The sequence below is a fragment of the Folsomia candida genome, unplaced genomic scaffold (assembly GCF_002217175.1).
Source record: "Folsomia candida strain VU population unplaced genomic scaffold, ASM221717v1 Fcan01_Sc008, whole genome shotgun sequence".
NCBI classification, from domain to species: domain Eukaryota; kingdom Metazoa; phylum Arthropoda; class Collembola; order Entomobryomorpha; family Isotomidae; genus Folsomia; species Folsomia candida.
The window spans coordinates 467,114-940,536 of record NW_019091200.1 but is presented as its reverse complement, the minus strand read 5'-3'; the positions used below and the strand labels follow the sequence as shown (position 1 = coordinate 940,536).

The 473,423-nt window shown below is 38.8% G+C and overlaps 62 protein-coding genes and 5 long non-coding RNA genes across 128 annotated transcripts; 31 read left to right on the top strand and 36 right to left on the bottom strand.

Annotated features, from left to right (window-relative positions):
• Positions 1–7,536: 7,536 nt before the first annotated feature.
• Positions 7,537–8,751, top strand: LOC110853139 (collagen alpha-1(XXV) chain). The gene is made up of 5 exons (XM_035854601.1): positions 7,537–7,660; positions 7,735–8,169; positions 8,242–8,313; positions 8,410–8,574; positions 8,644–8,751. The coding sequence occupies exons 1-5, from the start codon at positions 7,555–7,557 to the stop codon at positions 8,727–8,729; spliced, it is 864 nt and encodes a 287-aa protein (XP_035710494.1). The 5' UTR covers positions 7,537–7,554; the 3' UTR covers positions 8,730–8,751.
• A 254-nt stretch (positions 8,752–9,005) lies between these two features.
• On the top strand, positions 9,006–12,148 carry LOC110853138 (carboxypeptidase N subunit 2). Its single transcript, XM_022101381.2, has 12 exons — positions 9,006–9,300; positions 9,364–9,526; positions 9,604–9,675; positions 9,745–9,816; positions 9,894–9,965; positions 10,024–10,411; positions 10,493–10,755; positions 10,827–10,952; positions 11,062–11,402; positions 11,489–11,638; positions 11,713–11,943; positions 12,014–12,148. The coding sequence occupies exons 1-9, from the start codon at positions 9,069–9,071 to the stop codon at positions 11,189–11,191; spliced, it is 1,518 nt and encodes a 505-aa protein (XP_021957073.1). The 5' UTR covers positions 9,006–9,068; the 3' UTR covers positions 11,192–11,402; positions 11,489–11,638; positions 11,713–11,943; positions 12,014–12,148.
• A 79-nt stretch (positions 12,149–12,227) lies between these two features.
• LOC118436456 lies at positions 12,228–14,351 on the bottom strand. Of its 3 annotated transcripts, XR_004835462.1 has the most exons (8): positions 14,075–14,351; positions 13,712–14,016; positions 13,421–13,631; positions 13,137–13,337; positions 12,977–13,064; positions 12,789–12,913; positions 12,436–12,723; positions 12,228–12,365 (listed from the first exon to the last, which is right to left on the bottom strand). It is a non-coding gene; the product is annotated as an uncharacterized LOC118436456 (long non-coding RNA). The 3 variants fall into 3 exon arrangements; XR_004835461.1 differs by having other exon boundaries at positions 13,133–13,631; XR_004835460.1 differs by having other exon boundaries at positions 13,137–13,631.
• Positions 14,352–15,291: 940 nt separating this feature from the next.
• Positions 15,292–17,888, top strand: LOC110853373. 2 transcript variants are annotated; one of them, XM_022101634.2, is made up of 6 exons: positions 15,292–15,675; positions 15,745–15,838; positions 15,897–16,120; positions 16,531–16,642; positions 16,716–17,410; positions 17,480–17,888. In XM_022101634.2, exons 1-6 carry the CDS (start codon positions 15,652–15,654, stop codon positions 17,774–17,776), a joined length of 1,446 nt encoding a protein of 481 aa, XP_021957326.1. In that variant the 5' UTR covers positions 15,292–15,651; the 3' UTR covers positions 17,777–17,888. The 2 variants fall into 2 exon arrangements, with proteins under 2 accessions (XP_021957326.1, XP_035710491.1); XM_035854598.1 differs by lacking the exons at positions 15,292–15,675; positions 15,745–15,838 and having other exon boundaries at positions 15,969–16,100.
• Positions 17,813–19,470, bottom strand: LOC110853374. Its single transcript, XM_022101636.2, has 3 exons — positions 19,067–19,470; positions 18,419–18,993; positions 17,813–18,289 (listed from the first exon to the last, which is right to left on the bottom strand). The coding sequence occupies exons 1-3, from the start codon at positions 19,241–19,243 to the stop codon at positions 17,890–17,892; spliced, it is 1,152 nt and encodes a 383-aa protein (XP_021957328.1). The 5' UTR covers positions 19,244–19,470; the 3' UTR covers positions 17,813–17,889.
• Positions 19,471–19,663: 193 nt separating this feature from the next.
• Positions 19,664–22,650, top strand: LOC110853027 (poly(ADP-ribose) glycohydrolase). Of its 2 annotated transcripts, none has more exons than XM_022101245.2 (8): positions 19,664–20,120; positions 20,194–20,683; positions 20,766–21,078; positions 21,150–21,412; positions 21,478–21,711; positions 21,883–21,916; positions 22,111–22,233; positions 22,318–22,391. In XM_022101245.2, exons 1-8 carry the CDS (start codon positions 20,013–20,015, stop codon positions 22,322–22,324), a joined length of 1,572 nt encoding a protein of 523 aa, XP_021956937.1. In that variant the 5' UTR covers positions 19,664–20,012; the 3' UTR covers positions 22,325–22,391. The 2 variants fall into 2 exon arrangements, with proteins under 2 accessions (XP_021956937.1, XP_021956936.1); XM_022101244.2 differs by having other exon boundaries at positions 19,701–20,120; positions 22,111–22,258; positions 22,318–22,650.
• Positions 22,651–23,765: 1,115 nt separating this feature from the next.
• On the top strand, positions 23,766–28,088 carry LOC110853033 (hemocyanin A chain). Its single transcript, XM_022101253.2, has 8 exons — positions 23,766–24,192; positions 24,325–24,791; positions 25,209–25,811; positions 25,879–26,358; positions 26,427–26,833; positions 26,919–27,249; positions 27,318–27,791; positions 27,880–28,088. Exons 1-8 carry the CDS (start codon positions 24,129–24,131, stop codon positions 28,015–28,017), a joined length of 2,964 nt encoding a protein of 987 aa, XP_021956945.1. The 5' UTR covers positions 23,766–24,128; the 3' UTR covers positions 28,018–28,088.
• Positions 28,089–28,294: 206 nt separating this feature from the next.
• LOC110853032 lies at positions 28,295–34,202 on the bottom strand. The gene is made up of 14 exons (XM_022101251.2): positions 34,062–34,202; positions 33,382–33,945; positions 32,938–33,279; positions 31,972–32,845; positions 31,727–31,901; positions 31,436–31,644; positions 31,202–31,358; positions 30,970–31,141; positions 30,777–30,891; positions 30,478–30,698; positions 29,960–30,380; positions 29,510–29,896; positions 29,166–29,437; positions 28,295–29,099 (listed from the first exon to the last, which is right to left on the bottom strand). Exons 2-14 carry the CDS (start codon positions 33,834–33,836, stop codon positions 28,430–28,432), a joined length of 4,470 nt encoding a protein of 1,489 aa, XP_021956943.1. The 5' UTR covers positions 33,837–33,945; positions 34,062–34,202; the 3' UTR covers positions 28,295–28,429.
• Positions 34,203–34,433: 231 nt separating this feature from the next.
• On the top strand, positions 34,434–35,946 carry LOC110853035 (poly [ADP-ribose] polymerase 2). Its single transcript, XM_022101258.2, has 4 exons — positions 34,434–34,796; positions 34,873–34,936; positions 35,015–35,379; positions 35,464–35,946. Exons 2-4 carry the CDS (start codon positions 34,901–34,903, stop codon positions 35,825–35,827), a joined length of 765 nt encoding a protein of 254 aa, XP_021956950.1. The 5' UTR covers positions 34,434–34,796; positions 34,873–34,900; the 3' UTR covers positions 35,828–35,946.
• A 5-nt stretch (positions 35,947–35,951) lies between these two features.
• Positions 35,952–37,733, bottom strand: LOC110853034. 3 transcript variants are annotated; one of them, XM_022101257.2, is made up of 4 exons: positions 37,483–37,733; positions 37,071–37,400; positions 36,671–36,994; positions 35,952–36,595 (listed from the first exon to the last, which is right to left on the bottom strand). In XM_022101257.2, exons 1-4 carry the CDS (start codon positions 37,523–37,525, stop codon positions 35,982–35,984), a joined length of 1,311 nt encoding a protein of 436 aa, XP_021956949.1. In that variant the 5' UTR covers positions 37,526–37,733; the 3' UTR covers positions 35,952–35,981. The 3 variants fall into 3 exon arrangements, with proteins under 3 accessions (XP_021956949.1, XP_021956946.1, XP_021956948.1); XM_022101254.2 differs by having other exon boundaries at positions 35,952–36,994; positions 37,483–37,731; XM_022101256.2 differs by having other exon boundaries at positions 35,952–36,991; positions 37,483–37,731.
• A 486-nt stretch (positions 37,734–38,219) lies between these two features.
• On the bottom strand, positions 38,220–40,136 carry LOC110853112 (poly [ADP-ribose] polymerase 1). Of its 5 annotated transcripts, none has more exons than XM_035854443.1 (6): positions 40,026–40,136; positions 39,782–39,896; positions 39,348–39,567; positions 39,053–39,276; positions 38,892–38,952; positions 38,220–38,689 (listed from the first exon to the last, which is right to left on the bottom strand). In XM_035854443.1, the coding sequence occupies exons 2-6, from the start codon at positions 39,827–39,829 to the stop codon at positions 38,505–38,507; spliced, it is 738 nt and encodes a 245-aa protein (XP_035710336.1). In that variant the 5' UTR covers positions 39,830–39,896; positions 40,026–40,136; the 3' UTR covers positions 38,220–38,504. The 5 variants fall into 5 exon arrangements, with proteins under 5 accessions (XP_035710336.1, XP_035710338.1, XP_035710334.1 ...); XM_035854445.1 differs by having other exon boundaries at positions 38,225–38,689; positions 39,782–39,860; positions 39,974–40,115; XM_035854441.1 differs by having other exon boundaries at positions 38,225–38,689; positions 39,974–40,109.
• A 113-nt stretch (positions 40,137–40,249) lies between these two features.
• LOC110853111 (poly(ADP-ribose) glycohydrolase) lies at positions 40,250–42,848 on the top strand. The gene is made up of 6 exons (XM_022101343.2): positions 40,250–40,603; positions 40,691–41,048; positions 41,117–41,430; positions 41,526–41,769; positions 41,863–42,010; positions 42,089–42,848. Exons 1-6 carry the CDS (start codon positions 40,390–40,392, stop codon positions 42,719–42,721), a joined length of 1,911 nt encoding a protein of 636 aa, XP_021957035.1. The 5' UTR covers positions 40,250–40,389; the 3' UTR covers positions 42,722–42,848.
• A 1,594-nt stretch (positions 42,849–44,442) lies between these two features.
• On the top strand, positions 44,443–49,123 carry LOC110853300 (WD repeat-containing protein 26). 2 transcript variants are annotated; one of them, XM_022101553.2, is made up of 14 exons: positions 44,443–44,594; positions 44,729–44,818; positions 44,950–45,192; positions 45,278–45,447; positions 45,535–45,692; positions 45,761–45,917; positions 46,009–46,277; positions 46,464–46,713; positions 46,792–46,917; positions 47,034–47,106; positions 47,179–47,240; positions 47,315–47,463; positions 47,529–47,737; positions 47,804–49,123. In XM_022101553.2, the coding sequence occupies exons 4-14, from the start codon at positions 45,436–45,438 to the stop codon at positions 48,031–48,033; spliced, it is 1,695 nt and encodes a 564-aa protein (XP_021957245.1). In that variant the 5' UTR covers positions 44,443–44,594; positions 44,729–44,818; positions 44,950–45,192; positions 45,278–45,435; the 3' UTR covers positions 48,034–49,123. The 2 variants fall into 2 exon arrangements, with proteins under 2 accessions (XP_021957245.1, XP_021957244.1); XM_022101552.2 differs by having other exon boundaries at positions 44,729–45,192.
• Positions 49,124–49,612: 489 nt separating this feature from the next.
• LOC110853460 lies at positions 49,613–50,686 on the top strand. The gene is made up of 6 exons (XM_022101729.2): positions 49,613–49,737; positions 49,814–49,945; positions 50,012–50,047; positions 50,126–50,243; positions 50,306–50,385; positions 50,469–50,686. The coding sequence occupies exons 1-6, from the start codon at positions 49,672–49,674 to the stop codon at positions 50,478–50,480; spliced, it is 444 nt and encodes a 147-aa protein (XP_021957421.1). The 5' UTR covers positions 49,613–49,671; the 3' UTR covers positions 50,481–50,686.
• A 27-nt stretch (positions 50,687–50,713) lies between these two features.
• On the bottom strand, positions 50,714–52,530 carry LOC118436372. The gene is made up of 2 exons (XR_004835410.1): positions 51,256–52,530; positions 50,714–51,192 (listed from the first exon to the last, which is right to left on the bottom strand). It is a non-coding gene; the product is annotated as an uncharacterized LOC118436372 (long non-coding RNA).
• A 13,335-nt stretch (positions 52,531–65,865) lies between these two features.
• LOC110853136 (collagen alpha-1(XV) chain) lies at positions 65,866–120,331 on the top strand. 7 transcript variants are annotated; one of them, XM_035854276.1, is made up of 43 exons: positions 65,866–67,007; positions 77,129–77,307; positions 81,585–81,723; positions 82,165–82,297; positions 83,396–83,456; positions 83,536–83,618; positions 84,782–84,928; positions 111,553–111,624; positions 112,719–112,796; positions 112,879–113,040; positions 113,463–113,615; positions 114,133–114,247; positions 114,316–114,369; positions 114,827–114,844; positions 114,922–114,983; positions 115,108–115,126; positions 115,212–115,255; positions 115,410–115,439; positions 115,619–115,676; positions 115,763–115,800; positions 115,877–115,894; positions 115,968–116,002; positions 116,082–116,110; positions 116,176–116,210; positions 116,317–116,439; positions 116,505–116,540; positions 116,609–116,683; positions 116,753–116,780; positions 116,860–116,930; positions 117,027–117,035; positions 117,151–117,184; positions 117,263–117,355; positions 117,425–117,499; positions 117,569–117,619; positions 117,685–117,788; positions 117,856–117,948; positions 118,016–118,138; positions 118,234–118,245; positions 118,388–118,435; positions 118,507–118,540; positions 118,627–118,724; positions 118,809–118,939; positions 119,019–120,331. In XM_035854276.1, the coding sequence occupies exons 2-43, from the start codon at positions 77,190–77,192 to the stop codon at positions 119,431–119,433; spliced, it is 3,354 nt and encodes a 1,117-aa protein (XP_035710169.1). In that variant the 5' UTR covers positions 65,866–67,007; positions 77,129–77,189; the 3' UTR covers positions 119,434–120,331. The 7 variants fall into 7 exon arrangements, with proteins under 7 accessions (XP_035710169.1, XP_035710174.1, XP_035710173.1 ...); XM_035854281.1 differs by lacking the exon at positions 113,463–113,615; XM_035854280.1 differs by lacking the exon at positions 115,410–115,439.
• A 1,071-nt stretch (positions 120,332–121,402) lies between these two features.
• On the top strand, positions 121,403–122,313 carry LOC110853452 (chitinase 5). Its single transcript, XM_022101721.2, has 2 exons — positions 121,403–121,530; positions 121,609–122,313. Exon 2 carries the CDS (start codon positions 121,611–121,613, stop codon positions 122,241–122,243), a length of 633 nt encoding a protein of 210 aa, XP_021957413.1. The 5' UTR covers positions 121,403–121,530; positions 121,609–121,610; the 3' UTR covers positions 122,244–122,313.
• Positions 122,314–122,845: 532 nt separating this feature from the next.
• Positions 122,846–125,781, bottom strand: LOC110853108 (schwannomin-interacting protein 1). The gene is made up of 9 exons (XM_022101339.2): positions 125,141–125,781; positions 124,689–125,065; positions 124,541–124,629; positions 124,358–124,478; positions 124,141–124,277; positions 123,934–124,053; positions 123,685–123,859; positions 123,570–123,611; positions 122,846–123,419 (listed from the first exon to the last, which is right to left on the bottom strand). Exons 1-9 carry the CDS (start codon positions 125,170–125,172, stop codon positions 123,358–123,360), a joined length of 1,155 nt encoding a protein of 384 aa, XP_021957031.1. The 5' UTR covers positions 125,173–125,781; the 3' UTR covers positions 122,846–123,357.
• A 691-nt stretch (positions 125,782–126,472) lies between these two features.
• Positions 126,473–139,178, bottom strand: LOC110852983. Of its 5 annotated transcripts, XM_035854298.1 has the most exons (16): positions 134,162–134,812; positions 133,958–134,064; positions 133,236–133,867; positions 131,838–132,703; positions 130,450–130,671; positions 129,311–130,359; positions 129,023–129,230; positions 128,754–128,949; positions 128,522–128,676; positions 128,258–128,448; positions 128,055–128,190; positions 127,940–127,985; positions 127,738–127,879; positions 127,317–127,669; positions 127,128–127,251; positions 126,473–127,049 (listed from the first exon to the last, which is right to left on the bottom strand). In XM_035854298.1, exons 3-16 carry the CDS (start codon positions 133,817–133,819, stop codon positions 126,672–126,674), a joined length of 4,650 nt encoding a protein of 1,549 aa, XP_035710191.1. In that variant the 5' UTR covers positions 133,820–133,867; positions 133,958–134,064; positions 134,162–134,812; the 3' UTR covers positions 126,473–126,671. The 5 variants fall into 5 exon arrangements, with proteins under 5 accessions (XP_035710191.1, XP_021956866.2, XP_035710195.1 ...); XM_022101174.2 differs by lacking the exons at positions 133,958–134,064; positions 134,162–134,812 and adding an exon at positions 138,684–139,178; XM_035854302.1 differs by lacking the exons at positions 133,958–134,064; positions 134,162–134,812 and adding an exon at positions 138,684–139,178 and having other exon boundaries at positions 128,528–128,676.
• A 3,876-nt stretch (positions 139,179–143,054) lies between these two features.
• LOC118436400 lies at positions 143,055–145,950 on the top strand. Of its 2 annotated transcripts, none has more exons than XR_004835419.1 (6): positions 143,055–143,069; positions 143,292–144,243; positions 144,367–144,433; positions 144,574–144,652; positions 144,826–144,916; positions 145,120–145,950. It is a non-coding gene; the product is annotated as an uncharacterized LOC118436400 (long non-coding RNA). The 2 variants fall into 2 exon arrangements; XR_004835418.1 differs by lacking the exon at positions 143,055–143,069 and having other exon boundaries at positions 143,666–143,680; positions 144,066–144,243.
• A 234-nt stretch (positions 145,951–146,184) lies between these two features.
• Positions 146,185–148,272, bottom strand: LOC110853135 (beta-sarcoglycan). Its single transcript, XM_022101377.2, has 5 exons — positions 148,141–148,272; positions 147,760–148,016; positions 147,369–147,677; positions 146,854–147,297; positions 146,185–146,763 (listed from the first exon to the last, which is right to left on the bottom strand). The coding sequence occupies exons 2-5, from the start codon at positions 148,012–148,014 to the stop codon at positions 146,503–146,505; spliced, it is 1,269 nt and encodes a 422-aa protein (XP_021957069.1). The 5' UTR covers positions 148,015–148,016; positions 148,141–148,272; the 3' UTR covers positions 146,185–146,502.
• Positions 148,273–148,640: 368 nt separating this feature from the next.
• Positions 148,641–150,164, top strand: LOC110853267 (nicotinamide riboside kinase 1). Its single transcript, XM_022101519.2, has 4 exons — positions 148,641–148,752; positions 148,984–149,121; positions 149,191–149,544; positions 149,611–150,164. The coding sequence occupies exons 1-4, from the start codon at positions 148,656–148,658 to the stop codon at positions 149,958–149,960; spliced, it is 939 nt and encodes a 312-aa protein (XP_021957211.2). The 5' UTR covers positions 148,641–148,655; the 3' UTR covers positions 149,961–150,164.
• Positions 150,155–152,476, bottom strand: LOC110853131 (syntaxin). Its single transcript, XM_022101374.2, has 9 exons — positions 151,662–152,476; positions 151,497–151,596; positions 151,349–151,423; positions 151,174–151,248; positions 150,918–151,097; positions 150,786–150,859; positions 150,595–150,720; positions 150,380–150,490; positions 150,155–150,293 (listed from the first exon to the last, which is right to left on the bottom strand). Exons 1-9 carry the CDS (start codon positions 151,728–151,730, stop codon positions 150,201–150,203), a joined length of 903 nt encoding a protein of 300 aa, XP_021957066.2. The 5' UTR covers positions 151,731–152,476; the 3' UTR covers positions 150,155–150,200.
• A 1,856-nt stretch (positions 152,477–154,332) lies between these two features.
• On the top strand, positions 154,333–157,470 carry LOC110852965. 2 transcript variants are annotated; one of them, XM_022101150.2, is made up of 7 exons: positions 154,333–154,569; positions 154,671–154,968; positions 155,042–155,421; positions 155,574–155,758; positions 155,923–156,078; positions 156,157–156,365; positions 156,450–157,470. In XM_022101150.2, exons 2-7 carry the CDS (start codon positions 154,700–154,702, stop codon positions 157,204–157,206), a joined length of 1,956 nt encoding a protein of 651 aa, XP_021956842.1. In that variant the 5' UTR covers positions 154,333–154,569; positions 154,671–154,699; the 3' UTR covers positions 157,207–157,470. The 2 variants fall into 2 exon arrangements, with proteins under 2 accessions (XP_021956842.1, XP_021956843.1); XM_022101151.2 differs by having other exon boundaries at positions 154,647–154,968.
• A 654-nt stretch (positions 157,471–158,124) lies between these two features.
• On the bottom strand, positions 158,125–161,022 carry LOC110853052 (syntaxin). 3 transcript variants are annotated; one of them, XM_022101276.2, is made up of 11 exons: positions 160,866–161,022; positions 160,322–160,526; positions 160,034–160,221; positions 159,797–159,961; positions 159,626–159,725; positions 159,469–159,543; positions 159,214–159,405; positions 159,075–159,148; positions 158,854–158,991; positions 158,662–158,772; positions 158,125–158,577 (listed from the first exon to the last, which is right to left on the bottom strand). In XM_022101276.2, the coding sequence occupies exons 3-11, from the start codon at positions 160,067–160,069 to the stop codon at positions 158,500–158,502; spliced, it is 969 nt and encodes a 322-aa protein (XP_021956968.1). In that variant the 5' UTR covers positions 160,070–160,221; positions 160,322–160,526; positions 160,866–161,022; the 3' UTR covers positions 158,125–158,499. The 3 variants fall into 3 exon arrangements, with proteins under 3 accessions (XP_021956968.1, XP_035710188.1, XP_021956969.1); XM_035854295.1 differs by lacking the exon at positions 160,866–161,022 and adding an exon at positions 160,676–160,807; XM_022101277.2 differs by lacking the exon at positions 160,866–161,022 and adding an exon at positions 160,672–160,792.
• Positions 161,023–162,434: 1,412 nt separating this feature from the next.
• Positions 162,435–169,164, top strand: LOC110853068. 3 transcript variants are annotated; one of them, XR_004835398.1, is made up of 12 exons: positions 162,438–162,897; positions 162,970–163,287; positions 163,371–163,536; positions 163,617–163,759; positions 163,899–164,108; positions 164,175–164,391; positions 164,450–164,485; positions 164,568–164,686; positions 165,743–165,982; positions 166,520–166,768; positions 166,864–168,002; positions 168,362–169,164. XR_004835398.1 is itself a non-coding variant. In XM_035854250.1 (11 exons), the coding sequence occupies exons 1-11, from the start codon at positions 162,834–162,836 to the stop codon at positions 167,031–167,033; spliced, it is 1,932 nt and encodes a 643-aa protein (XP_035710143.1). In that variant the 5' UTR covers positions 162,435–162,833; the 3' UTR covers positions 167,034–169,164. The 3 variants fall into 3 exon arrangements, 2 of the variants coding, with proteins under 2 accessions (XP_035710143.1, XP_021956989.1); XM_035854250.1 differs by lacking the exon at positions 165,743–165,982 and adding an exon at positions 165,096–165,335 and having other exon boundaries at positions 162,435–162,897; positions 166,864–169,164; XM_022101297.2 differs by having other exon boundaries at positions 166,864–169,164.
• On the bottom strand, positions 169,055–172,957 carry LOC110852958 (endoplasmin). The gene is made up of 9 exons (XM_022101144.2): positions 172,765–172,957; positions 172,465–172,670; positions 172,009–172,381; positions 171,801–171,930; positions 171,079–171,715; positions 170,492–170,995; positions 169,994–170,130; positions 169,613–169,847; positions 169,055–169,535 (listed from the first exon to the last, which is right to left on the bottom strand). The coding sequence occupies exons 1-9, from the start codon at positions 172,805–172,807 to the stop codon at positions 169,398–169,400; spliced, it is 2,403 nt and encodes an 800-aa protein (XP_021956836.1). The 5' UTR covers positions 172,808–172,957; the 3' UTR covers positions 169,055–169,397.
• A 2,235-nt stretch (positions 172,958–175,192) lies between these two features.
• LOC118436467 lies at positions 175,193–179,893 on the bottom strand. The gene is made up of 13 exons (XM_035854631.1): positions 179,813–179,893; positions 179,176–179,746; positions 178,891–179,049; positions 178,341–178,810; positions 177,536–177,641; positions 177,417–177,451; positions 177,278–177,343; positions 177,170–177,207; positions 176,893–177,108; positions 176,683–176,806; positions 176,493–176,622; positions 176,340–176,429; positions 175,193–176,267 (listed from the first exon to the last, which is right to left on the bottom strand). The coding sequence occupies exons 4-13, from the start codon at positions 178,471–178,473 to the stop codon at positions 176,027–176,029; spliced, it is 1,179 nt and encodes a 392-aa protein (XP_035710524.1). The 5' UTR covers positions 178,474–178,810; positions 178,891–179,049; positions 179,176–179,746; positions 179,813–179,893; the 3' UTR covers positions 175,193–176,026.
• Positions 179,894–185,100: 5,207 nt separating this feature from the next.
• LOC118436410 lies at positions 185,101–219,720 on the bottom strand. Of its 2 annotated transcripts, none has more exons than XM_035854478.1 (23): positions 219,257–219,720; positions 215,181–215,685; positions 215,019–215,076; positions 214,028–214,354; positions 213,768–213,872; positions 212,396–212,460; positions 211,992–212,330; positions 211,661–211,703; positions 211,515–211,559; positions 210,339–210,787; positions 208,022–208,382; positions 207,761–207,937; positions 205,381–205,455; positions 204,736–204,887; positions 204,489–204,642; positions 204,226–204,369; positions 203,871–204,004; positions 197,170–197,323; positions 194,285–194,401; positions 193,891–194,064; positions 189,486–189,605; positions 189,094–189,164; positions 185,101–187,821 (listed from the first exon to the last, which is right to left on the bottom strand). In XM_035854478.1, the coding sequence occupies exons 2-23, from the start codon at positions 215,342–215,344 to the stop codon at positions 186,960–186,962; spliced, it is 4,290 nt and encodes a 1,429-aa protein (XP_035710371.1). In that variant the 5' UTR covers positions 215,345–215,685; positions 219,257–219,720; the 3' UTR covers positions 185,101–186,959. The 2 variants fall into 2 exon arrangements, with proteins under 2 accessions (XP_035710371.1, XP_035710372.1); XM_035854479.1 differs by having other exon boundaries at positions 189,094–189,161.
• A 255-nt stretch (positions 219,721–219,975) lies between these two features.
• Positions 219,976–223,260, bottom strand: LOC110853128. Of its 2 annotated transcripts, XM_022101371.2 has the most exons (8): positions 223,130–223,260; positions 222,861–223,049; positions 221,961–222,157; positions 221,769–221,892; positions 221,635–221,692; positions 221,503–221,573; positions 220,532–221,430; positions 219,976–220,468 (listed from the first exon to the last, which is right to left on the bottom strand). In XM_022101371.2, exons 2-8 carry the CDS (start codon positions 222,937–222,939, stop codon positions 220,316–220,318), a joined length of 1,581 nt encoding a protein of 526 aa, XP_021957063.1. In that variant the 5' UTR covers positions 222,940–223,049; positions 223,130–223,260; the 3' UTR covers positions 219,976–220,315. The 2 variants fall into 2 exon arrangements, with proteins under 2 accessions (XP_021957063.1, XP_035710592.1); XM_035854699.1 differs by lacking the exons at positions 222,861–223,049; positions 223,130–223,260 and adding an exon at positions 222,257–222,609.
• Positions 223,261–223,724: 464 nt separating this feature from the next.
• LOC110852966 (spliceosome-associated protein CWC27 homolog) lies at positions 223,725–226,223 on the bottom strand. Its single transcript, XM_022101152.2, has 7 exons — positions 226,029–226,223; positions 225,741–225,950; positions 225,462–225,662; positions 225,239–225,381; positions 224,872–225,168; positions 224,206–224,796; positions 223,725–224,114 (listed from the first exon to the last, which is right to left on the bottom strand). Exons 1-7 carry the CDS (start codon positions 226,068–226,070, stop codon positions 223,937–223,939), a joined length of 1,662 nt encoding a protein of 553 aa, XP_021956844.1. The 5' UTR covers positions 226,071–226,223; the 3' UTR covers positions 223,725–223,936.
• A 569-nt stretch (positions 226,224–226,792) lies between these two features.
• LOC110853616 (NSFL1 cofactor p47) lies at positions 226,793–228,911 on the top strand. Its single transcript, XM_022101904.2, has 5 exons — positions 226,793–226,950; positions 227,036–227,390; positions 227,470–227,649; positions 227,716–228,318; positions 228,407–228,911. Exons 2-5 carry the CDS (start codon positions 227,107–227,109, stop codon positions 228,543–228,545), a joined length of 1,206 nt encoding a protein of 401 aa, XP_021957596.1. The 5' UTR covers positions 226,793–226,950; positions 227,036–227,106; the 3' UTR covers positions 228,546–228,911.
• Positions 228,827–229,784, bottom strand: LOC110853618. The gene is made up of 2 exons (XR_002548232.2): positions 229,628–229,784; positions 228,827–229,562 (listed from the first exon to the last, which is right to left on the bottom strand). It is a non-coding gene; the product is annotated as an uncharacterized LOC110853618 (long non-coding RNA).
• A 94-nt stretch (positions 229,785–229,878) lies between these two features.
• LOC110853614 (WD repeat-containing protein 48) lies at positions 229,879–233,027 on the top strand. The gene is made up of 11 exons (XM_022101901.2): positions 229,879–230,174; positions 230,239–230,330; positions 230,411–230,713; positions 230,801–230,941; positions 231,025–231,405; positions 231,474–231,616; positions 231,699–231,806; positions 231,893–232,007; positions 232,087–232,236; positions 232,321–232,504; positions 232,590–233,027. The coding sequence occupies exons 1-11, from the start codon at positions 230,107–230,109 to the stop codon at positions 232,837–232,839; spliced, it is 1,935 nt and encodes a 644-aa protein (XP_021957593.1). The 5' UTR covers positions 229,879–230,106; the 3' UTR covers positions 232,840–233,027.
• On the bottom strand, positions 232,913–235,411 carry LOC110853615 (cyclin-dependent kinase 8). Its single transcript, XM_022101902.2, has 9 exons — positions 235,143–235,411; positions 234,864–234,966; positions 234,538–234,789; positions 234,273–234,462; positions 234,166–234,203; positions 233,823–234,071; positions 233,566–233,730; positions 233,391–233,487; positions 232,913–233,298 (listed from the first exon to the last, which is right to left on the bottom strand). Exons 1-9 carry the CDS (start codon positions 235,268–235,270, stop codon positions 233,039–233,041), a joined length of 1,482 nt encoding a protein of 493 aa, XP_021957594.1. The 5' UTR covers positions 235,271–235,411; the 3' UTR covers positions 232,913–233,038.
• Positions 235,412–235,439: 28 nt separating this feature from the next.
• On the top strand, positions 235,440–236,962 carry LOC110853617 (NSFL1 cofactor p47). 2 transcript variants are annotated; one of them, XM_022101906.2, is made up of 4 exons: positions 235,440–235,581; positions 235,697–236,054; positions 236,120–236,554; positions 236,642–236,962. In XM_022101906.2, the coding sequence occupies exons 2-4, from the start codon at positions 235,717–235,719 to the stop codon at positions 236,775–236,777; spliced, it is 909 nt and encodes a 302-aa protein (XP_021957598.1). In that variant the 5' UTR covers positions 235,440–235,581; positions 235,697–235,716; the 3' UTR covers positions 236,778–236,962. The 2 variants fall into 2 exon arrangements, with proteins under 2 accessions (XP_021957598.1, XP_021957597.1); XM_022101905.2 differs by having other exon boundaries at positions 235,445–235,581; positions 235,694–236,054.
• A 455-nt stretch (positions 236,963–237,417) lies between these two features.
• On the top strand, positions 237,418–259,568 carry LOC110853500 (serine/threonine-protein kinase WNK2). Of its 7 annotated transcripts, none has more exons than XM_022101768.2 (24): positions 237,418–237,567; positions 237,924–239,008; positions 243,018–244,089; positions 244,187–244,344; positions 244,438–244,563; positions 244,637–244,825; positions 244,930–245,008; positions 245,107–245,236; positions 245,326–245,513; positions 245,575–245,692; positions 248,576–248,670; positions 248,771–249,010; positions 249,295–249,759; positions 250,089–250,784; positions 250,968–251,119; positions 251,182–251,581; positions 251,786–251,881; positions 252,056–252,606; positions 252,687–253,245; positions 253,344–253,589; positions 254,508–255,803; positions 256,422–256,534; positions 256,632–257,554; positions 257,630–259,568. In XM_022101768.2, exons 2-24 carry the CDS (start codon positions 238,350–238,352, stop codon positions 257,848–257,850), a joined length of 8,772 nt encoding a protein of 2,923 aa, XP_021957460.1. In that variant the 5' UTR covers positions 237,418–237,567; positions 237,924–238,349; the 3' UTR covers positions 257,851–259,568. The 7 variants fall into 7 exon arrangements, with proteins under 7 accessions (XP_021957460.1, XP_021957458.1, XP_021957461.1 ...); XM_022101766.2 differs by having other exon boundaries at positions 254,049–255,803; XM_022101769.2 differs by lacking the exon at positions 249,295–249,759 and having other exon boundaries at positions 254,049–255,803.
• Positions 245,677–248,271, bottom strand: LOC110853503. Of its 2 annotated transcripts, XM_022101773.2 has the most exons (6): positions 248,069–248,271; positions 247,830–247,991; positions 247,406–247,746; positions 246,994–247,326; positions 246,576–246,919; positions 245,677–246,500 (listed from the first exon to the last, which is right to left on the bottom strand). In XM_022101773.2, exons 1-6 carry the CDS (start codon positions 248,254–248,256, stop codon positions 245,751–245,753), a joined length of 2,118 nt encoding a protein of 705 aa, XP_021957465.2. In that variant the 5' UTR covers positions 248,257–248,271; the 3' UTR covers positions 245,677–245,750. The 2 variants fall into 2 exon arrangements, with proteins under 2 accessions (XP_021957465.2, XP_021957466.1); XM_022101774.2 differs by lacking the exon at positions 248,069–248,271 and having other exon boundaries at positions 247,830–248,052.
• A 321-nt stretch (positions 259,569–259,889) lies between the features above and the next one.
• LOC110853505 (high mobility group protein HMGI-C) lies at positions 259,890–261,488 on the bottom strand. Its single transcript, XM_022101782.2, has 3 exons — positions 261,331–261,488; positions 260,464–260,665; positions 259,890–260,375 (listed from the first exon to the last, which is right to left on the bottom strand). The coding sequence occupies exons 2-3, from the start codon at positions 260,659–260,661 to the stop codon at positions 260,271–260,273; spliced, it is 303 nt and encodes a 100-aa protein (XP_021957474.1). The 5' UTR covers positions 260,662–260,665; positions 261,331–261,488; the 3' UTR covers positions 259,890–260,270.
• A 767-nt stretch (positions 261,489–262,255) lies between these two features.
• Positions 262,256–266,640, top strand: LOC110853504 (bifunctional arginine demethylase and lysyl-hydroxylase JMJD6). 6 transcript variants are annotated; one of them, XM_022101779.2, is made up of 10 exons: positions 262,256–262,454; positions 262,523–262,715; positions 262,790–263,132; positions 263,209–263,426; positions 263,519–263,671; positions 263,747–264,022; positions 264,101–264,169; positions 264,254–264,442; positions 264,515–265,175; positions 266,498–266,640. In XM_022101779.2, the coding sequence occupies exons 3-9, from the start codon at positions 262,862–262,864 to the stop codon at positions 265,007–265,009; spliced, it is 1,671 nt and encodes a 556-aa protein (XP_021957471.1). In that variant the 5' UTR covers positions 262,256–262,454; positions 262,523–262,715; positions 262,790–262,861; the 3' UTR covers positions 265,010–265,175; positions 266,498–266,640. The 6 variants fall into 6 exon arrangements, with proteins under 6 accessions (XP_021957471.1, XP_021957472.1, XP_021957468.1 ...); XM_022101780.2 differs by having other exon boundaries at positions 262,257–262,454; positions 262,523–262,710; positions 266,508–266,640; XM_022101776.2 differs by having other exon boundaries at positions 262,257–262,454; positions 262,523–262,710.
• Positions 266,641–285,847, bottom strand: LOC110853499 (dynein heavy chain, cytoplasmic). 4 transcript variants are annotated; one of them, XM_035854350.1, is made up of 40 exons: positions 285,695–285,847; positions 285,289–285,608; positions 284,556–285,207; positions 284,213–284,485; positions 284,070–284,146; positions 283,974–284,001; positions 283,718–283,904; positions 283,228–283,452; positions 282,992–283,154; positions 282,570–282,868; positions 282,347–282,481; positions 281,994–282,032; positions 281,342–281,413; positions 281,176–281,259; positions 280,785–281,105; positions 280,206–280,594; positions 279,952–280,135; positions 279,393–279,870; positions 278,608–279,221; positions 277,647–278,510; positions 277,264–277,546; positions 277,008–277,168; positions 276,840–276,939; positions 276,466–276,751; positions 276,066–276,396; positions 275,863–275,895; positions 275,451–275,686; positions 275,309–275,387; positions 274,541–275,233; positions 274,113–274,460; positions 273,772–274,047; positions 273,534–273,685; positions 272,475–273,043; positions 271,849–272,398; positions 269,920–271,762; positions 268,910–269,826; positions 268,151–268,816; positions 267,703–268,078; positions 267,417–267,617; positions 266,641–267,317 (listed from the first exon to the last, which is right to left on the bottom strand). In XM_035854350.1, the coding sequence occupies exons 2-40, from the start codon at positions 285,542–285,544 to the stop codon at positions 266,898–266,900; spliced, it is 13,860 nt and encodes a 4,619-aa protein (XP_035710243.1). In that variant the 5' UTR covers positions 285,545–285,608; positions 285,695–285,847; the 3' UTR covers positions 266,641–266,897. The 4 variants fall into 4 exon arrangements, with proteins under 4 accessions (XP_035710243.1, XP_021957456.1, XP_035710244.1 ...); XM_022101764.2 differs by lacking the exon at positions 275,863–275,895; XM_035854351.1 differs by lacking the exon at positions 281,994–282,032.
• A 136-nt stretch (positions 285,848–285,983) lies between these two features.
• Positions 285,984–304,259, top strand: LOC110852926 (prominin-like protein). Of its 6 annotated transcripts, XM_022101098.2 has the most exons (21): positions 285,984–286,311; positions 286,440–286,714; positions 294,465–296,141; positions 296,899–296,965; positions 297,047–297,094; positions 297,167–297,239; positions 297,997–298,038; positions 298,139–298,383; positions 298,533–298,556; positions 299,156–299,294; positions 299,407–299,554; positions 299,617–299,769; positions 299,833–300,280; positions 300,366–300,671; positions 300,747–300,899; positions 301,087–301,214; positions 301,433–301,501; positions 301,747–301,887; positions 302,146–302,274; positions 302,426–302,689; positions 302,886–304,259. In XM_022101098.2, exons 3-21 carry the CDS (start codon positions 295,645–295,647, stop codon positions 302,986–302,988), a joined length of 3,177 nt encoding a protein of 1,058 aa, XP_021956790.1. In that variant the 5' UTR covers positions 285,984–286,311; positions 286,440–286,714; positions 294,465–295,644; the 3' UTR covers positions 302,989–304,259. The 6 variants fall into 6 exon arrangements, with proteins under 6 accessions (XP_021956790.1, XP_035710245.1, XP_035710247.1 ...); XM_035854352.1 differs by lacking the exon at positions 298,533–298,556; XM_035854354.1 differs by lacking the exon at positions 301,433–301,501.
• A 1,001-nt stretch (positions 304,260–305,260) lies between these two features.
• LOC110852902 (MAGUK p55 subfamily member 7) lies at positions 305,261–314,316 on the top strand. 3 transcript variants are annotated; one of them, XM_022101058.2, is made up of 13 exons: positions 305,265–306,111; positions 306,681–306,943; positions 307,045–307,218; positions 307,506–307,535; positions 307,859–307,931; positions 308,003–308,157; positions 308,239–308,375; positions 309,208–309,320; positions 310,487–310,576; positions 310,721–310,817; positions 310,895–310,974; positions 311,071–311,417; positions 312,024–314,316. In XM_022101058.2, the coding sequence occupies exons 1-13, from the start codon at positions 306,084–306,086 to the stop codon at positions 312,198–312,200; spliced, it is 1,764 nt and encodes a 587-aa protein (XP_021956750.1). In that variant the 5' UTR covers positions 305,265–306,083; the 3' UTR covers positions 312,201–314,316. The 3 variants fall into 3 exon arrangements, with proteins under 3 accessions (XP_021956752.1, XP_021956750.1, XP_021956751.1); XM_022101060.2 differs by lacking the exon at positions 310,487–310,576 and having other exon boundaries at positions 305,261–306,111; XM_022101059.2 differs by lacking the exon at positions 307,506–307,535 and having other exon boundaries at positions 305,267–306,111.
• Positions 314,317–314,953: 637 nt separating this feature from the next.
• On the bottom strand, positions 314,954–329,122 carry LOC110853541 (osmotic avoidance abnormal protein 3). Of its 2 annotated transcripts, none has more exons than XM_035854471.1 (17): positions 328,137–329,122; positions 325,479–325,586; positions 325,362–325,409; positions 323,323–323,527; positions 323,174–323,254; positions 321,754–321,862; positions 321,427–321,511; positions 321,281–321,308; positions 321,071–321,210; positions 320,425–320,966; positions 320,129–320,354; positions 319,878–320,038; positions 319,762–319,794; positions 316,229–316,490; positions 316,034–316,151; positions 315,623–315,781; positions 314,954–315,539 (listed from the first exon to the last, which is right to left on the bottom strand). In XM_035854471.1, the coding sequence occupies exons 1-17, from the start codon at positions 328,206–328,208 to the stop codon at positions 315,394–315,396; spliced, it is 2,523 nt and encodes an 840-aa protein (XP_035710364.1). In that variant the 5' UTR covers positions 328,209–329,122; the 3' UTR covers positions 314,954–315,393. The 2 variants fall into 2 exon arrangements, with proteins under 2 accessions (XP_035710364.1, XP_021957508.1); XM_022101816.2 differs by having other exon boundaries at positions 316,046–316,151.
• On the top strand, positions 316,883–319,583 carry LOC118436408 (DNA ligase 1-like). Its single transcript, XM_035854473.1, has 13 exons — positions 316,883–317,211; positions 317,275–317,346; positions 317,410–317,499; positions 317,567–317,817; positions 317,899–318,007; positions 318,074–318,136; positions 318,194–318,262; positions 318,362–318,430; positions 318,511–318,576; positions 318,650–318,724; positions 318,801–318,881; positions 318,947–319,368; positions 319,426–319,583. Exons 1-13 carry the CDS (start codon positions 317,207–317,209, stop codon positions 319,446–319,448), a joined length of 1,395 nt encoding a protein of 464 aa, XP_035710366.1. The 5' UTR covers positions 316,883–317,206; the 3' UTR covers positions 319,449–319,583.
• A 546-nt stretch (positions 329,123–329,668) lies between the features above and the next one.
• Positions 329,669–331,657, top strand: LOC110853542 (E3 ubiquitin-protein ligase RING2). Its single transcript, XM_022101817.2, has 6 exons — positions 329,669–329,853; positions 329,957–330,194; positions 330,260–330,413; positions 330,477–330,907; positions 330,980–331,116; positions 331,192–331,657. Exons 1-6 carry the CDS (start codon positions 329,839–329,841, stop codon positions 331,429–331,431), a joined length of 1,215 nt encoding a protein of 404 aa, XP_021957509.1. The 5' UTR covers positions 329,669–329,838; the 3' UTR covers positions 331,432–331,657.
• Positions 331,658–331,798: 141 nt separating this feature from the next.
• Positions 331,799–334,272, bottom strand: LOC110853539 (splicing factor 3A subunit 3). The gene is made up of 9 exons (XM_022101813.2): positions 334,086–334,272; positions 333,834–333,881; positions 333,202–333,750; positions 332,990–333,129; positions 332,720–332,902; positions 332,465–332,648; positions 332,273–332,383; positions 332,100–332,190; positions 331,799–332,021 (listed from the first exon to the last, which is right to left on the bottom strand). Exons 1-9 carry the CDS (start codon positions 334,179–334,181, stop codon positions 331,888–331,890), a joined length of 1,536 nt encoding a protein of 511 aa, XP_021957505.1. The 5' UTR covers positions 334,182–334,272; the 3' UTR covers positions 331,799–331,887.
• Positions 334,017–336,094, top strand: LOC110853540 (citramalyl-CoA lyase, mitochondrial). Of its 2 annotated transcripts, none has more exons than XM_022101814.2 (8): positions 334,017–334,148; positions 334,412–334,549; positions 334,636–334,773; positions 334,891–334,968; positions 335,021–335,143; positions 335,215–335,419; positions 335,513–335,626; positions 335,692–336,094. In XM_022101814.2, exons 1-8 carry the CDS (start codon positions 334,146–334,148, stop codon positions 335,961–335,963), a joined length of 1,071 nt encoding a protein of 356 aa, XP_021957506.1. In that variant the 5' UTR covers positions 334,017–334,145; the 3' UTR covers positions 335,964–336,094. The 2 variants fall into 2 exon arrangements, with proteins under 2 accessions (XP_021957506.1, XP_035710196.1); XM_035854303.1 differs by lacking the exon at positions 334,017–334,148 and adding an exon at positions 334,201–334,323.
• On the bottom strand, positions 335,979–339,031 carry LOC110853538 (SRSF protein kinase 3). Its single transcript, XM_022101812.2, has 7 exons — positions 338,784–339,031; positions 338,384–338,640; positions 338,043–338,256; positions 337,711–337,957; positions 337,466–337,627; positions 336,816–337,395; positions 335,979–336,708 (listed from the first exon to the last, which is right to left on the bottom strand). The coding sequence occupies exons 1-7, from the start codon at positions 338,828–338,830 to the stop codon at positions 336,158–336,160; spliced, it is 2,058 nt and encodes a 685-aa protein (XP_021957504.2). The 5' UTR covers positions 338,831–339,031; the 3' UTR covers positions 335,979–336,157.
• A 150-nt stretch (positions 339,032–339,181) lies between these two features.
• LOC110853130 lies at positions 339,182–341,728 on the bottom strand. The gene has a single exon (XM_022101373.1). The coding sequence runs from the start codon at positions 341,726–341,728 to the stop codon at positions 339,182–339,184; it is 2,547 nt and encodes an 848-aa protein (XP_021957065.1).
• A 238-nt stretch (positions 341,729–341,966) lies between these two features.
• On the bottom strand, positions 341,967–344,546 carry LOC110853294. The gene is made up of 6 exons (XM_022101544.2): positions 344,004–344,546; positions 343,774–343,911; positions 343,108–343,676; positions 342,840–343,025; positions 342,411–342,756; positions 341,967–342,343 (listed from the first exon to the last, which is right to left on the bottom strand). The coding sequence occupies exons 1-6, from the start codon at positions 344,113–344,115 to the stop codon at positions 342,231–342,233; spliced, it is 1,464 nt and encodes a 487-aa protein (XP_021957236.1). The 5' UTR covers positions 344,116–344,546; the 3' UTR covers positions 341,967–342,230.
• Positions 344,547–345,731: 1,185 nt separating this feature from the next.
• On the bottom strand, positions 345,732–358,818 carry LOC110853115. Of its 3 annotated transcripts, XM_035854708.1 has the most exons (4): positions 347,789–348,599; positions 347,179–347,301; positions 346,779–347,113; positions 345,732–346,707 (listed from the first exon to the last, which is right to left on the bottom strand). In XM_035854708.1, exons 3-4 carry the CDS (start codon positions 347,044–347,046, stop codon positions 346,004–346,006), a joined length of 972 nt encoding a protein of 323 aa, XP_035710601.1. In that variant the 5' UTR covers positions 347,047–347,113; positions 347,179–347,301; positions 347,789–348,599; the 3' UTR covers positions 345,732–346,003. The 3 variants fall into 3 exon arrangements, with proteins under 3 accessions (XP_035710601.1, XP_035710600.1, XP_021957045.1); XM_035854707.1 differs by lacking the exons at positions 347,179–347,301; positions 347,789–348,599 and adding an exon at positions 358,766–358,818; XM_022101353.2 differs by lacking the exon at positions 347,179–347,301 and having other exon boundaries at positions 347,789–348,596.
• Positions 358,819–359,191: 373 nt separating this feature from the next.
• Positions 359,192–397,845, top strand: LOC110852864 (PR domain zinc finger protein 1). 5 transcript variants are annotated; one of them, XM_022100999.2, is made up of 12 exons: positions 359,192–359,861; positions 370,683–370,812; positions 376,768–376,860; positions 387,207–387,380; positions 387,783–388,353; positions 389,442–389,561; positions 392,759–392,884; positions 392,984–395,176; positions 395,271–395,385; positions 395,463–395,552; positions 395,638–395,922; positions 396,146–397,845. In XM_022100999.2, exons 5-12 carry the CDS (start codon positions 387,832–387,834, stop codon positions 396,301–396,303), a joined length of 3,609 nt encoding a protein of 1,202 aa, XP_021956691.1. In that variant the 5' UTR covers positions 359,192–359,861; positions 370,683–370,812; positions 376,768–376,860; positions 387,207–387,380; positions 387,783–387,831; the 3' UTR covers positions 396,304–397,845. The 5 variants fall into 5 exon arrangements, with proteins under 5 accessions (XP_021956691.1, XP_021956687.1, XP_021956688.1 ...); XM_022100995.2 differs by having other exon boundaries at positions 396,131–397,845; XM_022100996.2 differs by lacking the exons at positions 359,192–359,861; positions 370,683–370,812 and adding an exon at positions 376,437–376,581 and having other exon boundaries at positions 396,131–397,845.
• Positions 397,846–398,799: 954 nt separating this feature from the next.
• Positions 398,800–401,717, bottom strand: LOC110853371 (DCN1-like protein 1). Its single transcript, XM_022101633.2, has 5 exons — positions 401,413–401,717; positions 400,871–401,138; positions 400,623–400,791; positions 400,320–400,536; positions 398,800–400,220 (listed from the first exon to the last, which is right to left on the bottom strand). Exons 1-5 carry the CDS (start codon positions 401,413–401,415, stop codon positions 400,029–400,031), a joined length of 849 nt encoding a protein of 282 aa, XP_021957325.1. The 5' UTR covers positions 401,416–401,717; the 3' UTR covers positions 398,800–400,028.
• Positions 401,718–402,005: 288 nt separating this feature from the next.
• Positions 402,006–405,575, top strand: LOC110853346 (transcription factor TFIIIB component B'' homolog). Its single transcript, XM_022101610.2, has 6 exons — positions 402,006–402,819; positions 402,927–403,280; positions 403,367–403,673; positions 403,752–403,896; positions 403,969–405,006; positions 405,097–405,575. The coding sequence occupies exons 1-6, from the start codon at positions 402,251–402,253 to the stop codon at positions 405,159–405,161; spliced, it is 2,478 nt and encodes an 825-aa protein (XP_021957302.1). The 5' UTR covers positions 402,006–402,250; the 3' UTR covers positions 405,162–405,575.
• A 170-nt stretch (positions 405,576–405,745) lies between these two features.
• Positions 405,746–410,111, top strand: LOC110853184. The gene is made up of 9 exons (XM_022101430.2): positions 405,746–405,780; positions 405,853–405,962; positions 406,048–406,655; positions 406,738–406,986; positions 407,077–407,455; positions 407,514–409,081; positions 409,164–409,304; positions 409,375–409,865; positions 409,959–410,111. Exons 2-9 carry the CDS (start codon positions 405,860–405,862, stop codon positions 409,999–410,001), a joined length of 3,582 nt encoding a protein of 1,193 aa, XP_021957122.2. The 5' UTR covers positions 405,746–405,780; positions 405,853–405,859; the 3' UTR covers positions 410,002–410,111.
• LOC110853129 (citron Rho-interacting kinase) lies at positions 410,080–413,027 on the bottom strand. The gene is made up of 7 exons (XM_022101372.2): positions 412,747–413,027; positions 412,532–412,683; positions 412,363–412,458; positions 412,002–412,293; positions 411,761–411,914; positions 410,770–411,674; positions 410,080–410,683 (listed from the first exon to the last, which is right to left on the bottom strand). The coding sequence occupies exons 1-7, from the start codon at positions 412,903–412,905 to the stop codon at positions 410,348–410,350; spliced, it is 2,094 nt and encodes a 697-aa protein (XP_021957064.1). The 5' UTR covers positions 412,906–413,027; the 3' UTR covers positions 410,080–410,347.
• Positions 413,028–413,478: 451 nt separating this feature from the next.
• Positions 413,479–414,990, bottom strand: LOC110853126 (formin-like protein 20). Its single transcript, XM_035854481.1, has 6 exons — positions 414,861–414,990; positions 414,613–414,796; positions 414,228–414,455; positions 414,075–414,116; positions 413,871–414,011; positions 413,479–413,797 (listed from the first exon to the last, which is right to left on the bottom strand). The coding sequence occupies exons 1-6, from the start codon at positions 414,960–414,962 to the stop codon at positions 413,718–413,720; spliced, it is 777 nt and encodes a 258-aa protein (XP_035710374.1). The 5' UTR covers positions 414,963–414,990; the 3' UTR covers positions 413,479–413,717.
• A 407-nt stretch (positions 414,991–415,397) lies between these two features.
• LOC110853463 (vegetative cell wall protein gp1) lies at positions 415,398–416,470 on the bottom strand. The gene is made up of 3 exons (XM_022101731.2): positions 416,389–416,470; positions 416,201–416,323; positions 415,398–416,142 (listed from the first exon to the last, which is right to left on the bottom strand). The coding sequence occupies exons 1-3, from the start codon at positions 416,395–416,397 to the stop codon at positions 415,621–415,623; spliced, it is 654 nt and encodes a 217-aa protein (XP_021957423.1). The 5' UTR covers positions 416,398–416,470; the 3' UTR covers positions 415,398–415,620.
• Positions 416,471–416,851: 381 nt separating this feature from the next.
• LOC110853461 (uncharacterized protein DDB_G0271670) lies at positions 416,852–418,398 on the bottom strand. Its single transcript, XM_022101730.2, has 4 exons — positions 418,278–418,398; positions 417,371–418,206; positions 417,093–417,302; positions 416,852–417,018 (listed from the first exon to the last, which is right to left on the bottom strand). Exons 1-4 carry the CDS (start codon positions 418,284–418,286, stop codon positions 416,922–416,924), a joined length of 1,152 nt encoding a protein of 383 aa, XP_021957422.1. The 5' UTR covers positions 418,287–418,398; the 3' UTR covers positions 416,852–416,921.
• A 419-nt stretch (positions 418,399–418,817) lies between these two features.
• On the bottom strand, positions 418,818–420,423 carry LOC110853125 (homeobox protein OTX2). Its single transcript, XM_035854480.1, has 5 exons — positions 420,190–420,423; positions 419,981–420,109; positions 419,890–419,907; positions 419,425–419,819; positions 418,818–419,342 (listed from the first exon to the last, which is right to left on the bottom strand). Exons 1-5 carry the CDS (start codon positions 420,295–420,297, stop codon positions 418,913–418,915), a joined length of 1,080 nt encoding a protein of 359 aa, XP_035710373.1. The 5' UTR covers positions 420,298–420,423; the 3' UTR covers positions 418,818–418,912.
• Positions 420,424–425,532: 5,109 nt separating this feature from the next.
• LOC110852984 (uncharacterized protein YqhO) lies at positions 425,533–427,672 on the bottom strand. Its single transcript, XM_022101175.2, has 3 exons — positions 427,000–427,672; positions 426,514–426,927; positions 425,533–426,432 (listed from the first exon to the last, which is right to left on the bottom strand). Exons 1-3 carry the CDS (start codon positions 427,274–427,276, stop codon positions 425,663–425,665), a joined length of 1,461 nt encoding a protein of 486 aa, XP_021956867.1. The 5' UTR covers positions 427,277–427,672; the 3' UTR covers positions 425,533–425,662.
• Positions 427,673–428,879: 1,207 nt separating this feature from the next.
• Positions 428,880–432,351, bottom strand: LOC110852937 (cholinesterase 1). Its single transcript, XM_022101116.2, has 15 exons — positions 432,063–432,351; positions 431,653–431,704; positions 431,509–431,585; positions 431,383–431,443; positions 431,180–431,310; positions 431,010–431,109; positions 430,895–430,948; positions 430,785–430,836; positions 430,513–430,703; positions 430,355–430,445; positions 429,968–430,263; positions 429,874–429,898; positions 429,628–429,801; positions 429,432–429,534; positions 428,880–429,338 (listed from the first exon to the last, which is right to left on the bottom strand). Exons 1-15 carry the CDS (start codon positions 432,275–432,277, stop codon positions 429,206–429,208), a joined length of 1,755 nt encoding a protein of 584 aa, XP_021956808.1. The 5' UTR covers positions 432,278–432,351; the 3' UTR covers positions 428,880–429,205.
• A 961-nt stretch (positions 432,352–433,312) lies between these two features.
• Positions 433,313–437,849, top strand: LOC110853062 (venom serine carboxypeptidase). Its single transcript, XM_022101289.2, has 7 exons — positions 433,313–433,990; positions 434,095–434,172; positions 434,242–434,425; positions 434,509–434,655; positions 434,725–434,969; positions 436,470–436,829; positions 436,915–437,849. Exons 1-7 carry the CDS (start codon positions 433,772–433,774, stop codon positions 437,101–437,103), a joined length of 1,422 nt encoding a protein of 473 aa, XP_021956981.1. The 5' UTR covers positions 433,313–433,771; the 3' UTR covers positions 437,104–437,849.
• A 715-nt stretch (positions 437,850–438,564) lies between these two features.
• On the bottom strand, positions 438,565–447,357 carry LOC110852844. 2 transcript variants are annotated; one of them, XR_004835471.1, is made up of 6 exons: positions 447,197–447,357; positions 446,633–447,131; positions 446,229–446,574; positions 442,350–446,166; positions 438,979–442,250; positions 438,565–438,900 (listed from the first exon to the last, which is right to left on the bottom strand). It is a non-coding gene; the product is annotated as an uncharacterized LOC110852844 (long non-coding RNA). The 2 variants fall into 2 exon arrangements; XR_004835470.1 differs by having other exon boundaries at positions 438,565–439,558; positions 439,668–442,250.
• Positions 447,358–447,467: 110 nt separating this feature from the next.
• LOC110852842 (dynein heavy chain 6, axonemal) lies at positions 447,468–460,751 on the top strand. The gene is made up of 44 exons (XM_035854633.1): positions 447,468–447,606; positions 447,690–447,805; positions 447,873–448,086; positions 448,174–448,251; positions 448,316–448,587; positions 448,668–448,846; positions 448,931–449,150; positions 449,219–449,375; positions 449,471–449,510; positions 449,580–449,747; positions 449,812–450,054; positions 450,130–450,203; positions 450,307–450,444; positions 450,507–450,637; positions 450,710–450,834; positions 450,901–451,093; positions 451,167–451,315; positions 453,239–453,313; positions 453,382–453,807; positions 453,879–454,051; positions 454,136–454,156; positions 454,227–454,389; positions 454,450–454,618; positions 454,695–454,856; positions 454,937–455,113; positions 455,190–455,220; positions 455,294–455,328; positions 455,388–455,482; positions 455,557–455,838; positions 455,916–456,314; positions 456,373–456,556; positions 456,622–456,762; positions 456,829–457,362; positions 457,428–457,602; positions 457,683–457,894; positions 457,966–458,088; positions 458,157–458,453; positions 458,512–458,740; positions 458,804–458,903; positions 458,963–459,305; positions 459,388–459,617; positions 459,691–459,811; positions 459,887–459,979; positions 460,060–460,751. Exons 1-44 carry the CDS (start codon positions 447,582–447,584, stop codon positions 460,585–460,587), a joined length of 8,040 nt encoding a protein of 2,679 aa, XP_035710526.1. The 5' UTR covers positions 447,468–447,581; the 3' UTR covers positions 460,588–460,751.
• A 416-nt stretch (positions 460,752–461,167) lies between these two features.
• On the top strand, positions 461,168–463,958 carry LOC110853282. The gene is made up of 7 exons (XM_022101533.2): positions 461,168–461,862; positions 461,925–462,232; positions 462,325–462,475; positions 462,556–462,660; positions 462,726–463,198; positions 463,266–463,430; positions 463,501–463,958. The coding sequence occupies exons 1-7, from the start codon at positions 461,796–461,798 to the stop codon at positions 463,783–463,785; spliced, it is 1,554 nt and encodes a 517-aa protein (XP_021957225.1). The 5' UTR covers positions 461,168–461,795; the 3' UTR covers positions 463,786–463,958.
• Positions 463,959–473,423: the final 9,465 nt, after the last annotated feature.

The following is a 473,423-nucleotide window of genomic DNA, read 5'->3' as shown; positions in this document are numbered from 1 at the left end:
TGGGGGTCTATCGGACCCCAACATTTGTTGGGGTCTATCGGACCCAACATTTGTTGGGGGTCTATCAGACCCCAACATTTGTGGGGGTCTATCAGGACCCCAACATTGTTGGGGTCTATCAGACCCTCAAATTTGTTGGGGGTCTATCAGACCCCACATTTGTTGGGGGTCTATCGGACCCCAAGATTTGTTGCGGGGTCTATCGGACCCCAACATTTGGTTGGGGGTCTATCGACCCCAACATTTGTTGCGGGGTCTATCGACCCCAACATTTGTTGGGGGTCTATCGGACCCAACATGTGTTGGGGGTCTATCGGACCCCAACATTGTTGGGGGTCTATCGGACCCAACATGTTTGGGGGTCTATCGGACCCCAACATTGTTGGGGTCTATGGACCCCAACATTTGTTGGGGTCTATCGGACCCCAACATGTGTTGGGGGTCTATCGGACCCCAACATTTGTTGGGGTCTATCGGACCACAACATATGTGGGGGTCTATCGGACCCCAACATTTGTTGGGGGTCTATCGCCCCAACATTTGTCGGGGGTCTATCGGACCCCAACATTTGTTGGGGTCTATCGGACCCCAACATTTGTTGGGGTCTATCGACCCCAAATTTGTTGCGGTCTATCGGACCCAACATTGTTGGGGGTCTATCGGACCCCAACATTTGTTGGGGGTCTATGGACCCCAACATGTGTTGGGGGTCTATCGGACCCCAACATTTGTTGGGGGTCTATCGGACCCCAACATGGGTTGGGGGTCTATCGGAACCCAACATTTGTTTTGGGGGTCTATCGGACCCCAACATGTGTTGGGGGTCTATCGGACCCCAACATTTGTTGGGGTCTATCGGACCCCCAACATGTGTTGGGGGTCTATCAGACCCCAAATTGTTCGGCCTTGGGGTCTATCAGACCCCAACATTTGTTGGGGGTCTATCGGACCCCAACATTTGTTGGGGGTCTATCGGACCCCAACATTTGTTGGGGGTCTATCGGACCCAACATTGTTGGGTCTATCGACCCCAACATTGTTGGGGGTCTATCGGACCCCAACATGTGTTGGGGGTCTATCGGACCCAACATTTGTTGGGGGTCTATCGGACCCCAACATGTGTTGGGGGTCTATCGGACCCCAACATTTGTTGGGGGTCTATCGGACCCCAACATTTGTTGGGGGTCTATCGGACCCCAACATTTGTTGGGTTTCTATCGGACCCCAACATGTGTTGGGGGTCTATCGGACCCCAACATTTGTTGGGGGTCTATCGGACCCCAACATGTGTTGGGGGTCTATCGGACCCCCAACATTTGTTGGGGGTCTATCGGACCCCAACATGTGTTGGGGGTCTATCGGACCCCAACATTTGTTGGGGGTCTATTGGACCCCAACATGTGTTGGGGGTCTATCGGACCCCAACATTTGTTGGGGGTCTATCGGACCCCAACATGTGTTGGGGGTCTATCGGACCCCAACATTTGTTGGGGGTCTATCGGACCCCAACATGTGTTGGGGGTCTATCGGACCCCAACATTGTTGGGGGTCTATCGGACCCCAACATTTGTTGGGGGTCTATCGGACCCCAACATTTGTTGGGGGTCTATCGGACCCCAACATTTGTTGCGGGTCTATCGGACCCCAACATTTGTTGGGGTCTATCGACCCCAACATTTGTTGGGGGCTATCGGACCCAACATTGTTGGGGGTCTATCGGACCCACATTGTTGGGTCTATCGGACCCCAACATTTGTTGCGGGTCTATCGGACCCCAACATTTGTTGCGGGTCTATCGGACCCCAACATTTGTTGGGGGTCTATCGGACCCCAACATTTGTTGCGGGTCTATCGGACCCCAACATTTGTTGCGGGTCTATCGGACCCCAACATTTGTTGCGGGTCTATCGGACCCCAACATTTGTTGGGGGTCTATCGGACCCCAACATTTGTTGGGGTCTATCGGACCCCAACATTTGTTGGGGGTCTATCGGACCCCAACATTTGTTGGGGTCTATCGGACCCCAACATTTGTTGGTCTATCGGCCCAGGGGTCTATCGGACCCCAACATTTGTTGGGGTCTATCGGACCCCAACATTTGTTGCGGGTCTATCGACCACTTTGTGGGTCTATCGGACCCCAACATTTGTTGGGGCTCTACTCGAGTAACACAGCCTGTTACTGTGTTACTCGAGTAACAGGCTGTGTTACTCGAGTAACAGGCTGTGTTACTCGAGTAACAGGCTGTGTTAAATAAAATAAACCGTAGTAACGTTAGAAGTAGCTCACCCTGTCATAATAATTTAGAGAGAACTTTGCACTGAAGGTGCGGAATAAGCCAACAAAATAGGTCACAACTCTTATATATTCATTATATATATGCCGTTTATGGTGCAAAACAAACGGCAGGCCATTGCACCATTAGTGCAGCAGTAGCGACCATCCGGGATACATAATTTTGAAAAGTTTGTCAAAATTGTATGATCGTTTCTCCCGGATATTCTGCACTATTGGTGCGTTTTGCATCCCATCCCCCAATTATTTCGCATCATTTTGTGTTACCGATTGTTAGATATCAACTGTGCTATTTATTTGCTAAAAAATTCGATTCGGTTTGTTCAATACCAATGGTGCGCCTAACATATTCAATAATTGTCAAGGGGATTTTTAATTAGCATCAATTCATGCAAAAAACTCGTTAACAGACAGACGGACGGACATGAGGAATTCAATAGCTCTCGTGCTACGCAGGGCGAGCTAATAAACCGTAGTAACGTTAGAAGTAGCTCACCCTGTCACAATGATTGAGATATATGTAACTTTGCACCACTTGTGCAGAGATTAGCAGCATTAGCGAGAAAAGTGACCCATAATTTAGAAAATTTATGTCAAAATTATATGATCATTTCTCCCGTATATTCTGTACTATTGGTGCGTTTTGCATCCCTTTCCCCAATTATTTCGCATAATTTTTGGTTCCCGATTGTTAGATACCAACGGTGCTATTAATTAATAAAAAATGTAGCTGGTCTATTTTAATTAATTTCATCGGTTATTCTGCAGTTTTGGTGCGATTTGCATCGAATTTCCTAATTGTTTCGCATCATTTTACATAACGGATTGTTCGATACTAACGGTGCAACCTATTCCAAAATTGTAGTCCCTTCTCGATCTATTTGCACAATTAATCCGCCCCATTTGCGCCACGGATTGTTCGATACCAATGGTGCGCCCAACTTATCGAATAATGGTCAAGGGGCTGTTTAATTAGCATCAATTGATGCAAAAAATTCGTTAACAACCAGACGGACGGACAAGAGGAATTCAATAGCTCCCGTGCTACGCAGGGTGAGCTAATAATCTGAAAGAAACGCTGTGAGACTTCCGTTGTAAGTAATTAATCAGGGTTGTTAAAGAGACAGTAACTTATCAAGTTACTGTCTCTTTAACAACCGCCGGGAAAGTGAACATCGGAATAAATTAAAACGCAAATTTCCTTTGCTCAGTCTGAAGTGCGTAAAAAATTCAAAGATAAGATACCTGGTATGAATTTATCCGAATGGTATCATTTAATTCGTAAAGTTTGTGGTCTAAATCCCGTGTCTGCCATCGACAAAATTAAATTAATAGATCTGAAATTTAGTCAGCTAACTGATAAAGAGCTAGCCGATGTTGTAAATTCACATTTCTCACTAATTTGTAACACTTTTGATGAATGTGAATCTATTTCGCTGTGTCCACTCCCTCTAGACTCTTCCCCTATTAAAGTCAGTGCTCATGAGGTAGCGAGAGTAATTAGAAAACTAAATAAGAAAAAGTCCAACTGTCCGAATTTAGTCCCTACTGAGCTTATAAAGTACGCTTCGAATTTCTTGGGCCCTTTAATAGCCATTATCCTCAATGAATCTTTTGCAACTTTTACTGTCCCTGATTGTTGGAAAATCGGTTTCGTCACCCCCTTACTCAAGAAAGTAACTTGTTCATCACTTGATGACGTCCGTGCGATAACTCAAACTGACGTATTTTCAAAAATTGCAGAGTTTTATGTTTGACAGGATTTATTCTCAAATAATTGATAAAATCAACGTTAACCAATTTGGTGCTTTAAAAAAATCGTCTACTGCGCATTATTTAATTCAAATTAACCATTTTATTTTAAAATCAATCGAAATTCCTGGCGCTACAGTTTTAATTGCTGCTATTGATAGTCTCAAAGCATTCGATTTAGTTGACCACTCGTTGTTGGCCGCACTTCTTGTTGATCTTGGTGTACACGACATTGATATTTTATGGTTATTATCCTTCTTAAAATTTCGTAAGCAGATTGTTAAGTTTGAAAAGTCGTTTTCAAATCCCAAGAGATTAACATGCGGTACACCAGCCGGTACCAAACTAGCTGCTCTTCTGTTTATTATCTTAATTAATCCGATTCTGAATGCATTAAAAATCAAATTACTTGATATTAACCCCAATTTTTGTATAGCTGGATACACTGATGATTTGGTTATTGCTGAAAGAGTTATTGGTAATGCACCCAAATTGCAATCTGCACTCAATATTTTGAGTGAAGAGTGTAAGGCAGTTAAAATAACGCCCAATCCTCGTAAATGTGAAATATTGGTAGTTAATTTTGGTGGAAGAAGAGTTAATTTTCCTACTAAGTCCTTTTGTATTGATTCAGTTCCTATACCCGTTGTAAAGAGCTTAAAAATTTTAGGGGTGACTTTTTGCCCAAATTTTAGTTGGGATAGTCATATAAAAAACATTGTTGCGAAAGCAAACTCTAAATTATTTCAGTTAAGAAAATTATTCAATGCTGGCTTCTCCAGTAAAGAATTATTAATAGCTTACGGTGCATATATTCGGTGTAATCTTGAGTATTGTTCAGTTGTGTTTGGCTATGGCTTGAACCAGAAATTAGTTTACAAAATTGAAAGTGTTCAGAAAAAAGCTTTAACCCTTTAACGTGTATGATTAACGACAAGAAAAGGCATTAAATCGGGGACGCTATAAGTATGTTGTGGTCATGGCGCGGGAGGAGAAATTCAGGAGTTTTTAATAAAACTCGAAAAACTGAAAAATCAAAAATTTAACATTGCGTTGTATAGGGAAATATCCAAATTTTTGGGAAGAAAATCTTCAAATTTAGCATTGTGTTGGCATAGGAGAAATCCCTCAAAATTACAACAAATTTTAGGTCGCGAAGAGAAAATGGTGAAAATCAATGACCTCCTAGAAACGACAATTGTCGTCCTTCCGCGCCATGACCACGATTTTTCAGGACGACTTTTGTCGTACTCCCGAATTAAACCATTTCTTTTAAAACGACAATTGTCGTCGTTACAGTTTAAAGGGTTAAGTATAATTTTCCGAAAACGAGTTGATCATTTAAATTATGTTGAATGCATGCAGGAAGCTGAGTTGATAACTTTAAATGAAAGGAGAGAATTGGCTCTTAATAAATTTGCTTACAATTTATTTTTTGGTAGGTATAGGCACTTTTTGCCGCAATTCCAGCGTGCTTCGTGCAGTGGTGTGTCATTGAGGTCAAACAAGGATTTACTATTTCAACCGGTAATTAAGTCGTCAAAATTTAAAAATTCCCCCATTAATATGATAATCAGCAAAATTAATGACGAATGGAAATCAAAATCCACGGTTTTTGGCTTGTCATTTGAAGCTCTAACCAATTTGATAGATTATAGCTAACTTTATACAAACTAAGAGTAGATAATATCTTACGTACATATATATTGTTAAGTTAAATATAGTAATTTAGCCCTTAGTTATTGTTATTTAATCATTTAAAGTAAGTTATTTCTGTTTGTAAGCTCACGAAAATAGGCTACAGTTTGGTCATTTGAATTAGAGACTCTTTTTGCATTTTGCCAGGATAGCAACTAATTAAAATTCAGCACATTGGACAACGAATCACAACAATTACAGGAGAAATACGAGCCACAAGTTATTTATTACAACGTTTAAGCATTACTCTACGAGGAAACGTCGCCTCAATTCTGGGTACCCTTCCTACCGGAAAGAAACTCAGCGAAATTTTTTATTTATGAGTTTTCCATACACACTTATTAATCATTGTTAACAAAAGACTGTGTAAATAAAACCCACAAAAGGGGGAAAAAAAATTAAAATTAAAAATCGCGAAGAGCCGTTCGTAGACTTATCCAATGAATTATTTGATAACAAATTGTACTTTTTAATGGTCATACAATTTGTGAACAGCTCTTTTTAGATTTTTTAAATATTTTTCTTAGTTACCAGAAAATTTGAAAATTTACCAAAAGAGTCTCTAATTCAAATGACCAAACTGTAGTGTGCTATGCTAAAATTTCATTTTGTGCATTCCCTAGTACTAGTAAATGAGGGTAATAAAGGCTATTATTATTATTATAATTTTCGAACTTTTTAAAGTAGGGGAGAACATTGTCGAATTTCCATTGCGGATCGCCCGTAAGGGATGCCCAGTTGTCGAAGTCTTTCGGATTTTCCCGCATGTGAATCATATGATTCAGATTTGAAGTCCCACCAAGCGATTTTCCACGAGGCCATGGCATTACCTAAATATTGGAGCAATGATTTAGATACTAATTGTTTCGAAAAATATGCCAGTTTACCTACGGTATTTTCATACGGAAGCTTGAGTTATTCTGTGGAACAGTTTTGTAGACCCAGTCGGGCATGGGATTATTGAGAATTAACCCGAATAAGTAAGGAACATCTTCCGTTATCAACGGGTCACCTCCCGCTTCAAGCAGCAACACTGCATAATAGCGTATAAATTAGAATTGCTTGTTAATTAAAGTATTTGTACGCCTTTACAATTGTACAATTTTGACCCGATACATTTATTTGGCATTTACTGAGCAGAAAAGTACCAAATATTTTCGTACTGAATTTCGTATCAAAACATTTTGAGTCTTTCTGTAGAATAAAAAACTATGTGTGTTGTATTTTTGTGTAATTTTTCAACATGTAATCAAATTTTAACGAGTTGTGGTTGTAGTCAAAAAATAAAATTTTCAAAATTTTCAAAAAAGGCAGTTTTTGGACAATATCTCGAGAACTGCTGAGGTACGACGTCGATATTCTTGTAGATTCTTTATGTACGCAAATACAGGATTTTGAGGTTTTAGAGGTATTTGAGGTAATATGGGCAAATACACAAATTGTGCATTTGTACTAGTATATTTGTATGCTATGAATTGTACCTACTACGAGTTTCATGCTATAAACCGTCTGGCACCCGTCATAAATTACTACTAGTATCTGGAAGATGTTATTTTTAATTTAGAATTACGTGTTTATCATTATGCGAAAAATTATATTGTTGTTGAAAGCGTTATTCAATTAATTTCAGTGTTGATATTAGAATGCATGTAAAATCATTACGGGCTACAAATCTATTTTTAACATGTTCTAACGGTTTTTCAAGCCTGTATTTGGTATTTAAAGTGTTCTGATACTGCATTTCAGTGCAATTCTACAATTTACTTAATACATTTAACTGCAACAACAGTCATAGAATTTGAATTAACATGTCAAAATTACTCCAACTAATTGTAATGTTTAATATCGCATTAATATTATCCGATAAGTGTAGTAGTGCTTTTGGATCGCAAAACTTCCAGCCATTTAAATTAGGTTCTTGGGAAAAAACGTATAAAATTTTATAAAAAAAACACGCCTAAAAAATAATTGACCCATTTTTTTGTCAGATTCTACCCTCCGAATAATTTCATCCGCCCCTACTCCATCTGGATTAAGGTTTGGCTGTGTAACGGAAAAAAATCAAGATTACGACGAAATTCTGGAATTGTTTGCCCAACACGATGAATCAGGTCAGAGGGAAGTTGCGCGACTGGACTTTTCCTCACCCACGCTTTTACGCACTTCCAGTTTGGATGACATCTCAGGATTATATGAATGGCCGGAAGAATGCATTTCGGGACTAATTTCATCCCCATCCCCGGAAATACCTCACCATCCCGGCACAAAAGATGAACTTGACCAGAGTCTGAACAATGGCGACGACGAATCATTGGCGTCCTTATTCTTCGGAGGGTGCAATTGTCCTCCCGGTCCTGATGGAAGAGATGGCCCAGCTGGACTTATGGGCTTAATTGGTGTGACTGGAAATCCAGGAAAAGATGGTGAAATTTATTAAGTGGCGGTAGCTACGTATTTAAATATGTACTTAAAATAATAATATGCATGTACTTTAGGAAGTAATGGGCTGCCAGGAAATCGAGGAAGGATCGGACGGAAAGGAGAACCAGGATATCGGGGTGATAAAGGTCATTTTCGTTAATCATGATATGACAATCCCTCAAACCTTGGTTGGGAATGATTTTATGCAATATGTAAATATTCTGATGATCCTTTTCATTCAGGTGATCGTGGGGACGTTGGGGATATGGGTTCCCCAGGAAAAGATGGACTGGATGGCCTCCCAGGAAGGAATGGTCGAAGCGTGACCTACGTCAGTGGTGGTCGTGGTGGAGGGAATGGTACTTTGCATACAAATTCGAATGATAATTCCACGTCATCTTCTTCAGGTAAATTAAGAGTATTTGATAATGTACATATTTAGTTGTCATACTGAATCCTACTTTATTTCAATTTAGAGCAAAATCGTCTCCGAACCAGAACCAATGGAAAAGTTTCCCAGATTCCTATCGTTGTTACAATCAAACAAAACGATAAAAAGTAATACGCCATTGTTAAAATAGGGATATCACATGATTACGAATTAAAGGAAAAATTATTTTGTGAATAGAATTTTGAAAAAAATTTAATCTGAATTTTATTTCAAACTTAAATATATTTTATGCATAATATCAATATGGAGTAGGACACGAGCTTGCTTCTAATTAGATTGAGTTTATTGGCTATAATTAATTGACCTGAATTCGCATTTCCTTATTAACTTGTGCAATAACCCACGAAGCTAAACTTTTGCATGTTAATCGCATCCTCCACCATTCGTTTATGAACAACTTTGACATCATATCTACCTTTTTCAGGAATTTGGGTTTAAAATATAAATAAGATGTTCAAGTTTTTGATCCCAAACCGTAATTATATTTTAATACTGCTCCTGATAATTTCTCCCACATTCGATTCATGGCAAGACGAAGAAGAAACACAATTTGAAGATAATTCTCCATCCGGTCACATTCAGACGGTGACAAGTGATGGCGTCTGCACTTTGGACAAAGCGTGTCAAGCTTTACAAATTGTCTCTTTGTTAACGAGACGAATTTTGTCATTAGAACAGCCTTGTAAGGAATCCAACCAAAATCGAACCCTTAAATTTCTTTAAAAATTGGATCACTTATTTGCAGTGTGGAAAATATCTTCTCATAATTTCCGCTGGCCGTCGTGCTCAAATTTGAAGGAGGGAGGCCCCTGTAACTGCACAGCTCAAAGTCTGCACGTCAACTGCTGGCGTCTTTCACTTCACGAACTTCCTGCCACCCAAACAATCCCGTTCGACACTGCATTTCTGTACTCATAAAAATATCTAACCAGCCTTAACAATTTATTCCCGTACAAAATTGTCAACACTTTTTCTTCCTGTGTAGAGATCTGAGTTCCAACAAAATCCAGGCAATTCATCGCCATTCGTTTCTCCGGCTAAGTCGCCTTGTTCAATTGTACATGGAATGTAACAGAAAGTGTGTTTTTGAAGTGATACGAAATTTATATCGTTTTTGATTGTACAGAGACGTGTCCAATAATTTGCTGGATTATTTACCAGAAAATTTATTCGAGAGTTTGGAGAGTTTAAAATATTTGTGAGTCTAGTCTAATACATAATGAAAATTGAATGTGCCAAACATGATGACAATTGACATATTACATAATTTTGTAGACATCTTCATCAAAACAATCTGGATTCGCTACCTTCAGGGATATTTCGGAACTTGAAAAACTTGGAGATTCTGTAACAATTGAAATATTTGTATAAATTGGTATGCAATTTCTTTTTGAAAACATTTTAGCGATTTGTCCCAAAATCGTCTTGTCTCCCTTCCTCCAAGCATTTGGTCTCCGTCTCCAGGAATAAAATCAACCCTTCGAGTTTTGCAAATATCTCAAAATTTCTTAAAAACCTGGAAGGATTTTTCTGCCCTGCGAAATTTGGAGGAACTGGACTTGAGTGGAAATTTTTTTCAAAGTGTGACCCCGCTTCAACCCCTCAAGAAATTAAAAAGCTTAAAGTTGCAAGATAACCAGTTGACTGTGATAAACGAGACAACTTTTCATGGCCTTTCATCACTGGAGATCATGTCACTGAGACAAAACAGAATTGAAATTTTGCCCCCAGAAATTTTCAAAGATTTAAGAAACTTGGAGAATTTAGATTTGAGTGGAAATCAAATTACACATGTAATACCATAAATATTTAAATATGTCATGTTTTTCAGTCATTTATTTTAGAACGATTTGCAATGTCCCAAATGAAATTAGATAAATTCCTCTACGTTCACCGGACTGAGCTCGGCCATGTTAGAATTGAACATGGCAAAGAATTCGTTATCAATTTTGGAAAATGAGACTTTTTCCAAGCTAAACAATTTGGCCAGGCTTTCTCTGCATGGAAATAATTTGGAGGTTCTGGAGCCTGGCGCTTTCACGGGGTTGACCAATTTGACCTGGCTGCAATTAGGGAACAACATTTTGACTAGTGTTGATCCTGCCTTGTTTCTACCGACACAAAATTTGAAAAGACTGTGAGTTTGGTTATAAATAGTGCCAAAATATTTGCAAATATTAGACAAGCTGATAATTTTCCTGTATGCAGAGAACTGAATAACAATGACTTGGCCTTTGTGGGAGACGAAGCATTCGAACATTTACATGATTTGGAGATAATTAAACTTGAGGGAAATGGATGGAACTGCGACTGCAAAATTTTATATGTCGCAAAGTACGTATGCATTGCATGTCGAACTATGAAAATTAGGCTAACATGCAAAAACATTCTGTTACATTCTGACATTTAAAACACTCTGTTATATATTTTGGATGAATTTCAGTTGGGTTCGTGACCATGCGTCCATTGTGTCTTCGTATAGTGACGACGATGCGATGAAATGCCGTGACCCGAAAGAAATGGAAGGCCGCCCCCTCCGTGAAATCTCATTTAGCGATGTTTGTCTCGAATAATGTATAAATTTAAATATGCGTGTCATTTTACTTGTGCGGAAAATTATTGCAAATATGAATAAAGGAGCTAATAATAAAATTGATCATAATCAGATCACGCTGATGCCTACGTACTTATAATGTCAGTCGTCATTAATTATTCGAAGTCAGGTTCGACAAGATGTCTGCGTCCACGAAATTGTCTCTCTTTCCAATTCTCCTGGTCATTCTGGTATTTTTCCAAATTAATTACGTAGTAGAGTTCAACAAATATTTAGTTTTGTAGCTAAATTCAAGTTCTCACAATTTCTACAACAGTCCATTTCCATTACGAGGACGAAGGGTGTGAAGCTTGGGAAGTTGGACTGTTCGGAAAACGATGGCCTCAAACCGGACTCTGACCTGCTCAACCTGATCGTGAGCAAATGTCAGCCGAAACAAGGTCAACCCGAAAAGATGATCGCGGCCGTAATTTAAACACTTTGTTTAATTTAGTCCTATTTATAAGGAGATGGCAGACTAATAGAAATTCCACTTTGCAGTGTTTGATGAAGTGTTTGATGAAGCAGCAGAAGGCGGTTGATAAGAAAGGAAAGTTGAAGCACGACAAGGCCCTCGGCGTCGTCGAAATCTTTCCCGAAAAGTTCAAGGCCAACATCACGTCCAAATTCGAACAGTGCTGCACCGACAACAATGATAAGCTCAAAAAGGAGCCCAACGGCTGCGAATCCTGGCTTCCTTTTTCAGAATGCTTCTACGATTTTGCAAAATCGGTGAGAAAATCAGCTCACAAATCCGCATTCCCGTAAATTACTTTCATTGCAACATATTTATTGTTTGCAGCTTTGTCCATCAGAAAAGGAGAGGAAGAGATTGGCCTCGACCACACCGTCCTCCGATACAACCACCCATTGATCAAAATTTTCAAATTTGTAGTTTTTATCGCAGAAATAAATTGTTATAATTTTTGTCTTTGAATTAAGTATTTTACAATTGCAACTGATTTTAAATTCACAATGATTCACATCCAAATTGACCAGCCTAACTTAGGATTAATAATTTTCCGAGGATCCTGACCCCCTCGCTTTAAAAATCACTAGTGTCCTGTTTTTCTCCGCTGAAGTCATTTCCGTCTGCTCTACATCCAATTCTGCCACGTAACAACATCTCGTGCGCACAATTGGTGCGATAAATCCTACCACAAATATGCAAATAGTTATATAATTCTATCATGATCCACTATTTAAATATTTAAATAAGCTTACTTTTCCAGCAGCGATACCGTTTATAAATCCATAACAAATTCTCCCTCTTTACCGTAAAAATGAAGAAAATGGAGACTGCTTGGAGTAAATTGATGACATCAAGTAAGACAAAGTCCCAGTTTAAGAAACCATAAGGTGAAGACCGTCCAAGAAAACATGATGAGGTTAAAGCCGAGCAGAAATGCCATCAGGATGTACAAGAAGTACTTTTGGGAACAAGGGTGCAGTTGACATTTCGTTGTTCCATAACCGGACAGGAATCCATTGTGATTGTCGTGATATTCTTCACTGAAAATTATTCGTAATATTTTTATCCTTAATAAATCATAGCAATTAGTTGGTCATCAAAATACCCGAGAGTGAAGTGCAGAACAACAGAAATCCCAACGATGATACTGGGCACACCCCACCGCAAAAAGGGGGGTAGCGAGCATAACGTTCCACACTTTTTCTATGTCTTTGAGATGAGGACAAAATTCTGAAAGTTTGAAATACTTAATTTTCATCGTCTAAAAAGTGATTTCTTGAAGAAATAATTTACCTAAACGTCGTCCAAAAGTCGAAATTCATAATGCTCATCTAACAATGCCAACAAAGGGCACAGAGGAAGGTGAAATGTCCCAAAATTGCTGAAAAATACACAGAATTAAAGTGAACAATCTAATTTTAACTGTTCGAAATAATTCCTTCAGCTCACTGACTAAAAGACAGGATCCGGTTCCCAGAACTTCCCTCGTTGACGTCAAATCAGTGATGTGCACTGTGGCCAGCGTTATAAAAAAGATGAGCATCGAAACCACAAATGAGAAGACCGTGATTGTGAATTTTGTGTTTAGGCCATATCACGAGATTCATGAGCATCGTGAGAACCAAAAAGACGATTCCGAGCAGTACGAAGGACACTTTGATTTTCGTGTTGGTCGTGTATCACAAAATTGCAATTTAAAAAAATGACACCAAAATTGTAAAGCTATTTAGAAGTTACGTTTTCGTCCTCTTCTGAGACCCACGGAAGGAACGCGATCTGATCGATTTCACTCCCATCGTAAACTGTGTCATCCCCGACGATAAATCCGTCCACGCAAAACTTGTTGTGAATTGGATATCTGTGAATAACTTCGCCACATTCGCTCCCGTCGCCATTTTCTGGTTCGAGAACGAGGATGATCATGGAGCCATTGTCGAGCAGGCGAAATCTAATCATTGCACATTTTTAATTAAAAATTTCCAGATACATATGCATTCAATCTCATATATTTCTCATTTTTTTACGCACGGTGAGGCATGAAACGGTTCCTCTCCTACTTCGCTAAAATTAATTGCTCGATAAGTGATGGGTATCAGGGTTCCGGCCGCCTCCGTTAAATTTGTAGTGGAGGGGTTTGGGATCTGTTGGAAGAAGTGGCTTAGCGCCCACTCCGGAAAGATCGTCACGAGAGGGATAAACTCGTGGCGTCCATTTCACTGGTCCAGACGGTACACAGGATTGAGTTAGTCCATCTCCGTCCAATTTTAATAATTTCCAAAGGACAACATTTCGGAATGCAAGTTTTCTCTAGACCGGGTTCAAAGTTGGCCAACCTATAAAATGATAAGTGAGATAATACATGTCATTATGTACTGATAAATGTGTGCTAACCTGAAAACGAGAGTGGCATTGTGTCCCTTTAATTTCAACCAGGATGGAATTCTAAGCTCGTTTTGAGTAATTTTGGACCCTGGACATTTTCCGATGTGGACCAAAGCGAGATTATTTTGGTCTGAGGAGGAGGAGGACGTAGAGTTATCTAAATCTTCTCCAATGACCACATGAAGACTTATCCACGATAAAGCTGCTACCTTAATTAGTAGCATGTCAATGGTGTGTCTCATTTAGTCTTACAAATACTGGACATTTTTTGCATTATAAGACTAGACTTGAATGCAAAATGCAACTGATGATAATGTACAAGACAAAAAAAATCATAAAGTTTATCAATTTAGCAAGCATTTGTGACTTATGAGAACGCCACTACCACCACCACCTCAGTTGACAGTAATTTCCTTATTTGCTTCCGGTGACGTTTTGCTAATATTTATAGCTTTATTTTCCCCCAAAGTTCCCAATGTCTAACTAACTAAACTGAAATCATTTAACGAAACAGGAACAAGGTCGTATGCAAAGTATACAATATTTTTTGTATCCGTTATCCTTGTCATGGTACAAGTTCGTTGTGGTCATTGCCGTGGGATCGATGGGGATACGTGGCGCACACACGCGTGTGCGCCACACGCCACGCGCATACGCCTTAAATTCGGCTTCATGCTGGGTAACCCTGGACGCAAGTCTAAAGTCATTGGAGTTGAATTTGTCCCCATAGCATGTAGAAGGGAGGCACAGAGACTGAGGATCGCCGAACTAGAAATTTGCAGTTTGCACAGTAATTCGATAAATTCATGTCATAAATTATAATGCATAAAATTGTATTCGACAGTAATTCTTGTTCAGAGCGTTGACAATGCGGTGAAGGAAGACAGTAATAAAAAGCCATCTCGATTTATGCTAATATAAAGAATGAGTCAATTCTTTATATATTTTATTACATATGTGTGACCCATGTTTTTCACCTAGGCATGAGGTAATCAAATCAGTAAAAGTCATGAGATTTATTTAATTTGATTTTTAGTTGTACTTATCATCGTCAGTAATCATATACATACGTGGATTACAATTGTTGATTGACCGATTGAAAGAATGTTGCTCTTATGTAGATTACCCCAATCATAAATGATGATGGGACTTGATGGGATGTGTGATTTGATGATAAGAATAAGAGTGCATCGCATATCGTTATCGTACCATATTTACATACTATGCATAGTCAAGATTTCTAGAATGGACTACACACATTAAATTAACATGGGCATACCATATATTTATACTGCCAACAGTTATTTCATATTTAACAAAGAAACGTTTCTGCCAAACCAGTATTCCGAAAACGAATCGCAAAACACCACAACGAAAGATGCCAAAGAGGCCGATTGTACATTTATTTTAGCTCTGTGAGGAGACCGCTGTCGTCTTGTCTAATAAATCCACGGACTTGTTGACAATTTTTAAGTTCATAATTTCTGACGTTAATAATAGTAATATCTTTTCAATAACTTGGAAGAAGACACTTTAAGACAGACGAGGAATCCTTTCAGTCTGAAAGAATTCAGTCAAATTACAACATGAACAACATTAACATCCCGAACGTAATTATTTTAATTAAAATCATCGTTTAGTTAAGGAACTTTTTTAATTTGAGTGAAATCCATGTAAAGGGTGGAGCAGGTGGAGGATTGAAATCTGCAGGGGACGGCAATGTTGGGACTCCCGAGAACGGTCAGGAACCACCAAAAAGGCCGGCGCCGATTGGTAATACTAATAAATAATTTTTGATAGGATAATAATGAAAATGAATCCAATATTGCAGTGATTACTGAAGTGACGACCACTCGGACAATTACGATTAATGAAGACGCAGACCTGTCCGATCCAACCGTTGCTGCTCTGGTAGCACAATTTAAGGCTAGCAAGCCGTTGTCATCTCCTGGGGCAATGAATTCTGGGGGGAGTGGAAATGTCCCAAGTGCGGCTTATCAGGAAATGGGTGGGGCTCATGGAGGGCCTCCTGCAGGTTGGATTCCTGATATTGGGGTAATTGTGCTTAGTGAAAGTAAAAATGATCTCGCTGGAAGATATTTTTAGACTGATGGTGATTTTTATTAAACAACTTGGTTTTAAGGTTTCGACAGTACATAGGAGTCATTCATACATATGTAATAATATGTGGTCAGAAGTGACCATACAAACTACGCAGAGTTATGCTCAAACGAAGTGTCCCTTCTAATGAGGCATAAAAACAAAAGGACCCTTTTAATCCCTTGTCCTGGGAAAAAGGTTGGAAAATGCTCAGCCCTCATAAAAGTCGACAAACTTAAAAATTGATAAATATGGAAAACTTTGTTAACATGCATATTTTAACACTTAGCCAGCTCTAAAAATTGCATATTCCAATGCCCGATATTTATAGTGAAATATTTATTAATTCACAAATATTTATCCAGGGGTATTTTGTCCCTCCCCGGATGTCCAACTATGACGCAGCTAACAAGCATGCCAGTGAACGTAATGTCGATTACATTTCCGAAGATGACGACGATGAGGAAAAACGCCGCCGTGAGTAAAATATTTTAAAAAGTTGAACCCACTCATTTATTTATATAACATTTGCATTTATGAAATCAAATAGGAAGGGACCAGTTCTGGCAGGCCTCGGATCTTGAGCATGGCGACAATTCAAAGGGTCGTCGACGACATCGTTCATCATCACGAGGTGAACGAAGAAGATCACTCTCTCCTAGCCTGAGACCTGCATCACGATCAAAATCTCCTCCCACTGGCAATAAATCGAAATCGGGCGGTATTTTGGCCCCGCTTGGCTCATTTTCTGAAGTCGATGCTACTTCCGAAGTAGGAAAAATGCTTACGGCCTACGCTGAGAACAGCATCTATATGAAACCCGGATCTCGAATGAAGGTGAGGATCCACACAATTCTAAAAAAGAAGGATGGAGGTCGCTTGTCCAGATTTTTGTCAGGTGGAGGAGAAGGAAGTGGACGTGGAAAAGGAGGAGGACGTGGTGGAAGGAGGAGCAGATCCAGGTCGAAATCACCAACATCTTCTGGACGCGGACGAGGGGGTTCATGGTCATCCAAGAAGGGGGGTCATGGCCATCATGAGCATGGACGAAAGTCATCTGGACGGGGGGAACGAGGAGACGAGTTTACAATGCTCCTCTGGACTAAGACTTCGCCAGAATCCGTACGACGCTTGGCATCCGGGAGAGATGGTTGTTTCGCTTTCTATGACAGATTTTCTCGAGCGTTGCCGCTGCCCATGGACAAGATGAAAGAAAATTTGAGACAAATTTTCATACTGTGCAAGGTGGCTGAAATAATTGTCATTTTAATAATTTACATATCCTCTAATCGTAATGTGCATGTGCATATATAGGTGAATCTCGGCAGGAAATACAAGTCTCCACATGGATATCCAACTTGGGGTAAGGTCTCTCATCCACCACGAGGTTCAGGCTGTGACTCTGTCCAGGCTGTCGGCAAGTACAAGCCAAACTGGAAAAAGAATGTGCAGTACAAATCGACAATTGTACCTCTCGGAGAATCAGAAAAATCCACCCGTTTTCCAACCTTTGAGGTGGACTACAACGAGTACTTCGTCTTCAAGGCTGATCAAATCAAAGTTAAATATGCGATTGATGTTGAGTTCCTTGTTCCTGAGAAGAAGGATTAGAGCACGAGAAAAATTGGATTCCAAAATGACAATTCATTGACATTTTTTTATAATCATTTATTGTAAAGAAAATAAATGAAGTAATAATAATATAAATAATACAGAATCAGTACTTATTGTCTTCCTCCTCTGTGATGGCGTCGCCGTCGCCAAGACGGTTTTGCATGAAACTTAACCACCACCAAATACTTTGTTTTAATGCGCTCCGTTTCATAAGCAATATATTCATTGAATATTAACGTATAATTAGGAAATTTAGAGTTATCAATCGTCCTTCCGCTTGGAATTAAGGCGCCTTGAAGTTCTCGATTCGGTTCCTCTTCATCAGGAATTCGCTTTCCGCAACATTTGACAGTATCGAATCCATCGGGGGCCTTGGTGTAGTCATTATGAGGCTTGCAAGCGTTATAGATTTTGCCTAATTTGACGTCACAAAGGAACAAGTATCCCTCACTTCCGGCCGTCGTTCCACCACAGTATCCGGCACTCTTGCTCGAACGGTCGGCAAAATACCTTGAATCAAAATTTTGATTAATCTTTCAGAAGTTTAGAGCTTGACAGGCTTCTTAGTTCTTAGGTTGCATTTAGTACCATATATCATATAAGGCTGCATAGTTAGGATTATTTTAATAATTAACTTACACTCCAGTGCCGAACATTTGATTTTTGATGGGAGGGATGGCAAATCCATCGATGAGGATGGAGGGGACGTACTGTTTTTGGGTTCCATGCCACAAGAGCATGCGATAGTTTTTGCTACGATAAGGGCGTGGGCGTGGAGTGCTGCTGCTTGCTGGTCCCCCAGACTGCGAGGTACCAGCACCTGCAGCGCCGATGTTGGCGAGGACATTTTGTGCCGGGACTGATGCCGCCGCCGAAGTCACAGATGGATTGTTGGTTAAAGGTGGTCGCTTGTGCTGAAAAATGCCGGATGGCTTTCGCTTAAAAGACGAGTGTGATGATGGTTCAGAATCAAATTCAAAGTCGTTGTTTCGCACGATCCGGATGATGTGAACAACTTCAATTCCAAACCCGTGATTTTGTCCATTACGCACGTAACGTGAAATTTCCTTATAATCATCCTTGTGCTTGTCGACGATATATGTCTTGTAAAGGGCTGACTTTAACTCTGCTTCTGTTTTCCCAGTTATTTTGATAAGTACTTGGATGGCTTCGGGTTGATGGTTAGGATATCGTTTAGCCCTTGCAACACGTACCTATAAGATGGATATTTAGATAATAATTTAAATTTAAATTTTTAGGATTAGAAACTTAATTAATCCAATTTACCGAGTTTCGGTGCCCCACACCTCGAACAATACCAATGTCGTCACCGTGCTCTTTACGTCCATGAACGCCGTCCTCTGAACTCGAGATTGTCTCATTTTCGCCACCAATATTGACCCTGCGAAGTTGCCTGGCGAGGTCCTTGGCTGTCTCGTCATCGCTGCTGGACGAAGTGCTCATTTCCCGACACACGTGGGGATGATTTACTTACTTGACGCGATAAAATAATAAATAATTTTCCAAAATTGTCTGTCGTGAATTATTATTAAGAACGAGAAACGTTTTGACTGGAATTATTCTAGAGTGGAATTTCCACTCCCGGAATGAGATCAAATTGTTGAATGTAGTGAAGGAGCTGCTGCTGTGTTGAGTGAGATTGACTGCCTCAACTTGCTTGATAAGATGTCAAGTTATATGATGATATCATGCATGAACTATGTGACTGTTTATCAATCACACACACATTCATGATGGGTTTAGGTGGCAGATCAAGAAGGCCGCAGGATATTTGCATGTTATTAATTCTATTATATAGTTACACATGAAATCCAGTGAGATGCAAATTAGTGCGAATCGTTTCTGTAATAAATGCACACTGACTGGACTACATGCCAAATCGTAAAATAATCAAATAGTGTGTTAAATCCCTCTTTCCGGCAACAGAATTTACCGACAGTTGATGAGTTGATTCTATTTACATTCAACTGTACCCCGATAATATGTCAAATAGATAAGTACAATAACGTACTTGAGTTTTTTTAGCCAAATAAAGTATAGTTTATATTATTTAATAGCTTATCGTGTAAGCATAACTTTTTACGAAACGATTGTTATCAGTCATTCATCACTTCATCAGCCAGAGACAATATAAAATATAATCCTAGAACAATAATAAGAATCAACTTCTTCAGTTTATTCGTTCCTTTATCAAGAAGGAGAAGGTGTTCCGATGAAGAGATGGGATCATAATATGAAGACGGCTGACGGTCCTCCTCCGCGTCCTCCACTGCCGAAACGTTCCGATGGTAATGTTGGTGATGTTACGAGCAGTATCACGGTAATAGTTTTGTGAACCAACCCATCCGTTTCTTATTGTTAATTATGAATTATGTTGTAACTAACTACTACAGAAAACCACATCGATCTATCCGAGTCTTTGTATGACGACGACGACACTAGATTCAGAGCACCACTCGTCAAGGCCCCTGAATTTGAATCAACCTCTAATAATGTCAAAAATCAAGCCATCCCACACTATCAAAATTTCTCAAGAATTGCAATCTTTCCACAGAAAGTTCAAGGACAATGTAACCATTCTCTTTGAATACGAGTTCTTGCCTCCTTCGTCGTCTGCACCTGGGACAAGTGGTGCAACTAACGCCTTTCAATCAGGAGGAGTGTCTCTGAGCTGTGCTAAGCAAATAAGTAGTCAGTGGAGAAATTCAAAATACGTCAAACTTCCCCATCAATCTGAGAACACCGGATTTCTATCATTTTCCGTCGTCAGTAGTAAGAAAAATAAGAGGTTCGTCGAAAATTCGTCCCCTGTCAAGAAATGGGATATTATCAAAACGGAGCTGGCCAAATTGAACGATTTCATAACAGGAAACGAACACTTGGGTATTGAAGTATTTATGTACATATATTAATCATAATTATTGTACTTTTGCGGATAAACTTATATCGTTATTTTTACGCCTAGATGTGACTCAAGTTGGAAAGAAAATTCATGCTTCAGTTAAAACATATAATCACAAAGTTATCAGCTTTCCTTTCCATGTGCTAAATGATTGCAGAGTTGGACGTAAATTGCAAATGACATTTTCAACAATATATTCTGCCGCTTTAGACATGGAGAATCTTTTCCCCTTTGGGATGCCCATCTTGAAGAAACATGAACCCAAGACATTCTTCTTGACACAACGTCAAGTACGCTGCATTTTAGCGAATGGTTTCTTATCCACATTCCCCAAAAGGGAGTCTGTGCCAGAATTACCAAATATTAACTTTTACAAGTAAGATCTGGAACTTATCAATCTATTATTTTTTTCTAACCACTTTGTGACCTTTATTGGTTTATTTGCAGACTATTCAGTGCAACGTCTGATGGCGAATTGGAACGAAAAATAGAAAAAACTCTATGTATACTCAACTACTTTCAGATGAGCGAGAAACACTTAGATAAAGACCCACCATTATTGTTGTCTTTCGAGCGACGTCGCCTTCCATACAGTCATCCAGATTGGCAAAATTCCAGAGCACTAATGTCCAATGTTGAGATCGTAGAGGATCAAGGAATTGAAAGTGCTCACGATAAGCTTCAGGTTGATTTTGCGAACCGATTTGTTGGTAAGGGGTTTATGCTAATACGTTTGATAATTTCCTAAGTCTAACCACTTACAAATGAATCATAGGAGGAGGAGTTCTTGGCAACGGGACGGTCATGGAGGAGATTCGTTTCTCCATCTCTCCCGAACTCATAGCTGCTCGACTCTTTACTGAAGTTTTAGATGACGACGAAGTCTTAATTATTACGGGTTCGACGCAATTTTCAAAATATTCTGGATATGGGGACAGTTTCAAGTTTGAAGGACCTCATGAGGACAAGAAAACTTTGGACCGGGACCGGTTTGGACGACGTACGGCTCGTAAGTTGCCTCGTAAATATCTCAAATCCTTCACAACAATTAAGCAAACGGTACAAAATAGTTTGCCAAAGAAAAGGAAGGACGTGATGCTCAAATTACTATTTTATTTACTGAATTAAACATTTTATATTCTTGAAAAAAATGAAGAATACAAATGTTTTATTCTTGTAGAAGTTGCTGTAATGGACGCATACCACTTTCGCCCGTAAGAATAAAATTTTATTTGAAGCAAGTGCATATAGAAATTGTCTTGGACATGCATGCATGTAATGTTGTTCTAAATATCTACATATATACGCGAATTTACCAAAATCTAGTAGTGTATGGTAATAATTATGTAATTAGACCTGCGTATTTCTGCATATTTAGACATATGTATAATTGTTATTTCTATTGTAGATACCAAGTGGATCATCAATTTGAAAAAAAATTCGTCTACCGTGAACTCAACAAATGTTTCTGTGCATTCAACCCTCATCGAAATCAGGAGCACATCGCACCAATAGCGACGGGCAACTGGGGGTGTGGTGCCTTCAATGGAAATCTCGTAATCTTTATTTTTTGTAGCTCGTATTAAAAATTACTCAAATATTTTATTTATTTCAGGAGCTGAAATTTATTATACAATGGATGGCAGCATCACAAGCGGGTCAGAGGGAGTTGCACTACTACGTAGGTTGGGAGCAAGGTGAAAGTATTATGAAAGTGGTGAAATCTCTTGGCCCCAAAGGAGCGACCGTTGGGAGGTTGAGTGAAGCTTTGAAATACTACAATGATAAAGAAATGCACTACTCTCCATTCAAACGTCGTAAATCCTTATTCCAATTTTTAGAAAATTATTGCTTTTAATTGATTTGGATACATGTATAATTTGAAATTGTCAAACTAACAAAATGTATTACATTCAAACAAGTAAACTTCTTACTATGCAATTTCAAATTCGGGTAGAAATTTTATCGTAATTCTGTCCATGTCGTACACTATGTACTCGTTCTGAGCAACTTTGTTGAACTTGTGTTGAAGGCAGACGTCGTCAAAGCGTCGAATTTTCAATGTGTTGGTTATCCTTGAAGTTGGATATCGTTGAAGTTATGTCACTGTATTGGTAAAGTAGATGGAAATGTCGGAATAATTGGGGTATTTTTTTCGGAGACTTTGAGACTTTTTAAAATTCTGATAAAAATCCCTTCCTGGCCACATCTCTCGAAAACCGAAATGAACCATGTTTTTACCCCCATGGGACAATTATTGTATACCTTAAAATAATTTATTCGTTTTTTCATGGTCTATATTGGTACAGTGTGAATTGCTTCTTGGTTAAATTTATGCCTGCATGTTTCTTGTCACGCCTGCACCGTTGATATTCACTGACGATTTACTGCAGTCTCAAAATTTGCATACATTTGATGTTGAACGTCTTATCAAAATTAATAATGCAGCAGATAAGATAGGAGCTACGTGGATTTTAGCAGGTAGTGTCCAGCTTGCAGTAGCTGAAGACGTGAGCAACTGCAGGAAAGCTGCAATAAGATGATGTTAATTATATCGCGACGAATCATACAACAGTGTCATGCACCATGACTCATGGTGCATATAAACCAAGCTATTTATGTATGATAACCCGACCAGCAAGAAGATGAAATTTCTTAATTCTTAAATACTAAAAGCTGCTTTATGTTTTCATTTGGTCCGTCTGTCCTTCTGTCTTTACACTCGTGCGTTTAGTTTAGAATTTTGAAATGCGCTTTTAATCGAAATGCATCCACGTGAGGTCAAGTTAGAAGGTGGGGTCTGTGGCCACACCCATATGGGACTCGTGAAGTTCTCTTCAAATCCGATTTTTTATTTTAACATGGATCGCTTGGTTTTCTGGCGTAGTTTATATAATTGAATAATAAAATGCATTTTCGTGCCAATTTTAACTGATTGTTCATGCGGAACGGGAATATCTGTGTAATATGTACATACATACGTACATGTTGTCCTGCGAGCTGTAGAGCGACTTGTTTTCACTACTTTGTCACGGTTTATTCGCTATTGGTTTATGCTATCATTATCGCATTGAATTGCAGCAACTTCTGATATACTCAAGTTATGAAATGGATTGATTTTAAGGAATGTGCAATTTTTTGAATCATACCAATATCGCATATCGGTCGGCAATCATAATATTAGCAGTGATAATTTAGCACCATGGAATAAAATGCTAGCGCATGGGGTTGGTCACGTTTGCCATTTACAGAACAGTTGCTCAACACAGAAATTCTTGAGTGGTACATTTCTTGACCAAATAATGACCTCAGATAATGTTCCAAATTCATATAAATTTAAGCCGTCGGGCACAGGGAACACTAGTCTTAATCGGGGCTTCACAATAATACCGATCAAAGCATTTCCATTCTGTCTGACGATAGAAAATGAAGTTTTATTTACTCTCCGTCGCCTTATTGGTGACAATTGCTCTCGCCAAGAAGGAAAAAGGCAAGTTTTAAAAATTATAAACACAAATTTTGAAATGATGTTTAGAAATGTTTAGAAATTCATTTAGCACTTTGTAGCTAAGACTTTGTAATTCTGTTTCGAACTAATCTCATTCTCAATTTTCTTATGCAGCGGACAAAACATTTCTCAAGAAGCAACAATCCATCCTCAAACTGACGTGGCGTCTCAGCCAAGCTAATGACGATGTCGAACAGGCCGAAATTTCCCAAAACTACAACCCACTCGACAATCTTACCTCTTACAGTAATCCCGACACGGTCCAGACCCTATTTGAAGCTGTGAACAGTGGAGAGTACAAAGCACGTGGAGAAATCTTCAACCTTTTCGCTGAAGAGGATAGAAAACAAGCCGTCGAACTTTTTGAAGTTCTCCATTTCGCTAAAGAGTGGGATCTATTTTACAAGACTGCAGTTTTCGCCAGGGACCGTGTGAATGAGGGTCAGTTTTACTACGCTTTTATGACTGCAGTTCTTCATCGGAATGAGGGATTCGTATTGCCACCACCTTATGAAGTTTTTCCACATTTGTTTACAAATTCTGATGTTATCAGGCAAGCTTATAAGGCTAAGATGACTCAAGTAAGTGCTGACTTTTCAGAGATTAGTGCCTTTTGCATATTTGATAGCTCTGGGCGAGTGTTAGATAACCCTAACGGGGTTCAATTCCATGGGGCCACATTTTAACCCGCCACACCCCCTCAAATATATGAAAAATAACAAAATAAGATTTTCATATGAGTAAACTCGAATTAAAAATCCAATTTTGTTTCGATTTTGATAATTTATACATGTCGTTGGTCCTAGATATAGTTATTACATCATATGCAGTGTGAAACTAAACTTTTTAAAATTTTGTGTCCGTCTTGAAAATTCGAAATTTTAGTTGTTTCATGGAAGTTTCATGAAAGGAAAACTATCAATTATTTGCTTATCTAATCTAAGATTTAATTTCGTTTAAAATGTCCTCTAAAAGCATGTTCCTCATATTCTTTATAGACTCCCACCATCATTCCGATGAACTTTACCGGCACCATACGCAATCCAGAACAGAGAGTCTCCTACTTTGGTGAGGACATTGGGCTCAACGCTCACCACTCCCACTGGCACGCTGACTTTCCGTTCTGGTGGGACTCCGACAAATACGGTGGTCCAAAGGATCGTCAAGGGGAATTATTTTGGTACACGCATCACCAACTCACCGTTCGTTTCGATGCAGAGCGTCTCTCCAATGGACTCCAAGAAGTTGAAGAACTCCAATGGGACAAACCAATTCTGGAAGGATTCGTCCCAAAGGCTACCTACAAAAATGGCCAAGAGTTCCCATCCCGCCCGGACAATATGATCTTTCAAGATTTGCCTCACATAACGGTGACTGACATGAAGCACTACGAACTCCGAATTCGGGACGGGATTGCTGCAGGATTTTTGAAGGATAAGGAGCACAACGCAATTTCATTAAATAACTCGGATGGAATTGACATTCTCGGGAAAGCGATGGAGTCTTCGGCGGATTCTATTAATCCCAATTATTACGGAAGTATTCACAATATGGCGCACGTTTTCTTGAGTAAAGTTACAGATCCAAAAAATAAGTATGGGGTAAGTTTGTTAAAATATTGAGGTCTTTAAGGGGCATTTTAATTAATTAATTAATGCATTCTTCCAGCTCGCACCCGGTGTAATGGAACATTTCGAAACTGCCACGAGGGATCCTGCCTTTTTCCGCTTGCATAAATACATGGACTTTTTATTCAAGGAACACAAGGACTATCTTGTTCCTTACACAAGAGAAGAAATCGATTTTCCTGGCGTTCGTGTAGACAGATTTGAAGTGAAGACCATAATTGATAAGGCCGACCGAAATAATCTTGTCACGTACTTTGATACGGACCACATTGACCTCGCCAACGCGATGGACACGTCAGAAACTGCGAAGGACGTTGAAATCAAGGCGCAAGTCTCACGGCTGACCCATATCCCATTCAATTATGAAATAGAGGTTAGTGCTAACTCTGCAGCTACAGCGGTTGCAAGGGTCTTCCTCATGGTGAAGAATAACTGGTATGGTGAAGAAATGAAGATTGAGGAGGCAGGATGGGGGGCCATGGAGTTGGATAAGTTCAGCGTAAAGCTTTTCTCTGGACTGGTAATAATAATTGAATATTTAACCTTGTATCTAGAGCAAGGCTGTGCTGATACGCTTCTTAACCGCAGAACACCATAAATCGGTCCAGCGTCGAATCTTCCGTTGTCTTAAATGAACGGAAGGGTTACAAACAACTACTCGCTGCTGTTGAGGACGCCCTGGAAGACCGAGGTGAATACTTTGTGGACAAGCAGCAACGGCACTGTGGCCTTCCTCGAGGCCTTCTAATCCCAAAAGGGACGTCAGAAGGAATGGCATTTCGTCTTTTCGTAATTTTCACCGACTACGAAAAGGATATTCACGCTGACAGCTTCAAAAGTGGACGCGACAGTCCTCACTCGTATTGTGGAATTTTAGGGGATAAATACCCCGACAAGAGACCGCTTGGATTTCCCTTTGATAGAAAAATTCAATCTTGGGAACTTTTTGAAACAGAAAATATGAAAGATATCGAGATTACTATTAAACACAAAAGGTCATAAACTAGCAGAACATCAATATTTTAAGAATTTGTATTTATGTATTGCATGTAAACTAAATTATATTTATCTATTTTCTAGTCTCTCGAAAGTAGATTTCTCTCCTGAAGAAATCTCGCAAATAAAATCAACTTGGTCCGTGATAAGATCTGACCCGACTGGAAATGGGGTCACCCTTTATCTAAATTGGTTCCAATCTCTTCCAGAAACTCAAAAGCAGTTTAAACGTTTCTCAAATATTACGAGGGAGCAGTTAAGCACGAATGAAGCTTTTCGGACGCAGGCTACCGCAACTATTACGAGATTGGATGACATCATTTCTAGCATTGATCATCCTACAGAATTTTGTACAAAGATGAAAAAATTAGCCGGAGATCATAAATTCAGGGATGCGAACACTAAGAATTTCAGAGTACGAAAAACTTAAAATTTTGAGGCATTTGATATGCATGCATTTTAATCCGAAATATTTATTTGTAGGATATGACCAATATTTTTGTTGAAGTGATTCGAAAACTCACCGGCAAAACCTTATTCACTCCGGCGGCTAATTCCGGCTGGAAAAAAGTTTTCGCCCGTCTCATCGAAAAGATTGAAGAAGAAACAAGTTTCACTCATGGACACATTGCCAAAGTCCAACTCACTCCGGACGAAATGATCGCCATAAAGCGAAATTGGGAAGTAATTCATCAAGATTTGACTGGAAATGGGATGGATATGTATCTCCATTGGTTCGCTGCTTTTCCGCATATGCAAAAGGTTTTCAAGAAATTTGCCCAAGTTCCAAGGGATCAATTGAAAACAAATGACGCCTTCAAAGCCCAAGCTACAGTGACGCTGCATTGGATCGATGACATGATTGAAGCAATTGACAGTCCCAGTGACATGGCAGCTGTGATGAAGAGATTGGGAAGAATGCATCAAACTAGGCACACGAATATTTATGACTTTAGGGTAAAGTTTGCAATAATAAACTAATAATGAGTACTGAATGCTATGAATTTTAGGGTAGAATGATGCTTATTTTGTTTTTATTCTTCAGGAAATGGTCAAGAGAATTCAAGAAGTTATTGGAACAAAGGTTGGCGAAGGATACACTCCAGCAGCTGAATCTGGATGGACAAAGCTTTTCGCAAAGTTGGTTGAAAATATTGGTGACGGCTTATCTGAGAAACATTAAATTTATATTTATCAGGAAACAAATTGTATTCATTATTTGATTCAATAAAAATCTCGTATTTCTCTGTAAAATGCGTCTGTTTAACAACTAGCCTAAATCTTATGCATATCTGCATGAAGTGGTCGAACCATATCCTTTGTCATCATGCATTTATTGCGGGTTAAATAACTGTAGTGGTGCTTGCAAATAATTAGAAAACCAGATTTATGCTCCAAGTTATGAGCATGGCTTAAATTATTTCTTAAGTTTCACACTACAATGATAAAGAAATACATTATTCTCTAGTCAAACGTCATAAGGATTTATTCCAAGTTTTAGAAAATTATTTTTCATTAACTTGAACACATACAATAATTGGAAATTGCAATTGTCAAAACACAAAATGTATCCCACTCAACAAGCAAACTTGTTATTATACAATTTCAAATTCTAGTAGAAATTTTATCGTAATTCTGTCCATGTCGTACACTATGTACTCGTTATACAGGAGGCCTGAGGAACTTTGTGTGGTCTGGACTGTCTTACCACATGGTATCTCAGCGTCGAGATACATCCGCCGACCGTAAACGTCTGGGACCGATTGCCCAACGCCCATGATAGAATCATATCCACTTGGAGGAGCTTGAAAAGAGTGGTTGGCTGATGAGGCAATATGGCTGTTCCCCAAGGCTACGGCACATACGAATAAGTAACCCTTCGACCCCCTAGAGGCACGAGACACGCCACAGTACTGGATACTTTTAGACGCCCGATCTGCAAAATACGTCCCAGTTCCGAACATTTGCCCCCCATGAGAAGGCCGAGAAAAGCCTCGGGAGAGAATTCCTCCAACGTTTGTTAATTTTGTTCCGTGCCATAACAATTTACGATTTGCTCTGCCACCCCCGAAACAGTTGACGTCGTCAAAGCGTCGAATTTTAAATATGTTTGTTATCCTCACGTTAAAGTTATGACACTGGGTATTGGCAAAGTAGGTTGACATGTCCTGATAGTGGGTTGAAGAAGACGATAGAACGGTACTGAAGATCATTTGGCGAAGTTCGCGCTCGGTGGTCCCAGTTAGTCTGGAGAGGAGTTGGTAGCTGGGAAACGAATTTTTAGATTTATTAGTTTATTAGGTGTTTATATTAATGCATAATGATACATACCTAAGATCAGAGTCACGCGATAGCCGTAAGCGGAAAAGGGTAGTACTTGTGGAGGTGGTATTTTCGCTATCGAAATCGACCTGTCCATCACACTTATCACATTTCAGAGCAGCACCTGCTCCATGCTCTTCCACAATTTCGTAATATTGACCGAATCGGCATTTGTACCAAAGACCCGGGGTGCCTTGACCAGTTGACGCAAACGTGGCTAGTATTTGTTGTCGTTCTGCTGCTGAAATTTCGAGACCGTGTCGCAGCACTTCTTCGAGTTTCTATACAGCATAACTACATAAATAACCTGGTACCACATTTAGGAAAACTCAGTAGCTTTATTAATATCGAACCTTAAGCAGAATATTCAATTCCGATTTCCTAAGTCCCAGATATGGCCCTTGTTCCTCCACGATTCGTAGCGCCTTGACGTAGAATTGAAAAGCTCGTGGGTTCGTATCTTTATATTTAGGGTTGGACCTTCCTAAATAGACGTCACAAAGATCGCTCAGCCTAGAAAGTTCTCGTGAAATGTCACGCATTTCCATTCTACTCAGGGGCAGCTTCCGGTTTTGAATGTTTACGAACAAGTCAATATATCTCGTGTGAAGTTTGGCAGACAATTCGGAGGTCAAACTTCCTTTTTCTCTGGATGCATTTCGACCTTGGATCAGCACTTCTACTCCAGTTTCGGCACAACCGACCAGGAAACTTATTGATTTTAAAACTTGCTCATTAACCTATCCGTCAGTCAAATAATGAGTTAGAAATTGCCGTAACTAAATTCTTGATAAAAATAAAACCTTTTTTTCAATCCAGCGTTCATTACTGTCCATATCATTTCCTCCTCTTTGGCCAAATACACCGAGTTGTGCAATTCGTGAAATTGAGGCAGGAATAATGTCCACCACTTGATTTACCAAATGGTTGTAAAAAATTGGGAAATTCCGGACCAATTTTTCTCTCGTATCGTGACATTTAAGTTTTTCAATAACTTGTCGATGAATGTTCTTCACAGCTTCATAGTCTCCAAATAATATATCTCTCTCGACAATGACATCCTCAACCTCGGCCCGGATAACGTTGTTGAATCGACGACAATAATTTATCCGAGTGTGACATCGGGGGCATTTTTTCGAGCCAAACTGATTTGTAGTTGAATTGATATGCTTTGTGAGTCCTTCCACCTCAATGGAGTGTTTGCAATCGGGTAAAAAAATGAATCTAAGCACAAAGGACATAAAGTATAAATAAATGATTACTAATTATGTGCGCATAATGATTAAAGTAAGTTATATATCGCATGAAACTGCAGGCTTACCGTGAATTTTCATCTTTCTCACGTCCCGACAATATAAACCCGGTTAACTGTTCGCTATCACATTTGCGACAATGAGGAGGGCAGGGTTCGCCACAAAATCCAACGCAAGGGTGTCCACAACGTAAAAGTTTTCGACATGGTTCATCGCATGGAGATCGATCACATAGCTCTCGGCAAAATTTGGTACATCTTTTGTGAACACATTGCCACGAGCAGCGTTCCTACACAGAATAATTATTTGCTATGATTTGCATTTCGTTCGTGAAATATATTTAGCTTTTGCATAACTTTTAAATTACATTGCAGTCTAAACAGGGCGTTCCACACTGTTCCCCACATTCGGAATGTTCGCATTTCATGTGACATTTTTTATTACAAGGTGGACACCCGTGATTAGAGCAGGGGAAATCACAACTAAAATTGGTACCCACATTAATTTTTGTAAAAACATTCAAGCATAATATACATACAGATTTGTATGAATATACGTACACATCTCCACAGATAAGAATTCGACCGCATTCTACCCCACATTTTGCATGTAGTCGGCCCTGCCAGCAAGACGAACACGTTCCTTTACATGGATGACCACACCCACCCAATTTAGTAGATAATAGATCGCTGCACGGTTCAGTACACAAGGCTGTAACTTGTGCTGCGTCGACTATGACACAAGAAAGCAAAATTTAGCAAGTGTATTTAGACGTATATTTAAATTTTTTACCTGTATTTCTAATTTTGCACGGGACTTTCACATCGTGTCCACATAAGGATCGATTCATTGGTTTCACTAGTTGCATGCACATTGCTTGCGTCGGTTGGACGGAACAAGTAACCAAAATTCTGTGTAAACAGGATGGAACATATTTCTCGACCACGGCCTATATTTATAAAGTTAAAATCATTATAATCATCACGGTACAATATAATATAATGCAAAATTTATATTTAATCCAACCGTGCAAGGTCCACACATTTCGAAACACAAGTTCTCGCATGTGTGTGAACAGGGAAAACGACGGGTGCAGGGTTCTATGCATTTGTACTGGGTGGGATCGACGTGACATGGAAGCTCTTTCTGATGGCCGCAAGCTAAGTTTCGAAGCACAAAAGTTTTGCAGGGAGGGCAAGGCGTGTCGCATTTGTGAATAAGTGAACATTGGTGACCTTTGTTTGCAGAATCAAATTGGAGAGGGTAAGTATTAAGAGCATGGTTTTCACACATTTATGTATATGCGTACATGTGTACCTGCTTTACATGCCCGGCTACAATTTTTCTTACAAGGAACGTCACTATGAACTGGATCTGTCGACGTGTGCTGACATATTTTTGGACAAGAATGATCACAACTCAACCGGATAGAGCATGGATTTCGACAAATTAACAGCTTCTTGTTGGTCTGCTCGATACAGGGGACGTCCAACTGGATTAAACGGATTAATAATATTAGACTAGAAAATCAACATGAAAGAATTCAGATGTGAATGTCATACCGTGTGCCCACAGTCAACCAGTGTTATTTGCACCTTAGTCTTACATTTGATAACATCCGGAGAAAGGTGACACTCAGAATTCTGCCAGTGTCCACAAGGCAGTTTTTTCTCAACGTTAATTTTACAAGTTTGTGATCCCGGATCGACATGACACTCCAAGATTTGTTGGTGTTCTTGACACGGAAGTATTCTGCTCATCTTGGCTTTACAGGTGTACTCGGTTGGGTCGAGATGACACGCTAAATCTGCTTCATGCCCACAGGGAAGTTTCCTATTCATCAAGATTTTGCATACATATTCGGCCGGATTTTCACAACACAACATCTCTGCGGCGTGGCCACATTGGGGAAGCGTTTTCACCATCGTGACTTGACAAGGGGGGCATTTTTTGAAGCAGACGGAGCGACATGGATGGTCATTCAGGCAGGATATGAGGCAAGGCTTTTTGCAAGAATATTTTTGATGTCCGGGATCTTTGGTGTGGGAAACTTTCTCGCAGTGGTGACTACAGGGAAGTATAGCGTTGCACTTGGGTAAACCACCCCCACTTCCAGGAGGGGAACGGACATTATCTTCAACCTGCTTCAACCCAATTTGAAAATCCATACATGTGTCTGTCTCATCAGTTTGTTCATGAGGATCCAGGCTGTATAGTTGCAGTTTGTGCATAAGAGACCGACAATCACGCAGTATCTGAGAAGTATTAAATCCTGGATTACTTTTTGATAGCCAAGACACGGCCCCAATCGCATTAGTGATAAGGGATGGGAAAAACTCGATTGTCTTTGGGAGCATGAAATTGATCACAAAGACGAAATAGGTGACCAAATTTCGGAGAAAAGTTTCTGGCGATTTGTCAATTTCTATAAAAGTGCTGCAAAAGTGCAAAAGTAAATTACTGACTGTTGTATATATTACAATTACTGTCAATCAATAAATACAAATAATATTTTTAGTCATAATTACCCCTTTAAGTTTCTGATTAATGGTGGAGGAGCAGATTTTTTAGGTGTTTGACTCATCATAATTTGGAGACATTGTTCAACTATGCTTTTCCTAAAGTTTTCGACGATAGTGGGAGCACAAATATCAATTTTCGGAGCTGGTTCTCCACCTCCACTAATGACTTTTTCTACCAAGACTTGCATTATCAAATGCAAGTTGTTTCTCGGATTGGATGGGTTGATTTGGTCAGAGTTTAAAAAATCTTCCCAGTCTAGCTTATCCTTCTTGATGGAGAGGATGACCGTGTGTTGTGGAGAGGAGAGAAAGCCATGCAGCCGTTTGAATCCAAATACGGGGCCTTTTCTGTTAAAATTAAAAATTAAAATTCGACAAGCAATGTAGATATTGATAAGATCTAATTATTATTTGTTATACGATGGATTTATTTTTAAAGGTTTATAGTACCTTTCAAACTGTTTTCGATTTTCGTTATGATCAGGGATAGATCTTGGTAAAACTTCCTTCCCGTGGTCATTTTCGTTAAAACCGTGACGGTGGTCTTCTCCATGATGTTCGATATTGTTTTCGATGCCATGATTCACATTTATTTTACCAGAATTGACGACATGACCACCTCGTTTACTGTTCCTCCATCGATTACCACCACAGCCACGTCCTTGTCCCCCTGCTTGATGTTGTTCTTGTTGCTGATAATTTTCATTATTTGGTACATGGCGTCCCCCCCGGTTATTGTAAATGTTTCCACCTCCACGATTTCCATAATTTTCATAATTATGATGATAATCTAGCAGCGGAGGAATATCACTACTATTTGCAAATATCCGTGCTCCATGACCTTTTCCTCTGCCACGGCCTCGACCGCCCCCTCTTCCTCGACCAGGGTTTGCAATCCCCTCCATTGTGGATGAAAGATCATATGCTAATTAAAATTGACACCCCGATGTAGTGCCGGGGACGAATATGTATGACATGACCTGACCAACCAGATTTAACCTCGTCAAAAATAGCCTGAAATGAAAAATAAAAAATAACTCAAGATCAATGTACCCACACTGCACGACTGTATCAAACCAAGTAGAATAGTCTATTTTGTGACCGAAAAAGTGAAAAAATATTTTCCTTACTTATCTTAGTTAATAATCCTGATGGAGAGAGTCCTGGAGTAAATATTACAAATTGTAATATTTACTCCAGTACTGTATTATCATCGCCTTTAGCTATTGTAATTTACAATAGCTAAAGGCGATGATAATACAGTGTGACTAAATAAAAGTCAACATAAAACTGAAAGAGATGGGATTGGATAAATAATATGAGTGAGATTGAGGTTTCCTTTCTCATGTGCATATCTCAATTTAATCTGCTGACTGGCAATGTTATAACAAAACAAACCTCCAGTTATCAAATTTCAGATAGCATGCAGAGAGAAAGAGAGAGATGAAACGTTTGCATTAAAATCCACCGATTGGCTATAGCATATGCGTATAGCAATATGGGGCAAGTTATTAATTGTTGGCTGCACAGAATAATTTGCACAGTGCACGCAGTTGTAAGAAAAAGACAACACTATGCTATTAATGTGCAATACTACGTACACAGGCATGGCACAATGTTAATTTTGGGTTAAACTTGTACAAAGATTTGATGCACAAAAACACCGCTGTCCTGCCGGTAAAGTATTTCTTTCTTTGATGCCGCTACAGAGACCGAATTAATGGAATGCAAAACGTGCAGCTATCGTTAGTTCAGTCAAGGTATTGGATTCCATCATTCCAGAAAATTGCTGGACAAGATCGGACAACAATTTAATTCAAATTGAAACCTAAGTTGATGTACTAGTTGACTGCACTGCCGGTCGGGTAAGTTAATGTTTATCATTTTTATCGCATTTATAATTTGCATTCATTGTTAATAGTTAGTGGGCTTATCTATCAGGTTAGTAGCAAAGTAGGCTTTCGACAAAATGAGCACCGCCGTTACTGCTCGTAACTCCATCGTGGTACTGACAAATTCTCAAGTACTTTGGTGCTTTGTAATTAATTTGACTTAATTGTGCTCTAATTAACCTGCAATGTAGCACCGACCAGCTCTTACTCCTGCGGCTATAACACTTCTTCGCCAAATCACCGGAAAATCGGAAACGGAACTTCAAAACATTCTCCATCAAGCTAAGATCCTTCCCACGTCAGACGAGAATTACATAAAAATCGTGGAATATGTTAGGAACGGTCAAGAACACGCGTTTGGAATTCAGGTCGTCAACATCATTCAAATCGACAGAAACAACGACCCAGAATTTGGACCCGTTATTGACGGAAGTTTAACTGCATCTGAGTTTCGAATGATCCTTTGGCACGGGACGAAGAAAAACTTTGTCGGCCCAATCCTCGAAAACGGATTCGCTCCACCACCCGACAAGCAGCAAATGTTCGGCAGGGGCATGTAAGATAATTTAAATCTAATAATAATTATTATTTAGAATTCTTCACCTGCTGAAAACAATTCCATTTAAAATTTTTATTTCAGATATTTCGCCGATCGCTGCTCCAAAAGTTCGCAATATTGTGACGGTACATCACCCGGAACTGAGGGATACCTGTTCCTCTGTGACGTGAAAGTGGGCCGGATGTACAAACCGAAGGGGGCTCATCGCGAATACAGGCAAACTCCTCATCCAAATTTTGACTCCGTCAAGTGCGTTGGGAAATTTATTCCGGATTGGGATTCTTGCAAGGAGATTGACGGGGTGTTGCTTCCTTCGGGGGAAACAAAGGTTAATACAAGATTCAAGTCGTTTGCGGTCCAATATAATGAGCACTGTGTATATGAACCGGAACGTATTAAAGCGAAATACTTGGTTGTAGTTAAGTTTCAAGGACAGAAATGTTAATATGAAAATTTTTTGACTTTTTAAAAATACTGAATTTACAAGCATTAATTTAATTATATTTATTGCTGAATTGCTTGTAAATTATTTTTTAGAATGCATAAATAAATTGTTGGACGAAATTTTGTAATTTTGAAATATGTTTGTTCTCTGTTAATTATTTACGTGTTTTCTCATTTTTTTCCTCTACTGCTTCACAAATTTCAACATCTACAGCAAACATTACTTCAATTTGTTTCGCATGAAATATCAAATATTCATTAAATTCAAGCAGGAAGTCGCGATAACGAGCATTCATCACCGTTTGGCCACAGGGAACGATCTGCTTATTTTTATTTCCAACCTTGACATTTTGGTCCCAATTAGGTATAAATTTACCATTTCCTTTGACGGAATCTGATCCACGCGGTGGTCCATTTTCGTCTAAATGCCAACGTGAATATCCATGTGGTGACTTGTACATTTTTCCAACATCAACTTTACAAAGTAAAATCAATTCACGCCAGCCATTCCGCATTTCCTTGATTGGGCGTGGCAGTGCACGGCAGAGGCGGTCGTAAAAGGCGATGCATGTATCTTTTCCTTCGGCCAATTTACGTACCGATTCGGGTGTAGTTTTTAACCACAGCAGCATTTCGAAAGTGGGTCCAGAAGTGAACGCCTTCCCGATAGAGTTCAACACTGATGAGTCTTTTTTCCGCTTGTAAATTTCATGAACTTTGGTCATCTTCTTATTTGGTCCGAAATTGTTAGGAAGATGAATACCATTTTCTGCGTAGTATGATATGGTCTTGAATGTCTCAGTAGCATTAAAATCGCTCTCAACTTTAATACTCACGAACTTGCCCAATTGGAACAATTCTTGGTTAGGGTCCGGAATTTTTGAACTGGCTGCAGGTGTCAGAGGAGGCGACGAATGAGACGACTGCCTATTGTAACTTCCTCCTGCTGCGGCGACCGAGGCGTATGACGATGACGATGACGATGACCATCCCAATGTTACGGACAACGATGGCTGCTGCTGGAAATTTTGAAATGATCGGCTCGAAGTATCTGACGCCTGATGGTGTTCATTTGGGTTTCGTCTTCGACATTGGATAGAAGCAGAGGATGACGCATTCTGTTGTGAAAATTGTACAGAATCCAAATATGATGGTTTCTTCAGTCCTACTTAAATGTGAATATTAACTAACATTGGAAAGGCCTTAAAATAATGTTGGTGTACATTATTTATTTATAAATTTACCTTTTAAAGCCAACTGCTGGTTATATTTTGCTATCGCCTCTTCGTCATCTTCGGAAATGTAATAGTATTCGTCGCTACTATTGCTATCAGTATCGCTCTTGTTCATGTTCAACTTGGCGACGGCCATTTCATTTTGTCGATGAAAGAAGCTACTTGCCGATTCGGCGGAACTACTGACCACACTTCCCCTTTGTGATTTCCTGATTGCAATAGCCTCGTTGTTGTTGGGGTGCCGCATTAGAGGAAGAGTGGCCGTGGCGTTACTTATTTGTTCAAAGTTGTTTCTAAGGTCAGCCACAGATCGAGTTGGAGTTGGAGTTTCTTCGAAATCTGAATAAATCAATCAAACATTGTTAATAGTTGTGGTTTCGTTGATAATTTCGAAGCGTACTCCTTTCCTTTGCTACTTTACCCATTAAATCACGATCTTCGTCTTTTTCCTGATCTTTCTCCATTTCTATAGTCCACAAGTGGATCAAAAGACTTGAGGTATTGTGAATAAGTAGATGAAACGAAATGAAATGATGAATTAATATTAATGTTATAAGAAGATATGAAGAACCACCAGAAATTGTGGTTTATTTTCAATTTTGGGGATAGTAGAGGGAAAAACGTAATTCTTTGTCATTCCGCCCAATCCATTAAATTGAGGAGTGGAGTAACGAAAGAATCATAAACAATTTGTTCTTATCTCTCTTTTCTGCAGATTTGTGAAACTTGAGATGAGAATGTGAGACTTGATCAAGTTTATTGCAATTTTGTTATCGTCGTCGTCTCACTTTGCTTTATTATTTACTCTACATTTTGTCTCACCACATTCTGAAAATGGGTCTTACTTAATTATTCGGAACCTTATCATTTAAATAAATAAATTATATCTTGATGTGCGCATTTTGCACGCTGATTTTAAATTTTGCATGTTTAACAATGAAATTCTTTATTCATGTCATGGATAAAGACTGTTTGAAATCATCGATTCCATAATTTTCAAAATTTATTTATGCAATTTTTCCAATTGTCAATTTTGGATGCAGTGAGAATATGAGAAACTTCCTCTTTCATTTAGTATAGGAAAAAATAGTTTCATTCGATATGATGATCTCTACAGACAAGTATTTTTTGAGTGTCTTTCTTCAGTGCAGTTTACAGTTTAGTTACAGGATTAGTCAAGTTTTTATTCATATGTAAATGTAATAAAAACAATTTGTTGGCTTATTTGCACATGTATATTTCACTTGAATGTATTTGTCAGTAACACGGCCGCTATATACACATTTATTTCTTAATTTGTAAGTGAGACGGATGAATGGTGGATCAACTTTAATCATCGGAATAAATTATAAATTCAAAGGTACTTACAACATGTACCAATCGACAAACGTAATCTACACTTACTTTATTCAGCCTTTATCGTCATTTTATCGCTTTTCCTGTTTACCATGTACACTCGACTAAAAATCTAAGAATCACCCGATCCGGGTCATATACAATATATTCACTGTATGATAAGTCAAACGACGGGAATCTTGAATTTTGACGAGTCTCGCCACACGGTAGGATAGCCCCATTATAGGACACGTTCTGACGCCACGTAGGAATTTGAGATCCGTTCCCTTTCACTGCGAGAAAATATCATACACGATTCATGTTTAATTGCATTACTAAGGATAAGTAATTATGTGTTGTACTTTAGTCTAATTCTAAGCAGTTGATAAATTAACAATTTAGTCTGCTACTTGTAACAGATGGATATTTATTATTTAATTGTACTGTTATGTATTTGATTTCCTGTAACTTAAATCGTTGTGGTCTTTTCCCTACCCGTGTGAAATCCGGGAGGTGCAGATGTGTAGTTCGAGTGGGTGTGATGTGCTTTAAAAACCTATTAAAATGAACAATGAGAATTTCGACTATGAAATTTGATGATACATTTAATGACGAATTAAAATAATACAGCAACATTACTTATTTATTTAACTCACTTTTCCCAAGTTAACTTCGGCGATGAAAAGATAACCCACATTACTTCCGGTCTTTCCAGTGTATCCTAAGCTCTTTCCAATTCGATCCGCAAAATAAATCCCACCTCCGAATAATCCCCCACTTCCGGGTCTGAATCCTGTCTGAATAATTCCTGGAACATTGCCAGGCTTCGTGCCATGCCAGAGCAGCATTCTATAGGATTCTGAGAAGGGACGCCGTTCATCTATATCAACAATGATCATCTATATAATAATATTTCATCATAATCGAAATTGTAAAAACGATTATCAATACTTCTCCGACTAATTTTGTAAATATTCTTGATCCCCACGTTCACCCCTCCAGAACTTTTTGTCGCATAGTTGTTAATATGCTGATAGATTTTGCAGTTTGGTTTGAGTCTCCGAATTTTTGCATATCCTTCCAAAGTTTGTGCCGTGGTTCCACATTGAGCCGCAATTAGGTCGTAACTTCGTTGCCCTTGTCCTACCGACGGAGCCACGCCATGAAACGCCTGAAACAAACAGAACAACATTGAACTAAACATTGGATTGACGACGACATGATCCCACTACTACCCTTCCCATAAAACAACGCCTACAAAGTGCCATCACCACCCAATTAAAAATTTATGTCAAATAATTTGACTCAAATTTAGTTTTAAAAAATCTATTCAAATTAAATTCAGAGATTTTTACAAGTAAAGTTTAATTTTCTTTACAATTTACCTCGTCAGCCGGCTCGTATTCCTCAAACCTTTGCTTCGGTGACGCCATCCCAATTTTGACTTTTTGTTTCTAAATTTTTCTAATCAGTAGTATAAATTGGATGAATTGACTGTCTCTGTCTCCCACACAAAATATGTACAAACGTTTCATTAATCCTCGAAAATATGTATATGATTTGATTTCCGTACCTACCACTTCATTGTATTTGACGGAAGGAGTGATGATAAATTTGTTGTTTACTCACTCAGATAACCTGATCCATCGCTGATAGTGTCAATTTAGATAAGAAAAGCAAGTTGCCAACACGCATTCCTCAAGTAAAACCACCAAACCCCATCTAAAATGAATGTGAAGATAGCGATATCGTTACAGCCAAAGAGAAGAAATACGTTTTGCATAGAATTACAAAAGTTGAGATAGCGCAGCAGATAGAGTGGCAAGCAATGCAGTCATACATTCATCATTCATAAGCACGTACAGCAGCGAATGCATATTGCATACTTCTATTCCTTACCTATTCTTATTCCTTACTGCCCAATATTTATCCAGTTTAGTTGATCCGGCGAGGAGAGTGAGTCAGTCGTCATTTACAATTTGCGAATATTATTATGCAGAACACAAGGAAGGGCCACGTGGGGACAGGCAGTTCTTCGCCCCCTCCGCAAATCCCGTCGACAAGTTCCGCACTTTCTGACAACAATCCCCCGCAAAGTGCAACTCGTCGCAAAATGATTCGTAAATCGGGACATACAAACGTGGAACCAGTAACAATTCAAAACGAATGCTGGAAACTGCTGAAGGAGTTCATAACCAATTGTGATCGTAAGCGACAATCAATTTACATTTTCCGACAATAAATATTTAAAAGTAGAAATGCAAGCAACTAAAAAAGACTATTTTCTCACATAGACGAAGACGAGCTGAGTATATTTAAGTTTCTCACCAATTGTATGGTCACGGCTAACCCATTCCTTGAACAGATAATGAACAATTTCGATATTTTGAAGCATCTTTGCGAGGAAATTGCTTCCGTACCCTGTGAAGACTACTGTTTAAAGCAGTTACTTTTCAGTATTATTGAAATTGCGGAAAAATTTCCCATGCTGTTTCCCCAACCGATAAATATGCTGCGTCAAAATGAAGCCACTTCGGTCACAATTTCTAAATTGCAAGCATGCTGTATTTTGGCGAATGCATTTCTGTGCACATTTTCAAACAGAGTGGGACATCCAAAAATGAAGAATTACCCAAGGATTAATTTCAATGAGTAAGATTTGTCAATCTTATAGTTTACTCTTGTGTTTTATTGATGAATTGCATTTCATAAATTTTCAGACTTTATGTTGACGACGCCCAACATCACAAACATTCTTGGCAAGCTCTAACCCAATCGACAAAACTGGAAAAGTTGAAATGCATTATGAACTACTTTAGTAAAAGTTTTGAACGACAAGATACCCTCATGGACGAAGACGGGTCGGATGAAAGTGACGACATTATCATTTATGAGAGAAAAGTTCTCCTAGAGGGAGACGAGGTTGACTGGGAACATTCTCAACAGCCATTCGGGAAAATGCAAGCGTTCAGCGAAGGCGCTATAGAAGATGCCGAGGGACGACTTCAAGTCGATTTTGCAAATAAATTTGTCGGTAAGAAGGGTTAATTAACATTAACATACAGATTCATACTATAACAGTGTAGAGCAAAACATTGGCGATTGAAATTAATCCATTTGATTTTTTAGGAGGAGGGACCCTTGGGAATGGTGCCGCTCAAGAGGAAATCCGCTTTGTCACGTGCCCTGAACTTATCGTCGCCCAATTTTTTACAGAATGCTTGGGTGATCATGAAGCCCTTGTGGTCCGTGGTTTCGAGCAGTTCAGCTCTTATTCTGGATACGGATCGTCATTTAAGTTTGAAGGTGATTATGAGCAGGAGCCAAGTCTGATAAACCAAATAGTCATGTTGGACGCATATCGCTTTCCCAAGTACTATAGCATAATAGCATGTAATTTGTAGACACTTTATTTGTTATCGCCCTTCGTTTTTTATTTTATTATTTTGTATGTTTTTTTACTCAGAAATTCGCAAGCAATGCAATACTCTGATGAACATGTTGGACGTGAGCTATACAAATGCTTGGCTGGATTTAAATCAAAACAGGAAATTGACATGATTCCACTCTCGAAAACTGTAGCGTCAGGGAAATGGGGTTGCGGCGTCTTCCAGGTTTGTTTGTTTACAAACAATAAAATTGTTTATTCACATCAACAGAGATCAATTCATTACAAATTGGTATTTTTGCAGGGGGAACCCGAATTGAAATGTGTCCTTCAATGGATGGCCACCTCGGTTGCGGACAAGAATCTAGAACTGTACACATTTGGTGATAATGACCTCACTCATAAACTGAACGAATTATCGAAGTTGGTGAATGATCACGACATCAACGTTGGATTCATGTACAATCTGACTCAAAAGTTTGGCGACAGTCTTCGACTAAGCAGGAAACCATTTTCTCGTAGCTTGATAAAATTTCTTACCTCGGAAATTGTTCCTGATACTACAACGAAAGTTGGACGTCAGAAGCAGAAAAAGTACATGCGTAGGAGCATAGCTGAAGAAACAGGACATTTGGTGCCTCGTTCTGAACAAAGTTCTGATCGTAGTCGCAGCGATTTGTTTTTGTTCTTGCAAATTCCCACCGTAATTATAAATTCGGTCTTGTCTTTCATGTCCAAAGTTCCACCTTTGAATTGGGTGGTTGCCCAATTTGGTAGTCTCGTTCAACACGGCTCCATTTATGTTTTCGGATTTCTCTCTAAATGCTATCAGAAATTGTTAAAAATTAAATCTTCTCAAACTAATATTCAGGCTGCTTCCCGTGTTCGCGACATCGAAAAGGAACAACTAGACCTAAGCGATTCTGAGGATGAGTGAGTGGCTTTTTATAAGGGCACACAAATAATTTCCAATTTATTATGTAGTTGAAGCTAGTAAATTATCCTTTCCAGATATGTCAAGCATATTTAACTAACAATAAATATCAAGCTTGAAAATTTTGAAATATTGAAAGAAAATCTTCATTTAGTCAATTAAATACTGCTTACACACACGTTCTAGCTTATGAATTGTCTCATTCTGCCTCAAACAAACATATTCTCTCGATCAGTCTCAATTTACCTCAATCTCATCTAATGTTAGTATTGGAATTAAATAATTAGTTCATGCAGTATAAGATTTCTCACGTAATACTCGATCCGTGTAGGTTCATCTCCAGATTTTTGAAATACTGTAGTGAATCTTATGCTTAGGATAGAAATTATAGTATCTGATAATTTCCAATTGTTGAAATTCTTCATATTTTTGTATACACAAAATGAAATCGATCTCTCCCCTGCATTGTATTTCCTGTTGCGTATATACTTACAGCAAGCGATCGAACAAAGAGATTTGGTTGGATGGTTGGAGTAGGACGGCTGACAGCGTAGCCATTGAATTAGCAGTATAAAAAGGACAAAGTATGGTAAAAACCACACCCTTTTTGCACACACACACCCATCCTGACCAGATCCTGTTGATAAGGGTTTGTTGCCTTATCTGACCTTTGCATGAGGGCATATCAGACCATATAGTTGAATCCCATAACAAACACATATAAATACTATGAGCATCACTATAATCCGTATAACAGCCTGCGCCAACTATGTGTGATTTCCCATAGTGGAACAACCCACAATGTTGTACCGCCCGCCATCTACCATCTACCCTATGCTACCGTACATCATCTACTTTTTTATCATCTATCTTTTTTTTATCATCTACCTTTTTTTATCATCTACCTTTTTTTTATCATCTACCTTTTTTTATCATCTACCTTTTTTTTATCATCTACCTTTCTAAAAATCTCAAATTCCCCAAAAATGTTAAAGTGCCCCAAAACTCCGGCATTTATAAATTCACCCCCGAAATTTTTATGGGGCAATGTGAGATACATTGGGGCAACGTGAGATTTTATTTCATATTGGGGTATCGTTCGTTTTTTAGCGAGCGAAGCGAGCAGGTTAGGTTAGATCTGCTAGGTAGGGAAAAGTGTGAAATGTTTAGTTAGCCAACCTAACTAGCTAGGATAGATACAACCTAGGTAGCTAGCTATCCTAGCGAGCTAGCTAGGCTAGGTAGCTCTGCTAGCTAGGCTAGGTAGATGTGCTAGCTAGCTAGGCTAGGTAGATGTGCTAGCTAGCTAGGCTAGGTAGATGTGCTAGCTAGCTAGGCTAGGTAGATGCGCTAGCTAGCTAGGCTAGGTAGCTGTGCTAGCTAGGCTAGGTAACTCTGCTAGCTAGGCTAGGTAGCTCGGCTAGCTAGCTAGGTTAGCTAGCTAAGCATTTCACACTTTCCCCTACCTAGCAGATCTAACCTAACCTGCTCGCTTCGCTCGCTAAAAAACGAACGATACCCCAATAGGAAATAAAATCTCACGTTGCCCCAATGTATCTCACATTGCCCCATAAAAATTTCGGGGGTGGATTTATAATTTATAAAACCCGGAGTTTTGGGGCACTTTAACATTTTTGGGGAATTTGAGATTTTTAGAAAGATAGATGATAAAAAAAGTAGATGTTGAAAAAGTAGATGATGTACGGTAGCATAGGGTAGATGGTAGATGGTGGGCGGTACAACATCAACTCACACAAAACATCTGATTGGTTTTCTGCTTCACAACAACGTCGTCGTTCATATTTCCGTAATAAAAATATATATTTCTGGATTTTCACTCGGACAAATTTTGGAAAAATATTTCTCAAATAGTTGGGTAAGTTGGTTTAATGGGTTTTGCAAAGTTTTTATTTGACTGGAAATGCTAATATTTGTAATTAATTTAATTAATGGGATTTAATTGCTTCAATCTGGAATTTTAATTTTGATTATAAAATGATAAAATTTCAGATTGATCAGGCAGATTGGGAAGTTTGATAAGTTTCATTACTTATCAGAAATCTGGAAACATCAAGTTGAACAAAATCGTTTAAGAATTTGGTAGGAATTTTGTGGGCTTGGCTTGCTGTTCCAATTCTTACAAGCGACATTTTGTGGAGAATATTTCCATCTGTTTTGTTTTTGTTGATTGATTAATAAGTCAATTTTCCTGTGTCACCTCAATTTTTAAGGGGAATTATATTATCGTCGTAATTATTGGCACAATAATTATCGGACCTCCTCACCTGTCTTCCTCACCAACCACCACCCAACCCTTCACCCTTTTGTCAAATTTTGATTAAAGTGTCGTCCTTTGTGAATCATTACAACGGAGAACGCACGGATCGAACTTTGTCATCTTTTGCTTTTGTGCAAATCTCTTTGCACAAGGCGAAAGAAGACTGACCCATTTGGTCCATAGGCCATTCCATAAGGTGAGTCGGGCCGTATTTTGTTATTACATATGTGTAGCTCTGGTAAATAGAGTCAAGGTGTACCAATTTAGTCTGATTTGTTCAGGTGAAATCAGTCTGGCCTCCTTCGGGAGGGGGGAAGGGAGAAGGGGCTTTGGGCAAGCTCCCGAAGACTCTCCGCCCAAAAAGAAGCCCAGGGTTATCGGCGGAAGTGGTAGTGGTAGCAGCACTAGCGGCAGCGCCAGTGGAGTGGTCAGCGATAATATGCAGACCAACGTTAGTTGATTGACAATTGTTCAACAATATATTCAAATTTTATGAAAATGAGATACTTATATCAATGATTTGTACCTATTTGTTCAGGTTTCGAATGGTACTGCGTCTCCGAAAGCGAATGGTGTTACAAATGGAGTTCACGCAGATCACGATCACCACCCCGTTAACTCAAATGTTGGAGATAAAAAGCCCAGTGAAGACATTGTCCGAATTATTGGGCAACATTTGCTTACAATGGGTCTCACGTAAGAATATTGCTATTAGTAGTTTGTGTGGTAGGGAAGATTTTAAAAATTACGGATTGATTGTATAGGAAAAGCGCTGAAGCGCTGATGGATGAATCGGGATGCCGAATGGATCATCCAACCGCTGCAAAATTTCGTACACATGTAATGCACGGCGAATGGAGTCGAGCTCACAAGGATTTACAAGAATTGAGAAATTTGTTGGAAAATCCAGAAAATCTATTGGTTAGCATGATTTTTATAATTTGGATTTAACACAATACGATTAAATGTTATTAGGCATGTATTATTAATGTAATCAACTTTTATCTTTTAGGAGATGCAGTTTCTTTTGCTAGAACAGAAATACTTGGAACTTTTAGAGGAAGGAAAAGTAATTGATGCATTGTCAGTCTTACAATATGAGCTGACTCCGTTGAACCACAAGACGAGCCGTGTCCATCAATTGTCAGCGTTTATTATGTGTTCAACTCCGGAAGAGGTGCGTGAACAAGCTAGCTGGAAGGGGAAAGAGTCCAGGATCAACCTCATGGAACAACTGCAAGGGTTTTTGCCACCCTCTGTGATGCTTCCTCCTCGCAGATTGTACGTTACTTGACTTTACAACATTTACATGCATACAGTCCATTTATTTACGATACGACCCCGACGTCACCACTGCAATGTTATTAGTAATGAGAGTGATGACGTCGAGGATCGTATCGTAAAAAAAACAGGAGTAGTTATGAAATTCACAATTCACTTATGTGCTTATCCACGTTTTTTTGACAGGGACGCACTTTTGCAACAAGCCATCGGTTGGCAAACGGACCTTTGTCCATATCACAATAAGAAATGGAACTTGGAAGATGTCTCACTAGTTGTGGATCATAAATGTACAAAGGATATGTTTCCCTCCTGTACAGTTCAAGTTTTGAACGATCACAGTGATGAAGTTTGGTTCTGTCGATTCTCTCCGGACGGCACTAAACTCGCGACTGGTTCTAAAGACAACAATCTCATTATATGGGACGTGCATCCGGTAAGTCTAATTATTAAATACAAATAAAAGTATACACAAACCAACGTTCGTACTGGAATTTACTTCGTATTTATGTAGACGGAGCTTAAATTAAACCACCGTCGAACATTAGAGGGCTTTCAATACGGTATTTCATACCTCTCATGGAGTCCAGATTCAAACTTTTTGATATGTTGTGGACCCGAGGATACTCCAGAGCTTTGGGTTCGAAATATATTTATTATCGTTGATTATTTAGTTCCGTAAATTCCTACTGATATTTATTCGTTGTCTTATTGGAGAATTAATTGAGAACTGGTGTTCATATTTAATAACAAAAGGTTTGGAATACAAATACCGGAGATCTTCACATCAAGATTGCACCTGGACCAGAAGATTCTCTCACATCCGCAGGTACGGCTTGTTTAAATAATACTTAAATAACATTGTATACTAATTAAAACACCAACTCAACGTTCCCACCAGCTTGGCATCCGGACTCGAAGAGATTTGTTACGGGTGGAAATCGTGGTCAATTTTACCTCTGTGTAAGAACTATAGAACTTACTTTTTGATGCTGTTACGCATTGCGACACTTTCGAACTCTTGTATTTTTACACAGGACTTGGAAGGAAATGTGCTAGATTCCTGGGAAGGTGTTCGCGTCCAATGCTTGGGTTATCGGGGTGATGGGAAGACAGTATTGGCTGCAGATACTCATCACAGGATAAGAGGCTATTTGTTTGGAACTCAGAATACAGATCATAACATGTCAGTACCGACCAAGCATTATAATTTATGCATATAAATTAAAGTTCTTCTTGCTTTGTATGCAGTTTAAAGGAGGAATATGCCATCATGAGTTTCACAGTCGATTCAACCGATCGGTTGGCTCTTTTGAACGTAGCAACGCAAGGCGTTCACCTCTGGGATCTTGAAGATCGCTGTCTAGTTCGAAAATTTCAAGGGGTTACTCAGGGATTTTACACCATTCACTCCTGTTTTGGTGGATATAATCAGGACTTTATTGCATCTGGTTCTGAAGGTACTTTTTGTTATGATAAATTAAATTCTGTTGATTTAAAATTGTTACTTAATTATGCTAATCCAGATAACAAAGTCTACATCTGGCACATCAAGAAAGAACGGCCCATCGCTGTTCTCCAAGGTCATTCTCGCACCGTTAATTGTGTGACTTGGAACCCCGTTAGACCAGACATGCTTGTATCTGTCTCAGATGATGGGACAATTCGGTTATGGGGTCCATCATCGGGCCAACAAGAACAACCCGCTGTGGTTGTCCCACCCCCTCCTTCAAGTCGGAATGGGAAATCCAACTGACAAATGGGAAGAACTAATAATAATTCTATTTCTGGTGGTGGTGGTACATCATCAGGGCGAAGGAGTCGGACGCGTAATCCGACCAGGTCCTAAATAATGATAATATTTAAGTACTAACATAATTTATGTTAATGCATTTTAATCGTGACGTTAAGAATAAATGACAAGACGACTTGTACGAATTTCGCTACAAATTCGTATTCAAGTTTTTGCGTTTCATACATAGAATTGTACTGTTGGGTGTATAATGTAATCATTTTAGGTGAAGCCAACGATTTCCTGCATCTCCTTATCCTTAAAGTGTAATAATTTAATTTATGTAACTAACTTTTCGTAACTTATATTGCATTACAACAATAATAAGCAGGACAAGTACACAAGTTTAGAATATATTTCGTTTTAATTTGCAAATACATATTTAAACAAATTTTGCCAATTTTTATAGACACTTTGATATTAGTCGAGAAAACAATAATTAGTGGATTATCGATCTAATCCAGTTGCGGAATGTTTTTAATCAATCTCTCGCGAGAAGAAATATTTAATAATTATTGTCAAGCTGTTAGTAATTAACTGTTATTTAATTTACTAGATTATGGCGGACGAGGCGATAAAAATCTGTGCAAGTAATCATTACTTTAGCTGGGGTTGTTATCTTATACTGTAAAATCTAATCGAATCTAATCCAACTTGTAAAACGTTTTTGTGACAATTCATGAATCGAGAATCCCAAGTTCTTCATGTGTTTTAAACGATCGATATATCTAACCAATATACATAATATATTTAGTGTGTCGTCGTCGTCGCTCGCTATTACTAAAATTACAGCTAGAAATAGATAACTATGTATATATCGGACGAACGAAAAAAACGCATTAACTATTGCTCATCGTTTTGACAAGTACATACATTTGATTGAATGGAAACCATTATTGTTGATGATGTGTTATGACCTGGTTTTGTTTGTTAGTAATATTTATTATTACAATCGTTATTCAATTTGGACGTTACCTCCTCACAAGTTATATCGTATCTGACAAATTATTATTACAATAATGAAAACAATAAAAACACGAAAATTGTACAGAAACATTGAGCAGAAATGAATTCATTTTTATTGTTAATGAAGTATTGTATGTAGCAGATAACAGGTATTGCATACTTATTTGTATGCAAATATATACGTGGTCAATTGGTTAAGTTGTGATGAAATCGACACATGCCAAAAATTTTTATCAAATTCACTCATTTCCATGTGCCAGCAGGTAATACTACAAGGTCAACATTGTGACCATGTCATACGGTCACAATAATAATTATTCCCCATTTCTCCATAAATTGATATGCTTCACATCATAATTTTTTATAATTAATATGAATCATTTTGTGACAACAATGTGTACAATTATTCTACCCGGCTGATGATGGATCACTGTACCTCGATCGTAGCAGCTTCCGGCAAAATATTGCAATACGAGGATAGCTTCAGGTACTGTAATTACATAGTGGGACGCTACCGATGTCATGCTACACACCAGGCACTGACGTACGCATATCAATTTTATCTAATAATAAGTGGGAAAATTCCGTATAAAAAGCCGACGCTTCGATCTCATCTATCTTATCGCTATTTTCAACATGTCATTTTCCAGTATGAAAACTTTCTTGGTTGTCGCCATCGTCGGCGCAGTGATCGCTGCAGAGGTAAACCGTGTTTAAGTTATCTATTTCTTTTCCGCATGAGAATTTTTAACTTTAATCTGTAACTTTGTATATTTAGGTTTCAGCCTTAGATATAAAATGTAAAGGTCTTCCCATCACAATGACAGAAGAACAAATTACAAGAATGAAGACTTGTGCTAAAACCGTAGGTGTAGACGCTCCAGAGAAAATGACACCAGAGAAGATTGGGGTATAAATAAAAATCTACCGATATTTTAATTCTTATTGCTATAATTGTATTTTATTTATTTTGCAGTGTTTCTCAAAGTGTATGTTCGAGAGGAAAGAATTGGTAAGAAATTAATCATACATAAACTCTTAAATATCTTCAAAATGAGGACACTTTTTTTCTCCCTCTGAAACTGAAAAGGTTGACGAGAATGGGAAACCTCACAAAGAAAATATTAACAAAGTTATCGACGCTTCAATGCCGGAACCTGTTAGAGAAGATGCCAAAGCTAAATTTGCCACTTGTTTAGATCAATTCGGTAAGTATCTATGAAATATTCTAGTTTCGAGTAAAAACGTATCGTCCTTTTTTAAAAATTAGGAGGAACAATTGACCCGAAAGATGCATCATGTGCAACTTATGCTCCTTTAGCAATGTGTACGACCAAAGCTATGAAAGAGGTGCGTGCAAAAAAGATTGGAAATATATATGCATGAAATTCCTTTATTGAAGACCAATTTATAATTTTCGTATTACACGATAGGTTTGCATGTAGTACTGAGGAATTTATCTACCATGAAAGACTTGAACCGGAAACAACTCCACAAAATTACGGACAACAACGTATTTAGAAATATATTCTTAGAGCGTCTAATTGCATTTATTAGACACTCGGAAGAAGAAAAGACTGGAAATTAAAAACTGACCAAAATCTTAATTTTCATTTTCGTCAAATTGAAAATAAAAATTGTATAGCATGCACAAAAAGAAAATTAGTTGAAATTGGCGTTTTTCGTTTGCAAAATGAAAATCATGAAAATTCTTGTGTATTAAGATTTATTGTTCAATGCACAATCTCTTCTTATGGAATTCTTGCTAAGGCAGTCAGCCATTTCATGATATGAAAATATATAATTGCATGGCAAAGCTAAACTTGACAATTTTCATTACAAGGGATCAAAAGTTCCCAATGTCCAGCATAACAATTAATTGCATGATCATAAGAATGCATTAAACAAAGGTCACGTCGACAAGTTGACTTTGGTTCTTGGGGAGGTGCTATTTCCTTAAATGAGATAATTGGAATAGGAGACGTCTTGAAAGAAATTATTCCCTTGCAGTTTTTAGAATTCTTCCCCATTTCGTAGTAGAATGCATTGAAATTGAACAAATTAGCAGCTGCCAGCAATTCTAATTTAGTTCCTGGTTCTCCCAACGACCCCATCTTTTTACGGTAGCGACGCCTGAACTTCGAGAAAGAGGACGGCCTAAAATAAAAATACTATTTAAAAACCAGACCAGATTTGCAAAATTATGTAAATGATAGTCACGTTTCGTCTTTTATCCCAGTCGCCAAATAATCTTGGACCCTCCACCACACCTCCAACTCATTGTGCACGATTGCACTCCACTTCTCTTGCCGAGTGTGAGATTCCGTTTTCAATAATTTGCATAAATATCGGACCACCTCTTTTCTAACCTTTTTGTGAGACCTTTTTACCTGGTAATGCTGCAATAGGCCTTGAGATATGGCGTGGAACAAGCAGTCCCCATTAGCAGGGTTGGAAATTACCTTGTAGAATCGGTCAGGTTGACTTGCATGTGACATTTATTTATTTCTGATTCTGACAAAATTTTGATAATTTCAAGTTTTATAAGCAATTTAACAAGATTGCTTGACAATTTATCATAATACAAGGTTACGACAGTTGCTTCGATAGCCTTAAAAACCTCCATTTTTGAAATGCTAATTATTTGGGCCGTCGCTAACGGTAATTAAAGCACAAAAATTTCTGCCGGAACGCCGAAATAGCCGATTTCACATTTACAACTGCACTGATTCTTTATTACTAATCACTTGTAGTCAGTAAGTACAAAGTACAAATAGGATGATATAAACACAAATTCACAATATAATTAAAATTCATAGTACTTTTAAAAGATTTCACTGATTCTTGTATCCATGGTTAAAAAATTAATTCGTGGGAACGAAATGTGAGTGCACACTGGTTCCAAAAGGTACCAGGGTTTTCGAAAATTGAAGTTTTTTCATCGTCGAAGTAAGCATCGAAGACTGTGAAGACTGTGAAGAGACGAAGTTGCAGTTGGCATGTAGATTATTAATCACATATTAGCATAGGTGATGGGAAGCACTCTCCGATTGACAAAGTTACATGAATTTATGTCAACTTCTAATTGATTCATAAATTACTACCAAACCAAGCCTTATATTTGCAGCTTTATAATTTTATGTGTTATATTAACATAATTAATTGGCCCTGTGCCCCTTCCCATGATGTCGCAATCGAAAAACTGACCTCAGATTCGAAATCAGCGACCAAAAAACTATAAGAATCGACATTTACCCAATGCTAACGACGTCGAAATAATTAATTGAATTATTCGTAACAATTGTAAACATTTGAAATAGGCCGCTATAACATATGTACAGGGGTGTACCGCTCCCTGTAACCACCTACCTACCGTATGGTACCCTAAATCCCCGTTTTTCAAAGTGAATGACCTAGGGTCGACTCATATACCAAATTGTAGGTATTAATGAGTAAATCATTTCTACATAAAAAAATACCAACTTTTACACTCAAACTTTTGAAGGAAAAATCAAAATATGCGCAAAAATCGCATTTTTTTCGCACTTTTTTTTAGCGGTACACCCCTGCATATGTAGGCAATGTAGGTATACATGTATAGTAGTTATATAGTACGTATATAGCACGTCCACCTGTATACCTGTGTATATAACACTATATATAACATATGTGTATGTATATAACTACTAAATACATATACTATGTATATATATATATGTTATATATAGCTATACACAGGTATACAGCTGTATACCTATAGCACGCGTGTGCTATATACTATATAACTACTATATATGTAATTATAATATAACACGGAACATGTGAGGCCGCTTATCTCAGGTGCTATTAATATACATAGGCTATTAATAGCACCAAGTCATTCAGGCACCCAGTCAGTATGACTGGATGCTATTTATAGCAGAACTTTCACCGGGTGCTATTTATAGCAGAACTTTCACCGCCCTCCAGAGGGTATAAAAGGAGCTGCACCAGAAATTTTTGTCAGTCTGCGGGAGGCGCTCGTGGGGAACGAATCCCTGGGTGAGCTCCCCATTGCAGCTGCGCCCTTGGGCCGCCCTGCCTCTCTGGGGAGTCGGGTCCACCCGTGGTTTGTCCCACAGCCCCGACTCTCTTCCCGTCGGAGGGGTGGTCCGGGGGAGCAACGCTGCAAGGGGAGAGCCTTACGGGAAGGTCCCCCCTCCAATGCTTCTCCCACCAAGCAGGCTCACCGGGTGGGGAGCCGGCGGGGCTTGCCAAAAGTGCGGGTGGCGCTTGGCAAGTGAGAGGGGCTCTCTACCTCCAACCCTTGGGTGACCGGGCTCTTTAGCTTGCACTCCCCTTGCGGCCGACCGGGTTCCCGAGTTCGAAGCCTTAATGGGGGCCGATTTACGGGTGCGCTCCCACCTCGTAAGGCGAGGGTCAGACGGGCCCCATAGGGGAACGCGGTTGCAGAGGCGGTGACGTGGGCAGGGCTTTCCCGGTCGGTGGAGGTAGACCCCCCTTGCGCCTCAGGGCGCGAGTGGGGGCCCGCCCGCGTGGAGCACGAGGGAGCGACGTCCTCGTCGTGTGCTCTGGAAACGCCCTTCTTAGGGCGGCTAACAGCTCCCCCCGTCATAAATGCATGGCATGGCGACAATCTTTGTCGCCATGCCATAATTTCGCCATTTCTCGTCCGATTTTCATCAACCTTCGACAGAGACTTCTTTTTGGTGTTGTCGACATGTCGCAAGGTCCCACCCACCGCCACCCCCTTGTTTTCGCCAAATTTCGTCGCCATGCCATAATTTCGTCATTTCTCGTCCGATTTTTATCAACCTTCGACAGAGACTTCTTTTTGGTGTTATCGACATGTCGCAAGGTCCCACCCGTCGCCAGCCCCTTGTTTTCGCCAAATTTCGTCGCCATGCCATAATTTCGCCATTTCTCGTCCGATTTTCATCAAACTTCGACAGAGACTTCTTTTTGGTGTTATCGACATGTCGCAAGGTCCCACCCACCGCCACCCCCTTGTTTTCGCCAAATTTCGTCGCCATGCCATAATTTCGCCATTTCTCGGCCGATTTGCATGAAATTTGGCGCAATGCTTCTTATTGGTGTTGTCGGCATGTCGCAAGGTTCCACCCGTCGCCAGCCCCTTGTTTTCGCCAAATTTCGTCGCCATGCCATAATTTCGTCATTTCTCGTCCGATTTTCATCAACCTTCGACAGAGACTTCTTTTTGGTGTTATCGACATGTCGCAAGGTCCCACCCGTCGCCAGCCCCTTGTTTTCGCCAAATTTCGTCGCCATGCCATAATTTCGCCATTTCTCGTCCGATTTTCATCAAACTTCGACAGAGACTTCTTTTTGGTGTTATCGACATGTCGCAAGGTCCCACCCACCGCCACCCCCTTGTTTTCGCCAAATTTCGTCGCCATGCCATAATTTCGCCATTTCTCGTCCGATTTTCATCAAACTTCGACAGAGACTTCTTTTTGGTGTTATCGACATGTCGCAAGGTCCCACCCGTCGCCAGCCCCTTGTTTTCGCCAAATTTCGTCGCCATGCCATAATTTCGCCATTTCTCGGCCGATTTGCATGAAATTGAGCACAATGCTTCTTATTGGTGTTGTCCACGTGTCGCAAGGTCCCACCTGTCGCCACCCCCTTGTTTTCGCCAAATTTCGTCGCCATGCCATAATTTCGCCATTTCTCGGCCGATTTTCATCAACCTTCGACAGAGACTTCTTTTTGGTGTTATCGACATGTCGCAAGGTCCCACCCACCGCCACCCCCTTGTTTGACCCACCTACCGCGTATTATTTTCTTCCTTCCCTAACAAATCAAGTTTTATATTACTTCAATTTTTTGTTGACAGGCTCGTAAAAACCCTTCGATAATCATTTTTTTAATTAGAAAAGGTAGTTATCTTATTTTCTTCGAACAGTCTTTCAGTGATGAGAAAAGACATTGTGGTCTTTTCTCCTCACTAACTTTGAGTGCAAGATTGCTTGACAATTTATCATAATACATCCATGATTAAAAAATTAATTCGATAATCGAAAGCACGAAATGTGAGTGTTGACGATGTTTGTGCGGTTTGTTTTTGGGCGACAGTTTGTGCGACACACTGGTTCCAAAAGGTACCAGGGTTTTCGAAAATTGAAGTTTTTTAGGCGTCGAAGCAATTGTCGCAACCTTGTAATTAGGCCTTTTAAGATGGCCTTATAGATTTGTCTAGATGTCCGTCTGTAGGCACGATAACTCTTTTTAAGCAAAACCTGTCGACTTGAAATTTTGCATATTTCATCTTCGGGCAAAAAGTAAGGTTGAGTTCGGAGATGGGCATGATCGGTCAAGTGGTTGGTCAGTGGGGGTGATTTAGGTGGGTCAGGTGGACCTCATAAAAATTTAAATGTCATAGAAACGTTCCGAAATTGTCGTGGGAGGCTGAAACTTGGAGAAGTTAATCATATCTCGAGTCCGACTTTCAGTTAATATCAAGGAACTTTTTCTTTACCCTCCCGCGTTCGTATCCCTACCATACTAATAGTATGGGAAGGATACCGCGCGGGAAGGGAAAAGAAAAAGTTCCTTGATATTAATTAAGCCATCTTAGAAGGCCCCGCAGAGTTGCTTGGAGTAGGTTTTATTACTAAAGTTGTCAAGCAACCTTGGTACAAAATTTTGCGTTGTTTTCGCGAAATAAATTATTTTTATAAGATTTATAAATTTTGGAATTTGTTTCCTTGGTGTGCTTCCAAATTCTATAGCTTTTTGTGTTTGAATATTTTTTTTAGTTCGCTGGAGGTCAAGATTGCTTGACAATTTGTCATAATACAAGGTTACGACAGTTGCTTCGATAGCCTCAAAAACCTCCGTTTTTGAAGTGCTAATTATTTGGGCCGTCGCTAACGGTAATTAAAGCACAACAATTTCTAACAGAACGCCGAAATAGCCGATTTCACATTTACAACTGCACTGATGATAATTTTCAACAGCAACTGCACTGATTCTTGTATCCATGGTTACGAAATTAATTCAAGGGAACGAAATGTGAGTGTTGACAATTTTTGGGTGTTTTATTTTTTGGGTGAAAATTTGTGCGGCGCACACTGGAGTCTACAGACTCCAGGCTTTTCGAAAATTAAGGTTTTTCAGTCGTCTAAGCAATTGTCGCAACCTTGTAATACTAAAGTTGTCAAGCAACCTTGGCAATTTAAACTGGCAAAATTTATTTGTGATAAAATTTCATGTCTATATAGTTACACAAATTATAGTTACACAATTTAACACGTTTGCCTGCCCACAAAATATTTTTGGTTTTACTTTATTAGAAATCATATTTAGCATTCTGTGCTGCATATTTCACTCAAATTGCAAACTACGCACGCCGATACCCTTTTTCTTATACGCTATGCTACTCTACGTTTGGCATACGCAGATACAACTAGCATTCTGTGGAATTTATAACTAAATGTTATGAATAATTAACTAAATTTTAGATAAAATTCTATAATGTATGTTAATTATGCATTTTTATTTATTTTTTGCATGGATTCAAATAAATTTGATCCTCAAAGTAAAATATTTCTATTTATGTATTGCATATGTACCTACATATTAATACCTTCTGACGTATTCATGAATTTCCGTTTCCGTTCATTTGAGATTGGATTCCATCCACCTCTCTCCACGAATACATAATATATATAAATAACTGCTTCATATTTTCTCCCCTCCCGAAATATGTTGCATTTCGAAAGTGGTAGTATTTTGGCCCGGTGTCATCCACAAGTGTTCTCTTGAATTCTTTATTACAGAATATAGCATTCCGTTGTACTGCATTTCTGTGAAGCTGAAATATGCATCGCTTCTTTATTCTCATAAAACAAGCATAATGAAGACGAAATTGTACGCACTAAACCATCCAGAATTCGAGCCAAGCCAACCTCAAGCCACCCTCTCCGAACCCATGCACTTTATGCACTTCCTTCCTTCCTGTCAGTGAAAGTATGATGCATGCACTTAACTAACTTATCAATTCTTAATGGGATCTCTTGGAACCAGAAGTCGAAACTCGGCAACTTTCTGGGTGCATTTTTTGTGGAGGATTATCATAACTCTTAAGGGATTAAAGCAAATTAATGTAATTTGTCTCATCTCATTTTATTAATCTTCGTCTCACGTCTCACTCGTCGTCAGTTCCAGTGTGTTGAGCTACATTTAAGGAAAATTACAAATTGAGACATCAAGTCCGGTGTCGTTTGTCTGTCAAAATTCAGCACTGGTCAAATAAAAGATTACATTACTAATTCAAATTGCTAACTGGAGGCGATAAAATTTTTTTGTAAATACCCAAAAACGGTGTAAACCTTTTATCATCTTTATGTTGAAATAAAGCTCCCCGTTTAGAAAATGAATAGCCAGTGTCAAGGTGTGGTTTGATTGTGAAATTGACATCCCAATTATGCAAAGGCAAATAACAAAAAATGTATCTAATCTGCCACCGTGGTCATTATTTTGCATTCAGTTTATTCTTAATTAAAAACGCATCCCGATTAAATTCCTGCCTTATCTTTCAAGGAAAAGCATGTATAATGAGTTAAGAATGCATGGAAAATAACCTATCAGTACAGCTTTGCTTAGCCCGAACCAGGATTAGTAAACCCATGTTTCTCAGTATATTTAACTTCATATTATTTCACGAGAAAGCAGTAAGGATCTCTGGTCCAAATTTCAGCTTTCTAGGTTAATTTCTAAAAATCGATATGGGTCACCCCATAGGGTCGCTCTAGATAAAAATTTCACCAATTTCATGTCATATTCTTCCATTAGGACCCATAAGCAACCTCTCCACCAAATTTCAGCTCGATATGACGATTTTGAAAAATCAGTATGGGTCACCCCCTCGGGTCCCTCAAGATGAAAATTTTTCCACCTTGAACTCATTTTCATCTATTAGGAGCCATTAGCAACCTCTGTGCCAAATTTCAGCTTTCTACGACAATTTTGAAATTTTGGTGCGTAAGACCCCACCCACTCCGATGACCCCCACCGGTCCAAAACTTTTCTGATCGAACCCATCTTCGAACTCGGTCGTTGCATTGCCCAGATACATGTCCGTACCAAATTTGGTCCAAATCGGTCAACTCGTTCGAGAGTTATCGAAAGACAGACGGACGGACAGACGGACGTACATGACAATTACATAAGCCCTGGTTCGGGCTAAAAATTATCTTGAGTTTAAGATTTTGCAAATTCTGCACTTTTTCTTTCTTTCTTTTTTTTACTTAATTACGAATTCTGTGTCTTTCCATCAGTAATGTGCCTCTAATTTAGATCTCCACCGCTCTTGAAAAAAAGTTAAGTTACTTATTGACCAATTAGACAAAAAAGAAGGAAAGAATCCATAAAAGTACGACTTTTCGTCACAGATACTAAATTTCAGAAGAACCGTCGTCCCAACTTTTTTTTACCAAGCCAGTCTCACTCTTTTCCTCCTTCCTTCCATCGCAAATCACTAACTAATGAGATTCTAAAAAGTTCTTCTTTTCCCTTCTTCTTCTAATTACTCGCACAAACCAAACCACCCGACCAACCAACCAACTAACCGTGCTTATAGCTTATCTTCAGGTTCCGAACAAGTTGGATAATCTTATCTGACAGGGAACACCAATCTCGCATCAATCCCGTGTTGCATGGATTATGTAATCACGCAACAAGAAGGCGTCAGGACGGGGAAAGAAATCGGATTAGTCTTGATTCAGAAGACAATGCGCATTAAAAAAAGCACGGCAAAACAGCCACGATGTGTGGATCACGTCTAGCCATTTTTTGGAACCATGTGTGAAAATGGAAATTAAAAGGGAAATTAAAGGAAAAGGAAGTAAATTCTGTGGGGCGAATAATTTGAAAAGTTTACTATTCTTTCTCCACCAAGCACGCGTGGTGTGGTGGGTGATGGCAGCCAAATATGTGTGCCAGCCATGACGTGCTATCTGCCCGGGTGGTATTTAAATATTATCTGTACACAATTTTTTTAGACGACGACGACGACACAAATTGTAAGTAGCGTCACACAATTCACTGCTTCGTCTCACAGAATATCCCCTTGCTTCCTGATCTTGCAAAGAATCTCAAATCCGGTCTCGACAGCGTGGCGTGGCGTTGGCATAAACAAACTTTATTGTAAAAGTTATATCATTAATTATCCAAAGAATTCGTATAGTTTGTGTATTAGGGAGAGGGCGAGAGTTTTAAGGTCAAAGTGTCGCACATTATTTATACAAGTTGAGTACATGGATTTAGCGACTTGGTGGTATCCCCAATTGTTGTTTAATCGCGTCGTGCATGTGCGACGTATTTCAGCTATTGTGATTTCAGGCTGGTTTGAAGGTGCGTGTCTCACATATTTTATGAGACCCATATCCACCACACTTTTGTTATGTAACTAACTATCAAAAAAAGATAAAAAATAACTTTGGATTTTTAGTTCTTTGTTAAATTTGAAAAATGAGAAAACCAACAATTTTCTACTTTTTTTGTGTTGAATGAAATTAGTAGAATTTCCCTTAAAAAGACGCACTTCTATTATGACACATATACTTTTTGTTCAGCCTTATACAAATTTTTGGACAAGATTGATACCCTCATTCATCTCCTTTCACAACTTTCAACTTTGTATTGACACACACAGCTACTCAATTCAAAGGAGAAAGTAAAGTACGAACAAGGAAATAAAGAGCAAAGAGCATTAAAAAATCTTGAAAAGGAAAAATCCACTTCGCTATTAACGACCAAGATTTTAATATGAAAAAAAATCCCCCCACGGCACGAACCACACAACCATTTATTCAAATTGGACATTTTTTTCAAAAACCGACACAGCAATTCCAAGAAAGAAAGAAAGAAAGCAAAAATGCAAATCGCAATTATGTATACTCACAATTTTCCCTTTCTCCACGAAATTCGTACTCGAATAAAGTAGTGAAATAATGACATTTCATATTATTTTTATTATAATATTGCTCCAAAAAATGTTTACCATACATACGTAATAATAATCTCTTCTTTTTTTACTCGTACTTACTTTTTTTCACCACTTTCGCTTCATCTCTGTGTAAGGTCTGCTCATACAAAATCCACCCATTACAGTTATTACTAGAGAGCCCATGGGAAATAGTGGGGATGGGGCATTTTGACCTCCAAATGGTCAAACAATGGTTCTAGAAATCTCAAATTTTAATATAATATGTTAAATGTATCTGTCCTTAAGTATTCGCGAAGAAATCAGACCTAAATCCATTGTCCATCCCGTATTTACCGTTTTTCATCACGCCCGCCGATACTGCTTTTTTGGAAGACTTTGCAACTTCATGGGTAATTATCTCCTACCTGAATCGAAATTTTCTTAAAGTTTCTACTGTTTCACAAAGCTGGGAGTATGTCTTCTTACAAATAGCCCAATTTTTTTATTGCGTGAAGATAAGGGTTGAATGTGAGGTTTTCATTTTTCAACTCCAAACTGTCATTTTTGTCAATTTTTTCTTTAACAGTTATTTAGTAGTGCATGATCGCAAGGTCGGGCCAAAAAATTACAGTCTATATTTTTTGACACTTCTTGATGAATGGAATCCGACGGTCTGTCACACATTTCCGAAAATAAACTTGTTTGCCCATGCAGCCATCTTGAACTTAGGGGTCCGAAATATGCCCAAATGGGGCCAGCGCCTGCCAAGACAGGAATTTTGCCAGAAATTTTGAAAAACATTTTAATTTCTATTCGGTTTCCACTTGAGAGATATATTTGTCATTGAAAAATTTCGTTCCCGGAGTTTCTGTCACGTTTCTAAGGGCGTAGGGCTCATCGTCACTGACCAACTTTTTTGGTGAAATTTTGTTGCACAGCTTGCGAGGTCTTGCGTTTGCCATTTTCTCTTGGCCTTCCGTATGTTTTGGTGCAGATTTCCTTGAATATGCTTTGACCCACAACTTATGGGCATTAATATGATACAATTAGTTTGGATTAATCTTTGACTTCATGGCCGCATCCGGCACGAACGTGGAGCGGTACTTTCCAAAAATAAATTAAATCGTTATTCATTTTCAAGGGGTCGGTATGATCGTTTTTTCTTATGATGTGTATTTAAGGTTGACATTTTCGGATTCTCCGTACTTTTTTATGTATGTCTGAATTTTTGTGCTGCCAGACCCTTCTCTGTTGAAATTTAGTCAAGCCTGCTTCAAGGCTTTTTCGAACAAATTTTAGTACTTCTGGAAAACTCGTTTCCCATTTTCCCCCCTTTGAATTTGCGTAGGAAATTTACCTTCCATTCAAGAACCATGAAATCTTCAGGGTTCGACGTCAGATATATTTAGCATATTATACCAGAATTTGAAACTTTTAGAACCATTTCTTGACCAATTGTAAGCAACAATGCCCCATCACCACTATTTCCCATGGGCTCTCTATTACATATATGAGAAAAATACTGTATACATTTCACGACGAGGACAATGCAGCAAACAAGATTATGTTCCACATTTCATTTCTTTTTCTATTTATCTCATCTCTCAATTTGTAACTGAAACGCACCCACCACCGACATTACGTCACACCACGTATGAAGCATAATTTCTCGCTATCTCGTCCAATTCATTCCCTTCTTTCTTGGTATAATATTGTTCCAAAAAATAAGTAGCATTTCAACATCTTCTCCTTTCCCATGCCTGGAAGGGGTTCTCTCTCTTCTCCACGTTTAGAATAAAACTAAACATTGTCTCGATCTAGGAAAACGAAATAGTGAAGTGATTCACTCGGGTCCATTTTATTTTATTTTATGGACAATATGTGCCCCTCAAAATTCCCCAGGAATCTTATTCTCCTTTTCCCTAAATACTTATGTATGTACGGGTAGCATGTACATATCCTCCTGAATACGTACATACGTACCTATCTCCATGTATTTCACACTTGGTGTGGATGAGATGAGGGTGTCACGAAAATATCTGCCAGTAGTAACCAACCCATACATGCATGATCTTCCACTTTCCGCCATGCATGCATTCCATCTGGAGAAAGCATAGCCACAGACAGAAGGACGTACAAAGAAAGGACACGATCCCATCCCGTGAGAGGAGATGCATATATGTACTCACACTTTATTGACTTAGCAATTTAAATTTTCTACCAACTTTCATCACCGTATGGATGCAGTGCAGTAAGTCTGCTCGATCCACTATTTGCCACCACCACGAGACCACCACGCCACGACTAACGGGGACCACTATTCAATTCACTTTTATCTATGAAGAAGAGCGGATGAGGAGAAAGGAGCAGTCAGCGAGGGAAAGTGAACAGATCTATTCCAAAATTCCGACCTGGTTTCCTCCCCGTCTTCTCTCCAATAGGCAACATATTTGCTTACTTTACTTCACTTTGTATCGAGAGAGAAAGTTGGAGAGAAAGAGTTTACTTTCACTCAAGTGTCTCAACTTGACTCGACGACTCTCGTCCAATAGTGACGAGGAGAGAAGGGTGACGATATTCAACTCAACAGTTGACTCCACAATTTCCGTTTTCTGTATTTTCTCTTCCCTACAATGAAATGATGATGGCGTGGTGTAGAATTCGGCAGAGAAAAAGGGATCAAGATCAATTTGTTGCTCGTGTGGATTCGATCCGATGTCTCGTGTCCAAGCTAAAATTTGGGCTACATTTTGAGATAAAAGTGACGACATAATCAAGGAAGAGATCACATTTTTTGTGGATGTGGGTAACCTCAATTGTCTCGCTGATAAAGAAATGACTTGACCACAGCTTATCAAAATATCATGATACATATTTCTCCGTCTGAAAATAAGTCTTTTGCACGACAAAAGTCAAGAAATCGAAATCCATCCAATTCAGAAATCCACTCTGACGGGTTTTCCGCCTACATACGCTACAACCAGCTACCCAACATCGGACACATTTATCTTTCCATTTGCAATTCCCTGTGATGCATAATACATCAGAAAGGGCCGGAAGTGGAGGAGGAGAGGATGTGGATAGAAGGAAGAAAAGAGTTCACTTCACAGTTCAGATTTTTTTTTGCAGAAAGTGGCTGGAAAACGTGGGAGTTAATAATATTCGAAAGTCCATCCAAATCCGACCGTACACAGTCAAATATTGACCAAAAAGTCACTACTCTCCTCACGCAGTCTCAAATTTAAGTATAAATACAAGCAAAAGACGAGTAAATATTAGTATTACGATAAATGTGTAACTTTACGCTATAACCCACTCGGACCAACTTAAGGTCTCATAAATAAATAAAATAAAATACAAATTGCAGCTAAAGGAGAAAGCAGAGTTGAGTACTTGAGATAATTACGTTTGTATTTTACATCCATTTTCGTAAAGTCAGTCATTTTAAAGATTTCCTCATATGCAACTTCATTTTCTTGATGCACCACGACCACTGTTTTCGAAATATGGACTTCATAAATAGGCATATGCACAAGTATTTTTCAGCACTCCTTCCCCATTACGGAGCCAAATACTACTTTACTCTGCCCCAAAAAGGAAGCCAAGCAATTCCTTTAAAAGACAAGAACGAGGATTGAGACGCAACCAAAAATTGAGACGTCTTCATTTCATTTCATCTCATCTCACCCAACCATCCCAAGTTCTCAATCATGTTCAGTTTAGAAATCAAGTTGTAGCAGTACAAGAAGTATGCCAAGAAGACCCCAGACCAGACCACAAAATGGATAAAATTTACTATACATATTGAGAATATCTCGCAACTTGTTCTTCTTCAGATGATCCAAGACGAGCCAAGCACACAAAACGTGGAGGAAGAACTCACCGGGTGGTTGATTCTACTTTAGGTGAACTTGCATCATTTTCATCTTTCATCTCTTCCTCTGGTGTGGACTGGACTGCGGATTTGATCACGAATGCCAAGTATCCTCCATTTATCTAGGACAAACTCCAGCCAGCTAAAATTTCATCCTTCTCTTCTTCTCTCCATACTTGGCACCAGTTCGGTTTCCATTCATTCTCTGCTTTTCCACGATGATACAAGTTTTGCAGGAGGAGCAATTTCTAAAATTAATTTCATTTGCATTCTACTTTTGAGCCGTGCTCATTATCAAATTAGCCGAAACAGGAGGAGAGGAGGACGAATATTTGGGTGGAGGTTGTAATAATGAGATGAGTTTTAAAAGCGAAACAAGTTCCATACATAAGTAAGTGTGTTACCAGGAATGCGTCAACCCCCCTCCGGTGCCCCAGCTATAAATGCAACGAAATATTTATTTTTGGTTCGAATTGTCACTAAAACTTGGACAAATCCAAATCCAAATCCAAATTCTACGACTCCAAGAAATAGAAACATTTCCACAACTTTTTGCAAAAGTGAGATAAACAAAAGTTGCCCCCACGACCACCACACCTTATTATCCTCGCATCTACTATTCCATCTCCCTCTGCAGAAGAGACCAAAACGTGAACAAAGTCAAAGTTAGAGTCTCATTCCACAATCAAAAGATCGTCATCATCCTCCTCTCTTTCTGCCACCAAGCCAAACGCGTAGCACAACAATGCGCAACACAATGACACCAGGAGACAAAACTTATGTCCAACAACATAACAGCAGCAGCAGGACGAGCAGAAAGACACGTGGCTTGGGTTTTGGCAGACAAAAAGTAAAAGTCATAAAGTTAAACTTTCCCAAATAAAATAAAATAGCGAGTTCATCCCTGACGCTGTTGGGACTGGGAATGTAGAATTCAAAACAAAACTAAGCAGAGAGCGCATTCTAATTATTGTAGCATTTCATTCTTCGTCAGGAGAAGAAGTGCGAATATAAAGGACAAAAGCCTGGCTCGAAAGAAAATGAAGATGCTGGTTCAGTCAACAGCAACAATTGTATCCTCTCAAATTCTTTGTTGTCCTCTGATTACTCAATCTAGAACATGAATGACATGCCCGGATAAAGCAACACCATCTGCTAAATATCTCAGTTTGTCTTGTCCATCAAATAAATGAGGAGATAAAAATGGCAAAAAATAAGATTTCTCCTAATTTTTGCCATGTTTTTATTCCTTATCATGGCAATATTCTGATAAACAAGGGACATCGCTTAATATTATCGTCACCATTACCTCGAGTCGAGATCCATGAAAATCAACCCCACCCCACCTCTTGATAAGACTACTTCTTTGTTCACAGAAAAAAAACTCTACGTAAACTGGTGTGGTCATCACTTACTTTTCCGAGGAGCCATCCATCCTCCTCTTATCCGGCTTAACTTTCACCACCCCACCACCACTAAAACCACGACGGACTGATACTCCTCCTGTCCCCACTTATCTTCATGAGCATTTCGAAAAAGATAAAAGATTTGTTCTTCCGAGAGACAAATCTCTTCCTGTACACGGAAGGGTGTGAATGAATCTCATGAAAAATCAGGATTATTTATGCATGCAAATTCCCCACTGTCCACTCGGGGACTAAAATTCTGTTAAATAAATAAAATATACTCTCCAACCAAATCTCTGGACCATCACATTTTGGAAAATTATTGTAGCTAAAAATATGAGATCCACCTGTACATACTTTCTTTCTTTCTCTCCCCATTTAGAGATATCGTCGCTCTATTTTCATTCCTTTTATTCAGCACTTGGTGCATCCAATTCTCATCTCGTCCCATCAACAACGAAACGTGGAGAAGAAAGGTTGCGTTGGGTATAGAAGAGAAGAGTAAGTTTGGTTTTGTCGAGTTGGTGCATGTGATGAGGACGAGGCTAAAGTTACGTGTGCCGTGTTTTGAAGAGATGAAGTTTAGTTGAGATCAGGACTCGGACTAGAAGACTTCGGTGTGTACGCTCGAGTCTCATTCACCGTTTTATACACATTTGCTGTACGTACCATAGTCTCCGTGTTATGTTAACCAAGCCAAACGACACAATAAAAGAAGACGACTCACTCACTAGAGCCAACAGTAAAGCCATTTTACAGTGTATTCATGCACCAGAGAAAGAGAGCAGTCTCAATTTGCCTCCGCTATAAAAGCGTCTCAAATATTCCACTCTAATTAACAATTTATTAAGTAAATTGTACAAGAATTATTTGATTTAGTCACGCAGTGAATTTTGCAATTTTTGTCACAAGTGTTAACAAATAGTGACGAAATATTCCCTAAAGTTCTACTCAAACTACATCGTGCTTCACAAGCTGTTACTTTTTAAACATTTTTTTTACAAAAAAAACTCGACAATATTTTCCGTATCGGATCTTGATCGGAAATTTGTTCCCACTTCATTTACTACATAGTTTTGTTCCATAAAAGTCAGTCATTCCAAGATTTTATTTCCACCGTCACGAAAATATGTTGCCATCAAGCCGTCAAAGTCAATGCTAAGCCTAAAAATCTAGAGGCTGGCTGACACAGAGAAATATTTACTTACTCACCAGCACCACCACCAGCATTTCAATTTTTCTACAAAATTTAACTAAAACATTTGACTCACCACGAGTGCAAAGCTCGTCATTCCGCATGCATGGGTGTGTCATTTCTACTCATTTTACATCGTTTTCGTGCGTAAGCATGTGAAATGAACGACTCCAAGTGAGTAAGCCGTGAGCAAATAAGTGTGTTAATGTTTGTTAAAATTTTACTCGTGCTGCTGGCCTCCTGTGATCCTGTAAAATAAGAGAACAGGATTCCGAATCGGCGGAAGGAACAGAGCCACAAAGCAACCAAACCCAGACTAGACTATAATCTTCATCTGCCCTAGGAAATGATTATCTCATCCCTTCTCCTCCCCATGTTGCTGACTGCTTGAAAAATTCGCGTACTGAAAATGCTTCCACGTTGCAGTTTCACAACGACGAGGACGACGACAATTTGAACCAGACGAGAAAAAGTTACGTAAAGCTATAAGGAAGTCATTTTACGACGGCAGACACAGTCGGATAAACTTTGACATGAAGAAATAAGGTAATGTAGACTATATATATACAAATTTACGCACATTTTTGTAGAAAAAATAGGCATAGAGTAGGATCTTTAAAATGTGTGTATGCAAATATTTGCAAATAATTTACATACACACACATTTTTGCTATTTTTTATCTTAATTAATGATTTGCAAATTATAAATCTTGACAAGAACTTAAACGGCGTCAAGTTTAAGATAATTACATATTTTTAACAATTTTCCCCATTTTTCACCACCTACTCATCCAGTACTTGAGATTAACAATCCAATCCATAAATATGCTGCCTTCACCTTAAAAATATATGCGTGCATACGTACCTAAAATAATGGCACTTGAACTCGCAAATCCACACCCAAACCTTCCCAATGCGTGGGTTTACTTTCAACTTTTAATTGAATTATTACCATATGCTAAATTTCTTCCACAATTTACATCAATTTGTAGCAAATTAGCATTTCACTTACACAGAGAACGAACGAATGAAATGGCTAATTTATGTGTAACTGGTATCGTTTAATAAGAAAAAGTCGAGCCAAATCATGTACTAAAAAACTATCACCGGTTATTTTTTTACATTGAATTAAGAAAGTGGAGATGAGATGAGATGGTTGACCCAGACTGGCCAAACCAGACCGGCATTTTACCATACCACCCAAACAAAGCTTTAAAATTATTCATTCCTGCGCTATTACGGCGCAACCTGCCTGCACACAAATTGCGTAACGGTTTCTTGTCAACACCTCGCTCGACAAAGTAAAAGACGGGCTAAAACTGCATAAGCTGTTTTTAAAACCTTGCTTCAAGTGGATGATTAGAGTTTGAGGTTAGTTTGAGGAGAAGCAACTTTCATGAATTGTGATGATGATCATCATGCTGGCTGAAGAGGTGCGATACCGGTGTGTGTACTTAACGTATGTAAGGAAATCTCTTGCTCATCCATTTTTTATTATTTAACCAAATATTCATTTATTCATTCATAATTCATTTTTTCTTTGTGAAAAGTGAATGAAAAACCAATAAGGAAAATCCATTCATCGCGTGGGTAAAGTATAAGTTTAAAGTAAACATGTGAAAGCTGCTCCTGTCTGAGAATGAGAGGTTTGAAGCTATGTAAACCAGCCACATTTTATGCATACGGATTATGGACCCGACACACATAATAAACCACTTTGATTGAGCCATTATAAAAATTAGGGGTTTTTTTGTCGTCCTCCAAATATTTTCGTTTATGTATCATATCTTTCACGGCACACGTTTATTTTGTGGTATCATTTTCGTTCTTTACTAAATATGTTATCGGCACAATGCAGATATGTGAGTGACGAGGCGGGGTGTCAGTCAAGACGTCGACGGCTACTGGGCTTGGCTGGTGGGTAAATTGTGCCAGGAATTGAATGAAATTCTAACCCTGCCAAGTAAAAAAAACTTTCTTCTTTGCCTATTTAACCAAGTCGACGAGAAATAAGTAAGCATGCATCGGAAAGAAATTGAGCAGTCAGTCGGTCGTGATATTTCAGAGAGGTTGATTAAGTTCAAATTGAGTGTTGCATAAGATGACAGGATAACATTTTTCGCTTTGGGAAGGTTTACATTTTGTAAAATGTAAAAGTAAGAGGTCGATTAGAAGAAATTATTTAATTTTGAAAAGTAATAAAAACTTTAGATACTTTAGGCATTTTGAGGAATTCAATTAATTCAATTTAATTGTTAAAAGGTAAGTTAAATCGAAATTTCGACAAATGCAATATTTAAAAAAATCATTTGTTAATATATCGCGATCATAATTTTAATAAATTAAAAAAAATCAAAATTGAATAAATTTCATTCTACTCCAAATGGTCCTACATACATACACATATTTACTTCCTTATTTCATAAATCGTATCCCAAACAAAGTTGTAAACCGTGTATACAAATGAAACTCAATTCACCGAGCTAAGCTATGTAACCAAGAAAAAAAAGGTGACCATAAAACGAATAGACTTTGCATTTATTATATTGACACAAAATTCCGTGTCCAGTTCCAATCTGACCGGACGGACGGACACTGAGAATTCCAGCCTGGTCATTCGGACACGTCGAGGCTATGGCATCCATCCCTTTTTCGTTGACAGATTCAATTCAATTCCAGTCCAAATATCCTCATTCTTTTCGTCCTCTCTGTAAAAAGGTGACGGTTGAAAAATGTGCACAATACGAGGTGCAGTCCAGTCTGGACATCGACACAGGCACTTTATGGAACGGACGGGATGTCAATTTCTCACCAACAAGAGACCCCTGCCTTTCTTAAATATTTAATGTGACATGACAGTCAAACTGCATTTGCCGTGTAACAGGAAAAATTCACTGTGTCATTTGTCCAAGTTGTTCGCACATGTGGTGAATTGTCTCCAATTGTCATCCTTGATTAATTCAGGCTCGTTTCCTCCATCCATATTTGTCTCATTTAAAATTCACCAGAATAAATATCCCTTGCACACAAGGTGCAATTGGGCACGCTGGCTGAGTCGTGTTAGGTGTCATCAATACAAAAAATGATGTGAAATGATGACAAACAACTGTGCAGTTTGGTAAAAGTGAGAGTGTCGTGTGCTATTATGTAACAGGAGCCGTACTGCACGAGGATGATGTAATATACATGATGCGTGATCTGTCGTACCCAAAATCGCACCTTCGTCCCATCCCACCCAATCAATCTTCTTATCAATTCACGCACAAAATAAAATGTGTAATTCAAGAGGTCTTTTCTTGTTGGGGATTTTTTTATAAGTATTTCTGCTTGCATCTGCTGCTGCAAGTTTGAATTGTGGCATTAAATATTTTTCATTCTTGTCGTATTTGTAAAAGGACATCATCTTCACAAAGAAAAAATTGTGCTTGAAAAATATATACAACTTTTTTGACACATAGAATTTTCAACCAAAAATCCAAACCACTCAATCATTTTTGCAGCCTGTCTTGTCTTTTTGTCCTCAATTTGATCATTCCGTAGTCTCAGAAAAAAAACGTATTCCTGGAATATTCCCATGCTTTTACTTACCGTCAGAAATAAAACGTCGCCGACCAACCACACCTGTTTTCTAATGAAGTGTCACTTCTCTCCAGTGTTTCCTTCCCTCTCGGCTGGTCTGCCATCAACTTGATGATGAAGGCTACGCAACAGGAAATTGTGCCTTCAGAAATTATTACGTTCGCTATTAAATAGTTGACACTGACACGATCGAGGGTATCGCGTAAACATGTTTACACTTAATTTTGTGCGTATTTATTGGTCCTTGTTTCACTTTTCGGGTTGTATGTTATTAGGAGACTTTCTCTTTTAATGGTTTTTACTTTCTATTTTCGGATTCAATTTGTATTCAAGGGAGAAACTGGGGAGGCGTTTTTAGGAGAAAGTGCAGCCTAGTATTTGTATGTAAACGACTAGTGAGGGGCAGAATTTTAAATACTGTACACGCCAAGTTCTGGTATTTTGGAGAAAAAAAACATGACAAATTTTCTGTCACATAGTTTAGTTTTGTGGTCCTTAAAAATAAACTAAAAGTACATTCTCAACTCACAAAGTCCTACGTAAAGGTTAAACTCTGGACTCATATCGTCCCCATCTTCTCACCGAGTTTTCCTGTAATAACAAAAGTCAAACCAAAATTTTGTCTAAAAACGGACGAAATCCGACCGCAATCAGAATTCGAGATCAAAACCAAACTGTCCTGTGCGAGTCGTGTCACACGAGGAACGAGACAGGTCAAAAAACCACGCGCTACATTTTTCCATGAATAACATTCATGACAAAAGAAATCAACATTTCTTCTTTTCCTCATCTCGTTTCGTTTCGAAAATCTGAAAGAAAAAGAAAAAGTTCACGTTTTTTAAAAACTTTTCGGATCGGATCTCTCGGATAAAAGTTTTTTGTCTTTGCGGTTTAGTTTGGTTGACTTGACTTTTTGACTTTTTTTCGCCCTCGTTAAATAATTTAAGTTGCGTTGCGGTCAAACCTCTCGAATTTTTGTGCTCCTCATTAAGCAAATTTTTTTCTACAAACGAATCAAACGCAAAACTTTCTTGGATCCGTCTCAATTTCATCACTTTTTTTGTTAATAAGTGGAAAAATATTTTCGGCTGAAAAAAAGATGAAGAAAAAGAAATCGAAAATTAATCGAATCACGTTTTTCCAATCTAAAATGTCAATGCCCATACTTGACGTTGACCCGAGTCGAATCGTTCATCTTATTCTTATCATCATCATAAATTATGCCACATACAACATAACAACTTTTCTCAAGTCTCGTACAGTGGCCGCGGAAGGGCGAGGGGACAGAGGGACAATGTCCCCACGGTTATTCGATGTCTGCATCGTCTTCCCATGTTATATAAACCCCTCCCTCCCCTATCCAACAATGTTAATGTCCCCACAGCTTCCGCGGCCACTGGTCTCGTACATACATATCATGCATTTCCAATATTGTATCAAATCTTGAAATCTTCAGACGGGCCAGGGACAAAAATTCATGATGGCGAACAACATCACTAAAAACCGCAATAAAAATGTCTCTCGAGTGTTCTGTACTTTAGTATTCTGTCAAAAACAGTGCAGTAAAGTGGAAAATGTGCAACTCACAATTTACCCACAGATACATTTCCTTTTAGGGCACGATCTGAAGGCAAAATGTGTGCAACATGCTTGCACCGCACCGCAGCAATATTATTATTGCCAAAATCAACTCGATTGACACGACTTTTTTTCGACGGGACGAGAGACGCATGGCCAACAAATGGTAATGAGATGTCGGGTTCAGGATTTTATTGTATCTGATTTTCCCAGCCTAAACCCACCTCAAGCAATATTGTGCATTTGCATAGGTATGTAAATATCCTGGCGTGGTTGGTGATGTCATCACTGCAAAAATCTGGACCAGCTTATTCACTCACTCAGTTCAGTCATCCTGTCAGTTTTGTAAGGATTTTTACAGAATAAACAATATGTCTCCCACCCCGGGGGGTTTTCTTGAGTAAACAGGTGTTGGTGGGGCTGGATATCTTCGAGTCATCAGAACAACAATGCGATTCGTGCCGATTAAATCATTCTTTAAATGAAGTCATTCTTCTCCTCAGATCGTCGGGTCAACCTGTTTTTCGCACGTAGGAACAATTCATAATGTCAGATCACTCAGGATCAGTCAGTGTCATTGGTGAGTGTAACGTAATATGATATCACCGCATCATTAGCGAAATGACGAGATATTCTTTAGAGAGTGGCACAATTTAATTTTTTTCGTTGGAGAGTTGCGTCAGTATTGTGATTATTAAAATTTGTAATATTTTGGTGCCTAAAAACGCATTTATTTGTAAAAGATATATTTTAAAAGGATTATAATAGGTCAACATCAACAATCGGGATGTAATTTCTAGAAAAGTGCACTTATCCTTAGCAATGTACAATATGCCATCAATAGTGTTGCCTTCCAATAAATGCAAATTTATTAAAATAAAGCATAAATTTGGTACATAACATTCACTTGAGACTAAAAAGTCGTCATAAAAAAATCAACATTGTGTCCACCGAAATTTCTTTCTACAGCATGACGAATTTTTGACATGATGACGGATCAGATGACAATTTATCTCTAAACTCTCCAGCCTTTACGTTAGTTTATGCTAATTTGCAACTATAAAACAATGGGACCTTATCTATCACTGACCAATTAAGATTTTCAACCGTGATAAACTTTTATTATTCCGTTTTGCAAATCATCACTTTTGACCTGGCTCCCACCCATGTAAACAAATATATTCGCAAACATGTAACAATATCCGCCACACTATGCGCAACATTGTTACGTTACACTGCATCTTAGGCACAATTGGCATTTTAATCAGGGTATGTACAGTATTTTCATCGAATGCTTTGGGTGACAACACACCATTGATCGATCCCCTCTCACAAGAATAGAACTCATCCTCCTCCTACTTACTCATCAATTAAATCCATCAGTAAAGAATTTAATCTTCTCTTCCTCCTCAACTAGCCCGGAACACGAATGAACACAATGGGAATAAGGAAACCGTCAAGTTTTTCTTAAAGTGAAACCATCTGCTGATACTTAAAGTGGAGTAAAGTCTTAAATTTTCCTCTTCTTCACCATCAGATCTCACAGTCAGTTAGTCAGTCAGCAATAAAACGGAAAATCTAACCAACTCGACAACGACCACGACAGAATTGTAACAAGTAATCTAATCTAATTAATTCATTACTACATTTTCAGTCCAGTCTTGTGAATGAAATGCATTAAGATAACACAACTCTTCTTCTTCTCCTTCCTCTTCCTCCATTCTCGAGTGCCCAACCGCACAGTGACCGCGGAAGTGTAGGGACAGAGGGGCAATGTCCCCATCAGCTTTCCACGTTATGTAAACCCCTCCCTCCCCTATTCTACAATGCTAACGTCCCCAGATGTCCCCACGGCTTCCGCGGCCCCTGAAACCGTAATAAACTCGTTACATTATTGCTTATCTGTGCCGTGGTTTAGGTCATGACGGACCGACCGACCGGGTTGAAATAGATACATACAAAACTATGCGAACCCAACTTTTCCGGTTAACCACCACCAAATATCTGTAACACAACTACTCAAAATTTTTCAATTCACTTATCTCTCTTGGCCTTTTGCTTATCCAAATGTGCAGGGTTATTTATCCCCTCGAAAAACTTTACAACTCTAAGCAAATCCATTCCTGGAGCATTTTGGGGAAAGGCAAGGAGGAGAAGGTAATCATCATCCGGGTGGAGGAGGAGATGTATTTATGAGAATGAATTCCAGTCACGAATTTGGTTTACTTACTAAAAACCATCTTCTCCATCTTGTCGGATTAGGATTTAGTTCACATTTCTGTTACCCATTTATTTACTCATGCATCCGTCTCCTCATCCTTCTCTGATCCACCAGCCAATCCAATCGAATCAGGAGACGTACTTAGTTAGTTATATGTACATCAACAGAGAGCTATATTCCATTATTGTGTGTACATAAGTACGTAGCTGGCATTATTAGGCGTGTGTGTGTGTATCTTCATCATATCATATCCATTCGGGTGGAAAATGGGGAAGAATTCAAGAACTTTTCTGGTGAAAGTTGGTGAATTGGATTAAATTTAATTGAATAGTTTACCCCATTTGTTGGAATAAGTTCCCTCGTAAATAGGAGTAAATAGTAGTGGTGTCATACATATGACTGATACCTTATCAGTGATAAGGTACATAGATATCACTGAACTTTCACTAATTTTTAAGATATCATGGTGAAAACAATCACTGTCTATTTTGTTACGAAAACCGTACCTCTAAAAATACAACCCTGCCCACAAAACTTATCAAATGGGCCTTTTTCCTATAAAATTGCACAACTAAAAGATAAGCCATGACTATTCCATTATCTGTGAGGAATAGATACATGTAGACAAATACCAACTTATTTTACACCAAGGGAAACGAACCGAAGGGAAAGTGAGTGATGAGTTGAATCGAGTTTACTTATTTTCACTTTTCCGTATATTTCTTCATCCTTTCCCCACTTCACGACCCATCCGACGCCCATCTCTTTCCTCGGTCGACTTATTTGTTTGCAATCCAGATTCCAGATCTGGGCGAGATGGGGAAAAAAGTACCCAAAAGAAGAAGACACGCATAACGACGATATGTGCCATGTCAGAGAATGATAATGGTCGGGGGTTTACTTACAGGGATGGATAGATTTCACTAGATTAGGTTCGTTACCTACGACGATATTTTTCTGTTTGCCAAAAATAAACAACTTTGGTAGATATGTGTGCATGCAGAATAAATATTCGCGAATAAAATAACAACTGAAATTCAATAAACCTTGGAAGAAGAGATAAGCAAAAACAAATTATGTACGTGCGTCTCATGTGTCATGGTGTGCTGAAATGTTTTCTAAATAGGAATAAATGTCAATTACTGGGTAAAAGGCACAAATTCTCCATAATTGGGAAAAATAATAACTCTAGTTATTTAATTCATGCAGAAAATGTCATTCAATTTAAAACGTTGCAAAATGTGATATTATACTGGAAAAATGGATCACTTGTTTAAACAAAGTTTTTAATTTCCTGAAAAAAAAGAAACACTTAAATCATGTCTCATTTTTATTCGTTTCTCGTCCTACAATCCATCTATTTATTTCTTTAAACATTCCAGTCGTGTATTTCGCTTTCTCTTTTTGCCAAAAGAAAAACAAAGCCTGGACAAAATGAATCATGGCCTAGACAAAATTCACAATGATGATTTTATTATTATACGTACGCAAATGCATCCTTCCTCGATGGATGACTACGTATAATGTATATTTGTACATCTCCCTCTTGTCTCGCAGACCAGACTAGAGTTACTTCATCATCATTTGTCTTCTTCCAACCTTCCCACCTTCTTTTCTCCTTCAGAAACAATTTGCTAACTCGGAACTCGAATTTATTTTCTTGCTCCGAAACTCTTACTTATGACAACTCGAGACGAATTCACTTTCACTTTCCAAGCACAGATTTAAATAGCAGCAGTAGCAATGTTCCATTTTCTATATTTTGAAACCAGGAGGAGGAAACCCAACTAGTCGAATTTTCCCTATGATTTGATTATGCATAATATTACCGACCGTCTTTTATTCTGTTACGTGGTCGCCTTTTCTTAGCGTCCTGTCCTCCCCATTGTTTTGCTTGTTAAAACAATTGCTTCTTCTTCTGGCCAAGAAATCCAGTCACTTTCTGAGACGGTCGTATGTATCGCAATAAAAGGGACGACGATGAGGTGTCTCCTCTTAACTTAATTAATTGGACGAGTCTTCTTCTCCTCTCGTCCTTAAGTCTTCAGCCGTCGTGTAAATTATCTTGTCCGACAAAATGATGCAGTTGCTCCTTATTTCATTCCGGGTAGAATTTGATAGATTAACAAGACACAGAGAATCTCTCCCCTGTTATTTACCTTAGTTTCTTCATTACGCATTCAAATTTTTCCATAATTTCATTTATTATTACTCATAAATTAATTATTATGTTTAAATTATCATCCCTACGAAAAACATTCTTGCACGGACGGACACGCTTTTCCAGGTTTTAAGCACAATTACGAAATAAAAGTGGACCCAGGATTTGAAGTAATTTTACGAGTCATCATATCGCATATCATGCTCGAAAACTTTGTTCCGCAGCGATTTAATTTTGTTATGTCCTTAACATAAAACAGCTTGAAAGCCAAAATTTTAATGGGGATGGTCGCAATAAAAGTGGTTGCTTCACATCATCCTCGTCTCGTCTGATGGGGTTGCGGTTCTCGTAATGTCATGATTTCAAATTCAGAGTTGACTGGATTGAACGTGACGACACGTTAGTTGACTTTATTTTACATACGCACAATGACTCCGACTAACCGCAGGCGTGCAGTTGGTTTGCTACTGCTGCTGCTCGGCCATGAAATGAGGATGATATTATTTTCATGGCTAAATTTTCATTTAAAGTGTTCCACCCTGACTTTCGTGAGTGAGGGGATCGTTTAGATTCCGAGAGGAGAATGCAGGCCAGGAAAAAGAAAAAGGACCCCGATGGATACTTTCACAAGAAGGAAAAGGGAAAAGAAAGTGCTTAAACGGGAAGAAAGAGATGAAAGTTCTTTGGTTTTAGTTCAGTCTTTTCGGATGCAAAATACGTATCAATTCAAATTCAAAAACAGTTGAATTTTGATTTTGGTAAAACTAGTCAATTGTAGATTTTAAGAAAACTGTGTAATAAAAGGGGAAAAAATTTGATTTTTTTAAATTCTGTGTCGAGAAAAACTTCACTTTCAAATTATAATCCATCCATGCACAACTAGACACGAGTGAGCCAAAAATTTGTCTAAAATGATATTTACTTTTAATTAAAACTTCTTCCTCGTACTTAAACCCGTGCAAACAAACTCTTGCTGTTATAAACTTTTTACCAAGTTAATTAACTTTGCGGTTGCGGTAAGTACACATTGAACTTTAATGGTAACGTGTACGCTTATAAAGGATTTATAAAATAAAATACAAATGTTAAATTTTAAATTTTCAGAAACTTTATTTTTATTTCTTTCAGAAATCAAATCCTACCTACCGGTCATAAATGGCATAACTCACAACAATACAAGAAATTCACTATGGCGTTCCAGTCACACGTCGTGTTCTTGCTCATGTGTGGATTAAGCAGTGGTTTCGTCCACGCCGGTGATCAAGGATTCGGAACGAGAAATTTTGCCGGAGCTTTTGGAACTCAAGGTAAAATTATTTTTAAAAAATGTTTGGAATTCTAATAATACTGATAAAAATAACGGCATCCCGTCCCCTGACCGAGTTTAAGGCGATTTTGTATCTTGGCGTATCAGAATTTGTCACGTTGTCATTTTATAAAACCGACTCATAAAATTCTTGACCATACCATTTTAGGTGAGGATGATTTTTATTTGTGTCGTCCTAATTTCAACCCATTCTTTACTTCCTGTACGCATTTATGTAAAGAAAGAGTCCGGTCTATTCGATCATGCACTATGTCTCATCGTCAGCGTCCCACCATAAATGGCGTGAGACCAAAGAATCCCGTCTCATTAAAGGAAGAAGAGGATGCTCCTGAATGAAATTTACTACTACGTACATACATGCGTAATATGAATCTGTAGTCTGCCTGTAAAAATAATCATACGAGTGAGTAATGCACACGTCATATTTTGTAGGCCATACATTTTCCTTGAACTTTTTTTTATTAAATTCAAGTTCAGCATCATTTTTACATAACCGGAGTGCTTACTACTGTAAAGTTTAAGATTTGTGGATGAAGATTTTATCTAAAGATGAGCTGTTTCATAATCTCGTATAAATATTTACAAAATTTGTACATATTTTCTCCACTGCTAAAAATCGTAGGTCACGCATACAAAATGTATAAACAAGTGACGTGCATATCCCCAATTTGTTTTTTAAACACTTATCGCTCGCACTTATGTAATCGGTGTTTCTGAATTTTGAATTTTATCCTCACTTACTGGAAGATCTTCCCTGTACATAAAATGTAGGATTCGAGACGAGAAGTTTTTTCAAAAAAATGTGGGAGATCTCCTCTCGGTTACACCATTTTCTAATTTTCTCACCCATATTTCATTCACCAGGCCGATTAAGCACAAATGGTGAATGGGGAAAGGTTAGGTTGTGTGCATGCGTTGCATTATTATTAATGAGTAAATTGCTTACATTCAAGAAAAGGCTGGTCGTCGTTTGAATAACAACTCGGAAAACGGAGCCAGAAATCGGTAGCATGTTTAAGTAGCTGTTCCAATAAAGATTCTGGTAGAATTATAGAACAGATTACATATTTCATTCTTTCTTTAAGTGCACGTGGCTTGGGTGGCAATTAACACGACGACTAAACCACATCTCCTCTCATACCGGACTAATATTCATGTTGATAACTTAATTGAACTCATATTTTATAAGGGAAAAAGGAGTCGGAGAGCCGTTTATTTTTTCATGATAAAAAGTTCATCCTTCTAGAAATTGTTCGTAGTTGAATATTTATGAAAAGCCTTAAAATATGGAAATCTTGCACTTTTATTATTAAGATTTCTATTATAATTTATATTTAGTAATATTATTGGAAGGATTGGGTACATGTCTCGATTTTAAAAATAAGGTTCAAAATTTTCCTGAAAATTTACACAAACTCGAAAACCTAAACAACTAAGGAAAACTCTGTCAGGTTATGCACGTGATCATGATGATCATATCACTACTACTTGATACTTGTGTACACGAGGTGACACCCAAAAAACCCGCACCCACCCAAGTCGAAACTTTCTCATAAATTCCCTTCTTCCTCTTCTCAACTCTGCAGTTGAGCTGGACATTTGTGTCACTTTCGAACAAAATAAATCGGCAATTAGCACTTAAACAAATCTTTAAATCTTCCTCTCCACACAATTCCATGCACCCTGTCGAGTCTCCGGCAACACGCATATCTTCATAGTTTTGTACTTTTGTCCCTTCTCTCTGCGCAGGGAAAAATATAAAATTTTGATTCATTATTTTGAAACCCTTCCCATTTCATAATTTATTTATGCCAGTCAAGAACAGAACGTGGTGTTAGCATCGCTCCCTCCATCCATTCACCCTCCCGTTTACTGGACAATTCAACAATTGCATTGTCAATGTTCTGCTCATTATTCTACGAGTTGAGAATTTGTGAGCAATTTTCTCACCCCGTGAAACCAAGGATGACAGAGATCTCAAATCAGATCTTTGTTATTTGTCAAACTTTAAAAAGTATTCGTAAATTTTCTTCCCTACTTTCCTGACGATAACCACAAACCTACCGATGCACAAATTTATTTGCAAATTCCACAAAATTAAAAGTAGTGGCTTCGAAATATCGCATATTAAACAACCCAATTCACTTAATTATCTTGCTATTATTATCATAAATTACAATTATCGAAGAAACCCGACGACCCACTTCTTCAAAAACAGTGTCAAACTTTACTCATTAGCAGAGATTGTATGTATGTCCGAGGTCCTACACGTTGCTCACGTTACACAAAAAGACTGTTAACACAGTATCATCGTCATCAGTATCATTTCACTAAACTCTGGGTCGCACCATCTCGGAATCCTAATCACAAAATAATTTCAAAGGGTTATTTAATTACATAACAAAACTTACCCCAGGACGAGCGCAGACAAAGTTTGGCTTTTCCTCGGAAAATGGATATCCTTGCAGGACGCCCATTCATGAAATAATCTACGACTTTCTTCCCCTGTCGGGGTTGTCCTTTTCATCTTCATCTTATTATAAGCAAGCAGTACACACAATGCACGGGCAATAACACAGCGGAGGAAAATGGATGAGAGAAACACTTTGAAGAGCAACCCAACCAAACTTAATCTAATCTTGAGTAGTCGTCGTGGTGGTAAAATAATCTTCATCTCAAACAACAAGAAGGTCTGGAGAAGAAGAAGATCTACCGCAGTCTGGGTCAACTTTTGGGGTTCAGAATCCTTCTTAACGAATCACAAATTTATAAATAACAGTGTCAAATTCAGTTAAAAAACTGGCAAAATTATTCATACGATTAGAATTATATTATCGGGGTCGATTTATTCAGGTTTTTGAGCAAAGTTAGAGTATTTAAAAAATATCAAAATTTCATCAAATTATAAGTTCTAAATACTGTATTGGATATTTGGAAGATTTTTTGCATAATTAGGATATTTATTCCCTGCAAGCAACTGTCGTTAAATCTTTTTTAATTAGAAAAAGTATAATAAAATCTTAACTTCAATTACTGACGTTTTCATGATACATTTTCTTAACACAAATTTTTAAATAAAAAAAATTGTAATTTCTTCCCAAATTTTCAGCACAACTTTTTAACAAATAATTTTGAATTATGCACTATTTTCATAAAGGTTTTCATAATAAAAATGTGTGACGATAATAAAAAAAATAGTAATTAAGAAAATCAGTTTTATGTAAAGAAAAAAATGTGATAAATCGTCCACCCCAACAAACGTCTCTTTCTTCACACCTCTCTTTCTCCCCTCATTTAGTAGTAACCCTTCCTGATCTGCTTTTCCAGTTACAGACAAATAACTCGTCTCTGCACATTCCATGACACATTAGTCAGCCCTGCCCTTCAATCCACCCTTCCACACATTCCTCCTCTTCTTTTCACGCAGTAAAACAATTATAAACTTTTATTAGCACTGCAAGCAAAACTTAAAACTGCGAAGGCACGCAGCATCATCACATCACAAGTTCTGCCTACTTAATAAATAACTTATGCGTTTCACTAGCTTTTTAAGATTTCTGCTTCTGCCAGCAATTTCAACCTCAGCTTTGCTTTGTTATTAGACAGGAATTTAGAAAATAATAAAAAAAACTGGGGGATGATGATATAATGTGTAAAAGCGTACGCATCATCTCACTTCCAGTCTGTGGAACCACCAAGCTTTGTAATCATGTCATAACCGAGGCGTCCGTCATAAATAATATTTTTACTGTTTTTCTTAACCATCCATTTCATTTGCACGCACACACAGCACCACTTCCACCACCACCGGGGTCGGACGTATCCTTACTTATGGATGTATTATTAAATGAGTATTCGGCTTAAAAGTGACTCCCATAATTTCCAGATGAGACCAGAGAGATCACACAATTCCTACGAAAAGGGTTGACGAGAATGAGACAAGAGTCTAAATCTGACTCTGTGTCACATTACGCTAGAATTTGTCAATTCATTCATTCATGACGGAGAAAAAAGTGTGTTTGTTGTCACCTCACTTAACTTAAAAAGTCACACATGAGTGTCACCACACGCATTATTTTCAGGGTGACATGATCTCTTATAAGTATGTAAGTAGTTTGGTGGGGCGTGTGACGTTGAGTGAAATCATGTTACCCAAGGGAATTTAAAAAATAAACTTGCGTATGTAAAAATGGGTGCCCATTATTATTACTTGTTTACTGTTAATCGTGAATTTATAGTTGATAAATTGTTTTCCAGATGCCATCGAGGAACACGATCTACTGCAGGCCATTCGGGTACCGTTTGACGATCCGAGAACGCAATATTTCGAAGCTGGTTTGGATGGATTTCCTGCCTATGGGTTGAGAGAGGGGGCGGATATCAAGTCTCACTATAGGTGAGAAATTAGTTAATTGTTGAAAAAATAAGTAGTTGCACAGGTTGCACTTTCTGCGAGTTTCCATAAACTTGCGCGAATTAACTGGATGGTGATTAATACATGTAAAGATTTTATATTTTGGGATGAAATTGTCTTTAGCAATTTGTCAATGAATTATGTATGACTTTCTAGCTGGAATATTGCACTATGTGTAATTCGATAGTTTATAACTACAATTTGAACCGTATTTACTGCATTAAATACTTGTAGGTTATTTGTAATTCTAATTCTATGTACGCCATGACTAATAAAATTTAATAAGTTTGACGCCGTAAATTTCAGAGTTGCATGTTACATTTATACGTAAATTTAGAATTTGTTGATAGATAGACCTCCTCCGTAAATTTTATATCCACGTTATATGATATAACTTATATCCATGTTATTTTGGTTTTTCAGGCTTTTCCTACCCGACCGACTCTACCGAGATTTTGCACTGTTGGCCACCCTAAAACCGGATGGGCGTAGAGAGACGTCCTATCTTTTCGCCGTGGTCAATCCGCTCGACACTCTGGTCCAGTTTGGCCTCAAGGTAGCAGCAAATTCCTCAAAGAAAACCAATTTATCTAGTAAATATATTTATACAGATTGGCTAAATATTCGCTATTTTATGCAATATTCGCGAAATCGTGATAAAATAAAATAAAATAACGTAAATATAGCCTATGGTCGAAAAAAGCAGACAATCTTTTTCTAAATTAAATCACGAATTTGAAAAGGGCTTCAAGCCGTAAAAATGACCACAAACGGCTCAACAACGTCAACAATGAAACCCAGCCAGACCGACCCACACATCAATAATTCTTCCAACATAATAACTTTTTCCAACCCATTCCAATACAATGTCAAACCACCAGGAGTGACTAGAATCTAGAAATTGTATGATAAGGAAAAAGTTGTGAATTCGCAACAGGTTTTCATTTTTGTTACGAAGAAGAACTGCATAATAAAACTTTGACCCTGAAAAGTCTCTCCGCAAATTGAAAACCTGACATAATTTTATTACCCATCATTCACTTTTTTTAGGGTTGAATGGAGTTTAAATTAACAAAAGTTACTTATGTAACAGCAAGAAAGGAACAAATTTACTAGACAGAATTTTGCACGAAATAATCTGTAATTGTGCCTAAAAGCTATAATTATAAAGAAGCATAAAAGCGTACCATAATTTAAAATCATTCAGTAAATTGTAAAAAAAAGTTTGAGGTCCAGAATGAATATAATTTGACGTCTATTTCGGGAAGGTTCGCATAAATTAAGAACTGGCAGAATATTGACAGAAAAATAAGAGACCTAATTCTGTTATTGAAGAAGCTGAGATAAAATTAGAAAATTATTACGGATTCTTTATTATCAATCAACTTTCTTCCTTTTTTCTCGCCCAGATAAAAGACTGGCTTGATTTCCATTTCCACCTAAAATTAATCAATTTTTCGTGGGCCAATCTCATACCAAATTAAATATCATTCTTTTTCCACCGGCTTCTTTTCAACATTCTGAAAGAAATGTGTCACAAAATAAACCGTTCGGGTCGACATACACCCAAATTTATTGGCGAGAAGAACAAAACAACAATTTTGATTGTTTTTCGACTTAATTGCTAATTAAATTACTTATTTGTCGTCCACAGATCTCACCCAGCGTCGTGGCATCATCACCGCATCACACCATCTCCCTTTTGTACACGGACGGTAATAAATAAATAAATAATATGGGAAAATAAGATTGGGAAATATTTCCGGAAATGATTTTCAACATTATTTATCATAGTTGGAAGCCATCTCGTCACTCAGACCATCGTGGCGTTCGAAGTCCCATTAATGACGAGGAGGTGGAACCGTTTCGCGTTAAAGGTTTGATTTGATCCAGTTCTGCCGTTTTTTGAATCTTCTTGTTCAAATATTGGCAAAAATATTAAAATTTGCACTATCGGATTTGCACATTATCACTCCAAATCTCACACATTTCTTAAAATAGAAGACATATAAATTCTAAAATAAGTCCACCCAAACATATCCCTGAATTCAAATCCAGCCAGCCAACTGACCCAGCCAGCCACCTCCACCTCTTTCATGTCATTGAAGCATTAAATTTAATCCGATGGCATCATTATGCTCCACACACGCCACGTAGCATAACACAATCTCACAGTTTGAGTACCCTTTCTGAATCCATGATTCGATAATATTCAATTCAACACGAAGGAAGAACACTCGGATTTGGATTTCATTTTCATTTTCATTTCGTCTCATGTTCAATCATGACTCGCTAATGATACTGATCAGGAATCCGTCCACACACGCGAACCGTTTGTTCATTTGGAGGACGAATTCCATCCACTTTGCTTTACACAAAACTGGAAATTCATCCAGTGCAGATTGAATTTAATTACATACCAGACCAGTGACCAGACTCGCTCCAATTTACTATTGTTGATCTGCTGCTGCATCTCTCTCGTCCCCTCCTCCGATTTATACGATTACAATTATGCATGCGGACAGAGAGAGCGGTCATTATTGTGATTATTATTCAAAAACAAGACCCAGGTCTGATGTTTTCATCCAATTATCTCATTTTATAGATAGATTATAGGTAGGGATTTTTATAGGTAGATAGATGCACACGGTTTCATAATTCCTTTGAAATTTAAGCCGATCTGTGTTGGTAATCGATGAAACCCAAAATTACTTATGTAACAGGGTGATGCTGGCTAATTGATTAAGCTCACGATTGGGAGGGTATTCGATTTTACGAGGGTGAGGTAACATGTGTATGAGGATGCGCTAAGCTGGCAATTTTGGTTACGAGATTATGCAACAATTAGGAAAAAGACGGGATAATTATCGAGATACGAATTTATGCCGAGACCCACCTTGCAAATTAGTGCGAGTAAATCAGGAGAAATCTATAATTATGAATCACTAACTAACGATGTAATTTTTTTAATCTGAAAAACTTTTTTTTTTAGAAATCATTATAATTTGTCTGTCATTTTTTGCATAATCGCAATTTACAGGTCGTCGGAGATAATATTACGCTCTTTCTAAACTGCAAGGAACACAGTTCTCAAACGGCGTACCGAAACCCTAAAGAACTCGGTTTTGATTCTGCATCAACCTTATACATTGGACAGGCTGGACCCATTTTGAAGGGAAATTTTCAGGTAGGTGAAACTCTTGCTATTTCAGTTCTTATGTGGATGTCTCATCTTTCCCAAAGGCATAAAACAAATTCCTATTCTTCGGCCGACAATGATTTTACGACAAATTCCTTTAATGAGATTGGAAATTTAATGATGGTAAAGTTTTGAACAAAATTTGTGATAAATTAATTATTTTGGTGCTACAAATGAGTAATAATAGCCAACATCTAAAAAAATGGACATTAGATAACTAATGTTAAATGCAAGATGGCCTAATTGCCAGCAATTAAAGAAATTTGCATTAAAAGAAATTGCATGCAAGACGTCCACAAGGACTTAAGTTTTAAAAAATAACAAAAATCCAGTAGCTATGTTATAAATTTATTTTACGAATGCTGCCTGACTTTAAAGCTCACCACTTTGTCTGGCATCTGTCGGATTTCAGCGTGACAATTCTACCCGACTTTCCGGGAGAAAGTCCATTTTTACTCCGTTTCTTGGGGAGAATGTGCTCCCGTCGGTTTTGGGCAGAGTTGGAAAGTCAGAAGTCAAAACTCGACAAATCTCGAACTTCCCCTTCGCCTTCCTCTCGAAGTCGCACGATTACACGACTTCTGTCTCGTCTCACGTCAAGGAAAAGCGATTTTCTAAAGTCTCCAACTCTCTGCAGTTGCACATCTCTCTCTCCATACATAAATTGAATATATAATAAAAAAAGAGATTTCTAATGTGAAAACTTTTAGTAATTTAATATCAAAACTTTAGTTAAAAACGAATAAAAGTTAACTTTTGAATCCGGAGGAGCCAATAAAAATAACGGGGAAAAAGCTCATCTCATTTTTTGCGACAAATTGTATCCACAAAAGTGTCGTGATAGCATTTTACTCAGCTTTCACATATTTATTGAGGTTAGTAAGTAAAAAAACGGTGCTTTATTAAAGTTTGGACATTTTTTTCTCATTTCAAATAATGAGAATTTGTTAAACGAGATATTTGGAGAGTAATAACGTCATTAAAGTTACAATAAATGTATACGCGAACTTAAATTGTTCCATTATTCAATATAATGTAATACACATTTTCATTCTCTAAATTTAACAAGCACATTGAAATTGTTGTTACAAAATCTCATGTTTTTATGTACGTTTGATATTCATTTCACAAAGTAATTGAAAATTTCCAGAAATCAATTCCGATAAACTGCTGTACTCCTCCAGAAATATTAGTCTTAATTTTATCACTATTCATGAAAATTTGAACGTTTTATGGCATGAAACCCACCTCCTAATTAATTCTCTCACATCACGAAATTAATCTGGATATGTTCCACTCACAAAGTCGTAAAAGTAAATTACACAATCCACATACCCGTATTTTCAGACTAATTACTTACTTTACCAGCTCATACGTACGTACTCGTATATAAATATTTTACTACATTTCTGCCTAATTTTGCACAGAAGTGGAGACGATCACAACTTGAACCAAATCCAATCCAGACACTTATTAATGTAATCGTGTTTCCACTACCAATCATCATCACGGCCCGATTCGTCATGAAAATGGTGCTTGCTAGCCCTCATTTCTTGCAAAATTGATTAAATAAGCGAAATTCTATCCAAATCTTGCATTTCTCAGACTCCACGTAGTCTAGAATTATTAGGCGAGAGAAAACTAAATGAAGCAGCAGCGACAACAACTTGTTGTCCTCCTTCGAGCAAAACAATGTCATTCTTCTTCTCATCCGTCCTCATATAATTACAGGAAAGTCAACTTACTTAACTAAAGTAAACTCCCAGCTCAATAAATGACCCACTTTCTTCTTCTTCTCCTGGTGAAAGTTGTGCCTCTTTATTCCACTCAGCTCAATCGTGTCGTCGCTCACTTGCAAATTCCAACTTGTAATTGGAGAAAGTTGCAAAATTATCCGAAATACAATACAGGCTGCACAAAATCCATCCTTTAGAAATTTAAGGCCTTTAAATTCTGCTCAATTTACAACTCACTCACTCATTTCTTTTCATTATTTAATTGTCAAATCGTGCATTTTCCTTCAAGTTTTAAAACGTGAACAACTTTTGCTCGTAAACTTACTCGTTCAAATTGCAGACATGAATTAATTTAGTATGCACTTTAGTCCTCGTTTGTTCATTAATAGGAAAATCTGTGCAACAAATCACGGAAATTTATTCCCTGTACTTAAGCATTGTCTCTTCTTCTCACGTGCCACGCATGCAGCCGGGGTGGAATTATCTACTTAATTTGCATAATTTATATCATTTTAGATGCGTAAAACCTATAAAACAATTAATCTTCCTAATTTTACGCGCACACATATTTCTTTTCTTCTCTTGGTCCTCGTCTTAATAAGTGAAAGAAGACTGAAAAAGCAACAAACCGAGAGAAGAAGAGGCGAAAACCCCATTTTCTCCGTCGACTCATAAATTACACCCGTTTAAAAACAACTTGTCACTAATTAGCTTCATAAGAGGAGCATGTTCATTCAATGAAAATGCAGTATTCGTTCGTATAATATTTCACCGCATCGGGTGGGTCGGTTGGAAAAAATTGTTATTAAAAATATAATCGCATGCTCACTATTTTTCCCCCCAGAACTCGTGCTGAGTTTCGTTTACAAATTTTAGAGCGATGTTTATAACTTTATTATTATTAAAAGTATGATGCTTTTCTATTTAAGGAGTCGTTTTTATCACGCAATAATGATATTTACTGGGTCGTAATTTTTAACGGCATTAATAAAAGAGGGGAACAATACATTGAGATGTACTTACATATTTTCAGTTATTTAAGGTACCCACGCACCGCGTGGGCACATTAAACCCTTCAAATTCCCAAGTTCGACTGAAAATCGGGACTAAATATATCTACTTACAACTTCTTCTAATCCCTTCTCTTTGGTTCATTTAACTTGCAAAATAATATCGTAATCGGTTTTCCATTTGAAGAAATGATTTAATTAGAAACATCCCCCCATCAAAAATCCTTCGCTTTGTTCTTCTCCACCAAAATAAATATGTCATTTCGATCTCCAGACGAATAAATCCTGCTCCAGCCTACGTAACGTAACAAGTTTCCCAAATTAAGTCTTTATTCTCCATACTGAATGATTTCTAGCCTGCTCGTTCTACTTTTGGTTTCTAGTCTGATTCCAATTCCGATATTGTTTGACTTACAAGAGAAGAAGCAGAGAGAAGAAGAAGTTCAGAATTTAAGAGAATTTAGACTTTAAGCTCACGCAACCCCGGTTCAAAAGCCTTCTCCATATTTTATGTAGCTACGTACGTACGTATTCCCTGCACCGATGTATTCATCATACTCAAAGTTTTTGGAAAGAAGATTGTGGTTTTGGTTTGGTTGGGATTTTCCTTGTGTGTCTTTTCCCTTCTTCTTCTTTTCTTCCTTCTCTCCTCGGTCGGTGTGTCACAACCTTCACGGAAATAGATTGATTTATAGTAACGTTTCCAATTTTAGATTTAGTCCGGTTTCTGATTACAGGAGGAGGAGTACCACATTTTAAGTCTTTCTTTTGCGTGGGGTTCGAATTCACGCGTTATTTTGCGAATCTGTTTGTATGAAAAGATAAAGAACTGCGTAAGGCATGGCGTTTACATATTTTATTAATTTCAAAAACGAAATTTTCGACCCAGGCCAAAAAACATGCCTCTCTCGTTTCTTGTGAAATTAGTTTTTTTGACAATCCAAAAGTTTCAAATTTCTCTCCCCTTTTTAGAAAATCCGACCCACAATTACTTAAATGGTTGCAAATTGCTGACTATACAAACACAAAAAGAGATTCCACTCCTCTCGTCTCAATTTCCCATCTCAACGGCATCCCATCAGCATTATCATTCCCACTCTGTAGCAAATGAAGCATAAAATTCACTTAATCATTTCAACTTTCTTCTCCCTTCTTCCAAGAAGTTAATGGCAAGTGGAGAAAAAAACTTGTAGACTGACATGACACATGACACACATGAGGACAATCTCATAAAACTGGATCAAACTCTTACTCAAGTTTATGTAGTTGAAATCTGTGGTTTTTGGTGGAACGCGTCATTTCAATCCACTTCACCACTGATGATCCGAAATCCGGGCAGATTTCTCCCCTCACTTTCTCCATCGTCGTCTTCTTTTCGCAGGGTGACTTGCGTGTCGTGCGTGTAATAAATATTTTATCTTTTGCTCAATTTGATCTTGATGACGGAGCAGATATCGGCACCACCACGTTGATTTTTATCTCGCGTTTTTTTTTCTTTCGGGGAAGCGGAAGTGCTCGAGAGTCATAATGGTAATGTGGGTCGTAGTCGGGAAACATACTCCCATTTCCGGTTAGTTAATCAGAAAAAGGACGGTGTAACTGGGAAGGGTATCAATTTCTAGTACTATTACGCTATTAGCCAGGTACGTGACCAGATTTCGGAGCGCGACTTATTTCCATCCAGGTATTACACAAAGCCCGGCTAATTTCAATTTGTTCAAAGGGAACAATAAAAAGTGGTGCACTTTTTTTATTCGATATGGTTCAAAAACCTGAAAAAAATTGCATAACTTTTACAAAAACTGTCTCAAATCTCAAAATCAAGCCCTATATACTTTCTCCCATAATTTATTTAAGCTTGTCTTAAAAAACTTTGATCTTTGTCGTAATAATATCGGCGACATCGTACGAATTACCAAATCTACGGAAAAAAAAATCTTCAAAAAAATCTGGCCGGTGTTCTGTCCATCCAAATCTTATATACGATCAACATTATTACCAAGGCAGAAATAATTTCACTTTCACTGCCCCCAAGTTCACTTCATTTTCCTTGTTTCGCTCGGAATCCAAGACGTCCGTACGTGAGATGTGTTTCAAGATAATGGATGAATCTGCACCACCATTACTGCCACTGACTGGTACCTACTCACCATTAGTATCGGTCCGTCGTGGTGGGTAGTGGTTGGTGGTGCAGAATAAATATTATTGGCCACGCCACGCCACACCGCAGCCAAGTCCCACCACCAACCTTGATGACGTTTTTGGAGCAGAATTCAATTGTTCTGGCCTTCCTTCGTTACGCAGGCGGTTGATGCATTATTGCCAAATTGCCATTAAAACAAAAGGAAACACGGTATTAGTGGTGGAGACCTTGGTTGGATCTTGTCGGTCTGGTTGGGAGAAAGCAGTGCCCGCGGAACCCGTGGGGACATTAACATTGTGGGATAGGGGAGGGAGGGGTTTATATAACATGGGGAGATGATGAGGACTTCGAATAACCGTGGGGACATTGTCCCCACGCTTCTTCCGCGGCGACTGGGACAAAGCATAGTGAAATGAAATGAAAGTGATGAATGAGGGACTTTCCCTCACTTAATTTCTCCTCGTTCAACTGAACAACGGCACCCAGTAGCAAATTTATTACCGGATTTATGCCCATTCTCACCAAAGCCAAGTGTCTTTTATTGTTTGTTTGTGTCTATTTGGGTTTTATCATTCCGTGTCGTGTGCCGTTTTCCGTCTTCGGATTCGTCTCTTCAACCCACGCACAAACCAATACTTCTGAATCATTCTTTTTATAAAATTCTGGAACAAAATGTTGGAAATTTTTTGTTCGAAACTTAAACTTTGAAAAATTGGGACATGATCTTGAAAGTTTTATGGGAAAAATGCAACTTTCTGAAAAGTTGTGTATGCATACGAGCCAAATAAGTTGTACAATACTTTTCCCAACAAAATATTTACAAAGTACTAGAAAGTGTAACAGTTGGGAGGCAAATAAAATACATAAAAAACGGAGAGAATCAATTTTTGATACACTGTGCGTATCCTGACAGATATTTCATTAGAAATCGTGTACACAACTATAATCCGCACAAGTCTTTCGAACCCGCATGGATTTTATTGTGGTCCCGAAGTCTTTTATGGGTTTTATCCATTTGATTACGGAACGTTTATAGAAATTTGATCCGACGAAAAACAAATTTCGAATTTCAGTCCGTCCCATTTTTAACAATAGAGATCGATAATGAGGCAAGTGCTGGGGGACACAAGCAGGTGAATAATTGCGGCATAATAAGTGATGATGTCCCATCTAAATTCCTTTCAGAATCCACATCCAGCCGACGAGTGTGGAGCTACCATGGGAGGAAGAGATGAATTGGTCCATTAGGAGGGCCTTCTACTCTTCCTCCTGCCTCCCAGATTCGGAATATAATACGATGGAAATTTATATAGACCAAGATTCCGGCAGGTTTTACTTTGGGGTACGAGAAACAATGCAGCACTGTTTGTTGCACCATTACCACAATTGCAATGGTACTTGCACTATTGCTTTAAAATGAATGTGAGAGTTATACAGGCGAAAATAATAAATCCGTCTCATTTTGCCCCATCATCAAAATCTTGCCGTTTCAAAGAGTTTTTTTTAGAAAAGAATGCTATTCTTTTCGCACTCAACAAAATGTGGTACGCGTCCCAATTCCAATTTAGCAAAAAAATGCAGCAAGGAACAAATGACAAAGAAATCGAAGAAGAAATTGAACCGTCGAGCACATTACGATCCATCCAACTGGTCTGGATTCCTTCTTTTTAAAAATTTGCCCACATTTGCACAGCTTCGCAAATCTGGGGTAGATTTCACTTTGCCCATTTTTTACAAACGGAAAAGTCTGAATTTTAAGAGAAAATGTGCCCGGTCAGAGACTCAGCAGAACTTTCTGCATACATGCATTTGCTTATTCAAATTGAGCCGATTACGTAATAAAATATTTCCATTTTTCCTTTGAAATCCGTCGGTCGAACTTGACTCGTAAAATTTCCACTTATTCGAGTAATTGTTGAATAATATGCCTTCTAAAATACAATTCCTATAGATTGAAATTGAGATTCTTGACCGAATGGGGAAACTTAAGTTTATAGTAAAAAAAATCCCGAACGAATTGACACTTGTCCAGCCATCGATCTTTGACTACTTTGACTCCCATCACTCTAAATCTTTTCATCCCATCGCATCAAGAAGACATTCAAAAGAATCATCAAAACTTGTCCTGCTGCTCACTCTCGACTTTCTTAACGTATATATTTCAAGTGCTATTCACTGACTTTCTCTTTTTCTCTCCCTCCTTCCCAAGAATGAGACGGATGCTGCTGCTGTACGCATGGAGGAATGAATATTGGCACTTTTTTGAGGACACAGCGAAGAGAAAGTTGGCTGGGTGTAGGTTTCTCGTCGTATTCATTCTTCTTCCTCTTCCTCTTCCTCTTCCTTCAAGAAATAGGAATAAGGAATAAGCCATGCGTTTCATAGATACGATACGGAAAATCCTGCCGGCTTCTTCTGGCTTATGTAGTTATAGAGCCAGAAGTGAAAGCTGCATGTCTTTCAGAGATCCATACTCCCCGAATTCGCTGCATCTTCTTGCCTGATGTCATGTTATGTCATGTCATTCATCGCCAACTTAAACTCAACTCTCACTCCTCAACTTTGTATAATTCGCCCAATTTCAATCCAATCCTGCGAACAGGAAAGACGACCAAGTGTGTGACTAAATAGTAAAGTAAAGTTGGATTGTGTGCAGTTGGGAGACGATATTATTGCGAGATTTGTGTAGAAATGTCAATAAAGTTATCGCAATAAATTCCACCGCTCTGAACCGAGTTTCAATCTGCGAGTAGCCAGAAGTGAGGTAAATATGTGGGGCACATGTTGACATGACACGAGGTGCGGTGTTAAATTTCATCATCTCATCAAAGCTTTGAAATGAGTGAAAGTTGGGAAATGATAAGCGTATCGTTGCACAATTTGATTAAATTACGTACGCACTGCTCTAATTCCGGGACTCGTTGTTTCACAATTAACTTTCAAATAGTATTAACCTGATATTTATTGGTTTGATTTAATCAGAGAAAAACTGGAATTTGTATCAAATTTGTCCTCAGATGGATTCTATTTCCGCTATTTTACTACGTCCCCTTCAGATCAAGATCGTCTCTTTAAGCCTCCTTTGTAAAATACTTTCCCCTAATTTTAAAATCCCTCATAAAATTCCAAACTACACACGGAATTTCTATTCACTTTTCTTTCATCTTTTATTTAAGTCTGTGTCACATCCCATCCGCGCAGTCCTCCTCCTCACCTAATCGCATTTCATTATTAGATGCATCCTGCGTTTAATTACATTTTACGCATTTTACGAGTTTCATTTTCATCACATCTTAAAATTTGCTGCAACGTGCGTGCCCACCCTTTTCATTACTTTTCTTGTTTATGAGTGAGTAATGATCACATTACGCAGTCCAGTCCCGTTTTCGGTACATGCATCCCTTTACATACTCTGTCGAAATTAGTTGTCGTCGTAGCAATTATTGATTTTAATCCACCCATCCAATCTCATCTGGTCTCGGTCGTGTGTTCTTGTCTGTCACTGCCAGACAGACCAGAGGACATACATAAATTGCACACATGTCAACATCTTCTTCCTCCCGCTAATAAAGTCCCTTTAATTATTTACACCCACCAACTTTACGTCGAGGTTTTCTCATCGCCGCAGATGCTAGCATTTTGTGAAAGTGAAAGTCATAAAGTTTTTGGGTGATGAGTTGCCTAGTCTTTTCCCCAAGGTAAAATAATTACGTCACCACCGTCGTCCTCATGTGTTTTGTCATGTGAGGAGGACGTGGACGATTTCTGGGTCTCGTAAACTTTTAACTAATCAGACGAAATCCAATCCAACCCGGGTTCCGTAGGTAGGTATTGGTCGGTCGGATGAATTTCAGTTAATGACGACGAGTCGACCAAGTTAAATCTTGGCGACATCAGAATTTCATCATCATCTTCACGAAACGCTGCTGTCCAATCATCTCAATCTCTGCGCAATTTGTGTAGTTAGTGGTTTAGTTGGGGTTTAGATTTTGGGGAAGGTCTCTCTCTCTCCGCCTTTCTTGGAAGACTTCGTGACTTCCGGTAACCTCAAGATTCAATTAGAATTTTGTCCAGTATTAAAAGCCACGACCTGATTCGACTTCCTCCTCCTCGAGGAATAAACTAGTCAAGTGAACTAGTTAGTGGAACTCGTCATGCGAGATATGCCTTCACATTTCTGTCACAATTTGGATGGCCAAAATTTGCCAAATTTTTCAATCTTGGGTGGAAATATGTGCGTACATATACATACCTCGAACAGTATAAACCATCATCCGTAACATAACCAAATCTGCCCCATAAAATCCACACCCATCACTTTTTATTTGCTATCTGTTGTCATACATATAGGTAACTCATGTTTACATACATAAATATGAGGCAGATGCGGATCTATGCTATTCATCATCGCGTATGTGCGTATACGTACAATTTACTTGGTTGGTATTCTTTCGCAACGACGGACAAACCACTCTCTCCCACCGGTGAGTGATTGCCCCAATGAAACCAAAGGCAGGCAGGCAGGCAGGCAGGTCGCTCAAGATAATAAAGCGACATAAAAACAAGTGCCCCACCAACAAACAACAAACTGACACGCCACATGACATTACTTACTTTACAACATGACTCCACCTTGCCCCACATGTCACTCCGGCTTCATCTCATTTCTACACTCTCGACTTTAAATTCAACACGGAACAGACACCACCACTTTCTCTTCAATCCAATCCTGCCCTGCCTTGTTTTTTTTTTGTACAAATGCAGCCAATGACACCACCACTTTTTGTCCGTCGCCTTTTGTCTTTCTCAAAATTGGGAGCACTTTCTCAGATTGCAAACTTTCTCGCTCTTCTCTAAATTGTTCCACATTTGATTTCACAAAAAAGAAAAAATTTGCGATTTAAAGTAGAGCATCAGCCGACAGACACGAGGAGTGAGTGAGTGAGTGGCCAAAGTTATGTCGTGTGTCCATGTATGTGTACTTTTTCGTGTCACCAACACTTTCACTTATGCGAGAGAGAAAGACAGGAAACCTCGTCTCGTTACGTGATGATGGGCCTTCCTTTCACACGGAATTTATTCATGTCTAGCAAAAAGTGTTGACTTTCTCTCTCCCCTGTGGTGAAATTCATCCAATCCAATAATCTAGGCGCTCTTTGAAAGAGGAGAAAATGAGAAAAAATGAAAATGCTCGTCAAAAATCTAAACAGCTAATTAGGCAGCTAGTTTAAGAGTGAAAGTTGGGAAGAGTGACACTTATAACGCTTACCATAATTTGCATATTTGTATGTAACGTACCATCACGATCCCCTCATTTGTACATCCGACCAGTTATTCAATATGCATACCGACAACAAATCTATCCATCCATTTAGAGTGAAAGTACTTAAGTACATACACCACCCGAGAAAAAATTGGGCCACCGGAAAGTGCGCTCTCACTTTCACCCACCCATGAGAAACGTACGTACGTAAGAGGACACACTGTACTTGTCGTGCTCCTCCGCAGCGATTTGTTTTCTTTGATGGGACAACGTTCAAGTGAACGGTTCAACTATTTTTCCTCTGTGCAACATCAAACAGAGAAAGCGAGAGAGATGGAAGAGAGACAAAATTCCACGAATTTTAGACGACTTTGCGTCCTGTCTAATGTGACGAAGTAAAAGCAAAAGAGGGAAGAATGCAATGTGATCACTTTCCAAGAGAGAATTTTAATTTGAAACAAAGAAGTCTGTAAAAAGTTGTGTGATGTGATGTGAAGTGATATCCTTGTGACGGGAGGGTGGTGGTGGTGGTGGTGAGTGAGTATGTATGATGATGATGAGGACGACTGGACCAAGCAATAAAAGTGGGACATGTGTTCATCTCTTTAAAACGATTATGTTCGGCTGCGTAATGAAATGAAATGGTAGAACAGAATCTCAAGTTGAACATGGACCTCTGACTTGTTCAACTTTCTCGGGTGAATATATGAATTTTTGGAGATTTATAAAATATGTCGAAGTTCAGAGTCCTGATGTTTTTTTTGGCAATTGCAATAAAAAAAGTAACACTGCAGATTTTATGGAATAAAAATTCTGTAATACAACCGTTATGGAAAAGGAATTATGAAAAGTGACCGGAGACGCAGATTGTTAATTCGTCGTGAGTTTTAGTTCAGGTTGAACTTCTGATTAAGTTCTACAAAAAAATGGGCCAAGGAATCAAAAATATGACAGTATTGAAGGTCTTACAAATTGCAAATCGATTCAAGATTAAAGTTTGAGGATAGTGATTTAGTGAATCGGACAGACAAATGACTGAGGCACGATGCACCTAAAAAGCTCCGACTCGGGATAAAACCGGATATATGAAAATACGATTTTCTCCCAAGTTATTGTCATTATTCTCGAAAGCTGATGAGCAATGAATTAAAAACTAATTGCTTTTGTATTTTGTTCTTATTTTTCCTTTGCATTTTATTTTAAGATGCATGTAAACCAGCGTTTCTCAGATTGTCGATTACCGATGAGATGATTTCCCACGTATCGATGCATCCGACTTTCTTGCCCACTTTCCCCCAACTTTCTCTTCCTCATATGACATGGTCACCAAGAGCTAACTTTCTCCTCCTGCCTAAAGTCATGATCGCTGCGACTTTTGGCTCATTCACTCGCATGAAAGAGACGGAGAACCAGTGAGCGAGATTCGCTTTTTCCTCCCGTTTTCCACCTCTTGGCTCCCACTTTCTCTCCGGGATGATAACGCAACGGGTATAATCCAAGCAAGCCAACCAACTACTTTCTCACCGTGGAGAAATCTGAGCTCTTTTTCTGACTTTCTCACTTTTCAGACCGATACAAGTTTCCCAAGTAGTCCTGCAAAGCACCCTCCGTTGTCCATGTGCAGATTGGAATTGTATTGTGCTCCGCTCTGCAACAAATTCTGGTTCTTCTGATTTGGCAAAAAAGTTCTCGTGTGGTGTGCAAAGTGTCGTTCTTCCATTTCACATCATTACCTTCCTTTTTCCTGATGTGATTCTGATTATGTGCTCGTGTATGTACATGAAGTAGCTCCGATTGAATTGGATTATTCCCTCTGCTCTCCTGTAAATCAAATCAGGAGAGAAAGTTGAGAAATAAATTGTGTGAAGGGTGACTTTCTCCCCCAATTATTATGTGATTAGATAGATTGTCGTGTCGAACGTGGAGGAGACACATACACAGAATTTCTGTTGGTGTGACTTTGGGCCATTTTTTTTCCAGTGAAAGTGTGCCCGTAATCTGGAACATAATCGTGAAAATATCTCAATATTAAATCAGAAGGAAACCGACCGCGCGGCAGATTTTCATGTGCGAAACGAATACAAATTACGTCCGGGTTTCTGTATTGAGAGCCTCTTAGGCACACATGGTTCACGATAAGAAGAAGGAGAAACTGGGGTGCATTTGTTGTTTCGGTGGACGCATAACATTTGCATTTTGCATTACTTGGACATTATTGTGTAACGTTGTCCAACCAACGGCTGGGACAATGGTGTTGTATGTAAATGCGACATAAACGTCGTCGGTTGTTATTGGAATGCATGCATGCCAACCAACCAGAGGACCAAGTGGAGTGGATCTGTGGAGAGAGTGAATTAAATTAAAACAATGGCATTAATCCTGTCGTCCATGCTGGGCTGAATTAATACAAATTGAGTGACCACGTTTTTACATAAAGAACTTCATCCAGGAAAAAGAGGATTAGAGGTACGACGACTTTCTCCAATTTCTTCGTGTCTGCCACTCTATTAAATTTCCTGAAATAAAAATTACCGGAAGAACATTGGAAGCATATCCGTTTCTACTTACAAGAGAGAAACTTTACATGGAGCTAAGAACGGTCGCATCCTGGCTGGAAATGAGAGTGAAACATGAAACACATGGCCATGCAGCGAGGCACACTTGGAAGGAATAAAAGAACACAATCTCGTCGTCCTGCACTTGAACAAATCTCATCTTCTCCTCCTCAAGTCAAGAGGTAAACTTATGCTCTTCATCCGTGATGATAATTCTGCAATATTGGATTCTTGCGTAAAGTAGAGAGACCAACATTACGGAATCATTTCACACGAAGAAGCCCACCAAATGCCCAAGTAACAACTTAAGCTACTCCTTATGAAGACTAATCGACTCGTAGTGAAATTAGAAACCGGGAGCAGAATAACAGAAAAAAATACCAAACCAACTGCTGCTGCTGCTCTTTTCATTAGTTACTTTTCTTGTTCTGGGCTATCTCTGTAAAAATTAGAAAATTCCACACCGACCAAAATCGTATGTACGTAGTCTGATATAAATAAGTGAATTCTCTGTTTCTTTCAAGAAAATGGGATCGGAAATCAATTCTTCTTCTGATTCGAATCCAAAAACCACTCCAAGAAGCAGTTTCAGAGACGTGTGTGCCTCGTAGTAAACATGATAATGATAACATCGTTACGAGTCGGGCATCCTTTTATAAACAAAGTGGTGGCTACTAACTAACGAAGTACACTTACTGGAGCCACAAAACTAAGAAAAATGATGATACCCAATTTTTTACAAGACTCGTCGGACCCCATAAGAAGAAGAAAATAAGGAAATTCTTAACATTCCGACTTTTCCGTTTAAAAGATGTGAACTGTAAATCGTTTTGCCCATTTTACTCGCAGAGATTAAATAGGATAGGAAATAGACAGACTGGGAGACTCGGAAAAGTACTTACACTTGTTGTATGCATGCACTGTTATGACTTTGCTGCATAAATTGGTCTCTACATAATCTTGAGAGTAATACGTATACATGAGAAGACCAGAAGGTCTTCTCGGGAAAAATCTGCGTTCTAAAATTTAGGGAAGGAAGTTAAGTGTCTTTAGTCGAGTGTAACCAGTCTGACGGGAAGGACAGGCATATTTAGTGCGTAACGGGACAGATCGATTGACCCTTAAGTCAAAATTGTACAAAGTTTGGGCATAATTTTATTTTGCTGATTTACACAAAACTGTACAACAATTCTGCTTATTACGTAATTTCGTACACTCAGACACTTCACGGAGACAAATTGTCATCTTCTCCGATTTTAAAATCTCTCCCAGAAATCAAGCAAGAAATGCAACTGTGTCAAATTCATCAAACCGAACAATCTTCGCGAAAGAAGATTTATTGAACTCGAAAAACGTGTCAATGTAAATACAATACAAAAAACAGGACAAGATATTCATGTATTTATGTACATCTCATAAATCATGCTCGTTTGAATAACTGGAATCAGAAGTAAAAAATCCTCTCGAGCACAACAATACGATAAAATCGTGTCTCATCCTCCATCCAACACGACCACCTGCATTCCACCCAGACCCACTTATTGGCTTCCTTCCTTCCTTCCTGTTACGTAAAATACAAGTGTGCCCTACCCCAAAACGCGTAAACTGCGGCAATCATCATCACCCACGACCACATATCCCATAACAAATATCCAGCAGAGAAAGGAGTGGATCAGATCGGCTCCTCCGACCTCTACAAAGGATTCAGGAATTGAATTGACTACTCATGCAAAAAACATGCTTTCATCAGCAAATAAATTTCTGACTTTGACTACATGAAAGTTGTGATCTTTCCCGACACAAAGAACCACGATCAAACAGTTATCAGTATTTGTTTGATTCTCTGTTTTACTGAAAATTGAGCAGCCGTGGTGGTCGGTGGCCTAAGCACAAACTACCAGCAGACCATTCATCCCTCAGATCTTTGTTACTTCATACCATCATCATCTCCTCCTCCCAACCCAACATATTTATCTCATCCGACCCATCCGCAAAATACTCCTCACCATCCGTCGTGCTGCTGGTCGTGATGATAATAAATTCAAATTTTGTTTTGACTATCATTTCCATTCCATGAAAAATAACCCGGTTTGGTTCAAGTGGTTTGGTTGGTGCCAAGAGAAGAAGATCAACTAACTTTCACGTGGGGGAAATATGCCCCATTTTCCCACCATTTCATGTCCTTTACTCCGTCAGCATAGTAATAAACCTGGACTAATAACGTATTGGTGTCGTCACACACACACTAAAGTTTGGACCAAAATAATAATGACTTTATCAACTATTCCTCCAGTTTAGCTTTCTCCACGAAAGGAGTGAAAGTAGAGGGAGAAAGTATGCATATCAGCCCCCATCCATTGTGTACAGATGGTGATGCTGGTGGTGTACGTAGAAGATCAGCCTGGATAATGTGTACGTACGAGTTGTAAGTGATGTGATGTGTGTGAAATGCGTATCTAAATCCAAACTCTTGTCGTCGTCCAAAGACAATAAAATCCAAAGACTCCCATTCAACGGGTACTTTAAAAGTCTACCTTAACCCAGACACACACACGCTGCTTTCCATGCATGAGGATGGTAAATGGTGGGTGCAAGTTGGAAAATATTCAAATAATTTGGGAAGCACATTCCATACCCTGCATTTTATTGCTATTACTCCACACTCATCCATCCATATGAATTCCCACCTTCTGGCCGGGACGACTTTTACTCTCGCATATTAGCTCGAGGAAGGAACATTAACGAGTTATTGTTACGATATCACAAGTACACGACATTATTATCATCGCGTTGCCGTAATTTTGGGAGGAAGTGAGTGAGAAAAGTTGAGTATTTTTTTCACAAACAGAGAGACAGATTCTGCGAAAACTTGCCTTATATAATCTGTTAACGTAATATGTAATAAAGATAAACTGGAGTGAAGTGGGGGTCGTAATAATAATTTCTTCTGGCAAGTGTGTCTCTGAGTAGAAAAACAGGTTCTTTTTTTTTCGGGAAACTTTCACCAGAAATATTTTTCTAAGTCTGATCTCCTCATATCTTCCATGCCAGCTAAAATATCAAGATAAGAAGAACTTAAATCTGTCTCGTGGTCTAGATTTGAATGACAATTCTATTTTTTCTTGGATTATGAGAAATTTGTAAAAAAAAGAAGAAAATCTACCTGCAATTATGGCGCTCGTATGCTCTCCAAAGTCCAAGATATGCTTAATCCTCTCCATCCTGTCCGTCGTGCTGGGTCTTTCCCTGGTGATCACGGGTGCTTTAGGTCTCTTCGATTATAAGGATTTTATCGATACAATCAATCACAACGTCCGTGGCGGTGGTGGTGGTGGTGGAGTTAGTAAGATGACGACCAAACCGTATCAAAATTTCCACAACGGTGATTCCTCCTCCACCGGAGATTTAGAGGTGGCAGACGAAAACGAAAGTCATACCAATGTTACACGTCACCACCACTTTTTTCAACACCATCGTTTCAACCAGAGCAGCAACAACAACCACAGTAATCATTTTCATTACAAGAATAGGACGAGAAATGGTGGTGGCCATGCAAAAAATCAGGCAATTATTTACTATTTTGAAAAGTTTATGACTCGCTTTTACTGTAAAATTGGCTTTTTTGTGCAACCATTACCCTAAAATTTGTTTAGAAAAGCATGACAAATTATTAATTACGTACATATCTGCCTGCATTGCAAAACGAGTAACTAACCAAACCACACAAAACTACATGACGCCAACCAGGATGCTCCGCCGTGGATATTAAAATATTCAAGGGAACCTCTCCTCCCATCCCGTCGGTTTTGCATATTTAACCCGTCAGGAAGGGAGATCATCCTTAAATTTCCACATGGCTGGCGTATCGTTGGGTGGCAAACAATCCGGCACGGATTCACATGATGAATCGTATAATCATATTATATTTTTGTGTAATAATGCCATCATCAAGCGTGAGAGGATATGGCTTTCTCTTTCCCTGTGAAATGAAATATTTCTTGTTAAGGCAGAGGACCGACACAATCGTATCCAGTTACCCGTGCAAGGAAACTTGTGCAACAGTGTGCATAAATTGATGTCACATTTATTTCCATGTGGAATGAAATCATAATATGGGAACAAGTGATGTGATATTATTGTCCCTGTGTGGGCTGAGTTTGGTCGACTGGGCTGATTCGTCGTCCGTAGTTAAATAAAAACTTTGGGTGGTGGTAGACTAGACTGCGTGGGTATATGTACATGTGATACTTGTTTTACTGGGCTAGATAAAGGGTGGAGTGAAAGTGGCTTTATTGGGGTGGTGGTAGCAAGTTATTATCTTTCCAATTCCGTGAACTTTGACTTTGGTTGGTTGGTGGCTATTAGAACATTGGCATGAAAGAAATATCATCCTGGTGTGATTTATACTTATTGTTAGTTTGATTTGGGTTTATATGTGTGTACTTTCTCAATTTATTTAATGTAGCAATTTTGAGAGATGATATAAGGACAGTAGGTGAAAATTATTTAATAGTGAGATGCATAATACAAAGTTAAAATTGAAAAGGCAATTTGTAAGTAATTTTTAAATTGTGGATGTGAGAAAATTGAATTTAGTTGGGATTTTCGATACCAGAATGGGTGAAATACTTGGATTTTAGTTTTTAAGGTCCTGCAAGCTCTAGCTCTACTTCGTTCACGTTTGAATCAAGGGGATCTAAATAAATGAATACATGATTGGTGGATTTTGTTTTAAATGCTGGTACACTCCTCACACTTTGCTGCGCATTTAATTAAATCTCTTTTTATTAATGTAATCCTCCAGGTACATACGTAACGTAGTCTTTCAACTAATCTGGCTACATATTTGAGCATCTAGAACTTTGAATCACGTCGTTTGTTTCATCTTGCACACTGCAATAGAATAGAACAATTTATAGGTAAAGTCACATTAATGTAGATACGTACATTCATATGTACAAACATACGCATCTGTTGTACAAACATTATACCCTAAAAAAATGTATTTGTCTTATGCATACTTTTGTATGTGAATGTCCTTGTTGTGTTTCATTCAGAATTACAATTCCCATGTTACTAACATCTCCGTTTAACAAAAAAATCTCCAATTATACGACTTCATTCATTCATAAAATGCTAATTTTGAAGGTGTGTAAATACTTGTCTTGAACAGTCCCACATAATTTTTGTGTAGATTTATGTAATTCATGCAATCCTTAAACTTTTACAAATCTAATTTCTCACGTCATCTTGCAACAAAGTTTTAATTTCAACGGATTCAAAGTACTTATGAAAAACAAATATTTCTTTAGTTAATAAATTGCATGATTACACAGTGAGTTCAATTTTTTTATAATTCCGCACAGTCGTTGCATATTTATAATGACTCCATAAAATGCAGAATATTTGTTGGGTGGTTGTTTTCTTGCCCATCCTACACACATACATATATTATCCACAGTGCAAGTAGTATTACTTATAATGGCGTAAATAATGGCAAGCCTGGAGGATATTGCAAAGTTTTGGTAATGAATCTTCGCAGAGGGTGGTATTATGATCTTGGTAAAAGATGCTGGCATTTTAAACTGGATTGAATGAACAGTCACCTACTGACTACTGCCACTTCTTGTATGTGCATATGCACCACTTATTATTAAAAGTCTACATATGTCTATGAGCAATGATTCATTTTAATGGAAACCATGACCAGTGGGATGATGTTATGCGGTTAAGTTGTACATAAATGTTAATCGAACTCGTACATATAACAACCAAAAGTTGATAACACTGTTCAAATCTTGTGTCTGCCTAGTTTCATGATTTCATTTCACGGTATGCATAGCAGAAACCAAATTAATCTCGATTTGTCCCCGAGCAAGGAATCCAACCGATTTATAAGAAAACAAACCTGTTCCTTTATTGCATAATAAATACCATCATCATCTCATTAAATACGAATTACTCATCCCTCTCGTTTCAAAAGGAAAAGTTTTAAAAAATTCCAATATTTGTGTAATTGCTTTAGTTGCATTTTCTTGCAAGAAAAGTTTTTCAACTCGGAGAACCAGACTGTATTATAGATACGTAAATGTGTAATATTTAAGGTGCAAAATGCATAAAACCTATTTATGAGCATAACAAGTAATGTTTGTAAGCAGTCGTGGTGGATTTCGTGTGATGGATCATTTCTCCCAGATATTGTTCACTTTATTACTAAACTAACAATGTCGGATCAGTGATGATCTATCGCCACATTTTACTCTTTTAGAATATTCCTTTCTTTCTCAAGAGCTGCCTCAGCAGGTTCATACGTACGTACAAACGTATGTAATGCAGTCGAAAGTTTAGGGTCGGAAAAAATTCTTGTGGTTTTATTAGCTTTACTCCGCATTTTTTTGTCCGAGAGATCTTTTTTCCAAACCACGGTGAGACTTCGATTTAAATTCGAACCCCATAAATTTTACGGCATTCATATGAAATCGTCATTTCACACATTTTTTAACCTTTATTACACGTTTGGTCTCTCTTTTTTGGTTGGGGTTGATTTTGTCAAAAGATTTCTTGCCATATTTTATTGGTCGTAGACGGATTTCTGGGAAAATCCTTACACATTTATTTTATTTGATGTCAAACTATGCACGTGAGAGGGGGAAATGTACTGCTTTTATCTTAAATAAGTTCTTGTACGTACACAATTTTGGCAATAAAAACTGAATAATTTCTTACACCTAGATATTTATGCATAGTTTTGCCACATCTTTTATTACACAGTTTATCTAGGAAAATGCTAAGTTATCTTATCGTTTGGGAGCCTCCGTGTTATGATACTGTCTCGCACCTCCTTCCACCCTGTTGAGAAACTGACCTAGGACTTTCCTCTTGTAAAACTTTGTCGAATTTGTGAGCAAGGCTTCATAACTGTAATCTAGGACGGGCTGGATTTGATAGATGATGATAAAGTAGGACAATATCGTGGATATCACGCCAATAAGAAATTCCTTGTTGAGGTAGAAATACCCCCCCGCACTCAGCTCGATCTTCTTGTACGCCGTGTAGCTGGCAAACATGGTGAGCATGAAGTACAGCTCCTCGTTCGTCTTCCTCCCGATGAGTGACCTCCTTCTGAGCACCTCAAACCCAGCCATGGCCTCCTCCCCCACTTCCGCTGCGGAATGGGTCACCATCAGCAGTAAGGCGAGGCTTTGGATGAACACGACAACGGCGGGGAGCCAGTCGTAGGGTCTGTGGGAAAAAAGTGTGAGTTGGAAATTTTGAAAAATTTTGAACCACTATATTTTTACCGGATGAAGAACTCATCGTCATAACTTTTCTTCAACCCGTGTCCATAGCGTGCCGTGCGGATGAAGAAGTACGCCTCGAAGCAAGTACTGCAAACCTGGAGGGCAAAGTATGACTCCAAAATGGTGGCGAAGAGTTGGTCCGTTCCGTCCATTAGGTCGAGGAGGAGGCAGTGGTCGCGGAAGAGGAGGGTGAAAGTGGTCCGGTTCTCGTGATTCTGCGGTTTTTTCGCTCCTTTCAGAATGCTCGCGTAAACTCGCGAGTTCCAACAGGAAAACGCATTTTTGAGAAGTTTGCACTTGTAAATGAACACGAACATGTAGACTTTCGAGGCGGAGAAGACGACGAGGAAAAATATGCCGCCCATCACATTGATGAATTTCCTCTCCATGGGGGACGAGGGTTCGATGAGCTGGTAGGTGTTGACTGGGCCGGGCGTGGTGGGAAGGGTGGTGGATAGATTGGTCGCATTACTTATACTGGTGGACGACCAGAGTAGCGACGTCGTGGGAGGCGGCGTGGTCGTCGTGGTGGACGTTGTGGACAGAATAACTCGCAAAATCTTGAGCTCATATAAGGGCGCGAGGTATTCGCGAAACATCAAAATGCCAAAAAGTGTCGGGGCAGAGACGACGCTGGGGCTAACGTTGGAAATGGAAAGGATGACGAGCGTTATAACGGACGCTGCGTAGGAAAGGGCCATCCCCAGCATGAAGCGGGACGTCCCTTTCGCTGCGTCCACGTGCATCGTGGGCATCGCTTTGGTCCAAAAGGTGAAGTAAAAGGCCATGAATTTCCGGCGAGAGAGGAGCGTCAAGGAGGAAATGACGCAGTGGATGAGGAACGTCCAAAGCATGACAAAAGTGGCGACGTGCCGGTTTAAGAGTAACTTTTCATACTCGAAGTTTAACCTGTCCTCGAAATTTTCGCCGGTCGGCCCAACCTGATATGATAAGCACTACGTTATATGTTATGATAAGAACAATTACTATTTTTAAATCCTGACCCTAATATTAAGAACGATTCCCATCATGCTCCATGACCCCACGATGAGCGTGTAGGTGATGAGCAGGGTGACAAAAATGTAGTAAATGGACGCTGGTTTTTTCCCGTTCCATTCGAACTGCCGCGACCCATCGACCTCCTCTCGCGACGAGAGGGGCCATCTCCCCAATAATTTCATAAGGTAAAGAATCGGTCGGAAGGATTTGTACACGTTTTGTCCGATATCGTATTTCTCTCGTTTGGTCGCCTCGTCGATGTAATCCTTGTCCTCCTCCTCGTCGAAGAAGAGGTCGGACTCGGCCAGGAAGGCGGACTCGCTGATGTCCACGTCGATATAGGTCGTGGTGGAGGGGGGAATGGTGCTTTGGGTGTTGGGGAGCGTGGCTGTCGTGGTCTCACTGGGGGCGAGGAGGTCACCTTTCTTTTTACTGACTGATTTATTTCGGATCGCATTCTCAAATTCTTTCGCTGTCTTATTCGTTGTAGGCTGGCCACTTTTGCGGGGTGGTGGTGGTGGTGGTTTCGGAGGCATTTTTTCTTAGAAGGGTGGGTACACACGAGTTTCCAGAGTCACTTCCGGTGGTGGTAATTGTTCATTTATTTATGTGCATGTGCCAACATGTTTTTTATATTTAATCCTTAACAACCAACTTAATAAATACATTCAGTAATTAAATTTTCTATTACGAAAACATTGTTGAGATTTCATACAACTAAAAATTCAGTCTAGTCCCTCCAATCTAGGGTTTCATGTAGCATTTCCGCATCCATAAAGAAGGTGACTCTCGCCGTGTGATGTTGCATATTAAGAGGTTGAAAGTGAAATGTAATATTATTATCCGACTGCAATACGAGATTCCAATCCATGTCCACGTCCACCTTTTGAACCATCTCGACCACCACCTTTATAACCACTTCTTCACACCACCAACAACCTACCAAACCACACCACGATTCTTTATTCTTTTGTGATGAGGCATGAAATGTGTTTTTCTCACACAAATATTACTACGTTAAATACATCACGATATTCGTATGTACACATTATTGGGGAGTCAAGTTTTAAAAAGTTGTTGCATTGTTACATACATAGTATTTAAGATTTAAGAGTCCAGTCCATCCTATCCAGGATGACGATCCCAAAAACTTCAACCCTAAACCAAATCGTATAAAATACCCTCACTCTTCTGTATTGCATCTACAATTTCCATGATTCCATCCATTCTCACATCTTGATCATCCTCATCGCTGCATTTCCAGCCAACTTGTTCAGTTCCACTTTCCACCCTTCCCAGTGAGCTTGTGCTGTTTGTGCCGTGTGAATCTCAACTTTTACAAAACTAGTACTTAGCTAATTTAAAAATGGGATGAAATTATAAAATAAAAACAATTTTTCACTCAACATCCACCAATTTGAAGGCATCGCCGACCAACAAGATTGTCTTCTTGACCCGTCGAATCCTCCGAGATTGAGAGAGGAGACCAACTACTGCGAGATTCGTGGCTGTGTTATTTATTTCCCGTGTTATCCGAGGTCTTGGTTTCGTTTAAGGGTCGGATCTCAGCAGATGAGAGGAAGAAGTTGGTGAATAAGATTCCTCCAGGCTGTTAAGTGGCCCAGTGGAAGGGACAACCCGGTCGGATCCTCTATCTGATGATGATGTCTCATTTATTTCATTTCCTCAACCTCGCAGCAATTTATCAAGGAGCAGAGCGTAGAAATTCCATCCCTTAAATGGACCTGCTTGATAAATCGGTCCAATCCAATCACTTTTTGGTCTAAATTGTTCCTGGCACTGTGTACGAGTACTTACCACGACGAGTGAAATAGTGGTGCCGTCAGTATTCCAGCATGTCCATGGGTGGTGCATGCATGCATGGTTACTTCCTGCCCTACCTGTCATCTCTCCTCCTCAGTTAAAAGTGAAATTTAATTTATAATTAATTCTGATTCAGATTGGAGTCCGATGTAAATAAATTGGTTCTAGAGTGAGAGTGAGAATTGTGCATATGCAGGTTTGGGATATGCTTTTCCTGTAATGAGATACCATAATGGTGCAGATTGTGATCAATTGCGGTCGGGATTTTGATTAATAATAATCCTGTTCCGTTCTATAATTCGCTTTTGTTAAGGGAGGAAAAGTGTTTTATTGAAATTGAGACGATGACTACGGTGTAAATTATATTTTGTGTGTGTACAACTTTTTGGTGTTTTTAGTCGAAGTGTGGAATGTGCTGAGTTTCGTGATTCATGAGGAAGGAAAAGTTGGTTGAGCGTCGTGGAGATTGGAGATTTATTGGGGTGTGGACCCAGGTTCATAAATATTTTTGTCCAGGAGATGAATGCACATGTGTGTGTAACATGGTAAAAAAATTATAATGTTAAAGGTGGCGAATTATAAATCACTACTGGAAAAGGGAATAAATACGAAAGGTGTGGAATATCGTGAAATTTATAGAAATGCGCAATTTCATTCGGCTCGATGGAATTTTTTTTGCATAACTATTTTGAAATCTTTACACATTTATAATCGTGGCACAAAAGTTGGTAATCTATCATTTCGTGGCCTCAAAAGTATTACAATAATTTTATTTGTTCGATTGATTGAGTGGATATTAATTGAGGATCCAAGTTCTATTTAGATTTTCATTCTTCTCAACTCAACTAGATATTTAAATTGAATTGATGGCTACTGTCAATCAGCATGAATCGATGGCCATGTCATTATTAAGTCGTGAGTGAGGTCAGGTCAGTAGCAAAAGCACATAAGAACTGTCAGGTAAAACTAAGTCTCAAGTGCTTCCTGAATTGAATTACATACATTAAATAAATCGAAACAGTGTGTCGTCTCCATAAAAAATAGGACGCTACATTTCATTAGAATCAATTCTGGAGAACATTTTACATACTTTCCTAGATTGAAATTTCTGTCAATCATTACATTACTTACACGTTAATCAAGTGGACTAAAGGAAATACTGAACCTGAACCCACTACGTAGTCGGACAGCATAAAATAATGAGATGACCATCCCGATATCGTAACAACAATCCAATCGAGTGATAAATGAATGAAAATGAAGGCGATGAGATAATCAATCACAATAGAACTCGATTGAAAGCAGTAGTCGTCGTCGTAGTAGAATCCTGATTTGACTGACTCGTTGGGTGGTTTACTTTACTTAACTTTTACATACGTACACCAGCATAATGGGATCTGAAACAGGTTGCCTTCCTTCGTAGGTTTCTCCGTCTTGTTATGAAGTATATTGTATGTACATGAGTAAATGTTGCCCCATTAAAGTAAGTAAATCGTAATTACATTTACATATTCCAATACTTTTCGTTACCAGAAACACTGGTGACAGGTAAACTAAAGATTGTACATGAACGAATGATTAATATATTTCACGTTTTTCGGGTACAATTTGAATACGATTAATCAATAGAGTCAAATAGTCTTTTAAATTTGAAAATCCACCTTTTAAAAGTCCTGAAACAGTAGTTTTGGTCGTAATTTATGCCGACCTTCGAGATGCCAATGAACCAAAAATCGTAATAATCGTTTTAAAAATGTCTCATTTCTTACATAAAGTTAATTGAATAAAATATTTAGCTTCTTCACTTATTAACCAAAATGGTTAGAAAATTGCACCCGGCCAAAAAATTACTAGTGCTAATAATAAATGAAAATGCGTAGGATTTTATTCCCTCGCATATCTCCAAGTCCATCCCTGAATTAATCAGTATCACGCTTAAGTAGTTTACGTATTTTCCCTCCTGCCATAAAGATGAGGTCATTTTGCATGCAATAATATTTTTGCACATAAATAATAACGAGCCGCCCGACTGCATCTCATGCATAAAAGTAATAAACAGGCTAGACAACCAGACTCTGGATTTGCAAGTGAGGTTTTGTCTTTAGGGTGGGATGCGAAGTAAACTTACGTAAAAATAATAATCACAAACACACGCGACTATATATTTCTTTGTAATGTGACTGCATAAAGCTTTTGGGCAAGATTTACTATGGGCCAGGTTTGCATAAATAATTAAGCCAAAGAAAAGAGGTCCGAATCCATAAATTCTGAACAATGTCAACTCTCCTTCCTTCTTTTATTTGTCCGTCGCAAATTAACAAACTAATTCAACTTTAAGGTACAAATTTTATCTTGGTGAATTTAAAGGAATTTTGATCCCTGATAAAAAATGTGTAGCCAAAAGACAATGCACACTTTAGTTGGATGGACGAAGAAGACTTGTCCTAATATTATTATTATTAAGGAGACTTTGCTTATAAGGTGAAAAATGATTACATACCTTTCCCAGAAAGGTGTTATAATGTCATGATGAGATATTCAAGTCGGTCTCTGACTGGATTGGAAATCATCCAATAAATGTCTCACTTCTTCTTCTTCGCAGTCAAATTCGGTCGGTGCGTGTCGTCCTCATGATAAATGTAAGCATTCATTCAGTTGTTGAGGAGGTAAGAAAAAATGGGATACCTTGTTGCTTCGAGTTCATTGTCACCTGCCCAATTATTATTTTTTAAGTAAGACTTGGTAAATCTGTCCGCCCTTTGCTTGTGGTCGGGTGATGAGACGGTGAATAAAAGACAAAGAGTGGTACTGACTTATTTATGGGGTTACATAGGTTTGGTCGGTTAGATGTGTGGGGGAATCGTTCGGGAGGGTGTTGGATGTTTTGTTGAGGTCAAAAGTCTGCACGGAACACATGAGAATTTTGTGGCAGGACCGAAAAACCGTGTAAATTTGGCAGAAATTATATTTCACTTACGTCATTTATTACAAATATTTGCGACATATTGAATCATATTTAATTACATAATTTCAATTAGTCGACATCCCAACCTACATATAACTGAACCGTGATTATAGAAAGCAAATAAGCAAAAATCTTAATGTCGTCAAACTACTTAGCAGCAATTAGTTGAAACTTGTGTAAAATTACGACAAAATTTGATACGAAATCGACAATTAGTGTGTAAAATTTGAGACGAACTTATCGTCTCACATTCCTCATCATTTCATCCGTGAAATAAATCAGTGAATTAAATCTGATTCATTCCCTCGCCATAAAGATTTCAAGTCTTACACAAGATATCCGCTCTTATCTTAAATCTCCTCACATTACATACAAATGGGTCGATTAAGTGAAAAACGAGTACCACTATTTAGTCAATCTATCGAATCTGATCTTTTCCTTACGTAAGTAAAAGAACCATTCCAATTCCCATTCCGATCTCCACGCTCGACAACAACTTTACACGAAATTTAGAAAGCTGAGAAAAAGTATCATTAAATTAAATGGTGGATTGGATTACATCGAATTGAATAAATATCCAATAAATGAGATCATTCCGGATCCACTAAATAACTTTGGATGCGAAAATATGTAAATAAAGTGTGTCCAAAGTTTGAATATGTGAAGAAAGAAAACAATTCGAAAGATTTGCGAATGTTATTGTCGGTCGGGTGAAGAATTTGTTTTATGCCAAAAATCAAAATGACGACCATCCATTTGGTTCATCTCGTGACGAACAAGTTTTTCCATTGCATCGTTGCCTTCTTGTTTTTCAAGGGTGCGATACAAGAGCTCAAACTGTATGGAATGCCGGGAGTCGCGGAAGTGCAGTGTGATGATTCTTTATCGGTCTGTAATCCATTTCTTATTTTTTTAGTACAGATTTTTAGGACATAATTTATTTAGACATATTTGAGCATATTTCAGGAAATTCGTATCAAAAATGAGCCATAAGTAGATGACAAAAATCGAGGCGTATAATCTGATCTTTTTTCTCTCGTGCAATAAAATAAAATAAAATTTGCACTTTCGGTTGTCAACTTAATCAACCTGACCAAACTTCATGCCTGATCGTGACAAAAAGCCTTTAGACTCGACAATAAAAACAAAAATGCTAGCTTATTGTTTGCCCAGCCTGACTAAACCCTGTCGAAAATTATTAAGTTGTTGTTAGATAATTAGAAAGAGAAATATTGATTCAAGATTTTTGACAGTTAATACAAAGAGAGGATGGGACAAGTGGGAAATTACCATAATTTAGTTAACACTGCTCGTTAACAGGTCAAGTCTCCATTTATTTAGACTCGACTGGTCCAGCTTAAACAAAAGTTCACTTACTGACGCTAAACTTTTAGAATGTTTATATAACATGCAAAAATAATTGGCAAACTGGCAAATATCGTAGAATTGAGAAGTTGTACCGGGAGACAAGATTGAAAATTAGCACATACCAAAGTCTAGACTTGGAGAAAAAAAATACTTATTAACAGACGTCTCAAAATCAATCAACTTGTTTGATGTCAGAAGAAGTATGGATCGTTATTGTGATTTTATGCAAATAATTATTGTGCCAATAATTAAAAAAGAAACACAAAGTTGTTCAGTCAGGCCAAAAATTGTCCATGCCCATCACTCACCCACCCGAATATTAGAAAAATCCACTTTAGATCATTCCTAATTAACACTTTTGAACTAACTGACACGCAAACTGACACACGCCTACGTACGCAAATAAATGTGACATACACAAATATGTGAATAAATACATACGCTAAAAATGTATCTCATAAATGTCCAGTTCATTATCGTCATATGCAAATTAGTGTTATGCGCTAAACTTAATTATCTGCACAGACGCCATGCAATTTTTATTATGCCAACTTTCAAAATAATTTATGTACGTATTTTATTTCATAATTTTGTTTCAAAATATAAAAAAACAGAGCTTTGGATCTACCGAAGGATCAGCAGGAGGTGTTGATTTTGATGGTGTAGAATCCGAGGGTTTTTATGATTATCCGGTAAAAAATTATTTTATGTTGCTAATTTTTGTATTTAAATAATTTTCTTTTGTTAAGTTTCTTATAATTTTACTTGTAAAAGTCGTATGACGACGACTACGGAGATTTTGGAGAGGATGGGCATCTTGGAAGTGGTGATGACTCGATTCCACCCCCACCGCCGAGACCACCCCCATCGCCGCATGACACCAATGGAACCGACCACTTCAACCTGACCGGTCTCTTCGGGTCGTCAGACGCCAAGGTGCGTGCCAAGGACAAAATGCTTATCGTTTATTTTTATTTAGTTATTTTTTGGGCTTTATTAAAATCAATAATTTTGCTTTAATTTTTGCACAAAAATGCTTGACCGTACTGTTTGAAAGGGTGAAATAGCACATAAAATACGAGTACATGCAAGAACTTGTAAGTATGAAAACTAATCTTCAAATTGTGTAATCCGTGGTTCATGAAAACACATTCTACGCAAGATCAGAAATATTAACAGAGTTATGCAATATGACTGATTAAACGGTATTCCTTAAAATGGAAAGCGTTGTATATTAACATGTTACATAGATAGCTACATATTTAATATGCCTAATTAATTAGTTAATGATGGTGTTTAAGTAAATTAAATGGTTTGGGTAATTATGTATGGTTTGTGTGGTTTGCTTGTGACCGTAGGAAAGCGGGGGTTCGAAAAGTGGCGTGCGTGCGTTTTCCCCCGACCCGAATAAGCCAAATAATAATGTCCCCAGACTGGTTGGATCTAATAATAATAACCCAAAAACTAAATCATTTTGGGGTACAGAAATCAAAAGCCCGTCATTTTACGAGGTTTGTGAGCTTGCTTTTGTGAATCTCAGTCCGTCATCGATACTACTTTCACTCTGTTTTATCGCATGTAACACTTTTCTTTCAAATTTTAAACGCAGTTTCACTTTCCATGTGATCATTTTATCATTTCTGTGACCAATATTATTTAGATTAGTCATTATTAATCTAATCATTTATTTAAACTTTTAACCGGTGAAATTTTAACATTTTAACTACTTGCTTAATTTTTATGTAAGCGGGTAAACGCAACAAAAATTGTACAAATCGCTTTTTTAATAGCCTAATCCCAATCCTTATCATGTGACTGCATGCAATTTACTTAACTATGGTCTAACTTCGCGTTATTATGTCCATTTTCATGCATGAAAATGTCACTTCCCTATTTTTTTTCGGGGAACGCATGTCGTATGTAACATACCGCTTAAATAAACTGCATCCGCCATCCCCGCGTCGTAAAGATACCGGAAAATGTCCGGCTTATTATTTTTTGAGTTTTTATCAACCCTCTTCTTGACAGAACGAGCCATTCGACACTGGCGGAGTTGGCGGCGTGTGTTTATGCAACTACACGGAAATAGTTTCCAAACTTCCCGAAACGCTAAGAGGATTACCCGGCCCGATTGGTGAAATGGGTGTGTGACAACTAATATTATTTATTGAAGGGTATGTCCCGTAACGATATCTTCTCTGTAATTACCAGGAATCCAGGGGGAGGCTGGTCCAATGGGGGTGAAGGGAGAAAGGGGCTTGAAGGGTAAATTTTTAGATGAAGATCACTACTTGGCCTAATTATCTTATTCTGAATGACATTTTTTTGTTGTGTGACAACAAGGTAAAAAATGCGTACGGGAATAATTATAGACAAACTTGTCTTGATTTTACCTTAAAACCCCAACTATTAAGTAACTAATGAAAATGGTTTGAGAACTTTTGGGATAGTCGAAGGGATAGTCGAGGTGCCAGGTTATTTTAGAGAAAACTTTTAATTTTACACAGTAAAATTATCAAAAAATTTGGAATCATTTAGCAGAATGAGTGAGTACTAAATATGTCGTTATGTCTGGCCATACATATTTAAGAGCATGTTTTTCTAGCCCCTTAGTTTGTTGTAAGTATTATGCAAATGAACTTTTAAAAACGATAATTGGGCCGTGCAGTTTGAAGTCTATACTCATTTTTATCTCGATTAATCTCAATTTCTTATTTTTTAGGTGATAGAGGCGACATAGGTAAGAATTATTTACAAACTCGACGAAACGTAAATATTTACATACACAGAGTATGTAAATTGATGTACATTTTTCAGGGATGACTGGACCAGAGGGGGTTCAAGGGCAGAAAGGAGAGCCTGGATTAGTTGGGCCCCAGGTATGAGAGACCAATTAATTTTATATTACTTGACCATTTCACAATTAAATTATTGAATTAATTATTACCTCCATTTCAATATATTTTAACAAATTAATTAAAACCCCACTTTCTTTTTTTATAGGGATTGGTTGGCCCTCCAGGTAAGGTCTCAGATATAAATTCAAATTGACCATGGCTTAAAAATTATGTTTATTGACCAAAATTGTATTTTTCAAATTTTTAAAGGACCCCCAGGAATGCAAGCATCCCCATCCTTCCTTGGATCAGACGTAAGTGTTTAAGACATTTTTTTAGAACACATAATGTCCTAAGTAATGCGGACACATGTAAATACTTTCTCTCCAACTTTCTCCATTTTAATTTCCTACTCGCTTTAATAAAATTAATCTGCTGACATTTCCCAACTAATTTTCACACACGCAGCCGGATTGGAGACCTCGAAATTTACTTAAGGTATCACAAAAAATAATGGGACATTCCCATCTAACTTTCCCTTCGCGATATGCATACTGCAAACCTTTGATATCTATCTCCAATATTAATACATATTAAAATATTTACTTTAGACTTCCAAATTTCGCATTTTTTTCTATAAAATCTCAGTTTTACTTTAATGTACTACGTTTTGACAGGACACTCTTGGTGGACCCTCATTGATGTCGAGGTCAATTATGGGACCGAAGGGTGAAGGTAATCTTGGCTAGACTGAGAAAAGCACATTTTACCATTTTTATACGTAATTCGTCTCGTATAATATAATGAATTTATTTAATTAGTTGGTGAATCCGGTCCATCGGGAGCAAAAGGAGAAAGGGTACGTTAACACAAACATTTTCATGAGTGACTTTCTTTTTATTGACTTTAACTTTTTATGTCGTGCCTAAATTTAGGGCTACATGGGAGAAAAAGTGAGTACTACAAAAAACCTGTTAGATTTATCTGGTAAATTAATAATAATAACGCAACATGCTAATTTCTTAGGGTGAAAGAGGACTCACTGGGCCTTCCGGTGAAAGGTAATATATTAAGTTTTTCAATTTTTTTCAAATATTGTGAAACAGAATGATTTCTTATATAATTATTTTACAATTGAAGGGGTTTGGCTGGTCCGCCGGGTGTTGATGGTAAATGTTTAAACGATTTATGGAAATTGTACATTTCTAAATATTTGTCAATTTAATTTTTGTAGGATATCCTGGTCGTGACGGAGCCAAAGGATCTCAGGTATTTGCAAAAAAATGTGTTGAAATTTACATCATACTCGTAACTTAATTCGTAACGTAATTCTTAACTTTATTAATCTGCATTTCTTACGTATACTTTCGTTCAGGGTGGGAAAGGTGAACGTGGCGAAAGGGGGTTGCCCGGTCCAGCCACTCCAATCTCCTCCGACATGACTGGCATTCTCACCAACACGGTGGTTGAGCCTGTCAAAGGCGAACCTGGACCTCAGGTATGTAAATTAATACGTGTAATATCATGTATGAATTTTCTAAATGAATTTTCCTATGCGTTCAGGGTGACCGAGGGTTACCTGGTTTAAAGGGCGATAAGGTATGCACATAATTAGACGTGCAAGATTTGTTGTTATCATAAAATTAACTAAAACTCTACTTATGAAGGGAGACATTGGGCCTGCCGGACCTCCTGGTCCAGGTGCTGCATTTGATTACGAGGGTGATCTGAAAGTGGTAAAGGTTAGAGTTGTCCGTAATTAAAATTATAATAAATTTCCAAATAGTGACACGTCAATTTACTTAAAACAGGGAGATAAAGGCGACATTGGACGGAGAGGTGAGAAATATTTGTAAACGGCATTTATAAATTCATATTTTTATGAAAATTTTTAATTTTAATTTTTCCATTTCTTAAGGCAAAAGAGGCCGACCTGGTCTACCTGGACCACGTGGCCCGTCTGGCGAAATTGGAATTCCAGGGTGGCCCGTAAGTTTAATTACTTTTGTGAAGAGGCAAAAATTTATGTGTACGTCTGTAATTGAATTAATGAAAAAAATCATAATAAAATGCTGCTGGATTCAGAATGTTAATGTAAGAGATTCTATTATGCAAATGATTTTGCAGATTTGGATTGTTAATTTGGTTTATTTCAATATTTTTAACGATCTTATGTATGTACGAGTAAGAAATTTATTTAATTTTATAGGGAAGACCAGGGTTAGCAATTCAAGGTCCAAAAGGTACATGACCATTTTTGGGTCTTAACAGTACTAATTTTTAAGTAATAGTGTCTCTAATGCCCACTTTTACTTTCACAGGAGACAAAGGAGAGCCTGCCGTGCTGCCAGATAATTTCTTTAAATATGAAGTATCCGGTACCGCAGGAAAACCAGGACCACAGGGACCTCCTGGTAAGTACTTCCCACCACTGTAAATCAAAACCATACGCCTTGTTTGTACTATTGTCTGACTATAAATAGGTCCCCCTGGTCCACCCGGAAAAGTCGAGTACATTGAAAGAACACCTCAATATGTCCCGGTTCCAGGACCGCAAGGTTAATGTAACTTGTTATAAATCGCTCAAATCCCTGATCTCACCGAAACTTTCTCCACGAATTATGTAGGACCACCCGGTTTGTCAATTGTTGGAGAAAAGGGAGAGCCCGGACCTCCAGGTAGAATCAAATCATAATTAAAAACAAAATTTGCAACTACCAAAATTCAAAATCCTTCTCCATAGGCCCACCTGGAGACTCCTCCTCCGCTCGATTTTCTGGGTCAGAATCATCTTCCAAAGTTGTTCCAGGTGCTGTCGTCGTACTCACGAGAGAATCAATGCTAAAGGTGTCAAATCATGGGTCTGATCCTAATTAATCTGGAGAATATCTAATTAATTTTTTGTGTTTGTCAGATGTCCCAGCTAAGTCCGGTCGGGACCATTACTTTCGTCAAAGACGAGGAAACCTTATTTGTCCGAGTTTCCGAAGGATGGAAACCGCTCTTGGTTCGCAGAAATGTCTAACATAATTCTAATCATAGAAATTAGCATAATAATTGTGATAAATTTGTAGATGGGGGCCCTTGTCCGAGCCGAACCCATCATGGCGCATGTCGACTTGACCACGGAATCTCCACCCGTGGCTCGTCCACCCTTTGAAGTGTCCAGTCTAATCAATAGAATTGAAGGACCCAGTGTAAGTGTCACGCTAAAATATCCATTTTTCGAATTTTTCATAACATCCATTACACAAAATCTTGTGCACATTTTTACACGCTTGCAAAATATTAGGAATTAACCCAAGTAAGTTTTTCAGAAATGGTAGATTTGTAAATTTCAAATTGTAACTTTTATCGCACAAAAATTGTAAAACTCGTATATATTTAAATATTTTTATTAAAATCAAAACCAGTTTCTGTAAGTAATAAAGTGATTGATTTTTTAGTTGCGCATCGCCGCCCTGAATGACCCATGGAGCGGTGACATGCACGGAGTATGATTCCAATTTAACATGATCAAATAGATTCAATACCAATTTATTTTTACCACTAATTTTTATCACAGGTCCGCGGTGCAGATTACGCTTGTTACCGTCAAGGTAATAAAAAATTTTATTACCAGATAATTGCTACTATATGTATAACCAAAACATACTGAAAATACATACATATTTATTTTATGAAGCACGCAACGCCAATCTACAAGGAACATTCCGAGCGTTTCTATCTTCGTGGGTACAAAATTTAGACAGCATCGTCAAGTTTTCCGATCGGAACCTACCCGTACGACTTTGACTTTACTTTCATTTTCACACCTAAATTTCTAAGTTTGCCAAAGCTAACTAAAGTAATTAATTAACCTCACAGGTAGTCAATACCAAAGGTGATCTCTTGTTCAACTCGTGGGGTGAAATATTCCAAAACGGGGGAAAAATTCAGACCAGACCACCCAAGCTATTTTCATTCGGGGGTAAAAACGTTATGCAAGATTTCCACTGGTACGTGCACACTGCTAAAATTTGCACTCACACATATGCAAAAAATATTACAACCTTTACCAATTTTATTAAATGTCAGGCCTCAAAAAATGGTTTGGCACGGGGCTGATCCCTCTGGCGTTCGAGCGCGTCAATCCTACTGCGAAGCGTGGCATTCAGACTCCTCTTCTAACGTCGGATTGGCTTCGGACATTTTGAAACACGAACTTCTCATGGGTCAGGAGAAGATTGGTTGCAACAATAAATTGATAGTCCTCTGTATCGAAATTGCTAGTCAACACCACTACCGACGACGACGACGAGATCTGGATCAGAACAATGATGTGGATGACGAACCACTCAAAAATATCCAACGCCACGACGATGATCTCACCTACGAACAATATACTCACTTCCTGGAACAGTACGATCAACACCACCCCCACCACCACCCCCAACACCATCACCAACACAATCACTCTACCCAATCCCCCAATCCCCTCACAGTTGTTTAGTGTAAATACTTAAAAAAGTGATTTTTATTACATACGTATGTACTTTCCTACTTTAATTTTGTATACCAACCATTTTGATGTATTTATGTACCCAAAACTTGTTCAACTGTAACAAAATTTCAAATTTTTTAGAGCTTTTTTCGAAAAAACAACAACAAGAAAGGGCAAATTTCATATCAATTTTTATTCCAAAAGAGAAAAGTAACTGGGTCAATAACAAAGAACAAAGTAATATGAACGACTAAATATGATACGTATTATTATTGTATGGTACTCATGCTCTGGGATTTTACTAGGAAACATACATACTTAATCGTAAAGTAAATGTGTAATTAATTAATTCGTCTCACTTTTTTTATTGGGCATAGTCCGTCTTATAGGAAGTAAATTTAATAACTGTTCAAATAGGTAAGACTAGAAAGTAAGAATTAAATTTAAATTAAATTAAATAATTAATTATTACATGTATTTGTAACTGATCTGTCGATTAGTGGCTAATTATCTGGTTTTATAAAACCACTCCCACGGCGTCAAATAGTTGCAATTAGCGTCTCCAATAATTTTCACGAGTTTATGTATGTGCTACACAGCTTATTGACATTTTGTTATGAAAATATGTCGTCATATCTCGTCGAGTCATTTATCATTTATGCATTATTATTATTATTATTATTATATTTTAAACAGGAACAATAGAACTTAAGTAATTTTACGTGTACCGTCACCATTTCATTGTCACTGTCATTACTACATAAATATACTACTGAATGGGTAAGTTAAGGACATCTTCAGATCATGCATAGATAAGTATGTATCGACGTTTGTTGTATCTCTTAATGAAATAAAATGTGTCAGTGATTTGTGGAAATTTTATAATAAAAAAATCAATAATTTCTCCTGCGGGCTTAATGACATTTTTTTTTAACTCTGCCAATAATAATGATACCATATTCAACAATGAATAGTATGAATTTTGGAGAAAATTGTGTCCTGTTTTATTTTATGGTTAGTTAATTAGAAAAAATATGTATGGCTCATGCTAATCAGTTTTAATCGGTATTAATCACCATCCAGTACATACATACATATTCCGGAAAATAAATATTTTTTTCATGCAATTTTTTGCATACCTCGAATTAAAACAATCCTTATATCGAAAAATGATATGGATTTTCAAACTCTTTAAAGAAAAATCGATGACAAGCTGGTATGGTTCCGGGTTTGAAAGTGTATTTAACATTGCATGTTAAAATAGTTTATGTTTCCGAAATAACTAAATAGGTAAAGGTGCCACCATGGCTTATCAACTATTAACTCGATGCATTGCTTTTATGGAGGTATTTATTTATGGTTATTTATTTGTATACGTATTCCTTTTGTTAGGTTTAACAAATAAACCTATAAGTCGACCTTGTATCTATTTTAGGGATGTACATTCAATAAATACGGTCCACAGGCATAGTTACCCACAGGTTTGAAGTCTCTCACGTGAGTTTCAATTTTATGAAATAAATAACAGCGAAGACTTAAATTCGTGTTATTTAATTATTTCAAGTAGTAAACCACAATTCATCTTTTCCATAAAATTCCACTACTTGTTTCATGTAACTTTCATTATAAGTGTCTGAACAAATATTTATGTAACGATCCGCACCAAACGTCCACACTACATGACTCGGAATCAAATCCCATGAACGGTACCATATTGTTTTGTACCGGGTTCATACTTTATCACCTTCCTCGTCCTTGTTTTTATTGACACATATCATCACATCCATAGTTATCCTGCTCCTTACTGGCCCGAAGTGGCCGTGAAAAAGGAATAAAAATCATACATCGTTGAGAACAAACTCATGAGATTTTCGCAAATAAAACGCTCCTCCGTTAATCCAATACGTAACGCAACCTGAGGTTTCATGAGGTTCACTCAAATCCATCAAGTCAATCCAAACCCCGTTATGAAAAGTTCTCATTTTCGCACTGGACAGCTCCGAACTTGTATAAATAGCTCACTCTACATACTCACTGCTAATATTCTACCACAAGCCACGGGAAAGAATCAGTCAAGTGGAGTGTCCATTTAACATCGCGAATAAAGTATGATATACATAAAATACCTTATTTAAATTAATTTGTGGAGTAATTAACCTAAACATTTTAAATATTCTTTATTAGACATGATCAACATAACAAAGGACGAGTTTAACAGCGCTGTAACCAAATCAGGTTATCCTAAACCTTCGGAGGACCAGTATAATTCCTTTGCAGCTGAGCTTCGAGGAAATTGGAAACTACACAGCAAGGACTTATTAGCCATGTTTTTCGCAAATGTCCTCCATGAAAGCAGAGGACTTCAGTCGAAGCGAGAGGAAAATCCACCCCATGACTACAACACTGTGCAAGCCTGGTTTCAACAGGTTGACAAGGAGTTGCAGAAGCAATATCCACAAAACAAGTACTTTGGGCGTGGTTACCTTCAACTTTCGTGGATTGGGAATTATCGCGAAGCATCTGAAGCAATATTTCCCAACGACAAATTAAAGTTGGTTAAAGATCCGGATCTTATTGCCCGGGATGAAAGCGTCGCTTGGAAGACGGCCTTTTGGTTCTGGATGAAGAATGTGAATCGTCACGTTTGTTGTTTCCCCAGCTCTATCAAGCGAATTAATCCGACAGAAGAGACAAAGAGCCAGATTGATAGTCGAATTTCCATATACAAAAAAGTGGTAGATGCATTTGACGTGGATGCAATTATGAAGAAGGATGGATGCAATTGTTTGAAAGAGCTGAAAGATAATGCGAAATCATAAAGCACTTGGAAATTTGTAATGCATATAAAATGCAGTAAATATTTTTTATCAATACTTACAATTATCTCAACTACTGTTTTTTGCATCCCTTAATGCATATTATATGTAAGTAATAAATAGTTGTACACACTCATACAGTCATAAGAACAGGTAACCGGCATCCCATTCCAACCTTTTATCATGCTTTCTTGCATAAATCTTGTTTTCCACATTTCTTCTCATTTTTAGGATTTTATTATTGCCATTGCTAATTTTCAACATATTTTCAACATATAGAGAGGAAAACTGAAATCGTTTGTACGCCCCTTCCACTTGATAATCAAAGAAGTATGTGCTTTATAAAAAACTATGAAAAACGGTTAAAATTGTTATCAATTTAAATCTCTTCCTATTTCTTACTCTGAACTATAAGAATTGACGTGCCTTCAATTCAACATAAAAATTAGTTAAAAATCAACTTTATTACATATGTAATCTAATTAATGGAGGAAATACATATTATAAAGTTAACAATAATTCAAGTCTAATTTGATTTATGATTTTCTTTGTAATCGAGATATGAACCGTTAAAATGCATGAAAATACCAAATACTCAAAATTTGTTCCTTACATAATAATAAGCCATTTGTATGTATTTTATTCCACAATTGATCTCTTCAATTAACTTTGACATATATTACAAATTTTAAAATCTGAATTTATTTTATCTGTATATGTATCCATTCCATTTTTTATTTTTTGCGAGATTCTTCTTTTGTTTATTGTATTTTCATTCCATATGAATTTTTGCCACACGAATTTTGCACATTTATTTGCAAACAGCATAATACATATGTATGCCATAAGCCAGCGACATTAATATTGATCAATTACAACAACAATCAATGGCAACAACGTGTAAGGAGGAAGATTTTTGAGGTGTGTCGTCGTCATATTTTTAATTTTTTGGCCTCCGCGAGCATATTATTTCTTATTTCGCATATTAAAAACATCAAAGGCTGCTGCTGCTGCTCGTTTGAATTTTATTTAATTAATTATGGATAAGCGATGGTTTTTTATAGGAAGTGAGTTAAAACACAGCAAAAAAGTCGTGAAAAGGTTAGCGACAAGGACTTCACAGGTATCTTGTCAAATCCTCAATATCTACGAGCATCGAGTCTTGCTCCATGTGGAGATCTGCAATAAACAAACAGCACAATATCACTTCACCCGTATTGGTTCACCGGCCTGTTTGCTAATGACTACCGTGTTAAAGTCATTATTACTGTTAAACCAGAGGAAGTGGATCATGAATAAATTATAAAATCAACATTTTATATTAATTACCATCTCTCTCCAGCAACATTGAGACGAGGCTTTCGTTTAGCTCTAGAAAAAAAAACGAAAAATGTAATCTTTTTCAAATGATTTGAAATCTGGAGATGATAAGAGATTCACTTACTCTCGATATGTGAATGTAAATCGTTAACAATAACTTGAAGCTGGGTCACATTGATTTCCGTTAATAATTGGCGACTCATCCTTCGTCTCCGATCGGGAGGTAATCCCACCCCTATTTTTTCCAGTGTGTTTCGTACCATTTCCGTGATTGGAGAGTGAGCACGACCTTCTCGTTCCTGCATTTTTTAACAAAATTATGAGTTGTGACATAATATTTTGCATTTTGCTTTAAATTTTTTCGAGCTTTCACCTGGGTCAGTTGCAGTCTTGCCACGTCTTTCGCTTGTGCCAATGCGTGGCGAACTTCGGCTTGAAGTTTGTCATGTTTCTCAATAAAGTTTTGCTCTCCTCCGGAAGAACTTCCAGGTTTCTGAAAAGAATTGAAATTTTATACTCAAATTACGTTGAACTTGATTACAACATAGTTAAAAATGTACGTATTTGATATTGCATATACCTTGTTAAGACTGGGAAGGCTTTGGTTCTGTGGTTGCTGCTGCTGCTGTTGTTGCGATCTCCCTTCGGAATCATCCGAATTTGGTGATTCGTTATCTGACGTAGTCTCATTCATGAAGCACACTTGCAAATTCATACCTGAATAAATAACAGCACACGTAATTCATTTGACTATTAAGTTTTAGAGGCATAAAGAGATTATTTATGCAGCTCCGTACTCGTCTGTAGTCTGGATTGAAGGTTATGTTTTCTCAGAGGCTTATCATCCCCACAACCACCACAGCCCCAGTCTCCCTCAAGTGCAAGCCTTCTCCGTATCTCGTCCCGGTCGGAGCGATACTGCAGAGAACTTCGTTATACACAATCTGTCGAAAGTATGCATAACTTCTTAAATTTGGTACCTTGCGTTCCTCCTCACGGGCCTGCCGTAAGTGAGTCTCAATCTTTTCGAGATCAATGCGAGGTAATTTAGTGTCCAATTCTAGCACGTCTGAAAATAAGAATTTGCTTATAATACCCGGGTAATAATTAATTAGTTTGTCCACCCACCTTGGATTTTTTCCCGACCCAACAACAACCTATTGTTCTCCCCACTTTGGTACGGGATCGGCATTGATCTCCGATTGAGAAGGAGCGACTCCTTATTCTTGCTTCTCGCCCCGGATGACACGATATGCCGCTTGTTGACGATGGGTGGGTGTGGGGGTGGGTACTGGTGACCATCCATGATGCAGAGTGACCCCGACCGCCCGTGGTACGAGAGGGGGCGCGTGCTCCCCTGCTCAGTCAGGGAGCGCATCATCATCTGATTGTACTCCATCTTGTCCTTCTTGTCCCGCATGCCGCGACGAAGGGATTCCGGCGTGTTGGGGGCAGAAATGGGTCCGCGGACCAGTTTATTGTTGTTCATGTGGGTCATGGTCTCCCTGAGGTGAGTAGAAATGCAAATAAGTTGCTATTTTTTATGAATTTGCGTCACATTCATGTTTGAATTTATTTACCTTCCAGTCGATGAGAGGTACGCGTCTGACATTTCGTAAAAGCAGAGGGTGTGTCAAGCCTGATTTAGTTTCAGGGGGTGATTTGGCCACCAAACTATGCTCTGGGTGTGGTCCGTACCGAGTTGGAGTCGTTTTTTTCAGTAGAGCAAGATTAGTTAAATTGAGTTTTAGCTTGTCAACATGATTATGTCAGGTGGATGACGTATTCAGAGTTGCCTATGTACATACACCTATCTTGGATTTTTAGTCTTTAATACACACAACGTTCCCGTACTCCTGTTAGTAGTGTTAGTTATTGGTAACCACTTATCACCACGTCACTTACTTCGTCCTCCACCACCACTGAACCACACCTCTCAAAAATTACGAAAGTATTTCCTCATCCGTTTCAACGTCTTCTGCACTTTCGAGCGTTTTGGTGAGACAATATTCCTTCAACACGAGCCAGTACAGGCCCAACATGAGCCCAGCCAAAATACTTATCACGATCAGACTTAGCATCAATAAATCCATTCTATTCTTACGCCACTCTTCTGCCAATCCTGCTGGACTGGGTGGTGGACAAGGAACGATAATTTCTTTCGGGGCGTGTTACACTTTCTCCAGGCCTGTCCAGGAGGAGGGTGAGCGAGTGAGAGAGAGTTATTTTATTGTCTGTAATACGTAGGGCTGGAGAGAAGTATATGAAGCAGGAGAAAATGTTGTAATGTGTTCCTTTATTACTCACAGAGAAGTTCGGAGTTGCCCGGATTCGGGTTTGGTTTAGCACCCGGAGCGAAGGAATCCTATGAATAAATCGGATCGGAGTATGTCGGCTTGTTCTGATCGGATCTGAAACCTGGAGGAGCTGCTGCTGCGAGAAAAACTTTGTCTTTCTCCCCGTCCATAATGATGTCGATGTCCCCTCATGTGTGGGTGGGTGGGGTGGTCGGTGATGATGGTGGGCTACCTACGGAGTGAGTGGTATTGGACATCCTTCGATTTTCTTTTAAGGGAAATACCAACATTTCTTTGAATTGATCCATCCATTTCCTGTCAACCTTGCTGTTCTGCAGTGTCCAGTGCATGTGTGTGTATCCTTTGGGTGGGTGCTTAATAATGGATGGAATTTTAGGCATGACACAATTGATGATGGTGTGTAATCAATTGCGCAACTGGGAGGGAAGGACACGTAATATGTAACAGAGTGGCGAGTAGAATTCTATTTGGTGGAGGAGGCAGGGTGAGAAATGTGCTCAGTCTACACTGAGGAGGCAAAATGAGACAGGCTTGAGTTGAAAAATGAGAATTCGAGACGTCCCTTTACATTTTAATTGTAAATCGTATGCCAAATTATCTTTTTTAAACTTTTTGTTTATTCAAATTGTACATATTTAATCTCAAATCATATGTAATTAATTGTTTACCTTTCTGTAAATTGAAGGTGAAGAAATAAAAATTAAAAAGTTATGCAAGACCGAAAAAAGTATGTATGTACATTAACTTGTTCTGTCACTCTCTATTCTACCACTTATGTATATTTACACATATGTTACTCTAACAAACTAAAATGCCCACTGATCGGACCATCGCCCCCAATTCCGCTATCACTCCGACAACTTTCGTCATACCGTCCCCCACCCGAGGTCGATTTTGCTGCAAATTCTTCCCTTTTCTGGACCGCGTCCCCACAACTTGTACTCCTATTTACATTGTGATTATTCTGTAAATTGGCGTCAGAAGTAGCAACAAACACGGAATCGTGGTCTTCCCCCGACTCACTCCTCCCACCAGCGGATGCAGCTGCAAGTGGGGAGGATACAGACGTCGTGGGCGTGGTCGTTGTACTCGACGTGCCAGACGAAGATCTTCTAGAAGACGAATAAAGCGTCGTTATCCGTCCCAGAGCTCGAATGGCGTTACCCGTTTTCTGAAATAAGTGATTAATAATCACTGATTATATGAAATCGAGCTAATAAATTATAAACTTTAATGTGTATGCATTTACCTGCCATTTCCTCCTCAGTAAGAACCTCTTTAACTTATCTGTCGATAAGACAATATCCTTCTTTTCCGACTCGGATAAAGCTAACCATTTGTGGACTAAGCATTCTTCAGCGGTGAGACGTTTTCTGTAATTTTTTAATGCAAAATTATACAAATTTCCCGTATTTTTTTACGAATTATTCCCACTCACTCTTTCCTCTTGACGATAACGGAAGAAATGAAATCTTTCGCATCGTCAGAAACTTTTTCGAAGGCTTCGTCATCAAAATCAAACTCTCCTCGCGTAATGTTGCTAAAAGTCTCGTTATCATCGTCCCCCAGAAATGGAGATAAGCCTGACAATAAAATGTACGTGATGACGCCAACGCTCCACATGTCCGTGGCTGGACAAATGGTCTCGTAGTTTATAATTTCTGGCGAAACAAATTCCGCTGTCCCAAAAAGCACGCGGATGGGTTCGGTCGGATTGTAGTATTGGGCGAGACCAAAGTCTATGATTTTTATTTGGTTGGACGTCTTCTGAGTGCAAAGGATGTTTTCGGGCTGAAAAAATAAAATACATATTTTGAAATTATTTTATCATAATTTTAACATGCTAAAGAAATATGTACCTTCAAATCCAGATGCATAATATTTTTTTCATGGATATATTTCGCCCCGTCGCAAATTTGTCGAAGGAAGGTGACGCAATCTCTCTCCGTCAGTGTGAAGTCGTCAGCCACCACCCGTTCGAAAAGTTCACCACCATTTATCCTAAAAAATTATGGTTCAATTTATCCATTTTCGCCTATAGATTATTTTAATTCCACTCACATTTCCGTCACGAAAACCATTTCTCTCGGCATTTCGAAACAGTCCACTAAACGGTAAAAATAAACAATGCATTTATATTTGTGAAAATGGCAACTTTGGCATTTTTCATGTGTACCTAAGCAGATCAATTTTGGATGATATTTTAAGTCATTCATGATTTTATATTCCAGTTCAGCTCTCTCTTTGTCGGATGATTTTCTGCATTTTACAAATTTTCCGGCGTAAGAATTACCCGTGGATTTGTTGGTGACCTGAAGTTTTAATTACAGATAATCATAGTTAGTAAGATTTATTTACTTTTTGTTTTTCACCTCTCACCTTGAACACCACCCCGAATCTGCCCTTCCCTAATTGCTCGTGTTTCTCATAATACTGGAGAAAGTCAGAGTGTTGCAAAGTTACGTTGTGATACTCGTAGTCGCCGTCATAGAAAGACGAAGATTTCCCACTGCTGCTAATTTTTCTGGGCGCAGAAGAACTAACAACAGCAGACGACGATGAAGTAACGTCTGAAAACATGATTTACATATTTTATGAATACTGTAATTTTGAAGTAAATAAACTTAAAACTGCCTAACTGACCATTACTTTGTTGTTGAACTGCTTTCTCAGTCACGTTGACGCCATCACTCGTTTTGGAATACTTTCCCTTTCCATGAGAATTTTCCACACAAACGCGGAAATAAAAAGTGTGGCCTGGTTTTGGATTTTTTAACGTGTAACAGAGGCCTTTGGAGCTACGCAAATAAAAATAGTAGATTTTTTATAGTAAAATTTTCTTGTCAAATTATTTATAAATATGCAAATGGTGCACCTCGGCGTTGTAATAACCGTCCAAATTTCGGCCTGTTCACACGTCGAAATGGGACTTGGTTTCATCTTTAGTTCTAAAATGTATCCTGAAATGGCGGAACCTCCATCGAATGGACAGCACGGCCAGGAAATCTCCATCTGTCCCAGGACTGGATCGTACGATGCCGTTGGGGCGGACGAGGGTGGTTCGGGTGGTCCTAAAATATGAAAACGTGTCCCATGAATTTTGTGAATTTGTATTCAGAAATCATTACCACGAATTTACCGTACCTTCTACGGATACTAAGCAATGGTGGTAATCAGCCCCGTTAGCATTGCTAATTTTAACCCTGTACTTTCCACAATCTTCATACGTAACGTGAGGAATGGTTAACATGACGAGATCATTGGTTGGTTGAGTAATCTTGATTCGGGATGATTTTCCGGATTCGGAAGTGGAATGACTTTCCGTCCCATCCAATAAACGTTGATAAACGCCCTGGCAAATAAATAAATAAAATCAGACCTGATTTTCTCACCAAATAGTTTAACTTCCAATTATATCCCGAAACCACTCACCCTGACCAATTTGCACCATCCAATGTCCGTCATGGAGTCATCCGGCGTCCAAATCTTGACTCGAAGATGCACCGTTTCGCCCAACATAACGATCAGGTTGGAAGGACCCATAAGAAATTTTGGTGCTAGTGGATTATCACTCAGGGAATCGCGAAACGTTCCTGTATACGCCCCACTTGAACCAGCCCCACCACCGGCACCACTGTTCACGGAACTTGCAGCACTCAGATCAAACTCTTTGTCCTCTTCGTCCAGCGAGGATGATAACGGAGATGAGGGGAAGACTTCCTCAGATTCGGTGCTGTATTGGGATTGAAGAGATGATACGTTGGTACGGGTGGGGATTTCGTGATCATGTTCTGGAAAAGTTGATTCGTGTTGATTTATCATCGCTGTGGTGGAGTCGTCTTCCAGGGAAGAATTTATAAGGCCTCCTGTTGAATTGGTTTCTTTGTGGACATTTAGTTCTTCGTCTCGTGACCCTGAAACAACGCTGGGATCAGGAGAATTCCTGCAGTCAGTCGTTTCTCGTGGGGACGATATAGACGTTTCGACGGTGGTGCTTTCTGCTTTCGAGGGGGAAAACTTGGCACCATTATCACTGGAAGTAATTGGAGCTCCTCCTCCAATTGAGACCTCCTCGTTTCCCGACATGTCCACTACTACAGCAACGCCAACATTTTGGTTATTTTCAACACTTGGAGCTTGACATGGTCGTGCTTCTTCCTCCTCTGGCGGTGCACTCGCTATGACTTCGTCGTCACCCTCTTCCTCTCCAACTTCACAAATATCTTCCAACGCATCCCCATAAAATTCTTGAGAACTGGATGACGAATTTGCGAAGAATGAACGACGACCGTCTAATTCGTCGGGTACGATGGGATGGCGATGACCAAGAGGATCGTCCCCATCCATGATCACGTCAGACGATGGGGTCGTAATTATCAGAGGAACTATTAATTTCCTCCTTTGAGGTGGTAGAGGTACTAATTCCGGTATTAATTCCTCCAATGTGTCCTCATCCTCATCTTCGCCACCTACGTCTTCTTCTAATCAGAAAGAAATATGCAAATTTATGAACACGTTTTTTCGAAAATCTTTTTCGAAATGCTTATTAAAAATCATGTAAAAACACTCACCAATTACTTCCACGTTACACCAACAAATTAAATCTGCCTTGTCTGCCCCTTCCTCTCCCCGAAATCCGTACGCTTCGCAAATATAAACTCCGGAATCTTGTAGAAACACGTCCTTGATTCTCAACGAGAAAATCCCATCCAAAACGTTGCAATTTACTACAAAATCGGGTGGGGCGTTGCGAATAGTTTTGTCGCTCTTGACCCAAGTCACTCTTCGGGCACCTGAGAGAATTAATTTAAATCTTCACTCTTCGTTTTATGTAACGGTTGCCTCAACGTTTTTATTTTGCTGGGTTAAAAATTGAGATGCGATTAATAATTCAACCCAGATAATTTACTGCCTTCCCTTCAGTTCTATTTCTCTGCCACTAAATAAATCCACTTCATAATCATGCATCCAATTCCACTGGTGTACACCTTTTATTATTTAAGCGTCGTCATTTCGTCATTTCGTCATTGACGTCGTCGTATCTCATTTATTATTTCTCCCTGCTGCCTGCTTATCCTTTTTCGTATGTACACAGTCAGCAGTATCATATCATTAGTAATTGGTATTCCTGTATTAGTGGTGTAGTTGTGGTCTGGTTAGTTTTCATGAAATTTATTCCAAGGCACGAATCTATCAATCATGTATGCATATTTAACAAACAATATCATCATGCATGTTATTATTATCCGTACCACTTTGTCATCGTCCTGATGTGGTGTGGATATTTGTTAAAAAAATATAAGCCGAAACTCAAAGTAGTAATAACGATATTGCATAATAAATAAATAAAAATGGTGATAAATTTCATTCAACAGATTCAGTTTCGTTTTCAATAACAAAATAAAAACTTATTTTATGCTATTGAGTCGTATGCAAAAAAGAACAAGATTAACTTTCAATTCAGCTAATTTTAGACAAATTCATACCATTAGTTAGTTATAAATGGGTGTCAGTTTAAGGTTATATGGGATGATGCGTTGGTGCGTCGTAAATTTTTAATCGTATTCTACCCATATTCAATGTCTTTACATGGAAATTTCTAAAATGGCATCAATTTCATGAGTTTTGAGATACATGTAACTTTTGATATTTTAATCTAAAGTTAATTTTCTATAGTACAAAATTATTTTAAAAACCTATTTAATTTGTTTGGCATTTTCACAATATCTTTCATTTAAAGATATTAGAGTAGAGTGAGATAAAAAATTTAGGACGCATCAACGCCTCAATGTACCTTAAATTTATTTTGTAACCGTGAATTGAGCCCAGTTTATAAAAGTCAGATGTTTTTGTCATTCTAATTTAATAAACCGAATTTGAGTGATCTTAATTTAAGTTACATATGCATGCAGTTACAACAGGAAGTACATGATTATTATGACTAGTTGTATCATTTTACCTTTAACTTTGACCCACAACTCGAGCATGGATCCCTCCACAACTTCAACGTGAGGCTCCAGCGGTACTATAAATTCCAAAACGTCGACCTCTTTGCCCCCTTTCCCCTCCGTGTCATCCTTCACTTTCGAACCGAAACAAGATCTCATTAATGACGCACCTCCTCCTAATCTACCACCACAACCAGATTGACCATTGCCCATTCTGTCCTTAAAACAAGCTTCACTACTTGGTCCCACACCCTCTGATGGCGACACTTCCGGTCTCGTCGTCACTGGTCCAGGTCGAGGTGACGATGACGATGTCCTCCCAAAAACAAGGGGAGTGTGACACTTTGTCTCTTTTTCAACTCCAGCTTCCACCCTGATACTAGTTTCAGTTTTAGTCTTCTTCGCCCTTATTTTTTTTAATTCTTCCAAGTTTTTGAATTTATTATTATTATTATTGTTAATATTTAATTCTTCATGTTTAATTTTTGAATGTCCATTAAAAAGAGCAATTATTCCTGACACAGACTTTTTATTCGTCGTGCCATTCAGATTTTTACCATGAAAATCATGGCTTTTGCTATTTGCGTCACTCTTAATCAATTTGTTGTTCATTGTAGTAGCACTTAATGAAATATTGTTATTCTTCTTCTTTTTCTTTGTTAGCAGGGGAGCTTCAAGAAGGACGAGGGGCGATGGGACGACTGACTTTATTTTATGACCACCAGTTCTACTACCAGGACTGTAATGACCGCTGTTGGTTTTAACAGCTTTATCCCCACCAGCAGCAGGCACATCTTTTGTTTTTAGAAACAACCCTTCTTGTTTTCTGTTGTGGCACGATTTCGCAAATTTGTTAACAGGACAGGAATCTTGTCGCCTGTAAAATGAAACACTTGTTCAAAAAATGAGCAATAATTATTATTATGCATACAATCAGTTCATGGCAGTTATGGATTGGAATTCGTTGTATAACTCATGAAAGGGCAGGAAATGCCAATATTTTTGCACAATTATGCAATAAATGTTTTGAAAATATTTGCAAATGTTTATCTATAACACATACTGACTAATTACTTTTTGCTTTTCTAAACAATAGCTTGAGCAGAATTAACACTTTGTGGGTACACGAAATTCGAACCCTTTTTCAATTCAAGGTCTGCTAAAAGCAATAATATCTCCGTCTTATTACGTAATAATGACTCGAGTTACATACAACCATTTGCGTAGTTAAACACTAATGGCAAGTTCAATGGTGTCTCGCTGAATGTCAACTTTAAGTTGACATTCGATATTTATTTATGCATGAAGTTTATTGACTTTTTTATCGTCATGAAAAAGTATGGAGGAAGCAGGGTCAATTTATTTGTAAATTTTTTTTATAAAAATTCATAGAAAATGTTTCAAATTACCTGGAAGATGAGGATAAATCCACATTCCAATCAGCTTTGCGATGTCCATTAACTTTTGTAGTTGAATCTACGCTAAAATTAGCGTTGCTCTTTTTCATCGCGGTATTAACACTGCCACTTATTTTCTTACTACCACTATTATTTGAACTGTAGTCCTCCTCATCGTCGTCACACCCGTCCGGATCACCTCTCTGATTATTTATAAACTTCCCACTACCAAACTCATCAAGAATTCCTTTTCCTGTCATTTTTGTCTCGTTGGTGTCACTTCCGGTGGTGGTGGTTCCATTGGTACTTTGCTTCTTCTGGATCCACTCCTCCCTGGATCCCTCACTGTTTAACGACTCTTTAGAATTCTGATAGTTGAAGGCATCCTGTCGCTGAAGCACTCGAGAACAAGATCGGTTATTGGTGTGATTCTTTGTTTGATAAATATCTGCAATTTTCTTGTTTTTCTGTGGCGCTGGGGGTACCACAGGTGCAGAAGTTGTCGACCTTATTTCCGTCCTTATTTTGAAACTGGATGACTTTGTCTGTTTCAAGTGCAGCGGAGTAGAAGCCTTCGCTACTGGTGTGATCAACATGTTGGAATTAGTTTCCGTTTTTTATGGCTTTTCCATTTGTAGATCGATCTGTCCAAAAAATATATAGAAAAATATGTATGTATAAAAATTATGGTATGAAAATTTTCACAACAGAAAATAGGGAAAATTTGCGCATACAGCGTTCTATTTACGCTAATTCGATGCACTATCGTATCTGGTGCTTCCTTCTTCCTGCTTGGTGTTATTTATTTCTAGAATTTGTCCAGTTGTTTTGCAATAAATACCTATAGGCGAAAATATTGTGTTATAATAGGTATGTATGCATGTTCAATTTATGCTCAATTTTTTGCTCAAATGTCAAAATTCTTGAAAATGTCTCACATGCCAAACGCACGAAATATATTTGCACAAAATTAATTTTTTTGTCAAGAAGTCTCACAACTTTGCCAAGACGCACAATTCTCACTTTCATAACTAAACTCTTCAACAAAGATCCGTCAATTAATTCAGTCTAAAGTTGTAGTACATACTTATGTATTATGTACATACACATGTACTACACACACTGTTGAAAGATGCGTTGTTTTATCCTGATATTTTTACTCCATATTTGGAAGTAACGTTTGGGCGTCAGTCGTAATTTTATTTATAAACCAAACTCATCAAACTGATTTTATTAAGATCAAGATTTTGTTGTTGATGAATTAATTTTGCACATCTTCAACTCCGTTTTAATATGAAACGCCCTGTTAATTTATGATGACTTTCTTAAAGATGATTGGTTGAATTTTGGATCTGTTAACAAAGAATGAACAATTGGCAAATTCAATGATTTACCCATAAATTACTTTTGTTATTATTATTTATTATTATTTAACTGTTAAATTTCTCTAAGTGGTTGTATAGGCTGGTCATTTACCGTAAAATATTTATTTGCACAGTTATCAGATATTAATTACGATTTGCAAAATTTCCATGCTAAATACTTCCTGATAATTTGAGACGTTTCGTTAACCTATTCCATACTGTGTCTAATCTAGTCTTCTGCAGATTGCAAATTATACTAAATCTTACCTCCAAAATAAAGGAGTTGCAAAATGCATGCATTCGAAAAGCACAAGTCATTGTTCAGGCTAGACCTGGATTAAAGTTAAGTTGTTGACTGTTGAGCAGTATTTACATGCATTTTCATTCACCCCTCGAATCAGTTGCCATTAAAAAGACCATGTAAAAACAAGATCGATTCTACTTCTGCATATTATATCTTCATCATCATCATCACACGAGTAAGATAGGAGTACGTTGCAGATGTATTATTATGATACATATCCTGATCTAGTAACGATAACAAATTTCATCATTGAAACTTTTACCAGTGGCAAATCTAATTTCGTTTTTGACAAACAATTAGAATTTCAAATGAAGCCAGTGAAGAAATGGGATGACTAAAGGAAAGCTAAACTTTTAAACAAGTGAGCTAATCTTACAGCTTGTTGACTGTCATGTCATTCACATGCATACATTTTGGGAGGAGGTTGGGTTTATGATACGTTACAGGCAATAGTTACAAAATGGTATTATAAATACTTGACTGACATGCCTGTTAACTGTTATATTTAGTTAGCATTGCAAAAAAATTTGCATGACTCATTCCACCCAAACGACTAACTATGTATTCTTTGAATCGGAAGGAAGAAAATAAAGTAACCTTGACCCATTTATTTATGATGATGAATCAGGATTAAGAGCAACTAATTGTGAATTGATGAGGTTATTTTACATCAATTTTTTACAATTTTCGTAAAAAATATAATTTAAGAATCCCCACAAATACATATGTAAATATTCACTAAAATGAAGAAAATATTTATGTACATAATTTTTTCCCGACATTAAATTTTCTGCTCGTGTTAAAGAAATATGACATTAATTTGCTAACTTTTGCACCTATGAAGTGAGTGATGCAAATTGTTCAACAATGGACACATGTCCTCTTAAAATCAGTGTATCGCGTCTTTGTCCCAATGCCCTTAATTTACTTTATTCCATTCCATTCCTTCTTTCTTTGTCTCTCTTTTTTATTATTCTTTTTCTCTCTGGCATAAGAAGAATCAGTTTTGTACAACAAAGCAGCCAAAGTCAAGTCAAACAAAGAAAGGTCATGCATAATACGTGTACCTTTACACACACTTTTAATAATTTACTAAGAAAGTACAACTAAAGGTTCACAGTCCACATCTTGTAAATAAATGAATCGGAATAAGTACTATACATGTTTTTCTTTGTAACAATGGATGACAAAAAAAATCAAGCAGTGTCTCCAAAATTAAGGGCGATAGATATTTCGCAATTATTAATTCAAGTTAAGAAGTGTATATTTTCCTTTTAAAATAATTTGGAATTTGTAAATAAATAGTACGAATCGAATAGTACGAATAAAATCATTTAATTTTGGTCATTTGTATGATTATCTTTACATTTTGAGACGCACTATAATTTCTTATTAATTCGCCTTCGATTAAAGAAGTGTTTGCTCACGGTAACATATTGACTATTTTTCTCAATTTTGTTTTTCACATCCGAAAATGGAAATGGTCATGAATGAAATTTTAGTGTTCCGTTGAAGCCAACGTTGAACAATTCCATTCTATTCTTCCCTTTGATCTTGGACGTAAAATAAATACGTGTTCACTTCACTTCGACCATGGGAATTCTTGTGGCACATGAGTTGCATTAAATTTCGTATTCATTTCCAATCGACATTTTAATCGAGAGTCTGTAGTTTCATTATTATCGTCGTCGTCATACTCATTCTCGTCGTGATATCATGATCAAAATGTCAATATCCATTTAAGATTATGTTTACATCGACTCCATTGCGGCGTTGGGATGAATTATGAGTTATGATACTTGCTCTTAAGAGAAATTCTGCGTTACGTAATGAAAAGTGAAGTATGTATGTATGTATGTATGTATGTATGTATATCTTTATTACTGTGTCTTTCCCAATTCATTGCATTTATCGTACAAGTACAACAACAATGGTCTACCACTGGTGACACACTGGTCATATACCATATATAAGTCTACCAAAAATATTTATGTGTGACTTATCTTCTTCTTCTGTTCAATAATGCTGACCTAGGACTAAAATTTACAATTAAAAGGATCCTTTGTGCCTCGCTTTGTTTAAATTCATTAGGGATTCTGGGCACAAAATTTATTGAGACGTCCCGTGAGGTGAGAATATTATTGGTTCGTGGTGCATGGCATCTGGCTGGGTGGTGGTTGCAAATTAATAAATAATTCAATAAATTGGTGATGAAAGGTTTATGGTTGTTTTTTTAATGGGTTTATGGTACGTATCATCAATTGTGGTGGGCGGTGGTAATAGAATTAATATTTCATGGCTGAATTCTGAATTCTACTCGCAAAACTGGAGACAATTAATTATTTATATTTTTCGCTAGCTAACAATAAGTGAAGAATAATTAAATAATTCCGTATTCACTGTCTGTGTCAGATTTCACAATGAATAAATTGCCTAAAACTGTTATAATGAAATATAGCATATTTTGTCACCCCGAACCTTTTGTAAGCTCTTTTGAAAGATAAAAAACCTTGAAATTGAATTATCCAACAAATTGCATAATAATAAAAACAAAGGAATTGTCACAAGTAAAACTAATCGATTTGGTGTACTAGTCAAAAGTCAAAGTCGACATTACAATACATCATCATTATCTTTGTGAAGTGAAAAGTCCTTGCGAAAAGGGTCTCTTATTTTTTAGTAAATTAAGGTTTACAAGTCTTTAAAGGAAAATAGAGATAGGCAAATTGTGCTGGTGTCGTATTTTCATTTCACCAATTCCGTTTATGTATCACTAAAATTGCGTTGAAAATACATGTGCCCTCGTTCGTGTACTCATATTTCACCAAATTATGCACCGTATCACTTGCACATGTAAATATTTACGTCTCATCCAAACAAACAAACCTTAAACTCCTCCCTGATTTACATAAAGTTAAGGAAATCACATCCGTATTAACTTTAAAAAGTTTATGATAATTAAACAAAATCATGAAATGTCCTCTCCTCTGAAACTTTAGGGTTATCAATTCTTAATTAAATTCACTCCATGCATGCCCTCCTCCCTCCCTGTGGGCATCCTTCACTTGATTTAAGTCGAGACAGAAGACCCACCCACCCACCAACCAACTAATCCACCAGATTTACCAAATATATGAACCCCACGTCAAAATCAACGTCTTTCGAGATAGGAATCGTGGTGGTGGGCAATCCATCCATCTAATCAGCTCACACACCACCCAATTATGTAGCAATTTTGCAAAGATTATTGATCTCAATCAATTCACACCATCTAAAATATTAAGGTTGCAGTTTGCAATTATTTGCCGTATTGATGGGTCCTTCAGTTTATGGTTATCGCATAATTATGTACAGCATAAGGTTTTAAAGCACGATTATATTTTGATCATCAAGCCAAGATTTTCAAGATTATCAGAATAATTTCATGCCAATTTCGTGTGTTGTTGTCTGTCCATTTCAGTGTCATAATTATGTAAAACTATTCTTGGATAAATAATCAATCAATCAATAATTTCGCTATCAGGATTTTTAGACCAATTTCAATCTTGTTTTGTTTTTTGGGACAATTAATTTTAATTTTGGTTCTGCTTGTGTGATTAATGAATCTGAGCCAGTTTTGGAAATGACATGACACTTTGACTTGACATGAGTTTGTTCATTTGGTTGTATTGATTTGTAGTGATTGGATATCCGCTGATTTTGGAGGTGTAGACTCATTTATAAAATTTTACAGTTTTTTTTTAGGAGAAGATTTCACATTTTTCAACGATAAGCGATAGTTCGATAACTTACCAACTTTTAATTTCCATAAATCCTGTCGAAATGAAGTGTTCGGGTAGTCAAAAAATTAAATGACAAACTGAGACAAAAAGTCTCAAAATCTCAAGTTCTCCTCACATTCACTTTCACATTGTACATCTTCTCAAACGGAATACTGATCTCTTTTCATTACCGAAAATGTCACAAATTTATCACCAGAAAACACCACACGAATACGTAATGCCGTCTTATTACTTGACCAAGCCTTCCACCCCGTCAAACTAACTGACCAAAGGTAACCTTTTTTTCCTTGCAAAATATAATTCTCTGTCTGCAAATCTCACGCAAATATACTTAAAAAGACTCGCACCTTATTAAAATTTACACCAAAATGTGTACAAATATGGGGTTAAAATTTTTGGTAAAAGTGATTAAACAGGATGTTTAATCAACCTCAGTATTGGAAACTTTTTGAGTGAAGGCATCTCAGCCAACAAGAGACGCTACATCTCCCAGAATACCAAACTAGCCAACCAACCAAGCCAAACTAAATACGTAATTGCGACCCCAACCACTTTGACCAAAGTCAACTTGACCATGTCAATTGCCAACCAACCAAGTCGTCGTGGTCTTAAATGTATGAATGCTTATGCAGACGTAACTTTTACTCCTTCTTCTTCTGCTAGCCAGCGACTTGTTTAAATTGACGTGACGTGTTTACTATGCGACCAAAATTAAGATGATAAAGTATTCTTTCTTCTCAAGTCCAAAGTTGTCACTTGATAAACCCCACGAAATTAATAATCACACTTTATCCAATTTGGACTTGTTATGTTTGTCGTCGTGTTGGCTGAGGTGACTCCGATGCTCATCGGTTGCCAATATACGTAGCTTTGGGCCAAGTTAAAGTTTAACACCAAGTGTGGAAATATAGGATGCAAACAAAACCTAAAGCAAAAAAGATTCGAAATCCAAATAAAAGAAAGTTTCTTATGAAAAATCTTGTAATTAAAAATAATTGTAAAATTCTCAAACATTTCAAAAATTTCAGTTTGATTTTATTTTTCATTGTAGATTTATGGAGTAAAAAATCGGCATTTATAAAACCACCCCCACCCCCATCAAATCCACCCCCACACCCCCATCCACCCCCACCCCCATCCACCCCACAATTTTTATGGGGCAACGTGAGATACCTTGGGGAAAAGTGAGATTCTATTTCATATTGGGGTATCGTTCGTAATTAGCGAGCGAAGCGAGCAGGTTAGGTTAGATCAACTAGGTACGCGGAAAGCCTGGAAGGCTGAGCTAGCAAATCTAGCCAGCTAGGCTAGATAGAACCTAGGTAGCTAGGGTAGCCAGAACCTAGGTAGCTAGGCTAGATAGAACCTAGGTAGCTAGGGTAGCTAACCTAGCTAGCTAGGCTAGATAGAACCTAGGTAGCACTTCTAGCTAGCTAACCTAGGTAGCCTTGCTAGCTAACCTAGGTAGCCTTGCTAGCTAGCAGAGCTACCTAGGTTAGCTAGCTAGAATTTTTACCTAGGTTCTATCTAGCCTAGCTACCTAGGTTCTATCTAGCCTAGCTAGCTAGGTTTGCTAGCTCAGCCTTCCAGGCTTTCCGCGTACCTAGTTGATCTAACCTAACCTGCTCGCTTCGCTCGCTAATTACGAACGATACCCCAATATGAAATAGAATCTCACTTTGCCCCAAGGTATCTCACGTTGCCCCATAAAAATTGTGGGGGTGGATGGGGGTGGGGGTGGGGGTGGATGGGGGTCGGGGGTGGGGGTGGACGAGGGTGGGGGTGGGGGTGGTTGGGGTATGGGGGTGGGGTGGATTTGATGGGGGTGGGGGTGGATTTAGGTGGGGGTGGGGGTGGGGGGGTTTTATAAATGCCGGTAAAAAATTCAGTATTCTTTTCTACAAAGCTTTAGTAGTATATCTCCAAGTACGGACAGGTTTAATGTCGCAGTTATTAATAAATTACATTAATTTTAACCGTAAACATTCCCACCCCTTTTTTGTACATGATCCAAATTTCAACTCCAGAAAATTCTTTCTTTGTTATTTTGACCATAACTCATATTTTAATCTTTAATGGACTGGACTTCACACTTAACTTGGTCCAACTATTTCATGCCATGAAGTAAATCCCATCAAAACACAATACAAATATGAGAAAGGATTTGCATAAATTGTTTTTTATTGTAATTTTTTGGACATTTCTCATTAGGACATATATTTGCTCCTTTTAAGCTGCATTATTACATTGCAGGAAGGAGAAATGAGTCTAATTTCACATAATTTAGTTTTAAAAAATAGGTAATTAAATTCTACCCACTAATTTAAAATAATTTAGCAATTGTGGATTTCAGAAAACCAGAAATTCATGAAAGTTTCCACATCTTGAGAATTTCTCAGGTTTGATAAGGAAACTTTTCAAATAATTCATACTCAACTTATAATTGATATTTATGTTCTTCATCCATTTCCAGTGTAAATTTTACACCCAAGTTTAACCAAATAAATGGCCGTTAATTCACTTCTTCTTTCCCAACGTTAAAAAACTAAGCCGATATTAAGGCATCTATCATCATGTGTTCATTTTGAGGTTCTGACCACCAGAATAAATTCCTCCAAAAAAGGAAAGGTTGCTGTGAAAATGTGACAAGTTTAACTTCAAGGCATTTGGCATATCATTCATTGTGATGCTGCTGCTGTATTTAAGATTATCGTGTCCTATGCAAAATTTAAATACATTCGACTTTGAATGTTCAAGTCAGAGTTAGCTCCTTTTTAGGAAGTGACTCTGACATTGTTGTTGGTTTATGCAGGCACCGTACTCACTCACAGCCACGTTTACGATACATTTCACATTTCATAAAATAAGTATTAGATAATATTCTTATCAAGCAGTATGTATGTAAAGTTGGCCATTATTATGTGTGTTTATAGTGATGCTGAGCTCATGATGATGACGATGGAAGACTTAAAAATAGTGGGATTTCAATTTCATTCTTTGTCTGGATTGGATTTTGAGATTGGGATTGATGAATTGCATGATTGGATTAAGTTTCCTTAATTTTCTGCTGGCTACCAGACGGATTTGGCAAAGTTAATGAGAAATCTGCTCGTAAATTGCAAACTTTATTTCCAACTATTATGGTTTTGTTTGAAATTTATTAAGGAAATGGGTCAAAATTTTGGCTGGACAAAAATATGGTGCAAAGTCTGCTCTCATTATTTCACTGGATTAATTTGCAGGACCCTAAACTTTTCCTTGTTCAATAATTTAGAAAAAAACATTTTTATTTTCTCAAAAACTCTCCCAACCCATAATTTTTCGTAAACTTGAAACCTAAAACCTGACGGGCATTGTGACATCTAAAAAATTGGCATAGCTCTTCTCTACATATTCAAAGCTTTTTTTTTGCTAAGTCTGTTCACAAATGAATTAAACGACATACATAATATCGTCATATCCCTGAGTCTCCCTATTTGGCAAATTTTTGCACATAACGAGTTTTCTTTTATAATATCAAATTCCAATTACAATCAGTTTTGAAGGCTCATTAATTAATCGGTTGGCAAGTAGTAGCTTGTCGAAATGATTACGATACGCGATTTGATGATCCTTTCCTAAAGAACAAAAAATCACAGCGTCAAAAAAGTCGAAGATGATGATGATTAAAAAGGAATAATGAAATCATGACACGACGATCGAGACTACGATGACATATCATTACAGACAGGGTTGACAATTCATTGCAAGTTTGTTTGTGCATGACCTTTAATAATAAATAATATGCATGTGGTTATCCATTCATTTAATTATGGTTAATTTAACTTACTTAAACGGTAAGAAAATCATAATAATAAATATTTGGCACTGAAACGCAACAAGCGAACTTACATGGATGCAAAGTCTATTTTCAAACCTTTGAAAGCCACAAGTTTTAAAATCGAAGTACTTTATAATCCAAACCTAAATAAATTATATTTTTACATGTAAGCTTTACAACAATAACCAAATCTTTGCATTGTCAGAAATATGTTAACCCAAAAATTAAGTGTATACAATTTTAATAGAATCATTTAGATTTCCACCTTTTAGTTTCCTTAAAATTGCATTTAAGAAGGCATATACGTTGAAAAAATCTCATAACTAAAAGACAGAGACGACGGTTGCGTCTCCTTGTGTGCCGAGAGATTTTTTGCTAATGAGGGGGGGGGCGGGGCGAAGAGAGCAGCTGATTTTCATGTAAACAATGCAGGCAGTTGCATGTAAAAAGTTGCTTTGGGTTTTGAGAGTGACCGTTCCCACTCTCCAAACGGGGCATCGCGAACCAGAAAAGGAGAAAAATTTCGACTAAAACTTCTAATTTGCAGCTAATACAAAATGGATTGATTTCGTTTTGGTGGCAATAAATTCCCAAGTTTGTGCTTTACAATTGCCATGTTGCATAAATTCCATAATAAATCTCAGAGAAAAGTATTGAACTGAAACATGGACTCATATCATGTTTCAGTCCAATACTTTTCACCGAGATTTATTATGGAATTTATGCAACATGGCAATTGTAAAGCACAAACTTGGGAATTTATTGCCACCAAAACGAAATCAATCCATTTTGTATTAGCTGCAAATTAGAAGTCTTAGTGACAAAAATCATTTACATTACTGGTAAGTGGCGAGGAGAAAAAGTCAACTCGCTCACTAGGATGCCCAGACTGTTCCCTAACTCAAACTTTAAGGAACCCTTGTGGGCTAAAATTCGTGGAAGGAGACCCTTACTTAAAATATTTAAGGTTTCATTCATTGACCAGAGTTAAACAAAGACATCGTCGTCCCTTCCAGAAAGTTCTTCAACCTTTGTTAAAAATACCCATGCGGTGCGACCTTTCTCCAAAAACCTAAATAAGTCTCCACAATTTCTTTTGCATAATTCCATCCCTGGGGTTGTCCACCTAAAACGTCGTGAACACAGGAATAAATTAGCTCCGAAGTTTAACAATTTATGTAAAAACTGTATGTTTCATTCAAATTACTTTAATTTATAATCTAATTTCTGTATTTCTAAATTTTGAATTTTACAAAATTAAATAATACCTTTCATAAGTTACAGTAGATTCTTAACAATTGAAAGCTCAAACACCGATTTACGAACGAGAATTGCTGTCACCATTAATTTGCATAAATTTATAATGCCTTTGACATAATGTAGGTCATCCATTTCTATAAATATTCACGCCAATTTTCGTGAACTGAGTAAATTTTGTCTCGTATGAATTTATCCTGCAACGTTTTACCAAGTTTATAAACAAGTCTCGTCGTATCTGCACTGCCGAGATGCTAAACCCGCTCTCGTTCTTTGTTATAAAAAGCGTGGCTTAAAACGCATTTCCATTTTCAGCCCGAGGTCTCTTTCTCACGGACAGAAATGATTTCGTTCAGTGCGAAGGAGGCGGCCGAGTTGATGCCATCTCCAAATTTTGGCTGGAGGCATGGCCAGCCGACATTTTTTTAATTTGTTAATTTCGTCGACTAACTAACTGTGGGAGGAGGTGGAAGTTAACATAGTTTGAGTTAAGGTAAGTGCTTAATGTTTATTTAATTTGTGGCGTAATTAAAATTATGAGAATTGTGACGAGTGACGACGTTTTTTGTTGGATTGTTTATTACACAATTTTTTAATGAAAGGTTTTTTAACTTAGGATTTTGTCGTAGTGGGAGGAGGTGGAGACCTGATGAGACGTGAATTTAAGGAAGTTTAAAGAAAATGTAAGTGTTGACGTAGACAAGTGCAGTTAGCATTGTTTTTATGGGACGCAATTATGTCATAATGCTTCATGTGACATGAGGAAATTTTGTATTCTTATTTTTACGTTTCCTAAATAAGGCTTTGTTTTGTTTTTTAACAGGATTTGTAGACCAAGATGGGATGGGGGTGATGAAGTTGGTGGAGGCGAGGACGTGATTTTTAATCGGCTTTGAGTTTAGGTCAGTTTCACAAGTTGGATATTTTACTCAAACTTGAATTTGCTTTGAAGTTTGGCCTTATCTAAGAGAAACGACTGAGACTTATTTGATAAGATTTTTGCAGTTCTAACTGTTTATGTGCTTTTTGATTCGTTTTTGAACGTTTTTTAAAATGTGGTTCATAATTTGTACAGATTCTGGAGACGGGATTCTGCAACTCAACAAACATGACCCAGCCTTCACATTCTGACTTGGCCAAATTAGTCTTCTCATTTGATATTAATTGTAAGTTAACTTTTAGAAACCTTGCAAGATTTGCCATAATATTTTGCAAGCATTGTCGATTTTGTACTATTGTTTGTGATTGATATTTGCATTTGATGTTATCATAACTTGAAATTTCTACAAAATCCTTCAGTAATATTTAAGTTTTGGACTTAACATTATTTAATTTGATTTTAAGGTTTTGTTTTCTTAATTTTTTACAGATTCACCTGATCCTGCGACGACTGCCGGCATGTGTCATCTTAGCATCAACTTTTTAAAATTATACGTCGTTAATTTAAATTTAGTTGCTTCTCCGAGTGTCGGTACCCATACAACTCTTTACCATTACATAATATCGAATAGTTCTCTTGAATTAGCTTTTGAAATAGTGTTCCCTTCTAAACGATCTGAGTTTAATTTAGAAAATCTTTCATCAAGGTATTGATGAAATTAGTTAATGCACTAGTTATGTACTAGTACTATGTTGTGAAACACGTTTTAATCTTTGGTCCACAAATGTCAAACAATATTTTTAGCTAATCAAATACGTTTTATTCTTTGGTCCACAAATGTCAAACAATATTTTAGAAGAGGAAACTTTCATCAAAGGTATCGATGAAAATAGTTAGATCTACGATTTAATCTTTGGTCCACAAATGTCAAACAATATTTTAAAAGAACTTCATCATGGTGTCGATGAAATAATTTAATTTATACGATTTAGTCTTTGGTCCACAAATGTCAAACAATATTTTTTAAAATCTTTCATCATTGTATCGATGAAATTATAACATAAATCGCATGTATACGATTTAATCTTTGGTCCACAAATGTCAAACAATATTTTAGAAAATAAGTCGTTTTCATCGAATGTATTGATGAAAAATTAAGTCATACGATTTAATCTTTGGTCCACAAATGTCAAACAATATTTTAATGTAAAATTTCATGACTGCTTCGATAAAATTATCATTTTAATCGAACGTATGCGAATCAAATGCTGTTATTTTATGAAAATAAATGAAATTATGGATTGTTAAGAACAAAAACATGCCCAATTATTGTATGTAATATAAGTTTATGCAAACGAGGTGAGAAAAGTAAGTGTATTTTGTATGTATGCACATGTTCATATATCGAGATTAATAACAACCGGAGAAAGTACGAATCCATCAATTTTGCCGTCGAGATGAATAGCAATGATTAATGTAAGTTTTGTTCATCAAGCTGGTTTATGATCATGGAAGAAAAGACGTTGAAATAATTTTGAGACAAAGGATTGTTCATTTATTTATTCAATCAAGCCTTTACTTTTATTTCCAAAAACGTTGTATTATTTTATTTAATAAACTTTCTCCATGTTTTTTTAATGATAGAAACCGAAGAAGTTGAAACTGCATAAATCTCATTACAACAATTTGTGTCTTATTCATTTTGCATGCATTTCAAGTCAGAACAATTTTTATTTACTCAAATGTTGCACATAATTTCATTGCTCTTTGCAAACTTACTGTAAAATTCAAAATTACCAAAACAAACTACACACTCTCATCCTGATATTGTTTGTTATTTAATCATGATATTGGATTATTACTATGATAAAATTAACACGGAGGATTTTTCGGCGTGTGACATCCAACCCTCTGCTTGTCCGGTCGTATCGCATTATTCAGAGGAATTTCCACTCTATACAATTTTCCAGAAGGCATGCAAGCACATAATTGATATTGCGACTCTTTCTTTCCCAAGGTCGGAACGGTATGGCTTTTCCGCGTCACTGCAGTTTCCCGAACTAAGGGGAGGTCATGCACGTTGAGATAAATTCCATCCTTTCCTCCAGACAAGATTATGCTTCCCGTGACGCTCTGAAATGCAAAATAGTGCGCAATTTAGAGGCATTTTTAAAGCAAAATCATGAATTAATAAATTTCACACTTAATTGTGTACGTATTTACTTTTAACAAAATGTCCTGGTCCGCTTTAAAAGTGATTTGTCTCCCTTCCAAATGCGTTCCTTCGCTCCCTTTCAGATACGTAAACGTGGTTGAGACCAGTTGCAAAGACGCGTTGACCGCACTCGTAATCCGATTTACTTTTGCGACCCGAACATCCAATTTTTGTACTCCTCTGGGCAATCCCAACGTTGGTGTGTTTGTCGAAAAGACTTCTCTCCCCTTCCGGTCAACGATGCGAAATTCGGTCACGGAGGAAATGTTGATCGCCGTCCTCTCCACGGAAAGGGATGGCTGAGATCCGGCATGAGTCCAGAGGTGAACTTCGCCCCCGTCGTGACCCGTGATTTCGATCGGGTCAGAGTCAAAACCTTGCAAAATTCCGTCGCGTTTGTAAATCTCGCCGAGATCGGTTTCGCCATAGAATTTTAATTTGCCAGGCAAAAACTGGGGGAGAAAAAATGGAAAATTTCTTAGGTTATTTATTTTTTATGAAAAAATGTATTAACGCCACACACCTCGATACTTTCCATTCCAACTCCCACTCTGATGACGCCAAAGACGAGAAAAGTTAAGATTGAGTTTCCAACCACTAAGAGACACAGGATTCCGAGGAGTATCCAAAATGCGAGACTTTCGCCACCATAGTTGTCCAAGTTGTAGGCTTTGCCATTCGTGACGAAGAACGAGGATGGGCGACGCTTTACTTGAGGGGCGTTGGCAGTCGTGGATTGCGGCTCGCGATGCGACGTCGCTGTTGATCTTGATCGAATAAGATTTGGAGGTGTAGGCTCATCAAGAGAGGAAATGTTTTGGCGATAATTAATCTAAAAGTTTCAAAAATATACCAAAGGGCTTAAATTTATGAAATTTAATTCGGGGGAAAATGAAAGATTGAAAATTTCTCACGCCAGGAATATTGCTGTTGCTGCTGCTGCTTGGTTGTTGTTGAGAAGAAAAAGTGTTCCCATTTCCATGTCCATTGTTGAGTGGTTGGTGGTGTGACATTGATGAGAGCATTGGTGGTGGCGGTGGTTGAACCCCCTCAGCACTCGCCAACTGTCGCCGAATCAAAGTTTGGTCCCGGAGGGACAAGCTGCGATATGAATCATACGCCAAATCTGGAATTGGCGAAGACCGGATGCTCGATAAAGCTGAGGACATTCCTGCGAAAATCGAAAAAATTTAGTAAAGAACATCAGAAGTTTACCAATCTGTGGATAGCAACAATTATATACATTGTATAAATTGTATATGTATACATGTATAAATTGTACGCCAAAATCTTACCCGGCGTGAAATTATTGCAAAAAATAACGCTATTTAAAGAAGATTTCTATTTGTATTTATTTTCTTGTCCCAGTACAAATAACGCTATTCCTGTGAATCGATTCAGATTTGCTTGCACATGCACAACCTCTATAGCACACATATCCGTTCCTTGTAATACCCGGATTCGGGTTTAATTCAACATAGGCATTCCCTCGGACTTTTTCGGGTTTCATAATCATCTCTTGTCTCTGAAATTGTTAACTCGGAGGAATGAGAAGCATTCAGCTTGCACAAAAACATTACACGTTCTGATTGTTCTGAATTTAAAGTTTTGGTATAACAATCAATTTATCACCTTGCAGAAGTTCCCTAGAAATCAGTAAATGTATTCAAGCAATTGTTTATTAACAGATAAATAATTGCGTTGTACAAAAATTACAAAATTATCTCATTTTCAGACAAACTCTACACCTACATACATACTCAATCCAGCGTTTTCATGTGAAAATTTATCAAATGTCAACTCATCAATAATGCCAAGATTGCTATTATCTTTAACGTTCCTTTCTGGTCATCTAAACAAAATCATTGCATACAAAATCCGGAACAAATTCATAATCGGCAGCAGAGGTAAGCAAAACTAAAATTCTGAAGAAATCTTAAGAAAGGAGAAATGCGCATCTCATAATCATAAATGCATAACACGAGATACACGTAATCTTCATAAAATGAGACACTTTCTCAACTAAATTCATATCATTTGCATGAAAGTCAGAACAGCGGCATTCATATCATATTTTTACACTTTAAACCAGAAGGTAATAAAAACTTGACCTAAATATTACACTTTTTATCCAACAGCCATCTCCGCTGCTGTTTCCGGTTCGACGAACAATAAGTTTGCAGGATATCATTATTACTCTTCGGGATCATCATTTAGCAAGAATTTTAAACGAAACAATTATCAGAAGAGACAAAATATGTCGTATTTTCTGATAGGTGAGTGAGTTGTTAATAACGAATCTAAGAAATATTTTACTAATTAAAAATCCATACTTAAATTTTCAGGCGTTTCTGGCGTCACCTGCGGAGGCAAAACGACTCTGACTAAACTACTCCAACGTTCCTTCCCTTGGAGTCGGATAGTTCACCAGGATTCCTACTTTTACGACGATGACCACTCGTCCCACGTTCGCGTACCGGAAGTAGAGAATCACGTCAACTATGAAATCTTGGGGTCGATGGACATGGCTCGCATGCATAAAGACATCTCTGCAATATTACAAGGTCCGGGAGAGTTTTTTGATGACAGGTCTCTGTCGAGGAGTAAGAATCCCCATCAGGACGCCACGCTTACGGAAGCTGACCCCATTCCAAACTTTGATACTGGGATCGAATTATTAAAAACGGTGCAGAATTTAGGTAAATGTAAATTCAACAATATTAATTTCATTCAAAGTATTAAACTTATGAACTAATTATTTTCAGAATTCGACTCGTCAAAATACCGCAACATTCCAGTCCTAATAATTGAAGGTTTTATCATATTTGAATCCCAAGTTATCTTTGATGCCTGTGACGCCAGATTTTTTCTGACCTTATCGAAAGATGAGTGTCGCACGAGGAGGTCGACACGGTCCTACAATCCACCAGATTGTCCGGGATACTTCGATAACATAGTTTGGCCCGAATTTAGCCGTCATTATAACAATCATATAAACGGTCGGTCTGGAATTAAAGTGTTTCAAGGGACCGAGCCCATCCAATCCGTTTGGAATGACAGCGTTCAAATAGTTAAGTGTAGGTTGGACGAAAAATATTTTATGGACAAGCTATAAAAAATTACTAGTTAAGAAATGAGGTGGGTAAAGTCAAATTGATTTTTTTTGTATGGTGCGACAAAAATGCGATACAAATGGAACTTGAAGTGACAAATTACATAGTTTCGTAAAGTTTATTTTAGTTTTACTACAAATTATATGTAAACTTTTGAATTTCATAAATAAATAATTTTAATACGTTTGTGTATGTTCATAAAAGTATATCTGAAAGTCGCAAGGCCTCTTTTGATTTTTGCGTCAAAAAATTTGAGCCGTACTTAAATATATGAGAGTGCCGAGGAGTATTAGAACAAATATCACGCCCCCAGTAGTCAGCAAGCATGCCTTTTTCTTAAAAAAAATAAAATTAGGCATATGTAAATCCAATTCGTGCTTATGTTACATCTTTCATTTAATAAATCACTATTTGTATTTACTTTTCGAAAACTGTCCCGATAAATTCGTGCCTGAGTAACATTTTGTCTCCCATTTTCCACGAAGGACACCGTTCTTGCCACCGTGTGCTCAATATTGTCGATCACAAATCCCTGCCCAACACAAAAAAAACGTAAGAAAAATTTCCCCAGATGAAATTCTTGGAATTCACGAGTCATGTGAATCCGACTCGTGAAATTCTTGAAACTTGAAATACTTGTGATTCGACATGTTGCCCTAATTCCTTGAATAATTCGTTTAAATCCCTTATAGATTTTTCTAACTTGAGTAAATCATTATGACGAGCTTCCACATCGCGGACTATTTTCGGATCAAAAATTATCTAGATTTCAAATTTTATCAAGTCTAAAAATTGGAATTTCCTTTAAAAAAATATTAAAACATTACAGATTTAGTAAAAATGGTCATTTTTCCTTGATCAATCCACTCCTCTATAGCGTCCTCCGAGATTGAGGCGTTTGCTGAAAAAGAACTTTATTCACTACTTATTTATTACATATCTACATCGTAAGCACTTACTAATTTCAAGCTGTCTCTTTAGCCTTGACCTTAACTGGTCACGATAGTTTACTTGCGATAGTTGATAGTTGGTCATAATTTCTCTAAATTGTTTCGCCAAGGAGGCAAACTGCACTTTGCGAATCCGTGTCGTAGCCGGAGTGTACAACTGGATTGAGCTTGATCCGCGTCTTGCCACCCCTTCAATTTATTGTTTCTTAATTTCATGATCAGATAGAAACCAAACAATTGTAAGTACATAAAAAATTAGTAAAACCTTCTTGCATTTCATGAAATTCGTCGACAACATCAGCAGCGTCTGGGGTGGGGTCATGAATTGTTTTTTCTATTCCTGTAAAACATATACTTCAAAATTATTTAAATGTGTATGAAAAAATTGGACTTGCTTAAAAATGATGTAAATCGACGCGCTGTGATGCTTATAAATGTACCTTTCAACTTGGATTTTGTGACTTGTCCCAGTGATTTTATTTTCGCATTAATTTCTTCTAATTGCTGGTTTCTATCTGTTTCAATGAAATGAGAAAATTATGTACAAGCTTTCAAAGGGTATAGTGTACACATTCATGCATATTTTACCATCGTTAGAAAGTGGAATAGCTAAAATTTCCCCATGCTTCGCATTCAGTAGGTCAACCCATTTCTTTAAATCTTCCAATAAAACTCGAACTTGTTCAATCTGCACAAAATAGTTGGAAAGTTAGTAGAGACTTATTGTAAAGTATATATAACTGTTTAAATTACAGTTATAAAAAATTTTCCGACTTCAGATATTGCTCGACTCCGCTTTCTAAATTGATGAATTCTTTCCATTCTTATGCAATAAAGTTTTAAAATTAATAAAATTATCAAGCTTAATGATGACGATGACTCAAATAATTTCCCTATACACAAATTAGTGTTGTATGATTTGCAAGTATTCCATGCAGTAAACAAATTACTGTGTTTCACGACCACAAAGATATCAAACCACAAGAAATTAATACCATTCACTTATTATTGCCACACATATTCACATTGTACATGCATGCATAAATGCTTCTCGCTGATTTATCTAGAGTTGGACATCATTTATATATATCTATACTAACTTTTCGCACAGTTTTTTAGCCTTTTTTACAAATAGTAATGTTTTTCCAGCATTCAACGATTTTGACGTACGATAGCTTTAAATTTCCCTAACTTTATGTACAAAAAGAATTTGTAATAATATTAGTGGGTCGTCTGATTTTTTACGCGATACAAGTCGAAATGTTTTTGCTAGTTTTGAGCATTTAAATTTGTGACTAAAATTCAGCCACTATTGTTTTAAAATGATAAGTCGGGCAAAACAAATGATAAATGGCGGAATAAGGTAAGGCGACGAAGTCTGTCGAAAACAAGGAGGTGGCGGTGGGTGGGACATTGCGACATGTCGACAACACCAATAAGAAATGTCTGTCTAAATTTCGTGAAAATCGGATGAGAAATGGCGAAATTATGGCATGGCGATGAAATTTGTCGAACACAAGGTGGTGGCGGTGGGTGTGACCTTACGACATGTCGATAACACTAAAAAGAAGTCTCCGTCGAAGTTTGATGGAAATCGGACGAAAAATGGCGAAGTTATGGCCTGGCGACAAAATTTGGCGAAAACATGGTGGTGGCGATGAGTATGATCTTGCGACATGTCGATAACACCAAAAAGAAGTGTCCGTCGAAGTTTGATGGAAATCGGACGAAAAATGGCGAAGTTATGGCATGGCGACGAAATTTGGCGAAAACAAGGGGGTGGCGACGGGTGGGACATTGCGACATGTCGATAACACCAAAAAGAAGTCTCCGTCGAAGTTTGATGGAAATCGGACGAAAAATGGCGAAGTTATGGCATGGCGACGAAATTTGGCGAAAACAAGGGGGTGGCGACGGGTGGGACATTGCGACATGTCAACAATACCAATAAGGAGCATTGTGCTCAATTTCATACAAATCGGCCGAGAAATTGCGAAATTATGGCATGGCGACGAAATTTGGCGAAAACAAGGGGGTGGAGGCGGGTGGGACCTTGCGACATGTCGACTACACCAATAAGAAGTCTCTGTCGAAATTTGATGGAAATCGGACGAGAAATGGCGAAATTATGGCATGGCGACGAAATTTGGCGAAAACAAGGTGGTGGCGATAGGTGGAGCATTGCGACATGTGACTACACCAATAAGAAGTCTCTGTCGAAATTAGATGGGAATCGGACGAGAAATGGCGAAACTATGGCATGGCGACAAAGGTTGTCGCCATGCCATGCATTTATAAGGGGGGGAGCTGTTGGCCGCCCTAAGAAGGGCGTTTCCAGAGCACACGACGAGGACGTCGCTCCCTCGTGCTCCACGCGGGCGGGCCCCCACTTGCGCCCTTTGAGACGCAAGGGGGGTCTACCTCCACCGACCGGGAAAGCCCTGCCCACGTCGCCGCCTCTGCAACCGCGTTCCCCTAGGGGGCCCGTCTGACCCTCGCCTTACGAGGTGGGAGCGCACCTGTAAATCGGCCCCCATTAAGACTTCGAACTCGGGAACCCGGTCGGCCCCAAGGGGAGGTATCGCTAAAGAGCGGCGTCACCCAAGGGTTGGAGGTAGAGAGCCCCTCTCACTTGCCAAGCGCCACCCGCACTTTTGGCAAGCCCCGCCGGCTCCCCACCCGGTGAGCCTGCTTGGTGGGAGGAGCATTGGAGGGGGGACCTTCCCGTAAGGCTCTCCCCTTGCAGCGTTGCTCCCCCGGACCACCCCTCCAACGGGAAGAGAGTCGGGGCTGTGGGACAAACCACGGGTGGACCCGACTCCCCAGAGAGGCAGGGCGGCCCAAGGGCGCAGCTGCAATGGGGAGCTCACCCAGGGATTCGTCCCCCACGAGCTCCTCCCGCAGACTAAAAAAATTGCGGAACGAGACTTGTACTAGGCAACTTTGTCCCCCCAACCACAAACTGTGGTCACTTTTGCAAGAAAATGGTTCAATGACGGGACTTGAAACTGGTCAAATCATCCTATTTTTGGTAGTAGGGCAGTATGATCTTGCATTTTGTGCATTAAAAGTTTCAAAAAGGTCAGTGAGGGTTTTCAAAACGAGGGGGTGGGGTATGGCTAACATGCGTATAGGAACATCTCACATGTTCCGTGTTTACAATTGTTACAAATAATTCAATTAATTATATCAACGTTGTTGGAGGTGGGAAAATATCGATTCTTATAGTTTTTTGGTCGCTGATTTCGAATCTGAGGTCAGTTTTTTGATTGCGACATCATGGGAAGGGGCACAGGGCCAATTAATTATGTTAAAATAACATAAAATTATAAAGCTGCAAATATAAGGCTGGGTTTGGTGGTAATTTATGAATAAATTAGAAGTTAACAAACTTTGTCAATCGGAGAGTGCTTCCCATCACTACTGCCACCTTGTGATAACTTTTGTAATAATCTTCATGCCAACTTCGTCTCTTCGTCACTCAAAGTTAGTCACCATTTTAATTTTGGTCTTTTCTCCTCACTGAAGAAGATAAAACTGCCTCTAGTAAAAAAAAAGATATCGAAGGGTTGGTTATCTTTTTACGAGCCTGTCGACAAAAGATTGAAGGAACATAAAACTTGAAAGAAGATTTGCTAGAGAAGAAAGAAAATAATACTCGGTAAGTGGGTCAAAGATCAAGTTGTCTTTGATAATCTAACACTTTTTTTATCATAATACTAAAAAATAATTCTTCAGTTTGTAACTGGAGTCTTGTTTTAGGAACAAGTACGACGACTGATTACGCCGAAATGTTGCTTGATAAGGATTTGGGCAGCCTCGAGGGCTGGTGCTATCCGGACCGTCCATTGATGATCAATAGGAAGTACTCGTACAAATTGCTCAATATGCACAGCCCTGACAATTTTTCAATCATCGTGGTGGATCAGACTTCCGTGGTTATTCAAAGGCAGATTAAGGAGGCAATGGATCTTCATTTGCACAACATTGCCGGTTGTGCACCGGTTGACGTTGCTTGTCTGAAGGATAGACTTCCTGTAACTGTCAAATTTGAGGATGGGTATGGGATTTATGTCATTGCTAACAAGCATACGATTACGAACATAATAAATCTATTTTTGTATATTTCATAGGAAATTTCACCGAGCAGAGGTCAATTTAGTTGAAGAGAAGGGCGTGAATGTGTATATGGTGGATTCAGGAGTGGATATTTTGATCTCGGCTGATTCCATATATCCGTCGTCAACAGAACTTTTGAGACTTCCAAAGCTTTCGTTAATGTGTCGTCTTGCTCAAGTTGTCCCATTTGAGGAACAGGAAAAGTGGAAAAAGTATGACTACAAGTCGCTGTTCCAAGGAAAGAATACATCAGTGTTCTCAATTTCTCTAATTGACCGTGGAGTCTCTGAAGTTTGGCTCACGTGTGACAAGAAGGATGTTGGCTTCGAAATGGTTATGAATTTGGGTTTAGCTGATTTTGTTCCGCTAAGTACTCATGGGACCAATGATGAAGGTAAAGATTTCTAATTCCCAATTCATTTACATAATATTTATCGACCTCAATTAATATTGCTAATAAATCAGATCGTTCGATGTTACTATTAGATTAGATATATATATATATATTAATATATTGTAATTTATTTTTTTTTTTACATAATTTAGGGCCACAAATGCTTGGAAAGTATCCTCGATATGATTACAGTGATTGGATTGGACAGAAAATCGGAGTCTTTGGGACGAAGGTTTCAAAAGTGGGATCGAATTTCAAAGTGCATCTTCAACTTCATCCGACTATAATGGAGGCTGTTGATGCTGGATTGTTGAAGTATGACTCTACTTCCAAAGACGTAAGTAATATTACTCCTCAGTCACTACGAACTTGTAGTCTTCACTTCGTAGTACGAAGTCAAGACTACACTTAACTTACACTATACAAACATAAAGTTATTCTATTCGTACCTTCTTATCACTCAATTATTTGTGCTATTAATAATGTGTACTGTTCTTAAAGGCCAAGGACTTTTCAAAGGATATTGGTGATGCTGTTCTTGTTGCGTATGGCGAGGACAAAATGAATTATCGAGCTACCATTTTTCAAAAGTCAAGGGTTGGGTACTTGGTAAAACTGGTAGATTATGGAGACTTTGTCAATGTTCAGGAAAAAGACGTAAGCTTTAATTGTACAAACTAATTACTCTAATAGTTCATGTCGCATTAAATCGTATCGTCATGAATTATGTTTTAGATGCTCAAGATTTCGAAAGAACTCGTTGAGATTCCTGAAGCAGCCACACCCTGCTACTTAATTGAACTATTGGCAGCGGACCCGAGCAAACTTCCTTCAGATGAAACCACCAAGGGCAAATTGATGGAGTTGATTATTGAAAAAAATCTGGAATGTTACATTAGCCATGCAAATTTCATTGATGACGTGGATCCCCGAGAAATTCGAAAGTAAGATAATGAACTATGAAGTAGAGATTTTTAATTATTTAAACTGAGTTTTAACCTTTACACTCGTATCTCTCCCTCCACCAGGTGCGTAGTGACCCTTGCCTCAGAAGAAGGGACACCACTGCTTGATGATTTTGGCCTAAGAAAGCCAAACCTCTGCAAGTATTATACAAACGTTGACCACGAATTTCCCATGATCGACCAGGGTCTTGCAAAGGAATTATTTAGTGGCCCCTCAGCATACATGTCGGGAGTTCAATATGAAGGAGTTGTGTCTTTCATAGAAAATTATGACTCGATTTGCATTCAGCTAGAAGGTGACGACCATCGAGCGGATGGACTAAGTGAAGAACTGACACAATTTTTGAATAATTGGAAAAATGTCCCTCAACTGAATCCTTCATCTCTGATCAATGGAACTTACGTCGCGGCCAGGCAAAACATTGAAGATGATTTACGCTACTATAGAGCTAAAATTTTGGAGGCTTGTCCAGACAAAGATGCGTACAAAGTCGTTTTTCTGGATTATGGAAATTATGATGTCGTTACTTCTGCAATGATAAAACCCCTCCCGTCTTACTTTTGCAAGGACAAAGCGTTTGCTCTTAAAGCCTCAATCCCAATCAAAGTACTCCCCGGTGTAAGTGAAGACGAGGTGTATCACTATGTTGAAAAGTTTACAGAGGAACAAGAGCTTACCGTGTATCTCAAAACTATGGATAACTTAATTTATGCTTGGATCATGTGTATGGACAAAATGCTTACAACATCTTTGATTGAGAGTAAGAATCCCCTCGTCATGCTGATCTTTCCAACCCCAATTATTCCATTGAAAAATTAAAGTAAAACTAAAAATGCGTTTGTTTTTTAGTACTTATGAATGATAATGTTTTTATTTTCCAAATTTACTAATGGTTTGTTATCCAACTATGTATGTCCTTTTTATATTTACTTTACGAGTAGTTTAGCTACTTTTTAGTAGTTATATACATGTAGACATACCTACATACGTTATAACCATACAGGTACACCTACATGTGTTATAGCGGCTTATCTCACAATTGTTACGAATAAAATTATTAATTAAATAATACAATTATTTCGACGTCGTTATCGTTGGGTAAATGTCGATTCTTATGTTTTTTGGTCGCTGATTTTTAATCTGAGGTCAGTTTTTCGATTGGAATATCGTAGGAAAGGGCACATGGCCAAACAATTTTGCTAAAATTCCTCATTAAATCAGTATTCAATCTGATACCAATATATTCTGATTCTATAATACATACATTCTCTGCTAGGGGCGATGGGCCTTTGTTGAGCGTCGATTGACGAGCATCTACGCTAGTAATTACATATCTGAATGATGTATTGAAATTGATGGCACACAATTGACGTTATTTGTGCGAGATTCCGCAACTCACTTGAGGACACAAAATTATAAAGTTACAATTATAAGGCTGGATTTTGTAGTGTGAATAAATTAGAAATTTAAAAGTCGACATAAACTCATATAATTCGGCAGTATATGTCAATCGGAGAGTGAAACATGCTTCCCGTCACAATTTAAGGCTTATTCTCACAAAACGACCGAACATGGGGACCATCAGCCAAATGATAACTTGTTTAGCTGGTGATATGGAAATATGCCCTATTAGAAATTAAGATGTCATACACATTTTAAACAATTCTTCAAATGAAAGTTTGTGCTACATTTCTGGAACGATTTTTTAGAGAGCGTTGAAGTTTGTTTGTTATCTGCATCATTTTAATAAAATGAATGGATGACAATGAAATGTGCTGAGGCTGGAAATGCTACAATTTAAATAATTAGTTTATATGTTGTTATTATACACAATATTTTACATTTTAACTCTCTTCCATCTAAGTTATAATTAATAATTTAAAATGTAATAAATTTTACATTAGTTTTGAACAGTTCATTTATGCAGGACAAAATACAAATTATTAATTGGCAACTTTTACCTAAAAGTAGAACATAGCATGATATGATTATATTTATGTAGGTATTTATAAATCTTTTCTTGCAGTATTTAAGTAGTAATAATTTAATTGATTGTTATAGTTGGTCAGGTTGGTTGCACCGATTTCTTCAGTTCAAAAAGATAGATAAAACTTAAGGCAGTGAGAAATAAATGATTAGGCCGAGCACTATCAAAATTATTATGACAATGATAATAATCCATATTTTTTTCTGAAAATTAAAATAATTAAAAAAGATTAGTTTTCAGCAAGGATTAACTACAAAATATTAATTTGTAAATCTCCAACGGTGTACCTTTCTTGCTTTGGTCTGTAATACTTCGGCTTGTTTTAGCTGTTCTCTTGCTTTCTCCGTGTAGTCTCTCGTAGAAGTTACTTGGGTTTCTATCCTGTCGACGACTTCACCCTGGGTAAGAATAGGAAACAAGTATATATCAATGGTCAAGAAATAAAGGATTTCATTAAATTTTAGTTTTATTTGACTTACTTGACTTTCTACCAACAGAGCCATTTCTAGGAACAAATCGTGCAAATCTTTTAACGACTTTTCAAGTTTAATAATATCGTTGTGACGGGCAGTAACATCTGCTAACATTTGTCGAGCTTCTTCAGCCTGGACGAGAATCTGATAAATAAATCATTAATCAAAAACATGCACGATTTTAGTTCATGGAAAATCCTGCCAAATACAAAGCAATAAGTACTCACACCCTGCGTAAATACTGAAAAATTTCCTTCTTCAATCATATTTTCGATTTCGTCATCACTGAAACTGGCTTCGGCTAAAAGAGAAGATAAAATTTGGACTCGACTCGACATAATACACACAATCACTAATTAATCTTACTAATATTCAACTGCCGTTTTATCCTCGCCTTGCACCTATCTCGGTAATCAACCTGCGCTTTTTGGTAGTCATTCATCACGTCGACAAATTCACGAAGGATGGATGCATGTTGTGTTTTTCGAATTCGGAGACTGGCTGGCGTTTCGTCGTTCTCGATTTCTTCCTCCTCTTGTTTTATTCCTTTCTCAAGGTCTATAACATGAAATAATGAATAATACACATGTACGCATGATTACAGTAATTATTAACTCATACCTTTCAATTTTGCTCGTATGACTTGAGAGCTAGTTTTAATTGTGGACATCAAGGCGTCAAGTTCCTGTTTCTTTTCTGAAAGTTGAAAAGTTAAAAAATTCAGAATTACATACTGACAACAATCATAAGACATCCACATTTTTTTTTAATTACTAACTTTCATCTGGAATTGGTTTGGATAAAATATCGCTGTGATGCGTTCTAACGCTTTTCACATCGGTTTTAAGTTCTTCTATTAATTTGCGGAGATCCTCAACCTGCCAAAATTCCATAAATTTCAACATGGAATGCCAAAAAATTATTTGCGAATGGTAAACGAATCATCTACCTGTCCAAAAAATTGGTCCATCCCATGCAATCTCGCCATCTCAATTTGCAATACGACCGTCCCATCCGTTCTTGTGTAGGAAGCTGTACCATTGTTTCCTTCGAAATTGTTACTGTCGCCCCCTGTGGCATCACCATCACCGTCCACATCCGGTGAAATGTGTGCCTAATAAAGATCACATCACACAAGTCATGTTCTTATCCTTGCTGATTAATATTATGGTGGGGTAAACTTTACCCTTTTCCGCAATTCGGCTAATCTGTCCCTTGTCATTATGATTCTTGTATTGCAAAAACTTTCACTGCTAAAACGACGACGATGAATTTGACGGACTCAATTTACTATGCAGTCCTTACATTTCCGGCTGACTGATAATAATTATTGACTAGCATTCCGTCTTCACTTTTCCGCAAAGTTTGTACAATCTGATCAAACAAACAATTATTATTTCAGCAAAGACATGCTAATCACTGAATAAACATTAAGATCACAAAATTGCAGTAAAAATAAACCAGTTTCATTTACCTCTGTTGTAGTCGAACCTTTAATTAATCCAATCCAATTCTTAGAGTGTACTTAAAACTAAAAAGTAACTGAACCCACTAATTGTTCATCAAACGGTCAGGGTGGCTATGACAAATCAGTCACAGGTGTTGTGATGTGATCTCTATCCAGTCGAAGTAAGTTATGATGACGATTTTACATTACATAGATTATTTTATGACTGGACCTGCAATTACATATTTACAACCAATTAATTAATGACTCATCTGCAAACAATTCTCTTCACATCACACATTCACTTTACACTTCTTAAATTTTTTCTCCGACAAGTCCAGATTTCATTTATGATTAACTAAGTTAATTTAACTTACTCACTCTAATTTACTTGGACAATCGTTAATTAACAATAACACCCGGACCGACCCAACCCAAGTATTACATACATAAAACATATTTTTGTGTACAGGGCAGTCCTTTCTCCAAGGATTTTATTATGACTCAATAATCACAGCCGCGATAAGATAAAGATAACACGGCAATAAACGATGATAACCACGTCACTTACCGAACAATTACTTTTACCGGATCGAAGAATAGAGATGATACAAATAATTCACCAACTCAAAACATAAGCAACAGGCACTTGTTGCATCTACACCCAGTTTCTAAATATATGGCTCAACCTCCCATAACAAGATCGGGAGGGTGGATTTGAGACAAGGAAAAATCTAATCTATCTGGAATTAAGAAACTTTTTAGAATTTCGAAAATTGTTAAAAAATAAATTTTATCCAATCAGTATCAACAAATTCGCAAATTTAGTAGGTTTCTGAACTTTGTGGTTAACCACCAATAGTTAATGAAATAACTCATTTGACTAAAATTTGTGTAAATAATGAATGGTAAAAAAGAACTAAATCTGAGCTCAGTTGCAAGTTTTTACCAAAATTCCTACGATATAATAAATTACAAGTCATGGAACCACACTTACATTTTCCTTGAGGAACAATAATTATGAAAAGGACGTTTCCTTCCTTTTAACTTACGGTCATGTCATGGAGTATAATTATTTTGCATAAATTATATCACCTTCATTTAATAATTATTATTATTGTAACTGCGAAAACATGACAATTATACCAATTACGTACAATAGTTCTATTGTGGGGTATATGAATTTTTAATGTGTAACAATTACAAATAGCATGGAAAATTATGTGCGCTAGCTTTCAAGTATTCTAACTTCATGCTGTACAATAAGATGTACAACCATGTAATTTTTTCATCTGGAGAATTTTCGTTATACTTTATAACATTCCAAAGACATCTTGAATTTTAAGGTTTCATCAAGTTTCATGCTTGAAAATTACGTTCAATTTAACTTGCCCTTACCATCATTTTAATGTCATTTAAAACTTAAAAATTTTACAAGGTACGCGACATGAATTGCATGAATTGCATGCAACACATATAAGTAAAAAAAATAGAAGCTCATAACTTTATGAGTCATATAAGATCATGACAAACTTTTCAACAATCTGCCAGGATCGAATTTCAGCATTGACTGTGAAACATAAATCGTTCTCAGAAAGTCCAAAGTGAAAATCATATCGGATCGAATTGACGTATTAGTTATGTAGTCTGTAGACCCATAATATATTTAATCTCATATTGCATACTGTTCATTTAGCATACATGACAGAAGATACAGGCTCAAATTCTTATTTGTCCTCTATTGGAGTAGAATATTATTTCAAAACTCTTTCGCATTTCAAATTGCATATTTTTTATACTACAAGAGAGCAAAAGCAATGGATGGAACGGAACCACTTCAAACTCCAAAAACCAACCCTTCTCATTTTTTATGTACACAAACTTCAATTCAATCTCTCTCCTTATACGTTTCTAGTAATAAGACAAGAAGAGAAACTATCACGACAGGTATGGATGGATACGGACAAACCTGTGTAAACCATGGACAGGTGCATGGCCATTGTGTTCCTATGTTTTTTAGCACCGTGTTCCATAGCTCTGCAGTGTTGTGCCAGCGTTGTCGTTAGTTATTATGAGGTAACATTGGATCCGAGGGTGGAATAAGATGCCTGGCCTGGACTATGTACTAGAACTGTATGTATGTACACATAGTATATATGTAAACTACAATGGTGTATGCTTAAAAAGTTGAATCATAATAATATCACCTCCATTGCATTAGATAACTAGCAAAAACGAAGAGTCAAATAGCTTTTCTTTTAAAAGCGTACGCAGCGAAGGTGTGGTTTGGTTTCGCGAAAAAAAACTGTTACTGGATTGTTGTGGAGTGGAATTTGTATATATTCAGTAGCCAAAAATCTAAGTTTTGCAAATATCGTCTAAATTAATTAGTCTAAATTAATCAAAATTACTGCCTAATGAATCCAAGACATATCTTTCTATCTATCGGTAAAACAAAGTCTGCAAAATAAAAGTTTTTCCGACATTTAACTCATGCGAAATCTAGAAACGCTTAGAGCTACGAAATAAAATCATTAAGATGAGCGGATCAAGATCTCAGTTTCACTCTAGACATCGTAAATTATGGCATCTCATCATCACTGGTAAAAAATCTCAAGATCTAAATTGATGATAATTTCGAGAAGCACTAATTCTAGCAACTTATCTAATTGCAGCCTTGACCTTACTGCCATATCACCCCACAAATTCGCAGTCCCCCTTCGAAGTCCCCACTTATCGTCAGTACGCCCCCGGAGAGCGGCTCAAGCCCGAACACGTTGTACCCATCGTCATCCGAGGGGCGTGGTTCTCTCGAGAAAAAAATGTCAACACTTTCACCGAATTTGACGACAAATCAATGTCCAGCCGCGGCATTCTGGTCGATCTTAAAGAAGAATTTCATGTCAATTACACCCTAATTTTCAAATCTGAAAACTGTTTCCATTGTGTCCGCATCAACGTGAGGACGGTCAACATATTGGAGAAAATCGAGAGTACGTTATAACCAAAATTCAATAAATGTGGTATTAATGCTTAAATAATACTTAAATTATCGTCGTCATCATCATTTTTTTAGCCGGATGTATCAACTTTCCCACTAACCGAGATCCCCCCACGATGGAGGAAGTTTGTCAGAATCTGAACCCAGATCAAAATTTGATTACACTTTTTTCTGAAAATCCCGTCCCCGTAAATTGCCGTTCCAGTTTGGAAGGCGTTTGGCAGTTCGCGTATCAAAATAGGTATGGCAAAATGAAATAGCAATAGGCACATTAAATATTTTTAAATATTCACTCTCAACAACATGTCCTCAAAAACACAGGTTTCGGTTCACCGGCGAGTGTGACAACCCTGAAGCGTCGATTCAATCCTGCCAAACGCCTGGGACCCAATTTTTGATCACGAATCAAAAGTTTAATATTACATACAAGGCATGTGAGGGAATGACGGGCACGTTTGATGGGAGTAAGTAGTAAATCTTTGCAAAAAATTGATAGATAGAAATCAAGCTCTCAATTATAATGCTATTTTTTGTACCAATATTTTTGTCATGTAACTTTATGCTTTTAATATCATAACTGACCATGAACTCTGACCTTTCTAGCCGTGGAGTACAGCTGCCTGGGGGACTGGTTTATCGGAAAGAATCACTTTTTTGCCGTCGTCAACACAAAAGAATCCCGAAAGGATGAAAAGTATCGATGTTTCCTGCGAAATCGGGACGATGATTTATTTCTTGCTGCATCCATCACAGCCGAATGTAACACGATTAAAGGGTCTGAAAGTGCACCTGAACGGTTACGAATGACGCCAGGTGGACAAAAATTGGTTTATAATTAATTTAAACACTAGTTAATTAAGTAAATTGTGTAAATTCCAGTCAAATCCGAAATTGTCACACCATCATGTAAACTGCCCCAAAATTATACTGGAGATTGGATCAACACTGCCAATCTTGATGGTGACGTAGTAATTAATTCGACCCACATTGTCGAAACGTGGTGGCCTGACGAGGGTCGTTATCGTAAAACGGTCTACGTCTGCAAGGAGAAGAGAGGATCGAGATATCTGATGGCCAGGTTGACGGTGGATGGATGGTAAGAATTTTGTGCCCTTAAAATTTTAGAAAATTAAATTTTCCTAATTGACTTCCAGCCAAAAGGATTACGTCTGCTTTGACTTTGTTCCGAGGTATATAATTTTCTTTCTTAATTCTATAACTAAATAATTAAAATTAAATAAAAGCTAAATTGTACCAATTCATTTTTTTCAGACATCACAACATAATCCGTTTCAGGAAAAGCACTGCCCTGATTACGGAACAATTTTCTACGGTTTGTTCCTGGGTACAGTTTAAGAACGCGGATCAATGGAAATATGATCTTTTACTGGGTCAGTTTAATTTTTTCTTGTCTTTTCCTTATCAAATTTCATGATATTCAATGAAAAATGAAATGCATATTCAACAAAAATGCATGAAGCATGAAAACTCACATAAATTGCATGATCTTGTGTTAAAAATAATAACGCATGAAAAATATTAACAAAACGGCGTCACGTAACTTACAAATCTAAGAAAAATTCTGATTTAATTTGCAAAATAACACTAAATAAGTAATTTCACAAATATTTTGCACACAATTCCCACAACTTGGTATAATTCTTCTTTCACTATATTGACCAAGCATGCAAGCTTTCACTCTCTACATACTCTCAAATCCTAAATTATTTTACATGCAAAATTATGACTCTGATTTTACTCACTCACAACTAAAAATTGTCACCCAATTACGAAATCCAGTCAAGAATCCGGACAACATTCCTTGTCCAATATCCGGCTATTATCAATTCCATCAGACCGGAAGTAACCCCATGGTGTCGCGGATAATGAACGGAATCACGGACTCGCCTCGACCTCGATTAAGCTGCAACAGGAACATTTCCTCCTTCAAAGTGTGTGACGCTGAGAGGAAGGAAATTGTTGTGGATGTGGAGGAAAATGTGTGCGTCGACTATTTAGGCAGACCCCTCGACATTTACAGTAAATAATACATAATCACTGAAAAATACATAATTTCTTCTCCCTCAACTTTCTCCGACTTTCACCGCGACTCGATTCCTATCTCAATTTGTTTTACTTACTTGCTACTACATCATCTCAACTGCTTTATGATTAATAATGTGCGAAAAATAATAATTGCGAAAAACCTAAAAACAGCGAAGTACTTACCCGTACATATCAGTGGCATTTACGTATGTGTCATAATTTATAATTTTAATTGCATTTACAGACAATTACGTAGACGTAGATGTATCGTTAATAATTAGTGTAGATTTTTGTGTCCGTAAAGTAGTTTCACATATTGCATAAAATTCAAACTAATTCATAACCTAACGTATATTCACCTTTAAGGAATTTTAAAATTCTTGTAAACTTCTCTACTTTAGCCAAGAATCCGGTACCAATCCGATGCCCGGTCGCAGGAAAGTTCAACTTCACTCAGACGGGTGAAGTGCCCTTCGAAACTCGAATTTTAGGTGGTGTAACACACTCTCCTAGACCGGGGACATACTGCAAGGTCAATATTTCCGACTTTTCCGTGTGTGATCAGGATCAAAAGGAGATCACGATTGATGAAAATTATTGTCTAACTGTTGACTACTTGGGAAGGCCGGTCGATATTTACAGTAATTCAATATTTCCATGTTTCTTAATAATTTTGGTGGGTGGGTGGTTCGGATTGGGTTTGGTTGCCTTTTGGTTAATTTGTCGTGGTATTTATAGTTTAGTTTAGTTTGGGTGTGGCATTTAATTAATTTGCTTATAGTCGAATTTGAAAACGAGCATTGGTTTTGGTCAGTAGCATCAAGCATATTATTTACATCCGTATAAATAATTAAAGCAGGTTGCTGAATTTCTAAATAAATTAAGTAGCATAATAATTATTCGCCTTGTGTGTTAAGTTGGTAATTTTAGTGAAATATGTAGTAATTTTGGGTATAATAATTTAACTTTTCTATAATTTTAGTTTACGAGTACAAGTTTCTTTACTTTTCATCATTTAAATATGTTTTTCCTACTTTTCCATTCTTATCTCGTTTATTCCCCCATTTCGAAACTTTATAATTTTTACGCTTTGCTGCCACATATAAAATGCTACCAGCTCTCTTAACTTTCCAACTTCAAAAATTTGATCAGAACTAAATCATTTATTTCTCCGAAAGGTGATCCCGACTACAAAATGAAATGTATCGGATACTGGAAAGAGAACTTGAAGTCGTACCTCATCACGTACGACGAGCTGGACGCGTTTTCCCGATATCGCTGCTGGGTGTATCAACGCTCCGACCTCAATCGTGTCCTTATGTCACTCTCACTCGGACCTTTTTGCTCCCTCATCCAGGACGTCGACAGTTACGACAACAAGCATGGCGCAGCCGTCGCCCTGGTCATGGAAGAGTACGAGAGAGAACGTGAGTTACTATTTAAATTTTTATGAAATTTTGAAATATTTCAAAATTCGAAGGATAATTCACTCGGTCACGATTTTTCTTTTTGCGGTACACAGGAGATCAATGTCCCATGTTCTTTGACGACGGTGCCAACCCATATAAAGAGGAAGAGGAAAGAATTATCACATTTTTTAAAGGAAACTCTGCCACGTCTCTGATGAATCAAGAAACATTGCCATTTTTTAGCTTAATTCTACTAAAAATTGTATTCCGCTTACTTTCATAAATTACAAGGGAATGATTTTTATGGATTTTACTTTTCTATATCTTGCATCAAAGAATTTGAGAGATTGGATGTTGTAATATTTATATTTTGATAATTTTATTCCATGACACGGTAAGAATTTCTTACTAAGAAAGAGGAAACTTTTTTATGAATCTGTAATTTTGTACAATTTTGATAACTGTCTGTGGTTTGTGTTGGTGTGTGAAATGAGTTTAATAACAAATACAAATAGATACATTTTTTATGAGAAAATAAGACTATCATGGACTCAACTATTTTTAAAGTATTTTATGCATTTCTACATAACAATTGCGCTTGGCTATGTATTGGTTTTATTTATTTGTTAAAGAAGTCACAGTTTATTTACTAAATTTCATATAGATTTTTTGCCGACGATTTGGGAAAAATGAAAAAAAAATTTAGAACATTTCCTTATCAATTCTGATTTTCCTAAATGATAAAATCTCTTTGATAACGTTAAATTAATGTCTGTGGATGACAGGTATGAAAACATGAGACACCGACATAAAAGAATGAATTTTACAGTCTCCTAGCTTGAGACCGTACATCAACCCTTTCACAATATTAATCTGTATTAAGTATATTCCAAAAATGCAACCCAAAAATAGAAGTGAAAGTATGAGCATATTATACATAAACATATTTAGTCTAAACTGGTTCAACTTTTTCGTACTTTATATTCCACATTCATCACATAATAAATGTATTAATCAAATAGTTACATAATATCTATGTAGATAACTACTGTATAACTCATTTCATTGTCAAACACAGCGTGTACAGTTTGTAAACTTTCTCCGTTATTAAATCTAATGTACTTGTCAAACATATAACAAATCTACAACGATGGATATCAATGGGGGACAAAATACTACATATTTTATTAAGACTGACCTACAGGAAGACTTTCAGGGTCAGCAGCCAGTGGTACAATGCAAAGACGAAAAGGTAACTTTGCATACTGGTGTAAGTGATGACTTTTAGACCCTGTGTATTTCTGAGAAAATTGCAATGCATTGACCGGTTATGACAGATAAGTAACATTTGGGTCATCCAGCAGCTAGTGCTTACACCACGCTTTATATTTGTTAGTCCATATTAATTCCAGTATTAAAATACTACATAATTCTGACATGATCTACTACTGATTAGTCCTTTTGCATATATGTACCATTCTCTATATTTTATAAATCGTTTTGCATTCAGTTCCTGCGTGCAGACTGTTCGCTAAATTTTACATCTAAATTAAACCATTTGATAAGCTATCAATGATAACTATATAATACGTATATGTGTGCATTTTTTAGGTCCTTGTGCAGGATATACAGGTTACGAACGCTTTTAGGACAAAGCCGACCAGATGCACGGAAAGAGGGGGAGTGCCCGAAGTAGAAACATTTGACAGCAACGTAACCCTGAGATTTTATTTCAACCCTCAACAACCGACCGTGGCCATTTTGTCGCCATCAGTCGTACTCGGAGGTGACCATATTGTCAAAAAAGTGCTTGTGACGCCATCAACGAGAGCAGTCCATGTACCCGTTAACCAACTATTCTCTGCAACGCAAATTCTACAAACCGTTCAAATTGACAGTAGTTTGTATTGTTTTATTTTCGACTGCATGTACGTTGCTCAACAGGCACGACAAAAGTGGGGAACTATGTCGCACATAGTAGAAAATCGCGGATAAGTAATAATTCTACTTCAAACCATTTTTGTAATATTTTTTAAAATGCAAATTTTCCACGCCAAAAAGTCTATTGCTAAAATAGATAAAAATAGTAAAAAAAATATAAAGATCATCCGGAAATATGTTGGAATTTCTGTTTGAATGTAAGATGTAAAAATCCAAATCGATTATATTTTTCATGCTCAATAATGAGAATTGTAGAATAATAAAATTTGATAAGTATATAATTATTTTACAATAATTATACATATTTATTTCCCGTGCACAAAATGTATTAAAAAGAAATCAAAGAAATGAATGCTGGATAAATACAATTGAAGTCGTTGGTCGGTTTAGTTTTATTGGGAACTTAACAATGTAATTATGGTTGAATAATAATCTCACGGAACTTACTTATAAAATAATAATAATAATGAGAACCATCCCGACACAAAACCCCAATACTTAAGACAAAAGAGAGTACACGTTCAAGAAATTACAATTTTGTTCCTTTACAAACAAACCCCTCCTTATTTGATCAGTAGATTTTGTATAAATTACATAATAAACACGAATAAATAATTACTGTTCTCCTTGTTCCTCCTAATATTACTATTTATAACGTGGTAATGACTTAATTTCACTGGAATTTATGTTTTTAAGTAAACTCTTTTCACAATTCGTCGTGTTCCGAATCGACAGAATCGCCATCGTCATTCCGGTCAGACCTGGACGACGAGGAGTCATCTTCTTCCGCGTCCTCTTCTGGAACTAAATCTTCCTCTGGAGTGTCGGGCTCTTCCTCATCGATCTGACAAAGTAAATTGTTTTAACGTTAGTTAATTTGTATTAAGTGACAAAGACTAAAAATTATAATTAATTGTCTACCTCTTCATCCATCGGAACTCCTAAGCTTTGACGCATCATTTTCTCTACTGTCTCGGCAAAGTCGACCGTGTCCTTGAGCATGTAACCCGATCGGAGAGTTGCTGTTCTGAACAAGGTGAGTGCCGTCTCTTTCGCAACAGCGTCAGTAGGATCGTCGTTGATTCGGCGGAGGAGTTCTTTAATCAAGGGATGGCGTGGATTGACCTCCAGCGTTTTTTTCTGATTCAAATAATATCTGCAAAATAATTAGCAAATTACGGATTAGAACCTAATTCACATTTAATTATAAAATTGCATGCAAAACGTGCAGGTTACTTCTATTTTGTTATCTACTAGTTAATCACTAAAATATAACTAAATAAAAAGTGTATGTTCTCCTACTCTCGACTAATATCGTTTTGTTTGGAGTGCGTTTGTGAAACAATAATTCGCTCCATGTTCCCTGTCCATCCAAATTGGGAGGTGACAAGTGCGCAGGGACTTTTGTCAAGACGTTCACTGACTGTGGCTTTGAGAATCTGGAAAAACAAGTGCAGAATGTGGTTAATAAATGACTAAGTTTCTTACGATTTCGCTTGTTCGTCCTGCTTTTGATGTGTGTTTGAGAGAGCCATTCGTTCCATGTGACCTGTCCAGGAATGAGTTCCTGCGACCAGGGCACACGGCGAGATTTCGAGGCGATTGGACACGACGGCCTTTAATATCTGATAGCACGAGTATTAGGATAAAACAACTTACGCCGAAGGATTTTAATATGTTGGAATGAAAATATAATGGATTTGTAATCGAACCAAAAAAATGGAAATGAAATTGATACGAATTTAGCAAACTCAGTTGAACACAAACAAAATGAAACCAGATAAATAAATAATTAACTACCTGATCCTTCAATGCATTTTCTCCCAGCCATTTTGTCAATGGTTCGAAGACCTTTTGGGTCTCGGCAATCTTTTCCTTGCTCTCGTTCAGCGTCAATCCCTCCTTGGCCACGTTCTGGAACTTCTTTCCCTCGAACTCGGGCAGGGCGCCGATGCAATACTCGTCAATTGCCTCGGTGAGATAGATCACTTCGTAGCCCTTTTTTTGAAGTCGCTCCACAAAAGGAGATTTCTCCACCTCCTCTCGAGATGACCCTGCCACGTAGTAAATCGCGTCCTGTTTGTCCTTCATCCTCGACACATAGTCCGTCAACGAGGAAGTTCCTGTGGGTGAGGCGGATGTGGCGAATCGGAGCAACTTGGCGAGGCGAGACTTGTTTGCTGTGTCTTCTACAACGCCGAGCTTGATGTTAGTGGAATACTCCTTCCAAAACTTTTCATAGTCTTCACCCTCCAATTTTTTAAGCATGTCGAGTGTTTTACGGATAAGTTTTTTCCTAATGACCTGAACATCAAATATTAAATTAATTTTTATGAATTAAAGTTTCACTTGGATAAATATTTAGCAGCACTAACAAATAACTATACCTTGATAAGTTTGCTTTGTTGTAAATTCTCTCGTGACACGTTGAGAGGTAAATCATCGGAATCGACAACACCACGAACAAAGGCCAAGTAGTTTGGCATCATTTCCTGGAAATCATCAGTGATAAAGACACGTCGCACGTACAATTTGATGTTATCAGTTCGGGTTCCATATTTGTTGAAGGATTCCGCTGGTTGGACGGTAGGGAGGAACAACAGAGCCTTAAACGTGACTTCACCCTCCGCGATGAAATGCGTGTGTGCGAGAGCCTTTTGAGTATCTTTGGTCAAACTCTTGTAAAACTCTTCATACTCGGACTCTTCAACTTGAGCTGGTTTTCGTGTCCAAATGGGTTTCGCGTTGTTGAGAAGTTCCCAGTCATGGATGGTTTTAGAGACTTTCTTTGTTTTTGGCTTGTCCTCATCCACATCTTTAGACTCGACTTGTGCCTCGTCTTCCTCAATGGCGTCCTCTTTCTTTTCCGATGTGGCGTCGTCGTCATCTAGGGGAACTTCCTCTTCGACCGTCTTCTCGGTCCAGAGATAAATTGGGAAATTGATAAATTGCGAGTATTTCTTGACAAGTTCGCGGATGGTGGATTGGTCGAGATAGGTGGAGGCTTCTGGTTTCATTTGCAGACTGAAAACGATTCAACCATGACAGGATAGTGAAAGGCAATATAAATTATTGTAAAACGTGGACATTAAACTTGTATTTGTCGCACCTAACTTGCGACCCACGTTTCAAAGTTGGTCCTCGTGGATCTTCGGCAACAGAGAATTGGGCAGCGTCCGACTCCCAGATGTATTGTTTGTCATCGTTCGATTTGCTAGTGACGATAACTTTGTCCGCAACTAGATGAAAAAATTGTAAGGTAACTTTTAAAACAACTTTTTACAAAATATTAAAAAAATTAAATGAACTCAGCTCACCCAAGAATGAGGAATAAAATCCAACCCCAAATTGACCAATCAAGTCGGATAACTGTTGCGTATCCGCCGCTTCCTGCATCTTACTGAGAAATTCACTTGTTCCGGATTTAGCAATTGTTCCCAAATTGCCGACCAACTCCTGTCTAGTCATACCAATCCCTGTATCCGTGATGTGAAGTAGTTTACCTTCCTTATCAACACGAATCCGTATACTTAATTCTTTCTCGGCGTCAAGAACAGAGCTATCAGTGACGGAGAGGAGACGAATCTTATCAAGGGCATCGGACGCATTGGAAATTAATTCTCGAAGGAAAATCTCCTTATTCCGGTAGAGCGAGTTAATGATAAGTTTCATCATACGGCTAACCTCCGCCTAAAAGTAGCAAAGAAACAATTTATTGTAGTCAATCTCGCATTAATTATTCATGAAATTATATACAAAAACAATGAACTTACTTGAAACTGAAATTTATCCGCCTTCTCCCGTATTTCTTTTAGTTGAGCTACCGAAAGTCCATCCAACTTTATTGCTTCTTCTTCACGTTTTACTAACTCATCATCCGTTCGAGATCCTTCTCTTCCTGCGCCGAGGTCAAGATTTACAGTCGCCGAGTCGCCAGAATCTGGATCAAACTTTAAGTCGGCAGATACGCTGTGGAGGCCTGCAGAAAAAAAATATAGTCAAAATTCCAATTCAGTCGAAGTACCTACAAAGTAATTTTCAGAATTACAGTAGGTAACTATTATTTTACTCACCCACGATAAGGAGAAGGCCGAAAACGACCCATGACTTATCCATCTTGATAGAAAATTTCCACCCGATTTCAATTTCCTTTGACTATAGGAAACAACACCTCACTTTTTTTGACACGATGTCAACGTCTTCGTCTCCGAGTGCGAAATGCAATTCAATCGCCGGATTTTGTAATGTAAAAATGTAAGTAGTAAGCAGAGTGGCCACTGAGACGAGTCCACGGTACGAAAAATATATTTGGCTGATGCTGATTGGCTTTCACGTTCCCCTGGCAAAGTTTGGCCGATTCCCGGAAAATATCCCAGTTGTAGACTTGCCCCGGGTACAGATTCGGGCATTTTACCCGAAAATTTTTACCAAAATTATATTTTGGCATGATGAAAGTGAAAAAATTCGCAAGTTTTATGAAATTATAATATAACGACCTTAGAATTTCAGGATTTATTGAATACATGATCATGTAAAGTCCAAATAAAGGACTAAATTCATAAAATTTTTAATTACAAAATTACAAACTAAAAATTTGTAAATTTGTGATGCTTTGTCTCGGTTTGTAATTTTTGTAATTTTTGGGTTTACCAATATTTTTCACTTTTACGGATTTATTCAGGATTTCATCAACATTCATATGACATTTTATCCTCCAACTTATGCATTTATTTTAATCCGCATCTAATATTAAGGATTATTAGCACCCACCATGATACAGGATATCATTTCCATGCAGATCCTCCACCTCCTCCCCCTCCTCTAATTCCTTTCTATTCACACCCAATTCAAACATCTTCCTCCTCATCTGCTAAGTAATTGAATCAGCACTAAATCCCCAAAAAAAGCTCAGAACCCGAAAAAAACCCCATACACAAAGCAAGCCAAGTCGGCCAAGGAGCTTCCTTTTCGAGTACGCGATGTCAGTAAAGGTCGTTATTTTTTGTGAGGATTTTCTAATCCAGATTTATGACTCGTAAAATAAAATTCTACTATCCCACCGACTCTGGGACTAAACGGAATCCTGTATGTAGAACCAACCCCATCCATCCTTTTTACTCCTTGTTTGTGAATGAATTTTATTTCGGATGTCTAGAACATTTTATACGTAGATTTCCCTTCCCTTCGACGATACGGATGGATTTGGTTATCTTCGTGAACTGTGTGTTGCATTTCGTTTGTGATGATGCGATGAGACCCAGGAAAAGATGACATATTGTATTTTTACTTTATTTTTACGACTTATTTCATACAGTAAAAAGGACATGATGTTGATGACGACGACGGCGACGAGACGAATTTGAGGATGGCATGATTGACGTATGTATAAAAATGCGTATCGTGTGTGTTTGGTCGGCGGAAAGTACAAACCGCTCGTTACAAACCCCTCGTTTCAAACCGCTCATTACAAACCCGGCTCCTTACAAACCGCTTATTACAAACCCGCTCAATATAAACCCGGATCATTACAAACCCCGCTCATTATAAACCCAGGGCACATAATCCCAAAAATTAAGTTCGTAAAATGTCTAAATATTCAAACAAGTTTTCCCAATGTTTTTTTTAAAAATAGGATTTCATTTCATTTTAAAAATTCGATTTTAGACTTCTCAAAGGAGCGAACTCGCAAATGAAATGAAGCGTTACGGACATGGAGATAAATAGATTAGGGAATAACAATATACCTTACACTATACACTCTTCATATTTTCGTGATTCTTGTGATTTCAAGTACAAATTAAGTCCTTAAAAACCTACAGTGCAGACTCCATATAGCCCGAGTCAGGGACATAGTCCCTGACTCAATAAGTCAGAGCCCGCTTCTAAATTCTTTTCCGAACTGACCGACATAATATCACCAACTTCCGTGTTGTGGATGGTTAAAAGTTTGTTAGATAGTTTCTATTATTTGGTACCAAATTTTTGAATTAGTTACAAATCATGTGCCTTGACCACCATGACCAGTGGCTTCTTTAACAACCTGAAGTTCTAAGCTGTATGTATGTGCTATTCAGCCTCCAAATCAAATTTCAGCTCGATATAACGATTTTTAAAAATCAGTATGGGTCACCCCATACTGATTGCACTCTGGTCACTTTGGTCTGGTTGCACTTTGTTCACTTTTAACTTCATATTCTTTAATTAGCAGTCATTAAGTATCATTGTGCCGGATTTCATCTTTTTAAAACAATTTCTAAAAATCGGTATGGGTCACCCCATAGGGTCACTCATGATGAAAATTTTTCCAACCTGAAGTTATTTTTTTCTATTAGGAGCCATTAGCAACCTCTGTACCAAATTTCAGCTCTCTACAACAATTTTGAAATTTTGGTGCATAAGACCCCACCCACTCCGATGACCCCCACCGGTCAACCACTGGACCGATTTCGCCCATCTTCGAACTCGTTTCCTAACTTTGTCCAATATGCATATGGTAAAAATTTCAAGTCAATCGGTTCAGCCGTTTTGGCTCTATCGTGCCGGACAGACAGACGGACAGACAGACAGACGGACGGACATGACGGTTCCATAAGCCCTGACTCGGGCTAAAAATATATAACTACTGTAAAAAATCCTGGATATTCACATATAGGCTCATCACTGGCCGAAGTACGTGTATGACGCTACCATATGTTTTACAGTCTATGTACGTTTATCTTCCATACTGGATTGGTAGTAATTTACTGTGGCTGGTGATAGTCTGTTTCTGAATGTTAAAATTTCCAAACGGTAACGTTCGTTATTACTATACCATACCGGTCTATGTATGTATGTACTTCGGCCAGTAATGATTTAATCTCAGTTTCCTAAGAGTGTACTTCCATTGTTTTATATTTTTGGGACATACTAGTCATCCATCTTGTGAATGAATTGAAGTGATTTTTATAGGAAATTTGAAGCAAACAGCTTGGGGCACTAAAAAATTGATCATTTTTTACAAGTCAGAAATTAGGCACAAATAAATTTCTGTCCTTCTCCCTCACTGCTAATGTAGTTTGCGTTCGGAGATAAAAAGTTTGCGCAAAATTTCATGTTTTATATAAAAATTAATTCATTCAATCAGATTTGTAAAAACATTTTTTAAATATTTGATTATTTTACAACTCACCAATTACCTTTTCGGGTTTATAGTGTCCAGGGTTTGTAATGAGTAGGGTTTATATTGAGCGGGTTTGTAATAAGCGGTTTGTAAGGAGCCGGGCTTGAAAGGAGCGGTTTGTAATGCGGGGTTTGTAATGAGCGGTTTGTACTTTCCTACAATCGTGTGTGTTTAATTCAGGTGCAGATTGGTTTCCCCAAGAAGGCGACGGGGTCGTCCGGGTCGAAAAGGCAGAGCGTGTGGCCATCATTTATCCAGACGGGGGAGGGAGCAAAGTATTTTGAGCGAGTTGTAAGGCCAGTGTCGACAGCGTCTCGACGACGGCGACGTTTTCTTTTCCACTTGTTTCCAGAATCTCGCATCGGGCGAGACATGTACCACGGGTATTGGGAGATTTGACGAGATGCGGAAACACAGCTGAAAATTTGGACAAAATTATGAAGACTAATTAATATATGTATTGAGCAAATGATTATTGGTATTAAGTACTTGTCGACATCTTCCAAAACGCGCTTCACGTCGCCCAACATGCCTCCATAGAGGCGATGGTGGTCGACATCATATCCGCCTTCCTTCAACCTGAACAAAGTATCAGAATCTCTAAAATTTCCAGAATTTTCTCATATAATGGAAAGATCTCACCACAGATCTTGAATCGCATTATTGAAAAGTGGTAACAGGGTCACGGTGAGGGCGTGGTGATCATTGAAGTACGCTTTGAAGTATGGGTAACAGTACGAGTGAGCATTAATCAACATTTTCCAAACGGTTTCTACACATTAGAAAAATTAAATTTTTAAAAAATTAAAATTTAAAACCAGACAACAGATACCAATTAAGGGCTCCCTAATAGCGCCAGAGTCCAGTACCCCTACCGCGTAGGGTGGTGTTTCCGGCAGCTTGACGATCTCTTTCCCATCGCCGTGAACATCTAACATTTTACTTGTTTTATCATTCTGGAATTGCGTAAAGTGAGATTTACATACACATCTGTTCAATGCAAGACGTGTCATTAATGTCAAATCATGTACTGTGACCCTACCCGACCCCCAGCATCACAAGTTGACGTAGAATTCGTATCCTGTCCAAATACATGCGCCTTCGCCGCAGCCAAGCAGTTCTTTAATGCATACTCAATCCTGACAAAGACAGCGTGGCTGATGTAGGGCTCTTTTACGTGAAAACTTTCTAGCTGCACTTTCAGAAAGGAGTTTAATGCGAGCTCAAAAAATTCTGCTTTCACGGGGCTACACGTTTTCTGGAAATTTGAAAATACAGAAAAACAATACTACAAAAAATAAACTCCGTCTCAAACCCACCTGCATAATGAGTCTTATCCTATCCAGAATCTTGAGCACTGGAAATTAATTCTGGTTATAGATAACTTTCCTTAATTACGATGTTTATAAATTAAGTAATTCTAGTACCTGGATAGCGATCCTTGGGCGTTTGTGGAGAGGCTGCGCCAGGATCAAACATTCCAGTCAATTGGGCTACCGTAAAAATGACAAATTACGAAATTTGTAGGTTTTATTTACACATTTTCATAAAATTGGCCTGTTTTACCTACTACTAAATCGACGTATTGGTCAATTTGCTCCCTCAAAAAATACAAAAAGTATGTGCAATTAAAATCATCAGTACTCAAAAAGAATTAATCATCATTTATGTAGTTATGTATGTACCTCATTAGTTTGTGCCCGATCTCGTCCAGGGCTGACTTTACGTTGTCCTCATTCTCATCAAACAGCAAAAGTAATTTCGACGAATTGTTGTTCGAAGCATGACCATCTGGATCGGATTATGGCGTCGGAACAATAAAATTATTACGTATGTAAATAATACCAACCACCCAACAGCACGAAATATTTGACGTATTGAATCACACATCCGGTCTGGTTCACACCGCGCACAATATCAGCAGAGAAAGCAAGAAACGACTTATTTCTTTGGTCCCGAATACGTGACCGGATTTGGTGTGAAAGTAAAAGGTGCACAAGATTTGGGTCGTGGGTCGGTTCGGGTGAAAGCGTAACAAATAAATACATACACATCCAACAAACAAAGATAAACTGCCAGAGTGCAAAATGTAACGTACATAACACATTTTCGCAACACTTTTCATACCTCATAAAATTTATTTGATTATTGTAATGTCTCTCGAACAAATATGTACATGCATGCGAGAGACAAGTAACACGTATTTCATTTTTATGACCGTGCATACATTGTACGAGGAAGCTGGAAACCAAAAACTTTCAAACAGGATTTCAAGAGGATGACAATATCTCAACTTTTTGCAACTACATTATTATTGACATTGCAGAAATTACTGTAGCGAAGTGCAAAATTTATGGGACAGAATCACAAAGCGAAATGAACATAGAAAAATAAAATGTATGTAGCAGTGAATTATTGCAAATTTAGACAGCGTGAATTTCAGTAGCTTGACACAAAATACATACAAACCCCATAGTTTTATTACCCTACCTATTTCTCTGGTAGCAGTTTTGGTGCTGTTATCCCCTCCACCATCGCCACCACCACCACCACCACCATCCGCCCTCTTCACCACCACAGAATTATCTCCCCCGCCGTCATCCTCCGTCAAGAATTTGTACATGCTGAACAAATTGTCGACGGAGAAGATATCGTCCTCGTCCGCCGTCTCGGTGAGGAGTTTCTCAACTTTGGCGTGGACGACGACTTCCTCCCCTTTTTGACGGCTTGGTCACAAGTTTGGTCTTTGGTGGTGAGAGCGACGCAGCTCGTGGGGCGGAGGACGGGCATTCCGGGGTCGCATCCCGTCGCGGGGGCAGGAGTCAGGTGAGACAAGATGAGAAAAGATCCGGCTGGATGTTGGACGGGTTGGAAGGTGCAGTAATGCGTTGTAGGCGAGGGGGTGGTGTGGAGGAGGCAGAATTTCGTGTACACGGGTGTCGTCCAGATCCATGCGGAAGCTGGAGGAGGAATTAAAAGTTATATTTGGACAGAACAAGGAACAGAGTCTCATATTTGAAGGAACAGAGTCTCATTTTACCTCCAAATGTGACGAGCGTGGACGCATTGGGTAAACGTCGTCGGGAAGAATGACGCTAGGATGTGGGTCGAAGCGTTCGATCAATTTGTGCATGGAGGACGAAAGTTGGACCGCTTCGGGTGGACCGGCTAACGTCAAAAGTTTGGAGAGTTGTTGAATCTGTGGGCATAACATTTTTTTCATGGCAAAACACGAGATAAGCACAGATTAGGATAATCTGGATAAAGTTACATAATCCTGCAAAAATGCAGCTTTAGCCCATCCAAAAATCTCTACATAACCAACCTGCCCCCCACCCGAGCTAGTATTCCTCCTTCCCTTCCCCTCCTTCAGAACGCACACCCTCCTGCCCACTCCCCCCACGCCGTGCATCTCGACCGGAACTGTGCAATAGTCCGTCATCACGGCCCACAAACCTTGCCTCAAACATACGCAGGCTTCCTCCTCATTCCCTCCTCGTGGCATTCCATACATTCCGAAAGGACAATCTGATGACGACCAACTACCACCACCGCTGATTATTTCTCCACCTGGTCCAATTTGCTGAGCTGTTCCTTTCTCCTCTTGCTGAAGGAGGACCAAAATGAGGAGCAAGAGTCGAGTCGGTGTGGTCACAAGTGTGCCAAAGTGTTTGCAATTCAAGAACGGACCCATGGATTCCGGATCGGGTCGAGGTTGACGTCGACCTACTTGTGGATCGGGTAAATGTAATCGATACCCTGCATGGGTACGGACGGATCCTATGCAATTCTGGGTGGTCTGGTCTGGTGGGGCCCTTATTGGACACACTTTCTCCCTCTCTCTCTCTCTCTCTCTCCCCTTCTCTCTCTTCAGGTCGGGTGAAAGGAGTCGAGAGCTACTTGAGGAGCAAATGATAATGAGCTCCAAGTTGGCTTTAATGTCTACTTTGTCGTCTCCTTACAGTGGATGTGGGACGGAGCAAAACGACGGAGACTAATGGACCCCCAGCAGCCTTTCCTATTACTACTACGACTACTTTTCGCGTTGTATGTATGTATGGATGGATGTATTTATGTATGCCGTATCATAATCATAACAGTAAATAAGGGCGAAAATGGTCCAAACAAAGTAGTCATGTTGGCAATAATATAACTGACTACGGGGAAATAGTTATTTACACGAGTTCGCTACTGCTGCTCAAATTGCGACAACAAACGAACAATGGAGTTGTAACGGACGGACGAGAAGGGTGTGTTCATTAAGACCATTGCTGCTGCTGCTGGTTTGGTGCTGCTTGAATTAAGCTATTCATCGTGGTGGTGCAACTTGTAAATGCAGGCAGGCAACAACAAGTTGAATGGGGAGCAATTGCATCACTTTTATGGAGCACTTGTTCATTTATCCATTCACGTTATGTAAACCATTTTCTGGCTGACTCGTTATCTTCTGCGAGTCTTTAACTTCTTTTTTTTCGGTTTGGGGCAACGTGAATTATTTGCTCTTTAAAGGATTTCGTTTATCTTTCTGATTATCGCTGGTGGTTTTTCTTTTATGCGAAATGGAATGGGTAGGAGAAGTTAAGCGTATGTATGTACTTTATGTTTAATGCATGAACACTTTTGGCGAGGAATTCGCCAATGCAATATTGAAATGCAAACAATTCAATGAAATAAACACGTCCAAAATTTATGTGGGGAATATAAAAATCCTTAAATTTATTAGGTATTAGCAGTGTTTGAGTTTTTGAGCGTTTGCGGAATTTTTTGCACGGGAGGAAGTTGCAAGAAATATAAGATGCAAGAAATTCAAGAAATAAGTACCCTTTAAGTAGTACACTTAATTATATGGATCCTCCTCTAGGTGGCCATTATTTCTTGCATTTCTTTCACCACTGCAAGAAACTATCCTTGCAAAAAAAACAATTTCATGCATTAATTTCTTGCACGTGGTTTCTAACACGGCAAACACTACATATTATGCAAAGTTATGCAATTCATCCTCATCCCCATCCATTTATCCCAAATTCTATAATAAATCTCTTTCACCCAGCATACGCAAAAATGTTGAAAGTTATTCCGCACAAAATAATAAAAGCGTAATAAAACCTGCGCAAATAAAAAAAACGGCATAATAATACACTCTCCTTTCTCCAACCGCATAGCAGTCAGTCATTTTTCCATCTCCTTCTTCTTCTCCCCTAAAATATTCATCCCAACCCAACCCAACCTCACCAACCAACCACCCAGTCGATTCATAAGCCATCTCGAAACTTTTCCATTCAGCCTTTATTAATCCGATCCGATAACGTCATTACATTTCGTAACACCTTTTCCTCCTCCTCCTCCGCTCCCTAATTCACCCGCACTCAAAATCCGCACCTTCCTTGAATGAATCCATTCAACTTGTAGATTAGTCTCTCGAGAATAATTTAGCTGGGCGATGCCTCCATGCGTGAATTCATTCCGAGTTTTTCTCTCTCCCCACTTAAAATTCCGTCCGGGTTGCAACCTCGTCAGGTTTGGGGAACGAAAGTGCTGATGGAGAAAGTCGTCTCGGAGTCAAGGTGGACAGATGTTGGTTGTCCCGCCGTGAATAAATTAAGACTTTAGTTCAACAGATTAATGACTGGGATGGATTTAGTCGTCGTCCTTTCTCTTACTTAAAGCTGGTCGTACGCAGTAAAGTAGATTCAAATACGAGGTGTAAGTAGGTAGGTGGGTAGGCAGGTAGGTACGTAGGACGAGAGAGACAATAAGCCGGGTCGGGTCTAATCTTTACCTTGAATCCTATTAAGTTCTTCACTCAAACCCTCATCATCACCAAGTAGTCCTTCTTCTTCTGTATGTGTTTGAGCTCGATTTGACACTACTTTCTCCCTCTCGCTGGCTCTCTAAATGGAACGGAAAAGTTTGAGATTCCGGATTTTGCTCGTCGTCTTCTTCTTCTCCGTCGTGTCACTGATAGGATGAAAATGAAATAAAAAGACTTAAACACTTGCTCCCACTTATGTAGACTTTCTCCTCTCGGATTTCTGGACTCATTTCGTATACGAAAAAAAACAGCAGTGTGGACGCATTAATGCTTTCTTTTTATCACTAATTCCTCATTTATTTTCCTTTTTCTCTTGTCTTTCTCGACCCGTTTGAAATTCAATTGATCGAGAGAGAAGAAGAATCCGGGAGAAGAAGAAGAAGAATGGGGTTTAGGATGGATTCGGTTAGATTCTAATTTCCAGGCTGATCTCGTCCCAGTATTGACTTAACTTTCCCTCTACTTTCACCACCACCACCACCACGGCCGCCCAATTGTAATGAGACGAGACTTGCGAATTAAATAGGCAGATAAGTAAAATGGTGGAAGGAGTGAAAGTGCGGAAAGTTAAGGAATACATACATTTTCCTCGCCACGAGTAGTAACTACCCGAAAAACTTTACTTGCTACAATTTACTTGCTAACTCGACGACCTGAGGAGATGGGTGGCCTGCGTTACAATGAAATTGAATTGTTTGCTGTTTGGTTAAACATTGGGAAGAGGCGCGATTTTACTAGCACTTCGTCTCACCCTGTGCCGCTTGACGTTTATTATTGGATTGGATTCGATTAAAGGAACGCCTCCGTATTCCGGCCGAGAGAGAGAGAGAAGTGTCAATAATTGGGACAAAATTACGACGAGGACGACGACGACAATGCAATCAGGAATGATGAGGAGCATTATTATTATGTATTTGGCGTCGAGGTCGCCCGAAAAGTCAGACTTGCAAAGCAAGTTGTTCAATGTTCAACTAATGACGAGAGATGAGTTAGTCTCGACCGGAAATTAAAGAGTTCGGCTCCCTCCCATTACTTTCATTTACTTACTCGTGCTGCATGCACAGCAGTTTGAGGACTTTTTTCAAGTGTTTTTTACCCCGAGGCGGGATAATGTAGCGACCAGCGTGTCTGTATGTTCGTCTTCGATACGTCTTGTTTATGTTGGATAAGTTTTCAAGGTTGACCAGCGTGGGTAATTTAAGTCGGGGGTAAGCACCATATTTTGCGAATTGGTAAAGGTACACGTCAGACCTAAGAATAAATAAGTAGAATGTTCTTGTCGTAGGCATCCAAGAAAATGACACAATGCAGGCGTTGGATTTTTTTGTTAACTGATTATATTTTAACATCGATTAATTGTGTAATTAACTGTTTTGATATGATGTAACTTGTCTAAGATATTCATGTATTTTCTGAATTTCACGGTATGAATGTGCTTTTATGCATTTAACAATCTACTTAAACTATTATAAATTGGTAGAGTAAGCTGAAATTTTACATGCAGAGGAAAATTTATGCATAATCAAGATGCTATTTACAAAAACATGTCAAGGAGATATCTAAATGGAAACCCTAATTGATTTTAGTAATTAAATCAGAGACGCGAAAAATGACTTGCATTTCTCAAATTTATAATGCAATTTTCTAGCAAAAATTTTGAACAAAAGCGATCCATTCATTCGTCATGCGATTTAATCTAAACCTGACACGGGGTATACGAAGCTGCCCAACGGAGGCTTACTTATTTTTTCTTCAGATACTCGAGAACAGCGAGTCGACGGAACTGAAAGCTATGCTTATGTTTAACTGGAAATTTTGGTTGTTTCGCGTTATTTCGTAGAACCTAGAATTTTCGAATGTTTCTTACATTTATATTTTGTAAAGCTTTCTCATTTTCCTGGAAAGAAAACTTTCCAAATTTTCCTTATTTGGATTACCCTTTGTACTCGGTGTCTATCAGGAATTGAATCTGAGCCGGCCAGGTTGACCAGTAACAACATCGTCATTGCAAAAGTCATTGATCGAATTGAGGTTTCTTTTCCCTCTCGTAAAATGAATGAGTGAAAGCGCACAACTTTTTTGAGGGACTCGTTCTTCTATCCATCTTAACTCGAAGAAGAGTTGAAGGAAAACCTGCCGGTGAAAGTAAGTCGATCGTCTTCTTCTCCTCGCCGTCTGAGATGGATGGCCAGATTGAATTCATTCCTAACCAGATTGATAGCAGCAGAGCTTGGCTTTTACTGTGTACAAGAATCTAGTTTACCGTGGTAATTGAAATATATTGAATTGACGGGAGAATCACTTGATTTTATTTTATCCTGACCGACACACCGCTTTCACTTTACAAATCCTCCAGTCCCCCAACGATTTCTTACGGGACGAGGAAGGAATATCGAGTTCCATTATTGCGTCGGGGTCGTGTCGTCTCGTTAGAAAAATAAATATTGTCCCCCACGGATTTGATATACTTATATTGGATTTATCTATCTCGTTGGGAGACATTTCTGTCGAAAAGGCCCCGACCAGTAACAACTATCCGATAAGATTGATGTGTCCTGTTGTGTGTCGTCTGACTTCCGGTCAGCCAAGACCACAAAAGTAGCCCTACTTTCACTTACTTTCTCTTTCCCTTGTCCACGGGGGAGAAAAGAATGAGAGATTATTTTAGTTTAGTTTTCTCCTCTCTTCTTCTTCTTATCGAACCGCTTTCTTCAGATGACACGCCAAGATCACAATAAAAATAATATTGTGCAGAGACCAACTAACTTGTCATCGTCTGCACAACGTGATTATGCTGGATAATGTGACGGGAAGAGCCGACGGAAAAAAATTGACCCCCACAAAAAAGAAAACAATTCAGAATATTATTGCATTATAATCTGGATACAGCAGCTCCGTTTTTTGAGTAATGGCTCAACTTTGACCGCATTATTTCCTCCCTCCCATCTAGTAAAGTTTGTTAACAAGTAAATTTGTAGTGAGGGAGGAGAACCATTTATATGGCAGCAGGATCAGGAGTCTTCCAGGATATGCTCCTCTCTCTGACGGTTTGTCCCTTCCGGTCCGGAGAGAAAGTTATTATTCCAACTACATCAAACTGACTCATGCAGCCGAAGGACGGGTCACGCTTGCCAAAGCAACCCATTCCAAATCGGATTCATTACATAAAATATAAATCTGAGAGGCCACCATAACTCGGGAAGAAGGAGACGACGATGATTAACAATTCTCAAAATAAATTCCCATCTTCACTCGTATTTAATCCAATCCCGTCCCAATTCCGCTGGTCGAAGAGGGAAGGAACGAACGACCGAAGCGAATATGATAGGCCGACTGCAGTCTCGTATTACGGATTTATGATGCAACTCTGCAAGTGAAAGTGCTTATTTGAAGTAGTAAGAAGAATAGTCGGCCTCATAGTTCAGCCTCATAGTCGGCTAATTTACGGCAAGGCCCATTTATTACTTTCTCTTCTTCTCCTCCTCGTATAACCAACATGCTCCCATCCATGACTTGTTTAATTACTGTGTTAAATCTTAATTACTTTCTTTAATTATTTATATACTTGGGGGCACATTTTGAGTTTGCATGTGTGTGTTCATACTGGTTGGAGAAATATATGGATAAAACAGATATATCATCCAAGACAGAGAGCGACTCGATTTTCTACTTTCTCTCCCATGCCGAGAGAGTGAAAGTAAAGTAGTATAAAATTAAGTGAAAGTTAAAGCTGTCTCATTTTCGCACAAGTTTGACTACAGAAAATACACAACCAGCGACACGAAAATTATTTATTTTCTCTTCACTACTTTCATTTATTTACTCTTTTCCTTCATTTCGCCCTGTGTGATGTGACACGTTAAATTATGATTATTTATTTTGTTGGGTGTCGGTCTCACTGTCGGAAATTTGTAGAGAGAAATTTGAGGGAAATTCTGTGTAAACTGTTGCTTTCTTCTTCTTCCTCCTTTGATTTAATTAAGTCTCACTTTCGCTGTTATGATTGTTCGGGGAAGTACCTGGTAATTAGTTACAGCACACAATTGTACATACATACATAGATACACAGATTATTTTGATAAACATGCTAATTTTATAAACATGAACAATTTGAAAGGTAACAGTAACAGTTTCCTGTTGTAGGCGACTATTTTATCACAAATTGCTATCTCTTCGTCGTATTTTAAGTATTATCTATTTGTATTTAGAGACGATTTATTACTCTATTTTCTCAGTTTCCCCTCCAACAGTGTAGAAAATGGAGTAGAAATGCTTACATACTACGCACAAAACGTACTGCAGAGTATTGCTCTTGGCTACGATGCATTACGCAATATTAACAAACAACAAAGTATAAAAGTGGGGATGATGCAAGTTTCCCTATTATGTAATAAAATCCATCGAATTGGCAAAGGTTACAGGGTTAGAGTTGGAGGAGAAAGCACAGGCAGTTTTAATTAGATGAGTTATTCTTACTTACAATTTGGGAAAGTTGCTTTCACCAATTACTTTCTTTTTTTTACCTTTTTGGCATCAACAGCAAGAACGAGTTAGTTAACTGACTAATAAAGTTGAAGAGAGTGGAAGTCTAAGAATTATTATGCAAGAAATACATTTTACATAATTTAATTTCTTGGATAAATGCACAGATAAATTGAACGTACTCCAAATGTGGGGCACGTTCAGGATTGATTTTGTTATATACTGCAGTCACAATTTAAGAACAGACCAGGCTTTGATGATTGTTCTGCAGTCTCGAAAAGTTAATATGTGAGACGATTGATTAACTAATTAATTAATTACATTAATCAGATTATAGCCTAACTAATTGGACAATACTTTGACTTGACTCGTCTTATGTATCTTTGTAAATGATTGATTGTTCCTTTATATAATATAGGTTCGATTAATTAGATTGAGCCAAAAAAGGTACGGTTGTGTCGTCGTGAGAGTTTTTACTTTCATTATTTCTTCTTCTGCTGAGGAGGATGAGCCAGCTTTCACTTTGGTGGTGAGTTGGTCGTTTTTCTTTGGTGGATTTATTAGATTTTAGGCTGAAGGAATGGATTTATCGGCTTGGGTTTCGACTTTTTTGCGTTTTTTTCTCGGTAGTGTTAACTTTTATTTCCTGCCGTTCGGAATCTTGTAACTTTTACTCCTCGTCGTCTTAGGTTTCAACTTTCACTTCCGGTTAAAGACCAGACCACGAGTTTAACTTCACTTCCTGGGATCGTCACACACACTGCAAATACGCTCACAGACCACGTTGCCTTAGACTTCCGGTCACCCGCCCAACACTAAAGTTTGACCTGATCAAATTCCACCATCATGGCCGGCGTGTCCGTCCTACTCAACGCCACACTGAGTTCATCCTTCGCCTTCAACGCCTGGCTGAGCTGTCTCCGTAAATCGAGTTCCGAGGCTCGCCACATTTCTATGATCTGGTTTTTACTCAAGGATTTCAAGTCGGCCTTGTCCAACGGGGAGTACCACTCATACTCGTCCCCCTCCCCCACGTCGTCATCGTCATCGTCACTCAATCCACCATCGTCGTCGTCCTCGTCGTCCTCCGTGTCGTTGTTGTCCGTCCTTCTTTTCTGCGGGGGAGGAGGCGACCTTGCCGTCCCGCTGGCCTTGCTGCTGAATCTCGTCTCCGCCGTGGTGGTGGAGACTTCCAGCATTTGACCACCCCCGCAACTGCCCCCACTTCCGCCGCCACCCCGCCGTAGAATCCCGGGAGGTTGTTGTTGGCTCAGGTTGCCCCCGACCCTTCCTCTCGTGGGGTTCATGGGCGACGGAACGATACCCGGACGGGGGTGGCGCCACTGAATAATTCGTCGTCGTTGTGTCGCCCCAGTGTCAGAGGCGGAGGTGGATGGAGGGTCGTCTAACGAAGAGGCGGCTCCTTGAGGTCCGATCCGCTCGCCGGAAGGGGGGTAATCCGCGATTAGGATTTCTTCCCCGCCCGGCGCCGCACTTAGGAGTCGTGGCGGGAGGTATGAACTCGAAGAACCACCCCCTTCACGTTCGAGACGACCTTGGATCGAGTACACGGCGGAAGAACAAGACTCGTCGTCGCGACTCCCGACAGAAGATGTGATTGCAGGGGGACGTTTATTTCCAAACGTGGGGGGCACAGCTTTCTCCGCCATTTGCACTCTAAAGGGAAATTGAAACAGCATTAATTTCACATTTTACTCAAACAAATAGCATAAATTTATATGCCCGGCGCTTTGTTCCATTTCGGATAAGAAAAGTTCATTAATTTCCTTAAAACGCGATCCAATTTGAGATAGAGAAAGTTTACTAATTTAAAATCAGATCTTGTTAATTCATAAATTTCTCATGTCCCCGATGATTTTGACTTTCTTTCTTCTCCAGGTACATACATACCACATATATCTAAAAAGCCATTATATTACCCACCCCGAAATCGGTACTTGTCCCAGTTTCTCGGCCAAAATATAATATTCTGTCTCCATTTTACCCCAGAGAGTGTAGACATACATTTTGTTTTATGTATGTCTGCGGATTCCTATGCACACATACTGAGTAAAGTTTTGGAGAAGCTCTTTTGTTTTTATTTTATAATAATGTACTCCACCGAGAAAGAAAGTTGGGTGGAGTGGAGTGGAGTGCGTATATATTTCTTGGCCCGTAATGACACGGGATCGGTGGTGGTGGTGGTGGGATGTGGGAAAAGAGGAAGGAAGGAAGCAGTAAGGGTCTGGTCTCTCAGGGGGCGTTATTAATTATGCATGACAATGTTTCTATTTCCATTTCGGCCCAAAATTCCCCATAGTTGGGTTCCTGCTCCGTTTCATATTTATGTTCGGGTGAGGTAGTAGAAGGAGACACATTTTGTTTCAATCCTCTGGTTTTCTGGTGTGGTGTGGGTGCACTTTGACTTTTCATCCGAATTTGTGTCTCTCTCACATCCGTACCTTTTATCTCCTAAATACACACATGTGTGCATGCATATTTGCAGATACGTCGGTGAGATACTGTAACGTTGGGTGACAAAATTGTGCATTTTCATTTTCAACTTTCCCAGGACTCAGTCATAATCTAATTTTGTGGCGTAAATAATGGACAGGCTGGCAATTAGGAAGTGTGATTAGTGGAGTGGACGGACCAACCGTTTCAGCGATATGAATTTGTTTTCCCTTAATAGAATAGAATTGAGTGAGTGAGTGTGAGTGTGGTGCGGTTGAGGGAGAAAGTCTACACAATTTTGCACAATTTGTAAATTCTGTCGCTTTTTACTTAGGTGTCAGGAATGAATTGTAGTTACGAGATGGGCTTGTGTTTAGTCTGATTAGAAATTTTAGAGTGTAGTTTGGCTTTATTTTAAAACAGGGATCTCAACTTTCTCTCACAGAAAATTTAGCAAAAATATATGCGGCAAAAGAAGAACATGTATTACTTTACCTCTTAATTTCTTGGATCATTTCGTAAAACTGGGCTTTGCTCTTCCTCCTCCGCCTTTGCTCATGTTCCTTCTGGGAAAAATTCAAGACCACGTTGAACGTTGCGATCGGAAGATTACGCAAAAATAAATGTATGCATGTGGAAACTTGTCAAGTTTAGATTGAAATCTAGGCATGTTAAGGGATGAATAATTTAAAATAGTAATTTTTTATGGGGCAGTTAAGTTTGCATATCTTCTTATCAATGTTGGTTTTAGATCAGACATTAAAATTATCTGTTAAAAACTTGACAGGTTTTTCGAGTCGAAATTGAAATGAATATTTGCATCAAAATAATGCACCCTCATCTCAATCTCGACTTATATAAGCAAACGTAAACGTAAAATAATTGACCCTTTTGACACTCTTCTGAAAAAGCGACGTAATCTGTCCTTGTCTCAAGGTTTTTGCCAGCTCCTTCGCCGCATGATGTGGACTCACGAGCTCGACACAGTTGATGAATCGATACAATTTCTGTAAACAGAGGAAAGACATAAAGTTACGATAGCATCACTTACACAATCATCATCACCATTATTTCAAATTAGTATACAAAGCAAACAAGATGTGGAAATCCGTGTAGTCATTGTCGTTAGAGAGGAGAAAGCAGTCGTGAAAGTGGAGAGGAACCGGATTATTATGTAATCTTGCATGAAATCACGTCACGCCACATGACTGAGACGACGTCTAACGCTAACAACAGCCAGCCGCCGAGACAGCGAGACGGCTCATCTCACCCGTGCAAGAAAGCAAAATAACGAAACAGTGAAAACGGCTGACAAACTGTGAACCAAATTTCTTCCGAGTCTTATTTTCTTAAATCTCGCATATCCTTCGCATAAATTTTGGATTTAGCCCAAGAACACGCTTTACTTTCACTACTACGAAACGACTTCGTGTTGACTTTTCAATGTCGTCACAGTAGTCTTCGACGCCCACGTCTCGTTGTGATTGCTCGACGTAAAATATAACTGTGTGGCTAAATCCTCAATACTATTTCCACGAATTTTTTAAGTCTTGTCAAAAGAGATTTGGACAACATCCTGGCTGGTTGGCTGCAGTTTGCACCACGCTTTTCCAGCTAAACGTCGGGATGTTCAGCATAAAATAATAAATGTCATCGCGAATAAAAGTTTAAGTTTGTGTTGGAAAGAAGAATTTTTTTCTGTTTGGATTTCAACTTTCTCTCTCTCTCCTCTACTTTTCCCTTTATATGCCAATCTCGTCCTGCTTCCTAGTAATCAAATCATCATTCTTTAACTAAGTCGAGAAAAAATGAGGGAGAGAGAGAGAAAGTCAGAAGAAAGTGGAGGGGAAAGCAAGAAAAAGCTTCCACGTTTTTACAAGTAGACGGAGAAGAATTCATGAGTCGAAATCCACTGAAATTTAAATCTCTCTTTATACAAAAGATGAAAGCCTGTTGGATTGGAATAACAACGGGATGTGCAGTTGTATGGAGAATTTGAGTGAGTCAAGTCAAGAATTTGTCTGGCTTTGCTACCATTTTCTTTTTGGAAATCATGATGTGCTTTCTCTCTTCTGGGAAAGAAGCTTCTTACTTTCTCCACTAATAAATCAAAGGAAAGAGAGAGAGAGATATGCGAGAAGAAGAAGAAGAATAATATAAAATATAGGAATGAAAGACACGAGGTGCTGAAAGTAGTTGCACATTTACTTATTTGCTTTTTTCTCAATAGAGAAAAATGCATACTTTTTATTTGCAAAACACAATAGTGCAAAATGAAGTGGACAAAATACAGTGTTTATTTCTATTTGAGAAAGAAACCCATGTAGATAATCATATCATCGGGCTTATCTTATAGACACGGTTTCTTCCACTTTTTTCCCTACGTGTCAACTTGACTAAGCTTGAAATATTTCTTTCCCCTACTAATGAGCCCTGGTATAAAAAAATAAGTGGAACTTTGCCCAAGCCAAGTGCAAAAAATGCAAGATCTAATGGAATGCAACCATCTGCAAGGGAACGAACAACTGCTGCAACTTTCACTCGATCGGATTACACTTCTTCCTTGCCCCATCTTAATTTCCCCGTTTCGCTAGAGCAGCATGCAAACATACGACTCTAGGCGAGGAGCAAGACAGAAGAATCTGACTGGAAGTTGATCCGATCCAAGTGGCTAATTAATCAATCCTGGTTTGCCTACCGGATCATATTGAGTGACATTAAGAAAGTGACTGAGTGAACCCTTCTGTCCGCTGCTGCTGAACTAATAATAATATTATGCTTGAATTTTCTTATTATCAAACCCTGAATAGAGTAGTCTGCGGGTGAAAGTGGGAGTGAAAGTTTTTTTGACTAATTAATCATCATTCGTATATAATAGACTGGATTATTTTGGCGATAATGGGACAGTAGAGAAAAAGAAAGTAGTCAAAAGCAGGGTGAAAGTAGTCCCCTTTTTATATTGAAAATAAAGGGTGACGTTAATACCACAGTATAAAACTTAATGATGTGTGCTTAACCAGGAAATAAAAAGAAATAGAATTTTTTTTACGTTGCGTGGATAAAATTTGTTCGTGTTGAGGCTTATATTGACAATTATTTGAAACCTCTGTTCCACAAGGGATCACTCAAAGGTAGCGAAGCTTAAAATTATAATTCCACCTCGAAAGCATCTCGCCTCTCTATAAAAATATTATCGTGAGAGAAAAGGAAGAAGGTCTACTTGTCACTCACCACTTTCTCTCTCTCTTTATCGAACAATAAGTGAGTAGCATTTTCAACTCTTTTCACCAGCTTCCTTTCACTCTGCTTGCCCTAAATAAATATCCACCACGGAGAAATGAAGGGAATCATTTCTGCTATGCCATATCCGCCTATTTTTAAAAGAAAGAAGAGAAAATGACAGGCTCGCCTGAAAATGAAAAGTGAGGAATGTTTCTGTTCTAAAATATTATGTGAATCGTGTCCAAGAAGCGAAAGTAGAAAAATTTTGTGGCCAGAAAGAAGCGAAAGAAAGAAAGGAGAAAGATTCGGGAAAGAAAGAAAGAAAGTATGGGATCGATACGTGCACTGCTCAGCCAGACAGACTTACAAGTGGAAATATAAGAAGGAAAGGGAGATGATTCGCTATTTTTCCAGCCTAGACACACACCACCATCCATAGCAGACCAGACTCCTCGCTTAAGTGGATCAGTTTAAGTAAAACGGGACGGTTTTACCTTCAACTTAATCCTCCACACTTTCACTCTCAGTCTTAGACTTGCCTCCGCCTCCTTATATTTCTCTCTCTTTACCCAGCTAAACCATGAACTGTTCTTCTCCTCTCCTCCTTGTAATGTGTTACTCTTGAAGACAGACAACTGGAGAGGAGGAGATGAGATGAAATGTTATGCTTTCCCCTATTTTCTCCCTTACAGAGTGAGGGCGATTATGTTCAAAAATCGTACAGCTCTGCCCAGCTCATCACAATTACTTGGTCTTTCTTCACGAAGGAGGAGAAAGCAGTTAGAATATTTCGGTGTATGAATCTGTAGAGAAAAACGAAAAGGAGAAAGCCGACCAAATTGCGCACTTTCATTCATTACTATCTGTTTCTAGTCTGGTCTTTGTGTACTACTTGAGGAGTAGAATTATTATTCGGGAAACGATTCATCTCTCTGAATGTGCACTTTTGATACGGGCAGCGGCGACGGCAGCGGTGATGGTGGCGACTGTGTAGAGGTAGCCACGGGATTCCTTTCTCTCTCTTGGAGGAGAAGAAGAAATTCCTTCAAGCTTCGTCTGCTCAACCGGTATTTCGAATCCCGGTCTTCAACGAATTCATGAAATAAGTGGATGAAACAATGATGAAGTAAAGAGATAAGTAAGATTTGCATGATGCATGGAATTCTTTAAAATCTTCTTAAAAATGTTTTTACTTTCGTAACGAAGGAGAGAAGGAGACAAAGCGCTTAAAATTAAGAACATGAAAAGCTTTGAAATTGTGGAGCGTCTTGTCGACATGTTTTCTCTTGCTCGTTAAGTATGAAGGTATGTATGTACAGATTCCTTCCACAGGATAGGCTGCCAAGTTACGACGACGAGAAAAATGGAAATATTGCTGATTCAAAGTTTTCACGCTGGGCGAGGGTAATAAAGAAAATAAACGAGGGTGGGGGAAAAACATTGTCGAAACCAAGTTTCATTGTTTCCCAGTGATAAAGTAGTATTTTTATCGTGTCGCTCCTTTATTTGTACGACCTTCACCCGTAATCTGGCAAGATTGTAAACTCTACAAATTTCTGGTAGAATCCAATTGTGTAAGTTTATTTTTGTCTGTGTCAATAAAAACGAGACAAGGATTAGAAATTGGAAGAGAAAGAGAATAATGTCGTGCAGAGAAAGTTGTTGTAATCCAAAAAATAATATGTGTGTACCTGAAAACGTTCATGACTAAAACAGTGTTAGCGGAGTAGTCCGTGATAAGAAATAAAATTTCCTTGGTAAATTATAAGGATACAAATCCGGGAATTTATTCTGGGAATTTAATGAATCAGGTTATATGAACTATACAAATAGTTAAAACTACAAGCGTGTATATTACTGCGTCTTTTCACTAATCCATTAAATTTTGAATTGTTTTTCAACAGCAAATATTGAACCTATTTGCTTTTCTTAATAAAACAAAAATAAACAGAATCCAACACCGAAACGTGACCTCTCCATGTAACCGGTGAGCATTATTGTTCCGCACGTTCTCACCCCACTGCACAAAATTCACCAGGTATAAAAAATCCCAGTAAACTCCTTCCTTACCTGTGAGAAAAACATAAGATTCGGCGACCTCCACAGCGTCCCCTTGGGCTGTGCTCGCCAGAAAGGCAACGCGTGTTTAAAGATGAGATGCTCGACAAAAAGTATCAGTATCCCGAGTCCCATTGCTACCCCGAGCATGATCACACATCCCGCCACCGCGTCCACCCCTAAGGCCTGCAAGACAAAGACATAAGCGGTAAAGTAAAATACCCTTGTCACAATATTATTAATTTGTGTTTTCCCCTTGCTCTACAATCTCATTAAGGAGATAACTTTCTCCAAATAGAAAAAACATTAACCACAAACAATCCCGCCGTATCATTACTTTCCCGTAAATTTTGTCTACTTTCTTTTCCTATTTATATATACGTAACAAGGTCATTGATCTTCTTACCCTGGCTCCGGCCTGCTGACTTTTAGAGAAACATGGCATTTGTCCGTACCATTTTCCCTGCAAGTAGTCTAAATATCCGTTCCCCAAGTATTTAGCGATGAGTCCGCTTACACTGTCCTAATAAAAGTGGAGGAGAAGGAGTATATAAGAATTAGTTTATTCTTCTCACGCACCCTTTCATCTCCCCAGACACCCAATATCATTTAAAACCACAAACACCTACACGTGACAACAATCCACAATTCAAGTCAGGCCAAGCCGCGCAAAACCAAAGCATCCACACCATTCCATTCTATTCGAGGCTCACTTTCTTCCCAAACACCCCGACGATACGATACCATTTTGCTTTCACTGCCAGTAAAGTAAAGAAAGTAAGGAGAGACGACCTGAAACTAGTTTTCTCGTCGCCATGGCCGCATCTACTTACTTTTCATCCTTTAAACTTTCTCTCAACCACCATACGAAATCCATCCACAACTTTAGTAGTAGACACATTTCATTTTATTTCTCGGAAAAAGTTTCCCTGTTGACTTTCACTTTTCTTCTGCTTGGGAACCCTCGTTTTTTTGGAAGAATTGTCCGCTTAAATTTTTAGGAAGAATTTAAGCCGAAAAATTTTAATTTGGGGTGAATTAAAAAGAGAAAGTTGGTAGATTTTTTTTCGGTGGCTTTCTACTTGTCGCAGTTTTTGTAATGTTTACCAAATTTATTACGTGACAGTTTCTCTCTTGTAAAAAACGAAGGGGTGTGGTCTTTATAGGCGGGAAAAATTAAGATATTCCCGGTTAGCCCACTTTCCCCGAGAAAATAGAGAAAGGAGTCCATCCAAGCTGTTGTTGTTGTTATTTGTGTTGATCTCCTTGTTTTTGTTGCCGTGTTTCTTTCCCTCTTGATTCAACAAGATGAAACAAAACAAGATGAAAGTGATTAATTTAACGAGAGGGATAGTCTGAGCCGCTCTTCAACTCATAATTCACTCACGGGCGGAATACACACAGAGGAGTCTCCGACCAAAAGAAGAGAAGAGGAGGAACAGTTTAGGTCATAACTCTTAAACTTTAATCTTCTTAAGGAGGAGGCATGCATGCTGGTGAGAGGGACGCAGAATAGTACAGAACACAAAAGTTTATAAGAAGTCTTCTTGCACTAATAATATTCTGGCGGAAATCTGTTCCTTCCTCTTCGCTCCTCTTAATTCGTGGTGGCTTGGAGACTAGGTTTCGCTGGTGGTGGTGGCTGCGGTGTATGAGTGAATTACACAGTGGATGGATGGATGGATGGTTTGTTTGCGTTAATATGGAGTCGGAGCTTGTTAAGGTTTTCCGTTTAGGTTGGGTTTATCCTGCTCTAAAATCTTGATTATCGTAACGATTATTATGGTAGACGTGTGGGTTATTTTGTGGTGAGGGGTTATATAGTTTGAGGGTAAGGTATTTATAAGTGATTTTGACATTGATGGTACGTGTAGTATGTAGGTAAGGAATATTTGATAAGTTGGAGTTTACAGGGTTTAGAAAGACGGGTGAGACTTAAGTCTGACAAAGTTTTTGTTAGAATTGTGGATTAGTAGTTATCTATTACGTAATTTATTTTTTTCTAATTTTATATTCATTGTAAGAACATAAGCACCTAATAAATTACATTAGTTTTTTATAGCACAATTTACACAAAATTATTGCCGTACTTCATCCCAAATTTGGAGATAATGATGTGCATAAATCTGGTAGTAATTGGTCGACTTGCTAAATAATTTAAGACGTAATTTGACAAACAAATGTATATAGAAGAAAAATCCAGGATTTTCTCCTTATGCTACTGCTCCAGGCTTGTCTCGTATTTTGCATGCATAAATTTATTTGTAAGCACATCCGGTCCAAGAATAAAATCCTCCACGGCCGCCTACGCTTTCCTTCCGTTTTTATTTTTGTTTATTTATTTCTTTCCACTTTTCCACTTTGGTCGGTCGGTTGGTTGGTTAGGTTGACAGGCATATAAAAAAGAGAAAGTTGGACCTTGTTGTTGTAGCTTTCTCTCGAGTGGTACCACCAAAGTTTGACTTAAATCTCAGGCTGGGTACGAATTACGAATTCTCAGCGTCTCATACCCCATCCAGTTGGTACTTTGGTTTGTGGAGACAGATTGAAGAAAGTGATGGAATGAGGGCGTCTACTTTGGGGTGCAAGTAAGTATTTTTTTGCAAAAAAATCGTAGCAGCAGCAGCTTAACTCCGACACCATCACAAATTCCGGCTAGTTTCAGCTCTACGTACGTGTGTGTTTGTGGTTTGGTAAGACTCTCCTGTCAAAGTTAGCGTAATAAAAGTGGTTTTAGTGGTTGTAATTTAGTCGCGTAACCCTTGAGGGAAAATGTCTCCTTAGCCCCAAAGTAATCAAAAAAGGAGATTTGTCTCCAGCCAAACCACTAGCTGTCGCACCACATCATACCGTTTATGACGACGACACGGGACAAGCGACACTCTGATACAGCGAAAGTAACAGCATTGAAGGGCTTCACATATACCCGTAACTGGTTTCGTTTGCTGGCTGGTAGAAGGGGTTGGAAAAAGGGAAGCTCAATCTCATCTCAAAAACTAAAACTCTTAAGGAAAAGACGGAGAACAAGTTGAGAAGTGGAGGACGGATTTATGAGTCCCAAGGCCACACACGGTCGCACCACAAACAAACTTGGTCGAGTAAAAGTAGAGAGCTAACTACTCGATCGAAATAAATAATCTGGAGAGAAAATTCAGCACCGCTTTCTCCCCGGTATAACAATATTTATTGCAGTATGTCCCAACTTATAATTGGGAATGGTTTGGTTTGATTTGGTTCGTTAAGCGGAGAAAGCTCGGTTATGTAATGGAGTAGTTTTTTTGTTTTTCTTACTTTGAGTGGAAAGCCTTTAGTCATCGCCACGGCGTACGAGTCGTCGCCTATCTTGTCGTGATCAGAGACATCGATTAAGTTACAGCTGGAGTCCGTCCCTCGAAAATAGTCCAGCAGCGGCCCGTCTCCGATGAGTAGGTCGAGCGAACCATTTCTGAAAGAGGAAAAAAATACGGAGAAAGTAAGTGAAAGTTTCGATTTGGTTACAACAGGGGATCAAGTAGCCACTTTCCCCAGAGACGACGAAGAGAGAGAAACAATTCTGTAATTGACATCTGTTCCATGGTGTGTTTCCTAAATCTCTGCACTCAGTTCAATCTACTCCACTTTTTCATCTGTCACTCGTACGGCACGACGCGACAAACACTACGTACGAGGTTGAGGGACAGGGTTTCGAGGTCCGAAAAGATTTATAATTTACCAACCACACTTATTTTATGATGGGAAAAATCGAATTTTATCAGATTTATTGAAATCATTAGACGCCTACAATCTTAAACACCCGGTGGTAATCGGCACCGAACGGTGTGCATATGTGACTTCACCAAATGGTGATAATGTTTTTCACCCGATGGTGATAAAATTAACATCAGCCAGTGACACTTTGTCACCATGCGGTAAAAACATTATCACCATCTGGTTAAGTCACATATGCACACCGTTCTGTGATGATTAACACCGGGTTTTAAGAGTATATTTTCAAGTTTTTTTTTTCTTTTTTACTAAAAATACAACCAAAAGTACCGAATCTGCACTCATCTCCCCATCCTGCCAAAATTGGATCAACACGTCCCTCACGACCTGAACCTGAACCCTACTCGAGATCAAATTCAATCCGGATTAAGACCATGATCCATACCCGTCGTCACATACTCTGTTTACTCTGCATGGTGTGTACTCATCTTCGTTTACTAGACAACAACCAACAAGAAGGGTGGCGTGGTATCATCGATTTATGCTAAATACGTGGTTTCCACTACTACTTCTACAACCAGTACAGAAACGGCGTGATTGGCGCAGTGCAGCATCAGCAGTATTAGATTATGGATAAGGGGCCACAACAAGTCATATATGTAATGTATGCTAATGGGGCTAATGTGTTGCGCTGCTTGCGGAAGTGGCAGTGGGGGTCGCAACATAGAGCGAACTTTCTCTCTCCTCTACACGAAAAGATAATCCATTCCCATTTTCTCCACACAAAATCGGTTCACGCAAAACAACACAACACAAACAGACGAATTGTTGTCGAGAGAAAGTTGTTGCAGTATCACATTTGGCACGATAAATTGGATCTCAAAACGAGACAGGAAATGGGAAATTGATACGGGGCAACAGGTGACGTACGACTGAGTAGTTATGACGATGATGACGATGATGAGAGATACACGGGAGGTCCATAATTTCAATTTCATATCTCGATAATAATACCAGAATTTGAGACGTGTCATAGCGAAAAGTTTATGATTGGAGAGAAGAGAAATCACGATTGGGCGACTTTCTCCCAACTTTCTAAAAATGTTTTTCAAGCCAATCCATGCATATTTGAGGATACGAGCCAAGTACATCGTCGTAGGACCACGATCCCCTTGACAACCAGCCAAGTGGTGCTTTCTCCCCGAGTTAAAGTGCTCAAGAAGATGCCATCCCGAGTGGAAATCGTACCTCATGGTGATGTATATTGGCAAAAAAGTTGTTTAGTAGTCATGTTCTACGAGTAGTTTAGGTATTCATAATAATAATGGATGGATGGATAACTAGATAGATTGGATGGATGCCCACTTTCCCAAGTGCCTCTCATCTCTCCAATATCCCCCTTCAAATGGCATGTGCATACACATTATGGAATCAAAGTACCATAAATGTTGTTCAAAATGGGTCATTATTATGGCTACAGGCTATCGAGGAACACACGTTGCTCGTCTACCTGGAGGGATAAGTACATAAGTATGGGCTGGCATTTTCCGTGGGGTAGTTTTCCTAGGTATCGCTATGTATGTGTGTACGTACGTAATTGAATTTGGAACGGGTGATGCCTTCTTCTTGCTTTAAAATGCAGTATGGTGAATGGATGGATATGTGATCAGAGATGACTAGCCACTTGAGCGAGGTGAGGCAGACAGGAGAGGCCGAGATAAGGGAACAAGTCACCGAGATAAAGTGTGGAATGGAGATTTATTTGAGGGAACGGTTACGAGAGAAACTAGTCCAAGTAGCGTTTTCACCAAAATATGTAAGCACATGCAGTTTAGCTCTGGCTGGTCTTCTTCTTCTGGTCTTGTCTGCTAGTGAAAGTCGTGGTGGTGGTGCTGGTTGTACGTATGTAGCGCCAGGCAGGCAGGGTTGGATCCGATCGATACTTTTCTTACTTTACTGAAATATTCTGCTTTCACCCAACCTACCCAAAAACCCGGTGGATGAAAGTGGTGGAGGCAGACAGGGTTCGTTGCTGCTACTTTACTGACACATGGATTCGCAACCCACAAAGTTCTGTGTGTGAGGGGAAACAAGAAGAATCTTATGAATCCCTCTGTTCTGGTCTGGTCGCTTTCTCCTCTCTGCTGCACTTTCTTAAAGATGGAATGCCACGAAATGTTCTCCTCTCCGTTCGACACAGATTATCCGCCAGGTTAATTAATTAAAAGAGCGGATGGAATGGATCCATATCTTGGCAGTATTCTTCTTCTTCTTCTTCGCCTCTAATGGCCGTAAGCACGTCATGCGGCAGACTTAAAAGCCTGGAAGAATTGCTTCGTAATGTAAAAGAGGCACGAGTTCGGAGCAAACTAGGGCAATGATTCGTTAATTTTTTATTAACAGGGTTCATTAAGCAATGGGAACTGGCTTTTCGTAGCCTTACATAAGTACAAACTCGTATAAATTTTATGAAGTAATGCTACTACATACTATCTAAAATCACAAATACTCTCACAAATTTGAAAACTCACGTAACTTTCAGAGTTCAACCCGTATTAAAATAAATTCCATTTTCACTTTCTTTTTCTCTATTTCCCTGAAATACAAAAATTTATCTCGCCTCACTGGGTCGTGGCTGTGGCTGACTTTTCATGTGCAAAAGCGCTGCCAAGTAAAATAAAACGAGTACAATGATGATAAACAAGTATAGCAATAATCGTGATGCAGATGGTTGACTTGACTAAAATGGATGTGTGGTCAAGTCAAGTGTGGGACATAATCTGGGCGCCTCTCGTTCCACGACCAGCCCAATGTGAAGAGCACGATAGCACAGATATGCCGAGAGAGAAGAGTCAAGTGGATGTTGCAGGAGAAAGTAGAGAAAGTTGCGATGTGTTAAATCTTATCTCGTCTCTCTCCCCAAAAACTAAACCAAACCACGGCATCACTTCTTCTCAGATACGTCGTCCGAGTGGTGCGGTTTGGTTTTACTTTGCCCGGCTGCTGCTGCTGCTATTGAGCAATATTTTGCTTTCACTTTCTCCTTGCACAACTGTTGGGTTGTGCTCTGAGATGAAATGTATTCACCCATGAAGCGAAAGTATAAAAAACTCGAGAGTGAAAGTAAGAAGTGTTTGGTTTTTTTGTGAGGGAGAGAATAACCAAGTTTTTCCTTGTTGGCGTTCCTTGTATTGTTTCAAGACACCATTCCGTTTTGATGAAACAAATGTAGTGTAGCATGTCCGAGAGGGAAGGCGAGTGAAAATAAGTGATTTGCAAAATGTCTGGAAATATGTGTAACGGGATAGCTTTATTGGTAGTTTCGGGGTTTCTTCTTGTTTTTTTGGGGGGAGGTAAAGTATTATTTTACTTTCACTTTTTGATATTCTTGTTAAAGTCGGGTCGAGTGTTACTGGGTGTTCTTGTGGCACAGCAGAACTGCAAGGGTGGATTAATTTTTCGTTACGTAAAGTAGCATCTGAATGGCATATGTGGAGTCTTGGAAAATAGTTGGTGGGGAAAGTTGGGATGCATTTTTTGTTTCTTAATGATGTATTTGTAAATGTTTTGTCTGTGTAAGAAGCTATTTAGTTTTTGCGGAAACTGTTATTTTGCAAACTATCTGTGTCTTGTAGGGTCGAAATGTTTGGAGAAGAAGGACAAGGCGCATCCGAGGCAGATCTTGGGCTAAGACTTTTTATTGTTTAATTTTGAATTACTACGTGACCAGAATTTGAGAAAAAGCACAAAAGTAAAGAGATTTTTTTAAGGATACATTATTCCAATGGTGCAATACTCCCCTCCAAAATAATTAATAGTTCGAAGGTCGAAACTCTTCTAGGGTCATCTCACACCACATCGCACTTCTGATACGAATTTAGCCCCGACAAATAGAATGACACCATTATCAAATAATCGCTCTCCCCATTGTCACGATGAGACCTGATCCATCCTATCACGAACTGCCAGAACTTAAAACCTCTCTAACCTAAGGTGCAATAATAGATACCAGTGTCAAATTGGTGTCTGGGCGGTCGTTACGAAATGAGAGAAAGCGACGGAATGGAAATGATGATGATTTCGTCCCCCATATTTAATTCTGGAGGTGAAAATCGAAAAAAGAGCTGAATGAAAATTGTCACCGGTTGTGCAGACGACCGACCTGTCTTCCCTTATCTTTTTCCAACCCACCTTTTTTTATTAGTGTGGTTCAGCTCACCGTTATGTACACATATCTGCTCAGAAACAGTTTTTCATTCAGTTTTATTTCCTGTAAAATTGTCCTAGTTTTAAAAAGTCGGGTATTTTCGTAACCTTTTCGCACTTCAATCCTACTTTTATCACCTATTTTTCCCCGCATAAAATAAAAAGTCGGTTTTATGCCCTTCAAACCAAACCATATTGTAAAAGTGATCATTTATCCGATTCCTGAATTGGATTGGATGGGAGAAAGGGCGGAATGTGATTGAATCCTAAAATAAGATCTACTTCGGTCTTAAATTCCTTGTCTTATAATAAAGTAGTAAGTAGCCCTACAAACTTTTCAGCTTCTGCCAATTGGTTCCTTGGTGTAAAAGTATCATCATCCATCCATACGTAATGGCGTCAATAACCATAATTTCCGAGTGACACTATATATTCCTGTACATACAGATCTAGCCGAAAAAAAATATGAAATGCGATTCGTTTTTCTGGTATAAAAATTCTCCCAAGTTGAAAAATTTACTGTGGAGAAAGTCAGCGGCGGATAAGAAGCCTTGCAATATAAATATCGAACTATATACATAAATATATATCCTGTCTACTTTTCCTCTCCAGTTGAGTGGATCATTTTGAAAAGGCAAGTATCATTTTTCTGAATTGGTTCTTTCAGTCTGCCTGACTTTCTCGTCGGCGTCTCCACTCGGTTGACAAAATGCATTAGAACTGTCTCATTTATCAAGCCACCCGGTTGAAAATCCGAGAACCGCAAACGAAACCAATCCCCTGCCAACAGCCAAGGCTTGCTTGCGAGTGAAAGTGACTGAGTGAGTGAAAGTGCGGCGGGTAAAGAAACGGCTCCGTATTTGAGTGACACCTTCATCAATTATTATTCATTTTGGTTCTTGTCCCCTCATTCGGGCAATACTTCTCCGTCAGAGATAGTCACTCGGCTCAAGGTATCTCTAGGCTAAAAATACATAATCACAATGCCTCCACCACCACCACCATTGCTTTCACTCCTCTAATTCCCAAGCAGGAATCAAAATTCGACAAGAAAACTGGGAAAGTGAAATAATAAACTTGAATTCTACACAATTTAATGCCACTCTGCCGTTCCCATTGGCTCCATCCATCCACTCATCCCTTTCTGGTTTATTTTGCGTAATAACACTCGCTATTGACTTGACTTTCACTTGAGGGAGTAAAGTGCTTTTGTAGTAATCCAAACACAGAGCCTGGAGCTCATCGCGAAAGAGAGAAAGTCGACGAGTCGGGGCCCGGCTGCTGAATGGAGTTGTGTTTAATGTGTCAGTAGTGTTTTCCCTGTGGAGAAAGCAGCCAGAGAGAAAGTCTCCCATTTGCAACAACAACTATTTAAACTTATCGGGTACACATACGAATAGAGACTCTATTTGTACAGATGTGGTGGTGGTGGCACTTTTACTTTCACACTATTCACTGCTTTCCCTTTTAGCTTTATCTCTCCCCTCTCCTCTCCTCTCTTTGTTTTGTATGCTTTCCGCATTGCCAGCAATTTAATTTGTTATGCAAGAGAGAGTGAATGAGTGAGAGAAAGCGCACGAAAATGAATGCAATGTAATCGTTCCATGTAGTGAAAGCAGATGGGATAACGTCGATCGATCTCTTCCATTTTTAGGAAAGGAAATACCAGGAAATACATGCATTCGTGGCAACATATTTTTACGGTAGGGGTAAGAAGAAGAATTGCATTGTCCTGTCCCCTCCACATCAGCCATCATTTTTTCCCAGGAGGTAGGAAGGAATGAGCTATCCACTCGACGGTCTCGACGGTCGAGTGGAATTTGAACTTTCCATTAATCAACCTCATCCCGATAGGAATGGGACGGAAGGAAAGGAGAGAGAACGAGATGCAGATATCGATAAAGGAAAGGTGGACCGGACCGGATTTCTTTTTTTTTCACGGAAAAAGGGTGCATTTGGCTGGAGAATCATGACGAAAATCATCATCAACATCCGGCCTGATATCTCCGTATCTGTCGATCCTTGCCAAACGGATATGTGGAATTTGTCTGTAGAGTGAAAGCAGGGAATGTTTGGCTTACTTGAGACGTTGAACTCCTTCCTGAAACGAATGGACTGGGAAGCGCTGAATATGTTCCCATAAGTGCGGATTTTCTTTTTTGATGTAAAAATCCGTGGCTGAATGTTTTATAGCTGTCACTCGTTGAGATAACAACTGCAAGTGAAGGAAGAGAAAGTCGGGAGAAATATTAAATTAGAGTCGAACACAATAATTTATCGGAGATAAAGTCGACTTTCTGCCTCTCAACAGTTTCCCTCTCTGGCTCGGCCTTTCCTTTAAAAGTGTCGGAATGGAATGGAATAGAGAATTTGTATTTCGGAGAGAATAACAAGTCGATCGATTATCTCGAGATGAATTACCACTCCGTTCCTTACCGATCTGTCATTCACGTCGACATGGCGTTCGAAAAACATGCCAGCAAAGAGCGCAGCTATATTGGCTGTGTACGATGCAACAAATATCACACTGAATCCGCCCCACACATTGATGAGGAATTTGTTTGGCCAGGATTTAGGAGCCTGCATGGGGGGAAAAAGAGAAAGCAGTAAAAGTATGAACAAAACTATGCCCACGTGTCTGATGCAACCTCGCTCATTAAAATATTTTATGAGGAAATAAAACCCGGGTGTGATGTTACCTTGAAGGCGACCAAATGTGAGAAAAGCCTTCCCCACACGACCCATAAGGCAGAAGAAATGGAAAAGTTCTTGGTACGTTGCCTTCCCCACGGATTAAGACCGAAGGGAGAAAACCATTCGTATATCGCGACAACAAGTGCGGTCAAATTGAGTCTGCAAGGAGGGAGAGAAAGTTATACCGAAATTATATTATTCGTCATTAAAAATAGATTAAAATTGCTGTTCTCTCTTGTCGGGAGTACGTACGTGATGAAAATGGCGGCCCAAAGTGTGGGCGAGAAAGGTGCAAGGAAGGCAAGAAGAGGCACGTCGCGTTCCTTGGAAATGCCCAGAAGACCAACGCCCGAGAAGAAGAAGGGGGTAGAAAAATCTACAGCGGTGGCACGGACGGATAAGATCTGCGGGGAGAAAATAAAGGGAAAAGTGAATGATAAATAATCATTGGGATCAAGGCAAAGTACAAAATTTATTTGTTTTAGAGGATAGTGGAAAAGTAATAATTCTGGATTTGTAAGTAAATTTTATATAATTTGAAAATAATTTGATTTTTGGGATGGTAAATACACTCTAAGCAATTTTAATACTGGATCATCATCGACCGGTGTGTACTTTGCTGGATGGTGATAATACGTCACCGCTCGGTTATAGCGGAATAACCACTAGGTGAAAACACCCACGACTACCTCGGTGACATTCTATCACCAAGCGGAAGCATACCACCACCCAAATGGTAACAACCATAGTCATGTTTATCTTCGAATTTAATAGCGTGTTAAAGAACGTGACGAAGGTTCATAAAAAATTAATGACTAAAATTTGTGATTTATCGCCGTCCCATTAACATACATGCACCCATTAATTAAATAAATGTACCAACACGTAATTACTTACCGAAATTGGTGCGAAACACAAATGTGCAGCTCCAGATACGGTTAGATTCATTAAACCGTTCCAACTCCCATCCAGCTAAAAATGAAGGGTAAAAACGCACATTAAATTACAAACAACATATTTCATCATTTCCACCCAAAATATTTTTTTAAAGTAAATTTATGTAAGCAGACATTAGACAACTTGCTTTGCAAGTAAGGTGTTTTTCTTTTGCTTCCCTTCCTCTCGAAAATGCATAACTCTTCCCCTTCCAAAAAAGAGTAAGTCGGGACAAGGAGTCCTCTCCTGAGAGGCAGGTGGGAAAAGAGAAAGTCGTGCGGGAAATAAATCGTCCCAACTGCCAAGCCACGTCCGACCAAGAAGAGGAAGAGATGTTACACGTTGCCTGCTGCTTTCACTTCTCCGTTAAACATATAAATACACAAATGCTTGTAAATAGGTAGCACCGGGTTCATTTCGTGATAATAAAACATCTTCCCCTTTCCTGGTTTAGTAGTTAGTTCTTTTCTCCCCGATTGGACCAGACCAGAGCATAACACCTCACTTTAACTCCACTCAGCTACTTTCACCTCCGCGACCGACGAGGAGAAAGAACAAGTCGAGACGGGAGAGTAAAGAAGTGTAAACTCGACATAAAACTAGGATTCCACACCCCATTGAATCCGTCATAAGGAGAATAAAGTAACATTTATGGAAATAATAAAAGAGAGAAAGAAAGCAGTCGAGAAAGTTTCTCTCCACGCACGAAAAGGAAGGATCAGCTTATTTCTGCTTTTTATAGCATTTGTTTATTTTTTTCTTTTTCCGTTGATTTTATTTGTGGAAAGGGTGAGATCATGGATAGTAATTTCGCCGTGGAATTACATAAGTTTGAGAAATTGTATTAATCATTCACTCGTCAAGCTATACTGACAAATCAAAATAAAATGGACAAAAGTCACCAACTTTGACCAGCCATCGTCTCATTTAACGGGCACCTGGAGATTCAGATTGTTGCGTGTCAAGTAAAGACCGTCTACTCGGCATGACTCTGCAGAAAGTTAGACCAGGACGATATAAACACGACGGCATCAAATTCAGATTCAAAATCAGCTCGACACGCTACATCCGCCTCAACTTTCACCCTGCTCCTCCTCCTTTCAAACTTTTGTCCTAATTTGTGCCGAGTCACCAGGAAGGATATTAAGCGATCTGATTCCAAGTGCTGGAAAACTTGCCACTCATCGTGTACAACTGCTCGCTTGCCCTCGTCATCATCCTGTATCCGTCTGTATCCATTCGTATCTGTTACGTACTCACCACCCACCCACCTCAAATTTCATCCCGTACTTTCGCTGGCTATCCAAATCAAACCGAACTTTCATCCGGCCAGGAGAGGCGACTAAGCGAGGAGAAAGTGGGACAATGGAATGCAGGGAGAAAGCTTCACTCCTACTTGACTGACTTCCAGTAGATTCATCTAATAACACGATACCGATGCGGAAACCAATTCCACGGCGATCACTCATTATTGCATGCACGATACGCGACGCGATCTTGACACCACCACCACCGCCACAATCATCATGATGATCATCATGCCCATGATTCTCTTGTAGGAGGAAGAGCAGAGTTAAAATTAAGTTGGTCTCTACTACACATATAATAGAAGAAGAAGCAGAAGAACAGTGGAAGGCTGGCTGGCTGGCTGCCTACTCATTCTTGATTCTGTTCTGCTCCTCCTGCTTCTTGTCGTGCATGTCGGACGGACGGGTATAAGGATCAGGAGGACGAGAAACGAGAGAGATGATTCGTATTATATAAGAATTGGACTGGGAATTGGGGAATTGCATTCGAGTCTAGAATCAAGCAGGAATACGAACCCTTGAGCTAAAACGTGGCGCAAGGAGGGAAAAAGTACAGAGGAGAAAGTCTTCTTTCATAGTTATGGACGGATGGATTTGTTTTTGTCCAAGAGTGAGATATTCTACATAGATTTCTACCTCCCTGACTTTCACTCGAAGGGTGGAAAACATTTGGAAATAAAATTGTATTTAAAAAATGTAGGTATACTCAAAAAAATTGCAAAATGATTGTACTGGACTTTCTCTCTGCAAATATTCATATATTTTTTAAAATGCTATTTTGTATTCTCAAGTAAAAAGTGGAGTGGATTAAATTGGACGAAATTCTAAGTAAAAATTGTACTCGTACCAAATCTTGTTAGAACTTTTAAATTCCGTCGTTCTCGCTCAAAATTTCCGGAAGAATAATTTTGTAAATTTTAATAAAATTTGTTCAATAATAATACACTTCACGCTGAACTTTTCATATCTGCAAAACCCGTCATGCTGAATGCCTGCCATCAATATTAGTTTATTTAAATGGAGAAAGCTCTTACATTTTTCGATCCAAAATATCCATCCGGCACGAGAAATAAATCAATTTCGAATTTCAGTTCTCTCGCAACCGATGCCAACAAATCCATGGCCAGCCCATCACAACAAGCCAGCTCATAAGCTGGCGGAGAAAGTCCGCGAGTAGACTCAAACTCGGCGAATAGAACGGCCAGGTCATCCTAAAATAGAGTTGGATCAAATCAAAAATAGTGAAAAAAATTACAATTTACTTCTGCTTTCACTTCAACTCTCAAAATTCCTACCTTTCTCTGCGTCTTGACCTTCAGACAGGGCAGGCCTCTCACACAAGTCCTGTTATCCTCCGCCTGCGACTCCATCACGAACGGTGGGGCAACAATGGTGACGACGCGGTACGACTTTGACGGCCTTTCGTCCCCTCCAGGCCCAAAAATGCCACCACCCGGCCACCTGATTGTGTCCAAGCGGACGACCCCGGTGTTCGAAGAGACGGAACCAACCTTATTCCACGTGGGGATCGTGGCATTCATGGCGGCCGTCGTTCTGACCAGGTTGAGCACTTGATACGTTAATGGCACTGGGGGAGAAAGGAAGGAAAAAGTGGACGAGTCTTGATCCGGGTGTAGCATTTGACGCCGTATTTCCCTGGAGAGGAGAAGAAAAGTTAAACCGATCAAAAAATAAAATACTGAAGAAAGTTAACTTTACATGAAAAAAATTGAGAGGAGGGTCACTTGATAGAAATAATTGAGCATTTTTCTCTCCAAGAAATTTTGATAGGTTTTCAAAAATTCAGGGAAAATTGTCGTCATTTTTTTGTTCGAATATATTTCCTCAAGGAGAGCCATATCCCTATCAGATCGGATCCGTTCCTCCATCCAGTCCACTCCACTCGGGCAAACTTTCTTTATTGTTCTCTTTGCAAGTTTTCTCTTCTTGGAGAATAATTGAGTTATTCATGGACGACTGGCTGGTTTCTTAGGAGAAGTAGCGGAGAAAGCAGTGTATGTATGCTGGGCAAATCACGACTCTAATGCTGTCCTACTTCTACGTAGTACATGCTTAACAAACGTATAAGAATATATATTTGTGAGCCAGCTACTGCATAAGTTTTGGATATTGGTAGGGAAATGTTACCCTCTGGAAGGGTCACACAGCAGGCCAAGGCCCACGGCACGAAGCCTGAGATCAGGAGAGCCAGCTCAGTCATGCACAATAGCTATTAGACGGACAGAAAGGCCACTCTAAAGTTAAGTTCCATTAAGAACGGGGAGACTGAAATGGACACGACCAGGCTTCTGTTTTGGTTGGTTTAGTTCGGTTGGTGAAAGTGACACTGAAAACAACTCGGTATGAAGAGCGGAGGAGAAGGAAACCGTACACCAGAAACCAAACCACCAGCACCAGCATAACGACCACTACTCTTATGTACTTTTGGGCATGATTGTAAATATATCGTGATGCATTGTGGTGTGGTACTTCTTTTTGGCAGGGCATTCTCCGCGGATCTTTCCCCTTTGGTTGACTGGAGCCACTCAAGGGACAAGGAGGACACAAAGAGGAGAAGAAAGAAGCGAGAGCCGAAAGGATCTCTGGCCTCTCTGGTCGTATACAGTTGCATTGATTGGATTGGATTGCCAATTGGAGTGGATTGGTGAGAGAAGCAGAATGCAGCAGTCGCCAAGAAATGTGTAACCAGTGTACAGAAGTACCTAAGTAGATGACGAGTGAGGAAAGTTTAAGGGGAAGAAATGTCGTGATAAAACCGTTGGGAATACATATTTACTGTATTGTAAATTTCCAAATTTCCATTTTTTAAAGTTTTCAAAAGATAAAATGAAATTTTCTATTTATAACTCAAAGAATATCACTATATCATCATAATTTTGGAGGACGTAGTTAATAATTGCCTGAATTTTGCCTTATGGAATACCCAACGTCGTAAAAATCAGGTGCAAAAAATTGCAATACATGAGAAGCTCCATTTTTTTGCAAAGAAAATTCCCTTCATCAACCGCATTTATCCCACACACTTTACGTCTAGACCGACAGTAAATAAGTAAAAGTAAGGTCAGAAGTGTTCTTCCTCTTCGACTGGTTCCCTTCATCCGATTAGATTTGTCATCTTCAGAGGAGACGGGAGAAAGTAAAAGTGAAAGTAAAAGTTCCGCCCATTCAAGCGTGCATGCCCTTGGTTTTATTCATTCTCTAAAATCGAGACGTACGTACGTACATAGATAAGTAGCCACCGTGACGACGGCGGTGGTGGTCCGTAGTGGTAGTATGCACATTAGTATTTTAACACGACCCGAACGTGTCACGGGAGCACTGGGCAGGAAAGAGAAAGTAAGATCAGAGCCAAAGTGGAGTGGATGGTGGACTGGAAATGATGGAGAAAGTGCTCCTTTAATCTCTCCACCAAATGTGTTAACCAATATCTTCCAACGAATTTAAGTCCTAATATTATGAGATCAATTAGAGGAGAAGCTAATTCTGAATGATGGATTTTAGTTACAGTTCGTGGTCAAGCGTATCACATTCATAGTAAAAATAAGCCGATTTTTTGTTTCCTGTAAATAAAAAATATACAATTCGACTTACGTTGTAATCCTGCCAGAAAGTAATTTCCTTTGAGAATAGTCTTTTTCATAACAGGATAAATTTGGTAATTTTTCTAAAACTTCGAGAAACGTGGGACCTCCGGATTCCTCGTCGCCTTTATTATTTACATTATTATTATTATTATTCGTCACATCCTCGTCTGGTTCTTGCTCCCCGGCAAAATCCAGCTCCCCCTCGGTTTGGAAGTCTCGATTGGTAAAGCCACTAAAAACACCGCCAGCCATGGCACCTCCGCCGACACGTTTCGGAGAGTGGCCACTGCTCACGAACTGCTTCTTTCTGCCGGAGAAAGGCTCATCCTTCAAGGTGAGGAGAGCCGAGGCCAACAGGGAGCCGGTCATTTTCATCTTTCTCTTGTTCATCCAAGGGAGCCGGGGACTTTGGAGGGCCAAAACGCCATGCGGTATCCAGTCTGGGATACTCTCAAACTAAAACAATCGAGTAAAATGGACATGGTTATGAAATGAAAATGAAGAATGGATTTTATAACGAGCGACAGGATGTGGATGTGGAGGTTCAGTTTGGTTTTTAGATTTTGTCAGAAACAAGAGCAAAAAGTGGAAACTAATTAAAAAGTACTTCACAAAGAGTGGCTCGAGACAAAACTTTTTCTAATAATGGACGAACGACCAAACCACTTGAGCCGACTTTCTCTCTCGTCTGATTTCTGTGTTGGTGAAAATAAATGGTCACATTCATGTAAGTCCAGAACAATTCGGTCTGCTGAGTTACTTACTTATTACATTATGAGATTAAACCGCACTTTCACTTCCGGAAATGACTTTCACCACTTTAGCTGCTGCTGCCGGGTGGTGGTGGTGGTGGTGCCAAAGTCGTTTCATTCTTTTCAGTGGAAAAGTATAGAAAGTTAGAAAGTAAAGGAGTGAATTTTTTTCGTGGTTTTGACTGCTCTTAATTACACGAAAATGAATGAAATGTCTGGATTTTTGCGGATCTTTTTTTCGCTAAGGATGAAATGCTATTGTCTAATTTGTAATAGAAGTGTGACTTGACTAATTAAGCTATTTTATTCACATAATTGTCGCCAGTCTGATCTTAATGAGAATTGTGAGGATAATAATGAGTAAAAAGGGATGGAAATTAGCAGAAATTAATTACAGCCAATTAAGTGCCAGGAAAGTGCGTATTAATTACCTGAGCACGTGGATCTACCATTATAAAAATATAATCTCCATTGAGCTGGAAATATGAAAAGGGAAATATAAATTTTAATCTGAATCAAAATTCGCAATTTTTAGTTAGTTATTCTGGAATATCTTTTTGAAAATTAATTTTCTTACCATTCTCAGTTGTTTCGCAGCTTGGAACACAGCCATGGTGGATCTATACCGGTAAAAAATATATTTAGTGAATTATTTTTTTTACTTAAATGAATTTATCTTTTCAAATTTATCTTTGATAGGATTTCTAATTTTATCCTCATTTTTGGATATTATTTTTTGTTTAATACAAATTTCACCACAATTTGCAGGCAGAAACTAACAAAAAAGGGAAAGAATTATCTAAACTTAATTTTTTTTAAAATTTTTTTGGCCTTAAATTCAATGGCATGAAAATTAGCATTTTCATGCAGACTTTCAAAATTTATCATTTACTAATAAATTTTTTCACCTGTGCGTTAAAACGAGCAGTATAACTCCCTGCGTAGCCTTCGTAACTTCGGACAAGGCTCTGAACGCCGAGTTTGGAAATCGAGTCTGGAGTATAATCGTATTTGGACGGAGTGACCACTCGGCGGCGTCATCGAACTGTCCACCCTCTTCTTCCGGGTAGTCCATGTCTGGGGTGTAGTAGTCCGAGGACGACGTCCCATTCCTGCTCCCACCCGGTCTATTCGGCAGCTTAATCCTCGCTCGCAACTCCGTCTCCCAGATGACCTGGGACGCCCGGATTCGTGGCGAGTCATCCAACAGCAGGGTGAACGTGTGCCAATGGCAGTGGATCAAAAGTCTATTTTTTCCGTGATTAAAGAAAATTATTTCATTCCAAAAAGTACATTTTTCAAAGTCACTTACAGCACGAGCGCCCGAGCCATGTCACGCACGGATGAGGACAAATTTATGAAAAAGTCTTCTTCATCCTGGAATAATAAAATTTTGAAAAGTTTTACTCCAAAAAATTTCATTCCCAGTTTATATTGTTACAATTTTTAGTTTGTGCCATGCGTGACGAATGATTCGTCATCAGTGAATCGAACACTGTCTAAAAATCTACGATAAATTTATGAAAAGGTCTTCTTCATCCTGGAATAATAAAATTTTGGAAATTTTTACTCCAAAAAATTTGATTCCTAGTTTAAAAGCGTTCCCATTTTAGTGTAGGTGTGACATTCATCTCGAACACTGTAAAAATCTAGTTTCGATTTTCATCAAATCATTTACATTGCCTGAATTTGACAAAATTCCTGATCTGCCATATTGTCGGATTGAATTGACACATTGAAATTGAATAAGAAAACATGTCTCCGTCTTTGCGTTTTAGATATTCGAACGAACGAAGGACGGAAGCAGAGAGAGTGAGAGAGAGGTAGAAATCGATACAAAATAAGTCGGGGGGCGGAAAAGAAACAAATGCAGGCAATTTAGAGTCGAGATATGTTCTCAATTTGATACTGTATCGTGTCCTGGATTGGATTGATTGCACGTATTGAGCTTTCCGTTTCCGTTTTATTTGGGGAGACGACGAGAGCGAGGATGAGACATGAATCACCTCCACGACCATTTCCACCCCGACAACGCCACCAAATTCATCCACACAAAGACCAACAGGACAGAATACGTACTTGTGAAAGTGGAGTGGTGCATAGAGAATTTGAGCCATTTTGGGTGTACCTTTGTCCCGAAAGTATAAGTGGACGTGATGTGGCACCCACCCAATAAATGAGTGAGGATCAGGCAGGCAGGAGGGTAAAGGTGAACTAACTAACACGACTTGACATGACATGACACTCGAGTGGGCATCCCAGGCAAAATTGGACAATTGGGTGGATGGTGGGGCACACTAATTGGAAGCATGACACAATTACGGTGTGTCACGTCATAATTATTTTATTAAGGGGTATACATACACAGCTCCTCGATTTATACTACCGGCCAATTGTGGACTTCCCTCTCGAAGTGAAATAAGGGTTTTTGTATGGTGCATTAATAAAGAGACGTGTCACGTGGAGTGAGTGATGGGTGGGTGGACCTCTTGTACATACATTAGTAATTACCATAAGGGGACAATAATTAAGTTAGATGGAAAAAATAATTGATGAGATTGCGCAGTAATTACCGAATAATGAGTGGATTTAAACGGGGTGAAAGTTCATAGGAAGGGAATGGTACGGATCACTGCCACCGAGTGCCACCAACCGGAAATATTGAGAATGGGATGGCAACTCACCTTGAGCGTCGTGAGGGCCGACTGAGCCACTAAAGGTACATGAATAGCAGACGTCACGAGAGAAAGCAGCCTTTGATGACCCACCCTCTCCGGAACCAGGGAGACCTGCGGAGTGGAAAAAATCATGGGGAACAAAGTGCATGATGATAAGCAATCATTCTTAAGGTTGGTTTATACTCTACTCCTAGTTAACTTGCGCCAATGTTGTAATTTAACCATGGCGCAAGTTACAAACAGTGAAGTATAAATGACGGACTTACGATGGCCAAGGCTCTCCCACCCGAGAGAAAGTCGCAGAGGACGGGAAGCGAGGGTGGACTGAAGTGTAAGCTACTTTCACCCACTTTACCGCCTCCCCCTCCTCCCTTTGGAGGAAGAACCCGGACGGAATCAGCCTCATCCCCAAAATACCCGCTCTGCTCCTCCACCACGTCGTCGTCATCGTCGTCCTCGTCATCTTCGTCATCTTGCCCACCCACCAAGGCCTCCTTCACGCTGGGTGGGGAGCCCGTCAAGTAAAAATTCGACACTTTCCAGGTCACATTTTTCTCCGGAAAGTCCAGCTGGGAGACGAGATCGGCGGCCGTCTAAAAAATCGAGGTTAACCGTACAAATTTTGAAAACTCAGATATATAAGAACGCCTATAAAGCCCGTCAACTTGTTACATAATGCTGTATAAATTAGTTAAGTACATTCCTCTCTCGAGTTGATGAGAGAGGTGCAAAAATTAAGAGTGCGGACTGTGACCTCAAAATTGCTCATTCGCAACATGCGAATTAAACATTAACCCAAAACAAATCAGGCATTTTTTCCTTTGTTTTGCTTGGGACGGATATTTGTAATTGAGTAAAACGTGCAAATGGGATGTATCATCGCTGCAATCTCTCTCCAAAATTCCATATAATTAGTTCTATTGAGTAGCAAAAAAAATTGAAACCCATATTAAATTATCCGGTAACATTGGTTGACGGAACGGATGAAAAATTATTAACCGAAATCAGTTCAAATCTGATCTCTCTTTGTCTCACTCAATTGCATGATTATTATTTGGTGGTAACGTTGTGATGTGTAGTTTAAGATAATAATCGCGTTTCCTCGTGGTACTTCATTGTTAATTTAGAATATGAGTGATAAGAGACAATTAGGTCTTTGCATTAAGCTTAACAAAATAACTGATCTATCCATGTAGAAAATTGTCTAGATTCCGTTTGGCAGATTTTTCTACTGTATCATAAAGTTAAGTTTATCACCTGAGCGTTCAAAGTTCGTGACAGGGTTCGCGAGAGTGAAAGCGATCGTTTCGACGGACTAAAACAATACAGGAAAGTAATTAAATTTAGTTTAATCATGAAAGTCGTTAAAGATTATTTTCAATTTTCGAGTTACTAACAATAAGTTTCATTGATTTTTACCTTGGCAGAACCACCACGACTTCCAACTCGAGGAGAGACGGGGCCAAGATGAGATTGCTGGGCCGACCATTTTTGGATGCAGCTTGTTGTGGCGTGTGTGTGGTTGGACGAGTAAAAAACACGACTAGGACTAGTAGCACGGTTGAGATGCATGATGTCAACATGTCCTACCGAATAATCGAGGCGTTCAGAAGAGGGGAGATGGAGACGGGTGACCAAAGAGTCCGAGGGACAAGGTGGACAAAAATTCGGGCGGAATTCACATCACCTTCACTTTCACCGGGATAAAAAGTCCATACGTACGTTCAGCCTGAGCCACATTTTTTCAGTAAGTGATGACATAACATTATGATGAGCAACTAGGAGATGATTAGTATTAACCACTCTCACAATTAACGAGCAACGACACAAAGCGTCGTGACGGAGAAAGGAAGCGAGTGAAAGTGACAACTTTCTCCATGTTAGGAATCCACAAGTACTTCATTCTTCTGTTGGTGATCAGCATCTGGGGGAGAAAAAATTCATACTTTTTACTAATTTGTGATATGATTTCTTGCATAAAAGAAGATGCACTTGAAGGGTCGACCTTCCTTTTAAGCAAACTAAGACAGAGTTTTAAAAAAGTGTGGAAAATGTGCTTATGTAACCACGGCACTTGTTCCCTGGTTGCATTTTTACTCTTTTGTAAGACAAGGAAGGACACCGCGACGCGAAAGAAATTTCCTAGTTGATATTCTATTCCATTCCAGTAACACTTTTACTCCTGCCTTGTCTCCAAGAAGAAGAATCCAATCGAGTAAAACACAAGTTTTGCCAACTTTTATTGCCCGTCTGGCCCGGCCTGGTTTTGGTGAGGGTGATGATTCTCCTCTCAACCAAGGGGAGAAAGCCAACCTAAAGCTGGTCGTAGTCGTGTTTGTTATTACTTTGTGATGAGATGACCCATCCAGATCCGAGACCCGTACGTACTTGGTACTTGGAACTCCACTCCCATCCACAAATTGTGTTTATTTGTGTAACTAAAGTAAAAATATGACTGGACTCGAGGAGTGTTGGCTCAAGTGAAGAGTGCATCATTCAGAGAATTTGCGGAGACCAGTCCAATTCAGACAAAGAATAAGAAGGAGGAGAAAATTCTTTATTTTCTTTACACAAAGTTTGACAGGATAATCGAGCAGAGAACTTTCTCCATCCATTCTTAACATGGATTTCTAATCTGGATTTTCGACTTGGCCTTCTTAATAAAACAGTTCAGGTTCAGATGACATAGAATCGGGCTAGTTTGGAGTATTATTACGTAATAATTGTGCAGATTTGATTGGATTTGAGGAGATTAAATCTCAGTGTCACGGTGGCGCAGTTAACTTAAGTAGAGATTTGTATCACGAGATATAAATAAACTGAAGAAAACGCTGCAGTTCTGAAGTCTCATTAGAGCACCATTATTACACATCACGTCGTAAAAGAGTTCTTTCCTGTTTTATCTGCGAATAATAATATGCACGGGTCTGGTTGGTTTAGTATTCGCTTTTGAGATGGGATTTTATACTCTGCAGAGAGCTTTTTTGTCGTCATCAATTTCCCAACCCGACCCGGCAACCATGCCACAACACCCGGTCAAAGATCATTTGTCAGGAAGAAAGGGAAAGAAAAAGCCTCAAATTGCCCATTGTCTGTCTCTCTCCCTTGACAGACGGGCTGAATATGTGGACAACCGGTCTCTACATCCATACACCTTGGTAAAAGAATCACTTTATTTTATTGATCCAACCAACCCATCCATCCAAACAAAACCTCATACTTGTTCCGTGCTGGGATTGGAATGTTGGACAAAAAGTGAAAGCAAAATAAAATAATCGAGCCTCCATTTCTTTCACTCTCGGCGTGAAGAATTTGCCTCTTTAAACTTTGGTAGGTAGGTGAAAGTAGTGCGCATAGCTTAATCGCCTCGCTAAATGAATTTCAATCCATCCATACTGCTCGTTACATACGTCGAGAAGGAGAAAGTATTGCCGTATCTAATTCATGGTCCAATATACGAGGCACACACATAAATAGAAAGTGGGAGAGGAAGACTGGCACGTGTAGTAATGAAATGGGTTTCTTGAATAAAATGACGACGACAAGGGCAACCGCCTAGCCGAAGGAGGAGAGATAGAAAAAGGGAAAGAATGAAAGGATACGATGGAGTGCTTGGATTTACAAAATGGGAAAGATTGTGACAAATAAATCAGGAACAATTGGTAATTTCTGTCAGGGAAATTTGTCTCTGGGATGGGGAGAAGATAGTGAAGGAGAAGGAGAAGAGAGCGAGGTAAAAGGGGGGACATTTTTTTCTGGCCCCATTTAAAGGATCAGGATCCGAAAGAGAGAGAGAGGGAAAGTTGGGAGAGGGAGAATGGTAGGTTAGTTATACCAATTTGTTGACAGGGAAGGGCGAACGAGGAAGAAGAGACCACAGTTTAGTGAAAGTTTAGTGAAAGTGAGAAAGACAACGAGAAGCTTATTTTCTTGCTTTCTCTATTTTTTTTAGAAGAGATACATAAATCTGATAAATCGGGGGGTGATAATTTTAGGAGAAAATTCGAAAGTAGAAAGATTAAGGAAATGGGTTTCAAAATTTTCAGTTAGTGAAGCTTAATTTCAATCTCATTTTCTTTTACAAATTAGGAAATATTCTATCATAAAAGTTTACGTAAAATTGAAAAAAAACCGGCCATTTTTACGTATTTATGAGGACACTTCTTACAGAATATTCTAAATAATGGACATCCCACACAGCACACTTATTTGTATTGACTTTGACAGACAGACATTTACTATCCACAAAAGAATAAGTTCCTTTTTTTCGATTCTGTTTGGAAATGAAACCTATTTTATTGCATCCTGTCTGCTACCTGCCTGTCACTCAGATCGCGGGACGATTCTTCCCTTTTCCACCACGGTTTCCTTCCCTTTTCCCGGTTTGGAAGGTGCAGATCCGCATGGAATGCAGGCACATACTTTCTTTTCCTACTTTCTTTATCACTATCCTGATTCTGATTAAAATTGTACCATTTTTCGTAAAAAAGTAAAGTTTTTCTTAAATGTGGACTCAAATTCGGAGCAAAAAAGAAAGTGTGGTTTTGTTTCCTTCATGAATTTTAACTCTGAGCTTGAGACACTTTCACCGACAAACAAACCAACAGAAGAAGGAAGGACGGGCGGACGGAGAGATGATGGTGACAGTTGTGCTGTCGTGTCAACATTGGTTTGTTACATCCTTCTCAAAGAAGATTTGGATACTTTCACTTTATGTCAACACAGATTTAGGCAGAAAGTTGTCTCTCGCTCGACACATAAAAATTTGGTGGAGAAAAGTCTCAATTTTATTTATTTATACGAACAAATCGTACCAAACCAGATGTCAAGTGGGTGGGAAAAATAAGAAATTTATGGGTAAAATGTGTTAAAAATTTTCTAGTTCTTTATCAATTTTGGTAAAAAAGTATTTTTTCTTTTAACAAAAAAATGGCCAGTATAGAAATTTTAGGGATTTGTATGTTCTGCTTTGGGCCACGGTAATGATTTTAATTCAAATTTTATACATGGAGTAAATTGCACGAGAACCACCCACCAAATCCAATATCTTGTCATGTTAAATGTTTAAAAAAAGAGATGGGATGGAAAACAGTCGAACGAATTTGACATTTTTTCCCTAAAATTTATTTCTTTTCTTGGATTTAGTCCTTCAGAATCGGAACCTTGGTGGAGATTTTGTTCCAATTTTATATTATATGTAAATTTTACTTGTTTGGTTTATGGCTGGTGATCCGCCAACAAACGAGAATATCTATCCAGAAGAGAGAGAAAGACTGGAAGGGAGGGAAATGTTTAAGGGACAAAGAAATCAAAGAGGTCTCAATTTTGACTTTGGGTTTTTGAATCGATTTGAATATATTTTTGTATTTTTGTGTATAATCATGGGAAAACAAAATTGTATAAACTCCTCAGCCCCCAAATGTGGCACGTTTCTTTTAACAATTTGGACCAAAATTTTGATTTTTAGCAAGCATTGAAATGATTTTCAATCATACTTTTGGGATGGCACGGCTTTCACTTCACTTTCACCATGATATTGAATCATAAAGTAAAATCCTGGCATATTACATAGTTAATCAACTTTCGCCAAGCACGGGGTGGGGAAAACTGGGACATAAACTCCCCAATATGAGGGGCACAGTCACACTACCGCAAAACCGCACCCTCCACCAGAAAGAAACAATCTTATCGGTCACCACTTATCGGTGGAGATCATCACGACGACACTTGATAAGTTCAGAATGTATCACTTTCACTCAATTGTTCTCACCACCTCGCCTTCTTCCTGCAAATCCAGAACGGATAAAGAAAGTGGAATGAAGCAGGTTACTATTTAACCCCGGCGTTGCAAGAAGAGAGAGAAAGATCCATCCGGTTTATGGTCGGTGGTGGTGGTGGTGGTGGATTGGAGTGAAAGTGGAGAAAGCTCCAGAGTGATGAGCCCCCAGTCACAAACTGAATCGGGCTGGGATTTGGCAGTCTGCTTAAATACGATGTCTAAAAGAAGAAGTGGAGTTTCACTTTTCTCTCTCGGTTCGGTGTTTTCACGTTAGAAATGCATGCAAAAGCAGATTCCAGTAGAAAAAAGAACAAGCCATTCAGCAAATCATCGGCACATGTGGACACGTCGGTGTATGAAGTACTATAGAAAAATTTAGACACCAAGCAATTTTAACGCTGTATGACTTCATGCATCGAACACATATCAATGTACTTTTGTATGTAATTTATGTAATTATGTACATAAGCTTGACTTTATTACTGACATGAAAGTGTTTATACATGGATCATAATCTTCTTGTAAAATGTACACAAGTGAGTATAAATTTCCAGTTTTGATAAATATAATTAAAACTGTGTGTAAAGTTAAGAAAAAAGTTTAAATTAAATTGACAATTTTAACAACACAACGATTAATCACAAATTTTTATCCTAGTAAAACAAACAATAAGCAAATTATGTTATAAGTAATTTACATTGATGTATGTACATTTACATTCCATTTGTCTTATTATAAAGTTAAAACCCGTATTGTAAAAACCGGGTAACCTAATTTATTGAAATGCGCACATGAGTATTACGATTGGAACAAGTATTACAAAAAGTAGATATACAGCCGTCCTAGGACGACAATCTGATTCCGCGACGTAAATATCATTCCATGCTGACTCTAAATTTACTGTGGGTTGTGGCACGGTGATCACCAACTGAGAAAAAATTATACGTTTAGTTAAATATGTAAACTAGTTGTATGCAAATTATATTCAGACCTTCTCGTTCGAGGCGAAAGTAAAATTAACGTGACAGTCTTTAACTCCAGTACAGTTTTCAATAGGTGGTGGTAAATGGTAGACGAATTTCTCCAATTCAAACTTCATCTTGATAATGTTGTCCCGTTTTTCATTTTCTGAGCCAAAAATAAAATAATAATATCCACTCGTGTTAACGTAACCTTCGTAAAACGGGGGAGAATCAATGCTCCAAAGATCGTCGTCAAGTCCGCAGCTATCGTTTGCTTTGAGGGGAAAGTTTGCCACGACGCCTTCGCACTTGGCCATTGCTTCCTCGCTGCTCGACCAACTCGACTCAGATTCCGAATTTGATCCATCGTTTGGATTAACGTGGTCATTTAAAACTCCGTGTTCGTCCCCATGTTCTTGAGACCAGATTGAAGACGAAGTTTGCTGATTATGACTAGGATGCGGATGCGAGGACGACTTTGGGTCGGGACGAACGCTGTCGATTTCTTCGAAGGCACCATTTTCTCCAGATTCTGAGATTTTTCGAATCTCTGCTGTACCGCGTCGGTGTCGAAGTACCGTGCCGTGTTCAACTACGATGGACGACTCGTTATGTGTCTGAGTTGTATTAGTTATTTGAGCAAAATCTTGTTCTACTGGTGGAGATGACGATGTGGTTTCTTCTTCTAAGGACGCATTCATTGTACTATTGTAATCGTCCTCAACAACTTCATCGTCAACAAGCATCCAATCTGCCAAATTCTTCTTTAATTTGCCATAATTATTTGGACGTGATCGTATAAATTGGCGAATTTTTGACAAGATTGCACCCATTTCTTCTCTACTGCCAGAAGTAGAGTTGGTGGATGGTTTATTGATTTCGACACTATTGGACGATGAGAATTCGTCAGAGTTTCCAGCAGAGTCGGCTGAAATATAATGAGAGAAAGTATGAAATAATTTGTTAAAAAAATTCGCAACTTTTTTTTACACATTATTACCTTCGCCAATGTAGGCACAATGTTCTAAATGGTTCCTTCCTTGTACGATGAGCAGTGTGCCTCCCTTAAATCTAAGAGATGATTTCATGTTATAATTTGTAAGAAATACTTGTACTCGTACTTTTTGCCTACCTTGCACAAGTGTGGACCCGAAAAGTTGACCCTTGGAGAAGGTAGAATCCCCAATATTCTGGACAATCAAATACATAACTAAAGATTTAGTAAATTATTTATGAGAATTTTATAAATGACGGTATTTTTCACACCCTTATGATCGTCAGGAATTATGACATTTCTCTCAACTACGACAGTTTCTGGAGACTTGAACATTTCTGGTTCTCCATCCGTGAGATAGGCTGTGAAGGTAGTGTTACCTTTGACACTTTCGCTCTATATGAAACAATTTGACGGATTAAATTTACATATTTACTTTAGTTTAAACCGTATTATTAACTTACCTGACACCAAATGGTGGAAATGCGTTGATCCAATATTCTCATATCTGATGGAGCCAAATGATACAGCGACGAACCATGGACGACGAATCGCATGAAAAGACATACCGAGACTAGGACACAGGGGAGAAATACGGAGAGGACGCAAAACGTGAACACTTTGCGAGGACCACTCCCCCACCCGGGACGTCGACTGTTTTCTAAAAATAAATAAGTATGTAAAGTAAGAAAATTTGGCTAATAGACGCCGTCTATTAGACGGTCACATGCTCAATTATGCATTTGAAAATCAAACACACCTACTGCACCAGAATTGTAATAGTGATAAAAATTAAATGAGTCAGTTGACAACTTCTTAGGGGCGAGTAGAGGGTCACGATGATAATCATCGCTTATCTGAATTGAGGATTTCTTTGGAAAAGAAAGTAATGAACTGTAACTTATTGATGCATCTCTTAATTCTGTCTGCATTCTTTTATAAGAGGGATCCTTCAATACTATCCAAATTAGCATAAATGCAAATTTGGCTTTCTAAATTTTAGTAAGTATGTGTAACAAAAGTTCAACTTATGTATATTCGACCCTCATTATTTCAAGGATATAAATTGAAATAAATCAAAAAATCAAAACCAGCCTGCTCCCTTTATATACCGAGCATGCACGTGCAATGCAATTAATTATCGACAAGTAAACCCTGATTGAATTGTGTAATTCGACTACATAAGTCTGGTCTCTATTCAATTGATCTCGCAATATCAGTATCTTATCTTGTATTACATGCATAAAACACCAACCTACGTTTTTAGATATTGAACAATCAGTATGGTCATTCTTGACCCCAAAAGTTTAAGTTCTATTGTTTAATCAAGACTTAAATATAAAACTGAGGATGTATGTGTATACCTGGAGGAATATGGTATTGGTATCGGTCACTTATTATGCCACGATTGCTTGCAGTTGAGATGACGCTGGGTCTTCCCATAATAACGTGCTGGAAACAAAGCTCTTCTGCCCCCAATAAATTCAGCTAATGCTTGGAAAAAAGGACACTGCATTAAAATGGTTCCAGAAATTGTTAAACTGCGAAGAAAACTATACAAATTTTAATTAGTTTAATCCCTCTCGAAAATCTTCTGTTCCAGAATGAATTGTGTTATCCGTTTTATACGTACAAAATAGGGCAGCTTCACGACCTCGTCTTGGCTGATCTGTAAATGTGCACGAGTCGACCCAAACTGTTAAAAAGCTACATAGTGAAAAGTTGTTGTTTTGTTCTGGTCTCATCTGTGCATAACAAAGCATACGAGATGATCACATGGACGAAACATGCTAGACGAGACGAGACCAGTGTAGATCAACCAACTAGGAAGACTATTTACTAGAAATACAAAACATGCAAAAAATGTAGAGAGATGCGTTGTAATCCAATCCACTGAAAGCATAAAGAAGATCGAGTTCAACGATTGGTTTGGTGTGATGGTGTTGAGATGAGATCTTATTTATCAGACTTTGGTTAGGGTGGAGCATGTGTCTATCTACTATTTTCTTGAGGCGTCGAACTTCGTGGTCTTGTACTCATTAAGAAAAATATTGTCCCGTTCTTGTTCTTGGCATGCTTACTGCCGTTTGTTCTAATAAATTAAAATCCCTACCAGGGTCGATGTCGCCGTTGAGACAAAGATGCTCTACACTGCTTTAAGCTTTTTGGCCCTTGCGTTTCTAAACAAAGATATGCAAAAATATAATTTAGGCATTTCAGCAAGTTCATTGATTTTGAGGTTAATGTCTTTTTATACACTTAATCGTCCAAGCTTATCATTGCGTAGATTCATTGTGCATTCAAATTAAATTAATAAATTAACAGCAATAAATTGCTAGTAACTTAGAAAATAGAATGATTTTATGTGAAACACTTGTCCTTATAAAAATAGATAAATAAATACGGAGACAAAGAATAGTATTTGAGAAATAACAAGATCCTAGTCCGTGGGCCGGAGCTTTTTCCACTTTTCTCCCTCTGCACGTTTACTTTCTTCCCGGCGTCGTCGGTTGAGGGGGTTTTTCGGGTCGTATATTTCATACCAGTCGTCCGCCTTTTTATTAGCATCCTTAGCAAGGACAGATTCTTCGACTTCGTTGTGCAAAGACTTAGCAAGCCTGGTAAAAAAAATGACAAATTTTTAGTTTTTTTTAATACAATCTTAATTAGTCCTAGAATTAATTCAAGAGTATATAAGTTTGCACTAACCAAGATGTGTCGTTTGGGTCGAACTCAGTGTCATCCTTGTCCTCGTAAAGTTTGCCAGTTGCAACAACTTTGTCATCCTTTTTGGGGTCATCACCAGTCCCACTGACAAGTGTGGCGGCAGCCGCTTCTTGCTCAACTTCAGCAGCATCCCTTGCAGATACAATCTTGTTTTTAAATTTTGCCAGCAACGCGAGCGTCTGAGCTTCTCGATCCTCTCCTTTTTTTGACGCTGTCTTTTTCTTTTCTTTGTAAATTTTCTGTTCTTCAAAATAGGAGGAGAGAACTTGATTACTTTTATGTGTTTCTGCAACAACTTCAGCTTCTTTTGACTTTAATTTTAAATCCGCATCCCTTTCTGCTTTCATGGTACGTTTTAAATCTCTGAATTCTTTTTTAATGGATTCTACCCGCTTTTTCTCTGCTTCTTTTTCATCTTTGCCGAGATAATATTCCTCTTCCTCAGAGGAGGCGTCGCCACCAGCATTTTTCTTTGACTTTGAGGAGGAATCGAGTTTAGATTTTTTTGAGGAGGAAGACGACGATTTGCTTTTCTGAAGCTTCTCTTTAACGGAAGAAACGGTCAGCTTGTCGCTATATAAAAATGGGAAAAAAATCGTCATTTACAAATTATCCTTTGTTTAATAAATCATTGCAAAATTTACCAACCTAATGCTACTGTGACCAGGGTCAAGAGACATGTCATCATCGTCGTCGTCGTTATCATCGTCATCATTTTTAGATTCGGCATTATCATCTTTATCAATTTTCCGTTTATTCGTATTTTCTTCTGTTGTCCCAACATCCATTTGATCGATAGCAGGCTTGGAACTCAATTTTGGATCAGCGGTTAAATCATGGCTCGATTTCCCTTTAATCCCCTTCTCTGATAACTGTTTATTTAACGAATCGATCTCCTCTTCTTCCTCCTCTGCTTCTTCGCCAAATGAGAGGAGTGAATAGTTTCTACAAAAGTGCAAGTTAAAAAACAATGAATGAGAAACTCAAAAATTATTCTGCATTTTGTTTTCCTTACTTAATTGCAGAGGCGGAAGACTGTTTCTTATTCTTGTCCTCCCGAGATAAAGACTTTATCGAGGCACGAGGCACAATATCACTGAACGGATTACTCAGGATTCTTGTTTTCAAAATTTTATGAGGATAACGAGGTTTTTCATTCTGAGGGCAAAATAGAAACAAAAATCAAATTAAACCTGGAAATTGATCTAACATTTGTAACAATAATGTTCGTTTCTTGCCTCATCAATCTCTCCTTCTTCTAATTTAATCATGTTATAAATCGTATTGCCTCCAATCTTGCCAAAAATGGTATGTTTATTTTGTAATTCTGGGGTTGGACCAAATGTGAAGAAGAATTGTGAGCCGTTATCGTCCCTACCCGAATTCGCCATTGCCACAAGCCCACGTCGTACGAAACGAAGACGGGAATGAATTTCATCCTAATATATAGATATTACTGAATAATATGTATACGAGGTTAATTAATTGTAAGTATAAGTCGATACACTGTGTGTTACCTTGAATGGCTTCCCCCACACCGAATTTCCCCCAGTTCCGGACCCGGTTGGATCCCCACCCTGCACAATGAATCCTTTGACCAGTCGATGAAAGATGGTCTTATCGTAATATCCTTCCATGCACAACTGGACAAAATTTCGGCATGCTTTGGGACATTCTCGAGACCATAGTTCTATATCGATATCACCCACCGTCGTCTCTAATAGGACCTACGAATTATACAGTCATTAATTAACAATTAGCAATGAGCAATAATTAAACGAATCCAATAATTTTAATTTTTATACCTTCCCCTCCGTCGGGGGTTCTTGAATATAAATGTTACTCATCTTGTAGCCTTATAGGACACTTATCACTTAAAATTATAAGTTCACTCAGATATAACACCATCAAATAATTTGATTCAAATTAATAAACAAAGTTTTTACTTGCTATTGTACTTTTAGTATTTGTCAGACGTGCACACTACTTCGTGCGTACACAATGCACAGAATTATGGTCAAGTTGAGATTCTCTCACGACCCATACGAGTAATTGACTTACGTATTATTTTTATAAAAACGAACAAATTGTCATACACGGGCCAATTACATTAATTATTCATATAATTGGATTACCAATTATCGATTAGTCGAAATCCCGTACTTAGATTACTTTTCCAATTAAATTACATCGAACTGCCTAAATTACAAATTACGATTACAGTAATTGGATTACATTTCAAATTACAAATTACTTTATTAAAAAAATGTCCATATAGTATAGCTGGCATTAAAATTTTTCTGAAAAGTTTATACAAAAACTTTGCCAAAAACCTATCAGTACAGCTTTGCTTAGCCCGAACCAGGAGTGATTAGTAAACCCATGTTTGTCAGTAGTTTTCTATAAAATTATGTGCTACTAATTGCGTAACGGTATACAAAATCTCGCATGCATTATAAAAAATTCATTTATAATTTATAATTATTTAGAGATTATTATTTAGAGATGATCTGAATCGAATCTGATTTTTCATGGTCTTATTTCTATGAATTTGTACAACATGGAAATGCATGACTATGGGCAACGCTGTAAAAGTCGGGCGGCAAAAAACAGCATAAATTCGTCTACGTCTACTTCTTGCATCGTCATCCAAACGAAATTTCAAAATAAAGCTATTTTGTAATTCTTCTATCAATCGTGTGTCGTGTGTGGTTGCGAGTCAATCAGGTAAGCAATTTAGGAGTTTGAGTTGTAATTTATTGTTTCACATCACACACAATGAAGATAAAGTCACGATAAAACCTGATTGCAGGTTCCTGCCTACCCCGCTTTTTGTTCTACAACTATTTACTGCTCTAAAGCAAATCTCGGATAATCGTCATTATGGCGGACGACGACCAAGCTAAGCTTCTCCAACAATTTCGAGAGGTTACCGGAGTAGATGAAGAGAGAGCTAAATTTTACCTGGAGGCGGCCAACTGGCAATTACAGGCTGCCATGGGTGGATTTTACGAAGGAGGGGAACTCGAAGAAGGTGTGCCTGCTCCAGTTCGGGTGGCAGCTGGAGGGGGAACGAATATTGCGACTGGTGGTGCTGCAGCGACGCCAAACGTGGCTCCGCAAAATTTTGCAACGGTTCCACCAAGGGCACGTCCGACGGCACCGCGGTAACCATTTTTGACGAATTAATTGCAGTAATTTTAACAATTTTAATCTAAAGCCGTATTTTAATTATCTGATGATTAGTGGTGGCCTTATGACGATGGATGCACTTCTTCACGCCGAGACAGATTCGTCGGATGAAGATGAGGATGATAAACCCCAAGCTTTCTATGCCGGAGGATCATTATCTAGTGGTCAGCAGGTTTTGGGTCCACCGAAAAGCAGGGATGAGATGATTGCGGATATGTTCAAGAAGGCGAGAGAGTAAGCATTTATTAATTTCTTGACTAAAAATAATGAAATTAAATTAATTTTCATCTAATTTGAAAGGATGGGGGCTCAAGAAGTTGCACCCCAAATGTTTAAAAAGAAAAGCAACGATTCCTTTGGTGGAGCTGGGTACAAACTTGGAGAGGGTGGGTCATCGTCTACTGGAGCTGCAACCTCCTCCTCCTCTGAAGTGTCTTCACCTCCAGAAGTTCACGACGTCATTTTACATCTCTGGTCAAATGGTTTTACTGTCGACGACGGACCCCTTCGGAGCTACCAAGACCCAGCAAATCTAGCATTTCTCGACTCCGTAAAACGTGGCGAAGTTCCTGCTGAGCTGCGACAAAAGCTGACAGGGCAAGATTGCACTTTGAGCATTATGGATAAGCGAGGACAAGACTATGAAAAAGGACACACAAGTGCAAAAGCTTTCACTGGAAAAGGACAAACTCTGGGAAGCCCAGCTCCAACTATTGTGACTGATGCCGCACCACCAACCGAGAATGAGAGGAAAGTGAACGAGGAGGCGGCGCGGAGTGGGGTCACTCTTGCGCCCGGCGCGGCCACAACGTCTATCCAATTCCGATTGACGGATGGGTCACGACTCGCGGCACAGTTTAACCACACCCACACCGTGCAGGATTTGTACACTTTTATCAATACGTAAATAATTAATAATTAATGGGGTTACTACTGCTAAGATAATAAGTGGTCAGCAGAATTGTAAACTAATTTGTTGAATTTTTCTTAGGGCTCGACCCGAGTACTCTTCCACAACATATATCTTGACCCTATTCCCAAACGTGACGCTAACTGAGAAAGGTGCCACACTTAAGGATGCCAACATATTGAATTCATCACTAATTCAGAAGATTCAACCACAGAACTAGAAAATAGGACCGGCATACGCATACTGGATTTTAAGCAACTTTTTTGGTACATTACTATTTTAGCAATCACATGATAGTCCATTTTTATTCTTGTCCGGTGTCATCATATTGCAGCATCCGAATGGTTTAGACAATTTAAATAATTAATTGATCGATGATGAGATGATGAGACTATTAAATAATTAATTATTCAAGCAGTTTTGTACACATATGTAAAGCTGAAAACAATACAAAATTACTGTTTCTCATTATATAATCTCATGATTTACATACATATAATATGTATTCTTTATCAGGGAATAAATCTTGCTCGCACCCGTCCATAAGCGGTGCGAGCAAGCTATGGGCCGGTGCGAGCAACATTTATTCCCTGTTCTTTATTACGCGATTATTAAGGCACTTATCCACACTCTTAATTTACTACAAACTACAATTGTCAATACGTATGTACAACAAGCACAACCATAAGGAACAAGCAATAATTAAAAAATAATATAAATATTCCAGTTTTGTCGTAGGATATTCTGATTCTGACTTTGTCCAGTAGAAAATCTTTTTCTACGGAAGTTTGGCATCATCCCTTGGCAAATCTAGCACCGGCTTTATCTTGTTTTCTGAGGGAGGATCGAAAACTTCGCCACTGTTTTTTATCTCGTTGTTTTCAAGGGCTTCATTGGGATGATCTGCAACCGCAATGTGTAGTTTGTCAATTTTGTCGTCAACTTGTAGGTGTTCATGAACTTTTATTGGTGGCGGAGACCCAAATACTTCCATGACTGAGAGGACATTTCGAAGTCTGTCGTATTCATGTTTGTAGATGAGGAAGGAAATGAATGAGAGGATGCCCAGCGACAAGATAAGGAGTTGTTGGTACTTTTTCATCGTTGTGCTTTGGCGTCAAGTTAGGCACATAAGGAATTTTTACGATTTTTGTTTACCAATTTCACCATGCAGGTTTCTGATTAGAAACAATTTCATGGGTGATCCATTTTGATTTTTGGAAGACAATTGAAGAATCTAGCAATTAAAAGTCGAAATTAGCATTTCTGTACAGAATTGGGATTAATTAATGATTTACACACGTTCAAGGTCTACTACTTCACATATCCTGCAAAGAGAGACGAGAATCCTGAGTAGTTGAATAATAAATATAAAAATTTACAAAACAATTTTGATTAGCAAGAAGAACAAAAGAACAGATGTGAACGAACGTAAATAAAGTAAAGCGTTGTCGCATGCTCTTTTTACGTGAGACATGAGACAGGACATTGAGCGAACTAAATAATTGGCAGGTTTTGCTTCATTTTGAAGCTTTAACTAAATAAATAAAACAAACCATTATGTCAAATTATTCGCTTGTACTTTATAGAAAGACGAAAGTGCACAATTAATTCGTGGCTTTATTTAGAACAATTTAGATTACAAAGATTTTGTTTGTTTAGTTGGAATCTTGCAATAATTACTTAACGCGCACAACGAATTAACTCATGGCTCACCCAAACTTATTACGAAAATAGTGCTAAGCATTGTTTAATTAGGTGAATACATTTAGGTGTTAAACATGACCGAAGAACGCGTGAAACGCAAAGCTCAGATAAGTTTTACAATTCGCTCGGAAAAGGAGACGAGGTGAAAGAATAAATAACATTATAATTTGATTAAAATAAGATTAATAAGACTATTTAAATTTCAGGCATCATTCCGGTGTCGCGAGTATTTTGTATGACGCGACACTAGATAGGATACACAGCGCCGGGAGGGATGGCGTTATCCGGACTTGGTCAGGTTAGTTTAGTTGCATTCAAGATATTTGTTTTATCATCACCTTACTTAATATTAATAAATGTGTTTTCGTTTTTGAGCAGTTGGAAAGGGACAGATTCGTTATATCCACAGTATGGAGCATCATACCGACTGGGTGAATAATATTGTTCTCACGTGTGGAGGAAAGCATATCATGTCCGGAAGTAACGATTGCACTGTTAAATTATGGAATGGCCACAAAGGATTTTGCATGTCGACGCTGCGAACGCACAAAGATTACGTAAGAGCGCTGGCACATTCTCGCGAAAAGGAAACAGTGGCGTCCGCCGGTTTCGACAGAGCGATCTATCTTTGGGACGTGAACACTTTGACGGCTTTGACCGCCACAAAGAATACAGTAACAAGTAATTGTTGGATTATTTTGTTTGAAGAAGAGCTAAACTAAACTAGTACTTGTAGTGTCAAACTAACGGAATTGGTGTTTCTTACAGCTGCGGCCTTGACCGGATCAAAGAGCAGTATTTATAGTCTTGCCATGAGTCCGGATGGTAACACGTTGGTGTCTGGCTCAACGGAGAAGGTACTTAGAGTTTGGGATACCAGAAGATATACAAAAACTATGAAATTGAAGGGTACGTCATCTAAATTCAAGGATATATTAATTACTAGAGGAAAGAATATTTATTTTAATATACGGATTGATTTATATGTTTAGGACACATGGATAACGTAAAAGCCCTTGTACTGAATTGGGACGGATCTCAATGTCTGTCCGGCAGCTCGGATGGAACAATTAAACTCTGGGCGCTAGGACAGCAGCAGTGCATCATGACTATAAGATGTCACACACAAGGTGTCTGGGCCTTAGCAGCCCCTGAATCGTTCCATTTCGTTGTATCTGGTGGAAAAGATTGTCGTCTACAATTCACAGACTTGCGAAATAGCAATTGTCTCTCCATTCTACTAGCGTTAGAACCCCATCCTATCCTCAGTGTGTGTCTATCCCCAGACTTAACTATGGTTTGGGTGGGGACAGCGGATTCAACTATTCGTGCCTGGCCTGTGCCACAGGTTTCGCCTCACGGGGACGATTATAGTAAGCACAGTGTGGCTATTTTTTTCGCAATAAAATATTTTATCTACAAGACCAATTTTGTGGTCTAGTTTCAGATCAGGCGTATGCTGGACAACCGCTCATGGAAATCGAAGGGGCCCCAGCTATTAGACAATATGCTGTGCTAAGTGATAAGCGACACATTCTGACCAAAGATACAAAGGGTTACGTCCAAATTTACGATGCGCTCAAGGTGCGTACATCTTTATTGATATTTTTAGTTGAGTTCATTTCATGGATTTATTATCTATATTACACATCACATTGTATTTCAGGCTGTCAAAGTTGAAGATTTAGGCCCAGTTAATTTTGATGACGTTGTCAAAGAACGTTCGAAACAGGTCTATGTTCCCAGCTGGTTTAGTGTTGGTCTTCATACTGCGGTAATTATTTAATTAAGCAATAAAATAAGTAATTAGCGACAAAATTATTCATTGCATGTTTAATCCAAAATCCTTGTATCTTTCAGATGGTCACCATTCATTTGGCTCAGGATGAAAATGACTGTCACGATTGTTTAGGAGCTTGGGTATCAGCGAAGGAAGTCGGTTTATTAAGTGCTACTGCAGAAGTTGATCAAAAAGGTTAGAACATTAAACAAGGATCAAGTCTTAACGTTTTAATTCGAATGTCGTATACAAAATGACGTGATTTTTTTTTCAGTTAACTATGGGCGACTTCTTCTTCAAGCATTATTTGAAGAGTGGAAAAGATACTCTGTCCCAGAGCAGCAGCAACAATCTCCGGTTGAAACTCCGGTGAATGGATTCTTTTCTGTTCCTGGACACACACCTTGTGTCATCGGAGAGCAAGGTGCAGATATCTAATCTTTCGAGATATTTGTGACGAGAAGTCGTCACACAATTGTTATAAATACTTTGTACATGCATGATGCAGGTGGCAAGACGATGTACCGCTTTCTCGTTCGTGACGCTGGTGGTGATGCAGAACGGTCCTGTCTCGTCGAGGCAATCCCACAATGGGTAGCAGAACAACTCATGGATGATGGACAACCTCCAAAATTCATTAAAATTTTATTTTTTCTCACTCCCCAAATGTTGAATGGGAAAAGTTTGAAAAAGTAATAATCGAACTTAATTTGTAAAATGTTGACTCTATGCATTTTATCTTTATCTGAATGGATATATTTGCCTTCTTCTATTTAGGGAACGACTATTTGCGAATGACTTTATTTCCATGCGTAAAGTAATGGAGCATGTTCTTGAGAAGATGGAGGAAGATGCCCCTACCCTTGACACGACGTCTTCGACCAGCGTGAATCCAGAAGAACGTGTTAAGCTGTTCTGTTTGGATGTAGCTCTTTCACCTGATGCGGATTTGCGAACGGTTAAAAATCAAGTTTGGAAAGGCCCTGGTGATTTAATTATAACTTATTCCTTACTTAAACCGGTGTAGATTTATTATTCAGAAAATCCTGGACCGGTTAAAAACAAATGTGCAATAAAACAAAATACTTTTGCGTAGTGACTTCTTTGGATAAACTTTGATAATTTTTAAAATTTATTTTGTTCCTTACTTCCAGTCCAACAGTATGTCATTCATATATATGTATAAAAATAAAACAATAATTAAAAAACTAAAAACAAATTATATTTTAAAAACGTTGTCCATAATTATTTTGCTGTCTTTGCTGTTGTTGCTGTTGTTGTTGCTGCTGCTGCTGTTGTTGATTTTGACTTTGGTGTTGTTGGTAGTGCATGCTAACTCCATGCATTGAATTTCCTGAGGAATGTACTCCACCCCCGCTCTGTCCAATATTGTAACCCGATGAATTAGTAGAACCACCTCCAGTATTTGCATGGCCCTCGGATGGATGGTTTAGCCGGACTCGTTTCGCATCAGGACCACCATTACCTGAATAAATTAAGAATTATTAACTTAGAACATATATATACATCGAACGAGAATAAATGTTGTTTTATTTATCCATCCGTCCATTAATGTACCTGGATTTTGTTGCTGGTGAATCTGTTGTTGGCTTTGTTGATGAACCTGAGACTGTTGTGGAGGTCGCTGTTGCATTTTGTTTTCTGGTTTCTCCTCCTGCAAGCACAGGTAGAACATTAATAAAACACATTAATACAAGGATAATAGAGCAGTTTGTAAACTACTTTAACTGACTTTCACTTGATCATCATCTGTCAAAAACTCTCGTTTTGGATAGGGAATTGGACACGCAGAAAATACATCCTTTGTTGGTAAAGGTTCCTCGGAAAAGTATGGATCTTGAAGAGAAGTTTCTGACGTTATTCGTTTTGTTGGGTCCATCAGTAGCAGCTTTTGTAACTGTAATTGAATAAATATTTAAGATTACGTATATGAACTATGCTTACAATTAGTATTAAGAAATTTAAAACTCATTTGCGTATTTTTATTACCAGACAAAATGCTTTCGACTCTGGCTTAATCTTATGTCGATCCATGTACTTAATTAGAGAACAATTTTGATAATTTGTCCTCTTGAAATCTTTAAGTAACGTGTTGTGTTCAGGCATTCTTCGAATATCCTCCCATTCTTTATCTTGCGGAAATCCCATAACGTTGAATATTCTGTCGAGTTGATCGTGATGGTATGGGTTTGAGGTTTTTATGTCTTCTTGACGACAATGGAAGATGGGTTCGCTGGTCTGAAAAGTTAATCATAGAAATTAAGATGCGATTACAAATAATGATATCATTAATCAGACAAGTAAAAACGAAGCAGAGTGTAAATATTATTACCAATAACTCGGCGAAAATGCAACCAATGGCCCAAATATCTATAACAAAAATCGATATTCTCCTAAATGTATAAATAGACTTAATGGGCATTAATGTAGTTAACTAACCGATAGCCTTAGTATAATGCCGAGCTCCCAAGAGGAGTTCAGGGGCTCGATACCAAAATGTTACTACGACAGGGTCCAAATCCGCCAGTGGTTTCAGTGGAGAATTGAATAGACGGGCGAATCCCATATCGGCAATTTTTACCCGACCTCTCTCAATTCCATCTCCCATGACGAGAATATTGGCAGGTTTCTAGAACGAACACAATATATTCACATACAGCTCTGTAATGACACTTGATGGTCACATTTGTTTTAAATACTTTACCAGATCTCGATGTAACACCCAGTTAGCATGAAGATAATGAATTCCGTCCAAAATCTGATATAGTAACGACTTGACCATAGCTTTTGGAACCATGACGGGTTTTTTACTTGCTTTTGCTGCCCGATGATACTTGATAATATGCCAAAGATCGTGTTCCGCATAGTCGAATAAAAGCCACACCTTCCGATCGTTGTGAGATAGGAAGACTCGTTGCAAGCTTATCACGTTAGGATGTTTCAGTTCACGGAGGAGCTGAAAAAAATAGTCGATTTATATAATACACTTACACAATTACATAAATTTCTATCTAATTTGCTAAACCTTACCGCAATTTCACGACAAGCCGACATGGAAAGCCCAGTTCCTTCGATCTGTTTGAGGGCATATTCCTTAAACTCGCCACGACTTCCCAGTGTTGGAGGTCCAACCCTAACAATAACATATCAACTATTAATTTTGATCCTACTAAATAATACTAAATATAGACAGCTCCATTCACCATCCAATGCGAAGATTTAAGCCCTCGTATATATAAACTAATTAACCTAATGATTTAGTTCATAAAAACAAACAACTTTATTTAACTTTATTATTAATTAGCTTACCCTTCTTTCCTTCTTGCTTTGTAAACATGTCCATAAGTCCCTCGACCGACTTTACATCCTTCGTAGTCGAACCAATCTTCAACTTTGACCCTTTCCGCGGCCGTCTTCGCTTTGAACTCATAATCCATGTTATTCCAAACACTTAAACGTTACAAGTCTATTTAAAAGTAAAAGATTGTGTTACACAATTTGTGTAAACAATGTTGCTTTTAGAAATTTTCTTTTGGAATGTGGAATTGAAAACCTCAAAGTTCCCCAAAGTTCTCAAGTTTCCCATATTTCCCGAATTTGAAATTTGTCAAACTAATCTTTGCGGCAAACTGCAGCACAGATGCAGATGCAGGCAGACAATTCACAATTGCACCGACAACGAAATTTCAAAATTAAGATATTTCTGTAATTTTTCTATCGATCGTGCCTCGTGTTACGATTCGATCAGGTAAGAAACTTTTGAGTTTGAGTTTTAATTGATTGTTTGACACAACATACAATAACATCACAATAAAATCAGGTTTTTTGTTCAAAATAATTATACTACACCTACTTTAAAGCAGATCTAGGCAATATCGTCATCATGGCGGATGACCACCAAGATATGGGTGGATTTTACGAAGTAGGTGAACTCTACGAAGGTGTGCCTGTTCCAGTTCCGGTGGCTGCTGGAGGGGGAACGGATGTCGCGACTGGTGGTGCTGGCCTGGTGATTAGTGGTGGCCTCATGACGATGGATGCACTTCTTCACGCCGTGACAGATTCGTCGGATGAAGACGAGGATGAAGACGAAGATGAAGACGAGGACGATAAACTCCAAGCTTTCTATGCCGGCGGATCATTATCTAGCGGTCAGCAGGTTTTAGGTCCACCGAAAAGCAGGAATGAGATGGTTATGGAAATGTTCAGGATGACGAAAGAGTAAGTATAGGGGCATTAGTTAATTTCTTGATTAATAATAACGGAAAACATATATTAATTTTCAGGTACTTTGGAGAAATGGGGGCTCAAGAAGTTGTACCGCAAATGTTTAAAAAGAAAAGCAACGATTCCTTTGGTGGAGCTGGGTATAATCTTGGATCGTCTACAGGGGCTTCTTCTGAAGTGTCTTCGCCTCCAGAAATTCATAATGCCATTTTACATCTCTGGTCCAACGAACAAGACTTTGGAAAAGTAGCCAAAAAAGCTTTCAGTGGAAAAGGACAAACTTTGGGAAGTCCTGTCCCAACGATGATGACTGATGCCGCACCACCAAGCGAGAATGAAAGGAAAGTTAACGAGGAGGCGGCGCGGAGTGGGGTCACTCTTGCGCCCGGCGCGGCCACAACGTCTATCCAATTCCGGTTGACGGATGGGTCACGACTCGCGGCACAGTTTAACCACACCCACACCGTACAGGATTTGTACACTTTTATCAATACGTAAATAATTAACAATTAACTGTTTAATATAACTAAAATAATAAGTGGTCAGCAGAATTGTAAAATAATTTGTGAAATTTTTCTTAGGGCTCGACCCGAGTACTCTTCCACAACATATATCTTGACCCTATTCCCAAACGTGACGCTAACTGAGAAAGGTGCCACACTTAAGGATGCCAACATCTTGAATTCATCACTAATTCAGAAGATTCAACCACACTAGAAATGAGGACAACGCATACTGGATTTTAAGCAACTTTTTTTCGTACACTACACTATTATTATAACAATTAACAATCAGATGATGGACCATTTTTATTTTTATACATGATAGACCAGAGCCATCATTTTGCAGCATCCGAATGTTTTGCTCAGTTCAAATAATAAATTAATCTTCAAATTACAAAAGTATTGTATTGTTTATATTTAGCGTGCCGCCGGAAAAAATATTTTATACAATGACAACAAGTTAAAATGTCGAAATTATTGAATTTTTTCAAAAATTTTACATTTTAGTCTTGGAATTTTACAAACTCAGAAACACGATAAAAATCCAAAAACTCCAAACATTTTTGAATCATTCAACCATTATCATTGACTGAAAATTAAGGTTGGCAATTTCGGCGCTCCGCCGCCGGGCGCGCCGCGGCGCTGACAGTTTTCTTACTCACGGCGTCGCCGTCGATATGACATTATTGGCGTGGAGCGACTATTACTACATCAATGCATAATAAATTAATAACATAAAGAAAGACCAAATTTTAATATTTTGGTTGTTTGCATGCATGCATTTCTTCAATAAAAGTGCAATATACGAACAAAGACATCCAGCGCAAAAGGGCAAAGTGAGACAGGCGACGTGGGAAGTTCAACCCATGTCTCTGGAAGGACGAAACCAAAAAAGTTGGTCAGACACCCACAATACACACAATAAAATTGATAAGACAGGGATCTGGATTGACGATAAGAGGGGGTCACGTAACCAGTAGGGACGAGACACGAGAGGAAATAAGGTAAGGGTTATCAGGATTGGGAGATGGAGGAGGAGGATAAGTGAAATACACGACTTGTGACAATGACGTGAAACGAGAGTAGCCGATTGGGAAGAGATTTAATCGATATTTTCGTAGTCCTTGTATGCCTGTCGGGTTTTTGTGTGTGTTCTTATTCTTCTATTCTCTGCTGTTCTTATTAGTGTGTGGATGGACTTGAATGTCTCGATTTGTTTAAAAGTTAGTTAGTTATACCTATACCCTAATTAATAATGGGGGTGGGGCATTTAATTGACTAATAGACAGGTTATTATGAATATTATGGGTGAGCAGGGATTGGCATTTTTTTCTTATAACTTTTAATGTGCTTGTTTTAGTTTCAGATAATTCAAACAAAGCTAGTCGGCCCTACACCCTAAATAAAGATGACGCATATTATGACTATGATTATAACTCTGACGTAATATTGGAGATCCCATATGCGGCAATGGATCTCATCCTCGCTCTGATTATCTGTGTTACAAGCATATCAATATTTATCCTCCGATCAAAATTCCAATTGAACAAGTTGACTCGAGAGTTGCGCGAGTTAAGGAAAGAACAAGCCTTTCAAACCGAACAAATCCAGCACCTACAAGAGGAACAGAGACGTCTTGCATTCCAAGTTGCACGTCTTCACCTCGCTCGAGTCCAGGAGAGGCGACACGCATAAAAAGCAAAGAAATTAAAACATCAACTGTGCCGTGCGGTGGTGTCTATTAGAGTGTGTGTGGCGACTTGATTAATATTTCCTGGTTGAGGAAATGCTGAAAAATCATTCACCATCTTCCAACCGAACCACTAACAATAATGGAGTAGAAGTCGCACTGGATAACTCCAAGAGTAATAAGAGCAAGAGTCCATCAGCAACAGCAGATACTACTTCCGCAAAGCACATAACCACTACACCCAGCTCAATTAGTACTACTACCACTAATACTGCTCCTCCTCCCTTAAACAAACCACCTGCCGCTACCCCAACCAATATCCGGCGAACGAGAGTATTCACACCAAGTAATAAACGATCTGCGAGTGCCGCCAGTGGTGGAGGAGGAGGAGGGAGAAGTCCGACACGGAGTAATTCTTCGTCTTCCTCTTCGATATCTGCGACTTCTGGAGTCTCGTCATCCAGACATTCTTGCGTCGACCGGAGACGTTCCGCTCCAACCACGGGGGCAAACAGTAGCAACGCCAACGCCGCCACGACAACGACGACGACGACTGAAGGAGGAGGTGGAGGATCAACTTTTTCTCCTTCCACCACTACCGCCATCACTACTGGAGTAGGAGGAGTAGCTACACCACCCACAACTAGCACTAGTAGTAATCGTCATCATAATTGTCAACAGGGTCATCAAAGTGGTGGTGGTGGTCAGCATCTCCATCATCAAATAAGTGCTCCTTCACCTCAATCGGGAAATCGGTAAGAGACAGCTTACCTTTTTTTACTAAATTAATTATGCATCATGATAGTCACAATAGTTTCAATCATAATCCTCATTACGTTATTTTCTTAATTATTCCATAGTTAATTAATTTAGACTGCCTCTCCAAATTTCAAATTTTAATACTGCGTAAAAAACAAGAAAATTAACTCTTGTTGTCGATTGGTTAATTAATAGTTAATATAATATTCATCTTTGGTGGGCCGAGCGTGTTCGTGGTAGAATCTAAATTATTGAAATTTTGTTATTGAAATATAAAATCCTGGATATCGGGGTATCCGTGATGAGTTTATCGTTTGATTGGTTAGTGGTGGTCCCATCATCATCAACGACACAAAATGAGCGACCTTGCATTCTTTTGGCGTGACGATGCATAATAAATTTCACTTTGCTTTTAAATAACTCACCTCACTCACTAATAGTGAGTGACTATTCAATTACTTGAAATACTATAAACGACCAAACCAATTACTCTACGAATAGAGCAGAATATAAAATAGAAATATAAAAGAGGAGATAATTCAACGTCGCAGTTTTAGCCATGGTCGTCCTGAACGTGATTGAATCGCATCATCATTAACGTTTTAATTTTCTTTAGTCATGTGCTCCTGTTTGTTTAGAAATCCGTTTACTTTGTTTTTTCTTGTCCTAGTCCAGCTGAACTCACAGTTTTTCTCCGATGTCATTTTAGCCATGACTTTGAGTACACGCCAAGCCAGAGGATGCATATACATAAATATGTGTATTTATTGGGCCCCAGTTGGTCTCGTCAATTAATCTAGTTTACCTTATTTGTTCAGTCTACATGCATTGTGCATATATACCAAAAAATCCTAAATTTTATGTCTGGCTGTGCTTTTCCATTATTTGTTAGCCTTTTAGTTGTATTATTACTTGCATTCCATTCCATCATTAAGTTCTGCTTTGTTAAAAGTGAGCACTGTCAAGTGTGAGCAGTGAGCATTTTGTTTCTGTGGCATGCAAACCATTTTCAATTTGATCATTTCATGCCATGTCAGTCGAATGTTGGATTTCGTGCAAAAAAATACGCAGTTCTGTACTTTTTCCTGACTCCAGTAATAATGAAGGTCTGGTCGATCGAGTAGTGACTACTACTATTAGTGAGTGAGTGAGTGAGTGAGTACTATGCAAATTTTGGCTGTATGTAATCTTTACATACAAAATGTAATTTTTGAATCCATTAATCTTGTCGCTCATATGCTCATCTGCGTTATAGTTTTCACAAAATTCTGCCAGTAGAAGACACGATTTTGTTAGAAATAGGAACGTAAGTTGAGTTTCTTTGCATGTTTGTATTATTCTTTTTAATGCGAAGGGAATTGTTGCAATTTCTTTTTCGTGTATCCGGCATTTCGTAGTATATCCGAGTCAAAAGTCATTCGTACAACAAAATTGTGGAAATAAAAGAGTCAAGGAATTTCCCAACACAACACAATTAAACAAATACTTGGCTCCCGTACAACAAACTACTTCTTCTACGAGTTCTTTGTTCAGTCTGTCGTATTTCTTTTCTGCAACACCAGAAAAACCGTTTTGGCAACATCTCTCCCTCTCTAAAACTTGTAGACATTTTTTGCGTCGTTGATTCTTTTTACCCGTCAGTCAGTCCCTCAGCCTCAGACTATACAGAGATCGCCTTGAACTCATCGTCGTCACATCCGATAATGATTTCCAGCCCAAATCACGTATCGTTCGTTAGCGGCTTTTTTGCAATAATAAAAAGGATGAGAGGATTTTCTGAGTAAAAATGTGATCCGACTTTTTTGTATAAATTTATTTCTGTGCGTTTTTACAACTTCATTGACTTGACATTCGACATTGGTCGCGGAAACGCAGCAAACACGTCGCCGCCGCGACGTCCTGCTCCAATTCCTTCCTTCTGGTCATACGATTTGTTTGTGATGACGACCACGTATGTATGTACGTCTTATTACGTGTCGTTTCACTTCGCTAATTGCCAACACCATCAAACGCCACCGGAAAGCAATGTCGCATGCATAAAAAAACATAACAAACATAAAAAATGTAGCAAATACAATACGCGAATGTATGTAAGATGATGAGCCGGGATGATATATACACTCTCTGACGTAAATATCTATATTTACCACCATTTCTTTGACATTGTCTTCTTATACGGCTATAATTATTGTTATGTTATGATATGTACATTCACGCCCAAAAAGTGAAGCTTCCCCACGCTACGGTAGTCGACGTAATTGTGATTTGATAAGAGATATGCCCGTCGTTTTGTTATCAAAGAGAATGATACATATCCTCCAACAAGTCGAACTCCATGTCGTACTCCTCAACTTGTACGAATAATTAATAGCACTGCAAAATGTATACTTGAACCATGGTTAAGTATCCGTCTCTGCCAGTCAGTGAGTGAGTGTCTTTTATTTTCTCTGTTCTTTAATACTCTTTCTTTCTTTCATAAAATGGTTCTCCATCCATCTCTCTATCCAAATGCATGGATTTACATTCATTGAGGAGGAGTTGAAAGGATTTACTTTAGCAACAACGCGGCGTAATGCATATTAAGATACATATCCATCCGCCAACTATGCATACAAATCGGTATCATCTCTTCTTCTGTGGGAAGAAGGACACAATATGTGTAGTACTTGCTATTTATATTTTCTGTCTTCTTTTATGCATTCGGATCTATGCGTGCTTTGAGGAGTTGGATATAATATGAGCTGATGATGATAATGATTCAATGTTAGGTTGGTTAGTTAGTTGACCAATTAACTAAGGAGCAGAGGAACCACTGTTGATTCTCTCCGCATCTTTACGATATCTGGTCGTCGTTGTCTTCCGCATTTCATTTACACACACACACACGAAAATCGCGAGTAATCTATTCTAATAAATCAATCTTCCCAACAACCGCATTATTACTGTCTTATCAGACTGAAGAGTGGTAAATAGTGTGTGTAATAAGTGCATGTCTATATTTAAATTAATGATCCCACCACCGTGATAAGACAAGGTTGTCGATAAGTGGTGGTAAGTTAGTTAACAATTGTTATCAGACCGAAGCGAGGCGTGATGTCAGATAAAGTGGTGTAATACAGTGTCATTAGTACTGATCATAACAGAGCACAGATTTGCATTTATATTAGTTTAGGAGGAGAGCTGTTTATTTAATTGCATAATAATAACGCTCATTCCAGAGTCGCATGTGAATGTGATGCATCGCGTCGATTTATTTATTACACTTCTCTACTTTGGATACTACTGTATTTTATTGGTTTTGGGATTATCCTGCTGCAAATTTTGAGGATGATCAAATTGTTATCACGTTCTGCAAGAATTGGGTTGTTAATTTGTGGAATTGAGTGGTTCATTCTAGTTTAATCTGCCAAGAGGTGCAGTGCAGCGGATTCGACGAGGTCGGTTGGACATGGTTCTCTAAGGTATTGGATAAATAAGGATGGGAAAAGCGAAATAGGCAGTTTTGTCAATTTGTTGTGTTGATTATTGCGTAAAGAAGAAGAGTTATAGTTGGCTAGAAGAGGATATAGTTAGTTAATGGTTGGTTATAGTTAGTTAGTTGGCGAGAGTCTGGTCTGGTCTGGGAATAATGGCGTGAATCTGATGGTCTGTTGCTATAATATCATGCCCCCAGCAATGCCATATGTATAATGTAATTATTACTATAATGTTGTTGTTGTTGGTTTACTTGATATGGTTTTTGGTCTGTTTAGTGAGTTTAAGTCGCTAGTTAGTTATGGCAGTAGCATCATTCACTTACTGCTATCTAGTAGCACCACTGCATCACCTCACCGTGTGTGTAACCTTCAATTAGATTGTTTTCGTCAATACATGTACCACGACGCCAACCATACAGTACACGCACCAGCTGACAATCTTAATTTCTACGGATCGCATGTAGTATTCTAAATATTATTTATAATTGGATTTCATCAACTGATTGTAAACTTTATTTTCTCTTTGCAGAAATCCAGCACTATCCAACCGGGCAAGTAGTTCCTGTACAACAAACATCGCGCCCACGGCTGTCCGTCATCAACAAAACCGGATAAGGTCGCCATCTCCTCACTCCCTCCTGTTGAGAAGACACAACACGACGACTGGAATTGAAGAGAGTAGTGGTTCGACAGGAGATATTCGTCAACCATCCCTCAGGGGTAACGGTCGTCAAACGTCGCTGGACTCGTTTCTTCCTCACAAACATAATGTGACGACGACCACGACAACGGACCATCTTCATCACTCTTCCTCTACCACGTCCGAGGGGAAAAGAACGAATGTCGACAGTGGAGGTGGAGCAGGGAAAAATAACAAGATCATCATTGAGGTCGGTGGTGATGGAAGTAGTGCAACGACCCATTCCATCATTAGCGGAGGAAAAAAATCACCAGGAGCCACCAACAAGTCGTCGACACCCATTCCTGCATCCCGCATTGTTAATACCACAAGTCAAGAACAAGATAACAACGTTGCAAATAATAACGTTCCACCTCCAACAGACGATGTCGATCTTGTCACCAGCACCCTCAAGAACGAATTATTGTTGGAATGTATTAAAGAAGAACCACGCACTTCCTCTAGGGGTAGTTCTCTAACCACCACAACGACGACTTTGTCCACTTCCAAAACTAATATTATAATGGCCACAACTACGACTGCTGAAGGGAACGTGGACGAGGAAAAGGATTCCTCTAGTACGACCAAACAAGAACCTGACGACAAAGACCCAGTCGATCCCACCACCACCACCACTCCACTACAAGATGGTAGTATAGTCCCCAGTAGTGTCATCACGACAGATGCTGCTGCCACCATCACCACTGCGACTACCACTTTGGATATCGATTCTGCCACGAAACAGGCCGCCCAACAACGCGTCCGCTCTGACACTGAGGAGGGTGAGGATGAAGCCGTCGACGTCAGCCCGGACGGACGCTATCTAAAATTCGACGAGGAAATTGGTAGAGGCAGTTTTAAAACGGTGTATCGCGGATTGGATACGCAAACCGGGGTTTCAGTGGCGTGGTGCGAGTTACAGGTGCGTTACTTAATCGATAACACTTGATGGACCGTTACAGTTTAATAAAATTAGAATTATTACAAATTTGAACTAACTTTTCGGTCTTTTATGTCAGGAGAAGAAATTGAGCAAGACTGAACGCCAGAGATTTCGCGAAGAGGCGGAAATGCTAAAAGGGCTTCAACACCCTAACATTGTCCGTTTTTATGACTATTGGGAGGTTTCTGGCACCAAAAGAAAATATATCGTACTCGTAACCGAGCTAATGACTAGGTGCATAAACCCCTCTACTTTTGTGGAAAGGAAAAAGATGTACTATTGGACTAACATGAATTACTAATATAATACATTGATTATTGCTTTCAGCGGAACACTTAAAATGTATCTGCGTCGATTTAAGAAAATTAATTTAAAAGTGCTAAAGTCCTGGTGTCGCCAAATATTGAAAGGCCTTTACTTCCTCCACTCCAGAACGCCCCCAATCATACACAGGTGTGTTTCTACCTGACTAATTTATATTAAATATTATTTGGGCTAATAATTAATGACTAACTTATTTATCCAGAGACTTGAAATGTGACAATATTTTCATTTCGGGGACCACTGGTTCCGTGAAGATTGGTGATTTGGGTCTCGCCACCCTCAAAAATCGCTCCTTTGCCAAGTCAATCATCGGCACGCCAGAGTTCATGGCGCCCGAGATGTACGAAGAGCACTATGACGAGAGTGTGGACGTGTACGCGTTTGGCATGTGGTAAGTTCCCTGGATTTATGCTTTCCATCTGAAAGTATAGTGTCATATATTTAAATTTCGTATTTAAAGTCTAACTTATGATAACTTAATTTATCGTTTGACAGCATGTTGGAGATGGCTACTTCCGAATATCCTTATTCTGAGTGCACAGGACCCGCTCAGATCTACAAGAAGGTCGTATCGGTGGGTGTAAAAATCTTTAGATAGTTGAAACTTAATAAAATTTATGTGACTTTTATAATTTGTGAATGATTTTATATTTCCGTGTATTGTTTGTATAGGGAGTCCGTCCCAATAGTTTTGAAAAAATCGAGACACCAGAAATTCGCGAAATAATTGACCAATGTATCCGCTTGAATAGAGAGGAGCGTCCGTCAGTTAAAAAATTGCTAAGTCATGAGTTCTTCGAAGGTAAGAGAACAGGATTAATAATAGTCAATTAATTCCACGCATGTCATACAATACAAGTAAATGATAATACGGCATTTCGTAAATTGCAGAAGACCCTGGACTGAAGATAGAATTAGTCAATCGAGAAGACGCTTTAAATCTGGACGCTACGAAGGTGGAATTTCGTCTCCGCGTCGTTGATCCGAAGAAGAGGAGTAATAAATACAAGGAGAATGAAGCCATTCAGTTCGAATTCGACATTGTTAACGATAATCCAGAAGAAGTGGCACAAGAAATGGTCCGTGAACATGAATAAAAATATTTGTGTAGTTAGTTGTTACTGTTTAATTGAATTCTAGGTGAAAACTGGCCTCCTCGTCGAAGAGGATAGTAAACTAGTCGGGAAGATGTTACGATCTCAAGTTGGTGGGCTGAGTCGTGAGAGGGAAGATCGTCGCAAATCGGCGGCTTTGTTGAGTGAGTTACTCAGTTTATTTCATCGTCGTTTTACGTACACAACAAATATCAACAAAATTCAATTTCTCTTATATTTCCCCAACATCGGCTCAAACTCCCAGAGCAACTTCACAAACTCACAAATCTCACCCCACGAATTAGAATCAACTAAACTAATAAACACACACTTATTAACAGAGTAACCTACATCAGAATTAGGACGAATAGGATTACGCAATCCCAACAAATAAGCAATATAGCCTGCAATTATCATTTTTGCTTCGATGGTCTTGGTCTTGATGGATTTCTCATCATCATCCTCACAGTTGGCGAGTAGGTAGCACGTCATGGTGGGAGCTTTCAGTGGGGGTGGATAAATACATAACTCCTCTGTTCTACCTAACTGTCTATCTCTCTGTTTCAGTCCCTTTATCTCTAACTCCCTACCCTTCTGTCTCTTTTCTGTTATGCGTTTGTACTCTGTAGCACCATCAGTCCCCCTCTCGTTCAGACGGACCTTGAAATCGGGGGTGTTGCTCCACCCAAAGTACCACATATTCCGACTCATGATGGTGTACAAAAAGGTCTTCCCCTTCTCCGGATGTTGTTGTGCTGCTGCTTCAGTTCCAAGAAGATACTCTCCCGGAAATGGGTACTTGACCTTCTTCCTCTCCGCCAGTGTCAAATGGCGACGAATCTTGAGCTCTATCCCCAACTCTTTCAGTCGTGCGTCGATCTCACCCTCCATTCCATAACACAAGGGGATAAAATCATCCAAATTGATGACGGGTTGAGATCCAGAGGCGAGTTTGATAAACATGCCAATGGTCTAGAAATGCATAATAGTAATGATGAAATCACAACTCATTACTCAAAATATTAGTTTCGAGACAATTTCACTAACCGATTCAAACGACAGCATCCTTAAAGCATCGCCTTCGTTGTTAAAATTGTGTCGCGATATGGATTTGGGGATTGGTCGACTTGCTAGGCCCTCCGTGGCACAATACTTTGTCCACTGCGGGTAACTGGAACATACGTAATGAAGATGCAATTCTATTTGCGCATCTTTCTTCTCACTGGACATATCCGATGCTACAGAGAATGCTGACTTAATGTGAAGAAACACCAACACGTCCGTCCGATTGTAATCAGTTACTTTCGTCACGGTATAAATCGGATCGCATTTATGTTGAACACATTTGGGGAGGGCATCACTCGAGAGAGTTTGGTTGTATTGGTAACATTCTGATTAATGAGAATGACACATTATTTAACTATATATCACAGATAGAACACATATCCACCTTAACTATGCTTACTTGGTTCCGTACAAAGTCTTGCAGCTGTATATAACAAAACTCCTCTAGAATGAATATGAGGCTTCTCCAAACATAAATGTATTAACCCAGTGGTGGGGGCCTTATGAATAATTAAAAACCATCCCGGTTTATCATCAAGTTCAACACGACCTCCTCTAAGGAAAATCTCCTGAAAGAGAACCTCCCTCTGTGCAGCGGTCAATCCCTGCTCCTCCTGGGTCAAAACAAGTTGTGGGGAGGCTTCATAAACATCGAGGTCAGGGGAAGTGGTTTCAGTCTCAGCCAGTCCAACTAACCGCAGAATCGTCTTCCTGATTTTATCCCCCCCTTCCCCTGTACAACATAGTAATGATATTATTATATAGTGTGTGCGCCAATATAATTATCATGCAAGTGGTAATTATTATACTACCTTTGACCGTTGTGCCAATTCTTCCATCCGACGAAGCCACGTATCTTATTTGGAACTCTTCAGCCAAATCCCCATCTCTATAAATAATCCCCCTCCCATCCCTGAGTCGCATCTCTTCCTCCTCCACTTCCATCTCCTCATCAACAATGTAGGACCATGGGACGGGTTGGAAAGTCTGGTCTTGACGAGCACGACTTCCGGGGGTTTCCGACTTTCTCTTCTCCTTATCCTTCGAACCAGGGGGATTTAATTCCCCTTCATCACAGTTGGGGGCTCTCGTAGTCTCCACGGCCAAATGTTTGCTAGGATCAGGGGCGGCTGTAGCAGTCTTTGCGGTGGAACTAAAAACACAAAATAAAAATATTAGAGTAAATATTAAGTACAAGTTAGTGGGGAGAGGAGGAGGAAGAAACTAAAAACTAACGGGTTAGATTTAGCAGCAGGCGTAGATGGACCGGCTTTCACTAATTTCGCCTTTTTTTCAACCACCTTCGGTGTCGTCCTCCGCCTCGTCCTCTTCTGCGTTGTGACGAAATCCTCGTCGTCCGAAAATGACTCGTCCCCCTCCATTGTTAGCCAAACCAAACTAAAGTACAAAGTGTGTGCACAAAAAATTAACTTGTTGCTGCTGCTGTGTGAGAAGTAGTAGAGAAAGAGGATTACATAAGTATGTAGTAAATTCCCACCGTGGGTGACTCGGAGAAATGTGAGTATTTCACCATGATTAATGTGAGATTATTTGTTCTCAAAAGGTACCATTGTTCTGTAGTAGACACGAAATTAGGACATGTCATTATTAAAAAGCTATTAAGTGAACGTACACACACATGTGTGCACTGTTCTGAAATCATTCATGGTGACAAAAAATGCCTCCCTTGTGCAAAATATATCAGCACATCATGTAAATGTAACACATTTACAAGTCCCCACGGATTCGCTCCTAAATCCTCCCGATACTCATTTCCATCCGGATAATTTACATGGTCAGTAGTATTACAATTTCATGATTGCTTTCTGGATCCTCGGATCGGGACTATCCATTTTCCTTTATATCTCTTCATCTGTCATCTCAAGCCATATACTTATGAAAAACTAAATGTCTTTCCACATTTATTTTAATTTGACTGCGCAATTGCCAATATGATCATGTCGTTACCTATTTTGTTTCAGATCTCCAACTGGAATCAGGCTACGTCACAATGCAGACAGGAGACCACCAACACTTGATCCACCAAGGTCAAGCCATTTATATCCAACCGCCCCAGGTAGATAAATGTTTTATCCATTTTCCACACGTGTAATGGTAAAAGAGTAATAAATGAATCTAAGTACTTGATTTACATATTTTATTGTTACTTGTAACAGCAACAGCAAATCTACACGCATCAGGGCTATCTCACCCCCGCCTTTCCCGTTGCAGGTGGACCGTTCGGTTCTCCACAGCCAAATCCCAATGGAACTCCCGTCTTTACCACCGCGTCTCCTTCGTACATTAGTGTTGGTGACCCTGGCCAATTCGCCACATTTCAGAACAGTCCCCAACTTTATGTGACTCAGCAAATTGTCACAACCACGCCAATGGCTGTCCCCATACATCCACAACAGGTATATACATAAATATAAATGGAACTTGGTTTTCTATTTTGTGCAAAAAATATAATGGCAAATGTTTCATGGTTTTGAAATTTGAGACAAAATTTTTGTGAATGCGATGCATTTATGTTGAACTCAATACTTGCAACTAAAAATAACGTACTTTTTCCTACAAACAATAGGAAATGATATATTATGATGGTATATATTTATTGGCTTGCTAAGGAAATTGTATTGTCTTGTCATGTGTGTGTGTCGCGCTATTTGTTTGTTTTTATATGTCACTCACCATTTAGATACTTGGGTCGACATCTCATCCTTCCCTCCTCCCACTCACGGGCACTTCCTCCGCTGCCGATACGCCCACATCAGAAACTATTTCACAAAAAGATCTCGACCTCGTCTCTCCACTTAGCCAGTTCCTCCTCTTGCAAGAAAGTTTTAGCCCCATCACCGTCACGGCACCAATCCCCAATGATACCATGGTAGTCACCTCTGATGCCAAGAACTATCCAGTCATGACTGAATCCGTGACGCAACCACAATTTTTTTCTGAACAACAACATCAATCAACTCTACACAATGAAAGTGACCCATCTGCCGTTGTCCCTGCTGTTGCTGCTACTGCTGCTTCAATAACTAATCATAATAATAATCCTGATAATAATAACGCTGCTAATGTTGCTGATATTGCTACGACATCGTCGGAGACACCGAGTGAAGTGCAGCAACTGCCGCCATTGGTTCTAAATTTGCAACAGGTAACGCTTTAATTTGCTGTTTGTTGGATATTATCTGATTATTATATGTCGTGTTACTTTGAATTTGTGTCAGCTTTCATTTCTGGGGTTTACAATTTTTATAATATACAAAAAATAATTACAAAGGGTTATATGGAATGGTATTTGCATGTGGGAATATATATGTCTTTTATGCAAGAGGGGATTAGTTTGTTATTTTATTTAATACTGTTGATTTGATTTTTATTTTGTTTCTGTTTATTTTTTGTTCTCGGTTTTGTCTTGGATTTGTCTTGTCATTGTTGATTGACTGACTGACACACTCACTTACGCATCTTTCCCCTCGTCAGAATACGTTCATACCCCCCACCAACGTCTTAACCAACCCTCCTGGTACGACCCCTACGACCAACTTAGTCATTCCCGTCCCTACGCAAACTCCCGCATGCAACTCATCAGTACCTGTCTTATTTGGAGGACCACAACAGTCTGCCAATACCGTCGTCGCCAGTGATTCCTCTTTGATTCCATTTCTTGCCGCACCTCCAGAAGGAAGAAGTAAAACGCCACAACCAGGAACATTGCCAAATAGTTGTGACCCTACCATAATCCAGCAAAAAGAAGCCACACCACCACAAGATCTCCCTCCTCTTCCTCCTTCTGCACCCACTATCCAAGTCCAAGAACAAGATCCCACCTTGGTCCCTTCACAAACTCCAGCCGCTCTACTAGTTCCTCCCTCAACGTCCTCCTCGGAAAATAGTCGTCGTCCCTCAACCATCATGTTGGGCGAACTCAGTGAAGACGCCCAACGTCTCAACAGCGAACTTGTCTCTGTATTTTTGGACGGAAATAGACGGGACTCGGTCGTCTCCATACCCACATCCGTCGTAGGTGGTGGTGATCGGTGTGGGATGGGTGGCGGATTGAGTGAGGAGGACTTTAGCAATTCCAACTCGAATTCGTCGACCCATACGAGTAGTCATATTTCCCCCTCCGCTGTAAAACCCAGAGAAAAATCATCCCCAACCGGAATCAAGCTACAAGTATTGCGACCACACGATATTAATCTTTTCAGTTTTATTTTTCCTCATTTTATTTTCCTTTATTTCATTATGCACATTTTTGCAGGCAGAATTCTTGTAACACTATCTGTTTAAAAAATATATAACAGATTTTATTAGAAGATTTTCTAATTTTGATTTTTTTTGTCTAACCATATTTTTCAGCTGGATATTGCAACGGCCCAGAGATTTCAACAACAGCAAATTGATGCCATGATAGCATCTGGAATGCCGGCCGGAATACCACAATCCGCACCGTGCATGGGGGATCAACAGCATCTGCTCAATCAAGAGCAAACCATGCCCCATGCAGAAAGGTAGTACCAAAAGTCATCAAGATTTGTACTTTAAATATTCTTAAAAATATCCATGTTATTAGCATGATGACCGACCTGAGCTCTACCGACCCTGCCGAAACTGAACGCCGTGCCGAGAAGAAGAAGCTTGTCCGTCGTCGCAAAACTGGGGATAAAGGTCCCAAACTAACGCTCCTCAGCGTCAACGGAACTGTGGTTGAATGTCAGTTAGAGACAGGAAAGCAGAAAACTGTCACGTTCAAGTTCGACTGTGAGGACCTCGTTCCATCAGACGTGGCAAAAAATTTGGTGGCGGAAAATCTACTGTCAGACTCCCACCTGGAAACGTTTGTCGAAATGGTGGAGGATATCATGCATCAAGTGAGGGCGAAACCTGGCACCATGCCCGTGGTGAGACATCCCATGGACAAAGCACTGGCCCACTCCGACGGAGGGTTGGACGGTGGCGAAATGCAGTTCAAGGTAGCAAAAAATTTAAGATTTGATATTTACAAGTTATATTTATATGCTCTCCGACTGGGTCTGAGTGAATGATTTACACTTAATTGATTTGATTGTGATGATAACGATGATATGTATGAGCGTGGTGTGTGATAAGCAAGACTAACTGGTGTTTATATATATTGCCACTTTTTCTCTCTTTTTCTCCCTAAATTGCAACACAAGCTTTCGGAAGGGATTCCTTTGGGTTGTCTGCGAGAAGAGGAGTACGAGATGTCATTTGACCAAAATGACTCCCCCGACTCGTCCCTATGTTTGCAGGTTGAATAAATTTCTGTCAGAAAATGTCTTATTGGTTCTGTGCTTGCATACTTGGTGTACCTTGTTTTTTTGGTTTATTTTCTATTATACTCGAATTATTAGTTGTAGCCTTATGTAATTTCTATTTTAGTTTTTGATAGATTTTCTTAAAATAATTGTAAACTGTTTATGCAGCATCCTCAACCTTTACAACAAGCACCTGCCACTGCGCCAGTGATCTCTTCATCAAATGCTTCCTCTGGATCCCGATTCAAAGTCACTCCCGTGAAAGAAGAGTCTCCTGCACCGGATGACGCATCACTAGCTTCTCAACTCCAGTTCATGACTAATCAGCCGAACAATGCTCCTTTGGAACACCACGAACATGCCCCATTCCCAAGTTACGGTCAAAACCAAGGACAACCTTACAATGCGGTAGATGGGCCATCATCATTGCAGCCTCAAATTGAACAGCAATCTCAATCTCAACCACAGCAGTTGCAACAACAACAACAGCAGACCCAACAACATCAAATTCCATCTGAAGGAATTCAAAGTGGTAGAAACCAACACCCTGGCTTCTCTCAGTCCGACTATCATCCAACAATGCCTCAAAATTTCCCTCATTTCCTGGAAAATTTTGAAAACTCTTTACAAGGCACGCCAGAAATGACACTGATTACGGGAGGTGATTCTAAAAGAGGAATGCTGCAGCAAGCTTCTCTCGACAAGGATAAGCCGGATAGGTGAGCCAATAATTTAGCATATTAGGTTAGACTAATTATGATAGCATAAATAGCTGACACTCTAATTTCTTGTGGCACAGCGGTCCCTTCACTTTTGAAGATCTTCAACAAAAGCTGCAAATGGTGACACATCCGCCTACTCAAGCTTCCACGGCATCCACGAACGTCCCGTCCGGTGGAGATAACCCTGCAAATGTAAATGTTGGTGGGACTGAACCTTCTCCTAGTAATCAGGGTGGACTCACATCAGAAGATAACAACACTGCTGGTGGTGGTGGCGTTGCCGAGAACAAACCACTCCTCGAGGTCAAATCTATTCGTCGCGGCAGATTCAGCGTTGTGACTCACAAGCCGGAAGAGATCGAGGAGGTCGTTCCCCTCATTGAGATGGGTCATCCCCTGCCAGATATGATTGGTCAGGAGGCGTATGCTACCCAATCTAACGCGATGGGAGGAGGAGGAGGCTCCGGGAGTGAAATGTATTTTGGTCAACACCTCAATCTTGGCCATCTGAACCACCCACAATATTTCCACCAGCAACCTCACCACTTTCATCCCCATCATCAGTACATGACACCACTTGGGCAAGGGGGTTATCTTCCGCCAGGCTCTTATTCGCCTGGGCCACCTCAAGGACAGGTGCGATGAGTTATTATCAATGTACCTCTGGTCGTATAGTTTAGAAATTCCACATGTTGTCTTCATGATGATTTCATATTTTGTTGTATGTGTTACAGATAATGCTGGATAATCGGAATCCGGCCCATCAAGACATACTTCTCCAGCAGCAGCAGCAACAACAGCAGCAACAACAACAACAACAGCAGCAGCAACAGCAACAGAATATGTACTGTCCTTCCTCGGACCAGCAACCTCCCCACCTAGATTCTGCGGCTGGGGGTGTACCATCCTCCTCCGAACTACAGTACTTGGAGTCGAATCGACCTTCGTCCTCCCTCTCAACTGGTGCTCCGAGCACTCAGGTAACAAACTATTTAATTAGACTTGTGTGGCTCTTGTTGGTTTGTGTGTTCAGACGAGATCAGTCAGAGTCTGGTCATCAGACGAAATCCATATTACATGTTATACGTAATACCTGTGAAAAATATTGGATGGTTGATCTCTCGATTATTATTTATGTGTCGCCTTCACTATTCCTGAACTTATTGTTGGACATTTATTTGCGCACAATCTTATTTATAATGCAGTATTTTTTTTTACTGTGAACACTTTTGCATGCAGTTGGTTTGATGGTTTATTAATTTTCCAATTTATTTTTCCAATTTTTAACAAACACGAAAATGTTGACAATATTTCTGAAGTTGACGCGGACTTTTCTTAAAGAAATCAGAGATTTCAAAATTTATATTATTATTATCGTACTTGTCGCATCAGCCACAATATTGTCGACATTTTCACCTAACAATTCAATTCTTCATTAGACCACTACTACTGGTTTCATGATGCCATCTTCTTCGTCACCTCTCATGTTTCCTGCTCCTACTCTAATACCTTATCTGCCCACGGGCTCTTCTTGGTCATCGCCAACAAACTTTGCACGTCCCCCTCCTCCGCACCCGATGATGTACAACACTGGGGGACCACAAAATTATTACGGTAGTGGTGGTGGGACAATAATATCCATCCCATACTATGCACCGGACACTACTATTAATACTAGTAATAATAGCAACTCTTCGACACCACGTCGCCGAAAAATCTCGGTAATTCAACGCCCCCACGCTTTACAACTCCAACTCGCTGTCGACAATCGTAAAAATGACGAGAGCAACATTACGGGTGGTAATGATGACAATAATGATTCTACAAAACCGACTCCTGACCAACAAGCACCTCCCGATATGTCATCCACCACTACAAGTGCACCTCCCACTTCACAGATCACTGACGACGATGGATTCCCCTCTGCGAAACGTTCCGGCTCATTCTCCTCCCTCCTTCTCGAGCAGAGTAAACGACGGAATGCTGCCTCCTCCGACCTCCCCTCTAAACTTTGTGAAATTTTCGCCTCCGGAGCCTACCGTCGACCCCAAAACCTCACCGCGATGAAATCCCTCACAAAGTCGTGTGCCGATCTGCGCCGCACGGATTCAAGTTCGTCCCCCTCTCTGCCAACCTCGCCCTTGAGCAAGGCACCACCCGCCTCACAGTTCATCTCGGTTCCCACTTCCTCCTCGTCATCTCCGTCCAAAGGGGAGCCTTCCATTGTGAGCACCTCGGCACCGGACAGATACCCGAAACTGTACCCACTTTCCCCCGACTATTTAGAAGAGGATGACATTCTCCTTGAGAAACAACATTACCAAACTATCCACTGCTGTGCGACGATGTCAAGTAGTCCAAATAGGTCCAGTCTCATGTCTCCGCCACCACGTCGCCGTCACAACGTGTTTCAACCAAGCAATAGACCGTCCCCACTTTTGAGCAGGAAATCCAATGAGACGCAGTACGTTGCTAAAAACGACCAAAGTTCCATGTCCGATTCGGACGACGAGTATTTCCAACACCAGTTAAAAGTGTCTCCTATTAAAACGAGTCCCACGAAGCCGCCTGTCTTGCCGTCCTCCGCCCTACGAGACGATCCCACCCTTCTGCTAAAAACCAAGTTGAAACAGACCCACTCACTCGTAAATCTCCCTGCTAATGTGCAAAAAGAAGCAGCGTCAGTTAATAAATTATTGTCTCCCCCACAACAACCGTCTACACCTTCGACTGCTAATTTCGGGTTAGGCAGTGGTCCTTGGATTGACCCCGTGTACCACACTGTGCATGGATTGGCATCCCCTTCCCGAAGTGGTGGTGGTAGTGCTGGGAACTTTGGCCCCTTTGGAAAACAATATTCTAGTCATAATAATAGCAATAGTTCTCGAATGATGACAATGATGCCGATGATGAATAGTGAGTGGGAGTATGACTTTGATGGCACTGGAGGGATTGACGAGGGATGTTATGACGGGGATTACAATGCTGACCCAGGGTTCCGTGGGTTTCCGGGATATGGGACGTATTACAATAATAATAACAATAGTCGAAGGGCAGGTTCTCCCTCTGGGTCATCGAGCGGATATAAGACCATGTACCCCTCCACTGCGTATAATGATCCAGGGCTGATGAAATTTCTTAAGGAAAGGGACAGGGAGCGAGTTTCGTACTCCACAATGGACTACCAGAATATGGTAAGGCGATAGAAAGACTGAAGGGGTGATAGTGATTACTTTTAACCAATATAGCTATGGGCGGGCTAGAAATTGGTGGGGGTAGCCAGATGAATAATTAATTGTCGAAAATATGTATAAAGACGACAGCTTATTTGGTCCGTCGCATTTAGCGATAGTGTCATCGTCGTGACCTTTAGTGGTCATTGTGTAGATCTTTTAATTAATAGTTTAATAAATGCATCGTTTAACAAAAATACCGAGTCATGTAGCAAAGAATGAACCAACGTCGTAATCGTCAACTTCGTCGCCCCAGCCAAAGTTCCTCTTCCCCTCTGATTATGATGTACTACTACTTATCACATTTTAAAACTTATCTTTCTTTTTGTATTTTCTTTTTTGTTGGTTGAAATTCTTCTCGTTCTTCTTTATTATTTTGTTGGACAATTTATATGTATATTTATACATATTATTTCCGCTTTTCATGTTGTGGTAGTGTAGTATTTAGTATATGAATTAGCTTGTAATCGGGCTTTATATATTTTAATTTAATTAATGCTATTTATTAATAATAATACTCATTAAGCTGTAAAAAAATGTCGACTAAATTTTGTGTCATTAAATGAATTGGATTTACAGTATGATGACGACAATTCTGCACCAACCGGTGGTGGTCCATCTGGAGAAGGAACTGGAAGACCGAAACGCAGATCGTATGAAAATGATCCCGAGTACCAAGAATTGTTGGGAAAGTGAGTATTTATTTATTTATTTATCCAGTGTGTATATGACTCACTTGATATTGTACGTATGATTTTTATGATATAATTTTTGTTACTCGTGTTTCAGGCATAAATTGGAAGAAGAAGAAATGCGTCGAAAACATCGTGTAGAATTTGACATATTTTTAAAACGACGTAAAGCGAGAATAGCAGCTGCGGCTGCAGCTGCTGCAGCATCGCAAAATCAAGCAAGTGTTCAACAGCAGCAACAATTACAACAACAATCTTATCTGGCTCATCAACAATACTTCCAAGCACAACAACAAGCCGCTATGGCTGCGGCACAGTTGATGGCTCAACAACAACAACAGCAATACGGTAGTGGTGGGCCTCGACTTCCTGGACCAGGAATGATGCAGGTTCAGCAACCACCTCAGCAAGGAAACAACGACCAGTTTCAGCAACATCTCGCTCGATATGCGGCCATGGCCCAGTTGGCGTTACAGCAACAGCAGCAACAACAGAATTATCCAATGCAGCAACAACAAGGTCAACCAGGTCCTAATTTAACCCTCCCCCTCGGCCTATCCGTCAATTATCAGGAACATTTGCAGAATATGGTGAATTACGGTGGTGGCGGTGAGGTTGGTGGGCACAGCGTGTCGCCATCCCCTTCCATCTCTCCTGGACCCGTAGCCATGTCTCCCGTACCGTATAACGAACATTCCAATAGTACAGGACAACAGATATCAACACAACCGGAGGGTCATACTACCAATGTTGTCATGGACAGTCCAGAAATTAGCGCTAAAAGTGGTCCCGGTTCATCTCCAGATACTCCGACGAGAAATTTGGGAGGAGGAGGAGGTGGTCAAATAATGGAAATGCAATCCGGCGGTGGTGGCGGATCTCCGTACGGATTCGTTTCTTCGCCCTATGGGGCTTTTAGACCAGTAATTTCTGCCTCGAATCCTTCCAATCAAATGCCTCAGTATCATCACCCTGCCGCCTTTGCAAGCTATTACCTTCAGCCTCACCACACTTTCATGGGTTTGTTAAAATAAAATAGTTAATTTTGCCTTGATTTTGAATTTCTGAACATGGATCTGTCTTTTTGTGTTTTAGGCATGCAACCATTCATGCAACAGGGCATGAGGTATGTGACTCCGGCCGGCATGATGTTCCCTGGACCTCCTCCCGCCGGTGGTCAATGGGTTTTTGGAAATAATCCTCCACGGAGTGCTGGAAGTTCTATGAATTTAAATTATGGGCCACCCCTACAACAACAGCAGCAGCCAGCGAGTGGCAGTCCTTCCTCTCACAATCCACAACAGCAACAACAATAGACCTGGCCATCGTCCTCGCATTATCCTATGCTCGCCTTTTAATACTATAATAATTGTACATTAATAATTGTATTTGGTCCTCCTCCTAGTCAAGCCAGTTATAAGTGTTGTACTAAATATTTAGTTTGCTAAATTGGACAGCAGATTTGTACTTCCTGTGATGAACTACATAATTTTTGTATAGCAGTTCATTTTTGCCTAATTAATTTGCATGCACTTTAGTTTGCATAAAAAATGAACGAAATTCAATGAACGATCAAATCAGAATCAAAGCTATTTGCATTGTCAAATTAAGTAGTACTTATTCAGTTAACTAATTATTATGATGACGGCAACGCAGCGCATAAAATAAAATCGCATTTCAATCATGCAAGAAACTTGTAAAATTATGACATACTCGCTTCGTCGATCGATAGCTAAAAAGCTAAGACTAACTGACTGGATTGAATCTTGATAAATATTTTGTGCTACTAACTAATACATAATTTATAAAATAATTACTGTGTCCCTAAACAAGCTGCATAGTTTTAAACTTATACTTAGTAATGCTTATTAGTTCGAAAACGTTGAAAACATAGTGTTCAGTAGAAAGTCGTTTTACACCATCATGAAAACGAATCAAAGCATGTTACACATAATTATAGCAACCCATGTGTATTAATAATTGTTGTACGATTGACCAACCAAGCAAGTTTGTGTGCAGTTTGCTGATAAAAACTATAAAAAGTACTTTTGTAACTTTAAGAAAAAGTAACGTCTTATCGACTGATATCATTTACGGATTGTATATGTTCAAGTACGAACAATTGGTGAACACCACGGAGAACTTAAAAGTTAAATCGTACATGTGACGAAAATTTTTACGATATAATATGATTTTAATTAGTTTGATGATTATAATTTAGCCAATTGATTGAATTTCTATATATTCATGGACGTGTGTATGTAAATGAATTGCTTCTTGCGTTACGATACTCTCTCTAGTCTCTAATTATTAATAATATCAGTGATGCCTACTTGATTGTATAATTACATTTAAAATATTGCCGTAATTTAAATTATGTTTGTGCATTTCATGGAATTGGTGATGCACATGAATTTAATTATTATTCTATTTACTTTAACAATTATTTACGTGCCTGCAAGAAAAAGAATCTCGAATTTTACTATTTATTATGATTTTCAAATATCAATTAGATTCATTCTTATCATTTTATTAAGTATTTCGATACATATTTAGCTTATTATCCTAATAATTTTACACATGCAAAATCTTATAATTGTAAAATCTTTAAATATGATTTAATTTCTTTAAAAAAACTTTGTCCACTTTGACATTTGTGATGCTAGAATGCTATCTTCGCATGGATTAATTTACCTTAAAAATAATAATCATGCCATGTAAAATTTCTTTACACATTTTGTATACGTGGCTTTTTGGGCGCCAGATTGCTATCATTGGTTTAGTTTAATTTAATTATCTAATTGATTTGAATAATTAATTATTAAAAAATATTCCTAAAGAACGAAGTGAAAATTTGTCGCCATCTTCGCCACACACAGAGATACATACATCCGCCTCACATATTGCTACGCCTGAGAGGTAAAAGTCGTGTAAAGAATTTTTTAAATGTAGTCAACTAACTTTTAATTAGTTAATTGCTTGAAAATGATGGCAATTCAGAAAACATTAAATAAATGCAAAGACTGATGATGAATATGATGAGAAAGGACATTTATGACTATGATTGTGAACTTTTGGCATAAATATATGATTACCAACCAATTTCATAATGCATGTCGTAAAAAAATATACATACCCAGAATTTTTCAAGCCTCCACACACGACACAAATTCTTTTATTGCAGATGAAATGGTAATATAATAATTTCGTGTTTTTAATCAATCATAATAATAAATCAATTTTACGTAATGGGTGTTAGGCTTCGATACAATAAAAATTAGAGGGCTGACGTAATTTTCAAAAATTTTAAGTAAATTCATAGAATAAATAATAGCAATATCGATAATTAAGAAAATTTGGATTTTAAAGGGCACACATTCTTTTATTCAAGATGAAATCTCAAGTTCACATTCAAAAGATGTAAAATATTTTTTTTCTAAATTGAGACAACAAAGTATATAATCAACGCGTATAATAAAGAACTAGTTGTTGTGTCGTCTTGTACTGTAAAATGTAGTAACAATGTTGTTGTTTGAAAATAACAACCTAATAATTAGTTCATTTTTGGCTAAAATCGTTTCATCTTCTTGTTCGACTAACAATTCAAAGAATAGTGACGGTAAAGTTGTTTATAATTATCATCTAATAATAATAATAATAACAGTAATAATTAATAAAAAGTACAAATTAACTACGGGGTAAGTCAAGTAAAGGACTTGTTTTCTCGAGTAGTAGTTTAATCGCTGCCTGGCTCATCAGCCCCGCTGGACTGGTCCTTTTCCTCTTCAGCTGGTGCCTTCTTGGCTGGGCGACCTCGACCGCGACCCCCACCGGTGGAAGCCTGTACCCAAACAATTAGCAACATAATTAGTAACGAGTTATTGATTACTCAAAAATCACAAATTAATTTAATGCGTGAGTGTCTTTACCTTCTTAGCCTTTCCCTTTCCTTTCTTCCCCTTTGGTCGGCCTCTGCCCCTCTTTGCTGGAGAACCACCACCTTCCCCATCAGCCTTGGCTGGTGCCTTCCTCTTTTCCGCCTTGGGTACGGCTGCTTTCACCTCCTTTGTTACTGCGGCGGCACGACCTGGTCGTCCTCGCTTCTTGGGCTCTGCTTCATCAGCCATGTTTCTGTTAATGGACAAAAAATTAAATAAAATTAATAATTAAAAAAATGCGCTAACGATGAATGCATATCAATATATCATTAAGGGTGGGTGTGGTTATCGTATATCATCGCTTAATACAACGTTTTTACTGCATGTCAGGACACTACCATCGTGGGGACAATGTGAGACAACTCGAACTTATTTTATGCATGAGACAAAGTAAAAGAAGACGGAACAAGAAGTCGTCATTTAGTTTGCGAGAGAGAGAAGCCAAAAGCTCCAACAACCGACCGACTGCTACTCGACTACTTCTCTCGCTTCACTCTTCAATGCTATTCCTGCCTGCCTTGCTCTCACCCATAAAATAAAAACAACCAAAATGCCTTCCCTCCACTCGCTCGCTTCTCCTCTCCCAAAAAACTCAAACTTTCCGAATTTTTCCTGCCCCACCCAAAAATCGGACCGACTCCGGATAAAAAGCCCTCTACTCTCCAAGAGTTGTCCTACATGATGCATATTTTTAATAATTTTTACCCCCACTCCTTCCCCTATTAAAAATGGGGGGAGTGGCCATGTGCGTAATTTCGTCTTTTTTCTCGTCTCAAGATTCGAAACCGGCCGGAAAAATTGTGCCCGTTGCGGCGTTGGGGGAAATAAGTATGGGTTTGAGGGGGTGTGAGGACTTACCTTAGTGAAAAGTAGGTGAGGATGTGTCGAGAAGATATCGAGTGGAGGAGTGGTTGTGTAAAATGTCGTTGAAAATGACACGTCAAGTTTCCTTCTTCCTGCCCGGTCGAGGTTCAGCTTGAGACTGAGCTTGGATTTGGTTTGGCGTCCGCTATTGATCGAACGACTTGCTTGCTTTGCTTGCTAAAAGGACGAGAAAAAGGAGCCAAAAAGTACAGCCAACTTTAGTTTGCTACCACGAACAACCATCCAATCCACGCACCCCATTTGATCATCATCATCGCCGCACTTTGTCTCTCCTTCTACGAACACGACGCTAACAAAACTCCGAAAATCAACGGTCAAAACCCAGTTCCGTCCCATTTTTTAAGGGGTCCCCACCCCTCGTAAAAATCGAGAAAGCAATAAAACATTTAGGAGGGGAAAAGTCCACCAAGTTCCGACGGATGGGAACATTCTGATGGGCAGATTTCTATTTTTTACGTCGATTCATAACACTCGGCCATGTTTTTTTCCGGTTTTATATAATTCAATTCAGCTACTATCTTGTTATGATTATGCTAAATCTAGTGATAATTATATGCCAAAATTTGAATGGTGGGCTAACAGTTTTGCAGATTTTTTTCTAGTTGTAATGAAATGAGTTCTTGTTAAATTCGTTATGCATATTATGTAAATGAAATATATTTTAGTTTTTCTGTGAAGAAAGATGTCAAATCAAGTATATTCAATTTTTTTCAAATTTGGTATGCATATTTCGTCTTGGTCAAACTAAAGTATTTATGCAAACAATTTATAGTTGGCGAGATATTCATAAAATATTTTACAGAAGTTCGTCCGTCAGACAACTTTTATGTACAAATTTTCGATAAATATATGATCAAAATATGCATCAAACCAAAAATTTCACATACCATCATGACTCGAACTGTTCTTTGAGTACTTATTATGCATTTTAATTAATGAGGTTGAATCTATATTAATTAATTTCATCCAAATAATTTAATCTGCACTAATATTATTTTCTGCGAGAGAGAGAGAAAGGAAGAAGTAGAAGAGAGACGCAAAATTCAGGAAGTGATATTGCACCGGCGGAATTCAACTCACTCGACTCATATTTTCACGTAAAATTCATTTGCATAATAAATATTTTTTTAAACCCAACAATTAAATATTTAATTATTGTAATTAGTCTAGAAAGAAAGAGTACTAAACTCAAAGACAAGAAATAAGCCTGGCCGACTGAACCACCCAATTTACAACTCTTGATTGTTAAAATAGATTCACACTCAGTCTTTGAAAAATCATCACATTTCGTTGCACACAAGAATCTCTCGATTTTGATTGACTAGCTGACCGAAAACTAAAGTATTCGATAAAGTAAGGTAATTGTTGAGGTTTGCGAAATTCACGATTGTATTAATTATTCTAACAATGCTTCCTTCCAATAATTGCGCAGAATTTCTTTTACTTCGTCTTTGACGTGATTGAGTGGTGTGACGTGTCGCCAACAAATCTTTGTGGTACAGGAATGGATGGTCGAGGCGAGGGTGACATTTCGATTCTTAATCAAACAGACCAGGATAAAGTAGTATCTTCAACCTCCAACGGCCACAATCATCATTCTCATGACGGTCAAGGCGATGCTGGCGATGACCGTCATGATACCGTCACCGAATTCGGCGATAAGAAGGTGTCTCAAGAACATTTTGGCGATTTAGACCACCTCCCCTCAGCAGAATCCAGTTTGGATTACCGGACGAGAAAAAGGGTTGAAGAAGCCAAATCTAAAGCCCGGCCAGGTGCGTAATTGATATTGTAATGATGAAAATACTTTTGAGATTTATACTAATAAAATTGCAAAATTGTTGTCTTTAGAACTGAAAGGAAGAGCGGCTTGGGCGAGTCGTCAGCACTTTATACATTTCGACACATCGCTGTCTTCCGTCAAAGAATCTGTAGATGAAATTCCTCGAATTCATGTGGACGATGTTGATTTGGAACAATTTATCGAACACTTTGAAAAACCGTATTTACCTTGTGTCATTCTTGGTGCGTCAGACGATTGGGTCGCAAACGATAAATGGACCCCACAGGTCTCAATCTATTATTTGTGATAATTTAACCACTCATCATTTAATCTGTATTCAATTGTAATTTATTGTTGATGTGTGCTTTATTTGTGTAGAGATTAGCCAAGAAATATAGAAATCAAAAGTTTAAATGCGGCGAAGATAATGAAGGATACAGTGTCAAATTGAAAATGAAGTATTATGTTGACTATATGCTTACCACGAACGATGACAGCCCATTGTACATATTTGACTCTAATTATGGCGAGGTAACCTAACCATTATATTATACATGCTGACTAACTATGTCGTTCTTAATTTATAATTGTATTTCAAAATTTTAGCATCCACGGCGTAAACGACTTCTGGAAGACTACGATATTCCTAAATACTTCCGAGATGACTTGTTTCAATATGCGGGTGAAAAACGGCGACCACCTTATCGTTGGTTTGTCATGGGCGGGTGTCGCTCTGGAACGGGAATTCATATTGACCCGTTAGGAACATCGGCATGGAATTCGCTCATTCGTGGTCACAAAAGATGGTGCTTGTTCCCAACCAATACTCCAAAGTCACTTATTAAAGTTACCCGAGAAGAAGGAGGCAAACAGCAGGATGAGGTAATTTTAAATAAATAAGCTTAATTGCTGTTTTGTGGTTTGCAAAAAAAAATCGATTATTGCAAATAATTTTTGTAGGCTATCACTTGGTTTGATATTATTTATCCTCGAACTCAAATGTCTGACTGGCCGGCAGAATACAAGCCTGTGAGTGAACAATATAATTTTAACAATTAGCAATTATAGTTTAATATTTGTTCACACAAGTTTGTGATCGTTTCCTATTTTTAGCTCGAAATTCTACAACGGCCTGGAGAGACAGTGTTCGTTCCTGGTGGTTGGTGGCATGTCGTGCTAAACTTAGACACCACAATCGCCGTAACACAAAACTTTTGTTCCAAAACGAATTTTCCAATCGTCTGGCATAAAACTGTTCGAGGGAGACCAAAGTTATCTACAAAGTGGCAAAAGGTTTTGAAGGTAATCTTTTTTGAAAAATAATCACTCATCTTTTAATTGAAATCAACCATCTAATAAATCTTTACCCTCTAGTCTAAATTCCCTGAACTTGCTGCCTTGACCGAGAGCATTGATCTTAAAAAGCACTCTGGCATTTTCTCCGACTCCTCATCCGGATCTTCCTCAAGTTCTTCCAGCTCGTCCTCATCATCATCTTCCTCTTCTGATTCTTCTTCTGATTCCGCCTCCGAGGATAGTGGACAGGCAAGTTTGCACGAAAATAAAAAGAAACACAGGCGAAGATCGTCTAATTCTTCGTCCCACAACAAGTCACGATCCACATCACCACCACAGCCATCCAAAAAGGGACACAGCAGCAGCAGCGTCACTGTTTCATCACGTCGAGAGACAACACCTGTCCCTTCGTCCTCATCATCAGGAAAGCGAACGCTCCCACATATGCGAGCATCATCACCTTCCCCAAGTCGAAGCAGGTCAAGGTCACCTCGTCGCGCATCCTCACATCACTCGCATCATTCCAGTAGCAGCAGTAAATATGGTGATAAGGATAAAAAGCATCGAAGTTAAACTATTAGAAAGTCTGATTACGGCGGGTCTTGATATTATTGTTTAGAAAAAAATCACTAACCAATCAGTAAAATTTAAACCAACTTTAAATGGATGACTGACTATCTGATAATATGCTGTGTGATATTGGTGTAATAATTCTAAATTTGCTAACAAAATTAATCTGGTAATAATTAATTGCGCAATAATTACAGAGGGTGTTTACAGATTTTGTGGAAAGACAATTTTATGGGTAAACTGCGAACCCTTTATCCGTTTTGGCGCCAAATTTCGAACACGCAATCCCCAAGATCACGGTCACACATGTACCAAGTTTCAAATTTCTATCTTCAAAAATGAGCGCAAAAAGTAACCTCAAAGTGGAGGAATCGGTGAAAGGGGTTTCCAAACAACAGACATTTTTTATCTCTTGCATTGAACAAGCTTTGTTCTAAGCATCCAAACCCAAAAAATTCCATCGGACTGGTGTCAGGTTACTTAATGTGTACCCCGGAAAAAGATATCGAGGTCATTCCGGGGTTTGCCTTCAAATCTTGGGCGTCCGGTTGGGTAAATACGGTCGTATATGAAAATGTAGCGTCGTGATGGATGCAAACCTTGTCAGGCTCCCCAAATTGCTTCTTTCCAATTTTGACCTCCAACAACTTATGTAAAACACTGTCCATAAAGTACTTCGAGTTTATTTTTGCATTAGACCCAACAGGTATCAATGTTCGCACTCCACGGTCCGTCATTGCACCTGCCATCAGGAATCAGTCAGACAACTTTTCCTTCTTTTCAGACCCATGCTTTGAAATCTGCTTTCGGTCGGTTTTGCAGCAAATTATTTTTGTCCTGTTGATGTTTTGAAGGCAGTAGAGTGTCCCGTCCAATGTGACGACAAATTCGGAATTTTTATTCCCAACATGACCTTCAAACAGCCTCCGGCTGTTAGTTTTTTTGTTTACCATATGGGTAAATTTAAGTGCGCGGACTTTCGCCTTCCTCTGCAAGGCCTTTTTAAAATTGTGCTATACAATACGATTAACGTGTCCAGGAGACACCTGGGACTGCATTGTGACCTGTCTTTTGGTTGCAGGATTCTGATTGCCATCGTGGCGATCAATGTTCTTCAGGGTGGCAGAATTCATCGTTTTGAGGGGTATGCATTTCGTCGCATACGTTGGTCGGATGAAACTAGTTACTGGCGTTTTCTTACAAAATTGATACAATTATATGTGGGGGACACGATAAGATGAGTTCCAAATTTTTGGATTATCGTTTGGGCACTTTTCGCGGCCAAATTAGCTTCGGAAACCGCTTTTACGGTTCGTCCACTTTCGGGTAACTTTTGGGGGCCATCTTTGAAGATAGAAATTTGAAACTTTGGGCAGGTGTGGTCGTGACCTTCGAGATTGTGTGTGCCAAATTTGGTGCAAATTGGATTACGCGTTCAAAAGTAATACATGTAATTGTCTTTCCACAAAATCTGTAAACATCCTGTATAAGATCTGAACAGGTATGAATTGGAAAAATGCGTGAATTTGTTCAGCTATTAAAATGAAGCTAAACATTGCTACGAATCAATTAATGCAAATCATCACACCAATTCTTATAAATTGATCCTGATTAATAAATATGTGACAAGATAATAGTTTTGCATTTTTTTATTTTTGCATAAATACTTTGCAAAATCATCACATCGGCAGAACAATTACATTTTTAATTAAATTTAATTAGCAAACTTATAGATAGCAAGTCCGGAACCAACAAAAAAATTACCGAGTAGCATAACTTATTATTAGTTTACTTAGTCCACATTGAAACACGTACATATTACATTTAGTAGGTACTCAAGTGATGATAACGGCGGTTAGTTGCATAATTAGTTAATTAAAGCACTTATTAGTTAGGTTAGTGTTGAGGCCAGGATAGCGACACCCCTCTCATAAAAGCTATACTTGTCCTGTTGCTTGACCATTTTCATGTCCACCGTGAACAGCAAGTCGTCTCGGGTGGAGTTGAGATAGACGGGGAGGAGGATCTTCCCCTCTTGGAGATTAACTTTGGGGTCGTGTTTCACCCAGGTCAACGTAACGTCGGGAAGGTCACTCAATACGTCGGCGGAGAGCTGGAGACCGCCATCCTTCCATACGGCTCCTTGAAGTTTTAGTCCGTTGAGAACAAAATTCTGACCCTTCTTCCCACCAATGACGACGTCAAGAACGAGCTCCTCTACAGACCAGCCGTTTGCTTGAGCCACGCATTGTCTCGTTGCCGTAAAGTAGGCTTCCGGAATTATGAGACCACCCAACCACACCGGAATTGACTATAGACGACAAAATAAAGCAACATTTAGTAACAAATAAAATTTCAAAAATATTTTCGAAAAAAAGATATAATTTTAATAATAAAATATTATTTCTACCTCTAATTGCTCAGCGCCCTTTTGTTTGACAGTTTGGGAAATCCCAATAAACTGTTCAATTCTCAAGGCTAAATCGTTAATCCAGTTGATTACTGTACACCCCCTCGGGATGGAATATCGTCCTTTCCAACTGTCAGGAATAATGCCGCGGACCAGTTCGGATATTAAGTTGCGGTGGTAGGAAGTCTGCTTCTTCTCTCCCTGCAATAGAAAATTAACATTCAGTTAGTAATAATTATTTGAATAATCTACTCCCTCAGGATTCACTGCTTGCTTATGTATGTACCTGACAAATCATCTTCACTGCGATCAAGTCACTCCTCACCGCCTCCAACATTTTAGCTGCAGAGGTGATCTCTCTCTCGTAAAAGCGATACAATGGTCTCTTGATGTTATCCGCTGTTCTCTTCATCGTGTTCAACTTTTCGGGCAACACTTTCAACCACTCCTCAGCAGAGACGTGGAGCGTTCTCATCCAGGCGGGTGCACCCACATGACCTTCATCGATTCCGACCTGAGCCACGGATTCCTTACTCATCCCGAGATCTTCGTCATCTTCAATTAGCTGCATTTTTAACAGTTTCGAGGCCATTTCTGCACCACGGCTGGTCAGAAGGACTTTTTCTGCGTGAGTGGGGAGCCCCAACCAAGCTGGAGTTTGGCTTAAAAACACAACACAAAGTTAGACAACCAGTAATTCATTTAATTAGTTTAGTTAATTAATTTATCCTCACCGATGAGTCAACGTGTTCGCCCACGACATGAACTGATCCCTCCGTAGCGCATCGGGCATCGATATATCACCACCATCTGCATTTGCCACGAGGAGAAAATCCTGCTCAAAGCTCCTCGGTGTAAACAACCGATGTACGAATGAGGAGAGTAGTCTCGCATCGAATTCATTATCCACCTTTCCACCGTAAATAGTCTCGGACAGCAGAGTTTTCAGTGCATCCCAGGGAACCTTGTCCGGTGGAAGATTTGTCCTCCCCATGGCCGTCGAGTCGATCCAGGCGTCCAATGTGTCGCACGCAACACGGAGGTCAGCCTCGTTAAACTCGTAAAATTTTGCCCATCCAAGTGGAACATAGCGTAGGCGTTCCTGCACCACAGCGTGAAACCACGCCACAAGAAAGTAGAGGCGGGCTCGTTCATTGGGTGCTTTCATCATTCTCGAGGCCGGAATGTTGTTAAATGTCCTAAGCAGATTTGCTTTGATTCCAGGCGGTGGTTCAAAGACAAATACTCTTCCTGCACGGAGGAGATTAACCGGGATTTTGGGATGGATGTCCATCGTCAAAAATAGTCGAAATTGTGGATGAGGTTGTAACGAGTGTAGCTTCTTTTCCAACTGGAGGAGCCATTGAGGAGCGAGATGTACGTTCTTTAAGAGCACCCACCTAATACGTACCCAATCAAACATTTTTATTACGTTACAATACTATCGAATAACTATCAAACCAAATATTTTACACTAAAAGTAATCTGCTAACCTTCCAGTCTTTACTGCCGAAGCAATCGCTCCATCCGCTTGCGTGAACCCTTCTGCACTTCCGATTGCAATGCTAACCAGGGTCTGGCTCTTTTGTGCCGCCAAATCATCCACCCTCCCACTCGCATCGAAACCTGGTGCCGAGCAGAGTAATACTGGCGTTCTCGAGGTAACTTCAGACTCCACGATGCTGGACAAATTCACATCCTCTGGTGGAATAAAGTCCGACCCTAACACCTCGTCGACTAAAATATGTCCCATCGCGACGACCCGATCTGGTCTCACGGCTTGAATTATGAGTAGTCGATTCGCCGTCTGTGTAAACTCCTCCACATTCTCGCCCCCCTTCTCCTCATCCCACAACGTTGGCACATTACTTTCTGGCGTCGGTTGTCTCACCCAGTCCTTAAACTCGGCAGAGTCCACCTTCTTCAAAACATTCTTAAATGCTCCCACCTTCGCTTGAAGTCGACACAGTCCTTCTGCCTGGTCTTGAGATAGGAAGGGCAACGCTGGCGTTCCCTTCCCTTGTGGGAAAACACCTTCGCGGAATCGTAAAAATGACTGAAACCCTCCTTCGAAAATTCCTTTGGTATAAATTCTTGCCAACAGGATGGCGAAGGGGAGGCGATCCACGTGCAGCATTCCTCGAGTCACTCGCTGAGAACAGACGGTGAACAAGTCTTTGGTGATGATATCCAGTCTGGCAGAGTAGTCCTTGACAGAACCGAGTTTTGGGTTACCGTTCAACACGGAGTTGAACATATCGAGGAAAAACTGGAGGGAGTATTGGTACAAGAAGTGCATTTGGTGCATGTTGTCGAGCATAAAGTAAATAGCGGAACATGCTTGCGCCATAGGCATGTATTGTTGAGAAACTTGGTCAATTTCTTGAATCACAATGTCTGTCTCTTCAACCTGGAACCATAGGAGATATAAATTAATACCATAAATAAATTCGCCTCTACAGATAATTAAAATTAGTAACTAATTAGTTCTACGACGACCCACCTTCTTTGAAATCTCGGCAGCTTCATGCTTCAAGTTCTCTAACGTCGTAATGACACTGTCATCATCCAAAATCTTTCCTTTCGCCTCGTTCAAAGCTCCGAGGAGCGACTTTTCTAGGTGTCTCAGCCTCACTTGGAACTCACCCTGCAACTTGAGCAGGTCACTTCTTTTCTGGTCAATGTCTGGCCTCTCGGCTCGCAAGACTTGGTTCAGACACTGACTCTGCAGGGATGCTCGTGTGACGGTAAAGTTCACAAAGGTCACTCTCGAGCACACATCTGGAGCAAATTCGACCGTGGGATCCCTCGTGGACAAAAAGATGACGAAACTAGGCGACAAGTCGATATCCTGCTCTCCCAGAGAAATGAGGACACGACCCCCTGTTCGTCGCACTTCCCTATTCAGTACCGGATTCAATATCGGATCGTAACTCTCAACATCTTGAACGAGCAAAGGGTTTCCGAATCTTAAAGCACTCTCCAAATTTTTCCTAAAGGAATCATCCAGGAATGACGTCTTGGTCAACTTTCGGTCAGCATACTCTCTCTCCAAAAACTCTGTCGCCTGTCCGGATGGGTCAATTATCAGCGGGTAGCGATTGAACCTTTTCAGCATGATGGCATTCTCGGTACAGAGATCATCATCGGGTAGCAGGTTCCCCTTCCATCTCAATCTCTCGTCCGGATGGCTGAGATACTCGCTGAGGGCCATGTCTTGTCTATACGATATCGCTGCCTTCCCCAGATGTTCGGACCAAGCCGTAAATAAGTTTTGCCGATAGTGCTGATCAAAGTACCCGGCATAGGCTAGGAATCCAGACGATAGAAGAGTATCCCCAACAATCGTATTCATCTGAGTCTTGAATCCCTCTGAACTTCCCTCCCAGCGATCTTTTTCCATGCCGAGTGACCTCAAAAGGCTCATTGAACGTTCTACTTTGCTCTGAACATTCTCCAAATCGGACTTGATCGCCTGAGCTTGTGCTATCAATCGAGCATAGTCTTCTTTGTAGCTTGTAATTTGCTTCTCCAATCGATCAATGTCTTCCTGCACTTGTCTCGCTTCCGTCTGATTTGTGTAGGCTGCACTTTCCAAATTTCGTAATTCTTCGCGCAAAGGTTCCACCTTTCTTAATACGTCCGAGTAGCTGATTTGTGCAATGGCCCATTTGACCAGAGGTCCACATGCGAGGGAAGCCCGGTTGACTTTTTCATACGTGTATTCCGGGTTTGATACATATCTGGAGAGCATCTTTTCACGCACGTCGTCTGTGATGTACTCTGTCTGGAAGTTGACAATGGTGGAGATGAAATTCTCTTTCATCAAGACAGTCCTTATAGCTTTCCAATCGGCGGCGTTCTCTCCGAGGAGGAGGCAGATCGATTCTAAGGCCAACTTTACCACGGCGGGAGGATTTGCCATAGACCTCACCTCGACTAATTGTTGTTTCTTGATGGAAGATACGGCTTGTTGTGCGTCTCGCACGGCGGGTTCGACCTGCTCCAGGTCTCTTGTTACGTCCTCCTGCTTTTTAGATATTTCCTTCGTCTGCACCTCAAGATTTGCTTGGAGCGTCTTACTCTGCACTTTTCGCTGTTCGGCTTGTTGCTGTTGAGAAATCATTTCTTTCAATTTGTTGTTTGCCATTTCATCCTTTTCTTTCAACTCCTTCTTTTTCAGTTCCAAACTCTTCTTCATCTCTTCAACTTGTTCGACCGTTTCGGCGATCTTGTTAAGACCAATGTTCAAGTGGAGTTGTTGCTCCTCAAGGTCAGACCTCTTTTCATTGTAAAGCTTGACGAAGTGGTTGATAAAGTCAAGGAAGTGGCGGGGTGTGATGGCCCTGCAATTAACATTAATTTTTTTGTTATACTTGCAACTATGAAATTAAAAAGACTTCTTTAAACATCTATTTAAATTAACTCTCACATTGTGGTGCCGCCCCGTTTGGCCAGCCTCCTGTTAGCCTTGTGGAGGGTCAGATGAACAAAGACAAACCCATTGATTACGGCGTCTCTATGATTGATCGTGGCCGGATTTAGCTCGTCGAATGCGATGGGAAATTCGAGCGGAAGCTTCCATGCACCATTTTCAAGGTCCACCTTCATTGTGAGTTCTTTCGCGACTTGGAAGAGGGCCGTATTTGTCCAGTCACCGAACCAGTCGAGGACGCAGCGATTGAAGAGGGCGGGCGAAGTGGCGGCACGATCCTTCAATCCTTGTTCTGAGGGATTCATGGTGAAGACGACGTGCAAATTTCGCATGACTTGTCCAGCAAACCATTTATAAAGTTCTTCTACCGTGTCGAGCATGAGACCCTCACGGGCGGCCCCTTCTTTGCATTGGGTCATGAGAGTGGTGAACTCGTCTCCTTCAAAAAGACCAGGAACCTCTCCGTTTGCCAGGAGGGTGTTCATCCGCTCGAGGAAGGAACTCTGGAGGACGTTTGCCTCGTCAAGAATAAAACAAATCTTCTCTCCTGGAAATTGATTCAAATTAATTTAAAGTTACGAAATTAGTAGTAGTAAGTAGCAGAGCAGAATTAAGATTCGCACCTTTACACCCTGATCGTCTCAACACCGACCTCAAATCCTCATCAAAGTCGTTTCCCGTATATTTATTGTGCACTTTGATTTGAAAGACTTGTAGCCCGTTGATCCAAGCCACGAATCTGGACAGCGTCGTCTTCCCTGAGCCGGCCACTCCAATGAGTAACAAGTGTCCTTGGGGCTGTCGGAATATTCGATCCATTCTGAGTACATGTTCCAACACTTCGTCAAAGAGGACGAGCGGGACGTCGAGTTCTTCTTGGTAAAAGACTTGCAGCCGGAATCGGACATATTCTCTCAACCTTTCCCGATCCACGGGCGTGTAGTCCTTGCTGAGCCAGTTGGAGTAGAGGATTGGTCTCTGGAGGGCTTCGTTCCGATCGATAGTGGGAAAGTGGCGGAGGGCGACGGTATCAATATTTTCATTAGTCCAAGCACGCTCGTCGTCATAGACCAAACGATCTTGGAAAAGACGAAGGGCTTCATGTGCCCAAAGGCGGACGAGTCCTTCTACTGTTAGTGCGTCAAGGGGGCGAATCGCTTCATAAATTCCTCGCACCCATCGGGTCATTTCTCTGTAAACAAGATAATATAAAAGATAATAAAGAAAAGAACGTCAAAGAGCCTTGAAGATACGACCCCTTCAAGTTTAAAAAAACGTGGATGTGACCATAGTTTTTAGTCTTATAAGATAGGTAGCATTCGTTATCTTAGTTATCTACTCGTTTGTTGGCGTCGCGTGGGTTCACTCAAAGCTACGCTACGCCATTCTTGATGTAAATTTTCCCTCCAGAATTGAGAGAAAGAGGTGTGAGCAAAAGTACATCTCACTTATTGGAGATTATTTGTATGACCCTGTTACAAATTCCGGTAGTTTGAACAATTTGTAATTATTCTTCGTTTCGTCATTCATTACCATTATGAACTTATGTATTTGCTATTGTTATTCATATTATTACTGAACAATAATACTTGATTATATTACCGGTCATTATTAATGTTTTCGTTATTAAATTATTACGATCGATCAGAACTACATAGATAAATAACTTTACATCCACTTACCGGGGAGAGTAGACATAGTGGGGTTGCATGTCTTGAGTGAATCGCTCCTGAGATTTAAGGAAGAATTCGACCATGGCGTTCGTCAAAGGTTCAGAGTAGGTCATTAAGGATGGGACCAATTTTAACATGGCTCGATTGAAAGTTCCATAAATCTAAAGTTATTGATAAATTAATTAATTGTTTGGTGAAATTTCTTTTTATTTTGGTTAATTTTACTATTTTTATTACTACACCATACCTGCTTTAATGAAGTTTCTCCTGGGTAATCAACATATACGACTGGAACGTGTCTCAAAAATCGGTGCGATAGCGGTTTTCTGCCCGGATCAGTGGGTGGATTGCACGCGCCGACAAATTGAATCCGCTCCAAGCGAACAATACTGTGATCTGAGGTTCTGAAGAAACAGCCGTGCTCGACCAATTGACGAAGGAATGAAATGACCCGTTGAGTTCCGTATTTGTCCATGTCGGGCAAATTTATCTCGTCGCAAAATAAGATTAGCCACTTTCCCAACTGTAATTAATTACAAAGTATAACTTGCCATGTAAAAATAATTAGTCCGTAAACGCAATACTCACCTGAACTGGTGACAACACGATCCCATTCGGTGTCTTCCTATACTCGCAATAATGGTCAAAAGTCTTTAGTAAGAGCTCGGGTGTGGTTGCGGAGGAGAAATTCAAACTGACGACTTCCATGTCCGGCAAGGCACGCAGAGCCGACAGCAAAGTCATAGTCTTTCCAGAACCTGGGGGTCCACAGAGCACGAGCGGTTTGTGTTCAGCCAACCACGTTGCAAGTAGAGATTCGTGCCGGACTGTGTCCACTGTTGGGACGACGGCGTCCGGTGAGGCAACTTTGTGTGTCTCGACATCCGTTCGTGGCACCTTCACGGCCCATGGAGACCATTCTCCTTGCATCGTCACCTAATCATCAGACCCACAAAATATTATTAAAGGCTACCAACTATTTGATTAGTTTTCGCATCTAATTTATTTTTTCCCACCTCGTAATCTACAATCGGCATCTGAGCATTCCCTGGTGGCAACGGGATTGTTGTCGTACTTCGAATAAATTCGCCCAGTTCATGTCTTGTTTTCAGTTTAGCATCCCCCGTGAACGACCAGAGCATCCCGTAGACTAAACTCTTTGTCATAAATCTGTCCACAACGTCCGATTCGAGTGGGAAGTCGACATGGCCGGCATTATAGCCGTGAATTTGTCGCACGGCCTCATTCATCATGCAAAATAGAGACGAGAGTGCTCTCATTCTCGTAAAGTCCATGATGTGTTCCAACGACGAAGAAAATTCGAGACACTTGTCAACTAGTCCGTCGGTGACAAAGAGTGGTTGTAACAGTGAGGAGATGTCTCGCTGGAGTTTTAGCGCCGGTGTGACGAATCCTTCTGTTTGTGGGGTTTCAGCCGGTCGTGATTTCTGTCCGAAATATTCACCCTCTTCGGAATCATCCAAGCAAATATTTTCCAATCGAGAGAGAAAATTATGAAACAACATTTCCGTTGAGAGGACGTCGTGTGAAAACCAGACCATGCCACATCTACTGACTGTTGCCAATGTCGCATGTTTTAAATCCTGTACTTCAAAGAGCAATCTGACATTGGGTGGAAGTGCTAATCGTTCTCCGTTCGGGAGTGTGAGCAATTTGTTATCGTCGAGAACAGAATTTAAATTTTCAACCTGAATAATATACCATAGTCAATTAATATTTGTTGCTTATATATTAGTTTTCGTATTAAATTATTATATTATTACCCATTCCGGGTCGACATCTCCGTCAAATACGATCCATTGCCGTTTTCCTCTCTCTCCACGGACATTGTCAATAATTTTCCTATTAAAACATGCAAAATTATTATTTTAACATAAAAACAATCATCATTCTACAAATTCAAACCTTAAAATGTGAGTAAACAATCCATCGGTCCACTCTCTTGTATTTGGGTCCATAAATCCGTACAACGCCTCTTTAGACAGTGCTTTGGGGTCAATTACGTGACAAACTCCTTCTACGCCTTCCAATCTTTCCAGAGCGCGAAGAAGCACTCGCCATGCCGTAGATTTTCCAGTTCCAGAATTACCAACGAGCATAACTCCATGAGAGAGAGATTGAATTTGGTATAGTTGCAAGACCTGAAAGAAATTAGGGGAACATTAAGGACATAAATAACAAATTAAATTAAAATGACAAATTAAAACGTTTCAATTTTTACAACACAAAGATTAAATATAATAGTTACAGATACATAAGTCATGCTGGACAAAGTCACGGTTTACGGTTATTAGTATGAAAACTACAGACTACTTGCCTTCTCAATCCATGACTTTCCGTACACTCCTTGCTTCTCATTCGCAGCATTAATTAAGACAAAATTACATACGTTACAAGTCTTATTTTTGTGATCAATCAGTCATACCAAACTTTCATCCACTCACTTTTCACATCTACGTAGATATTTTCCAACCAAAGCGACACCAATTTATCTATTCAAAATATAAAATAACTACCAACCTTCTCCATCCAAGAATTTTCTCCAGAAACGAGATACTCTTCCTTGCAAATGGCTCTAATCTGCTCCTTTAGCGAATCCATTTGAGCTGGAGTGTAATTGATGCCAGGGAAGACGTCGGATAACAGTGAAAACAAGAGAGGAATGTCCTCCGCAACCAATTTTGGCACCATCGTTTCGCAAATCGATTGTATAAGGATTTCCTGTTCGGGAAGATTCTCTGCAATTTTGGATTCCTCGATTGTCTCCCCTCTTTGCACAGAGGTTTCCTTGATTCGCTGGATTCGGTCACGTTTAACATTTCCGGCAGAGACGAGCACGGACTTTAAGGCACTACAAATTTTCATTTAAATTATTTAAACGTTGCCCAATATTTACCAAACTAAAAATTTGTGTACTCACCGAAGTCCAAAATCATAGTGAGACTGGGCTGATAATTGCTGTTCGCAAAGTCTAAAGAATGGAACTACTTTCGCCGCAAGGGTTTCTGCAGTTCTGAAACCTTGGCTGAATAACATGACTTCCGCGATAAGTTGACGATCCGGCGTGGTCATGGCCAGCGAACGGAAGAGCTGTTTCAAATTATCGGGCAGATTAGATCTACCAGCATAACCAGGATTCATGGTGACGAAAATTGCCATTTCACAGGAGACTTTGACAGATTTTCCGACCAGTTCGACAGTCAGCACTATTATAATAATGTAAAGAAAATGATTTTAATTTTCCACATAAAAAAATGTGATCGACATTAACAGAAAAACTCTGCATCTACTCACTTCCTTCCTTTTGACCATCTTTTTGTGACTTTAAGGCTTCTTGAATCGTCTGAATCTGCTGACTTACAGCACTCAACATGCGTTCTTCTAGTCGATTAAACTGAAAAATTAAAATATTAAATGTGTTGTCACAGTCAATTATTTAACATTGCAGGATAAGCGACGAACCTCATCAAAACAGCCCCACGCCCCTACTTGACAAAGACCAACAAAAATCCTCCCCATCGCTTGAAAATCGAATGTCTCATCACAATTAAACACGAGAACGAAACGTCCCAGTTGATGACCAAGGGCCTTTACTGACTCCGTCTTTCCCGTCCCAGCCGGTCCTGTGGTAGCAAAACAAAATTATAATTGTTGTCCATTTTAGTTTAGTGATTAACATGAGAAGATTTCAAAAAAATAAAATATATCGGCTGCTCACCAAACGGGGAACCTCCCAATCTCGCCTCCAATGCCTGTGTCATCGTCAAATAACACTTGTCGGTTAGCGGAGTCTGCACCAGTTTCTCTTGAACTCCGAGATATTCAAACCCATAATTAAACTTTGCATCAGCCATGTGAATGCTTAACTTTTTTAGAACATCAGGCTGATTCGGGTCGAAGTAGAAGCGCATTTGACGAAGCCATTCGAACGCTTTATTATTTGAGACGCCACTTGTTAGCAAGTGACGAGTGACTGTTCTCTTGTGAACAAATTCATTAATCTACAAGTAAACAGAAGCAGCAATTAAATGAAGTTGTAAATAAGTAAAGTACAATTCTCTACACATCTATCAATAAATCTTTCTAGCTATGTTGGCTCACCAAATGTTCCAACTTCTTCCTTCTTAACGCCGGCTGTTCATGGAGGACTGAATCCGCTAAAACTGTCAACGTCGCCTCCACCCTTTTAACTACCCCTTCCACCTTGCCCTTCGTCCCGATCGCACCCTCGACTCCGTCACACCACCAGATTTGTGCCGCCAGGTTGATTAATTGAGCAGGGAATCGATCCACCCATTCCATGAATAGTTTAGGATCGATCTTTTCATTGAACTGGGCCACCTCGTTGACGGCTTTGGCTAGGGAAGTTGCAAGCGAGAGACGCATTTCCCTCTCGACCGCGCTTAACCATTCATTAACTTTCTGATCCGTGACTATCACAGGATTCAAAAATATTACGACTTCTCCCTCTCGCGATGCAATTCCCATGATTGTAGATTGATCCTCATTCAGTATGACTGAACTAACCCCAGCAAACATTTTCTTAAAGTGTTTCTGCAGTCTTGCAATATTCTTTGAATTTCCAATTATTTCCAACAAATCTTCGTCACCGACAAAGTAGAAACGAGGAAAGGATGACCTCTCCCGTTCCAAGTATTCACCAAGAGCCTTCTGGATTTTTCCTAACAGGTCGGCCAATCTTTCCAGACTGCGTTGCACGCCTTGGATGTTGAGTACATCGAGGACCTTGGGAGATTTGGAGACGCGTTTCATGAGGCCGAGGAATTCAGCCGAAATGGAGTGAAATCTAGAGGTTTCCATTGGAAGGAGGGCCTTGATGTCTTGAGACGACAGGAAAATTCCTTCGAGGTAGACCCAGCGACGTTGTACGTCAATCCAAACATCAAATAGGGCCAGGATGCGGTTAAGTTTCTCTTCCCATGAGGTCGCCTCCTCTTCAAAGACCTAAAACATATAAATCATGACCAATTTGTATCTAATAAAAGATTAATTTCTAATTTAAATTTAATACGGTAATACTTAATATTCTAGAGGCACCCACCTTATAATAAGGCGACAACTTCATCGCTGCGACGGAATTGATATGTTCCTTTAGTTTGTTAAATAAATCGTCCCATCCTTTAATCAATTTGCACTTATTTTGATAATTTATCAACTCCAACTCATAATTCTGCCATGATTCTCGAACTTGCTTCAAGAATTCTTCCAGAGCCATTTCTCCCTGCGCCACGATGATGACATCCCTCAATGTCTTTTCGTTCTTTTGCAAATCAACGTCCCACACTTGTCCGAGGGTCAACTCGTTCAAATTCCAGTTGACGCGGAGAGACTTCATCAGTGTCTTCCAGTGACGTTCCTTCAGAGCTTCGGATTTCAATTCGACGATGAGCGTGTTCACTTTGGCATATCCTTGAATCAGTTTCTTCACATGTTCGTAGGATGCATATTGTCTCAATTTGGCTGGAAGATCTTTCAGTTGGGTTAACAAAGCGTCTATTTGCCCTCGGATTTTCCTCGGTTGAACGGAAAGCCAGGGAGTTTCTTTAACTTGGTCGATCTGCTCCCAAACTCTGGAAAGTTCACTCCAAACGCCTTTTAGGTCTTGGAGTTCTTCGAGAGAGATTGCGAAACGGTCGTCAGTTTCGGATCCAATGCCTACCATAATAATGAATTCCTTATAAATGCATAATGCAAATTTAAATCAATAAATTTAAGTGTACAAAATAATTAAATCAGGTCTGTAGACGAATCAATCATGGTTAATCAACATCAAAGTTGTCATCATATTTCAATAATACTTAGAATTAAAATGATTATTTAACTCACCCGTCATTTCTAAGGCTTCCTTTGCCCTCGCCACATTGCCACGCTCTTCTTTCAACTTGGTGTACCGCGTTTCGAAGAGGAGTAACTGTCGTAGAGCTTCCATTGGCTTGAAATCGGCCTTGACCGGCTTTTCTTTCTCCCAATCTTGTAAAAATGTCGCTGTTCTGACCTCAACAGCCTTATCCTCGCTCATAATCTTGGATTGCAAGCTGGCCACTTGAGTCTGGATGGAAGAATCTTTTCGCTTCAATATTTCCGAGAAGGAGCTCCATTCTCCTTCTACCGAATCGATGTGGAGCCAGTTATTTGGAAGTTGGAAGCGTTGACGTTCCAACATTCGCTGACCTTCTTTATACACGCCGACCTTTTCCTCCCACTCGAGCATTTTCTTTTTCAAGTTTTGCACGTAGGTGATGAGTCCAACAGCTTCAGAAGTGGAGGAAGTTTCGATGGATTGGTTTTCAAGGTCGGTGCGAGACTAAATAATAAATCAGAATAATAACCGATTAGTTAAACATTTACAAACGATAAACAAGTAAAAACATGGGTATGCTCTCACCTTGGCCACTTCCGTATGAAACATGATCATATGAGATGACAATAATGCAGAGAACTTGGCAAGGGCATCTTTATGCCAGGAATCATACTTTAAGGACACTTTGCTCTGTACTTTGCCATACTCGATAGTAACCGGACCAAAGGTTCGCTTTATTTCTGCTGTATCAAAAGTACTTCTAGTTTGTCTGTAGAGAACATGATTATTTTAATAAGTACTGCGATTATACTAATCATTTTTTTTTTCGTCAAACTTACTTAATATCAGCCAAACACTTCAACCAGAGATTCATATCTTCTCCCAACTTTCCGTAAAGTTGATCTGGCTGCAAATCCCACAATGATTGATAACACAGCCATTCGTTTACATAATTGGTCACTTCCAACATCTTTTTCTCAATGGCTTCATACGCAGAGGCTAAGGTCCCCAAATTGCTGGGCAGTTTTGCCAACAGGTCTTTGTAACTCATTGCGAACCCTTTCTCCAGACCGACTTGATACCGAGAACTTTGAATACGAGGGTGAGACGTGGCGATGGCTTGCCAGGCGAAGAGTTTTTGCAGGAGTTGCTGACGCACTTCTTCCGCAGCGGGGTAAACCCAGAGGGTTTGTTGAGTCATTCTCATCTCCAGTTTGAGCTCGCCCAACTAAATATGCAGAGAAATCACCCCAAAATTAGCTCACAATTAAAAAAAAACTTATTGAAAAAATTGAATTTATATTGATCAAATTATATTTGTTCAGCTCTGTAGACGAATCAATCATGGGAAATCAACATCAGAGTTGTCATCATACTTATATAATTAATCTTTCAAATGATCAGTTAAACCTATGTACCTCTGGATCACCACCCAGTTTATGGGTCAACTTGTTGTCCTCCATGTCATCAGGATCCTCAACTTCTACTCGTCGCTCTTCCAAGCAACTCGTCCAGGCTTGGATTCCAGCCTCGAGCCGCTTGACGAGCCGTTTCTCCACTTCGGTGTCAATATGTTGGACCCATTTGGTCAGGTTGGAGTACTGTTTTAGGGACAGGTCATCGACAGCCTTTTGTATTTTGGCCAGAATATCACCAAAGGTTTTGGCAGAATAGGCACAGCTTTCTAATAGTTTAATGTCCACGCTGACTTGCATTTCGACGCTGAGCACTTCGTCAACCTGAGATAATAAAATTAACAAATCTTTCTACAAAAGTGTATATATTTTTTTAAATTTCGTATTAGCTCACCTTTTCAGCAAACTGAAACACGACTTCGGACAACTTTTTAACGTATGGATCCAATTTATACGACTCCCAGACGAGTGCCATTCCCTACAACAAAGGAGTTAAATTCAGTTCAATTTTCCGTTTCAATTTTAACATGAATGAATATTATTCTGGTTAATTCACCCACCTCTTGAATCATGATGTGCACCTCTTGACGACTTCCTGCCACCAATAGAGTCACATTTGCTCTATCTTCAATCTAAATTTAGCAAAACAAAAGAAACGTAACGTTTTTTAGCAAAAAAAACGTTAAATATAATATTAATCACGATAACACATTAGCATCAGTTAATTAATCAGCAGCCAGCAAATTATATCCAATGTTATGTCACAAACACCGTACAGTGTACTCGTGTAGTAATTTAATTATGTTAAAATTAGTGGCACGCACTACCAATTTCCAACACAGTGACAGCGACAAATATAGTGGCATTATTTTTATTTGCAGAAATTTTCATGAATTTGTGTGGTACGCCTTTGCAACGAGTTGCCTCCATGAATTAGTACCATTAGCATCGATTTCTGAGACTGAAAAAAATTACGATGGTCACGAAACGACTAAAACAATAAGGATAGGATATAGGACACCACTAAAGACTATAGAACAGGACCAACGAATAACCATAACCAACTACCCCCAAAGACCAAACCAAAAAATAAACTATGTGTAAGGCTAAAGCTGTTTAACAATTTTACCAAAGTATATACGCTATTGGCTAGAAAACTAAGTCTAAAGTATCTAAATAGGTGAACAAAAGCTACTTTTAGGTATAGGTCACCTGGTACGAGGTATAAGTCGATGAACTCCGGTTCACAAGCTATATAGCAGGTCCAGAAAGAAGAGGTTTTAAACAAATATACAACAAATAGTGGTCGTAACAATAGAGTTGTGCAATTGTACAATTATATGCACGGGATTGGACCTGGATTAGATAAAGTAGAGAGAGAATAAAAATTGAAAAACAGGGAGAAAACCCGATAGAAAAAAATGTACACCCCAAAATTCAAACAGTGCAAAATCTCGACATCAAAATCAGACTGACACAAACTTTTTACACTTTCACAATTTCCAAAAAGTGGACAAAACCATAAATCGTCACAACATTTCAATACAACAATACCAACTACATACCTTTTCCCAACTTCTTTCATACGTTCTCACACTCTCCATCAGGGAAATGGCGAAAGGGTACATTTGGTTGGCCTGATGTGCCTTGTTCATGATGGCCAATGGGACACGATAGCCAAGATTCTTTAGGTGTCGAACCTATATAATTGTCAAAGTTCAAAGGAATAGAATTGATTGTGCATAACAAAATCATTATTTTCTGTATTATTTTTTTTTATTCTCGCACCTCTTTCGACAGTGTGATAATCTCGGGGAGGAAATTAACCTTCAATCTCAAAATCTGCTTCCCTGCCCCCGTCCTTCCTCGAGTTTGCTCAATATCGAAAATCCGTCCAGTCACGGTTGCATCCTTCTGTTGCACTTTGGCCACCCACTCGTCAAAAATTGGTTGCGTGTTCAGCTTAAGGCGAAAGCTGTCTCCGTCACTTTTTAATCGCTGACCATCGACGTGATTCTCCCATCCAGATCCGAGAATGGCTTCAACCCTCCTCAAGTAAGTGGTGAGTTGACGATCAATCTGTTTCGCTGTAAACAAAAAAACAGAGACAAAATATTTTATAATATAAACGAGCAAGACGTAATTCAACAAAACTGGGATCTCTCGTAATTCATATTTATAAAATAAATCTAGTTTCATGTGACGCTTGCCCCAGATAATGGATCCTGACACAGGCGGAATGTCGCGAAGTTCACTCATCCTGTACGCTTTGCTGAGAGAATACTGCGTTTTGAACTTCTCGTGGAGTGCTTCAATATCGTCCTTAACGCGTTGAATGAGTTGTGTTTGGTACTCTCGGATGGCGCCTCGAATCTATGATAATAAATCATGTTTCTTATTGAAAAAAAAATATAGTTTATAATATATAGTGTTGATAATTAATTACCTGGGGGCGGACGAAGAGGGCGTTGAATCTGGCGAAAATACGAAACATTTCATTCGCTGACTTGGCCGTGGCGAGTTGTTCTCGTAGAGCAGCTGTAATTTTTGCTTCGACCGTGTCAACCCGTTCATTATAACGACGAACAGCTCCGTCCCAGACATCTTGACCTTCTTTAGACATTTCGAGAGCCTCGACCTGCTCGAGGAGCGAGTAGGCATTGGAGACTTCCTGAAAATATATTTTAAAATAGAATTGGTTAGATTATTTTTTCATAATTGTGATTTCACACAAAGGTTGGTCATATGTAGATTTTTATGTTTAATATTTTCAGTTGGTGCGTTGTCGGGTCGCAGTGTTCAGACTTTCCGAACTTCTGCTCCCCTCAGCCCACAGTAAGACTGATTTCAGGACCCCTGCACTATCATCATGTATCCAGCTTCTAGTTTTTACCTCTTCATTATATCTTAGTAATTTGTGAAAGCATATTAATTACCTCGTGTGCATTCCCATCGACCATGGTTTCCTGATCGGGACGAAGAACTCGTTCAATCACGGAGCGAAGTTGCTCATGCTGTCGTCTGAATTTCCGGATTTGTTCCATTCGAATATGTAATTTTTTATGAGAAAAGTTAACTCTCCACATTAGTTTCATTTCGTCCCGTTTCTTCTTGAGGATGTCTCTACAGAAGATAAAAAATATTATAATTAGACAAAAAATCCATATTAGATTGTATTCAAAGTCAACTCACCTTAGTAATCCTTGAAGTTTCTCGTACTCTGAGAGGGAAAAGAGTATTTATTATGACTTGATATTGTATGCTTCATATAATTCAATAAGTACATACCCTCATCCCATGTGTTGAAAATATCGAAACAGGAGGCCATCACCCGCTCAAACTCGTCATAAGGGACCATCATCAATCTTGAGTTTTTAAAAAATATAATAAACCCCATACTTGAAATTATTTTTAAAGATTAGATTGTATACCTTCTTGTTCCCAAAATTTTGAGCAACTGTGTCGCCAAATCTCTAGAAATAGCTTCAACGAGTCGCAACGCTCTCTGAATTGGATACTTTGTGTTCCGTATCTTCCTCAAATGTCCAAAAATATATTGCAACGCAGTCCTAACTTTGTCCAGATCGGTAGCTGCGAGTAAGTCGTGAACGGGAAAGTCTTTCATTAGAGGAGAATAGTCGTTCACCGTGGCGAGGGCTTGTTTTAATCCGGTGTCAGTGTCGAAGGAAACAGTTGCGTGAAATCTGGGGACACATGTAATTATGTTTTTTTTTTTTTAAACTCTAAAATTGCAACTATTCAATTTGTCCTTACCGCTTTCCATGTCGCAAGATCTCTAACGTCAACTCCACGTCGATCGACTCCCTCTTTTCCTGCAACTTGAGGAGAGCACGTTCCAAATTGAGCCAAAAACTGACCTCCTGCAAAGTCGTTCCACTCGACGGATCTCTATCCAACTTGGTCACTTTCTGAATTTCCTTCACCCACCGATTCACTCCATGTTGCAAGTCATTCAGAAATTTCGAGTCCTCCACCCGATCTCCAAAATCGGACACTTTTGGTCGTCTATTCTCCATTGCGCATTGCGACACTGTCGCAGCCACGATCGGATTGAGGGCCAGAGATATTTCTGGGATGTCGATATTCTGCTGAAGGTGGAGCAGCCCCATTTCCAACTCGGCCATTTTCTTCTCCACGGAGGGGGCGAGTTTGTCACTACTTGACTCTGCGGATCTCCCTGTCTCCTGAAGGTATGACTTGAAGAACGGGGCCACCCCGGAAGAAATGTAGGTGTGCAGAGTTTCATATGGAGATCCCTCGTTGAGGACGACAAGACGAATCTGAGAGCCGAATGATTTGTCGCCTTCAATGTAGTTCCCCCGTTTTATCAGGATCACACCCACGGCTCGGACGGAGGTGAAGACAGCACCAAGAGTTACAAGATATTCGTCCTCTCGCTCTTCATCTATAAAAATTGGAGTACAACTTGCAATTAAAATGACCAAATCTCATCCATAATAATAAATCCACCAGCTATTATTATTACCCTTGTTGGAAATTTTTTGCACAAAGAGTGACCTAGCCATGGGATCCGCGATAAATTTACGAACCACGTCGGCATGTTCATGCAAAACGGAGGCGAGGCTGGAACCACCGGATGACGAAGAAGAATCATCCTCTTCCAAAAGACTGGATGCTACCCGCTGAATATAAGCTACGATGGCGGTGGGGTCAGACAGCGACGGAGTGGGGGCAGAGGATTCCACCACCATGGAAGTTGGCTCCCCGTCTGTCGTCGCCATTTCGACGACGGGGAACGTGTGACGATGACCGTCAACGTCAAGTCAACGTCCTTATTAATCCAATCTGTAAAAAATAAAATAAAATAATACTATTTTTAATAGAGGACGGGCAAATTATTGCGTCAACCCGACACTGTCGAATAACCTCACCTTATCTTTCCTATCCAGATCTACTCCCCCTACAAATTAAGTACGGGTAGTTAACTCTTTTAGCAAACTGTGAATTGTCGGCAAAAAGATGTGCAAAATGAATATTATGCAGTATGATAGCGTGAGTCAGTTGAAATAAGTTGGCTGCCTGCCTGCCTGTCAAATCCCTACCTAAGCATACACACATCAGATGGCACATCTTTCCCTTTCGTAGCACCACCGAGCTTAACTCGGGACAAGAAACTCTGCTCCAAAATTAGGCATAAAATTGTCCAAAATTTCTGGTGGAAACATAGTCAAGTTTTGGTAAGTTTGCTTATCATCAAAATAACGTCACATTTGGGGACGATGGTGGATTGCGTGGGGACAAAAGTCCGGCCCTGATCCACCACCACCGCACCACGAAAACTTGCTACTTGAGCCTTCACTTTGCTGAACAAAAGAGTCAGTCGCTCGTCCCAGCTCAACAACAGCACCACACGCACGGCTCGAGATAGGAGGACTAGGAGGAAAGTAAACAAAAGGATGATAAGCCTTCTCCTGTTGAGGCTTATCGGACGACCAGGCAGACAGGAAGTGGAGACTATCATCATAGCCCAGTAGAATCAATAAAATAGGTAAGTGGTCCATTTCGTGAAGTGTGATGAATATTCATATCAGATAATGAATGTGTGTGGTCGGTCGCGGTGTAGCTTAGTCATCAATTTTTATTTCATTTTAATATTTCGTATTCGTTTTTACGTAGGTTTAATTGTTGTTCGAGCTTTCGTTCTTGGTGGATGAAATTGTGTCGCAATGTGACGTGACGTGTTTGCAGAGCTCAGTTAAATTGTTAGGACAAAAGTGTGAACATATAATTTTTACATTATCGATGAAGACCATAACTTAATTTGACCATTACTGCTGAAATAGTTCCGAACGGAAGTGCATTCGTATATTGTGGATTAATTATATTTAATCAGTGTAGTGATTAAAGAAAGCTAATCCTTCCCACTCTGGAGTTGGATCCGATTAATGCTAGTAAGTCATTTTCAATTTCCTTTACGTTCAAGTTGTTTCATATCACGTCAATTTGTTCTGGCTTCATGGCGTCATGTCGACGACGATGCCCATTTCAATTGTCGTAGCATGTCAATTTTCCATCGACCCTGAGTGGGTTCGTTAGCTCAGACCAAATTATTTAGTTAAACTAAACTATAAACTAAATTAATTACCCATTGTGCATTGTCGTAAATCGTAAATTATTAACTGTGCATCGTCGTTGCTGATTGATTTGATGTGACGATATCACATAGCATAATGTTCCACTTCTATTAAAAGAACAAGAGTGCGTGGTATATAGGTACATAGATAGATGAATTAATTACTATTCTGGACAATAATAGAATCATAACCCAGACAGACATAAAAGTGAGAGATGTATTTTTGTACGTCCATACAGCAACATATTTCATTTCAGTTTGTTTACTCTTTTGTTCTCAAGCAGTGGTTCGTCGAGGCTTTTAATGACGATAAGGATTTGATGATTCATATTTATTTAATGTGTGTTAGTTCTGTTATCGTTTCGTTCTGTTGTAGTGTTTTTTTTGTGTCAGAGGTTTGGCGACCTTTCGTTTCACCACCAGTTTCAGTTTTGGTTGAAATGCATACAATGTTAATTTTATGGTCCATCTGGTGATGGTCACTTCGCCTGTCTGCATATCCATCCACATCCAATCCATTGACCACTCCGCCCTGTTGTCCATCTCTTCTGTCATCAGTTCAGTTCATCCATCCGGTCTCATTTTTGTTTTAATCATGGGTTTAATTCGATAATGCATTTACTAGCCTGGGTGGGTTGGGTCGGGTATATGCATCATCAAACAATAACCTTGGGTCGCATTTATTTTGGTTTTATTGTTATACATACTTCTTTTTAGTGGAAAGTGTAACAATAAAATCTAGCTAGAAAATTGAATACAAATTACTCTCCTTTTGAGTCCGCGATGATTTTATCACAAGCATGCGCCTAGTTTGTAAAAAAATAATTAAGTTGCATCTAGATTGATTTATACTTAAACCTCAATCAAGATTAAACTTCGCTTATAGTTGCAACCGGCTGCAGTCAACTTTTTCGTAAAATTTAGTTTGGTCACACCCGTTTTTACGACACGCGAATACTAATAGTAGCAGACAGACCACTTCACAACTCACTTTTTCTTATTCTTGACTTGGCATACTTTCCTAATTTCTTCTCAAGCAGTAGTAGTTCTTGGTGGTACAAGAGTTGACTGCAATTGTCAGTAAGTTGCCACTCGCATTACCAATTACATACTGAGTAGCAAGCAAAGCGTCATAATTTTTATTTCAATCTTGACGACTGACTTGTGAATTGAATTGCTAAATAAACTGTGAAAAGTAAAAATTAAAGTAAAGTAAAACTCGTATTTCTTGAAGACAAGGGCGAAAGAAAGTGAAAAAGATGTTGAAACATTATATAAAATATGCATGTCCAACAAACTTTTATGTCTTGGCCTGGCCCACCCCACCAGTAAAGACAGAATTTTTACCATATTATTTACTTGTCACATTAAATATTGACATTTTGATACTGTAAAAAATAAATTGGACCATTTCTTTCGTTTCATTCTTGATGTGTATTTCAAACTGGTTTGAAATTGGACGAAACTAAATTAGATTAAAGTAAACAAGCTTCAAGTAAAATTTCAATGCTAATTGCTCCACATTTTCAGACTTTGTTCAAATAGTTTATTTGTTTGAGACCAAACAGGTTCCTCCCACAAAGTAAAACACAGATAATTTTTAAATTTAAGAAATATTTGCAAGAATAAAATGCAAAAGAGGGACCAATTTCGCATAAAATCATGTACATATAAAGATCAAATTGTAAAAAAAGTTTTTTCTGTACTTTATTTCTTGTGCACGAATAACGAATTGTGAAAGATAATTCTTTATCAGTCTGTGTAGTCAGTAAACATTTAATTTTTACTAACCACAAAATCTCTTCACATGTGAAATGATATTAGAATCTGGTTGAGGTTCATCTAACACCATCAAATACTTGTGGGACCGAAGACCACGAGAAGGAAAATGGTGGCTACATAGATCAGATTACAGATTCGATGGACTCATGAGAATTGAAATGAAGCCCAAATGAGCTTTTCATTTCGCCATCGCATTCGCAATCCAATAATGAATCCGATTTCATTCCACGTCTTAAATTACTTGCATCTTTGACTTGGTGGTATGGTGGACGTGTTCATTATGTGGTGAAGGTGGATAGGATGTCGAGATGGTAAGGCAGAAAGACAGAGTCGAATAGAATGTATTCTTCATGACTCAAATTTGGCCTGCTTTTCGAATCCCATCACACTTTTGCATAGGAATAGGAACACTTCTTAAAGAAGGGATTGTTGTGTTGTTGGGCAAGTATAAAATAATACTGCGGGTGAGGTGCTAAACTATATGCCTTCATTTTTGGCTATAGTTTAGTCCAACCAAGTTATTCTTCGAGAGTCGTTAACGATTCGTCATGCTTGATTTTGAATCATCACAGACGAAACAAGTGCATCACTGCATTCAGTTCAATTGTGACTTATTATACTTTGTATGTATGTACAAAAGCCGGCGGGTGTTGTACCCTGCTTGCAATAATATTAAGGAATATTTTTTGCTTGCCTACTTCCCTGACCAAAAATGTATAGGCAGATCTATCCACACCTACATATGTAGTTTGCTTGCAGTAGTGTCCCGTTAAATAAATATGAAAAAGACAAGGCAGTACCGCTTCCGCTTAGATACACACCTGTGCAGGCGCTATGTTGAAAGTTGAGAGTAGGTGAAAATCTGATCTGTGTGAATTTGCTATGTTAATGTTAATACTTTGGTCACTCACTGGTCATTCTCAAAATGTTTTTAACCACCCGCTCAGATCTGTTAATGGCAATTGCCATTAGTATTTCTATTTGAGTTGCTACTTTATAAGGAGAATGTATGATGAGAGAAAAATGCATGTATGTGAATTGTGGGCGTATTAACATGAATTTCGTTCCTGAATTTGAATAGTTTTGATTTGTAATCAGAATCGTTTCATCTCTTTGTTTACCTGTCCTGTTCTTGGATAAATAAAGAAGCAACAGGCAGGAAGCGTGTTCTTTTCTATTCAACGATACCGAGATATGAATGAGATGAATGTTGTTGTTATCATTATTCATATTAGATTAGATATCTAGAGGGAGATGATCTAATAAATCTCAATTTATTTTCCTCCTCCATGTCCAGATTTATTCAATTTGTGGCTGCTGATATGAATATTGTGTATTTCAGGATAAGATGAGCATGTTTATACGAGCTATAAATATAACTTAACTCTTTGACAGGTGGTTTTTTATGCCTTTAGTTTGGTTTTGCTCGGCTGGTTGAGAAACATACATACATAGTCGTAAGTAACGAGCATATGGTGATTATGAAGATACGGACCAGGAACAGCAGAGTTTTGGGTAGTAAAAAGGAGAAGATGATTAGATAACAGGATGATGATGATGATGTTTTGCAGGTAGGTATAGGCAGGTAGTGCTACGCTTCCTTTCCTCTCCTTCCGTGTTAGGTATGGTATGGCATGAGAGTTGCAAATTAATTCCAGGTTACTGAGCTCTCGCCTTGTTCATATGTATATAGTCATTTTGAGGTTTATAGTCACCTAAACCAACCTAAAAGACCTCACCTTCCTTCAACTATGGGAGCTTTTGCACAGGAAAGGAATATGGAAGGAAAGTAGAGGGTTTAACGAGATATAATTCTTCGGTATTCGGTGGTGGTGATATAATTGTTATGACTGTTCATGGATCATTGACCACCAGCACCACAGCATTATTCAACGTATGCCAATTCTTGCTGTATTATATAAACCATGAGGTTCTTCTTTCTTGGCTTTCATGCCTGCCTATCTATCTCTGCTTTAGTTACAACTAAACCAAAATGGCAATAAATCACGCACTTTATATTCGACTCGCAGAACATTAACTGTTAAAGGATTTAGCACAGTTTGGTTTGGTCGTATTGATTACATAACACATGGCACACCTGGGATACTAGCAAATCAATGAATGAATGGTTATATGCTCCATACGACTAGGAATTTGGGTTCAAGTTATAACGTTTTTTATTAAATACCAACCAGTTAGGTTTATTCACATGCAAAAAATAATTGATTTTCGATTAATTCTCCTGCCCGTGGTGGTACCTGGAGGATATTGGAGTTTGTGGGTTCGTCGTCTCACGCACGGTTCATTTTTCTTTTATACAAAATATACTGCTGGTAAATATAGAATCCATGAATTCCAGTTCCAGTAAACAAATCGATAAATGGGTGACATTTATTTATAATCCTTCCTGCGGTGGTGAAAGTGATACTTGGAGTAGAAAGTGGATCATCTTCAACCTAGCGTCAAGTGGGGTCCGGTGTGGGATTACTTTCGGTTGGATAATAATAACCATTTGTTTTGCAGCCTTCCTTCATCTCTTTCATGTCGCTTGTCGCCAACTGAATTTTGTCCTGTGCCACATACTTACTTGCCACTTCTCACCCGTGATCTAAATAGCCTTGAGCTGCTGCCTAAGTCCTGCCCAACCCTTTCTCTTCCTCCTTCTTTTCTCGAAGGAGGAAGAAAAGCCAATCCCGGACTCTCTCCTCGTAGCAGAATACATACATAAGTATCGTATCTGCTTTAATCTGGTTGGGTGCATAGTCTTCGTGCTAACTCTGACTATATTCTGGGCTGGATTTGGCTTACATAGTTTGTGACTGTTAAACTCCTGCTTCGGCTGCTGTTGAAAAGAGAAAGTTGTTTAATCAATACAACACGAGCCAGACCAAGCAGGCCGGAGTATGCATGTGGATACATACAACTGTGTTCAACCATAAACTCCATGAAGAATGAAAGAACTCCTTTCTTTCCTCTTATCGTTTGTTATTTATACATTACGTACTCCACACCCCTTTCTGTATGTAATCCAGTTTAGATTAGTTGGTTGGCATTTGGAGGGATGGATACTTAAATTTGCATGTGAATGGCTTTGAAGGAAGCGAAAGGATCTTCGTTTTATTTATGAACCTTTTAATAACAGTTGGTAGTCGAGTACTTCTGGTTTCACTCACTTTCACCTCAAACTGAAATTACCGGACCAAACCAATAATAAATACTCTTTTACTGTACCCATCCAATCCAGGCGTTCGTGTACACGCACGTGTTGGAGATTAGATCAGTTTTTGACGTAATTAGAATTTTGCTTGTTTATTGATCAGAGCTAAAAAAAACATTTTCTATAATTTTTGGTACACTTTCGCAGCGGTATGAAATTGTACATAAAATCACGTTTTTTTACATCAAGTTTAGGTCACGTCGGTGGTTTTTAATTTCACCATTGGACAGCTATGCCTTTTTTGTTTTTAGATGAGCAAACTGCAAATTCTAGGAAAGAAATAACCAAATAACTTGGAGTGTTTTGTACTTCAATTTGGCGTAGTTTTCTCGTCACATAGAACTAATCATGCCTTCTATTTCCTCTGCCCCTGGCTCTTTTGTGGCATAATATAATGGAAGAACATGAAACGGAGAAGCCTTATTGAATTTACTGTGGCGAGTATAAAGGTGAAAGTGTCACGTCGCCGACAATAATATAATATTGGTGGATATTATTGTTACCGTCAACTCTGTGAAGTTTGAAATGAAATTGAATTCCTACCACCAAATTACACTTGGGCTGAAGCCAAAGCAAAGTCGAGTGGAACGAAGTGTGATCGAAAGTTATAATCATGCAATGACAATAATAAGTCAGGTTCGACTCGACGAAGATTCGACTTGGAAATACATAAGCATTCTGAGCTCCTTCTCCATAAAATGAAATGTGATACAAATTGGGTTTTGAAACTTCACCGTCATATTACATGGATGGGTTGGAATGGAAGGCATGGCTCACAAGGTTCCTTACATTGCATTGTGCATCATCTATTTAGCTTGTCCTCTCTTATTCAAGAAAAATTAATTAATTTTCTTCACTCTTACTTGCTTTCGGATTGGGAAAAACTTGTTGTCGTACAGTTGTTAAAAGTTTTCATTTTTTCTGCTTTCACAATTCATATCTGAGTTGGTTGATACATATTAAAGTTTCTGGGCCTGGTTTAGTCTGGTAGGATTTTGATCACATCACATTTAAACGAGGGCATAACTTCTGGCGTAGAATGGAATACAAGGAAAGAACAGAGCAACAAAAGGGAATAATTAATATTTTATTGGTAAGTTGACTCTTTCTTGTCTGGGTTCGTGACGAAATATGTTCCAATCCAGGAAGGAAAAACCTTTATGTACGTGCGAGGGTTAGAGGTGAGCGCGGGTTCGGGTCCAACCCTGTAAACCCGACCCGAACCCGAACCCGAACGGGTTCGGGTCGGGCGGGTTTCAACGATAACGGTTTCGGGTCGGTTCGGGTTTTGACAAACCCTAACAAACGGTTTCGGGTCGGTTCGGGTTTTAAAAAGAGTTTTCGGGTTCGGGCCCTAAAAACCCGAAAACCCTAAATTTGTTTAATTTGGAGGCATATACTTATGTTTGTACTTATGTCCTTATGTTGTGCTTATATTGTGTACTTATATAGTAAATACTGTATGTACATAAATATATTTGCACTTTATCTAACTGCATTTGAGTATTTAATTTATTTGTTTAAGAGTTACTTTATTGTAAGCTTATTAACTTTTAAACAGTTTTTGGTTGGTAATTATTAACTTTTCTTATTTGACAAAAGGTTTGAGTCTTTATTAATTATTACAAGGTTTTAAATTTAGGAGTAAAACTCCAATAGGATGTATTAATGGGAAATTCATCGTTGATTTTTATCACAAATGTTAATGTCATATTAAGATTTTGACATGTTATAATATATACACGGTCATTACAAAATTTCAGTTTCGGGTTCGGGTCGGGTTTTACATTTTTATGATTTTCGGGTTCAGTTCGGTTCGGGTTTTGTTACCCGCGGTTTCGGGTTGGTTCGGGTTTTTGTTTTGGAAATTTTCGGGTACGGTTCGGGTCGGGTTTTTAAAATTTGGACCCGCGCTCACCTCTAGCGAGGGTAACGAATAATAGTTTGAAAAACTGATGTCATAAAAAATGAACTGTGTACATACGTTAGGGTTTGTTTGTGCCAACCTCTGGACATGTTTCATTTGTTTAGTTTTGTTGTATTGATGTCATTTCCATTTAGTGGTTAAGACTTGTTTTGTAGCTTGGTTTGCCTTGCGTGTGCATATTTGCATTTCACTACTTGCATTTATCAGTATTGTTACGCTACAACTTTTTTATCGGTGTCTTGTGGGTTTGATTTGGTTTTAAGTCACCACATTTTTAAAGGTCTTGTCAAAACAGCCGTTGCAAATTTGTCACATTTATGCCACTCATTTCATTTATTCGCTGCCTTGCGGTCAGGCGGAGTCGAGTGGTTCTACTTGCTGTTCGATATTTCGATTACTGCTGAGAAAAATTGGGACTAGACCAAGCATGGTACTACGAATACATAGGATCGTCACTATTCGTCATTTGATTTAAATCATTAACATAAAGCAGTCCTCGCGGTTTGATGTCATTCCATTTCAGTTTGAAATTGAAGCAGTGCGTCAACCGTTTTTGCAATTTATTTGTTGGTTGTACAATGCATAATAGCAAATTCTTATATAATAATCGACATCTAATCAACACGTTTTTTTCTTTTACAGATTAAGCCAAATTTCAGCACGCTATTCACTAAAAATTGACTATACAAGCAAAACTGAAGATCGACCCACTTCCTTTCTTTTCGGGAAGTGAATAAGAAATTCTCAACATCAAAAATACAAGGAAGAATAAACCGTTCTTTCTTCGTCGTCGTCGTCATCTTCTCCGCCTGCCTCTCACGATACTCACGAACAAACGACGGTCGAATAATCCTTCAACAGCTCATGATTTTTTAATGCAAATGACAAAAAATTAGTAGAGTGACATTAAATAATTCAACATTTTCTCTAACTGCTCACAACTTTGATGACTAAAAAAGTGTAGTTACTGAAGCGAATAAGCGCATGAATAGGAGAAAGAGTAGTTGTTGTTTAACTTAATAGTGCACGACTGGACCGGAGGACTGATTGTGACTGTTGAATAGATTGAATAATGTAGCTTTTTTTAGTTCATGAATTCTGTCGTGGTGCAAGGGAACGAAGTAGAATCAAGAACGCTGCATCGTATGCAGTAGCTTGGCTGCCGATTTTCAGCTAACTTGTCCACAAAATTATTAATTCCATGCCACACGTCTTTCTTTCCCTGAATTTCTCAAGGATAAATGTCATAACCTAACATCATCGACTACCCAGAAGACTCATCAAATGTTCAAAGTTAAACATCAGAGAGATGCATAATAATGGAGAAGAGGAATAATCAATAAATATTTTGAGTGTACTGACTTTAAAAAGTTAAAAAGCTAAATAAGTTAGGGTTCGTAGTGATAAAAAAAATTCGCAAAATAACTCGAATCTTTCAGAGAGGAAGGAAATAAGCTAAGCTTGGTCTATAATTCTCTCCCGTGACTCAACAACCTCTATTAGAACTAATCGCATAGCGTGACGAACTTGGTGAAGAAGATTATTTTATCAAAAGAGTAAAAGCTCAATAATCCAACCCAACAACTCTGGACAATTAATTTACGTAACCATTCAGAAGACGAACTTAAGTAATCAAGCTCCAATTCCTGCCGAGCTTTTCAATAATAATATCATTGCTGCAAGAGAATCAAGAATAACAGGAAACCCCCAGATTCCTTTCATGTGTGTGTTCTTCTAAATCAATAAAATAGTCGTTGTGAATAACATTATTTTAGGAAACTTAAAAAAATAAAACTGATCCAGTTCTTCCTTTTCAAATAAAATGGAGTCAAATCTCGAAGATCTCGACGCGACCAATCCCCTGACCCAGCCCTCCATCTCTTTCGCCCTCCCCAACATGTCCTCCTCCGAGTGGCGGTCCAACTCTGACTTTAACTCGGCCGGAATGCAAGTCGTTTATCAAATCTCAAACTTGACGCTGAACGCAATCTTCCCCACGTACGACCAGTTCCTTGATTACGCCCAAAACTACGAGCAGCTCCTCAACATCACGACGGTGGATTGGGAGCGGGTGGTGTTGGAAAACAAGGGGGTGTTAGGCTTCGTCTTGGGCTGCATCCTCTTCATCCTCCTCCTCACGTGTTGGGGGGTGGGCTGGATCTTCTGCAAGTGCTGTTGTGGGGACAAGGGATGTTGCATGGCGTGCTTGCGGTCCAAGGACTCGGATGATCTCATATCGGCCAAATTGGAACAGAAAAGGGACAAATGCAAGAGGAACTTTTGTGGAGTTCTATTTGCCAGCATAATAGTGGTTTTTATGTGAGTGATGAGATGATTTATGTATTTTAAATCAGTTAGTTAAAGTAATTAAGTAATTAATATGTTCCTGGTTCGTTTGCACGGAAATCTGGTCTCGTTCATGCTAGGAATCCTAACATGCAACATAACATCCTAGCTTAGGATGTTATAGTGCATGATTTTTACTGTCTGTGTGACTCGCTCTTCGTTCGTAGTAATTATTATCATAACCACTCTTGATTTCCTTTACTCGTGTCGTTATCTTGTACACTTATCTTTACCTTAATTTGAGGATTCGCCTTGATCTTGCCATTGAAAACATGGCATTTTTATTCAACTTGTGAGACGAGGAAGATCTTTTGATTCAGAATGAATTTATGAAGCTGAAGATGGAACTAACTAACTTGGTTCTTGTTTTGACTTAATACGAGTTTTGCATCTGGTGTATTTTTTTGCCACTTGCCTTTTGGCGTGCAAACTGGTTCCAGTTTGTGGATTAGATTTGATTGTATAAGAGTTGCGTTTTGTTTTGTTTGACTCGTTATGAAATGAAAATGCAAAATATTATTCATGGACCGGTCCTCCTTTTTTTACTTTGTTTATAATTGATTTTGCCTGTGAACAAAATTTTTTAGTGTGAATCCTACAATTTCCAATGAATAGAAAATTAAGCACACGAAGGTTGTTTGATAAGTAATGTTGAGGTCGTCACGAATAACCGCAATGTCAGTATCAAACTGGAACTACTTTATTTATGCCGTGATACTTTGATTCACAGGTTTGGCCTCGTTTGTTGCTTTGTAACAAATGAACAAATGCGAATGTCAGTGGATCGTATGCCCGAGGTAAAACTAGAAAAGCTTTAAAAAGTACAACCGATTTCTGTATTTTTGATAGCAATTTTTTAATTATGTTTCATTCTGCAGGAGGTGGACAATTCACTGGCCGACGTCGACATTTATCTTAACACGACGGTAAATAAACATAATAAACGGAAATTTTTATTTAAAAAATCAATATTTGATGGGTATAATAATTATTTTTAGGAACGACAAATCAGCACTCTCTTCATTGATAACTACCAACTTTTGTCCACCACACTTAATCACATTCTAGATCGTGAGTACATCATTTACTTTTATTTGAAAATTGCATCGTGGAAAGTTTTTAAGGTAGTTTGGTTTTTAAAAGGACAAAGTCAACATTATTTTTTGCAGAACTAAAACTGCACGTATTGTGTCAATTCAAATCATTACCCTCCTGCTGTCTATGTGGAGCGACAGCGAATCATCCCCGTTCCGTTAAACTTTACCTTTAAATTGTTTAAAGTTGAATGATCTTGTCTAATTGTGTGTGAATTTCTTTACTTCAATTCTCATATTTAGTAATCAGGGCTTGCTCAGTTTTGTTTTCATTCTTCACCTGCTCCAACAGAGTATGCCTAAATTATTAGGCATAGGAAAGGAAATACCGTACCGGCGTATACGGTATCATGAATGGGCATCATCATAATCCTCCTGTTTTTTTCTCGCTCAGATTGCAGACAAATGCACATTTTTTAGCTCTCACTCTTTGATGAAATGAAAGCAAGCACACATGTGTGTATGTAATGTGGGATTTGAATTTAGCTTTAGATTTGACACCTGTCGTCACTCCGATCCAAAGAAAATAACAAACTTCCGCATTGTTGGTTCATAAAAGCTGAGAAAAGTAATTAGGAGGATGATGACGTTGCAGTAGTGATGCAGTTTGGTGTCATGATCTCGACTCGAGTCCAAATTCTAAATCTGTGTCTCGAAATCAAATGAAAGCGATACGATTTACTTGTAACACAATTATGATTTTTCTGCTAATTTATGTGCTATCTTAATTTTAGAAAGCGGAGAGATAATCAAAAATGGGCTTTCGAAACGCACCGGTAAAATCAATTTACATGTTATTTATTATTAAATGTTCCGGAAATAATTATGTAACTTGTAAAGAAAATCTGTCTGACATTACGATCATTTAATTTGCAGGTGCTCAGGCCCTGAATAATCTCACAGAAATAGTGGACACGGTGGAAGAAGTTCGGAACAACGTGATCAATGTTGAACGCACCTCGAAGAGTCTCAAGGACAAAGTTGACCGTCTCAAAAATGGGCTTACTGACAGCAAATCCCGACTCTTGTTACTTCTGGATCAATGTCAATCTCAGAAATGTTTGGATCTCCGGAATATGCCTGAAATACGAAGTTTGCGCGTGCAGAATGACTTCCAAAACGTGAGTACCCAATTTACATAGCCGGGTGTTTAAATGGCATAAAGGTGTTTAAATTGTATGTCATCTTCTGTACAACTATATAACTAATCATTAATTACTTAACTAAAATATTCTTCCAACTAAAATTATGCTGCCGGATTCTAAAAAAGGCTTTGGCAATGTACTATCCCAAGGTAAGGTATAAAAATGAGATGTTGACACCTCCAAGAGCATGCTATCGGAATGCAAATGAGAATTTAAGAATGTTTGAATTTTTAAATGGAGCATCGAGTGCATGCATTGTCCTTTTTGTTGTATTACTTTGTGGCAGAAACGATATTTTGTTTTGTTCATTTACATTCGTCACTCAAAGGAAACCTACTTTGCAATGTTCCTTAACTCAGAATCAGACTTACAATTTATGTCACGGTATTGTCACAGTATCAACTGTGCTAAAAACGCTTGGCATTTATAAAATGGGATCCAATTTCGTCATCAAGTTTTATTGTGTGGTGTTTACATCGTTTAAGGACTTACCACTAGTTCGAAACTTTATATTGCTTTGAATAAACATAATTACAAGACTCCGTGTTAAATGTGCAATCTCACTTAAACTGTATTGTTTGCTGGTTACTACATAATCTATTATGATTTGCATGGGATTTATAATTATGCGGTATTCCAGTTTTGCATGTTTTTTAATTGCAATTTATTAATTACTATATGCAACGTGACGCAATAATATTTTGCTGAAACAGTTGAATCTGACATATTTATTTTCCTTATTCCACAGTTGCCCAATATGACCGATATTCTTCGCGACCTTGGCCTCCTGTTGGGTACCGACGTTCGCAGAAGTATCGAGGAAGGACGGCGCGCTTTCAACTCCCTTGGGCAAACAATCAAAAATGAAATCGAACCAGTGCTTCCAGGTAATAACTGCATTTTTAGCCCGAGTCAGACGGATGGAGAGACTTCTGATCAAACTGAGCAAATATATGTATAATCTTTTCTTAAATTTTGATTTTAATGTGTTGCTTCCAGAAATTAGAAGAATGATTTCTGAAACTGGGAGTGAACTTGGCGAAATTTCCAAGTCGTTGACAAAAGCATTGGAATCTATTCCGGTCGATACGGCACGAGACCAGGTTCATGAAAGTGAAATTATCATCAAGAAATATGCCCCCTACAGGTATTTCAAGTTGAAGTTGGATAATAGATTTGAAATTTTAATAACTTTTCTTAATTTGACAGATATTACGCTGTACTGGGTGTGTGTCTTACGCTATCCTTCATTTTTACTTTACTCACGTTGGGGATATTTGTCGGATTTTGTGGCAGACAACCTGGGTCAGACTACTCAAATGAATGTTGCTCCCGGAAGACTGGTTCTTCCTTCATAAATTGGTAATCACAAATTGAAATTAAGATGGACTCGCATAGTGTACTAAGTTTTTTTGTAACTTCCAGCGGAATATTTTTTATCTTCCTAACGGGTGGTATACTCATGGCTGTGGCGCTAGTTCACTTTGTTCTGGCCGGTCTCCTTACACAAGGAATCTGTGAAGCCGTCTACGCCCAAGATAACCGCACCCAGACTGCATTCAACTTGCCAACATTACGCATTGAGAGCAAGTACAACTATGAAGTTCCGCCGTATCATGAAATTGTCAAGGAGTGCAAGAATGGAGCCAGCGCATACATTGCTTTCCGTCTCGCACCAGTGTACAACATTGAAGACATAACAATGCTGTCGGACCGATTTAAGAAGAAGGCGAAGCAACTTGCAAATAAAGTCACCCTTCCAGACGATGCTACAGAACGGATCGTATTCCTGAGCGGGGAAGCAAAGCGTCAACTTGCAAATTTCTCCGAGTCTAAAATTACAAAGATTCATTTCAACAAGTTTGCAAATCATGTAAGCTGTAGGATAATTTATACTTCGGACACTTTGACTTTTGATAAGGTCACAATTGAGTTGTATATGAATTTATCTTGTTTAGCTTGAAGAATCAATCGTCTCTGTTGATCTACGCGACGTCATAAATCGTTTCAATGAGACAATTGAAGACGAGGAAAATTTTGACATGCCACAAGAAGTGAGGATTCGACTCCAAAATGAAATTTTGATATTGGAATCTCTCCAGGAGAAGATACTAACACCAATGGTGGCCGAAGTAAAGAAGGCGGCGGACTCTCTCCGTTTCTTATTCCATCAACAGAAAGATCTAGCCCAAAGGATTAAATCCGTTGCGGATTCGGCAGATAAAGCCCAGCGTAGTTTGCACTCTTCTGGAGCGCGACAGCAGGTAGGCGTACAAAAAAACAGTATATTTTTTTAACAAATTATCAATGTATATTTTTTGAAAATTGTCGTTTTGTAGGTTCGCCAATTAGCACACGAATTTGAAGGAGAGTTTGTAAAGCATGTTGACGACTATGCCAACTTTACCTACATTTCGATCCGGGACAGTGTTGGTCATTGTGAACCACTCTACAATTCTCTAAATTCAACGACTACCACATTCTGCCACAAGGTGAGGTTTTCATGATAGTATACCGTAAAAGTAGACTATGGAAGAGGGGCATCCCTGAAGTTAGTTTAAAGGTCTATGTGACATAAATTTTGCTATCGTTTCGTGGAAACTAAATAAAAAACAAACCAAACGCTTACATTATCAAAACCACACGAACGCTCATTCATGTTTTATTTTTACTTTCAAGATTGGGTCACCCCTTTCCGCATTTTGGTTTTCTTTGACTTGTCTCCTCATCCTATTCGTCCCTCTCTTGCTCGTCGGTATGATTTTGGCCAGACTGTACAGAAAGTACAAGTATATCGGATATGAAAGGTAAATTACCTTGGTTGAAATTATCTAATTTATGTATTTAAACATTGTCAATCATGGGGATCGGAAAATGTAGTTAGATCAAAAAGTTAAAAGGTTATGCTTTAGTTTACATATATATTCTGGGATTTTGTTTAATACAATTAGTAGTTCTAGATCGGAGTCGTATGAATGACTGACTAACAATAATTTATTGGTGTGTTTGTGAATGTATTTTACAGCGAAACATACTACACGAATGCCTATGGAGGTGACGCTGACACAATTCCACTGTCCATGAGTGCGAATAAGTATGTCTTCTTAACCCTTATTAATATATCCTTATTGTCAAAAGTAGTTGAGTAACAAAAATTGCTTATTTACAAATGTATGTAAATTGTGACTTACACCAACCAAATACTCTAAACTTTCAATAGAGGATGTTGTTGTATTTTGAAATCTTTCAATATACAAGGACAAAACTTTCCACCTATTTTTGAAACTCCTAAATGGTTTTGTTTTGTGGGACTCATAAACTAACATAATCTTCTTGCAGCGGCCGTCGACAAAAGCGAGGACGTAACGCCACTGCTGGAGGTAATAATGGGGGAAGCGGTGATCAGCCAACCTCGCATTCATCCAGTGCTGCTGCTCACAGCAGATACCACCCCTCCAGATTCGAAGACACGTCCCAAAAGTATGTCATTGCCACACGCTACGCTTCCCTGAGCAACTCTGACTTTTAAAAAAATGACCTAAACTCTTCCTCTCATTATTGTTTATTAATTTTGTATAAAAATGAAAGTACTCGAATGGTATAACGGTCCTTTTCACCTTAATTCCCTGCTTAATTTTTAGCTAGGCCAGAAAACTCGTGACGATTTACATTGCCAAAATTATTTCAAACATTTATTTTTTAACGTTTTAATTTAACTTGGATGTATATATTTATCAGTTTGGAATCTATATTAAGACGCGATGCGACAAGGTCTTCTTCTTCACAACAACTTCACCCTTCTTCATCTCGACGATCAACTAATTTACGTTTTATTGATACTCCTACTACTAATAATTCGCAGCATGAGTATGATTTTATTTCTATTTATACATATATTCTTTAATTTTTGTGGTGGTGGTTTTATAGATTTCTATATAATTTTGCTACCACACTATTACTACTATTTACTACTGCATAGCACACTCTAATATCTTATTGGCACTACTAACACTCGCAGTTACTGTAGTGCTGGGGCAGGAGGCTTACTGGCATGGAATGCATTTTTGGGGGAGGATGACAACGAGATCCACACCTCTTATCCGCCTCCACCCTCCTACTCGGTGGCGGTGCGGTACGCTAAAATAGTTCAACACGAGGAGGAAATCCCTCTACAATCCTCAACTTCACCCACTACGACGTCTGCAGAGACAACAATAGCACCAGAGAGCGGTGATGATTCTACTATGTATGATGATGACGATGTCACTTTGTCCAGTGAAGGGTTGGATACGATACACAAAAATGCGTGCTTTCCGTCCATAGTTTTAGATCTTTGTTATTCGTATCATTTCCTTATCACCTTTCTACAAAGAAACACAGAAATTCCTGGGAACTTTTCTTCTCTGCTGTTTTGTTACAATTTTTGTAATTATGATATTGTATCTACATTATATAAATTTCATTTCGTTTGTCCACAGGGCATGGGGATCTCAACTCGTCTTCAACAATCATCATACACCACCTGCAAGTGGAGAATATGAACGACCACCGCCATACTACTACCCTGGGCCAGCAAATTAAATTAGTAGAAAGACTTTGGCCATCGATAGATTGTATAGTTATTTAGTGTGACCAACACTTTCGCTTATTTATTTATATATTTTTTTTGGGATGCGTATTTATTGCAAAAATTATACTGTTAATTTGACAAATTTTCCACAATAATTCAACATTTATAAAACGAATAGATACATTTCCATCACCCTTTGCTCACAATATCCAATGTTTGTTGTGACAAAAATACAAAGAAGTAACTTTTTGCTACAATTTCACTTTCATTAAATCTGCTCATTCATATTTACTACTCTTGGTGGTGTTCAAAGAAGTCAATTGATCAAATTTATCCGAGTCAATCTTTCGCAAAGTTTTCATCTCAAGTCTCCAAGTGGGAAGGAATGTTTGTAATTTAATTTTGTACTTTTTACATCTAAATCGATTTTGTGTATCGTTATCATCAGTTTTGTTTATAATAATATGTAATTTCTGCCATATTATATGATACAAACCAATAATTTAAGGCAAACCAAGAAAGTCGAAAGGGTACGAAGCGAACTAAATGCAACAAAGTGAAATAATTTATGTACGAGCAGAAAATAGCGACGATAGAGAAGTAGAAAAAATACGCGTGCATACGATTGATTATCGTCAGATAAAGTTAGATATTTATTCTAGTAATTAACCTTAATTAAATATGATTCCAAAACGATTTATGTCATGACATGTGTCACTACATAACGCGTCATCTCAATTATTTAATCTTTGAATTCAACCACCGTCTATTCTCAATCTTCTCCATCTCGTGTGATTTAGATTAATCTAGGTTAATTAGAGAGACTTAATTAAGAGTAGATATAAATGAATTCTTCATGTATTAGTGAGTTTGAATTCGGAGGTGTCTGTCGTGTTTCATGAATTACTAATTTATAAAATTTAGTATATGCAAAACTATTCTCAGATCCGATATTAAATATAGAAAATTAGTGTCGTCTTATGAATGAGTCAGGTCCTATTGTACACAGTACACACTAGTTCATTTATAAATACGATTAAACATGAAACATGCGGCATGAAATTAAATTCTAATGTAATGTGTGCCACTGTCGATGCAGTGGATAATAAGACGTAGGAATGGCGACAAGTTTGCGTGTGATTTAAAAACTTAAATAGTCGAATATAACGTATAATAAATAGCCAGCGAATAAGCTTAAATTAATGAATTTGCTTATCATCATGTTGCATCGCTGTGTGAATGGTTGGATTTCAAGAAATAAATTGAATTAAAAACATTAAAAGTCGTGTTCATTTTATTTTTCTAAATTTAAATCGCAACTTAAGATAATTGCTTTGTTTAGAATTATTGAAAACACCGGCAGCAATATTGTTCATTTTGTAAGTTTTATATTTGTTCCCCTTGAGTACTTTCTTTTGTGTCTCATTTCACCTGACTAAACTCTTGTCACAAAAATGTGCATATTATTTGCATATTCAGCAGAAGAGATAAAGTGAGACATTCAACTGATGGAAATGAATTCCATCTGAATTTTTGTCCCGTCTGCATTCTCATTACGGTATATGAAATCCTTGTTCGTGTTCAGTAGAGAGAAATGTAATCGATAGAAAGTCCTACATACATACGAACATACCGTATTTGAATTGAATTCCATTTTCATCATTAATTATACATACGTAAATGTGATCACTTATATTCCCCTCTTAACTCACAGCTAATCTAATCCAGCCCAAGACTTTGTAAAACTTTGAATAATTCATGTCCATGTCACATAATGGATTTAGACTAAGTTTTACTGTGATGTCGTTCTCTCATGAATTTCATGCTCCGTCGTCATCTCATCTACCAAGCAGCACATTATTGTTGTGAAATCCAATCCATAAATTAATTACCCACACACAATCGCGTATCTCTGTCTGATCTCAAAATTTCTTAATTCTGCTGCATGCAGTACATGAAAAACTTTATTGCCGAGAGAGGAGGATGCCTAACCCTTACTGCTTCATGGTTCCGCTATGCACATTGTTTGTTACCCGAGGAGTGTGAAAAGGACGGGTGACGGGGATAGAAGAATAGAACAAAGAGAGATCATATCCTTCCTTATACAGACATTTCTACATCCAACCACCCAACCGTTATTCCATATTCCGTACGATTTTGTCCTGTTACTGCTGCTATACAGCTCTCTTCTGATGCAATATTATTATTATTACTTGTGTGCCTTGTTAGACATGTCACGGTTAAAGGAAAAATGGATATCATACAACATCTCTTCTGGTTCTGTGCTGCATAAAACAGCAACAGAAACGACCAAACCACCGCACTAACAAACTCAACATGAAAACCACCACCCTTGAAACGAAACGCTGCTATATATCTGCTTCTTTTATACGACCAAGTTGAGCATAAAATCCAATCCATCTCCGCAATAATACCCGCAAGAGGAAGCATAGACCCTCCATTCTCTTACTTACTTACTCCTACTACTACTACGAAGAAGGTTTAGTTAGTTTGGTTGGGTTTTCCGTTTTCGGAGTGAAAGTAGCGAGTAAAACTGTACGGGCGAAACCCACCACCCGGATTTCGGAGTTTTTTCTCTCTCTCGACTAGACTACGAGGTTGAGGGTGGAGTCTACCGCATCGACCCAGTTTTCTTGACTTTAATATTTGGATGACATTCACCACCCTAATTCACCTTGCTCCTCCGTCGTCGAAGTCGTCGTCGTCGTCGACCAGAGAACAAAAAAAGAAAGGGAAAGAAAACTGACCAACATTCCGTTTAGAATAATTTACTGAAATGGAAGCGTGGAGAAAGTAAAATATTAGCAGCGTGCCAATTTATGCGGTTCCACACCTCAATCCAAAACCACTCTGCTAAACAAATAAAAAGAGGACGTATATTAAGTACAAAGAGTATTTTATAAGAGTGGATGGATCGCATTGCAGACAGAGTAAAAAGTTAAGTAGTAGATACACACGGGGCGAGAACGGTGTCAAGAACAATATAAATATTATATTTGGGACAAAGAGAAAGAATAGAATAATCGTGTAAGTTTGATAAAAGAAGAGAGGAAACAATTACAAGTTGCTGTCAGAACGGGACAAAATGTTGGACAATAGTCGATGGGATCCGGGTAGGTGAAAGTTCATTTACTACTTGAGTGAGATAACTTTGTTCGTCTACTTAAATATTAATGGATGGATTGGATGCATGGCTTCAGTTGAATTTATTTATTTAGTTGCGAATTTTTTCTTCAGTTTAAAACTGCAAGTTCTGCATAATTCGGATAAAAGGAAGAAAAATAAGTACTAAATACTTATGGTTTTTTCGTCTTTGTCTAAACTTTGGATTCCAAAGAGAGGGGGATCAATCTAAAAACCAACCTTTTGTAAATAAATTTATGTACAAATAAAATTATGGGCGTTGAGGTCAAACGATTTGTTCCACTTGACATTAGATTGGTTAAATAAAACAGGGTCCGCTCCATCCAATACTAGCTTAATCAGGCAGTAAATTTATGGAGAGACGTGACGAAATTTAATCTAAATTAAGTGTTAAGCATACCTAATTGACGGCTCTATTGAAATTAATGTGCTTTAACTTGATGTTTAATTATGTAATGAGTTTCAAATGGTACCGCAAAAAAATAATGGTTTACACTAGATTTTACGTCCTAATTTTTGTCCACATTTTTTGCTGCAGTACTGTCCAAGCTTCTCGTTTCTCTGGAGGAGTCACGCCGCTCCTTGCCGACCGGATGTGAGGAAGAGGTCTCATTTCTCAGTGACTTACTCCAATCACGGGAACTTCACGCCCTCGTCAAAGTGCACAACTCGATCGAACCACTGCAAAAGGATGACAGATTTTTCCCACTGCTCTCAAATGTGGTCGAAGTAACGGAGGAAGTCTTAGGAATTTTAGCAAGAGAAGTATCAAATTCTGAAGAAAATCCCGAAGCTGCCGAGGTGAGTGGAGCAGAGCTAGTAATTTTTTTAATGCCCGAATCCGGGTAGCCGAGAAAGAATACGTATATGATTTTGTCGTATTTTTGAATGAATATCTGCAGGTGTTCGAACTATTACAAAATCCGCACATTCAAGGATTACTTTATTCGCACGATATAATTGCACAAAAAGATTATTTACCGAAACTCCCTGAAATTCCTACCGAAGTCCTACAAGAGGATGAAGAAGAAGAAACTATAAAAATTGTTCAATTGGTTAAATCTTCGGAACCTTTGGTAAGTTAATTTATTCTTCTTTGCTTTACTGCTAGATATGCACTTATCTTCCACTTTGTGGTGGTGAAAGTTGTAAATAATGACTCACTGTTAAATATTTAAAACATCTACGTGTACCACATTTCTCTGTAAATCGATTGTCGTGACTTAAAATATGTCCCCAGAAGAACGCGCAATACGAAAAATACTTCCATTGTTGTTGTTACTCACTAATTAATACTTAGGCATTTGTTTCTTGAAATTGCTGCATTCTTCTCCTCTGTCTGATCCACCCACTCCGTAAATAGGATGGGGCCAGAACTGCTGAGCCAATCGTGGTAAGGAATAAATGCAAAATTTAGATGATTTTCTGGGTGGTTTTCACTTTACTTTCTCCGTACGTGTAATGTACATATGTAACCTTTTCTCACATAATTTCTTTATTTTCGCTAATAAATAAGCTGTATTAATGTTTTGCATATTTTTTGTTTTTCCGTATTAACATTTTCGGGCATGTTGTAATAAAATGACTTACTTAATATTGTTTTACATAGGGGGAAATCGCTAATAACAAAGTTTTTGTGTGTGCAATTGTGTCAATTAATATATTTTCGAATACTTTTACGATAAGTTTTGATCCAATTTTATCTGATTTTTATAGGGTGCTACAATAAGAAAGGATGACGAGACGGGGAAAATTCTTATTGCCCGAGTCATGCACGGTGGTGCTGCACGTGAGTATTGCCTAAAATTTGCAAAATATAGAAAATCCTTACATGCATAACTTTAACTTTGTTTCTTAAAGATCGTTCCGGTTTAATATTTCCTGGCGATGAGGTCATTGAAGTGAACGGATTGACAACCGAGGGCAAAACACCAGACGATGTTCTTCAAATTCTTAAACAATCCGAAGGTACCATCACGTTCAAATTGGTACCCTGCGACTCGGGTCGATTAAAGGTGAATTACTGAATCATAATTTTTTATACAGATTCTTCCTTATTTTGTAATGCAACAAAATAATTTCGTGTCTTTTTGTAGCGTGAAAGCAAAGTCCGAGTCCGTTGTTTGTTCGATTATCAGTCAAAAGATGATCCCCACATTCCTTGTGAAGATGCCGGGTTAGATTTTAAAAAGGGAGACGTTCTTCACATCGTTAGCCAGGATGATGTCTACTGGTAAGAATGCGAATTTATCAGTTGCTAATTTTGTATAAGGTTGAACTTGAAAATTCATTTCTATTTGTTTGTATACCTATTTTGGGGGTCATGCCCAGGATGGGTTGACAATATTGACATTTCATTTATGATTTGAAGGCAAATAATTCTGGCCTGAGTTTGATCAGATAATCCCTTAAATTCGACGAGTTAAATCCCAAAAGGCATAACTTGTCAGGTTCCTGTTTCCCTACTATTTTTACTCTCTGGGTTTGTGAGAAAACAATAGGACGACAAAATGGTAGGAATTTTACATGGATTATTACAAACACATTCTCATGGGAAACACAAGGATTCATTCTGTAGTTTCATTAGGGCTTCATGTAAAATATTTATTAGGTTCATGTAAATGTCTAAAATAAATCTGGTTGGGTTGGGCTAGGTTCTGGTAAATAATATTTGTTTATAATCCTAAATAAACAGACATGTTCATGATAAACCTTTACTCCGTTGCCCTTGTGGATGCCTGTTTAAAAGTCACAAGATCCCCAACATGCAAACCAATACCCAAACCATTTCTAAAAATTACCTGAGAAATTTGAGCCTAAATTGAAAAAAATAACTCAGAAATCAGAATTGTGGTACACGTATGTTGAAGCTATGTAAATTAATTTCAATTAGTCTCATTTACATAATCTCACAATTTATCTCACAATCCAAGTTCATCATGCAATTGTACAATAATTTCCGCTATCCTTGAGCCCTGAACTGAAACTTGAACCTTATATGTTTGTCCATATCAAAGAGGAGTCCATTGTTCTGGCTAAATTTTGTGAACAACGTTCCTTTGCAGGTGGCAAGCCCGCCGAGAGGGTGATCGAACCATGCGTGCCGGACTAATCCCTTCGAGATCCCTGCAAGAAAAACGGATCCTGATGGTGCGAACCAACAATCCAGAAGCATATGGTGAGTCCTTCAATTAGTCTCGTCCAGCTTATAACCGTCCCTTCAAGCAAAATTTCGTTCCCAACCCAAGCCCATTCTCATAAATGAGAATGACCCCCAAATCTCAATTCTCTGCCTCGTTCCTTTTTGACACGAAGCTGAAGCAAATTATAAGCCGACAAAATGGGACCCAAAGAAAAGAAAGGAAGGGTCTCGTAAACTCATATTTTAAACCTTCTCCCTTCCATCCTTCCAAGAAATATTTATATTCTGTTAGTAGTTTCTAGCCCCTTCTCATTATATCTTTTTTCGAATTGTTGCATTGCATTTGCATGAGAGTCGTTACTTATTTCTATAACTGCACGTATAACTCGAACCTTTGAAGTTCAGTTGCCACGCTCTTCTCACTCTTATCCCCATTGGCTGTTTGGACGAGCATCATCATCTTGTTCCTTTTACCATATAAACGCTCTCCCTAGGACTGTCTGCTTCAGTACGAGGCTGAGAGTGCGGAGGAAGGGTGGAGGACGTTAGTCATTGACGTCCTCCATTTAATTGGGTTATTTAATAAGAAACGACAGTTATGTCACCTATATTTAGTCTGACTGGGGCGTAGTAAGTAGTTGTTGGGTTTCTGTGATAAGTACTGCTTTTTGTGATAAGACGACGTAGTTAGTTAGGTAGGGGTGCTGCTGTTCAATTCTTCAAAAATGCACTTCACGATGACGACGCCATGATGGCAGGAAAATGCCACGCGTCGCGATCATTAATAATGATTCATTATTGCTGGTAAACATTATTTTAAAGTTTTTGTATATTTTTCGACTCCTCTGGTTATGTAGAATTGTAATTTGTTTTTAAATTTTCTACTGTTGCGATCAAAATTCGTAATTTTACATTTTCACTTTGACTTCCATCAGCAGTAGTATTTTGTGTATTGTTTTGTCGGATCTCTTATCGATTTTTGTGTCCAGATGTTACCCACCCCATTCGCTAGTACACAGTAGTAATAATTCCGTAATCTTCCGTAGCGAGTTGGTTGGTACTTGGTAGTTTTATTTAGTCAAACCGTATTGTATTGTCCGTTAATTTATTAATTGCTACATGACGCATTCGATTAATAACAGCATGATTAATTATTTGGCTATTTTATTTATTTTATTTTCATTGATTTTATTAACTTCTAGCCAATTGCGTGCCTTGCAAACCCTTGAATGAAGTTGGAAATGGGGAATGCTCTAACAAAAATAGCAAAAAAATTGGCTACGATATTCAACGTAAGTTTTATAACATTTTCGCTGTGACTCACTTCCTGTTCTTCTACTGCCTCTCCACTCTCGTCTCTTTCACTTCTTTTTATAAATTGTGTCTTATGTTGTACTAAACTAATAATGCAATTCTTATTTATCTTATCATTATAGAACATGACGACTACGATCGAGAGGATATCCCAACATATGAAGAGGTCGCAAAACTCTATCCACGCCCAGGTCATCATCGCCCCATCGTTTTAGTCGGGTAGGCATAAATTGTAATTTTAGAATTCTTTCATCCACCACCACAACTAATTAATCTTTCTCTCCTCCATTCTGCAGACCACCTGGCGTGGGCCGAAACGAACTGAAACGACGCCTCACAGATTTGGATAATAACAAATACAACACCACCATTCCATGTAAATCATCTTTGCGATATAAAACCACACTGCTACAATCTACTCTGAATTTTGAAAATACATGATCATAACATAATTTTTGATTACTCGATATAGTCACCTCTCGACCCCAACGTCCCGGAGAAACTAACGGAAAGGACTACTGTTTCGTGACCAGAGAGAAAATGGAGGAGGATATCCAATCAGGTCGTTTCATCGAGTTTGGCGAATACAAGGGGAACTTGTACGGAACGGCGTGCGAGACGGTGCGGTCCGTCATAAATGCGGGTCAAGTCTGCGTTCTAAACCCTCACTCCCAAGCACTCAAGATGTTACGCACTCCTGAGTTCAAACCTTACATAATCTACGTCAAACCCCCTCCAGAATTCGAGGTACTCAAGCAATCCCGTCATAATTATAACGCCAAGTCAACCTTTGACGAGAGCAACTCTCGAGCTTTCAACGTACGTATGAAATTATTATCCCTTATTTTCTTTTACGTTATTCTCCCTCTATTTCTTACCTAGTCAATTGTTTAGTAGAGCTGCTCAGTTTTATTGGTCAAGCTTTTAAGAAGCGTTTAGAAAGAAAAATCAGCTTTGAAAACTTGCTAGTTTAGCTGCGCCTATAATGAATTTACAGTTAGTCTACCAATCAATCAATTTAACCATCCGTAATAAATTAATTTAATAGACATTGAATGTTAGTAGCGCTTAATAATTCGCAATTTTAACAACATTTACCAAATTTGTTCCATTCCAAACCAATTCAGTTTTATTATGTATGGACTACTCGCTGCTTTTTCATAATTGTTCTCATTCGCAGTCAACAGGTGTGCGTGTATAAAAAAAAAGGTTTCTTCTTCTCACCATACATTTAAAATCAGTGTTTCAACCGACTTTTTAAAATTCTCAGAAAATATTCAAACTTTTCTTTTCTTTTGGGCGATTTCCATAACTTGTGTGTTAAGGCACAATTTATGAATCTCGCCTTCTGTGTAAAACAGTCAAAGTGAAAATTTCAAAAAAGTCATTCTAATTGTGTTGCTTTCTTTAATTTTTGATTAACAGGACGACGAATTCCACGAAATTCTAAAGAGTGCTCAGAAGATTGAATTCCACTATGGACACTGGTTCGACGAGACCTTAATCAACGACGACCTGCCCAAAGCGTTTGAACGTTTGGTAAAAATTGTGAAGAAGGTCGAGAACGAGTCACTTTGGGTGCCTGCTTCTTGGGTGCAATAATTAATTAGTTCTACACAACAAATTGTCATCATCACGTTCTTCTATATTGATTCCTACTACAACTGAAACCGGGACAATTTCAATACTAAAATAACATTTAAAGTAATAATCACCACACCAGATATCTTCATCATTCCTAGTAATAATTAGTAATTTAAATATGCAACTAATTAAGAACTCTCACTCAGTTAGGTTTATCAATTTTCATAATCTCTGAAATCTATTTCATTCATTTTTTTTTCTTTTTAAGTGGTTAATTTAGACAATATGACCTCGACCAATGAGATATTCAATATCATATCAAAGGGGCGGACAGAACAGAACTGATTTGTAATAATTTATTCTTAGCAATACCTTGTTGCATTTTTAAAGTCACGAACGTCAGATAACCCTGCGTATTTCACTTTTAGTTAGGTAATTTATTTCATCGACAAATGACAAATGGGGCTACAATTTTACGGTATAAATTGTTAGCAACATTCAATACTCCATGATTTCTAGGTTCAGTTAGAGCGTTCTGAACTGGTCTTTATTTGATGAGGGAGAAAGGCAGAGGTAAATAGGGGTAGCAGTTTTATTGTATGAAATTGACTACCCAAAATTCTCGTAAAACTGCATAATTTGATAGCTAGGCCCAGTCAGAGCCTTCTGAACTGGTCTTGATTTGATGAGGGAGAAACGCAGCGACACTTTACGGTTCAATTTAACGGTATAAAATTGAGTACTCCCAATCTTTAGTTTTAAAAATGTCAGTTTTATAGCCAGGTCAAACTAGAGCGTTCTGAACTGGTCTTGATTTAATGAGGGAGGGAGGAGGTCGGCCCACGTTAAAAAAGTATTAACGTATAGATTGGGTATAAACGAGTAATTTAAATTCCAATTAAAAATGTGGAGTTCAGTCTCCTAAAATGATGATCACATACAAACAGTTTTACCTGAAGCCATAATTATGTGATGACATTAGGTATTGACATTACATCCGCAAAATGAATTAAATCAGACGTATCTCAACATAAAATATTACTTGTCAGGTTGTCAACTATATCTGCGACGGCAAAAGCCTTTCCATAGCTCTAGACGGTATGGGGGGGGGGGGGTCGTACGTCAAATAACTCTAGGTATACATATTCCCAAAATTGCGTCACCCCACGTTAAACACTATTTTTCTTGTATTATAAAATCACGTCTATCTTCACAGCACTTTTTCCACTCCCTCTGAAATAATGTCGCACAGTATTCGATATTATTGATACGATTTTAGCAGACTTCCACAATGTTCACATAAAAGAAAATACGACGATGTAGGTTTTATAAGAGTCTCTGCGACGGCAAAAGCCTTTCCATAGCTCTGCCGTTTGTCCGGGATGAGGGGTGGGACTCGACTCCCGTAAGATGACCCCCCATTCCGGGTTGTTGTTAAACATTGGTCCACGTCGTCGTTAAACATTGGTCCGCGTCGTTATGAAACATTGGTCCACATTGTCTGCTGCAGTACGATAATTTTCGTACTGCAGGTATCGTATCGATATCATGTTGCTGCATCACCGTTTAATTAATCATATTTTTTAAATAATGTTAAAGTTTTGAAAAAATTATCGTATCAATTGCACCAAATATACTACGCAGTTCTGTTCTGATCCACCTTCATTCAAGTATAACGTCGAGGTTAGTTTTAATTTTAAAATGAGCTGCCTTATTCTACGTAGCTGTTAATTAATTTACTTGCCTTGGTACTCTCTTTGTTGTCACTTTGTTATTAGAAAAGGTCAGGTCATACGAAATACTATTAGGTTTGTATTCTCAGCAGAGGAAAAATATTTATTCAATATCACAATAATTGCCTACTTTTTTGATACATGTTATATTTATTTTTTACTAGATTGAATTTATTTTTGATTGTTATTTCAATTTTAAAAGCAATTTTATTACCTCAAATTAGTAAGTATTGAATTGTTACAAATATCATCGTAAAGACATCGTTATTATTATTTGTTATCATGTAATATGAAACTTATGTGAGATCGACTTTAAGGGATTTATTTTATGATCTTATGAAATGACATTACCCGAAGAAAGTAAAAAGAATTCAATAAATGATCAGTGAAAATAATACGTATACAATTTGTTTGTGCATTTTTATTTCATTCGTCAATCAAAAATGTTTTTATTGAATGAACTTTGTATATAAAAGTGTCATCTGCATCATTACAGAATTCACCTCATTCTTATTTCGAAAACTAATGATGTCATTTTGGAGTCCCGACTTGCGTCTTATAAAAGTGGCGTCGTTATTGTGCATCAATTTTTCCAAAGATCTAGCTTGAAAAAAAGTGAAATTACTGAATTTGAACTGTTTATATATGTACATACATATATGCTTTTAATGGAAATGATGGAATTGGTTTTAAAAAATCACAACTTTCTCCACGAAAGTTTACAAAGAGAGTAAGAAGACGATTCTGCATAAAAAGAATGGAGTTGTATGATTCATGCTTGGCATTTATTTCAAGGTGAAAGTGAGAATCGATAATCACTCGAATCGAGGGCAAAATGCTGACACTTTTTCATTAAATGTCATTTATCTAAATAATTAGTTTTTATGAAGCCAGATGAATTTCATGAAATATGCTTTGCGAACGTTATTATGCGTATAACGTTTGTGTACCAATATTTTGGCAAATAAATAGTCATGTCATTTGCTCACTGGATTTGGAATTAGTAATGAAGTCTCGCAATTTATTTTAAAAAATTAGTTAATTATGTTCAAATGTCGCATGTTTTTATTTGCATTGCATATAATATTTTTTATTTATTAAATTTAATTAAAGTTTATTGACAAAGGTAAAGTGATCATTATTCCCTATCGTCGTTGTCTCTCTAGTTCAGGTACCATATCACTAATGTTTGCATAAAATTAAGACAAAATTCATAGTCAATAAGGTAAAATAACTAGATAATTATTTAATAGTACATATTCCCCAATTCATAAATATCTATTTTAGTACATTAATTAGTTGCACTACTTTTATTAATTTTACATATAATGAGTTGGTGGGCTGAAAATTTTGTACGCATAGTTGCATTTTGGTATTCATCAAGTTTTTAATACTGAATCGATTATCTGATTTTCCTTTGCAAATTAATTATCCGAAAATTATAAAAATTTTAATTTGCATATTAATTATAAATGTATCTATCCTTGAGCGAATTCTGCCTGTCCACCTGCGCCCGTTTTCAGTTTTCGAAACCCTTTTTGTGTCGCTTCGAGTGGAAGTGCTTCTAATTTTGTGGGGCGGCGGAGAGAGTTCATTTCTGGTGAGGAGAGAAATCCGGTTAAACCTGTCAATTGCAAACCCCAAAAGTTAATTACATATTGTAATTTAATTGAATATTAGAATAATAATTAGTGTGGTCTTAAATACCTGCCGAACCCCACCCATTCTGCACGGGTGATGGCCCCCAAGAATGATGGTTTGCTCCCCCATTGGACGTGGCATTCTTCCCATTGTTGTAATTATTATTCCAACTGGATAAAATATTGTTCCCATTGCTCCCATTAATAGTGAGCTTATGAGCGATGTCTGCAAACAAGCAACAAGCCAATTAGTAAAAGTTTCAAATAAAATTTCATAAAAAATCATGAAAAAGGAAAATCTAGGCTACAAGATTACTGATAGTGTAGCAAGTTTTTTTACAAATCATAAAAAATTTGTTAGTGGTTTGGATTTCAAAATAACAAAATAATTATTAGTTATGTTAGCGTTGTGTTATATCGTAGTCGTAAATAAATAAATATGTATTGTATTTTTGTGTAATGTTTATCAATTTATTACCGGCCCACTTACTGGAGACGCGATTCGCGTCCTGTTGAGCTTTTATAATTAGTTCACTTGCTCTTTTTGGTTTAAAATAGTTCTCGGTGAAGTCGTCCTTGTCACACTTTTCGAATTTCTATATTTAAAGAAAAAATAATAATTGTATTTTTTGAAACTTTCTCTGTAACTTAAAAATAAAATTAAACGGCCTACTTTTAGAAGAACGCTGTGATGATTTTCATCCTCGTCGTCCTCATTGTCAAATGACAAACTGGGTGGAGCTGTCTTTGAGGGGACGCGATTCATGTTATTTGCGAGATTTTGTTGAAGATGACTTCCGGTCCCACTTCCCCCGTCTGATTTGGTGTGATAATGGTTATGATTTCCATTAATTGTTCCGTTGGTGAGAGCCGGGGGTAGCTTTGTCTTTACGATGAGGAGCTCCGGCAGTTTCCATCGTTGAGTACAATCGTCCCTTAAATTAAGAATAAATGATTATTAATAAAATTAATAATCATGCAAATGCAAAGTCGATGTTATTCATCTTGTTTCGATCTTTTTGCTGTATCAAATTAACAAATTAATTATTATTCAATGCAATAAGGATCACATTAGTTTCAATTAAGCAACTGTAATATTTTATCAAGCTTGTGTAATAATAATTTATTAAGTACATATAAGGTTATTATTAAACTGTACGATTTATACAGTCTACATATGTAAGTATGTATAATTATAAAATTCGAAGTTATAAATTTTAGAGGGACCCTCTCCTTAAAAATACGAAAACAATTTAAGTAGTGAATAACACGAGAAATAAAACGAAATAAAGAGTTATGATTCCGATAGTGAATCGTTAAGAATTACATTTTTGCAAATTAATACAAGAAAACTTGCATAATCATCGAATGAGACGCCAGGAAAATCCATTTCGAAAGTGGTGAATTAATTTTTTGTACAATTAATTAATTACTCAACCGGAAATGCTGCACATGGAGACGGAGTTATGAAGTTGGAGGGGAATGAGGCAAAATGAGACCACCTCGGTGGTGGTGGATTTTGCTTAAGCAAACGTTTGCATACATTTTGTTTAACTACATCTGCAATTCCTGCATTATTTACATTCGAATTAAGTATTATAGCATCAAAATTGGTCCAATTTAAAAAGTTTTGGCGACAGAATACTATAAAATGAGGTAAGTGTTTTCATATTTTGCTAAAGCAATTAGATTTTAACCATCAATTTATCGTTTTTTCAGCAGTTCGAGTTCGAGCTCAAGCTCGTCGTCCTCCTCTGGAGACTCTTCTTCTTCGGAGTGGTACCCATCTAGGTAAGTAATTGATGGGGTTTCAATTATTTTATTTATAAATTTACATTTATTTGTGGTTTTTAGTGAGGAGGACGACGAGGAAATGACGCTGGAGGTGGGTCGGGTTCCTCTTCGTCTGGGCAAGGAATCGCTTCCCTTGCCCAGTACTTCAATGTAAGTGGTATTTTTTTGAGATGCTTTTGCTTTAGCAATTAATTGATTTTGTTTATTCTTTCTCTAGAAATGACGACGAGAAAGAAGATTCTCCCATGCCGCATGATGAAGGCGAGGAGGATGAAGAGGACAAGTATTTCAGGACACTTACGAGGAGGAAGGCGCCTGCACAAAGCAGTGATGATGACGATTTGCTCAAGCAATTTGAGATCAAACCGTCCTTCGTCCTGATCAAAGAAGGGAAGTGTGACCCTAACTGGAGGCCCTCACTTGATGAGGAGGGGGAGGACGAAGAAGAAGAAGAATCTAAACCGGATGGTTGGTTTAAGTTTATTTTTCTTGAGAAAGCATGACTTTGGGTGACAAAGTCGACAGTGTGGTTGTTTATTTCTTTTTCAGAAAGTGACGATGATGATGAAGAAACTGTTGCTCCAGCAAAGAAAAAGCGACCCTATCTAAAGCATACAAAGCGTGTCAGCTTGGCTGGATGGACGAAGGAACAAATACGGTAAGGAAATTTGTTGTAAGCAGGAATCATTTGATCATTTCTTAAGAAAACTTAACTTTTATATAGGGAGCGAAAAAATCAACAAAACAGAGTCTTCTACCATCGTACAATGAAGGACCCTGCAGAAAGGTTTGTGCTAAATTGTAAGATTAACACATGTCTTATATAAAACGAATATTTCTGAAGAAATAAGAAAAGGACACAAAATGAGAAATATAAAAATAGCCAGCGGAAAAACAATGCAGACGAATATAGGTATGAATTTTTTATTTTTCTTTAGAAATGATATATTTGTCTTCAAAAATGTATGCATAGTTTACTAGTTTTTAAATGGAATCCTTTAATTTATTGTAGAAAGAAGAATAAAGATAATTGCTCGACATTTAAAAATAAAAAACTAGAAGAAAACGAAGAAAAGTTCAGGTAGTCATTAATAATTTTTCTTTAGAAAATGGTAAATGATTCATATTTTTCATTTTACGTTATTTACATTTTAATTATAGAGCTGAACAAAAAAAATACTTTAAAGAATATAGATTACGTCAGTTAGAAAAGGATCCTGATTTTGAGTAAGAACAAACTTTTCGTGTCGGAAATTACTTATTATTATACTTCTCACTAATTTTTTAACTTTTGCTGTAGTAAAAAAAAATATAAAAAACAAAGGGAACGTCGAGAAGCCCTAGTCGGGGAAGACTTGGCCGAGCTTCGTCGAAAGTAAGTTGTCATTTTTGCTAAAGTAATTCATTGTTCTCTCCGAACCAAACCAAAATATTATTTTATTATTTGCTAGAGCAATACTTCGTATTGACCAATCAACCCTAAACTCCTGGTTAAGTCTCCCTGCCTACGCGCAGTTCAATAATTCAGCTGTGTAAGTGACCCATTCACGTTTTTAATGATAATTCGACTACAAAAATATGCTTGTTTTTGCTGCAGCAACTTTAACAACCATCTGGCCACCCTCTCCACAGCCGAGTTATTGGATTCGAAGTATTCGGACCTCGTTTCGGAAGCATTTCTCCAGAAAAAGTCTTATTGCAATTATTGGGTCGGGGGATTCAAGTGGGATGGAATCCATAAGATGACCCCGGCCCAGGTTGAGGCCCACGTCCTCGCCAACAAAGACGACCCCGACTTCTCCATCAACCTCTACTGGGGGTATTTCTCCGGTGGTCAGCGTTCCGCCACCTATCACCCACGCTCTCCTTCTTCTACGGTGTGGAAGATGTTGGACGAGGACTTCCGATGCTTCGAATTGCACATTTTCGGATGCAATCTGGCGGACTTCTCTACATTGTCCGGAAATTTGCTAAAGCAAGCGGTAATCGAGTCGGATGCATACGCCCATCGATTGGAAGGTTTTGGAATTGTAAGTTTTATTTACTTGAGCAATATAACAGTTTTGTGATTTATAGAAACTTGGCATGAAGAGAAATAAGCGAGATTTCGAGGGGATGCGAGTCAATTTCATGAATAGTCGCCCGGAACCAGTCTCCACCGAGGATAAGAAGGATGCTGAACAACTTGCTAAAGCAAAATTTAACTATTTTAACTTCGATGGTGAAGAAGAACAAGTTCTACCTGATGACTCTTTGCTTCAGCAAGTCCCAAAATTCAAGCTTGGCAAGGAGATTAAAATGTCCAAGGCTCGGAACTAGTTTTATATTTTTTCTTACTATTTGTCTAATGTTTTCGTTTGTGGTGATTATTTATAATTTCGTTCTTTAGAAGACAAATAAAAATTGACTTACCATACAGCTTCGGATTTTATGTTGTCAATATTTCTGGGGAATTTTAGATGTAAATATAAATATAAATTTATTGATGAAAATTGAAGAGAATTGTTTCGATATAATATAGTACTCACACATAATTGCAATCCCTCCGAACCGTGGGATGTATCTTGTCCAAAATTGCCTGCAACAGTTTAAGTTGTTGGTCTTGACGGCGTATCGTTTCCAAATAATCGGTACGATCGCTTTGAAATTCTGAGTACAAGTCGGAAACCTCACGTTCAAGGGCTCGAATCTAATTAGCGTGTCAAAATAGGAAACAATCATCAAAATTAGCATTCAATTTATTTATTGAAAAAAATAAATCATTAATTTCGTGGTTCACCTTTTGCTTTGATTTCTTCAACGCGTCCGTCTTAGCCCGAAGTTCTTCTTGAATATTGTCATACGCTTTGATGAGCAAGGCGTCATCTTCGTCATTCCTATTTAACGTTTCAGCCAGCACTTTGGACCTCTTTTCTGCTGCTTTCTTCTTTTTTTGGCGTTTTTCCAGCAATTCGAGATCATCCGCTTTCTCCCCTCCAACCATGTTGGTCTCGATTTCTTGAAGTCTGCAACAAAGTGAAAGTGTATTAATTTCAGTTTTGGATCATTATAAAATTTAAGTAATTGTGTACACACCTTGCAAACGCTTCATGCTGTTGCGGCGTAAGATTCACGTCGGGAGCAATGGTTGAATTTCTTCTGATCGGAATTTGATGTGGCGCAAGCTTTCCCTTGCTTTCTCCAGCCCCAGCCCCACTGCTGCCCTTCTCCTTCAGCTCCTTCTCGTACTGGTCCTTCAAACTTTGCACGTCCGCCTGCAGCCTGGCCTTTCCCTGTTTTTCCGACTCGTAACTCAGTCTCAACTGGTGCAACTGACTTTCGTACTCTTGGCGAATTTTTTCCTTCTCGGCTTCCACAGAATCGAGCGGAATAAGGTTGGCTTGTAATTGTCCAGCTCCTGCCCCACCCCCATTTTCGAGGAGTTCCTTGAGCTGACGAATCTCGTCCTGATACTGAGAAAGCAGAGCGTCCTTCGGATCCTGATTTATTCTTGGTTTGTTCTTTATGTTCTTGGCTCGATTCGCGTACCGTAAAGTGGACAAGGTCTCGTCGTAGTTGTTATCCGCGGGGGAGACGCAGGCGACCATGAGCGTCTTCGTGTTTCCGCCGAGCGAGTCCTAGAGTAAAGAGAAGGCGAGAAGGGTTGGAGAAAGTTTGGGACAACTTTCACTCATAATTTTTTGAAAATAAATTATTATTATAGATTTCAAAAAATCATTACTTGAAGAAGTCTGGTCAATTTTGAGTCCCGGTACGGAATGTGCTTCGATTTCCCATCGACCAAGGCGGAAATAACGTTTCCCAGTGCGGACAAACTTAAATTAATTTTGGTCGCTTCCTTTAATCGGTCACCAGTTGCGCCTGGCAGTTTAGGAAAGCAGATAATTATAATTTTGGCCTTTGACATTTGAATGTCAGTTACGTTACCTACCCGTTTTGGTTTGTCTCTCTGACCCGGCCTAGAAAACATAACAATATACATACATATTTATTTTACTCATTGAAATATATTCTTGAGTCGATGTGCTATATCATCATATCGTGAAAATGGTACAAGAAGACATCAAAATTATTTACAAGATCGACTAGGTTGAGCTTTCCCCTCCGAATGTGTTGCGATCCGTCCAGCATTTCGACATTTATTGTGAAAATTGAGTGAGATCTGGAAAATTATACCAAATGTCAAAGTCTGAAGTGACAGTGGTCAAGTCACCATTTGAATAACCAAATTGTTGTGATCGTGAATTAATAGTCTTTTGTTATCATTTTTGTTATCATTTTTGTGGAAACAAGGACATTTTTGTGGAAATTAAATGGAATTGAAACTATTAAACCATGTAAACCATTTAAACCATGTAAACCATTTAAACCATGTAAACCATTTAAACCATGTAAACCATTTACCTGGAACTGTCGGCATTCATTAAGGTTGCCCCCGTCGCACGGTTTCGCCACCCTTTGTCCATCATTTGTTCGCATTCTTCCACGTTGTGAACAGCGTGCTGACTCAATTCTAAGATCAGTAAGGAATCAAAAATTAATAAGCCTTCAAATTTCAAAATTTGACATTAATTTCATCACAGTATGAATTTGAGAATTAGGACAGAAATGCCATTACTCGAGATTTTCATGCATTTTTTTTAGCCTACTTTCTCCAAAGTGGTGAACATGTACATAGTCTGCCAAAGCTAACAAAAGTACACATGTATCGACCCACATTGCAATTTCGTAAAGCATTATCAATTTGCACATATTCTACTTATGTAAGTGGTCACCAATTTATCTAACCGTACGTGCAAAACAAACTGTCCATCTCGCACAATTTATTCGCCAATTTGCATACTTCTCCCTCACCCACCCACCCACCATGACACACACATTCGACATTCTATTTCCAACCGTTTCATAAACAAACAAATAAACATAAAAGTCCAAACTTCTCGAACTTTATGTATTTACTACATATTATCAGAGAAAATTGTTTATCCTTGCGAAAAACGTAGATAGATATTTGCACATGGCGTGTTTGCAGAATAATCCCACAATGGAAATAAGTACTTTAGCCCTACTCAAAAAAAATCATGCCATCCTCCCAACATGCCATTGTCATTTATTTTGTCAGGCAAGATAGTACGTAGATATTTGCAATAAAAATGACAAAATGAACGGCGATACATACTGCACCGCATTCGCACTTTATCATTTTGCGGTGTGCTAAATAATGGATGGATAATCGATTCCTTTTATCCTTCCCATCCTGTCAGGTCTGACTTGAACATAATGCTGTGTCATGTTGCGTCGTAGGCATTTATTTTGTCATCTAGCAGCGTGTCCTTCCTTTTTCGAGTGGTCTGGACTTGAACATAAGAGTTCTTGGAATGCATGGGTGGCTTGCTCGTCGCCCGATTTCATAGGTTATCCTTTACCCTTTACCTTCAACTTGTCGCTGTATACTTGAGAGAATCAATCAATAAATTTTACTATTGATTCAAGTTTGCTCATATTTTACTAAACGATGAACCACCGACCACTTTAATAAGTAAATTGCTCATTCTTCTCATGTGCACACAGTTTTCGCAACTTCGTGCTTAATGCCAATTTACTTATTGGATCCTACTGTTTGTGCAAATTCGGAGCGAAGGAAAAATATGAACATGACCATGAACTCCACCTTTAAAATTTATATTTATGGATCGATGGCAAGTATTACTTTTATTTTATTTGTTGTTGGAATTATCCTTGAAATTTAAAACGCCATATTTCGCAAACAACAAGTTCGAGAACAACTGTGACGAATATTTTAGATATTTATGCAACGCCTCACCTTGAATGTAGACCCCTCTGTCTGGGTGTTCTTTTAGGTCTAATTTCTTCTTGCAGTCCTTCCCCAGCAGGTCACGGATCTCTATAAATAAATGGTCAACAATTATTGGCAAAATTGATAAACATGGGTCATCCGCATTTAACATTCACCTTCGTTGTAGATTTCGAGGTACGACGCGTGCACGAGGAATTTCGAGTCGTCCGAAGTTTCAATCGCTTCGAAGATGTGTTCGAAAGCGCGTGGGATGATTCCCTTCTGCGACGGGGGTTTGACAACGCCTTGCATCGTGTACGATTTCCCACATCCCGTCTGACCATAGGCGAACACCGTGCTGTTGTAACCCTCCAGGACGCCCTGGGGAAGAAAAATGTGTCAGATTTTCCTAAAAAATGGTACCCTACATTGTGTCCATATTTTCAGTATATGTGCAAAATGTATTTGCAATATGCGAATTTTTAGCATTTTTATTTATGAGATTTGATTCAAGGTAGAGAGAAAGCATTACTTATTCATGGAGATACATTCTTATCCGGCGGATGGCGTGGGTTTAAAAAATGCATACAATTTATGAGTATTTGTTGGTATTGGCATTGGCGTGTCGTCCTTGAATTGTCCCTGAGTTTTGGAATTTGACATCATGAGCATATAAATTGGTAGGTAATTGCCCGGCTCATCGTTTCCTTTCCTTTTTCTGGAATTTGCGTCGCCTCAGAAAATGATTGTGCCTACGTGGCTTGGTTTCGCAGAGAAAGGAGAAAAACTGACGTAAGTTTGCGTCGGTCGCGTCATATTCTGCCACAAATGACTCTTCGATTACATGAGTGGATGGACGATGGGAAAGAAAAACTTTCCTGGAGAAAGTCGTCGCAGTAAATCGACAAACTTTTCCATTATTCTTGTTTGTTTGTACGGGGTTTGTTTCATTGCCAGTAATAATTTTCTCGTGGTGGTGATCCACCCTTCACATTTATTACCCCTTGTGGCTTGGACATGCATATGTATGCATTACCAATAATGTCTGTAATTGTGGTTCACATTTCCCCGCAAAAAAGACCGAATCACCATTAAGTAACCGATACTACGGATAGTCAAGTCATATCAATTTAGGATACTGAATGCGTATGAATCCATCTACACAATTTCAGATTGAATATTGACTCGCTTATCGAGATATTTATATGTATATTTACATTGATCGTCTTATTGCAGTTTAATTAAGGTTGCTACAAGCTTATGGGGCAGTTACGCCAATTTGTATATATCCTTGCCAATATTTTTGCGTTTTACTGAATCAAAATGCCAATTTTATATCAGCTTTATGTATTCATAACATTTTTCCGCGTTGGTATTTTATTCATGAATTTGTTGTGTTCTGCACGCGTGGTCGTGGTGGGCACCTCCTCCTCTGAACTTTACGTATCATTTCGTCCCTGTCCTTTTGTCTCGTTCTGTCGTCGAGTGGAATGACTTTGCCGTGGTCACTAAACCCTTATCTCCCAAGATAAACCTCTCTTCCTCCTGTCTCACGAAATATTTGTACACATGCCTAAAAATCTACCTCAGTTATGTACGAAATTGCAATTCGCCACCTCAAAAAGATGCATCACATTCCTAAACAAGCAAATTCCCAGAAATATATTTTTTTGCACCAAATTTCGCGATGCCCGTACCATAAACATGCTCGCACCATCACTCAATCAATATTTCACTGCCAAGTGCACCTAACTAAACTTGTAAAAATATGTAATCCTATGTATGTACAGGCGATCAGAGAATTTGGCGTGCAAACCAACTCGAATAAGTGGACAATGGCTCTGTTCTTCATTGTTCTCGTTCTGCCTCGCAAAATATTTGTTCTCGTCCATTACTTGCGAATAACTTTCCTCAAGTCGTCGCGAGTCATTCAAATTTCGGAAGGAAGGAAGCTTTCACTCGACACGACAACAATGCATTACTTTATATTCCCCTCGTTTATACACGTCGCCACGTCGTCACAATTCTTGTCGATGTGAACACCTCCGGATGGATATCCGACCGAAATCAATCTCCATCCCGTCAACGACATCAAGTTCATTTACTCATTATTCCTCATAACGTTTCCGTGCAGGACTAAATTTTGTCCTCTCATGAATTAATACATGCTTCTCAAGCTCATCTCATCTGGGTCGTGACAAAAGAAACTGCTCACCTCCACGAGCGGATACGCCACGTCGTTGTACAGCGCTTCTGTGGTCGACTGTAGTGGGCCAAAAAATAATATTTTATTATTAGTTGGCACCATAAGTAAGTTTACTGAAATTTCTACCTCCGTGAAGTAAACGCCGTCAAAAGAGAACGTTTTTGGTGGTGCGGAAGCATCGCCTGGATTTACAATGCTGCACTGACACAGGGACGAGTCCATGTAGACGACGCTCTGTAGAAGGAAAATATTGGGAAAATTAGCATAAAAAGAAATTTCATCAATTTGACAAGTATGTAAATGTAGTAGCTAAACCACTTGGTAAATAAAGTGCAGAATATGGCGATGACCTTGGTTGTAGTTTGGTTTGCTTGGCTATTATATAGTGACGACCATACATGGGTTCGACCACAAGTATGAAAAAGTGGCAAAGCGGGGAGGAGGAGGGGTTGGAGTGGATTTCGTGCTGGTGGTGAAAGTTAGAAAGCCCAAACTTCAACTTGTGTGCATTTCAATTCGGTTTCGTTAAATATAAAGTTGGTATGCAAGTGGAACCAAAGTTCTCAATTTCCCCATGATTTTGTGTGCAGTCTGCTGCTCTCATTATTATTATGGAATAGACACACGGAATTAATGAGCATTTTGCGTGTTTTTTATAAGAAGGAAGGAATCATAGTAGAAATTTTGGGACAGGAGTGGAAATGAAATTCGTCCAGAGTGGATTTTAATGTGCCTTTTGTTGAGTCCACTTCGTCTAACATTTTATTGTAACACTGTCTAACGATTGTATTTAATGTGACAAATTAATTACATATCATCGTCGTTAGAGGTGCACTATGTTGTATTTGCTATGGCCGTCGTATTTCCTATGTCCATGGATGGTACCATGGAAGGGATGAGCAGCTAAATAATCAGTTAATGCACCTTCGCATAATGCACCTTCATAATTCACATATTATGTACATACGTCAGCTTCAATAATAAATTCTTATCCTACGAGTACAAATAATTGTTCACATTTATCCAACCTATGGATTTCTTTCATTTTATGATGAATAACTTTCTCGGTTATAATAAAACCGAAAATATTATCATTATATGATTTGAATTCAACAAAGCCGTAATGCATCTCATCTCATTACATTAAATTTGGTCATAAACTATGTATGTAAACCAAAATGGGCGTAAAAATTAGAGTGTAAAACAAAGTCCACGCAATATGCAAGTAGGTATCTAGCAAAAGTCGATGTCCTGTCTGATTGATAAATAAACCGTTGCAAACGAAATGTAGCAAAGGGGTGAAAACACACAGAATTGTCTTTGTGGCACGCCCACAACGTGTTTCTGCACTTTCCTGTCATTTTATCAAATTACCCCACGTCTGATTTTGCCCCGTTTTGACACCCCTACCCGCGTACTTCAAACGTACACGACAATACCTTTCAATAGACACCCCACATGAGGTCATTTTTTCGACATTTGACACCTCCCACACGGTCATGGAGTCGTCGCACGTCGAAATTATGGCGATTTCTGAAATCCCCGTCCCAAAATACGTCTAAAACGGTGGACACAAAACATTTGACAATTTTCGACTTTGGCGTCGTCTACACGGTCACACGGTCATCGCAAATCGAAATGATGGCGATTTCTGAAATCCCCATCCAAAAATACGTCTAAAACGGCGGAAAAAAAAATTCGACACGATTGACCGTTGGCGTCATCACCGTGGCGCCGTGACCTTACGACCTACAACGCCCATCTTCGAACTTATCCCGTCCCTAAAAATTAGAAACACGTTGGCGAAAACCGGATGTCGAAATTCGAATCCGTTCCAAAGTTATCGTGGATACGGACGGACGGACAGACAGATGACAAGACAAGACATTTCCATAAAGGGGTTTTCACCCCTTAATAAATTGGCACTGTTATTCAGTACCTATAAGTTTTTGTATCTATGTAAAAGGTTTTCTTTCATAAGGCAATTTAATGCATTTAACCACTGACTCATTATTCCTTCCTAGCATGACATTTGCATCGAAGCACAAAATATGTAGATAAAAATCGCAGAGTTTAGAATGTCGAAAAATAATTGGCACTTTAGTGCGCTTACGCTTCCAAAACACGGAAAATCTCACGTAAAAGTTTTCCCAACTTTGGCTAGAATTGGTTAAATGCATTAAATTACTTTCTTACTTAAAAAAGCTGAAAGAATTGCGCCCGACTTGTGTCAAATGTCAAATTGAATGTGAATGCAATCGTATTATTACAGCGAGCAAAGTTTGATGATATAATTTAATTTCTTCATTATTATTTTAGACTTTCTCCCTGCATTTCCTACAATCGAGGGGTTGCATTCACTTAAACATGGATTGGCTTTCCACACTATCCACCCATCCTCCTTTCACCCCGTCTACCGTGTCATTTTATCAATAATAATAACTTTTGCGAGTCAATGCTCCAACGAGTTCATTCTTCCAGACGAGCAGTCCAGTCTACATATGTGCTAGTCATAATAATAAGTAATCAAGCCATCCATCGTCACTAGTAGTCTCAGCTTTCACTATTAACCCAACTTTCTCCAATAGTTACTTTTGCTCGTAAAACCAAGCCTGAGAAAACAGTTTAATAAATAAGAGCTGGAGAGCGAAGACAATTCGCAAATGTCACTTCCGCCTTGTCATAAAGTATCACGCTTTTCAATCCCTCATCATCGTGCAACAAAGTGTGTCGAAGTTTTCATTTAAGACCAATATTTGCATACAATCGTAGGAATATTCTCACCTTGGAGTGAAGATCCTTCTCCCGATTGTTCATCGGCCGACATCTCACCACCACTTTGACACACTCGCTCATCTCGAACTATTTTATTTGTTTCGAAATTTTACAAAAATATGTTTTCCCCACAAATATTATTATTTCAATCCATGTTTATGGTCGACTTTCACTTTCCCAGGACGGAACTTATGGGTGAAACGTCAGCCACCTAAAAACCTAGATTTTCCCATTGTTCACTTTCACCACAAAAACTCTTTCTTTGTACTTGATCTCATTTCATGCTCATTTCTCTACTCGGACAAATTCACCATTTGTATTATTCTATTCCGACTGTGAGGTATATGGTCTCAACAAACTGTGTGTACTGCTGCTGGTGGTGGTTCAAGTGCAGAAATTTATGCTCCACTTTCTCCGTCGAGCGATAAAATGTTTTTATTTTTCTCGTACCATTGTCACCCGCAGACTGGAGGGATGTCAAACCAAATCAGGCTATTTATCTCACCAGCAATAGCACATATACGGCACCAAAGTATCAATTATGTTAGATCCAGGTCAAGTATAGCACTACTTATTGTATAATTTGATCAAATCTAATTTGTAGCTCTACTTGTATTTCTAGATACCCAATTAAATAGCACCATTAATTTGCTTTTTGGACTGGCTAGCCCACCATAATTCACGCAACCCTGCTAACCTTCACTGGTACAACCTTAACTGAAAAATAGACTGGACAATAGATATATTTAATTAATTAATTCTGGTTTGGCGAGGTACTACGAAGTTAAATGTATTTATTATCGGGTCGTCTCATTATCCAATTTAGCGTTACTAATTGTGACCAGTGTTCAATTTGGGTAATAAATCGCACCACATGTATACAAGCCACTTGGTAATCACAGTGCTAAATATTTGTGTACACCGAAACAAATCTAGCTAAATAAATGTAATGATGAGACTTGGCCGACGGACGTGAGCGAGTGTGACTGGTCTGGAGAAAGTGCAACGCTAGACTGGGCCTGAAAAATGTCATGCTACAACTCATTCTGACATGAGAATACAAACAAGTAAAACCCCGAAACCCGGGCTGCTTGTTACTTTTGCTTTAATTTAGGTAGTTTTATCAAGGTTTTCCAACATGCATTCTCGACACGATGATAACTAACTATATACAACATACAACATACGTATGTAAGGGGAAACTAGTTATCATCCTGCATGTTGTTTTTTGTGGTCCATTTTTCAGAAAAACACTTATCATAATTAAGTGAAGGAATATAAAATTACAATCTTCTGATGCACAAACTCAAGTACTTAAACATTAAACTGCATTGATTATCACTTCATTGGAGTCTCCGTTTTGATAATTAGGAATAGAGTGACATGATTGTACGATATACTTATTATTGAGGCAAGATGAGACTGTAACTTAGACGAGGCAGATTGAGATTTTATCAGATTGCCCATCCAACAGAATAATGTAGTACCGATCCACTCACTTGCACTCCACCCCAGTAGACGCAACCAAACCACCACCACCACAATTCTCCGCTCTTCTCACAAAATAACAAACACAACACACATCTACTTTTTTTTAGATTGTTCATATAATTACAAAACATTGTACACTTAATTTCGACGCAGTTGAAGAAAAGAGTGCATTTCCTTCTTGTCGCCAGATACTAGGAAAAGACAAGAAGGGAATAACAGCATGCCCATGGCTGGTGTAAGTGGTTACCTTAAAGATAACTACAAGAGATAGACATTGTATAATAATTAATGTTAATTTGTGTATCTGGTTTATTTACACATTGTCCCCTCAATTTCAGGCCACCACACCCAACACCAACGCCGGAACCAATGCTGCGACCGGCGGCAGCGGCGCGACGCCCGTAACGGCGCCCGTCTTGTCGAAAACGTGGGAGCTGAGTGACTACGAGTTGCATAGAACCCCACAGGAAGCCATCACTGATGGGAGCGAGATTGCCGTTTCGCCACGCGCTTTACACTCGGAACTTATGTGTCCAATTTGCTTGGACATGTTGCATGAGACGATGACGACAAAAGGTGTGTAGATATTGCCTACTGACTGGTCTAGATTGAGTAGATTGTAAATTATTTTTCTGTCCCAGAGTGTTTACACCGTTTCTGCGCCGAGTGTATCATAACTGCGTTACGTTCTGGGAACAAAGAGTGTCCAACTTGTCGCAAGAAACTCGTATCCAAACGATCTCTCAGACGGGACCCAAATTTCGACATGTTAATCTCCAAAATATATCCGTCACGGTGGGTGCAAATGAGGATGATTGATTATTAAAGATGGTCAGATTATCAATTATTTTATTGTAGAGAGGAATACGAAGCCCAGCAACAAAAGGCTATCGCTCGGCTTGGCAAATCTCATAACCAACTCGCACTCGCCACATCAATTGAGGAAGGCATGAAAGCACAACAGTCTCACAACCGGAAAATAGCAAAAGCAACCAAAAACTGTGGTGGGGCTGGAAATAATAATAACAACGGAGACGTTCTGCCTCCCATAACCGACTCACCCACTGGAGGAGTGGTAGTCGGGAATGGAGGGGTAGGAAATTCAACGCCGTTGGACGGTCTCACTCTTCTGAATAATGTTATCATTGAACCGTCGGATGGAGCGAGCGCGGCACATGGGGCACCTTCTAATTCCAATAATGGGATGGGGGGTGGTTCTGGAATTATTCCCCCAAAAAGTGGAGCAAGTAGGACTAATTCGATTGGAGACAATTCTTCAAATACTTCCGGTAAAATAAATCAAGTTACTAATAAAAAAGTATATGTATGCATTTGTACTTATTTGTTTCTGCTTTATGTAGATGAAGTTACTGAAGTTGAGCTAGTTTTCAAACCTCATCCAGACATGATTCCATCCAGCTCTGGGGGAGGAGGCCAAGATTTCCCACAAGTTTCCCAACTTCAGACACGATTTATTAAAACATCTGCCAACGCATCGGTACAAATATATTTACAATTTAATGCGTTATAATTGTTGTATTTGAATTTCTAACTTTTCTATATTACTCACTAGGTTGAGCATCTCAACAAGTATTTAGGAATGCGACTTGGTTTAGAATTGGACATTGATACAGACAAGGACAAAAAGAGCCATATCGCTTGTTCGACGTGGATCGCACCCAATGGAAATTTTATCCGAATTCCTCATGGTCTCACGTTGGGACAAATTTGTGACAAATATTGGCGATTTAACAAACCTTTGGAAGTATTTTATTGTGTTAATTATGTAAAAAAAGATGAAATCTTCGAATAGACTAAGTTTTATAATGTTATTTGTATTTGCGTTCGTTGCATATTATGTTGATTTTGTTATATGCGTATAATAGTTTTTAATATAGTATTTTATAAGTACTGGACTATGCCGTTGCAATGTTTTCTGTCATTTAGATGAAACTTGAGCATATAATCTTTTAACGAAAACCTTGTAATATTTATTTGTACATGCATTTTTCGTCCCGTATTAAATCTGTAAAACAAACCTTTCTTTGCTTGATTTTTTTATCATATGTACATGCAATATGATGCAGAGAATTATGCAATGCAATTTCCCTTCGCACTTTTGATGAATCTGATGTATACATAAATGTGTAAATTACAGATTCTCCCACCAATAAAAAGTGTCAGAATTTATAAAATGTCATTTTAGTTTTTATTATTTCTGATAAAAACATAAATCTACAAAATTATAGCATAATATTAACAACGGTATTTACAAAAGACCCTGTCGTTTCAAATCTTCAAACGTTTTCTTATTAACTACGTTCCCCATCGAGTCTTCAAATTCTTCTTCCACTTCCGGTAGCCATCGTTCTAAGGTTTTCTGGTTTTTAATTTTATCCCACACTGCAACACAGGTAATTAATTATTCGGTTATGCAATTTATGTATCGTTCGTAATATCTAATTTCATGACAAAACTCACATCCTAGTGCATCCTCAATCATGGTCACATTAGCAAAATGGGCCGTATTAGGAATACCAAGACATCGCATCCCATGAGCATGACGCCATTCCTGGTTGAATAAAATATCAAGAATTTAGAAACAATGCATTCATTTTAAATAAGCAGTAATATCTAGCAGTCAACCAACTTACGGCAAAATGACGCTGAAACGCTTTCGGCCCCTTGTACGTAAAATTACCACAAATTTCACAATTGTAACTGATATTGAGACCATGCAATTTGTACAACCAGTATGGAATTGGCTGAAACAAGAGTAATACATAAATCAAGTAGTCCAATTAATGTATTCACAATAATTGTAAACAATTAATATTGGGTCATACTTTTCCATCCCATCCTAACGGAAGGTTCTTTGGATTGTATGGAATATCGTCGTCATCGTCCTCATCAGAGTGATCGGGTTCATCTTCTTCCTCAGAGTCCTCCTTCTCTCCCGCTGTCCTAGCCTGTTTCCGAGTTACATTTTCCTTTGTACCCGCCCTTTGTTCAGATAACATTTCCGCAAACCTGTAAACAGATACAATTTCAAATATATTGACATCTTTTCTCCCACCAAAACAATTATTAATTTTATGCACCTATAAATCTGTGATTCTAGAGCTGCAATATCTTTCTGTTTTTCAAAATCTTTTCCTTTATCCAGTTTTTCTACTCCTTTACGATTCCTTCCGCCTTTTCCTTTGGCAAATAAGGTTGGGTCGATTTCTTCAAAAGATTTACCTTTCGTGCTAAACAATCTTTGAGCTCGTTCTTCCAGCGTGCTACAATTACATATTCAGTGATTTGATACTTAATTGGTGCATAATGATTAATTTTTCAAATAATAAATCCTCCAAAAAATAACTTACCCTCCACACTTCATGTCCAATGCCATTAGTCCAGATTTTAATCTGTCCAACCCCAAAGTTGCTAATTCTTCCCAGCTTGAAAACGCGGATAGGTCAAGATGCGCCCCGGTATGTGTCAAAGCTCCAGTATGAGTCTCTTTCTGTCCACAAAACCACCAAAAATTACTTCCGTTTTTTACAATTCAAAATAAAAAATAATATAATCCACTCACCGGCCACCCCGGAAATGTACCAGCTTCCCACTGACTTTCAAATTCCATCTTGACGTCTTCCATAATGTCATCGAAATCCGAGAGTGGATTAATCCTTGTTAAAAAGTCGTACAAATATTCTGTCAACCCTTCCAAGTATTTCCTATATTCGACTGATCCTTTCTTATCCCTCCCAATTTCAAATAGACGATCAAATTTCTCCACGTAAGAAATATAATCCATCCTTTCGGCTCCTTTCAAATTGACAAATTTTACATGATGTTCTACCAAGTCTAAATATTTTCCATATCCTTCTTCATCCGTGAATTCGACCAGATTCATGTACTCTTCGGCATTTGAATCCCTCATTTTTGTAAATTCTTCAAACTCTACAGACATTGGGACAGAAACTTCGTTTGGGTGACGACGATGAAACTCTTTGATTCCTTTTAATCTGTTGTAAAACTCAACAAACTCATTCGGGCCGGATAATGCTTGAACTTCTTCTTTCCTTTGCATATCATTGTCCTCATAGAGTTCTTTGAGAGAATCGGTGCATGCCATGTATCGCTATTTTTAACATAAAAATACCAAATAAAATCATATTGAGATTTATCATATCGTCTCATCAATAAAAACTGTGTTATACTCACATCCAACAACATCCTCACCCGGTGTTCAGAGTTTATATGGTCTCGATGCTATATTAAAACCAGAAAAAATATTTTTTATTGTACTTCTTTTCAATTTTTCATAAAAATTGGTCATCGAAAATTAAAATTTCCATCTTCATTCTAATTTCATGGCGTTGTAGTCTTGTCTTGTCCAGTCATTTCGTGGGATTTTATTTCAGTGTCAAAAACTGATCAACTGAACGACGGACGAAAAAGTGTTTCAAAACTTACCGAATTTTTCTTGTGAACGAAATCCTTCACCATCGTGTCCACACAGCGTTCCCGTTCCTCATGGTAGCGTCTTTGTTGCTCTATTATCGTTTCCATTTCAAAACTTTTGTAAATCTGGTTACCTTCCGGAAGAAATTTTGCTTTTCTTGTGCAAAGAGTGAGTGAGAGACGCACTGTTTTACGGCTGCCGGTGTTCGGGGTGAAGGCAGATTGTGCAGTATTGCGTACCACGTATTGAGTATGCGCGTAGCGTCTAATTCATGAAAAAATACATAAAAATTCGAAAATTCATGGCAAAGATAATTTTATTTCACACTCTTTTTTAGACTCTACTTATCAGAACATTTTGGAGGACACGATGTTTCAGTCCATCCGTAATAAGCGCAGTCGGAAGAGGAGGAGGATCGTTACCATTGTCATGGGTTAAAAATCGAACATTTGCAACCACACCGATTTCCGTAATGGTATGCCTTATAGTATTAGTAGTGTCTTTTGAAAATGTTGCAATTTTTAGTTTGGCCTTCATTGTCAAGCTTTTTTCTATTATTAGACTGGAAAGAAATATACCCCACGGCGCGCAGTGATGTACGTTCCAGGCAATGATGTCCGCAAAATAGCAAAGATTCCTACGTTGAGGGCAGACTGTATCGTGCTTGATTGTGAGGATGGAGTCGCCATTAGTAAAAAGGTGTCACCAACAAATAATTTACTACGTAACTACATGCATGCATTATGAATTTGGCAAGTTGTTGAAGGTAGGAATTGATGAGATGCATGCAGATAATAATTATTATTAATCTTGTAGGTCGACGCTCGAAAAAATATTCGTCAGATTCTCGACAACAAGTCAATTCCCTTGGAAGGATCCACAACAGAACTAACCGTAAATTCAGTAAAAATACCCTTATATTACCTTATAAAATATTTACCCTTAGGTAAGGGTAAATTCGGTACAAAGTGGTCTCTGTCAAGAAGACTTGGAATGTATCCTACCAACTGAGAATCTTCCGAGTGGGATTCATCTTCCCAAAGTGGATTCGGTCGACGAACTCAAATGGGTGCACAAACATACCGTAAAACTGTTTAACCATGAATTGATTTAGTTCTGAAATTCTAACAATTATCTCAGTTTTTGGAAACTTCTGGGAAAATATTGAAATCCTCCGGACGTAACCAGAATGCTACGAAAATTAATCTCATTATATTCATCGAATCTGCCCAAGCCATTCTTAATCTGCCCAAGATATGTCAGTTTGCATGGGATAATGTGGACAAGTCTTACTTTATTCCGGACGCATTAGTGTTTGGGTCGGATGATTATTGTGCAGATATCGGTATGTATGCAGTTTAAAAATAATCATATTTTGGGATATTGAAATGTTCTAATGCAAAAAGATGTTTTAAAGACTTAAAATTTTTTCATCTAGGCGCAATCAGATCAAAGGAAGGTCATGAACTATTATACGCTCGCCAATATTTGGTCATGGTGGCCAAAGCGTTTAAACTCCAAGCTATTGATATCGTGTACATAGATTACAAAGGTGGACATTAATTCCTCTCAATTATATATTGACAAAGACAGAATCATCTCACTGGTGTCCTATAGATATTGACGGACTTCGCCTCCAATCCATATCAGGATTCCACATGGGATTCACTGGAAAGCAGATAATCCACCCCGGCCAAGTCCTTCCATGTCAAGAAGCATTCACTCCCCCTCCCGAAAAAATTGAATGGGCACGAGAATTGATCACTGAGTTTGAAGCACACTCGAAAGGGGGAAAGGGAGCATTTTCCTTCCGTGGAAATATGATTGACATGCCTTTAGTGTTACAGGCTAAAAATATTGTGGAATTGGCCCAAAAAATTAACAAGTAGGCAATGGACGAATAGTATGTAAAGAAAGAGTCAAATTAAAGCAATTTATTTTTTTGTGAGAGTTAGTTTGTACATATGTATATCCAAATAAAATATGTAGTTCATTTCAAATTTTGTGACCTACAAACAAATAGCTGCGACGATAACGCGAGTTACAAGTTTTTTAGGAAATCTTAGTGATCATTACCCTCCTGCTATTGTTCTCCATCGTCGTCACCTCCGTCAACTTCCTCTTCATCCTCCTCCTCAATTTTGTTCCAATAGATGATGTCATTCGTCGCCTTGATCCACGGATGGTTCAAACATTGTTTGGCCGTGGCCCTCTTGTTGACATCAAACTTCAACATGGGTTCAATAAATGATGCAAATTCTTTTGCTGATTGGTCATCCCAGAAATACTTTTCAATTAAAATATTTTCCAACTTCCAAGGCTTATAATTCTTGACATTCTTCATTTTTCCTTTCGAGTCGAAAAAGTCCTTGGAATACTTTCCTGAGAGGGCCATCTTCTTGGGAATGAGTCCCAATAGTTCCTGCATCAAGGCGAGGTGATCTTCATCCCTGGAGTAGCTTAAATTTTTGCAAGCATGAGGTTCAAAGAGAAAGTCGCCCGTTGCAAGTTCGAATGCGATACAAGCGATGCTCCAAATATCGGCCGAAGTGTTGTACTTGTTACCCAGAATCACTTCCACACTGCGGTACTGTCGGGTTTGAATGTCGTCAGTATAGTGGTGACTAGTGGGGCCTAAAAATTTGGGAAAAATAATTCATCATAAAGTACAGAAATACTACTGAGCGGTGGGTAGCAGTTAAATAAGGTGTATACGATTGTGACGTATTATAGAAACTCACAAGCATTGCCAAAGTCTGCAATTTTGACCACAAAGTCACAAACTTCTTTGGCAGGGTTAGGCTTTGAGAGGGAGGGTGGGATGGGTGGAGCTTCTGATGCCGATTCTCCTTCAGAGGACGCAGGGTCCATGGCATTCGGATTATCGCCACCTGCACCTTCACCACTAGTAGAAGAAGTAGGCAATTCTTCCGAATTTGTCGTTTCTTTTCCCGACATTGATTCTTCATTCTGTTTTTTAGCTTTCTTTTTTAATTTCTTCTTCATATTCTTTGAGAGTGGCTTTGTAGGATGAGTATTAAAGTCGGGTGGAAGATTGCAGAGAGAATCTGGACTGTATGACAATCCATGTTTTTCCCAGTAACGAGCTTCGTCGTGAAGATGTTTTAAATCTTCTTGGTCACCTTGTACAAGAATATTTTCCGGCTTGAGGTCAGTATGAATAATGAGACTCTTGGTGTGGAGGTAGTCTGCCCCCTCCAAAATTTGACGAATGATGGAACGCACATTCATAATTGGGATCCCTTTATAGTTTGACGTGGTGATTAATTTGAGGAGATTGGGGCCGACTGCTTCCATGACCTGGTGCACATGAGGATAATATTAAGACATCAAAATACACTTTTTGTAATTGTAATAATTATTCGAGTACCATGCAGACGTGTGTCCCATGCATCCCACCCACTTTGAAGTCATCTAAAAGTTGAACAATTTTATCCCTGTTTGGATCAGCAGGGTCAGCTTGGTTGATTTTTCTTAACAGTTTAATTTCATCCTCGGCACTTTCCGTGTACGTATCTTCACTCTTGACTACCTGCCAGAAGCAATTAATAAATTGTAGCTTCCAATGAATAATTAACCTCAAGTTATATTTGCATATTGAAAAAAGGATCTCACCTTCAACGCCACATACTCTGAAAGTCCTTTCGCCTTCGCGACACTGTCCGAACACAGCCAAACTGTTGAGAAATGTCCCCATCCCAGTTTTCTAATAACTTGGTAGCGCTTGTTGTACACGTCGCCAATTTTAACTACGTGATAACCGCCCTTCCTATAATCTCCAGGCGATTCTTGCTCTTCAACTTCCTCTTCGATTTCTTCTTCTTCTTCCGAGGTAACTGAGGCTTCGTGTTCTTCGGTCTCACTGTGCACAATTATGACATCAAAACTAGTATTATACCCAGTTCTAAAATGTTATGTCTAGTCGCTAATTTGTAGTAAAAGCATACCTTATTTCAACTTCTTCCCCATCATCGTCTCCCTCTGTCTCTTTTGTCGCGACCTTGTTGTTGTTAAGATCATCATTATATGTGTTGGTGATGGAGTTATCGTCACTATTATCAATCCGATTTTCTTGTCCTTTTCCTTGTTCCACGCTTTCCATCTCGGTATTGGAAGAATCAGATTCTTGGTCTTCCTCCCTGTCGGTGGCCGAGCTCACACCTGCGTGATTTTGAATAATCTCAGTACACAAATTGTCGCCGGTTGATACCGGCGACATCATTGATATGATATCGTCGCCAAGCAATACAAAAATTGACGACAATTCCAATCTGTCTAAAACGCTTACTTGTTGATGATCCACTACTGCTACATGTTGACGACTCGCTATTTTCATATTCTGACTCGCTGCTTAACTGTCGTCCACTATTTGGATAGTAGAGTCTTCCACCTGCCGAGCGAACAAGCACACCCACTTTCTTTCGTCCGATTTTAGGAGGTGGTGGTGCTTTTTTTATCGGCAGACCTGCCTTCTTTTTTACTTGTTTGGCACGCTTCGCAAGTACGCCACGATTTGGGGGCATGTTGTTGTCCTCTTCAGAATCTCTGGAAAAATTATCAAAGTAAAAAGGGGGTTTCTAAAAACTAAAAAGAATCAAAGTTATTTCGTCAGTCGTCTTTGTGTGGGTCGGCCAAAGATATTTTAAAGAAGGATTCGTCCTAGACACATTTGCTCGCATTTTTCTTACCCTTCACCAAAATTGGTCTGAGATTTGGTAATTGAAATCAATGCCATGGCTTCTTGGTTTTAAGAACTTGAGTATATTTTATATGTTATCATTGCACTTTGGGGTAAAAACTTTGTAGTTGGTAAATTAAAAATTATATTTTCCAAGAGAGCGAGCGTACGGCTGGAGTCGAGTGTTAAAAGTACCTGGGCAAATGAAAAGAGGAGCGATGCCCTCCCTTTATCCAGCCACGATTGAACTCTCTCGACCTCGATTATCAGTTCTTTCAAAAAAAAAGTCTTCCAATATTTCGAAATCAAAATTTATAGTTCAAAGACCAAATGTTGTGTAATTAATTTGTTAATAAAATACACTTATTTCTGTACAGAGTAACAATGTCTGTAAAATACATGGTAGTTTTAGATATAATAAACTTCATTAAACTTTTTTCCTGGTGGAAGTGTCCCCAGGATTGAAGCTACATTTCCACGTTGAACTGTAATGCCGAGTCGCTGGAGGAGAAAAGTTGTGGAGCGTGGTTCTCCAGTCGCGGTAGCGATCCGTTGTCCAATCTCTTTAATGAAGGATAAGCCCTCCTGACCCCATGTACCTGTCGTCTCAATTGCAACGGGCATAAAGATTAATCGGTCCAGGAGAAAGGCGTACAATTTTTTCTTTCTATCTTCTGCCTTTGTTGCTGCTGCTCCTTGGTGGCGGACTGTCTCGGGGAGATAACTAGGTGCGAAGGTGTCAGCGCAGGTAAAATCCCACACAAGGGATCTTCCTCTTGCCCACGGAACGAGAGTCATCCCGTCTGGATGCTTTCCGTCTTGGTGTGAACATCCGGGTGGTTCAAGGATGCAGGGAACATCAGCTGATCGAAGCGCCCTCGCGATTACGTCGTTAGCGGCTGCGTGGCGAGACCACCGACCAGCACTTCGTCGGCAGGATAAACCATGATATCCTCGTGAACTGACTTGCGCTCCACACGGGCAAGTGTGGGGTTGACAAACATCGCAACCTAAACGGAGGGAAATTGCGATGCGAAATGCCTCGTTCGAGAGAAGGGTGCCGATTTGAGGAGATGGGAGAGCGTTGAGCCATATTCCTGCATATTTGTCGCGAAGAGCACATAGGCGAGCCGTATCTTCAGACGTGGCTGCGGCGACGACTAAGTGGGACACTGTGATGTCGATGATGGGGCGCTCCCATGCTGTCTGTAATCCTCTCACTGTGTTGGGAGGAAGATTAGTTGGGCCAAGAGAAGTCCATCGTTCCTCTCCTTCCGCAATGGCGGCATCGGAACCATGTAGGTAAACCGGAAGAATTTGTTCCATTAGGGGTTGGGTGCTGTAGACTGACGAAAGAAAGCACGGTATCGCTACATCTTCAGCATGTCTGACCCCAAGGCCACCTTCTTTCACGGGTAGAGAGGACTGCATCCATGCAGCCTCCGAGAGTGAGCAGTTAAGGATCCCCTCCAGGGCGTCCTTGAGTGTAGCGTCATAGAGAGCGAGGGCCTCCATTTTTCTCCACGACGGTGAGCATCGGAGAAAGTATATTAAACGAGGTATGGAGATAGAAGCTCGGAGGAGGAAGAAAGCTGAGTGGGCAGATATTTTCTTGAGACGTTTGGAGAAAGTTGCCAATTGCTCCGTTTTGGCAGCCAAAACCGCCTCCATGGCTTCGTTGGTAAGAGGAGAACCTAATAATGTTGCATTTTCTCTAGTTATCAGTTGGATTCCTGGGGCAAAATTTTGAAATTCTTGAAAAATCTGGGTGATGGTGTCGTCGTCCGCCCCCAATACTCCAACCTCATACTTGTTGTGGTTGAGATAAAGCCCCACTTCTTCACCCATTCTGGAAACTTTCTCAAGGGCTGCTAGTACCGTTTCCGGGGTGTCTGCGATAGTCCCGTCGTCGAGATACCATGCGTTTAGCTCTGTGTCCAAAGTCTTGATTATGGGGTGGATGACCAAAGAAAACAGAGAAGGGCCCAAAGGGTCGCCCTGATGACAACCCAGAAGCGAAGGGAGAGATGTTGTCCCGAAGAAAAGTGATGACGGGTTAGCGTAGCATTGGGACACGAACGGGAAGATTGATGGAAAATTATCACGAACAGTGTGCAGTAGAGTGTCTCTTCTCACTTCATTAAATGCGTTCCTAAAATCAATTTTAAGGAATGCTTTGGGGGTGTGGTGAGGGTAGTTGTAGTATACACGGGCGGCATGGGCACCGGTCTCAGCGCCACCTTTTATTCCAACGCCTAACTGATGAGGTGAAAAGTGGTCGATAAGTTGGGGGGTAATCTTAGCGAGGATGACCTTGGCGGCGAGTCGGCGCCACGTATTTCCCACCGCGATGGGTCTGATACCCCCAGTCTTCTTCCTCAGCGCCGTGAGAGATGCTCCGTATAATATTGGGCACAGCTTTGCAGGGACTTTTCCAGCAATCACATGGTTGAAGAAATCTGTGATTGCTTGGGCGAGGTGTTCTCCTGTCTCCCCCTGATTGCAGCTGAGTAGGTCCTTTAGAATTTGGGGTCTCAAACCATCGAGTCCTCCTGCCGAACCTGGGGGGAAAGTGGATACGGCCTTAGCTACTTCAGGAACGTGTACTGCTTCAATCACGGAGTCATCCGCTAGTGGTTGTGGATAGTTTGTGGGCTCTGGGTGTACCGGGTGCTTCTCACGGAGGACGCTTAGAGTGTCATCGTCGTTTGGGGCTATGGTGTCATCAGAGCAGGCAAGACGAATTGCTCCTCGAATGTCGCCATCTGCGAGTTTGGCCTCCACTTTCTTGACAGTTGAATCAATTTGGGGGCTCCGTTGCGAGAACTGGCGTGGTGGATGTGGTAGCGGGATGGAGAAGTTATTTTCCCATTCAGAAGTGCGGGTCTTCACCCATGTGGTCAGATTTTTTACTTGTTCCGATTTTTGAAAGACCAAATTATTTAAATATAACATTTTTAAATTCGGAACAGTTTTAAATGTATAAAAATTAATTCATTAAATTGATTAGTTGTAAAATTTTTTGTCAAACAAAATTTTCTCAACCTTTCATCGTAATTTCATAAAATCATAAAGTAAAGGTTAACTGTTTCATAAAATTAAAATTTCAAAATGTACAAATGCATTGTTTTAAATTACGGTTTGCATATACAAGTAAAATATATGCAATTACTTTTACTCATCAATTCAACAATTTGGGAATTCTTACTTTATTATCTGTTTATTCAATCAATTGTCCCTTCATTATTCGCATAATTGTTATTACAATTTATTATTATTATAAGTTTTTAGGTGTTATCATTAAGTGACAAAGTTCACTTTCAATCTTATTCTTATGTAAATCCATCTTTCTTATTGATTTTTGGCTTTGATGTATTACATATTTGTATTTTGATAATCTTACAAATCTCGTTATTATAATTTCGATCACGTTCTTCTTATTACACATTCAGTCAATTTAAAAACGATCTTCAAATTTTGGACACTTCTTTTTATTCCTGTGATGATGATGTTTCTTCATTCTCAGGAGGGAAAGACTCATCGAAACAGCTTCCTCGTAACTGGGTGGGGCTAGAAATTATAAAATTTTAAGCTTTTTTGTCACATTAATTGACTAATTTGTATGTAATTAACTTACGGGTCTCGGCCAACTCTGGCGTTCCCGTCCGCACGTCTAATTTTGCCGACCTCATGTGAAAATCGTAGGAAGGTGGTGGTTTTGCGGATTCGACCTCCAACCGACGCCGTCTCCTCAACGCCTCCTCACTCACGCGTCCCCCAGCCTCTGGGGGAGGAGGGAGGAGGAGAAAGTTCATCGCATAGTCCTCGTCACTCATCGAGGACGTGATCCCGTGGTGATGATAATAATAACTTGACGAGGATGCCATCAAGCTGGACAGGTTGCTCTCCACAAAGGGCACCGTTCCAATTATCACTTTCACGATGGAAGATAAAGTTACATTCTCGGAAATGATGACGTCAAACTAGTGAATAGAAAATTGGTAATTTAATTTAATGGTCATACATATTATACCGTCATCAAAATCATTAACAGATTATGACCCACCTGAACAAAGTATTGGAGGTCGATTGCCCCCACAATCCCTGTTCCCAAGCCGGTTGGTAGGACGTGTGGACAAGGGAAGCTGTGCGTCCAAATTTCTCTGCCATGTGGCCCCACGCCAGGACCCAGACATCTCAATAGCGTTCGGCAATCAACTTTACAACTTTGGTCGATTTGAAAGTAGCTATTCTGTAAAATCCAGTAATCAAAGTGGGTCGTTAATTTTAAAATCTTCAATTTCTCTTATTTAAAAATGTAATAAATCTCTTACCGCATTTAGCACCGCCCTCGCCCCATTTAAACTCAGCCTGGATCTGTTATCCAAATCCACCTCGAAATGGATGAGTTGATCTGGAACAAAGGCTGTTTTTGGGAGTCGTACACGCAGTATGACCACTTCATTGTGTGGATCGCTGTCAACGTTTAGTGAGGAGGACGAAGGGACGGCAGGGGAGGAATTTCGACGCGAATATAACGATGACCCTCCCGATGCACTCGGGCTTATCGGAGTTGGAGTCCTACTACGACAAGAAGATCCGGGACGTGCACTGCTCAGAAAGTATTTCCTCTCGTCGACCACGGGAAGTTGGAAGTGGACGCTTTGGTCATTTAGATCCAACAAGGGCGCCACTTGGATCGATTTTGTTGCACCGATATACATCTCTCGAAATGGTTTTCTAATAAAAACGACCAATTTGTATGAAACGTGGCCAAACGTTCCATTGAAGGAGCAGGGCAAATCTTTTGGCAATTTGAGGAGGAATGGGTAACGGTGAACAACGCCACGGGTTATCATTATAGTACGTTTCGAGACGAGGTTGGCCAGACAGGATGGTTCTCCTAAAAATCATGCAATTTATAATGCAAATAATTTAAAACTAAATATTTTTGGGACAAAATCTTAATAGTAATTTTTGTTTAAATTTCAACTCCTCACCATCATTATTTCTATTCATCAAAATTTGGCAATCACTATGAAACGCGACGTCTTCATTTCTCGATGTCCGATATGGGTTAAAGAGTCTCGACGCGTCCCAATCCACTTCCACTTTTGAAGCGAGTTTTACGCTAATTCCTGTAAACACATTATTCAAGTGAGTACATACTAACTGTTACAATTTTTTGCTAGGTGAAAGCTTATCAAATTGTATTCAGTCTCATACTCACCATAAACCTTATCGGACCATGTCGTGCTCAGTACTAGAACCCCCGAAACCACTCCACCTCCAACGTAGTACGGACTTTCGTCCTCCAAATGGATAGCACATCGCAACACCATCCTGCTGATCGTCAATTCTGAACAAACTCAACCGAGTCGTCCTTTTAACGAAACAATTCCATCCTTATCGTCGTCGTCGTCGTCGTGGTTGACCAAGACCTTGAGATTGGGCGAGGAGGGGAAAAGCAGCACACAACTGACTCTGATTTTCTGGTGAGGAGGATTCGGATTTGTGAAACCAGGCAGGACCCATCAACGGACGGAAACCACCATCCGTGGTGTTTTGCTGGGTACCGTACATATCGATTTTTCTGCGTCGTCGGAGAAGTGTATTTCTCTCCGTGTGTTGTGTGTGTTCAGGGTCATCCTGGTGATTCTGGGACGTATATAAGAAGAGGACACCATAGCACGACTGGTGGCAGGCAGCAGTCGCGAAAGAGTGAAAGAGAAAGCTCACCCAGTTCGGGTCGCAATTCTTCAGTTTAGCATCCAGTGAGAGTATCGTAATAGTAGAAATGGTATAAATAGGAGGATAACAGAAATAGTTTGTGTGGTAGATGAACTACCCGAATCCGGGGTTTTAGTTTCTAGTGAACTTTCGCATTTAGCAGGAGACAGAGAGAGGGAGAGATGCATGCATAAAGTAGTACAAGTCACGTAGACTGTGGTAGGTGTAGTTTGATAGTTTTGGCATGAATTTTCTCATATTTTTGTGATTCTACGTATTTTTTTTCTTTTCAAGTAGTTTTCATCCTGTTACAAGGATCACGTTTATTTTTACTTCTAATTTGCATCTTCATCTATGAATTATTTACTTTCTCCAGTAAAAAAACCCCACCCACCATCAAAAAGTGACTGCATGTCTGTCCATATTATTTTTGCATAATATGGCAGAGTTTTGCACCCACCATTCATCTTTTAGCACTACCACCTACCTACCTATTCACACTCTTTTGCATTTCACATAGCAGCACAGCTACGTACATATAGATGGACTACAGTTATGCAATTTCCTCCAAGCCGGTTATTTATTGCACAGCATCATATCCATCCACATTAAAAACTGTTCCTTTTTTAATGAGACGAGAGTTTGTTCAGAAAAGTTGCATTGCACCAGAGATGCAATCTCAGCAGCACGTCGAGGAATACATAATAATAAGCATCTCCATTCCTGTGTATACATAGTCGCGGATTGAGATAGAGTGTGAAATATTCCGTTATAATCCTTTTACCTACTTTCATTATCACACAATACGCCAAAAACACACCCGACGGAGGACGACGATTGGATTCCCTTTTCTCTGAAGGAACGGGATTTGCCCATGCGTTTTGCCTCGACTTCAAGTTTGTTGCTTGATGATGATAGCGTTACTTTTTAAGTCAAGTCAGGTTTCAAGTTTATTCTCGGTCGTTGGTCGACTTTCATCCCAGCCACGCTTACCTTCTGTCCCAGAGAGGCATGATGAATTGAATTATGATGGTGCATGCATAGGATGGCGTAATACGACGAAATCCGTGGAATTGAATTACGCTATTTTACACGAATATGTACATACATATTTGCCAACACGACAAGGATCCATTCTCCCAACGAGGCAAACAATGTCCGGAAATGGGAAAGAAAATTAAACTTGAACGAAACTATTAAAATGTCGATCCAACTTGAGTAATCGGTGTTTGAAAATTGATAGAAGAAGAATATTTATTATTTTATACGGTTTAGTAATGTCAGTTATATCCAGAAGTACGAGGAAAACTCGCATCTCGACTGGATTTTTCAGCTCTTGTAGAAGATAAAGCTTGCGCTGCAACTCGGCGGCGGCTTGCGCTGCAACTCTTTTTATTAGTGGCACAAGTAATTAGAGATGAGACATTTACATAATTATATTTTTCATGGCTTACATATATATAAACACATATATAATTTCGTATTTAGTTATTTATCGACTTAAATGAACGTCTCGTACACAACTCTAACGGGAAGACTAATGTTTTTATCCGTCCTTAAATTCCCGACGTAGCCGGATTTTGCTAATCGTATTCCGGCCGGTTTGGGAGGTACTGGAGGTCTCAGTTTGGGGTCGGATGGGATCGAGAGAGGGGGCATTTTACCTGGTGACGCCCGCATCCTTGGCAGGGTGGGGGGTGGGAGGATCTTCTCCACATTGGCGTAACATGGCTCCTCAACCCGTTGGTAGAAACGCGTCGGACTTGGAGAAGATCTCGGTGACGAGATGGACGACGACCCCGTGGGCGAAGATGACGTCGTCATATTGGGAACTTGGTGCATATTTTCGTAATAATTTGGTTCCCTTGTTGTTGTCCTTGTGGTTTTGAATTTGTCGGAATTTTCGGTTGCATTTGTGAAGATGGAGGATGATTTTTTATTCTTGCCTGGTGGTTTCGGACTGGTTGTACCGTTCGTGTAAAAATCCCACATTTTGTTCTTTTCTGCCTCCATCTGTTCCAATATTCCTGGAGGGGCGGCCTCCTTCTCCCAAATTTCGACATTTGTACTCTCAAACTCGTCATCCTCTTCGAATTCTTTCATCTTTTCGTCCACCAGGATTCCGTGAGAGTCTGTGAGGCTGGAGATTTCACTCGTTTTCGTGTTGGACTTTACAGTTGTGACCGTTTCAACTTGGACTGGAACTATAATCGGAATTTTTAAAATGGAAATTTGCTCAGAAAAATTTCACTTTTGTTTTTACGTTATATTTTACCTGTTTGAATTCCGGATCGGATCAGAATTTCTGACAGTATTTCTGGTGGTGGTGGTTGTCCTGCTTTTAACGCGGCTTTGATCCGTTCCCCAGCCTCGCCGACGAGTCTGACAGGGACGCCGTTGAGTAGAAGGACTTCTTCCGTTATGAGACTACTTTTCTTCTCGCAATCCAAAATCCTTGCGTTTGGACCGGCCAAGGAGGACACGCGGTCCTGAATCTCCGAATCGTTCATAACCGGCATCGAAGTGGAAGCGAAGGTTTCCATAATTTTGAAGTGGAATAATAATAAAGTTAAATTCTTGCACTCGCAGATTTCGAGATTTCTGTAGTATCTACAACACAAGAATGTAATTTAACAATTTGTTCCATTTTACACTTCACGTAGATAAATACATACAATAAATTTACAACGTGTGCAATTCTAAAGTGGAATTCTAGAGGAAACAGGATGTCGATTCGATTCCTTTGTTTATGCTTGGCTCACATCCTATGCGTAATGCATACATCTGTAATCCTATTACTAAACAAATTTTATCATCAGTGATCCTCTATTAGGTGAATTTTATGTTCTGTTCGCGCATCTATGTAAATATCTACAGGTTAGATTGGGCTTTGCAAGAAGAGGGAAAGATTGTGCAACAACTCTCCTCTCAATAAAGAAAGAAATTAAGACAATGAGCACTATCCACGTATGTGTGTTCTCTACTTGTGTACTTCATTCTCACAAAACATAGTTGCACATCGTATAAACAAACTTAAATAGGTGAGCTGTACATAAACCAAACAAACGTTGTCACCTTTATTGTCACGCCGTTGTATATATTGTGAAATAGTGAAATGAAATAAATATATTATGAATTTCAGCGTACTTTTTCATCATTACAACTTTCAAAAATGGAGAAAAAACTGATTTTAACTATGTTACTTGTATTTCAAAATTTCACCAATGTAAAATTGTACCAATATGAAACCTTCAAGCACTTTTTACTATTGCATATTTTCCTTACTTTACTCCTCGGCGTTGAAATCAGGAAAAAGTTGAGATTCCGCTTTCACTTTCAATTCAGCAAATTAATAAATCCGTAGGATTAAGTTCACTCCGAGTAAATATAGTTTTCGATTCTTTATCCCTTATCTTTCGAAAAATATCTAGATTATTGGCACACAAATCTCCTCGAGTTCTATCAGGCCACACTTTTTACACCTTGCAATAGCACCACGACTGCATTTAACAAAACTGTCTGAGTCACTAACTGAAACTGCAAACTGGACGAAGCAAGCAGTGAATGGTTTTCATACTGCACAAAATCAGCGATGACGACAACTACGTCGACGAAAAGACGAACCAAAGACCAAAGTAAACTACTCATCAATCCAATCCAAGTAATCCAAGCAGCGAGGATGAGATGACTTGACAAACACACTTGAACACTTATTATTTGCGAATATTTATTATGCCTCACAATTTGTGTGAGTAGTTGGTTGGATTTTATTCCTCCTTGTGCACGTACAAATGAAAGTAAATGTGGAATAAATGAATAGAAATTAGTTGGTGGTGGTGGTGGGGTACGGCTTCGTTTGGGCGTGCTTTACTCGTCCACGTCCACCACTGCTGCTGGCTATGGGGTCGCTAAATGGTAAATTGTTCTACCCCCACCAACACTGCTGCGGGAATAACTACCAGCACTACCACCACTCCAAGTTATTATAGGAGGACACACATTATGGACATTCTGGCCAAATACGTATGATACCAACGGGAAAAAAGATCACAACGCCACTTTAACTACCAAGGTCTCTCTTATTCAGCGTAGTAGTGGTAAATACATCATATTGCGACGGTAAATATTAGCTATGTATGTGTATGCTAACCTTTGCTTCGACGAAGCTGTCACTAATAATAATGAGCGGTTAAGTGGTGATACTGCTCGTCTGGGGGTGAAGCTGCATTATTATTTTCTGCTTGGTACTTCATCTCATCAACGGTTACCATTTTAATTTTAACGACTTCACAAATTCTGTGAGTAACACGTACCTACCTACGAAACCATCACCTTGCATTTCATCAGGACGCACACCTTCCTTCCAAGAAGACGAAGAAGCTTGTAACATGAGTCGAAGAGTGTTTTGGCAGTTGTTGTTTGTTGATTGAACAACGGCCAAGCAAATTTAGTGCAACTTTTTTTATGACTCACCACCAGCACCTTAAAAAATATCAACAAAACAGCCCCACTGAAAAACGAGACCAATGAGGCAGCAGGCTACACATGTCCCTTATTAGCTAAAAAACATTTTTATACACAGAATATAAACGTGTAGCTTTTAGGGATAAGGTTACAAGTTGCAGGATTTTTTTTTGCCAAAATGAAGTAATACTGCAATACAACTTTTTGCACGCGACGAGTTTATCTAGTTTGGTCTGGTTGTATCTTAATTCTGGTTGATTTATGAAATCGGTCCATTAAATGAGCATGCCATTTGCTGCATTCTGACATGGCGTGGATTTTTCCTCAATGTGATAACAATGTGATTTTACATGTGAGTCGGTCTTGATGGGTTTTAAGGTTTAATTACACTGCTCGACTGGTAGAATTTTTTGCCATGTCACCTAATTTTCATTTCATTTCGTTTCGTAATATTCAATCCAATTCATGATTCGATTCAGTAATACATACGTTCATATATTCCCATGCATGCCTGCTGCTGAGTTGAAGGTGAAATAAAATCATTATACGATTCTGTTACGATAGGAGTTCTTGTTACGAAAACTGACACATAATGATGTGTGATCGGTCCATGTGCAAATATTTAATAGCGAAATCCTGCTGTTAAAAGTAGATGTATTAAGTAACATTGTTTCAGCAAAAGTTTTTCATCAATGGCAGATCAAATCTAGTGCGTATATATTTCACTGGGTTTAATCCCACCTTTAAATCCACATCGTTACTTGCATTCAGAAATATGTACAAATATGCATGGTCTGAACATTAATAGAAACAGATCCCTCTAAACTTACTTTGCATGCCAAATTATCCTTTTCTTTTAATGGTCAGACCATAGTCTGTTACATGGTTCCCTTTTTGGTACAGCATTTCATTCCATTCTACAAAATAGTACACGACGAATTATATTTAAGACCACACAGCATATGTAGCACAACGATAAAAATTTTAATCGGTGCGCAGGGATAATAAATCATACTGTGTCAAAAAATGTGTATATTTACTACATAATGTACGTAGCAGTTTAAATTAGATAGCAAGATCCATAAGATGATTCCTGATGATCATTTATACGTGCACTAATGTATAGATAAACGCCATTTACTTACTTACCGGACGGATTTAGTTACCGTCAGTCACCTTGAATTTCTTAACGATCCACCATCATCCAAGCTCTAAACGACAACAATGCCCAGTGCACAATGCAATCTTAAGTCTTAATCTAACAAGCCATTTATACATTTGGCCAAATTCCTGCATCCCGTCCTACCTTTACTTTGCCATCACTTGTCCGTATATCAAGTACTTACAAAAATGGAAGCAAGACCAAGGTTCACATTCACAATGATATGTACTTAATATGACGCCTTTACAAGCAGTTCTGTCAACATAGTTCTACACCTTTTATGCCGAGATGATTCATTTCATTAGTTCGAAGCGTACTCACATTCACTCACTTTCAGCAGAAATAAATAATAACAATGCCAAAAGTGTGGGACAAAGTGGTTCTTGTTAAGATTGGCTTTTACGCAAAATGTCCATACTTTCAAGGAAACTTCCATAACTTTTAGATAGACGCGACGACATTACATAAGTTTCCTAAAATAATTCATGCAGGAAATATCCATAATTATAAGTTGTGCATGTCCATGTCCATGGAAAGCAAAACAGGACTAACTCTCCTCTGTCCTTGAGAGGTGATCAAGATTAATGTCCTCAATACAAGCGATTGGCGGTGGCTATATGACTATGTCCAGTCTGAATAATATGCATGCATGTCGCGTCACCTACTACATACATACGTATGACGTCAAATTTGCATGTCACCCTGCTGCTCTGAATATCTTTACGCAGTACGATTGAGAAAGTGGTTTTGCCTCATTTCCCGGATAACTTTATGGTCAGTCGTGAAAGCATAATTACTTTCGGACCAGAACAGTCCAGAAATAACTCGACCCCCAAAAACCAAATCACAGACTTTCTCTTAGTTTTCCAACCAGCTTTTATTGTACAATTAAGCATTATACAATGACATTAACCTCCAAGGATAACCAACTAACTAACTAACTATATACTTATTATTCTCCATAAGACTGCACATTTCTCCAGCTACACAAATTTTCGTAGGCTCCTTCCTTCCTTGACTTTCACCTTGGATTAAACTTACCAAATTTCCCTTTCATTTCTATCCAGCTCTTGATTTAAATATGTTCGTGCATGTCTATGTACCTACGCTGGCTGGCGAGACGACATGGAATATCGCGATTACTAAATGCTTTACGGCTTTACATCACAAGAATTTCGCATATGAACATTCCAACTTTATGTATGCAGCGTTTATATTTACACCAAAATTTAAGTGTGATTATTAATATTGTTATTTATTAATTGAGATTGTGTTAATTGTGACAATTTACGTCATTCGAAATGCATATGTACGTGTCAATTTTTATTTTATGCGGCACGACGCCCTTTTTCCAGCACAGTTTTATACCTAGATTCTTATATTTATCAAGAGACGTAAAATGTGACGATGTACGTCAATCGTTTATGTTTTGTGCATGTCTGCAATTTCCTTCCGTCAAGGGTACTCCTTCCTCATCAATCACGACAATTTTCGTTACGAACGCGGTTAAGATTACGTATGAAAAAATATTTTAGATTTCTACAGAGAAATTTCTCTTCAAATTACGTAAAAGTTTAAAATCTTAAATTTCCTTAGTACATTTTCCCCCAAATTCAGACTTGCTAGTTTCTGGCTCGGCGAACCGGTGCGCTCACTTGCTTAACTTAGGTGTGGTGGTTCGCCGCACCAGAAATTAGCAAGTCTGCCCAAATTACATAAAAATTTGAGCCACCTAATAACTAGATAAGATTTTTAATTGAACACACCGTTTACTGCACTGCGAGTGATTCATGATTCATTATTTACAGCCACTCCAAATCACAACGAAACTAACGGAACTTCACATTTTTATCCAGTCTCGCTGTCCCCTCATCCCAGATATAAAAGTGATGGCAACAACAATGCTTAAACCGTTACAGGGATTGAACCACTTTTATTATTATGTACAAGCCATTGAAGGATCGAGTGGGGAGACGTTATGAAGTAAAAGGGTTCCATTTCATTTCTGATGAGGTTCATGATTTTCATTTCATCCCTTTTTCCATTCGAGGAGGAAAATGAGCGATATTTCACTTTTTCCTTCTTCAACCCTATCAATTTATTATCGGACCTGCTCAACATCCACAATCTCGATTTATCGCTTTAAGGGATCTCCAATAAAAACGAGAAGGGCTACTCTTCTTAGGAGAATGGGGTCTTTCTCCTCTTATTACGTAACTTTGTTTCCTACGCTAAAAGGCGTCATCATCAAGTCTTGGTATGCATTTGTAAGGCCTATTAGAAGGTGATGTTCAAGTCGCCCTTTTTAGATTTTTTTCATGTACTTCCAAGCGATGTGGAACTTCTATATGTGAAAAGGGTAGTATGTTGTTGGTAACGCTCAATGTTAAATTAATGGCCCGTGTAGCGAGCGCTTTTAAGTTACATGGAAGGATCCGGTAAAAAGCATTTCAAAATATAGCTATACGATTTTTAGAAATTGTTCTCAGTTTTTACGAAATTTTAATGGTGAATGGAGGAAAACGGTCAACATTGATATTTTGGCACAACTAATATTTGAAGCTTCTTCTTGATCTGATCTCATTATAATCATATTCCTGAGGGTTGTGGGGGGTGCCCTTTCAGGAAGCACTTTTTCGAAATTTTTTCTCCCAGAAAAGTTTTTGGGTTTTTTTTTATAAAATTATCAATTTTGGAACTCATCGGTTCTACATATATAAATAAATATCTATGCTCTTAAATAAATACCCCTATTTTAAAGAAAATAGATTTTTTCCATCGGTGTTGCCGTAAAACTTTTTTAGAAAATTAACTTGAGACACCCGTTCAATTATTATAAAGGGTTCTCCTCACCTTTATCAGTTACTTATTTTTAATATTTTTATTTTTTCACAAAGCCAGCAACCCTTCTTCCTCCCAAATTGTGAGTCTTGTAGTGATGCTGCTGCTGCTGACCTAGTTTGAGGTCACCTGTTGCTTCCTTTTCCACGGGAGAACAACACATGTGGCATGCATGGCCTTCAATCGGATGGACGGACATAATAGATCAGCTCCACTTTTGTACAGGCGTTTATATTCATCCAGTTTTATTCACTCCCTTTAAAAACATTAGGAACCGTTATCTTTTCTGGATAACAGATCACGGTAACGGTACACGTACCAGGTTTGCTTCGTGCATTTCATTACGCACAAAAATGAAATCCATATTTTTAAATAACTTTATTTACTTGGGGAAAAAGGATGAATGAGACTTTTTCGTTGCAATAAAATAGGTTTGGAAATTTTAGTATGTATGTAATTAAAATGTGCAATTTTTTAGGAGGGATTTGACCATGCTTTACATAATACAGCGATAAAAGTTACGTATGAATCCCATAACTTTTGGTGGCTTGTTGCATCCCATCATCGAACGGAAGTGACAAAACAGTTTGCACTTGTAAGTTCACCCACCAACAAATATATTGTGCTGCATGGTATTCTGTGTAATTTCGTAATAATGGTTTGCACAGACTTGTCAGCTTTTGAAAATTCACATTCAAATTTTACTCACTCAATTAAATACAAGTCTAAAATGTCATGTGAAACTAGTTTAAATTAAAATACGGAAAGCAGTATAAAAATTTAGGAAAAGTTTATGCCACTGAATTTATTACGTAAGAATTAAATCTTATTTTTTTGCAAATATTTTACAGAGTTAAAACCTTCCGTAAAGCAAAAATTGAGACAGTAAAACTAATGAGAAATCAAGTAGTAGAATCCCATGTCATTACAATTATTACGTCACCTCACCACTTTTTACATGCATAATAAATAAATATTTATGCATTTCTATCGGACAGATGTGTCCTTCTCTTTAAACAAAATATGGACCATAATTCAAATACAGGATGAATATTTTACGACCAAAAACAAACAGTTGAACGGTAAAAGTCCCGTTTTGCTTAAGATGTGTTTATCCTTTCTTCCTTTACGTCTCACCGGCGTCCACACTTTTACTCACTTTACCTTTTTAATTCCTCTCCCTCCGCATAATATTCCGTCCACACCACTTTCTGCTCTTCTTAAATAAGACACAAAAAAGCAGGGACATCTTCACTAAAAGTATTATTATGTAAAACGATCCCACCATTTTTTGTCGCTCATTTTATTTGTACATAAATAAACTGTGAACATCTTTCTTTGCTTTTAATTCTTAATCCAATTTATCCTCATGCGTGCAGCTGCTGGTCTTTGTGTTTGTCATTTACCTATTTTTTCGTCCACCTTCAAAAATCATGCAAACGAGGACGATGACGCTGCGACCTGAGCAAAATTCAATTAATGAGATAATAATAAAGAATCGAAAACGAATCTCTTATGTTCATTCATCATTTATTTTGAGATATTTCTTCTCCTCTAAGAAAAGACAGATGTGGTGGTAGTGGGTGAATTGGGCTTTTTTGATGACGAAGACGATGAGAGGCTACAACTTTCCCAGGCTTTAAAATCTCATCCAAACTTTATTTTTACCGTTTTATTTAGAGAACTAACTAAAAGACCAAGATCACCCACCCAGGTGTTTCCCCATCGTCGTCTTCTGTATAAAGGGACGGAGAAGCCCTTGAATACCTGCCAATGAAAAAGTGACTGCAATCCAACGACCCAATCTTCCACTACTTGAAAATATGTACATGCTCTCACTTCCTCCTTCGCGTTTACATGCTTACATCTCCTGAAATAAAGGTGACCTTAAGTCCTCTTCTTCCTATTTTTATTTGCTCTTCTTTTCTCCCATTCTTCCCTCATGAATGTAAAGAATATGCCCTTCACCTTCGCCTTCCTTCACATTAGAGATGCTTATAAAGTGGGGATGACGAAAATAAATCGAGGAGTCCTATAAATCTATAACCTTGGCATTGGTTCCTATTTTCCTAATTTTACGACCTGATGCCTTCGAATTGGAGAGTATTTCAAGTATTTTTATGTATTTTCTGGTTTTCAGAAAAAAATATGAGACAAATCCAATCTGAATTTATAACCTACATTAACGAAATCCTGACTAGCCGATTAATTTAGAGCGTTGTTTTTACAGATTAAATTCCACTCGGTCGGCTCATAATTTTTGACCTGCCTCAACTCAACAATGATCATCATGACCGGATCGATTTATCTAAAAAGAAGAAACTCCCCATTAAAATTCTTCTCTACAGAAATATCTTAGACTTGTTGTTATTCATCCATCCGCCTTGAGGAAAATGAAACAACGGGACTTTGAGAATGTATAAAAATCCCAAAACTGGAGCAGTGGGCGGAGGATGCAGGTTTCAGTTTTGCTTCTGGTTATTCAGTTATCCTCCAGTGATCTGATTTTTAAGTGGTCGCAGTTGCACAACGGGACTCTTTTTTTGTAAATCTAACCAATTCCACTCCAAATCCAGATAGGATACAGAAGCATCACGCATGTTACATGTACATACGCAACAATGATGATGATGATGCCATATAATGTTATACAACACGTATGCAGTGTGCCCAGATTCGATATGCATAATAAAAATATACACAGATAAAAAGTCCTGTTACACTTTTTGAGAAATTTTAACTGCATCTTGACAGCAAATAAATCATATATGTTCATTATATACATAAACACATATTATAGCAATGCGTATACGAAGCTTCACGCATCAAATTTATCAAATTTTGTTCTAATTTTACTTATAATATGTTGCATGGATTTAATTGAATTAATATCATTGGACTGAAGCATTCATGTAAATATTTCCTTATGCATGATTTCTTTAAATCTGCATTGACAAAGTAACAAACAAACGACATCTTTAACAATAAACTGATTTTTAAGTTACATAAGTATAACTTTTCTCAGAGATTGGGTTTAAAAGTTATTTGTCTGTGGTGCATGAAAAAGTAATTTTGGTTAATTCAAGGTGCACAACACACACGGATATGATGTCACTCACTACAAACTCTAATTATCTTTCCTACTATAAATAGTCATTTTTTGAAAAGATGCTACCCAACGCCAACACATAAACATACTAAAAATACAATTTTCGAATTTCACGACGATGAGAAACACAACTCGCATACTAATGAGATGAGACTTGAAATAAAAACTGATCCAGATATTTATAACAACTAATTTTCAAGACGATCTTATGCCTCCAGACCAAAAAGCTGTTATTTATTCATCTCATCTCATGAAATATCACTCCCTCGTCACGTACAACATCGCTCTTATCAGATGCAGCCCTCAGTTCATCGATCCCAAGTCCTGCGAACCCTTACCTACTCAAGGTCTCCATCCAGAAGTCATCAACTTATCAACTTTATAAGGGTCTCCACCTCTGAACCTGTGTAACTACCTGAATCTACTATAATCATAATCCAGAACTAGATTGTCCCGTCCAGTCCACCGGATTATTTCACTCTCTCGTAACAAAATTATCCACCCCTCACTCATTACCTTACCTTCTGCCACTTACTATACCGAACCTACCACAATAAATGTATGCACGTCACCATAAAAAACTCACGACTACGACTACCCACAGTTACACCAATTTAACAACCTGTCCAATAATTTACTGACAGCATTTCAACCAAAAAGAAGGAAGGAGAATCACCTTGCTGTGCCATGTCGGCCATAAAATGGTAAAAAAGTACAATAAAATCTCCACTATTTTAAGAAATGGGGGAACTAAACGTATCCTAATTTTACACAATTCTTCTATGTACGTAATTTGATGCACACTGTAAAAACAGACGAAAGGATTCGCCTCAAAGAAACCCGCACACACTCTTCGATACCATTATGATATTTTACAAACAAAAAATCTCAATAAGAACAAAAAAAGCTAAACCTTTTACACCCGAAAAATGGCACAGCATACGTGGATTTAACTGCCAAATTGCAAAACACAAAACATTACCGCAAAACCGCTACCACACGTAGCTAACAATCATCCCTGCAAAAAAACAGTGACGATGACGGGAGCCACATTATTCTGCACACACTTCCTTCATTTCATTCACTTCAAAATATGAAGTTGTCGTGTGTTTTTTTTCTTTTAAAAAATGAATGCAATTTTCTTAAGAGAAAAATGATACGTTTCATTTTCTACCAGTTTTGCTTAAAACCCCGGAAATAATATTTATAGAAAGCAAATACCTTTTATTTTACACCCACCGTATTTATAGATTCATTGATTTCCATTCATAACATTTGGGTGAGACGAAAGAAAGAAATCTCGACCAAAAACCAACCCAAAAAATCAACCACAGAAAAAAAAATCCAGAAATATATAGAGCAACCCATCCATGAAGGAAAGGGAAGCACATGATTCCCACAAGATCAAGATCACCACACATGTATTTTCACAACAATGGTGAAAAATAGACGGACCATTTTCAACACAAGGTTCAATTCAATGCGTTAACGTCAAAAACCTGTCAACAGAGGAACAAACAAAGATAAAAAAGATATTTATTTTTACCCGAAAAATTGGTTTTGTGAGAAGAAGAATTGCTTATTTACGGAAAAGAGGAAACTTGTAAATTCTTTATTCCTTGGTTTCCTTCTTCTTCTTGTTATAAAAGTACGATAAAGTTAGGTAACCTTCAAAAAATCATAAAGTCTTGCCTTCTCCTGGGTTCCTTTCTTTCCGTCCTTTCTTCACTTATTTTCTTTATGCATTTATAACTCAACCTGAGGTAACCGTTGGGTAGTTTAGCACTGCACATACATTGATAGATGTAAAATTTGCCCTGTGTGTCATGTTAAAAGTGTCAATGTCAGCGCCCAAGTTCAGTTCAAGTTAAATGGTTTCTGAATTATCGACAACTTCTACTCGTCGTCGCATGCACTGCAGACCGTTTTTCCTTCCTTTAAACTTTTATACTATTCTGAATGGATGGATGGACGTCGCAAAAGTCACTTTTCCTTTCCTTTAGTTTCCTTTTCTGACATGAGTTCAGTACGGTCTGGACATCAAATGTTGGATGTCGTCACCAGCTCGACACTGACAAAAATAAATCTCCCGACGGCACTCGTGTATTAATAAATATATCTCGTTTTGGGTCTTATTCTTTCTTTCTTTTCGTTATCTACAACGGATACGACATAAAACGAATTGTAATAAGATTTGATTTTACTCTTGACAAGATTGAATGAAATGAATCCTTTCGGAAACTTTCCACCAAAATTAGCTTATGTATAATAATCTCAAATTCCGATTTTCATTTCGTTCAATAAAGTTCAACAAGATAAGACAATTATAAACGACAAAATTGGGGTTTCTAACCCCAATCCAGCAGGAAATGCAGATTAAACATTCTGCAAATAACTGGAATTGTTACTTTAAATCAAATCCAAACATTTTGCAACGCACAAACCAACTTCGATTCAATACAGATTTTCGTATACCCCTCTAATCTCAAGCTACTGACCAACTTGCATACCATTTAATTTTGCATAATCAATTTTAATTTGTATACATACATGTTTCCTTTTCTTCCCCATTTTCAACCCATACAAACATATTCTCCGCAAACACAAGCCGAAATCTGTCTCTTCTCTCTCTCAATAAAATCTGAAACTTAACATAAACAGATAAATAAAGCTAACCGGTAAATACCTTGGAATCCTCACACACATCCATCCCTCTCGTCTCATCGTGAAGAAAGGTATCATAACGCAGCATCCCCAGTGATGTAACAGCCTTTTCCAACCCTACCTTCTCTCGTTTTCTGTACGTACGATGATGTGCACGAATTTAAGAGTGAGATTAAAAGTCCCGTTGGAACTACGTTGTCAGATCCACATTGAGTTAGTGGGAGTGAATTTGAGACTGGTTGGGATGTGGATGAGATAACTGCACTCACTCACTCACCGTATATAATAAACTTACTTTCCTCCACTACCACTTTCCGTCCCTCACCTTCAATCCAACGATGATCAGCTAGGAGCTAAACTCACCTGAGCAGGATTACGGGACGGGATGGATGAATAGCGGGTCTTACCTTTACCTCTTCGCATCATCCCCTATTACATTACGGAGAGTCGTCATTCCACTCCTGGCCGCAGTCCAACGCGGACACGACGACACTTTTTCATTCATTTTCCCCCTACAACCCTGTCACTTTCTTCGGTCGTCGTCATCTCATCGTCATCATCACTAGAATAACAATGTATTAAGAGAGGCAGAGATTCGTCGTGCGGTGTGACTGACCCGGGTGAATAATAATATAAATACCCGGGTAGTAGGATGGAAAGTGGGACCGGCAGTAGTGAATTGTAGTTTGTTATTACCCATTTTTGACAGGATTGGATTTGATTTACTGCACAAACAAAATGTGGAGAAAGACTACCCGGAAGAAAAAATAAGTTCCCGTGTTGTTCGGGAAAATTGACACCGGGAGAAAGTAGTGGTTTTTTTACGTGGGTAAAAAAAGTGTGCAAAGTGAGACTGCTCGATTTATAGGAACTGATCGTGAGTGAGACCGTGACCCTGACTTAAAGTTTGTTATTATCATTATGACGCGGTGACAATCAAGTGACAATCAGATAACAAACAATCATCATCTCATCATTAGTACAGAAAATATAAATAATTAGGATAATGCGGTATTACGTAAATCATCATCATCTTCATTGTAATCATCAACTGTGATAAAGTGTATTTAGTATATTAACTGATTGGATTTGACCTGATCGGATACCAAGTAAAACAGGTAAGGAAGCAAAACAAACTTTTCGTTTTTTAGTGTCATTTTAAAATTTGAGACGATAAGAAACACTGGATTGAGTTTGAATCAAGTTTTTCGCTAACCGTGTGGGTGGATTGGATTGGATGAGATTATGTGATTATGATGATGAGCTGTGTATCGTATACGTACAATTTGCCGCAAAAAAGACGCCTTTGACCTGTGCATGCATATCTACTCACATGTTTGCAGTCAGGAAGTTGTGATCACACCAACAAACGTTACGTTACTTACATGGCTTCAGTACTTAAAGTGGCGAATTATTTAGGAGTCGTTAGCTTTTTGCAGTCATTCCATGGTCAGTGTCAAGTTCTACACGTTTGCGTAATCGTATTTATGAATTCACAATTTTTGTTGTCCAAATATAAAACGATTTTTGCACGAACGCATTCACACCTTAAATCATTTAAGTGATTATTGTTTTATAAATAATATTAAATACGGCTGTTTAGTATTACATTTTTGTAAATAAAGGCGACAATTTCTAAACAATTTTCTTTTACTGCACGTTTAAATATGCAATTATTAGGCAACAAAATCGTGCAACCCATGCCATAAAAAACTTGAGGGATGCGTAGACAGAAGAGATTAGCTAGCCCTTCAAGTCATGCTCTTTTACCTACGTATGCAAAGCAGTTTCATTTTCTTCTCCCTCATTTCGATCTTCGTCCAGTCCTTGTGCATGTCTGGAGAGCTTATCTCGGAAAAAAGAGGGCCCCTTAAAAAGAAAGGACGATTGAATCGTTTTCTTATTTTATTATTGGGTGGGGTGGTGGACCCTCAATAAGTTTTCTGGCTCAGAGTCGTCTCCTCCTCAGGAATGCTGTTCCGTATGAAATATACATGCACACACTGAACGGTAATCTCATCTCCCCCTCTCTCCCTCATATGCGTATGTACACACCAAATAGTAAATAGCTATCATCCCTTCTCAACTTTTCGTACTTAATGACGACTTCTAGGACTGCTTTACTTGGCCTTAAGGACTATGGATATCTTATTCTAAGTCTGTATAGCATCATCTAGCTAACTGCACATTATGATCAGACACCCGACGAGCTCATAACAGGACAGATTAGTATCTTCCAGTTATTCGCCTTCCCTCTCTCTTTCTTCTGAGCTGTCTCTCACCTAAAAGTCATCCCATAGTTTCAACTAGAATCACCACCCTTCAGGTTCAAGGGACGTGAACAAGGTCACTTTTATTCTTCTTCTTAACACCGCATTGTTGGGAACCTTTAAACTAACGGTTTACTCAATATTCCGTAATTCGAGACTTAACCCTTTTCTCTTCCCCATTGTTCCGTCCCGTCAAACCCGGAAGGAAGGAAGGAAATACGGAAATTGTGAAATAAGATGCGTAATTATGTTTAACCTGTAACCTTGTCCAGTTTCTGGTAATAAGTTTCCAATGGAATTTTCCCACCCACATTTTTATGATTATCTTTTTCAAAGAATTTGTCATCTTCTACGTATTAATGCACATCATTATTACAAACAAGACACGCATCTTCTCTTCAATAATTACCCCAACAATTAGCAGTACGTACGTACGTACGTATACACAAGTGAGTCAAGAGGTCAATATTTAATTTAGTAAACAGTACAACGAAACTAAAACTGAATTCTTTAGGTAAAACCACACTCCATTAACACACGTGAAATTACTGACTCTTTAGTCATATACATGTTGTGCAAAAAAGTACACGGCGTCTCGTCTTCCTCTTATTTTTTTTCGCAAATTAAAATTGAGAGCAAAGTCCGAAAGATGGATGTTATATTGTGATCTTTTTCTCCTTCTTCAAGACCCGGTTCACTTTTGCTAAAAATTTGCATTATGTGACCGTAAATAAATGCTGCTTTTAGCACTACGGTGTGCCCACATATTTGGCGTAGGGTTAGGAAGTACATGCGTACATATGTGCTGCGTATGTAAGAAGTGGTACATATGTTAATTTACAATTTGCAATGTGATCCACATTTTTCTCACGTAAAAAATCAAACCGTATTCTTCCTCGGCTCTCAAAGAGAATCATCATTATTGAGACATTGTCCCCAAAAATATCAATGGCCAGAGAAAAAAAAACGATTTCCATTTCATTACCATTGTTGCACACTTGGTTTAATGGTTTGAAACAAATATTTGCATCATCGCACAAAAGCTGAGTCGTTGTCCTCTCGCACCCAAGTCGCGTCTGTGGAATACAATTAAAACTATTTGTTTTGCCACCGACATGACAATGAAGTTGCTTTGAGAAACAATTTTGTTTTCAATATGCAAACGTGGACTGTACTTTTGTCATCTCGTAATTAACGGGACACTTTATGACCATTTTTCATTGGTGGATTTCATCGAAATTCATAACCATGCAATATACTAATAATTTTATAAATGTTAATTCGTCAAATTAAATGTATTTGACACTGAAATTATACAATTTTACTTATACTTAAAATTGACTAATTGAATGGTCAATGGTCACCACTATTATCCAAACTATAAATCTGCTATAAATCCATACCCATACACACAATTCTGTCCTTTTATAAATGCTCCGTTGTGTTGTCCACACCTCGAAAAACGTAGTCCGCATATGCAAAGTCAATCAACCCTTTTTTGCATTTGTTTGCAATCATTTCGAATCAAACTTCCATTTTAAACAGGTAAATTAATACGTATTCATTCCATTCCATCCACCCATCATCAATAATTAACACAGAAGCAATATCTCTCCACTCGTATACATAGGTAGTTAATGCGAATATGTATGTACAGGGAAAATCCGAACAATGCAAAAATAAAGGGCGGAGTGGTTAAAAAATTTGCCATGAACTCAACTAACTGTCCATTCTGACACTGAATAATTTCCTCCACTCTTCCTCATCCGAAGTGAAATAATAAAGAAATAACAATGCAAATTTGATGCAACAGCAAATACCTGCCTTGAGGTTAAGTAGTGAACAATTCGCATAAATGTAAGTAATATCCCATCCATCCATCCATCCATCAGTGGGTGGGTGGATTGGTGCCTTATGGCAATTCTCACCCACCCACCCACTCACTAGTACCAGCTAAAAAAACTACTGTCAAATAGTTGTGCATACCTACCCAGCGTCGGATGAGACCATCATCTCCTCATCCCCGTCGTATCTCGTGATGAATTATTATGCATGAGACCCGATTAGTAAGTACGTATACGCAGGGCAACAATAATATCATGCATAATAGCGTCACTTCACTACTACTGCCGACGAGAGATAATTGCTTCCCTGTTCCATATCTAATCTAAATACAGGACTAAAAACTAACTAAACTAAACTCCAAAGGTGTGAATGACTCGACTCACATACATTCATACTTGTTAGTACATACGCAAATTTGGCTAAATTATACTTTTTTTGCGGTATGAATTCTAACAACTAAAAGATAAAAGTAATACAAACAAAATTATTCAATACCAAAAATGCACAGTTTGTCCCTTAACTATTTTTTACTCAATGATAAGCAATGCATGGATATCGATGTGCACCACGTGCATTCCTGGACATACTTAATTTATTTTCTGGAAGGAAGAAGAATGTCCAATTCCCGTTTGTTTTTTTACATTGTTTAACATTCCTTTTTAAGGAAACTGCATCCTTCACTCGTTGTCCTTTTTGGTCGTGGTAAAAGAAATACGTGAGCGAGTCTGACTCTTTCGAGATGCGATAAAGAATAAGACTGGACCTGACGGACGAAAAGGAAGGGTTGCATCCCCATCGCAGTTAACGCAACAAGTTCGTAACTCCACAACAAAGTGAGCACATCACAACAGTTATCTCGCCCCCAGGCAGAGTCCCGTTAGTCTAAAGCAGCCCTCTTCTAACTTCTACGGCATCGTATATATGTACCACTCTTCTATCTTTTATGGCTCACTCACTCACTACAGTACACACACGGAATAATAACAATGGACATGTACCAAATCTCGACATGACTATTTTTACTCGTATTTATATCTCTACCCACAAGGAACGAAACTACCCTGTAAAAAATAAGATCTCCAGTTACACACCGCAGTTTATTACGTATATATGAACTTGTACCCAATTCGAATGTATTTACTACTCCAGCGGAGAAGAAGAACCTGTCTAGCCGTCGTAAAAAAAGTACTGCATTTAATTCAATGCATTCTTCAAGGTGGGAAAATTATTTCGTAAATAGTAATTCACTCGAGATTTTGAGGTGTGACTCAATATATTGGCATAGGAAGTCTCAAGTTTATGTAGCAGCTCACCCAAAAAAACAAGTAGAGAGATGTCTCAAATAACGGGTAGGTAGGGAGGAAGGAATTTAGGCCAAATTTGTCATCTGGATAAATCAACGCATTGCCAATCTCCAGTCGTAAAACGACCGTCTGATATTGGGATTTAACTAGGGCAAGAAGTAAACTCTCAGTTGTTTATGAGACTTTTATACCTAATATTTAATACCTACATACGTAAACTTGATGTCTACCAGACAGAATTTCGCGTAGTTTGATACGTTATTATTAAATCAGCAAGAATGAACAACGCACCTTTTTTACAAGAGCACGCAAATTATCTATCCTGCTAATGAATTGCGTAACCAGACAAGACAGCAATTTATTAACGAAGTGGAGGTGGATGGATCTGCTAATTTTCAAGTCTAGCTCATTAACTTCAGACAAAGCATTGTTGTTAGTTTGCTTGTCTTGGAGGAGCAGGAAGAAATAAATAAATATATGGCAATCATTCAGGATGGATGGAAGCTGATAATATTCGGTGGTGTTCTCCTCCTATTAGCATTTATGCCAATAATGACATTACAGATTGGGGGATGGACAGGTCATTTCCCTCTCGTTTCCATTGTTTGGTGGCCGGGTCTATATTGTTATGCGAGTGAGTTGTACATATAGATTACTAATTATGTATACACCAGTTATTCCAGACGTTGGGTGAGTGGGAGGGTATGCACTTTGGATGGGTATCTATGAGCATGGCGATAATGTTAAACTCTGATTTTTTAAGTTCAGAGGAAAATTGACACGTCATAAAATATTCAATATTTGCTTACTTACTTATTTAGTTTTTAGTACGATTAGCATTGTCAACTCGCCTAGTACGTTTTTTACTCTTGGTTTTTATAGATTTGATGTGACTCACCACTCGCAAGAGTGTCCAATTACAATTTGGACATGTGGAACAAACAATGCATGCACTTTTATTGAGATATGAGAGTATGTAGCTTATCGGTAAAAATTAAAACGAGGCTGTTTATTTTTTAAAAGAAATTTAACCTTGGATGAATTTCAGTTTTACGATTCGTGTAAAAGTTTCAAATTTCTGAAAAATTGTTAAAGTAAAAGTCCGCTGGGATTTGTTTAATTTTTGATTACGTTTTTAGTATTCTAAAATTGTAAAATAAATAAATGCGGAAACAGTATTTTCCACCATAAATGGAAAAACTGTAAATAAACTACACTGTTGATTTCGGTTGTTTTAATCAACCAAAAAGTAAAACTGAAACAATGATAGCTCGTACGATCCGACTTTTTATCAAACTTAATTATACGTCTTGATTACAAAAAGTGCGTGGCAAGCAGTTTAAGAAGCAAGATTTTGCCAAACCTATCCAACTTTTGGAGGAACCCCGATTTTGCATTACAGATTTGTAATCGCAGTAGCTCGCAATTATTGCCGTGATCATCGTTATCCTCATCCCGCACCGCAGAAAATTAACCGTAGATGGTGAATGGTAGACACAAGTAATTGCAGACGGGCAAGCAAGACAAGATTGTGCAGTTACGCTTTAAAAATGCAGTTACTCGCAGTGCAGATATAGAGAAAAGTTGCGTTCGTTTTTTGCATCCTCTTGCAATTTCAGACAGTTTCGCAACGTCAAAGTCAACCCTTCTTCAAGGCAGGATTACTATGTGCTATCTGTTTAACTAAGTCAGTCAGCCTTGTGGTGGTGGTGGGCGATGCTTTATAAAAGGCAATGACCCACCGCAACTAAACAAGTATAATACCCGTATACATACATTACAATGTGCAAATATGTTGCAAATTTTTTTTCCACAGAATTTGCAACTATTTCGTAGATTCATTCATTCTCAACTTTATTTATTTTATTACTGGCTTTTTGCATGATGCAAAAATGGGGGGATCAAATAAATTAAATCGTGCCCGGTTTTAAGTCCTCCGTCATGCATAATAAAATATGGGCAGGTTAAAAATCTGTTTTTTTATCAAAATTATGACCACTTTTTAAGGTCATATTATATTTTGGTTTGCTCACTGTGATTTTTTTTCTTTGCACAAAGATATTGCTTTCACTGTTAAAACTAATGACTAAGGTGCAATCGTGTCCGTTTCTTTATTAGCTTTGCTCCCCGAGCTGTTCTTTACTCTTTGGAAGACGTCAACTTTATTTTTTACCGTAAAGTAAATTCTGCTCACTCATTTTACTACAGTTTGTGCATACCCACGATCAACCAAACCACGGCACCTCCAAATATAGCGACTTTTCTTAAGCTCACCGATTTTGCATTCATAATAATAAAAACTAACTGAACAAACCAACTTAAGTAAGTTGCAACCAGAGGTAGGCAGATGTTGTAAAATAAAAATATACAGTTCGTACCGGCTTTTTATATCTTTTTTTCTATGAAGGAATTTGCATAGAATTTATAAAAAGTCAGGGTCACATTTTTTGCATACGAACTTAATTAACGATTTCAATTAATGGAATGCATTTTATTTTTCGCAATCTTTACAAAAAAACCAAACCAGGTATTTACTTACATATAAATAAAAAAAGGTAAAGAGTTCCCCACTTCCCATCATACATGCAGAAGATGCTAACATTACTTTTGTTAATCGACGACATATCAAAACCGCATAAAAAAAATACTGCCTGGCAGACTTGCGACCAGAGACACAGTTATCCACATTATTACATAACCATGCATAAAGTCGTCTCTTTTTCCTATCGTTAACAAAGTTATGATCATTTCTCCATTAAGTATCGTAGCAGATTATTCTTAAATCATGAGAATTCCGTGGTTTAGTTTCCCTTCCTCTCACAAAACACGCATACCAACCAACACCACCTCCGCTACGACGTGCTGCATATTTACATAAATGAAATGAACGTGTCCATCCATTTAGTTAGAGGCAGGTAAAACTTGGAGGAAGTCTTGTTCCGTAGTTCTTCTTCAGATGTATCAAAACTGTAACAAAATTGCTCCCTCTCTTCTCCCAACAATGGATGCACACCATGCAAATCGCCAACAATAATGCAAGCAACAGTCAATTCGACTAAGGGTTCATCGTTCTCTGCTAACCCAGTTCAACAATGCACTTACCTTACCTTACATTTCTAACCACCACCATCACCACCACCACCTTCAAGAATGCCGTTCGTACTTTACTTACTCTTGTTCTTCATTATTTTTCGCACTTGACGAGCTGATGACGAACGAACGTCTCTTGAGAGGAGGACCCTGTTGTGAGCAATAAGTTATCATTGATGGCATTGAGTGAGAAAGCACCACAACAATCTCATCCCCCGATGAGACACGAGTTGGTGGCAACCATTCTAAATCGTGTAACAACATGACTGACATTGCCTTGGATTACGTAACTGTAACCCCGCATCCCCCGAGGAGATGGGAAGAAAGGCAAAGTTTAAGTTTTACTCGTAACGGATTTACTTTTATTTATTTCATCTCTCTCTTTCTCGTCTTGATAAGGTGTGATCTGCATAATGAAGAAATACCGTACTTGGCAATAATATGTAATAATAATCTCATTTTGGGAGACCAGACCAGATTGAACTAGTTTGTTTATATCATTAAATGGGTGATCATGATCATATTTTTTGTGTTTATTACATGTTTGGCTTGATGCTTTTTGAATCCAATTAATTGTAACTGATCCTTGTCCGTTTGATAAGCAAATAACTACTTTCGCCCTGTTACTTTCTTCTTGTATTTCATAAATGTAAAATCTTGCGATGGTGATGATTAGGGTGCTATGTGCTTTGTCTTGGAACGGTTAAACCTCTTAAATTTTGACATGTGGCAGCAAGCGCAAGTATTGCCCAAACTTGGCGATACTGATACTTTTGTTTTAAACCACTTTATCTTCATGCACCAAACCAACACCCCGTCTAATAAGTACATTTAGCAAAAAGTAAAGAAGATGTAAGTAACGGGGCTTTATTTCTCTGCTACTAGATGCAGAGACCCACCTTAAAAAAATATACGGTACTGTTCACCATTTAGCCAATTAACGAAATAATTTACTTAAGCACTCGTACTTTCTTCAACTTGCACTTGTGTAATGTATTTAAGAACAGATCTTTCTTCAACGCATCTTTATCCAAATTAATCATTTTCCTTTTAATTATTTTCGCAACTAATGGATCCAAAGTTTACCAAAAGGCGATAAATTAGACAACTGATTTTACAAGGAAGATATGTATTTTAATCAATTTTACTATCTATCATAATTTAAATAATTGTGCAACAAACAATGTTCGACACTCTTTTATCTTTCTGTCGTTATGTTGGTGTGATAACGGAATGGAGTAAATAAAATTTGTTACCACGAGATAAATAACACGAGGGAAGCGAGGACAATAAACTTTTCAGGGTTGCAGTTAGTCAATAGTACACACGATGTGTCATGGATGATAAAGGGTTCGTTATGCCTTTCCTATCATCACCCGTTCAAGTTGAAGGTTGTCCAAGTACCATCGCCACTTCTTTGTTGTTGCCCATTATTGCGTAGTTATTACCAGTTGACGATGGCTTAAGGGGCCCTTTATGCAGTAATAAGTATGTAACAGCAGCAGCAGCGGTCAGGTCACCGAACTAGACTTCCTGCCGGACTTGTAGAGTAGCAAGTCCTTAACGAAATTGTCCAAATGTTACCTCACATCTTTGCAGAATGATGCGGGAACAGATGGCAACGCAACCCTTTGCCTTTCCGTCTTTAATTTCGTCTTACCTCATTTCCTCTCCACAAGTCTTACAAAGAAACATTTTAATTATGGAGAGAGATCAATCGAATTTCTCAATTTCACATGGATAGATCCCAACAAAGGGACCGAATCACTTTTTTTCTTGTCCGGAAATGACGCGTGTCTTGTACGATCTACTTCAAAAATGGTTTAACGAAGGCATTTATTTTATTTGTAACGCTTCGGGATTAATTCGTCAGTGTATAATAACTGAAAAATTGTTTGCATTACGAAATTTCCTTGACTTTGACTTTGAAGTTTGCATGCAGGACCGGACCGGAGATGGGTTCGCATTTTTTTCGATAATTACCAAAGCAAAAAAAGACAGACCAGTTTGTGTGACTAGTCATCTGTTACATGCGTTTCGTGAATTTGGTAACATTTTTTAGGAGTTGGATTCAAATTAAAGCTTATAAGGATACATGTCTTCATACCTGTCTACATATATGTCTTCTACCTCAATTTTTCGCCTGCCCGAAGTGAATATAATATGTAATAATTTCCTATATTGTATCATTTCCATTAACGATCTGCATATAAAACCACCTCTGTAAAATAATAACCTCTGCCGAGTTCATGCAAATAATGGCGATACACAAATAATTGCCATTGTTGATTTCAACCATCCATCCCAACTTCCAGCCCAGCAAAGCAGTAGCAAAGCATAAAAGCCTTTGTTACTTTATTACCAAAACTTATGCATCTCCACCCCAAACCCTTTTCCTTGAACAATTCATTCAGCATCAACAACCAACACTGTTCGTACATACGCAATATTGCCCCTACTCTACGCCAACTTGCGTAGGGTACATCTCTTCCAACAGCTATTACGAAACAGATCATTGTGCGTAACCACCACACTAAATTGTTTGACCTCTCGTGACATTGACCAGGACGATCACCTCGAATCGTCACCTTGTCCAGGTCAATCGCCATTGTCATCATAATAATCTTAAATATGATCCTAATCAGATGCCGTCTCAGTTGACAAGGCCATCCGCAATGAGCATTTGGTCGGTCATTTCCCTCCCCGTTGGGTCATTATTCTCCTCCTTCTTAAGAAATGGATCAGATTCGTCCATAAAGTTCAATCCGCCCCATAAACCAAATCATGTAAATCATGGGAAAATTATGATGGGGATTCAAATCACATTAAGTTGGGCAATAATTATTAAACTATTTGTCGTCGTCTCACTGTCTGGCTGGTCTGGCTGGTTTACTGCTCGGCAGTCGACAAAATTATTGCACAATTCCATCCAGAGTAACGACGAGTAGACAAGTACTTACACATTTATTATTATGACATTCATATCGAATAACTTGGATTGACTGCTCGTCTCGGTCTTGAGAAGAAGGGGTTAATTATCCGAAATGTTCTCCGATCCACCCTCGTTGGTCGGTCGGTCATCGGTCTTTTTCTTTACATAAATACGTATGTAAATTTCAGTCATTCATTCAATCAATTAGTCACTTAGGTATGTAATTATATTCGACTTATTCGTATCGTGTGAAGAAATCAGAATTGCCGTTTAACAACGTTACGTTTACGTACTTAATGGCTGGCTGGGTCATCAGTCTGCTTTGATTTCCTAGAGCTGTGTATGTATGTGACTTTGATACATATCAGATAATTTCTTATCCAGTTCTTGTCTCAATTTTGAGGTGACAACAACAATTACTCGTCATATAATTGCATACGTGTAGAATACAAGTTTCTTTACGTGTTGAACTTAATTTGTGATTTTTGACATTTACAGAATTGAAGATCCGTTCAATCTTAACAAAAATAAAAAGGAGAGAAAGTTGGACGTTCTTTTAACAAATTTTCAAACTCGTCTAAATAAATAGTCAAGAAGATGGCGACGATGTGACTGGAAATCTGGACAGGTAAGAAAATAAGCACATTTTTTATCTAGTATTTTTGTAGCCTAATATATTTAGAAGTTTACTGCATCTTATAAACCCATACGTCTCATTTATCACGTAATTACTCTTCCTAATTACTTTAACAGTAGGAGCCCATTTTTTGCACACCTTTCTTAAAATTCCGTTCATTTAGTATTTTCGGCTTCTTCTTAAATACTTTTCGAGGTGTCCGTGCCGAATACAAATCGCACCTCGAACATTACGGGTGTAAGTACGTACATGCATGCATAAAACTGACTCACATTATGCGTTATCGTCCTATAATAGGAGTCCTATTATCCGAATATAAATATGGAAATAGAACTGACACACTAAAATAAAATGTACCGTTCTTCGTTCCTCTTCTTCCTCTGTATCCATCCATCCGTAGTTTGTTCATAGCACAATACGTACAATGCAGCACAATATATCTGCATAATCCTCAATCAAATCCGATCCAATCGTCGTGAATGGTAAATTGGCTAGAGGGATGAAAACTACTCAGAGATCACTTTTATCTACGAGAAGAAGAGGAAGTGAGCGAGCCACGGATTTAATTCTATTAAATAGAAATGAAAAAGCACGCTAAAAATGCAAATTTTACATTTTCAGCATGTTTTTTCATTTCTTAAAAAAACATTCCCTAATAATATTTTTAAAGTTTTCGCAAACTTTTGTAAAGTATTTTTAAATCTTATAAAATTATGATCAACTACGAAACTAAATAAGTTCTGAAACTGTAAGTAAAATGTAGATTCCTGAAATTATCCGCAAAACCGGGGGTGTCACACTCATCATAATTTATCGTGGCAGGGAAGACACCAGGATGAAATATAGTTACACTAAATGGGAGTTGATTCCGTTATAATATGTGTACAACAACAACAAAATAATGATATTGCTTAGGTATATTCATCATCATCACTCTCGATAAAGTGGACTTTAACTCGTGCAATTTGTCAACTTCATTTTTGCACAATTTTAGTGCCTCGTTTCATTTCACATCTTCTCCAATTAACGATGCACCTTTTCCCCGTCTCATCTTTCAACTTGTTCTCCGTTGTTTCGTCTTCTGTATGTAAATTAAACCCATTTTATGTGTCTCATCTCATGCAAAGAATATTTATTCACGTCATCATCCTCCGTGTGCTCCCCACTTTTCATTACCAGCATAATCATCATCATCATAATCAGATCATACATAAGTAGATAATTAGGTACACAAGAAAATTAGAAATGCACGATCAGCTACAACAACAAATAATTCCCATATACTTATTTAGCACCTGCATAACCAATTTTGCATAATAAAATATACTCTACATAGATAATTTAGCCGTTGAAAATTTTCAATTTGAAATTGCATTTTCCTATCTTTGCTTAGCACGAGGACGGTGCTAATAATACAAATAAAGATCCGTTAGTCAACTTCACTTTAGTCGTTGATTGAAGACGCTGCTGTTATCCGACTACTTAGATTGGTGCATACGAAGGGGACGCCAAATCATCAGAATCACCATGCACCATTGTCATAAAATACGTATATACATGCAAGTTACGTCCCATTATATCATCAAGAATGAAATAAAAACCGCACTGCCTTTCCTTCCACCAGTGCCGTTCGTGATATGATGATCATCACGGTCGTGAAATTGTCCTCTTAAGAAGAATGAGCAAGTTAATAACGTAATGCACACAATGCAAGCGAGTAAAGTGAATGCATGGTGGTTGGTTAAGCTGCTACTTTTCTTGTACCTTCTGCATTATATCATCATCATCATTCTGGGTTAAGTTCAGTTCAACGAACCCTTCCCACCAAGGAACGTACGATAAAGGAGTGACAGTGACCTAGATTAAAGTGGTGGAAGTGATTTCTGCTGGGGGGAACATGGTCCATGGTAATCATCATGGTTTTATAGATAATTGGACAATTTCAATGCCAATAAGTTAAATGTCCATGGATTGAATGGAATTTAAATTTTAGAGGTAATCTTTAAGCGCCTCCAAAACGCCGGAATTAAATATTTAAAATTGATTACGTATTGTCATTTTATTTTACAAGATTCGGTCTCAAAAAAATCAGTCTACTTCTAAATTAAAAAATCATGGCTATATACCATTACATTTTTTATATATTTAGGAACTTTTACGTATTTTGGTTTCATGTAACACGCTTATTGTCTCAGCACGGTTTTAGCACTTTAAGGTGCAATATGACTATGCTAGATCTGCCATTATTCAGCACCCTCCGCCCCTATTAAATGTCTTTAAGTTCAAATTCGTACATAAAATGGCATCAATTTCATAAGTTTTCAGTTAAATGCAACCTTTCCTACTTTAATGTTTGGTCCTACAAAAACTTGAACTTTGCAAAATTAGACTATTTATTTTTGAAGAAATTTGTCTGAAAAAATGTCAAATGACGCACCACCGCGTTACAAGCTCGCACGGATTCTTCTCGCAATATTTAAATAGAAATGCGTGTGCAGAAGTAAGTAGAAAGAAAAAAGAACAGTTAGTTTACAAAGCTGCTGATATTTCGCACACCGTGTGGAAAAGTATTAGCAGCAGCAGAAGTGGTGGTGGTGGTACAGTCATCTCTTTTGTGTTGTGGTTTGCCTTTCCTAAGTGCAGGCCTGGTTAAATAAATGGGCCATTGGGTGAATCAAGGTGGATGAACCCACCATATTCGCTTTTAAACTTCAACTTCAGAATAGCCAACAATATCACGACACAATGCAAACCTTGAAGAATGACAGAAGCTCGAGGAAAGAATAGAGAATCAAATTCGAAAAGAACAATGTCAAAAGTTACATATTTTTCCCGAAATGCTGCTAACAATGTCAGTTACGTTACGTATCTAAAAAGGCAGGATGTCACGTCAGTTCATCTCGTTAGTTGCTTTGCTTTGCTTTATTACCCGAATTGGTGCATATCTTATTTCGGTAAAAATAAATTCTTAATCATTCCCTGTTTTTGGACTGCACAAGGAATTGCTTGTTTTCAAAATTTTTGGAAAATGAAAGAGAAAAGGAAAATGAAAGGTATGCATATATGTAGATATGTCTACCCACCCTTGTAAAATGACCGGTCAAGTTTTACTTCGTGTGGTCTCTTCTTAGAAATGTGTCGAACTATTTAAGGTCCGATTTTTATGAAAATACACACACCTGCTTTTCTAGGTTAGTTGTGGCTGTGGCATGTATATACTTTTTTAAAAAGACGATGACACCAGCCACGTAAATGGTACGTGTTTAAATACATATGTGGGTTGCATTCTTAAAGTAACCGAAACAACACTAGCCCAGATTTCCATATGATATCCACACTTATTTTATTACCTAAAATGTCAGTAAGGTTAGGGTTAAAAAAGGTGCATACGTAATATTCCCAAACTGGAGGTATATACTTTTTTTGGTCATCAAATGCTTTCATGTACAAAAATAGACAAGTGAATACCTACCTACTCGTAAACAAGGAAGCAATTCATGATTAAAAAAGTCTGTAATTTTCCACAATTTGTCCTCAAACTTCATACCCAACCACCATCCGAGTGGTTTATCTAGCCTAAAAGTGAAAAGTCGCACAAACCCAGCTTTGGAACCCACGAATTATTCCCTCTCGCCAACTTTTCCTTAAACGTTCGCCCGAAAGGAAACAAAAATACTGAGTAATCAAAGTCAAAAATCATAAAACTTTCTACCCACCAATTTTCCAATTACTCGGAAATCGTATTTATGACCAATATATGAAAACATAAAAAAATACCTCCGTGAAGGAATACCTTGAAAAATAACCTTCTTGATCCAATTAGCATTACAAAATTACCATAAAACCTCAACAACCAACCTTTACATAATTACCAGACAACAACCCTGATATTTATTCAAGGTAAAAAGTTCATTAGCCGACTCCGACCACGACCACAACCCGGTCACATAACCCTCCGTACTATCCTGATCATCATCGATAATAATAAAAAAAATAAGACAATATGCACGTAAAGAACAACAATGAATGCATGCATGCAGCCATTCAGACTCACTTACTGGCCGATAATGGCGATGAATCAACTTTTGTTCTCGCTCAAAACTCAGTTATCAATCTCGATTATTATTGAAGACCTGACTAAACAACTTTTATTATTACGGTTCATTTATTGACTGTCTAATAGCTCGATGCCTTCCTCCACTTATTACCAACCTGAATTCTGCACATGCAATAATGTAATAATAAAATTACATTATTACCTCGTCTACCCCTCCTCCTCACCACTTTTATCCGCCACCATCGGCACATTACATTGTTACAAAAAAATCAAGGCAACAATGCCCATCCTACAACAAGAAGAGTGGTAGGATGAGAAGAGTTGGTTGAACCCGTCGGTTTGGTCCAGTAGCCCAGTGAACTGAAGAGGGATGCAATAATGCCAAGCTGAAGATAACAATGAGCAAGTTCATGAGCAAGTACTTTATGCATTGTTGCAAATAATTACGAGTCACTCAAGGGAGGAAGACAATAAAAGTAAGACTTAATATGTACGTAGGTAGGTAGGTACGCACATAAGCTGCCGTAAAGACTGACTGGCTGGGGTTTACATAGTTAGTTCCGTTCCGACTTCTTTTCTTTTCCCCATTCTTGCAGATTTCCTCGGCTTATTTATTAAATGGCGTAACATGATAAAAGACCTGCTGCATTGTTGTCTTGGGCATTGCATGCGTACAATAACTGCTGACTTATAACTTTAAAGAACTGTTATATCATCATCATCCATTCCATTTTGCCTGCCTGCTGCAGTAAATTGAAAGGATGCAACTATTAGTACTGTTAGTTAAATCCACCCAATCCAAAGCTGTGTATGTACGTTCGTATGTTCCAACCGACCGGCAATTCCATTGTTTGATTTTGATAACAAGAAAGGAGAAAAAAGTAAATTAAATAATGTGACAATGATTCTTTATGCCTGCCAAGTAAGTAAATATCTGAGTACATACGACCAGCCAATCACTTCATTCATGGGTTCCGTTTCCTTAATTCCGCTCAGAAATAACAATAAATTCTTGTAACGTTGCTTTTACGGGGTTTAAAAATCTGAGACGACGACCATGATGTGACATCTGCTATTAATGACGCATTGTTGTGGAGTCAACTTGCATTTATTTTTTTGACATGTCTTTTTCTTTTTCCTCTCACTGGGTCGGGTTTAATATTTTTAGTATTTAATTTTTTTGGCCGTTTTAATTTCGTCGAGCACTCCGCAGTACAATTAAGCCATTCATCCAAAGTTATACCTTTGGCGAGAGAGGTACAACTTAAAAACTTTCGAACAGACTAATTTTAGACCTTTTTAAGAAATTCTGAACTTTTAACTTTTAAAGCGACCCTGATTCCTGGAAATATTAAAAGAAGAAAGTTGGGTATTTTTTGTCCTGGTCAACCCAACAACTTACCCTTTGCTCTGGCATATCTCACCATTATAATAATGATGGAACAGATTTGCATATCAGTGTCCAGTCCAGCCCAATGCCCTTGACTCGCCGTCGGTTCGACGCTATTAATATTAAAGCTGCTGACCAGTAAGTAATAATAAATAATAAAAAGAAGGCGATTTGACGCGTCCATCTGGAAAAAAGGCATGCATGGAGAAATGTCTCCGTTAAGATTTACCTAAAAGTGTCTCACTTTTTATATTTGTTCACTTCCTCTCCATCGTCTCACCCTTACACAACTTGAATCAGTAAGTCTCGCCAAGTACGTACGAATTGCATAAGAACTTAATAGCTTCATAAATAATATGTTACGTAATATTATTAATTCATAAATTCAATCAAATCGACATGTACATATTGTATTAGAAGTACTTAAATCTAACATTGACTTAATTTCAACGTGTCCAAAACTCTACTAAATTCGTCCCTCTTCTTATGTTGATTACAGAATCATTCCACTCCCACCCAGCCAAGAAGTACAAGGAGCAACAATTGAACCTCCGTCATCATCCCGTACTCACCCGGCCCTCGATTAATCAAGGTAAGTAAAAAAAATCACTCCTTTTTTTAACCACAAGTACAAAAAATGCGAGAAGATTTTTCAGTGGGTGAAGTGTTGCCAAACTATCTCATCAATTCATCGTCTCTCTTTCTATCTTTACTTTATCCAATCTCATCCCAAAATAAATTCTTCTCTTGCATAATTGCAATAACACAATTTTCTCCTACTCTACTATGCCCATCAATACGTAAATCATATTATTTGGTTTAACCTTGCATATAAAGTTATCCATATGCAATCCCACCTATTTCTCTCCACGGGTAGGCGGGTGGATGATGGAGAAAAGATCGAAATTACTGCGGAGAAAGTATCCATCCACCACTAATAAGAATGCGAAATTGGAGGAGAAAGTAACTTTCTGCGAGGGTGTTGTTATGTTAAGAGGGAGAGGAAATGATGTGTGGGTTGATGGTTGAAGGCCTTCTTCTTCGCTCATTTACGTGTACATGCATTTTATATGGAATCACTACTTGTGGACTCGTGTCATAAGTCAATCCGAACGAGGCTAGGATAGCCTATCGTAAAGTAAATATGATTACTCTCCCACAAGGAGAGAAAGTAGTCGAAGGACAGTGCCAATGTCACACACAAAAAGGCAGAGAGAAAGTATGTATAGTGGTCGTCGTAAAAGTAGTACGGACTGCCCTAACCAACCCACCAATACGGTATGCACATCCACATGTAGTATGTCACTCAATAGCGTCAATGTCATTTTACTTACCCGGGTGGTGGTGGTGGTGGTGGTGGTTTGGCTTAATGCAAGGTATGTACGTATTTAAGCAAGTATATAAGTACACATATAAAAACCGAGTGGTCTAGCTTTACTATAATGAACACACCGAAAATCCTCGTGGCATGGGCTGGTCTACATTTAGATGAGCGTCGTCGTCGTCGTCGTTAGAGAGAGAGACAACTCAAGGTTGATTTGTATGTGTGTAATAAGTTGAGGAGAGAAATTACTCTGTACTTTGCTTTCCTTCCTTCCTGCGAGCTTCTTCCTCCACTTTCATCATCCTTTCTCGGATTGTGCTTGCCCCGTGTGTATCGAGAGAGAGAGAAAGAAACAAGGCCACCATTCCCATACATACACGGACCACCAATTATGCCTCATGTCTGATAATACGTATACGATTCAAGGTCGGCCAGCATGACTATTTAACTAACCTCGCCAAAACCACCACTCATTTCAAAATTGGTCTTTCTTACTGTCCTCCCCTGAACTGGTGTCCTTCCTGAATTAATAATGCAATAAGTGTGTCGACAATAACGGTTCGGCCGTATCCATTCTTATGGTGGAGTAATATTTAACTCGGAAAAAGTTGGGCAAGCCGAAACCACAACACACGCCACGCCATGCGCCACGCTCATATCATAACAAAAGTTGAAGTTCAATTCCAAAGTTAACTTGTCATTAGCAGACTACGGACGGAGGTAGATTGGTCGGTGGGTAAGAAGACTTAGTGGAGGAATGTTACGTAGTCGGGCGAAATCCATGGTTTTCTATGCTGTGTGGGTTCAAACCGACTTTTGTTGCCCAATAACTTATAACCTTTCTCTCTCTCTCTCCCACACTTTGATATTGCCTTGAATTTGAAGGTTTTAAATTAAAATTGTTTCAAATTTTGACCCGTTTTCGGGTTGCCCTTTAAATTGACGGGTGGTGGTGATGGTCACGGTGAGATTAGATAAATAGCAGCAGAGGAATGCAATTATGTGTATAGCTATGGGCCTAATTTCTGCATGAAATGTAAATATATGCACTTTTTACTACTACACATTTACACTTTTTACTAGCAAATGCACTTACATACATACTTTGTACGTTAAGTATGCATCCAATTTCGTGATTATTTAATTAATTAAATTACTCCAGTCTCCTCACGAGTAAAGTAGTTAAATCATTTTATTTCTTTATTTTGTTAAGTGCCCTTCTCCGAAGGGACGTGACATTTTATCAAAATTGGCATCGGAATGATCAATCTTCTTCTTTAGGTGCACACCTTTACGTAAAATATCTACACATTAACTGCCAGCTCGTCGTCGCTAACATTTTCATTATGCACTCCTTGTCGTCATATTTGAGGAGGGAAGAAGAAATATTATTTTTGTAACTGTGTGCCTCCTCCACCAAGCAGAGAAACCCATTATGCACGGCACACTCATCATCTCGGGGATAAATTTAGATGTGAAAATTGCATGTTGATCAAAACTCGGATTGCTTTCAATGACGACGACGGCGACGACGACGCCACACACAACACAACAACTTTCCTTCATCACTATTGCATACATACATTTGCATATTAGTTGCGATGCATGCATTTTCACCATTTCTTACATATTCCTCCTCCTCACCTACTGCCAAATCCATCCATGCCGTTACGTGTGCAAGTTTTATGAAATCTATTCTGGGGTCCTTCTTTCTTTTCGAGTTTCTTTTTCTCCTCCTGGTTCTGGCTCTAGGACAAAAATGAACCTGAGATGGTTATCATGTTCGCTTTATGAATGTGTTGCGAATACTATTAACATGAAGAAAGGCGAATATAAATTCCAGGGTCGGCCGGAAAAAAAGCCGATGGTAAAGTGTAGATGCATGTACAAGGCATAAAATTTGCACTCTTTCTTTCACCTCGGATACATACTTAGATATTTGCTCATATGTAGTTATGTATTTGTGCCACATAGATTTTTACCTGAATTTTTTACAATGGAAGCTTTTACCGGATGTGGGATGCATGCGGTATGAAAGCGTTTCACTGTATATGATATGCAAATAAGATAAGTATTAGCAGCCCAACACCTTCGAAACTCTATTCATCCATATTTTCATACGCCTTCCGCTATCGAATCAACTTTTACCTTCAATCCAATCCAACCAACGTGGCTTAGCTTTCTCCATTCTTCTTCCGCTTTTCCAATTTGCGTCCTTCAGCGTCTACTTCCTACTCGTCCACCACCACCAACCACCACGTATCTACTTTCTATCTACTGCCCGTGGTGGTGGTGTGGTGGTACTCCGAGGCGAGACCTTCGCAACTACGTATGAATTAAGTAGGAGGAAGAGGAAGGAAGAGAAACGAGTGAAAGGAGAATTTACTTTCAAGGTAAAATTATACATGGCAAGAAATGAGTCAAGGTTGTTGTCGCTTTGTTATTCTTTAGTTTTCCGCCTGCCCAATTTCTCCATCCAGAAGTGGATCAAGTCTCTCGTAATAAATAATAAAGAAGTATTAAACTTGGTCTTCTTCCTTGTTGTTATTACGTTACGCAAGGAAAACGAAATTAGAAAGCCGTATAATAACTAACACTACACTCTACTTTCCGCCATGCCACCATCTCCCAGGGTGAAAATCTAATTAACTTTTTTCCCCTCGTCCGCCTGTCCATCACAATTTTCTAAAAATGGACAGATTATTATTTTATGGCGGGCACGATTTCCCACCTTCTTTCTAAAAGTGCTTACAGGAAGAGAAAAGAAGAAAGATTTGATTTCCTCTGAGGATAAATAACAAGGACAAAAATCTGTAATTTTAGCCCATTTTTTTCCCCCGATTTTTACCTACGCGTGGCGAAAAAGTGCGAATTAATTGTGCCATGTTCACATTTTGTGCAATATTTGTCTCTGGAAAACGCCTAGAACCAGGCAAAACCCACAGGTGGCCTGGGCAAGTAGATACATATATGATTTCGTGGAATACATTTATCCATCTCGAAAAGTAATTAGAGAGAGACGAGCAGGATGACGAGATGATGATGATACGTTACGCTACATTATTGCCAGGCCGGAGAAGAAGAAGAGTAAAAGTAAATTGATGTTTGTTTGTTTAGTTACTTTGTCAATTATTACTTTCTCCTCCTCTGCTCCAAATGTGCTTTTGCAACTTTAGGAGGTGTACAATTTCGTCAATTCTCCGTATCATCGTGGTCATGATTATTCGCAATTTTCGTAACGATTGCGAAAATAAAAGTGGATAGTCACTCACTCGATACGTATGTATGCACAGCACGAGTGGGTGAAAGTAAGTGGGTACGGTGGAACATATTCGTGTCCATGTTTCATTCTCATTTATACGGAGCAAGCAATAAGGCATAACATTTATTATCCAGTCAGGGTTAGGCATCGGGTAGGCTCTTGTTGTTATTCGGTTCACTCTGTCGTCCTTGAGACTTTGAGATACGAGGTTAAAGTTAGTTAGTCCTGGAGCATATTGGGCTAGTTGTTGTTGTTATGGACGGGGAAAATTGAGGTCTTTCTCTTTCATGGTCGATCATCGTCATCCGCTAAAAAGGGGGACCACTCCCTCCAGTTTTTTGCCATAATTATGGCAGACTAGACTATGTATCAAAATGACCCATCACTAATTAGTGTGGGCACTAAATGAGTGGTAAATAATCCAATTATTGGGAATCTGATCGTTTGCATGTGTGTATTTATAGTTAATATACTTTTTCAAAAAACATGAATGTGTCCCCATTTCCCTTCCTGGTTTGATCTCCTCAGTTTTCGAAATAGTTGTCGATCTCGGATTAGTTTTTGATTTAGTTTGCAAAGGTTTTGGTCTCCTTCCTACTCAACTTTTCAGCCCTGACCTGTCTCTTCCAGGCGAAAAGAGTAGAACAAGTGTTCCATGGTCTGTGGTTTGGTTTCTGTTATGTAGTTTGCTCTCATTTGGGAGAGTTTTCATCTCAAAAAACACGCCATAACATTGGGAAATGTAGGAAGGTGAAAGTTCAAACTTTTAAACTTTCACGTACAAAATCTCACTTTGGTTATCGTTCGTTTGTGGTCTCACAGATTTAGTTGTGGGTTTGGTGGAAAAAAAATCTGTCACTACCAACCAATCAAATTTGCTGTCTGGCTAGATCGCCATTCAGATCGGATCCATCCACCAACCACCAAGTCTGATTTTATTTATCTGTGTTTATCCCGATGTCGCGATCCTCAAGGATTGACACGAAATAATTTGTGGCTAATGCAACCTGATCGCCGGTATTGGAATATAGGTCAGTGCCAGGACTCGCCCTTCAGTTCATTCAAATGGATGCCATCCATCAAGGAGGGTCTCATTTCCATCAATCCGTTAAAAACTACATAGTGTCCTTCCTTCCTTCCTTTAGTCTCCCGGGTAGTAGAATACCATAGTTTTCACCCGCACGTACATACATAATACCCGGGTATTCTACTCTCTCAACCATATCCAATCCACCCACCCACTCACCAACTCGCTCATCCACATGTAATAATAAGCAATAATAGAGCATCACGATATGTACGTATTATTTGCGTTGGTATTCTTCTCGCGTGTCCTACATACGTTGGCTGCTTCATATGCAAAACTACAATTCAATTCACTTTCTTTTCCTACACTCACTGCTAAAAAAGAGAAAGAGCCAATGTTTTACATACATGAATGGGAACACGACGACGAGACAGGCGGAATTGTGTGCGGACCGAGTTGGAGTGAGTGAGTGAAAGTAAAGAAGGAAAGTAAAGTAAATATCGTCCCATGTAAACAGACGGCGAGGGGGACGAATGCATAAAAAATAGGCAACCTTGAGATGTCTGTCTCTCCCTCTGAATAGTGCTAGATCCAATTTTAATGAGCTTGCTTGTATGTACTACATTCACACATTTATTTACTGATCATCCGTCATTATTATGTATGTATTATCATTATTTTGATAATGGTCACACTTCAAAGTGTGACCTTTCACGTTATCCAATAATTGGCGGGTATTATGCATCCCATCAAATTACGAGAGTTATGACGCTACCAATTTAGTTAAGGATTTGGGAGTGAAAGTAAGTTCCGCCGACTGACTGGCATAATAAATTTATAAACACGTTTAATTTGCCAGGCCGTCGTCATATGTCGAGTGGGTAAAAGTGTAAAAGTGACCACACCATGAAATGAAATGAAATGAAATGACACGACACGATCCACTTTGTTACTTATTTATTAAACCTGTCCGCATTTTTGTGGAGGGGGATAGAGTTTTTTTTATGTAATTTGAGACAAGTGCAGAAAAATAAGCGGATCGATTTTTTCTCCCCGTGTGCGTTTTGTGACGACGGTACGCCTTATTTTTCTTGTTTTGTCCTTACACAAGACTTCCGTGTGACGTGGTTTCATTGATCCTCGTTTGGCGTCCATCAATCGGTCAGCGTGCATGCATGCATGGGAAGGGGAAAAATATAGTTGATAACTTGTGTGGTATGCAGGTACATATGAGAAAGGAGAGAGACTCCTTAATTCAAATTAGTATTCATGCATGGGCAACGACCCGACCGACCTAGCAAATCAACAACCAGTCAATACATGCACGGGTCGGCGTGGTCGATTTTCGTAAATTCTTAGACCCAAATAATGCTAATGCTGTCGCCTAATTTAGAAAATTTCTTTCGTTAGTTTGGTTTCTTGGAAAAGCCAAATTGTAAAGAAGGGATTAAAAAAGTTGGAATGGAGAAAAAAGTGCGCATTCCATCCTGGTCAAGTACCCTCTGGACAGGACCTTTGCCCCTTATCTCGCACCACTCAGCAACCCAACGTGTATGCATTATGGCTTGTCCAGTACATCCAATTTCTAAATTAAGCCCTGCAAAGGCACGTATAAAAGGGCAGCGTACGCATCGTTTTTTACCCATTCTGTCTTTTACCTTGTGTTCGAGTAGTGTATCGTCGTATGTGAGAAGTAGTGACCAGACCAGACCCAACCGGATCCACGTTGAATTCATTCCACAATTTCATGCCGTTCCGTGAGCATGTGTCAATGTCATAGTGAAGGAAATTTCAGGGTTTCATCCTGCTCTGGTCTACTACCCGAGAGAGAAAGTAAGTGAGTGAGTCAGTGTGTCCGGAGTGGTGTGACGGGTCAGAACGCTAAAACACGGTCCTCTTCTTCTTCTTTGCCTCCGTAGTGCAGTAAGTAAGCAGTAGATTCACGTAATAAAACTAAGTAAATACGAGGGGGAGCCCGCTTTCTTCTTCCCACACCATCATTTCCGTCGTCGTCGTCCTCCTCCACCTCCACTTTCTTCCAACTTGGTGGAACTCATCCTCACACTTTTACCACCACTTTCTCTCTCTCTCTGGGAGGAAGGAAGTTTGTCCGTGGAGGAGTTGTTCTCCTCTGAGTCGTGATTGTGTGGGTGGCCTGGCTGCTGCTTCGTTGGGGAATAAGAATACTTAATTAGTTGAGTTTTGACAAATTTCTACCAACAGTCGGTGACCCGTCTCATCCATTCATTCATTCGTTCTGGGAGAGATTTATTTTACTTTATTTTACTTTGCGTAACTAAAACTTGACTTTGTGGAACTTGATCTGAATTAAATGGAGAAATTTGAGACTGAGAATTAAATAGATGCAGAAATAGATAAATCGGTGCTATTTATATTTCTATATTGGTGCTACGTATAATTAGTGAGGATTGTTTAGACTGAATGTGATCCTAAGTAACTACTCTTGAGTGCCTGGTTTGGACTGATATATTTGCGAAATATTTTCATTCCTAACAAAATATAAACTATTAAGTGGTCCATGTACCTGAACGATTTGGGGAAAAATTAGCCTGGTGGATGTCATGAAATTCTTGCCTTGAAAAAATATACGTACTTATCTACTTAGCTGTGAGTGATATCGGTAAGTAAATTTATTTTGAGATATGTTTCCTCTTCTAAAAAATGAGCTTGGCAATACTTTTCTAAAAAAAATTGCCAGACACATTGGAACTTGGCCTTCAGTCGGTGCATGCATTTTGATTTGCATATGTATGTAACTTCTATGAAACCATAAATATTCCCAGTCTCAACCACCCCCGCTGAAAAAATCATTTCATAATTTATATGTTTATTTTCTTTCGAAAACTTTACAACATGAGAAAGAGAGAAAAACACAACACATGACACATTGCGGTTTCTCTCTCCTGGTTTTGCATATGTAGACACATGCAAACACGGCCTTGAACTTGGGCCAAAAAATGAGCGATTTTTATCCCCAAAGTAAAACTACTTTCTCTTGCTGGCTCTTGTCCCATCATGTCCACGTCCACGGACGGAATTTGCATACATGAGAAGAAAAACCTTCGTCTGTACAACATAGTGGGACAGGGCAGCAATATTATAAAGCATGCACGAGATGACATTAACGTTCTGATGGGGCTCCTACTCCGCTTCTAAGCGTCCTTTATTTTTAGCCCGTTTTAACTCACACTTTTTTTATGGTGGCATTTTCTTTGAGAGAGAGAGAGAGTCAAGGATAGCATTTCGTATTCATGGTTTTCTTTCGTGTGACGCCGGTGGTGACGACGAGGTCAGGAGTGTGTAGACGGTATACGGATACATACGCCAGGCAGCATTAGCCGAATTAGTGCATGGAGAGGGCGTCCCTATTATGAAGATGAGATACTTACCTTTCAGTTTTTGTGGGATCTGCCCATTTTTATTTCATTTCACAATTTAATCATAATTATCCATGTCTTCAGAAGGATTCAATGCATGCATTACTTATTTTGGAGGTTACTTATTTATTAAATTCATGAAATTTTGACAAGCCTTGTTATTAACACACCCTCTTAAAATGTATTGCAAAATATCGCCATAAAAGCGACACTGTACTTGATAAAGACTTCCTTGTTTATAAATGTAAATATGGGTTCAGTTCTTTAATCACGAGGACTTATCCAATATTTACCATGAATACGGTGGTGATGATCAATTGAGCCTTTGTTTCGTCCAAGTTCCAGGCAGAGTGAATATGCAAATTCTTACTCCAGAAATTATTTTCTCCATTCATAATAGTTAGTGATACAATAATTATGATGTCGATCGATACGTACATACTCGTATAAAAATTAATGCTTTCATACATGCCTATGTACCAACCTACCAGGGCGACCACTATATTTAATTCATAGATACTCTTAAATAGTTAGGAGGTACGCATACATACGTCTTAAGATCAATGTTAGACTTGCTGGCCGGGTGACCTCGCCACAACGTGGCCTTGACCTTACCTTAAATACTTATGATTTACGTACGTATTTTGAGTAAGGCTTATGGTTATTTGGGCATTTGGTTTAGTAAACTTTTCCATGCAACGGATCTCAACAAGGGTTTTCATCTGGCTGGAGTGGACCGAGTGGATGGGATCAAGTGGAGATAATAATGATGGTCGGGTTGTGCAAAACATGTAATTTTGAAATCCTACCGTTAATACCTTTGATGATGACGAGGTAACGAAAAGAACAGGGAGCTGATTAAAATTGGAGCTGTCCAATTACATACGTATGAATTTACATATGTTGTTACATACGTTAGTTAGTACCACTTCTCATCTCATGACCCCCCGTGGGTGGGGGGGCGGGGTCGTAACATTATTGCCTTTTGATTGTGTTCTACCCATCATTTCATGACGAATGGTTGGGTTGATTGGTGGGGCTGCTTTCTTCTCCTCCGTCTACTTTCTCTCTCTAGGGCGTATTTTATTTCATTTCAATATTGACATTTCCAGGTCAAAGTCAGCCTGCTTAATCCACCCGCCAGACAAAGGGAGGATATCAAGAAAGTGGTTGCACAACATTATTTATTTAGTTTGGATCACGTTACAAAATGCCAGGCTGCATAATCATGCGAGTCTTGTTATCCGGATCAAAGGAAGTAAATCTACATATGTACACATGGCTATCGCTTTTCCTCGCTGATTTAACATGGCACTCTTTTCTTTTCTCCTTCGACCAAATACCATTAACCCACAAAGCTATTCTTATTCGAACGAAATTCCAAGAATTATTATAGAAAACTTGATCCGGAAGCCGATACGAGTTTGGATTCAATTCTATTGTTCTTCACTTTTTAGAATTGAACGTCAACTATAAACAAAACGTTCGAATTGTTATTATTCCATCGCCACGTTCCTGTTTATACTTTAATTTATCCTCCCACGCTGCACAAGGTCGTTGGTTAGTCGGATTAGTGATTTAGACTCTAAATCACGGAATAAAAGTCAGTCCCCCCGAAAATTGGGTGTTGGGACTCGATCTCAGGATCTGTCGAGGTGTGTGTGGTCAAAAATAAGATGGGCAGAAATCATTAATCAAATAATATTAATAACCCATTGTTATTTAGCGTTAATTGTTTCATTTTCTATTAATAACTTGTTTCATTAGTTCACACACACCATGCACAATTAACTAACTGAATGGTGGTGGTGGTGGTGACACAATTAAACCCGTAAAAAATCTTCCGCATTCGATGACCAAATTGTTTAAATTTACTTTGAGTACTAGTTAAAAATTAAAACAAGGCTGTCCTCTCATTTTCTTGCAGTGTCCTGTCCAATCCGGTCCACACCGATTTCTTCATCCATATCAAGAAGACTGAATTAGACGTACCACGTACATACCCAGTCCTGGACCGGAAGTTATGTCATTCTCCCTCCTGGGAACATTAGAGTTCTAGAAGCAAAAAAACTGTCAAGTGGATCTGCCTGCCTGCATTAAGGTTTGACTTTCTCTCCTCTTACTTTCTCTCTTACTCACTTTTTCATGTTATTTTATTTTATGAGTCAAATTATTGAAATGAAGAGTAAGTAAAAGTCCATCTGGAGGAATAATTCATTTCTTTTCTGATTGTTGTTGCACACGGAAATGACCTTATGACCTCCTATTATTTATTCTCTTCATACTTACAAAGTTACTTTATTTTACGCATGTCATTTAAATATGTGTACAGAAAACAATAGAAAATTATAAGAATGCTAAAATCATAATGGGTTTTTGCTTTATTATGCAATTAATAAGTACAAAACCACAAATAATTTTATTTACTACCGGCTTTTTACATATGTACATGCGTACGATTTTTGAACTTTTACTATAACATAATTTTCCTAAAAAATTTCAGAAAACAAAAAAAATTCATCATCATCATCTCGCCTTTCGAATTAACTGAAATGGGAGAAGTCACGGAGACTCAGAGTTTCACGTCGCCCTCTTCCGCCACGGGTGGTCACGGTCATCGCCACCACCACCATCACACCAACCAACCCGACCGGACTTTAGGCGGACATCACCACCACCATCACCATCGACACCATCGGTCCTCCTCTTCCGGTGGGGGTGGTCTCAACCCCGCCAATTCGAACAACAACGTCTCCCCACCGACCCGGTCCTTGTCCTCGTCCACCCTTCTCATCCCCGCGCATGGTGACGACGTCGTGAAGCGATCATCCCCAACTCCTCCTCCCCCAGAACCACAACAAGCGCCACGAGAACAACTACCAGAAGCCTTGTCGTCCTCCCACCTGAACGAGGACGGGTCCTACGACAACTCCAAGTTGAAGGAGGAAGACTATGAAAAACTCACCGTGTTTTTTGCCCACGATTTCTCCGGCGTTCCCGAGGATGCGCCCAACAAAGCGGAAGCTTCCCTCCCGAGAAATCTAATTCTGAAGCCATCCGGCGTCATTAATGATGTAAGTCAATTCTAACAATAATGACGTTACGTATAATATTTTTATCAACCAGAAATCATCCGATCAGTGCACGCGCATCATATTTATAATAAAATTTCATATTTATTGCTGTCTGGAATTTGGAACGTGTACTTACAGATTATCTTGCTAAGTTTAGTTTTAAGTAAATCACAAATCTCAAGGAAGGATAAGGTCGAGTCGATTCCTTAATCAAGCATTTGTTTGTCTACTAGTTGTACGTACATATTCTAATCGGATCGTAGTAGTGGTGGTGTCGCGTATATAAATAATAATCTCGCTATTTTGAGTGACACGAGCATATCGTGTCGGGTTGAGTGAGGTACATGATAATCGTCTCAGAAAAAAGATATCATTCAGCGTCAAGTTGTAAGTAGTAACTGGATCCATTCAAATTCAATACGCAATATGTTATACGAGGAGTCTCCTCCTGATTAACATATTTATAGTTATGGATCCCATTTTTATGACACTCGAGGGAGAAGATTACTTTCTTCGCATTCGTCCAGATTTTGCGTGGCGTGGCGTGTGTACGTACGTATAGTAAAGTAGTAGTGAATTTTGCAACACTTTTACTCCCAGCCACCTCAACTAGCAGATATATGTACACGGACTATTATGATCCGCTACTTAAATACCTCCTCGTGTATGAGATCAATTTTATTATTTTACGTACTCTTCACCACACATGCCATTCGCCACCAACCAAACCACCGATACCGACCGGCCAACAAACAACAAGTAAAAGTGTGCAATTCTATTCCAGTCACTCTAGCCAACACGCAGACAGAAGCAGGTTGGATTTGATTTTAGTCTCATTTCCAACCTAAAGTTGTACCTTATCATTACACGAGGATTGTTGTTGTAGTGTCATTTTGGTTGGTTTGGTGAGGTGTCATTAGTGGATTTGCTCTCTTTTTTTTGTAATGCTAAACACTGTGCTATAATAATAATATTATAACCTTGCCCAGTGTCAGTGTCATGTCCGTCATCAGTGTCACCAAAATAATCGTCACTATTTTTCCACTGTTGTTTGTGACCGTATCGTGAACATTCATTCTTTACGACAGGGTCTCGGCGTGTGGAGTAACGGCTATATTCCAGTTGGCACCCGGTTCGGACCTTTCGCTGGAAATACCTTCCCACCAGATCGAGTTCCTGAAAATGCTTGTCGGAAATATTTTTGGCGGGTAAGTACACTTAATTTTCTAAAAATTTAGTTATAAAATTGCTCTCATAAAACCAAAAGTGTTTAAACTATGAGTCAGGACAGAACTGGATCCTCCAGACACGCACACGAAATCTAATTCATAATCCTGAAACCATAATCGCTTTTTCCTGCTTATTTATTTTTGCGTGCCTCCCGTATTAAGAGTTACGCTGCTATGTACAATTATAATTGTTATTACCTAACAATTTCTCCTCTCCTGAAATGGATTATGTAGAATACTATTTATTATGCATCATGTCCGTATTATTGTATCGTATCTAGGAATAATTCCTGGTGGCTGGCAAAATAGAGCAGCTAAATATGTAACCTTGAGCTTCACTTCATCATCGTCGAGTCCCATTTCATTCTTCGTGTTCTGCTGTCTGTTTCGTTTCATTATATAAATAAATTCATGGTTCATTTCTCTCCAGTAAATACTCTGGCTGACTTCACGACACGTTAGAAAACAGAATTATTAGCGTCATGAAAATGAACCTGGTTGAGGAAAAGGGAAAGAAAATAAGCGAAAGTAAAGCAATTTAAATTCATGGAAAAAAAATCAAGTTGCATCATCAACACCGATCGCAGAAGTAAAATCCATCCCATTAATATCATTCGCATCACTGCAGCTTTTCGTGTACTGCCAAACAATAGATTTTTCTGGGTATGGATAACTATTTACTTTGAAGAGGTATGGACGGATTGAAATTGAAAATTCACACTGTAAATCCAATCCTCCAGTAGTTGACTCGTACTAAAATTGCAAAAACCCCATACTTACTTAACCCCACCATTACATTATATTCGCCATTATTTGCAATCCACTCCACTCGTGCAGGATGATGATGATGGGGGAGTTGTTGAAAGTGAAATGGTTCGCAACATTAATATAAAGTTTGGCAAATAATATTTATAGCTGTGGAGGAGGGGGAAAACATGGCATGAGTTTTTTGGCATTGGCACTGAACTCGTAAATTGAATAGGCTACTATTAGCAGAGCCGCCGCATTTGTTGTTAAGGATTTCATGTCATGATCAATGATCATCGTCATGATATCCTATTTATTTTCTCTCCAGTAAGTATCACATGGTGCGAGTGACGCTATTTGTATGGATCTGTTTGTGTAATGATGCAGGGTTCATTACCGATGGAAATAGAGCATTTTACTGTGATGCCACCCCAACAGAGAGACGACGACACATTACACGATCTCGCATACCGTGGGGGGAGCTAAAAAAATCGAGGACACGGCACCACAATTGACATCTTTATATTCCACGTTATCTCACTCTCTCTCTGCGTAGTTCTTCTCCATTTTTCGCATGCAGATCCGTTTGCTGACGAGGTTTGTTATTTCTGGTATCCGTGCCAAGAGTCGAGGAAATAATAAAGAAATGCTGTGCAAGGATGCAGTTCAAACTTTTAGAGGAATACATCAGATGCATAATACGTACTCGCAATAGTGTTGATGTTATCCCTGTCCTATCAAAAATGAGCCAGACGTGTCGTTATGTGTGTGACATTGATTTTGATCCAATTCTTTTCTCCCTATTAAAAAAATGCATGCACAGTTGTTGTCTGACTTTTTAAGGTTAAGACGATGATTTCATTTCATTCCATGCAGACGCGTGTATGTATTTATCCACACTGTTTTGCATTCCATCCCATTTCATATATACCTATACTCACGAGATGGGGATGGATAGATAACTACGTGACATTGAATACGAAAAGGAAAACGAATTTGAAATTCCAAGCGAAGAATTTAGTTCCATGAATGAAACTGTGTATGTATAGCTTGTTAGCTGTAAGATTATTATTATACGACGACGGACGAAGGTGAAATGTCACGGAGATGACGATCATCATACGCTTAATAAAAGTGTGGCATGAATTCAATCCAGCACAAAATTTAAATGAATCATGATCACAGCCAAACCAAGCTCAAGGATGAAGAAGAAGAAGATCATCATCATCAATGGTCTCGTCGTATGCATAAATAAAATGCGAAACTTGTAGTAGCACGAACACATTAAATTGGCGACGGACAGTTAGAGTGTGAGATTACATTACAAGCATGCAACAGAGTCCATGCCGATCTCCGATCTTGCCCAATTACAAATTCATTAAACTTATGCTGGATGAGAGAGACCTTCCGCATCATTAAGAGTGGAGACAAACAAATCGGTTACATACATATGTACACAGATTACTTATGAATGCGATAATAGGGATTAAAAGCGCGTGGAGTGAGCGTTATTCTTGCGACACACTCCGGCATATTTAAGTACGTCTTCTTCTCATCATAACAACATGAAATCTGAATCTCCGTCATCCGCACGAGGAGGAAAAGTAGTAGACTTACTTTTAGAATTTGGGAGAATATACGTTATGCATTGCGAATAACTTTGTGAGTCAATTTTAGTAATAAGCGCACCTCTTCCCGTTTCAAGTTCGCATCATATCATAGCGTCACTAACTACTTAGTTTTTGTAGGTAGTAACTCGTACCCAGTGGTATTTATGTGCATATAGCAGACGAACTGCTCTCCTGTTATGCATGTTGAGACGATTATTGTTATGAATTCAATTTGATCTATATTCTCCTCCGACCGTACACTTTAAATAGTTTGCGTAGTTAGAAGAGTTTATTTATTATTTCATGTTTTAATGTTCCATTCCGAAGTAGCATTAGCTAAACTGTAATAACTGCCTGCACTATAATAACTGCCTGCTTGGTACTAATACTAATACGCGGCGTATTATACGCCCAAACTGAATAGTTAGTTATGTACGTGTTATTAGCTGGTGTTTGGATAGCTGTAGTTATTATTGTGTTGGTTGTTCGGTTTTGCTTCCTCCTTTCTTCCCAAGGTAAAATCTGCATTAGGATTGTAATCATTTCACAGTAAAGTTATTACATACAACGGCAGGTGGAAGTTTACGTAATCTGAGCTAATTTTGACCTTGATTGTAATTTCGATTTCATTACGTAAATTATTATGTAAAATATTACATATTGCGTAACCTGAATCAGATTGATTTTGTGGGGTAGAGATTCATGAATAGTACGTCATAATTTGTACTTACACACATGGTTTTTGCATTTCTCGGGTAATTTGAATAGGCGTATGTGAGTGAAAGTGGTAATAAAATTAGCTCTCTTATTTTCTCGCAGATTTACAAGGATGGTGAGCTGAGTTATTACGTTGATGGCTTCGACATTTCAAAAGCAAATTGGATGAGATATGTAAATCCGGCCTACTCATCGGATGCGCAAAATCTGATCGCCTGCCAGTACAACGTAAGTTTATTATGATCAATCTCAATTTCCCCGCTCGATCGGAAGTAGCATCCTTTGAAGTACTTGTTCCTCATTTCTGCTTCTTTTACTACTATACAGATGCAAATTTTCTTCTACACGGTCAAGCCAATCATGCCCAATCAAGAATTGTTAGTCTGGTATTGTCGCGAATTTGCCGAGCGGTTGCAATACCCTCTCACTGGAGAATTGATGCTGATGAAGATACGCCAAAGTGTGGCTGGAGAAATGTCACCTCCACCACCTCCTCCTCCACAAACAACAACAGATACGGAAACGGGAAATAAATCTTCTGATTCTTTGCCCGTCAACCAAAACTTGTTACTTTCCCCACCTTCCGGAAAAGAGTGTGATGTCGGTCAGAGGTCTGTCCGATCTGATGAGGGTTACCATTCCCAAGGATATCACGACATTGCCGTGATGACTCCGCCGGGCGTGGGCGAGACGTCTTCGTCCTCGTCACAATCTTCTTCCTCGTCATCCTCATCCTCCTCCTCTTCGTCGTCATCTTCTGAAGATGATGCGGACAACAATTACATCCTGGATTTCAGCAATGCCACAACCGTGACGAAAATCCTTGTCCCAGCGGCGAAAGAGGGGAGGAAGAGCTCTGCCGAAGAGGCCTGCAGTGACACCGTCACCGTCACGAAGGGAGCCAGCAATGAGTTTCGCAAAGTTAAGATCAAGATGACAAAGGCGTACAGGGCGAATAGCAGTGAAGCGACCACAGAAAATGTGGAAAAGATTGTCATTAAATCATCCCCACCGGCATCACCACCATCATCTCCACCCCATCGAGACACAGGGCACCTGGCCAGACTTAAGCTGCACCGGAGCAGTTCCATCTCAGGGAAGAGCACCTTGTCTTCCTCGTCGTCGTCCGTCGTGTCGCCAAAATTGACCACGAGCGGTGGCACGTCTCCCAAGCGGAGTAGGGAAGAGATGGAATCCCACGATGGTGAGACTACCATCAAAGTGGTGACTACTTCTACGACCACAAATTCGTCCATCGTCCCGGCCTCCAATATTCCGAATAGTCTCCCCTCGAACAAGTCGCCCCCACCGGGCGCTGCTATTGGTATTTTGGAAAGCATTTTACTCCGTCGCTTCGCCGGGGGTGAGGCATCTCTGCTCCACTCGGGACAAGCCCAGTCGCCACCCTCGCCACCAAAAACGCACCAACTCTCCCCCATGGAGTTGAAGGATCCCTACTCTTACAAAAAGTCACACCGATACTCGCTCCAACAGGAGGCTGCGTCACGGCCACATCACAAAAGCCCGTCACCACCAAACCATCATCAGCAAGCATCAACCTCCAACAAACGGAGGTCATCGTCACCACCAGCAGAGAGCAAAAACATGGGCCCTGCTGTCCCCCCTACTGCGGCATTCATGATGAGAACAAGTCCAAAACATGAACCCATCCTACTCCTGCGTCCCGGACATAACAATAACATTCCACCGCCACCAACACCACCAACAAATGGGCATCACCATGGACCGCAACAAGCATACAATGGTCACCCACCATCTCACCCACCACCACCAAATCATTTCCAACACCACTTTAACAATGGTGGACCTCCTCCACATGCTCCGCTGCATGGTCCTCCACCACACTTTGGTCTCTTCTACCCACCTCCTCACCACCCAGGTCACCCCCACCATCATGTAACCGGGTCATCTCCACCTGGTCAACCCGCCGTTCCATCGCAGGAACAACTGCACCACCAGCATCACCAACACCAAAGAGAATTTCAACTCAGAATGGAAAACTTTAACAATTCTCGGCCCCCATTCATCTACACGTCGAATCATCCACCTCCTCCTCCGCCTCTTGGAAGTGGGAGTAACAAACAGGAGATTCCATCCCCACTTCCATCGCCACATTACGGTCCCCCACCCAACGGATTGCATCACCATTCCTTCACCTCCACGTCCAGTGGTGGCAGTGGGAGTGGTGGGAACAGTCCACCATTCTCGCATCCCGATATTCACCGTCGTGGAGGACTTCCCCCCACAAACTCGTCGTTTCTCAAGGAACTCACTCCCCTACTAATCTCACCTCCTGGGATGGGTGGGTCTGGTTTCGGATCGGGTGGGTCTGACTCGAATGGTTCGAGGGAGCATGATTCGGATTACGAGGGTGCTTGCAGTCCTGGGGGGACGAGAGGGTATCGCAGTCTTCCATACCCACTGAAGAAAAAGGATGGCAAGATGCATTACGAGTGCAACATTTGTATGAAAACTTTTGGACAGTTGTCTAATCTCAAGGTGGGTTTCAAAAAAAATTTTGAAATTATCTTTGAAAAATTCTCTCACAATTGTCTCAATTCCTAATTCCATGCATCTTGATTTTAAATTTCAGGTCCACTTGCGCACTCATTCTGGCGAACGTCCCTTCAAGTGCAAAACCTGTACGAAGTCCTTTACCCAACTTGCCCACCTCCAAAAGCATCATTTAGTCCACACGGGCGAAAAGCGTAAGTGTTTTACATAAGAATTTACAAATTCTAATTATTCTATTGAATATAACAATTTAATTTTACTACAAATATAGCGCACGAGTGTGAAATTTGCTTGAAGAGATTTTCCTCCACATCCAACCTCAAGACGCATCTGCGCCTCCATTCTGGCCAAAAACCATACGGTAAGAAGAGTTAATCCATGGAATTCTCATCCTTCATTATATAAACAATGCATTAATTAATGTTCATTTGTCTCAAACCAAACAGCGTGTGACCTCTGCCCCACAAGGTTTACACAATTTGTCCACCTCAAGTTGCACAAACGCCTCCACAACAATGAGCGTCCCTACAAATGCTACAATTGTGGCAAAAAGTACATTTCCGCGAGTGGTTTGAGGACTCATTGGAAAACGACGTCATGCAAACCAAGTAACGAGGAAGAGTTAATCTTGGACCGACGCACCCCTCCCGGCCCAAATTCCGGCGAGGGGGACAACTCTCAAATGGACTTCGACGAGGATTATGGTCAATCTGACGATGGGAGCAACGGTGGTGAGTTACAAATCAAATTTATGAAATAGATGAATCAATCCGTGACGATTTTCTACCTAAATACATAACTTTTCGTTACGTTTTTTGATCCGATAAATACTAACGCTAAACCTGAGGGCTGTTGTATCTTATCTTTTTTTTGGCTGTGAAAACGACAAACAACAAACCGCTTATTTTTTCCTGTTTCCTTTTTCTCTCCTTAATACAGATCTGATTGATGTAGAATCTCACGATGAAAACATGTCGCCGGGAATGATGCTGTCGGGCGGAAAAGCCGTCGAGGTGGATGTCGATCTCGATATGAAAAATATTAGCCGGGAGAGGGACGGGCCCCCACCGTCCTCGTCCAGACCGCAACAATCCATCATCCAGTGCAAATAGTGACCACATTTGTTCGTACCTGAGACGAGGAAGAGAAACCCTGAAATTGTACCCATATACGGTCCACACGATAAGCTGCTTCCATATGTATGTTTAACTTTAAGGCAAGAAACATCTCTCATCTTTACCAAGATATTGAGGGCACAATTCCCACCGTCGACTAATTAATTACTAAATCAATCATACTTACCTAATCATTTCAATCACATCATCATCACATCATGGATAATCAAGAAATCAGTTAATTAGATAAGTTAATATGTGTGATATATATTCATGTACCAAGAAAAACGTAATTATTCACCATTATTATTACGTAATAGTTAATTATAGTTATGTAGTTAGATAGAATTAGTTATAGATAGTTGATTAATTTTCCTCTCGTTCTCCTGTCCCTGAATTTAGTATTTATATAACAACGTGTCCCTACTATATTTTGTACCATATTATGTACATGTTCAATCTCATCAATCAGTTTGAAATCAATCAACTTGAATATTTAACTCCACTACGTTGTTGTACCTACATGCATAATTTAGTTAGTTTAATTATTTATAGTCGCTCATCAATCATTCATCGTGGATTGATTAACATTACACTGGTGTTTCGTTTTACAGTTTGTCTCAAAAGTGGAAAAAATGAGATAAAATAGGGAAAACTGCTTTCTACACGTGAGGCTTTACAAAAAACTAAAAAAAAATACCTATGCCAAAAATACGAAAATTAAGCCTCAACTTTCCCAAAAAACGAGACCAGTCCTAGTGCTATTTATTACCATTTTCCAAGCCCACCACACCCACGCGGCCAACCCACCCATCCATCCACTCTCAACCATTTATGTAGAAAAGCCCTATTTACGTACTACTATTTTGTCAACTATTACCTAGTTAATTAGTTAATTTTAGTCGTTAATATCTCGCTCGTTACGATTGTGCGCTATATATGTTTGTATCAGAGAAAAGATTGATTGATTGGCGTTCAAGTGATAATTTCCTAAATATCGATACATTTAATCGTGACTTATCTCTGAGTATATCTGAATCTGAGACGTACATTCATCATGTATTGAACTCGTTAATTTAGACAATTAATTTATTGAGTCATTATTTATGATGTTGAATAGAAGAAATTGTATTTAATTTTGTACAGGAGAAAAAGTTGAGATTTTTTGGATTTCATATATATTTAGTGAGAAAGGTCCACGTTTATAGACAAATCTGTATTACATACTTATGTATCGCTGCTACTAATTATTTATTTAATTCAACATTTATTCGTTCTGGTAATCGATAAGCAGGTTATTATTATTTGTCTTATAGCTGACCGTCTAAACTGCCTCCAATACCACAACCATTATCAGCATACCATTATCATATTATCATCGGGTATTTACGACTAGTGACCCCATTAAAAAATTAAAAAAACTTGTGATTTTTAGGCTACTTCAGTTCAGTTCTTATATTTCTGAAGCAAACTTTTCTAGTTTTGTTTTGTTATTATTCACTTGTTAATTGTTATACATTAACTAATCGTTTTGTTGTACATATTTTATACCGTTTCGTTCGATAGTTCCTTATAATTTGTACAATAATAATTTTTGTATTGCGGGGGATTTTGGTACCGGGGTAAATTATTTTTTGGGTTGGGATTTTTTGGTGTATGGGTAAATTTATAGACAAAAATTGGTGTTGGTATTATTAATTTGTTTGTTATTTTAGGGACCGTCCTTGAATTACGTAACGCAAAAATCGCGATTTTCTAGACCCCCCCCTCCCTCCCCCCTTGAGGCATGTGCAACATAGGCACGATATCACATGGAGCCTTAGACCCCCCCCCCTTCCCCCTCTTGCGTTATGTAATTTATGGATGGCCCTTATATAGTATAGTTTTTTTTTAGAATCTGCATTTTTTTGTCGTCTGTAATAAATTAATTTCCATATTGTTTAAGTAATTTACTTATATATATTTATAATTATTATCTTGTGTAAAGATAATCTTAAAATTTTCCAGCCAGTAAATACAATTAGAATTTTGTTATTGCTAATTTTCGATTTTTTTATGAGACGAAGAATGAATTAAATCTGTACTCCTTCCTCTTGATGATCAAATATGCTTTGTAAAAGAGAATGAAAAACTGTTAAAATTATCATCTATTTAAATCTCTCTCTCTATGCCTCACTCTGAACTAAGAATGGACGTGCCTTCAATTCAACATAAAAATTAATATTCGTGTTATGAAATAAAACTTTATTATGTGTAATTAGCTATTAATGGAGAGAGTATTAAAATGTTGTCAAAAATAATTCAAACGTGTTTGATTTAATTTTTTAGCATGAAATAATTTGCATATGTATGGATGCACCTAAAATTGTATGGATGAAATTGTCAAAATGCATTATTTTCATGAGTACATTTCATAATCGCAGATGGGGATTTACATAAAATCGACATTCATCAAAAACTCATGATAAGTAAATAATTTCACAAGGAATGGACTTGCAAGTTGCATGGCATGATTTTATTTTATTATTGCGTTTCTTCTCCTTTCTTAACAATATTTTTCATTACTTCGTCCATCATTACACACGTTACCTATAAACTGTCTGTCTTTCTGCCTCGTCTGCTGTTAGCATAAGAACATACATAGAATTACATAATTATCATCATCAGGTTCGTTTACTAAGTATTACTTATTAATATCTCATAAAAAATTCTCGGCCTAAAATTCGTAAAATCGTTGACATTTTGTTGTTGGCTAGCTTAGCACATACGAAGTAAAAATGCATTCAACTTGCGCTTTTACTGCAGTTCTTAAATAAGTTTTCTTAGCTACGCAAAGAGTTTCTGACAATTCAATCAAGTCACAGAGTCATTCTCGCAAAGACTAATTACTAATTATTACAAATAAAATATTCTGCATTTACAATAATTAGTAAACTCAAATGAATTATTTATCTATGTAGAATACGTTAAATATTACATAAGATCACTCATCACATTATTCGCAACATAAATTGCGACTGTATATTTTAGTTTAAACAGATAAGGATACGTCTTAATAACTACGAATTACTTAATCTTCAATTACCGCTACTAAACTGGTAAAATTAAATAAGACTGTTAAGACTGTTTATAGAAATGCAGATAAAACTGAATATTGCAAATAGTCAAAAGCTTGTTTCATTAAAATGCAATGTCGTATTACAGTTACAGTACTATTCAAATCTGATTAAAACTTGTGAACTTTCCTTGGTTTACATAATCAGGGACGCAATAGTATTACTTTTTTATGTGCCGTGTTGAATATTTACGTACCCCAACGACTTTAAAATTAGCGTCTTTGAAACCGAGCCCTGCTTGTGTGGTTTAGCGCTTTAACAAGTTTGTTTTAGCTGAGGTAATTTTTTATAACTTCAGAGTGTACATTTTGAATGAATTACTTACACGGCAGAAGTAATATTTGTAACCAGAAAAGGAGAAATTCTGTCAGTCGGATTATGAAATATTATTATGACTTTCGTTTAATTAACTAGTAATTTTGATATAAAAGGAAAGTTGAATTACTTTTTAATTCAAATGAGTCTCAATTCACTTACTCGATTACAATATTACAAATCGTAGCAGGTTAATATACTATAACTAAATGCATGTTATCTGATCTGACCAACACCTCTATCAACGCTGTTACATTGACGAGTTGTTTATTTAATTATTATTAAGTACGATTAAGACGAACTGACTTGTTCTTGACTTGATTTAGAGGAGGAAATGCGTGGACGACACCATTCGACAAAGTCATCGATCAAAACTGGCCAGGCCCCCTCTTCATCATAATTGCTTAAATCAGACTGAATTGTTTGACAAAAATCTAGCAAGAGGACCCAAGTATCACGTGGTATTGACCTTTTGTGTTGTTCCTGTAACAAAATGACCACGAATTAAATTATATAAATTATGTAAATTATATAAAAATCACCCAACCAAAATAAATACAATACAAATATTTAAGAACTCACCGTGAGGAACTGTGACCAAAGCTTCAATAGTGGAAATCTTCCATGCAGCAGGATGTGCCAGTAGGGAATCGCCATCTCCAATTCCATTCCTTTTTGAGTCGGATTTTTTGCATAGGCGAAGGAAAATATGTATAAATCTCTAAATTTCACGGGATCCTTGATCGTGTCTTGCTCTACGATGCCCAATTTATTCCTTAATTTGTCAATTGAGTCCACACTACAAGAAATTTATTAAATGCAAATTACATATTTCTGCTGTAATCTACTTAATTGCGAATTGAATAGTTCTAAAATCGTGTTTACCCTAGATCGTTAAGCCCACATTGAAATTCTTCTCTACTAAATTCACATTGTGTTGCTGCCTTCATTTTCCACACCATGATCAAAACCAGTCGAGAATCTGGTGAGAGTTTGAGATCTTGTAAAAGACGCAAGGTCCCCTCCGCTGTTATTTTGTCGTTCTCATTGGGATCTGGAATACGATGCATGACAGCCGTCTCAATTTTACTTAATAATTAAAAAGTTGTTCCCTCATTTTTAATACTACTCACCACGATACTTGTTGAACAATTGCTCAATCTTTTTCCTATCAGCTGCAGGTTGCTGTTGATGATGCATCCTACTATGTGAATTTGTCGTGTTTGCTGTCGTCGTAGATGATTCTCTCCAATAACTGTCAGGATTTTGAAAGTATGCATCCGACGCTAGCTCCAATTTCCAGTCATGTTGAGCAAGGCAGAAAATTGCGGTTTGTTCACTGGTTTGGGTGAAAGAAATGAATCGTTTCACCTTATCGCGTTGAGTTGATTTAAGTTTGTGCTACAAAGAAGGAATTGACAAAAAATACTCCTTAAATACCACTTAATAATGGCCTTCTATTAATATTTGGTTATCACAAATTTTGATAATTGTGATTCGCAATTTGGGAATGATTATTATCAAAGGAAAGAAGAACAATAAGAGAAATTGCGTCGTTGGGTCATGGTTTGTTTGTTGTTGACGTGGTTGTTGCACGATTGTTTGGCGATTTGCCAATTCAAATACCAGCACCATGATAAATAATTTCTCGTTTTACGACTGATAACACGCTTACCATCTTGTTGAGAATGTAGTGTCGTTATCGAAGAAACGTGTCGAAAAGTTTGAAATCTACACTTTAAGCAAGCAAGTCACAAGTCAGCCAGCAACAAGACTTCCTGGTAAACTGTAGTTCGATAACCTTCTACACACCTCCCTCTCCAACAATCCCTCCCTTCCCACACAAACCCACCGTTACTACAATATTTAAACTTAATTTAAACTAAAGAAAAAATTAAAGTTGGAATTTTTAAAAAGAAATTTTCAAAAATTAATGTCGACAATTGAGCGATTTTGCTCTCTCCTCTCAAACTGAATCACACAAAGTGGAACACAAAAACTTGAATAAATTCAAACCTGCGCGCCAATACATACAATGGAATGATTTAGTCTCTCTGAATTTTCATTAAAAATAATTTTTTAAACTTACACAAATTAGAAATTGACGTATAAAATAATGAATTTCAGACTATTCTCGAAATTAGAAACCCAATTTTATCCAAATTACAAAAAAATCAAAGTTGTTTATAAAATTCTTGCCAAATTTTTCGCACGCTTCAAAGAAATGCATATTCCTTTGTTCCCTGAGCTTTGTAAAGTGTGGGAAGTTCAAATCGTCTCAACAATAAATGATCACATTTTGAATTTTATTGCACTAACCTTGGGATAGTGTGATTAAAGTTGATAACGTTAATTGCATACGTAATCAAAAGTTAACAAATTTGAGACAATAAATAGTTTGAAACGTGTCTATATAAAAATTGAGGGGATACAAAGCTCAACATATTGTCTGGAATGTTCCAGCAGAATTTGTGCATTGAACGTTTAACAAAAATTAATTGTGAAAAATAACGATGCGGCGTAACAGAATCAAAGCTGTTATCAACGTACCTCGTGGGGGACGTCCCTCCGCCTCCACGGTTGATCGTCCCCTTACGCCAATCGTTTCAAATTCTCTTTCGTCTCCTTTAACGCCTCAATCGCATGAAACTACTTCCGGAAGTGCTACCATTGCATCTCAACAATCCTTTTCTCCCTCTCGAAGTAATATTAGGTCATCTTCTCCCCTTCTAGCATGCACCCCAGCTCCGACATCTCCAATAAAGAAACATTATCCAGAATATACTCTCGGATTGGTTAGGTCACCAATCTCTTCACCAACGAAGGAGTATCATCATCATGGCGTCATTGATCGACCAACGACACCCAATTTCGACCCTCACTCGTCTTATCAGTTTCCCATCTCACCGGGAGGAATTCAGCGACCATCACCATCCGCGAGTCCAATGAGATACATTCCTCAGCCTATACCAAGTCCACAGCGACCTTCCCCTGTCCCCAGCCCAGTTAATAATAACAGCAATAAACAACTCGCAATTTTTAACTCAAACTCCAACTCTGCAGATTCACATGAGGTTGCACGGTAAGTCGAATTTTTAGGCAAATTAACTGATTAAAATGAGCAGTTACCTCTTAACAATACTTATTACAATAGTAATTTAAATTTTATAATTAATTTAATTTTGACAGATACATGTCTTTGCCCTCTCCCAGTGGAATGTTTGCCCCACGAACGCCTGAAGTACCAGAATCTCATCATCAGCACAACCGATCCCAAAATTCCACCCCCTCTTCGAGGGAGGGAGCATTTTCTAGCATAAGTAATTCCAGTATGAGAGATCCTGCCAACTCTATTGTTAACAATTCAGACCTTTTGAGACAAAGGTTGGCCAAACCGTCGCCTTCCTTAACCATTTCAAAGTACCAAACATTACGGAAGGAATTTCTATCCAAGGGGAATCAGAATATTTCTAACACAAGTTCAGTATCTCCAGAAGAAAGGAAACAATTAACCATTTTGCACTTCGCATTTTGGAATCCACCGTAAATAATATACACCTATAATTAATTCTTAATTGTAGTAAGTAATCCATAATTAATTTTCATGTTTTCCTTGTTATTTGGAACAGAAAAAAGGGTAAAGAAAAATCTTCTGCAAGAAATAATCGTGCCTCTTCAGTCTGCAATGACAGTAGTGTTGGGAATAATTTCTCTGCTTCCGTAAAACATGAGAAACTGCTAGACACTGACAATACCAAGCTCGGTATTGCAGCTCGTCGTGCAACAGTTGGGGACATGCCGATATCTTTGTCGTCACCCGAGAAAAGTTACTCCGAGCCTCTGAGCATGGATAAAGAGAAAGAAACTCCGGTTAACATTGGACCTCGTGTCAAAGTGGGGCCGGATGGACAACTAATTTTGGACGAACAAAGTTTGGTATGTAGAAAATGTAACTATCAATTCCATATTCTATTAAAACAAGTAAAATCAAGCAATTCCTCTTTAATTGTATAGATTGTCGAAACCTCGGAAAGTCAACGAGCCAAGAAACAATTGTCTGAAATGGAAACCGTGTCTGGAGCAGATTTTGCCGTGGGCTCTTCAGGGTTGTTCCGAAACAAGAAAAATGCCCGACGTGGGCATGACTGGAGTGACCGAGGTAAATAACATCCCTCTAAATATTGTAAAGAAATATTTGCGATTTTCTATATAACCACTTGTTCTTGCACAGAAACCATAAAATTCTACAAAGCTCTTAGTATGTGCGGGACCGACTTTTCCATGATGACTACCCTTTTCCCGAGTCGGACACGGGCCGAATTGAAGGCAAAGTTTAAACGAGAAGATAGAAAAAATTCTGGTCAGATAAGTTCAGCTTTATCCTGTCAAGAATTCGATCCCGGTGAAGGAATAACGGATAGCGAGGAAGAGCAGACCCAAGAAGACATCGTAATTGGTGGAGATGGTAAACCCAAAAAGAAACGACGCCGTCCAAGAAATAAACCTTTAACCGAAATTGAACGCCGGCTTCGGGAGGAGATGGAAGAAGAACGTGCAATTTTAAACTCTAATTTGGGCAGCTTGCCACCAAAATCTCCAAAGAATACACCCCACTTTAAAAATCTAACTTATCAAGAACACCGTATGGAAAATAATGTGGAAAACAAGGCCACAAACAAAAATAATCAGTCAAAAAAAGGACGTCGTGGTGTGAGTGGCCGTGCAACTGCTCCTTGGAAGAGTAACGTGATTATTGACGATGAAACTGGGAACCGCATGAGCAAGAAGGATATCCGCAAAGTTATCGAAGAAGAAGGTTCCGATGATTCCTCTTTGCCACCCAAAAAGAGAAAGAGCAACCAAAATCCTCGAATCAAAACGAAGGACTGTACAAACAGGGGAAAATTTTCCCCATCCAAAGAGAAGGAGAAAGCTACTTTTCCGCATGTCCAACCAGACGACCCTTCTATACGATCCGTAGATTGCATCGATATTCTCCGATTTGATGGGAGTGATCCACTTGGACTTAAATTGGCCACAACTACGGTGGAAGCGCCTGGGAGATCAACTTCCAGTGTTACTGGAAGCGAAATTAGTGGACCTGATCGAAGAGAAGAAGAAGATTCCGATGAGGAATATGAAGAAATCCCACGACCACCATCGTCCACGGATCCAGTAGTCACCGTGGCGGTGCCCCCACCAACAAAACTTTCTCCAACACTTCTTCCACCAAGCGTAAAAGTTCTTCCATTTCGGGTTCCTGGTCCAGGTACACAGTTTACAACCATTACATTTAAGTACAATGAATACTCTCTTGTATGTAAATACACAATAATTAACATACATTGCATTTTTCTAGGTCCTCTCGGCCCCAAAAGTCCAGCAATTGTGGATGAAATTGATATAGAAATTTCATGTCAGTAGGACAAGGAAATTCGTTCACTCGAAAGTACAAACCGATACCATTTTCTACTCATCCGTGCGTAGGCTTCGTATTTAGAGTTAGTTATTTATCCAGACCAAAGTAACAACTAGATTGATTCTCACTTTTAGTATTACTATTGTGTGGCTAGTTTTTATATTTTTATTTTGTTTTGCTTCAAATAAATAACAAAAATAAATAGTACTACTAAAAGTAAAATTATCATGTGCTTAAATATTAAAATTTCAAAATGTCTTTTTGATACCCGTATTAAAATGCGTCCAGCCGGTCGTACTATATGTGATGTTAAAAATTACAGAATTTATCACCTTTTATGCAATTTATACCTACACGTCTCTGTATGTATCTGATAATGAATAAATAAAATCCTGAGCATCCGCTGATATGTACATAGATCACATTTCCTGTCATCATTGCTTGTACTTTTTCACCATTAATTTTAAGTGCATAACAGATGGTAGATAAGTAGTTATCAACGGACAATTTGTATTTTTTCCTATACTCCGTTCCGTTGCATGATTTTGATTCTGATTATGGACGAAAAGTGAGAAGCGTGTGATTTAAAATTTTAAGGCGGCTGCATCCTCACTGCCGGTGGAAGTAAGTACAAACAAATCATTCATTTTGTGATTTAATTATTTTTTAAATGATAATTGTTCAAATTGTTTGTAGATCTTAAATGGGTGGCAACTTGGACTCGGATTCTGACTCTATTTCGCCACCTTTATCACCCATCCTTGGGCACAGTGGGGACGGCGGCTTTGTCAGCAAAGAATCAACAGGTTCGAGGTTATTTTTTGTATTTGTTGTTATAAATCAAATTCAAGTAAATTAATGTTTAATCAAATTGATATTCCATGTGTTTAGATGCAGAATCCGCAATGCTATTTTGTTTCAACTGCAAAGGATGTGCTCCACGACCTGCCTGGAACAATCACGATGACCATACTTTCGCCTCGGACGGGCTTATTTCACGTCGACAGCTTATCACGGCCTTAGAATCTCTTACTGGTCAGTCTGTATCCCGTGATGATGAAGATGACCAGGATATCGTGGCAACAATGGAGGATGAACAGGACGTGGATAGTGGTCGTTTCTCATTATCTATTCGTGGTCACTATTTTCACCGTGTTCTCGACCCCATGGAACCAACGGAGGCGAAATTGCTGCTTAATTTAGCCAGAAGAAATATTCACATCCTTCAAATCTTGGCCAATCCAAAGAATAATGGTCTGGATGAGGATGATGAGGAAGCGCCGTGGGAGCTCAGAAAACAAGTCGTCCATTATTTCAACGTCATGGTTAGCAGGATATCGCAATTAAAATCGATAATGTGGCGCTCGATGGATGAACTGGACCAGTTTTTTGCCTCGTTTAAAGACGTGTTTGGTCACGTCGTGTGGCATGAAGGAGAAGGCGATGGATGGCCAAGATATTTAACAGAATTCGTAAATAGACATCGGGATGGAAATGAGGTGAATAATATAATATTGAAGCATCTATAGCCACAAAAATATGATAAATCGTTAACGTGCTATGCTCTTGTCCTTTGAGTAGACCTCGTCCGCTCTGTATCACCTCTTTCACGTCATTCTGGACGTAAGATGGTCACTTCTCATTATTTATGGCATGAATAGTTCTATATTGTCCTGGATTTTGGATGACTTGGTTCAATTGGCGTGGGCAATGTTTCAAGTTGGGAGCACGGGGACGTCTTCCTCAATTCCCATGAACAAGACTCCGTTCAACTGTTGGTGCGTCAAAGAGTTGTGGACAATGATTCGTTTACTTTGCGAAGAATTGAATGTGAGTTAGCGATGCTTCGATCGACGACGAGAAGGTTAACCGTTGCAAGAAATTGTAGCTAACTTTATATTATATTTTACATTTTGTCAGATAAATTTCTGGACCACCTTAACCGACTCGTTACAACTTTGGACGAAGAACAGACGAGAAAACAGCGACGAAGTCGTATTTTTTCCCCTCTGGCTTATAACTCATCTCGCCACTTTATCAGATTTTAGCCTGAACGGGCAGCACATTCCACTCCGAGAAAAGAAGGAGACCTTAAAATTCAACGGATATCCGCTCGTCAGCTCTCTCGTCAAACAATGGAAAACCAGCAACAGTGGTGGTGGTGGGATCACTGCTCTCAATTCGTGTCCTGTATACCAACTACTCTTCGAACTGTCGCAATACTGGGGATTCGAATTGGAGATTGTCGTTACCCTTTGGAAACCGTGGTTGGAGAAGGTGGACAAATTCATGGGGGATTGTAAGCATTTAAATTTAAATATCATCTAACATTGTATAATTATTAAATGTTATTTCAGTGGGAGCTGGCGCACTTGACAATTATTCGTCAGTGGACAAGTGGTTCAAAGTTATTCAATCCGTCTGTCCGACTATCGACATCAACAGTAAAATCACGCCCGGTCCTTCATCCTCGTCATCTCGCCGTTCTTCTTGGCCCATCCTAGAAATGGACACTTTCGTTTCCAAAGATCCATTCCTCTCATTTTTGAAGGTGCTCGTAGGACATGCCATCACCTCTCGAGGGACAGAATGGAAGAAATTGAAGGCTCAATTGGGGATGAATCTGAACAAGAACAATGTTGGCGTTTTCGGTGAAATTGGACTCGTTCGTGTGAGCACGTTGTATCTCGCACTAGTTTGGGCTGTGTCGGACACAACGATGATGTGCGACCGACTGCAGGAAATTTTACACTATGGGAAATCAACCCCTGCTCGGTCAAAGGCCGTTTTCCGTGCTACTTCGACCGCAATTTTCATCCTCCTCCAGAAATCAGAGTCCATCGCTTCACAAGAAATAGCAAAATCATTGATGAGCAAAATCACCTCGCTCTTTGCTCAAGCACCCTTTGATTCTGGAAAGAAGGACAATATTTCCGTGTATTTTGAACTCCTCGACACCCTCCCAAGAACGCCAGCTTTGAGCAGCGAAATCAATCTCTCTCGAGACTTCCTCATCAGTCCCAACACAACCATGTGGCTCACCACGTGTGGACCCAACCATGTCGTCCGCACCCTACGCACATTATCAAACTTGACAAATTGGATAATAAATTCAGAGAAAAATTCTTCCAACTTGTTCTTATCGCCACCGCTTCCAGCAAAATCACCTGAAGGGAAGGCACTCGCGTTAAAAATATTTGAAAGGACGTCACAATTTTTAACCCAAACCGCGATTTCAACAATATATCGAACTCCAACGACAGACGTGGAACCAATGTCAATTTTAGCTGCAGATTTGACCATGATTTCTAAATGGTATATTTCTAATCAAATCGGACCAGATTCTGTGACCAGATTATTTGACCATTTCGCACTGAACGATTTAACGTGTCCTGAAATTACCCAGTTTTATGTAACAAGATTATTGGCAATTCGTGGCGATAAGGAATTTGAAAATCTGATCCGATACGCTAAATGGTGTCAAGTTTGGATTCGTCTGAATGCGTTTGATTGTTGCATTTCTGATCGATTAAGTGAAATTGTGCTCGAACCAGGATTTTCTAGCACTTCCAATTCAGACTTGTTGGACAAATTTTGTGAGAAAATTGCTCGGGAAGAGTGGAGCATAATGGATATTCAGAATATGTTTAGGCCGTTTCCCACTCTCGTCAAGGCTGTAACTTCGTCGAATGGAATTTTTAAGACTGAGGCCAAGGAGAAGGTGTCGAGTGTTGTCCGGTTTTGCACCCAATTGTTGGGAGGACGCGGAGGCTCGCAGTTTGGTCGATTTTATGTCAAAGGTGACTCTTCTAGTGTTGGCATGCAATTGATGACGCTTCTAATTCCGCCATTCCTCGTGGGAGCACCAATGTGGGAACGGTGGTCAAAATGGGTCGTCTCTGCCGTGAAAAATTATTTATTCGATGTGAGTTTCATCCGTGTCTTGGTCTAATTACATAATTATATTTAATTATTTCATACTGACTACAATTTTTTTTTGTTTCCAGCTTTTTAAAGGAATCGTCGATTTTCGAGGATTTTGGACAGATGCATTTCTCCAGAAAAAAGTTAATGATTTAACGCATCTTGCACTCTTGGGATATCTTGATCCCAGTGACTTGGAAGAATTTGATCACCATCCCGGCGTGGTATGTATCTACATATTGTAATAATTAATCGATATACTAAGTAAATACTGAAATAATTTTGTTTCCGCAGAGAGTGATGCTTTATGCAGAAGACCACGAATTGCTCTACGTCCTCCAGACCTGTGTATCCGCCATCATATCGAACTGCTGTACAGGAAAGGATTCTAAACTGAATGCGCGTTTTGTTCATTTCGTCTCCGCATTGAAAAAGAAGGGTCACACGACTCCCGTTATGCGTTTTCTCCCCGGAATTCTTACCAGTTATGCCAACTTTGGAGGAGGGGATTTAACCAACTTGTGCATAGGAATTATTACTTATTGTTTGGCATTCAGTCAAACCCCGTTCAAAACTTCCTTCATTCTACCTGCTTTCGAGTCCGTGATGGAATCCAGTTTCGCCTTCAAAAGTAAAAAATTTTTTGATCTGGCCACGATGATGAGTAAACCCGGGGCGAGATCTCAGATTAAAACGTTCGTGAGGTTTGATTTCCTCCCACTTTTGGAGAAACATGTCCGTTCCTCTGAACAAAGAAGGGGAACTGGGACGGATATGTCGTTAAGGTTAGACAACGAATCAAATAATAAAGTGCAACTTACATATATATTTTTTTTTACAAAAGTCAAAGTACTAATATTTTATTATTGATTTTACAGAAACCCACTCGAAAAATTGGAACGGGATACATCAGCATTTTGAAAGTTTAATTAACGAATTAATTTAAAGCTAAATCAAAAATCAAACTACTTTGTGATATTTTAAATTAATTTTACCTAATGTTTTATAAATACTTGACTTATTTTAATCAATACTCGCGCATTCATTACTTATTATTTTCCACATGTAATACTGACATCAATTCACAAGTCGTTTAAATATAAATAAGTAATTGTAAACATTTTACTCATAATTTTAACTAGAATTTTAACACCACTACCATTGCACGCGACATAGATATTTAACATTCACTCAGCTAAAAATGATTAAAGCGAAATGCACACTTTGATTGAAATTGTTGTCTCCTGACTGATATGATTATAATTTCTCACGAGTTATTCTTCTTGAACATTGTCCAGGTATCCACCTGTAACTGAACTGAGCCTAAAAATTCTGCAATCTTTTTTCGGTCATTAACAACTTTTTCCAACAAAGATGCATGATCATTGTGCATTTTTTCGATTTGTTGTGGCAATTGAAGAAATTGTTCATAGCTAGATTCGTCCCACTTGTTCACCTGGGTTTGTCCCTGATCTTCGTTCTCGGGAAGAATTGTACCACTCTTAACCTCTTCAGATCCAGTTTCTTCTTTATGCTGAGTCCTTATGTCTGCCATAAGTTGCGTCACGATTGGTTGGAAGTCTGCGATTATTTGTTTGTAATCCTGAAAATACATATTGAACTACTTAAATAAGTAAATTGTGATATAAATATTTTTTAAATAGGGTACAAGAAAATTGCCAGGTTTACCTCAACAAACATGTTACACCCGCCTGTATCTCTTTTGTACATGCAGATGTTCTCCATCTTTTGGACCGACAATTCATGTCGAGTAACCAGAAGTGCAACATTTAAATCCAAAATCATGTCATCCTTCTGGCCATCAGACGCCATCAAGTTTGCAATTTGTTCTTTAAGTTCAAACACTTCAGTCGAATGAATGCTTGTGTCACCACCACATCGAGATGATGGAGTCCCAGGGGTTGATGGAGGTCGAGGTGCCATAATCGCGCTCGCCTTCTGCTTTGCCGCAAAGTTGATGTTACTCAATTTATTTTCTAATCCGACCCGGACATATTTTTCATTTGCTAATTCTCCACTTTTCTTTTCCAGTTCGGCTTTGAGACGTTGGTTCTCTTTGGTACATATAGCGACCTGTTTTTCAAAAGACTCCATAGATTCACTCGATTTGTGGAGTTGTGTTTGAAGAATTTGGATCTCGTTTAATTTGCCCATGAGCTGTTCCGTCTTAATGTTAAGTTCTGATTGCAATTTTTCATTTTCTTCCTTCAACAAACGAGTAAGATCGGCACTACTGTTGTTCTTCTTTTTCGTTTTGCTGTCTAACTTGCTCTCACCCATCATCTCAGCGACGCTCCAATGGGAAGAATTGACTTTTCCTCTCTCACTGGTTGTGGTTGTGTTTTCCTTTTCTTCAGTAATATCCACCAATTTTGACTTTGATTTATTGGTGTAGACAAACGTTAAGTTATTGTTCGCCATTGTGGGAGGGCATGTCATGTCTGATAGCATCTGAATTTGATCATCGTCCAAGGCGGCTACAGAGTTATCGCAATCGTTCACATTAAACATTTTTCCACCCCCAAGTTCGCCAATATCGTCGAGATGCAAATTTGGTTTCAAAGGAGCAATTTCTAGAGGCAGGAAGCAACGAAAGAGTAAATTAATATGTGCACACAAGAATTAATATTAATTTATGATTATGATTTATCTTGCACACCGTTTCTTAATCCATCCCAGATCAACTCGTTGAAAAATGGGTGACAAATACAGTCATTGTATGTCATGCGGTCCTCTTGCTCTAGAAGTAATCCAGAAATGAAATCCTTGCAATCTTGGCTCGATCTTGCCGGAATTTTTACCGATCCTCTCGTCTGCTTAAAAACATTGAATATATGATAAGTTTAATAAGTCCATGATTAATTATTTTGAATTGTGACATTGTGAGTAAAAGGTATAACCTTTTTTGAAGTAATCTTTCTAAATACTAAAATAGCAGATGATTCTTCGAATGGATGGACGCCAGTAATAGTTTCATATGCAATGACACCCAATGACCACCAGTCACATTCGACACCATATGAAAAATTTTCGTTTCCTAAAGTCCTCAGTATTTCTGGTGCTTCATAACTTGCTGAATTTACGGTTAGTGGAGAAGAAACTTTTCCGTCTTTAATTTTTGAAGCTGAACCAAATCCAGATAGTTTGATGTGACCATTCCCATCGAGCAGAATATTTGCTGGTTTTACATTTCTGTGAATACGATTTTATTATATTATTTAACCAAATGCATATTTCCAGTTCATTTTAATACTATTTTACCTATGCGCAAATCCCAAACAGTGCACCGCATTTATTGCAAGCACTAATTCCCCCATGTAAAACATTGCCATTTGTTCTTCCATTCGGCCTCCATTTCTATCAATGTATCAATTAAGTATCATAAATTAATTGAACTTATTCAACTGACTCATTTTATTGCACTTCTTACGATTTTAACAACTCTATAAAATTTCCTCCAGGTAAATATTCCATAATGAAGTGCATCTTCTTGTTGTCATCTTCAAAACAGGACTGCAATCCAACAATCCATTGTGATGCATTTTGTGATCGAAGCTCAGTCTCGGCTTCCAGCAATGATTCCTGGAATAAATAAGTTAATTAACTTATCTATTTAACTCAATTCGACTTAATTTAATTACTCACCAATTTATGAATAGCGTAATAACTTTTATCCACAGATTTCAGAGTGAAAATTCGTCCACTCTGATTATCCCGTTCCTTGATCACTTGAACGGTTGAGAAAATCCCCTCGTGAAGGGTTTTCCCCAAGTAGAAGTTTTCCAATGGGGATGACGACGACATGGCGAAATAAATTCGGAGTTGTGCCGAAAATTAGAAAGTGAAACTTGGTCAACCGTTAATTGGCAGCAGGTTCAGCAGGTGCAAGACTTTGACGGTTACACGCGGGACCCGTTCCCGGATCCAGTTTCACTATTACTACAACAACAATGGGGCAGTAAAACATTTGTGCTTGTGCACGTCAATAATTCGCATGATTGTTATCTTCATATGCAAATCGACAAGATTATTTGACACTTTATCAATCTATAAGGTTACGACAAATGCCCGAGTTACAAATGAATTTTCATTTTTAAATTGTCGTGGGTTACAGTTTATTTTTTTAATATTTTGGCTGGAGAATTGGTTTTTCGTCCATGGGAGAAAAACCAATTTTAAAATAATTTTAAAAATGAATATTTTATTTATAACTCGACCATTTGTCGCAACCGTTAAGGGTAACTAGGCACTAAATGTCAAGCAATCGTGGCAAATCGAGCTAAGCTAGGATGACGATGGTGATGATGATGATGACAGTTGCATGCAACAAAAAGATAATCAATACTAATCAATAATCAGTACTAATAATCAATTGTATTTCATAGAATGAATTCAGAATTTTATTGCAGATGCAGGAAACAAATTGAGTGTGAGAATGTGAAATTTGATATTGCATTGTATTTTTCATTCATTAAATAGTTCGTTTTTAGTATTGTGAATTTGCTCGAGTTGAGTATAGGTCATAGAGGTGTACATATATTAGGGTGGTAAAAAAAGTATTAAAAGTGAGCTATGTAGGCTTGCTAAATATTTAAGTTAGCAATACTTTGACCAATTTAAGGGTAAGGTCCGCTTGAAAACTTTGGGGGTGTGCCGTACGAATCTGCAGGTGGTGGAGGTGGGGGTGCAGGGGCCGCTGTAAGAGTTTGGAAAGGTGTGTTATCATCTATAATTTTGATAATGAACAATTAATTTCAAAATTTGCATACCATATGCTGGAGCTGGAGCTGGGGCAGGAGAATCGTACCCACTGGAAGGTGGGGGTGGGGCAGGAGAATCGTATCCACCGGATGGAGGGGGTGGGGCAGGTGAATCATATCCCCCGGATGGAGGTGGTGGGGCAGGAGCTCCTAAAAACAATAGAACAATGTATTAGGCACTGCTGGTAATTTCAAATTTGTTCAAATTCTAACCGTATTGTTGGGGTGGAGCTTGCGGAGCTGTGGGTGGGGCACCTAAAAGGAAACAAAAAAATTATGCATGATTCTTGGGGAAAAACTTCAACTTCGGTAAAAAAAAATTTGAGAACTATAGACTCATGAGGACTCCTCGTTAAATAATTTTACCGTAGGACTGCTGAGGTGGTGGTGGTGGGGGTGGGGCTGCGTACACTGGTGCGGGTGGTGGAGGTGGGGGTGGAGGTGGTGGTGGAGCTGCATAAACTGGAGGTGGGGGTGGGGCTGCATAAACTGGTGGTGGTGGAGGGGGTGCTGCATAAACTGGTGGTGGTGGAGGAGGGGGAGGAGGAGCCGCATAAACTGGAGGAGGTGGTGGGGGCGGTGGTGGAGGTGCTCCTGTAATCAATTACAAATTCATAAGGTTTTTGGCATATTTGACATGGTAGAAGTGCATGAATCTCAAGTTTGCAAATTGCATTTGCCAGCTTGACTTTCATATGCAGTTGCGGCGCAACCATCTTTGTACATCTGTCGAATTTTTTGGAGGATTTACCATATCCAGAAGAAGGAGGAGAGGGAGGATATCCCGACGGAGGAGAAGGGTAACCTCCCGATGATGGCGCCGTGGGGGCTGGCGGTGCAGCGTAGGACGGGACTTGGTACGACGAAGGGACTTCCGGTTTGCCAATCGTCACCCCGACAAAATTCACCACTAGCAAAACCGCAATCCCGAATTCCTGCACAAATTCGCATACACAATGAAATCATAATCAAACCCTTATCCGAAAATTGTAAACTTGCCATTTTTTTGCTCGCCATCTTGTTTCCTCTTCTTGATGTCTCCCACTGGTGAATTGTACTCTTGTCAATTAGAATCCTCCTATTTATACACCCATCATCCATACACACCGCTAATTTAACTTATGTACAGAACAAATACTTTTACTCTTTGAAAAACTGGCTCAAGTTTATTTGCTCGTGTGCATTCATTGCATTGGAGATGTTACGTCTGTAAGCTTATGAGATGCAGTTTTGTAAATTATCGCCAATTAGACTTTATAATACAGTCCCTCCTCTGGTTGCACAATAAGAAATGCGACAAGGATTCTCGTTATTGTTACTCCAACCATTTTTTCGCATGAGACGCTAACATCGTCGCATATGTATTAAAGACAAGGACAAGTCATATAATGCATAAAATATTAGCCAAAAACCTGTCGGGTCAAGTCTCATTTTTAAAACGGTTGTTCAATATTCAATATTCCAATACCTGGAAATATGTGCACGATTAGCAATGCAACTGGGTCAACTTAACAAGCAAACGTAACAACTCACTGATTGGTTTTTTAATCGTATTTTTATTTATGACTGTTTTAGGCCGGCACGCACGACATGCAAAAGTAAATGGGTGTACGTACAGCGTCAGAGTATTAGTGTAATAAATGGGAAGTGATTAGTATGTAGTTCGAAAAGAAATTACGAGTTTTTTGCTACAGACAGCTCAAGTAAGAGTAAAAGTGTTGAAATTAATGAATTATTTGAAATGTAGACTATTTGGTAATTATTTGCCGTATGCAGCAGCACCTCCACCAGACGAGGGATGGGAGGGTGGCATTGTTGTGGGCGCGGCTGCAGCAGAAGAAGATGCTGACGCGGCCGGTGCGACCGCTGGGGGCAGAGTTGTTGCTGGCGCAGGTGCAGCAGGTGCGGAAGATGGGGCCGCTGCGGGAAGAGTTGTCGCAGCGGAAGATGAGGCTGCAGGGAGAGTTGTCGCTGGGGCAGGCGCAGCGGAAGATGCAGCCGCTGGAGGGACAGTTGTCGCTGGCGCAGGCGCAGCAGGTGCCGAAGATGCCGCGGCTGGGGGCAGAGTTGTCGCTGGTGCTGGCGCCGCAGGTGCCGAAGATGCCGCCGCTGTAGTTGCAGGCGCAGGTGCAGCTGGAGCGGAAGATGAACCTGCTGCTGGTGGGGTTGTCGTCAAATCAAGTGACGATTTACCTTCAGGTGCAGGAGCTGGGACGGCAGGGGGTGGAAGTCCGCCACATCCTGGTGGAGGTGGGGGGCACTGTGGTGGTGGAGGACATACCTGCATAAATAACAAAGTAATCACACTGGCCTTTCACAAACCAAATCTAGCAACGTACCGGACAGGTTGAGGAAGCAGAGGTTGACGAAGCAGGGGGTGGGGCTGGAGCTTCACTATCACCATATCCCCCTTGACTGGGCTTGGCATTTACTGCCACAGCCATAAAGATAAGTACCCCAACCTGTAACCGCAAAAAAAATAACAATTTACAGAGGTTCAGGATTCCAAGAAATATATGAACCTTACAAACTTCATGGTGATATGTAAATCCGTGTCGACAGATCTTGCTGGCTCGTGACAATGAAATGATATCCCCTCAACACGACTTGCCTCCTTTTTATATATTGCATACTTAACATACAAAATACAATTTTGCATTGTTGACCTTCTAACAATTGATACAGCGCAAATGTGAATTTTATTCACGAATTGATAACTGTCGTGTCCGCTAACTGTGAGCAATTTGCATCCCATTCATGGAAGGTTAATGTTAGCCATCGTTTATCATAATAATAATATTTATAGATCAGACTCAGTAAATCCTTGAAAAATGCAGCAATTAAAAGAAACATTTGAAGAACAGGACATGCAACGCATCATGCAAATTTTCTCCTCCTTCCGACCAGATTGCAATTAATATTACCATAATTTCAAAAGACTTTGATAATTTTTCTGTAAAATATTATTTATTTGGTAAAAAAAATATAAAAACAGCACAACAATTAGGACAGCACACAAAATATTGTGAAATTAATAATGGAAATCAATATATAATTAATTTAATAAGATGAAGATTTAGTAGCTCCATATCCGGAGGAGGAACGGAGAGACTTGGCAATCTCGGCTGGGATTGGGGGTGGTGTGGGCAAGTGGTCGCTGTGAGAAAAAAATCACAAATTAATTATTGCCAATTTAGTAACAATTAGTAATTTAACTAATACCGAACTCACCCCTGGGCACGGAATCCTTGCGAATCAGCCTGGTAGTTGAGCGAGATCTTCTTTCCTTCCGGAGAAGTGTACGAGAATCGGCCATGCTTGGCTACTTCAGACCCAGATCCGGAAGATCCGGAACTTCCATACCCGGAGCTCTTGTATCCCCCAGCACCTTGACGGACAGAGGTCGTCTCACTGTGAGAGATTCCATCCCCAGTCGCGAAACTGAAAAAAAGATCATAAAGTCTCGCAAAAATCGTCTCAATTTGCCTCCTCATGCTCACTCAACCTACTCGTAGCTATGTCCAGAAGAAGAAATGTCCTGGGTGTGTCGCACAATTGGGACATTGTTTCTGGTGGAGGAAGACCCATACGAAGTAGCAGAGGACGTCGAGTACGAGGGGGATGCGGCGGGGGCAGAGTAAGAAGAAGACCCGGCATCACTGCTACTGCTGGATGATCCGTACGAGGAGGAGGAAGAGGAGGCTGCCCCATAGGAAGAAGAGTCGCTCGAAGCCCCTGACCCGAATGAGACACGGACCGTCTCCACTGGAACGTGAGCTCTGGTGGGTGCGGCAGAGTAAGAAGAAGAATAACTGTCCGAGGACGAGGGGGCGGACGAATAGGAAGACGATGGGGCAGCAGAACTTGCTCCGTAGGCACCAGCATCACTGGATCCAGATCCGTACGACACGCGGACAGTTTCTACTGGGGCGGGGGCTCCATAGCTTCCGTGGTGACTCTCGGAACTTTGACCTCCATATCCGCCCGTGTACATCCCAGAGTCGGATGATCCTGACCCGTAGGAGACGGAGACTGGTGCGGCGACGGGTGCAGGGGCAGAGTAGCTCTGATGACCATATCCACCTCCCATGTGGTTATCGGAGAAGGCGACGCGGACTGATTCGACGGGGGCGAACCTTTGGGGGGCGCTGTAGGAGGATGGGCTGCTCTGCTGTTGTGAATAACCTCCGTATTGTTGGGGGGCTGAGTGTTGTTGGTAGTGCATCATGACTGGGGCGGCGGGGGCGAATTGTGGTTGGCCGTATCCACCACTGGGGGCAGAGGGGGCACTCCCACCGTACCCGTTGCCGTGGACGGATGCCACCAACAAGGACAGTAAAACGAACTGGAAAGAAAAACAGTAAAAAAACTTTAAAATCTTATCTGATGGAAACCAACCCTGAAAAAATTGCTTACCCGTTTCATATTGAAATTCAACCCGATTTTTTTCTTAATGAGATGAGACAAGATTGAGGTATGAAAGCAAACTGATTTTTCCTTGTCCAACTTGTCGATCTTTTATACCTGGGGTTGAAACCTGGGCAAAAACAGAGTGCACTCCGCCCTATGTGGGTCAAGTTACAAATGAAACCCTATTTTTGGACAGGATACGAAACAAAGGGGATGAGATGCACGGATTTAAAAGCTACAGCGCAATGCGACCTTCAAGTAACTGGAATTTGTCAATATCGTGTTCCAACAAATAAGAGAAAGTTACAAAGATTCGTCAAGTTTAAATCATGCAAATGCTCCCATTTTTGGGAGATAGAAGTACATATGTACAACTTATATAACTGTACCTAAATCCCTAAGAGAATTCTGGAATGGGCTGAAAAATGCCGAATCGATTATGTACAAATCCACTTTCCCTTTCTGTGGCCTTTGATGGATTACTATTAAAACCTTAGTCTCAATATGCCTCAGTTTGAAATTGCATACATTTTCGCTGTTAATTTTTATTTACAATTGCGTAAAGTAACACAAATCACATAAATATTCATCATAATTAAGCATAAAAATATGTTTGCATGTACATTTAAACTGAAGATCACTCAAGTACTCATCGTGCGACTGGGCGACTTGCTGGAAGAACCTTCGACAGAAGGGTGGAAAGAATCACAAGAAGACGAAGGAGACGCTGAAGGTGACGAATTACTGTGATGACGAGACTGACCTTGGTCACCCGTTGTATTAACGGTCGTCGGAGTAGTGGAAGAATTTTTGTTGGGGACGATGAGACTGCTGTTTCCACCTTTTGACAAAATGCTCCCATGAAATAAGGGGTGCGGTTGTTGGAGCTGGAGATGCAGGAAGGAGGGGGACGATGTAGGGACTCTGTTCTGGAGGTGGCCAAATTGTCCTGGTTCTTCCTTTGGGGAAGGGAGACAGTGACAAAGCGAGGGCAGCAGCGACGTGGGGGACGACATCCCACCAAAATTAGGAGACGATCCAGTCTGACTTTGTTGTTGGAGCATGCAGAATCTGAACAGAAAAAAAAGTTGTAGATAATAGACCAAGTCAAAATTTCCGAAATTTTTCTTTCTAATTTCCGAAAAAAACTTACGTCTGTGCTGCAATTCGGAGTCGTTCCGCACAATAAAGTTGGTGACTATGATGCTCTCTCGTTTGGTTGAGAAGAAGTCGATTTGTCCCAATTTCCGTCCCCCCGTGACGAAGGTTATCTGAACCCGGGCTCAAGTTCCCTGGCGAAGAGGACGTAACGGAAAGTGGGGGAGTGTTCGTGGTCATCCTCCCCGTCTCGTCGTCATCGTCGTCGCCTTCATCAGGCCGGATTTTCGATGAGGGCGAAGATGCTGACAGCGCATCCGGTGGGGTCGTGGATTCATTCCCTTTCGCAATATTGTCCGTGTTGCTGGTATGCATTCCTAAATATCTCATGCGCCAAGCGTCCTGCATAAATTGAAGACGTGCGTTTTTCCTCCATTTCGCTCTCCGGTTCTATTTATTTAATTAACTTTCTATTTACTTGAGTATTACTTTACTACTTTAAAGTCAACGTATTATTTACCTGAAACCAAACCTGGACCTGAAATTAAATTCTTTTATGTAGCTTTATATGTAAAAAAAAATATAGCAAAAATTTGACAAGAACAATTTACCCTGGCTTCAGACAAGTTAATTTTTATCGCAATCTCCTCTCTTGTTATGATATCGGGATATTTCGTTTTTCCAAAGAGAGACTCCAATTCGGATAACTGTTGAGGGGAGAATGTGGTACGATTCCTTCGCTAGAAAACGTGTAAGTAAAATTGAGACGATTCGTATAAAAATACGAGCGTTCACCCTAAAACCACACCCACCCACCCACCTGCCTCCTCCTCCCAAACATGTACTCCTCGAGAACCATCTCACTCGCCACGGGGGCAAAAGGACCACCTTGAACTAAAAATGCGTGGGGATGACCATTGCTCGCCATTTTTCTCAACTAGCCCCAAAAAACTAAACTTTCTTTCCTTAGATGTTGTATCCCGGAAATCAAAATTCGGACTGAAATCTCAACTTGGTAGATTTTCCTTTTTAGAGTGAATGTTGTAGTGAAAATCCTGAAATTCGAAAACATACATAAACATTCGTCGTTACAAAATACATGTTCCAAATGTGAAAGTAAGCTTAGGAATACCCGAATTCGGGAGGGCGTACAGCGCATATGAAGGGGCAGGGCTGTCGGCGTTTACCAGGAGGTGCACATTCTCAGCAACGAATCAAACAGAATCAAAGTCATCTTGATCAAATAAAATTACGAGGCATGTCATCTTGTGATGTGATAGAATCAGACGAGATTAATGAGTTGCTCACAATTGACTGTATTTTATTATAGAACTATAACTCTGTATAGTGTACGTAAAATATCTGTATATGTGAAAGATTTATTATCTCAATCTTATCGTAAGTACTCCATCGTATTGATGAATTTTCCAAGCAATGTGAACACGACAAATAATTAACACAAAATTTATGCAGTCCAGAGTGTACCATTATCCAATCATTCATTTTTTGTCCCTTCAAATCATCCCTATAAAAGCCGGTCCTTTTTACATAGATCGATCTTTCCCCTTACATACTCAATGAAACACCATTTTATGAGAGCAGGTTGTCAAGTAGGCCTTTTCATTACAAGTGGGAAATAAAATGGATTTGTGAACTAATTTCTAAATTTCATCAACCTTATTCACATAACCAGATATCACTTCGTAGAGTTGTCTATTCATGTAAAATATTTATAAACAAGGTCCCAAAAAATGGGAAATCTTAGTGAGTCAGTGCAATCTGAATTAAGAAATGAAATTAGATTGCAGAATTTTTTAATCACCGCTCTAAGAAATCTACTCTATTTATAATTGGATGCATTTCTAAAATATAATTCTGGCTGTTGGTCGTAAAACAATATCCCTGGTCGTCATTTTTAAGAATTTTTGAGCAGTTGCTAAGAAATGGTGCAAAATTTAGAGGAATAATTTCATTGAATTTACATAATTTACAGTGCAGACTCCATATAGCCCGAGCCAGGGACTTAGTCTCTGACCACTCCGATAACCCCCAGTGGTCAACCACTTGACCGATTTCGCCAATCTTCAAACTCGTTTCCTAACTTTGTCCAATATGCATATGGTAAAAATTTCAAGTCAATCGGTTCAGTCGTTTTGGCTCTATCGTGTTTTGGGACGGATGAACGGTTATTATGACGGTTCCATAAGCCCTGACTCAGGCTAAAAAATTACCGGCGAGAAACTGACGTTGAAAGCGATCTAATTCCAGTAAATTATTCCTCTAAATAATGCACCATTTCTTAGCAACTGCTCAAAAATTCTTAAAAACGACGACCAGGGATATTGTTTTACGACCAACAGCCAGAATTATATTACTTATATATATTTGATCTCAATTAATTTAGCACGCTTCTCTTTAACTAGTAAATGCAAAGACTTGCATTGACTTCTTAAATTAATATTTAAGAATTTATCCGTATGCAAAGCAAAATTTGTGCATCCAGTCAGTAAAAATGAGAGCGGTGATGCAAAAATTCTGCAATCTAATTTAATTTCTTAGTTCAGATTGCACCGACTCACTAAGATTTCCCATTTTTTGGGACCTTGTTTATTTATAACTTGTAATTGGGTTGTCAACGACATTATTGCACTGCAGCACGGCCATTATATTTGCATCCAGAGTAATTCTACTAAATTTTCAATTTTCAAAATTGAATAACGTCGCGATTTCTTAACCGATTTCGGTCAACTCGGTCTTAAAATGTTCAGAAAGAGTTGATGTAACTTTTTTGCAATTGCTTAGGATTATGTGATGCTCCAAAGTGGAATGATGAAGAGAAATGTGCCTGCGAGGGCAAATTTTTGTTTCTTTTCGCCCATAACTTTAGTAAAAGTGGATAATTCGCTTAGTCGGACCAGAAATCGTTTTCACATCCCCTAACAATGATCTGTGCAAAATTTCATCAAAATCGGTTTAGAAATGACCGAGATATAGAATTATTTCACTTTTTTGGGGTGGGGTAAATGCATACTTAGTAAAAATTTTTCGTTGTTAGGTATTTGCCTCACTAAGAAAAATGATATATATTTCCGACTGATACATACATTATATTTATGCACGATTGCTTGACTTTAAGTATCTAGGTAACGCGTCTCCATTAACGGTTGCGACAAATGGTCGAGTTACAAATAAAATAAATATTTTTAAAATCATTGGTGTCTGAAGTCCTTCGAACAGACACCAACTACTTTGACCTTTAATAACTTTTGAATGGGCAGACATAGAGACTTAATTCTGAAAGATGAAATCATCGTAATTTTTAGATTGATTTTTTAAGCTAAAAATCTCGAGGGTATTATGTCTAATTGTAAACTTGAAATTTCCAATGTGCAGCGTTTATTTGGCCCGAGTCAGGCGTTGCGGTGGTCGGTCAAAACAAGTATTGACTGGTGGAGTGGCATATTTTTGAAAAATCTGTATGGATTAGGCCCTACGGTCTCACCCGTTGTCAAAATTTCAACTTCCTACGACAAATTTGGGACTTTTCTATGACATTTAATATTTTTTCAGTCAACCCGTAACCACTTAAAAGACCCCCACCGACCTAACCGACCATCTTTGAACATCTTTGCCCATCTTTGAACTCATCCTTACTTTTGAACTTCGCAAAATTTCAGGGTGCTAGCTTGTGTTTAAAGAGAGTTATCGTGCGCACAGACAGGCATCTTGAAAAATCTGTAAGCACATCTGGAAAAGCCTAAAAATTAGATTTCCTATTGTAATATAACCCATATATTACAGATATTTTTAGCAACTTTTATTTTTCGAAATCTACAGTGCAGACTCCATTTGGTCCGAGTCAGGGATTCTGTCCTTGACTCGGTGAGTACGAGCTCACTTCTATTTTTTTCGAAACCGACATAATAATATTACCAACCTCCATGGTGTGGATGCTGAAATGTTTATTAGGTATTTTCTATTATTTGGCATTCTAACTCCATATTCTTTAATGAGAAGCCATAAAGCATCGCCGTGCCGGATTTCATGTTTAAAACATGATGTTTTTAAAGCAATTTCTAATCGGCGTGGGTCACCCCAAGGCCCCTCAAGATAAAATTCTACCAATGTCATTTCATATTCTTCTGTTAGGACCAATAAGCAACCGGTCTACCAAATTTCAGTCCGATATGACCATTTTGAAAAACCAGTATGGGTCACTCCATAGGGTCCCTCAAGATGAAAATTTTTCCAACTTAAATTCATTTTTTTCTAGTAGAAATCATTAGCTACCTCTGTACCAAATTTCGGTTTTCTACGACAATTTTGAAATTTCGAAATTTTATCCTACCTACTCACATGACCCCCACCGGTCGACCACTTTACCGATTCCGTTTCCTAACTCGTTTCCTAACTTGTCCAATATGTACATGGTAAAAATTTCAAGTCGTTTTTACTATCGTGTTTACGGACGGACGGACGAACATGACGGTTCCATAAGCCCTGACTCGGGCTAATAAAAATGAAAATTTATTTTATAACTCGGCCATTTGTCGTAACCTTATAGACTGATAAAGTGTCAAATAATTTTGATATTTATGTACATGTGAAAGATGTAAAATATGGGTGAAATCGTGCTGTCCAAAACTTTTAAGTCTTTAATATACACACGTAAATAGTTGGATACAACATAAACAAAACAAATTTCTAAAATGAACTCTGGAGGGAAAAAGCTTGTCAGAGTTGAAATTTTCGACTGAAAAAGGGGGAAGATGTCATTTAGATGTCCATGAATGAAAACTTTCTCCGGGAAGAATGCGCTAATTTGCTTGTGGTGCTTCACTAAATAACAAAGGACGCATCTGGACGTAAAATTCACTCCACTCAGATTAATTACTCTTAATTTGTATTTATGTATTTCATGAATGTGTTGTTATCATATCAATTTTAAACCTTTTTACTTTCGTACCAAATCCAATCATCGTCACAGCCAAAGTGCGTATGCCAAAGGTGCAAAATAACGGATCTAATTTATTTTTCTTACACTTAACGACTCCTTAGCGTAAAAGGCATTACATTTCCAATAATTAAACTCAGGCTATTATTGTTAAAAATAACTCATTTTTATTACGTAATTACAATTTAAGTTAAGAAACATCACGTGATTGCATTTTTCATTTTAGTCGTACCATGTACATATATATGCCTGTATCAATATGAAATCGGTGCTTCTTTCGTGCAGAAATCAGTGCAACGAAGGCTTTCTATTTCTTGGAAGAGGGTTCCTGTAAATTACCCTTCAGCCCTTCTCATGATGGAATGAAAATTAGAATGTTGTCCTTCGCACCTTGACTGAATGGGCTCGACATTGTCGTCCAGAAATAAATGGCTATCAAATCAAATGTGTGTTAAGTGTGTGAATAATGAATAATGAGAATAATCTTATTCCAGAGCTACAGATTGAGGTATTTTTTACATCTTTTAGAATTTGAATCCGGGCAATATAATAGTGTGAATCTCTGTACTTTGCTCTCTTATAGTCATAATATTTAATTAACAAATATTTTATATATGCCCAGGATCTCGCAGGGTCTAATCTTCAAGCCCCGTTTGGCGCTGGTAACCCCCCAAAACGCCCTCGACGGAATGGATCAAAATTGACTCCCCGTCAAGATCGTCTTCTTGAAGAGGATTGGAAATTTTTCCCATTAAAAACAGCATATCGCACATAAAAAACGAAGCCATATCCATATTTTTTCCCTACAGAATACTCGTATCTGGAATATGATAAAACTGCCAATACTTTGGCAATAGTCTGCTACCCAGATCTAAAGGCAACTGAGCCTGGTGTTACATGGAACATTTGGAACGCTCCAATGACCTTGAAAACCCTTCGTGAACCAACGAGACCTATAATCATTTTTAGAGTGAACGATGACTTTTATCACATAATGCTCAAAGATCAGTCTAAATCGTTGTACAATTCACTAATTAATTTTTTGTGCAGTTTAGAATTGTAAAATTATAAAACAACCTCTGTCCTTGTCACGCCTCTGCCTCCAGTACTAACTCTTATTGGTTTTTTAAATGTAATAATTGATACAAAGTACAATATGATTACTCTGCGTATTTTATAATGCAAAAATTTATGTAAATAATAATGGAATTATTCAAATCCGCATATCAGTAAATATGCGTTAATTACATTTTATTGATTATATTTAAATATATGTTCATATTGTTACACAAGGACACTATCATATTGAGGTAATTAAGGCATTTAGTTCTTACAAATACTACACAATGACGCACTTTTGCATGGGTGCCGTGTCCGTGCCAGCGTCCAAATCGGGCGACGGTGTTCCAGACGATTCAACCGTTTCCTTACTTTCCCCGTCCCCATTTCCCCCTTCGGGCAGCTTCATCTCTCCCTTCTTCCTCTTCTTCTTCTCAACAACCTCCTCCTTAATTTTAATCTCTAATTTGCACTGTCCCACATACTCGTTCCCAAGGCCGAACCGATCACAAGCACAATCCCACCCCGACCTCACCAAGTTGTTCTTCTCTTCAATCGTCATCCCGAAATTCATCATGTTTGTCCCGAGGTGGTCGATGTACACGGTTCTCTCGATATCCTTCCCCTGCTTGTGGGCAGACGTTTGTTGGGAAGAGATCACCGTTTCAATCACGGCTTTTGTGTAGTCTAGAATGTTTTTGATTTCTCTCCGATCCGGGGAATGGCTCGGGATGGGTCCTCTTTGTTCAATCTCTCTCTTTTCTTCACTACTCACGAGGTAGAATCCCACCGTGGCAGCGTATGGGGCTTTTAATAGCTTGTCGAACACCCAGATTGGGTAATTGTCAGTAATACCGCCGTCTATCCAGAGGTCTTCTGACGCCTCGATGCGTACCAGGTCACCATCAACGTCCTTCTTGACGAAATTCTTGTGTGGGATGAATACGTACGGGATGGACATGCTGCATCGGACAGCGTCTGATATTACGGAGTCGGGGGTGTCCTTGTAGTTGAAGACGAGTGGGGTGTCAAGGGTCAGATTGTAGGCGACTAGATAAAAAAGTATGTAAAAATTGGCAAATAAAACTAAATCTGCATACATTCGCAATTTTTTTCCATGATCTCACTTACCCACGTAAAGATCTTTCCTTAAATTACTCCTCCTCAACCCTTCCTTCATCAACTTTCTATCCTCCTCCACTAATGTGTGCAATTCTCCGAAAGTGAGGAAATTAATGTCCGTCTTTAGCTTAACAAAAGCTTCCAAATAGTCGAGAATATTTTGCCCTGATGCCAAACCAAAGGATGAATTTAACAAGGGAAGTGTATTCATGGCGGCGGAAGTCTTGGCAGGAAGTGAGGACGAGTCGTTGCTGATGTTGGACACAATTTCGTACGCTTTTGTGTCCAAGAATGACTTGAAATCTGTATTGCCAATTGTGTCAACTAATTCAGCGACGCCCGTACCGAGTGAAAGCGCGAGCGCGGTAATTGCTCCGGCCGAGGTTCCAGCGACATTTTCAATTTGTGCGTCGAAATTCATGCCTGGAAATATTTTGTCATGCTTAAATTTCAAAATTTCTCAGTTATGTGTGTTTCATTTATTAATTTACTCACCATTTTTCGCAAAAGCCGCATGTAGGCCTCCAACCGCTCCTCCGTACGCCGTTCCTTTGACAGAACCTCCTTGAAAAACGAGATTTTTAACGGGGCCAAGCTCTAGAACAGTACGAATTGCGGGTGGTGACGGTGGTGGTAGTTCTTGTGGTAATACTGGCATCGGATTTGGTGGGGGTGGTCGTGGTGGAGGCGTACTGCGAGGGGATAGCACTGTTGGTGAGGTTTGCTCATTGTTATTACAACTTTTTGTCTTATGTTTCGTAAACTTTTTCATAATTGAAGTTATTTTATAACTGAAACTCTAACGGTAAATCAAGTTTTTAACTTTCTTAAATTGTAAAGGTTTAGTTCCGTTAGCAATAAATTCGGGTGTTTTAATTAGATAATTAAGCTTTCTAGGTCGATCGTGTTAACGATGTATGCAGTAAAGCAACAAACTAACCAAAGTGATTAAGTTACTTATTTAAATCTCTAAATTTGAGGAGAAAGTGGTGGTGAAAGAATCAGCTGCATATGAGAGTTTTGCACGTTTTAACGTATTGGAATTTGACTCATTTTGTGTTTGTACATATACCGTATTCGTACCCCTCGTCTTGTTTAACCCTTTTTATACGTGTTATTATTATTACATTTCATTATGCCTACCAAAACCATAAGTATATAGGCTTGCTTGGCCCAATGGCAGAATTGAGGTGAATCATCACGCAAATGATATAAAAAACGTACGAGTATGTGTGCATTGTATCCCGAACAGGTTTAAAGTGAAGGCCAACCATTTTTTCATCATTTTACATAACATAATTTTATCCCGGTCTATATTTGCTGGTGTTCAGTGCAAAAATGAAACAAAGAACCATAGCAGACACAGGATCAAACAATGGATACCTAACAATAATTCATAATCTGTGTAACATCACATCATCACTATATCCTCTGTCATGTGTCTAAATACCAAAGTTTTACATGGTACATACATGGTTGGTTTTGCAATTTGCAATTTTACCACTTTTCATTTACTATATAGTTTACTGTTTAATTAATATTTTAATCCCATTTTATGCCTTTATTATGCGTATATAAACATCCACATGTGCATATAAGTAAAGGTAGAAGTAAAAATCTAATAAATCACGACGACTTTCTCCACAACCATTTTCTTTTTGAGCAGACTTTTAATAAAAGAAATTGTTTCATAACACCTTTGTGCAGTCAAAATTTCTCTACCAATTTTTCATTTCCATCGCTCTACGGATAGTTTCTTTTTCCTAGCTCCACTTTTGTACCGGGCACCGCGTGCGTGTCGGTATTCTATCGAAGTGATGGTGAAGAAAACTAAAAGTTGTTGTTGGTTTGATATTGGATTGGATTCAAAGATTGAATTGAAGGCAATTCAATGCCGGTAAAAGTAGCAAAATGTTGTAAGTACTGCATGCATACATAAATCGTGAGTGAATCCGACTTATTCTACCCACACCGGGCTGTTTCATGATTTTTGTCGTGGAGCAGCACCGCCCGCCCACCACCGTCGGTTGTTCGGACCCTTATTTTATTTCAATCCAATCCAGGCAGGAAAGGGAAGAGGAGTTTTATTTATTCCATTCGTGAATGAGTTTCAAAGAGTTTTCTCATCCAAAAAGGCAGGGAGAGAATCCAATTCATCATCTCATCATCATTTCTGCGTATTCAATTCTTGTTGAAAAGTGTGTAAAGTAAAGAGACCAACAACAAAACCAAACCAACCAATCTGACAAATTGGTTTTGATAATCATGATGATGATGATGATGAGGAAGATGAAATGGTGATGCCGACCGACCAGCAACGGCGTCCCTCCTCGTTCGTGGTGAAATTAATCACATTTTACACAACAACTTCATCATTCTGTGTTCATTCTACATTTTAATCAAGTACCAAATAATAAATGGCCAAGTAATCAAAACAAGTATATATTTAGACGAGACGGGAAAAGCAGTAATTATGAAATTGTCATTTCAAAATGAAAATCATAAAGTAATTTCTCTCGTCCTCCTCTTTTCAATCTTCTCTTTTTTTAATAAAATGTTCAATACTTGGGCGTATTTTGGAATTATGCAAGAACAACGGAATCATGATGACAATAGAACAATGCGGAAGTGAATTGAATGGGTGAATCTCTGGATTGAATTGGATTTTGGATTTGTAGCGATTTGTGTCGAAAATTATTTATTATTCGGATTCAGGGAAAGTCAACCCTTGCTTCCAAGCCATTGGGTAATGCTTCTTTAATACGGGGTTGGACTTAATTTGCATATAGTTTGGATCTTCCATCGAAAATTTTTCCCAGTTTGGGGACGGTTTGCTATTAATAAATAAATATTGTGTAAGAATTTAGTGACATTGATTGAACAAGTAGATTACATTAAAATGACACTCGATTAAATTATTTACTTACCCAGTGATTGCAAAATCTGCAAAATATTTGCAATATGTTTTCGTCATTGCGCGATCTGCGGGGGTTGGGACTTGTGGGAAGCTGAACATGTAGAGCAAATCGTCTATAAAATAGGGAAATATTTGTAATAAAAATCTCATTTTTACTCGGAAAGAGAAAGTCTTAATTTTCCCAAATCACATCTAATTTTTCTCACCTCCATGAGTGACGCCTCCATCAAATGGTGGAATTAAAGGTGCCAACTCCGGCACGATAATTGGAACTAGTGCCAGAAAATTCCATAAACTGCTTCTACTCGCGTATTCAAAAGAGTAGAAATAAACCTCGGGAACTTTCCGACTTAGAATTTCTGCCGTTCGTAAAATTGGAGCTAAAAAGTGAATGAATTTTAGTTACTTAAAACATAAATACTAGTATGTACTAAGGAATTGAGTTAATATACCTTTCATAAAGAGTGCAGAGAACATCTGCCAAACAATAAAAATGTTTTTATATAAAAATAGCTAAAAATTTCAAAATTATTTCTTTCTACCCACATCAATCAGTTCGTACTGCATCGTTGTAAAATTATTTCTCAAATTGTCCTGAGGAACCCAACCGGCTAGTAAAGCTTGCGACATGGAGGCACCATTCGTCTTCTCGTAAACTCCCCAGGTCGCCAAAAGGTCGCCGACGAGCTTCTGATGGACGTAGACGGGGTCATCCAAGGTATTATTCCATCCGAGTCGTAGGGCGTATGCGACTCCGAGAAGGAAACTGCCCTCGTGCTGATTTGCGCCCATCATCACGGGAACATTTTCCACCAGGCCGTTCTCCAAGAGTTCGAGTGGTTCTAATAAGTATTTCATATTTTGAAAATTTTGTATTTTGATATCAAAATATTTTAATATTTTGATATCAAAATATTTTAATATTTTGCTCACCTTGGGAAATGAAAGCGCCTGCATGATCGTGTTCTATCGTGGGAGAGGTTCCAGCCAAGTTAGCTCTTAATTCGGTGGCTTGTGTGTTAAGCTAAGAAAAAATTTAGAGGGGTGAAAAAAGACAACTAATTGATTCATTTAATAGTCGTTGAACTTACCATTAGTTCAAAATGTGCCCTAGAAATGTTCATCCAATTCATAGCTTGGAGACACAGTAGGAGTTCGCCACTGTTGTCGATCGGACACCCTAATTCTAGTGCTAATCTTTCCGTCATTTTGAGAGGTTCTCGGTCCATCGACCATTCCGCTATGGCTGACCCACTCATTGCCGCCGCGCCATGAAACAGGCCTATATAAAGACAGAATTTCGATTTTATAACGTATGTAAATCTCTGGATAGATATGATTTTCAAGAAATTTTAATTGTCACCTCGCGCTAAGGGGGAAACCAGCAGGAAAGTTACTGCAGCACCGCCGGCAGACTAGTGGAAATTAATAAATTAGTAAATGACGGATTTACGAAAAATCATTGCAAATTACCTCCCCGAAAACCGTCACTCTGCCCGGATCTCCACCAAACGCTGCTATATTTTCCTATTAAGAAATGCATGTTTTGTACACCAAAGACGTTCTGAAAATTTGCTTTCATTAATACCTGCACCCAATGCAGACCCATGACCATGTCCTTCATCCCCATGTTCCCAGCGATTTCGTCGTCCAAAGTGGTCAAGAATCCGAGGGGTCCCATCCGATATCTGCAATGTGAAAAGTCTTATTACTAATTGCATTTTATTAAAATACCCCGATTGTTATTGTTCCACCCACTGAACAGTGACGACAATCACGTCATTTTCCAACATTTTGCTCGCCGTGTAATAAGACGTCTGCCCGAGTAAGAAACCACCTCCGTGAATCCAATACATGACTGGAAGGGGGTCATTGGTTTCGTTCGACCTCTAAAATAATGTGAAATTTATCACTGTAAAAATATTTGGAAAATACTCCAATTTGTCAAAATGATTTGTTACCCGTTTCGTATAAACGCTGAGAAAGAGGCAGTCTTCACTCGCAGTTGTTGTGTTGGTCAACCTAAATTATTCTGTCTCTTATCATCCCATCTTGGTTATCATGATCATTAAAATATACCAATTTACCATTGTGGACAGGCGTCAGGGTGGAGGTACGCTGGACGTGTGGACGTGCCCCATGAGTCAGTCCAGGGTTGAGGTGGCTAATAATGCAATTTAATTATTTATTAATAGCTGATATATATTTAGAATTGTTTGCAAAAATCAAACCTTGAATCTCAAGTTTCCTACGGGAGGCTTTGCGTACGGGATCGCTAAATACCTGTGTAAAATATTTAAATTCAGTTTTATCATCCCGTCGGTAGAAATTGAATTAAAAATGAGTACAAATTCAGTAGGATAGTATACATCCGGTAATAATTTTGCTACCGCATGTACCAAGTTTTATTCTCTGCGAACTGTGTAAAGTTGACAAAATTACTATGCTATTTCTAAAGTAAAAATCATTCTCATTTCAAAATCTGAACACATTTTATATAACTTTACACTAACAAATGCAAATATTTTACATAAAAATGGTAACACGTTCGTTTAAAAATTTTCAAAATTGAAATACAAATATTATAATTTATTTTAACCCTGAAATTCATAATTTTATAGCTGTCAATAATACTACTCACGCGTAAATGGTGTCCCCACCAAGGGCCACGTAAGTCGTCCCTTCCAGTTCTCCATGCGTTATGTTGACAAATACGCGTTCCGCTTTGGCACCGACATGATCTCTTTGATCAGCTAACCACTCTTGAATTAGAGCGTCATCTGGTAAAATTTTGTCATTTTCGGCAGCCGCAAAATAAACGGAGACGCAAATGAGGAAAATCTCAAATAATTTCATTTTATTTAAATGACCAGAGAAAATATCCAAATCCAATTATTCACTGCCAAAATAAGAGTGCAGCAGTTACTTGATGCAAGTCGTAGCTTATCCTAAATTATTATGTATCTTATCACTTCAAATTGACAAGTGGAGTTGGTTATCATTGTCAACGAAAAAACCCATCAATTTACGGAGACAGTCGAACCACGAAACGGGTGACAAACGATAGTTACAAATTTATCCATTCATATCAGTTTTATTTCACACGTATTGACAGGTAAATCCCCCCAAAAGCCAAACATGTGCACAGACATTTGGTAATGAAGCAGATAAATTAAGATTAACAAATCAAACATGTTCAAACAAACTGTAAAAGCGATCAGGGTCCAAATTCCGATCCCACCTCCTTTTTTGCAAGGTTCAGTTAGTCATCTCATCGTTTATCCGATGACAATCTTTCATAAAATGGCGAATAAATTCGCAAATTATTAAACTGTCCAAAATTTGTAAAAATCAATTTACCCATGAATGTCGCCATAATATGTTTGTCTGGCTTTAATCATTTCATTTCATTAATCATGCAAGACTTATTGCAATTAAGTCACTAATTTCTTATCATGATAAACTTTTATACATAAATGTCACACAATTTTCCTTCTTAAATGCTTACTTATTGTTATCTTACATTCCCTTCTTCTCAATTTCTTTCTTGTTTGTTTAATGCATCTAATTAAAATGCTCAATTTCAATATCAAATGGTTATCAGATTGCAGAAATCAAAGTCAAAAGCAATAATTAAAGGTGTGCATAATTACCAACAGTCAGTAGTTGGCAAAAATCGATTAAATATGTAGAAGACACGGAATACAATTCTTATTTGCATACATAACTTACTACAACAAAGACATCAAACAAGAAGAGTCACACAGCAATATTTGGAAACGTCGAGTCCAATTCTTAACTGCATTTTACTGTCTTATCAGAATTTATTAGTGTAAATGCAACGCAACCCCAACCCATATAAATAAATCTGAGCGAGATTGTTGCACTATCCGTGAGAACTTTTCACTGTCCTGAACTTAAAAAACAGCTCAACACACACATTTACTTACCATCCAACTCTGTGTGAATAATACGATTTTATTATTATGTCACCCATTACGTTACTCATGTACATGCGTTTACGACGATAGTGCATGTATTTTTCCATCCGATATCGTATACACAGAAGATCTGCAATTTCTTGAACGCCATGTGAAGCGAAGATGACCTAATGTTATGTTTCTACCAATCAATTAAATTGAAAATGGACTCCCCAATCCCACGGCATTTCAGTCCAATTTCGATCCTTTGCCATCAAACAGCTTCCCGTGTGCGTTGCGTGTCCCTTGTTCAATAATAATGTGAGTTTGTGTCGGAAATATTTAAAGTAGTCAGTAACTAACTAAAAAGTGAAATTTGTGACTCCGTTCTTTTAAAAGTTGTTCAAAATTTGGAACGGATCTTTATAAAATGGGTTTTATCACATCATTAACAAATCATTTCTTCGTCGTAACGCTTTTTGGCGTGGCGGTGATGTCGCAACACATCCCGTCGCCCAGCAGACCTTCGGTGACCAATATATTCTCGGAGAATCGTGAATCCAGCGATCGTCTCATCGTGACGCCATACATAACGCGAGGAGAGATCGAACGTGCCCAAAACTTGTCGAGGGTCACCAATTTCACGAGGGTGCGTCTTTATTTTTATTATGAACTCATGTTTGGTATAAATGAGTTTTCACTTTTTTAACCCTGGAGTCAATGAACTTTCATTTATTTTATTCTTTCTCAAAGGTATTAAGCTACTCGGGCTTCTTTAATGTGCACCCCACCTACAATTCCAACATGTTCTTTTGGTTCTTCCCCGCAGCGGTGAGACTGATAAGGCAACTTATCCACTACGAATGGTAGCTTATCGTATGAAAATGTTTTCCGTTTTAGTACAACTCTGAAAATGCTCCTGTCGTCCTCTGGTTGCAAGGAGGTCCTGGGGCACCCTCGTTGTTCGGACTTTTTACCGAACATGGACCATTTCTCGTCGACTCGAAGAGTTATCTTCGCTTCAGAAGTAATCCTTGGTCACTGACGCATTCCGTGTTGTACATCGATAATCCGGTGGGATGTGGTGGGTTGCTTGCTTTAAATATTTATTACCCGGGTATTATTATATTTTATAAAATTTCAAAAATTATTGCCGTTAAATAATAGGCTTCAGTTTTACTGAGGATGAAAACGGGTACGCCCGAAATGAAAAAGACGTCTCACGCGATTTATATAACGCTTTGACCCAATTTTTCACCCTTTTCCCAAACTATCAATCGAGAGATTTCTACATTGCGGGGCAGTCTTATGGAGGTAACCATTTTTAGATTTTTGCAAAATTTTTGCAAAAATTTTAGCAATTTTGTTCCTCTCTCTCTTTAGGAAAATACGCACTCAGCATTGCATACAAGATTCACAAAACGAACCAAGAGCTCCCCGCAGTTCGGATAAATCTACGCGGTCTAATCCTCGGAGCTCCGTTCGTCGATCCCGTGTCGATGATTGACTTTGGCGAATTCATGTACAACATCGGACTAATCGATGAAAATGGAAGGGCTCATTTCGACCAAAAGTATGCCGAGAGTAAGGACCTGATTTCGAAGGGGAGATGGCTGGATGTCGACAATGTAAGCAAAAAAATCAAAAATTATGCAATGCAAAAAAATTGCATCCAACCAAGTTAAGATTTTATCTCTGAGCAAGTAACCAGAGTGCAATTTTTAGCATTTTTCTTCGTAACTTGAGAGTCAATTAAACTAATCGCAGTCTTATCCATCATCGCGTCATTAGTTCATTTCTGGCTTAAAAATGTATGATAAAGGTGAAGACTATTCATTTGTACGTCTTGTTTTGTTTTACACGACACGACAAAAAGTGTGAAGACAGACTGTGCGACTAAATGGTGTAAAGGTCTCGTCCATCCCATATTATGTCACAATCTCATTATTTCTGCATGACTAACTAAATACTTACATACACAGGTTTCATTTTCATTCTGCATATAGCTTATCTTATTATAGATAACGTATTCTGCCTTACTCCACTCCTACCGGTGTGAATAAGATAAACAGATAGGAGAGGTTAGTAGATATTCAGTATGAATATGTGCAGTTTATGTACATGAGCATTGTTTATGTATCTCTGACCCAGATACATATTTATTTATTGCTGCAATTCTGCTTGCATAAGTAAAGGTTAATACCAACCAACAATAACAAATACCTACATATGCACAAGAAAAAGGAGAGTAAATCACAACACCATAATAATTTGTAAAATATGACAATTTTGTCATATTGAAAATTAAAAGTGACGTACTTACTTATTAGCTTTGGAACAATTCACGATTTTTTTGTATAGGTAGGCTTTTTTGTATAATACATACGCCAGGAAATATGTCTAGCAGAATTATTATATTTAAAATTAAATGCCAGATGAGAGAAAATCATTATGAATGAGATGCAAAAGTAGAAAATTCGATCTGATTATTAAATCAGATTCATTTACAAGTTGGAAATTTGAGTATAAATTATTTTGTTTAACTCATATAGAGCTCATACTCATATTTATGCTGATTAAAACCCACCAACCAGCCTAAACCCTAAAGTTTTTTGTTTTTCATTTTATATAAAAACAATTCATTTAGCAGGGAAATTGTATAATTTGATTTCGCAACCAAAAAGTAAATGGTAGTGAAGAAAAGTTCAATAATTTCCCATACAGTCGATATCCACATTTACTGCATGTACGTACGTATTTGCACAGTGTGTGTAAGCTTACACATAAGAATGCAAAAACGGAGGCACCCTACGTTTAAAGGCGTTTTAAAAATTACAACATTTAATATCAGAATGCTTCTTGATTCCAACGACGGGAAACAATTCAATTCACTCACTTTCAATCATTTACAGTAAACATTAAAATGATTGCTTTACTCACACCACGAAATCATAATTCACGTAATATTGTTAAATTCCCACTAATCCTGAGACAAACCAGACGTAGCAAGTAAAATGTCTATTTCGTAACAATAATTACACACAGAGGTTCAAATTTTATTCTAATAAAACGCAGAAAAAAACGACGTGCAAAACACTTAAATTTTCGATATTTTTCAATGTATGTAGTTAATGGATGAACTTCTTCACGGAGATTTTACCCCGTTCCCCACCTATTTCAAAAATGTCACAGGATTTGACTTCAACAAGAACTACTTGGAGGAAACGCGTCCCAAAACGTATGGATTTTACCAGCAGTACATTCAGCGGGACTATGTTCGCCACGCGATCCACGTGGGGGCCACGCCGTATCAGAATTTCAATTCCTCCGTCCTCAAATATATGAGGCAAGACTTCCACCAAAGCGTGAAACCATGGGTCGAAGAATTGCTCGATGCCGATTACAGAATGATCATCTACTCGTCACAGTTGGACATGGCTGTGCCACACACGGGAATTGCGAGGTTCATAAGATCACTAAAGTGGAAGGTATGTAATAATAAGGAGTATTTTTTTTTACTAATTTAGGAGCTATTTAGAATTTGGGGGATATTTTTTAAAATAAATTTAACAGGGCTCGGACGACTACGCCACGTCAGAGCGAAAAATATGGAAAGTTAACCGTGAAATTGCCGGGTATTCTAAAAACGCTAGAAATCTTATCTACTTATTTATCCGAAATGCGGGTCATGTCGCGCCTCATGACAAACCGGAATGGACGTTCGACATGATCAACAGATTCACGGCTGGAAAAACATTCTAAGGAAATTGGAGAAGAAAATCTTAGTCATTTTTTTACCACATTTTTATTTTTATTGCGAAAAGTTGGCCTATTTTTTAATTGTTACACTTTTTTATGTATCGCACTGCCTACTTACACATCTCTAGCTACCTATCTCTTTTTTCCTCTTTGGCTAAATTATCAATTTCACTTACACATCTTATCCATTCTGTCCCTGAAAAACTTTTTTCTTTGCTTATCTTGCTGAACTATTTCACTCTTCCCTTCTGCTCTAAATTCTGTATAATCCTTCCTTATTTTCAATGAAATGGAATTGTGTCACATATTTTCCTTCTTCTTATTTCAGACTTTTGTCACATCAATTTGTTTACACTTGGTCATATTTCTTCTTATAAAGCTAAGTAATACAGCATTAGTAATGCAGCATTTCATTTAATCAGCAAAAGAAAAAAGCCGCGGCAGGGGAAGACCTATTATTAAATATTTTATCTTGTGGCTTGGTTTGGTTTCGTTCGTGGTCATTAACGATTAACCGCATCAATCATTCACTTAACCAACCACAAGAAGCAAACAGACTGTCATTTATATAAATATAAGTAAATAAACAACAACAAACACTATCGTAAGTAATTCAACGCAAAGAAATTGCATGTTAGCCAAGTTTTTGTATGTACATAAATATGTATCGGATGTCTTAATTTAGGCATGTCTTGTCAAATATGTAATAAGTGATAAAAGTAAATAAATAACTAAATACATGCATGAGATTTTTATTCACTCTTGTTTTTTTCCTTTGCAATCTAAGCGTTTAAATGGTCTCAATACTAATTAAAAGCATTACATGACAAAGCAAAGTGTCAATAATTGGGTCACCAAAGTTAACTACATAATTATTAACCTCGACACGACAAGAAAGATATTATTACAAAAAATAATACCGTGGGAAAAATTTGTGTGTAATGGGAAAACATAACGCAAACTTTTGCTGGGTGGCTGTAACTGAATGTATGAATTCTTTTGTGCGAGTTTTTGTTGTAAATGTTGAACGTCAATACTTAATTTGTACAAATTATGAACAAACCTTTAAATTTCGTATGATTGTCGATTTATTAACTTTCAATTATTTTAAATCTTTCATTGTCGAAACAAAAAAAAATTAATTATATATTTGGTAAGACTAAATTTCTAATGCTTTTCTTTTTATTTTATTTTACTTTAATAATGAACGAATTTATACGGATTAGAATTTTGCTTTATTATTCTACTTTTATTATTCTACTTTTGCTACATATTTTAAGATGAGTCCACCTCCCGTGCCATTTTAGTAATGTTTCTACTTCCCTTTTATATTTATATGTATAACTTATGTACGTGTAAAAAAATTGAAATTTTACGTACGTAGGAAAATCATCAGATATGCTAATTATCATAGCTACATATGCTATGCGAAATATATTCATGGATGGTAAAACTCAGCATGGATAAAAAATTGAACATGGATTTATTAGGATTATGAAGAAAACTAAAGAAAATAATATTCATAACCAACTTATTTTGGCATGTAGCTATCATTATATTTTGTACAGTAAAGAAGCCAAACTAGGAACATTGTGAATGTGATAATTTTAATGGAAAAATTATAGATTATGCATGTCTGCAGAATCATCATTACGTTCTCTTGTGAATATTTCTTATTGGTAACTAACGGCAACGGAGCGTTCCGTCTTTCGGCAGTTTGGTCAATATTCTCACGTTTATTTCCAGCCTGCATAACCAATTCTACTCAAGATTTCCATATATTATTTTTCGTACGCTGAACTAGAAGTGAAACTAAACATTAAACGCCAATTAAAAACAATATCAATAAATTATAACAGAGCCCGAGCCACCACTCACAAGTCTTGGTGATCATAATGGATCACGTTGAGAGCGAGCAGGACAAACCTGCCAGAAATTCTGATTCTAAAGCTATGCGTCTCCTTCGAAAGAGCATGGTAAACAATAGAATAGTTCACGGACCCGGCCGACCTTCGTTGGACGAAGCAGAGGAGGACGAAGAATCACGTCCTCCGAAAAGGTGACGATTGTGATGACATGACGATTATCCGTTCCTTGACCATGTTCTGATTTATTTTAGAACAAGTCACCCAAAAAAGCGTACTTCACGTAATCGCGAAAGTGGTGGTGGTGGTGCTGCTGGTGGTCAAAATATCTATTCTTCTGGTCCCAGGGATAAGATCTTGCCACCATCAGAGTCAAATTTTACGCTGGAAATGGGACCATCTTTCCAACTCTCGCAGACATCGATAGGTTCTTCCCGTGCCGGCGTATCCCGTCTGGACCAACTTCACCACAACCTCAAGCCGAGAGAGGAGGACATTCTCTACCTCAAGAAACGAATCCTCTTTCCAGGCATTTTTGAGCAGGAGTCGTCCGATGAGGATTCGAAACCCAGACGCAATTTGAGAAGAGTGCCCTGCAAACAAAAGTACTCTAAAAGTTGAGAAGGTCGGGGAGTAAACTAAAAAATAACCAACTGGTGTCACTTATTTTCAGAGTGGAACCCGAAAAATTGAAAAAGAAACCTGAAGATGACGTTTGCCGTGGGTCATCTTCGGCCACTTTGACCAGAGTGGTGAGCGCAACGTCACGTCGAACCCTAGAAAAATCATCTCAACAGTCTTGCTATGCTGGAAGCGCGACCAAATTGCCGACCAGATTACGTCGTCCTCAGGATGAAAGCATTTGTCCGGATCAATTGGAGAAGAACAAAGCTGTGTTGGAGGCGATGCCGTCAGTCGTGGTGGGTTGGAGTATTAGGAATTTATTCTAAATCTATTCTAAATTATGAATTGCAAATTATAACAGAAACCCGAGTGGAAGCATTTTAATGAAGACGATTTCACAGAGGGAGGAACGATGGTGGGCGGATCTGATATGTCGCTAAATGAGAAGCTTTGCCGTAATTAATTATTTCGACAATTTTACTTTGTTTCGTAATCACCATCAATAATTTTGGGTTTGTTCAGTGTTGGAGGAGGAAGCCAAGAAGCCAGTGAGCATAAAAGAACGCTACGTGGGTCACAGAGGAATCCCAGGCTATCCTAAATGCTTGGATAGAACTATGGCATATCAAGAGTGCCTCCCTCCAGGAGAAATTGTTCGTAGTGCGATCGGTACGTATAAATTTATGTATTTGCATATGCATATGATTTATGAATTAAAAATACTCCCTAAATTTCAGACACCCAAAAGTTGTGGGGAGTTCCGGAAGGCGTTGCTCTATCTCGAGCCCAATTCGTGGAGCTTTTGTTACGAATGGAAAAACACTACAATAATGACTACATTTGTGTCGTCTATTCATTGCCATTTTCTCATCCAGAGTACAATCCCTACAACCTCAAGTGAGACGTTTATTAATTAATTAACTTATATTAAAGTTCATAAACCTAATGTCTCTAATTGCTTTTTGCAGAATAGTAAAATATAGTCAAGTTGGGAACAGAATCCACTACACTGTGAGTCGTTACGGGGCTTTGTATTTTGCAAATGGGATGGCCGACTTTATCTCCATGCTCCACATCCACACCCACATGCGATGTTACGACAAATGTCGCTCGGTATGAAGGCGACATGTAATTAAATAATGTTTAATTCACGGATATTCAGTGAGTAATTTTTGTACAGCTTCCATTTTTCTTCAACTTTCGCGTCTGGAAAGCGTTCTACTTGTGGCGTTACATAGTCCGAGAGGAGAAGATGAGAAATATTAAGTTCAATATTGCTCGCGATCTCTTCCTCACGAAGCGTCCCCTTCGAATTATGTTGTTAGAGTTGGCAAAAATGTGTCAAAAGTTGACGACCATGTCACTCCTCAACATTCAACATGGGGAAACGTACGCTCTTCCAGAATTTGTCCAGTCTCAGGTACGCATACAAAATTTTAAAGATAAAGATTGATTTTGTGAAACATACATATTTATTGAAACTGGTTGATATTTCCTTAGATTCGTCATTTGGATGGAGTGGGGTCACGATTTCGAGCGTTTGAAGGAATGGTGATAGAAATGACGGGTGCTGCTTGTCGTGCAGCCCTTATTGAGGAAGGATTCTCTCCAGATCAGTATCCAGAAGAGATGGAATTTTATATGAAACAGTTGGAGATGCCTGTCCAGCATTTGGGAAAGGTAATCATACCTTTGGCTTAATAAATTCAGAAGACGCTATTCATGGATAAATTTGTATAAATCCTTTTACCACCAGAATTTGGCCATAGTTCTCGACTATCCTGGACAATGGTTATCATTTTCACAACAAAAGAAAAAACGCCAAGTGTGCAAACGCATCACGGATTTTATTCGCCTAGTCGACTATTTGGTTCAGAGGTGATTGACACAAATAATTAAAATTACACGTATTTTGTTAAGAGTTATTGAACGTCTTGATTATTATTCTGTGGCACAGGGCTTATCACAAATTACTGAAGAACTCCATGTTTCTACTCGTCTTGGAGATGCACGCTAGACTTCCGTTCGTTCCGGAACCATATTACGCAGATTTTGAAGACGAGGAGGCTTTCACAGAATTGCAGCACAACGTTGATCTTCATGTGAGTTGAACTTATTTACATATAATTCACAAAGCAAAAAGATTTTGAACTTTCTGAACTAATGTGCAACTTATTTCTTCCTCCTGCATAGTTTGGGTCGCCAGTTCTCTCGGGGGTAGCGGAACCCATGTTTGACATTGGTTGCTTTTGGAACGACGAAGGTCTAGTGTTCTCTCCCTCAATCGTGGAGTATGTCAAAGGCTGGTACACCGTGCTGGGGGCGTGGCGTGACGCCGTTCTTTCGTACGACAATATGCTCTCCATTTCACAATTCAACCCGTACACGCAGTGAGTGCACATAAATTTATTACTCATAAAAATAATCTCAGCTTGTGTATGTATGTACGCATCTAATTTGTTTCCTGCTTATTCTCTCTCGCAGACCCATCATTAATGGCTACGTTGATCCTAAAACGTGCGGAGAAGGGCCAAGTTTCAAACTCTTTTTAGATCTGGATTATGATTTAGACGGCCTCGGAACAATTGGGGAGCTAATTCTCCGTCACAGCTTTCAAATGTCGGACCAGTACATTGCTGCCTTCAACTCGATTCGTTTATTCTGCTTAGAAAATCAGAAGCTAGATTTGGACATTCTTCGAAATGAGACAGGCAATTAGAACTTGTGCAAAGCTAATAAAATTAAAATTACTGATTTTACCCTGTTATTTCAGACGTGCAAAAGTTTCAACTTTGGCTGGAAAAGTTTTGGGAGCAGAAAGCCACTCTGGAAAAGGTTGAAGATCTCAAGTCGATGGGTGTGTTCCGCGTTAACAATTCCATTCTCCGAGCTCATGCCAATCCGACGATTCAACGATGTCTGGACGTTCTTGACGAAGTCATGCCCGTGTAATTAAGCCGTTTATTGAGTTGAGTGACGATCTTTACTGATATAAAAATTAAGCTTTTGTCCATTGTTGTTAATTAAAGTGTTGGAGCGCAAAATGTGGTCGAGTCCACGGCGAGAATGCAGAAAGCGATTGACCACCTTCAAACTTATCCCCAATTGGCGGACGATTATGTAAAATATTTAATGTACATGGAGGAGATTTCGGATGAGGTGAGTGATAAACTGCACATTATTGACATGCCATGCCAATATTATAGCTAAAATTTCATGCAGATGGAAGAAATCGAAAAAGACTTGGACATTACTGCCGAGTTATTCGATCTGATGGAGGACTACAAAATCGAGTCCACCCCAGAAGACTTAGCCGGCTTTGAATCCCTACAACCCACCCTCCTCACTCTGCGTGAACTTATCGATGCACAAACCGCCAACAGGGAGAAACTCATGGCCGAATTAATGGAACAGTTTCGAATTGAAACGGAAGAGATTTGGGGTCGCGTGAACACAATCCGAGTTGTCGTCCAGGCCCCCGAAGTCCTCAATCCGACCTCTGATCCTATCATTCTGAGCCACAAATTAACTCAAGTTCGCGACATTTTGTTGGCCGATCAAGAAAAAGCGGCAAAATTTACATCCTATCAGAAAAAGTTGAAAGTTGACGTCACAGATTTTGAGGAACTCGACAAACTCATCGTATTCACCAAGATTCGTCACCAACTTTGGGATTCCCTTGCGAGATGGGACGTTCAAAAGAAGGAGTGGGACGCCACCCCGTTTTCCACCCTCGTTCCAGAGAACATGACGCGAGAAGTGAATGACTACGTGAAGAGTATCCAGCAATTGGAGAAAGGTCTGCCACCCAACGAGGTCGTCCCCATTCTCAAGGACAAAGTGGACAATATGCGTTTCCAGCTCCCCTGGATTGCCAATCTGCACAACCCAAATATTCGACAGAGACATTGGAACGTGATGGAGGCCAAGATGGGGATAACGCTGACGGACCCAACCACGACTCTTCTACAGCTCACGGATCAGGGGATTGCGGATTTTGCGGAATTTATTCAGGAAATGTCAGCCCAAGCGAGTAGTGAGTTCAGTTTGGAAGCTTTACTGAAAAAGGTGGAGGATTCCTGGCAGGACGTGGAATTCATCGTGCTGTCACATAAGGATCAAAGAGACGTCTTCATTCTTGGTGGGACGGACGATATTCAAGTTTTGTTGGACGATTCTCTCATCCACATGACCACGATTTCGTCATCGAGACATGTCGGCCCAATCAAACCGAAGGTGGACGAATGGGTCAAGCTTCTCGATCTATTTTCAAACACATTAGACGAGTGGATGAACTGCCAAAGGAATTGGATTCATTTGGAATCCGTCTTTTCCGCACCGGACATTCAACGACAACTGCCAAGCGAGGCAAAAATGTTTTCCCAGGTGGATAAATCGTGGAGGGAAATCATGTCCAAAACGAACAGAGTAAATCGGCATGCTATGTACATATTAAATAATATGTACGATTTTACAAATGCATGTTTCGATTGGGACGTCTTTAGAACCCCTTAGCTCTGAAGGCGGCCACGACACCCGGATTGCTCGAAGTGTTCATTTCTAGCAACAAATTGTTGGAGCAGATCATGAAGTGCCTTGATGACTATTTGGAGTCGAAACGAGTCATCTTTCCTCGATTTTACTTCCTCTCGAATGAGGAGTTGTTGGAAATCTTGGCTCAAGTGAGTGAGATTCGCTAGTATTTAACAATATATATGATAATTTACGAGTTAAAGTAATTTTCCATCTGTTTTCTCCTTGAAATTAGACTCGAAACGCATCGGCTGTGCGTAAGTGTGTACATGAACTCACTGTGAAACGAGTCTTGGTCTTTTCTATAACCATTCTTCTGTCTTTAATTTACAGAACCCCATTTGAGAAAATGCTTCGACGCTGTGCAAAGATTGACGTTTGGTGGTCCTGCTTCCGCCGTGGTGAAGGACATTACGGCCATGTTTTCCCCAGAGGAGGAAAGAGTAGCTTTAACCAAGGGGCTCAAAACGAGAGGAAACGTGGAGGTACATACATACTTTAAGAGTTAATTAAGTGATTTGCAATTATCCGTATTACTTGCAAATTGTTGCAGGAATGGCTGGGGAAAGTGGAGGATGCCATGTTTGCCTCCCTAAAACGAAGCATGAGGAATTGTCTCACAGATTGGCACTTGATGGAAAGGGAGGAATGGGTGCAGCGTTTTCCATCACAGGTCAGCCATTCTATTATTATTTGTAGGAAATCAGAATGATCAGTACTAATAATTTGGATCACTTTGTGTAGTGCGTTCTATCCATCTCACAATTAATGTGGGCACAAATCGTCCACATGATTCTTGACGGTACGGACATGGTCACACCACTCTTAGGAATACAATTAATACTAATAATCGTAACATTCTAGGCCCAGGGAACTCAATTTTAGGGATGAGAGAGTTCGAAAAGAAGAATTTTGAGGTACATAAGTCCATTCATTCACTAAATCTGCTTGTTCATCAATTACCCATTTGTTCTCTATCAACTCTACAGAATCTCAAAAAACTTGCTGCAATGGTGCGAGGTCAGCTGCCTCCACTGGTGAGAGCCGTTCTCTGCGCCCTTATCACCATCGACGTCCACGGAAGAGACATTATCACAAGTCTCGTGGTGAAAAAAGTAGAAACCAGGTTCGTTCTACAGAAATTAAACTTCCTACTAAATTAACATCTACATTGTATGTTGATTCATTGGTTAGTTCCAATTTTGAATGGTTGAAGCAACTCCGCTACTACTGGAATTCTGGGGAGGAGGTTGTCGTAGCTAAAATGGCTAATGCTCAGTACAATTATGGCTACGAATATCTGGGCGCATCACCCCGACTTGTCATTACTGGTAATAGGTAACATTTAAATCAAATTCTGAAAATAGTACATATAGGCTACAAATTAATACGTTGGACCAATGTAGATCTCAACTCCATAACACTTTAACATAAACTGATTGATTTTGGTGAACGAAGTATCATCCAAGAACTTGGCATTAGTGAATTTATTAAGGCAGATAGGATAGGCGTCATAAGGAGTGGATCCTGCTGGAGAAGTGTAAGGGGGGTCTGAGACAAATTGTTGATGTAGATGAAGAAGGTCGGCGAAAGAGTTCGCGATGTGAAGATGAGCTTCGTTTGTCTCCAAATCATCCACAGGACAAGAGGACAAGGGAATCAGTTCCCAGGGAAGGTGATGTTCCATCAAACTGTATTTGGTCACAGTGTCATTCTGATCACCAGTGGCCAAATGAAGCTTTTTACCAATTAGGGTCTTCCCGAAATAATTAATGTGTGGGTTAGACACCACGTAGAGTGCCCCACGCTCTTTGGTCACCACCATTGAAGAAATCACGTCTTTTCCTTCTCGTTCTTTACCAAAGGGGTAAGGGAGGGTAGCCCTGAATTCACGACCCAAGTATTTGGAGATACCGAGCTGCATTCCCCAATTTTTCATTTCTTCTAATACTTCTTTCTCCGCTCCATTTGGCAACGCTACATTCTTATTCAAATAGCGAAATGTTGATGTTGCTGGGACTAGTTTTCTCAAAAGTGTGACAAACTACAAAATGATAAAAAATGTTGATCAACTGAATGAGTTAATTAATTGTTTAAATTAAGTACCTGTCTCGCTGCATAGACTTTGTTGGCCTCTTCTTCTGTTGAAAAGTATCGTCTTTGACCAAGAATTTCAGTACAAGTCGGAGGAGGTAACTTTGCATCTGTGAATTCTTTAACGTAACTGTTCCAAAACTGTAAATCCCCACCGGCAGTAATTATATTATTCATAGCCATACTAGCTCGTTTAGCCTTCCATTCCGCATCTTCGTATGTAAAGGGGTTATGACGTGAAAAAATGTTGTCATTCTGCTTCCTTTGTCTTCATAATCTGAAACGACGTATTCCCACTTGCTCTTATGGGAGTGACAAAATGGGGATGCACCAGACGTCCCCAGATATTTGAAACATTCTGAAATCAAATACATACTTAGAAAACAGTTTTTAATAAAATGAACCAAATTTCTCACCATCAAACATGCAAATAACTCTTCCTCCGGTACTATCATTTGTGTGATCATCCAAAACTAGTCTCTCATAGGCAGCAATTTTTCGCCAAACCAGATGTTTATTTGTATCATCCACTTTTATTCCATCTTTGGATGCCTTGATCTGCCTGATCGCCTCCTCCTTCTCGTTTTTACTTAATGGCTCCAGCACCTTCTCGGCATAACCCTCTGGAGTACATTTTGCGAAGTCAGGAGAGTCAAATTCATCCCCTTCTTCTTTTGGACGAACAAGAGCGTAGAATGTGTCCCTTATTTTTCCCACGCCACTGTCTGATTTATCCTCATGTTTGTCTCTTTTATTCATGTTCATGACCTTGCCCACTGAGCTCCACTCCTTTCTTACCTCCCTCACAACAATGGTCCGGCCTTTGTACTGCGGTGGGAGGTCATCAATTTTAGGTGGCTCTTGGGGAATCATTTCCCAGGAATACTTTGCCTTCTTAGCAGAGGAGGAAGAAACCTATGAACACAACATTATTATTGTCTGACAATTTCTGTATTATATCCTATCCTTATTTTGTTTACCTTATCAGTTTCAGTCACCGGAGAGGGTGAGGTTACTTTGTTCGATGACATTGTTTTGAGAATTGATGACAATATTTGTTAACAAATATAAAAAAACACAAAGTTTTTACTCGTCTTTTTACTACTCCCGGTTGAACAGTTCTATGCCACTCATCCTATATATAAAAGCGTAGTGTTGACTGGCTGCCTGCTCACCGGTATAGAGCCATCTACGCACACATGAGCATACTCGCTCCGCTACTGTTTGAATCGCGTGAGTGTGGCTCCATAGGTGGCTCTATCTGTCGTATGACAGGCTAAACGCCTAGTTCTAAAAATAAATGAATAATATTTCTAATAAACTAAATTTTTTTCAGCTCTAACCGATCGTTGCTATCTGTGTTTAATGGGAGCATTGCAGCTCGATTTAGGTAAAGAAATATGAAGGCATGAAATCAAAAAGGAGGAGGTAAAAGTCCTTCCAAAATTTAATGAGTCGTATGTTTGAGATCAGGTGGAGCGCCGGCAGGACCGGCAGGAACCGGCAAGACCGAGACGACAAAAGATTTGGCGAAATCTCTCGCCTTCATGTGCGTCGTCTTCAACTGTTCGGAAGGACTTGACTACAAGGTGACAATCAATTACGTCACAACATTTTTTTGAGGGAATTTTTAGGGAACATTTGCTATTCTTTTAGATGATGGGACGATTCTTTTCCGGTCTAGCCCAATCTGGTGGGTGGTGCTGTTTCGACGAGTTTAATCGAATCGACATTGAAGTCTTGTCCGTCATTGCGCAACAACTTATCACTATTCGACTCGCTAAAGTGGCACGACTCTCGAGATTCATGTTTGAAGGACATGAAATAAAACTTATTCGGACTTGTGCTGCTTTTATCACCATGAATCCAGGTATCCTTATTCCCGAGTGGCGTCACTTGGGGCAATATTTCTTATTCGTTAAGTTTTTGTGCTCATCATATTACTCATTGCGCTCAGGTTATGCTGGACGTACGGAGTTACCGGACAATCTCAAGTCCCTGTTTCGTCCGATTTCAATGATGGTTCCAGATTATAGTGAGCCTATAAATAAACCTAAATGAGGCTTGGTTAATTAATTATGCATATTTCTATTTTGCAGCCCTCATTGCGGAAGTTATTTTATACTCGGAAGGATTCGAATCCTCAAAATCCTTAGCTCACAAAATGACCCAAATGTACAAACTCTGCTCGGAACAGTTATCCCAACAGGACCATTATGACTTTGGAATGCGAGCTGTGAAATCTGTCCTCGTTATGGCTGGCAGTTTGAAACGATCAAATCCAGACATTAACGAAAATGTGGTCCTTATTCGAGCATTGAGAGACTCCAATTTGCCAAAATTTCTTGCACATGACGCCGTTCTTCTCCACGTGAGTACTTATTGTTATTTTTGCGGACACAAACTCGTCCGGTTAAAACTTGCATTATTCAATGAAAATAATTATATCAGGGCATCATAGCCGATCTTTTCCCTGGTGTCGTGATTCCCGAGCAAGATTATGGTCTTTTGCAACGAGAATCTGTCCGTTGTGCGCTTGAGAAAGGACTCCAAGCGCCGGAATGTTTTATTCGGAAAGTTATCCAGCTTTACGAAACGATGGTGGTCCGACATGGTGTCATGTTGGTCGGGTAATTCAGCATGCATCTTAATTATCGTTTCAAAATATCGTATATAAAATTTACCCATGCAAAATGAATGAATTTTAACTGCAGGCCTACCGGAGGTGGCAAAACGGCAATCTACGGAGTCCTGAAGAATGCGCTGACCTCTTTGTACCAGGCAAAAGTTGACCATCCTTTCTACCAACCGGTCGACACGTACATTCTCAACCCCAAAGCCGTCGCCATCGGAGAACTCTACGGGGACATAAATCCCCTCACTTTCGAGTGGCATGACGGCTTGTTGGGAATCATGGTTCGAAATGCTGTCCTGGTATGTGCACAAAATCGCCCAGAAAATACAAAAAGTTAATAAAATAAGCATCAAATAATTAACTGTAGCCCAAGATGACCCACCACCAATGGATCATTTGCGACGGCCCTGTCGATGCCATCTGGATTGAAAACATGAACACCGTGTTGGACGATAATAAAATGCTCTGCCTAGCAAATTCTGAACGCATCAAGCTTACAAATTGGGTTCGGATGATGTTTGAGGGTAAATTTATTGTTCAAAACATCGCTCAATGCACGAGGAAAACAAGGCAAACAAATTGACGAAATTAAAAAATATATAATATTATGTACGTACAGTTCAAGACTTGGCTCAAGCGTCGCCTGCCACAGTTTCGAGGTATGCAAATTTGCATGTTATTACTTGTAATTTATTTTTTTAAATTCACTACGGCAATTTGCATGCAAGATGTGGAATGGTGTACGTCGACCCGAACGAGATGGGGTGGAAGCCTTTCGTCCAGTCGTGGATGCAGAGAAATCTGACCTCAGCCCAAGCCCCCATCAGAGACTATCTTCTCCAGCTCTTTGACAAATATGTCGACGGTGGTTTCTCATTCGTCAGAAAAAATTGCGTGTAAGCTGGATTTCTTTCAGAAATTACATGAGTGTGAAATATTACATAAGTCTTTCTACTACAGGGCAGGTGAAGTGATGCCACAATCCGTCATGGGGAAAATTTCCATGATGTGTGCCATTCTCCAGGCTATCCTGAAAAAGAAAACGTTTGATTTTGACATGGAACTGCCTCGTCTTCTTCAACAAACGTCTCAAGTCTTCCTCTTTGCGTACATTTGGTCTATCGGAAGTAATCTTCAGGATCGATACCATGCAGCTTTTGATGCGTTTGTTCGAGGACAGTTCGCAAATGAGGAGTTGTGCAAGTAAGTTTAAAAAAATAGGGTTTGCAATTAAATTAATCGTGCATAACTGAGGATGAGACTTGGTCTTGTTTTCAGAATGCCAAAATCTGGCCTGCTTTGGGGTTACTTTAACAATTTGGAGACTAAAAAGATGGATGCGTGGGAAACTGGTAAAAATTTTGTCATATGACTTGGACTAAATATTCTTGACTAAATATTCAATGCACGTTTTATGACTTAAAATAAATAATTTCAATCATTTTACGTTTTCAGTTATGCCGAGTTTTGTATACAAATCGTCCGTCCCGTTTGTCGACGTGCTTGTCCCCACCGTTGACACCGTTAGATTCGGATATCTCATGGAACTTTTACTCTCAGTTAACAGAGCAGTTCTCTTCACGGGACCCACTGGTACTATAATTAGCAAAATAAAAAATCAACTGGACGCACTTAACGTATGCCTATTTCTGTAGGCACGGGCAAGTCTGCCATCGCAAAATATGTCCTCACCACCATTTCCGGTCCGAACAATTATCTCCCCGTTTTCATGAACTTTTCGGCTCAAACGACCAGCAAACGTACACAGGAAATGATTGAAGAAAAGGTGAATTAATTTGTATTTATCGCACAAAGTGCTAGCGGATTTATAAATTTGAAATATTTGTTGTGGTTGTAGCTGGAGAAGCGGAAAAAGTCCCTCCTCTCGGCACCAATGGGAAAAAAAGTGATTGTTTTCATTGATGATGTCAACATGCCAAAGTTGGATCGCTACGGGGCTCAACCAGCTCTTGAACTCCTTCGGTAACTTTATAGCTAAAGTTCTCCCTTAAAAAATAATTGACTAAACTTCATTAAAATTCGTTCCAGTCAACTTCTCGATTTTAACGGATGCTACGACCGAGCAAAAATGTACTGGAGAGAGCTGCAAAATGTCATCCTATCGGCGGCTTGTGCACCCCCCGGAGGCGGAAGGAACGCCGTCACACCCCGTCTGCTCCGACATTTTTGCATGATGGCCATCCCAACTCCGACGCAGACCGTGCTCAACAATATTTACAAGGTGAACAAGGAATCCCAATAGAAATGTTTCCTCACAATTTATGAGGATATAACTATTTTCTCCATTTTTTTAGGCCATTATGCGTGGCTTCTTGAAAGATTTTGACCCAGAAGTTCGCGACATGGCGGACACGGTTGTGACTGCGTCAATTGCGACTTACCAATTCATGGCAGCTGCTTTCCTCCCCACGCCGTCCAAGGCGCACTATCTCTTCAACATGCGGTTTGCAACATTTTTAAAGGAATCTTTAATAACGAAATTTATATGCATATTCAACACAAACAACAAAAGTGCATGTAACATTTGCAAAAAATTACATAGTTAAATAATGAATTGGAAATGAGGGCAAGGAAAAATTTCAATCAAAGCTCCAAATTCTTTAAGCACGAATCTCTGAATCAACTCTCGTGAATTTGCATCAAAATGAGAAGCTGTTGTCTCTTTGTTCAAGGAATGTGGATGAGTGAGGTTGAACTCTTTGTCCAAATGATTTCTTAGGCGGAATAGATAAGCCACATACAATCCGACATGCAGATGAGATTCCATCCTCTTCAAATTAGTAGATCTGACACCTTTGGGGACTGAAGCGAGTGGAATTATCTTGACATTTGGGTTAAACTCTGCTCTATATTTGGCAATAGTGTCATCTCCTTGAGTTTCCGAGTGTAATTTAGTTGTTTGGGCATTGATAGTTTGGCCACCATAGATGATTTTAGGATCGGTAGCAACATATAGAGCACCGTCAGTAGCAGTTATTAAGTCTGATAATTTTTCAGCTGGCTCTGCTCGTCTTCCAAAAGGGAACTCAATCTTCTCACCTTCACCTCTGTTGGCCAACATCATTATGAGACGTAATTCCAGTCCAACTCGTCTCAATTCTTCTTTTACTTCTCGTTCCAATCCAATTGCTAGTGAGATTGACGTGGAGTTGTATTCTAAAGTAGGGTCTCGAAGAATTTGAAACAGGACAGCTGTCTGCCAAACAGCGAGTGTTTTTTCAGCATCCTCCCGATTACTAAAAATTATCCTTCTTGTTTCTTGTCCAACTGGTCTTCTGATATACTGGATGGCTAGGGTCAAATGTTCTTCCATTTGCCCATTAGCGTATGTGAAAGAGAGAATACGATGATCCATTCCAGTACGTTGTCCATTTCTGTCAAATGTCCCAAATTCGATGACTGCGAATCCTGTATTGGGGCCCTTGTGATTCAAACATGTCGGATTTTGCTCACTCACTCTTGTTCCATTAAACGCACGACAACCTGAAATTAAAAATATTATCACTATATATTTTAGTTCATTCATATATATGTATGTAATTATTATTATTATTACCGTTACCTAATTGAGTACAAACTGGGGGATAATTCCAAAGTGATCCCTGTCCTGTTTTTGGTGTTTTGAGACTTAATTGTCCCGAAACACGAGCAACAGGTTGTCCAAAACCTCTTGGAGCTGCATCTTTCCACACCAAGAATCGACCAGAATCACCAATCTCGATTCCATCGTCACCAGCTCGTCTGACCATGTCGACAACAATCTCTTCTTCGGCTGGGGAAAGTGTAGAATCTGCTGCAGTTGCAAGTGGCTCTGGAGAAACTCGTCCTAAGTCGTAGATAAATGGTTCATCCTCATCAGATGGAATTTCTGGACGAGCAATTTTATAAAATGTTGCCACAACCTCAGAATCTATTCAGATATATTTCTTTTTAGCCAAATATAAATATATATATTGAACCATTCAAGCAAATAGCCATAATTGAACACTTACCATGTACATTGTCATTGGAGAACCTATTTCCTTCAGTGTCGCGTTTGATCATTTTGAAAACTTGACAAAATGCTGGAACTTGGTCACGAACCACAATCTCTTGCCGATGACGGGGGATGTCAATAATCACATTCAAATTCACGTCCATCGTAGATGAGTTATTTTTTATTAATTAACAAACTTTAAGTCAAAACTAATGAATTAAAATTAGAAAACGAAAGTGGTTTATTATTAGTGTTGGGTGAGGTTGGGAATAAGTATTGAGTGAGAGTAGGGAAGTAAACATTGGCGTGAGCCGGGTTTTAACATGAACGTTGATACCTAACCTAACCCAACATCAACTTGAGTTTTATAGGAATTCTTGTCTTGTCTAGGGACTTGTCGAAATGCATTCAGGGAATATTGCAGGCAAATAAGGAAGTCGTTGTGAGGAAGGCGCATTTGATTCGGTATAGTCAAGCAACATTTGTGCAGAAATAATTGAAAGTAGTGCTCACTAAAAATTAATTTCCTGCAGATTATACTACCACGAATGTCTCCGCGTCTTCCACGACCGACTGACCACGACGGAAGATCGTCACCTCTTTTGCAACTCGCTCGCTGAAATCTGCACCTCGACGTATAAAGTCCTCACCAATGCGGACGAGTGCAAAGGGATCATATTTGGAGATTTCATGAAGATCGGGACCAACAAGGTGGATCGTGTCTATGATGAAATAGTGAACAAGGAAAAGCTTAAAAATGTCCTCATCGATTATTTGGACGAGTACAACGTGGGGACTCCGAAGGAGATGAATCTCGTCTTTTTCTACGATGCGGCAGAACATGTGGCAAGAATTGCGAGAATTTTGAGAACGGATCGTGGAAATGCGTTGTTGGTGGGGGTTGGTGGCACTGGGAAGCAGTCTCTGACCCGGTTGGCGTCATATATTTCGGGATATCGGTGAGAACTTATTAGTAGATTTGCATGCAAATTTTATTTCTAGTTATAATTATGATTTTGGTCTCTTGTAGATGTTTCCAAGTCGAACTGATGCGTGGTTATGATTACTCCTCGTTTCATGACGATCTCAAGAAACTTTACGACTCGGCCGGAATGAGGAACGAGCCCATCGTCTTCCTCTTCACAGATACACAAATCGCATACGAAGAGTTTCTCGAAGATATCAATAATATCCTGAATTCTGGTGCGTGAAAAAATTTCATCTCAATTCATTTAGTTCTAAATGTCACATTTAAATTGAATATCTTTCTTTCCTGTTATTCATCAGGCGAGGTGCCGAATCTTCTGGGTAAATAACTAAATACAATTCAATCTTAATGAATGAGAATAATATTTTTTTCTTTACATTCTGATCATAGAACCGGAAGATTTGGAACGAATGCTAGCCCCGATTCGCGCAGATGCTAAAAACTTGGGAATTTCTGAAACGGATCGTGACCAACTTTACGACTATTTTATTCGCCGAATCCGTTCCAATCTTCACATTGTTTTGTGCATGAGTCCGGTTGGAGACAGTTTCCGGTGAGGAGCAAGAGTCCCCTTATTCTAAAAAATATTACAATTTTATTAATCTCTTTTCAGGATTCGATGTCGTATGTTCCCCTCCCTGGTCAACTGCTGTACGATTAACTGGTTTTCAGAATGGCCAACTGAAGCTCTTCTTTCCGTCGCGGTGACACTTATGTCAAAAATTCAACTCAACAAAGTCACCCCTGAAGCCATGGCTGAAGTGTCCGTTTTTGTTCATGAGGTGAGGTAACATACTTAATTTCTCCCTGAATAAGTAAATTAATTCAATGATACACTATTTTTACTAACCATTTAAGAGCGTGACCTCGATGGCGGCTCGGTACTACGAAGAGATGCGCCGCCGCTTCTACACGACGCCCTCCTCATATTTAGAACTCATTAATCTCTACGGGACAATGCTGAAGGAACAGCGGGACAAAATTCTCCAGGGGAAGGCTCGTATTCAGAATGGGTTATCCGTTGAGTGCAACACAAATTATATTTTATTTCACGGTTGGACATCTCGTTAAAAAAATTTAATATTCCACTTTTTCTTCAGAAATTACTCGAAACGAACGAAGTCGTGAAACAGATGCGAATCGAGTTAAAAGGGTTGGAACCAATTTTGGTTCAAAAATCGCAAGCCGTTGAAGATCTTATGGTTCGACTCGCGGAGGATCAAACCGAGGCGGACATTGTGCGGAGAAATGTGACCGTGGAGGAGGCTGCTGCTAAAGTACGATAGCTAAACATACATACAAACCAAGCACAGTTAATTAAACTATAAGCTCCATGATTTCCATGTCTTGTAGGAAAAAGCAATAGAGACCCAAGCCATTGCAGGTAAGATATTTACCTAATAACATTGCATGTTTTTTTTTAAACAAATTTCCAAACAAATTTCTATCCATTGCAGAGGACGCACAGAAAGACTTGGCGCTTGCTCTTCCGGTAAAAAATATTGCATGCAAAAAATAAAATATGTAATTTCACTCTTGATTTTTAATCAGGCACTTGAAGCTGCAGTCAAATCTCTCGATCAACTCAACAAGGAAGACATCAACGAACTTCGTCAATTCCAAAAGCCTCCCGAACTTGTCCGCACGTAAGCAAAATCCATTTATTCGTTGAAGGAAACCAATTAAAAAGTACTATTAGTAACCTTATCTGACCTCACAGTGTGATGGAGTCGGTGTGCATCCTCTTTGGGGCTAAACCTGATTGGAACACGAGTCGTCTTCTCCTCTCGGATGCTGGTTTTCTCAAAAAATTGTACGACTTCAATAAGGACAACATTTCTGAAAATACCCTCAAGAAACTCAAAGTGTACATTGACAATCCAAAATTCAATGCAAAATCCGTCGAGAAAGTGTCACTTGCTTGTAAATCAATTTGCCTTTGGGTGCGAGCTATTGACGGCTATGCAAAAATATTTAAGACTGTTGAACCCAAACGAAATCGGTGAGTTCAAACTACTTAAATGCATATTAATTAATTACATATTGCACATTTATAACTCGTGTATTTATCACGTTTAGCTATTTGACGGCTGAAGCCGAACTGAATCAAGTGATGGAAACACTGCGTGGAAAACAGGAACAATTGAACGAGGTCGAGATGAAGATTGCCGCACTTCAGACACAATTTACAAATGTGACCAAGGAGAAAACCGACTTGGAAGATTCTCTCGAACTGATCGCTGCTCGACTAAACCGTGCTGGACGGTTGACGAAAGCCTTAGCCTCCGAGCAGACGAGATGGGGAGAAACAATTCAGAGATTTGACGAAGAGATGCAAAATATTATTGGCGACGTTTTCATCGGGGCGGCTTGTATCGCATATTTTGGCGTTTTTACGAGTGACTACCGACAAGAATTGGTTGAACAATGGAGCACAAAATGTGTAGAACATGGACTTCCGTGCACCCCAGGATTCAAGTAAATAATTAAATATTTACTAATTGCTTGAATTATTACAATTTTGTTTTCTTTGTAGTCTGATTTCGTTAGCCGATCCATTCGAGGTTCGCGTCTGGAATGCGAACGGTCTTCCGAGGGACAATACCTCGACAGAAAATGCCATATTGGCGACACGCGGGCGACGCTGGCCTCTAATGATTGATCCACAGGATCAGGCAAACCGATGGATTAAACAGAATGAAGGCGATAGAAGTCTAAAGGTGTATTAGTGCTCGATTAAAAATTACGTAGAAAAAATTATAACGCTGATACTCGCGCTGATTAGGTGATGAAATTCAACGATGGAAATTTTATGAGAACACTGGAAAACTGCATTCGTCTGGGTCACCCTTGCCTTCTGGAGGAAGTAAAAGAAACCCTGGAACCTGCCCTGGAACCTGTCCTCCTAAAACAAATCTTTTATCAGGTGCATATTCATTCCCATCGCATAAAATCACTAGAAATTTAACATTAAAAAAAAATAATTACATAGAACGGACGAGCCATGATCCGTCTCGGAGACTCAAATGTTGACTATGACTCAAACTTCCGTCTCTACATGACCACAAAAATGGCAAATCCTCACTATCTGCCAGAAGTTTGCATTAAAGTTACAATTATTAATTTTACCGTGACCTCGTCCGGTCTGGAGGACCAACTTCTCAGCGACGTCGTCAGTTTGGAACGCCCCGATTTGGAGTCACAGCGAGCAGCACTCGTCTCCCAAATCAATGCTGACAAAAATATGCTCGTGTCACTGGAGACAAAGATTCTCAAACTGTTGTTCGCCGCAGAAGGAAACATTTTAGATGACGAAGAGCTCATCGAAACTCTCAACAACAGTAAAAAGACTTCGACAGAAATTGTAAAACGTGTCGCCCAAGCGGAAGTGACGGAAAAGAGCATTTCCGTAGCTCGAGAACGCTACCGTCCTGTCGCTTCGAGGGGAAGTGTTTTATACTTTGTGGTGGCACAATTGGCCGAGTTGGATCCCATGTACCAATATTCGCTCAAATATTTTTCGCAGGTCACATTAATAAATTTACGTTATTTAATTAGTGGATTTATAATTTTTCTATGCTTTTAATTCAGGTGTTTAATCAATGCATCAGCTTGACTGAGAAGACTGGGGAGTTGGAGGAACGGCTAAAAATCCTCCGAAGAGAAACGACCCTGGCTACGTACACCAACATTAGTCGTGGCTTGTTTGAGAAAGATAAGCTCATTTTTAGCTTTATGCTCTGCTGTGACGTTCTAAAGAGCAAAGGTAACCTCGAAACTGTAATACTCTTCTTAATCCTTAAATAATGCAGTTACTTAATTGTGATTGATTAAATTGGTTTCCAGATGTCATAGCCGAGGCGGAGTGGGGCTTCTTCCTCCGTGGCGCAGCCGGCGTGGAGTCGGGAAGGACCAGGAAACCTGGCGCAGCGTACTGGCTCACGGCTCAACAATGGGAAAACCTTTGCGATCTGGAAAATTCATTCCAAATTTTTGACGGAATTACACTTTCTGCACTTGAGAACGTGGTTCGAATTCATATCGGAGGCTTCAAAGTTGTGAGTGAATTAAATATGAAATGTTTGGCATGAAACGTGATAAAGGATATTAATTGAAATACTGGCGTCAGAATCTATTTGAGCGTTCAGACGATGACGAAGAAGCCAATTTTATCAAACCGACGGACAATTGGGATAAAAAGTTGTCTAAATTCCAGAAAATAATTCTAGTCAAATGTGTAGCTCAAGAAAAAGTGGGTGGAGTATTCCTATTTCACATTCTAACTAGAATTTTTATTAATTATTCAAATTCATTTCGCAGTTGATTGCAGCCGTCACAGAATTTGTTAGGCACGAATTAGGACAAAAATTTGTAGAAAGTCCGGCCGCAGATTTGAACGAAATTTTTAAAGATATCAACAAATCTACCACGCTTATTTTTGTGTTAAGCGTGGGATCAGATCCGATGGGTGGATTTTATCGGTTTGCTTCCGAACAAGAAATGTTAGAGCGAGTTTCCTCCATCTCCCTTGGTCAAGGACAAGGTCCCATTGCGGAGAAAATGATATGGAAAGCGACAGAAACTGGGGATTGGGTTTTCCTGCAAAATTGTCATTTGGTAAATAAATCTTGCATTTCAAATGATTTATTTTTTTTACAAACTCACATTTTTTCAGGCGTCATCTTGGCTCCCGAAATTAGAAACTATTGTGAAACAAATTAGCGATAATCCTGACCCTGTCGCGGATAGTTTTCGTCTCTACCTCAGCTCCATGCCCACGTCGACCTTTCCAGTGTCCATCCTCCAAGAGAGCGTCAAAATCACTAACGAACCACCAAAAGGACTTCGAGCCAATGTTCGTCGAGCTCTGGTTGAGATGGAAAAGGAATTCTTTGAAGCCAACAGTAACAGATTATCATATTCTTATTTTTATAAATTACTGATAACGTAATAACTCTTCTTTAAAGTGCTGGGCGATCCCTGGAGAAGAATAGTGTTTGGAATTTGTTTCTTCCACGCTGTGATCCAAGAAAGGAAGAAGTTTGGACCGTTGGGTTGGAACATACGGTAGGAAATTATAATTATACAAAAAAGTGCGGTAATTGCTGAATTGACATAATTTGCAGATACGAGTTCAACGATAGCGATCGTGAATGTTGTCTCCTCAACTTGGACATGTTTTGTCAGAACGGCATAATTCCTTGGGACGCTTTAGAATATATTACGGGTCAAATCACTTACGGCGGTCGAATTACGGACAATTGGGACCAACGGTGTCTAACCACAATTCTAAAAATCTTCTTTTCTCCACCAACTCTGAGTGTGACGCATAAATATTCGCCCTCTGGACTCTATTATGCCCCCGTTTTGCCAACCGTGGTCGAGTTCGTCGAGTATGTGGATCGTCTCCCTATTATGGACGAACCAGAAATATTTGGGATGCATAACAATGCCACCATCACTTTTCAGGTTTATTTATGATAATAGCTTTCTCCAATTGTTTTATGTTTACGCCATGATATGCAACTACTAATTTCTTGCTTGAAACCAGCGTCAAGAATCAACCACATTTCTCAACGCACTTCTCTCCGCCCAACCAAAGCAGGCGGGTGGTTCCGCCGCCACGGCGAGTGACGAAATTGCATACGAGTTGGCAGAAGAGATCGAGAGCAAACTTCCGGAAAAGTTGGACCTGGACAAGAGTAGCGAGTATTTGTTCCTTCCGGACGAGAGGGGCAGAACGGCGTCACTCACAATCTTTATCCAGCAAGAAATTGAACGGTAACAACCCATCAGTGAAATCATTTCGTTTTCGTTTAAAATATTTTACATAAATTACAACCCCATAATTTAGGTTCAACAAATTGCTTGCTGTTATCAAAGATTCACTTGTCCAGTTGAAAAAGGGAATTCGTGGTTTGGTCGTTATGTCCGAAGATTTAGAGAAAATGTACCAAGCTTTCCTCAATAATCAGGTTCGGTTAAATTCATATTCCGTATTTTTAATTTATTAGAATCTATAAATATTTTGTATGGTTTGTTATACGTAGGTTCCAGATTTATGGAAACCAAAATCATACGGATCCCTAAAATCCTTGGCCAGTTGGTATAAAGATTTTCAACTTCGGTTCAATTTCATCAGGGTGAGTTGAATGCAGATACGCATAACAAATACATTTCTAATACATGCATTTTAAATTCAATTTTCAAAATTTTAAACCAGGGCTGGCAAACGAAACCAGTACCACCGTCCAGCTATTGGTTGTCCGGTTTCTTCTTTCAACAAGGCTTCCTCACCGCAGTTTTGCAGACGTACGCCCGACGCCACAACCTTCCCATTGACCAGTTGAAGTTTCACTTTTTCATGGTTCCCGTCGTGAAGGAAGAGATGATGGAGTTGGACCCCAGACTGGAGTCAGCTATCGAGCTGCCCGAGGAAGGCGTCCTCATTCACGGCCTATTTATGGAAGCCGCTCGTTGGGACATGGACGAGATGACGTTGGCCGACTCGCTGCCTGGCGAAATGAACCCGCTCCTCCCCATCACGCACTTCCTCCCATCGATGGACCCCCTCCAGACGGTCAACGTCTACACGACGCCCCTCTACAAGACGTCCGTGCGACAAGGAACGCTTTCCACGACGGGTCACTCTACCAACTTCATTGCACCAATTCAACTCCCCTCCCTCAATCATCCAGAAGACTATTGGATCCTGAAGGGGACGGCACTACTCAGCCAACTCACGGACTAAAACTGAGCAAGTAACGCTGTGATAAATATGGTATTTCGATAATATTACGGAACTTGGATTATTTTTCTTGACCTTTTCAATTCGCAGACAACGTGTTTATAATCGAGTAAATATGATATGTATGGTCTATTGCAAATAAATGAGATGTAATGTGAAAGGAAAAATTATCTGCTTACTTGCACATAAATAGTTCCATGTTAAAATTTAAAAGTCTAAATTTTGCATAATGATATTATCTTTCCATGCTTATTGTTGCAATTTGTCTGTCATATTAACTTCACTTACAAGTAGTACAATTGAAATGCAAAAGCATATTAAATTTCCGGAAGCTTATCTGAACATAAGTCATATGTACGTATACACCTTGCCAAAAACTGAAATGAAAGTGAAGGGGTAAACACACTGACAACGTTTGAGTTGAATGTCTTATAGAAGTCGACTATTTTTAGCTGTATACGAGTTAATACACCGAACCAGAACGCTGCAAACAGAATAAGTTTCCAGTATATTTCGTACGTGGACAAGTTAAAATTTTTTTCATAAAATAGTCGAATATCGACCTCAGCTAATTCAAATATTTTCACGGTGTATATATAATAATCATTTGAGCGTGTGCATAAATTAGTTTCAAGTCACATATTGTACATGTATCGCTAATATGTGCAAAGTCGCAAATATCTCAAAAGTCATGCAGATTACCATACCCTATAGTTTGTTGTATGGGACGCTTGGGTTGACTTTGCCGGAACAATGTGCTAAAATATAAGCACAACAATATACTAAAAGATCGAAAGTTATCTGTTTATTTGCGAATCTGTACATACATACCTAAGTATATATTGCTTAGCTTAACTAAAGATAGATTCACGATTTGGCACGCGTCTCTGGTGCTTTCCCAACACTATTAGTAAACAGAAAGAGTTTTAGTTAGTAGTTCCGTACATATCAGTCAGTATTGGATCTGGAGCATATGCACGATGCCAAACTAAACGGGATCTGTAAATATCTGCTCAAGCTAATAAAATTGTGCCTATTGTCTTAGCAAACAGTGTTTTAGTGAACCGTGAGGAGGAACAAGTTGCAGCTGGCTACAGAATACCTCATTTTTTTTGCAAAATCTAGATCTTTCCATATCCACGGATAAATGCGCAATTAATTAAAAGTTGTATCGAGCCGTTTAAATCGTTATAATTTTCGCCCTCGTAAAAATGGCTCTGGAGCATATATCATCATCCAGAAGCTTGTCCACAACGGAAACAATTGCTATTGCGGAAGGTATGACATTTCTAATTTATGCAATTTTCTCCGAAAATCTCTATTTTTGACGTACACTTTAGAACTCCACGGAAAGGACCCCGATGGCGTTGCGGAATTTTTAAACTGGAAATTGGCCGAGTTGGAAGCCAAACGGAAGGAGGAGGAAGCTCAGCATTTCGGCGTGAACGAATCTGGCTGGGGCCTCCTTCCCGACCTCATTTTAGAAAAGATCTTCTCCTACCTGTCCATCCAACAGAGATATTACGCCTCCTGCACGTGTCGCCAGTGGTACTTGGCCTTCTACTTGCAGAAACCGTGGCACGATTTTATCATGGATGACTACACCCTGTGCAGAAGAAAGTTCGACTATGGGGATAGGAGTTGGAGGGTAATTTGGACACATATGCAAATTATTTGCATGCAATTTGTGACTTTTGTGACAAATTTTGTAAGAAAATACACCAACTAATTTTTCCCCAGTACATCCTCGACCATCACCGAGCGCAACAGTTAATCTCGCACGTGGGACAATACCTTCGTCACCTTTCCCTCACTCCGACATCTTTCTTTGGATTATTTGCTCATTACCATTTTATGAATCATGTCTCTGCATATGCGGAAAGATTTTTGAGTAAGTTCTTCAAAGGGACTTGGCCAAAAACCGTGCTTAAAAGGTTAAAGTTTAATAGATACATGTCTTTCTTTTTGTAGCTGATCCGGATTCTGTCCAAGCCTGTGAATTTAAAATACAACATTTTCGCTTCACTTTCTACTGTGATATTCCAAACCGTGCGGAAAACTATATCATCGGAACCGGTGTGCATTATTTAGTTTGACACAATTTTCAAAGTCCCTAAAAATCATAATTTCACTAATTTTAGGGGGTGACATCCTTTGCTCATTAAAACGTATCATTTCCAACCTTCCGCACCTTCTTCGTCTCGACTTGATCGATCTTCTCCTCATTCCGGAAGACGCAATCCACCTCTTGGACGAAGCTTGTTCCGTTTTGTGTCAAAATCTCAGAATTTTAACGTTAATCAACGGCACGAAAGATCATTTCAGCCTCCTGCACCCCGCCTGCTTCGTGAACCTACAATTTCTCTACATTTCCCCGCAAAACTTGGGGGAGGAGATGGTCGAAATGTTGGCTCATGCCGCACACTTGAGAGAACTGCATATTGTGCAGAACAGTTATACCGGATATGCGCAAGGGGTCGATGCAAAAAGTTGGTTTAAAGTGAACCACTTGTTCAAAGTTTTTCTCAGAACAAAGTCAAAAGTGGACAAGGACATGGTTTGGCAGGAGAGGGCAAACGTAGTCTCGGTTCTGTACGATTGTCCATTCACCAAGGTTAGGAGAGAATAGGGAAACTTTTTTTTTTAATTTTTAATTTTTTCATGAAATTTGTCGTCCTTAGTTCTCGTCCACCTCCGTCATAACCGTGATTGACCTATATTCCGAAAGTATTAAAGAATTTGGACACCTCGGACTCCCGAAATTTACTTCCTCTCGAAAATTCGTGAATCGAATTGACGCCCAACTTTTAACTTTATGTCGGCGGTGCATCTACCTCACAAGTCTGGTCAGTATTTCGAACCAATTAGTATATAAATTGGTATGCCATCTTATCAACAATGTTCTTAATCCCGTAGTTTGTCCGGGATCGGATAAGCACATCCACCGCTCTTCTAATCGTCAGTATGACGCCAAACCTGAGAGACTTTAACATCCGAAGAAACGCCCTCTTAAAAAAGATTGACTTCATGTTTCACCATAACCTTTTCCTCGACAATAATTTCACACAGTGGATTAAACTCAATGCTAAAAGTTATGAAAAGAGTGGTCGCGAAATTGGCAAAATTTTGGGAAACTTTGCCTGGAAACCTTTGTCAGATAAGGATTTCAAGCTGATTTGTTCCAAGCAGACGGCGTATTGAAAAAAATCAAAATTTCTAATACTTCTACGATAGTAGATTCCTCAATTTGTTGGATGTATGTTCTTATATTATTAAAAAATGTTTTTACATAAATATAAATTTTCATATTTTATCCATAAGTTTTTCTGCAAAATAAAAAATCGTGCCATTCGACGATGCATGCCATGCCACAATTCTTGACTTTCTCTCGACTCACTTTCCAATATGTGAACGTATGCAAAGTAAATTTCAGGAATTTTATAGTTACATAATTGAGCAATATTATCATCATAAATATTCCGAGGTTAATTCCTGATTAAAACTTATTTCTCTAAATAGTTTGCCTCCACTGCCTCCTAAATAGCGTCGCAGTGGAGGTGAATATGTAGTTGAAGTGCTATTTAAAAGACGTGTTTTACCCAAAATTTATTCATTTCGCTCTCATTATGAATAAAAAGCCGTAAAGCCACCACACACCAGCAGCGTTGCTTTGAAGATATTTATGGCGAAGAATCACGCACCATTCTTCTTCTAAATAATCCTTCTCGCCTAGTGGATGGATTATTATATGCACGTACGTATACAACTCTAGTTAGCACCCCCATTTAAATAAATACTCCCGTAATGTCAGGTCCTCTAGGACGATATTGCACTGCAATTTTCAACAACATTGACATTCACACGGTGTAATAATAATAATAATCCTTGCTGCCATGAAATACGACCTGTTTCAAAATGCCGAAACCTACACATTCATCCACCAGGGTTTAGCTTTTGGCTGGTTTACCTAGGGGTTTATAGGTGTTGCCATTATTTAATGATACATTTTCGACCTCACGGAAATTTACACCTTTTTCACATTCTTGTTTCTTTCCATTCTCTCGTATTCTCGGTTTAAATAAGTGTCCGCTAACATGCGACAACATTTTACAAAGTACTTTTGCATCTCACTCGCTCCACGATTCATGTCAAGATCCGTACAAAAGCTGAACATAAGCAATTCTATGTGAAAATTGGGCCTTTGTATTCATGCACTTCTTCATTAACTGATACATAAGTAAATAAATGGTCTCTTTATATACTTAAATGTTGTACCGTACTAAATACAATTATAAAATATGTATCAATTCATTATCTAAATCTTTATTTGTCCACCCACTGTTACACACACGCATCAAAAAACTCGTAAAAAATATTGATTTTCACATCCACTTTCTCTTTCTGTCCAGCTTTCACTTTCTACCGTTTTTTTCTACCACAACCACAAGGAATAAATGTAAAATGACTTTCACTCCAAAAAAAAGTGAAGTAAAATTCCCCCGGGTTTGACCCTCAACTTCAACTCGAGCCTTTTTTCCCACCCCATCCTCCACTCCAGTCCACCGCAAAAGAAAACTTGCATAATAACAAGAAGACGTATGTACATACAAACTGGACAGAATTGACCACTAGCACGTATGTTTATTTCTTCCCATTTTTCGTCGCAGAGTGCAACTTGTGCCATGAAATGGGGGATTGAGAAGTAAAGTATAAAGTAAAAGTTGTGTCATTGGATTATAACAATAAAAAAAGAAAATAAATGGGACCAAGCAAACCACGACACCAGTCAGACGACCGACCAACCGACCACTTCTCGCAACTTGACTTTCTCATATAACAATTTCCATTCCCATTCTAGAGCAACATTGAACATCGATAAGATAAAAAGATTTCGGGAAACTTTTTCGTTTTATCTTAACGGCACAGATGACAATAATAATATTTCTCTCTCTCTCTTTCTACCCTTTGAATATGTGTACATACTTGCACATGTGGGGACGACGACGGGGGAAATGATTGTCACGAGATGCAATTCTTGGATGATTTTTTGTATACACGTACAAGATGTAAAGTCGGATGAAATGTAAAATATTTTTTGTATAAGAAACATGCAAAAGGAAAGCATGGGGTGTTATTAAAAAGTAAAAATAAAATATTGTAAAATAAGCATTTGTTTCGTGACCAGGAAATTCTATGTATTGTTATTCTTTTAAATACACTCATCACTTTACTGGACACTTTTGAAGCAATTAATTTAATTTAAATTTAACAGGCACAAAAAGGAAATCTAGTTCCATAACGTTGTTCCACTTTTATTTTTCATGATAAATTGCCAGTTTAAATCATATTCAAATAAATAAAAATTACTAGAAATTGGTAAGGTTCGAATCCAGAAAATTTATTTCAATCAAAATCATGTTAAATAAGTAGCTCGTGAGATACTTCTTTGCCGTACGGGTCAAAAATCAAGCGTTACATTGCATGAATATAATAATTATCAATAAATAAAATATTTAATTTCGACGTCCAATTCTCGCAAATTCTATGTCTGTCTTACTAACAAATTTTAAAAAATTACTAATTACACGAGACTTTTAAAGGCCACCTATACAACAGACCAAGAGGAATTGATAAAAGAAATACAAAAATTTGATCCTATTCCTCTCCAATTTCTGCCAATTATTTTACAGTCTAAATAATTTAAGGAGACCAGTGCATCTTTGCTCACACATTTAATTGTTACTTATGTACACACACAAGAAATCTACACTACAGCTGAGGATGAGCACATTACCAATTATGTCATCATCCCATTTTTTACACCCTCTCTCTCTCTCCCTGAACCAATTCATGCTCCTCATTACTTTACATCCTCTTCTCATTCCATTTCACAAAAATTTATTACCTTGTCAGTTGTTGTTATTCCTTCAAAAACTTTTATGTCTCTTTCCACCCAATACATAAATTAGATCCGTCTTTAAAAATGAAGGGGAGAGAGGGAGCAATTTGAAACAAATTTAATTACCCGTACATACTGCACAGCCAAACTTTATTTCATTTCCGTCTTGAGGAGACCCCAGAAAAAAAGATCGTGGCGAGCGAGCAGTCGAGAAAGTCAAATGATTATAAATTACATTACCAGTCAGATTGCACATTTAACTTTTAACTCGCAACCAACAAACTCAACTATGCTCTGGCCTCGTCTTAATAAAAACCGAACGAAGAGGCTGCAAAAAATTAATAGTTTTCCTCTCGCAAAAAAAGTTGGTAGTTAACTTTTATATAGAAAATGTCTCCAAAAGTTGAACTCTGTAAAGATTATGCAATAGTGCATCTGTCCCCTGCACACGCTTTCCGACTGCATGCACCATCATCCGGCATGACATATGTAGCCACGTACGTGACGTCTGATTCTTAGCTCTCCTGATCCCGATAAAAGTAAAGTTGGACTACAACACCACACAAATTCTGCTTTCTTTACAGAAGCGAATGGTCACGGTCGACTCGAATACATGAACAACTTTTTTTTACTTTCATTTCGTGGTATTTCTTTCTTTTTAGGTAAAAAAAGAAAACTTGTCCCGACCGTAAATCAATTTTAGCCTGGTTTGATATTATTTCGTGGTGTTGTGTAACCGAGGAGGAAATCCGAGATGAGGGTTGCATTGGATTGCAATAAGTAAGTTGAATCTGGGTCTGGGAAATGTGACCAAATCAGCCAGCAGCACGTATGGGTGGGTGTACAGTTATGTAAGCTCTGTGGGCAGTTCTGTTCTGCCCGGTGTATAATTGCAGGTTGTGATTTACGAGAAATATACGCACCCACCCAGCCACGCGTTCACTTATCCGCCCTCCTACGCACTTACGGGGAGATGAAGAGATAAGCCCAATTGTGCGTGTGTGGGTGATTGGGTAACGTTTATCGGATACGCTTACTCCAACCGAGTGCAGTTTCATGGTTCAGGTTCACTCATTCACTGCAAGGCAAGGCAAAACCATGGCAGGCAAACTTTGCGGTTTATTAGGAATGAATGCATGCACTCCGAATCCGGGGATTTATTTCGTAAATCGGAGAATTTGAATCTATCGTAGTTTAGATTTGTCTCAATTATCTAATCATCTTGCTGGTGGGAAATATACGGCTTAAAACTTTCACTTCCTGGACATGCACAATCTTTAAATGTGTAACGGTACAGAAAATTTGCATTTTATATTTAATTCCTCTCGTAATGGAAACATGCAAGGTGAATTTTCTAGTTACGTAACGTGCCTCGTGCTTTCTTTTCATTGATAAAAATTAGTTGGGGGAAAAAAATCGTCGGCATTTTCCACGAACTGAATTCTCTCCCTTTAATTTAACTGCTGCGTATGTAGTGAACAGGAACTGGATGCATTTCCGGTATAAGAAAAAGCCGTGCGTCCAGTCAACCATGCGATGAGAGTCGTACTTACAATTCCACAATAAAAAGTACAAAACTAATAAAACGCACACAAGACCTGACCAGACCACACAAAATATCCATGTACGACTAGAGAATTTGACTTTCACAATCCCGACTTTTGACTTACATTGAACGTTTGCACACAGCAAAATGCATACGTTCTCTTACTGCACGTTGTAAAATCATTATTCGTACTCGTATGTACCGTTTCACTGCCTTTTCCTCTTCCAAAAGTCCAGTCAGTAGCAGCCTTGACCGGGTCGGCGGCAGATCATGGATTACACCGCGTGCATACCAATCACTTGAGGGGAGACGGCCGCGTAAGGTCGTTTGGAGGAACAATTTGGTTCACTTTATTTTATTGTTTTATTACAAAAGAACTTGGAGGCTTGTTTTTCTCGAGTCGAGTTTATGAATTGGGACAGTATTTTAGGGTGGTCATCAAAGTTGGAAGGTCACCTAAACCAAGGAGACAACATGCCACACGGAAGAGAGAGAGAGATCAATGAGACCGCTGGAATAATGACGACGGCGGAATGTAGATCTCTCTGGGAGATGCATGATGCTGATATTTTCGTAGAATGAGTGACGATAAAATATTTTCATCTCGTTTTATACAGTCGGCATCTCCTGATATATAAAGTAAATGGACTACTTAAGTAGTTTTGGGGACATTGCATAATAACATCGTTGGTAGTACCAATTTTTTTTAGTTTGGCAGGACTAGGGCCAGTCCTGCCAATGGTGGTGCTAGTCCTGCCAATCTAAAATGTTATAATGTGATTACAAGTTTGTTAAATAATTTTGTCTGGAATTGAATTTGTACATTTCTGTAAATAAGTATTTTCTACAAATTATAAAATGTTTGTTGCTACAAAGTTTACAAAAATTTATTTAGAACTTAAATAACATCAGTTCTCATAAGAAATTATAAAAACGTATCCAGTAATCAGTGACCGCGGAAGCGTAGGGACGGAGGGGCAATGTCCCCATGGTTGTTTGATGTCCATCGTATCTGCCCATATTACATAAACCCCTCGCTCTCTTATCCGACAATGTTCATGTCCCCACATGTCCCCGCGGGCACTGCTAGTAATATTACAAATTAGATATTTATAGACTATTTGCGGAAAAGAAATAATAAATCGAAATTGAATTTCAAGTTCTGCTAAATATGAAGAAAATCCTATTTTGAATAGTATTGATATCAAACAGTAATCGACAACAGAAGCCAAAAAGAGTATAAATTAATTTTTATAAGATTTGGGTGTAAAACAGTTCTCCGGCGGTTGTAGCGAAATTATGGTTCAGAACAGACACATCTAAGGATAACTTGTTTATTGTTAACGTTGCTCAAAATTTTTAACTGGAGTTTAACTCATGCATATACACACTTCATACATGTAGTACTAATAATAAAAATATGGACATTTTAAAAATATTTTACTAATAATTTTTAAATTTTACTTCCAACTAACATATTCATTATTTATCATTAATTATAATTATTTTTATATTCTTTGACTTCATCTTTCTATTAATTTTATAAAACCAGTTGATAAGTACCGTTAAAAGTATCTGATGTCATACAAGTTGTAGTAAACATTTGTAAAAAATCGTATTACGGCGTTGAACTCATACTTTAGTAAATTTAATAGCAAAGTTCCCTGATTTCGCAACTTTTTCAAAAACTTCGTTGTTATAAAATAATTTAAATGCTGAAATGGGTTCCATTTTATTCTGAGTTCAAGCCTTGTATGCTGCTTACTAAATTAGCAAATATTTGTAGTCTCCTTCTATTAAGAGCAGTATACTAAATATTATTATTAAGCGCAGTTTACATAATTATTAAGCTACAATTAAATTCTATGCAATTTCACTATAGTCATAAAACTTTTGTGATGAACAATACCCTTATTTTTTACCAAGCATATAAAATTACCATACAAATCCTAATTAAAGGGAAAATTATATCTAGAGTAAAATTATCGTCATGAAAAGTAGAACACAATGATCCGCAAATTCCACGCTATTACTTTTACAATTTTTTTCAAAAACGAATCCACCCCCAGTTTCCTACCCTTCGAAACACCACTTTCCCCTCAAATCCAGCATACAGGGTTGACTCATCCTCTTCAATTCTGCTTTACTAATTATACTTGCATTAATAATTAAACCCGGCCCCCAGAGCACCCTCCTCCTCCCTCCGCTAATTCTTCACTAATAGAGACAGTGAGCGAGTGAATCTAATTAAGCAGACAACTTTTGAGGACGGCTTGGATCAGGATTTCGCCTTGCAAGATCTGACACTCCACTCCACAACCACTCCGAGAAAGAGGTTTGCTTGGCTGAGCTCGAATACAGACTTATTTCATCATTTGTATTGTTGATGAAAACAAGTCTGTGATAAATCCAAGTTTTAATTCTTCTCCGTCTGACTGACTGAGGGTGAAAAGGGTGGCAATGTGACGAGTGACAAGCATCCATCCCCCATTAAAATTTGAATTACACTACTGAATTACAATTCTTCAACAAGAGAGAAAACACACAAAATGCGTACGCTCTTTTATCATTAAATATTAAACATCCATCCAATCCAACTGCGTACCAGGTTGTGATTGTTTTATGTAAGAGGACAAAAAGCAGCGATATTTCGGTGTCACACATTTTCAATTTCATTCTCCCAAAAGTTCCCAAGCTACATGAAAACGAAATCAATTTTACGCCACACACGCAATAAGCAGTTGTCATATTTCTCCTCATTTTCATTCTCATACTAAACCGATCCATCCATCCATCCATTCAATCCTGGGAACGTAACATATTATTATTTTATTTACGTCAAAAGTGACAACTTGACAATAGCCCAAGTACGGATACACATGTATGTAAACGCATTTTCAACAAATCAACACATTTCTTTCACTGTATTATTCACGTCACACGGTTTGAAAGTTTCTCCTGGCATGCAGTATTTACAATACATACTCGTTTTGTTGATGGAGGACGAATTATGATTCAAATTATTATGGGAGCGGAAAATACAATAAAAAAGATATAAAAGTGGACTGGTTAAAGGACCGTGTAGGATTTTATATCACGTCAAATCAAGAGAGATGCCGTACGATAAGCACCACGGTGCAGGTGACAGCAAGGACACGGTTGACTTATTATTATTCTGTGGGGGCTATAGGCAGACGCTGGGTTTTAGCTGGATATACAGTGGCCGCGGAAAAGTGGGGACAGAGGGACAATGTCCCCGCGGTTATTCGATGTCCCCATCATCTCCTCATGTTATATAAACCCCTCCCTCCCCTATCGCACAATGTTAATGTCCCCACAGCTTCCGCGGCCACTGTTTATATATTCGGTTGGACTCCTGGACACCCAGTGACGATGATGATAATAATGATACCGGCACGTGAAGGGTTTTTCCGGTCGTGGTTTTGTTCGATGCAATGCAGGTTCGGAAATTATTACACTTTTCAATTCCATGAAATGCAGGCAGGCAGGCAGGCAGACTGTGCAGGTATGAATAGCTTGGCTGCTACTATTCAACCCCCAAATAATGAAGGGAGGAAAGGGCTGCTGCTGCTGGCTGCACACGGTTGACGGTAATTTATACAAATTCGGATGTCAGAAAGGAAGTGGGCATTTATGCTGCCTGCGTAACTATTTATCAGATAATCGAGGGTCGAGTATGTGAATTGTTGCATTGTGTATGTATATTTAGCTGAAGGGCTTCACCAATTTGGTACACACATAAATTTACATCCCGCTCCAGGCCAGTTGCATACATACATATCAAGTAAATAATTTGAATGTATTATAAATTCCGTGTAAAAAATGTGGCAAAATTTCCCCACAATTTTTTACCAGTCTTTTTACAAGATTACAGTTGTTCTGAATTTTGCAGATAAAAAACATGCATAACTGAATCCAAATTCTAATCGAGAAAGTGCATCCTGACGAGACAAAGACCAGACGACGACGTAAATATGCCTTAAATTAGCATCCCGTCCTGTCAGTAGTCGTCCTCCTATTTTCTTGTCGGACATAATGTACTCAACACTTTTCCATGTCTTACCCCCTCTTTTTTGGTTTGTCTTTTATTTAAAAAGTGTTACCCAACAACAATCTGCTTATACGTTTTCCCTCCCACTCGTAAATTACCACCAGTATAAAATAATATAAAGCCGAATAAAAAGAAATAGTGCTGCTGCATCCCATCCCCATTGGTAAGAATTTCTTCCAAATACATGCGTCCTTATGCACATTCCCAACTATTTAATCTCAACTTTTCCCTTACTTTTTGCCATTCAACTACTTCTTTTTGCCTTTAGAGAAAGACTTTTAATTAATAAGTACAAACTTTTCATTCCCTTCTTGCTCTTTCTTGCAATGCATTTGCCAACAAGTCTCTTGAGAGATTTTTTACCACGTAGTAAATTGAAGCTGTTTATGCAACCCGTGTAAAAATTGGATGCGCTTTTAATGATTATTCATCTCCATCATCATAATCATCACGGCTCTCATACGTATTCTGCAAGTTTATCGGAATTCCCGGAGGACATGGTGGAAAAGTTAGTCAACAAAATATTCATGTCATTTTATTACCTCATTCTGGTCGTGGTGGTTTGTAAAGAATTTGTAAGATTAATGCATTCTTCTTGCGCATATAGCCTTTATTTACTCCTTTTCGCTTCATATAACCTTGCCAGAAGTTGCACAAAACGAATACCACGTAACACCGACCTTTTCGTCCTCATCTCATCTCCTCATCGTCAGTTTAGAGACGGCATGAATGGTGCTGCTTTTTGTACCGGTTTATCAGCAGCATTAGCTTTACTTGCATTGCATTCATGGAGAATTAGCCTCCTGTTTAAACCCTCTCGTTCTTCGTTGTATAATAAGGTATGCATTTTGTTGTGCTGCTGGAGTTGCTGCATTTTCCACACAGAGATGTGTTGTCAAGTTATAAAAAGAATGAAAATGAACCCCTCTTCTTCTTATGGTGCATGCATGCAGTTACTTATTGGCATTGGAATGAAGGGTGGTGAACAGTCGTTTCGTCGTCTGTTTAAGTAAAATGCCATCATGGATGTACTCCCCTGGACCCATTTTGTTAAGCTCTCTTTCTGCTATGGGTTCCTCTCCTCTTAAATAAAATGCAATGCACAGTGCCGCAAGGCCTATGAGGCAGCTATAGTAGTAAATACGTTACGTATGTACATCCATCCATAAGTACTGCATTGCCAAAGTCATTCCTCCAGTGTAGAGATACGCGTATCCCATTTACTACGCTATTAGTGCATCGTGTTAAATATTATGTGTGGTTATTTCATCCATGTCGTTCGTTTTTTTTTCTGGGGTGGAGGAGAGTATTCAGAAATTTTG

What these genes read in the sequence shown, in the direction of transcription:
- LOC110853139 (XM_035854601.1), top strand. Translation starts at nt 7,555, where the DNA reads ATGTCAAAATTACTCCAACTAATTGTAATGTTTAATATCGCATTAATA. An exon ending in TGGAAATCCAGGAAAAGATG is followed by an intron (nt 8,170 to 8,241) that starts GTGAAATTTATT and finishes CATGTACTTTAG; the next exon opens with GAAGTAATGGGCTGCCAGGA. An exon ending in AGGATATCGGGGTGATAAAG is followed by an intron (nt 8,314 to 8,409) that starts GTCATTTTCGTT and finishes CTTTTCATTCAG; the next exon opens with GTGATCGTGGGGACGTTGGG.
- LOC110853138 (XM_022101381.2), top strand. Translation starts at nt 9,069, where the DNA reads ATGTTCAAGTTTTTGATCCCAAACCGTAATTATATTTTAATACTGCTC. An exon ending in CTAAGTCGCCTTGTTCAATT is followed by an intron (nt 9,676 to 9,744) that starts GTACATGGAATG and finishes TTGATTGTACAG; the next exon opens with AGACGTGTCCAATAATTTGC. An exon ending in GTGGAAATCAAATTACACAT is followed by an intron (nt 10,412 to 10,492) that starts GTAATACCATAA and finishes AAATGAAATTAG; the next exon opens with ATAAATTCCTCTACGTTCAC.
- LOC110853373 (XM_022101634.2), top strand. Translation starts at nt 15,652, where the DNA reads ATGAACAACATTAACATCCCGAAC. An exon ending in ACAACATTAACATCCCGAAC is followed by an intron (nt 15,676 to 15,744) that starts GTAATTATTTTA and finishes ATCCATGTAAAG; the next exon opens with GGTGGAGCAGGTGGAGGATT. An exon ending in AAATTTTCATACTGTGCAAG is followed by an intron (nt 17,411 to 17,479) that starts GTGGCTGAAATA and finishes GTGCATATATAG; the next exon opens with GTGAATCTCGGCAGGAAATA.
- LOC110853374 (XM_022101636.2), bottom strand. Translation starts at nt 19,243, where the DNA reads ATGAGCACTTCGTCCAGCAGCGATGACGAGACAGCCAAGGACCTCGCC. An exon ending in GTGTGGGGCACCGAAACTCG is followed by an intron (nt 18,994 to 19,066) that starts GTAAATTGGATT and finishes TCCATCTTATAG; the next exon opens with GTACGTGTTGCAAGGGCTAA. An exon ending in CAAATGTTCGGCACTGGAGT is followed by an intron (nt 18,290 to 18,418) that starts GTAAGTTAATTA and finishes TTTTGATTCAAG; the next exon opens with GTATTTTGCCGACCGTTCGA.
- LOC110853027 (XM_022101244.2), top strand. Translation starts at nt 20,013, where the DNA reads ATGAAGAGATGGGATCATAATATGAAGACGGCTGACGGTCCTCCTCCG. An exon ending in AACAGGAAACGAACACTTGG is followed by an intron (nt 20,684 to 20,765) that starts GTATTGAAGTAT and finishes TTTTACGCCTAG; the next exon opens with ATGTGACTCAAGTTGGAAAG. An exon ending in TTTTGCGAACCGATTTGTTG is followed by an intron (nt 21,413 to 21,477) that starts GTAAGGGGTTTA and finishes AATGAATCATAG; the next exon opens with GAGGAGGAGTTCTTGGCAAC.
- LOC110853033 (XM_022101253.2), top strand. Translation starts at nt 24,129, where the DNA reads ATGAAGTTTTATTTACTCTCCGTCGCCTTATTGGTGACAATTGCTCTC. An exon ending in TCTCGCCAAGAAGGAAAAAG is followed by an intron (nt 24,193 to 24,324) that starts GCAAGTTTTAAA and finishes TTTCTTATGCAG; the next exon opens with CGGACAAAACATTTCTCAAG. An exon ending in CGAACACTAAGAATTTCAGA is followed by an intron (nt 27,250 to 27,317) that starts GTACGAAAAACT and finishes ATTTATTTGTAG; the next exon opens with GATATGACCAATATTTTTGT.
- LOC110853032 (XM_022101251.2), bottom strand. Translation starts at nt 33,836, where the DNA reads ATGGAGGGGATTGCAAACCCTGGTCGAGGAAGAGGGGGCGGTCGAGGC. An exon ending in TAGCCGGGCATGTAAAGCAG is followed by an intron (nt 31,645 to 31,726) that starts GTACACATGTAC and finishes CTGCAAACAAAG; the next exon opens with GTCACCAATGTTCACTTATT. An exon ending in ATTCTTATCTGTGGAGATGT is followed by an intron (nt 30,892 to 30,969) that starts GTACGTATATTC and finishes TACCAATTTTAG; the next exon opens with TTGTGATTTCCCCTGCTCTA.
- LOC110853035 (XM_022101258.2), top strand. Translation starts at nt 34,901, where the DNA reads ATGAGCACCGCCGTTACTGCTCGTAACTCCATCGTG. An exon ending in CTGCTCGTAACTCCATCGTG is followed by an intron (nt 34,937 to 35,014) that starts GTACTGACAAAT and finishes CCTGCAATGTAG; the next exon opens with CACCGACCAGCTCTTACTCC. An exon ending in CAAATGTTCGGCAGGGGCAT is followed by an intron (nt 35,380 to 35,463) that starts GTAAGATAATTT and finishes TTTTTATTTCAG; the next exon opens with ATATTTCGCCGATCGCTGCT.
- LOC110853034 (XM_022101254.2), bottom strand. Translation starts at nt 37,525, where the DNA reads ATGGAGAAAGATCAGGAAAAAGACGAAGATCGTGATTTAATGG. An exon ending in CGAAGATCGTGATTTAATGG is followed by an intron (nt 37,401 to 37,482) that starts GTAAAGTAGCAA and finishes TGATTTATTCAG; the next exon opens with ATTTCGAAGAAACTCCAACT. An exon ending in CCAGCAGTTGGCTTTAAAAG is followed by an intron (nt 36,995 to 37,070) that starts GTAAATTTATAA and finishes TTCACATTTAAG; the next exon opens with TAGGACTGAAGAAACCATCA.
- LOC110853112 (XM_035854443.1), bottom strand. Translation starts at nt 39,829, where the DNA reads ATGGCGTCACCGAAGCAAAGGTTTGAGGAATACGAGCCGGCTGACGAG. An exon ending in CCGAAGTTAACTTGGGAAAA is followed by an intron (nt 38,953 to 39,052) that starts GTGAGTTAAATA and finishes TCATTTTAATAG; the next exon opens with GTTTTTAAAGCACATCACAC. An exon ending in ACCTCCCGGATTTCACACGG is followed by an intron (nt 38,690 to 38,891) that starts GTAGGGAAAAGA and finishes ATTTTCTCGCAG; the next exon opens with TGAAAGGGAACGGATCTCAA.
- LOC110853111 (XM_022101343.2), top strand. Translation starts at nt 40,390, where the DNA reads ATGCAGAACACAAGGAAGGGCCACGTGGGGACAGGCAGTTCTTCGCCC. An exon ending in CCAAGGATTAATTTCAATGA is followed by an intron (nt 41,049 to 41,116) that starts GTAAGATTTGTC and finishes ATAAATTTTCAG; the next exon opens with ACTTTATGTTGACGACGCCC. An exon ending in TTTTGCAAATAAATTTGTCG is followed by an intron (nt 41,431 to 41,525) that starts GTAAGAAGGGTT and finishes TTGATTTTTTAG; the next exon opens with GAGGAGGGACCCTTGGGAAT.
- LOC110853300 (XM_022101553.2), top strand. An exon ending in AAAATCCAGAAAATCTATTG is followed by an intron (nt 45,918 to 46,008) that starts GTTAGCATGATT and finishes TTTATCTTTTAG; the next exon opens with GAGATGCAGTTTCTTTTGCT. An exon ending in AGGATACTCCAGAGCTTTGG is followed by an intron (nt 46,918 to 47,033) that starts GTTCGAAATATA and finishes TAATAACAAAAG; the next exon opens with GTTTGGAATACAAATACCGG.
- LOC110853460 (XM_022101729.2), top strand. Translation starts at nt 49,672, where the DNA reads ATGTCATTTTCCAGTATGAAAACTTTCTTGGTTGTCGCCATCGTCGGC. An exon ending in GCGCAGTGATCGCTGCAGAG is followed by an intron (nt 49,738 to 49,813) that starts GTAAACCGTGTT and finishes TTGTATATTTAG; the next exon opens with GTTTCAGCCTTAGATATAAA. An exon ending in CACTTGTTTAGATCAATTCG is followed by an intron (nt 50,244 to 50,305) that starts GTAAGTATCTAT and finishes TTTAAAAATTAG; the next exon opens with GAGGAACAATTGACCCGAAA.
- LOC110853136 (XM_035854276.1), top strand. Translation starts at nt 77,190, where the DNA reads ATGGCGTTCCAGTCACACGTCGTGTTCTTGCTCATGTGTGGATTAAGC. An exon ending in GATATCAAGTCTCACTATAG is followed by an intron (nt 81,724 to 82,164) that starts GTGAGAAATTAG and finishes TTGGTTTTTCAG; the next exon opens with GCTTTTCCTACCCGACCGAC. An exon ending in AGTGTGATGATTCTTTATCG is followed by an intron (nt 111,625 to 112,718) that starts GTCTGTAATCCA and finishes ATAAAAAAACAG; the next exon opens with AGCTTTGGATCTACCGAAGG.
- LOC110853452 (XM_022101721.2), top strand. Translation starts at nt 121,611, where the DNA reads ATGATCAACATAACAAAGGACGAGTTTAACAGCGCTGTAACCAAATCA.
- LOC110853108 (XM_022101339.2), bottom strand. Translation starts at nt 125,172, where the DNA reads ATGTCAGACGCGTACCTCTCATCGACTGGAAG. An exon ending in TTTACATTCACATATCGAGA is followed by an intron (nt 123,612 to 123,684) that starts GTAAGTGAATCT and finishes TTTTTTTTCTAG; the next exon opens with AGCTAAACGAAAGCCTCGTC. An exon ending in AATGTTGCTGGAGAGAGATG is followed by an intron (nt 123,420 to 123,569) that starts GTAATTAATATA and finishes TGTTTATTGCAG; the next exon opens with ATCTCCACATGGAGCAAGAC.
- LOC110852983 (XM_022101174.2), bottom strand. Translation starts at nt 133,819, where the DNA reads ATGTTGATCACACCAGTAGCGAAGGCTTCTACTCCGCTGCACTTGAAA. An exon ending in GTTGTGGGTCAAAGTTAAAG is followed by an intron (nt 130,672 to 131,837) that starts GTAAAATGATAC and finishes TAATTCTCTCAG; the next exon opens with GTGCCCGAAGAGTGACTTGG. An exon ending in GTTATCGTCAAGAGGAAAGA is followed by an intron (nt 127,252 to 127,316) that starts GTGAGTGGGAAT and finishes AAAAAATTACAG; the next exon opens with AAAACGTCTCACCGCTGAAG.
- LOC110853135 (XM_022101377.2), bottom strand. Translation starts at nt 148,014, where the DNA reads ATGTCCTCAGCTTTATCGAGCATCCGGTCTTCGCCAATTCCAGATTTG. An exon ending in GCAACAGCAATATTCCTGGC is followed by an intron (nt 147,678 to 147,759) that starts GTGAGAAATTTT and finishes TGAAACTTTTAG; the next exon opens with ATTAATTATCGCCAAAACAT. An exon ending in TTGGAATGGAAAGTATCGAG is followed by an intron (nt 147,298 to 147,368) that starts GTGTGTGGCGTT and finishes TTTCTCCCCCAG; the next exon opens with TTTTTGCCTGGCAAATTAAA.
- LOC110853267 (XM_022101519.2), top strand. Translation starts at nt 148,656, where the DNA reads ATGCCAAGATTGCTATTATCTTTAACGTTCCTTTCTGGTCATCTAAAC. An exon ending in TATGTCGTATTTTCTGATAG is followed by an intron (nt 149,122 to 149,190) that starts GTGAGTGAGTTG and finishes TTAAATTTTCAG; the next exon opens with GCGTTTCTGGCGTCACCTGC. An exon ending in AAAAACGGTGCAGAATTTAG is followed by an intron (nt 149,545 to 149,610) that starts GTAAATGTAAAT and finishes AATTATTTTCAG; the next exon opens with AATTCGACTCGTCAAAATAC.
- LOC110853131 (XM_022101374.2), bottom strand. Translation starts at nt 151,730, where the DNA reads ATGGAAAGAATTCATCAATTTAGAAAGCGGAGTCGAGCAATATCTGAA. An exon ending in TATTCCACTTTCTAACGATG is followed by an intron (nt 151,424 to 151,496) that starts GTAAAATATGCA and finishes TCATTGAAACAG; the next exon opens with ATAGAAACCAGCAATTAGAA. An exon ending in TGACCATTTTTACTAAATCT is followed by an intron (nt 150,721 to 150,785) that starts GTAATGTTTTAA and finishes TTTGAAATCTAG; the next exon opens with ATAATTTTTGATCCGAAAAT.
- LOC110852965 (XM_022101150.2), top strand. Translation starts at nt 154,700, where the DNA reads ATGTTGCTTGATAAGGATTTGGGCAGCCTCGAGGGCTGGTGCTATCCG. An exon ending in ACTGTCAAATTTGAGGATGG is followed by an intron (nt 154,969 to 155,041) that starts GTATGGGATTTA and finishes TATATTTCATAG; the next exon opens with GAAATTTCACCGAGCAGAGG. An exon ending in ATGACTCTACTTCCAAAGAC is followed by an intron (nt 155,759 to 155,922) that starts GTAAGTAATATT and finishes CTGTTCTTAAAG; the next exon opens with GCCAAGGACTTTTCAAAGGA.
- LOC110853052 (XM_022101276.2), bottom strand. Translation starts at nt 160,069, where the DNA reads ATGACAAGGGACAGATTAGCCGAATTGCGGAAAAGG. An exon ending in CATACGAGCAAAATTGAAAG is followed by an intron (nt 159,406 to 159,468) that starts GTATGAGTTAAT and finishes TTCATGTTATAG; the next exon opens with ACCTTGAGAAAGGAATAAAA. An exon ending in CTCTGTTGGTAGAAAGTCAA is followed by an intron (nt 158,773 to 158,853) that starts GTAAGTCAAATA and finishes ATTCTTACCCAG; the next exon opens with GGTGAAGTCGTCGACAGGAT.
- LOC110853068 (XM_035854250.1), top strand. Translation starts at nt 162,834, where the DNA reads ATGAGCGGATCAAGATCTCAGTTTCACTCTAGACATCGTAAATTATGG. An exon ending in ACGGTTACGAATGACGCCAG is followed by an intron (nt 164,109 to 164,174) that starts GTGGACAAAAAT and finishes TGTAAATTCCAG; the next exon opens with TCAAATCCGAAATTGTCACA. An exon ending in GAAATATGATCTTTTACTGG is followed by an intron (nt 164,687 to 165,095) that starts GTCAGTTTAATT and finishes TACGAAATCCAG; the next exon opens with TCAAGAATCCGGACAACATT.
- LOC110852958 (XM_022101144.2), bottom strand. Translation starts at nt 172,807, where the DNA reads ATGGATAAGTCATGGGTCGTTTTCGGCCTTCTCCTTATCGTGG. An exon ending in ATTTTATTCCTCATTCTTGG is followed by an intron (nt 171,931 to 172,008) that starts GTGAGCTGAGTT and finishes TTTTTCATCTAG; the next exon opens with TTGCGGACAAAGTTATCGTC. An exon ending in CAAAACGATATTAGTCGAGA is followed by an intron (nt 169,848 to 169,993) that starts GTAGGAGAACAT and finishes ATTATTTTGCAG; the next exon opens with ATATTATTTGAATCAGAAAA.
- LOC118436467 (XM_035854631.1), bottom strand. Translation starts at nt 178,473, where the DNA reads ATGTACAAATTCTTGACGGAGGATGACGGCGGGGGAGATAATTCTGTG. An exon ending in AACTGCTACCAGAGAAATAG is followed by an intron (nt 177,642 to 178,340) that starts GTAGGGTAATAA and finishes AATCCGATCCAG; the next exon opens with ATGGTCATGCTTCGAACAAC. An exon ending in GGATAAGACTCATTATGCAG is followed by an intron (nt 177,109 to 177,169) that starts GTGGGTTTGAGA and finishes TCAAATTTCCAG; the next exon opens with AAAACGTGTAGCCCCGTGAA.
- LOC118436410 (XM_035854478.1), bottom strand. Translation starts at nt 215,344, where the DNA reads ATGTTGACATCATGCATCTCAACCGTGCTACTAGTCCTAGTCGTGTTT. An exon ending in CTGCGAAACAACTGAGAATG is followed by an intron (nt 211,560 to 211,660) that starts GTAAGAAAATTA and finishes TCATATTTCCAG; the next exon opens with CTCAATGGAGATTATATTTT. An exon ending in GATATTTTGGATCGAAAAAT is followed by an intron (nt 205,456 to 207,760) that starts GTAAGAGCTTTC and finishes CTTCATTTTTAG; the next exon opens with CTGGATGGGAGTTGGAACGG.
- LOC110853128 (XM_035854699.1), bottom strand. Translation starts at nt 222,470, where the DNA reads ATGCTAATTTGGATAGTATTGAAGGATCCCTCTTATAAAAGAATGCAG. An exon ending in TTACAATTCTGGTGCAGTAG is followed by an intron (nt 222,158 to 222,256) that starts GTGTGTTTGATT and finishes ATTTATTTTTAG; the next exon opens with AAAACAGTCGACGTCCCGGG. An exon ending in AATTCCTGACGATCATAAGG is followed by an intron (nt 221,693 to 221,768) that starts GTGTGAAAAATA and finishes TTGATTGTCCAG; the next exon opens with AATATTGGGGATTCTACCTT.
- LOC110852966 (XM_022101152.2), bottom strand. Translation starts at nt 226,070, where the DNA reads ATGAGTAACATTTATATTCAAGAACCCCCGACGGAGGGGAAG. An exon ending in AACCCCCGACGGAGGGGAAG is followed by an intron (nt 225,951 to 226,028) that starts GTATAAAAATTA and finishes TATAATTCGTAG; the next exon opens with GTCCTATTAGAGACGACGGT. An exon ending in GACCCAAACGACACATCTTG is followed by an intron (nt 224,115 to 224,205) that starts GTTAGTGCAAAC and finishes TTTTTTTACCAG; the next exon opens with GCTTGCTAAGTCTTTGCACA.
- LOC110853616 (XM_022101904.2), top strand. Translation starts at nt 227,107, where the DNA reads ATGGCGGACGACGACCAAGCTAAGCTTCTCCAACAATTTCGAGAGGTT. An exon ending in ATGTTCAAGAAGGCGAGAGA is followed by an intron (nt 227,650 to 227,715) that starts GTAAGCATTTAT and finishes CTAATTTGAAAG; the next exon opens with GATGGGGGCTCAAGAAGTTG. An exon ending in TTGTACACTTTTATCAATAC is followed by an intron (nt 228,319 to 228,406) that starts GTAAATAATTAA and finishes AATTTTTCTTAG; the next exon opens with GGCTCGACCCGAGTACTCTT.
- LOC110853614 (XM_022101901.2), top strand. Translation starts at nt 230,107, where the DNA reads ATGACCGAAGAACGCGTGAAACGCAAAGCTCAGATAAGTTTTACAATT. An exon ending in CGCTCGGAAAAGGAGACGAG is followed by an intron (nt 230,175 to 230,238) that starts GTGAAAGAATAA and finishes TTTAAATTTCAG; the next exon opens with GCATCATTCCGGTGTCGCGA. An exon ending in GTGTTGGTCTTCATACTGCG is followed by an intron (nt 231,807 to 231,892) that starts GTAATTATTTAA and finishes TGTATCTTTCAG; the next exon opens with ATGGTCACCATTCATTTGGC.
- LOC110853615 (XM_022101902.2), bottom strand. Translation starts at nt 235,270, where the DNA reads ATGGATTATGAGTTCAAAGCGAAGACGGCCGCGGAAAGGGTCAAAGTT. An exon ending in CGGCTTGTCGTGAAATTGCG is followed by an intron (nt 234,790 to 234,863) that starts GTAAGGTTTAGC and finishes TATTTTTTTCAG; the next exon opens with CTCCTCCGTGAACTGAAACA. An exon ending in GCATTTTCGCCGAGTTATTG is followed by an intron (nt 234,072 to 234,165) that starts GTAATAATATTT and finishes TTAACTTTTCAG; the next exon opens with ACCAGCGAACCCATCTTCCA.
- LOC110853617 (XM_022101906.2), top strand. Translation starts at nt 235,717, where the DNA reads ATGGCGGATGACCACCAAGATATGGGTGGATTTTACGAAGTAGGTGAA. An exon ending in ATGTTCAGGATGACGAAAGA is followed by an intron (nt 236,055 to 236,119) that starts GTAAGTATAGGG and finishes ATTAATTTTCAG; the next exon opens with GTACTTTGGAGAAATGGGGG. An exon ending in TTGTACACTTTTATCAATAC is followed by an intron (nt 236,555 to 236,641) that starts GTAAATAATTAA and finishes AATTTTTCTTAG; the next exon opens with GGCTCGACCCGAGTACTCTT.
- LOC110853500 (XM_022101766.2), top strand. Translation starts at nt 238,350, where the DNA reads ATGCTGAAAAATCATTCACCATCTTCCAACCGAACCACTAACAATAAT. An exon ending in ACTCGTCCCTATGTTTGCAG is followed by an intron (nt 251,882 to 252,055) that starts GTTGAATAAATT and finishes CTGTTTATGCAG; the next exon opens with CATCCTCAACCTTTACAACA. An exon ending in TACCAAGAATTGTTGGGAAA is followed by an intron (nt 256,535 to 256,631) that starts GTGAGTATTTAT and finishes CTCGTGTTTCAG; the next exon opens with GCATAAATTGGAAGAAGAAG.
- LOC110853503 (XM_022101773.2), bottom strand. Translation starts at nt 248,256, where the DNA reads ATGATTTCAGAACAGTGCACACATGTGTGTGTACGTTCACTTAATAGC. An exon ending in CCTGCTGCTAAATCTAACCC is followed by an intron (nt 247,747 to 247,829) that starts GTTAGTTTTTAG and finishes TTGTGTTTTTAG; the next exon opens with TTCCACCGCAAAGACTGCTA. An exon ending in GGATGCTGTCGTTTGAATCG is followed by an intron (nt 246,501 to 246,575) that starts GTTAGTGAAATT and finishes ATGCATTTCTAG; the next exon opens with ACCATTGGCATGTTTATCAA.
- LOC110853505 (XM_022101782.2), bottom strand. Translation starts at nt 260,661, where the DNA reads ATGGCTGATGAAGCAGAGCCCAAGAAGCGAGGACGACCAGGTCGTGCC. An exon ending in GAAAGGGAAAGGCTAAGAAG is followed by an intron (nt 260,376 to 260,463) that starts GTAAAGACACTC and finishes GTTTGGGTACAG; the next exon opens with GCTTCCACCGGTGGGGGTCG.
- LOC110853504 (XM_022101779.2), top strand. Translation starts at nt 262,862, where the DNA reads ATGGATGGTCGAGGCGAGGGTGACATTTCGATTCTTAATCAAACAGAC. An exon ending in TTGACTCTAATTATGGCGAG is followed by an intron (nt 263,672 to 263,746) that starts GTAACCTAACCA and finishes TCAAAATTTTAG; the next exon opens with CATCCACGGCGTAAACGACT. An exon ending in AGTGGCAAAAGGTTTTGAAG is followed by an intron (nt 264,443 to 264,514) that starts GTAATCTTTTTT and finishes TTTACCCTCTAG; the next exon opens with TCTAAATTCCCTGAACTTGC.
- LOC110853499 (XM_035854350.1), bottom strand. Translation starts at nt 285,544, where the DNA reads ATGGCGACGACAGACGGGGAGCCAACTTCCATGGTGGTGGAATCCTCT. An exon ending in AAAATTTTGGGAACAAGAAG is followed by an intron (nt 284,147 to 284,212) that starts GTATACAATCTA and finishes TAAAAACTCAAG; the next exon opens with ATTGATGATGGTCCCTTATG. An exon ending in AACTGGGTGGTGATCCAGAG is followed by an intron (nt 280,595 to 280,784) that starts GTACATAGGTTT and finishes CTGCATATTTAG; the next exon opens with TTGGGCGAGCTCAAACTGGA.
- LOC110852926 (XM_022101098.2), top strand. Translation starts at nt 295,645, where the DNA reads ATGGAGTCAAATCTCGAAGATCTCGACGCGACCAATCCCCTGACCCAG. An exon ending in TGGCAATGTACTATCCCAAG is followed by an intron (nt 298,557 to 299,155) that starts GTAAGGTATAAA and finishes CTTATTCCACAG; the next exon opens with TTGCCCAATATGACCGATAT. An exon ending in TTCGAAGACACGTCCCAAAA is followed by an intron (nt 301,888 to 302,145) that starts GTATGTCATTGC and finishes TATATTTATCAG; the next exon opens with TTTGGAATCTATATTAAGAC.
- LOC110852902 (XM_022101058.2), top strand. Translation starts at nt 306,084, where the DNA reads ATGTTGGACAATAGTCGATGGGATCCGG. An exon ending in CATGCACGGTGGTGCTGCAC is followed by an intron (nt 307,932 to 308,002) that starts GTGAGTATTGCC and finishes TGTTTCTTAAAG; the next exon opens with ATCGTTCCGGTTTAATATTT. An exon ending in AATTGGCTACGATATTCAAC is followed by an intron (nt 310,577 to 310,720) that starts GTAAGTTTTATA and finishes TTATCATTATAG; the next exon opens with AACATGACGACTACGATCGA.
- LOC118436408 (XM_035854473.1), top strand. An exon ending in TGGACGAAGGAACAAATACG is followed by an intron (nt 318,008 to 318,073) that starts GTAAGGAAATTT and finishes ACTTTTATATAG; the next exon opens with GGAGCGAAAAAATCAACAAA. An exon ending in ATACGCCCATCGATTGGAAG is followed by an intron (nt 319,369 to 319,425) that starts GTTTTGGAATTG and finishes TGTGATTTATAG; the next exon opens with AAACTTGGCATGAAGAGAAA.
- LOC110853541 (XM_035854471.1), bottom strand. Translation starts at nt 328,208, where the DNA reads ATGAGCGAGTGTGTCAAAGTGGTGGTGAGATGTCGGCCGATGAACAAT. An exon ending in AATTGACCAGACTTCTTCAA is followed by an intron (nt 320,967 to 321,070) that starts GTAATGATTTTT and finishes TCTTTACTCTAG; the next exon opens with GACTCGCTCGGCGGAAACAC. An exon ending in TGAAGAAATCAAAGCAAAAG is followed by an intron (nt 320,039 to 320,128) that starts GTGAACCACGAA and finishes CACGCTAATTAG; the next exon opens with ATTCGAGCCCTTGAACGTGA.
- LOC110853542 (XM_022101817.2), top strand. An exon ending in TGAGACGATGACGACAAAAG is followed by an intron (nt 330,195 to 330,259) that starts GTGTGTAGATAT and finishes TTTCTGTCCCAG; the next exon opens with AGTGTTTACACCGTTTCTGC. An exon ending in AAACATCTGCCAACGCATCG is followed by an intron (nt 331,117 to 331,191) that starts GTACAAATATAT and finishes ATTACTCACTAG; the next exon opens with GTTGAGCATCTCAACAAGTA.
- LOC110853540 (XM_022101814.2), top strand. An exon ending in GATCCACAACAGAACTAACC is followed by an intron (nt 334,969 to 335,020) that starts GTAAATTCAGTA and finishes ATTTACCCTTAG; the next exon opens with GTAAGGGTAAATTCGGTACA. An exon ending in CGGTCGACGAACTCAAATGG is followed by an intron (nt 335,144 to 335,214) that starts GTGCACAAACAT and finishes CAATTATCTCAG; the next exon opens with TTTTTGGAAACTTCTGGGAA.
- LOC110853539 (XM_022101813.2), bottom strand. Translation starts at nt 334,181, where the DNA reads ATGGAAACGATAATAGAGCAACAAAGACGCTACCATGAGGAACGGGAA. An exon ending in TCGTTCACAAGAAAAATTCG is followed by an intron (nt 333,882 to 334,085) that starts GTAAGTTTTGAA and finishes GTTTTAATATAG; the next exon opens with CATCGAGACCATATAAACTC. An exon ending in CGTTTCAGCGTCATTTTGCC is followed by an intron (nt 332,191 to 332,272) that starts GTAAGTTGGTTG and finishes TTATTCAACCAG; the next exon opens with GAATGGCGTCATGCTCATGG.
- LOC110853538 (XM_022101812.2), bottom strand. Translation starts at nt 338,830, where the DNA reads ATGGCATTGATTTCAATTACCAAATCTCAGACCAATTTTGGTGAAGG. An exon ending in CAGACCAATTTTGGTGAAGG is followed by an intron (nt 338,641 to 338,783) that starts GTAAGAAAAATG and finishes TAATTTTTCCAG; the next exon opens with AGATTCTGAAGAGGACAACA. An exon ending in ATGGGACACACGTCTGCATG is followed by an intron (nt 337,396 to 337,465) that starts GTACTCGAATAA and finishes CATGTGCACCAG; the next exon opens with GTCATGGAAGCAGTCGGCCC.
- LOC110853130 (XM_022101373.1), bottom strand. Translation starts at nt 341,728, where the DNA reads ATGTTATATTTAAATAATTTGGTCTTTCAAAAATCGGAACAAGTAAAA.
- LOC110853294 (XM_022101544.2), bottom strand. Translation starts at nt 344,115, where the DNA reads ATGGTGTTGCGATGTGCTATCCATTTGGAGGACGAAAGTCCGTACTAC. An exon ending in ATGGTCCGATAAGGTTTATG is followed by an intron (nt 343,912 to 344,003) that starts GTGAGTATGAGA and finishes ATGTGTTTACAG; the next exon opens with GAATTAGCGTAAAACTCGCT. An exon ending in ACCTCCAATACTTTGTTCAG is followed by an intron (nt 342,757 to 342,839) that starts GTGGGTCATAAT and finishes TCTATTCACTAG; the next exon opens with TTTGACGTCATCATTTCCGA.
- LOC110853115 (XM_035854707.1), bottom strand. Translation starts at nt 358,803, where the DNA reads ATGAGACGAGAGGGATGGATGTGTGTGAGGATTCCAAG. An exon ending in ATGTGTGTGAGGATTCCAAG is followed by an intron (nt 347,114 to 358,765) that starts GTATTTACCGGT and finishes CTTGTGTTGTAG; the next exon opens with ATACTACAGAAATCTCGAAA. An exon ending in CCGATCCGGAATTCAAACAG is followed by an intron (nt 346,708 to 346,778) that starts GTAAAATATAAC and finishes TTCCGATTATAG; the next exon opens with TTCCAGTCCAAGTTGAAACG.
- LOC110852864 (XM_022100995.2), top strand. Translation starts at nt 387,832, where the DNA reads ATGGGAGAAGTCACGGAGACTCAGAGTTTCACGTCGCCCTCTTCCGCC. An exon ending in CATCCGGCGTCATTAATGAT is followed by an intron (nt 388,354 to 389,441) that starts GTAAGTCAATTC and finishes TCTTTACGACAG; the next exon opens with GGTCTCGGCGTGTGGAGTAA. An exon ending in AGTCCACACGGGCGAAAAGC is followed by an intron (nt 395,386 to 395,462) that starts GTAAGTGTTTTA and finishes CTACAAATATAG; the next exon opens with CGCACGAGTGTGAAATTTGC.
- LOC110853371 (XM_022101633.2), bottom strand. An exon ending in TGTGGGCTTAACGATCTAGG is followed by an intron (nt 400,537 to 400,622) that starts GTAAACACGATT and finishes AATTTCTTGTAG; the next exon opens with TGTGGACTCAATTGACAAAT. An exon ending in TTTGGTCACAGTTCCTCACG is followed by an intron (nt 400,221 to 400,319) that starts GTGAGTTCTTAA and finishes ATTTTGTTACAG; the next exon opens with GAACAACACAAAAGGTCAAT.
- LOC110853346 (XM_022101610.2), top strand. Translation starts at nt 402,251, where the DNA reads ATGCGGCGTAACAGAATCAAAGCTGTTATCAACGTACCTCGTGGGGGA. An exon ending in GATTCACATGAGGTTGCACG is followed by an intron (nt 402,820 to 402,926) that starts GTAAGTCGAATT and finishes TAATTTTGACAG; the next exon opens with ATACATGTCTTTGCCCTCTC. An exon ending in GCATGACTGGAGTGACCGAG is followed by an intron (nt 403,897 to 403,968) that starts GTAAATAACATC and finishes GTTCTTGCACAG; the next exon opens with AAACCATAAAATTCTACAAA.
- LOC110853184 (XM_022101430.2), top strand. Translation starts at nt 405,860, where the DNA reads ATGGGTGGCAACTTGGACTCGGATTCTGACTCTATTTCGCCACCTTTA. An exon ending in TACTTTGCGAAGAATTGAAT is followed by an intron (nt 406,987 to 407,076) that starts GTGAGTTAGCGA and finishes ACATTTTGTCAG; the next exon opens with ATAAATTTCTGGACCACCTT. An exon ending in TTGATCACCATCCCGGCGTG is followed by an intron (nt 409,305 to 409,374) that starts GTATGTATCTAC and finishes TTGTTTCCGCAG; the next exon opens with AGAGTGATGCTTTATGCAGA.
- LOC110853129 (XM_022101372.2), bottom strand. Translation starts at nt 412,905, where the DNA reads ATGTCGTCGTCATCCCCATTGGAAAACTTCTACTTGGGGAAAACCCTT. An exon ending in ATTACGCTATTCATAAATTG is followed by an intron (nt 412,684 to 412,746) that starts GTGAGTAATTAA and finishes TATTTATTCCAG; the next exon opens with GAATCATTGCTGGAAGCCGA. An exon ending in TTTATAGAGTTGTTAAAATC is followed by an intron (nt 412,459 to 412,531) that starts GTAAGAAGTGCA and finishes ATACATTGATAG; the next exon opens with AAATGGAGGCCGAATGGAAG.
- LOC110853126 (XM_035854481.1), bottom strand. Translation starts at nt 414,962, where the DNA reads ATGGATGATGGGTGTATAAATAGGAGGATTCTAATTGACAAGAGTACA. An exon ending in AGATGGCGAGCAAAAAAATG is followed by an intron (nt 414,797 to 414,860) that starts GCAAGTTTACAA and finishes GAATTTGTGCAG; the next exon opens with GAATTCGGGATTGCGGTTTT. An exon ending in TCCTCCTTCTTCTGGATATG is followed by an intron (nt 414,456 to 414,612) that starts GTAAATCCTCCA and finishes AATTGATTACAG; the next exon opens with GAGCACCTCCACCACCGCCC.
- LOC110853463 (XM_022101731.2), bottom strand. An exon ending in CTGCTTCCTCAACCTGTCCG is followed by an intron (nt 416,143 to 416,200) that starts GTACGTTGCTAG and finishes TTATTTATGCAG; the next exon opens with GTATGTCCTCCACCACCACA.
- LOC110853461 (XM_022101730.2), bottom strand. An exon ending in TCTTCTGGACATAGCTACGA is followed by an intron (nt 417,303 to 417,370) that starts GTAGGTTGAGTG and finishes TCTTTTTTTCAG; the next exon opens with TTTCGCGACTGGGGATGGAA. An exon ending in CAAGGATTCCGTGCCCAGGG is followed by an intron (nt 417,019 to 417,092) that starts GTGAGTTCGGTA and finishes TTTTTCTCACAG; the next exon opens with CGACCACTTGCCCACACCAC.
- LOC110853125 (XM_035854480.1), bottom strand. Translation starts at nt 420,297, where the DNA reads ATGGCGAGCAATGGTCATCCCCACGCATTTTTAGTTCAAGGTGGTCCT. An exon ending in TGTTTGGGAGGAGGAGGCAG is followed by an intron (nt 420,110 to 420,189) that starts GTGGGTGGGTGG and finishes CACGTTTTCTAG; the next exon opens with CGAAGGAATCGTACCACATT. An exon ending in CTCCGAATTGCAGCACAGAC is followed by an intron (nt 419,343 to 419,424) that starts GTAAGTTTTTTT and finishes TTTTCTGTTCAG; the next exon opens with ATTCTGCATGCTCCAACAAC.
- LOC110852984 (XM_022101175.2), bottom strand. Translation starts at nt 427,276, where the DNA reads ATGAAAAAGTTTACGAAACATAAGACAAAAAGTTGTAATAACAATGAG. An exon ending in TGCGGCTTTTGCGAAAAATG is followed by an intron (nt 426,928 to 426,999) that starts GTGAGTAAATTA and finishes AAATATTTCCAG; the next exon opens with GCATGAATTTCGACGCACAA. An exon ending in AAGGAAAGATCTTTACGTGG is followed by an intron (nt 426,433 to 426,513) that starts GTAAGTGAGATC and finishes TTTTTTATCTAG; the next exon opens with TCGCCTACAATCTGACCCTT.
- LOC110852937 (XM_022101116.2), bottom strand. Translation starts at nt 432,277, where the DNA reads ATGAAATTATTTGAGATTTTCCTCATTTGCGTCTCCGTTTATTTTGCG. An exon ending in TGGGTCTGCATTGGGTGCAG is followed by an intron (nt 430,949 to 431,009) that starts GTATTAATGAAA and finishes ATTTCTTAATAG; the next exon opens with GAAAATATAGCAGCGTTTGG. An exon ending in TGCAGTACGAACTGATTGAT is followed by an intron (nt 429,899 to 429,967) that starts GTGGGTAGAAAG and finishes ATTGTTTGGCAG; the next exon opens with ATGTTCTCTGCACTCTTTAT.
- LOC110853062 (XM_022101289.2), top strand. Translation starts at nt 433,772, where the DNA reads ATGGGTTTTATCACATCATTAACAAATCATTTCTTCGTCGTAACGCTT. An exon ending in GGGTCACCAATTTCACGAGG is followed by an intron (nt 433,991 to 434,094) that starts GTGCGTCTTTAT and finishes TCTTTCTCAAAG; the next exon opens with GTATTAAGCTACTCGGGCTT. An exon ending in TGCGGGGCAGTCTTATGGAG is followed by an intron (nt 434,656 to 434,724) that starts GTAACCATTTTT and finishes CTCTCTCTTTAG; the next exon opens with GAAAATACGCACTCAGCATT.
- LOC110852842 (XM_035854633.1), top strand. Translation starts at nt 447,582, where the DNA reads ATGGGAGCATTGCAGCTCGATTTAG. An exon ending in GATGGATGCGTGGGAAACTG is followed by an intron (nt 450,204 to 450,306) that starts GTAAAAATTTTG and finishes TTACGTTTTCAG; the next exon opens with TTATGCCGAGTTTTGTATAC. An exon ending in CAATAATATCCTGAATTCTG is followed by an intron (nt 454,052 to 454,135) that starts GTGCGTGAAAAA and finishes GTTATTCATCAG; the next exon opens with GCGAGGTGCCGAATCTTCTG.
- LOC110853282 (XM_022101533.2), top strand. Translation starts at nt 461,796, where the DNA reads ATGGCTCTGGAGCATATATCATCATCCAGAAGCTTGTCCACAACGGAA. An exon ending in AACAATTGCTATTGCGGAAG is followed by an intron (nt 461,863 to 461,924) that starts GTATGACATTTC and finishes CGTACACTTTAG; the next exon opens with AACTCCACGGAAAGGACCCC. An exon ending in GCATCTACCTCACAAGTCTG is followed by an intron (nt 463,431 to 463,500) that starts GTCAGTATTTCG and finishes TTAATCCCGTAG; the next exon opens with TTTGTCCGGGATCGGATAAG.